At 42.1% G+C, this 498,028-nt stretch overlaps 2 protein-coding genes across 2 annotated transcripts; one reads left to right on the top strand and one right to left on the bottom strand.

The window, feature by feature from the left end:
- Positions 1–30,477: 30,477 nt before the first annotated feature.
- ITGBL1 (integrin subunit beta like 1) lies at positions 30,478–291,811 on the top strand. Its single transcript, XM_075918746.2, has 11 exons — positions 30,478–30,721; positions 32,199–32,410; positions 174,983–175,129; positions 178,540–178,662; positions 184,253–184,393; positions 186,717–186,857; positions 192,447–192,593; positions 261,688–261,804; positions 278,126–278,272; positions 284,032–284,145; positions 286,459–291,811. Exons 1-11 carry the CDS (start codon positions 30,624–30,626, stop codon positions 286,548–286,550), a joined length of 1,479 nt encoding a protein of 492 aa, XP_075774861.1. The 5' UTR covers positions 30,478–30,623; the 3' UTR covers positions 286,551–291,811.
- An 852-nt stretch (positions 291,812–292,663) lies between these two features.
- FGF14 (fibroblast growth factor 14) lies at positions 292,664–480,860 on the bottom strand. The gene is made up of 5 exons (XM_006114810.5): positions 479,041–480,860; positions 428,469–428,579; positions 418,491–418,594; positions 297,788–297,986; positions 292,664–294,864 (listed from the first exon to the last, which is right to left on the bottom strand). The coding sequence occupies exons 1-5, from the start codon at positions 479,231–479,233 to the stop codon at positions 294,728–294,730; spliced, it is 744 nt and encodes a 247-aa protein (XP_006114872.2). The 5' UTR covers positions 479,234–480,860; the 3' UTR covers positions 292,664–294,727.
- Positions 480,861–498,028: the final 17,168 nt, after the last annotated feature.

Here is a 498,028-nt window from a genome sequence, read left to right as displayed (position 1 = left end):
CCAAAGCCTCACGATCAAGTGATCTAGCCTCCAGGATCGACCAGTCGATTGCGATCAACAGGTTGGTGACCACGGCTGTAAAGTGAGGTACCACCTCATTATTCTGTCATTGGTATCCCTCATGGTATGCAACCACTTGGTGTCTGTCACTAACACAAAAGGGCTGCCTAAGAGGTAGAACCTCAAGGCCTCAATTGCCCATTTAAGGGCCAGGGCTTCCTTTTCAATAACCGAGTAATTAAGTTCCCGCGGAACTTAAGTATATTAGCTTTCTACTAATCTAGGGGATTGGATGTTCCTCTCCCTCCACGTTTTGGGACAGTACAGCTCCTAGCCCCACTTCTGAGTCATCTGTATGTACCACAAAGAGGTGGTTAAAGTTGGGGCTAAACAGCACCAATTCTCGGCACAGGCAATCTTTGTGAGTCTGGAATGCCACTTCATATTCCAGTGTCCAGCATACCCGTCTTTAGTTAAGAGGGAGGTGAGGGGGTCAGCAATGGCTACAAATCAGGGCACAAAGCAGAGATAAAAGCTGGCTAAGCCCAGGAACTGACATACCTTTCTCTTTCTCATGGATGCGGAGTAGCTTTGGATGGCCCAGACTTCATCTATGAGGGGGCGCACCAGACCTCGTCCCAGCTGGTATCCAAGGTATGTGGTTTCTTGCCAACTGATCTGGCATTTCTTTGGATTGGCCGTAAGTCCTGCATCTCGCAGAGCAACGTGTTCAAATGGGGTACCAAATACTGGCATAGGTACCAGGGGGGCATACAGAACCCCAGGGTTAGCAGTTAACTGGCACTCTGGACATGACTGGCAGTAGTTCTTTACCTCTTGGTAAACACCTGGCCAGAAAAAATGGGACAGGACCCATGCCAGAGTCTTGTCTTGGCCCAGGTGTCCAGTGGCAGGGATGTCTTGTGCGAGCCAATGAACAGCTTTCCGGTGGCAGTGAGGGACAACTAATTGCGACCAAACTTCGCGGGTCTGTGGGTCCTGGTCCACACAATGTAAGCAGTTGGACACCATCCCGAAGTGGGGCCACTGCTTGGCCTCCTGTGAGTCTGTGATAGCCCCGTTGACACAGGCCACCTGGTTGTAGGCAAACCACAATGACAGATCCTCTTGTTGGTTACGGGGGAAGTCTGTCAAGTGGGTAGGCTCCATGTCCTTTCCAGAAGGACAACCAGGTCATCTCGAACCCTCAGATCCTTCCGTTCCCTCTGCTTCTTCCTCCCCTTCTACGGTGAGCTCCATGCCCGAGATGGCGGGTGGTCTCTGGCTGGCCCATCTATCTGCAGGGGCATCCTGCGTGGCTGGGGACTGGAGTCTGGTTCCGCGGATGAGGTCTGTAAACCCCGGCCATCTCGACCAAGGATGATGGGGTAGGCTAGAGTGGGGCCCAATCCTACTACCATTTCCTCTCTTTATGCTATTTATGGTCAGGGCCACTAAGGTCCGTGGATAGGCCTTGACATCCTTGTGAATGTTCTGGAGCGGTAGCTCCCCGTCGATCACCACTGGGGGAAGGATGATCCCTATCAGGATGATCTTGCTACAGATGTCCCAAGGGGCCTCAGGAAAAGCAGGGTCTGTGATCCAAGAAGACCTGTTGGGTAGGTGCATCTGGACGCTGGTTCTGCAGTCCTTCTCCCTTCCCTGGGCGGAGTGTCTCCAAAGCTCCGGGTCCTTGGGTTCTGGTCAGTCGACCCCACTTCTGGGTCCAGACCCCAGGTCTTGTGGTGTTAGCATGACAGTCAGGCTCTCCCGGGGGCCTCTGAGGTGGTGCTTGTCCGTGGGGTCAGGACCCAAGAGTGGCCAGCTGCTGGAAGACTTGTAGCAGGAGTCCTTATTATTGGATGGCCAGCCTTTGAAGGAATTCCTGCTGCTGGGTGCCCATCTCACGCTTCTACTGCTGCTCGTGTTGTGCAGCCAGCTGCTGTGCCAAGTGCTGGTGTTGCTCCTGCTCAGGCTCAGTCCAGTTTTTAAAATAAAATTGAGATCCATGTCTCCCTTTGTGTTTTTTCTTCTTTCTTTTTTTTCTCTCAGGTGGCAGCTAAACCCCTTTTCATCAGGGGAGGGGTCGTGTCCATGTTCTCCACCACATGTAAGCCTGAAGGGCTTGGGGAGGGGAGCTTTCCCCTCAGTGTCAGTGGGCAGCCACTACGCCCCATTGCCTCCTGATTAGTCTCTTGGGGCCATGGTGTTCAGCTCTTCAGGGCTAGTGGCAGGTCAATGCACAGTCCAGAGCCCAGGCCCCTGCTCAGGGCAGGCAGCAAACAGGTATACAGTTCTGAGACCCCAAGCCTCAGTTTGGGGCGGGGCAGTATGCAAAGAGTTCCAAACATCAAGAAGCCACTACAGAGGGGCTCCGAACTTATCTGATGGTGGGTATGATGGGGCCGCCCCGCCCCGCACTCAAGCCCAGGAAAACCACCTGGGGCCGGGGGCAGAGAAGGCCCCATCCACACAGCCCTACTGGGCATGCTCCAAAGGGAGCAAAGGTACAAAAGGCTGCTGGCCTGCTCAGAAGGGGCAGACTGTGACCCGAGCTGAAGCTAGCCACCACTGGCCAGAGAGGGAGTCGCCAAGGGAGCTGATCGGGCTGCTGCCGGGCCTCAGCCCCAACGCCGGAGCCACCGACCGATCCCCCGTGACCCGAGGACTGGACTCCGCCAACCCTGCGGCTGCCAGGGGAAGTACCAATACAGCCCGTTGACCGACGCCGACAGGTGGGACCGCGTCAGGCTGCGAGCAGGGGTAGGAAGCGACCCAGGGCAGGGAGCTGTAGAAGCCCCTGAGGGCTCGGGGCGTTGCGGGGAGGAGCCCCCGCCGAGCCAGTGGTGGGAAACACCCGAAACTACTAGGGCCCTGGGTCGGGGCCCGGTGGAGAGGGAGGGCCCGGGCCCCCCTACACCTGCTGCCCGCGACCCCGGTCCCCACTTGCAAACAAACACTGAACTGTGGACTAGGCTGGGAGGCCGTATTTCCCCTAGCACAGGGGCACTGAACTGTGGACTAGGTCAGGAGGCCGTATTTCCCCTACAAGAGGGGCATTGTACTTTGGGACTAGGCCAGGGGGCCGTATTTCCCCTAAGAGAGGGGCATTGTACTTTGAGGGCCAGTCCCAGGTGGGCCGAACTAGGCCCCGGATGGGGGTGTCAACCTCAAGTCAGGGGGGAGCCCCCCGACAGTGGGGGATTGGGGTCCAGGAGGGATGTCAGGGTACAAGCTTTGGGAAGGAGTTTGGGTGCAAGAAGGTTCACCTTTGGGGCAGAAGGTTGGGCGTAAGAGGAGATTCAGGGCTGTGGCAGGGTTCAGAAGCAGGCTCTGGGCACCATTTAACTGAGATGGCTTCCGGGTGGTAGAGCAGTGGAGTTAAAGCAGGCTTACTGCTGCCCTGGCTCTGCACCACTCCTGACAGCAGTTGGCATGTACAGCAATGGCTCCATGGCACCATGTGCTGCCCCTCATCGACCTGCACTGAGCCCACAGCTTCCACTGGCCACAGTTCCCCATTACTGATCAATGGGAGCTGCAGGAGTGGTGTCTCCAGGCAAGGACAACGTGTGGAGAACCCCTGCTCTGCCTTTCTCAGGGGCTGCAGGGACATGCCAGCCACTTCTAGGAGCAGCAGTTACCACAGGGATAATTACTTCAGCCATGACAGGTTTGACGTTTTAGAACTCACTGCTCAAAGAATCACATTTAAGCATTAGAGAGAAATGAAAATTATGAAATGCACAGACCAGTCAAAAACCAAAACTAACCCACTTCACAAGCAGTAACACAAGTAAAAACAACCCCCCATGTGTGTGTTAGGTCAGGAGATGAGACGGAAGGACAGTGTGTGTTTGTGAGAATGACAGAGACACACGCAGTGCATGAGAGTGACAGAGATTTGCATTGCCAAGCTCCCTCCATCCCCTTCTCTCTGTGTGGGGATACGACACAGAAGTGGAGGGAGGAGGGATATCCTGACATCAGTGCCCCTTCCCCTTCTCCCTCCCACACCATGCACAGCAAGCAGGAGGCTCCCAGGGGGGCAGCTCCAAGGCAGAGGTCAGGAGCAGAATGACAGTGGGTGGAGGGGCAACTGAAGTGTCAGCGCTTGATAGCTTCCTGGCCAAACCAGTCAGGATTACCTGCCAGAGACTCCAAGATCTACCAGTGGCTCTCGATCTACTGGTTGGACCACTGCACTAACATATGTATTTAACATTAGTATCCTGAGGACTCCAAACAAAGCACATGGCTTAAGTATTACAGGTTTGGGGTGCTTTATGTCGCATGGCAAATACTGAAAAATATTCATTTAGAGGTAAATATGCTTCAATAAAAAATAGCTTCTATTTTGTATTTCTCCTCCTCCATTATATTTTAGTACTTTTGTTGCTAGGCAACACTATGCTGTTGGCGCTATCTCTCGGATAAGAAGAGACAGGTGCAAACATTGAAGCTTTACAGCTTAATCTGAGTTTATGCTAGCTGCTAGCAGATGAAATTGTAGATTGTGTCAGCAGATGTGATATTGTGCAACAGAGCTGCTGCAATTATATTGGCTTGGCAAAAATAGTATTTTCCGTATTGATTTAACAGTTCAACATCTGCTCATCACCACATCTGCTAACAAATGGCCAGATTCTGCTATGCTTACTCATTTTCAAACACACTTTTAGCCTTTCGTCAGTGGGGCTATTTTTCAAGTAAGGTGGTAAGAGTGGTAGAATATGACCCAAGGAGAGTTATGTGGGCAGTGGAAATATGCAGTTCAACTTGCAAAGAAAATATCATTCTTCCCTTTATTCATTTTGCCACATTTCCTCTTTTATGTGAAGTTACGTTTGTGGCTCAAGGAGCAGTTACAGGAATTTTAAAGCTTCAAGAAAGTTTTAACTTAGGCAAGTGTTCAAGCATATCTTATTAAATATTAATAATATTGCTAACTCAATTTGGTAATTTAAAGAGGCTAACAATCAATGAAAACTAGGTCAATGTCAATTTAAAATATGTAGGGCCACAGTCTAGCCTCAGATTTATGCACACAACTCCCATCTGACCAGTGGTTAATGGTAGAATTTAGACCTGAAACTATTTTTTTACTGGAATTCAGAAAAGGTTAGAAATTACAGGTACATGTTTGCTCTATACTTGCCCAACTCTAGATCAGATAAATGAGCTTACTCAGTCTTTCCAAAAGGATTTCTGGACTGGGCTGAACCTAACCACATTGAAGCTTTTCAGAAAGTTTCTGAAAGCTAAAATAATCTCTGAACATAAGATCTTATGTTGATTGTCTTTTCTCCATCTTAAATATAGCTAATGGGCTAGGGATGTTGTAACATGATCTGCAAGTCACAGTGGAACCTTTCTGGATGAAAGTTACTTAATGAATCAATGCTTCCAAGGTTAAACCATGCCTAAGTCTGTCTACTCACCTACACTTGGGAAAGAAGTGGATTCAAAACACCCACATGGGGCATGCATAGTTGCAAGACCTGGGTAACCCTTAAAGACACATAAGGTCATGGAGGAGTTCATATTTTCCCTTACGCATCTATAGGGCACATACTGTAGTCCAAGGCACAGTTCTGCCCTAAATGATAACATTATCAAAGAGAAATATGGTTCCTGGTGATGAATAAGCTTAGATAGGCTTAGCTACACTAGGGATCTTCAGAAGCAGGCAGATGATGAATACCTCCTGATTTGTCCCTTCTCCACCAGAAATGACAGTTGTATAGAGTTGACTCGTGTTTTGGATCAAAACCCATCCAGTTTCATAAAACTCCATTATCACTGATCCTTTCAATGACATCAGTATATAGATGCATGTTTCCGAGCAGAGCGTATATCTTAATTATCTCATTCTAGTTGAAATTAGGCAAAGCTGTGGATATTTCTTAGGGTATGTGTACCCTGCAAGCTTATTTCGGAAAAAGCCATTCTGGAAGATATCTTCAGGAATAGCTTATTTTGAAATAAAGCGTCCACACTACAGGGAAGCCTCAAAATTAGTCCAAGGCAGGCTCCCCTAATGTGGATGCACTATCTTGATTTAGAGTACCAGGAGACACTGGGGAGAAATAACTTAAAATGGCCCTGGTGAGGAGCTATTTTGACATAGCAGCAGTGGAGTGTCTACGCACACCCTCTTCTCAAATAGCTTTTTTGGAAGACCTGTTATTCCTCATGGAATGAGGTTTACCAGTGTCAGAAAAAGCCCTCTGTTATTTTGATTTTCTTTCAAAATAATGCAATTGCCGTGTGGACCCTCATATTGTTTTTCCAGGATAACGGCCATTATTCCAGAATAGCGGTGCAGCGTAGACACACCCCCCAGTGTCAAATACTGAGCATAAAGTGTGACATCTCCAATATTTAGCCTTCCTTCAAATGCTTATTATATTCAAAAGTAGCACTGATGGACAAAAATACCCCAGAACAATGTGCACTCAGCCTGTTCAACCATATGTGAAGGAGTTCATCACCTGAGTCTACCTGGCATCTTTCTTGGGGATGCCCCAGAGATTTGTGGATTTGCAGAATTGAGCCAGATCTGGGAACTTCACTATAGGGTGCTTCCTGGAGATTGGTGTATTCTGGAGGTGAATGCCTGGCTGCGAAAATGGTGTTGCCAGGAAGGCTTTGGCTTCCTTGATCATAGGATGCTGTTCCAAGAAGGACTGTTAAGCAGAGATGGGATTCATTTATCGAGGAAGGGGAAGAGAGTATTTGGATACAGATTGGCTAACTTAGGGTATGTCTACACTACCACCCTAGTTCGAACTAGGGTGGTAATGTAGTCAACCGGAGTTGCAAAGGAAGCCCGGGATTTGAATTTCCTGGGCTTCATTTGCATGTTGCTGGGCGCCGCCATTTTTAAATGTCCGCTAGTTCGGACTCCGTGCCCCGCGGCTACACGCGGCACGAACTAGGTAGTTCGGACTAGGCTTCCTATTCCAAACTACCTGTACTCCTCGTGGAACCTAGTCCAAACTACCTAGTTCGTGCCGCGTGTAGCTGCGGGGCATGGAGTCCGAACTAGCCGACATTTAAAAATGGCGGCGCCCAGCAACATGCAAATGAAGCCCGGGAAATTCAAATCCCAGGCTTCATTTGCAACTCCGGTTGACTACATTACCACCCTAGTTCGAACTAGGGTGGTAGTGTAGACATACCCCTAGTGAGTAGGACTTTAAACTAGGTTTGACAGGGGGAGGTGACCAAAGCCCACAGGTAAATGTAAAACATGGGCACCTGGGAGATGGGTCAGAAATGGGAAGGAGCATGGGCTATGATAGCAGAGATAAAGGAGGGACAAAGAAAAACAGGGGGCAAAATCGAATCAGTATATTACTTGTCTGTATACGGATGCAAGAAGTATGGGGAATAAGCAGGAAGAACTTAAAATGCTACTAAATAAGCACAACTATGACATAATTGGTATCACAGAGACTTGGGCTGTGTCTAGACTGCAGGCCTCTTTCGAAAGAGCCTCTTTCGAAAGAGGCTTTTTCGAAAGAGCGCGTCTAGACTACAATGCGCGGATCGAAAGATCGATCCGCTATTTTGAAAAAGAGCGTCCAGACTGCTGGACGCTCTTTCGAAAATCAAAGCCACCCGGAACTGCTTCTGCCAGGGCATGGGGGCAGCATTTCCTTCCGGGTGCTGCCTGCCTGCCCTTTGCAGAGACGCGTGGTGAGAGGGACACTCCTGAACACCCGTTGCTCTGCTCCTGCAGCTGCCTTTGCTGTCCCTTGAGGAATTTTGCAAGGCATTGCAGTGCTGCTTTGGAGTGCTCAGCTTCCTGGGACACCCCAGCAGCTTTTGTCTTTTGGGGTTTTTCTGCTTGCAGACCCTTATTTTTGGCATGGAGCCAGAGCTGCCCCTGGGCAGGCGATGGCCCCACACCACCATACTGCAGCTGTTGCTGCATCTTCATGAGACAGTCATGAGGCTCCTTCCCGAGCTGGACCCAGACCAGAGGGACGAGGGGTTCCTCCGTCCGGCAGCCACACTGCCCTTGCCTCCGAACTTTTTCGTGGACAGGCGTGTTTGGAGGTTTGACACCAGCTCTGAATGGTGGGACCGGCTCGTGATGGAGATCTGGGATGACCAAGACTGGCTACGGAACGTCCGCATGAGAGAGACCACTTTCCAGGAGCTCTGTACCTGGCTCGCCCCTGCTCTGCAACGGCAAGACACCCACCTGTGGCCCGCCATCCCCCTGGAAAAGAGGGTCGCCATTGCCCTCTGGAAGCTGGCAACCCCCGACAGCTACCGCTCCGTGGGACACCAATTTGGCGTGGGGAGATCTACTGTTGGGGCCGTCTTGATGGAGGTAAGTCATTGTCTGGGGACAGTCACAGTTTGGGGTTGGGGGAAGGGAGACTGTCAGGAAGGGCCAAGTGGAGTGGGAGTGGGAGGGAGCTCCTCCACTCACCCTGAATTGGGGGGGGGGGGGGGGGTTCTGAGGAGGGGGTTCCCGGGGTGGTTGAGAGGGAAGGTGGGCGGTGGGTTCTCCTCCTAAGAGATAAGGCACCCCTTCTAACACTTTGTCTGTCTCGTTCTGCAGGTGGTGAGGGCCATCAATTCGGAGCTGCTCAACAGGCTCATCTGTCTACCGGATCTGGACAGCGTCATGGCCGGCTTTGCTGCCCTCGGCTTCCCCAATTGCGGAGGAGCGCTCGATGGGACACACATTGCCATCCGTGCAGCCCATCGAGCAGCCCAATTCATCAATCGAAAGGGCTACTTTTCTATGGTCCTCCAGGCCCTGGTCGACCATCGTGGACAGTTTTCGGACATTTGTGTTGGGTGGTCAGGGCGGGCACACGATGCCCGCATCTTCAGGAACTCGTACCTGTACCGGAGGCTTCAGGCAGGAACATTTTTTCCCCCATCGCCAGTTTGCGGTTGGGGATGTGCACATGCCGGTGTGCATAGTGGCTGATGCCGCCTATCCCCTGATGCCGTGGCTGATGAAGCCCTACACCGGCCAGCTTGATGCGAGCAAGGAGCAGTTTAATGCTCGCCTTAACCGGGCTCGCAACCAGGTCGAATGTGCGTTTGGCCGTTTAAAGGGCAGATTCCGGTGCTTGCTCACACGCCTCGACATGGGGGAGACCAACATCCCCGAGGTGGTGGCCGCGTGTTGCGTCCTCCATAACCTCGTGGAGAGGAAAGGGGAGGCCTTCCTACCAGGGTGGGGGAGAGCTGCTGATGCCCAGGAGAGGCTCTTTGCCCAGCCTTGGACAGCTGCCATCCGCCAGGCTCACCGGTCTGCAGTTGGCATCCGGGAGGCCCTCCGGGAGCAATTCTCCAGTGGAGGCCACTGAGTGCACTGAGGGGCTTCTGCCTGGGGACTGGGCCCTGGCCCCCAATAGAAGCTTCCCTCCACAACCCATCTCCTGACCCAGTTTGGACACATCACTTACACCAGGGTGTGTTTCAAAATAAAATGTTCTCTTTACTTATTTATAATTTTGTACATATTATCAAACAATGTTGCAAACATAACAAAAACATTTTTCATTTTTGTTGTTGCCAAACTATATACAATAAAGAAACAGTTCGTTTAACCCTTTGTTTGTGCTTTAACTGGGGTGATGGGGGTGATTGAAACCTGGAGGGGGGAAGGGGACTGGAAACCTGGAGGGGGGGAAGGGGACTGGAAACCTGGAGGGGGGAAGGGGATCAGGTTGAACGGGGCTTGGCAGATTTCCCTTTCCTGCCTGGGCCTCGTGTTTGGGGTGCTCCCCGGCTACGGGATCGGGTGATGCACCTGTCGGTTGGCTGGCTGCTGGGGGGCTCTTGGGACGTGGAAGCCTGGGGGAGAGGAGGGCCAGGGGGAGAGAGGGGCTGGGGAGCTGGGGGGGCTGGGGGAGAGGGAGGTCCAAGGGGGGAAAGGGATGCTGTTGTGGAAGGGGGGTTTGGTGGGGTGGGGTCATGGGGTGCTGGAGGAGCAGGACCAGGCACAGCAGCAGGCAAGCCGCTGACCTCCCTCAGGGTGCTGTACAGCACCGTGCACTGCAGGACCAGCTCATTCATGAGCCGATCACGCCACCACTCCTCTGCCTCCGCCCTCTGTAGCAGGATGGCGTTCTGCTCCTGCACAGCCTCGACGTGCTGCCGGAGGATGTCGGCGTAGACACGCCTGTGTCTGCGGCTCCCATGTCTCTGAGGTGGAGATGGAGATGGAGGTGGGGCTGGGGTGCTGCGGCCCTCTTCCACGGCTGGTCCGGCTGTGGAGGAAAAGAAGAAGACACAATCAGTCCTATAAACTGGACTGTGTAGCACTGAAAATACTAACAGGATGGTTTATTAGGGGATGAGCTTTCCAGGGCCAGACCCACTTCCTCAGATCAGAGTAACACGGCTACATTTCTATCACAATCAGTCATGTGTGCAACAGCTGTCCAAAAGGGCATGCCCTCTCCCTTGAGACAGGGGAAGCAGACATTCTGAAGGTCACACTGTGTGTGTGTGTGTGTGTGTGTGTGTGACCTGGGCATCAGCCTGAGCATGACAGGTTTCCCTTGTGCATCACCCACTGTGCACCCACCTACCTCCCCCCCCCCCCCGGGTGTGACACAACCTCACTGTACTCACCTGCTGCTTCCTCTCCCACGCCAGATGACGCCTGGGAGGCCTCAGAGGTCTGGGTGACTGGCTCCAGGGTGAGGGTCGCCGTCTCCTCGCTGTCATCCTCCTCCTCTGGGACCATGTCCCCGTCTCCAGACTGCTGTAGCTCCCGCTCTGGAGCGTCCACCACCGGGTCTGCCAGTCCGGACTGCACGAACCTCCGTGGTGTGCGTGCTTCTGCACTGCCACCCAGGATCTGGTCCAGCTCTGGGTAGTAGGGGCAGTAGTGGGGGGCTGCCCCAGACCGGGAGCTCTCCTCCCTGGCTTTGGCGTAGCCCTGCCGCAGCTCCTTTACCTTGGAGCGCACCTGGTCCTGGGTGCGGGGGTAGTGGCCCTTCTGGGCCAGGGCTTCAGCCATGCGGCCATAAATTTCGGCATTTCGCCGCCGGCTTTTGAGGGCCTGTAAGGCCTCCTCCTCTCCCCACAGCTCCAGCAGGCTCTTGATCTCAGCGCCGGACCAGGATGGTGCCCGGCGCTTGGAGCCCTTGGCTGGGTCCCCAGAAGGCTCGGTGGAAGGGCCAGGACGCTCTTGGGGCTGGGACATGCTGCAGCAAGGTCGCCGTGTGCTCTGGCTCCTTGTCTGCAACAAGTGTCTGTGAGGATGCGCCCGTCCCTTTAAGGAATGGCTGCAGCCAGGAACCACAGATGTGCAACCCATGGCCCAGATTGTCCACCAGGGCTTCTTCCTGGAGGCCAATAATTTCGAAAGAAAGGGCTCCCCCCGTCCACACTCACGTTCTTTCGACGGATCTCCCTCGAAAAAGGCGTTCTTCCTCGTGAAACGAGGTTTACCGCTATCAAAAGAAAAGCCGCGTTCTTTCGATTTACTTTCGAAAGAACGCGGCTTGAGTCTGGACGCAGGGGAAGTTCTTTCGAAAAAAGGGTACTTTTTTCGAAAGAAGCCCTGAGTGTGGACACGGCCCAGTGGGATAATACACGTGAATGTAATATTGGTATAGAGGGTTACAGCTTGCTCAGAAATGATAGGCAGGGAAAAAGGGAGGACATGTTGCTTATATATTAAAAATGTATATACTTGGACTGAAGTTTAGATGGATGTAGGAGACAGACTTATTGAGAGTCTCAGGATTAGATTAAAAGGGGATAAAACCAAGAGTGAAATCATGCTAGGGGTCTACTATAGACCACCTAACCAAGAAGAAGAGGTGGATGAGGCTTTTTTTTAAAAACTAACAAAATCATCCAAAGCACAAGACTTGGTGGTGATGGGGTATTTCACACAGAAAATAACACAGTCGGGCACAGATTATCCAGTAAATTCTTGGAATGCATTTGTAATGAACAGGAAAAGTGCTGACCAGCACCCAGTGACTAAGGGTGAGCCAGGAGAACCAATCGAGATAGAGGGTTGAAATTTGAATTGAATATAGATACCTTGGCTGCTTTCTTTGTGTGAGAGAGATAAACCAGAAGTTAAGAGACACAGAATGATTTAAACCCAGGCAGGAATACCATGCCCCACGACAGAATTGAGGGCATGGGAGTGGACTGAAACAAGAGAAAATTGGAAATAAGGAAAAGTGAATCCAGTCACTTTCAGGGTAATTTTCTTTATTTTGTGATTTGGTTTGAACTGCTCTGAGTGATTCTATGCCTCTCTTCCCCCTTTACCATCTAAGCATTGTGCCAGAGATTTTCTCTGTTTTTTTAATTGTTTTTTCCTTAGTTTCTTTGTAACATATAGCAACCAAGTATGCTTTTGCAAGTTTATCTTTTGTTCTGTAATAAAAATCAATTTTTAAAAGGTGAGGATTCAATTCTTGTGTACTGGAAGGTCTGTCTATGTGTTTCTGCATGCCTCTGACTGACTCAGCTACCAGAGACTGCAGTTTGTTTTTCACTTTTCTTTTTTAAGCTCTTTTGGAGAAAAGGAGCTCGGGGTACCCCTGGGAATAATTGCAAGTGTTCAGCCTTGAGTTTTAGGGATCAAAAAGCATTTGGTGGAGGCAGCAAGTCCCCAAAATCTGTGTATTATGATTCTGGGGGGAAGTTTTTTTATAACCAGTACCTATAGAGGCATTTCAGGAAGGCAGACTTTAGTACATTTGGAGAACTGGTAGATAAGGTCCTATAGGAAGCAAGATTAAGAGGAAAAGCAATTGAAGACAGATGGCAGTTCTTCAAAGGGACACTATTAAAGGCTCAGGAACAAATTATTCCACCAGATAGGAAACATAGGAAGTATGGCAAGAGACCACCTTGGCTTAACCAGGAGATCTTAAATGATCTAAAAATCAAAAAGAGATCATATAAAAAGTGGACACTAGGTCAAAGTACAAAGGATGAACATAAACAAATAACACCAGTATATAGGAGCAAAATTAGAAAGGCAGAGGCACAAAAGGAGCTCAATGTAGCTAGAAATCTAAAGGGTAATTTTTTTTTACAAATATATTAGAAGCAAGAGGAAGACCAAGAACAGGGTAGACACATTACTCAATCAAGAGGGAGAAACTATAACAACAAAAAGTGAAAATGGCAGAGGTGCTTAATGACTTCTTTGTTTTGATTTTAACCAAGAAGGTTCATGGTGACTGGGAGCCTAACACAGAGAATGCTAGTGGAAATGGGGTAGGTTTAGAAGTTAAAATAGGAAAAGAACAAATTAAAAACTACTTAGAAAAGTTAGAATAGTGATAGAAATGTAGCCGTGTTAGTCTGGTGTAGCTAAAACAAAATACAGGACTATGTAGCACTTTAAAGACTAACAAGATGGTTTATTAAATGATGAGTTTTCGTGGGCCAGACCCACTTCCTCAGATCAAAAAATTTTTTGATCTGAGGAAGTGGGTCTGGCCCACGAAAGCTCATCATCTAATAAACCATCTTGTTAGTCTTTAAAGTGCTACATAGTCCTGTATTTTGTTTTAGAAAAGTTAGATATCTTCATAGGGTACACTATGGGTACACTATGGAATACTCAAGCTATCATCTTTGAAAAGTCATGGAATTTTGCCCACCCCTAATTTAGATGGTGCTTGGTCCTGCCATGAGGGCAGGGGACTGGACTTGATGATCTCCCAAGGTCTTTTCCAGTTCTAGTATTCTATTATTCTTTGATTGTATGGTTTCTGGTTCAACACCATCATGTTCATGGTGGTTGCTTGTGTAATAATCCTTAATGCTTTATGTGTGTTTTATTAGATTTATTTAAATTCACTTTACCTATGTTTGTAACACACTTGTTTTTTAATTTTTCATTAATACCTGTGTTGATGAAGTTTTAATAATATGAATGTTCATTTAATTATTAGTTATTAAATGCTTGCTAATTTCTAAAAATAGACCTTATAAAATTCCATTAAGAAATTTACAACTAAGTGGCCATGATGCTATTGTAGAGCAGCAGTGTAGGTCAGAGGTCTACTGCAGTTTAGAAAACCACAAATAAGATCAATTCATCTTTACAAATACAGGTTGTACCTCCCTGGTCCAGCACACTGGGGACCTGACTGGTCCCAAACCAGGGAATTTGCCTGACTAGGGAAGGTCAGTGCAGTAGGGGGTCCACTTTCCACCTGGCCCCCCATGGGCTCTGCTTTTCCTTAGGTAGCTTCACTGCCATGCAGGGCTGTGCTGTCCCCACAGCACTGGGAGAAGGGAGCTCTACTTTTCATTTGTAGCTTAGCTGCCACCTGGAGCTCCACTCTCCTGCTGGGGTTCCACTCTCTCTGCAATGGCTAGGGACTCCACTGCTGTCTGGAGCTCCATTCTCTTCCCAGTGGCTTCCCTGCCACACGGGGGCTCTGTGATCCTGCTGGTGGCCGGGGGCTCCTCTTTCTGCCCATGGGTTCTGTTGACGCCCTGGGGCTCTGCTACCACCTGGCGGCTCCATGCTCCACCCCCAGGCCCAGCTGCCACCTGGGGCTTTGTGCTCTACCCAACAGCTTTGCTGCTGCCTGGGGAGCTGCACACTCCACCCAGCAGCCCTGCTGCCAAGTAGTGGCTCCACGCTCCACTGAGCAGCTCTGCTACCACTTGTGGGGCTCTGTGCTCCTCCCAGACATTCTGCATTCCCTCCATCACCCCCACTATGGCTTGGGGGGCTCCGTGCTCCCCTCCAGCAGCCATGCTGCTGCCCTCGACCATGACAGCGAGCTATGCTCTACTCCCCATCCCCCAGGGACCAGTGGCTCTATGTTCCTCCTGGTGACTCTGCTGCCCCCGGGGCTCTGTCTTGGCCTTTTAGTTTGGCAACAGTCCTGGTCCCAGACCAACATCTTATCCCCATGAGTGCTTGTCATGTTACTGGATTGTGAGGGGAGCAGCCAGGTCACTGCTGCACCCATGGGGGGGTGTTTGCCCCAAAAGTGGTACAAAGGGGGCCATGTGAGGGGTCAAACAAAAGCTTACTTTCTACTGATTCTATATCTGCTCTTCATATATCTGTATAATGTCTGTGTGTGGAGTTAGGAATCTGTACACAGTATGGAGACTGGAAGTCTCTCTGAATGTGCTTGAATAATGGGCTAGGAATGTTTGCCTATGGACATGCTAATGAGAGAAGCTCCAGGGGACAATGGGCCTTTGAAGGCCAAAGACACACCTGGCCACTGGCCATGTGACTTTAGCCAGCCTGGACGAAACCAGGAAGGAGGTAAAATATGCCATGTGGTCAACTCCATGTGGTCTTCAGATCTGCTTCTGACCCCAGATGTGGCCTCGCAGAGAATCATGAGCCGGGAAGAACTGTGGACCCACCCTGCTATAGGATGTGTAACAAGGACTTTTAAGCCAGCAGCTATAACATCTCTGCTAGAGCCTGCATCGAGAACTTGGAGATTCGATGCATGTAATATATGATTCTTTAGCAACTTTACTCTCATGCTTTTCTTTCTGGTAGCAATAAACCTTTAGATGTTAGATGCTAAAGGATTGGCTCAGCGTGATTTGTGGGTAAGATCTGGAGGGTAAATTGACTTGGGATCTGTGGCTGGTTTCTTGGAACCGGACAGAACTTGTTCGGGGTAGGTGGGATTGGGTTCTAAGACCCTCACCTGTGTATGAGGCTTGGGACCATCTGGAGCATGGATATTGCTGGGGTGTCAGAGGGGTTTTGCTCGTGAGGCTTCAGGCAGGCAGCTGAAGCGCTCTGTGGGACTGGTTTGTGGCCTGTTTGGAAAGGTCACCAGTCTGGGGCTGTAAGGAGCCCCTTGTTTGAGCAATTCACCCTGTGTGGATGCCCTCAGCTGTGCCCAGACCTGGCCTGGTCCGTCACAGTGCTTTCATAGGAGTCACCTGGCGATGACGGGCCAGGGGTGTTGCTGGACCAAGGAACTCCAGGTTACAGAGGTTTAACTGTAATTGGCATTCATAGAATCATAGGACTGGAAGGGACCTCAAGAGGTCATCGAGTCCAGCCCCCTGCCCTCAAGGCGGGACCAAGCTCTGTCTACACCATCCTTGACAGATGTCTATCTAACCTGTTCTTAAATATCTCCAGAGAGGGAGATTCCACCACCTCCCTTGGCAATTTATTCCAATATTTGACCACCCTGACAGTTAGGAATTTTTTCCTAATGTCCAATCTAAACCTCCCCTGCTGCACTTTAAGCCCATTACTCCTTGTCCTGTCCTCAGAAACCAAGAGGAACACATTTTCTCCTTCCTCCTTGTGACACCCTTTTAGATATTTGAAAACCGCTATCATGTCCCCCCTTAATCTTCTTTTTTCCAAACTAAACAAGCCCAGTTCATGAAGCCTGGCTTTATAGGTCATGTTCTCTAAACCTTTAATCATTCTTGTCGCTCTTCTCTGTACCCTTTCCAATTTCTCCACATCTTTCTTGAAATGTGGCGCCCAGAACTGGACACAGTACTCCAGCAGAGGCCTAACTAGTGCAGAGTAGAGTGGCAGAATGACTTCACGAGTTTTGCTTACAACACACCTGTTGATACAACCTAGAATCATATTTGCTTTTTTTGCAACAGCATCACACTGCTGTTGCATTGAAATAAATGGTCTACACAATTGTCAATTTTGAGTACTTAGAATCAGGCTGCTACATCCATATATAGGTATCTAAAATCCAAATTAAATGACCAAACCTATGATTTTCCAAACTTGAAACCTTAAGTCAGGGTTCTAATTCTGCATAAACCTATAGATGTGGGCTTATTTAAAAAATGCTTAGAATATCCAGAAGCAATGTAATAATGGATTGTGGTGGTGGTGATGATTGGGTTTGTTTGTTGTTTTAAATAACTAGGCCATTATATGAAGTCATAGCACTGAAACAATATGAATGGTGATTGCTCTAGCCTGATGAATCTGGCATCCATATGTTTAATAGCACTTTCAAGCACTAGATTTAATTTATCATTTGTCTCTTGAGACCCAGTAATATTTATTTCTTTAAATGTGCCATACCGTAGGATCTAAGGGACAGAACAATCTTCCACTGCTATGAACTCCAGCATGACACGTCTAACACATTTTAAAATTATTTTTTCATGATTTTTCCTCTTTTTTTGGCTAGCTTATGCATGGTTTTGAGAAAGATTATCCCTTTGAAAAGTATGAGTATGGCTACACTAGCCACTCTAGTTCGAACTAGGGTGGCTAATGTAGTCATTTGAACTTGCAAATGAAGCCTGGGATTTAAATATCCTGGGCTTCATTTGCATATTCCCGGGTGCCACCATTTTTAAATGCCCGGTAGCTCGAACTACCTGCCCGCGGCTACACGCGGCACGGGCTAGGTAGTTTGAACTAACACTCTTAATTCAAACAACTGTTACTCCTCATTGGAGTTCGAACTAGGGTGGCTAGTGTAGCCATACCCTAGGAGACTTTAATCACAATACTGATTAAGTCCTTCCTGAAAAACCTGTGCCCAAAAATTTACCTGACTTGTCTTTAAGTATACCTAACTTAGGCTACACCAGCCCCATACTCACTGTTTGAAATAAGTACCAAATGGGTGGGAGCACCCACAACATTGAGGTCTGCCTCATAACACAGCACAGGTAGTAGCTAACCATTACTTACCTCAATGGCATGAACGGCGTATCATTACCATTGTGTAATATATCTTCCTTCTGCGTGCTCCCTGTATCAAACTCTTAAACATGGGAGTTGCCTTTTCCGAGGCCTACAATGATAATTTAATGACTAAAAACGAGTGGTCCTGTGGCACCTAGGCCCTGGTCTACACTAGGGAATTATTTCAAAATAACTCCCCTTATTTTGAAATGACAAGGTGAGCATCCCTCCTCCTCAGCCCCTTATTTCGAAATAACAAGCTCATTATTTTGAAATAATAACTCCTGCTTGTCAAGCAGAATAATGCTTATTTCAAAATTATTATTTTGAAATAGGGTTAGTGTGGACACTCAGCTTCTGTTATTTCAAAATAATTGGCCTCCAGAGGCCTCTCACAGCTGCCCTTGTGGCCATTCTGGCCACACCCCTGACAACTCCAATGTTCCCGTTCTCCTGCAGACTTTAAAGTTGCAGGCAGAAGGGAAAGGGCTTGAGGCACCACACTGGCCCTGCCAGCCCTGTACCATACAGCACTCTCCAGTGCAGCCATGGCAGACCCCAGCACTCCTTCTGAGCACTCTATGGCTGTCAGCACACCAGCAGCCACCTCTTATGCCCCTGGCCAGGGGAAAAAGAGGATATTGGCCTGGAATGGTGTGGAGATCCTCGATCTCATTGAGGTCTGGGCAAGAAGACCGACATCCAGGATCTCCACACGAAAAAGTGCAATGCAGAGGTGTACAGCTGGATGGCCACCAGCCTAGCCAAGAAAGGTCACAGTTGGACTCTGAACCAGGTCAGAATGAAGATCAAATAGCTCCAGCAGTTGTACAACAAGGCCAGGGAGCAAAGTTCCCACTCTGGGGTGGCACCACACACTTTCCACTTTAACGAGCAGCTGGATGCCATTGTGGGAGGAGGGCTGGACACTTCCCTGCTCTGTCATCGTTGACTCCAACCAGGACACATCTACCATCAGCCTCCACAAGGGTGGGATTGTGGAGAAAAAGGAGGAGGAGCAGCAGGCCAGCCTGGACACCATGCTGGTGAGTCATGAGGTCGTCATCAGCCTAGAGCCAGTCCCCCTATCCCAAGATGTCTCCTAGGGCTCAGACGAACCCAGGGAAGGTACTTCAGGTGAGTTCTAGAACTTTTCCAATACATAGGGGCAGGCGGTGGGCTGCAAGGGGCTGCATGTTCCTTACTGAACCTTCTAGACTTGGGGGTCACACAACAGGCTGTTCTCATGGGTGCATATGGAGTGCCAGCCCAGAGCACTTAGACTCATGACACTCTCACACAGGAACCCTTCGCTCCTTCTTACAAGGTTCCTGCACAGACCTGTCTTATTCTGGTGTTTGTGGTAGGACACCTTCCCACCACAAGCCATCACTAAGGAGAATGGAAACACACATCAGTGCCACACACAGCACAGGATCCTGCCTGCAATTGGGCAGCATCTGCTTCCATTCAAGCACAGCAATATGCAGGAGACCGATCCCCTGCATGGGAAATTGCTGGGGGGAGGAAAAGGAAGGGACCCGAATAGAACGCCAGCAGGCTGCCTCTGCCTGTCACACACACCTTCCCCAATGCCACCCCCTCCAGCAAGCAAGGATAGAAGTTCCCTTTTTGTGGAACGCTGCCAGAGCCAGACCCAACATGTGCAGGACACAGAAGGAAGCTGAGCCACCCCATCTCCTCATCCCATCTGCAGGCTCCTAACCTGGCTGGCACCTTCCTATGCCTGCTTGTCCCCAGGACGCTGTGGTAGCGATGCTCCCCTGGGACATCCGTGTCCCTGCAGGAAAGAGCCTGCTGTCTAGGCAACAGATGTCCTTGCTTGAAGCACATCATCAGGGCTCGACAAACCACATCGAGATCTACTCGCCAGCCCCGCACCGCACGGGCTTGTCTACATTGGCCCCTTTTCCGGAAGGGGCATGTTAATTTCACGAGTCGTAATAGGGAAATCCGCGGGGGATATTTAAATATCCCCCGCGGCATTTAAATAAAAATGTCCGCCGCTTTTTTCCGGCTTTTAGAAAATCGGAAAAGAGCGTCTACACTTCAAAGTAGGAATAAGATCCTCCGGAAAAGGGCGCTTTTTCCGGAGGATCGGGGCCAGTGTAGACGCTCTTTTCCGGCTTTTCTAAAAGCCGGAAAAAAGCGGCGGACATTTTTATTTAAATGCCGCGGGGGATATTTAAATCCCCCGCGGATTTCCCTATTACGACTCGTGAAATTAACATGCCCCTTCCGGAAAAGGGGCCAAGGTAGACGTAGCCCACATGTGCTAGACCATGGGCGAGTAGAAACAGCGATTTGTCGAGCCATGCACATCATCATTGTCTGAACCAAGACCTTGGTGATGGCTCAGAGATGAGGGCTAGGCTTCATGCAGTGTCTCTAGGGATGACTGCCCTTGTCACTTTTCTTCACAGCTGAGCCAGCAGTGAGCATGGTGCATCCACCACCTCCCACACCATCTTCCCAACTCTGAAAGACCCACAGGTGAAGGTGAATCTGCAAGAACCCGGTGCAGGAGCACCTGGACTGCCTCCGTTTCCTTGTCCACAGCTTTTATTAGGAGTACCAGAAGTAGGTCGCCAACTGTGATGAGCACCAGGCTGACTGCAAGCTGAGGAAGACCATGAGGGAGCACCTGTCATGCCAGCATGAGGCCATATGCTCCTCCATAACATCCATCATGGAGCACATGGTTGCATGTATGAAGCAGTCCACCAGCTGCCTCCCTGCACCCCCCCCGATCTCTCTGCCCAACTCCCCACACCCACCCCCCCCCCCCACTCCCAGCACCCACACCCTTCCCTACACTTGCCTCCCCGGTTTCTCCTCCTATTCTCCCCAGGGGCTGCCGGGGACTGTGAACATGTGGCAGTGGGATCTCCTAGGTAGCTGAAGCCTCTCAAGCTACCCCAGGCAGGGGCCAGTCCCAGCCCCATCCTTGAGCCCCTCTACCCCCTCTTCTCTCCTCCCTCAATCCAGGTTCTTTCCCCAGTCCCTCCCCTGTTGTATATCCTCCAAATACATAATCAGAATTTTGTGTTCAAACAAAAATGCTTTTTTATTTGCCTGCCTCTGACTAATTTTGAGGCTTCTCCATAGTTGGGACACCTTATTTCAATTTTGTAAAATTGGGAGTTACATCAAATTTAGTTATTTTGAAATAGTTTCCTAGTGTAGACATGGCCTAACAGGCAATACAGTCTATCTAAGGCTCACCCTTATGTTCAGCAAGGGTGTGTCTAGACTACAGGGTTTTGTCGACAAAAGTGGACTTTTGTCGACAAAACTATACCTGCGTCCACACTGCCTTTGAGTTATGTCGACATAACGTCGACAAAACTCAGCAGTTTTGTCGATGTATGTAAACCTCATTCTACTAGGAATAACGCCTTTTATCAACAGAGTTCTGTCGACAGAAGGCATTATTGCATCTACACTGTCCTTTGCGTCCACACTGTTATGTCGACAAAGTGGCTTGCTTTGTCGACAGAACTGGCTGTAATCTAGACGCTCTTTGTCGACAGAAGCTTTGTCGACAGTATCTGTCAACAAAACTTCTGTCGACAAAACCCTGTAGTCTAGACATACCCCAACATTCTTCTTCCTGATTACAAAGCCTTATTGTAATATATTTCTTGTATGGCTGACATTGATAGACCTTCAGAGGGGTAGCTGAGCTAGTCTATAACTGGAAAAACTTTTAAAAACATGAAAAGTCTAGAAGCACCTTAAAGACTAATAAAAATATAAATGGTATCATGAGCTTTCATGGGCACAACCCAGTTCTTCAGATGACTGGAGTATTAAAAGTCCAGATTCAAGAATAAATAAGGCAGGGGTGGCCAACCTGTGGCTCCAGAGCCACATGTGGCTCTTCAGAAGTTAATATGCGGCTCCTTACATAGGTACCTAGTCCAGGGCTGGAGCCACAGGTGCCAACTTTCTCCTAGGCCAGAGGAGAAACTGTTCAATCCCTAACTCTGCCCTAGGTGCTGTCCCCCTCCAACCTTCCCCCTAGGATCCTGCCATTTCCTATCCTCTTCACTGAGCCTGTCACACCCATGCTTCCCCCTTCCAGTGTCTCCCACTGAGAGAGAGCTGATCCCAGTGGGCAGGAGGAAAAGGAGAAGGAGGCACTGAACAGTGGAGCTGCCAGTGGGTGGGATGTGCTGAGTGGTGGTAAGGAGCTGATCAGTGCTGGTGACATAGAACTGTTGCTCTTTGGCTATGTGCATTTGCAAATTCTGGCTCCTTCTCTGTTTTAGGCCGGCAACCCCTGAAATAAGAGAAGGTGGGGGGGGGGGGGGAGGGAAGGGAAGAAAAAAACTGAAAAAAAAAGGGAAATAGATTGTTCAAGTTACAAGAAGCTGTTAAGAACAATTTGCACCTCTATAGGTACCCACTATCTCCCTTCCAACTGGGTACAAACTATAATAGGCTATTCTAAATCCTCCCCTGTGACTAGCAACTACATTCTATTGCTTCCTTTTTCTGTTCCTTCTCCTCTTACAAATTAGTCCAATTGCGCTGCTCACCCCTTCTCCTCAATCAACTGTTATGTGTTCTCAGTTTCTATGGTAATCCTCTCCTGAGGTATAAATAAAAATTTAGGGACATCTTTAGTCATCTGTAATAAACAATTTAGATCTTATCTACATGGGGGCACCCAAGAAAATTAATCCAGATTAACTAATTGTATGGATTTGAAGTGGATTAATGAAACCACATGGAATCTCTATTTGAACACACTTATTCAGAATCAAGACAGCATTATTTGGTTTATTTTAATTTACTTCCAGAGTGAATTAAAATAAACTAAATTAAGGTCACTTTAATTCTAAATAACATGAGTCACACAGGAGTTTAACTAGTCCACCCCAAATTCACATTTTTAGTTAATTTTGATTAATTTTCTTCAATGTCCCAATTCAGACAAGCCACCTCAGCAGTGACCACAGAAAACAGAATGCTTTACTCTTAATTATATAGTTGTCGGGCTGATTTAGCCTTCTTTATAACCATAAAGAATCCACAGAAAATACATACTTTTGTTAACAATATTTTTTTATATTACCCACAGGTTCCAACCACCGTTGGGGTAGGTAGTGTGCTTGGTGCAATACAGACAAATAGTAATAGGCACTTCTTGTCCTTAACCCCAAAATGTACAGGATTTACAGCCGCAATGTAGGGCTTCCTTAGGATAAATAAAGAGCAACTACTGCAGGGGGGGCTGGCTGGTGAACAGTGCTGTCCTTAACAATTCTGGTGCCCTACACAGTCAGTGTATCCACACTCCTCATAGCGGGAGGAGTGATCACTCCACAGGGCGCTGTGCTCATGGGTTGCAGGGCCTCACAGGTAGAAGTAGAGGGCAGGCCCAGAACTGCAGGGGTTAGGAGCAGGGCAGGGAAGTTGGCTGACCTGATAGATGGGTGAGAACAGGCAGGAGGCACAGGAGCAGTGAGCAGCACAAGTGATGTGGCATTTCCTCTTCTGCTGAAAGGGGAAATAGCTGATGAGTGGAGACTGGGCGTAGTCCACCAGGGATGGGGGACTGGCTGCATAAGCTGGTGCTGGTATTCAGCATGCGATTGCCTTGGGCACAAGAAAATTTGGGGCAATTTAGTGCCCAAAATTTCACGGTGTCCTACACAGTTGCATATTTTGTTTATCGATAGGGATGGACCTGATGGTGGGTCTCCAGTCTTGGGGTCCTAACCAGCAAACTGCAGAACAATTCTCTCTTGCTGTCATTATCAACAGTGGAGTGGTCATTGAGCCAGAAAGAGTGAGACTGATTGAAGCCTAGTGGTTAGGTCACTGATGTGGGAGACTCTGGGCCTGTTTTCCATGTTCCAATCACCTTTTCATTATTTATCCACAGTGGAACAGGTTCAAGAGGAGAGACTGGAGGAGTCCTACATCAGAATATCCTGTGGCTCAGTGGTTAGATGTGGGAGACTTCTATTCAAATCCTCTCTCACCCTCTAACCTGAGACTCCTACATCCCAAATAACAGCGCTAAATCACTGGGCTCCCAGTTTTAGTTTTACTGTGGGTTCCACTACTGTTGCCACCTCCCGACTTCAGATTGTGAATGGGACCACATCTTGTTGGTGGCCTCTGAGCAAGCCTGCTGAGTTAGGCTCTGCACACATCTTGGCTGTGTCTACACTGGCATGAATTTCCGGAAATGCTTAAAACAGAATAGTTTTCGTTATAAGTATTTCCGGAAAAAGAGCGTCTACATTGGCAGGCTGCTTTTCCGGAAAAGCCCTTTTTCATTTTCGCGATCGGGGCTTTTTTCCGGAAAAGACTACTGGGCTGTCTACACTGGCCCTTTTCCAGAACAGTGTTCTGGAATAAGGACTTATGCCCGAGCGGGAGCAGCATAGCTTTTCCGGAATAGTGGCTGATTTTGTACAGTAGAGCGTCGTTGCTTTTCCGGAAATTCAAGGGCCAGTGTAGACAGCTCGCAGCTTATTCCGGAAAAGCGGCTGATTTTCCAGAATAAGTGGCCCAGTGTAGACACAGCCCTTGTGTACATGGAAGAACACACATATTCCACTCCTTTGGGAATCACTCTGGGGCATAGGTGGGAAATAGGCACATGGACTAATAGAGAGGGGAAGCAGCATGTATGGCGAAAGGGAGAAGCTTAGATACTGAGGGAGCTTTTACCTTGAAATTTAAGTTCAGGTGCTTACAGAGTTCAGTGGGAGCTTTGTAGCTCACAGTGAAAGCTTTAAACTTGGTCTTGGGACCCTATACTCAGGAGTTTTCTGCACTTGAAATGCAGAGCAGGCTTTATGGTACATGAAAACGTAGCCCAATTTTTCCTCTTACTTGAAGACACCATGTGCCATTTACCACTGATCTAGTGTCTCTGTACACAAACCTCTCAGGCTCAAAGCATAGCTTTTATTTCAAAGGACAAAGGTTAAAGGGCAGCAGTAAAATATTACACTCAGTTTCAGTCCATATGAAAACACGCACAAAATAAGTTGGAGTCGCCAGTTTGGGGATCCTTGGTTAAAAAAAAATCTGAGGAAATAGGGGAAACAAGTATTGTTCCCAGTAGGTTCTAGTTCTACATAATTTTTATGAATACAGGGTGATCAGAGGCTGATTGTTGACTATTATGTAGGAGAGGTTTTCAACATATTGCATAGACTGGTGAAAGACTTCATCAGTAGAAATGGCAAAAGTGTATTCCTCTTCTTTCAGTCTTTTTCTCTCCAATTAGGTCAAGTAGGTTTTACAAATTAAGATTAGGTGAGTTGCCAACTGAGATCATTGACACATCTGAAATCATTGGGCTGGTACAAAGCTAAAAGAAGAACACCCCCTACCTGTCCGTATTTATGTTTTCGCAAAATATAATACCACACTATGTGTAATAGACCATCCCATAATTATAGAAATTTTATGTTTGTCATGATTATGAGGGTTAGTCAGCAGCTTGGGGACTAAGAGGTTACCTACACCTAGCCAGGTAGAGTGGCCAATAGGAATGTAGGTAGGACTTTCAAACTGGGACAAAGGGATTTGGGTTTTCCCTTTTTTGGGGGGTCTGAGAGTTGCTCTGCAGCTACAGAGAGAGACAAGCATATCTCTCTCTCCCTCCAAGAAAAGACTCTTTCTTCACTTTCTGTAAGTAGGATAAAGTTTAGATAAATCCATTAGGTTTCATTGTTTTTTGGTTTGGGTATGGGATCTGCTGTCTGTGCACACTTAAACAATGTTTTGGCTTTTTTTTGTAACTAAGTTCTAGGCCCACGGAGTTTCTCCGTGAGTATATTATTTGTTACTTTTCCATCTAGTTATTATGCTTACAACAGGAATAGTGTGGGAATAATAAAAGTTTTATCTTTTCTTAAAAAAAAAAAAGGAAAACCCAAATCCCTTTGTGCCAGTTTGAAAGTCCTACCTACATTCCTATTGGCCACTCACCTGGCTAGGTGTAGTTAAGCCCTTAGTCGCCAGGCTGCTGGCTAACCCTCATAATCATGACAATGTTAGAAACAGAAAGTGAAGGAGTACTGCATTTTGCAATGAACAGAATACATTCTTTATTGTAATAAAATAAGAGCCTGTAGAGTTTTTCCTTGAAAATTAATCTAATATATTGTATTTGATTCGTTATGGGTTGATAAATACAGTCTATTATTTTCAAAGAATAAGATGTCCAAAATTTATACTTACCAGGAGATCTGGCCAACTTCTTGCAATCCTATTCTTTGCACTCTTGAGAAAACTTTTCTTTTTAATAAAAACAGGGGTCTCCACCAAAAACTGGCATTGGGAATTTTTTACCTGCTAAGAGATTATAAAGATAAATATAAAATTGTGTTTATCATTATCAGAAAAGTCTAAGTAGACTGCTGGCAGGCACCGATATTTTAACAGGAGACTTAGGAATGGAGAACATTCTACTGAGTTCACTATACTAATACAGGTTGGACTTTCCTGGGCCAGCACTCTCGGGACCTGACCAGTCCCAAATGAGAGATTCTTCTGGATCAGCAAAGGTCAACTCTGGCCATTCTGTTGATGGACTTCATCAGCAGACCCCACTGGGTTCCCCATGCAGCTCTTGGGCTGGCTGCTCTGGCTACTTTCCTATCCCAAGGCTGTGGGGACTCTGAGGCTGCTGGGGCTCCATTGCCCCATGGCTGCTGGGACTCTGCACCTCCTGGGCCTCCAAATCTCCACTCCTGTGGAGGGGAGGCTCTGGTGCTGCTGTGGCTCTGCTGTTGGGCTGCCAGGCCACCAGGGCTCCATGCCTCCTGGACATTTGGGGGTCTGTGCCTACAGGGTGTCTGGGGCTCTGCTGCCCTGGGGCTGCTGGGGTCACCGGAGCTTTTGAGCCACTGGGGCTTTGCTGCCCTCAGGTTGCTTAAATTCTGCGGCTCTGGGGCTGCCGAGATTCCACAAACCTAGGGCTGCTAGGGATGCTGCTACTCTGCAGCCAGCCCTGCAACTCAGGGCTTCTGGGTCCCTCACTGCCATTGGTCTCTATGGTCCAGGGGTTCTCTGGTCTAGCAACATCTGCAATCCTGCCAGACCACAGATATTTCCAGAACAGAGAGTCCCAGAAAACAGAGGTTTAACCTGTATATATTAGAGTGCATCTGTCTGTCTCTGTGTCTGTCTGCGTGTACGTCTATACAGAACACTTATTTCGAAATAAGCTAGTTTGGAATTTTTTTCCAAAATAGCTTATTTCGAAATAGCACATCTATACAACAGGGAAGCCTCAAAATTTCCTAATATGGACGTGCTACCTTGAATTAAAGCTGCAGGAAGCACTGGGGAGTAATTACTTTGAATGGCCCTGGGGAGGAGCTATTTCGAAATAGCAGCAGTGGAGCTTCCACGCTACTGCTCTTCCAAAATAGCTGTTTTGGAATAAGCGTTATTCCTCGTGGAATGAGGTTTACAGATTTCAAAATAAGCTAACCATTATTTTGAAATTATTTTAAAATAACAGAATTGCTGTGTAGACGCTCGCATTGTTATTTTGAAATAATGTCAGCTATTTCAAAATAACTATGCTGTGTAGATGCACCCTGTGAGTCCATTTGTTCAGAAATTCCTCCTAAATGGTAAGAGGTAGGGCCATCAAATTTGGTATGCAGCTTCCTCGTCTCCGAACTTAAAGCAAGGTCAAGGATTGGTTGTGCCAAGACAACTGCAAGCTTTTGGGAAAGGACAGTTTTCCATAACACGCAAACCGAGGGGCATGTCTGAGGGACGCGATATGAGAGTGGCCACTGAAGGCAGAGTTATCCTGAAGCGTCCACTGGGGGCAGCTATACCACCAATGGAGTGGCTAGCAGGGCTGTGGCTCTGCCATCTCACCTGCCAGCACACCAATAAGTAGCTTCCCCTGTCCCAATCCCTTTCCCTGCTTCCCAACCCCTGGCTACAGCGCTGAAGTGGGGGAGAACAGGCCCCTAGTGGGCTGAGAGGACAGGCTCAGGAGCAAAACACGGCATGGGGGAGTGACCTGGTGGAGGGAGGGGAAAGAACAGGCCCCGTGTGGGCTGGGAGGTAGGCTAGTTGGGGGGAGGGAAGAACAGGCCCTAGGTGGGCTGGGGGTGACCTGGAAGTGGGGGAGAAGAAGAGGTTTGGGGAAGGCTGAAGGGTGGCCAGGTGGAAAAGAGAAAATGCCCTTGCCCCAATCTTTCTGCATGCCCATACCCGATATCTCCTGAAGGACCTGTTTACGGTTGCCAGATACTTTCAGAAAAAATCCCAAACATAGCGGGGGAAAAATTGGTTGAGATAAAAACAAATCCGCCAGACAACAGAAATACCGGTATTTTCTGTTTTGTTTTGTTTTTTACCGGACAGAAGAATCAATTGCCGGACTGTCCAGGTGAAAACCGCACACCTGGCAACCCTAACCCCATGCAGGGAAGGGGGAGGGGGCTTCCCTTTCCTCCTCCTCTTGCAAGGGATTCCTCTCCTCTCCCCAGCCTTTCCCTCAGGTCCCGCATGCCTCCTTAACTGTTAAGGAGGCACTGAGGCCAGTGTAGGGCTACAAGACACTGTTCCTTGCTGCAGCCAGCCTATTGCAGGGAAGGAGTTCTGGGGCTTGCCCAGATGTGGCCACCCCTTCCTCTCTAAATGCACCCCATGCGGGGAAGGGGCTGAGGGTGATTCTCTTCCTTCCCACTCCTGCAACGTATTCCCCTCCCCTCCCCACACACACCTTCCCTCCAGTCCTGCGTGCCTCCTTAACTGTTAAGGCTCCAGTCTGCCACAGGCTAGCAAGCCTATTCAGGGAAGGGTTGGGGGAAAGGGAGAAGCTGGCCCTGCTGTGGCTTCCCTTTTCTTCCAAAAGGTGCTCCATGCAGGGAAGACCTTGGGGCTTCCCTTCCCTCCCATTCTGGGAATGGATCCCCTCCCCTCCCCTCTCCTCTCCTCTTCTCTGCTCTCCTCTCATCCCACACACCTGCTCACTGCAAAAGGAGTTTTGCTGGCAGCGTCTGCAGCCGCCTGAACCTGGGAAGGAGCTACAGCCTCTTTCACTGCCACCTCACTGAAATACCGCAGGGCTCCAACATGTGGAGTTTCTCCCTCCACCAGATCTCCTGTGCATGCCTCTCCCAGGTGCAGGAGAAGAAATGGAAGTATCTGGCCCTGCTGCAGGGGAGTTTGGGGGAAGTTTTTAAAGTGGTCCCAAGAACACCCCACTCCTCCCCCCACCAGATGTAGCAGGGAAAAAATGTCCCCACCAGCCTTCCGTCCGAGAAAAACAGAAAATACTGAACATTTTGCATGTCTGGTATTTTCTGTGTGTTTTTTTTTTAACCAGACAAAAAATGCAATTACCAAACTGTCTGGGTGAAAACCGGACACCTGGAAACCCTAGACCTGGTCAACACTGGGCCAGTCTGCTAGTTCTCTATAATTCAGCTCTTTTAACTTATTGTAAATACTACCTATAAGTTCTGGAAGTAAAGCTATTTAACTAAAACTTGAAATGTCTATACAGTGCAGCTACAGATTTCTTTTTAAAAAGATTTTTTTTGAAGTTAAAAAGAGGCTGTTGAAAACCTTAGTCCAGGGGTGGCCAACCCATTTAACAAAGAGAGCCAAAACAGCAGTGGAAAAAATGTGAAGAACCGTACCAGAATTGTTGAGGGAAAAAAAAGGAGACTGCTCCTTTAAGAAACAAGCTTAGGCTTTTTGGCCATATAAAGGCTCAGTTGACAGGCGCCATTTTGAATCGCTGTCCCAGTGAGCAGAGGGGAGCTGGGGGTTGGGAGGGAGTTGGGGGCAGAGGCAGGGGCCATTTGGGGAGTGCAGGAGTGGCTTCGCGAGCCGCACTTTTGGGGGAGAAAAGCCACATGCAGCTCACAAGCCATGGGTTGGCCACCCCACCTTAGTCCATAAAATAGGAACACAAACCAACAAAATTTCCAATGTTAATATCATGATTTTTTGTTCAAAAAAATGGCATTGTATTATTAGCATTGTATTACATCAACTAGAATATCCATATTCTACTAATGAATTTTCTTCTGTGGTGTAAGTTGTAAGTTTTTCTAATATTCAGACTCAAGGAAGTGGGGCAATTAGTGACTTTCCTGGACAATCAGTGGGACCAGAAACTTAAAACTTCTATGAAATATAAGGAAGTGTCATGGCCAGGCCTGCCAAATCTCACTCATTTGGTGGGAGACCCCTTCATTTTGGATTAATTTTATGGCATTTCCAAGTATCTATCTCTTGGGGTGAAAGACTGAGCTGTGAGTTTTAATGAGGCATTTTAAAAGCTAACTGATAATATTTTTAAAATCACAGTCACTCAAACTGTCATAGCTTGACAGCCCTGAATGTCACACTGTAAAGCTTATAGCACATAATGTTTGAGAACCCAGGGTGAAAAATGTACCCACATAATTTTAGCTAGTTCTAAAAGTGTAAAGCACTTACCTGACAGCTGGCAACACACTCAAATACAGTTGGAAAGTAATGTTAATGTTGTCTGCCAAAACTGACAAATGAACATTTCCCCAGTCGTATTACTCAGATTATCTCAAACATCTATTAATCAAGGTTAACTCAAATACACTTTTCCCAAATATTTATGGTGCTTGTATTTCAAGACTGAGACAGTTCACTCAATCTGTGAACAGGACACTTTTTATGTCAAAATAAACCATCTGGCCGTACAACTGTTTCTAATTACTTTCCTGCCTAGTCTGTGAGCATTGGGGTTTGGCATCAGTCTTCCTCCCAGAGTGCTGCCCAAATCTAGCTTCCAGGCAGCTAATCAAAGGCACTTGAAGCACCAGGGGAAATAGCGTTGGAGCCGGTTTTGGCCAGCTCGGGGCTTTGCAAGCCCAGTGGGTCTGTCTGGCTGTGGGTCTCTCTTAGAGAGCTTCAGACTTCCTCAGTCACTGCCTCAGATCTAAACATGTGTGCACAGGGGTTCTTCAAGTTGGTGCTGCTGCTGGCTGCTTCGCTTCTAACTCTGCTGCCTGCCATTCCTCAAACTTTCTCCCTGTCCCTGCGGTAAGTTTGTCTTTTAAATTAATGGGTTTGTTTAGCAATTGCCTTATGGGCTAGGCTTTAAATGGTAACAAGTTGCCACAAGCAACAAAAATCTAAAATCTTTGTGTATATCATACAGTTAAGGATGGCATATTTTCAACCTGTTGTAAAAATATATTTTCAATCTATTGAAAATGGGTCACATAATGTATAATGCACACACACACTATGTGTGTGTGTTCATATCATGCAATTATGTGTGCACACTATTGTAGTTAGGATCACAAATATGTATAACATATTATCTTGGATCATATAGTTTATGTAGAAATGTATCTTGCATTATACATGCAAAACTTAAATATGCGGATGTCTAAAGGGAAAAGATAAAAGACTGTTCATGCTGGATCTTGATAAGTTTTGTACTCCACACTCCTAATTCACTGCCTAAATAGTCAGTAAATTCAGCCTCTACTAGTGCATCAAACATCCTGGATCTGGTTACATCTTGGTGTAATGGCACAAATCACCCAAAACTTAACTAACCAATCAAACAAACAAACAAAAAACCCACCAACAGCACATACAACCTACCCACCAGATCTGTCACATAGCTCCTGCTCCATTCAGCCATTTTTTTGTTCCAATGCACGCAAATTCTAATGCCTGAGGACCAGTGCAGATGCTATTACTGCACCAATAAATCCAGATCTCCAATAATCCTGGTGCATTGGTTCTGCCAGGGCCTCGATCTCACACTAAGGTCTAGACAGGTTTTTATCCCAAGAGTCCCTTTCCCTCTCCTCTAAATCCTAATGTCACCTCAGGCAACATGTTTAAGATGTCCCTGATGCATATTAAAAACCCAGAGCCTGCTGCACTCCACTATAAGAGCACTACAAAAATTCAGATCTGACATCTGGTTTCTGCTGGATAATGCCAAATTTGAAATGCTAACCAATAAATTGTACCATTCAATTAAAGAACAACTTTTGCTTCTATTGTTTTGAATAAATAAGTAAATAAATCTGGACACTTAACATACCCTGATACAAGAAAGCTGCAAAAACTTTAATTTGGCATCTGTACCCTATTTTTTGGCTTCATACCTGCCAGTTTTAATGTCTCAAATCCACCAGAATAATCCAAATCCAAATATAATGTATCATTTAACCAGGTCTGTCTATTTAATCTATCACAAATGTAATGAAATTCAATGTAATGTGTCTCAAGGGGATTCATATTAACCCATCTATTGACCGCCAGGATATCAAAGGGCAAAAGTTCGGGTGTTTTGAATTAGTAGCTTCTGTGAAAGCCCTCGTATGCTAAATCAATGGTTGTAAAACTGCAGCGAATATTAACATTTTTAAGAGTTTTTAGGTGATAGGTAAATCCACTGCCACAGTAAGTATCTTTGTATAAGCTCAGCTCTCATCCACCCAGTTAGGGGTGCCTGACTTTGGCTACAGCTGGTTGTCTTTGTTGTTCTCTACAGGAGTAGCTCCCATACTGCTTCCTCATGTAGACTGTCCCGGGCTGAGTCAGAACATAGGTGTCGTGTCCCTGGGGGAAAGGTGTGCAGCGGCAGAGGCCAATGCGACTGTGGTGTCTGCATCTGTCAAGTGACCGAGCCGGGCAAATACTATGGTCCATTGTGCGAGTGCCATGAGTGGGTGTGTGAGACCTATGATGGCGAGACGTGTGCAGGTAAGGACGCCACAGTATTCTGGGAGATTTCCCCAGAGTGATGAAGCTGCTGCCCATTAGGGGGCATGCTCCTGATTCTCTATGCACATTTTGCCTTTTAGTCGGCTGATAGCTTCTTGCACGAGAGGCTACTATGGGATATACACTACAGTTACAGATACGTTAGGGACAAAACACAGTTCCATTTTTAGAGTGTAAACACGACTATAAATACGCCCCGGCCATGGCTTTTCTCTGTTAACACAGCCAAGCTTTTAGTGGGGCTTGGGAATATAGTTAAAGGGTAATCTCTCCCACAAAATGCTGTACTGTTTTTTTTATGGGTCCCCTTGACTGATTGTACCTGTAGCCTAGATAAGCCCATAGGAAATTCCTGGGATTGGAGGCATTGCAAATTAGATAAATGAGCAAATCTTGCTTGTATTAAATATGTGAGTAGCTCTGTTGCTTTCATTGGGACTTCTTATGTATGGATGGAGAGCATGATTTGATCCTCCATATCAAACCTCCCTAGGGCCACACAGAGCTTTTTGGTGCCCGAGGCAAAATCCGAAACTGCCCTCTATTCACTGAACCAAAAAACCCAGGGCATACCAAAACAGGAAGGGGAGGGATGACTGGAAAGTGAGCATGCTTTGCCCTTACTCTACAGTAATGGCTGCTGAGCTGAAGGGCTCACCATTGGCTCTCCACTCTTGGGTGTTTCAGCCTGGTACATAGTATCATAGCATCACAGGTTTGGACTGTCTGCTCCTAATACTCCAGGGGCAGCCAGGCCAAAGCTGGCTGGCTCTGTGATCCTGTCACAATCACATTTGTTATTGTGAGCCCTTTCAAATGGGGTGAGGGCAAACTATCTCTTTTGTTGCCTTCCCTGGGCAGCCCTGCCTTTACCTAGGGCTATGAATTAATTCTGAGCACCCACGTTCACAGGTCAATTTTGGTTGCAAATAGCTTACAAAGAATGAAAACTTTACTGCTGAGGAAATATTTCTATAAGAGTTACCACATGAGTGGGTACCCTAAAAATGTGCCTCTTTTATTAATAACTATCTGTATGTTTCTTTAAGTATACCTTTACAAAATATAGACAAAGGCAGCACAGCCAAATTCTGCTTTTAAATATATGCATATTAATCCCATTGACTTCAATGGGAGACACATTCATGTACATTTCTGGGACATAATTTGGCCTGGTGATCATTGGATCATAGATCCAACTGGTTTGCATCTACTTGTGTCACTTATATGTCTTTCCAGCTGTCTTCGTTTAAGTTTCTGAACTGTTTTCATCAGATCTGGACATTTTTTAGCAGCTGCAGAATAGGATGTGAGAAAAGAAAAAGAGGAATAAATGTTTTCTTGTCACATTCCTAACGGGATCCACCCTGATGAAAGAGGGGCCACAAGGGAGATTTATTTCAAGTGTCCCCATCTAAACATCTTTAGCAACTTTGCATAAACGTGTCATCTTTTCAGGCCAAAACCCACAATTAGGTCAGTGGGAATGTTACAGGAATTCCGTTAGTAACATGATAATACAAATGCATTCCAGCAGTGGGCTTGGCAAATTTTGTAGGAAAAAAAATCCCTTATTTTAGCAACAGTGTAGCTAAGAATAAGAAGTCCAATAATAACATGAAAAGATCAAGAGTGGTGTTATAAGAAAAATATTTGTACTTGGCACCTGAGACCCAGGAGTTTCATGGAAAATATGCTTAATAAGCACCCTGCTCAACAGTGCAAGGTTAGTTATGCAAGTAATTTAGGGGAGCACAGGTACATTTCTTATGTGGTTTGTTCTCTAATATAGATTTTCTGATGCATCTTTATTTTTAAAAAGCTGCTGCTTGGTATTGCAGTTTCATTACATGTAGAAATAGGGTGGTCGATTGGAATGCTAGTGAAAGCTAATAATATTTTAAGATTTCATTCCAAATCCAACTGCTCTAAAGTTTTATTACTGTTGGCTTTTTTCCTCCCTGCTAATGCTACCATCAGTTGTTGAAAGCTGCATCAGTGGTTTACTAGGCAGAGGAGAACTGAGATTAAGATGCTTCTAACAATAAAAATAATATTTAACACTTGTGGCATGATACATTTTCAAATTTTTAATTCATCAATCATCTGAAGACATGACAGTGGACTTTTCTACCCTGAACTGTGAAATCGGGTGAGAACTGAGATGTGAAACTATTTAATCTCAGCCCTATACTTTAATTGCAGTATAGATAAGGCAAGAAAGGTGAAGGGCCTCATCTTCAGAGCTGCTCACCACTTACAGCTTCCACTGACTTCATCTGGAGTTTAGAGTGTTCAGAACTTCTGAAAATGAGGCCTGAAAGATTTGCTCAATGCCCAGTGGTCCCCAACCTTTTGGGACTGCCGGGCGCCCGGGGGCGGGGCCACTCACGTGCCGGGCACCCGGGGGCGGGGCTGCCCATACGCTGCGCGCCAGGGGCTGAGGCTGCCCATACACCACGTGCCCGGTGCCGGCGCCACCCATGTGCTGCACTCCTGGGGCCAGCGCCGCACCTGTGCCACATGCCGGGGGGGGACGCTCCTATGCCACGCGCCTGGAGCTGGCACAGCCCATGTACCACGCACCTGGGGGCGGAGCCGCTCATGTGCCGCGTGCCCAGGGGCTGCACCCGGAGGCGGGGCCGCTCATGTGACGTGTGCCCAGGGGCTGGCACTGCCCATACGCCGCATGCCCAGGGCCAGCACAGCACTTGCGCCATGCACCTGGGAGCGGGGCTACCCATATTTGCACACCCAGGGGCCAGCACCGCTCATGTACCATGTGCCAGGGGGCAGGGCTGGCCCCAATCACTTGGCGGGTGCACAGAAATGGCCCGGCAGGCGCGATGGCACCCACAGAAACTATGGATACGTCTACACTGCATGCTTATTTCGAAATAAGCTATTCCAGATTTTTTTTTTCTGAAATAGCTTATTTTGAAATAGCACATCTACACAGCAGGGAAGCCTCAAAATTAGTCCAAGGCAAGCTTCTCTAATGTGGACGTGCTAATGTGGAATTAGAGCCACAGGAAGCACTGGGGAGTCATTGTTTTGAATGGCCCTGGAGAGGAGCATCCATACTACTGCTATTCTGAAATAGCTATTTTGGAAAAGGCATTATTCCTCATGGAATGAGGTTTACAGAAGTCGGAATAAGCCGTCCGTTATTTTGAATGTATTTCAAAATAATAGAATTGCTGTGTAGATGCTCTCATTGTTATTTCAGAATAATGGCCGTTATTCGGAAATCATGCTGCTGTGTAGATGCACCCTATGACATATCTAGAGAGACCTTATATTTTATATTAAGATGGCAGAACAGAAGAAGTACATTTGAGATTATGTGCCCTCTTCGGTTCAAGGCTGGTGCATATCTATTTGAATTAAGCAGGAAAAAGAACCTCTATTAGTATGCATTAGTTTGTGATTATTGGTTTTGATTGATACTATGTTTTATTTACATTTTAATTTTTTAAAAAGATGTAACAGTAGCTTTTGGAGTTGGTATACCCTGACTCCTGTCAGGCTAAAGGCTCTACACTTATTCAGGCCTGTCCCATGTCATGTGACTAGGACCAGAAATAATGATGATGTGTGCATCAAATCTTTATTAAAAACCACACAGAAAGTTAACTGAATAAAAATGCAGTATAGCCTACTGGACAGAGAATAAGAGTGGAAGCCCAGAGATCCAACATTATAAGCAAGACTCTGCCACTGGCATGCTGTATGGCAGTGGTCCTCAACGCGGTGCCCGGGTTTGGGCCAAATTATGGAAATACTAAGTTGTGACTTTTACAGACTCATTTGTGTGTGAAGGGATATAATATTCTCTAGCTAATTTTATCATTAAAACTGATTGACGATTGACTGCTACAGCTTTGAGGAAGCTCTTTTAGAAGAATTAATGGATTTTAGAAAGAGTACCATAATAGGAAGAGGGGGTACACAGAACTCCTCATGTGTTCAAAAATAGAAACTCTCTTTATTGAACAAAACTTGGGGAGACTGTGAAAAGGAGGTGGGAAAGGGGAAGAGAGAGGGTGGGAGAGGAGAGGGCAACTAAAATGATCAGGGGTTTGGAACAGGTCCCATATAAAGAGAGGCTAAAGAGACTGGGATTTTTCAGGTTAGAAAAGAGGAGACTGAGGGGGGATATGATAGAGGTCTATAAAAGCATGAGTGGTGTGGAGAGGGTGCATAAAGAAAAGTTCTTCATTAGTTCTCATAATAGAAGGACTAGAGGACACCAAATGAAATGAATGGGTAGCAGGCTTCAAACTAATAAGCAAAAGTTCTTCTTCACAAAGCAAAGAGTCAACCTGTGGAACTCCTTGCTGCAGGAGGCTGTGACGGCTAGAACTAGAACAGAGTTTAAAGAGAAGTTAGATAAAGTCATGGAGGTTGGGTCCATGGAGTGGTATTAGCCAGGGGGTAGAAATGGTGTCCCTGGCCTCTGTTTGTGGAAGGCTGGAGATGGATGGCACGAGACAAATGGCTTGGTCATTGTTTCGGTCCATCCCCTCCAGGGTCCTAGTGTTGGCCACTGTTGGCAGACAGGCTACTGGGCTAGATGGACCTTTGGTCTGACCCAGTACGGCCGTTCTAAGCTCAGGGCTCAGAGTCGGGGGTCTCACTGGACCACCCTGATTTTCATGCAAACCTGCTCCTGGGTGGCCTGGCTGGAAGCTATCCTGCCCTAGCTGGCCACTTTCCTGTGCCTAGTGCGGACGTAGTGGATGAAGTCCACGATATCCGCATTAGACCAGGTGGGCGCCCGCCTCTTGCGGACCCGGGCAGGCTCCCGGGAGCCGCCAGCCTGGTCCCGGGAAGAGGCGGAGGGCCTGGTGGCAGCGAGTAGCTGGTTCGTGCTGTGCCAGGTGCAGGGTCTGCTGGCTGGGTGCTGGCAGGCTTGCACCTGGCACGGGCACCGTAGCCAGACCGTGCCCCTTTAAGGGCTCCGGGGCCGGGAGGGGGGCAGACCAATTTCCCTGGTGGTGCCCAGAGTGGCCACCTGGGAAAGCTGGGGAGGGCTAGCCTCCCACTAGTTCGAATTAAGTGGCTACACAGCCCTTAATTCGAACTGTCTAATTCGAACTAGGCGTTAGTCCGCGTAGAATGAGGTTTACCTAGTTCGAATTAAGCGCTTCGCTAGTTCAAATTAAGTTTGAACTAGCGGTTTGTATGTGTAGCGCCTATCAAAGTTAATTCGAACTAACGTCTGTTAGTTCGAATTAACTTTGTAGTGTAGACATACCCTAACTGATCAGTCTCAAAATGTAATTGCAAATGTTCATCTTTGAGAAGGTGTCTTTCCAGTGAGATCCAAGGGGGATTGGTTCTTGGCCCTACTCTGTTTAATATTTGCATCCATTACCAGCAGTAAAACAAAAGCATCATCAGCAAAGGTTGCAGATGACAACACATTGGGGGGATGGAAAATAATGAAGAGGGCAGCTCACTGATATGGAGTGACCCAGATTGCTTGGTAAACTGGGTGTAAGCATACAATATGTGATTTAATACAGCTAGGAACAAAGAATGTATGCCATACTTACAGGAAATAAATTCTATCCTTGATAGCATTGAGTCTGAAAAAGATTTAGGGATCATAATCACATTAATAGGAGCTCCCAGGGTAGCACTATGACCAAAAGAACTAATCTGATCCCGGGCTGCATAAACAGGGGCATCTCTAGTAGGAATGGAGAGATTATTTTATCTCTATATTTGGCACTCTTGTGACTGCTGCTGGAATACTTTGTTCAGCACTGGAGTCCCCAATTCAAGAAGGAAGTTGATAAGTTTGAGGATGTTCAGAGTAGTGCCACAAAAGAATGATTAAGGATTAGAAAATGTGTCTCAGAGTGATAAACTCAAGGAGCTCAATCTATTTATCTCAACAAAGAGAAAGTTAAGGGGTGATTTGATTACAGTGCATAAGTACTTACATGGGAACAAATATTTAATAATGGGATATTTAATAACGAGAATGGTGTAACACAATCCAATGACTAGAAGTTGAAGCTAGACATATTCAGACTGGAAATAAGATGTCAATGTTTAAAGGGGACAGTAATTAATCGGAGGATCGATTTAATAAACATTATTGTGGAGTCATCATTATTGTGGAGTCATTATTGTGGAGTCATCAGTTCCACGAGGAGTACAGATAGTTCGAACTACGTAGCCATTCCGAACTATCTAGCCCGTGCCGCGTGTAGCTGCGCGGCACGGGGTTCGCACTAGCCGGCTTTTAAAAATGGCGGCGCCGGCTTTATGCTAATGAAGCCCGGGAAATTCAAATCCCGGGCTTCATTAGCAAGTTCGGTATGCATACATTACCCCGCTAGTTCGAACTAGCGGGGTAGTGTAGACATACCCTCAGAGGTAGAAGTCACTGACTTTGTGTCTTTCAGAGACCTCTGTGGCTTCTGCAAGTGCAGTTGATCCCTGGGCATGTTGGAGCAATGGTCCTGAGGAGAATCAGAGCAGCAGGTGGCAGTTAGCCCTCATTGCCAGAGGAGGAGCCAGAAATTGGCTCCCGGAGGCCCCCAGAGCAGCAGTACCCTGGGGCCCCAACAGCTGCTAAGTTTTAGTGAGGGGTGTTTATAGTAAAAGCCATAGAGAGGTCATGGGCCATGGATTTGTGTTTATTGCCCATGACCTGTCTTTGACTTTTACTAAAAATACCCATAACTCGAATAATTGAACACTAAATCTGGAAGGGACCACGAAAGGTCATCGAGTCCAATCCTCTGTCCTAATGGCAGGACCCAGTACCGTCTAGACCATCCTTGATAGATATTTATCTAGCCTGCTCTTAAATATATCCAGAGAGGTAGATTCTACAGCCTCCATAGGCAATTTATTTCAGTGTTTAACCACCCTGAAAGTTAGGAAGTTTTTCCTAATGTCCAACCTAAACCTCCCTTGCTGAAGTTTAAGCTCATTGCTTTTTGTCCTATCTTCAGAGGCCAAAGAGAACAATTTTTCTCCCTCCTTGTGATACCCTTTTAGATACCTGAAAACTGATATCATGTTCCCTCACAGGCTGTGTCCAGACTCAGGGGTTTTTTCGGGAAAAGTAGCCTTTTCCCGAAAAAACTTCCCCTGCGTCCAGACTCAAGCCGCGTTCTTTCGAAATTATTTCGAAAGAATGCGGCTTTTCTTTCGATGGCAGTAAACCTCATTTCACGAGGAAGAACGCCTTCTTTCGAAAGTTCCTCTTTCGAAAGAAGGTGTTCTTCAATGTAAATAGGGCTTCCTCGAAAGAGAGCATCCAGACTCGCTGGGTGCTCTCTTTCGAAAAAGCGGATTGCTCTTTCAAAAGATCCGAGTGCAGTCTAGACGCGATCTTTCGAAAGAGGCTCTTTCGAAAGATGCTTTCGAAAGAGCCTCTTTCGAAAGAAGCCTGCAGTCTAGACATAGCCTCAGTGTTCTCCTTTCCAAACTAAACAAGCCCAATTCTTTCAGTCTTCCTTCATAGGTCATGTTTTCTAGACCTTTAATCATTCTTGTTGCTCTTCTCTGGACCTTCTAGAATTTCTCCACGTCTTTCCTGAAGTGTGGTGCCCAGAACTGGATATAATACTCCAAATGAGGCCTAATCAGCACAGAATAGAGTGGAAGAATGACTTTTTGTGTCTTGCTCACAACACTCCTGTTAATGCATCCCAGAATCATGTTTGCTTTTTTACAACAGTGTCACACTGTTGACTCATATTTAGCTTGTGGTCCACTATAACCCCTAGATCCTTTTCTGCAGTACACCTTCCTAGACAGTTGCTTCCCATTCTGTATGTGTGAAACTGATTGTTCCTTACTAAGTGGAGCACTTTGCATTTGTCCTTAGGAAACTTCATCCTATTTACCTCAGACCATTTCTCCAGTTTGTCCAGATCTTTTTGAATTATGACCCTATCTTCCAAAGCAGTTGCTACCCCTCTCAGCTTCGTATCATCTACAAACTTAATAAGCATACTCTCTATGCCAGTATCTAAATCACTGATGAAGATATTGAATAAAACTGGTCCCAAAACAGACCCTTGCAGAATCCCACTTGTTATGCCCTTCCAGCAGAATTGTGAACTGTTAATACTTACTCTCTGAGAATCGTTATACAGCCATGTATGCACCCACCTTTCAGTAGCCCCATCTAAGTTGTATTTGCCTAGGTTATTGATAAGAAGATCATGCGAGACCGTATCAAATGCCTTACTAAAGTCTAGGTAAACCATATCCACCGGTTCTCCCTTATCCACAAGACTCGTTATCCTGTTAAAGAAAGCTATCAGATTGGTTTGAAATGATTTGTTCTTTACAAATTTATGCTGGCTATTACCTAGCACCTTATTATCTTCCAGGTGTTTGCAGATGAATTCCTTAATTACTTGCTCCATTATCTTTCCTGGCGCAGAATTTAAACTGACTGGTCTGTAGTTTCCTGGGTTGTTCTTATTTCCCTGTTTATATTTGCCCTTTTCCAGTCTTTTCCAATCTTCTGGAATCTCTCTCTTGTCTTCCATAATTTTTCAAAGATGACAGCTAAAGGCTCAGATACCTCCTCTATCAGCGTCTTGAGTACTCTAGGATGCATTTCATCAGGTCCTGGTGACTTGCAGACATCTAAATTTTCTAAGTAATTTTTAACTTGTTCTTTTTTTAATTGTATCATCTAAACCCACCCCATTCCCACTAGCATTCACTATGTTAGGCATTCCTTCATCATCAGACTTCTTCGTGAAGACCAAAACAAGAAGTTATTAAGCACCTCTGCCATTTCCAAATTTCCTGTTACTGTTTCGCCTTCCTCACTGAGCATTGGTCCTACCCTGTCCTTGGTCTTCTTCTTGCTTCTAATATATTTATAGAAAGTCTTCTTGTTTCCCTTTATATCTGAAGCTAGTTTGAGCTCGTTTTGTGCTTTTGCCTTTCTAACTTTGCCCCTGAGTACCTGTATTGTTTGCTTATGTTCATCCTTTATAATTTGTCCTAGTTTCCACTTTTTATATTACTCCTTTTTAAGTTTTATATCATGCAAGGTCTCCTAGTTAAGCCAAGGTGGTCTTTTGCCATATTTTCTATCTTTCCTACACAGCAGAATAGTTTGCTTTTGGGCCCTTAATAATGTCCCTTTGAAAAGCTGCCAACTCTCTTCAGTTGTTTTTCCTCTTAGTCTTCCCATGGGTGCTTACCTACCAGCTCCCTGATTTACTAAAATCTGTCTTCCTGAAATCCATTTCTCTCTTCTACCTGTTCTCCCTACCATTCCTTAGCATCATGAACTCTATGATTTCATGATCACTTTCACCCAAGCTGCCTTCCACTTCAAATTCTCAACCAATTCCTCCCTATTTGTTAAAATCAAATCTAGAACAGCTTCTCCCCCAGTAGCTTTTTAAATCTTCTGAAATAGAAAGTTGTCTTCAATGCAGTCCAAGAACTTACTGGATAGTCTCTGACCTGCTGTGATAGACTAAATCTTAGCCTTATTTATAGGTACATTAAAAGTCAGTATGATATTCATCAATTTACTCTAAATGCAACACGTTCCCAGTGGCATCCATAACTTCAGGCCCAGGTAGAACACAGTCTACTGTACCTCATTACTTGTGGCTGATTGTTAAAGAGGTCTTTCAAGACTTCCCTAAGACACACAGCTCTTCTTAAGCTCTTGTATATGGCTGCTTAAACTTGTTAGATAGTTGCCCTACTGCCGCTCTCGAACAGCCACTTCCCCCTCTTTGCCTCCTGATTATTATGCACAGCACAACAGGTAGCTATAACCACTCAGATATTTTTCACACTGAGGTCATCTTGTGACTGAACACCCTTCAGCCTACCAAAAGTACAATGATCTCTTTCCTGCACCTGCTGAGCCAGTAGTTTCATTTTTCCTTGGTGCTGTCAAGGTGACTGGCAGACTGCTTCAGCGTGGATTAGGCTGGATCCCCAGAATCACTGCTGCCATTTCAACATTGCCAATGGTAATCTGCCAGTCAGGAAAGAATGTCCCTGCTTGCAGCTTTGTGAATAATCCTGTGTTATTAAAGATGCACATCTCATGCATCTTCCTTGAACTGCCCGCCCTGATAATGGAGATGAGTCCCCACTGATCCTCCAGCACTTGCAGATCAGTTTGAGGAATCTTGCTTTCAGGTCCCCAAAAGCCAGTTCTCAGGGAGAACCCTGCATGCAGGCCTCGGACTCAGTAGCTCCCCACATGGGGCCTCTCCTTTCACTGGTTGGCAAGGCTCCAGAGTGCCCAGAATAGCTTTTCACTCCTCAGCACCCTTGTTGGCCAGGCTAGTTCTTCTTCCCAGGTTTTTCCTTATCAGTTATTTATCCTTATCCTTGGAGCAGGCTTACCTGCTATTCTTCCCCAGGTGGACATGGGCTTCGTCCTTCTAAATAGTCCTTTCCTCTTTGCCTTTTGGTTTCCTAGGCAACTGAGTCTGCCCTTGTCTCCTTCTCCATACCAGGGACAGTGTGCCTCTCTCTGAACTGCCAGCATACAGATCCCCAGGAACCTAGGTAATCTCTGGGGGTTACATGCGTTTCTTATCTGCATTTGACAAGAAAGTATTTTTCTTCCCTTTTATATATACTCTTTGCCACAATTATCTATGCCTTTGTTATCCTGACTTTGTATTGTTGCAGTGTATTTTCCATGAGAGCACATTTGGAAACTGCAGTTAGTGGCATATGCAAAAGGTTGTATACTGAGCACCCTTTCCTGCAAGAAGCACACTGCACTGCTGCTTCTCTGACTAGTTAATTAGGAGTGAAAATCAAGGAAATGATTTGGCCCTAATTTATTTGAGTTTTGTTTAATTTAGGGACTGAGTTTCTCCCCAAGCAACTCAGTGGCATTTCTGGTCTAATGGAATCTGAACAAAATCAGACGGGGTGGGGTGTTCTCAGTGAGGGTGGATTTGGAAGTTGTTTTCTGTTTAGAGTTGCTTTCGTTTGAATTTAATGCCCTGGTTGTAACAAGTATTTATTCTGCCGGGCTTTTTCTGATGGTGTTGGAGAGCAGCGATGGGTGTCGAATGGGGTTAATTGAAGGTCAGACAGAGGTTGTGATGGAGAGAGTATAATAGAGACTATGCAGGAGTCTGAAATGTTTCCTGTGGATGTGTTTAAAGATTTATTCAATACAGTTTATTAAATATTACCTGTCTGCACTTCAGTAGGAACAAGATCAAGTCCTTTGTCCCTTTGAAGATAAAGCAACCATATCCACAGATTGTCAATTATTTATAGAAAATAACAATACATGTTTGATGACTATCAGTCAAAGATGGAACACAAGCCCTTATCCCTGCAACCCCATTTGTGTGTTAAATAACAGTGATATCATAGCAAGGGAAAAGTGCAACACAGTGCAGGTTTGGGTAAGTAAATAAAAGAGCAAATTTGTTTTAAAGTGTGTTCATTTGGAATTTTTATGCTACTTATCATTGGTGATATTTTTACATTAATTTCCCCCTCCCAAAAAAACTTTGTGGTTATCTTTTTGAGTTTTAACTTTGTCCTAAATAATAAAATTGTGTATACCGACTGTACTGTTTTATGAACACCTCTGTTTTATTATCTAGCTAATGTTTCTGTTGCTCACCTCAGCGGAATCCGGTGGTTCACTTAATACATTCTTCTGAACATTAATTTCCTTTACTCTTTTCATAAGTGAAAGAGATTCCACAAGCATTCCAATACTATCTGTTTTATAATCCTCTTCAGGGCACTGAACTGACTTCTGTGGTAGGATTATCTTTTTGTCTCTTAAAACTTTTATCTATGTAACTAGGCTCTGATCCATTAAATGCTCAGCTCTGGGCAATGTTTTTGTTATTGGGAGGCTGAGCAGTACCAGTCTGAGGAGGCCTGTGAAGGGAGTAAATGATCCCCTACCAAGATTTTTGCACTTTCTTAAAGTTCTATAGGCTGCGGTTTTGACACACAAAAGCTTATGCCCAAATAAATCTGTTAATTCTGTGACAGGATCACATCAGAGGGATATAAAAGAGTGCTCCTGTTGGGGTCTAGGAGGTGGGCAGGGATAAGCCTGCCCACAGCTAAAGGACCTTCCTCAGCCTACAGGGAGGATCCAAAGAGCCCTAGACTCCAACTGATTCTAGGGGACATGTAAAGAGAAAAGAAGGACAGAGGTGGAGGTCAAGGGGCTAAAACGAGGGAACTGGATGGGCACACAGAGTAGAGAGCCCCAGACAACACCCACTGTCCTTTGAAGGCCTTGAGAGAGCCTGTGGATACTTTCCAGTGGAACTCTGACCGGTTGCGTGAACAGATACAGGAGTGGAAATGGGGCCCACAGTTGCAGGCCCCTCCTTCAGCCAGCCTCTGCTCCCTGGTCTTGTAAATTGCCATTTTGGCTATAGACAGGAGGCGGTTGATGAGGAGATCCCACGACTATGGGGCTATGGATGGGGTGTGCTTAAATTAGTAGGCGAGGGGAGAAGTGCAGCCAGAACCTCAACAAGATGGGCTGTAACCTGGTGCACTCGAGATAAATGTGCGTCTCCCTCACGCCACAGAAGGGGCAAGTGTTGGGAACAGGGGTGAACTGCACCAAGTACACACCCATGCTCACAGCGCTGTGGAGCATCCTCCAGCTAATGTCCCAAGGTGGAGTAAAGTCTGGCCCACTTGGGCTCCCCACCCACTTGGAATCTAGGTGGGATGTGAGGGTGGAGAAGTGAATAGTGTGAAGCATGAGCATGTACAGATGACTTTTTGATGTGGTTTGAAAGGGGACCGGCTGCAATGCATGCAGCTGACTCCAGTGATGAGGGAGAGGTGGTCAGGAAGGCATGCGGGGCCGGAGGTGGATGGAGAGATCCAGAGGGCCAGGAGTGAAGAGTGGGTGGGGTGTGCCCTCTCACAGGACCCCATCAAGATAAACCTGAGCAGCGGGCAGCAAAGCATCCCATAACTTCTGAAGTACGCATGGGGAGTAGAAAGGTTAGAGAGCCCACCTGTGCTGGGCAAGTGCCAGAGATCCATCCAGTCTCCCCAGTTGTAGTCCAAGAACTCTCTGATCCTGCTGACTTCTGCCAGGACCAACCTCTGGAGCACCAAGGGGGACTCCGCCATCTGCACAAGGAAATGGGGATTGTATCACAGGGGCTCCACAAGGAGGTGTTCCCCCCACAGTGGCTCCCAAGGATCTGGTTGCCAAAAGCAGCTTCTAGGAGGAGGTCTGGTTAGAAGGCCAGCAGCTCAGATAGGTCTCATGGAAGACCTCTCAAATAAAGGAGCTGCCAGGAGCTTTGCCCTTGGAAGTGGCAAAGGATATGATTGGCAGTGCCAATGTGTACCTCCATCATATAGGAGCCTCTTCAGGGCCTGGAGGCAGAGAGGCATTGGAGCAGTCCTGTCCATCTCCACAACTGCTTGGCACCCTGGACTCTAAACCTTGCCAGGCCACTGGTGGAGAGGGATGCATGTCAGAAAGAAAAATGCCAAGACAGAACAGTAGACCTGTGCTCTACTGGATGGCCTGAAGCATGGGTGAGAGGGAGCTCGCCTGCCACCCAGCCTTGACCATCAGGCCAGAACTCTTGACCTAGTTGAATCAGGCGAAGGAGGCCACTGAGTAAACAGCTTGTCAGGCCTCCATTCATGCCAAGTTGCCCAGGTCCTGGACTATAAGGTGCACATCATTGGTGTACGTGGAGAGGACCAGCCACTTCTCAGGCTTACAGAGCACCAACCCTGTCAACTTCTTGTGAAGGAGACGGAGGACGAGCTCGATAAGCAGAGTATGCAGCTGACCTGAAAGGAGACGTCCTTGAAGCACTCCCCTTCTGAAGCTGACCAATATCGTCAGGGTCTGGTTGAGCTTGACCAAGCACTCCATAGAAGTGTACAGCACCTGGCGAAACCCTACGAAGTGGGGCCCAAAGCTAAAGGTCTGCATAGTGCCCAGGAGATACCTTTAGTTCATCCAGTTGAATGCCTTCTCCTGATCCCAGACCATCCTTACACCCAAGCTCTATGAGCTCTGGGGCCAAACAGAGATTGTCAAAGATGGTACAGCCCAGGATGGTGTAGGTCTGGTCTGGATGGACCATGTCCACCAGCATGGACCACAGCCTCAATGAGATGGCCTTGGTGATGATTTCATAGTCCGTGCTGAAGAGCGAGACGGGACACCAATTCCTCAGATTTTGGAGGTCCCCCTTCTTAGGAAGCAAGGTGAGCACGGCTCACCTGCACAATAAAGGGAGGACACTGCTCTCCAAGGACTCGGCCCAGAGGTTGGCAAGGTCTGGGCCGAGGACGTCCCAAAACACACAGTAGAACTCCACGATCAGCCCATCCATGCTCAGGGTGGGCACTCTGGTCCAGAATGAAAGCAACCAATCCTGCCTGTCACTGCATAAATAGCCCCACACACATCCCCACAAGAAAAAGAAGAGGGGAGTGCAGGGGGACACGTGTGACAGGATCCGGTCAGAGGAATACTAAAAAGTGCTCAAAGGAAAGTATGTGAGCCCTAGATTAAGTAGGTCTCTGTTCCCTGGTGTGACAGGGCGCCTGCCCTGCACTGGCCCTTTAAGACCAGGACTCAGGTCCTGAGCTGGGGCTGGAAACAGAGGCCAGCTGAAGCTGTTTGGGCTAGGGAAAGCCCAGCTGGCAACTATCTAGGGCAGCACAAATGGCTTGTAGAAGCCAGCTGAAACCATTAGGGTGAGTGAGAGCCCAGCTGGCAGGTATATAGAGAAGCACAGTTCCCTTAGAGGGGGGAGCCAGTGAAGGAAGCAGGAGCTCCAAGGAGGGAGACAAGCTGGGGATAGCCAGCAAGGGCTGGGAGAGGGCCAGCCAAGACTTCTTGGCTAGGGGCTGGAGACAAAACCCTGGTTTGGATGTGGATCACAGCATGGCTTAGGTAAGCAGGGCTGTGGAGATAATCCCAATGCAGACTGTAACTTGCCCTGAGAGGGGCTATATGAGGACAGTCAGGGGGCACTGAGGCACAGGAGGGGGGGGGGTGCACCCTGACACCTGGGTAAACTGGCAGAGTCTGGCCTAGAAGCAGCAGGAACTTTCCAGAAGCAGTCTGGACAATCAGGACAGTTAAGAACACCTGAAGCTAATTAGGAGCCTTCCAGAGCCAAGGGAGTCAAGCTCATCAGACCATCTGGGGCCAATTAAGAACCAGTTGAGACTGGTTGGTTAAAAAGGGTTCCTCTTCTGTTACTTGAGAAGTACATGAGAAGGAATAAAGGAGCTGAAGTGTGGACAGTGAGATGAGTCTGAGTGAGAGCTGCAAGTCAGGAAGAATGTGTTGGAAGAGCAGGACAAGCTGCTTCAGTTCCTGAGGAAAGGGACTGGGGGGGATTGTTTGGGGAAATGACCCAGCGAAGAAGTTGCCAGCCCCATCTGTTGCCACTACCTTAGGGTCCCTGGGTTGAAACCTGGAGTACTGAGCAGGCCTGAGCTCCCTCCAGTCATCCCCCACCATCACTATAGAATCTGTCCCTGGATAGAGAAACCAGGACTATAGAGGGGTTTCACCCGGTATTATGGACTACCCTGTAACAAGTATGGGTCAGTAGGCTGCGAACCCTGCCTCTAGTAAAGAGAAAGAGGCTGTGTGGTGGGACACAGTGAACCTCTGAAGCTGAACACTACTGGCCAGAAGTGCAGCACCGCTGGACACAGCCAGAACTCTGCTACAGTCTGCAAGGTGCCGCAGGACTCCTTGGTTTTATAGATTTAAAAGACCTGCAATATAGATGCATTTATTTCCCAGTGTCTGTCTCTCTCTCCTTAAATCACCGCTAACAGCTGGAAAGCTCCTGAAAATGCTTATGTTCTGTTTGTTACTTGGTCATGTGAAATAGCAATGAGGTCTCTCAAAGGGGCTTTGCTCCTGACAGTGGCATCAGGAGAGGCAGTTGAAGCTTTCTGAGGTGTAGCTGAGTCAGTGTCTGAAGGAAATAGCATTAGGAACTCTGATTATACTACTAGGGCTTATGGATTTGAAGAACTAAATAAATGACTATAAAACTTCTAAGGCTGGGCTCATGCTGCTGCCAAAGTAGCAACAGCAGACCCTGTACTCAGAATATCAGGGAGAGGCTGCAGCAGGAGGCAGAAGTGAGCTGATCTGGGCTCTTGCTAGTCCCTGACTTTACATGTGGCTCAGTTTATGGGATTACCACAACTCTGCTGTAGTGTGGAGAGAATGGGAAATGAGCTATGAGCTAGATTCTATATAATTCACCCTATGAACCCATCACATGGCTCCAGCAGCTCCCCCCCCCCCCCCCCCCACCTTTTGGGCTTACCACAGCTCCCTGAGCCAAGCGTCTGGATTCACCTGTTCATCTCCTCAGTATCTTCTCCTGTTGCCAGTGAATGTGGCTAGTCATGTAAGTCAAGTGATAACAGTCTGTGCTGTGGTGCAAAATGTTTAGGTTAAAACCATGTGCATAGTATGAGGGATGGGAGAGAGTTAAAGTCTGTTCTGTTGTGAGATCTTTCCTTTTAAAACAAAGGAACTAGCACACCAACAAATGTCCAAAGTCATTTAATTCACAATGTACACAAATAGAGAAATGCCATCTTAACCAGTGCTTGTGCAAACTTAATACATCCCTGTAGGTGAATGTTTTGATAGTCATTAGTTACATTACTGCTAATCTTTATTACTGTAGTGCAAAGAACCAACCATTTTGTGCTACATGATCACGTACTATTTTTTCCACAGTATCTGTGCTTCATTCATTGCACAGGATGGACACACAAAGGGGATGAACTAAGACTGCACAGGCAACAGTACCTGGCACTTCCTTACTTTTAATGGCTTGACTTTGCAATGTAAATAGCTTTTTCTCTTAACAGTTTTTTAATGACCATCTACTATATCTTTTGAATTTGTTGATTTTTGTGCAAAATAGTCATACTTGGCAATTACCTACTGATACCAAATTTTGCATAAACAGTCCTGCCACTTAAATTAACTGAAAGCACTACTTTTTACACTGGAATATGCTGGGTGAAAGGTTTCAGGAATTTTTGCTTTCATCAGGTAAGTCATGACTTATGATTAGAGTTCATAAAAATATTTGCTAACAATTAAAATTGAGTTGCCCATTCAACTAACTTTTGTGCAAAGAGAACTCCTACTGTTACTAATCTGAGTTATTTTGTGATTTGTTACAAAAGGAGTAATGAAAGCTTTATGAGTTTCTGATTCAAATTTACCATGTATGGTAGTCGGGGCTGTTCCCCACTCTGGCACTCAGAGTGCAGAAGATGGGGACCTGCAAATGACTGTAAATACCTTGCCTGTTTAGGCTCTGCTTACAAAAACTCCCCAGAGTTTCAGATTTACTGACTTTGGGAGGTGGCTGCCGCCATCAAGTTTTTTAACCCTGAAAAAAGAGGAAGGAATACTTGATTTCCTTCTTTGAGGTACCCCAAGCTCTTTTTCTGTGCTTTTTACTTTTTTCCTAAGCTCTCTTGGAGCAAACCAAACTGTATCTCTGAGAGCTGATCTCCAAGGCTATGCAGACATGGACCTCCTGTTACCATCCAGGACACAAGAATCAAATCCTCTCCTTAAAGAAGATTTTATTAACAAAACAAAGATATACTTGATAAAGCATACTTGGTTGCTAGGTGTTGTAGATTAATTAAGAAAAGAACAGATCAAAAACACAATCCATAGTTTTTAGGTCTAACTTAAATGGTAAGTGGAGGTGGGAAGGCATAGATTCACACAAGTGTAACCAAACAACCAAAATAAAGGAAAATACCCTGATTGTGACTAAATACATGTTTCCCCTTTACTCACGATCCGTGCTGATCTGTACTTCAAAGCCCAGTTCACTCCCATGCCTAATATTTCTTATAGGGCATGTATCGGAGGGGTAACGGTGTTGCTCTAGATCTGCAAGAGCGACAAGGAGTCCTGTAGCACCGTATAGACCAGGGGTGTCCAAACTTTTTTCAAAGAGGGCCAGATTTGATGAAGTGAACATGCGTGAGGGCCGACCATTTTGCCTGACATTCTTTGAACCATTAAAATTAAATGCAAATTAACTATTTTATGCCAAGTTTATTGCAAACGGCATACTTTTCATTTCGTCACATGGATGACAAATCTAAACAGGTGTTAAATCACTCTGCCTTTCATATCTGAAGACCAGATGGAAAAAAAAAATCCAGGAAGCTGAAATATATGTCAGGAACATTGTAAAGTACATTACATATTATTGGTAATAAAGGTTGTCTGTCAACTTTTAAGTTCAAAAAATATGAACAGGAACATAACACCAAGTATACATGTTGTGTCCAAATATATTTATAACTGATTTAGACCAACTGACATTAACTGAGATTTTACAATGTATTCATCTCAATACATATGGATTCATTGGGGGCCATAAAAGATAGATATTGCCAAATTACCTGGGGGGCCGTATTAAACCGGAACATGGGCCGCAATTGGCCCGCGGGCCGGACTTTGGACATGCCTGGTATAGACGAACAGCTGTATTGGAGCATAAGCTTTAGGGGGCAGAGACCCACTTCATCAGATGCATGTAGTCTACGTGTATCTGAAGTGGGTCTTTGCCCACAAAGCTTATGCTCCAATACATCTGTTAGTCTATACGGTGCTACAGGACTCCTTGTTGTTCTTATAGGCATGGTAATTCTGATATCTGCATCTTCCAGCCCTCCTTAGAATTTTTTTCCCACAAGAGCAGGCAAGATGTTTAAATAGAATTCAAATTGTGTAATAAAATGGTGTCCTTGGCCTCTGTTTGTCAGAGGCTGGAGAGAGATGGCAGGAGACAAATCACTTGATCATTGTCTTTGGTCCACCCTCTCTGGGGTACCGGGTGCTGGCCACTGTCGGCAGACAGGATACTGGGCTAGAAGGACCTTTGGTCTGACACAGTATGGTTGTTCTTATGTTATGTAAATTATAGCACTATATCCCCATTGGTTCTTCTGGCCACGTGCCAACACCCATCTAAGGTCTGATACTAAAACACCTGTAGATACTAGCCGATAGAAGTGGGTAGTAAATAGAATTGATCTGATGGGAGATGGGGCATATATCCACTAAGTTTTAAAGTGTTACGACACGGTGATTATAAACAAAATTAATTTACTTTTTTCACCTTTTCCACTTGTGCACCTATCAGTTGCTTTTCTCATCATACAAGACAGATAATATACATTGATTTGTGATTTTAAGTTAATACCAAAACACAAGCTAAACAAAATACACATATAAAAAGATAAATGTGTGAAACTATTACTGTTTTAGGGCCATATATAAAACATTCTGTTAAGCCCCTCTCTCTCCCCCTGTCCATGTAGGTGATTATTAAAAAGACAACTGGATCCTGCTCTTTCCATATGACTTCACCACTGGGTTTTTTCCTGAACTTGCAAGGATTCAGTAATCTTAGTGGTAAGATGATTAGGATCTGTGTATTGGAAGACAAATGAGTCTGTACCCTGCTGAGCTGATTGAGGTAGGACTTGCAGAGTGTGAAATATTCCTGTATCTCTGTCTACACCAGATTATCCTCTAGACAGGCCTGCCAAAAACTGGGGGGAGGGGGGGGGGCAAAGGAGGCAATTGCTTAGGGGCTCGGGATTTAAAAGGGCCCAGGCTTCTCTTGCTGCCGCTGCTGAGACTGGACTTTTTAAATCACCCCGGAAGGCTGAGGGCTCCTGGAGTCCTAGCTGTGCACTCCCAAGTCCCAGTGCCCACCACACACTGCAGAGCGGCTCTGCAGGCAGATGATGCAGTCTGCCGCACAGTGCTGGGGCAGGAGGGGCCTTGGGTGGCCGGAGGGGAAGCAGCTCCTAGTTGTGCTGGGAAGGGAGAGTCAGAAGGAGGAGCAGTCCTGCCTGCAGCAGCAATAGTGGCAACTCTGTAACCATGTGAGTGAGTAAAGTGGGGAGCGTTGGGCTGGGAACAGAGCGGGGAGCCAGACTGGAAAGAGAATGAGGGAGCTGGGCTCTGGGAGTAGAGCCGAGCACTGGACTATGGAGAGCAAGGGCTGGGGGGGGAGGGGGAGAGGGGGTGGGCAGGAGCTGTGTGGCAAAGGAAATGAGCAGAGGGGTTGGGGCAGAGGTAGGTGGCCACAGCTAGGAGAAAGGAACCAAGCAGGTAGGGGGTGCCACAGGACTACTGGGGGTGGCTGGACTGCATGGAAGAGTTGAGCTGGGGAGGGAGCAGAGGGGAAAGATCTGAGCTGGACGCAGGACCACTGGAGGGCAGAGCTGGGCATGGGGTGGCTGTGGGAGGGGGGGAGGAGGAGAGCGGAAGGAGCCAAGCTGGTTACAGGACTGCTGGGGGTAGAGTTGGGCAGGGAGTGGCTGGCAGGACAGGGGAATGAGCTGAGCTGGGCTGAGGACTGCTAGGAGGCAGAGCTATGCAAGAGGGGTAGCTAGGAGGGCAGAGAGGGGAAGGAGGGACGCCGCCAGGCAGGAGCGGCTTAGGGCTGTGACCAACAAGGGGTGGCACTCAGGATTTCTCGGGGTGGGAGGAGGGACTTGTGGATCTGTCTGAGGGAGGTGGAAAGGGAGGGCCCATTGACTGTTGTCCTGGAGCCCAAAATTCCTGGATCAGCCAGGTTTGCGCACAAGTAAATACAAGTTGAACCTTCCTGGTCTGGCACCCTCATGACCAGAGTGGTCCCATACGAGGGAATTTGCTGGACCGAGGGGGGGAGAGGTGGGTCAAGCATCTAGGCTTTTGAGGGGCTCCCCTCTTGGCTGCTGCCCCTGGAGAACCTGGTGGCCTGACCTCCTCCGGCTCATGTGCCTGGTTCTGCTCCCAGCCCTCTCCCGCAGTTCCACTCCCTGCCGGTGCGGGGCAGTGGCTGCTCCTGGGGTTCCCCGGCCCCACGTGTGGGTCGGCAGCTGCTCCAGGGCTCCCTGCCCCTGGGTCACTGGTCCTGCAGGCTGCCACCCACCAAACCAGATCTCCTCCCAGCTGTTCTCAGCCTCTGCCGTTGGGGCTCTCTGGTCTAGTAACACCTGTGGTCCTGACCAGATGTTGCTGGACCAGAGTCCCAGTCGAGAGATTCAACCTGTAGTTCTTCCAATATAGCTGCATAATAAGGCACAAAAGGAACAATCTCAGCTGTAAAATTTTGTAACCTGTGAAATAGTATTTGTTTTTAATATTTTATTGTGAAATGAAGTTACCAGTTACAAGAAATTTATAAAAAGTGAATGTGACAGTTTACTTTGTCCTTCCCTCCCCAATCATACCTATTAACACTGCACTGGATTTTAGACCAGCTGGCTGCCTTATTTCATTATTGAAATCAAATTACATTTTGGTTACAGAAGCTCCCAAAATATTTCTAATGCAAAGATGTTTTATGATCTGCAAATAGCTGATTTGTACTGCATACCAATGTAAGTAATTTGAAGGGATTACCTACGCCATTACTCAGCACATGATTTTGCCCTCTTTTTGTTATTAAAAATGGACAAACTAATATAACTTAATTTCTAAAGTAATTTGGAAAGCATTCCTTCAGGCTGGTAGCTTATGGGCCAAATTTCAGACAGGAATGGTGTCTTTTAGTATTGGTTTTAAACCTCAGAGTTCTAGTAAGTGCTATTGTAATACCTTATAAACAGTGATCCAGAAAGTTCTGACAACATTTTCAGAGGTTATGCAGCATGATTTGGCATAATAAATGGGGAAATCCTGCCCCTCTCTTGCAGTGATATGCAAGGTTTAAAAGAATCTTAGCTAATCAGGATTGGAAACTACCTCAGGAGGTAATCTAGTCCAACCCCCTGCTCAAAGAAGGACCAACCCCAACTAATGCATTTCAACCGAGGCTTTGTCAAGCCAGTTCTTAAACACCACCTAAGGATGGAAATTCCACCACCTGCCTAGGTAAAAGGCAGCGGCATAACTGGGGATATTATGAGTGTACTTAGGGAGAGGCAGAAGCATGGCTAATTCCATGAACTACTGGGATCTTTTTGATCCAGTACCCTGGTTTGTGCCTGTATAGCAGTGCTTGCCCTTTTTAGCAGCAGAATACTTAAATTAACGTGCACTTGTGCCTTTCAGTCCCTGTGCACATCTCCTGAACAAAACCCACCTAGTCTGGCTTTCATGACACTTGAGGGTTTCACCCTAAGAATCCATTTAGATGACGTCTGTGTTTAGGTAACTCTTACTTGATGGTCAGTCTTTTCTTCACTTTAACAGTGTGATTGGAGCCTTTTCTTCAGTGATAAGCTTGATGCTTCTGTGCAAACACATTATAGAAAGAAATATCTTGTGTACATTTGTGTTAGTCAAAGTAATGTTTAATAATGGTGCTGGTAAGGAGAATGAATAAAAAGCATGAAACTGATTTTGAGATGTGAGATTAGGCTATTGCTGTGTGCATTTTAAAATTGGGACTTCTGGCACTTCCTCTTGAGAGAATCACATTTCATTCTCATTTCACTTTCAAGTCACAGAACTCACATCACAAACACAGCAAGCATAATGAAGTACTGTTCCTAGTTTCTGCTCAGGGAGAGGTCTGGGTGAGACCTATAATTGAACCAAAATTGATTGGTACCCCCAGAGAGGGCAGTTCCTCTAAGCAGGAATTGAGGATGTAGAAGCAATTTTATTTAAAGTTAACAATTCTCCAAATAGGTAGGTTCATCCTGAAGTCGGCATTTGGAGAAATTCTCACGTTTTCCTAGCCAGTCTTTATTCCATTGCACATAACACAACGATTACACTTTCTGAGACTGGTTGCTACTGCAAATTCAATCCATAACTCAGACCGTGACCTTTCAAACACAACCATCAATCACAGACTGCATTGCTCTTAATTACCAATGACATGTTGTTCAAATCATGGATTGAGATTCTGCCTGCAATGAAGCATATTAATCACAAAGGTATCCTTTTTCTGTTTAGGGGATGAGATATAAATAAGAGATTACATTACAATTATTAGAAAGACATAGATAATGCACATCTTGGAGCAGTTTTGCATGTTTCTATAGGCTGCCATCTTGCTAAAGAGTCCACTTTCCTTAAAAGGGATTTTAAAAAACAAATTGATCCAATATCAAACTCAGCTGACTCTTATACAGCTTAACCAGAAAAAGAAAAGTCATTATGTGTGACACAACCAGGCTTTCCATTAAAATGAAAATAAAATACACTTGGCGATAGCACAACTCCCACCTGAAGTGAAGTTGGCAAACTGTTAAGGGGGAGAAAAACCCACCTTACCTAGAAGAGTTTCTCTATAGTGAGGCTTGCTGTGCTGGAATTGCAATTTGCACAGTGCAGAGCATAGATCCCATCTCAGAATTTACATTCTATTTCATTGTGAAATTAAATGGAATATTGCCATCACCAAGTTCTCTAGAAACTCATTACTAGTCCCTCAGAAGCCTTCTGAGAAGATGTAGGTTACCAGAAGTCTGATTTTTTTTTTTTTGTCAATGTTAGAATTTTCTCTTGCCAGTAATCCATTAGTTTCTCTGAAGTTTTGTGCTATATCGACACTGAATTTAGAGTTGTGATTTCATGCCTGCACTGATGCTGAAACCACTGCTTAGGGGTAAGGAAATGCATCTCCCATCTTGGGTTGATTTTAGCCCCTGGAATGGGTAAGGGAAACTGTCTGATTCCCTAAAATTATTATGCCTGAGTATGCCTATGGTATAATAGTCTTTATAGGCATTGTGAAATGTCCTAGCTGTGACTATTCCCTGCCCAGCCCAACCTACCCTGTCTCAGGAATGCATCTGATGGGGGGAGGAGGGGTTGAACAAAATCACTGTGCATATGCCAGAGAAACCTTTCCACTCGAGGTATTTTTTGAGCAGTATAGAAGACAGGAAGACCTTAGGGCTGGTTGGTAGACCTGTCAAATTCAATACAAGTCAAAAGTCCACAGAGCTTCCCTGAATATCATCCCACTAACCTTAACCTGTTTTTCTTTCTTTTTGGGTATATGTGTGTCTGCTCATCCCTAACCTGCTCCTGCCCATCAAAGAATCCAACCCCTTTTGTTCATTGAGGTGAGGGTCTATCCTCTTTCCCTGTTTATTTCTTTGTGTATGAAGGGTTGCTATATATTCCTATCACAGAGAAGGGAGGGCAATTGCTTCTGGATATCTGGTGTGGGGCGGGAGGGGGGGATATTTGCCTCCATTGTTATGCAGGGATTGTGAGGGAACAGTCCTGCCTCCCCACAACCTGCTCCTATCACTCTCAAACTCTTCACTTGCTCTAAAGGAACCTCAATCTTTAGTTATTAGCAGCTGGTATGTTTCTTGCTGCTGTTTTTGGTAGCAAACTCAGGAACTCCCTCTCATGTCATAGTTGGGGTAAGTTATTCTTTGAACCTCTAATTCTCTCCTCCTCCTGATAATCCATTAAAATTAAAAGATGCATAACATATCAGGCTAAAATGGACTTTCATTCCTTTAGTGAGGGCCAGGAAAAATCTGACTGAGGATATGTTTTTTTTTGTCAGTGAACTTAGAAGCAGTGAGCATGTTCAGATATATCAGTCAGATGTCTGCCAGGAGGCAAAGATGTAGGCCCAGTATTTTGACAGTCTGGGGAATTTGCTATCGAATTCACCTCATGTTACAGAATTGTGTTCCAGAATCTAAGCTTTTGTTTGACAGCATTCATCTTAATTTTGAGACTAAAAAAGGCTTTTAAATTTTAGTAGTTGCACAGTTGTCGTCCTAATTCCAAAAATTCATTATGGCATGAACATCTCAGTGGGTTGTTGACTCTGAAACTTAAAGATGACCGTTTAAATACCAACATCCTTGGCCCTTTTACTATTTTGAAGATATAAGCAAAAATAGTCAATAGATAACTTACTCAGCTACAAGGAGGTTCCCTTCTCCTGCTCCTCCTCCCCTCTTGCCCCAGCTTTGCCCCAACATCTCCTATAAGCTACTGAACAGCTGATCCATGGTGGGGGAGGTTCTGAGAAGATTGGCAGAATGCTGGTGTGTAGGTGACGGAGATGCTAATCATTGGGGATGCTAATCAGTGCTGAGCACCCACTATTTTTTTTTCCCCCCATGGGTACACTAGCCCTGGAGCAACACTGGAGTCAGTGACTATGCAGTCAATTAATATACTTACCTTAAACCATCTCAGGTGCTGAAACTCTACTCAGCTGCCAAAACCTACATCCGTCTCCCATCTAATTCTTATCAGGTTGTATTGTCAAGAGTAAACTGGTAAGATATTGAAAGCTGAAAGAGTGGTGACCAGTCCACACTGAGGCTATTGTACATTGTAGCATTCATGGGGAAATAACATTTTTTATTTAATTGAGAGAACTGTTTCCCTGCTTTTGTACCATACATGAAACACTAAGGCATAGGAGTAGTCATTGCTGCCATAAGCAATAAACTGTTCAGTTTGTTAGCAGTGAATTTGGCTCTGTCTCTTTCCTATTCAGTGCCAAGTGCAGCTCTTATGTTCATACTTGCTTTATTTAAACTTCTGAACTATTTGTGAAGAAATTCTCTATCAGACCAGACTGTCGCACAGGAGGTGGTCTGATGGGATGGGGGGGATCTCATCCAGTATGGGATGAGTTTACCCTGTTTTTCAAGCTGCCTTCTATGTCGAACCCATGACACCTGAGAGCTCTATGGGTTCCTGCTCTTCTGATCCACAGTGTGTTAAGGTCCAGTGGCCAGAGTTTATAGAATCTCCTTGCTGTGCAGGGCAATGGGATTGCGCAATCCACTTTTGGGGATGGTCCTTCTCTGCTGGGCAGTAAGGCCTAGTGGAATACCAACAGGCAGAACCGCACCTGGGACCTCAGGAGCTTAGTGCATGAGCTTGAGCTAAAAGACAGGTGGCTCACTGCTAAGGCTGTAGAGGAAATTCATTCTTTCTCTTTGTAAGTGGACTAAGTACCACTGTATAGGACAGTGAGCCATACCCAGTGGATATACGGGTTACACTAACGGCCAGAGTTCTCCAGGGTAACTTGCAATATATCAGGCAGTAAGACAAGTGGCCAGAGTCAATAAACATACCAGCTACGTCTAGACTGGCATGATTTTCCGGAAATGCTTTTAATGGAAAAGTTTTCCATTAAAAGCATTTTAAGAAAAGCACATCTAGATTGGCATGGATGCTTTTCCGCAAAAGCACTTTTTGCAGGAAAGCGTCCGTGGCCAATCTAGACACGCTTTTGCGCAAAACAAATCTCAGCTGTCTACACTGGCCCTTTTGTGCAAAAGTTTTGCGCAAAAGGGACTTTTGCCCGAATGGGAGCAGCAGAGTATTTCCGCAAAAAGCACTGATTTCTTACAGTAGGAAGTCAGTGCTTTTGTGGAAATTCAAGCAGGCAGTGTAGACAGCTGGCAAGTTTTTCCGGAAAAGCCACCTTGTGTCCAAGACCTATCAGTCAGTTTATAAAGTCATCTCTAGGTGAAGCTATAGGCCTTGCAGCCAGAGCTAATAGACTCATCTTCTGGATGTCAGTCACTAGGGTCACCCTCTGAGTGTGGCTCAGGTCACTGCTATTCAGGCAATAGGGTCATCTTCTAGGCGGGACTGTATGGTCAAGCAGTCGCTTGGGGTGGGGTAGTCAGGACCTCCCTGCTCCACTGGGTCTCCATCCTGGCTCTTGCACTGGTGGGACGGTCTGCTGCTGTGTCAGTAGGATCCTGGATTTGCAACACACTGACCAGTCTCAGTATAAGGGCTTGTCCCTCTAGGGCTATTTCCTATCTTGTCACTTGAGTCAGTCATCTGTGTGTCTTCAAAGTCTTTGGCACAATCCTCTGTAGCTCCAACCTCCCTAGGGTATTGACAGGAAGCAGAGCATCAGCGTGGGTCTTAGTGTCTCTGGCTTCCCTGGTCCTGAGCGCTAGTGGCTCTTGGGCAGAAGACATCAAGGAGTGTCCTTCCTCTCTGACAATAAGCCCCAACTGAGCCAGGCTGCTTTGTCTTATTCTGCTGCTACACCTGGAGCATGCCTGGTGGGGATGTGGGGGCAGGGCTGCTTCTGCCCACAATGAGGAGTTAACCCTTTCCTGCTGGGTGAGTTTATCCCATCACAAATGACAGGGCAAAGCTGTATGACAGCATCTGACTTAGGCAAACACAATGTGGAGTCTCTTCCTTGTAATTGTGATGAGCATAATTTTGAGAGTAATTTCTGTTGGTGACTGATCTGTCATAATACAATGGATAATATGGGAACGTTTTCTTCACTATTTTTATTAGGGTTTTATGGTAGAAAAAAGAAATGCAGCATGTTGAATCTATCATTCAATGGGAGAGCAGGAGCAGAAACTAGCATGGAGCAGTATAGATAACAAGAGGTGCATGGAGTCTATTCATGTCTGTCTTTAGTTCTGTGTCACACTGGGTATATCTGACAGTTGAATTCTAGGATGAGGAAAATGTGAGTGATGCCAGAAACAGTTCAGAAAACACTTTAATGTTGCACAAAATTATTTATTTATTTTGTGCAACATAATGTTCTCTCCCACTAATATTTCTGTGTGCCATATTTAAGGAAGAGATTTTTAGCTCTGATAGTAGGGCTGCCAGATACTTTCACAAAAAATCCCAAACATGGCAGGGGGGAAAGTGGTTGGGGGGGGGGGGGGGAAGGAGGAGAAAAATTCTGGCCAGTCTTCTGTCTGAGAAACAGAAAATACCGGGCATTTTACATGCTTTTCTACTTTTTTAACTGGACAGAAGATGCAATTACTATACTGTCCAGGTGAAAACTGGACACCTGGCTGCTCTGATAGTAATTGTAACTACACTTAAACATACTATGACAGATTCCTGGCTGAGCTAGAGGTTGGCCACTGCAACTTAGCTTTAGGCCTGGGTTTGCTCAGCTGGTTGTAATTGGCCTTTTCAGCCAATAGAAGCAGCTGTGAGCCTCTTAGCCAGAGGTTTATATAAGGCAGCCAGAGGGGCCATACGAGGGAGGGGCCAGGGTGTGGCTGAATGTGTTCCCAAACCAGAAGGAGCTGCTGGCTGAGTTACCTGCTAAAAACCGAAGCTCAGTAAATAGAACATGGTGGGAAATTGGCACTTGCAATAAAAGGCATGGGTGACTGTGCCAGAAAGGGTCTCTGGTTGGTTTGTGACCCAAGAAGGGGTCCCAAGGTGAGGGGCCTGGGCAAGGACCTTGTCATAGCCCTTACCCAGTAAGCACTATCTTTATTTTTATGTACTGTACAGTAATGAGATCTTTGATATTTGACAGGTGATATTACTTCTCATGAACACTTCCTGTCAGCTGCGTACTGTCTCTTGTTCTGCTTGTGATGCCCCCTGTTAGCTGTTGCCCTGTCAGGCAGCTCTTCAGTGTCTCTCTCAAAATCTGAAATTGCTAAAACCCTTTCCAGGGTAACAAAAGTCCAGCAGTGACTATCACGCTGTCCTTGTTGGTGTCTGTGGCCATGTCTCTGGTTGTAACGCTGTCTCTTCTGGGTTAGCCTTAAGTCCATCCCTGCTCTGTTTTAGAGCAGCATCCTCTAGGCTTTTTCCTGGCAGACTTTGTCCTCAGTGGTTCTCATTGACCTAATTCTGCAATCTGATCACCTCACATTCAGTCCCCTTCCACAGGGGGGGCAATAAAGTTAAACGGTTGGCCTCTCTGGGGTCCTCTGCCCTATTCTTGAGCCCTTAAATTTTTGCCCTGTCCTTGATCTCTTTCTTGAGCTTCTAATCAACACTTGTTTCCTTCTTGGGGGTTTGGCCACTCTGCCGGTGGGGAGAGACAGGCCCACCTGCTACTGAGTCCCAACCGACAGACACTACAAATAGCAGCCACATGCTGATTTCTTTAATTTGTACTGTTATTCCCTAGGCCACTTCTTATTTAGCCTCTTCCACTTCACCCTTTATGCAACCCCAGCTATGAGAATTGCATAGCTGGAGTCAACATACCTTGCATTGATTTTTTTTTTTCTGGGGTGGCCCGACAGTGGGAGTTTGATGGGAGAATCCCGTTTGATGTAATCCCGACAGACAGAACTGAACCTGGGATCTCTGAAGCTTAGTGCATGAACATCTACTGCATGAGTTAAAAGCCAAGGCTAAAGCTGTAGAACAGACTCACTGTTCTCTGTGTACCACTAGATAGGGCAGTACAGCAAACACAGAAGGTCTGTAGTTACACTTGTCCCAGACAGCAACAGATCTTCTTAGGCCCTGCAGCTTCTTTTAACTGGTCCTGGTATGATCTGGTTGGTTGTTTCCCTGTAGCCTCTCCAGACAGGCCTGGAGGACCGACCTTCATAGATCCTTCCTGGGCAAGGTGTGGCAGGACTGTAAGGCCTCAAAGGGCATAGTAGGCCCCATCACAGAATTCAGTAGGTAATAACATTACAGGCAGTCCCCGGTTACGTCAAGATAGGGACTGTAGGTTTGTTCTTAAGTTGAATCTGTATGTAAGTCGGAACTGGTGTCCAGATTCAGTCGCGGCTGAAACTGACCGCCAGTTCTGAATTACATACAGATTCAACTTAAGAACCCAAGTCAGCTGCTGCTGAAACTGATCAGCCGCTGATTCCAGGAAGCCCGGGGCAGAGCAACTGTGCCTCGGGTTTCCTGTAGTCAGCGCTGGTCAGTTTCAGCAACGGCTGACTTGGGGATGCCGGGGACGCCTGGGGCAGAGCAGCTGGGGTGCTGCTGGGTTGCTCCAGTAGCACCGCTCCTCCGTGCTACTGGACCAACCCGGCAGCACCCCAGATGCTCTGCCCCAGGAGTCCTGATTCAGCCGCTGCTGAAACTGACCAACAGCGGCTGAATCAGGACGCCTGGGGCACAGCAGCTGGGGTGCTGCCGGGTTGGTCCAGTAGTGCCCAGAGCAGCGCTGCGGGACCAACCGGCAGCGCCCCAGCTGCTCTGCCCCAGGGTCCACAACAAAAGCCTGGTCTGCTGGGGGGGCACACTAGCTGTACCCCCCCCCCCCCAGCAGACCAGGGACACAGGGAGCAAAGCGGCAGCGGGGGGTGCCTCGCCTCTGAGGCTTTGCTCTGGCGCGGGACCGCTTTGCTCCCAGTGTCCCTGGTCTGCTGGGGACCGTCTCCAGCAGACCACAGGCACAGTGAGCAAACCCGCAGCAGCTTGCTCCGGCAAAGCCTCAGAAGCGTGGGAACCTGCCGCGGCTGCGGGTTTGCTCGCGGTGCCCCTGGTCTGCTGGGGACCGTCTCCAGCAGACCGGGGCACCGCGAGCAAACCCGCCAGGGCTGCGGCTTTGCTCCCGATGCCCCTGGTCTGCTGGAGACGGTCCCCAGCAGACCAGGGGCATCGGGAGCAGCTTTTCTCGCCCCGGAGGTCGAGGTGGCTGACCGCTGCCTGTGAGCTCCGGGGTGTGAGAGCCCTGTTTCTAAGTGCGGATCCGACATAAGTCGGATCCGCATAAGTCAGGGACTGCCTATACTCTAGATATTCTTGTATTAGAAATTCAAGTTATAGGGAATGCCTCAGGATTTGTGTGGTTCCTTGAAGTATTCTCATTGGACACTAAAAGATCAAGCAGGGTATGAATACTGCTTGGTGCCACCCAGAATGACTAGAAACAAATTCCGAGGAACATTAGTGCGTTGGTGATATTATTAAAATGTATTTGATTCCAGAACTGCTGTTCTTCAAGGGCCTGGTCATAATACAGGTTGAACTTCTCTGATCAAGCACTCTCAGGACGTGAGTGGTCCTGAACAAGGGAATTTACCAGGTCAGGGGAGGTCAGGCATCTGGGATCTCCTGGAGGGCAGCAGCCAGGAGGGGAGCCCCAGGAAAGTCCAGAAGCCTGATCTCCTCCAACTTGCCTGGTTCTGCTGCCCCCAGCCTGCTCACGAGGCTCTGCTCCTGGGGTTTGCCAGCCCCACACAGAGCAGCAGCTGCTCCCAGGGTTCCCTGCCCCTGGTTTCCTGGCCCCACACAAGGCAGAAGCGCAACCAGGAACAGCTAACAGTTTGGAGAGGGAGTTCTCCAGGTAAAAGAGGAGTAAAAACTGGACCCTTGTGGTAAGTGGCTGTCTGGAGTGTGTGTTTGTGTGTGGGGGAGTTATTTGCAGTGTGCTGAGCTTGTGTTTGTCTGTCTGGTTTGTTTGTTTGTTTGAAGGAGCTTCTAAAAGGTTTGAAATCTAGAAGCCTCTGTTAATTGGCTGAGCCTCAGTCAGGAGGAGGGGCTACCAGAGCTATATAAGCCTGACTCAGTGACCAGGGAGAGCATGACCAGGAACAGCTAACAGGAGAGTTTGGAGAGGGGGAGTTGAGAGGGCACTAGTGACTTCTGTCTTTCTTTAAAACCTAACTCTTAGAATAATCTATACTCCAGAAGTTTAAAAAGAATCCCAGTTTATACTTCAACTTATTCATTACAAACATGGAGACAGAAGCCCAGCAGCAGAGTGGAGGCTATCCTGTTTATTGCATCGCGTGTAACATGTATGATTACCTGCCTTGTGTTCACCCATTGCAAGGAGCTCCTGACCCTCAGAGACCGAGTTCGGGCTTTGGAGGACAGGGTGGCTGAACTGGAGGAGCTAAGGGAGGTAGAGAGCTATGTTGATACTTTCCGGGACACTAGTACTGTCCCACCTCCAGTCTGAGAGCCCCAGTGTTCTTAAGGAGGATGAAAGTCTCAAGGGAACAGCATTAAATGGGAGCAGAGGGAAACCATCCTGTAGTTGGGACCCTCCTACCAGAGGATGTTGCGGTAGGATACCTCTGATGGGATACCTCTGATGGGGAGGGAATGCCAGTTAGGAAGAGGCAGGTGTTAGTAGTGGGTGATTCGATCGTTAGAAACATAGATAGTTGGGTTTGTGATGACCGGGAGAACCGTATGGTCACTTGCCTGCCTGGTGCGAAGGTTGCAGATCTCTCGAGGCATCTAAATAGACTTATGTGTAGTGCTGGGGAGGAGCCGGTGGTCGTGGTACATGTAGGTACCAATGACATAGGGAAGGGTAGGAGAGATGTCCTGGAGGCCAAATTTAGGCTGCTAGGAGACTGAAATCCAGGACCTCTATGGTGGCGTTCTCGGAAATGCTTCCAGTTCCACACGCAGGGCCAGGTAGGCAGGCAGAGCTTCAGAGTCTCAATGTGTGGATGAGATGGTGTAGGGAAGAGGGGTTTAGATTTATTAGGAACTGGGGACCCTTTTGGGAGAGGGGGAGCCTATACAGGAAGGATGGGCTCCACCTAAACCAGGGTGGAACCAGACTGCTGGCACTAAATATTAATAAGGCCGTAGAGCAGTTTTTAAACTAAGATGGGGGGGGGGGGGGGGAAGCCGATTGGTGCGGAGATGCACGTAAATCGGAGAGAGACTTCTCTTAGAGGAGAATCCATTGATAGAGATTCTCTAAGCTGTAGTCGGAAAGAGGAGGGGAGAGGGCAAACCATGGGCCAGAGCTGACAAACTACTGCATACAAAGGAATCCAATGCGACAGGGAAGGGCAGACAAATAACCAGTGGCAAATTTTTAAAGTGCTTGTACACAAATGCTAGGAGTCTGACTAAGATGGGTGAACTAGAGTGCCTTGTATTAAATGAGGAGATAGATATAATAGGCATCACTGAAACCTGGTGGAACGAGGAAAATTTGTGGGACACAATCATACCGGGATATAAAATATATAGAAAGGATAGAGCAGGCCGGGTGGGTGGCGGAGTGGCACTGTATGTGAAAGATAATGTAGAATCAAATGAAATAAAAATATTAAGTGAATCACCATGTTCCATAGAATCACTATGGATAGAAATTCCATGCTCCAATAATAAGAAATTAGCAGTAGGGATATATTACCGACCACCTGACCAGGACAGCGATACTGACATAGAAATGCTGAGGGAGATTAGAGAGGCTACCAAAATAAAGAACTCTATAATGGGGATTTTAATTACCCCCATATTGACTGGATACATGTCACTTCAGGAAGAGAAGCGGAGATAAAATTTCTCAATGGCTTAAATGACTGCTTCTTGGAGCAGCTAGTGCAGGAACCCACAAGGGGAGAGGCAATTCTCAATTTAGTCCTGAGTGTAGTGCAGGATCAGGTCCAGGATATAACCGTTACAGGACCGCTTAGGAATAGTGACCATAATATAATAACATTCAACATTCCTGTGGTGGGAAGAACACCTCAGCAGTCCAGCACCCTGATATTTAATTTCAAAAAGGGGAATTATGCAAAAATGAGGAGGTTAGTTAAACAGAAATTAAAAGGCACAGTGACTAGAGCCAAATCCCTGAAAGCTGCATGGAAACTTTTAAAGACACCATAATAGAGGCCCAACTTAAATGTATACCCCCAAATTAAAAAAACATAGCAAGAGACCTAAAAGTCACCATGGCTTAACCACCATGTAAAAGAAGCAGTGAGGGACAAAAAGGTATCTTTTAAGAAGTGGAAGTCCAATCCTAGTGAGATAAATAGAAAGGAACATAAACACTGTCAAATCAAGTGTAAACATGTAATAAGAAAAGCAAAAGATTGAGGAACAGCTAGCCAAAAACTCAAAGAAATAACAATGTTTTTTAAGTACATTAGAAGCAGGAAGCCTGCTAAAAAACCTGTGGGTCCCCTAGATGATCGAGCTATAAAAGGAGCAATCAAGGACGATAAAGCCATTGCGGAGAAACTAAATGATTTCTTTGCTTCAGTCTTCATGGCTGAGGATGTTGGAGATTCCTGAATCTGCACCGTCCTTTGTGGGTGACGAATCTGAGGAACTGTCCCGGATTGAAGTGTCATTAGAGGAGGTTTTGGAACATAGAAAAACTTAATGTTAACAAATCTCCAGGACCGGATGGCATTCATCCAAGGGTTCTAAAAACTTAAATGGGAAATTGCTGAGCTATTATCTGTGGTTTGTAACCTAGCCTTTAAATCGGCTTCCGTACCTAATGACTGGAAGGTAGCCAACATGACACCAATATTTAAAAAGGGCTCTAGAGGCGATCCTGGCAATTACAGACCAGTAAGTCTAACTTCAGTACCGGGCAAATTAGTCAAAACAATAGTAAAGAATAAAATTGTGAAGCATGTAGAAGAACATAATTTGTTGGACAAAAGTCAACATGGTTTCTGTAAAGGGAAATCCTGTCTTACTCTTCTGTTAGAGTTCTTTGAAGGGGTTAACAAACATGCAGACAAGGGGGATCCAGTAGATATAGTATACTTGGATTTTCAGAAAGGGACCTTGTCAAAGGCTCACCAAAGGATCTTGTGTAAATTACATGGCCATGGGATAAGAGGGAAGGTCCTTTCTTGGATTGAGAACTGGTTAAAAGACAGGAAACAAAGGGTAGGAATAAATGGTAAATTTTCAGATTGGAGAGGGGTAACTAGTGGTGGACCCCAAGGGTCAGTCCTGGGACCAATCCTTTTCAACTTATTCATAAATGATCTGGAGAAAGGGGTAAGCAGTGAGGTAGTAAAGCTTGCAGATGATACCAAACTGTTTAGGATAGTCAAGACAGAAGCAGACTGAGAGGGACTCCGAGAAGATCTCACCAAACTGAGTGATTGGGCAACAAAATGGCAAATGAAATGTAATGTGGATAAGTGTAAAGTAATGCACATCGGGGAAAAATAACCCCAACTATACGTACAGTATGATGGGGGCTAATTTGGCTACGACAAATCAGGAAAGATCTTGGAGTTATCGTGGATAGTTCTCTGAAAACTTCCACACAGTGTGCAGCAGTGGTCAAAAAGGCAAATAGGATGCTGGAATTATTAGGAAAGGGATAGAAAATAAGACCCAGAATATCTTACTGCCCCTGTATTAAAACTATGGTACGCCCACATCTTGAATACTGTGTACAGATGTGGTCTCCTCACCTCAAAGATATTTTGGCCTTGGAAAGGGTTCAGAAAAGGGCAACTAAAATGATTAGGGGTTTGGAACGGGTCCCATATGAGGAGAGGGTAAAGCAACTGGGACTTTTCAGTTTAGAAAAAGAGGAGACTGAGGGGGGGATATGATAGAGGTCTATAAAATCATGAGTAGTGTGGAGAGGGCTGATAAAGAAAAGTTATGTATTAGTTCCCATAATAGAAGAACTAGAAGACACCAAATGAAATTAATGGGTAGCAGGTTTAAAACTAAAAGTTCTTCTTCACACAGCGTGTAGTCAACCTGTGGAACTCCTTGTCAGAGGAGGCTGTGAAGGCTAGGACTATAATAGAGTTTAAAGAGAAGCTAGAGAAATTCATGGAGGTTAGGTCCATAAAAGGCTATTAGCCAGGGGATAAAATGGTGTCCTTGGCCTATGTTTGTCAGAGGCTGGAGAGGGATGGCAGGAGACAAATCGCTTGATCATTGTCTTCGGTCCACCCTCTCTGGGGCACCTGGTGCTGGCCACTGTCAGTAGACAGGATACTGGGATAGATGGACCTTTGGTCTGACCCAGTACGGCTGTTCTTATGTTATGTTCACTCCTGTGGTTTCCCAGCCCACATGGAGTGGCAGCCACTCCTGGGGCGCTCTAGCCGTGGGTCATTGGTCCTGTGAGCTGTCACTGACCAGACTGGCTCAACTCCCAGCTGCTCTCAATCTCTGCAGCCAGGGCTCTGGTCTAGCAACATCTGTAGTCCTGGTGAACCAGGACAAAAGGGATTCAACCTGTACAAAGATTTTTTTTCAGACATCTGTGAGCAATATATTGTTTCATATAAGCCCCTTGTTGACAGTAGATTTTTTTTTAATTGAAGGTTGAAGAGATGACACATTGCTTGTGTGCAGGTGTTTCTGTATTAACAAGATTATATAAAACAATCCCAAAACATGTAAAATGTTGAACTGAATAATATTGATTGATACTTTTCTACCTTACTCAGGCTTTCAAGAAATCCATTTGTTAAAATGGAAAATGCTGGTGTACATTGACTATGAATTGCTGGACAAATTAACGCATGTTTGTGGTTTGAGTTTAGACTTAATTGGATGTTTAAATAGGGGGTTGGCATGCCAAGAACATGCTAAAACTTGCTTTAGATTGATTTTTGTGTATAATTCCTGCAAGAATCTATGAACTTGCATCAATTATGTATTAGCTTGTACTTTAAAAAAATCAGGAGTCTCTTTCTGTGAGTCAAATAACATCAGTGCTCCCCTTTACTCCCTTTTTGGAGGTCATATTGATTCCTATTACATAACAAAATCAGTGTTTTGTGGAGGGGGGGAGTTCCTCAGACTTCCAAATACTTTTCTGTGGAATAATATGCCCAACACTGGCAAGGAACACATCAGGGATATGGCAACAATAAAATATCAAAGTAATTTTCTTATACCAAACAACATTTTATTAGAACAAGGAAAACAACAGTGTTCTCTCTCTCTCTCTCCCCTTCACAGTAAACTTTCTGTATAGAACATTCCTTATCCCCTTTTGCTTAACATCCTTCTTTAGATCTAAAAAGAAACCAGACATATGCACTTCCAGAAATTGCAGTGCTGAATTTGTAATGAAGGAGGTGCTGGGCTCAGATCTGGCAAGCCATAGCACAAATTAAGATTGTAGCAGCTCTCTTCCCTCCCCCCCCCCAAAAAAAACCCCCTGGCTATTAGTTTAGCCTCATTGTCATTATCCACCTAGGCTGTGTCTAGACTGCAGGCTTCTTTCAAAAGAGGAAATCCGCTTTTTCGAAAGAGAGCACCCAGCGAGTCTGGATGCTCTCTTTCGAAGACGGCCTCTTTACATTGAAGAACGCCTTCCTTCGAAAGAGGAACTTTCGAAGGAAGGCGTTCTTCCTCGTGAAACGAGGTTTACCGCCATCGAAAGAAAAGCCGCGTTCTTTCGAAATAATTTCGAAAGAACGCGGCTTGAGTCTGGATGCAGGGGAAGTTCTTTCGAAAAAAGGGTACTTTTTTCGAAAGAACCCCTGAGTGTGGACACGGCCCTAGTTACAACAGGCAGTATGGATGTCTGCCATGCTTTCCTATCCCTGGCTTTTTGTATATTGCCTGCATACCTGGAGGTCACACAGCAAGGATATGTTGCTACCACAGGATTTCATATGAAACTATTCTAGTTGTTTGTATACTATGATGAAAGAAGGACATGGTTGGTAGAATGGTGGCCACCTCCTCCCTCAGCAGCAGGCTACATTAGGATTGCCCATCCAAAAAGAGCCTGGCCCCAACCCAGACTGCATCTAATCCCCTAGCCCCCACTCAGAGCTCCCTCCCACATTCCAAACCCCACAGTCCCAGCCCAGACTCCCTCCTGCACCCTAAACCTCTAATTTCTGGGGTGGAGCCAACCCGTCTAACCCAATCTAGTGGGGTAGAACAAGCAACAGAGGGGTGTATAGAGTGAGAAGCTGGTGGTCTCAGATAAGGGTCAGTGCAGCAGGGAGTCTTGGGGAAAGGGCAGAATAGAGATTCAGAATTTTGCAGTTAGGAAGTCAGCAACTCTAGCTGCATTCCCTTTGCTGATATGTTTAATCTATGGCTATGTCCACACTACAGAGGTTTTTTGGAAAAACAGCCATTTTTCCAAAAAAGCTTCACTGATGTCTACGCTGCAATCACTTTCTTTCTAAAAAAATCAAAAACAGGAGGTTTTCAGACACTGATAAACCTCTTTCTGAGGAAGCCTTTCAGAAAGAGCTCTTTCACAAAAAGGCATGTGTGGATGGGGAAGAGGGAGTTCTTTTGAAAAGAGAGAAAAGCACAAGTGCCCTGGTGCCCACTCAGTCCACAGTAATCACAGCTTAAATGTGAGAGCATGCACAATAAATGGATGCTATCTTTCGAAAAAACAGATTGCTTTTTCGATGTGCTTTGGCAGCGTGGATGCTCTTTTGGAAGTTTTTTGGAAGATCTTTTCAAAGCTTTTCTGGAAGAGAAGCCTGTAGTCTAGAGAACCTGTATAAATAAAGTAGTTGGTGCAGCTACATAATGATGGAGATCGTACTGTATAGTCATACTTCTTATAATGGTGTACTGGAGTCTGATTTTAAAAAATCACTGCCATATTGTGCCTTTGCTGCATAATGGAAGAGAACCATGGACTGCTTTGGGAATGCAATGTAAGAACCTATCAGCTACGTCTAGACTGGCATGATTTTCCGGAAATGCTTTTAACGGAAAACTTTTCCGTTAAAAGCATTTTTGGAAAAGAGCATCTAGTTTGGCATGACGCTTTTCCACAAAAGCACTTTTGGCAGAAAAGCATCCATGGCCAATCTAGACACGCTTTTGGGCAAAAAAGCCCTGATCGCCATTTTCGTGATCAGGGATTTTTTGCGAAAAACAAATTTCAGCTGTCTATACTGGCCCTTTTGTGCAAAAGGGACTTCTGCCTGAATGGGAGCAGCATAGTATTTCTGCAAAAAGCACTGATTTCTTACAATAGGAAGTCAGTGTTTTGCGGAAATTCAAGCGTCCAGTGTAGACAGCTGGCAAGCTTTTCCAGAAAAGCAGCTGATTTTCCGGGGAAAAACTGGCCAGTCTAGACACAGCCTTCTAGAATAGGAGGGTATTAAGTCCATAATATTAGACCTCAGGTTTTGTCTTGTTTCCCTGCAAAAGTTATACATGATGCTCAGACAGTTAGGAGAGGGTAATCAACTCTTTCTGACATAGCTAGACTTCATAGTACCAAGATCCAAGTGCAACTCTCATTTCTTGGTCTCCTGCATTGTTGTGCACTGAGCTAATATCCCTTATTTTAAATGGGCACAAAATGTTCACTGGAAACTTGACAACTTCAAATATTCTATTACTCTAATATGTTGAAAGAAGAAGCCTTAGTAAAATGGAAATATTAAGAAATGTCTCTTTCCAAAACATAGGACTAAATTTACTCTGCTGTTGTAACTCTAAGGAAGCCAGTAGGATTATGCCCACAGATCACTGGGACCACAATCTTTCCTTGCATTATTAGAATTAAATCAAGAATTTTACTCCTGTCACAATTAAGATAGCATCATGCAGACCATATCACTTGCTTGTAAGTGATAATCAAAGCTTCACAGTTCAGAAATGCTTTACCCTTGACTAAATTCTACTTGATTGACTACTCTTTAGTCTGGATCTGCAAAAGGGACAAGGAGTCCTGTAGCACCTCATAGACTAACAGAGGTGCATCTGACCAAGTGGGTCTTTGCCCACAAAAGCTTATGCTCCGATACATCTGTTAGTCTATAAGGTGCTACAGGACTCCGTGTCCCTTTTTGTCAAATTACAGGATTTTTTAATGGAAATACCGCTGGTTGCAGTCCCAGATCATGCCTCCCTATACTATGGTACTGCAACCACCACACCTCAGTTCCCTCTTTGGTTCTCTAATCAACTTCCACCCAGCCAAGGGTCTTAAAGTGACATTCTTCCTCATGTTGTCTGATGTATGAAGCCCTTACAAAAAACCCAATCAGTTTGTTTGGCCCTTCCACATTCAAACCCTTCCTCCTTCTCTCAGGTCTTTACACTTACCCTTATTGTAAGTTTTCAGAGCTTCTGTCTTTAGCTCTTTGATTCCCTGTCCCCTCTACGTATGGAAACGGTCAGTCCCACTCTTGTCCACTCTGGCCTTTTTCTAATTCTGATCTCAATGCACAAACCCCTGCCCTTTGGGCAGGGTCTTCACAGCCTTCCTTCTTGGAACTGTACTTGAATCCTGGCAAGCTTTCTCAGTCCATCTTAATCCTGGTTCTACTATGGAAGAGTCTCCCTGAAGTCTCTCTCAACTCTTATCTCCTACTGATAGTTAAGAGCCCTCTTCTTCCCTTTGTAATATTACCTTATTATCAAGCTGACATGACTTGGGCACATGGTTCCATTCCCAGCTTGGTCTGCTGAACCTTCCTGGAACTCTCTGTTCTTAAAGATGCCTGTTTATAGTATCTTTGATGGAATAAGTGGGACTGCAAAATGAAAGGTGTCAACATGACTTTCACTGTATCACATTAACAGTTGTCAGTGAGGTTCAGGATACTGGATATGGACACTTAGTACTGTTCAGCCTGCTTAGCACTATGACACAAACATCAGGAAACTACATTTAAGATGTTTATTAGTCCAAACACAAAAAGAGGGGGAAAAATAAGGTAATAAGCACTGAAAGTGAAATTGAGTGATTATATAAAACTTAACATGACCCTACCTTAGCCTTTTTTGTGTCTTATTTTGTCAAGGAGACGACTAAACAATTAACTGTTAAGCCTGGGCTTAGCACAGGGTGGGCAAGAACTCTCATGGGCTGGATCCGGCCCGCCAAGCCACCCAATCCATCCTGCAGACCGCCTCCTGCCAGGAACAGCAGCCATTGTTTTAAGCACAGGGCTGCTCTGTGTGACTCTGGTCTGGAGGGAGAAGGAGGCTTTGGGTGATCTCCCTGCTCCCAACCCAGTTCTCAAATCCTATTAGCCAGGAACAACCAGCTATTGGGAGCTGAGAGATTGGCCTGGGGATGGGGGAAGCACAAGCCTCTTCTCCTCTCTCTCCCCCCCCCCCCCCCCCCCCGGAGCTCAGAACCACATGGAGGAAGCAGCCTGCAATTTTAAGCAGTCTGGGGCTGCTGCAGCAGGCAGGGAGCCCAGCCTACTTTCAGAGTGCTGTAGGGTCGCTGGCCAGGAAATGCTTAGGTAAGCACCTCCCAGCCAGAGCCTCCCTCTGACACCCCAGCCCCTTCCACACCCCAACTTTCTCCCCCAGGTCACCATCCAAACCCTCTGCACTCCCCTACCCCAGACCACAATTCTCTACCAGGCCCTTTACCCCACGCCATACTCTTTCTCCAGGCCAGAATCCTCTCCTGCACTCTCTCTCACTCCCTCCCTAACCCTACATCCCAATCCTCTAACTCAGGTCACAACTCTCTTCTTTACTCAAACTCCCTCTCAGACCTCACACCATGTCCTACACCCCAGTCCCTTACCCTGTGTGCCCTCATGCACCCAACTTCCATCCTAGACCCCTTATTCCCTGCACAGAAAAGTGTGGCCCTTGACTACTGTCCAAGATTTTGGAATGGCCCCCTACCAAAAATTGCCTACCCCTGGCTTAATGGTTAATCTTGTTGATTACATACATCCCTCTCCCCCTTTGATGCTGCTCTATCAGAGGCAGCAAAGGCAGAGGGGAGCTGGAGCTGGTGTCTGGGAGGAGCTAGTTGAAAAGATGGCTTGTCATGAGCACCAGATCCTCCTGCCCTGACCTGTATCCCCCCATGATGCTGCCTCTGAAAGGCAGCAGTGCAGGTGGTGAAGGAGGCAGGCAGGAGTCTAAGCATGGGGAGCCAGCTTTCAAGCAGGCTCTCCATGTGTGCTGGCTCTGCAGACCCACCTGCCCCCCCTACTTGCTGCCTCCTACAGAGGCAATGCTTGGGGGGGGTTAGGCGGAGGCTGGAGCTGGGGGGAAGTTGGCTTAAAAGCCAGTTCTCCCCCCCCCCCCCCCCCAGCTCCCTGCTTCTGCCTCTGACGGGGGAGGCTGCTGCAAAGCAGCCTCTGTCCAAAGCAAGCCTGAGCCTTTGTGGACATAGAATCAGACCTGGAAGAGACCTCACAAGGTCAAGTCCAGCCCCCTGCCCAAGACAGGGCCAATCCCAACTAAATCAACCCAGCCAGAACTTTGTCAAGCTGAGACTTAAACCTCTGTGGATGGAGACTCCACCACCTCCTTAGGTAACCCGTTCCAGTGCTTCACTACCCTGGTGAAATAGTTTTTCCTAATAGCCAACCTAGACCTCCCTCACTGTAGCTTGAGACCATTGCTCCTTGTTCTGCCATCCATCACTACTGTGAACAGCCTTTCTCCATCCCCTTTGGAACCTCCCTTCAGGAAGTTGAAGGTTGCTATCAAATTCCTCTTCACTCTTCTCTTCTACAGACTCAACAAACACAAATCCCTCAGTCTCTCATCATAGGCCATGTGCTCCAGCCCCCTAATCATTTTGGTCGCCCTCGCTGGACCATCTCCAATGTGTCCACATCCTTTCTATAGTGGGGGGAGGGCCCAGAACTGGACACAATACTCCAGATGTGGCCTCAGCAGACTCAAAGGGGAATAATCACCTGTCCTGGATCTCTCCCAGGCTAGAGGTGGCATGGGAAGGAGTCACACAGCCAGTGCTCTCCCATGTCCCTTGTCAGCAGTCAACCCTGCTGGTCAGTAAGGTTGCCAAATTACTAATTACACAAAACCAAACTGTCTTTTTCCAGTGTCTTCCTTGAGGCCCAGTCCCTTCCCCTCCCTCTCCCTGAGGCCCTACCTCCTGTTCCCTCCACCCTATGTCACTTGCTCTATCCCACCCTCACTCTAACTATGATGGGGTAAGGAGCTGGGATGCAGGAGGAGGCTCAGGGATAAGTCAGGATGTTCAGCTATGAGGTACCTTACAGTGGCTCCCTGGAAGTGGCTGGTGTGTCCCTGTGTCCATTTAGGTGCATGGGTAGCCTGGAAGGTTCTGTGCATTACCTTGCGCTGTCAGGTACCTTTCCTGCAGCTCCCAGTGGTTCCTGGTCACTGGGAGCTGCAGAGCTATCTGTCTGGATGGAGGTAGTATGTGGAGCCTTCCTGTGCCTAGAGGACACATGGACCTGGTGGCCACTTCTGGGAACTGTACAGAGCCAGACCAGGTAGGGAGCCTGCCTGAGTCCCAGGCTCTAACTGTGCCATTGACCAGACTTACAATAGTCTGGTCATTGTCCATAGCCACCAGGATCCCTTTTCAGCCAGACTCCTGGCAACTCTCCTATGGACAGGCCCTTTAGACTGGTAGGTCAGCCACAACGGTTGCTACTCTGGACCTCAGCTTACCTCTGCAGTTGGGGCCATCATCTGGTTGTTTGGGCAGGACCCTCTCCTTCATTGGCCCTTCTTGGGGACGGAGTGGGAGAGGGTCACAGACACAACAGGAGAAAGCTAAAAGAGGATGAAAGGAAACATGAGGGAGGAGAAGATCGAGCCCCAGATATCACACATAATAAGCTGGGGGCCTTTCCTGGGGCAGCAAAGATGGTCAGTCATCCCACTGGTGTATCAATATTTGGCTAGCACAATAAAAATTCTTCTGCCACAGCCACAAAAGTAGTGGTAACAGGTTTTTTTTCTCCTCCAAGTCCATTTTGAGGGCCACCAGAGAAGGGCAAAGGGCAGAATAGCTCAGCCATTCATTATTTTATTCACCAGTTAAGTCTCTAATTTCTGAAGCACAAGTTTTGGTCCATTGATTTCTGGTCTTCTACTTGTTGACCAGACATAATCTTAGAATCATAGAATATTAGAACTGGAAGGGACCTCAACAGGTCAAGTCAGTCCCCTGCCTTCAATGGCAGGATCAAGCACCATCTTAACCCAGGCCTTGAGTTGCATTAGTAGATCCTCTCTGTTTAAATTAATTCTCAAGCACTGGCACACTTATCACAGGATTATCTGGCTATATTGACTCCTTCCTCAGACCCTATGCTACCAGCACTCCCAGCTGCCTCCAACACCACTGATTTCCTGAAGAAACTTCAAAGTATCAATCTACCTGAAAATAACATCCTAGACCCGTGGTCCCCAACACGGTGCCCGCGGGTGCCATGGCGCCCGCGGGGGCATTTGCATGTGCCCGCCAGGTGCTTGGGGCTGGCCTGGCCCCGGGCACATGGCGTGGTGCTTGCAGGGAGCATCGGCCCCGGGCACGCGGCGCTTGCAGGGGGGAAGGGGGGGAAGCGCCGGCCCCGGGCGCGTGGCGCTTGCGGGGGGGAGGAGGGGAAGCGCTGCCCCCGGGCGCGTGGCACTTGCGGGGGGCCCCATCCCCGTGGCTATGGGGGGCCCCAACCCCAGGCATGCGGCTATGGGGGGGCCACCCCCGGGCGTGCAAGTGTCCCCACCCCCTGGCGCCCAGCGGGCGAACGGCCACGCCCCCGGTGCCCAGCGGGCGAACGGCCACGCCCCCTGGCGCCCGACAACCTCAAAAGGTTGGGGACCACTATCCTAGACACTATGGATGTAGAAGCCCTTTACACCAACATTCCACATGAAGACGGATTACAGGCTATCGGAACACCATCTCCAATAACAGCACTACACATTTTGTTACAGAACTCTGCGACTTTGTCCTCACCCACAACTACTTCTAATTCGAAAACAATTTGTATCTCCAAGTCAGTGGCACATCCATAGGCATCCGTATGGCACCACAATATGCCAACATCTTTGTGGCCGATCTTGAACAACGTTTCCTCAGCTATCGCCCCTAACATCCCTACTTTACTTATACTACATCAATGACATCATCATATGGACCCATGGAAAAGAGACCCCTGAATTTCACAAGGATTTCAACAATTTCCACCCTACCATCAACCTCAGCTTGGACCAGTCCACACGAGAAATCCACTTCCTGGACACTACAGTACAATTGAATAATGGACAAATTTCTGCCACCCTCTACTGGAAACCCACGGACTGCTACACTTACCTTCATGCCTCTAGCTTCTATCCCAGACACATTTCTCAATCTGTATACAGCTAAGCCCTAAGATACCACCAGATTTGCTCTGATCCCACAGACAGACACCTACAGGATCTTTATAGAGCATTTCTAAAACTGAAATACACACCTGGAGAAGTGAAAAAACAGATTGACAGAGCCAAAAAAGTACCCAAACGTGAACTACTTCAAGACAGACCCAAAAGAGAAAATAACAGAATTCCACATGTTATTACATATAGTCTACTGCTCAAACCCTTCCAACGCATTATACACAATCTGCAACCCATCTTGGAAAATGATCCCTCACTCTCAGAGGCTTTGGGAGAAAAGCCTATTCTCACTTACAGACAACTCCTCAACCTAAAATGAATTCTTTCCGGTAACCATGCTATACAACCACATCATAAGCATCCAGGAACCCAGCCCTGCACTCTGCCATGGTGCCAACTCTGTCCACATCTATACAAGCAAATTCATTACTGGAGCCAACAACATAAGCTACCAAATCAAGGGATCATTCAACTGCACATCCAATAATTTGATCTATGCCATCAATGCCCCACTGCTATATATATATATTGGACAAACTGGACAGTCCCTACGGGAAAGAATCAATGGACACAACTCATATCCGTAAAGGGAACATACAGAAACCTGTCGGGAAACACTTCAATCTACCTACGGTAATCACTCTTTAAAAGATCTCCAGATGTCTGTCTTGTCACAAACCAGTTCTACTAGTCAAATACACAGGGAGGCATTAGAATTACAATTCATCCACATATTCAGTTCTCACGCTGATCATCGTCTCCTCAATCAGGACAATGGATGGCTGAGCCATTACCTACCTAACATTCAGTGAATGTGCCAACAGCTCTGTTAGTTCCCTTTTCCTTATCTGCCTCCTTTTTAACTATCCGAACTTCAGGTGCTTATAGGCATCAGTTCTGCCTACTTGTTTTTCCCTTTGTTTCCTGCCCCCTTCTTTTTCCTCACCCATCCTCCATTCTCTCCTATTTATTTTGGGTCTGCACATCTTAAACTCATAACTCCAGTCATCTGAAGAAGTGGGCTGTGCCCATGAAAGCTCACGATACCATCTACATGTTTTGTTAGTCTTTAAAGTGCTACCAGACCGTTTGTTTTTAAGTTTATCCTGCACAGACTAACTTGGCTACCCCCTGAAGCTTCTAAATTAATTCAGTCTTTCTGTGTCCTCCTTAAATATTTCTTAAATAATTTTATATAACAGATCAGGCCTGCCAAAGGGGGCAATTGCACAGGGGTCTGGAGCTCCTGGCCACTGTCACAGTAGCAGCAGTGGTAGCTGGGAACTCCAGGCCCCTTTGAAATACAATGGGGGTGCCACTCTATAGGAGTCTGGGTGCTGGGGAGAAGGGCCCGGTGCTGAGTTTGGGATGGCACTATGGGCTGACTGCCTTTAGCCCTACCCCTGTTCCTTGTGGGTGAGGGTTGGGTCCATACACTGCCGGCTCTCCCTATGGTCGTGGGGAGGGTTGGGTTAAGGGGATGGGGAAGGCTCTTCGATTTATCTATGTAGTTCCTTTTCTGTTCGCTAGTATCAGGAGATGGACAGGAGTAACCTGCCAGCTGTGCAACCTGCTCTTTGGACTGGTATTCTGGTTTAGTAAAGAGAATCCATAGCAGTACCCTGGATTATAGTGCTACTAGGATCGTCCATCGTCACTGCTTGAAAGGCTTGCAGTCTCTGTTTTTACTATTAAAATAATGTAGATTCAACAGATTGTTCATTATTTTTGAAACCTGAGAAGAATAGTTAGCTGCTCAAGAATTTATGATGGCATGTGCCACATTTTTCCAAAGGACCTCAACCTAGACTCTTGAGCAAAAGATGAAAAATAAGTGAGGCGCATTGGGGGCTTAGCTATCTGTTTAATTGTATAACTATATTTTCCTCATAGTTAGAAGCACATAGGTGATAGATTTACATTTGCAAAGAACTAAGAAATATCTTTGTGCAATGCACTTGATTTTCTACAACTCTGACTACTGGGAAATATATTAGATTGTGAACATATTTAGGTAACATTTTCACTATTATATTTTAAAATTTGCTTTGCTTTTAAAGCATTGCATGTTAAATCAACCACTAGCCTAACCAAAATCTGCAGAAAAATGCATGAAACAACAAAATACAAATCAAATGGAAAAACCAATATAGGACAATGGAAATTGTGGGTAACCAATTTAGGAATGATAGAAAACTGCTATTCATATTAGCTTTTTTTAGCACCTATTTATTCAAATAGCAATATTTATAGAGTAAGAACAAATTTGAGTCTGTTTCTTAGTCCAAATGAATATAAAATTGCCAAATCCTGATGATCTTTTCTTTCCTCAGACATTGGATAAAGGAGAAAAAAGATAGAGAAAAAGTGGTGTTACTTAGCTTGTAAAACATTGATAGAACACTAACTTTTTAACTTCATAGTTTCGGTTTACACATTTACACTCCTAAAATAGTTGAACCTAAGTTCTATAGGCCATAAAACAGTTGAGAGGAAAAAAGGTTCTTATTCTATTAACTAACAATTAAATCAATTGGCATAATTAAAATTAAACTTTTACCTGATGCTACAGTGAACAGCTGCTTTGGTAAAGAAAAAAGTAGCAGTTAGAATGTATTTATGGAGTACTCTCCAGAGCACAAATTGGAGTTTTGTACAAGCAGCTTGGGGAGATCTGCGTGCTATTCTAGGTACACAAAATTATGCTCACTGAGGTGGAGTTACTTTCAGCTGCGCTATATATTTCAGTGGCTCTTTTGAAAATAATTCTGTTTGTTTCCTTATGCAGTTGTGCAAAGCATTGACTCTAACTGCACATTCCTGAAATGTCATTTGAAAAAAAAAATGACACATCAATCCATTTACATATTAGACTATCAATCCCAGCCTTTAATGTATATTTTATGGAGGATCAGACTAGCTTCACCATCCCAGTATCCTAGAGTCACCCTATTATGGGATCGCTTTGGTACACAGAAGGCAAGCTACTTGAGAGGCACCAATTTACCTGATAACTTTATAGTCAAAAGTGAGACCCCTACTTCTAAAAGACTAGATTTCTTTCTGTAGATGGTACTTTTTTTGACACTGCAATATATGGAAAATTCTTGGTTTTTAAAGGAGGAGAACACTCTCCAATCACTAGTTAATTTTTGGAAATTTGAATTTTGAAGTAGGGATGTTAAGTAACAGTTAGCTAATCAAGTAGTTGATGGTAGGGAGGAGCTTGCTACCACTGTTGTGGCATTTAAAATGCAGAGCAGCAGTGGTGTTAGATCCCAGGGATGGTGTGGTTCCAGGACTGCTGCGGCTCTGCCTCCGCTATCCCCCTGTACTGTGGAGATGATGGTGGGAGGGAACTGGCTTTTAAGCTAGCTCCCCCCAGCACCAGCTCCTGCTTCCCACCCGCTTGCTGCCTCCGATACAGAGGCAGCTGGCGGTGTGGGGGGGATAGGAGCGGAGGAATCGAGTAGTCAAGTAGGAACTTGACTACCAGATAAACATAAGCTTATCGAATATTTGACTACTTGACTAGTTGATTACATCCCTATTTTGAAGTCCTCTCTATGTAACACATCAGAATACACATGGCCTCATGCCTCAGAACACACCCTAAGGATGCACTGATAGCCAAGAATTTCAAAACCTCTTATGGTTTATTGCTTTATTAGAAACAGAATATTCATGTGTATAGGGAGCTCAGTGTGGTTGTGGGAGTGAAAGGCAAAAAGGAGCCAGAGGGGCAGGAAACAAACCTGAGGAGTTAATATATAAAATTACAGCTAAAATATGTGAGATTGTGTAGTGCTGCACAAAATGTTCTTGCTTAAAGAAAAATGTAGAAATGTTGTTATAGCTGAGCATGAAAAAAATTAAGATTATACATTTCATGACAGTTCTTGACTCTTGATTAGTGCAATATTTAAGCCAAGGAGATAAGACCCTTTTGCATGCGCCCGATTGCAGCTGTAAAGTGCACAGCATGCCAGGAGGCGGGACTGTGCATGGGCCGTGCACCCGGCGGCAGAGCCGCGCATGTGTCACGAGCCTGGTGCCCAGGGTGCGGGAATGGCTTAAGCCAGCCCTGCTGGCAACCAGGGATAGCACGGCTGCACACACGGTGCGGCTCTGATCCAGCATTTCCCACCAGGTGTGTTGCCACAGCTGGATGTCTTCCTGAAACCTGCAGTCTATGGTCTGCTCCATGGATCGGAGTTCATGTATGGGTCTCCCAAATCTGAGGGCCCACAGGCCTGAGGGTCCAGCTGTGGAGAATAAAGAGATGGTCAGTCAACTCCAGAGACATTTTACTTCAAGTTTTGCCCTCGTCTCTGAGCCGAGAGTGACTGTTCTCAGCTCAGTTGAAGGTAATGTGCCTGAACAAGGCCTTGTGTACTCTAGCCAATGGGCCCTTGCCTACAGGGGCCCAGATATCCCTGGTGGGAGAGCCTCACTATCCCCCACCCCCACCCCGGTGCTGGGGACAAGCCGGTATGTGAAGATGCCAGCCAGACCAGGATCCTGCGGGTGGGGGATAGGGCCATGGGATGACTGGGCTTCTCTCTGTGCCACACGCCCACTGGGTCCAGCAGTGGCAGCATCCTGCAGGGAGATGACTTGTATCCCTGCCTGCTGGGAGAAATGGGGTCAGGGTGCTGGGTGGGGAGGTGCATGCGAGCAGCAGACTCTCCTGTACCTTGCCACACTGTCCCTGGGTGTGGATGCCCATGTACCGTGTGCACCACTGCTGAGGGTGTGTGCATGTGTGTGTCCATATCCCCAGCCTCCTTCTAGTGGTGGCTGGTGGATTAGATTAATATCATTTTGCTTAAAGGAGCATTTTTTTGGAATATAACTGCAACAGTAACCAAGGAGTTACTGTAGGCTTTAATATTTCAGTATAATGAGCGAAGGTATGCACAAGAGTTCAACGGCTTTGCTGCTTATCTGTCAACACCTCCTTCCAGTAGTGTTACAGAAGAATAGCACTTTGATTCACATTCTGATGACACAGAATGAACTGAAAAGTAACTTTTAATGAAAAGCTTATATTCTGTGCATGTGTGTGTGTGCGTGCGCACACACACACAGAAAACAGAATCTAGGACACAAAGTGAACAGAAGTATTTTAGTCTCAGGAGTACTTAATCTTTTTCACTGCTGGGGAGGGTCTGGTTGTTTTCCAATGTTTACTTCTAAGGGAATCAGGTTCCTGGGTACTTGGAGGACCTTCAAAGTCAAAGGGGTGGCTTAGTGGCCTGAGCACCATGTTTGAAGCAACTAACCTGCTAGGAATCAAATGATTACAGGGATGACTCAGTCCTTCTGAGGAGACAAATTGGGTTCTCTGTTACTGGTGGGTTTGTGATTATAACTTCTAAAGAATAGTTTCTTTGGCTCTGTATAGACTTTAGTATTCCCACAATCCCTTGTAGGTAAACAGCAGTTTGTCCTGGTGTCCTTTGAATACAGTTTCCCCTCCTTCACCTGTTATACCATGCTGATTGCTAACTCCCACTCCAATAGTATCTGCATTTTGCTAAGACCAAAGGGCTTGTCTACACTACATGGAATAGCGACATAGCTGCAGTTAGTTTTCCCGGGTTTGAATTAGTGGGTCTAGTGAAGACCTGCTAATTCAAACTGAGAGGGCCCTCTCGTCAGTGCTAGTAGTCTTGCTTCTCATGAGGATTAAAGGAAGTCAATGGGAGTGTCAAGGGGCACGACTCCTCAACGGCCCAGATGCCCCAATGTCGGGATCAGTGCTCCATTTTTTTGCTGGGGAATTACAGCTCGTAGGCTCAATTCCTCACAAATGTCCCTCTACCCAGGGTAAGTACAGCCCTACAGGCCTAGTCCCAGGGTACAGTCCCCTCTATCAGGATACGTACGGCCCTATGGGCCTAGTCTCAAAGTATAGTTCCCTCTCTTGGGTCACTAGAGGCCCAGTCCAAAGGTAAGCCTCCCAGAATGCCAGGGATCAGGGTTGTTGGGGGGGGGGGGGGGGGAAGAGGTTGAGGGAGCTGGGCCCTCCCGCTCCACTGGGTCCCAGCCCAGGGCCCTAGTGGCAGTGGAGGGTTTCACTGCCTTCTTGGTGGGGATTCCTGCTGAAACCTGCTTAGCTCCCAGAGGGCAATCCTCTGCCCCGGGCCACTTCATACTGTCCAGGTGCGCTCTTCAGCTCTCGGGGTGTTGTTCAGCAAGATGGGCCTTCCCAGATTGTGTCTCTGGCCAGGGCTGTCACTGGGGCTGGGGCTACAGCTGCTGAGACTCAGTCTGCTGCCACCAGGGTTGCTGCTCCAAGGGTAGCGGCTGCTGCTGCAGGGGCTGTTCCCCTCTGTCGGTCAGCCCTGACTGAGTGGCTCCCTGGCCTTTTATACCTAGCCTCTTTCTTGAGCATGCCCAGCAGGGCTCTGGGGATGGGGCCTTCTAAGCCAGTTGGGCCACGGCAACCCCCTGCTCCTCAGTGTGGGGGCAGATACTCCCTGACACAGGGAGCATTTGCTTCAGTCACGCTCCTGCTGTGTGGATGTGACAAACTTGATTTAATATAAGTTGACTCCAGCTACATAATTAACGTAGTTGGAGTTGTGTATCTTAAGTCGACTTTCCCTTTTAGTGTAGGCCAGACCTAAAAGAAATTTCTTTGGTGAAACAAGTACTAAAAGAAAGTCCTGTTGGTGATGTGCTTAGCTGAGGTTTATACAAGTGCAGACAAAATGAGATTACCTTTTTTCTTTGGAGGCTGTCCTAGTAAACACATTCACTGTGTTTTCTCTCTACCCTGCTTCTAAAGAAATAAGGGGTTAAAAATATTCCTATTTTTTTGTGTGGTGGTGGTGGCACATTACAATGCCTCTTACTGATATTTTTAACTCCATAGAATGATTTTCAGCAGGTATTTTCCATTACTTTCCAAATACCTTACAGAAAAGCATGCTGCAAGGGGTGCTCTGAAGACTGTATTACAACTATTACATCAATATCCGTCCAAACCCTCAATTCCTTTTTTGTTTTAAATATATACCCACATGTACTTACTGTGCTTGGGAAATGTAATAGTTTTCCCCTTTTTGTCATTAATGGTAAATAGGAATAAGCATTATCTGGAATTATCTTGGTGTACAGGACTGGACTAGATGACCTATAAAGGTAACTTTTCTCTGATTCTTTGAAATATTACAAAGGTGTCTCTTGCCAGATTTTAGAACATGATAATGACCATATAGGATCAGACCAAAGGTCCATCTAGCCCAGTATCCTGTCTGCCAACAGTGGCCAATACCAGATGTCCCAGAGGGAATCAACAAAACAGGTAATCACTAAATGATCCTTCTCCTGTCATCCATTTCCAGCCTCTGACAAACAGATGCTAGGGACACCATTCCTTCTCATCCTGGCTAATATCCATTGATGGACCTAACCTCCATGAATTGATCTAGTTCTTTCTTGAACCCTGTTAAAGTCCTGGTCTTCACAAAATCCTCTGGTGAGGAGTTTCACACGTTGACTGCGTCCTGTGTGAAGAAAAACTTCCCTTTGTTTTAAACCTGCTACCTGTTAATTTCATTTGGTGACCCCTACTTCTTATATTATGGGAACCAGTAAATAACTTTTCATTAATCACTTTTTTCATACCAGTCATGATTGTATAGATCTCCATCATATCCCCCATTAGTCTTTTCTTTTCTAAGCTGAAAAGTCACAGGCTGCGTCTAGACTGGCATGATTTTGCGCAAATGCTTTTAACAGAGAAGTGTTTCCATTAAAAGTATTTGCTCAAGAGAGTGTCTATACTGGCATGTGCCTTTGGGCAAAAGACTTGCTTTTGCGCAAAAGTATTGGTTCCAGTGTAGATGCTCTCTTGTGCAAGAAAGCTCCGATGGCCATTTTAGCCATCGGGCTTTCTTGCGCAAGAAATTAACTTGGCTGTCTACACTGGGCCTCTTGCGCAAGAATACTTGCGCAAGAGGGCTTATCCCTGAGCGGGAGTGTCAGAGTATTTGTGCAAGAACCACTGATTTTTGTACAGTACAAAGTCAGTGTTCTTGCGCAAATACTCGCGGCCAGTGTAGACACGCAGCAAGATTTTGCACAAAAGCAGCTGCTTTGGCACAAAATCTTGCCAGTCTAGACGCACCCACAGTGTTTTTAATCTCTCAATTCCAAACCCCTAATCATTTTTGTTACCCTTTTTACCTTTTTCTGGACCTTTTTCCAAAGACACATCTTTTTTTGAGATAAGCCGACCACAACTGTACGCAGTATTCAAGATGTGGGCGTACCATGGATTTATATACAGGAAATAAGATGTTCTGTCTTACACTCTATCCCCTTTTTAATGATTCCTAACATTGTTTGCTTTTTTGACTGCTGCTGTACATCGAGTGGATGTTTTTCAGAGAACAATCCACAATGACTCCAAGATCTCTCTCTCGAGTAGTTTTAGCTATGTTAGTCCCCATCACGTTGCACGTATAGTCGGGATTGTTTTTCTTCCAATGTGCATTACTTTACATTTGTCAACATTACATTTTATTTGCCATGTTGTTGCCCAATCACTTGGTTTTGTGAGATCTGTTTGAAGCGCTTCACAGTCTGTTTTGGTCTTAACCATTGAGGAAGAAAACATTGTCCTCACTCTGAGTTTGTAAGCAACAAGTAGCCAGAGGCAGTTTTTATTACAAGCTGCAGCAAGGGAAAAACTGGTTGGGACAGGGGAGAAGGCCCCCCCCCCCCCCCCAGGCAGATCTTCGAATACAAGCAATTATGAAGCAGTTTATATACTATCTATTAGATATAATAACAATAACAATTAGTTTCCTTCCCATTACAAACACCAAAGGCTAACAGTTATTTAGTTCCACCCAGATGCTTCTTATCTCAAGGTCCCTGCCAGAGTCAGCATTCTATCCTTATCTCCGTATGGAGGCGAGAGGCAAAGGCAGCGTCTAATTACAGATCTCAAGTTGTCAGGCCACAGACTTAGCCTGACTCTTGCTCTCTTGTTAACAAGACCAAGATGGCTGCACACAAATTCCCTTATTCCCTTTTCCTGCCTCCACACCATCTTGAGCAGTTTAGTATCATTTACAAATGTTGCCACCTCACTGTTTACTCCATTCTCCAGATTATTTATAAATAGTTTAAATAGGATTGGTCCCAGTATGGACCATTGGGGGACACCACTAGTTACCTCTCTCCATTCTGAAAACGTACCATTTATTCCTACCCTTTGTTTCCTGTCTTTTAACCAGTTATCAGTCCATGAAAGGACCTTCCCTCTTATCCCATGACAACTTATTTTACTTAAGAACTTTTGGTGAGGGACCTTGTCAAAGGCTTTCTGGAAATCTAAGTTCACTATATCCACTGGATTCCCCTTGTCCACCCGTTTGTTGACCCCCTCAAAGAACTCTAGTAGATTAGTATGGCATTGTTTCCCTTTACAGAAACCATGCTGACTTTTTTTCTCAGACAAATTATGTTCATCCATGTGTTAATTTTATTCTTTACTATAGTTTCAACTAATGTGCCCGGTAGTAACACTAGACTTGCCAGGATCACCTCTGGAGCCCTTTTGAAATATTGGCGTCACATGAGCTATCTTCAAGTCATTAGGTACAGAAGCTAATTTAAAGGTTTAGATTACAAACCATAGTTAATAGTTCTGTAATTTCACATTTGGGTTCTTTCAGAACTCTTGGGTGATTGCCATCTGGTCCCGGTGACTTGTTACTGTATAGTTTATCAATTTGTTCCAAAACCTCCTGTAGTGACACCTCAATCTGGGACAATTTCTCAGATTTGTCACGTAAAAAGAATGGCTCAGGTTTGGGAATCTTCCCCAATATCCTCAGCCGTGAAGACTGAAGCAAAGAATTCCTTTAGTTTCTCTGCAATGACCTTCTCCTCTTTGAGTGCTCCTTTGGCATCTCGATTGGCCCAGGGGCCCCACTGGTTGTTTAGCAGGCTTCCTGCTTTTGATGTACTTAAACATTTTGATGTTACTTTTTTGAGTTTTTGGCTAGCTTTTCTTCAAACTCCTCTTAGGCTTTTCTTATTATATTTTTACACTTCTTTCTATTTTCCTGACTGGGATTTAAGTTCCACTTTTTAAACAGGGCCTTTTTATCTCTCACTGCTTCTATTACTTGGTTGTTAAGCCATGGTGGCACTTTTTGGGGTTATTTTACTATGTCTTTTTTAATTCAGGGTATACATTTAAGTTGGGCCTCTATTATGGTGTCTTTTAAAAGTTTCCATACAGCTTGCAGGGATTTTATTTTGTCACTGTACCTTTTAATTTCTGTTTAACCTTCCCTTTTTTTGTGTAGTTCTCCTTTCTGAAATTATATGCCATAGTGTTGGGCTGCTGAGATGTTTTTCCCACCACAGGGACGTTAAATGTTGTTATATTATGGTCAGTCTTTCCAAGTGATCCAGTTAAACTTACCTCTTGGACCAAATTCTGCACTCTCCTTAGGACTAAATCAAGAACTGCCTCTCCACTTGTGGGTTCCAGAAAGAGCTGCTCCAAGAAGCAGTAATTTAAGGTAACAAATGTTATCTCTGAATCCCATTCTGAAATGACACCTACCCAGTCTATATGGGGATAGTTGAAATCCTCCACTATTATTGTGTTTTTTAATTTGATAGCCTCTCTAATCTCCCTAACATTTCATAGTCACTGCCACTATCCTGGTCAGGTAGGCAATAATATGTCCCTACTACTATATTTTTATTATTAGAGCATGAAATTACTATCCATAGAGATTTGATTGTTACTGTATTTGATTCTATATTTTCTTTCACATATACTACCACTCCCCCACCTGCAAGACCTGTTCTGTCCTTCTGATACATTTTGTAACCTGCTATGACTGTGTCCCATTGATTGTCCTCATTCCACCAAGTATGGAGGGAAAGGGAGATGAGGTGAAGGAATGTGCTAAATAAGCATAGAAGATGCTAGTAATAGCCATTGGAATCAACATTTGTATTGCATCATTACTTTGATTTTCTGCATAAAAATGTTTAAAAAGCTTGTACGAGGAGAAAATGTGACTGTGCAGTCAGCATATATGAAAGGGGCTTATAATGTTCACTGGAACTACCAAGAAAGGATACAATGTCATTTCAGGCAGCCAAAGTGGAAGCATTAAGAACATTGATACAGGTTGAACCTCTCTAGTTCAGAACTCTCTGGTCTGAAAACATCAGTAGTCCACCATGATTTTAATTAGCTGGATGTCCACTTTTCATTGGTGTGGCCAAGTTTCCCACAGCTGCCAGTGCTAGCTCTCAGTGTTCTGTGCTGTTATTTATCTCTAATTTACCCCATGGTAAGCATTGGAAATGTTGGTAATGCTGCTAGACAATATTGACCGCCAGCGGTTCAGAACCAGTCAGGTCCTGAGGGTGCCGGATTAGAGAGGTTCAACTGTATCAGGAATATTAGAACAGGCTGTGGTGGGCAGCTCTTTCAAGCACATCATATAATGATGGCAGCTGTGTCAGAAAATCATGTACACTTTACACATTAAGAATGGCACTCTTGCTTTTCATGGTCAAAAGGCAATCCCCACGCTCATCTTTGAAATCCCCATTCACATACACAATCTGCCAAAACCCAGCAGTGATCAGTTCTTTTTCTTTGCATTTTGGCAGAGTTGTATATTGCTAGGGCACCACTCCTATTGAACAAAAGATTCACTATAAACAAACAAAGCTTTTACATAAGTTTAAAAAAGACTGAACCAACAACCTCTTGCTATATACAAAAAAGTAATCTCTTTTTTTATGTGTAGGCATCATAAACATAAAGAACAGCATTCACAATATTGTGCCTAGGCAAGCAAGTTCATTGTGAAAATTGAGATGCCCAGCTGATACCAAGAATAATTTAATCAACATTGGATGACTAGTGAAAACAGAGCTGGCAAGTGCAGGAACCCCCCTATACCCCCCCAATGTATTACAGGCAATAAGCCAAATACCGTCTGTGTGATGAGGTTGATAGTTTCAAAGGATTCTCAAATAAAGGAATACTTTGTTAAAACAATATTTAGCTCATCTGACTCACTGGAAAAAAGATAGAAACCTTTAAAATTGGTTTAGACATGATTGAAATCTTGCTGTGGTGATTATAAAATTTAAAAATATCAGCTGTTTTGCAATTTTTCTTAAGCATAGTAATTGATGCTCTCATGACTGACTGCCACATTTTATGAACTAAAATAGTGAAAGAACAACAAAGACAATTCTTATTTCAAGTTCTTTTAAGAAAGGGTTGATTTTTAGTCGTCTTTTCAATACTCTCTACCATGCAAAAGCAATAGATCTTCCCCAGCCACCTTTCTCCTCTGTGACTCTCACAGACTCTTAAGACTTTCATTGCAGTTTCTATCCAATCTCCATCTTTTTTCAGGATATGCAGTCAATTCAGCGCTTCCTGTGCTTCCACATGATCTGTGGAATGAACCGTGAAGTACATGAGATGGGAAAGCCCTAGACAGGTGTACAGCATGCAAAGATTGGCTGGCCTTAGGGCAGCAGGGAGATGGAGATTTGCTTTGTCATCCAATGCCATTTTATTGACAGTGAAACAGTGTGAAGGACATGTTTTGGAATGGAAGCTTCCAAAATGGAATATAGAGGGAGGGCTAAAGAAGAAAATTTCTTTCAGATTTTGAAATAGATTTCCCTCTAGCTTTTTTTATGGTTCACACTTTTGGTTTGATCTTTTTTCCTTTATATAGGGCCCAATCCTACAAAATGTTGACCTTAATTTAAGGTATAAGATACTTAGCACCTAACAGGCCAAGCAGAGCTGGATGAGCCATCTCATCTTGCTGTGCTGGTGCTGTGTAGTTGATTTTAGGAGCAGGAGAGGAAGGACAAGAGAGTTCATTATAGTTTTTAATTACATCAGGTTATATAATCATTTGATATTAAAGGCCTGATTTTTTTTTCAAAGTGTCTGAAAAAAAACCTGGCTCTCATTGCATTCTCAACACTTCTGAAAGTCAGTCTCTTGGTCAAATTGTGTGCTGACCTACACCCTGTGCAAACCCAAGTGTGTCACTGGAGGTTGATGGTGTTTCTGAGTGGTTAGAACATGGGACTAGTAATCAGGAGATCTGCTTTCTAGTCCACTCTGGCACTGGCTCATTGTGTGACCTTGGATGAATCATGTCATCCCTGCTTTGTTCCTCAGTTTCCCATCTGTAGAATGGCAATGATACTTACTAACCTTTGGTAAAATTATGAGATGTTTGGTTAAAAAGAACTATAGAAGTACTCAGTGTCATAGGGCCTTAATATGTCATTGAAAAATGTCAGAGTATACTTAAAAGATAGACAGCAATAATAATCTACTAACGAGCAGTAAGAAAATCCCTCATAAATGACCTTTCACTCTGTTCATCTGGGAGTGGGGGAGTAAATAGTTTGTCTGTGATTGCCTGTCTCACTTTTCTATTATAGTCTATTTGTTCTAGCTACCCTATAATTACTACATTGAATCTGCTGAAATCATCCTCTGATTCACATTCCAGGTATTTGAAAACACAATTTAATTCTTTCTTGATATTTTATTGTATAGTTTATGTGAAGCAAGACTCATGGCTCACTGTCATGTACTTTTTTAATAGCACTGAGTTTTTTTTAAAAAAAGTTTAAATCTGAGAGGTTTCAGTTTGACAGACTTGGAGGTTAACTTCCTGAAAAAACAGGACACTAGTGGGCATAGGCAGCATCAATAGAAGCTTTTTCAAACTGCCCTACTAATTTACTTCACCCCTGACCCAAAGACATCATTTTCAGGGAGTGACATAATTTGATATTCTTGTCATTATGAGAGTTTGGGAATCTCTGTGAACTTACGAATTCCAGATTGCTTTTACAAAGTCTCTATAATTATACCCTTATGATTATCTTTCATTGTATCCTTACATAATATCTCCTGGAGTAAGGAAGGGGAATGGACAGCTGGATGTCTACTCTTCAGTGGGGCTTGTACTAAGGGACATCAACAACTGAATAAATGTGTCCTAGCAGGACAATGGAGATTGTCTGGCTGATCCTTGATTATCTTTGGACAGCCTCATTCAGCCTTGTGATCATCCTTCTCTTGTGTAATTAACAGGTGAGTAGGACTGGCCCAGGAAAAAAGACCTTAAAAGCCAGAGGCTAAATGACCATGGGAGGGTAGCAAACAGGGGACTTCACATAGCGTAGTTTTCGAAGGAGTTTGTAGGAGGGGGACAGAATATAATTGCTGTGGTTAGGAAGGGCTGCATTGCCTGTGCCTCCCTAGCCCCTTCTTCCCAGACAGAAACTAAACTCTCTTCCAGCTCTGCCCCCCCCAGCCAGGGGTTGGACCCTGCCTTCTTCCCTTTGTCTCTCTCCCTGGGCGGCAACGGGTCGGACAGGTTGGGAGACCCTTGCCTAGTGACTCATCTGCTGTCCTGCTGGGCCGTGCTACAAACAGCCGCCAGTGGAGGTCACCCACAGTCCACTGCTCAAGCCTAGCAACCAGCAAGGCCCTGCACTACACCACAGCCTGCTGATGGAATTTCTTATGTTGTAGGTGGGAGAGCTACAGAAAGAGGTGGCCAGACTGAGAAACTTCTGTGCCCATGACAAGTTTCTTGAGAGTATTCATATAAAGAAGTTATCCAGCTACAGGCAACTGTTGTCACAAAACTGGGGGAGGAGGAAATGCCTTTGTCACGGAGGGCAGTGGCAGATTATTTCTAGCAGCAGATAGTGTAGCACCCCACCCACCATGCAGATGCAGAACCGTTACACTGCCCTGGCAACAATAGAGGAGACGTCACTCCCTAATGTGAAGGAGGGGAGCCCATGTACCCTCAAAGCTGTGAGGTTTGCAGCCACCATTCCCAGGTGGAAACATAGGGTAAAGAATTTGGAGATTCCCTTCTGAGGAGGGAGAGGCACCCAGCTGTTGCCCTGACATGGTATCGTGGGAGGCATGCTGGCTGACAGGGGGTCTGTATCTAAGACTTTATGGAGGGATTATCGAGGATCATCCAACCCGCTGATATTACCCTATGCTAACCATCCATGTGGACACTAATGATACTGCGAGATTTGACCCTTAAAGATCAGAAGTGACTACAAGGCACTGGGATATGCATAAAGGAGTTTGGTGGTGGTCTTTTTGATCCTTCTGGTCAAGGGTAGGGGCCCCAGGCAGGGAGAGATGCATTCTGAAAGTGAATGCCTGTCTGTGAAGATGGTATCACCAGAAAGGTTTTGGCTTTCTTGACCAGGGATGCTGTTCCAGGAAAAAGGATTGATCATCAGAGAGGGGGGCCACCTATCTAGGAAGGGGAGGATCATATTTGGATACAGAATGGCTAATCTAGTGAGGAGGGCTTTAAAGTTGGTTCAAGGGAACAGATGAGCAAAGCCCATAGGTAAGTCGAAACCTGGAAGAAGGATCTGAATTTGGGAGGAGCATAGGATGTAAGAGCAAGGATAATACAGAGTCAAGATTAAACTGGGTGGGGAAGAATCAAATCAGAATCTTAGATGTCTGAATACTAATGAGAGAATTATGGGGAATAAGCAGGAAGGACTTGAAATGCTGGTAAATAAAACACAACAATGTCATAATTGGCATCTCTGAGACTTGGAGGGGTAATACACATGATTTTTTTTCCCTTTTATTCGGCACTGGTGAGCCCACATCTGGAGTATTGCATTCCATTCTGGGCCCCATACTATAGAAAGGATGTGGATGCATTGGAGAGGGGCCCATCGGAGGACAACCAAAATGATTAGGGGGCTGGAGCACATGACCTACGAGGAGATGCTGAGGGATTTGGGCTTATTTAGTCTGCAGAAGAGAACCGTGAGGGGGGATTTGATGGCAGCCTTCAACTTACTGAAGGAAGGTTCCAAAGAGAATGGAGAGGCTGTTTTCAGTAGTGACGGATGGCAGAACAAGGGGCAATGGTCTCAAATTTACAAGTGGGGGAGGTCTAGGTTGGATATTAGGTAAAACTACTTTACTAGGAGGGTGGTGAAGCATTGGAATGGGTTACCTAACGGTGTGGTAGAAACTCCATCCTTAGAGGTTTTTAAATCCCAGCTTGACAAAGCCCTGGCTGGGATGATTGAGTTGACATTGGTCCTGCTTTGTGCAGGGGGCTGGACTTGACCATCCTTTTCATGTGTGATCATTTTTTTGATTGTATCCTTTGGTATATATGGTTGTGTCAATTTTCTTCCACTATTTGATCTGAGGAAGCTCACCACCTTATAAACCATCTTGTTAGTCTTAAAATGCTACATAGTCCTGTTTTTTTGTTTCAGCTAAGCCAGACTAACACAGCTACATTTCTATCATAAAATGTGGAAATAGTTAAGGTGCTTAATGGCTTCTTTGTTTTGGTTTTCACCAAGAAGGTGGGTGGCAATTGGACCCCTAAGATAGTGAATAGAGGGAAAATATGGTAGACTCAGTGATTAAAATAAGGGAAGAACAAGTTAAAAATTATAGATAAGTTCAATATCTTTAAGTCATTGGGGCCTAATGATATTCATCCTAAAACACTCAAGAAGATCTTACAATGGAAAAGTCATGGAAGATGGGAGAGATTCCAGAAGACAAAGAGCGAATATAGTATCCATCTGTAAAATAAAAATAAAGACAACCCAGGGAATTACAGACCAGTCAGCTTACATTTTGTACCAGGAAAGATAATGCAGCAAATAAGTAATCCATTTGTAAACATCTAGAAAATAATAAGGTGATAGGAATAGTCAGCATGGATTTGTCAAGAACAAATTATGTCAAACCAACCTGATGGCTTTCTTCGAGAGGGTAGCAAACCTTATGGATAAGAGGGAAGCAGTAGATGTGGTATATCTAGGCATTAGTAAGGCATTTGATACCATATTGCATGATCTTCTCAAACAAATTAGTGAAGTACAACCTAGAAGGATCTGCTATGAGGTGTGTGCATAATTAGATGGAAAACCATTCTCCAAGAGTAGTTATCAATGGTTCACAGTCCTGCTGGAAGGGCATAACAAGTGGGGTTCTGCAGGGATCGGTTCTGGTTCTGTTCAATATTTCCATCGATTATTTAGATAATGGCATAGAGAGCACACTTCTAAAGTTTGTGGATGATATCATGCTGGGAAGAGTTGGAAGTGCTTTGGAGGAAAGGATTAATAAATCAAAATGATCTGGACAAATTGAAGAAATGGTCTGACATAAACTGGAAGAAATTCAATAAGGACAAATGCAAAGTACTCCACTTAGGAAGGAACAATCAGTTGCACACATACAAAATGGGAAATGGCAACTGTGGAAGGAGTACTTTAGATAGGGATCTGGGGATCACAAGTGGGACCACAAGCTAAATATAAGTCAACAGTGAAGTTGTTGGGGGGGGGGGGGAGTCAGCATCATTCTAGGATGTATTGGCTGGAGTGTTGTAAGAAAGAAGCAAGAATTAATACTTCCATTCTACACCATGCTGATTTGGCCTCAGCTGGAGTTCTGGGTGCCACATTTCAGGAATGATTAATAGTCTAGAAAGCATGGCCTATGAGGGAAGACTGAAAACTGGGTTTGTTTAGTTTGGAAAGAGAAGACTGAGAGGAGACCGAACAGCTTTCAAATACCTAAATGGTTGTTACAAGGAAAAGGGAGAAAAATGATTCTCCTTAACTTCGGATGATAGCAATGGGCTTAAATTTCAGCAAGGGAGGGTTAGGCTGAACATTAGGAAAAAGCTTCCTAAGTGTCAGGTGGTTAAGCACTAGAATAAATTGCCTAGTAAGGTTGTGGAATGTTGTCATTGTAGATATTTAAGATCACTTTAGATAAACACCTGTTAAGGATGGTCTCTGTTGTATGATCCTACTACAAATACAGGGAACTGGACATAATGACCTCATGAGGTTCCTTCTAGGCCTGTAATTCCATGATTCAATGACCACTGACTTGTGATGGCTTTTATCAGCTCCCCTCCACCCTGTGATGTAAACGGGGCTATACATATGAATGCAGCAGGTTTGAAGAATGAGATCACTCTGGGAGTCATGTCCAAACCCCTGCCTATCACCAGGAGGACTTGTATGTGTTCTGTGCCTCAGCAGAGACACCAAAACCAGAGAATAAGAAGGCAGAAGGAAAGGTGGTTAAGAATTCTGGGCTCCTTGAAAGAAATTAAAACAAAGGACTCTCCAGAAGGGTGAGGAAACAGAGGCAGGTTATTATATATGGTGTTTGCTGTTTTTCCATAGATGTGCATATATCTTGTGCAGACTGTTTGTATTCAGTAATTCCTTTTCAAAGTCTGTCTTACTTACAGTCTCATAGCTCCCAAAGAGGGAAAATGCAAACCACAACTCAGTGGAACTCTGGGAAATGTGGAGAGCTAGTACAGTGTCACGACCTAGACACTTGAACCACGTGATTCTTGTTGTCTGTGCCCGGGCTTCGTATCTAGAGGCCCAGAGCCAGGGCCCAATCCCGAGGAGCCAAGAGCATGTGAGATCCAAAGATTACATCTGGTAGCAGCCTCACAAATGTCCACCAGAAGGAGCTTATCTAGAGTTGCAACACCTTTGTCTCTGTTAGGTAGTTGATGAACAGTTGTGCTATGGATATCTGTACACCAAGAACTTGACCAAGTCCACCAACTCCTCTTATCTAGGTCGCTGAACAATCATTTCGGTCACTATCTGCAAGAGAGATACTGGTAAACCGGTGATGTAAACTTCAGAACCCATTTCCACTCTGAGCATTTCAGTGCTTTTGGGAGCTGTATTTCCTATTTTTTCCTCAAACATTTTGGTACATAGTAGTAACCTTACTTTAGCATTTTTGAAATTATGCTGTAATTTACTACTAGAACTGACAGGTTGCTCTTTGGGATTTATGTATACAGGAATTTGATCTAAAAATAACATACTAAAAGGTTAACAGAAAAAATAGAGCAAAACCCTAACCAAAGTCATTGCTTTAGCTTAGCTGTGAGATGACGTAGGACTATCTTCTGTACCTGCCTGATAGTGTTTTTCTAAATAGATAAGAATACAGTTTAAATCTGACATTTTGAGTCAATAGAGTAAGAGAGACTGAATAATACATTTTCTGCTCTCTCCTTAGGAAACACTCAATTCCCTAATGTTCCCACAACCAGCCTCTTTCAAAATAACATTAACATTAATGTTTAAATAAAAATGAACCTTTTTAGGTACTCCTGCATGTCTGCCTTATAAATTAGTTAAGGCGGAATGAATGGTAGAGCTAATACATGTTTATAATATTTCTGGAAAATATGTATCATGACTAGAAAACACAAGTAAACAGTGAATTTTTACAGTACTGAGACAGCATTTACAGATTCTAGGAAAACATTGTTTTGCTTTCCTTTTAATTATGTATTTTTCTTGGCTTTCATCCTTATAATAATAGGCATTGATATGATGTATATTCTGTTGTCCTCATGATTTTTAGTCTCCTCCTGAAGTATATATGAATTGAAATTCCCACCATTGCTAATTTCTCCCTCATTAGTTTCTCCTGAGAGACACTTTATTTTTCCTTTCATAGAGCTTTGTGTCTTCATGAGACAAGGACCTCCTTTCATCATGAATCTTCTCTGTGGTGTTAGGATTCATTCTAGTGCAAGGAGTGCACTAGAATGCCTCCATGGATGAATAGTGATAGAAATGTAGCCGTGTTAGTCTGGGGTAGTTGAAGCAAAATGCAGGACAATGTAGCACTTTAAAGACTAACAAGATGGTTTATTAGATGATGAGCTTTCGTGGGCCAGACCCACTTCCTCACTCATTCAAAGACCATTTTATATGTAAAAATGGAAACCTAAAAATATATGTAGTAATGTTACTAAGTATCAAGTCTAATTATTTTACAAGTTGTTAATAAGAGATTAGCTATGTAGGCCCCCTTTACTATAGGAGCCTCTGACTTTTACTGGGAGGATCCTTTGTGATGCAATCTAGCCCTAGAGACAACAACACGAGGCATAAGGGAGCAGTCGACAAAGATTTCCCTTGTCAATCAATCCGTGTCTTGACTTGCTCACTGTGCTGACGATCAGCTGATCATCGGCACAGCACTGTGGCCATTTTTATTTTAATGAAGATGGGGATACAGGCAGTCCCCGACTTACGTTGGATCCGCACTTACGAACGGGGCTTTCTTGCCCTGGAGCTTGCAGGCAGCGGTCCCACCACCTCGACCTCCGGGGCAAGAAAAGCTGCTCCCGGTGCCCCTGGTCTTCTGGGGACCGTCTCCAGCAGACCAGGGGCACCGGGAGCAAAGCCGCAGCCGCGGCAGGTTCCCACGCTTCTGAGGCTTTGCTCTGGCTTTGCCCCTGGTCTTCTGGGGACCGTCCCCAGCAGACCAGGGACACGGGGAGCAAAGCCGCAGCAGGGTCCCGCGCCTCTGAGGCTTTGCCATAGCAAAGCCTCAGAGGCGCGGCACCTTGCTGCCGCTGCGGCTTTGCTCCTCGTGTCCCTGGTCTGCTGGGGTGGGGAGCACAGCTAGTGTGCCCCCGCCCCCCCCCCCAGCAGACCAGGCTTTTGTTGTGGACCCTGGGGCAGAGCAGCTGGGGTGCTGCTGGTTGGTCCCGCAGCGCTGCTCTGGGCACTACTGGACCAACCCGGCAGCACCCCAGCTGCTCTGCCCCAGGTGTCCTGATTCAGCTGCTGCTGGTCAGTTTCAGCAGTGGCTGAATCAGGGCACCTGGGGCAGAGCAGTGGGGGTGCTGCTGGGTTGGTCCAGTAGCACCGAGGAGCGGTGCTACTGGAGCAACCCAGCAGCACCCCAGCTGCTTTGCCCCAGGCGTCCCCAAGTCAGCCGCTGCTGAAACTGACCAGCGCTGACTACAGGAAGCCAGAGGCAGAGTTGCTCTGCCCCGGGCTTCCTGGAATCAGCGGCTGATCAGTTTCAGCAGCAGCTGACTTGGGGACGCTTGGGGTTGTTAAGTTGAATCTGTATGTAAGTCAGAACTGGCGGTCAGTTTCAGCATCGGCTGAATCTGGACGCCAGTTCCGACTTACATACAGATTCAACTTAAGAACAAACCTACAGTCCCTATCTTGTACATAACCCGGGGACTGCCTGTATTTAAATCCCCACTTCATTGACTGTCGGGTAGCCTATTTTACATGCCTCGGTCAGTAGATGCATGTAATCTAGACGTACCCCTAAAGTTCTTTTGGGGGTAAACAAGCATGTGGACAAGAATATCCAGTGGATATAGTGTACTTAGATTTTCAGAAAGCCTTTGACAAGGTCCCTCACCAAAGGCTCTCAAAGTTAGTTGTCATGGGATAAGAGGGAAGGTCCTTGCATGGATTGATAACAGGTTAAGACAGGAAACAAAGGGTAGAATAAATGGTAAGTTTTCAGAATGGAGAAAGGTAACTAGTGGTGTCCCCCAAGAGTCTGTACTGGAACCAATCCTATTTATAAATGATCTATAGGGCTAGATTTATAAATGGGGTAAGCAGTGATGTGGTAAAATTTGCATATGATACTAAACTGTTCAAGATAGTTAAGACCAAAGCAGACTATGAAGAGCTTCAAAAAGATCTCACAAAACTAAGTGATTGGGTAAATGAATGCCCAATGGCAAATTAATTTTAATGTTGCTAAATGCAAAGTATTGCATAGTGGACAACATAGTTCCAACTATTCATACAAAATGATGGGGACTAATTTAGCTATAATCACTCAACAGAGATCTTGGAGTCATTGTAGACAGTTCTCTGAAAACATCAACTCAGTGGTAGTCAAAGTAAACAAAGTTAGGAATCATTAAAGGGATAGAGAATAAGATGGAGAATATCTTATTGCCTCTATATAAATCCATGGTTTGCCCACATCTTGAATACTGTGTTTTGATGTAGTCGCCTCTTCTCAAAAAAATATATTGGCATTGAAAAAGGTTCAGAAAAGGGCAACGAAGTCATTATGGGTTTGGAATGGGTCCCATAAGAAAAGAGACTTAAAAGACTGTGACTTTTCCGTTTAGAAGAGGAGGCTAAGGAGAGAGATGATAGAGATGTATAAAATCATGACAGGCATGGAGAAAATGAATAAGGAAAATTATTTACTTGTTCCCATAATATCAGAACTTGGGGTCACCAAATGAAATTAGTAGCTAGCAGGTTTAAAACAAACAAGGAGGAGATTTTCTTTATACAGTACACAGCACTCCTTGCCAAAGGATGTGGTAAAGTCCTGGACTTCACCACATCCTTTGAACAGGGTTCAAAAAAGAACTAGATAAATTCATGGAGGTTAGGTCCATCAATGCTTATTATCCAAAATGGGTAGGAATGGTGTCCCGAACCTTAGTTTGTCAGGGGCTGGAAATGGATGACAGAGGGATACCTTGGTTACTACTTGTTTTGGTCATTCCCTCTGGGTCACCTGGCATTGACTACTGTTGGAAGACAGGATCCTGGGCTAGATGGACCTTTGGTCTGACCCAGAATGACCGTTCATATGTTCTCATGACTCTGGGTTCCAAGAGAGACAGAGTGATCTGTCCAATGAACCAGAGCTGCTGGCACTTAGTGGGGCCAGCTCTAGTGTCAGAGGGATTTAGCAGCTTGTTGCCTGCCTGGACTGACACACACACAACCTGCACAGTGCTGTCTCCACTCTAACTGTAGATCTTCAAGTGTGCCTACGAAAGAATCTAGGACTCTGAAATCCAGAGGAGTGCACACTCTGGGGTGGGATAAACGGTGACAGTGTAAATGCCAGTTAGACCTAAGTTTCATTTATTTCTGTGTACTTTAATTTTTTTTTCAATTTTAGTCTGTTAAACCCTGTTTCCTTAGGTGGTCATGAAAAGGTGTATGTATTCTAATTTAATCAGTTATATGTATATCCTTTGCAATTGTTTTGGAGTTAGGTCCATATTACTGGAATGAGTTTATTCCTGGAGTTTCTCAAGGCACACCATTGTGTACAATGGCCAACCAGAAGGAGGCACCGTCATTTTATATTCCTGTAGAAAAAAGGGACTGCAGCAAAGAGGTGGATAGGGAGAATAGGGTATCCCCAACTATCCAACATCACCCCTGGGATACTCAAAATCTCCTTTAATATTAAAAACATCCTGCGCCCAGGTACATAGATGACCGTTGCCTGTTCCTGAGTAACCCAGGCAGGAAAGAGAAGATTAGAGGTACATTATTATAACTAGATATCTGGTATCCAATAGGATACAAGGAAGTAATGTTATTAGCAATGTTATAATCTCACTTGAAGTCTAGTTGTACTTTGAAAAGTTACTATAAAAATGACTGTGTGGGGTTCTATGTTAATTACACGTATTTATTTCTAGATCAATAGATAACAGATAAAAGCAGCAACAGAGAGCAATCAATATAAATAAGTTATGGGGAATAGAACATTGATAAGAAAAGTTCACCACAAAATCCATAGGTGGCAGGGCTGAGGACCATAAGAGATGTTATAGCGTACAGGCAGTCCCTGGGTTATGTACAAGATAGGGACTGTAGGTTTGTTCTTAAGTTGAATCTGTATGTAAGTCGGAACTGGCGTCCAGATTCAGACACTGCTGAAACTGACCGCCAGTTCTGACTTACATACAGAATCAACTTAAGAACTCCAGGCGTCCCCAAGTCAGCTGCTGCTGAAACTGATCAGCAGCTGATTCCAGGAAGCCCGGGGCAGAGCAACTCTGCCTCGGGCTTCCTGTAGTCAGCGCTGGTCAGTTTCAGCAACGGCTGACTTGGGGACGCCTGGGGCAGAGCAGCTGGGGTGCTGCCGGGTTGGTCCAGTAGTGCCCAGAGCGGGCGCTGCAGGACCAATCGGCAGCGCCCCAGCTGCTCTGCCCCAGAGTCCAAAACAAAAGCCTGGTCTGCTGGGGGGGGGGGGAGCACACCAGCTGCGCCCCCCCAGCAGACCAGGGACACGGGGAGCAGAGCCGCAGCGGCAGCGGGGTGCCGCGCCTCTGAGGCTTTGCTCTGGCAAAGCCTCAGAGGCGCGGGACCCCCCCGCGGCTGCGGCTTCAGTCCGGGAGCCTGTGGTCTGCTGGGGACCGTCCCCAGCAGACCACAGGCACCCAGACTGAAGCGGCAGCAGCGGCGGTTCCCCGCGCCTCTGAGGCTTTGCTCTGGCAAAGCCTCAGAAGTGCGGAAACCCGCCCGGTGCCCCTGGTCTGCTGGAGACGGTCTCCAGCAGACCAGGGGCACCGGAGCTGCTTACGAATGGGGCTTTCTCGCCCTGACCTCCGGGGCGAGAAAGCCCCGTTCGTAAGTGCGGATCTGACGCAAGTCGGATCCGCGTAAGTCGGGGACTGCCTGTATATAAGAAACAGAAGAAATCCTAATATTACAGGCCCAGTACTAGATGGAGATGATACAATTTTTAATACCAATCCAGAAAAAGCAGACGTTTTCAATAAATATTTCTATTTAGTATTTAAAAAGTGGGATGATGTACGTATATTACATGACCATGATGAAGTACTTGCCACTCCATTGATAACTAAGGAGGATGATAAATAGCATCTATTACAGATAAACATTTTTAAATTAACAGGCTCAGATAATTTGTGTTCAAGAATTGTAAGAGTTAGCTAATGGGGGTTTCTGACGTGCTGCTGTTAAATTTTAATCTCAAAATAATGGAATAATTCCAGGAGAGTAGAAAAAAGTGTAAATGTCATGCAGTATTCAAAAAAAGAAATGTGATGCTTGGATAACTACAGGCCAGTTAGCCTGACATCAATCTTGGGCCAAATACTGGAAAATGATGAATTAAATTATGAGAAAACAATTAAGGCCAATCATCATGGTGTTTATAGAAAAAAGGCCTTGTCAGATGATCCTGATTTCATGAGGAAGACCAAGGACCGGGTAAGCCCACTGGTCAGGGAGGAGGGAGAAACAGTAACAGGAAACTTGGAAATGACAGAGATGCTTAATGACTTTTTTGTTTCGGTCTTCATCGAAGTCTGAAGGAATGCCTAACATAGTGAATGCTAATGGGAAGGGGGTAGGTTTAGAAGATAAAATAAAAAAAGAACAAGTTAAAAAACACCTTGAAAAGTTAGATGCCTGCAAGTCACCAGGGCCTGATGAAATGAATCCTAGAATACTCAAGGAGCTGATAGAGGAAGTATCTGAGCCTCTAGCTATCATCTTTGGAAAATCATGGGAGACAGGAGAGATTCCAGAAGACTGGAAAGGGGCAAATATAGTGCCCATTTATAAAAAGGGAAATAAGAACAGCCCAGGAAACTACAGACCAGTTAATTTAACTTCTGTGCCAGGGAAGATAATGGAGCAAGTAATTAAGGAAATCATCTGTAAACACTTGGGAGGTGGCAAGGTGATAGGGAACAGCCAACATAGATATGTAAAGAACAAATCATGTCAAACCAATCTGATAGCTTTCTTTGATAGGATAATGAGTCTTGTGCATAAGGGAGAAGCGGTGGATGTGGTATACCTAGTCTTTAGCAAGGCGTTTGATACAGTCTCGCATGATATTCTCATCAATAAACTAGGCAAATACAACGTAGACGGGGCTACTATAAGGTGGGTGCATAACTGGCTGGATAACCATACTCAGAATAGTTATTAATGGTTCACAATCCTGCTGGAAAGGTATAACAAGTGGGCTTCCACAGGGGTCTGTTTTGGGACCGGTTCTGTTCAATATCTTCATCAACGATTTAGATATTAGCATAGAAAATACGCTTATTAAGTTTGCAGATGATACCAACCTGGGAGGGGTTGTGACCTAATCTAGAAGATAGGGTCATAATTCAAAATGATCTGGACAAATTGAAGAAATGGTCTGAGGTAAACAGGATGAAGTTTAATAAAGACAAATGCAATCAGTTTCACACATACAGAATGGGAAGCGACTGTCTAGGAAGGAGTACGGCAGAAAGGGTCTAGGGGTTATAGTGTACCACAAGCTGAATGAGTCAGCAGTGTGATGCTGTGGCAAAAAAAGCAAACATGATTCTGAGATGCATTAACAGGAGTGTTGCGAGCAAGACATGAGAAGTCATTCTTCCGCTCTATTCTGCGCTAGTTTGGCCTCAGTTGGAGTATTGTGTCCAGTTCTGGACACTGCATTTCAAAAAGAATGTGGAGAAATTGGAGCAGGTCCAGAGAAGAGCAACAAGAATAATTAAAGGTCTAGAGTACATAACCTGTGAAGGAAGGCTGAAAAAATTGGGTTTGTTTAGTGTAGAAAAGAGAAGATGGGGGGGGGGGGGACATGATAGCAGTTTTCAGGTATCTATACAATCAAAGCACATGTTGAATGGATTCAGAATCAGAACAGTGACAGATCTTGAAGGGCATGTCTACACTAGACAGTTATTTCGGGAGTTATTTCAAAATAATTAACACATCTGAAGAAGTGGGCTGTGCCCATGAAAGTTCATGATTCCTACATGTTTTGTTAGTCTTTAAAGTGCTACCAGACTGTTTTTTTTTTTTTTTTTTAGTTATTTCAAAATAAGCATTGTTCCTCATAGAAAGCAGGAGCTATTATTTTGAAATAACAGCGCCTTATTTTGAAATAATGGGCTGGTAATGTGGACGCTACCCTTGTTTTTCAAAATAACTTCAAAATATTTTGAAATAACTCCCTAGCGTAGACCAGGGCAAAGAGTAGTTGTCAATGGAGAATCATTATTGAATGTGGGTATTTCTAGCAAGATTGGTACTAAGCCAAATGGTGCTAGTCAGTGCTTTAATCAATGATCTGGAAGTAAATATGAAATCATGGCTGATAAAAATTTTCAAATGCCATAGAGATTGGCAGAGTGGTAAATAATGATGAAAACAGGGCAGTCATGCAAAGTGGTCTGGGATAGGTTGGCAAGGTAGGCCCCGGTTTTGAAAAAAAGAGGCTTAATATAGCCAAATGCAAAGTTATACATGTAGGAACAGGAAATGCAAGTTATACCTACAGAATCGGGTACTGTCTTTGGGAAAACAGTGGCTCTGAAATACTTAGGGTTAAAGGACAAACAAGTCATCCTGAGCTTCCAATGTGATGGGGGGGGGGGGGATAATATATTTCTTGGATATATAAACAGGGGAGTAATGAGTAGCAGGAATGTGATTTTTACCTCTGTATATATCATTGGTCAGACAGATACTGGAATATTGCATTCAGTTCCAGTTTTAGATTGGATGAAGAAAAAAATGTTGTGTGCGCAGAGAACAGCCACACAAATGGCTCAGGAGCTGGAGAAAATGAGCTCTGTGGAGCTTATTTTGTTTAGCAGAGCTGAAAGATGATCAAGAAGTGACTTGATTACAGTATATAAGTACTGTAATCGGGAGAAGCACAAGGTACTCAAGGACTCTTTATTCTAGCAGAGAAAGAACATTAAAATGGCCCTAGTGGCTCAGCCAGTCTGTCTACTCAGGCCAGTCTCTGACACTGGCCAGTGCCAGATGCTTCACAGGAAAGGAACAGAATAGAGCAATTTTTGTTGGCCTATTTCCTGTCGTCCAGTCCTGGTTTCTATCAGTTGAAGTTTTAGGGACACACATAGAATGGGGTTGCATCTCTCACTATCTTGGTTAACAGCCAGTGATGAAGATATCCTTCAAGCATTTCTCTAATTCTTATTTTGAACACAGTTATACTTTTTATCTTCACAACATCCCATGGCAACAAGATCCACAGGTTGATTGTGCACTGTATAAATAAATACTTCCTTGTGATTGCTTTAATCTCAATGATGATGCCTATAAATTTAATTGGGTGACTTATGTGAATGGGGTAAAGAAGACTTTCCTAATCACTTTCTTCACATTTCATGATTTTACAGATCTGTCATATGCCCCTTAGTTATCTGTTTTGTAAGATGAAGAGTCCCAGTCTTTAATCTCTCCTCATACAGAAACTGTTCTGTTTCACTTATCATTTTTGTTGTCCTTCTCTATCTTTTCCAGTTTTAATAGATTTTTTTTGTGGCGGTGCAACCAAAACAACATATTTTCAGATCTGGATGTATCATGGACTTATGTAATAATAGCATTGTGATATTTTCTGTCTTGTTATCTATCCCTTTCCTAATGGTCTAACATACATGTTGGTAGTGACTTATAATTCCTTGGCCAAAGGTGAAGCAGGTACTGTCTCTTCCCTTGTCCTTCATGGGCCCTTCTGTCAGGTTGAGAAATAATAGCAGAGCAGTGTGTATATGTACTGTTGTTTATTGGCCTGTTTGGTGGATGAACTGAGGATTTCAGCCTTGATGGTGGTTCTGTATAGAATGTTTCAGGAGCACTAAATTTCCTTCATTGGTATTAATGAAAAAATATTCTATACTAGCAGAAATATCTGGCATTGACTGGGGAAAATATAGTAAAAGGTGCAATGAATGAACTACGTTAATTACATTAACTTAGCATATTTTATTGGAAATAATTTTCTGTTATATTTAAGAAATTAAAATATCTAGTGATGTGCTTACAAAACGACAAATCCCATAGGGTCTCTTTTTTTCTCAGTCCCCACAAATCAGGAAGGCCTATCTTCCCTTACAGACTGTATGCAAACCAAAGCCTGCAGCTTCCTTCCTGAGAAATGGAAGGGATGTCTCCTGGGCTCTGCAGCAGCAGCAAATCACTGCTCCCCAAGTAGCCACTCCCTGAATGCCTTCAGTGCACGCTCCATGGGACAACCTGAATGGACTTCCTCGTGGCAGCTGGACCGGTTGCAATTATCAGACAAAGCGAAAGACGTTCAGACCAGGTGCAATGAGTGATGTCTAGATGATCAGAACATGCAGTGCCTGAACATACCTGTTCTAATGTTAATAGGCTGTTGTGAGTATACCGTATCCTCCTTAGGCTCCACAGTGCTTGAAACCTTGTCCTCCTACCCACCTCCTCTTTGTACTGAGAGCTGAATCCTGCAAAGTGCATGATGCCCGTGGCACTTGCTGATAACTCACACAGCCCTGCCAGGAGAGAGCACGCAGCCCAAGGAGGGTGAGTGGTGGGATGGCTCGTTTAGCTGTGGGGGGAGAGAAACAACTTTAATTTCCAGAAGGGGTTCAATCGGAGCCTGGCTATGTGAAGATGGAGAGTCTGTGATAGCTGGAGGCTTCTCCCAGCCACAATTAGCAAGGCTAGACCCCAGCCAGCATAAGCTACATTTGGGTCTGTCCCGGAGATCTGCTGGTGCCTTAATATAGGGGAGGTTGCTGATTCTCTGCCCCACTGCAGCCTCTCCCCCATGGGCTTTCCCTTAATAGTGCTGCAGGTGCCCACATGGTTTATCCTCTAGGATCTCGTAGTTGCAGTTTATGTGACACGCTTAACAGAAGAGTCCCGCAAATGCCTATGACCAGGTGCTACTAAACACTAATTATCAGTGGGCCCAATTGGGGCTCTGGGGGAGCAGGGGGAACCGATGTCAAGATATATCCAATCCAGTTATGTAGGCTAGGAAATCAATAGTATCTGTGGAAAAATTTGGTGTTTCTAGCTCTTACCGTTTCAGAGATCTTTCGGGACAAACCAACAAACAAATTCTCAGAAATATTTATAAGATAACTTTCATACAAAAAACCCTCCAACAATGAATAGTCTGGTAGCACCTTAAAGACTAACAAAACACGTATCATGAGCTTTCATGGGCACAACCCACTTCTTTATCAGCTGGCTGGCAGGCTACCTTTCACATCCTAATGACTCAACCAATCAACCAAACAATGGAAGTACTAATTGTTCTTATCAGCCTCTTGTACTCCTCGTGGCATGAGGAGTACAGCTAGTTCGGATTAGGAAGCCTAATCCGAACTAGCTACTCCGTGCCCCGTGTAGCCGCGCGGCACGGGGTTCGAACTAGCCGGGATTTAAAAATGGCGGCGCCCGCCTTATGCAAATGTAGCCCGGGAAATTCAAATCCCGGGCTTCATTTGCAAGTGCGGTATGCCTACATTACCCCGCTAGTTTGAACTAGCGGGGTAGTGTAGACATACCCTAAGGAGCTACTAGACTATTTGTTGTTTTTTCCAGTTACGGACTAACTTGGCTACCCCCAGAAGCTTTTCATACCAAAGTTAGTGGTGGGCTATGTAAATTCACTAATTATGATTGACAATGAAACAGTAAGCTCTATTAAAGGATTTGTTGAAAGGTTTTCTTTGTTTCTTAAGGATCTGTTTACTTCCAGTGGAAGTATGCTAGTCCCTGATCCTGCATTGAGCTCAGTGAGACTACTCATGTATAAAGTTAAGCCTATGTGTGTTTGAAGGATTAGAGGCCCAAGTATTTGCATTAACGAATATTCAGGAAAGTTCCATCTCAAGAAGTTACTGGTTTTTTATACATACTGATTAAAAATGAATACAGTAAAACTCCGATGGTCCGGCATCTGACAGTCCGGCACTCCTGATGGTCCGGCACCATCAGGAACCCAGAAGTGCTCAGGGCAGCCGGACCATTGGAGCTGCTCTGCCCCCAGCTTCCCCGATTCAGCTGCTGCTAAAACTGACCAGCGCTGAATCCGGGAAGCAGAGGGCAGAACAGCTGGAGTGCTGCCGGGTAGGTCCAGTAGCGCTGCCCCTCAGGGCTGCGGGACCAACCCGTCAGCACCCCAGCTGTTCCGGATTCAGCCGCTGCTGAAATTGACCAGCGGCTGACTCCAGGAAGCCCGAGACAGAGCTGCTCTGCCCCAGCTTCCTGGAATCAGCCGCTGGTCAGTTTCAGCAGCAGCTGACTTGGGTACACCTGGGACAGAGCAGCTGGGGTGCTGCTGGGTTGGTCCCCGCAGCGCTGAGGTTTGGCGCTACCAGATCAACCCAGCAGCGCCCCAGCTGCTCTGTCCCAGGCGTCCCGATTCAGCCGCTGCTGAAACTGATCAGCAGCTGACTCCAGGAAGCCCGGGGCAGAGCAGCTCTGCCTCCTTCTTTCTGGAGTCAGCTGCTGATCAGTTTCAGCAGCGGCTGACTTGGTGACACCTGGGGCAGAGAAGCTGGGGTGCTGCCGGGTTGGTCTAGTAGTGCCGAGGAGTGGCGCTGCGGGACCAACCCATCAGCACCCCAGCTGCTCTGCCCCAAGCATCCCCAAGAGCAGCTGGGGTGCTGCCGGGTTGGTCTCGCGGTGCCAAGGGTTGGCACTACCGGACCAACCCGGCAGCACTCCAGCTCTTCTGCTGCAGGCGTCCCTGATTCAGCCACTGCTGAAACTGACCAGTAGCGGCTGAATCAGTCCGGCTCTACCCCAGGAGTCCCTATCAGAAGGGAGGGCTATGAGGGGGTCTGGGGTAGCATCCCCGCACCACAGACCCCTCATAGCCCCCCTTCTGATAGTCTGGCATATCTGATAATCTGGCACCCGCTGGGTCCTAAAGGTGCCGGATTATCGGAAATTTACTGTATATGTATTCTGTGGAAATTAGAAAACCCCATTAAGTGTTTAGAATGTGCTCTTGGGAAAAATTGTGAAGAATGCCTCAAAAGTCAATGGGATTTGTACTCCTAAATCTCATAGGGTACATCTACACAGCAACATTATTTTGAAATAACTTAGTCCATGTCTACACAGCAGGTAGTGATTTTGAAATAATGTTGAAATACTGTCAAGCTGGAGGACTTCTTACTTCAACTCCTGTAACCCTCGTTGTAAGGGAAGTCAGAGGAAGAGTACTGTATTTCAAAATAAGTGCTGTGTAGATGCTCACAATTTGTTTCAAAATAAGCTACACAATTGATGTAGGTCAATTTGCATAACTTATTTTGAGTTAAGCCCTGCTGTGTAGACACACCTGTAGGTGCTTTTGAATATCTTCCCTTTAAAATTCCTTTTTTAGGCTTAAAAGTAAAGTACAAAGCTAAAATGAAATTGTTACTCATTTATACAGCTCTATAGGTGTGAATGGAAACATACAGACAAATGACAGGCTGCTGTCATGAAAAGCTTAATCTATTTGATCTTGCAACACAGCAAATAATGATAAAGTAAGTGTGGGAGGCGGGATTGTAGAGGCATAAGTATTGGAACTGTGAAGGATTGAGGTAGTTCCTCTTTTAATCTGAATTTGTTCAAATATATGGACAGTGTTTAGCCTAAGGGATGCAGTGTTAGTCTGCGAAGGCAAACTAACCCTCTGGAAGTGAGTTTTAAGGAGGGAAATGAAGTTAGGCAATGCATGGGACCTGGGAATACATGCCAGAAGTATCATGAGAAAAGATGCAATCATTTGTAAATGAATTCCAGATTGGATTCTTTATGCGCCTGTTTACCAAGCTTGGTTATATTCAGTGAACCAGGGAATGTAAGTGCTTTCATGAGAGGGAATAGTAATTTAAAATAAAGAGACTTAATGCTATTTAAGGTATGTCTTCACTGCAGAGTTTTCAGAAACAGCTGTTTTAAAAAAAAATCAGTTACATCCACACTGCGATTGCGTTCTTTCGGATAAAAATCATAAGAATAGAGGGTTTTTTCCAACAGCAGTGAACTTCTTTCTATGGGGAAGAACTCCTTTTCTGAAAGCGCTCTTTCAGAAAAAGGCATGTGTGGACAGGGAAGAGGGTTTTTTTTTTTTTTCTTTTAAAGAGGCCTCCAGGAAATAACACAGGTGCTCTAGTGGCCACTCTGTCCAAAGTAATCACAACTCTATAGTTCCTGCCTCCTGGCCCCTCTGAAAGCTGCAGACACCCTGGACAATCCTTGTGGCAGGAAGCCAGCCCTGATCACACAGTTCTCCCAGCCACAAGCCTGTTCATCCATGGCACAGCCACAAGCCCTCCATGAACCCCCTGGCTCTCGCAGGGAGCACGACCAGGTCTCCCAGGACCTACTGAGGGGTATCAAGCAGCGGGCACTCTCATGGTCTGGAGTGGAGATCCTGTCTCTCCTCGAGCTGTGGGGGGAGGAGGAGACCCTACATGATCTCTGCTCCAAACGCCTCAATGTGGACATATATGGCCTGATGGCTGAGACCCTGGCTGAGTGGGGACACCCACCCTGGACCATAGAACAGGTCTGAAGTAAGGTGAAGGTGCTCCATGAAGGATATGTGAGAGCCAGAGAGAGCAGCTCGCACTCCGGGGCAGGACCCCACACCTGCCCCTATTACACAGAGCTGCACCAGATCCTAGGGGGTAGAAAACCGTTTCCCCATCCATCGTTGCGGACTCTGGGCTGGAGACACCCATTGTCTCCTGGCCAGAGGTCACGGAGGAGGAGGATGAGGACTAACAGCAGGGGCAGGAAGAGGACACGGCCACTGTGTCCCTGGAGCCGGTTGCTGAGAGCCTGGATGTGTCCCAGGCATCATCTGATGCTGGGGAGGGATCTTCTGGTGAGTGTTCTTAGTTTGTCTCACACACAGGGAGGAGGAGGTGGGTTCAGAGGGGGTCGGGTGCAAATGTCACTTGGCCTGCTAGGGCTGGACATCGTGCTGCAGTCAGTGCACATGGAACCACATGCAGTGTTGTTGTGTGCCACAAGGATTCAGCAGGCAGCACCTGAGCCCACCCAGGCTCCTGCTCCCAGGATCAGGGGAGGCCACACACACACCTGGCCCCAGGATGGACTCCCTCCCACCACCTGCCACGGCTGGAAGCTGAGGAGTGCCGCACATGGGCATGCCTTCACGTGCAAGGCACCACCCGCTCCAGCGGACAGTGCTGCGAGAGGCAGGTGTGTTTGGGCCCCAGGTAGGGCAAGCCTGCTTGAGGCTGCTCTGCCACCCATGGGATCCCACTGTGGCCGGACACTTCCCTTCCCTGCTTCCCCACGGATAAGCAGGCGGGCAGAGTGGGAAGCCTGGTCCCCTTGGCATCTTGAGTCCCCTGTGAGGTGGGGCCTGCCGTGCAGGCCTCACATGGCCTTGCTCCCTTGACATCCCCTGTCCTCTGGCCCAAGGACTATTGGTCGCTGCTCACAGAGGAGGGCGCAGCCTCAGGAATAGTGTCTACATAGATGTCTGACCACCTGTCCCTCTTTGTATTCTTCCCAGCTGGGACTGAGGGGCAAGCCATGCCACCTGAGCCAGCTGCCCAACCCCGGGGGACCCGAAAGCACTCCACGGTCCAGGAAGAGCTGATGAGGTAGAATGTCATTGTCCTGCATCACATAGAATCATAGGACTGGAAGGGACCTCGAGAGGTCATCGAGTCCAGCCCCCCACCCTCAAGGCAGGACCAAGCTCCGTCTACACCATCCCTGACAGATGTCTATCCAACCTGTTCTTAAATATCTTCAGAGAGGGAGATTCCACCACCTCCCTTGGCAATTTATTCCAATATTTGACCACCCTGACAGTTAGGAATTTTTTCCTAATGTCCAATCTAAACCTCCCCTGCTGCACTTTAAGCCCATTACTCCTTGTCCTGTCCTCAGAAACCAAGAGGAACAAATTTTCTCCTTCCTCCTTGTGACACCCTTTAAGATATTTGAAAACCGCTATCATGTCCCCCCTTAATCTTCTTTTTTCCAAACTAAACAAGCCCAGTTCATGAAGCCTGGCTTCATAGGTCATGTTCTCTAGACCTTTAATAATTCTTGTCGCTCTTCTCTGTACCCTTTCCAATTTCTCTACATCTTTCTTGAAATGTGGCGCCCAGAACTGGACACAGTACTCCAGCTGAGGCCTAAACAGTGCAGAGTAAAGCGGCAGAATGACTTCACGAGTTTTGCTTACAACACACCTGTTGATACAACCTAGAATCATATTTGCTTTTTTTGCAACAGCATCACACTGTTGACTCATATTCAACTTGTGGTCCACTATGGCCCCTAGATCCCTTTCCGCCATGCTCCTATCTAGACAGTCGCTTCCCATCTTGTATGTATGGAACTGATTGTTCCTTTCTAAGTGGAGCACTTTGCATTTCTCTTTATTAAACTTCATCCTGTTTACCTCTGACCATTTCTGTAACTTGCTAAGGTCATTTTGAATTGTCCCTATCCTCCAAAGAAGTTGCAACCCCACCCAGTTTGGTATCATCTGCAAACTTAATAAGCGTACTCTCTATCCCAATATCTACATCATTGATGAAGATATTGAACAGTACGGGTCCCAAAACAGACCCTTGAGGAACTCTACTTGTTATCCCTTTCCAGCAGGATTTAGCACCGTTAACAACAACTCTCTGACTACAGTTATCCAGCCAATTATGCACCCACCTTATCGTGGCCCTATCTAAGTTATATTTGCCTAGTTTATCAATAAGAATATCACGCGAGACCGTATCAAATGCCTTACTAAAGTCTAGGTATGACATCCACCGCTTCTCCCTTATCCACAAGGCTCGTTATCCTATCAAAGAAAGCTATCAGATTAGTTTGGCATGACTTGTTCTTCACAAACCCATGCTGGCTATTCCCTATCACTTTATTACCTTCCAGGTGTTTGCATATGATTTCCTTAATTACCTGCTCCATTATCTTCCCTGGGACAGACGTTAAACTGACCAGTCTGTAGTTTCCTGGGTTGTTCCTATTCCCCTTTTTATAGATGGGCACAATATTTGCCCCTTTTCCAGTCTTCTGGTATCTCCCCTGTCTTCCATGATTTTTCAAAGATCATAGCTAAAGGCTCAGATACCTCCTCTATCAGCTCCTTGAGTATCCTGGAATGCATTTAATCAGGACCTGGTGACTTGCTGACATCTAACTTTCCTAAGTGATTTTTTAACTTGTTCTTTGTGTATCCTATCTTCTAAACTTACCCTCTCCGGGTATGTCTACACTACAAAGTTAGTTCGAACTAACGGACGTTAGTTCGAACTAACTTTAATAGGTGCTACACTAGCGCTCCGCTAGTTCGAATTTGAATCGAACTAGCGGAGCGCTTAGTTCGAACTAGGTAAACCTCATTTTACGAGGACTAACGCCTAGTTCGAACTAGCTAGTTCGAACTAAGGGCTGTGTAGCCCTTTAGTTCGAACTAGTGGGAGGCTAGCCCTCCCCAGGTTTCCCTGGTGGCCACTCTGGCCAACACCAGGGAAACTCTATGCCCCCCTCCCGGCCCCAGACCCCTTAAAGGGGCACGGGCTGGCTACGGTGCCCGTGCCAGGTGCAAGCCTGCCAGCACCCAGCTAGCAGACCCTGCACCTGGCACGGCACAGAGCCACCCACCCGATGCCCCCAAGCCCACCCCCTCTTGCCGGGACCAGGCTGGCGGCTCCCGGGAGCTTGCCCTGGACCGCAAGAGGCGGGCACCTTCCTGGGCTAGTGCGGACATCGTGGACCTCGTCCACGATCTCCGCACTAGGCACAGGAAAGTGGCCGTCTAGGGCAGGAGAGCTGCCAGCCTGGCCACCCAGGACCAGGTGTGCATGAAAATCAAGGGGGTCCACTGAGACCCCCGACCCTGAGCCCTGAGCTTACAATGGCCGTACTGGGTCAGACCAAAGGTCCATCTAGCCCAGTAGCCTGTCTGCCAACAGCGGCCAACCCTAGGGACCCTGGAGGGGATGGACCGAAGACAATGACCAAGCCATTTGTCTCGTGCCATCCCTCTCCAGCCTTCCACAAACTTTGGGCAAGGACACCACTCCTACCCTCTGGCTAATAGGACTCCATGGACCCAACCTCCATGACTTGATCTCACTTCCCTTTAAACTCTGTTCTAGTTCTAGCCTTCACAGCCTCCTGCAGCAAGGAGTTCCACAGGTTAACTATTTGCTTTGTCAAGAACAACAACTTTCTCTTACTAGTTTGAAGCCTGCTACCCATTTCTTTCCTTTGGTGTCCTCTAGTCCTTCTTTATGGGAACTCAGGAAGAACTTTTCTGAATGCACCCTCTCCACCCAACCCCTGCTTTTAGAGACCTCTATCCTGTCCCCCCTCCGTCTCCTCTTTTCTAAGCTGAACAGTCCCAGTCTCTGTAGCCTTCCTTCATCTGGGACCTGTTCCCAACCCCTGATCATGTTAGTTGCCCTCCCCTCTCCCAGCCTTTCTCTTCCCCTCTCCCACCTCCTTTTCCCAGTCTCCCCCAGTTTTTTTTCAATAAAGACAGAGTCAATGTTGGAAGAAACGTTATCTTTATTTTGTACATCAATAAGAAGGGGGGCTAAGGAAGGGTAAGTGGAAGGAGGTGAGGGAGGAATGGGGTACGAGCCCCCGATGGGGAGGACTGGGCTGGCTCTGCGGGCTTCTGGGGGTGGAAGCTCTCCTGCAGCCCCCCAATTACTCCCTCTCCCCAGATGGCAGCCTGCGGCAAGTGCAGCCGGGCTGATGGCCGAGTGGTGTGATGTGCCCAGTGTGGGCACTCAGGGCACTCCAAGCCAGAACTTCGTTGCAAGCAGGGCACCCCTTAGAACTGTGTGTCCGGGGTGGGGGTCGGGACCCTTTAAGCGCAGCCCTCGGCTAGCCTGAGACAGCATCTCCATGCTCTAAGTCCTCCTTTTATGCCCTGCCGGCACTGCTTCCGGCCATCCTTAAGCCCTGTTCAGGGTCCACTTAATGTGGACTTGCTAGTTCGAACTAGCAAAACGCTAGTTCGAACTAGTTTTTAGTTCTAGATGCGTTAGTTCGAACTAGCTTAGTTCGAATTAACTAATTCGATCTAAGTTAGTTCGAACTAGCGCTGTAGTGTAGACGTACCCCCCCTGCTTGTATTCACTACGTTAGGCACACCTCCAGATTTCTCGGTGAAGACCGAAACGCAGAAGTCATTGAGCATCTCCGCCATTTCCAAGTTTCTTGTTACTGCTTCTCCCTCCTCACTGAGCAGTGGGCCTACCCTGTCCTTGGTCTTCCTCTTGCTTCTAATGTATTTATAAAAGGTCTTCTTGTTTCCCTTTATGCCTGTAGCTAGTCTGATCTCATTTTGTGCCTTTGCCTTTCTAATCTTGCCCCTGCATTCCCGTGTTGCTTGCCTATATTCATCCTTTGTTATTTGTCCTAGTTTCCATTTTTTATAGGACTCCTTTTTTATTTTGAGATCATGCAAGATCTCCTTGTTAAGCCAAGCTGGTCTTTTGCCATATTTTCTATCTTTCCTACACAGTGGAATTGTTTGCTTTTGGGCCCTTAACAACGTCCCTTTGAAATACTTCCAACTCTCCTCAGTTGGTTTTTCCCTTCAGTCTTGCTTCCCATGGGACCTTACCTACAAGTTCTCTGAGCTTATCAAAATCTGCCTTCCTGAAATCCATTACTTCAATTGTGCTGGTCTCCCTTCTACCTTTCCTTAAGATCATGAACTCTATTATTTCATGATCGCTGTCCCCTATACTGTCTTCCACTTTCAAGTTCTCAACTAGTTCCTCCCTATTTGTTAAAATCAAATCCAGAACAGCTTCTCCTCTGGTCGCTTTTTCAACCTTCTGAAATAGAAAGTTGTCTCCAATGCAGTCCAGAAACTTATTGGATAGCCTGTGCCCCGCTGTGTTAGTTTCCCAACATACTTCTGGATAGCTGAAGTTCCCCATCACCACCAAATCGTGGGCTTTGGATAGTTTTGTTAATTGTTTAAAAAAGGTCTCATCCACCTCTTCCACCTGGCTAGGTGGCCTGTAGTAGACTCCTAGCATGACATCCCCCTCGTTTTTTACCCCTTTTAGCTTAACCCAGAGACTCTCTACACAGCTATCTCCATTTTTAATATACAAGGCAACCCCTCCTCCCTTTTTTCCCTGTCTGTCCTTCCTGAGCAAGCCGTACCCTTCCATACCAACATTCCAATCATGCATCCCATCCCACTAGGTTTCTGTAATACCAATGATATCATAGTTGTATTTATTTGTTAGCAATTCCAGTTCTTCCTGCTTATTATCCATACTTCTCGCATTTGTATATAGGCATCTAAGATACTGATTTGATCTTGCCTGTTGTGCCCTGACCCTCCTTTCTCCTTGCCATTATAGGCTGTAGTCCCCCCCACCCCTCCCATTTCCAACCCATGTCCCAGTCTTGCACATTCAGCACTTACCTGTGGGCTTTGCTCACCTGTCCCCGTCAAACCTAGTTTAAAGCCCTCTTCACAAGGTTAGCCAGTCTGTGTCCAAACAAGGCCTTCCCGTTCCTGGAAAGGTGAACTCCATCTCTGCCAAGCAGTCCTGCCTGGAAGAGCACCCCGTGGTTAAGGAAGCCGAAGCCCTCCTGGCAACACCATCCTCGCAGCCAGGCATTCACCTCCAGGATGCACCTCTCTCTGCCTGGGCCCCTACCTTTGACAGGAAGGATTGAAGAGAATACCACCTGTGCCCCAAACTCCCTCACCTGTACTCCCAAAGCCCTGTAGTCATGCTTGATCCACTCAGTGTCACACCTGGCAGTATCATTTGTGCCCACATGGATGAGTAGTATGGGGTAGTAGTCAGAGGGCCGGATAATCCTTGACATGCCTCCGTAACATCACAGATACGGGCCCCTGGCAGACAGCATACCTCTCGAGATGAACTGTCAGGGTGACAGATGGGGGCCTCCATTCCCCTCAGAAGAGAGTCTCCAACCACCACTACCCTACGTTTCTTCCTCGCAGTGGTGGCAGGAGACTGCTCAACCTTGGTGGTGCAAGGCTTGGTCTCCTCCACTGTGGGGGTGGCTCCTTGTCTCCTACAGAAAGTATAGTGTAACGGTTATGTAACAACACAGTGGGAGGGTTAGGAGCAGGGGTGGAACACTGCCTGCTGCCCGAAGTAACCAGCTGCCAGTGCTCACCCTGCACCACCTCCTCCTCCATAAGTGGCGGGTCAGCAGTCCCAAATCCTAGGACAATGACCTCAGTGGACTCCATAGGAATACTGTCCAGAAATTCCTTATGGCCTCGAATGCTCCTCAGCCTGGCCACCTCCTCCTGTAGCTCTCCTACCTACTGCCTGAGAGATTCCACCAGCAGGCACCTTTCACAACGGTTGTCTCCCCCAGCCTGGATATCAGTCAGTGGGAATTGCAAGCCACAAATACTGCAACACCACATCAGGACCTGGGTAGAGGCATCCATGCTCAGGTTCGCTGTCTGGATACAGGCACAGGTGGAGGAGACAGGAGAAGTACTGGCACAAGCGCTTCGGGTCCTCATCACCATCAGTCACTCCCTCTGCTCAACTCCCTCTTCAACTCCCCTGTCTGCAGTCCCCTGTCCGCTTCGCATGCAGCAGGTGCCGAAGGTCCGGGAGGATGCAGATTGGTGGACCCACATGTGGGAACAGCTTGTGTAGCAGGGTGATAACATGTGTGCCATTATGCAGGAAAAGATGGCACGCCCGGCTGCTGTTGCTGCTCCTGCCTACCACCTTCCTTCTCTCCCTACTATGCCCATTCCCCATCCCTCTGCCCCTCAAGTGATGCCTGGGCCCCCTCTCCTTGCCCCCCTGCCATCCCTGACCCTGCTCCAGCCCCCCATCCTGCCCATCCTCCTGTGGTACCAGGACTCCCCCAACCCCAAGTTTGTTGAGATCCCTGCACCTAAGGTGGCACATCCAGCTGCCCCCATGCCACTCCCAGCCCTGAGCCCCCCCTTCAGGTTATGAGCCCCATGCCCCTTCCCAGTGCTTTTTTTAAAAAGACAAATACAAAGTGTGTTGTGTTGAAATAAAAACAGATGTGTTTATTCTGAAGTCAGAAGGGGCAAAGGGAGGGGCTATGGTGGGAAAGGAATATTGGAGCAAGCTAGAGGCTGCTAGTGGGGAGGCTCTGCAGAGAGTCACTGGGGTCCTTGAGAGACTCTCCCTCAGGGCTTCCCGGATGTTCACCCCCAACTGATGGGCCTGGCAGATGGCAGCTGTCTGCGGCTGCTCAAAGGGTCTCCCCTTGTGGCTGGTCTCTGCTCCCCAATATCAAGGAGGGTCAGGAGGCACCTGAAACACGCTTTGAGGCAGCCGAAGGTGCTCTCCACCTGAATCCTCGTCCAGCTGAGGTGGGAGTTGTATTGGTCCTTGCTGGGGTACAAGTGGTCAGTATACGGTTTCATCAGCCACAACGTCAGGTGGTAGGCCACATCCCCCACAATGCACAGTGGCATATGCATGTCCCTAACCACAAGGTCACAGTGGAGGAGGAATGTGCCTGCCTCCAGCTTGCCATAGAGGCTCAAGTTATGAAACACGCGGGCCTCGTGTGCCCTGCCTGACCACCCGACAGAAATGTCAGTAAAATGTCCACTGAGGTCGACCAGGGCCTGTAGCACCATTGAAAAATATCCCTTGTGGTTGATATACCGGGCTGCTCGATGTTAAGGTTCGCAGATTGGGATGTGGGTCCCATCTATTGCTCCACTGTAGTACAGGAACCCTAAGGCAGAAAATCCGGCCACAATCAGGTCTATGTCTCCCAGGCTGAAGACCCTGCACAGAGTCAAGCTTGTGCAGGGCCAGGAAGGCAGCCTACAGAAACTGCAGCAGGAGCACGTGGGACCATTGCATGCCCAGGGGTATAGCATCCCAAAAAGACGGGCAACCAAAGCAAGCACTGCAAGAGCTTTGCTGTCCCTCAAAGAGGTAGGCAAGCACACAGCAGAAGCAGAGAAACAGCTGTCCCAGAAGGTCCTTTTAAGCGCATGTCTCAGCTATGCTATGGCACCAGCACTCAGAAGCAACTGGTGACCTAAAGTGCTGCCTGAACTGGTTCCGGGTGGCCTTATATGTGTGAGAGCGTCCACACTGATTAGGCGCTCTTTTGAAAAAGCAGATTGCTTTTTCGAATGCGATTTGGCAGTGTGGATGCTCTCTTTCAGAAGTTTTTTCAGAAGATCTCTTCCGGAAAAACTTCTTCCGAAAGAAGCCTACAGTCTAGATGTAGCCCTGGTGTGCTTCCTCAAGGTTGTCTGATAATAGCAAATAAATCTGGAACTCAGGGCTTGATCCCAGAGCTTATACTGACACACATGGCCCTTTCATATGAATTGTATCAGGGCTTCAATGAAACATTTTGCATGATCTTTACTTCAAGTTTAGTTTAGTTTAGTTTTGTTGTTTACCTTTTAATGCAGATGCTTCCAAAATTTTAAGAATCATACAGAAGCTAGTCCTACGATGCCCATGAACAGCAATTGGAGCTGAGTGCATTCATCTTCACACAGTACCTTCAGAATGAAAGAGCCTATATTTCTTGTAAACGTCTTCCAATCTTAATAAAAGTCTCCATCTTGGGTCTGATCCAAAGTTTACTGAATGGGCTATGTTGCACTGATATTCATTGCTTTGGATCAGAAAATGTGCCCATATTTGGTAGAATCATGGGGAAATGGTCCAGATATCATGGGGAATTTTCCTAGTTTTTTTTTCTCTGGAATCGGATGATGAAAGGATGAGTGTCCTTGCCTCAGTTCCCTTTACCTCGAAGCTTGCCTGATCCTGAGCACTTGTCTTTCTCTCTCCTATTTGGTGGCGTCCTTATAACTCCAGTAAGGCTGGGTCAAAGATCCAGGTGAAGCTTAACCACCACTCAAGACAGAGGTTAAGGTGTCCCTGCTCTTCACAATGGCCACTCCTCTGACTCATTAATCACTACATTGAGTATAAACTACATGCAATGTATTAAACAGCAGCTGTAAACAAATAAGAGAACAACTGAGAGGGCTAAAGCATAAAGAAGCTCCACACTATGGGTAAGAGGAACATCTTACACTAGAAAGTGGGTCTGGCCCACGAAAGCTCATCATCCAATAAACCATCTTGTTAGTCTTTAAAGTGCTACATAGTCCTGTATTTTGTTTCAGCTACACCAGACTAACATGGCTGTGTTTCTATCACTCTTGCACCAAAGACATTTCACTGCCAGTTCCTTACATGTCTATTCCTTGTATTTTACAGGTAAGACATTTGCTTTGGTGGTGGCTATACATCCTCAGGCGCCTTTTTCCTAGTATCGGCCCTCCTGTCAGGTTTGTGGTCCTGCTCCCACCCCCGAAGTCCATGCTTCTCAGCCCTCCTGTATGGTGATGTCTCCCTTCATTAGGCCCTCTCCAAACACATTCTCCCTAGCCACTCACTATGCTTGGCTTCCGTTTACTTGGTGGATCCTCAGTTATCCTGGCTCTGGCCTTGTAGCTTTCCACTGTAGCTCAGTCTTGCTCCACCATTGGCACAGCTGGTCTCTGCTGCTGCTCTGGCTTCTGCCGTCTTCCTAATTCTGCTCTGGGGTCCTACTCCTCAGCTCTCGGTTGCTGCCCAGGCTGCTGCACTCTCTCTGGCTCTGCCTTACTCTGCACCAGTTTAATTGGAGGACAGACCCTGGGCTCTCAGTCCTCTCATTAGATTGCCTATTGGCTGCTGTTGATCTAACTGACCTTCCCCTGTTGACATTGGGGGCCTCTCAATCACAGAATTCTGACTCCTCTTTGTCCTTCTGCTTTCTCCCGGTATTGGGAGAGGGACAACTAAACAAAATGTTTCAATAAAGGGCCAACAGCACTCCTATTCTGAGAATGGATTTGTGTTGTGTTTGGTACCGAAACCGTAGCAATGTATGAAATAAACAAGTGTATGTGTTTATTAAGCATTAATTATCTACTATTTTTCCAGTATTTTTCTAAACTTAAAAATAGTGTGGCATTTTTCAAATTTCCTTGTCAAAAATTGACAGTAGTGTGGGCCCAGGATAACTTTTCTTAAATTAGCCTTGAGCCACTACTGTAAATAGTATTGGCAGAATTCATGTGCCAAACTCTGGTCGCATTCATGTAGCAGGAGCATCTGGCTCTTTGGCAGACTCTGCAGACAAATGTATTGCCAGTTTTGGAATGGCCTCTTGGTCTGTCACATAATTTGGTTTCTGTTGGCAGGCAGCTTTGTCTTCCTTAAAGCCATTTCTTGCAATTTTACTTTGACTTTAAAGAACTGTCTTATTTTTAACCATTTTTAAATTGTATTCTGAAGAAAACTTTTACTAAGTTCTGTACAATGCCTTATTATAGTAAAAAACAGGCTCTGTCTTCCACATCTGCATTCAATTACTGGGTAATTCTAAGTGCTGTTCTTAGAGTCAACCATTTGCTGATATGTAATCGATGCGTACTGTACAAGGGTGACATTTAGTTTGTAAATTCAAGTAAACCATTAATTTTTAGGTAGGAAGCTAATTGTGAAGCTGTGCTCAAAACAGTATCTTTTATACCACAGTCTCTTAAGCAAGAAATGGTGTCTGACTAGATAAACTATGGGCTCATTAAACTATTGTCTTATGCGTCAGCAATTACAAGAAGATTTAATAGCTCAGAGATAGTGTACTTAGTCTTTCTAAAGAGGAGATAGGGCAAGTCAGTCGTCTTTGAATATCATGTGTTGTAAGAAGTGTCCTCTATTTCACTTTAATTGCTCATCCTGTTTTTGCCACTATTATTCTACATGGAATTTTTTCTGTATTTGCTTTTTAAATAGAATGCATATATTTTGAAAGTCATACCTGGAGATGTAAGTTCACCTCTTCCTATGATTAATAAATAATAGTTTCTTCCTCTGTAGAACATGACTTCAACCTCAAGATGTCAAAACATTGTCATGAATAAATTACAATACCTCTGTCAGATGGGCAAATATGAATTAAGATCCTAACTTTAGGCACCCAACTATGAACATTTTCTTCTCAACTTCTCTGGATCGCTGCTTACCAACCCATAACATTTGTAGAATAATAATAATAATAATAATTAATAATGCAAAACTAATGTATTATTCTTTTTATTATTATTACTTAAGCAATGATTAGAGCTTCCAGTCAGGATTCAGGCTACAGTCTGTAGCTGCTGTTCAAAAGCATTGTATAGTCCTTATCCTTCACAAAGAAATGGAAGAGGTAGAAGGGTAGAGGTAATAACTATATGTGTTTACATTAGAAAGTTTTGAGTCACTTATTAAATATTTATATTCTGGCAATGCCCAAATGTCCCAATCAAGAGTAGGGTTTTTTGTGTTGGGTGCTCTACAATCACTGATAATGAGACAGTCCCTGTCCTAGAGAGTTTTACACCGTGGCATTATTTGCACTGAATATAGCATGCACACTTTGAAATTAAAAGGAGGATCCACCCCAAAAAGCTGCCAGATCTAGCAGGACCCATTCTAATAGCATCTTTAAAGTACTATATGTCAGAACGACAGTGGCTTTGCAGGACAATGAAGGATTGTGTAGGGAAAGTCCTGAAAATGAAGTTGTGTATGAGGCTGTCCAGGAATAGGCATCCTGGGCAGGGCCCTCACAGCCTCCAGGGACCATGGGGCTCTATGCTCCCATAAGGGAGGGGTTAAGGTGGAAGCTGAGGGCAGCTAGCCCTCCATGCTACCTGGAACACGGTGTAGCCTCCAGCCCTTAGTACTGCAGGATCTGGGCAGCTTGGTGTTCCAGCAGCAATTTAAAGGGTCCAGGGCTCTGACTGCTGCCACAATAGCAGTGGGTATGGCTGAGAGCCCCAGACCTCTTTCAATTGCTGGGTCCCAGGGCGACTGGCCCATTTGCCCCCTTTGTTAGCAGGCCTGTCCCTGGGTAAGATCTTGGGTCCATTGAAGTCAATGGCAGAACTCAATGGACATCACCCTCAAAGTGTATTCTTAAATAATGAGAGAAAATTAGTACGCCATACGTTTGGAATATACTATTTTCACTTGTGCATTGCATATATTTCAGTTCTGTTGTTGACCTATATGTTTGTGTGCTTTTATATGTTATGGGTGTAGTTGAAGGTGGTAGCACCATGTATTGTTAAGGGTTTTGTCATGCAGTGGCACAAAATTTCCTGTTCAAATTAAATTAACTAAAAAGAAAGCAATCTTCCCATATCATTGGCTACAACAAATGGCAAAGGGAAACATTGGTATACAGACAGTTATCAAAGACCTCATACATTTTGGAAATTGATTATATGTTTTTGTCTCCCTGAAGGCATACTGGAGAAGTTCTTTTGCTGTTATTAAAAATGAGGTTGCTTTATATAGCAGGTTGACTGCCATCAACAAACAACTCAGAATATCAGTTGTAACTGTATTATTGGCATGGAGAATTCTTACCTTTTTAAGCCTTTAATTTGCTGGGCTGAGTATGAGGAAAAACTGTGTATAATTATCTTCTGTAGAGCTAGAAAATCTCTCTGCATTTAGGGCAGTTTTTGCCTTCTGTGCCTTCTGTGTCCACCCTGTTATTTCAATCTGTATGACTCACTACCCTGTATCTATTTTAAAATAATGTCAGATTGTGCTCATGTGCATTGACTCTCATGTAAATGCTATAATCCCTAAGTGCTGGCGACAGTGATAGACTGATGTTGTTATAGTAAAATATCTGTGGTGTTTCTTCTGTCTGACATCATGTGTTCCAAGTATCATGTTTTCTCTGGGTTGCTTCTTTTTTCCTTTGCCTGGGGTCTTTTTATCTGAGGTATCTTATGACACAGAGTAGTGAACACATGTAAAATGTTATTGGGTATGATGTTCAGAAGTGTTTAAGGGAGATAGGTACCCAGTTTACTTTTAGCGAAAGTTAGGCACGTTTGAAAATGTTAACTAAATACTTATTAAAAGCTAGTGGGAGGTGGATGCCCTTACTTTCTTTTGAAAAATTACACTCCTGGCATAATGTGATATAGCGCCTACTTTGTACTTACACTCACATTTTTCTTATATCATTGTGATTTATATTTTTCCTTCATATGAAACAAAAATAATGAAAACCTGAGTAATATAATTTAAAACCTCCCCATGGGAATCAACATTTTAACAACCTTTGTATCCTCCAGAAATGTTATGAAAGAGGGTTATTTGCTTCAACTTAGTTTTCTAGGATAATACTAGTACAGCTGAGCGATATTAATCTTCTTGGCAAGCCTGTTTCCCTGTGTCAAACCCAAATGACTAGGTTTGGTTTTAGTGGGATCCTACGGGGTTGGAGTAGAAATTGCTCCATTTAAGGCTGCTGTGGCTTCTGCTGGAATTGTTTGCTTCTGCCTGTCCTCCACTTCTCCACAATAGCCACTGCATACATACAATTATAGATCGGGTGCTGTTTTTCATGGTCCCTCCTCCCACCTGTGATCCTCTGCATACCTGGGCAGCATGGTTCACAGATTCCCTGTCCCTTTATGTGAGGGCCAAGAATGGTTATTTCACCTGTAGGACTCTGGAGGGAGGAGCAAGATTTCTTTCCCACGGTAGGTGGCAAAATTGGGATAAATCTTGCATTTGGCCAGAGAAAGAGCATAGTTCTTTAAGTGAATCCCAGGGTAGCTTTCTGAAGATAATCGGCCTGTAAGACCAATCCAAATTAATAATTAAAAGATGACTTGTCTGATTATTTCTCAGTTTTGGCAACACTCCCATCTCTTTATGTAGATACATGGACTATAGTGCTGTATTATTGAAATATCATAGAAAGGCGATGTTAAAGCAAGGATTGACATTTTCAGATCTGGGAAAGATCAAAGTAATCCTACATAGCTGCGTTTGAATAAAAGCCCATTTATTCCTAATACGTTGGAGCAATTTTTCAAGAACATTTTAACTTTATGAAAATACGTCCCCCGTGGTGCTGTCAAAATCACTGAGACCTTCGTTTAACTGCTTCAAAAAGTGTCTGCCAAACAACTGTGTGCTGTTTTAATTTACTTCTCTCGCTTTTCAAAAATTGTGCACAAATACATTCATACTGCTTTAGGCTAATTTTGTCATCTTTTCCTAGTGTGTCTGCCCCATTTTGAGCATAGGCAAGATACACATCCTGGTAAAAGTGTTCCCTTTTCCTCATCTACATAAAAGCTACTTCTACGTCTGCCCGCTGTGAGGTAGGCAAAGTATTCTACAGTTCTTCTTTGCCAATGTAGATCTTTCTTGCTGGGTCTGATAATTGACCAGGACAGCGTCAGGGTATTGCTGGATCAGGGAAGGTCAATGCCAGCTCCTCTGCTGACACTGGAGTGGAGTGGTACTCTGATCTAGTGGCAGCAGAGGAGCTAGCATTAACTGAGTGGGGGCTAAGGTGCGACACTTAGAGGAAGAGACAAGCTGTGACTGCATTGCCCCATAGCTGAGGGTGAGGGGAAAGAGGGAAGATAGCTGCAGAGCCTTATGGCTAGGAGGCCAGGAGCTCATTGAGCCTTATGGCTGCTGAGATATGTTCCTCACCCCCAGCTGTAGGGCACTGCAGCCACCTTCCCTCTTCCTCCAAGCAGCATCCCGACCCCAATCCTTCCTCCTTGAGCTTGAACACTACAAATAGCTCATTTGGGGCACTCTGGGATAGTGGGGGGGGGGGGGGGAAGGGGGAAGTTGTTGAGTCCAAGGCCTCAGCTTTTCCCTGTGACTGCTCCTGCTTGGAAGCACCCATGGTGATGCCAGACCACAGATGTTGTATCAACACTTCCTTTGAAAGATCCTCAGTATAAAGTGGGAGGCTCATTACATTAATGTCAGTGTCCTCACAGAGGCCAACATCTTCAAGTGTTGAGGCCCTGATTATCCAGCATCAGCTCAAGCAGAGCGAGGCAGTGTTTGCATGTCCCTGATATTTGCTTCGAAAACAAGAGATGTGGCATTGATACCACACATTAGGGAGATAGCCACACAGGCTAGGGATAACTGGCAAAGACTTTCCAGAGAGGGAACATCCACTTTTGAGGCAAATCACCTTGCCCTGGACACAAACTCCAGAAAAGAAATGAAAGGCATCTGTCATGCAGCAATCATAATCAAACCCTCTCTTCAAAAACCATCTGTAATGTTTGCCCATGAGTCTGTGACTCAAGGATTAGACTCCTCAGTCACTAAGGCTACGTCAAGACTCCATCCCTCTGTCGACAGAGAGATGCAAATGAAGCACTTCGAAAGTGCAAATGAAGCCAGGATTTAAATATCCCATGCTTCATTTGCATAATCACGTAATGGTGCTCTTTCAAAAAAGTGCTATTTCAAAATTGAAACCGCAGTCTAGATGCGGTTCTTTCGGAAACGGGGCACTTTTTCGAAAGATCCTGTAAACCTCTAAAAAAATGGTAATTGTGCTCCTGGAGGTGGCTGGCATGTCTCTGGAGCCCCTGAGAAGGTCAGAACAGGGGGTCTCCACATGCTGTCCTTGCCTGCGGACACCACTCCTGCAGCTCCCATTGATCAATAATAGAGAACTGTGGCCAGTAGGGACTGTGGGGTTGGGGCCTGCAGATGAGGAGCAGCACATGGCATGCACATGTAAAATGAGGTTTACAGGATGTTTCAAAAAAGCACCCCGTTTTCGAAAGAACCACATCTAAACTGTGGTTTCAATTTCAAAAGAGCGCCATTTTCAATTTCAAAAGAGCCCTATTTTCGAAAGAGCGCCATTATGTGATTATGCAAATGAAGCACGGGATATTTAAATCCCGGCTTCATTTGCACTTTCGAAGTGCTTCATTTACATCCCTCTGCAAAAAGAGGGATGTAGTCTAGACACATCTTAATAGACTCATGAAAAATGAAACCTGTGAAAGAGATCCTCCTCAACCTCAAGGGATCATTGATGATGACGAAAAGCCACAGAGGCACAAACCATTAAAACAAGGAAAGCATACATGAGTACTCTTATTCAATCTCTATTCCCCCGCTTATATTTCTGAAATAAAATAGGTGGTGCAGAATTTGAGAATACTTGGTAAAATCAAGTACCATTGCACTTTATAAATAATTCCCACTGTCTATTTTAACATGCTCTTTTCCCCATTAGTCAAGAAGCAATTAACATTTTTTACTACCTGCTAATTGCTAGCCTAATAAAAGTCTAATATCAAGTGATATTTCTCTGAGATGAAAACATACTGTGATATGAAATTTTTAGTATGATTATAAAGATAGTTGGGTGGAAATGCTTTTCTATATGTTTCCTTTCAGTATAATGATGAAGTAATACAGTCTCAATTTCTAGTAGGTATGGAAATCTATTTTCGATCAGGAATGTAGCTGAGAACATGGAGGCATAAATAAAACTCAATATTGCACTCTATATCCTGGGAATCTATTTAGGAGAACTATTATATAGAGCTGGTTTTAAAAAATTAAAAAGTTCAAATATTTTACTGTTTTTGAAATTTCAAGAATTGATATTTTAAAAATGTTGGCTAGCTGTACTACTAGTATTATATCTATATGGGTTTGGAATGCTTTATGGATGCTTACCATCTGCCTCCAAGCCATCCAACCTCATCATCTTCTACTTATGACCTCAATGACACCCCAGTCCCCTTAGTGGTTTTGCACAGGTTTAAATTACTATACACTAGTAAAAACTTTTGACAACACACAAGAAAGAACAGAAACCTTCCAGTTCACTACTTTTGTTCACTCAAGTCAAACAATAGAACTCTGCATGCACATAGGGAGTACAAAGCGCTAAGTAAGAAGGCACTAATTTTACAGTTAATTTTCAGAGCACAATCACACTTTTAAAGCTGCCTGTGTGGCAATGGCTTCATGTAAATTGTTCTCATGTCATAGATTGAGTATTTCTTATAAACATTTAGAGGAAAACTTTTGCATAACAGCAACCTTAAATGAGAACATATGTAGAGTGAAAAATGTACCTGGATGTGATTTTTTCCCCCCCTTCAGTTTGATATTGTACCCTATAGTAGCCATGTAAAGCCAAATAAGCTACCTGCACTGGTACCTAATCTATTCCAGAACACAGGTTAGCTAACTGTGCAAGGGGAAACTCTCTGTATGTATGAAAGTAAATTGAAGATACCTCCAATTTCTAGATTTGAAAAACCACTACACTAAAAATAATAAGTGTAACAATAGATCCAACGACCTTCATACCACTTCCTCCTCTAGGGACAGCCTAATCTTCCAAGATCCTGCCACTGCTTACTATCATGGTCACAGTCATGGACAACCCTTTGTGATCCTATCTCCTTAGGAAACAGCCAGTGACCTTCAAAGCCATCACTCCGAGTCTCAAATGAGCAGTCTGGGTTGACTTTTCATCCAGAAGTCCAAGCCTCTGTGACACTGTGAGCTTCATGCACTCTGTGTTTGTGCATGCATGTGTGTTTTTCTTCCAGCAAGCTGACCAGTAAGACAATTTTACTTAACCTTTATCCTATTACAGCATCTCATATAAAACACTTCTCAGAACAACATACTTCTTTGGGGACAAAGGACTATTATTATTTATTATTGTGATACTGGGCAATTGGACAGTCTCTGCAAAAAACACTTCAAAGAGACACCAAAAGGCTGTGAATGTACCTGGATGTGATTTTTGTGCCTTCATTTGATATTGGTTTCTAGCATAACCATGTAAGGCCACAAACACTACTTGCACCAGTACCTAAGCTGTAACTATTATCTGTTTGTACTTTTCCTTTTGCACTGCTGCATCCATCCTTCTTTACAGGAGCAAAATATTAGCTATGTAGACTAGCTACGTGAAGAAAAGTCAGGGTTTTGACACTTTATTAAATAGCATAATTAGCAAGGTCACATTTCATAACTACATGAACAAAAGGTTAAGATGGACAGAAGACTGGATGCTTTCAGCTGGAGCTTGTATTCTGGACGACAACAACAACCATTTTTGTTCCCCATTTTAGTAATGTTCAAATAATATGTGATTGCTCATAAAAATGACAGTATGATAAACTGCCAGATTTGATGCTTGCAGATGAAAATATGACCTGTTCATGTTAAATTCCATTCCTTGCTTGTTAGTAGAGTTTGAAATAACAATTATAAGTGTCTCCTTTTTTAGTATAACTGCCCAATTCACCGACACCACCTACGATATTCTTTTTTAGAACAAAAATGATTTGCGGATATATGACAATCTCAGTTGCAAATGAGTGAATGTGACTGCATTACATATTCAAAAAGATGCACCTGTGTTGCAATCTGCTGGCAATTGTCCACCTAAATAGGTTTGTAATTGCATGTGCATGCACTTTAATATTTCTAGCAGGTTGCTCATAAGAGCACAGCAGCAAGTGGGTGGACCCAGACACACCATCTGTTTAAGTGTGGAAATACATTTTCAACATAATTGGGCCACCCACATTTAATCAAAGCACTTACACATGTAAGTAATGATGGCTTATTTAAAAGCACTATGTAGTGCTTTGTTTTTCATTTCTCAACAAATGAAATTATTGTAAAGTCTCCAAAGCGGGGGCGATAGGGAAAATTCTAGCCCCATTGAAGCTAATGGAAGGGTAGGCATTGACTCAAAAGGGGTAAGGATTTTGCACTAGTTTTTTGGGTATTTGTATAATGCCTATTTCACTAGAGACCTATTTCCTGATTTGGTCCATTGGCTGCTATTGCAATAATAATAATTATCAGAATAAAGGCAGGCTAGATCTGAAAAACATTTAAAAATATTAATTTATTTTGAATTAAAGCTTTGCATTAAAAATATTAGAAAAAGAAGAGGTGAGCAACTGAGACAAAATACAATATACCCAAACAGGAACAAGGCTTTAAAAAAAACAACACAGAAATATATAAAGCATTCCCAGTCACTTTTCTTCTCTACAACAATTTCCCTTCTATAAAATGTGGATGATAATATATACCTGCTGTTTTCCACAAGGGATTGTAGGAGATAATTTAATTATCTTATTAAATGCACTGAATGTTAAGCATTCTCTAGAATCACAAAGTGTTGTTATAACACAAGAAAATCACCTTAGATTCATGCAGTTCCCATATGAACGGCATGAAAAGATTTATAGCTATAACAAACAGACCATATCCATGTCTGACTGGTTTAATAAATATTTATATACATTTTTTTTCTTTGAAAGTAAACCCCAAATTCAGCTTGTAGAGCAAGACAATGTAAACAGGTTTCTAGCTTCCTAATGGTGTATAAATCCTAGTGACTGCACATGTTTTCATTAGAGATAAAAATTCCCTCAAATTAGCAGCAGTAGAAGTCCACAGCAGGAAGCAAGTATGCAGAGGACCCTACTTAACTGTTGGTGAAAGCTTCTGCACATTAATGTTAACTAGTTGGGATTCTGCAATTTATAGCATGATACGTTGAAACAGAGCTATGGAGACACTATGGTTCAGCAAGTTCCCTTCTAACATTGGGGGCTCTTCTAGACGACATTCCTCTTTAAAAAGAGGAATGTAGTCTAGACGAGACCTGGTGGATTTATGAGTGGAAATCTATGCCATAATTATGCTGCTCAAAGTGGCATTAATTTCCCATTGCTCCTTCTTTCAGTCCATCTGCTTCCGAGACAATAAAGTAAGTTACACAGACACAGGAAAGAAAGTTAGTGGCTCCTACCTGGAAGAGAATGGAGGCCAGAGAGCTGCAGAATGGGTGAAGGCCTCTTCTCATGTATGAGGTAAGATGTCTAGGGTAAAATCCTGACCACAATGAAGTCAGTGGCAAAGTTTCCATTAACTTCAATGGTGTTAGGATTTACCCCAGGGTTTTGGAATAGTGACTTCCCCAGGGATCCTCAAGCTTGTCCAAGTGCCTTTTGGCCTCTCAGTATTTCCACAAACATCTCCTCACATTTGTGCAACTGTACTATTCTCTGACTTATAAGCTGTGGAAGCTCCTAAGTGCGTTACCATCCTCCGAGATGTCACAATAAAGAAAGAAGGCCCCAAGTCAGTGTTCCCTGACAGCTGTGTGTTGGGTGACCACCTAGGAAAGATTCCAGTGGCACCAGGCTGATTAGCAGAGCACCCACAGCTGGCAACAGCATGTGTTTCTTCTGGTGATACACATCAGCACCTGCCTTGGTGCACAAATTTATTCAGAATATGGATAGAAAAAATTAGAGGAAACATTGCTCTAGGCCCATATAATCAAACACCTAGAGGTGTTTAAGTCTTGGCTTGACAAAGCCCTGGCTGGATTGATTTAGTTGGGATTGGTCCTGCCTTGGGCAGGGGGCTGGACTTGATGACCTCCTGAGGTCTCTTCCAGCTCTATGATTCTATGGTACTTCAGGAAAACAAATGAATGGTTAAATTCAGATAAAAAAAAAAAACAATCACAACAGGCACAGTTTTACGTTAATTGGTCTTAGTTTGTCAGCTGTAAATTCTCTTTGAATATCTGATGAGACCAAAAAAAAAAAAACCCATGAAAATTAAAAAAGGACGTTGAAATATATTTCTAAAGTGATTTGACATTTTAATTTTTCTACATAGCCTACGATTATCATCAGATACTCCAATTATTCTTTGTTGTTTTTGCAAGTTGCTCTGAAACATACTTTCATGGTCACTACCATTTTATTTTAGATTTTTAATGGTTAAGTATCTGTCAGTTTCTTTGGTTTGTTGTAACCTTGTGAAAAGTTCGAAGTAGAATTAAAGGGAAGACTTGGTAGTTTTGCCATTGACTTACCTGGGATCAGGATTTCACTGCTACTCATGTAATATAAGCGGGTATGATGAGGCTATATTATCAGTTGTACATTTTTCTAAATCTTTCTGGATTATGGGGAAGATTGATATTGTGCATGAAACTGAGAGAGCAATGATCCTATCATGCTGCAGGAAGACTTAGTCTTTTGATAACCTCAGTTTCTTGTTGCTTAGTGGTTAAATGCTGTACTTCACTGATTATGTGCTAAGTCCCCTGTCTTCAGTTCAGTTCAAAATCATGCCAACATCAATTTCTTTCCAACTTTGCAGGATATTTTGCATCTGGATAGGTTCTGAAGTAATGACAGAGGAAAATTGAAGATTCTGGCTAAGAAAATCAATTGGGAGAAGGGGTGGGACAGCCATTATATTCCTACGCATACTATAGTGAGGAAATTAGCTCCTACATAACTGTGAATAATGTTTCAACAAAGTCAGATGCTAACACAAAGACAGATGGTACAGTTCAAGTGATCAGTTTGAGGAAGTGATTAATTATTGGAGTTTGAATTTGATTCAACAGAAAATGAGTTCCAACACAAAATGTGGATCCAGATTTGTAGTTTGAGGATGTTCAGGTGTAGAGTTTTGACTTGGCCTATTATCAAATCTTTTTTTTTAAACTGGAGTTATAGATTTGAGTTCTGACTTCAGATAGACCAAAAATTTGGATCCAGGCTTTGAGGTGGCCACTATTTAAGAATTCTAGTGAAGAACAGTAGTAGCTTAAAATGTGGATCCAGATTTGTAGTTTGAGGATGTTCAGGTGTAGAGTTTTGACTTGGCCTATTATCAAATCTTTTTTTTTAAACTGGAGTTATAGATTTGAGTTCTGACTTCAGATAGACCAAAAATTTGGATCCAGGCTTTGAGGTGGCCACTATTTAAGAATTCTAGTGAAGAACAGTAGTAGCTTAAAATGTGGATCCAGATTTGTAGTTTGAGGATGTTCAGGTGTAGAGTTTTGACTTGGCCTATTATCAAATCTTTTTTTTTAAACTGGAGTTATAGATTTGAGTTCTGACTTCAGATAGACCAAAAATTTGGATCCAGGCTTTGAGGTGGCCACTATTTAAGAATTCTAGTGAAGAACAGTAGTAGCTTAAAGTTTAAATAGCAATTTTAGGGCTTTAAATACAGAATTTATTTCTGATAAATGGGGAATTTGTATATGCAACTCACTATAAACCACTTTGAAAATAAGGCCTTAACTGAACTATTAACAGTTAAAAATTGGTCATCCCAACCCTGAAAGATGATGTGGTCCCACCAGTCCGAGCTCGTCTCCCATTGCTAGAAGTGGCTTTGACTGTGTCCAGAGGACTGAAGGGTGTGTGCAGCATCTGGAGCACCAAGACCTGGGTGAGCAGGGGCTGTGGTCCACGCTGAAGTTCGTCTTCCTTGTCCTCATTCTGGTTCCTCTGGAGAACATGCGAGCAGTGAGGAAGTTCTGCATGGAGGCACAGCAAGAGGGCCATGAGCATGGCACTGCTTTGGAGCAGCTCTGGCTCCATGGTGTTAGTACTGTGGTGTCCACTCAGGCAACCAGAACATGAGCACGTGCATGCCCACTTCTCCGCTGCATCCCCCTTTGCAGGACAGAAAGGGAAGAAGTGCCATGTGAGATGCAGCTGTAGAGAGGAGCCCCCGTAAGTACACATTGCAGCTTGGCAGATCAAGCAGGCACAAGAAGTATCCTCCCTTCTAGCACCATGCTTAAAGTGCTTCTGAGGGTTCTAAGTCTGTGGCAGGCTCTGTTCAATGTGGACACACTATTTTGGACTAATTTCTAGGCTTCCCTGTAGTGAGGACATGCCAGTTTGAATTTGTTAAATCGGGAGTTCTTAAGTCGAATTTAGTAATTTTGAAATAGTTTCCTACTGTAAACAAGGCCTTAGAGAACCCAGAGCTGCCATGCTACAAAAACATAGGGCAGTTACTAACTCTTGCAATTTTTGGAGAATCTTAGAATATTTAATATTTTTTTCTTAATGCTCCATCTCCTGTGGCCACATGATTATGCGAAACTAGCAGCTTTCATAAAGGAAGTTTGGCAAGAAAAGTTGAAAAATATAGACTCCCAAGGTTCCAAAAATAGAAGGCAAATGAAAAAAAGCCCAAATATGGTAATGATTTTTCAGACAATCTCATTATGCTTTGGAGGTTTGACTCATGACTTTAGAAAACATGTGGTGGAGAATACCAATCTCTCAAAATTCAAGACTACTTCAATTTCAATGACTATATTCATCTGTTTCTTAAATTTATTACTGCATTGTTTACTGTTGCTGTTTTTCACGATTCAGCTATACTTAGGGAATATTTTCTAAGTAACTTTTCCTTGAAAGTTGAAGCAATCAATAAAATCCCTTCTCCACACTCTAGCTTTAATGATGGCCTTCTGTCTACTCTTGCTCCAGCACTCTTCCCAAACTACATTTCTCTACAGTCCTGCAAACACACTTGTGCTAAATTAAATAACTGAAAATGCTTTTTAAACAGTACAAAAGAGGAATTGTGTGAAAGAAGCACCTGAAAAACAAGGAAAAGAGTAGCTTTCTTGAGTTATTCAGAGTGATGTATAGCATTTAGCTTTTTTTAAAGTACCTATTTTGTGTTCTTTTCCATCAGACACCCAGGGAGAGGATGAAAAATTGATAATTAATATAATTAAAGTTCAATGTGGGAGTTTTAAAAATTGAGTTTGTTGTGCTTTTGTTTATTTCAGTATAAATGTCCAGTTGCAGAAGTACTATGACAAACTTTGGAACTTAATTTATTAAAAAAAGAAAACTCATATAATAGATATTAAATTCATGCAAGGATTGTTGGCAATTTCCAAATGTAAAATAAAAATAAAATAAAGCACCTTTCTGTCAAGGCTGAATTCTAAATCCAATAGCTGACCTAGAAATCTCTGTGCCTGGTCTATATTAAAGGGGAAAGCTGATTAAGGTATGCAAATCCAGCTACTTCAACTTCAGCTATGTAATTAATGTATCTTAAATGGTGTTTTGGTGCCATCCAAATAGTAGGAGGTCGACAGGAGCACCTACCCCTGTAGACTTCCCTTACTCCTCATGAGGAACAGGACTACTGGAATCAGTGGGAATACTCTTTCTCTTCCAATTACTGGATCTTCACTAGACCTGCTAATTCCAATACCAGAGGATTGATTGCAGCAGTGTCAACCTTCTCCATAGAGCAGACAAGCCCCGGGATTGAAATCCTGACTTCACTGAAGTTAGTGACAAAACTACTTCCCTTGCAGGGGCTTAAGGATTTCATCTTAAGCATTTTACTGGATGCATTAAATTTCATTACATTTATTTAAAATATGAGGTGTATTGACATGTTAGAATCATGTCCATGAAGATACAGGTGAAAAAATTATATCCAATTGTTAAGAGTGAAAACTTGACCATTCTTTACTAATATCCAGATTATTTCATAACCTTTTGTGACTGCATCACAAACAGACTGGTATGTTGCATTCTATTTCCCAACCTTATCCTTTGAAGGAGCCATTGACCATTTTCTTCCTCCCTGGTAGGAAAATGCCTCCATTCCTGTTAAGTTGTGGGGAATACATTTTAAAGCTCCTTTTATTAGAGTCCTTTGGCCTGTTTTAACTTATTTTGCCTTTTCTGTTGGACTTAAGTTTTAACTCCTAGTGGGCTTTCAACATTAAAGTTTGGTTGCCTCCACCCTTAATTTCTTAATTTCTCCACCCTGGTTTTCTTCTTCAGGTCATTAGTAGCATCTTGTGAAACACATTAGCTAATTCTTAGTTTTTCCATTCTTTATTTCCAGATGGATTTCACTTTATTTATGATGTCTCTTAAAATTCTCCAGCCCTTTTCCCACACTGATGAATTTTAATTTTAATATTTCCCCTATTGTTTCTTATTTATTGCATTTCTTCATTCCCCAAAATCATCAAAAAATAGAATTACAGGACTGCAAGGGAACTCTGGAGATAATCTAGTCCAGTCCCCTGCACTCCTGGTAGACCATCTGAACATCCCTGACAGATGTGTGTAATTTACATTTTTAATATATAAGGCAACACCTCCTCCCTTTCCCCCCTTCCTCTCCTTCCTAGTCTCTCTGATGCCAACTATGACATAGTTGTGTTTAATGCCCTCCCTCCACCACCTCTCCACCATTTTCTTTTAGAGGGCTGCAAAGGCCCAGACACCACTACTTTCCTGTCATAGCTGCCACCTTGGTATATTGAAAATAAAATTTTGGGGCTTTATCCTGGGAGATACTGAGCCCCCTCAATGCCCCATGGTTTACATGGAAGTTTAAGAAGCTCGCTAGCACTACTGAACAATTCACACAGTTGATGTTTCTAAATTGAAATGGGACTTAAGCTATTATCTAGGGAAGAAGTCCAGCAGTATTCATTTCTGATATACAGTATGTTGAGACCTCAAAACGAGTGAGAGCTGGTTCTAGAAATTGTGTGGATTGGAAAGCATGTTGGAGAAGTTTATTTCCTTTAGAAATGCTCTTTAGAATGCTAGCCAACAGGTTGGCACGTAATAATGCTATCATACTAATTTTAAAAAGATATTTAATACTCTACTCACTATCATTTGATAGATTAAAATGTGTGAACTGACATATTGTGGAGAAATGTTATATTGTGATGATTGGCAATATACAAATAGAAGCATGCATTGCAATTTTTGTTGTCTCTTCATGTTGGCTTTTAAGCCTTCATAAGGCATAGTATAAAATCAATTCTCTAATCTGGAATAAACAGTGTCCCTAGCTCATGAAAATGAACATTTTTATTAAACACATCCCACACAGACTATTTGAATATTGCCTGTAATTTGATTAATCATGCTCAATTAAAAAATAAAGATTGCTGTATTTCACCGTGAGCTAGGTCAGTTTTCCCTCTTCCACTTTTACATTATAGTTATCTTCCAAAGATTGAAGATAGACACATTTCATAGCTTTGATTGCCAACTGTAATACACATTATATAATACTTCCTTGCCAAATACTCATGGAAGTATCCACTTTGAAGGGAACATGTATTTCAAATAATGGCAAGAAAATTAACAATTTTTCTACTGATTTATTTCATATCATCATAAAGCTCTTCTCCTTGGGGAAATTATATTTTTGGCATTCCATTTGGAAATCTCCTCTGCAGAGCCTAAATCAGGCCTTTTTGTGGAAGCATCTCCTCTCTGTGACTGACAAATACAACACATTTTGGTAACGTGGATTTGCTTAATTTCTTTCAGTTTTCTTCAAGTGATTTTTCTCATCTTCTTTCACATTAGGATGGGGGTTTATGACTGACTCTCTTCTCTCCTGCTTTGCCCCTTTGTTACTCCTTTCATTTACTTGCTCTGAATTTCTTTCTATGGCTCTTTCTGCTTCCTTTGTGTTCACCTTGTACCTTAATCCTTTCAATCATCCACTCCCACCTTTCTTCTCTTCTTTGCCCAGTTTTATCTCATAGTTTATATCCTTCAACTTTCCATCCTCCTGCTTCTGGGTTTCTCACAAATACTGTATTCTCTCCCTTCTAGTGCCTGGTTCATTTGATGTTCCCACTTTCTCCCAAAAAACAACTTTATTTGGATTTTTTCCTCCCCTATCTGGATCCCTGCTCCCAGCCAGAAAAAATGTTACTTTATTTTTATTTTATGGTTTGTTTCAAAGAAACATTTGTCCAATAATTAGAGGGCTGTACTGTCATTTACTTATATTTGAAGTTCTAAATCTTCATAGGCAGACTTGTATTTATCCATATATATGTTTCACAATGTTGATAGAGATTTGTTGACCTTTTATAACAAATCTCTTAAATTGATCTAATTATTGGAACAATAACATTTCATAATAAGCATTATTAATTTTATGGTAGTTGATTTTTCACATAGTGGAAAAGCAGGGCAGTGTTGTGTTGCAGATTCAAAAGCTTTATAAAACAAGTCTTTGCCACCAGCAAATAGAATTTTGAGTTGCATCTTACACTTGACTCTAAGTACAATTTTAACACTGAATAATTTTGTTCTTCTCATCCTTGACTAAATGTACAAAATTAACATCTATTGATGTTCTTTTTCAAATTACATTTGCTCTGTCTTTAAAACTTCATTAATAAACATAATTATCTGACTTGCCATGGTTTCTTTTATGAGATGAGCTTGTTCCTATGTCATGCTTGAGAGGGCGTGAATGGCCAGTTGACCTGAAAAAACAGTACAAAGCAGGTTGTATCAAAGTTCCTGTGAAGTGTGGGTTTGTCTTCTCTACCAGGGAGACTGATGCTTCTGCAATCAATGCAGTAGGTGTCAATTTTGCGGGTCTTCGTTAAACCTGCTAAAACAATGAGAGATGCTCTCCCATTTACTCTGGTACTCCCGCTCTCTGAGAAGAGTAAGGTAAGTCAATAGAAAAGCATTTCCCTTTGACAGTGAAGACACTGCAGTAAGTCAACTTAAGCTACATCAAGTCCAACTTCGTTATTCGTGTAGCTGGAAAGTGAGGGCTTCAACTTAGGAGAATTAGGAAAAGGCTAGGAGAAGCTACCACAAATAACTAAAGAGTCTCAGATTTAAATAGAGCTCAGGGACCCCACGTGACTTTTCCTGAGAGATGTCTCTTGCTCTTCCTTTCTTACTGATTAATTGTGTCTCATAGCTGCACTTTTGTGACGGGAAGATGCAGAATTCCTCTTCTCTTTTCTCTTGGCAAACCTCACAAGGCACCTCCTTACTTTAAAATACATGTTTATTGGTAAATGACTCTTTGTCCCTGCAGATCTAGGCTACAGCATCATTCCCTTCTGTTTGTTTTGTTGATGTTTGCCTCTATTCTCCTTGAATTCTCCATTTGAAGAGTAGTGGAGAGAGTTTCATAGTCTTGGGAACTACCACAGTTGTGGTGAACTTATGGGCCTATCAAAGTCAACAGAAGTTTTACCATTAACTTCAATAGGATAGGGATTTCAGTCCTGGATTCTCTTTTCACAGTTCTATCACGTGTTTATTTTATAAAATCTTGGACAAATTTAAGTGCCTTGGTTTTCCACTCTGAAGTAAAGGAAATCAGAACTTAGAAATCAAATGTACCATGCCCAGTGTACCCACAATCACCTGAGTTTCTTCTTTACTGTGACAAGACTTGATCTAAAATTACTCAAGATGTATTCCTAATAATACTTTAATCATTTATAATACACAAAAAGCCCTTTGCCTACCATCAACATTATGTACTCTTTTAGGGTATGTCTACACAGCAGGGCTTAACTCTAAATAAGCTATGCAAATTGAGCTACGTCAATTGCGTAGCTTATTTCGAAATAGCTTATTTCAAAATTGGAAGCATCTACACAGCACTTATTTTGAAATAGAGTACCCTTCCTCTGACTTCCCTTACTCCTCGTACAATGAGGGTTACGGGAGTTGGAGTAAGAAGCCTTCTACTTCGACTGTATTTCAACATTATTTTGAAATACCTGCTGGCTGTATAGACTCAGACTAAGTTATTTAGAAATAACACTAGTTATTTTGAAAGAATGTTGCTGTGTAGATGTATCCCTAGACAGAATAACAGAGAGAGGTGGATAAATGGCCTATTATTCTTCCATACTTGGCTAGTACGGAGATTGTAACTACCTTGCAATGGATACTGGTCTGCCTTCAGGTCCTTGACACTCTTGAAATCCATCACTTCATAAAACAAGCTGAGAGGAAGGATGGTCCAATGTTTTGAAAACTAGCTTCAGACATGGGAACACTGGGATCAAGTCCCTGTTCCAATTTCCCATGTGACTGTGGGCATGTCATTTAGCTTCTTTGTCTCAGTTTTCCATCTGTAAAATGGAGATAATAGTATTAACCTAGATCCTGGGTATTATGAAGCTAAATATGCAATAGACTGTGAGGTGCTCAGGTACTGTGGTAATGCTGGCAATACAAGTAGCTAAATTACAAAGACCTAGATAAACTAGCCAGTTCAGGACTTTCTAATATACTTTGCACCTTGCCATTAGCTGAAAATGTGGTTCAGTTGCTTGAATTTTTTTTTTTTTTTTTTTTTGCTATAAATCATTACTTATTAGCTCTGCACTTAAATGTACCTCAAGAAGAATAACAACATAAAGGGACTGATTAACTCAATTATTCTGCCCACCCCTAGATTTTGTCTTTTTAGACTGCAATTCTGAAACATGATGTTTTAAGAGAAAATAAAACAATTTGTCTCCTTTCAACCATTTTGTTCTTCTAGTTTAAATGGTTTTGTCCTTTTTTGTTAATCCAAGGAATAAAAATAGAGTTAATGTTGCTTTGCCAAGCACTGCAACCTCCGGTATCTTAAAAGCATATAATGCATGTGCTGATTGCTCTTTATTTTAAAGCCTTGTAATCTATGCACACCATCACAGTTTGAGACTTGCTCCCACCTGCTAGCTATTTTCTCCCTCCCCCTCTCTCTAGCTGAATTGTTTATTTTTCTGTTCTTATGTAAGCTGTACTAATTATTTGGTGACAGTACATATCCTATACGGACTATAGATTTATTTGTCTGTCTGTCTTTAGTGAGATGTCCTCTAATATAAAATTTTTATACTATGCTCTTCAGTGCTGTGTGAACACCTTGCACAAATTATCAATGCAAGGTGTAAAGACTCTCCTGAGACGTAATTTGGGTTTTTTTTCTTCTTGAGTTAATATTTGGAAAGGTGGTTTTTTTTTTTTTTTTGGTTTTCTATGTCCTCTCCTTTACTTTTTTTCATCTAATTTCTTTTCCTTCTCTTGTTCATCTCTGTGTATATTTTATTCTCGGGGAAAAAGTTTCCCCTGGAAACAGTCAGATTTGACCATTCTCAGATCCTCCGTAAGAGTTACAAAGTCTTTGGTGAGCTGCCATTAAAGATTTGTTTGTCACTCACTAGTTTGACAGTTCCATACATCCTGAGAAAGTAGCTGTCTAGGGGGAAAATAGTGTTTTCTTAGGTGTCTGGTCTAATGACATTGAAGGAACTTAAAGTTGGGAACTGAGACCTTGAATTTGACTCTGGATTCTATGAGGTGTCAGGGTAGTGAGCAGAATGTTGGGATTATGTGAATTGATGTGTATTGCTGATAGGAGTATCAGCTACTGTGTTCTGTCCCAGTGGCAGCCTTTTTAAGGGTAGTGTACTCCTTTATAAATATAGTGAGTTGCAGTAATCTAGACAAAGATCACAAAGATATGATTACACTGTTGGTAAACTCATACAATTACATATCCAGTGCACACAATTCAGATATCTCCCAATGTGAAAAATGAATAATTTATTTAATGGAAAAATTGGACCTTTCTTAAAACAGGTTAAATTGGGGTCTGTATCATGAAGTGGCATTGTTTGGAGATCTCTGAAACTTGCTCTTCTTGAAAGAATATATGCTCTATTCTTCCATTTATTCTTTAAATAGTACATACTAAGTTATCCGAAGGCAGTTTCATATTGGTGGTTTTCGAGTTATTCCGGTACATCTCTTCCTTTTGAAATTAGAGAGGAGTTCATCAAAATCACTAGATTTTGAACATCTTTAGTCTTCAGTTATGTTCAAAATACAGATCTGAATTTTACAACACGAGACCATCTTTACTTGAAAAAAAATCACTTTCTATATTTGACATTTGAGGCTAAAACCACCTAAAAATTAAAACAATTTACTTTTGGACTTCATGTCATTTAAGCCACATGCAAAGCCATCAACCAGTTTGATAAAACTGGAAGTCTCTCTTCAGAAAATTTCCAGAATAAGGAGAGTATTGCAGATGTCTTGGCAGCATTGTATGTATGAAAAAATGTACATCCTGTGCCATTCTCATACACTATTTGCCTCTAGACAAAAACATCAATCTTATTTGCTGAACTCTAAAAATTCTCCAGAAATTAAACAAACAATAAAGCTTATGGTCTCATTTAAAAATAATCTGAGGGCAGTTTAAAAGTTCACAAAGCTTTATGATTTTTGAAAACACAGAGAAAATATTAGTATCAAAACCAACAGGAGGTAAATATAAATGGTGAAAGTGGAATACAAGGATAGACTAAACATAGTATCTAGCCACACACTTGGTTAAAAAGAATAGCCAAAATAAATTTTGGGACGCACATTTTTTCTAAACAGCTCTTCAGTGTCAAACAAAGTGGGAATTTTGGGTTTCCTCTTTGGAATTATGTTTCAAATTTAATTCAACATCTCTCTTGAAATATTTTGGTACAACACTATTGATGTGCCTTGATTTGATTTTTCACACTAATGACTTATCTAAGATCCTCTGTACACATGTTTCAGCAGTAAGGCTATTGCTGCCATATGCAGAGCTTGAGCACTACTAGGTAATCCAAACTGATGGAAAATAGAGACTGTTGAAAATGCCTGTCTGAGTCAGGTACTTGGTGTCACCAGAAGGTCTCCTCCATGGCTGATCCAGGACTCCAGGACTCTTTGGCTTTCAGGAAGTGATGTGCTGAAGGGGACAGGCTGTTTTACTTATTTCTTCTGAGTGGTCCAACTTAATTCCTCTTCTTGGAAGTGCTGGGGCTCACCACACTTCTACTGAAGTTCCAAAATGCCCAGCCAAAATGAGACTCAGCCTTTCTCACCATCCAGTGATTGAATGAGACATCAATTTTTGAGGTATTTCAACTGGGACTTGATTTTTCCCATATCTTTGTGCAGCACATCTTCCATAAAACACGTTAGGCCATAAGTGTTCTTTCAAACAATTTGGATATTCCTGGCACAGCAACTGGAGTGCTGCAGTCATCAATTTACCTCAGTGAGTTGCTTTCCATGGTCCCTTTTGCAGTGTATTCTTTAGACAACTTTGCAGTTATGCTTGCAATTTTCCCATCAACACTCTGATAGCTGCTCCAAAGTCCAGTTTAATGTCTATATAATCTATACAAAGTCTCTCCATATTCTTTCACCCTCTTTGACCTGGCTTTAACAGTCTATTATACAGTGAAAAGTTGCCTTACTTTATAACTTTAGTATGAGCACAACCATTTTCTTTCCTAACAGGACATCACTGTTGTTAAATTTTACAGTATTTTTCTCAAAGCTGTATTGCTTATAGATGATTTCCCTTTTACACCCATTTTGATTATAATACTAGAGTCCATCAAGTTTCCTATTTTATTACTGCATTTGGCATATCATGCTATATCAATGTTTGATATGCATTTAATTTGATTTTAATTCATTGATTTATCTGCAGATATGGGGGAAAGGAGAAGTCTCATTAGCTGCACCAGTGATATACTCTTGCAAAAGGCTGCAGCAACTCTGAGTTTCTTCATACTATTGAAGAAGTCTAGTCATTAGGCCTTGGGGTTTTATTCTTTTTTCTCTTTGTACGTTATTTCCCAAAAGGCCTGATTTCCTGGGCAATTATTGAATAGTAATAACTAATAACTTTGGGGCTTTAGTTACTACAACCTGAGTATTACCTGCACTACACATATCATTGGTAGCAAAAGTGCAACAGTGCTCTTGCTGAAAATCTGGTACAAATTTCCTACCATGGACACATCCTAATGAGGAACATTCAGAATTTCAACACAGCTAAAAGTATATTGACCATAAGTAATGTTCTAACCTTCCTGTTAATTAGGAGATTGAAAAATATTATTACAATTTAAATTTGAAGAAACTCCATAGCATCTTTAGGCTTTTTTGTTGAAAAGCTGCTGAGTTTATCTTAAATTAGGTTTATTAGCAAGCAAAAAGAACAATATGCAAGAACATCTCTCAACTTGCTATTTATATAGAGGCCCTAATAAATAAAACATCGTTCCTCATTCAAATACAGTTATTTCCTCCCTTTAAATCACTAACTTTACTTGGCAGTAAGATAAATAAAGACATAGTATATAATGCCATAATAGTATTAATTCATATACTCCATGGGCAAGTTTAATCCTACATTGAATAGATGGCACATGATGTTGTCAAAAATTATTTAACTAAAGATAATATTTAAGATAGGTATGTGGGTATATTTAGTTGGATAGCATGTGTTTGAAAAAAGTCCTTGGCAGATCTCTTTTTGATTCTTCAGATGTAAATGTTGGCCCTGAAGAACTATAGTATCCGTAGTAATTCTGGAAGGCTATGTTTACACTAGGAGATTATTTTGAATTTACTAAATATGACTTTGGCACCCAATTTTACAAATTTGAAGTTCCGTGTCCTCACTATGGGGAAGAATTGAATGTCTTCTGTTAATTTGGACGAGCTACCTCAGACTCAGAGCCTCAGGAAGCACTCTGCAGAGTTGCGGGAGAACAATTAGTTCAAATTAGTGGCACCAGAGCATCCACACTAACATTATTTTGGACTTACAAGTTCAGAAATAGCATTATTCTTCATGAAAAGCAGGACTACAGAGTTCGAATTCTGCAGCCCCTTATTCCGGTATAATGGGCTTAGTAGTTTGTACATATCACTTACAAATTTGACCATAGGGGGCTAATTTTGGACAAAGGTCCTAGTGCAGACCAGTTTGAATATCAGTAGTTTTTTTTTTCTCCATTTTCCAGTCTAAGTAAGAATTGGTATAAATAACTAGTTTTGTGTTACAACTCAGTTGTTGTAATAAAGGAGGTTATTTGCAACAAGTTGGCTAGAATTAGAATTGATTTTACTACATCCAGCTGATATAAATGGGCCTGCTAAATTTTGTCATCTTTGCCTTTTCCTTCATTTATTTATGGACATAAGTGTGATGTAAATGGAACCTAGGATTCAGTTTTGTTCTCCATTGTACCATCATCCCTAAATGATTTGGCCCATGTATAATTTATGCAGCAGGCAGGTGGGCTACTGACAACTTGTTTTACTTGCTTCTTGTAAACAGATCCTAGAAGATTTTGATTTGGAAATACGTGAAAAAAGAAGGTATTATTCCCATCCCCACGAAAAAACTAAACATAGTGGCTACGTCTAGACTACATCCCTTTTTTGGAAAAGGGATGTAAATTAGACATATCACAATTGCTAATGAAGCGGGGATTTAAATCTCCTGTGCTTCATTAGCATAAAAATGGCTGCCGTTTTTTTTCGGCACAGAGCTTTGTCAGAGAAAAGCGCCAGTCTAGATGCTGATCTTTCGAAAAATAAAGCCTTTTCCGAAAGATCCTTTATCCCTTATTTCAAGAGGGATAAGGGATCTTTCGGAAAAGGCTTTATTTTTTGAAAGATCAGCATCTAGACTGGCGCTTTTCTCCGACAAAGCTCCGTGCCAAAAAAAAGCGGCAGCCATTTTTATGCTAATGAAGCACGGGAGATTTAAATCCCCGCTTCATTAGCAATTGCGATACGTCTAATTTACATCCCTTTTCTGAAAAAGGGATGTAGTCTAGACGTATCCAGGCTGTGTAGAACATTTTGGAATAAAAATAATAAGTTGGCCAATTTGTTTTCAAATGTCCTTTTATATTTATTTTTATAGATTGTAATCTTGTTTTTCACATTTGAACAAACTGTTCAGCCAAGTCATTGAAAATGGTTGTGGAAAGCTGTGGTTACATGCATGATTCCATTTCATTTAATGAATTCCTGAAAATCTGATTATGTAATATATAGACTGTTACTGCTGATCTGCTCTGGGATACCATTTCTTGCAAATATAATGCAGACTAATTCAGGGTTATGTGCTGTCACTTGTATGACAGAAAACATACAAAATACCTCCAGCTATTTTGAATAGACATTGATTACAAGATAATTTTAGACCTGAAAGATTCATTCTAAATTTATGCACCGCCCTGGCACATTTCAGCACTGTTTAGGATAGTTTGGTGCTTTGTCTGGTGTATTCTGCAAAATATGATACACTATATTTTTTGGCAAACTTTCCAATTTGGCTATCAATGCTTGGCTACCAAACTTGGATTTCTTTTTTCCACAAAGCTTTCATTTGAGATACCTATAGATGTCTTAAGTGCTGTTTTCTTGCACTGTTGGTTTTTGCTTTCCGGTCATGACTACTTAAAGATGCCACAACCAGGCAACCATCATGAATAGCAAACTTATGGCTCTGAATATTCCCATTCTCTATATTTGTGCTCCCTTTCCATTCCACATTTCTGTGCTACAAGAAAACTATTTCTAGTTGCCATTTTCCACATCACACAGCTTGGTGGTTACACAAGGGATGGGGAAAAGTCCACTATATTTTGGCTGCCTAACCTTTCCTATCATAAAAGCAATTTGATGACCTTCTCTCTCAGAAGCTCTTGCACATTCGTTGTTTGCAAGCAGGTCTTTAATATCTAGCAAGGGAAATGCCCTCAAGCTAACAGATATATATTTTCTTTATCCTGTGGAATTCTGTCCAGCTTTGAGATATAAACAGTTAAAATTGTTCATTTCCTTTCTCTCACTTATGTTTCTCGGGACATTATTTTGGCAGCCCACCAAAATAATAACTGAGAACATGAACATTCCAAAGTGCTGGATTTATGCCACTGCGAAAGCAGCAGCAACAGCAGACACCATACTGGAAATACACCTGCTAATGTGGAAGAGAAAGAAGGATTCAAACTGCTTTCATATGATTCCAGAGGTTCATTTACTCCCATTCAGTGGGCACCACCTGGATCAAGAATTTTTGTTGGTTACTCAGGGAAGAGAGATAGAGAGAATTAGGCTGGGCTACCCCCATGCCAATCAATGCCATCACCTGGCTTCAGTAATCTGTATGTGCTCTGGTGCTAGAGTCCTAGGCTATGTCTAGACTGCAAGCCTCTTTCAAAAGAGGCTCTTTCGAAAGAGAGCGTCTAGACTGCACGTTGAACTTTCGAAAAAGCGGCTTGCTTTTTCGAAAGAAAGCATCCAGTGAGTCTGGATGCTCTCTTTCGAAGAAGCCCTATTTACATTGAAGAACGCCTTCTTTCGAAAGAGGAACTTTCGAAAGAAGGCGTTCTTCCTCGTGAAATGAGGTTTACCGCCATCGAAAGAAAAGCCGCGTTCTTTCGATTTAATTTCGAAAGAACGCGGCTTGAGTCTGGACGCAGGGGAAGTTTTTTCGGAAAAAGGCTACTTTTCCCGAAAAAACCCCTGAGTCTGGACACAGCCCTAGTGTTCAAACATGGCTAATGATGGTTGAAGGGAATGCTTTTAGAGTTGCACATTATATATTTTTTTCTACTTAAAGAAAACCTTAGGAAATTATTTAAAAAGATCTATGTTAAAACAAGATTCTTTGTGTTGAAAAGGCAAAACCTCACAAGTTAGGAAATGGCAGATTTATGGTTCCTGTACAACCTGAAGTCAGCCGCTTTGTACGTATGCGTTAGGACAATCTTAAACTGTATGGGTCACCATCTATTTTTCTAGGACCCTCCTTGCCACATTGACTGTACAGATTGACTGAAGTGTGGGGCAGCCTTAAGATTATGTGAACAGTTTCATTCTGGCATTTGAAAATTTTTGTGTGCTTGGTTTTGCCAGCTAAATAATTTGTTTCTAACACAGGTTTTTTATGGATTATTAAATAAATCTGCTAAGTCTACTCTGGAAGTTAATAGTCCACTGTTCTTATGTACTCAGAAGAGTCCATCACTACTTGGATGCCTTGGTCTGTTCAATTTAATTTTATATTGGTAAAATGACAACTGAGGACACAAGAAGAAATCGATGACTAACTGAGCTGAAGACAATAAAAATGATTTTCAAGTGTTTAAGGAACCACAAAATTCTAACAATGGTATTAGTCAACTACTAGACATAAAAGGTGGATTTTTCAATGATAATGCAGAAAAGGCAGTAGTGTTAAATAAATATTTCTGTTCTGTATTTGGGGAAACAGATGATGTAATCCTATCATATGATGATCTCACCTTTTCCCTAATATTTCACAGGGATGGTAAATAGTAGCTATTAAAGTGAGACATTTTTAAAGCAGCAGATCTAGATACCTTACATTCTGACTGAGTGGCTGATATGGGACTTAACTGATGAAGAATTAAAGCAGGGTAATATGTTAATTCCCAATTAGCATGGGGTTACAGAATATAACTAACTAGCTTTATATATTTTGATGGAGTTACAAGTTTGGTTTATATAGTTGGTAAACACTAGAAAGATACAACATTTGGCAAACTTTAAATAGATGAACATCTGGCCATCTGATAAGTCTTAAAATGGAACTGTAGATGGGGAATCATCATCCAATGAATGTGTTTATGTGATCCTGCAGGGATTAGTTCTTGGCCCTACACTAATTAACATGTGTATCAATGATCTGGAAGAAAACATAAAACAACCAGTAATAAAATTTGCAGATGACACAAAAAATGCGGGGAGGGGGAATGAGAGAAAAATGCACTGATATAGAATAATCTGGCTTGCTTGTGAAACTGGATGCTAGCAAAAATATGCTTTTTAATTGGCTAAATATAAATGTATATGATCAAGATAGAAAATAATATAGGCAGTACTTACAAGGATAGGGGAGTCTATCCTGGAAAGCAGTGACTCTGGAAAAAGATTTTCCCATACTGGCTATTCAGTTGAACTTGAGCTCCTGGCATGATGCTGTGGCTAAAAGAGCTAATGCAATTCTTGGATATATAAACCTAGAATCTCAAACAGGAGTGGAGAAGTTATTTTACTTCTTTATTTGGCACTGGTTTAACCACTCCTGAAGTACTGTGTCCTGTTTTGGTGTCCACAATTCAAAAAAGATATTGATAAATTGGAGATGGTTGAGAGAAGAGCTGGGAAAATGATTAATGATTAGAAAACATACTCTATTGTGATAGGCTGATATACTGTTTAGTAAAGAGAATGTTAAGGACTTGTAGTCTGTACTTACATAGGGAATAAATATTTAACAATGGGGTGTTCAATCTATCAGAGAAATGTGTAGCACAATTGAATGACTGAAACTGAAGCTACAGAAATTCATACTGAAAATAAGGTGTTCATTTTTAACCATGAGAATAATTAACCCGTAGAACAATTTATTAAGGTCATGGTAGATTCTCTGTCATTGACCATGTTTAAATCAAGAATGGATTTTTTTTGAGGGGAGAGGGTAAAAGATAGCCTCTAAGAATTATTTTTAGGGAAGTTCTATGGCCCATGTTATACAGGGAGATTAGATGATTAGATGAGATAGTGACAATGGTCCTTTCTGGTCTTGGAATCTATGATAACGAGCAACCACCTATTCAGAAATTAATTTCTGGACAGCACATTGGAGTGCTCTGTTTCTCCCCTTACCCAATTGTTCCAAGGAATGCAGTGAGAGAATAGAAGGCACACAGCAACTGCTTACTTCAGGATTCCCAGATTCAACATCTGAGTAACTCATTCACGGACACAAAGGGTTGTTATTCTTTTTAATCCCAAGTGGATGTATAGGCCAAATCACTATCTACCCTCCAAATATTCTTATGGTATAAATGCATATACGGATCATTTTAGGATTTAGAAGTACAAATTATTGGTATGTATTTGGGAAACAGATAATTTGTAACATGTATGTCTTTTCAATGCTTGGGGTTCCAATCTCGCCTTTATCTATGGCATAAAGTGGATTAAGGTACACTACAAATATTCCAAGGGGTAAAAGCATGGCAGGAAGGAGGGAGGAAAGCAGAGCAGCTACAGAAATCTTCCCTAAGCCTTTTACACCCTCAAAAAACATCTGTATGAATAGGTACCTTAGAGCTCCAAGTGATATTGGGGTGTAGGGAATGTGTATTATTGCTGGCTATATGGAGGGATGGTGTCAGGGAGTAGTTTAGGCAGCATGATCCAGTTACAGACTTGCAGAATATTGAGCAACAGCCTTTTGAAATTAATGCTACTCTGAGATGTATACATTTCTGATCTGCAGCTTTTACCCTGCACTCGTGAAAGAAGAGATGCAAACTGGAGAACCAACCGGCCAACGGTTTCATGGCCTCCAAGCACTGGCCTTGCCGCCATTTGGAAAGCAGAGATCCAAAGACAGAGAAAGGCATATAATAGGGATGCCCTTAGAACCGTGGGCTGAGACACAGGATTTAGCCCAGGTGTTTTGGCCAGGTATTTTGACTGTTAGTAGTACAGAGGTGTTGCTGCGCCACTGAAGCACTTCAATGACGACACTACTAGGCAGGAGAACTCTTCCTGCTGAAATAGTTATTCTTCTTCGAGTGATGTCCCCGTGGGTGCTCCACTACAGGTGTCGGGCTCGTCCCGGCGCCGCAAACCGGAAACTTCTTCATAGCAGTAGCCCCCTCCGGAGGACCGCGCGTGCGCAGTGTGTCCCGCGGCGTTCGCGCCTTTTCTGCGTCGCGCGGTCCGACCCGCCAGTTCCTCCTAACCGTCCACGGCCGCAGACGGATCTGGAACACGCTCCTCTCCTGAGGAGAAATCGTTTAGTCAAAAAAATCAGATATATGTTCAGTTGTTTTCCCAGTTAGCCCCTTCCCAACGTAGTGTTAGTCAGTGTTATATCGTTAGTTAGTTAGATTGGTTAATTGTTAAAAAAAAAAAAAAAAAAAAAAAAAAAACCTGTTACTTCAACCCCCTGTTTTAATCCCGGGGGTTACACCCGCACAGCGAACCATGCCCGGTTCTCCCGGGTTCAAGAAGTGCGCATCATGCGGCGAGGCTATGCCGGTGTCGGATGGCCACTCCCGCTGCATTCGCTGCCTAGGGGAGGGCCATATCCCTCAGAAGTGTGGCCATTGCGCCAAGCTAACGGCGCGCACGAGGCGTGACAGAGAGATGCGCCTTAAAATGCTCCTCTTCAACAAGGCTGTTCAGCCGCCGACGTCAACGGAGCGAGAGACCGAGGGTACGCACAAGACCAAAGAAAAGGCCTCCGCTTCGTCCAGGAGCCTAAGTGCGGCAGACTCGAGAGCCGCGTCGGGCCACCCACAGGCGATGGAAAAGCCTTCCAAAGCCCGTAGCACATCGGCGCCGAGCCCCGCACTCTCTGTGGCATCGGCCCCGCCAACCCGTCCGGAGTCGGCACCATCATCAGCGGCACTGAGCCTCCGAGCGGCACCGCAGCCGGATTCGGTGCGGTCCTCGGCACCGAGGCAATCGGCACCGTCGGCGCATGACCGTGCCCCGAATAAGACGGCACCGGTGGCCGGCCCGGCACCGAAGCCTAAACAGGCACCGAAGCCTAAGCCGCAACAACCTAAGGCACCGGACACGGCACCGAGGAAACACTCGGCACCCAGATCCCATCCAAAGCCTAGCGACGCAGCCACTCCTCATCCTCAGGGCGCGTCGGCACCGCACCGCACCGACTGATCGCTGGAAGTGGAGGAGCCGTCTCAGTCTCCCGTTTCGGCACCGGATCAGACGACCTTACACCCTCAGGTGTCGGGACAAGAAGTGCTTCCGCCTTCCTCGCCTCCTGCGCCTCAATCACCATGCCTTCCAGGGGAAATCTCTGATGGGGCCTCACTTATCTCGATCCCAGATAGCCCGGTCCCCCATACTTCTAGAGCGGTACCGACGAAGGCACAGAGGAAAACACACCACCCTCGTACCCCTTCTCCAGGTTCGGACAGGGCAGCCTTCTCGCCTGGACCTTCGATTTCACCTCAAAGACGGCGGAGCCACTATCACGAGTACTCTCCTGCACGCCGCTACTATAGATCCCCGAGAAGGTCCATCACACCGCCTCACTATCACCGATCATACTACTCCAGATCGCCGTACCGTTACTCGTACCGCTCTCGTTCCCCTCGATCACCTACCCGCTCCCGCTATTATCGTCATAGGAGCACTCTGTCCTATTCTCCACAATACTCTCATCGTGCGTCTCGTCACCGCTCACCGCATTCGGAGCGTTCACGATCAATATCGAGGCGCTCACCCTTGTCTCCGAGCCGACAGCAAATATATTCGCCAACGACCCAAGGCTCTGTTCCACCGGCTCAACGCCCACCAGCGCCTACGGGAGATGCGTCCACGACTTCGGTCCCACAGGACGATACCACTCAGTCACCAGTGGCGGAACACCAGTCAGTGGCCTCCCCGACAGATGTCGCTTCCTCTTCTCCTGATGATGCGGTGTTTAACGACGAACCCCCTCTAGCAGACGATTATAAGCAGTTCCATGAGCTTTTTACACGGGTAGCGGATTCACAAAACTTACGCACCTCGGGGGCGCCTCCAAAACACCATCCGCTGCTCAGAAATTTACAACATTCTAGTAAATCCAAGCTAGCTCTTCCTTTCGATGCCGCGATATTGGAGGTAGCCAATGACATCTGGCAAACTCCGGCGTCTATGCCTCCTACCAACAAACGCACGGACAGGAAATATTTTATCGACGCCAAGGATGCAGAGTTTCTCTTTACCCAACCTGTTCCAAACTCTATCGTGGTTGACGCAGCACAGCAAAAGGCGAGATCCGCGCAGGCGAGAAATTCTATCGCGGACAAAGAGGCCAAACGCTTGGATTTGCTAGGCAGAAAGGTCTATTCATCTGCTACGGCCACATTGAGGATGGCAAACTACTCTGCCCATCTTGCCAACCACGACTTCGACAACTATTCGAAGTTAGTGCCGCTCATACAGCATCTCCCACATTCCCAAAGGGAGGTACTGAAGGCCATAGTACAAGAGGGGTACACAGTGGCCCGTAATGCGCTCCAGATATCCCTCGATATCGCGGACTCGGCCTCCCGCACTACCGCGACGTCCATCGTCATGCGACGAGACTCTTGGCTCCACCTGGCTTCCGTGCCAAAGGATCTACACCCTAAGGTGGAGGACCTCCCATTTGACCGAGCATCCCTGTTCGCTCAAAACACAGACCAAGTGTTCCACTCAGGAAAAGACTCTAGAAATACGTTAAGAACTCTAGGGATGTACACCCCGCCCTTCAGGCGCAGGAGAGCCTGGCCATATAACAGGCAGAGGCCGCCTCCTTCTTCGGCTTCCTACTATACCAACCAACGATTTAGGCCATACGACCAGCATAGACAGAGGCAGCGCCCCCAACGTCGCCGCCAGCAACCTAACAAGGCCAACAACCAGCAACAATCTAGACAGCAAGTTTGACATACTGATCGAGAGTCTGCGAGCCATCCCTCAACTAGAACCCAACGCGAGAGTAACCAAACTCTTCAACCGCCGTCTGTATCCATACTCCCTTCGTTGGTTTGCCATCACCACAGACCGCTGGGTCAGGGAGATTGTAACCTCAGGACTCACCATTCCGTTCTCCACCTTGCCTCCCACCAACCCTCCCTCCCCACCCCTTTTCAGGGACCCCTCCCACGAAAATCTGTTACGACAGGAAGTAGTACACCTACTTACCATAGGTGCGGTGGAAATAGTTCCTCCCGAATTCCATCGCAGGGGGTTCTATTCCCGATACTTCCTCACAGAGAAAAAGTCGGGGGGATGGAGGCCGATACTAGACCTTCGCGGTCTCAACCGCTACCTGCGAAGATACAGATTCAAGATGGTTACTCTGGGTTCCATCATTCCAACACTACAAAAGGGGGATTGGTTCGCGTCTCTCGACCTGCAGGATGCATACTTCCACATTCCTATCCATCCAGCTCACAGGAGGTTTCTGCGATTCACCGTCGGAGACGACCACTACCAATATGCGGTACTTCCCTTCGGCCTATCCGCAGCTCCGAGAGTATTTTCAAAGACCATGGCAGTCATAGCGGCATACCTCCGTCGAGCGGGGATCACCATCTTCCCTTATCTCGACGACTACCTCCTCTCAGCACCTTCGAGAGAACAAGCCGAGATGGCAGTTGCCACTACAAAAGGCATCTTTGAGACCCTTGGCCTAATTATCAATCTGCCAAAATCTACTCTAACTCCGGCCCAGTCCATCGTGTTCATTGGGGCCAGACTAGACTCTACCACTGCTATGGCGTATCTGCCTACGGACAGAGCCGACACCATTCGAGACCTATCGAACGTCTTGCTCACAGCCCCGAAGGTCCCTTACCTTACCTGCCTGAAACTATTGGGCCACATGGCCTCTACCACATACGTCATAGCCCATGCTCGCCTCCGCATGCGATGTCTGCAACATTGGCTCCTCATAGCCTACAAACCGGGCATTACCAATATCAACACTTTCATAACCATCCCTGCCCGAGTCAGGAAATCGCTCGTTTGGTGGACTCTACCTGCCAATACTCTAACAGGCGTTCCATTCCGGATCCAGCCCCCATCCATTCAATTGACCACGGACGCGTCGCTAATAGGCTGGGGGGCGCATATGTTGCACCACCGGATTCAGGGACTGTGGTCCCATCAGGAATCCCTACTCCATATAAACTTCCTGGAGCTCAGGGCAGTCTTCAACGCATGCCGCCACTTTGTCCAACATATACAGGGGACCACCATACAAGTCCTTACCAACAACATATGCACGGTTTACTACATCAACCGGCAAGGCGGGGCCCGGTCCAGGACTTTGTGTGCGGAAGCAGTGCGCCTGTGGAACTGGGCGATCCGCCACAGGATCGCGCTCGTAGCTTCCTATCTCCCCGGCAAAACCAATATAATTGCGGACACGCTCAGCAGATCATTCCACTCCCAACACGAATGGGAGCTCCTTCACTCTGTAGCCCTCGATCTGTTTCGGGCATGGGGTTACCCAGAGATCGACCTCTTTGCCACTCGCGACAACAGGAAGTGCCGCTCTTACTGTTCGAGAGCAGGGATAGACAACCAATCCTTGGGGGATGCCTTCCTTCTAAATTGGGGGGCGTACCATCTCCTCTACGCTTTTCCCCCAATCCCGCTGATACCGCGGGTAATACAGAAAATACTATCAGACTCGGCGACAGTAATCCTGGTGGCTCCCTTCTGGCCGCGCCAGACTTGGCTCACGCAACTCATGCAGATGTCGGTGTCCAGACCTCAACGTCTTCCACGGATCAACAACTTGATCTCACAACAAAACGGCAACTTTCTCCATCCGGATGTCGACCGCTTGCACCTGACAGCTTGGCTCCTAACTGGCTCCAGGGCCTAGAGTTAACCTGCTCCCAAGCAGTCATGGATGTACTCGTGCAAAGCAGACGACACAGCACCCAACGATCGTACATCTATAAGTGGCGTCGCTTCTCAGCTTGGTGCCGGCCACAAGCCATTAACCCCCTAAATGTGCAGATCCAGCGTATTCTGGACTACGTCCTGCATTTACACTCCCAAGGATTGGCCGCTGCTTCGCTAAAAGTACACTTGGCAGCTATTTCGGCTTTTCACGCTCCCATAGAGAGCTTTTCCATTTTCTCTCATCCACTTACGAAGAAATTTCTCAAGGGAATTTCCAATATTTGTCCACCACACAAGCCTATCCCGCAGCCATGGGACCTTGGCCTTGTACTGGACACCCTTACCCGCCCACCGTTTGAACCACTTGCGACTTGTGAGTTACAAATTCTCACGATAAAGGTTACCTTTCTCCTGGCAATAGCCTCAGCTCGGCGAGTTTCAGAGCTTGCAGCACTCTCAGCGGACCCGCCATACACGATGTTCACTCAGCAGGGAGTCTCACTGAGATGTCACCCATCCTTCTTGCCAAAAGTCAACTCGTCCTTTCATGTCAATGAACCTATAATCTTCCCTACTTTCTACCCCAAACCACATGCTACACCGGAGGAAGCCCGCTGGCACACTCTGGACATTAGAAGGGCATTGGCATTTTACCTTGACAGAACACGTCCATTCCGGAAGTCTCCCCGTTTGCTATTATCACTCGCTGATCGCTCTAAAGGTCATCAGCTGTCGTCCCAACGTATTTCCAAACATATAGTTAACTGCATTACCCGTTGCTACACTCTCAGGGGGAAATCTCTGCCCTGTCCGCTAACAGCGCATTCAACCAGAAGTATGGCTGCCTCCACGGCTTTTATGAAAAATGTATCTCTTACAGACATATGCAGGGCAGCGACATGGTCGTCCGCATCCACCTTCGCTAGACACTATGCCCTTGACCGTCTCAAGGTCGCAGACACAGCAGTCGCTCAAGCAGTCCTTTCGTCCGTGCACAAGTAAATCCGAAGCACAATCAGTGCGAGGGTGACTGCTTCATACTCACCTGTAGTGGAGCACCCACGGGGACATCACTCGAAGAAGAAGAAAAGGTTACTCACCTTGTGCAGTAACTTCTGTTCTTCGAGATGTGTGTCCCCGTGGGTGCTCCACGACCCGCCCTCCTCCCTGCTTCAGAGATCTCTCTTGTATCTTGCAGATGTTCCGGCTAGGAGGAACTGGCGGGTCGGACCGCGCGACGCAGAAAAGGCGCGAACGCCGCGGGACACACTGCGCACGCGCGGTCCTCCGGAGGGGGCTTACTGCTATGAAGAAGTTTCCGGTTTGCGGCGCCGGGACGAGCCCGACACCTGTAGTGGAGCACCCACGGGGACACACATCTCGAAGAACAGAAGTTACTGCACAAGGTGAGTAACCTTTTCTTCCCCACTTCCCCAAAAAAGGCTACAAATAGCTATGTTGATGGAAGAAGCTCTTCTGCCTATAGCACTGTCTACTCAGGGAGGGGTATCAGGATGGTATAATTATGTTGCTGAAGAGTATGGATTTTTTTCATCCCTGAAGGACAGTTATAGAGAGATGGTCGAGCTGGTGGTTTGTCCTACCATGAGTTCAGGGGATGGCACGTGATGACCTCTCAAAGTGCCTTCCAGTTTTATGATTCTGTGAAATAGGTTTGCCCTGTAGACCTGACCTAAGTATAGCAAATCAACACACATCTGGGAGGTGCCCCTGGGAGGTGGGTGAACCTCTGCTTTGGCAAAGCTAGTCCACCGTTCTTGCCCCTTTCGCTTAAGGCTTCCCTTGTTCACCCAGCAGAGGCCTGAGCCCCTCCAGCCTGAGAATTCCAAGTCTGCCCACCCCAGCCATGCCGGCTGGCTCCTCACAGTGCCACTCTGAACCACCAGCCAGCCTCTGACTGCCAGAGGGCCAAGGCCAGCTGGAGGTGAATGAGCCCCTACCAGTTTTAGGGTATAGGAGGCAGGGAATCTAGTTGGAACATGGCTTGGCTTAGAGGAGATTTAGCTTGCCCCAGACTTTGACACCTGCCACTCATGTCTAGGGTTGTCAAATGTCTAACTGGGCAAACTCAAAAACCCCTGTCCTGCCCCCTTTTCTGCCCTTTCTCTGAAAGCCCATCCCCACTTGTTCACTCTTCCCCACCTCACTCACTTTCATCATGCTGGGGCAGGAATTTGGGAAGCATGGGGGGAAGTGTAGATGCTGGGAGGGAGTTTGGGTGTGGAGTGCAGACTGAGCGGAAGGATGGATGTGGGAGGGGGAGGAGTTGGGCTCTGGGAGGGAGTTGGGTGTGGGGTTCAGGATCTAGACTGGGACAGGAGGAGGAGGCTGGCCCTTACCTCAGGCAGTGCGAGTCCCAAAGGCACATCCCTCTGGCAGAAGCTTGTGCTAGGCAACAGGTCCAGGGGATCTCTGTGCACCGCTGCCTGCAGGCACTGCCCTTGCATATCCCATTGGCCACAGTTCCCAGGCAAGTTTGGAGGCAGCCCTCTTTGTGAAGGCAGTATTCAAAGACATTCCCACCCCCGCCTCCCGCCTTGCTCCTAGGAGCTACAGCAACAGTGCTGGCTACTTCTGAGAGCTGTGCATAATGAAAGCAGGTAAGGGAATCTACTTTTGTTCCACTACTGCACTGGAATGTTAGCACCCAAAATTTCTCGGTTTGGCTGATGTAGCCTCTGGGATATAGGGTATGATTTGGGGAGACTCCTGGCAATAGTGTGAGGTTTGATTACCCAAATCTGTGCCCTCTGAGGCCATTCATCTCTTTGCCTCATAAGGGAGCAGTATTAGGTTCTCTATACAGTAACAGATTAAAAGTTACTCTCTTACTTTCCTGTGTCTACAGGTTGCTTGATGAAAAGGGATTATTTGGGCTTAATTCATTTTTATTGTGTGGAAATATGATACATAATTTTCTTTTCAGCTAGAAAAAGTATACTAAAACGTGATTTCTCTCCTAAAATAACTTTTTACTTCAAGATGTTTAAAAATAATCTTTAAAAATTAGAAATCATTCATTAAAAAGGGGTAAAAGATCTTTTTCAAAACTATTGAATCATAACTCAAGTCTTGACTCTAAATAAACTTATTTTGATGGATAAAGCTAATATATCTCTGTCTTCCTAAGGTATTTGTGTCATCTGTCTAAACAGCATGAATCACATTTAAAATTGTATCAACTTGTGCCACCTCCAGTGTAAGAAAGTGGAGTTGAATCAATTTAGTGTAGCTTTTGTGATTCCTAATCATTCAGAATATCCAATTGATTTTTATTACAGTTTAGTCACTTTACCTTAGAGAAGCTTTGAATTCAAGTGCCAGAAACAAACAGAAATGTGATTTATTGATAGTATTTTCCAACTTGAGTACATTTTTTATCTTTTCAAATACAGGTACTAGAGGGAAAATGGGTGCTTTTCAGAGGTAAATTTAAGGGGTGGGGAAGAGAGAAAGAGAATATGTGTGTCAGATTTTTCACTCTATTCCACTTACTTTTCAAATCCTATATTTGTTGTTTCTTGTTATGGGAATGGCAGAGTAGTGCTATAGTTAGTGAGATTGGTAATTAAACCTCTTATTTTAATGAAGAATTCAGAGAATATAATAATCGGTAAGTAAAGATTTTCTGAGGATTTACAGGTAAATCTGCCTAAATAGTTTGTGGGGTAAAAATGTTAAAGTACTTCAATAAGATTTTAGGTATTGTTATTTCCTTTGTAGATTGTCTAACTGAAGAACCACAGTTCTCAGAGAACCAAAACTTCTCATTGTCTCTGTAAATAGTCTACATTTGAAGAAACTAAGAACAATTATTAGCAATATTCTCTCTAATTGTTGTGATTATCAATTATTTTGTATTATCTAGTGACTGGAAAACAAGCTTTATTATGTGAAGCTAAGGTGCTTAACCTATTCAGTTCATCAATGAGAAGGTATGAGAGGTGACTTGATCATTTTGTAGAGGATATTTTTCTAAAATATATGCTCTAGGTCAAACAGGAATTATTTTGGGAAAATTCTATGGCCTGTGTTATACAAGAGATCAGACTAGAGGATCACAATAGTCCCTCCTGGGCTTGGAATCTATGATCTAATGGTCCCTTCTGGGCTTAACTTCTATGAAACTTTAAAATCCATCAGGAGGTGGTAGCAAATACCCATCAAGCCTCAGTAAGCGTCAGTTGTCAAAATTGGTTACCGGGAGGTGAAAGTTTCATTACCAAGCTCCTTTCTGCAGCCTATGTAAAGTCTTGTGCATGAAGTTCTGTGTGCAAGGGACTGCACATGCATGCACATTGAGTTTCACATGTTTTACACTTATGGCAATAGCAAGCAAAGTTGGCAAAGTGTAATGCTTAGTGTTTGGAAGCCAGATTTTGGCAGTCCGTATATGGCATGCAGATAAAAAGAAGGAAAAAGTACAAGGAAATTGTCCTCTGCCTTTGAGCATCTGCACACGAGCCAGCCAAAATCCTTAGGGCTTGTGCTTCTGGAAGCCCAGGTGCAGAGAGTTAGTGCACTTAGTGACATCACATGTCCTAGCAAGGGCAGCACTGTGTGGAATGATGCTGAGGCCACGGACCCATTCCTATATTCACGAATTCTAGGCTGACACTTGGCAGGGCTTGTTTTTCCTCCAAAAAGGCAATGAAAAAGCTGCTCCTGAGCATGTACAGCCAAGGCACTGCCGGCAGTGCACTCCTCTGCCAGGGAAATGGCCATTTCACGCTGTGGTGGTTTCTGCATTTGAAAACTCTGTTTTGATCTCTCTAGATACATCTATACCAGGGGAGGAAGAATGGGGCAGTGGGTCGCAGAGTCCAGGTCACCTGGCTTGGCCTGGGAGGGCTTGCATTATGGTGATAACTGAATGTAGATATCCCCCTTCCCAGGTATCAGAGCTCAGGCTCTGGACTAAGCCCAAACATCTACACTGCAATGGTTACCCCTCTAGCATGAGCAGCGCAAGCCTGAGCCAGTTAACTTGGGCACTGATAATCACTGCTGCATCGGTTTTTTTGTTTGGTTGTTTTTTGCAGTGCAGGTCTACCCTAACATTCCTCATTCTAAGGCATTTTTTTCAAGCTTGCAGAAGCCATGTGGAAACAAGGAATTGATGAGAAAGTTTCTCCCCTTTCATTCCTGCCTCCAGCCAGCCATTGTTAGTCCTGTTTTCCCACCAGCTTGCCACTCCCAGTAGAGCTGGATCAGGCTGGTTAGCAAGCTACCAATCCGAAACAGAGACTTGGAACTATGAGAGAGAGGAAGGAAGGCACTTCAGTCAATACCAAAATAATTGTCTTCCATGCAGTGGATAAGAACTTTGTTCTGTGCTCTCATCTCAGTCTCTGCTGAAGTCTGACTACACGCTCTGCCAAGAGAAGAAACATACCAGCCAGACTGGAAATGTGAAAATTAGAAGGCCTCTGACTGATGTGGTTGTCAGAAGGCATGGGTGTAATGTCCTGACAGGTATCTCACTCTGTCCAATGATGATAATCATTTGCCTTCATGCATTTGCTCCTCCTATATGTCATGTTGGCTTTGCACATGTAACCAGCACAGCAGATTCCAGAAGAGCCCCCAAGGATCACAGAATCAGATGAGGTATGCAGGCGCCGGGCCAGGTTTATTGTAAATGAAGCACAGTAATAGATTCCCTGGATCAGATGTCTGCAGTAAGGCTAAGAATAGGTGACCCTGACAATGGACTCAGCTCAGTCAGTAGCATGGAATTCACCACTACTCTGTAGGCCAGACAAAGAGTTAAGCTAAGGAACCCCAACGTTTATGGACTGAGATGAACGATGTGAGGTCCATACCTTAGGTATCATCTTACACATTTCATGTTTGTTACCTCCCTTTGTACTTTCCTCTAGAGCATTCCTATTCACTCCTGTTACTGTGCTTTCACTCTTGATGTTTCAGACAAAATATCACTATTCATCACTTCCGTCAAGCTATTTCATCGTGTGGTAGGTTGGGGTGTCCCGGTACTGTCCTGATGGCATGTATTTACATGTGTTTCAGCAGTGCTAGCAGTACTAGTGCCGAGTTCATGCCCTGGACACTGACTTGCAGGCAAACATCTTTTGATAGTGTAGCTCTTGCTCACTTTGGTTCAGGTCTCAGGCCTTACACCGGGACGCTTCAGACTCTTTCTTTCTCCTGTAACAGATCCACCCTTCTTTTGTCATTAATGTAAAATAGGACAGCCCTGTGAACTCACTCCCCACTTATCAGGCCTGTGGATGTATACATGTAGACCCTGAAGGCCCTCCCTTCCCAGAATTGAGTGTCCGAGTCCCATATCCCCAAAGGCCTGAGAGGAAGAGTGAAGAACTTTGTGGCTCTTTTCAGCCTCCTTTCCCCAACAGACCTGGCCATTCTCTTCATCACTCCTGCAAGCCTAAAAGGGGGTGAAGGCTCCCAAAGCCATACTAACCTTAGCAATGAAGATTCCAGTGGCTCTGCCTGTGCCACTGGCCTCAAGGGGGAGTGGATATACTCCAGCAGCTCTGTACCCACAGCCTGGAGCAGAAGTTGAAGAGTAGCTCTGCAAAAAGATCATTGATTTGGGGGAAGAACTTATCAGGGGAGGGTTAGTATGAATTGATTTGGGTGGACATGTAGGTTAGTCAGAAATAGATTTTAGCTTCAAACTTCCCAATTTAGTCATGCTGATGAACAATACCTGTGTTTAAAGATATATTTTTAAAATACATTTATTTATTTATCTAAAAATAATATTAAGTTACAAAATCCAGTATGTGCAGCTGAAATAAAACCTTCAGTTCATGGTAATTTTATATTTAATACTCCTAGGTGAAATGGAAAATTATGCATTATGTGCGATTCTATGTCTACATACAGATGCATCTGAATCTTTTGGGATAAAAAAGAGCATAGTGAAAACTATTCCTCCTTTATTTTCATTCATTTAAGGAAACTAAGCAAGACAATGTATTATGCAAATAGAGTCTGATAGTTTTATCCTACAATGATGACATTTTGTTTTCTACCAAACCTTGTAAAATATTTTTAATGTAAGAAATATCCTCCAGAGGGCAATATTTTGACTTTTTAAATCAGTAGCTTGACTTTTTTGTGTGTTACTGTTTCTAAAGCTACTGATTTATAACATATCGTTCTCCAGGTCTTCTCTTAAAATGAGCATTGTATGTTAAATACAATGTACAGGGTTGATGTGAGCCTTAAGCAGTTTCTTATATCGTTTGGTAACAGCTAATATGTAACAAAGGTTACCTCTTCTAGAACATTGATCTTTTCAAGTGAAATAATTTGTGTGAACATTTTGTATAGTGGCATGTGTTTAGGTGATTTTAAAATTGCTACTATCAATCACACCATATTTTCTATAGAACCTAGCAAACTATTAACTCCTTACAGAAATATGATGAATAAAGAGGATATCACGTGTAAGAAACATTTAGATGACATAGTGATATGTAAAGTAATTTAAAATCATTTTAACTTTTCTGTCATTTAACTGTCAAAATTATAATAAGATAAAATAACATTGGCAGTATTGCAGCATTTTTTTCTGAGGGCATATCTTAATATACTTAGATTTGTTCTGACTGATTTTCTATTTCATGTTTTTTTGAATGGTTGTTCACTACTACATTATATTGCTCACAGTGGAGGTGTTCCACACACAGAACAGAGGTAGCACAGCATAGGCAATGACGAAGAATGGTTCCCTTAACAATATACCACAGAACCTTTTTTATCTATAGCAGAAATAAGGTAATTCAGCTTCCATCTGCATTGGATCCTCAGTGTTTGTGTTAATAATGCTGTGAAATGACGTGGCTATTAGAATGTCCTCTTTTTGAAGTAACATAGCACAGTAATTTCTGAGATACATGTGGGTACATATTCTGCATTCTAAATGTCTGAATGAAGCAACATGACATGAAAAATCTTAATAATCCTGATGTAAATAAACAAAACAGGCTAGATTCTCATTATATTTATACTGGTATCAATCTGGAATAATTCCCACTGACATCAGTTGAGTTACTACTCTGGATTTGTATGGAACAACAGTCTGGTTTAGGAGCTATATACAAGAATATACCAAATCTATCCAACTGAAAAGATTTAAAAACTTATTTTTGCAGTGTCAGTCTGGATATTTATTTTCCTCCTTAGCTTCCATTTCATCCCTCTGCCTGGTGTGCCCAATTTAGAGCGGGATGGTAACAAGTAACTCATCCCATTTCTTCACCTATTCCAAGGAGTGTTTTTCAGATTTTGAAATATGCTTCATGAATCACTCAGTAAAATTGTTGATAAAATGAATAATAATGAGCCCAATTTAATTATCATGCCAGGTGCTGATTTTTCTGATAGCATTCACATTCCGTCCTGCAACATAAAAACAACTAAGTCATAGAATCATAGAATCCTAGGGCTGGAAGAGACCTCAGGAAATCATTGAGTCCAATCCCCTGCCCAAAGCAGGACCAACACCAACTAAATCATTCCAGCCAGGGCTTTGTCAAGCCAGACCTTAAAAACCTCTAGGGATGAAGATTCCACCCACCTCCCCTAGGTAACCCATTCCAGTGCTTCACCACCCTCCTAGTGAAATAGTTTTTCCTAATCTCCAACCTAGACCGCCCCCCACTTAGGACCATTGCTCTTTGTTCTGCCATCCATCACTAATGAGAACAGATTCCCTTCATCTTCTTTGGAGCCTCCCCTGAGGTAGTTGAAGGCTGCTATCAACCCCCACCCCACGCTTCTCTTCTGCAGACTAAATAAGACCAAATCCCTCAGACTTTCCTCATAAGTCATGTGCTCCAGCCCCCTAATTATTCTGGTTGCCCTCCACTGGACGCTCTCCAAAGTGTCCACATCCTTTCTGTAGTGGGGGCCCCAGAATTGGATGCAGCGTACCAGATGTGGCCTCACTAGTGCCAAATAAAGGGGAATAATCACTTATCTAGATCTGCTGGCAAGGCTCCTCCTAATGCACCCTAATATGTCATTAGCCTTCTTGGTTACAAGGGCACATTGTTGACTCATATCCAGCTTCTCATCCACTGTTATCCCCAGGTTCATTTCGGCCAAACTGTTGCTTAGCCAGCCTGTAACAATGCTTGGGATTCTTCTGTCCCATGCACAGAACACTGCACTTCTCCTTGTTGAACCTATCAGATTTCTTTTGGCCCAAGCCTCCAATTGTCTAGTTCACACTGGACCCTATCCCTACACTTCAACGTATCTACCTCTACTCCTAGCTTAGTGACATCCACAAACTAGCTGAGGGTGCAATCCACCCCCCTCATCCAGGTCATTAATAAAGATGTTGAACAAAACCGCCCTTGGGGCATTGCACTTGAAACTGACCACCAACCGGACATCGAGCCATTGATAACTGCCCATTGGGCCTGAAAACTTAGTCATCTTTCTCTTCACCTTACAGTCCATATATTCAATCCATACTTCCTTAACTTGCTGGCAAGAATACTGTGGGAGACCGTATCAAAAGCTTTGCTAAAGTCAAGGTATATCACATCTACCGACTTTTCCCATGTCCATGTCTAATTACCTCATCATAGAAGCTAGTCAGATTGGCCAGGCATGACTTGCCTTTGGTGAATCCTTGTTGACTACAATAATTCCTCATTTAACACATGCCTGCTTAACACGTTTTCGCGATAGCATGATTTTTTTTTTAGGGAACATTTTTTGAATTACACGACCATCTCCAGACCGTCTCCAGCCCATTGCTGGTGGTTGCGTGGGGCTTCTCCTGCCTCCCTGCAAAGCGGCAGAGGGTTTGCCACTCGCCGCGCCGTTCCCTGGTGGCCCCCCCTCGCCGGATGCAGTGTGGGTCCCAGCAGACCCATCACAGGGACATGCTCCCAACTCAATCCCCCTCCCCTCTCTTCCCCTTCTCTTTCCTGGAGCCAAACACCTCCCCTCCCTGCTGTAACCCAGTCCCCTTTCTCCCCCAACCTTATGTCCCAGGCCCAACAGACATCACCACTTGAAACGCAACCTCCACCTTTTCTATTATTTTCAATGGGAAAATTGACCATGCATAACACGTTTTCACTTAACACGATCATTTTCTGAAACATATCTACACGCGGCAGTTAGAAGTTAATTCGAACTAAGTCCTTAGTTCGGATTAACTGTTACACCTCATTGCAGTAGGAGTAACAGTTAATCCGAACTACGGACTTAGTTCGGATTAACTTCTGACTGCTGTGTGTAGCTGCAGGCAGTCAGTCAGTTCTAACTAAGGGGATTTATAAATGGCGCCCGCCCAGGAACATGCAAATGAAGCCCGTGATATTTAAATCCCGGGCTTCATTTGCAAGTTCGAATGCCTACATTAGCCACCCTAGTTCGAACTAGGGGGCTAGTGAAGACATACCGTAAGGGAGTCAAAGCATTTTAGACATACCCTAGGCTTCTTTCATTCATGTACAAACACCTTAGATAACTAGCTGATTGCCCTACCTTCTCCGTATGAATCAGGAGTTGTCCTTCATCCTTGTGTTTCTTTCCAATATCTCACTTCACCACTTACCTCAGGGCTTAGATCTCCATCCCCCAATGAACCTCGCTTAAAGCCCTCCTCACTAGGTTTGCAAGCCTACCCATGAAGATGCTCTTTCCTCTCTTTGATAGGTGGGTTCCATCTCTTTCTAGTAATCCTTGGGCCTGGAACAGCATCCCATGTTCGAAGAAACCAAAGCCCTCTCTCCAATACCACCTGCACAACCACGTGTTCACTTCCATGATTAGACCATTTACCTGTCTGCTGAAAATTGATTTCATTTTAAAAATCAAAGCATGAGCCCTACCTCTAGACCAGGGATGAAACTTTTTTCAGTTGAGGGCCATTTGCCCACAGAAAAATCAGTCAGGGACCATGCACAAGTGAGAAGCAAATCTTTTCATAGGAGTGCTAAGCCTCCACATGTGCTCCAGAGCTGCAGCAGGGAGAGTCGCCATGGATCTGAACTTTCTCCAGCAACTGAGCAAGTTGGTGCTTATACTCCAGCTCCAGAGGGGGATGTTGAGGCTTCCCCCAGCAGTGGGGTGAGCCAGCGCTTGCAATCCAATCCTGCAGCAGGGTACCGATGCTTGGAGACTTGCTATAGGGATGGAGCACAAGCACTGGCTTGCCCCGCTGTGGGTGGAAGCGTGACTTTAGGCTAGATCAAAGCAAGCCAGAGGCTGGATCTGGCCCATAGGCTGTAGGTTCTCCCTTCCCTGCTCTACACTGTGTTGATAACTAAAATTTAACAATTACTTTTTAATCAAAAGTGAGATCTGAGAAATAGAAAAACCTAGAAAAAATTATCACCATCTGAAAGGCAGATAGATTTTTTGAATTTGTTTTGTTTGTTTGTTTTGTTTGTTTAGAAGATTATTTGTCTTGGAATAATCTGTATCTAAAATACACCTATCAATAGGACACTATACCAATAACTTTTTCCCCTGGTCACTGCAGGTTATTCCTAGAAATGTAAATTTCAATTCCACCAGAGGCAATATATCTAATGTAGTTGCTTAGTGAACCAAGTGCTTTATTTGAGTACATAGGGCACTGCAAGGTCAATTTCTCGAGTACAGCTTTCAACTCAGCCCTAGTGGAAAGTGCCTCAAGAAAAAGATATGAAAAATTATTTAAAAGACAGCACAATTCCTTATATAAGAATGGTTTGACCCAGTATGGCCAATGATCCATCTAGCCCAGTATCCTGGCTTCTGACCGTGGCACGTGCCTGACACTTCCAAGGAAATGAACATAACAGGGCAATTTTCAAGTGATTCATCCATTTTGTCCAGTCCCAACTGCTGGCAGTCAGATGTTTAGGGACACCCTGAGCATCAGGTAGCATCCCTGACCATTTTGGCTAATAGCCATTGATGGACCTGTCCTCCATTATCATAATTTTGTTTTGAACCCAAGATACTTTTCCCTTCACAACATCCCATGACAATGCATTCCACAAGTTTACTGAGTATTGTGTAACGAAGTACTTCCTTATGTTTGTTTTAAACCTGCTGTTTATTAATTTCATTGGGTGAACCTTAGGTTTTATATTGTGTGATGGGTACATAACATTTCCTTGTTCACTTTCTCCACACAATTTATTATTTTATAGACCTCTATCATATTCCCCCTTAATTATCTCTTTTCTAAGCTGAACAGTCACAGTCTTTATAATCTCTCCTCATGTGGAAACTGTTCCTTACCTGTCGTCATTTTTGTTGCCCTTCTCTGCTTTTTTTCCCAATTCTAAAATATGTATTTTGAGCTGAGTTGACTAGAACTACTTGAAGTATTCAAGATGAGTGCATACTAGAGATTAATACAGTGAAATTATATGATATTTTTGTTATCATTTGTCTTTCCTAATAGTTCCTTATTATTTTATTTTTTGTCTTGGTGGCTCTGATCTTCTGTAGCAGCAATGCCATTTCAGATTTTGTCAGGGGGTAACCTGTGCATGCCATGATGGGGAGGGAAGAGAGTGAGAGCATGAGGGGGGCAGATTGAGGACAGAGGCTTCAGCAGTGTTACTGGTCATGCTCAGTACAAGCCAAGCACAAAATGGGGTGGGGAGGGAACCAATCCCATCTGCCCTCTCCACCCACACACATTTTCTGTGTCCAGGGGCTACCAAGGCACTGGAAAACTCTACTTTTTTTGGCAGGTAACTTAGCAGTTAGCTGACAGGACAGGAGCACTGTATCTAATTCCTATATAAAAGAAAGAAAATTAAATAAATATTAGTCCTCTCAGCTCTAACACTAGCATATTCTGACATCTTGTGGAAAGTCACCTAAGGGACACTAGTTAGCTTTAAAATTTTAATATATATAGTCTTACTTTCTCTTCACAGATTTAGTAACAGAGAAACCACATCAGACTCCTGGTTTCTAGCTCAACTCTGGAAGAGGAATGGGGTCTATTGGGTTACAGCAGTGGGCAAATAAGAACATCAGAATGTCCATTCTGAGTCAGACCAATGGTCTTTCTAGCTCTGTATTCTGTCTTCCAACAGTGGCCAGTTCCAGGTTCTTCAGAAGGAATAAACAGAAGAGGCAGTCTTCATGATCTATCCCTTGTCGCCTCTTTTGTTTGCTTTAAATCTGCTGGTTATAAATTTAATTGGGTCATCTTCTTGTGTTAGGTTAGTGAAGGAATGAATAAAATTGCCTTATTCTATTTTTCCACTCCATTCATGATTTTCCTGACCTTTAACATATCCCCCCCATCCTATAGTCATTTATTTTCCAAGCTGAAAAATCTCAGTCTTATTAATGTCTCCTCATATGGAAGTTGTTCCTTACCCCCTAATCATTTCTGTTGCCCCTTCTGTACCCATTCCAAATGTAATATATTTTTTAGATGGGGTGACCAGATCTGCATATGGTATTCAAGATGTGGGCATACAATGACTTTATATAGAGGCAATATGGTATTTTGCCTTATTATCTATTCCTCTCCTAATGATTCCCAATATTCTGTTAGCTTTTTAAGTTTTAGACTGTCACTGCACATTGAGCAGATATTTTCAGGGAACTATCCACAAGGATTCCAAGATCTCTTTGTTGAGTGGTAACAGCTATTTTGGACCACATCATTTTTGTATCTATAGTTAGGATTATATTTTTCCATGTGCATTCCTTTGCACTTATCTACACTGAAATCCATCTGCCCTTGTGTTGCCCAATCACTCATATGTGTGAGATCCCTTTGTATTCTTTGCATTCAGCTTTGGATTAATCACTGTTTACCCCTTTTTCAAGAACATTTATGAGAAGTTCAACAACAGTGGTCTAAATGCAGATCCCTGCAGCACAACACTCATTCCTATTCTCCCCCACTCCCTCATCTTTTAAGTGGAGTACTCTGCAATGTTTTCATGATGATCTAACAATCCTTCAATTACTGGAAATGCCCTGTCTTTTGTTATTCTTAATCACCCTGCCTCGCTGCCCCAAAAGCGAAGCTGCAAACAGCTCAAACGCTAATGCATTTAAGAACTGCCTCTGGAGGCAGGACATGGGCTTTAAGCAGACCTCAAGAATGAAATCCAGGAGTTCCAACTTGGCTGGGGGGCTTCTGTCTCCCTAGCTCCCCATAAATGGTGCCCTTGATCTATAGTATCTGAGAATCTCATTGACATTAATGAATTTGTCTTCCAACACTTTTATGAAAAATGGAAGTATTATTATCCCCATATTTGCAGCTGGAGGGTTTAAGTGACTTAACTAAAGTGACGCAGACAGTCTATGGTAGAACCAAGAACTGAAATCAATCTACTGAATCCCAATTTGGTGTTTTAACCACATATCCAGATCTATTCTGTATCTTCCTTTTAGACTGTTAACTCTTGTGAATGAGGACTAATTTTCTGTGTCTTGTTACAATAAATGAGACCTGCATACACAGTTATACACTTAGGCACCCGGAGCATAAAAGTTCACAAAAGAAGTAAGGTTTTTTTCTGGTTTTGTATCTCTCTGATCATACTTAGTCATGAGGTATATTATGTGCAGAGTGAACATTAGGAGTGGATTGTAGAGTCAAAACTAAAACTAACAATGATGAGGGGAATGCATTAGAGGGGAAGGCCCAGCAGTAGAAATGCAGCTTTGTAAATTCTATTTTATATCCTTTCCCAAATAAAAGTTATTGACCTGATCAAACCTGTATGTAAATATTTGGATTTACTTATGCATGCACGTGTGATTAAATGCAGGTTACTTAACAGTAACTAGAATGGGTTGAGTGAACGCTGGGATTTGGTTGAGCAGTTTTTTGTTGTTTTATTTTTACTGTGCATTAAACAGCAGATCTTGTGATTCCTGTCCACAGTCATCACAGCAGTCCTCAGATGCAATGGGACTGGTGTATGTCTTTGGGACAAGTGTCTGCAAAGGAGTTACATGTCCTTTCATTTGTCACAGAGGACATAGTACCATATAGGGGAGGACTATGGGTTTGCTGGGTGTTGCTGAGATGGTACATAAGCAGGGATAAGGCTGATGGATATGTTGCCTCGCAGTGCAGATCTACTGTTCATTGCCTCATGTGGAATGGAAAGACTCAGAGAGATGTGAACTTCTGTAGCTTGATTTGTGGCCTTCCATACTTTATCAGAATACTCCCTTGACCAGGCACATGTCCTTGGGTTATCCCTGATTAAGAATTGTAACTATAAAATTATCACAACTACAGTGTTTCATGGAAGAATAAAATTAAATGCATAATAACCATTTTACAGTGTTCTTACCACCTAAATTCCTTATGGCTGCTCAAAATCATAAAGGAGGATAGTGAACATTTTATATTGTTTTTACCTATTTTATTTTTCAGAGAAAAAGCCTTCAATAATTTTGTTTTTAAAGAATTGTTTTAAAATAAAGCAATCAACCATCCAAGGACACAGCTACACCAGCAGAAAGTCTCTATTTACCATGCCAAGCAGTTGATTTCAATTTAAAGAAGATTATTTTTTTCTCCTTTCTGCACTAATATATTTTGATTAGTGCCTAGCTCTGATGACTGAGAGAGATTAGTGCTGCCAGACCACCAAGTAAGGGAGAGTATTCAGTAGTTACTACTGAGTTGCTATAATGATTAGATAAAGGAAGAACAGCAAAAAAAAGTAAGTCTCGCTTTTATTGGCACTTCTTTTTTTTACCAGCAGAGATCAAGCCAGGAAATCAACAAGGGAAGGTGGTATTGAAGAAGACTTAGCTGCTGTCCTGAGTTTCCTTTAAAAAGGAGAAGGAAATGGGTTTTGGTTGATTTGTTTTATTTTGTTTTTGCTTCACTGGGGCTTATCTTTTTTAACCTGTGAGAGTTATGTCATTAACTATCACTGAAACAGGCTACATAAATATTTGTTGCACAGTTTTTCTGCTGGCATTCACCTTTCTCATGTGCAAATAGAGATCATATGAAAAAGCCATTTGTTTATTCATTTGTTAATTTGTTTGTTTATCTATTATTGATTGATTGATTGATTGATTTATAAAAATGAATACTGATGTTCTTTAACATCTCCTTTAATTGTTGAACTGTGTCTCAACATAGCAAATATGAATGTATTTAATTAGCAGGCAAACTGGATTTACATCATGAAAGCAATTTCTTTGCAATAGCTTATTTAATTTCCACAATATTAGCACAAGGTGTGTTGTGCTTTAGCATTTCTGACTGCAGATACATTGACATATTTAAAATTAAAATATTATTGATGAGAATTTAAGTGACCCATTTAGAGTGTTCACTTGCCAGTTAGATAGATGGCCTTTGTATGCAACTATTTGAAGCCATATGTTGTTCTTAATAAAATTCTTTACAAGAGATCATGCATAGTCTAAAAATGTAAAAGGGAAACTTGAAATTTAACTGCCTGTAGTTTATGTTTAATCATTAATTTGGAATACAGTGGTTTATCTGCAACATAAAGGAACAGTACAGTCAGTGATCTAGTCAGTGTAGCCAGAAATCTTTTAAGATATTTAAAGGATTTGTGAAACCTGTTGGACCTTGTGTAAAAAAAAAAAAATAAGTGAAATTCCAGATTTTACTTATGGTTCATATGGATATCTTTACCCTGTGAGATATTGCAAAAGACATGCAGTGTACAGATCTATGTTGCTATATACTATGCCCTCTATTGATGAAAGAAGTTGGATTGACCCTTGAAGCTCTTGCAGTGTTAACCTACTAAGCAATGATATCAGGAGTGGCCCGAGGCCGGCTGCAGCAGCTGGTGCCCTAGGCGGGGCAGCACAATCGGTGCCACTGCCTGCATGGCTGTCAATGGCCATGACGTCATCATGGGGCGCCCCGGTGCCCTGTGACGACATCATCAGGCGCCCGAGCCAGCAGTGCCCTAGGCAGCTGCCTAACTCGCCTAGGCTCACGGGCCACCCCTGAATGATATTGATACTACTCATGAAATATATACAGAGCTCAACAAACAGCTGAATCTACTTGCCCGTGGCAAGTAGATTTCAGCCAGTTGCTCCGTGCGCCCCATTTACCGGTGCTTCGCGCATGTGCAGTGCCAGTCTGGCGCATGAGCAGTGCGGGGCTGGCGAGTAGCTCTCGCTTGGGTTTGTCAAGCTCTGTGTGTGTGTGTGTGTGTGTGTGTGTGTGTGTGTGTGTGTGTGTGTGTATAACTCATCTTATTTCAAAATAAGAAGGTGAGCATCTACACAGCAAGCCTGTTATTTCAAAATGATTTTGAAATAACGGGCTTCTTATTCTGGAATAATAAACCCTCATTTCACGAAGTATAACGACTATTTTGAAATAGGGCATGTGTAGACAGGGCAGCTGTGGTTATTTCAAAATAATTGGCCTCCAGGGCTTCTCATAGCTGCCCTGGTAGCCACTCTGTCCACACCTATCAGAAATTTATAGTTCTCCTTCCCCTGAAGGCCTTAAAGCTGCAGCCACAGAGGAAAGGGCTTATGGCAGAAGGAAGGCCCAGCCAGCCCTGTGTCACGCAGCACCACCCTTGTGTGCAGCAATGGCTAATCCCACTGCCCCCACCGAGCCCTGAAGGGCTGCTAGCAAGCTGGCAACCAGCTCCCAAGCCCTTGCCCAAGGGCAGAAAAGGAAGACACCATCCTAGTTAGTGCAGAGATGCTGGATCTTATTGAAGTCTGGGGAGAGGAAGTAAACCTTCAGGATCTCTGTACCAGGCGCGGGAATGTGGATCTCTGTGGGCAGATGGCTGAGAGCCTGGGCCAGAAGGGCCACATGCACTCGCAGGAGCATGTATGCATGAAAGTGAAAGAACAGAGGCACAAGTACACCAAGGCCAGGGAGCAGAGCTCTTGCTCCAGAGTAGCACCCATTCGTGCCCCTATTATGAACAGGTCCACCACATCCTGGTAAGGTGGTCAGTCCCTTCCCTCCATCTGGTTGTGGACACTGGGCTGGAGGCGCCTATTGTCAACCTCCTGGAGGGTGGGCCCATGGGCAAAAAGGAGGGGCAGGAGAAAGATGAGGCCAGCTAGGAGATGATGCCTGCCAGTCAGGAGGTCAGCCTGCCCGTAGAGCCAGTACCTGCTTCCTGGGATGTCATCAGGTGAGTTCCATTACTTTCCCTAAACAAAACTATGTAGCACTTTAAAGACTAACAAGATGGTCTTTAAAGTGCTACATAGTCCTGTTTTTTTGTTTCAGCTACACCAGACTAAAACGGCTACATTTCTATCACTATATTACTTTCCCTAGACACACAAGAGAGGAGGTGGTGGGCAGCATGGCGCTGTGCACTCCTCTCTCATTGTTCTTGGGCTGGGGATCACACAGCATCCTGGGCACATGGGTGCACATGGAGCACTAGTCTAGAGCACACAGTTGCATGAGGCTGCCACAACAGAACCCAGCCCTCCTGCAGTGTTTCTGGAGAGGCCTGCCTTACTCCCGACACCGTGATGGGACACCAGTGGAGAGTGTCACAGCTGGTCTTGTCTGAAACTCTCCCTTGGGACCTCCTGGATGTGCACAGTCCCCTGATGGTCCTACCAGATTGCAGCAGTGCACAGCTGCTCAAAGGCATTTGCAAGCTGCTCAGTCTCTGCCCCCCACCCTGGTAGGAATGTCTCCCCCTTGTTCTCGCTCAGGTTGTGCAGGATACAGCAGGCCGTCATCTCCTGGGGGCCATTCCATTCGTGAAATATGCAGGCTCGTGCGCCTTCCCTTACCACCCAATGTTAATGTCAGTGAAACGGCCTTGGTGGTCCAATGACGACCTGCAGGACCATGGAAAAGTACCCTTCCTGGTTGATGTAATCCAATAGCCAGTGGTTGGTGGCCCGGATGGGGCTCTGGGCACCCTCAATGTCCCTTCTGGAGATGGGAAAGCCCATGGTGGCAAATCCAGCCATGATGAGATCCACGTCGCTCAGGGTGACGACCCTGCACAGCAGGATGGTGTCGATGGACATCACCGCCTGTAAAAGTATACAAATGGAGAATCACATGGTTGCCAGAGCCCTCAGAAATTCCCCAAACCCCTTCCCACGGCAGGAGCAACCCCCAAGTTCCCCAACCCCAGCAGGTCTTTGTGAAGGCAGGGCTAGAAAACCTCCAGGGAGGGAGAGTCCACCCACCCATTTCCTAGGGAATCCCATTCCACCAGTTCAAACAATGTCCTAGGACAATCATAAGAGAGTCAAACCTGCATGAATAGGGCTCGCTAAGCAGTGGCGAGCCCTATTCGCCAGCCGCGCAGTTTCACGCTGTTCTTTGTTCTGCACATGCGCAGATCGCTCTGCGCCGGCTCTTCTGGGTCGTAATCTACTCACCCTGGGTGAGTAGATTACATTATTTGTCAAGCCCTGTGCATGAGCATGGCCCCGATGGTTGATCTCCCCGTGCTGAACAGGTTCCTGATGGAGCGATAGCCGTCTGGTGTGGTGAGCTTCCAAAGTGCAATTGTTACTCATTTATGGAGGGGGATGGCAGGTCGCATGTGGGTGTTCCATTGCCAGAGGGCAGGAGTAAGCCACTCACAGAGCTCCAGAAGGTGTCCTTCTGCATGCAGAAGTTCTGGAGCCACTGCTTGTCATCCTATCGCTCCATGATGATCCGGTCCCACCAGTCGGAACAGGTGTCCTGGTGCCAGAAGCGGTGGTTCACGGTGTGCAGGGGAGGGCAAGGAGGAGTCGTGCTGCATGAGCAGCATGTGGAGAGAGGTGAGAAGGTGCCCCATGGTGAGCTGCAGGCCCTAGTTCTGCAGTGCCACGTGGGCAGCCTGCAGTAACTGCAGCAGGAGGTGCAGCAGGATGTCTGAGAGCTGGCAAGTGCTTTGCAGCAGATCTGGCTCCATAGCTGGTGTGCTGTGGTGTCTACAAGGGAAACCAGACTAGGCAGTGAGATGATTTTGCTATCCCTCGAGGAGTTAGGCAAAAGTGAAGATCCTGAGACACAGCTTTAGAGGGGAATTCCTTTAAGCATGAGCCTCAGATAGCCTCAGGCAGCAGCTCCAGGAAGTGACTGCTGTCTTGATGCCCTTCCTGGAGTGCTTCCGGGAGACCTTAAATGCAATTCAGCCTCCAATCAGTGTGGACACGCTATTTCAATATAGATCTGTGTTATTTTGATGGGCATTTGTAGTCTGAACACACCATTTCTAAATAGCTATTTTGGGAGTTATTATTCCAAAATAGCTTATTTTGAAATAAGCATGTGAAGTGTAGACGTGCCCTAACATAAGTTCTCTCTCTCTCTCTTTCTCTCTCTCTCTCTCTCATTTTATTGTGACAATAATGATTAACAATTAAGGATTTTTTTAAAAAAAATCAGGCTATATATTGATTATGTAGTAGTAGTAGTCTATTTCTATAACCATTTTTAAAAATAGCCATTCAAGACTATCAAAATAATGTACTCTGAAGTTACCTACATTTATATATCTCTTCAAAGTTAAACTTTCTCTAGTTTTTAGAAAAATAGTCATATTTGTAATTGTGGAAACATAACTTAAATTGATTTTGTTAAAGATGTCAACTTTAAATTTTGTTGATGCAACTGTAACTTTTTAAAAAAGCAGATAAGAAAAAATAAGTTAGAATGATAACTGAATTTGACACTGTTTTTGTAAATTCCTAGGCCATGGAAAGTGTGACTGTGGGAAATGCAAATGTGATGAAGGCTGGTATGGTGAAGCTTGTCAGTACCCAACTACTTGTAACCTTACACGGAAGAAAAGCAATGAAATGTGTAAAAATTCTCAAGATATTATCTGTTCTAATGCAGGTAAGATAATTTCCTTAATGGTCAAAGTCCTCACTGTGTTACCTTATAGATCATGATGCCATTTGAAATGTTTTAATTAAAACTTCATGGAATATGTTTTTAACGATTGCTTAGTATACTAATAGAGACACTGAATTTGTGTGAAAATCTATTGGTGAGCATGTGTGTGTGTAATGGAATTCAAATAATACAATGAAAATAAGTCAGTAGGGCCCAGTCTATCCTTTAAAATTGACATGAACTCCAGATGTTCTGAATGACTTCTTCATCCAGAAAAATCAGTGGAAAATAACCTAAACTGTAGTATGCAAATTGCTAGACATAATATGCACTGCTAGTTTAAACTTTTTCAAAGGATTTATGTGAAAAAGTGTTATGACTTTTAAATTACCTCTAAAGAGTACTCAGAATGCTCGATTTAATGTTCTGGCTCATCCATAACTATTTTAAATTGATGAAGACTCCAACTGTGCCAGATGGTTTACTCATCAAAAGGACGTGGTAACAACATTAACATGGAGAGGGGCTTAGATTTTTTTTTATAAGATGCAAATGAGGCATTTGCAAAAATCCTTCTAGAAATTTAAACAGGAAGGGCTCGTCTACACTGGCCCCTTTTCCGGAAGGGGCATGTAAATTTCATGAGTCGTAGTAGGGAAATGCGCGGGGGATTTAAATATCCCCCGCGGCATTTAAATAAAAATGTCCGCCGCTTTTTTCCGGCTTTTAAAAAAGCCGGAAAAGAGCGTCTACACTGGCCCCGATCCTCCGGAAAAAGTGCCCTTTTCCGGAGGATCTTATTCAAAGTAGGAATAAGATCCTCTGGAAAAGGGCACTTTTTCCGGAGGATCGGGGCCAGTGTAGACGCTCTTTTCCGGCTTTTTTAAAAGCCGGAAAAAAGCGGCGGACATTTTTATTTAAATGCCGCGGGGGATATTTAAATCCCCGCGCATTTCCCTACTACGACTCATGAAATTTACATGCCCCTTCCGGAAAAGGGGCCAGTGTAGACGTAGCCGAAGTGTAACATTGATTATTAAAACTTACTATCACAAAACATTTGCTATGTAATTTTGATTAGGAAACCTACAGCCAAAACCCTTCTACACTCTGAGCTGTTGCAACTCTTTGTTTCTCCATTTAAATTTTATGATAAGTGCTAATGTCTGTGGGAATTATCCAAGTAGATAAAAAGAGAAATTAAGGCAAGACTGGTGGTGAAGACTCAATCATTTGCTCAATTTTTAAATAGGGAGTCAGTTTGTGTGGAGGCAAAGCTCTCATAAAAGAGTAGCCTCTCTATCTGTTTATCTATCTATCTAATATCCAGATGGAAGACAGAATGTTTTGTTCACAGGCTATGATTGGTGTTGTGTGGGATTGGCCACTGGGCTGCTAATATTGTTTAGTTTAGTTTAGTTGTGGACTATGTTTTATTAAATTATTTGCCAGATTGCCTATGTAACCCACACACCTAGTGGGTGTGGTTCACTGTCCCATATAGTGGCATGTAGACCACTTATAGCAAGAGATAAGAACAAGTGAGCACTACAGCCAAAGTTGAGAGCCAGCTGGATTTATAGCTGGAGCTGTAGAGGGTCTTACACTAAACTCCAGAAATCCCAGGTTCAAATCTTCCTGGTAGCAATTACACCTAGCACCTGAAACAGGTATCTGATATATGTGTGAAACTGAATTAAACAAATCAATCAAGCATGTATTTGCAAATACTTGCCCAGTGAGGCACCAGGTCTTTTACCTACTTAGCTGACCTTTATTCTTAGACTCTAAGGTTTGTATCTGAAGCAAAAAGAAAAAACAGAACCCTAGGAGACCAACTTCTTAATGCATTTTATAAAAATACATGCACACAGTTATACAGAAAGCTGGTTGAATAATTTGTAATTAATACATTTTCTCTCTCTTTCTATTTGTGAATCATCTGGTGACGGATTGGCGTTTTCTTGAAGTTATTCATTATCCAACATTATTCACTAAGTAACGTCAGCAAATAATTCTAGATCTGTAGCTTATTTGTAATCAAGTTCTTGTCATTTTTAAAGAATTTGAGTTGTTCAGGTTGGGACGCAGGTTGCATGGCAGCATCACTGTGATGATCATCTAATGTTATATTAGTTCCAAAAGTTTGTGTTTTGTTATTAAGAGATTGTAGACAATGTTTGCACTATTTATCAAGCTGTATTGCTATGTCACCTTACAAATAACATGCATGTTAATAAATGTGCCCACTTTCAATGGAAACACACACCACCATATGAGAGCCATTACAAAAAGGGAAACACGTCTCTCAAAGTCTATGCTGTATAGGGATGTGATAGTGTACCAGGCTCATCAGTTAATGTGCATGCTTACATGCAGCTCCCCACCACCCTGCACTGTTACTTCTGTATCAGAAGCAGCAGCATGGGGACAGGAGTCAGCAGGCACTGGTGCCAGGGTTGGCCTTACCATGAGGCGAACTGAGGTGGCCGCCTCAGGTGCCAGACTGTGAAGGGGCACCATTAGAAAATTGTTTCTGCCTCTGGTGCATATGTATTCTCTCTGCTCTAGACGCACAGAGATGGTGGAGAGTTGTGCTGGAGGAAGGAGGACACGAGACGTAACAGGCAGGCAGGAGAAAAGGTGGCATGAGGGCATCATTTGAGCTCCCCGCCTCAGGGGAGCTAAAATGTTGTGAGCCGGCCCTGACTGGTGCTCACAGGGAGCTTGCTTTTAAGCAGGCTACCAGTGAGCACCTGGGGGGCTCCCTGCACATACTGGTTCCTGCCCCCAACTGCACTGCTGCCTCTGTATCAGTGGGTACCAAAATAAACACATTTGAACATCCCTAATGCTGTATGGAGGAAGACAGTCTGGGTATATGAAGATATTATGATGGATCTAACCAGAAGTCCTTCAAATGCATTAATTAATACAGAGTTTGAAAATCTCCAGTTACTGGCTGAAGGGAAAAAACGAGCAGGGCTGGGTGTAGCAGCGTAGACCAGCAGGGGAACCCTGGGGAACCCCCAGCAGCAGTGTGCAGCAGCAGGGTGGGGAGCCCCAAAAAGAGGAGTCAGCAGTGGGGTAGCCAACAGGGGAGCATTGACACACACCCCCGGTCCCGCAAACTGCCTAGTCTGGGACTGCTCAGGTCCACAGGGTGCCAAACCAGAGAGGTCACAACTATACTTCCTGTGATGGTTCTTTATTCTTTGTAGAGTGAGAAAACTAAAAAAAAATCTATTTACACATCAAATAAACCTCCCTTCCTCCCTGAACCTTTGTGTTATGTTTCAATCAGCTCAGCAATAAGGTATAAAAACCTATCTCAGTACTAAATAAAACAGCAACAACTAATTTTTCTTTAAATTATAATCATATAGAGTTGTTTTTTAAAATGTTTACAGGTGTATGTCAGTGTGGCAGATGTAAGTGTGAGAATTCAGAAGGGAATGGACTGATCTATGGTAAATTTTGTGAGTGTGATGACCGAGAATGCATAGATGATGAAATAGAAGAAATCTGTACAGGTAAGTCCATTAGTAAATAAGTAAAGAAGAGCACTCAAATCTTTTTAAAATATTCAATAGAGTAATACAGGGTTTCAGATTTGTACTTATTGGAATTATAAAAGTAACTTCATTGCATGCATGCATTGAGAGACAAAGAGATAAATAGCATGAATACCCATTGTGAACAATGAGTAAGAATTTCAGATGAGAACATAGCAGCCCTGAGCCACTGTCTGCTTTTATGAAGAAAAACAGGAGCCAGGGTGCTTAACCCCAGAAATCTGCTAAATTTTCTAGCAAATGAGTCACATGTACAACACAGATACATGCATGGATGGAAGAAAAAAAGAGAGACTGTAGCGCTACATTAAAAACAGAGAAGTACGATATTATGAAAAGTGGAATTAGAAATGTGTAATGCACACACACATACACAAGGGTACCAGATTCACTTTCATAGTACTGCAATTTTATATTGGGGAGTATGTGTAAAATATGTATTACTATCTGTAATCATCCATATAAAGAGAAACCAAAATAATTTCTATTTGTTTAACTCTCTGTACTGTCCTTGGAGAGAAAAGAACTTTGGATGTACATAATAAGTTTTTTTAAAATGATGATAGTAATATGACACTTGAAAAAAACTATACCCTGGGAATTCTGCCCAATTTATTAAACAATTGACCAAAGTAAAAGCTGGGGAAGGATATAAGTCAGTGATTCAATGTATATTGTATTTTCACATATTTTAAAGAACTACTGCCATATGTTATTACATTTGATATCACTTGACATTTTACAAAACCCCATTAAACTTTACTGTTGCATTTTTCTGTGCATCCTTTCTCATCAGTGCTTTGTCTCATGATAAAGCTTTTTCCTAACCTCTTATTCCCTATGCTTGTTTCATTCAGTGGTGCCATAATCCAACAGGGGACTAACTTTATCTCTGTAAAACTCCAATTTTATGCTGATGTACTTACTGAATTTAAGAGTGAATGGAGAAATACACCCATGAACCAGGTCCCTAGTGCTTGTATCTTCATAATCCATCACTATGGAAATTGATTAGTGTAATGGGTTTCACTCACCTGTCACGAGTGCCCCCCTAGCCACGCACATTATCCTGTACTCCCCCTCTACCTGTTTTTGGTGGGCCTTTACTGACCCAGCACTCCAGCCAAGTCATATGCAGTTTGTCTGTGAGATAAAAGCAAAGCAAACTATTTTCAGGGTACAAGTCCAACAGGGGCCTCCCTCAGTGCCCTCGGTAATGTCTCTCTCAGTTTGTCCCTGCTCTGAAATAGAGAGGTGCCTCAGGACTTCTTCCCTGGAGACAATGTCTTTACCTTCTCAGGGCCTTTCTAGCCCCAGTTCTTCAGCTGGGTCTCTACAGGTCACTCCCTCTTCTAGAGTGGCTTTGGACTTGTGTATACTAGGAAATTATGTCAAAATAATTTATTTCAAAATAATAACTCCCGAAATAACTGTTTCAAAATAGCATGTCCACACTACAGGGAAGCCTCAAAATTAGTCTGAGGCAGGCTTTTTGAATGTGGCTGCGCTACCTCTACTTAAAGCCCCAGGAAGCACTGGGGAATAATTACTTTGAATGCCTCTGGGAGTAGTTGTTTCGAAATACCAGCAGTGGAGCGTCCACACTACTGCTATTTTGAATTAAGCGTTAGACCTCATGGAAAGCAGGAGTAATTATTTTGAAATAACCAGCCCCTAATTTCTAAATAATGGGGTTGGTAGTGTGGACCCTCTGTTTGTTGTTTCGAAATAAGGGGAGTTCTTTTGAAATGACTCCCTAGTGTAGACCAGGATTTAAAGTCAAAGCCACTTCTGCCAGTGATGAATGGTGGGTTGGGGATGGCCTGGGACTGACCGCTATTCTGGGTCCTAGCCCATGGACCCTGTAGAGCAGCTGTCACTCTGTCTCTTTATCTAAGTTGCACTGCTACTCTAATTCCCTGAGCTACTTCCTCGCAGCCCTGAACCATCTGCACCCTTACTTCAGGGCCTTAGTCTGATACATTCTTGTAATCAGCTGAGGATTTTTCTTGCTCGCCCAAGCTTCTGGTAGCACTACCTCATCCAAGGGTCTGTAGCTCCCTCAGCCATCCACACTCCTCCAGCTCTAGCAAGGAACTGAACTCACTCTGGCCCTGCAGCTGTTCTTACATTAGCCTGCTGGGCCCTGATTGCCTGCATCCCACACAGTGTGGAGAACCTCTCTACTTCCCTTTTCTAGGGCAGGATCATAAGGCCACCAGCAGGAGGCCTCAGGGCCTAATCCACCCCATCAGTTATACTAGAACCTAGATAAATCAGGGTCCAATTAAAGATATTACAAACAGTAAGATAGGAGTACAGCCTTGGACAGCTTGCCAACTAAGACTCTTATCTTGCAAATGTATGCATAGTTTAACTTTAACATGAGCAGTTGTGCTGGGGTGCTCCTCTTCTACTAAAAGCAAAGCATATACAAGACTGGACCCCAAAGAGACAAAGCAAACAACAAAGAAGAAAAATGCCAAAAGTATATAACTTTGAATTGAAACTTCCCAAACCCTAAATCATCCTACCTTCTCTCTTCTGTGCTTGTTGCTCCATTTGATGTGCTCCACAGGTCCTAGATGTACTCCTTCCATGCAGCTCCCCCAAAGGAATATTTTCCAATTTTAATAGATTTCATGAATAACAGATTTCTAAGGCGAGAAGGGACCATTATGTTCATCTTCTCTGGCCTCCCTCACATCTCAAGGAAATGTAAAGATCCCATCTATTAAAAAAACAGTATTTTAACACTGCATAGGCAGTCTTTTTTTCAGAGGTTTCCATTCTGGAAAGCATCTCTATTCAGCAAACCATCCAAGCTTGAGCTCATCTCCAATCACAATCCCAAATCCTAGTGGAACTTTAGCACAGGGAGTAAAAAGTCTGGAGGAGGAAAATAAAATAAAATAAAGGTTCTCAGTGTCAGTCTAGCTCAGTATCTAACAACAGCTTCAGGCAGGTCTTCAGAGCAAAGGGTGAAGATTCCTGTAGCCGTTCCCTACTGTGCACCTACAGTATTCAGTGGCATCTCCACATCCTGGCTGCTGACCTTGCCATGAAGAGTAGGTAGCTATAGGCAGATCTGAAGTTGAGAGGTGGCCTACATTACTTTAATTTTCTTTAAACAAGTTAGACATGAAGGGTCAATCTTGTGAGAAATGATTGCTGCTAGTTACACAAACATTTTAGAAATCATCAGCAATGAGCCAGGTATGAGTGCTGCTGGAAAAGTACATATAACAATGTATTGAACTATCAGTAACTTTACTTTGGGGCATGTTTCCCTAGAATGTTATTTATTGTGTGTGGCACAGGTTCAAAAAAGCCTTTTTTTCAACTGGCTCTTTTATCATCCTATTGGCTATTTTTTAAATGATCCATTTAGGCTGTGTCCAGACTCGAGGGTTTTTTCGAAAAAAGTAGACTTTTTTCAAAAAAACTTCTCCTGCGTCTAGACTACAGCCGCGTTCTTTCGAAACTAAATCGAAAGAACGCGGCTTTTCTTTCGATGGCGGAAAACCTAATTTCACGAGTAAGAACGCCTTTTTTCGAAAGTGCTCTTTCGAAAAAAGGCGTTCTTGAATGCAAACAGGGCTTTTTCGAAAGAGAGCGTCCAGACTGCCTGGGTACTGCTTGCAGTCTAGACGCTCTTTTTTGAAAGAGGCTTTTTTGAAAGATACTTTCGAAAAAGCCTCTTTTGAAAGAGGCTTGCAGTCTAGACGTAGCCTTAGTGTTCAGCCAATTTTTATTTCTTTTTTGGGGGGATTAGTCATAGGGATTTTATATTCAGTGTCAGTGAAGATATAGCCTGATTTTTAAGATGGACCACATTATAGCTAACTAACCTTTGCAATTTGTTGTATCCTCATAGGATAGTATTTTCTTCAGTCAGGAACTATAGATCCACTACCAGAAAAATGTAGATTAAATTATTTAATTCATACTAATTCTGGGCATATATGAGTGTGAATTGTCTGCAAAAAATGCCACATTCTGAAATGTATTTAGTTTTAGAAATTATTTACAAATTTATTAAGAAGAAATTCTTTATTTCATTGTGAATATCTGAAATTAAAAATTTGCTGTGTGTTGGTTAGCTAAATAAGTCACATGGAACTGTTCCTTTTCCATAATTGGTTGACAGCTGTGGAAATGTCATGTTTGCTATAAAAGATACGTTTCACAATTCCAAATTTGCACTGCTGATGGTTAATGAGATAGTTCAGGAAAGCAGCTGATCCATTTCTTGCAAAAATTGCTAACTGTCGAGTCTGACACTCATACTACAGTGAAAAAAGACTTAATTCTGCGAGGTCTTGGCTTGCTCACTAAAGCACTTAACTATGTACTTAACTTTAAGCACATGAGGTGGTATCACATGCTTAATTTTAGACAAGTAAGTAGTCCCATTGAAGTCACTGGAGTATTTACCTGCTGAAAGTTAAGTGCTTTGGTGGGTTGGGTCAGAGGGCTTAAAAGCTTGTAGGATCTCAAACCTCAAATGACCAAAGGCAGGATATTAAAATTGGGGTAGGGAAATGGATGCATTTGTTAAAGGGCCATTTTGATTCATGGATGGGATTGACCTTCTAGCTAGTTCTTAATTTTTAAGAGCAGATTTTTCTAAGTGCATAATTTTCCTGTTTAAAATAGTTACAAACAAAAAGCCACAGTTCTGTAAGCTGCTCAGGGTGTGTCTAGACTACAAAGTTTTGTCGACAAAAGTGGACTTTTGTCGACAAAACTATACCTGCGTCTACACTACCACTGAGTTCTGTCAACATAACGTCGACAGAACTCAGCAGTTTTGTCGACGCTGGTAAACCTCATTTTACGAGGCATAACGCCTTCTGTCGACAGAATTCTGTCGACAGAAGGTGTTATTGCATGTAGGGTTGTGTCTAGACTACAGGGTTTTGTCGACAAAGCAGCTTGCTTTGTCGACAGAACTGAATGTAGTCTAGACGCTCTTTGTCGACAGAAGCTTTGTCGACAGTATCTGTCGACAAAACTTCTGTCGACAAAAGCCTGTAGTCTAGACGTACTCTCAGAGCCCTCCATCTGCACTGACCCCCATGGAGTGATTCCAACAAGGGGCTGAGCTCCCTCACCTCCTGTTGTTCAGAAGCTACAAGTGTACACTACCTTGTAGTTCTTGCTTGAGAGATGGATCCAGAGTAGTGTATTGAAAGTTCTCTTAAATCTCTATTAAGTTCACAATCTACTCAATGTACCCGGCCATACTAAAAAATTAAGTTTAACGATTGTTACAAACATACATTTACATTTATTTTATTGTTGATTTATGTGTTACAAATTAAGAACATTTGTAAAACAGGTTCAAAGATGTATATCAGTACAACATCCCTAATTGCTTTTGTATTAATCTTATTTTATTCATAAGCAAAAACTGTCAACTGCTTTTGTTGTGATCATAACACTGGAAGGATGAAGAAAAAAGTTAGTAAAATGGTTAGATTATTAATGCTCTTTTAAAAAAACTTGTCGTCTTCTCACTGTATAAAATTTGCTTTGGGTTAAGGCCATGGAAAGTGTTACTGTGGAAACTGTTACTGTGAGGCTGGTTGGCATGGAGATAAATGTGAATTCCAGTGTGACATCACCCCATGGGAGATCAAGAAAAGATGCACATCTCCAGATGGCAAAATCTGCAGCAACAGAGGTGTGTCATTCACATATTTTCTGTGTATACCAGAGGATTTACCTGGTATTGCTTGGGACCTTAACTGATTTTTTTTCTTCATTTAAATCATTGCTCTGGGGTGGGGCTGTGGATGAGGGGTTCATTATGCAGGCTACCCCAGAAAGAGAGGATAACCCCAGCCCAATGTCAGAGCAGCAACTTGGATCCAGGTGAGAAGCGCCAGTCCAGGGCATAGCCAGGGAGGGGTGCATGTCCCCTGCCTGGGGAACACACAGACAGACAAACTCTCTCAAATATATAATGGACAGCTGTTCCTTTTGCTCCCCATTCCCCGATGGCCTCTTGGGGTTATAGCTGTCCAGTCCCCATCTCTGGCCCCTTGTTGTACTCCTGTAGTCATCATTATACAGTGTAATTGTCTCTGATAGCAGACCCCTCCCTTTCCATTTTATGAAAAACAATCATATTCCAGACACATCCTATTGTCCTGGCACAACCGAACACTTACCTTGCTTTAAGTTATGATAAGAGGAAGTTGTATACTGAATTTTATGGTCCTAGCTCTTACTGTTTAGGAGGAGTTCTTGAACAGACTCACAGACAGACAGACAGATACACACACACACACACACACACACACACACACAAACTCTCTCAAATATATAGTAGATATTTTGCACTAGGACAAAGGTAATAATTTTTGGTAATAGTTTTTGGTTTTGCTGCCTTCTTTTACTCCTGCATTTAAAAAAATTGGCACCTGTGTGTATGTGTGTACGCATAGATGTACATTTATGCATGTGTGTGTGCCTATGTGTATATTCATACACATATTTCCTCTTATATACATACGTATGTGAATTTTTATATATAAAATATGTATTTGCCAGATGAAATTGACCCAAGAGAGGGAAGCCTTTTCTTCTCTTGCTCCTGCAATGAAGCTTCACTGGATGGGTTATGGCAGATAACTCATTGTGGGTTTCCAAAATACCAGAATATGGGCTATGAAAGAACAGTTTAATCTCATCCGAAAGAGGACCTTCTCATGGCTTTACAAGATGGATTTTTTTTTATAACTACATATAGTTCTCTGCACAAAATCCAATCACTTGAATTTCATCTATAATTTCCATTTAATTTTGCCAATTTGGGAAGAAATAATGAAAAAACTGAGGTTTACATTCACCAGCTGCTATATTTGGCTTCACTGAACAAATAGTTCTAAGTGAGAATGTTATTTCTTTGGCTACTCTCCAGAACTATTACAGAGGAGCAAAAGGGCAAGTCTCATAGATACCTTTCTTAAATATATCTTTACTGAGAAAGCCTGCTCTACTATGAGCACCTAATTATCCTGAGTGCATTTAGAAAATGCTCTCATCTTAATTATGGGAAAACTGAAAGCCTGGCTTAAATACAGAAATAATGTAGCTCATTTAATTTTTGGATTTTAACTAAAAAACCTTGTGTAATACAGGAAACAATAAATATAAAACTTTGTATCAAATCAAATGTTTTATTTGCACTATTATAGCGATACCTTACTAAAGGGAATTTTAAGATGTCTTAATTAGCAAGCATTTCTTTATTTTTTTTTTATTGGAGCAGTACAAATAAGTATAACTGGTATCCTTAATACCTGGAAACTTCTACAGGATGTACAAGGGAACTGCCTGCCCAGTACTATTTCCAGGGGCCTTTTTAACTTTTCATGATTTCATTCACATGAAACTTCAGCATGCCACAATGTTATAAAAGCTATTTCTACTCACTTCATTAATGAGTTTTGATCAGTGTTCTGAGTTTACATAGTTTAATTATATACTGAATATCTATGGCAGCTGATGAAAAGTCACTCTAAAAAGTTACTGTTCAGAGATTACATCACCATTAAATAATTTTTCCACTGTAAGTGTTCTATAACTGTTTAACATTCTTTGCACTAAATGAACTTTATAAGTGTCTAATGTCTATTCATCCAGCCCAGTTCTCTTCAAATACATCATATTGTTGTGATGGAGGGGTCTGGTGGGCTGCCAGCAAACTTGACTTTCAACTGTGGGCAGTCATAGTTCTTGCTGAAATTGATGGATGTGCTAGTTGCCCTTCATTCAGACTAAATGGAAGAAGCAATTAAACTCCTTTATGGAATAAGATAGCTTGAGACAGTGGAAACCACTGGATACATTTTAACTAATGAGCACTGGGAACAGTGACTCTACATTCACAAAGCTTTTGTGGAGACAAAGTAACAAGTGTTAGTTCCTACACGGATCCCTATTAATGCACTTTCTTAGGCTCATTTCTGCCCTCTCTCCCCCCCCCTCCAACCTCCTAGGCACATGTATATGTGGTGAATGCACATGCCATGATGTGGACCCAACTGGTGACTGGGGAGATATTCATGGAGATACCTGTGAGTGTGATGAAAGAAACTGCAAGGCAGTATATGACAGATATTCTGATGACTTCTGTTCAGGTAAGGGGAGTATATAAATGTAAACCGTATGTTTGAATTTAATTTTGGGAGAAGGAATATCCAGTTGGCTTCCTCTTTCTTGCTCCTCATTGTGCTTCTTTAGTGTAATTTTAGCTTAGCTAACATTAGGGCTCATGTGCTAATTATTTAATTGGAAGTAGGTAAATTTTTAAAATAAAATAACACGATATCTTTTGAAACACTTAAATGACACAAAAAACCTTGTATCTTTATTTTCCCCCACAAAACATACCGTTTGACCAATTTGTATAAATATGAACTAAGGAGCCCAACTGTAAGCACCCATTTGTACTATGCTAAGTACATCATGTTCAGCCTAGCACAAAATGAACAATTTGAAGCATGACTGAAGCTGTTAACTGTGGATATACTCTACCACACAGATTGAAACTTGCTGGGTTATTTCTAGGCACTGCAAATGAGGAGACAGAGGGGAAAATTAAAGGAAAAATGAAAGGCATCCATATTGGTTATTAATGCAAGATGTTTGGTAAAACATAAAAAGTGGTGTAGTAGAGAATATACCATCAATACAGGAAATATGTGTTCCTATTAAATTCTGTTGATTCTGTCTCTGGTGCTGTGCTGCTACTCAGAATATTGTGTCCAAGATGCTTACGATGCCATCCAAGAATGCAAGGTATAACGAGAAGGTCATTGCTATTTGCTAAGACAAGAAAATAGAATATGAAAGGATGCTAGCATTTTTCAGGAGCAGTCATCTAGAACTTTAGCTGTATGGATGCTTAGAACAGTCCTTTAATCCTTATGAGAAAATATAACACTGAACACAGCCCACCTTTGGAGTTTCAGAAATTCTACCTCAACTGCCAATATCCTCACAATTTGCTGAGTGAAAAAGACTAATATCCAAGCTTCCTCATGACACTAGGTGGAAATCTAGGAATGACAATGCCTTTGCATTTTTGCCCAACTATCACAAGTATGATAAAAATTAGCACTAATAGAAGGACTTTGACTAAAACATTGCATGCGTTTTGTGCACCAAGGGCCTCTGCAGAAACACACATCTTGCAACAGCAACTGAAGGTAGCTTCAGAGGTACTTGACAGATTACATTAACACTCCAGTGTTCTGTGGAAATCTGACTTGACCTAATTAAGAACTAAAATTGGAACCAAACAACAAAATAATTGTTAAAAAGAACTTCAAAATTTAATGTCCCACCCCCCCCCACCATGATTGGTCTCTATTCAAAAGATCATAGGAGGAGCCTGGAACAGGAAAAAGAGGCTGAAACTGAGATGGCAAAATGTAGCCCTCACTTCCATACTTCTTTACAAAAGGCAAATATGAAGATCCAGATTTCATAACTACAATTATATTTGAAAAAGACTGTGGGGAGTAGAACTAGTCAGAAAGAGGGAGAAAAAGAGCAGTATTTGTGAGAATGTTTTATGACTATTTTCTTCCCACTTTTTTGCTTAAAATTTTGACTAGCTCTAAATGTATAACACTTCATTACATAAAAGTGATGGAAAGTTGTTGGGAAAAAATCACAGAAAATAGAACAATTGAATACAGGATATTATCCATTTTTACAATCTACCACTATCGGCATCAATTGATCTTAGAGTTAACTGAATTTTAGTACGTTGGAATTGATTTTAGTGAAAGTTTGTTATATTCCAGTTATCAAAAATTTGAATAATTTGGTAAAAGTTAAGAGTAAATACAAAAGAGTGTTATACTTCACTAGACTATGGGGTTGGCATTTGTGTTCTTATATAAAGGTTTTGTTTACATAAACCGTGCAAACCCCTAGGTTAGACACAGTGCGCCCATGTAAGCTTACTTTTAGTAGCGTGACTTACCCCAGTTCAAATGAGGGTACTTTGCATCTGTGTAAGTCATTGCCAAATCCATAATGTTGAAAAGCACTTGCAAAATTCAAGCTGTTAATTTTGGACAATATATTTACTGTTTTATGTCTGCAGAAAAACAGTGCTTACAAAGTGAATCACAAAGCATATGTGATATGTTTCATTTAACAAAACTGTTACTATTTTAGGTTTTAACAAGATTTTTTTCAGTGTTTTAATACAAAATCCACTGAGATTTACTTAGATTGGGGTAAATTCAGGCAAAATGGCAAGCCTGATAGACAATAAAGAGAGCTGAGCTGTTTCAAAAGTATCTCATGTTGTTCTGATTGCCTAATTGATAGAGGCAGGAAACCTTTTCTTTCCAGATTAGTGGATAGAATCATAGGAATCCTGTTGCAGATAAGAAGTTTACTTGTGACTGAATGAAATGCCAGCAATCATTTTGAAGACTCATACCACAGGAACTGGGAACCCTGCTGCTATGACTTAACAGCACAGAAGGGTAGATGCCCTCAGAGATTTCATAGTTCTTGGGCGTGATTGGCAATTTACTGGGAAGACCTTTTTAAAAGAGTTTAATATTGTTTGGTATCCAAGTTCATGATCTTCTTTTAGAGGTTTCCATATAGTTAATGAACTATCCTTTAAAGAAAATCATATCAACATCCTAATATGCAGAACAAAATACAACAAAATGAGGCTTCCCATATGAAAACACGCACATTTACATATAGACTATATGCTTCTGTCTTGTTGTTTTAGCAGGAGAGAGTCAATAAAGTGAATTAGCCTCTCAGAGATGCACATCTGGGTCATGGGGACATAAGGCCAATTTCCAGCCTGCTAGCAGGTGCACAAAAACACACAAGGGATAGAAGAGCGGTCCTTGGCATTTTAAAATGAAAAACAATTAACAAACATAAAAGAAAAATCACCTCTTGTGCACCTGCAGGATGGCAGCTTGTCTGCTGGCCTTTCTGTAGGTGTAGAGAACTCCTGGCCACCGGCCTCCTACAATTTTCTGCTTATAAACTAGTAAATGCATACATTTCAGACACATAGAATTTGCAGGTATAAACAATTCAATGTAGTTAGTTTAGATCAGGGGTTTTCAGACTAAGTCATGACCTGTTAGGGGATCAGAAGGTTACTATATGGGAGCTCACAGCCTATCTGCTGCTAGCCCAAACCTGAGTTCACCACCAACATTTATAATAGTGTTAAATATAAAAAAAGTGTTTTAATTTATAAGAGGTATCACACTCAGAGGCTTGCTGTGGGAAAGGAGTCACCAGTATAAAAGTTTGAGAAATATTAGACGAAATCTATAAAACGTGTGCTTACGGTTTCCAAGGAGAAAACGGAATGTGACAGTGGACACAAGAAGAGTGGGTCGGTCTTAAAGCAGTGGGTGGTGCCTGGAGAGAGTTTTAGGGAGTGAGCTGTCCAGAGAGGTGGGCTAATGAAACAAGCATTTTTGCTTTGGGTTCAAACTTTATCGTGCTGCTGAAGAAAGATTTTGCTGATTGTCACAGGGGTACTGTGTGTGTAGTAAGGGGGTTGTATGAGACATGACCCGGTGAGTCACCTCTTCTTGCCAGGACATCAAATCTCATGGCAAAAAAATTGTCTGGGCTGCCCTTACCGTCCGGGGGAGCTGTGACAGAACAATCAGTCTAGAGCTCTTAGCCTCTTGGCTGAGGCTGACAATAAAGTCTGGGGATCTGGCCCAGTCCATATCAGTGATCCCCAGAGGTAACACCTAGTGGCAAATGCAGGACGGGAGTAGGGTCCTACCTACTCCACTGGGTTCTGACCCACAGCCCTATGAAGCCAGTGCTCTCCTTATTAAGGATTCAAGTGTCCGCTCCCAGCATGTTCTCTGGATCACTTCTGACCCTAGAGTCTCTTGCAGACCTGTTTTCCATGGGCAGCAGTTTGGAGTCTCTATTGACCTCCTTAGCTGGAGGAAGTGGTGCCTGTAGTGTAATCAGGGATACCCTCATCAGCATTCTGGATGACCGACAGTTGTTCAGCAGGAGCTAGTTCTACCCATCCATCCTCATCCTTAGACAGCTGCAGCTGAACTGACCAGTTGCCTTTTACCTGTTCCCTTCAATTGGAGCATGTGCAACAGGAGCAAGGGGGGCATGGGCTCTGTGGAAACCTCCCCCTATTACTCCAGGTGTAGGGCCTAGGGCAACCCCTGCACCAACACCAGAGTCACTGCTTTCCCCCCGTTCCACCCCTTCCCCAAATCCCACCCCTGCTCTGCCCCTGCCTTCCCCCTTAGCACCTCTCCTGAACAATTCAGCCCAGAGAATTACATGGGGGCCTGGTGCAGTGGCAACAGGGTACACCCCTCCTGCATTCACCATGCTGAGAGGCCACTTGCAGCAGGCTCAGAGAGGGCAGCACAGAAGGGCAGAGCAGGCTACTGGGTCGCTCCAGCTCGTATCACCTGCCATCAGCATGGTGAGTGCAGGAGGAGACTGCTGCTGCCATGCTAGGCTCACTTGGTAAACCCTCAAGTCTTTCCCATCCATAGGATGATTGGGGTGGCTGCCACAAGACCCCCAAAAGTACAAGGCCTGGGGCAGCCACCTGGATTCGTCCTATGGATGGGACGGTTCTGTAAGGGGGTGTGGGACGATTGATGCTCTCTTCCCCCTGCATGACCAGTGTGGGCTTTATACATATAGTCACACTGACGCTCACATTTTCTGCAATATTTTGTACTGCCAGACTCCTGGCCCTTTAAGTGATTGACAAAAGAAGCGAGTGCGCACATTAGAACTTTTTCTGCTGGACAAGCAGAGGATATATGATTTGCTCTTCAGCCTCTCTCCCTTCTCTCCAAGCCTTCAAACAGCCTAAGCTGCTGATCACAAACAAGTGGTTGCTGTAGGCCAGGGAAAATTCAGTATTCAGCATCACATAATTTGCATGTCATTCAGTATTCAGCATCACATATATTGCATATATTTAAATCACAATATATCATAAAGCAGATCTCATTTTTTAAAATAGTTCTTTAAATATATTGTAGAAATGTGTGATTTAGATAAAGGATGAAATGTTGAGCATGGCATGGACTTCATATTCTTTTCCTATGTGATATGGTATTTAATAGTGCAGTTAATACATTATGTAGCATTGGAAGTTCAGGGTAAAGGTCGTGCACTGCAGTGTGATTTATAATATATTTATATGTGCATTGTGGATCATAGTAATATTGACCTAAGAGTGCAGAACGGAGGGTATTTTGTGTGCTGGTGAGAGCGAGTATTGTGAGATAAGGAGATAAAGTATGGAGAGAGTGGTATTATGTTGAGTGTGAAAGTTGTCTTATGATTGTCTTGCTGCAGAGGAGTTTCACTGTTGTGAGAAAATACATTTGAGTGCCTTTACCTCTTTGAGTAACAATCTTGTGTATGAAAATGTATACTATATATCAGATGCTACATAATTTTCTAAGAGAAAAATGATTCAGTAGTCTAGAAACTGTATGATAACAAATACAGTGTGATATCCATTACTATACAGAAAACACTGATTTTAGGTACAATGGCTTGATTATATCAACTTCTTCCCACAGCAATTACTTAATAAAAATCAAGTTTTAGAAATTAGAGTGTTTGCTTATTATCATTACACTTTAATGTATCTATTGCCCTTATTGAGATGGATTTAGAAGACTTTAATTTTATTCATTGTAAAGGTCATGGACAGTGTAATTGTGGAAGATGTGATTGTAAAGAAGGTTGGACCGGAAAAAAGTGTGAACATCCACGTTCTTGTCCATTGTCAGCTGAAGACAGCTCTAAGAAATGCCAGGGAAACTCTAATTTACCTTGCTCTGGAAGAGGTAGGTGAAGTTTGTTAGGATTTTTGTCATGACCTCATAATCTATCTCTGATTAAGAGTTTTCTATTCATATATTTCTTGTGTGAAAGAGTTTGAACATTCTTTGTTGTGCATGAGTCACTTATGCATGATTTACATGGTAGGATGAAGGAGGAATAGGAAAAAGAATTTCCTGGTATCAGCTGCTTTATACTATATTTCACTACAGTGTACTCAATTTTTAGAGGATATTTGGAGATCACTGCTATTAGTTCTTTGGTGAGGCTATATCTGGAGGATGGGCATATTCTTGCACTCTCCGTTTGAACAAAATTCCAGCATAATTGAAAGTGTCATGTCCCCAGCTTGTGTAAATTGGTATAACTCTATTGACTTTGATAGACCTACTCAGATATGCGCCGGCAGAGGATGTATTCCATGGACTGCAGGAGTGAGCCCTATACAACTGTTGTTCTTGATTGCCATTTTCTAATTGCCTGTTCACTTTTTAGTTACCTGTTCAAAAGCATTGACTGAAATAATTATTTATGAACAGACTTTTATAAAATTAAATATGCAGTTTCAGATGTGCAATTGGGACAATATAAACACAAATAAAATGCAAGAGGGAAAATATCATCTAAAAGAGAATGGATTCCATTCATTTTGACTGATCAGAATGTGAGATATGATTCTGCTCTCAGTAGACTAGAAAGGTAAATATGATATAAGCTTTTTTTAGAATTGGTATTTGAAGTTGTTATGAGATAGTAGGCAGACTTCATTTGCTGGAGAAGCGGTGAAGCTACTTCTAAATTATTGCATCAAACCTTAAATGTCATTTAATTTGTGATTGCTTCTTTCACTAATTCTGTCTGCAATAACCAGGCGTCAAACTAAGGTCATAAGCTAATCACCCAAGTTAGCAGTGCCAAATTGACGTGCGTCTATGATTTCCCCCCCACAAATGTAAAGCTGCTAATAACAGTTCTTGTGCAGAACTATTTAACTTTTACAAGAACTAGGAATTATCAGCTGCTTTTCATCAGGCTATGTGGGCAGAATATTGACCTTTTAACTGAGAAATAGCTGTCACAAGAGGAAGTGCCTTTGGGTGTGCTGGGAAAAGCATGTTTTGATTTGGCTAGGTTAGGAGGTTTTTAATATTACTAATACATTACACATCTGCAGTCAGTTAATAGAAGGAATGTCTGCACACAGCTGACCCATGCCAGCTGACTTAAAGTCACAGTGCTTGGGCTAAAGGCTATTCAATTGTGAGGCAGATATTTGGGCTCAGACTGAACCTATGTGGTGCCCTCAATTTCAAATCTGTAAGCTGGGGATAATAAGATTTCCCTACCTCACAGGGGAGATGTGATCATTAATGTTTTTTTTTATGGTTAATTGTCAGGTGCTCAGATACCACAGTGAAAAGGGGGATGTAAGTATATAAATAGCATAGACTAACAAGAAAGAACTAGATGCTAGAAGGTACAACGATAGGTGGGGCCTCAAAGGAGGTTTTATGGATGTAGCCTTGGGACTGACTCCATAATGTATTAAACCGCTCCTGAAATGTAAGGGTTATTGTCCTAGAGGAACTGTTGAAATATCTTTAGTGTTGCTGGGCTGTTATTGGTATCAGCATATGATTTAAAAGATACTTTATTTGCTGAAATGTGAACCCTGACAACCAATTTAGTTCCGTGAGTAAATTTCTTTTGAGATTGGAGTGAGTTTTAAGAGTATTCTAATTTTTTGTTGCTCTTTCAATCTGTCCCTCTTCAAATTGGTTCTTTTCTCTTGTTTCTGATATCATAGACGTATTCACTGGGATTTTCAATGGAATAAACTTTCAATGAAACTTGGGCACCTAAATCTCTTAGGCCACTTAAAAATCCTTGCCTTTGTGCTCGATGTCCATACATTACAATTTTCACCACTTCTTGTAATGTTTTTTTTCTTAGCTAGGATTCAAGGAAAATTAGAGTAAATTTGCACTGCAGTATGTAGGAAATTATGCATATGATATCATTATTTATTGGGAATTTCATTTAGTAGGAGTTTATCTCTGGGGGTACGTCTACACTACAGCGCTAGTTCGAACTAACTTAGTTCGAATTAGTTAATTCGAACTAAGCTAGTTCGAACTAACGCATCTAGAACTAAAAACTAGTTCGAACTAGCGTTTTGCTAGTTCGAACTAGTAAGTCCACATTGAGTGGACTCTGAACAGGGCTTAATGATGGCCGGAAGCAGTGCCGGCAGGGCATAAAAGGAGGACTTAGAGCATGGAGATACTGTCTCAGGCTAGCCGAGGGCTGCGCTTAAAGGGTCCCGACCCCCACCCCGGACAGACAGTTCTCAGGGGTGCCCCACTTGCAAAGAAGTTCTGGCTTGGAGTGCCCTGAGTGCCCACACTGGGCACATCACACCACTCGGCCATCAGCCCGGCTGCACTTGCCGCAGGCTGCCATCTGGGGAGAGGGAGTAATTGGGGGGCTGCAGGAGAGCTTCCACCCCCAGAAGCCCGCAGAGCCAGCCCAGTCCTCCCCATCGGGGGCTCGTACCCCATTCCTCCCTCACCTCCTTCCACTTGCCCTTCCCTAGCCCCCCTTCTTATTGATGTACAAAATAAAGATAACGTTTCTTCCAACATTGACTCTGTCTTTATTGAAAAAAACTGGGGGAGACTGGGAAAAGGAGGTGGGAGAGGGGAAGAGAAAGGCTGGGAGAGGGGAGGGCAACTAACATGATCAGGGGTTGGGAACAGGTCCCAGATGAAGAGAGGCTACAGAGACTGGGACTGTTCAGCTTAGAAAAGAGGAGACGGAGGGGGGACAGGATAGAGGTCTATAAAAGCAGGGGTTGGGTGGAGAGGGTGCATTCAGAAAAGTTCTTCATGAGTTCCCATAAAGAAGGACTAGAGGACACCAAAGGAAAGGAATGGGTAGCAGGCTTCAAACTAGTAAGAGAAAGTTGTTCTTGACAAAGCAAATAGTTAACCTGTGGAACTCCTTGCTGCAGGAGGCTGTGAAGGCTAGAACTAGAACAGAGTTTAAAGGGAAGTGAGATCAAGTGATGGAGGTTGGGTCCATGGAGTCCTATTAGCCAGAGGGTAGGAGTGGTGTCCCTGCCCAAAGTTTGTGGAAGGCTGGAGAGGGATGGCACGAGACAAATGGCTTGGTCATTGTCTTCGGTCCATCCCCTCCAGGGTCCCTAGGGTTGGCCGCTGTCGGCAGACAGGCTACTGGGCTAGATGGACCTTTGGTCTGACCCAGTACGGCCATTGTAAGCTCAGGGCTCAGTGTCGGGGGTCTCAGTGGACCCCCTTGATTTTCATGCACACCTGGTCCTGGGTGGCCAGGCTGGCAGCTCTCCTGCCCTAGCCGGCCACTTTCCTGTGCCTAGTGCGGAGATCGTGGACGAGGTCCACGATGTCCGCACTAGCCCAGGAAGGTGCCCGCCTCTTGCGGTCCAGGGCAAGCTCCCGGGAGCCGCCAGCCTGGTCCCGGCAAGAGGGGGTGGGCTGGGGGGCATCGGGTGGGTGGCTCTGTGCCGTGCCAGGTGCAGGGTCTGCTAGCTGGGTGCTGGCAGGCTTGCACCTGGCACGGGCACCGTAGCCAGCCCGTGCCCCTTTAAGGGGTCCGGGGCCGGGAGGGGGGCATAGAGTTTCCCTGGTGTTGGCCAGAGTGGCCACCAGGGAAACCTGGGGAGGGCTAGCCTCCCACTAGTTCGAACTAAAGGGCTACACAGCCCTTAGTTCGAACTAGCTAGTTCGAACTAGGCGTTAGTCCTCGTAAAATGAGGTTTACCTAGTTCGAACTAAGCGCTCCGCTAGTTCGATTCAAATTCGAACTAGCGGAGCGCTAGTGTAGCGCATAGGAAAGTTAGTTCGAACTAACGTCCGTTAGTTCGAACTAACTTTCTAGTGTAGACATACCCTGGGTTAGAAGAGAGGACTCAGGAGATGCAGCTACTGTTTGTTTCAGTGCCACTTCAGATGTGTCCTTGAAAATCTACTCTCTGTGCCCCAATTTCTCTGTTAGTCAGCAGACATGATATTTAACCACTTATAAAACACACTAATATTTTTGAATATGCACTGCTAAATGAGGATAAAATATTATGATAATTCTTAATACACCTCACACCACACAGATAATGAACTCCTTAACCATAACACTAGAAAACATGGAGCAGAAAATTGTCTTTCATAGCTCCACTTTTTATATAAAATGCAGATGTGGGCTGAGTGTTTCAGGTGGAGAATGTTTAAACAGGAGACATTTTATCGTGATGCTGGAGTTCTAAGATTGTTCAACTACTTTCTAAGTGGTATTTTCATGCTGAAATGTTAAATGTAACTTAGAAGTGTTTTCTAATTCTTCACTTGAATAATTGCCAAAATAAACTCAATTCCTGGTGAAGAAGGCATAGAAAAAACATTCCATAGAAGCTTTGGCTGGACACTTCGAGGTTTTAGCTTATTTTGCAAAACTTTCTGATTTGAAAATAAAAATAATAAAAGAGTCAGAAATTCAACTTTCTATTTTTAAAATCTTGTGTAAAGGGCACACCAATGTGAGCCAGTCCAAGGAAAAAAAAGAGGAGGGATGGAAGAAGAAAAGGAAGAAAGCCTCTCAAAATCCCATATCAAAAGTATGCTAGATCTACATTACTTTTCTGAGACGAATATTCTGCTGATTTTTTAGAAAGTGTGTAATTGTGTATCATCAGTAGCACATCATTTTATTTATAGTACTTGGGAAAAATGGGCAAAATCATCGCTTCCACAAGAATTATCTGTGTAAAGGAATGTAAATGTTCCTTATTTTGAGTGATGCCTCAGTCTCTTCTTATTGAGGGAAGATGCTTGTTTTCTATTTTCGAGAAAACAAATGGGGAATATTTATCTCACACAGAAATGAAATCCAGTAATATTTGCTGACGTGTTTTGCAATCTTTGAGTGAAAGGCAAATTCAAAGTCTTATGCTTTATTTATTATAGACTATTGCGATATAAATATACTGATTAAAATATGCTTTGGACCAGTCAGGTAGTATAGGGGTGATGGATGATCTGGGCTGCCATGTAGCAGACCTGAATGTGATTCCTGTTGTTTGTGTCTCAGCTATCAATTTTTTCAGCTAAGTCAGAAGGCACATCAACTAGCTCCTCAGCTGGGGAAGGATGGTTAACTGTTTATCCTGGGAACAGCTCACATTGCTACAACTTACACTGCAATTCTCATTGATTTCAGGGAGATTTTCTTTCCCCTGGAATGTGGTATCTTGCAATGATGGTCAGTGATCTTGAGCTCATGGGTAATCAGCTAAATATAGACTATAAAACTCATCCAAGATTACTTTTATGGCTAACTGCTAGATCAGGGTGGGGAATCTTTTTAGGGTCACGGGCTACTGACCCACAGAAAAATCAGAAGGGGGCCACATACACTGGAGAAGAAAAAACCCCCCAAATCTTCACTGATGTGGCCCTTGACTGAAAAGGAGAAAGATACGCCCCACATTCCCCTTGCACACCAGAGCCTAGAGAAGCCCAGGCTAAGGATGTTAAGAAGCAGGTAATTTGCTAATTGCATAGTCAATACAATTTGTATTGACTACACAATTGGTTGATAAAGGTAGGCACTCGATCCCCTCCCTGCAGCTCTGAATTTTAAATGTAGTAAGAGCTGCCCAGCTTCTGGGGCTGGGGCAAACTGGGTCTGAGCAGTCCCAACTCACACCAGCTCCAGGACTCCTGCGACTCTGCCTCCTCTGCCCCCCTACACACCACGGAGATGATGCTGGGGAGAACCAGCTTTTAAGCTGTCTCCCCCCAGCACTGGCTCCTGCTTCCCCTCCCTCTTCTGGTGGGGGAAGCGAGTAGTTGAATAGTCACTCGACTACCCGATAAGTTCAGGCTGGAGTGCCAGCATGGGGGGAAGGAGGGTTGGAGTGCCAGCTCAGGCTCTCCAATGCTGTAGGGAGCCTAAGACTCAGGGGCCAGATCCAGGCAACCTGGGGGCCTCATCCATTCCCTGGGCTGTAGGCTCCCAACCCCTGTGCTAGATGGATGTTTTAGTGGGCCTATACATTTAGAATGTATATTACAACATGTTTACATATACAAGGGGTGGTCAAACTGTGGCTCACAAGACACCTGCGACTCCTTTACTGTTAAAGTTTGGCTTGTGGAGCTCCCCATTCAGCATGACCCTCCTCTCCTCCATTCTCTACCTCCCAGAGATGGATGGGGAGAGAGAGCTCAGGACCTCTGCTCTGCAACCAGGTAGTAGAGTAGGGCTTTTGCGAAGTGGGGAGGGCATCTTGAGGCTCCAACCCCCACTGGCCATACCCTCTGGGGCTGAGGGCTTCAGCATGAACAAAGCTGAAACCCCAAGTCCTGGCATGTGTCTCCCAGCTCTTGAACATCTGAAGATTGTCAGGTGTGTCTCAGAGGGTCAGTAAGTTTGGCCACTCCTGACATATAATTTAGGTTGTTTATGAAATGAGCTTTGGTTGGTGTTTTTTTAATTCCAAAAGGTGTAAGTTTTGGGCTAAGAATGCATGTGTGTAACTGCACGCGCGCGCATGCACGCACACACACACACACACACACACAGTTATAGAAAACTGCCATTTTTATTATTCAAAGTGCAAGTTATTTTCTTGGGTTAGCAGTAATAGAGAGGGCATCAGCTGTACAAGACAAAAGAATTTCTGAGGCATGCCATATGCATGATGTATTCAGAATTTTCATAATCTATGCTTTTTTTTAATTATTTGGATTCCTGTCATCAAAATAAGAGAATTAAAGAAAGAGAAAAAGGAGCACAATAAAAGAAATTTTTTAAGCACCTGAAGTAAATAAATTAGCATCTCTCTATATTTGCCTCAAGTCACCAAGGAATGAAAAAGGAGTAAAGAAGGAAAAGTAATAAACCCCAGTTTGATGATTACTATCAGTAGCACTGATGTAAGATTAGATTGAAAAGTTACAATATGCCCTCCTCTGTCTCAGGCAGAAACCCTGAGAGTCACAGATCTTTCCCCTGGTGTGTCTACACTAGCTCATTAATTTGAGCTAGATAGGCAAATCAGGCAACTGGAGTTGCAAATGAAGCCTGGGATTTAAATAGCCTGGGCTTTATTTGCATGTTCCCGTCCGGCCGCCATTTTTAAATCCCCCTTAGTTCGAACAAACTGCGCGTGGCTACATGCGGCAGTTCAAAGTTAAACCAAACTAAGACCTTAGTTCGGATTAACTGTTACTCCTCATGGAAAGAGGTGTAACAGTTAATTCGAACTAAAGACTTAGTTTGGATTAACTTTAAACTGCCGCATGTAGCCGCAGGCAGTTTGTTCGAACTAAGGGGGATTTAACAATGGCGGCCGGACGGGAACATGCAAATAAAGCCCGGGATATTTAAATCCTGGTCTTCATTTGCAACTCCGGTTGCCTGATTTGCCTACCTAGCTCGAATTAATGAGCTAATGTAGACATACCCTCAGTTACAGCTCCCTTACTGGCTTCCCTCTCACTCTTGGGGGAAGTAAACTGCTACTGGAGAAGGAGAACTGGCTGGCATGTTGGAAGAGTAGATCAAAGCCTACAATTATTCTTTATTGCTGTCTGCTCATTTCTTGCCTGCTTATGTAGATGTGTGAGAACAGTAACTCCATGGAGGATTCGCTCCGATCTATGCTTCAGCCTGTTATATGGATTACCTGTATTGAGGAATAAAGAAGCATTTCACATTCTGTACATTGTTGCATGCTACTATAAGGGCAGGTAAAAATTTTGCATTGGTAATTAGATAGCCTCTTAAGTTACATCAACCAGATTGTTTTAACCTCCAATAGTTCCTCTCTTATATAAAAGAAAAAAAGATTAAATTACAGCAGTGGGAATTTAGGTTCACTAGTACTAACTTCTAAAACTCAGTCTTTCAAATACCTCCTTTGCAGAATTATGTCACCAAGGGACTAGCCTCTAACCAGTCTTATTCACAGAGATTCAGGAACGCCTCTAATGTTTTATACACAATAACAATTTTTTTATTTATTTCAAAGTGTCTCAGTACTAGGGTAATGCTTTTCATAAAAAGTGGTTGTACTTTTAAAGAACATTATTGTACAAGAGGATCAGTTTCAGAGTTGAAGAACACAATAAAAATGAAATTCCACCTCAAAAGGAATGTCAGCACTAAAGGAAGCTGCTTATCCCTATCAGCTTTGCAGAACAAGACAAATTACTTTCATAACTTTATAATGGGGAGCACTCTGTTGAGCTTCTCTCTCAGGTTAAAAACAAGTGTCAAAAATAATAAAAAAAATCTCAACAAAGAGAACAGAAAACAATAAGGGAATTTTAGCTTATTTATGAGGAAAGCAGATGAAAGCTGTGATTTTAATCTGTTTTCTCTAGTCAGTCATCCTTCATGAAGGCAACCATTCTAAGGCAACCATTCTGGCAGTGACTCAAAGACAAACACCTAAGCTTCCTCGTGATATTACAGTTTTAATCCCTGTTCTGTATTTAGTTTATTTACTTTACGTGGCTGGTGAAAGAGACTGATTGTCTTTATAACTGCAAAAGTCTGCCTTTTGCCTTTATTCTGGAATTGGAGGTCTAAAACATTAAGCTTTTTTTGTCCTGCAGTGCTAAATAAAATAAAAAAATAACAGTTAAATTTAAAATTAAAAAGTTAAATTCTCAAAACCCATTTTCAGAGCTTGAAAATCAGTAGTGCTCAGGCACTTAGGTTACTTAGGAAAAAGTGCAAATTCATTCTAATTTCTAATTTTAAAAATTACCAGTTGACTGATTCAGTGGAAGAACAATTGTACTCAATGCAATATTGAAGATTACTCATAGTGAATTGAGACATATGTGTAGCACTCATGTTCCTTAATGCATAATGTTAGAATAATACAAACTCGTATAGTTTGAAAGTAAAGGCTAGGGATAAAGGTTAGTGAGTAACATAGTTTTAAATTATGATGATATAGCAACTTTCCAGGGTAGAAACAACATCTACCAGAATGAAGATCTGATCCTGAATGGAGCATCTCTCAGTAGTACCATTTGCATAAATGTTGAATTTTAGTCCCACTTATAACAGTCTTTCGCAACTTTGAAACATGTATCAGCAAGGACTCAATTCCTTTAAGATGTTCTGCAACTTCCAATGAGTTGTACAGTGCATAGCAATTTCTGAATCATATCCATACACTGAGGTAAATAGCTTTACACAATACTGGAAGCAGATGCAATTATGGAATTGACTCTTTTGAGCTTTGAATAGGTGACCTTTCCTGGTATTTACAAGTATTGTTGCAAGGAAGCAAAAGGACTGCCACATGAAAATAAGGGCTAGATCCAAAGCTGTTGTAAGTCAAGAGTTGTAACTCCACTGATATCAGTGGAATTATGCTGATTTCCATAAGTAGTAGATTTGTCTCAATGTGTTTACAATTTCCCCTCCAATTTTATCAATGCAGAGTGTAATACTGAAATAGAAACTCATCACAGTGCCTTAACACAGTCAGTCAATTTAATTAAGTTCAGCTTGAGGGGATAAAATATTTTATAATATCATAACATGCTTAGCAATAAAAAAACCAAGACTATAATTTGGTGAAACTATGGGTTTAAGTAAAATAAAATTAAGTTATAGGCATTTCTATGGCACTCATTCTTGAAGTGTCTGAACATGAATTAAACCTGGCCAGGCCTCTGTGAGGGTATGTCTACTCTGCACGCTAATTTAGAAATAAGCTATTCCGGAATTTATTTTCTGGAAAAGCTTATTTCGAAATAGCACATCTACACACAAAAAGTGCATTGAAATAGTGCTTAGCTATTTTGAAATAGAGCATCCACAGTGATTGGACACTAACTTGCATGTAAGGCCACCCAGAACTACTTTAGGCAGGGCATCAGTCAGCAGTTACTTCCTGGCGCTGCTGCCTGAGGCTATCTGAGAGGTGTGCTTAAAGGGACCACTCTGTATAGCTGTTTCTCAGATTCTCCTCCTGCTTGCCTACCTCTCTGGAAAAGCAAAGCATATTCCCTGCCTTGCCCTGTGTTTGAACATCACAACACTCCCAGCTATGGAGCCAGAGCTGCCTCTGGGCACACAATGGCCCCTGACTGTCATGCTGCAGTTTCTGCAGCAGTTTCTGCAGGCTGCCCTCCTGGCCCTCAACCTCTGTCTGTGAGTGAAGCTCTTCCAGCTGCACCCCACTGTGCACTGCTGCTTCTGGTGGCTGGATACCAGTTACGACTGGTGGGACCGGTTTGTGATGGTGCGGTGGAATGACCAGCAATGGCTCCAGAATTTCCTCATGAGGAAAGAGACCTTTCTAGAGTTCCGTGCCTGCCATCCCCCAGAGAAGCAGGTCGCCATCACTATTTTGAAGCTCATCACTCCGGACAGTTACCGATTTGTTGGGAACCAGTTCAGCATTAGGAAGTTGACCGTTGGGGTCCTCATCATTCAGGTATGGAGCTCTTGGGCTGCAGTCCCAGGGAGGGGGGTGATGTGCTGGAAAGGGGAACCCTAGGGAAGAGAGGTGGAGGGTGGGGAGAAGCCCCCTTCCCTGGTCGGTTTTCCAGTCCCACCCTCACACAGCCCTGCTGACTGTGCCTTGCCCCTCTTTGCCTTTCCTCCAACAATCCCTCCCTTTCCCCCTCCACCCCTCTCCCTTGCAGAGACAATAACACAAACTTTTTGTTAAAAAAAAATGAACTGTTTGGTTATTTATTTGGGGTAGAAGTAACTGGCGAGGACTGGGGAAAGAACATGGAAGAGGAAAGGGCTGAGGGGGAAGAGGAGGATGAGAACCTTGCAGGAGTGGGGCGGGTAGGAGGGAGCTGGAATAGGGAGGAGGGGTGAGGAGAGGCCCAGGGCTGGGGTTGGTAGTGGTGCGTGGCTCGGATGGTTCCTCTGCTTCGTGTGTGGGGACCTCAGCAACTACGGGAGGGAAGGAGAGACTACAGGGAAAAACAAGAGGCGGGGCTGGAGCCAGGTCAGGCATGGGAGGAGGGGCAGGAGCTGGCATGGCGGGGGTGGGATGGGCAGGACTAGGAACTGAGACTGGGGCAGGAGCGACAGCAAGAGCAGGAGCTGACTCCAAGTGGGCAAAGGGACCCTGCATGGTCACACACATGGTCTCTCTCCACCACGGCATGTCCTCCCAGCGCCTCTGGTCCAGCATCTCATGCAAAGCCCGGAGCATGGAGATGTGCTCCTGCAGCAGTTCTTCCTGCATTCTCTGCTGCTTGTGGGTCTCCCAGTCTTGGGCGGCTGCCTCAGGTGGTGTTGCCCACCACCCTCTCCCAGCTAGTCTGCCTGGGGAGAATAAAGAGAGATGATCAGTCATCCCTGGAGACACTGTCCTTGAAGTGTTGCCCTTATCTGTGAGCCGAGACTGTCAGTTCTCGGGTCAGATTAAGGTGATGTCCTGGGAGCAAGGCCATGTATGGCATGGACGGCAGGTCCTTTTTTTCAGGGGCCCAGACATCCCCCACAACCACATCCTGGGTACAAGAAGGTGTGGGAAGTTGCTGGACACACTGGGATCCTGTGGCAGGAGGGGGGAAACAGGCGGTGCCTCAAGCATGCCTGTGTGCCATGTGTGGCGTGTGTGTGTGTGTGTGTGTGTGTGTGTGTCCTTGTCCCCAGCCTCCTTCTAGTGATGGGTTGTGGTGGGAGGGTGTCCCAACTGGGTGTCTGACATGTGGCCAGCCTCCCCAGACCCTGTGAGCAGGAGCCCAGGGCTGCTCTGATGCAGCCTCCTGGGGCTGTATGGCCCAGACAGCCGCTGCACATGCATCCCCGGGAATGGACTGCAGCACAATTCCCCAGGCCGAGAAGGCTGAGCAAGGAGCTCACCCCCACTCCTCACCACCCACCACCTCCACCCTGTCTGTGTCATGTGCCTGAGATCACTCACCTAATGATCCTTCCCCAGCCTTGGAGGATGCCTGGGACACATCTAGGCAATGGGGAACTGGTTCCAGGGTCACCGAGTTCATGGTGCTGGCTGCTTCAGGGTCTTCCTCCTCCTCCTCCACATTAACCAACTCTGGCCCTTGGGCAGGTGACAACAGGCATCTCTAGTCCTGAGTCAACCACCGGGGTGGGGTGGGGGCTGTTCCACCCCCAGGATGCGTTGCAGGTTTTGGTAATACGAGCAGAAGTGTGGTTCTGCCCCAGAGTGGGAGCTGTGCTCCTTCGCCCTGGCGTAGCCCTGGCAGAGCTCTTTAACTTTCATCTGGACCTGCTCCTGGGTCCGGATGTGGCTCTTGGTGGCCAGGCTATTGGCCATGTGGCCATAGATATCGGCATTGCACCATCTGGAGCGGAGATCCTGAAGGTTTTCGTCCTCGCCCCACACTTCAATGAGGCCCAGGATCTCCATCCCAGACCAGGATGGCGTATGCCTCTTTCCACCTGGCAGGCTCCTGGGAGCCATCAGACTGCTCCCTGGGAGTGGGGGGAGGGCTCTTGGGGGCTCAAGGGTCAGCCGTGGTGTCCAGATGATGTGCTGTGGCAGCAGCAGTGTGGGTGGAGGCTGTCAGGGCCAGCTTCCTGCCACAAGCCCTTTCCCTTGTGGCTGCAGCTTTAAGGGTGGAGTGTAGATAGAGTGGCCAGCAGGGCACCTGTGGGATTTCCTGGAGGCCCCTTATTTTGAAACAACTCCCTGTGCCACATCCACATATGCCCTCTTCCAAAATAGCTATTTTGGAAGAGGCGTTATTCCTTGTGGAATGAGGTTTACAGAAGTTGGAATAAGCCGTTGGTTATTTCAAAATTATTTCAAAATAACGGAATTGCTGTGTAGACAATCACATTGTTATTTGGAATTAATGCTAGTTATCTCAAAATAATGGTACAGTGCACACACATGGAGGAAAGTACCATTATCCAGATTTTACAGACAGGCATAGAAAGAATAAATGTCTTGCAAAAATTCACAAAGAATTACAGTGATAAGACCAGAGAATTTGAACCTCTGCCGCTTTGAATTACAGTTCTGTGCCTTAATCATGGGATCTGTTTTTTTCTAAAACTATTTCTGCATTCAGATCCAAATAAATAAAGGTAACTTTTGTACTTTTGCACCCTTTGCTTGGGAATTACCAGATAAAGTGCACACACAAAAATTCCCAGCTGATAAAGTCTCAGGCTGTCAGCCCTGCAATGTGGGGCTCACGCTAACAGCCCCCAGCAGCAAGGGCTGAGCCAACAGCAACAGCAACACCAAGCAGCTCAGGCCAGCCTTGTGTGTCAGCTATTCAGTATCTCATTTTCAGATTAGGGTAAATATGGTCACCCTAATATTACCTCACACATCTTGTCCCTCTAATATCCTGGGATTAACATACCTACAGCTACCTACAGCTACACTGGCTTCTGAACGAAGTCTATTCTGTAATCGAGCCTTGATTAACTATTATTAACTCATATCAGGCAGTTAAAATCAATAGGAGATTCCACTGTTATTGTTTCCTAAATGTTGATTGTTCCATGATTACCAGCAGGTCTTTGTGCCATGATTGGCTGTCTCATTTGTATGCAATGCTTAACAGTTAGCTGGACCATGGTGCTCTGTCTGACAGAGCAACGAACAGCAGAGCACAGTACAAAACATATGACAAGAATCCATACCTCTTGTATTTGATACCAGTCAGATGTAAAAGAGAGCATCAAAACTTATTTGACATATGGCACTGATCACAATCTGCTTATGTTTGATGAGGTATTGTGTGCTTGTATGCTATGGGTAATATTTTCAAAAAGTGCCTAAATACAATTTGAGTTAGGGGCTTTTGAAAATCAAAACTATATTAATATTGTATAAAAGCCCCCATTATAGCTTCTAATCTGTGCTGTTTATATTTGAAAGAACATAGTTGGTACTCCAAAACTCTAGGCAAAGCTTTGCATAAGTGGATGCAGCAAATTGCTATTCTCAGAAGCAGACTTTCAATTTTGGAACATTTCCCTGTAGTGAATGACTATAAATATCGTAACTGTCATTACCTAATCAAAGAGTGGACTGACATTAATTTGTGTTCGCCTTCCTTCTGAATCTTTGACTAGTCTGTCTCTTCCATCTGATTTGATAGTGAGCTGAATATAGCAATGGAGTATTTCAACATCTCTGATGGATGGTGGGAATTTGCAGAGTCTGGAAGAGACTCTGCAAGCTCTCACCTTTGGGAGAGAATACTGTTGAGAATGCTTAATGAAAAACTTTTATTGCAAGCCTCCACCTAGCTAACACTTTCACACAGAATGTGCTATAATGATTTGTGAATAAGACATTTAGCAAAGTAGACACTAACGTGAGTGCTTCCTATTGGAGAAGATCTATCTAAGTAAATTTCAAACATAACAGTGTGTTAGTTTTGTGTAAATGCTTAATCCTGCTTTGTCTCACTTAAGAAGTTCTGCTTGGCTTGATGTCAGGATCTGTCCTCACTAGAACAGGTCTGAAAATATTTAGGCTTTTTCCGTTAAACACTTAAAACTTGTAATTCAAAATACAGTAAGGGTTCACTCAAGTTTTTTTTTTTAAGTTTTCTGACTAAAAATCAGGGTTTTCGTTTTCGAGGAAAGCAGACAATTTCTGTGAAAGTATTCAGTTTTGTCAAAATCCCAGTTTTCCATCAGAAAAAGTTTTGTTATCAGCCCTGGTGGTAGCCAAATTTCAACCTGATTAATTTTAATCTTCTCTAATTCCTTCATAGTTCCAGCTGGAGACATTTATCTCCTAACAATTCTGCTATGTAGTGTTTCTGGTGCAACATGAGTTAGTCCATGTTCGCTTCAGGGGTGGTTGCATTTCATTATAGAAAGAGCGAATCCTAATGTGAGATCCTTTAGTATGAAAGGCGTTGTCAGTTTCAGATATTCTAGGGTGTTGGTTTTAGTGATTTAGTTTAGTTTAATCAAGAGTGCCATTTTGGGGGGGGGGGGAGGAGGGAGAGGGTGGCGAGGTGCAGCAGCCGTGAGTTCCAGGATGCAGCTACCTTATCATCCCATTCCCTGGACTATCAGGGAGTGAGGGGAAAGTACTTGCATTCTGTGCATGCCTCTCATACCTGGCTGGTGAGTTCCCTTCATCAGCCAGGTGTGAGAGACACCCTTGAGATTAATCCTAACAAATGTTGTCATTCGCGGGTCACTTTTTAATCAGTGTGAAGACGAGCAATGTGGCAGTGATTTAAAAGAGAAAATAAGTGGGGAAGTGGGAGGAAAAAAAGCGTCATTCAGCTCCTTCCTGGTTAGGTGAACTGTAGAAAACCTTTACTATGATAACACCAGTGCAGCTGACAGCCCCATCAGGACCCTAGGCACAGGAATGTGGCCGTCTAGGGCAGGATAGCTGCCAGCCTGTCCACCAAAGGCCACATGCGAACCCAGGAGCAGGAGCAGGTTTGCATGAAAATCAAGTTGGTCCAGTGAGACCCCCGACCCTGAGCCCTGAGCTTAGAACATACGAATGGCCGTACTGGGTCAGACCAAAGGTCCATCTAGCCCAGTAGCCTGTCTGCCAACAGCAGCCAGCACCAGGTACCCCGGAGGGGATGGGCCGAAGACAATGACCAAGTGATTTGTCTCATGTCATCCATCTTCAGCCTTCCACAAACAGAGGCCAGGGACACTGTTCCTACCCCCTGGCTAATAGCATTCCATGGACCCAACCTCCATGAATTTATCTAACGTCTCTTTAAACTCTGTTATAGTTCTAGCCTTCACAGCCTCCTGTGGCAAGGAGTTCCACAGGCTGACTATGTGCTGTGTGAAGAAGAACTTTTGCTTATTAGTTTTAAACCTGCTGTCCATTCATTTCATTTGGTGTCCTCTAATCCTTCTATTATGGGAACTAATGAAGAACTTTTCTTTATTCACCCTCTCCACACCACTCATGCTTTTATAGACCTCTATCATATCCCCCCTCCGTCTCCTCTTTCCTAAGCTGAAAAGTCCCAGTCTCTTTAGCCTCTTTAGACCTGTTCCAAACCCCTAATCATTATAGTTGCCCTTTTCTGAACCCTTTCCAAGGCTAAAATATCTTTTTTGAGGTGAGGAGACCACATCTGTACACAGTACTGAAGATATGGCGTACCATAGTTTTATACTTCCCCTGGCTTCCCCCTTCCAGCTCCCTCCTCCCAGGTTTCCCCCTCCCCTCTTCCACCCTCCTCTTCCCCTCTCCCACCTCTCTTTCCCAGTCTCCCCAGAGGTTAATCCCCTCCTCCCCAGTTTTGTTAAAGAGAATTTCTATTTTTGAACACACGTGTCCTTTATTTTTTTACATCAGGAAGGGGGGGCTAAGGAGGGGTAAATGGAAGGAGGTGAGGGAGGAATGGGGCATGAGCCCCCGATGGGGTTGACTGGGGTGCCTCTGCGGGCTCCTCGGGGTGGAAGCTCTCCTGCAGGGCGTCCTGGATCCTGACAGCCCCCCCAATTGACACCCTCCCCCCCCAGATGGCAGCCTGCGGCAAGTGCAGCTGGGCTGATGGCCGAGTGCTGTGATGTGCCAAGTGTGGGCACTCAGGGCACTCCAAGCCAGGACTGCTTTGCTGTCCCTCATCGAGATAGACAAGCAAGCGTGGAACCCTGAGAACTGTCTGTCCAGGGTGGGAGTCGGGTCCCTTTAAGCACAGTCCTCAGTCAGCCCGGGGCAGCAGCTCCACATTCTAAGTCCTAACCTGATGCCCTGCCAGCACTGGTTCTGGCCAACCTTAACTTTGGTTCAGGGTCCACTCAATGTGGACATGCTATTTCGAATTAGCAAAACACTAATTTGAATTAGTTTTTAGGTCTAGATGCACTAATCTGAATTAGCTTAGTTCGAATTAACTCATTCGAATTAAGTTAGTTCGAATTAGTGCTGTGGTTTAGACATACCCTCATAGTATTCTTGCTGTTGGTTATGTACTGGCTCCCTGCATTCTTTTATGAATGGTGTGTTTCACTCCGTCTTCCTTCCTTTATCATCTGTACAGTCACATATACAGGCAGTCCCCGACTTACATGGATCCGACTTACGTCGGATCCCTAGATACGAACGGGGTGAGGCAACTCCCGCACATGCGCAGCAGCATTCCCAGGGCTCACTCACCTGGGTCCTAGGATCCTCCTCCTCCTCGGGCCGGCTCCGACTGGGGTCCCGCAGAGCTGCCGGGCAGAGGAAAAGTGCCTCCCCACGCCCGCTGCCCCCCCCCCCCCCCCCCCGCCAGCAACAGGCTGCCCCCTCCCCTGAGCAACAGGCTGCCGAACAGACAAAAGCAGCCTCTCTGCCCCTCCTCCCCCCCCCCCCGGAGCCCCCCCGGGGCTCGCTCACCTGGGTCCTAGAATCCACCTCCTCCTCTTCTTCGGCCGGCTCCAACTGGCCTCTGCCTGCAGCAGCTGGCCACAGGGACAGGGATCCCGCAGAGCTGCCGGGCAGAGGAAAAGTGCCTCCCCACGCCCGCTGCCCCCCCCCCCCACGGCCTCGCATCTTGCACGCCTCCCCCCTCCCCCCCTGCCAGCAACAGGCTGCCCCCTCCCCTGAGCAACAGGCTGCCGAACAGCAGACAAAAGCAGCCTCTCCGCCCCTCCTCCCCCTATACATGCTGGGCTCCCTGGGCAAACAAAGACTCCACCAAAACAAACAAAGTGCTGGCCTCATTGTGTTAGCAAAAAAAGGACCCTCCTCCTAGAACCCTGGGTGGTGTGTGGAAATAAAGCTATTAGCTCAAAGCATGGTGCAGAGCTGTTTGGTATTTGATGAGTTACTCCTTTAGTCCTGAGTTTGTCACAGGGACAGAAATAGATGTGAAATCTTCTGAACAGGGGAACAGACAGCAAAACAAACATTAGAGGGGAGTTAACCTTTCCCTATGCTATCCAAAACTAAAAAAAATGTTTGGCTAGAGTTTCCCCTACAATATGTACCAGTTCCGACTTACATACAAATTCAACTTAAGAACAAACCTACAGTCCCTATCTTGTACGTAACCCGGGGACTGCCTGTATCTTCTTGTTAAGCTGAGGGCAGTTGTTCAACTCCTTACACAGTTTGTCTAAAACTAGGTTTCTCGCCTTTCTGACTGCTTTCTCGGTGCCTGTGTAGGTGGCAATTGTTTCTTCCAAAGGGTCGTTCATTGAAATCAAACCATAGAATACCACTTTTCTGACTTTTTTCTGATTTCAGACTTTCTGCATATTTCCTTGTTCCCCCACTATATTTCATGAATAGTCTACCCAGCTATGCAAGGGCAGACTGGCCCGGTGGGCCACCCAGTGGGCCATCCTCCGAAGGGCCAACCGAAAGGCCAGCTGCAGGCTGCTGGAGGAGGAGGGGTATTGTGATGGGGCACCGCAGCCCCGCACTTGAAATTCCCCGGCACTGCGCGCCGGCCATGTACGGGGCACAGTGGGGCCGAGCGAGCCCACGCACAGTGTGCTCAAATGCCGCACAACATGTGAGAGGGGAGACGCCCGGGCATGGCGTGACGTCACGGCCCGGGACTTTAAAAGCACTCGACCCAGAGTTGCACTGTGTGGCCCAGCTCGAGGCCCAGCACGTGGTCTGGAGCCCCGGAAACAGCTGGGGCTCCATCACAGTCTCAAGCCCCACAAACTGGAAGGTAGTGGTGGTGGAGGGGGGAATAGGAGGAAGGGGTGGGAGAGGAAGGAGCTTGTGCTGAGGAGAAGAGGGCAGGTCAGGAGAAGAAAGGGGAAGGTACCAAGGACACATCTAGACTACATGGCTCCGTCGACAGAGCCATGTAGATTTGTTTACTCAGCAAAGGGAAATGAAGCGACGATTTAAATAATCGTCACTTCATTTAAATTAAAATGGCTTCCGCGTTGTGCCGATCAGCTGTTTGGCGGCACAGCGCTATAGTCTGGATGCTCCGCGGTTGACATCAAAGGCATTTGTTGACCACCCTGTTATGCCTCGTGGGATGTCATTTCCCTTTGCCTACAACCCTAATCTACATGGCTCTGTCGATGGTGCCATGTAGTCTAGATGTACACCAAGGGACAGGATGAAGGCGAGACAAATGCCAGGGGCCAAGTGGAGACAATGAGGTAAAGGGCAGGAGTGGAGGTGTCAGTGAGAGGGGGGACAGGGTGATGCTGGGAGAGGGAAGGTTAGAGAGGGAAGTGCTCGGATAAGGCTTGAAAGAAGGGTTGGGCATGAGGAAGGTGGGGATGGAGCAAGTCATGTGTGAGGGCACAGGAGCATGAGGGAAACGGGGAACAGAGGGTGGTGAGGGGTGGGGCATCAGGGAAAAAGAGGGCAAAGGGGGCAGGGGCAGTGAAGGAAGGGGGAGGCACCAGGAGGGTGCAGGAGTAAGGAAAGGTGCAGGTGCCAGGGATTCTGGGGGTGAAGCAGAAGTGCAGACACCTGCAGGGGAGGGACCAGCACCAGAGGAGAGAGGCAGGGCAGGTGTGTAGAGGAAGGTGTTAGGAGAGGGGATGAGGAGAGGTAGCTCATCTGATCAGAGTGGCACTACTGGAGGAGTGGGCACAGGGAGGAGAGAAGGACTGATGAAGGGGGGCAGGTCTCAGGAGGATTGAGGGCAGTGAGAAGGGCAAGAGTCCATGTCAGGACAGCAGAGGAGGGTGAGGTGTTGGGGGCAGTAGGCAGCAGAGGGAAAAGGTAGAGGTTTATGAGATATTTATTAATAACTTGGGTGCCACAGTGGCACATCCAAACAAGCCACATGAACTCAGTACTGGTGCACAACACAAAATTCATTATGCTCATGGGAGGAAACTCTTAGAGGGAACACTTCCCCCAGCCTCTCTGCCCCCGAGTTAATGTCGCACACATTGGGTTAATGCAATTGCAGGACAGTTGCATGAGGGAGGCTTGGTGGGGGCCTATTGGTAGGAGGATGGTGGGAAAAGTCCTTAGAGGAGTCACATGACACCTTTTACTTCTGGTCATGTGTCCACTTGCCCCGAGAGTGTTACCTCCAGAGGCCTGGCTAATGGGAGTCAGGGTGTGTGGCTAATGGGGGCCAGAGGGTATGGCTAATGGGGGTCAGGAACATGGTTAATAGAGGCTGAGGTGTGGCTAATGGGGGTCAAAGAGTAAATTAAAAAAAATTGATGTGAAAAAGTGGGCTGTTCTCAACCCATTTCCCAAGCCTATTTTGATTGCCAGTCCGCCCCTGCAGCTGTGTCCTTTCTTATAACATCTCAGCTTTTTAGATCAGAATGTTTTTAGAGCTAAGCAAACTGGAATAGCAGAAGAAGAGCATTTGTTTCTTTTGGTGCACACCTTGGCTGTGTCTAAACTACATCCCTTTCTCAAAAAAGGGATGTAATCTAGACACAGCTCTTGTGACTATCTCACAGTCATGCTGTGCAGGTCTCATTAGTGAAAAGCTCACGTTCTGTTCATTTGTCAGTTGTGACCATCACCGCTAAGATATTTTTCTGGGATACGACTATTTCTACAATCCTTACCCATTTTCCTTTGTTTTATCCTGATTAGCCACAAACCTATTTATATTCTTACTCCATTGTTTTGGTATGTGTAAAGATTACTTTCTCTTGTCTTAAATCAAGCATTATCAGTCACGCACTGATTGCCTTAATGCATGTTAAGCAGTGTAGCCTTCTCTGGATTCCATGAGTCCAGTATCCACTCATGGCCTGATACTTGATCCTGTATCAGTGTTAAAATCTTTCCAAGTGAGCAGGAATTCCTCTAGTAGAGCCATGTCTGCTAGCTTTTTCCAGATCTGTTTAATCTCTCCATTGTCTTCCTCACTTGTAGCCTAGGGCTATGTCTACACCGTGGAGCTATTTTGGGATACTGGATATATCCTGAAATAGCTATTCCACGTCTTTAAAGCAGCCTGCTATTTCAAAATAGATTTTCAAATAACAGACGCGCTATTCTGGCATCTCCGTAACCCTCATTCCACGAGGGTTAAGGGATGTTTCGGAATAACACTTTATTTCGAAATGTGGTGCTGTGTAGCCAGCACCAAATTTTGAAATAAGCTATTTCGAAATTACTTTGAAATAAGCTATGCCATTTGCAGTAAGGGTGTAGAGTAGATGCACCCCTATAGATATAGGACTTTGATAGGTAAGGCATAGGTATAAGTAATGTAGTACAAGCCACAAGGTCTATAAAAAAAGAACAGCTAAAATAATTAAGATACGAGGCTCAGAAAGCTTTAGTATAAGTTGCTAACCAAGAGTAAGTCTGAAAAATCATAAAATATTCCAAGAAAAACTGCTATAATGATTGAACTGCCAGTAGGTAATTACTACTCAAGACATCATTTTACACCAGCTTGGGATTTTTTAGTTAAGGACATCAACAGATGTCTAATCACAAGGATGCTGTAGTAACTAATTGACCTAGGAGAAGGCTTGAAAGAAGGGGTGGGCACGAGGAAGGTGGGGATGGAGGAAGGCATGTGTGACGGCACAGGGGCATGAGGGGAATAGCCAGACTGCATTGCCTTTTCTGCTCAGAAAATTATTTTTAACATGTGTTTAAGTTCAAGTTCTTCTTTATTGTCTGTCTACATCCTCTTCAATTTGTCATCTAAATCAAACTGTGAGATACCAATAAAAAGGACATTACTAGTAAACATAACTACCTCGTACTAGATCATAAACCCTATGAAATGTACCAGATTTTCATTTATCTAGTTTTAATATTAAAAGCTTATTGTGAAAAAAAAATTTCAATTCCAGAGGCAGCCTGAAAAAAGTAAATTCTACATTAAAGAAGCTACTCTATTATAATACTAGCTGGAGTTACCCGGCGTTGCTTGGGAAACTGGAGGAACAAAATGTAGAAAAACAGTAGTCCATTATCTTTTTTTGAATGGTAGAAAAGTTGCACTGATTTCTATAGGCAGGGCTCGACAAATATGCTCGCCTGCTCACCCATGGTGAGTAGATATTACTAGCTGGCGAGTAGCTACAGACATAGGCGTGCACAGTACGGGAGGCACGGCCCCATCCGCCAGCTGGGTGGAGAAGCGGAGCACCACCGGGGAGGGGGAAGTGTGGCAATTCTCGCCGCTGGGTTGCCTGTGTGCAGTTCTAGCGGGAGGAGGCAGGACGCAAGCCAGAGGGTGGGATGCCAGCAGACACCCGGACGCTGGCGTGACGTGGCATCGTGATGTCACAGCCGGCAACCGCTGGATTCAAAAAGGCTCTGGCGGCCCCACAAACTGGAAGGAAGAAGCCAGGTAGGGGAGGGGAAGGGGGAAAAATAGAGGGAAGGGACTTGTGCTGAGGGGAGGGGGCAGGTCAAGAGAAGAAAGGGGAAGACACCAAGAGACAGGGTGGAGGAGAGACAAATGCCAGGGGACCAAGTGGAGACCATGAGGAAAAGGACAGGAGGGGAGGTGTCAGTGGGAGGGGGAAAGGGTGATGCTGGGAGAGGAGAGGGTAAGGGCATTGCGAGTTAGAGGGGGGAGGGGAAGATGCTGGGAGAAGGCTTGAAAGAAGGGGTGGGCATGAGGAAGGTGGGGATGGAGGAAGGCATGTGTGAGGGCACAGGGGCAGAGGATGGTGAGGGGATGGGCATCAGGGAAAAAGGGCAAAGGGAGCAGGAGCAGTGAGGGAAGGGGGAGGCACCAAGAGGGTGCAGGTGCCAGGGGATTCTGGGAGTGAAGCAGAAGGGCAGACACCTGCAGGGGAGGGACCAGCACCAGAGGAGAGAGGCAGGGCAGGTGTGTAGAGAGAGATGTTAGGAGAGGGGATGAAGAAGGGTAGCTCACATGATCAGAGTGGGGCTACTGGAGGAGTGGGCACAGGGGGGAGAGAAGGGCTGGTGGAGGGAGGCAGGTCTCAGGAAAGCTGAGGGCAGTGAGAAGGGTAGGAGTCAGGACAGCAAAGGAGAGTGAGGGGTTGGGGGGCAGCAGGCACCAGGGGACCTGATGGAGCAAGGGGAGGAGAAGTGACAGAAGAGGGAAAAGGTAGAGGTTTATAAGATATTTATGAATAACTTGGGTGATATTTATTAATAACTTATTAGTAATTACTGTTTTTATTCTTTTAGGAATTTATGCCATTAAAAACACTTTTTTTGTGGGGGGTGGCAAGTTCCTTTTTTGTCTGGCGTGTAGGGTTTTGCATAATTTGTCGAGCCCTGTTGATAGGGATTAAAATATAGGTCCACGTCATCTCTGGAGGGAGGGGTCCAACCCTGGGTTGAGAGGAGGTTACACGCGGGAGGGGCACCCCAGCTCACGCCCAGGGCTGCATGTGCCATGGGAGGCAGGGCGGGTGCCCGAGCCGTTGTGCACGTGGGGGTCGGGGCACTGCGTGCCAGTGCCGGGGGAGGGAAAAAGGGTCACTTATGTAACCTCAAGGGTGAAAGGGGCGAGTCCCAGATGGCGTTGGGCGCAGCAGGCAGCGGGCACGGGACCTTGATCTCGGGCCCAATCGGATCCAAAAGTACCTTAAAAGCTTTTCTTGGATGAAAGGTTATCCCATGCAAAGTTTGGTTGTGTAGCTCTTATAATGTCCAAGTTATTAGTGCACAAATTTACAAACATTCTCCTTTATATATTAGATTAATGGATGCCTAATCTTGCTGAAACATGAGGTGCAAGGACATGCAAACAGCAGCTAGTATCCTCATTTGTCTTAACTACATGGATAGTTAAGCAATGGAATAGGCTTTCAAGAGCGGTTTCAGAATCCCTGTCACTGAAAGGTTTTTAGAACAGGTTGGACAACAAACACCTCTTAGGCTACGTCTACGCTGCAGTGTTTTGCCAGCAGAGAGTATGCTAATAAAGCACTCATTAGCATTTGTCACGCAGTCATTTGCAAATTCTCTGCCAATGCTTTTTGCACAAAACAAGCAATATAGATGGGTCTGCTTGCACAACCGCCTCCCCTTTTGCATGAGATCATTATGCTTCCAAAAAGGAGGCATAAGGATCTTGCGCAAAAGAGGTTTTTTGCACAAAATGGACCCGTCTACACTGCTTGTTTTTGCGCAAAAATCTCTTGTGCAAAAAGTATCTGCAGAGAATATGCAAATGACAGCATGACAAATGCTAATGAGCGCTTCATGACAAATGCTAATGAGCGCTTCATGACAAATGGTAATGAGGTAGTTCAAACTATGGGCATTTAAAAACGACGGTGCCCGGGAACATGCAAATGAAGCCCGGGATATTTAAATCCTGGGCTTCATTTGCAAGTTCGAATGCCTACATTAGCCACCCTAATTTGAACTAGGGTGGCAGTGTAGACATACCCTGAGATCTTTTTTATAAAGCGCTATGTAGAACTCTGGGGTAGAACTGGGAATAGGACCTGGGTGTCCTACTCCTGGTTCACTAGTTGATGTTAAGTCACAAACAACCTGAACTGGATTTTAACTGAAGGTGGAAGGTCCTACATCCTACTTATGAACATCTGAGCCTTTCAGGCCTACCACTCCTTACACTTTAAACAAAGCTAATACACAAAGCTAATACAAAATGTTGTTTTTTTTTCCCTTGTAAGGCAAAACCCTTTATCACTTAGGGGGCATAAAAGGCTCTAAATTCAGCACATTTCTGCAGAAGTAATACTCAGTGGTGGCTTTCTCCATGGCACTGCAGCAGTGGTCCCTCTAATCTTTTCCATCTATGTGCAGATTTTTTTCATGTGTGTGCAGAATACATTTTTATGTGCACCAAGGCATGTATGACTGCACCACGAGTAAAAACAAAAAACCTAGGTGTGGGGTCTCTATTAATTAGCTTGGCAGCCTTTGAATCTCTTTAGAGTGGCCTCTCAAGTCCACAGCTTAAAAGGAGCATTGTACTGCAAAAAAGAAATTAGGTAGAAAAGCCAGAGAGAACAAATGCTTCCAGTATGTCCATGACTGTGTGGTTCCATTGGCCAGATGTGTAGGTGAGGGAGAATAGGCAATGGGTGGTACTCCATTAACTAGAAAAATAATTCCATATGCTCCAGCCATCATGTAGTTAGCATCTGTGCAGGATATTTACTGAAGGCAAAGTTTTGATATCCTTGCTCCATTTGGATAGCACCTGGAGCCCTGGTCTAGACTTTGAAATAACTCCTTATTTTGAAATAACAACGGGCGCGTCCACACTATTAAGCTCCTTATTTTGAAATAATGGGCTAGTCATTCTGAAATAATAACTCCTGCTTTCCACGTGGAATAACTCTGATTTCAAAATAGTTATTTTGAAATAGCGCTAGTGTGGATGCTTCAGTGCTACTATTTCAAAATGACTACTCCCCAGAGTCATTCAGACTAATTATTTCCCAGTGCTTCCTGGGGCTCTAAGTTGAAGTAGCACATCTGCATGAATGGAACCTGCCTTGGACTAATTTTGAGGCTTCTCTGCAGTGTGGACACGCTATTTCAAAATTATTATTTGAAGTAAGTTATTTTGAAATTATTTCCTTTTGTATACATGCCCTGACCCACAAGTAGTTGCATTGACTGTAAGGTACTTTTTGAGGAGTAAAATATTGCTCTGTGCAAGTGAGGATAGCAGAACATTGCCATAAGGCACTGCCCTGGAGGCCCAGTCTTTGCTGCATTATTTGCAATAGCTGGACTAACATTTTGACATGATCACAGGTTTTCCATAGCTTCTAATTAACTTTCCAATGACAGTAAAAGGGATTAATGCAGGTTGGGATCTTGCAAATATTGGAGGAACATTAGCACTTGGACATTTTGACTATAGATTAGTGCTTGCCAGCATTAAGTCTGGTTTTGATTTAACTCTCCATAACATTCAAATCAAACTGTACTTTAGCTGAAATATTTCTTGTGGTTAGCAAACAAAATTTGATTGGCTTGGTTTTCCTCAGTTCTTTTCCTCTATCAAAAATTTAGGAAAACTGCTTGTGGCTTATCATTAGTGAAATGAACCATAATTTGTTTCCTGTTGTATATTTTTTATAATCACAGATCCATCCATTCAAACTGTTATCCCTGACGCATATAATTTCAGTTAGCTGCTGAACTATTACAATATATTTTATTCAGTTCAACTTGTTTTGGTCTCATATGTAAACCTCTTATAGTAAACAGGAAATAATCTCATTTTTTTCCTGCATTACTATGTGTGATCAAAGTGAGACTATTACTCTGAAGGCAACATTCACCTCAGTGGACAATACATTTTTGTTGGAAAATATTTACTAAATTTAGAATAATCTTCATATATTATTTCACATGATAGATGGAGAGATTTGTTCATACTTTTCTGTGACTTCTGATGCTGACTTACTAGCAACTTTAATATTAGGTGCCATTGACTTCAAACACTTACATCATGATAATAAACGTATCAATGGTGAGTCATTATGGTCTCATCTATAAGATGGTTTGACTTGCAACATTGACCTGCACTCATCAGGGGCATGTCACTAATTTTGATTGGAGATCTCACATTCAGGACCACATCACTGTATCTACTTACTTCTTCATGAAAAGACAGATGACCAGTGATTGGATTGTTATGGACTTAACTACCGCTTGAAGCTCTGTTAACTGGGATTCCCTAGTCTGGCAACATCCATGGTCCAGCTGGGCTTCCGGGCTGCCTGGCGAGCTACAGCTGACCTGCTAGGTACAACACAGTGGGGCTGTCTGGCGGGGCCAGGAGCCCAGTGCACTGCAGCAGGGCTACCTGGTGCATCCAGGAGCCTGGCTCACCGCAGCAGGGCTGCCCAGCATGTCCAGGAGGAGCCTAGTACACCACAGCAGGGCTCCCCAGTGTGTCCAGGAGCCCGGCTCACCACTGCAGGGCTACCCAGCTTGTCCAGCAGGAGCCTGGCACACCGCAACGGGGTGCCAGGTGTGGTCAGGAGTCCAGTAAATAGAGCTGACCTGCCTGGCTTAGCAGCAGGGGGGAGGGGGCAAGACTGGTAGGGCAGCAGTCTTAGTGCAGGAGGGAGGCAGCCAAGAGACCAGTGGCCGGTCCAGGGCTGGAGGGAGGGCAGTAGAGGTGGCCAGACATGGCTTCCACTGATCCAGCAAAATCCCTCTTCCAGGTCAAGTCTGGAAGGGTGCCAGATCAGGGAGGTACAACCTCTAGTGACAGTTCTATTGCATTTCAAGTAATCTGCTAAACCAAAATGGGGGTGGGTGGAAAAAAGGAAGTGATAAGGAGGGGATGAATAATAAAAAGTGAAGAACACTTTTTTGTATTATAAGTTTTAATAGCTCTTTGAAGAATGAGAGGTGGTGATGGCAACCAAACAAAAGAAAATAATGGAGCTGAAAAAAAGACTACAGTATATTACACATATAAGTGGATTAATTAAAATTAATAGTTTTTCTGAGTTCTTAAATTAGATGCTTAATTATGAGTTGTTTCATCAAAGCAAAATTTTCAGAACTGGTGTCTTTTGGACCTACTTAGCATGGAGAAAGATGATATAAATATGAATAATTTTTCACTTAGATTAGCTAAGTTACCACATAGAAAACAAATACCATGTTTGAGAGCAAATGTGTGACTCTTGTTCTTTTGTGTAATGGTAGTTGAGGCTTCAGAGAGGTAGCCATGTTAGTCTGTAACTGAAAAACTTTAAAACCACAATGAATAGTCCTGCAGCACCTTAGAGACTAACAAAACATGTAGATGGTATCATGAGCTTTCGTGGGCACAGCCCACTTCTTGAGGCTGTCATTGAGATAATTTCCATTAAGCTTTGATTGTGTTGTACGAGCCTTCAGCCGTACTGCTTTGAGTTGGGCTTAGATCACATAGGTGGGACAAGGCTTTTGCAAAACCTAGGAGAGTTTAAATGGCTGTGAGAGTGTGGAAGGGTAAGGGCTATGCACCATAAGCATCTGGTAGAATGGGATTAGGCACTGTAATCAGAGAAGCATTTAGATGCCAGGGCAATACAAGTAATAAATAATAATAACCAGTCAAACTGAAGCCCAGATGAGATCTCATAATTAGTGACTTCATTAAAAATGGTGCCATACTACTGTGATCTTGCTCATACCCTGTTTTAGTTCTCTTTCTCTGAACCTCTGTGTAATTTTACTTTCACAAATATTGCAAAGTGGATTTTAGTCTTGCAAGCACAAGTATTTCTACCACAATTGCTGTATTTGGCATAAGTTAGGAGATGGCTTGATGTATTGGGGTGGGAGAGTTCCTTAAAGCCCTCCCCAGAGTCTTAGGAATTATATCAGACAAACAAGGACGTGAATGTGCCCTATGCAAAAAATTACTCTGACAGTAGCACAGACCACTAAATGCAGTACACTTAATTTATTTTATAAGGACAATGCTTAATCAGTAAAGGAATAGTGTTCCCAAAACCCAGAGGCAATTTAATGAGCCAGCCAGAGTTCTAAGCACACACTTCACAGCAACAACTGGGGATGCAATTGAACTGTGTAATTATTATGAATGAAAATTAAGCCTATTAATCTTAAAAATTATGAATGTAAATGTTTAACACTGTATTTGTCTAATAACTCTTACAGCACTCTATTTTATTAGAAATGTGTGAGCCAGAGAAGATATGGTTTACAGGTTTATAAAGTTCCTTATTCTTGCTCATCACTCTCTCTGGAAACTGCTTCTAGTTCTTGATAAAATTCCCTTGTAGTTTCCAATGAGTTATGCTCATCTACTCAGGGAACAGAGAACACAATTTCTCACAGTACCCCACCTGGTCACTAATAAGCAACAGTGTTTTAATTACAAATATCACAGTGTAGCAACGTGCTTGTACTCAGTCCACAGAGAAAACACAGAAAAAGGATCAAGTAAAATAACATAAATAAATGAGAGGAAATCAGAGTCTACTCATGAACTTTTAGTCAGCTAAAAACATGTGTATATTCATTGAATAAACTATTCCTTGTGAAATATCCATTCAGCCCTGGACAGGGTCCATAACCCTGTTACTAATTCCTGGAGAGATTAGTTCTCTTTTACCTAGTTTGTGTGTAGTGTCTGCCATTTATCTACAATTTTATGCAAATAGTTTTGGAATAGTTTCCCCAATATTAAATTGTAATTGTTGGTATTCATGATCCAAACTAACATTTTTTTTTAGCTTTACTCCTTTTGTATAGTTCTATCCCATGCAAACCCTAATGAAAGGGATTAAAAATAAAAAATATAAATTGTTCTCCTTCAAAACTGTTAATATTCACCTCTGCCATAATGCCTGTGAAACACTTGATAGTGGCTAGACTGTGGGCATGCTGTGACTCTTGATTACTGTTCCAAATAGAAATATTTCATTATGATTTTGTCCTTCCGTTCTCTCTGTCTGTTACTCCCCCATTGTCTCTTATCATAACTTTAGATTATGAATTCTTTGAGGCAGAGATTAACTTCTTTAGAAGACTGCCTAGCACAGCAAAGTCCATCCCGTGATCATAGCCTCTAGAGACTACCACAATATAAATAGTTTTATAAACCTCAAATAATATAAATTCCAAGGTTTAAGTCATCATGAGGCTCAATCATATACACTTAAATTCAAAGTAGAACTAGCAAAGTATATCCAATATATAACCATAGATACAATAATCTCTCTCTCTCTCTAAACTGTATAACCTTTTATTTCTTTGCTTTTGTGCACCTGAACATCATTAGCTGTAAACTCAGCTAATTTGTATATGTTAATTTACTTTTTTTAATGCTTAATTATAGGAGAGGCATTGTTTGGGGGGGGGGGGGGGGTAAATGAAATTACCAATGGAGAAGATTTTATACATCAGCAGTGGATGAACATGAGCCCTTGATTTAAATTTCAGAATAATATATTGCACATGAACCTTTGTATGACAGGTTCTGTGCAAAAGATTTATATGTGTCTCCCATTAACTTTCTCTGACAATCATTTTCTGATAAACTTTTTCTATGACAGATAACTGCCAGATCTCACCTCATCTCCCATCTTTTCACCGAAAAAATTTACTCAGAGTACACATCTTTTCCAGGTTTTATAGACATCTTGCTCAACAATGAATGGATAGAATGACTGGGGGAAATTTCAGCCAGAAACAAATAGGAATTGAAGGCAAACCAAAACTGCACAGAAAATTTCAAGGCCCTAGAAATAATGTTCTGAGAAATTTCACACCAACAGACTTTCAGGGAAAAAGAGGGATTTTGTTCCCCATTTTTAAGCCCATCCCATTGTTGAATGCATCCTAAATATGGTGATACTATCTAGGCTCTTGCACTATACTTTTAGTCCTTTGTGTTTGCAAATTGCTATGTAACTACAGTATTGATGTTGATGTACAACACAGTAAAAGAAGGAAGTAGACCTTTTGAATTGAGCTGTTTGACAATATTTGTCAAAAACTTGAATGGCAACATTGTTATGAAAATGTATATTGCTCAAGTTGACAATATTTCAAGCAACAGACAGACAAAATCACAATTGTACTTTATCACTTGTTAATGTCCCTACATAATAGGAGCTGTGACTTCTCTGACTTTAGTAGTGTTAAATCGAACCTGTGGTCATGTTTGAAAACCATTACACAGGACTTCTAATTTTTATGATGTTACTTATCATTTGAAGTCTTATGTCAAGATTGGGTGTCAGATATGCTTTGATTCAATCAGGAGATAAGGTCTTGATGCGGAACTGATAGATGAATTATATGACCATTGTCAAGCAGAAGGTTGAATCAAATGATCATAATAATGGTCCCTGCTGTCCTTAAAATATATGAATCTGTAATCACAAAGCAATTAAACTTTCATTATCCTCAATATGTAATATTAGTCTTGGACTTTAAGTTTCATTCATATAATTCTCTTGGTGTGTTAGTTACTTATCTCAACAAATAACTATTGAAATAGTGTTCAGTATGCATTATAATTCCAGCTGATTGCCCTTGGAAGGACACTGTTGCTCTAGTTCTGAAATTTGACTAACCTTTATGTAACCTTTTTCTGTGCCCTCCTCAGAATACCTTCACAAAATAGTATCCTTGAAAGGCTTTGCCAGAGTTTTTATTTAATTTTCTTTTCGTTTCACAAATATATAACTAGGTTATAAAATCTCACTTACTCATTCAGTTGTTTAACCTATTTTCAAATAAATTCACTACCTTTATTAAAGTTGCTTTTTGTTTTCAGGAAATGCAAACACTTCCATTTTCCAAATTAATTTGGTAAGTTCTTAACCCTTAATCTGATGGTCGTGGGTATTGGTATTTTGAAGACAATGCAAGGGTGTTTCCTTTTGACTAGCTAATATTATCCTTGCCAAGTAAATCTGTTTTAATATATATTTGATATATTTTAAATATATTTATTAAATGGGCACTTATTTAAAAGATAGCTGATTACAAAGGGGAAGTTGTGACTGATCATTCAGTTACCATACAGTTTCCAAGCTGGCTTTGTCCTTTTATACATATGCCTTTTTTATTTTTTTTCTATTAGCTTCAATTTAAGTTGTGTCTATACTACCAAGACTATGCTGGCATATCCACACAGTATAGATAAGAACATAAGAACAGCCATACTAGATCAGACCAAAGGTCCGTCTAGCCCAGTACCCGGTCTTCTGACAGTGGCCTAACAGAGAATGAACAGAACAGGTAATCATCACATGACGCATTCCCTGTTTTGCATTCCCTGCCTCCGGAAAACATTGAATGTATCTAGTTCTTTCTTGAACCCTGTTATATAGACTTAGACTTCACAACATCCTCTGACAGAGTTCTCTACAGGTTGACTGAACATTATGTGAAGACATACTCCCTTTTATTTGTTTTAATTTGCTACCTATTTATTTCATATAGTGATCCAATATTTTTGTGTGTTAGAAGGAGTAAACATGACTTTCTTAAATACATTCTTCACACCAGTCATCATTTTTTAGACCTCAATCATACCCCATCCCTTAGTTGGTTCTTTTTGAAGATGAAAAGTCCCAGTCTTACTAATCTCTCATTTTACAGAAGCTGTTGAAGTTTTCTGAACATTTTCCAATTCCAAGATATGAGTGTTTTTTTAGATGGGGTGACCACATCTGCATGCAGTATTCAAGATGTGGGCATATTATGAATTTATAGAGAGTCAATATGGTATTTTCTGTCTTATTCTCTATCCCTGTTTAAATGATTCCCAACATCCTGTTTGCTTTTTTGACTGCCATTGCACATAGAGTGAATAGAGTGAGAGAGAACTATACACAATGACTCCAAGATCTCTGTCCTGAGAGGTAATAGCTGATTTAGACCCCATAATTTTATATGTACAGTTGGAGTTACAGTATATCACAATTTGAATGTCAGCCATGTGATGCAGCTATGAAAAAGGCTAATCTCATTCTGAGAGTATTAACAAAAGTGTTATACATAAAACATAGAAGATAATTTTCCTTCTCTGATTCATACTGGTGATGACTCAGATGGAGTACTTTGTCCAATTTGGGGTGCTACACTATAAGAAAGAAGTGGAGAAATTGGAGAGAGCAGTCCAGAAAACCTCACCTCTGGTAAAGGTTAAAAAAACCTGGGCCAATTTTAGTCTTTCAAAAATACTGACTCGGAGTGTGTATGTTTGGGAGGGGCGGGCATGGTAAATTTTCAAATATTTTAAGGGCTGTTATAAAAAGGACTCTGATCAGTTACTCTCCATATCCACTGAAGATAGGACATGAAGTAATGGGATTAATCTGCTTCAAGGAAGCTTTAGGCTCCATCTGAGCAAAAAGGCTTTCAAGGAAGGCTTTGGAATCCCCTTTATGGAAGAGTTTTAAGAACAGGTTGGGCAAACACCTTTGAGGGAGGGTCTTGTCTCAGCCCCAGGGGTGGGACTAGATGACTTCTCAAGGTTCTTCCAGCCCTACATTTCTATCATTAGCAAAATATGTAATTATAGTTATTAAATTTATTTTCTGTAGCTGAGTTTTATAGTAAACGGGTCTCTATTTTGTGTGTAGTGATATCAGTCACTATTTACTATTTAAATAATCCCCGCTTCATTAAAATAAGAATGGCCACTGCGCTGTGCCGACAACCAGCTGATCCGGCACAGCGCGGCAGTCTAGACGTGGATCGGTCAACAAGGGAAGCCTTTGTCAACCGCTCCTGGAAACCTTGTTTCACGAGGCATAAGGGAGAGGTCAACAAAAGCTTAACTTGTCGACCGATCCATGTCTAGACTGCCGCGCTGTGCTGGATCAGCTGATTGTTGGCACAGCGTGGCGGCCATTGTTATTTTAATGAAGCGGGGATTATTTAAATCCCCTCTTCATTGACTATGTCGGGTAAACTACTTTACATGGCTCCATCGATGGAGCCATGTAGTCTAAACACACCCTGAGATTATTTCCGATGCATTGTCTTTACCTGTTCGGTAACTTGCATATATTTTTGCTGAACTTTAAGTTTGTAGTTAACTAATAATTGACATAAAATGTAGGAAGAACTTCTAGAACATATATACACTTACAAGTTAAAATCAATTTATTAGTTTCCTTACTTTACAATTATGGTATCTGCAGGAATTTTGTGACTAGTTCAGAGATATGTAGTTTTGCACACTTACTTCTAACATTTTTCATAGGCCTTGAAAAGTGTCCATGATTTATTCTTAGGGAGTCAAAGAAGAAAGCCAAACTCTACTGCAGCGGCCATGCAGAGTTTAAACAGGTTGTTAAACCAGAATGCGTCCAAAATGAAAGGGCAACGGTGATGATGATTTATGCACTTGATTCATCTAATTGAATAGATTGATTTGTCCTATGGAAGACTACATTTTCTATCTACAGAACACTTCACTTACCATTTATGCAAGACAAATTTTACAGTGCAAGCAAGGTACCTTGAAGGACATGTGATTTTTCAATTTACACACTTACGTTTTATTTTAAGGAATTATGTATTTTCCTTTCTGACTTTAAAATTAGTATTGATCTTTTTGACTATCTTATTGCTAACTTCAGCAAGTAATCTAACTGTAGCTTAAAGTATTCAGATACAGGGTGCTTTCATGTTTTTCTTCCAGCGTCATATATAGTAAGAAATCCTTCCTGGAGTTACTGAGTGCTCAGCATTCCACATGTTAGGATCCAGAATTGGGAACCAGTCTATTTTTTAAAATTCTGAAGATCTGTACAAAATATAGGGCCTGATTCCCTTTTTATTTACACTGGTATTAACCCAGTGTAATTCTCCATTGTTTGACAACAGTGTACATGAGAAGAGAGCAATATTAATACATAATACCTAGTTTTATATAGCATTTTTCATCTGTTTCCCTTATTCAACCCACATTTTAAGAAAATGATGGGGAAAGGATTCTTCAGAGCCTACAGTACTTCTGCATGTTCATAGTTTCTTGGGCTATGTCTAGACTACATTCTATTTTTGAAAGAGATCTATTTCTGATCGCACTTTTGAAAGAGGACCTTTCAAAAGTGAAAGTAGTCTGGATGTGTTTTTTTTATTAAAAAAAACGCTCTTCCTTAAAAAATGAGATTTATGCTTTTTTTTTCAAAAAAGGGTTTTTTCCACCATAGAGTATAAGGCCAGAAAAGACTATTACACTATCTAGTCTGAACTCCTATGTTTCATTCACCATTACACTTCATCCACATTCTCCATATTGAACCAGTACCTTTGTGTTTGACTAAAGCATATTTTGTGTTTGGCAAAAGTATATCTTCCAGAAAGGTATCCAGCCTTGACTTGAAGACATCAGTCAATGGAGGATTCATCACTTCCCTTGTCCCAATGATGAATAATCAACTGCTTAACCAAATACACTAAGGTCCATTGATATTCTTTCCACTGCTTTCTTCTAGATTTCTTTTAAAATAGAGTATGCATAGAGGTGTTACTATCATCAAATATGTAACTCCAAGAACTACTGCGAGCAATAATGTGATCTATAGCACTGTTCATTATATGTGCTAATTATTTTTAATATTAATGGTAGTCTGAAATTGTGTGCAGCAATATGTTGGACACTCACTGGTTTAATGTTTCAGCTGTTGCGCAACTTGCCCAGTCTATATCAATTAAACAAGTCTTATGTACTGTTAATTTTATTTTCTTAGAAAAAATAAGGAAATTGCCTGTACCATTTCTCATGAGTGGTGGATTTAAGGATGGAAAATATTTATTTTAACAGACAGGAAAATATTTAAATTCAGCGGCAGACAGAAAAAATAAGAGAAATTCAGATTGGATGGTGATAGTCTCTTTGTATAACATCACAGCTCTCAACTTTTCATAAGTCAGGTTAAACTAGGGTTTCAAAATATTGTCGTTCTGTATTTACTAAAGATGCAAAGCTTTCTATAATGACCATCCAGGACATGAGTCCCTCTCAAATATTAGACTTTCTTGAGCCTCAACATTCACAGAACCACTTCAACATGATGAGTGAATGCAGAAATATGTATCCAGTGAACCTAAACATCTAAATTTACCCAGGCTTGGTCTGGTCTACACTATAAAGTTAGGTCAACATACATTGAATTGTGTCATCTTACTTGTGCATAGACCAGCACTCAAATTTGTCTGCTGCTGTGTTGCATCAGACAGGAACAGAGGCCTGGAGAGTGAACATTGAAGACTATATGGAAAAGAAAAGATAACAGGAGAAAAGCCTAGCAAGCAGGAAGATGCCCTGAGGGCACAAATGGGAATTAATCAGCAGTAAAGATGCTGCAGCTCTTTGTGGTCTTATAGTCTCACCTCTTTTTGAGTCAATAGAGAACTCCATTTTAGCACCAACATTTCACAGGGCATTGAAACCTGCATTCAAAGGGACATGAATGTTCTTTCCCCTTGTTAAGCTCCATTCCGGTAATTTATTTCAGAAGTTTTTGTGTATTTGCTTTTTAATTGCACGTTTGTTTTTGGCACCAGTTTTGGTACACAATAAAATTCTATTTTTTGAGAAATTAACGCATCTGTATTACTTCACAGCATATATTGCAGAATGCCTTAGCGTTACAAAAAGGACCCATAACTTATGATTGTACAGGTCCATAGAACTCACAGGATCCATTGCAAATGCAACATATTAATGTGGCAAACCAAAGGCAGTAGGCTGCAGAAGTTTAATGGAGGGCAAGTATACTGGCAGTTGGGTGAGCAGGATACTGTTCCCTGAGTAGGCTGCCAAAGCCTGTTACTTAGCAATTAAGACAAGCAGACACTTGGGTTTCATTAAGAGCTGGCCTGCACATGCAGGCTAATTGGACACCTGAAGCCAGTCAGGCCCTGTTGGTCCACTATAAAAGGCTTCCCCTTAGCTGAGGTGGGGGAAGGACAAGAGGGATGGACTGGTGAGGAGGAAATGCAGAGTGCAAGCAGGATGTTTGCCCCTAGGTGCTAGGGAGAAGGCGCAGGGGAAGTGGCCCAGGGAATAACAGCTACTCTGTGGGGATAAGAGCAAGTTCCTCTCTAGAGGGGGCTAACTAGGGCCCTGGTATGGAACCCTGTGTAAATGGGTAGGACCAGATTCTCCCTATACATGGTATGCTGCCATTAGGGAAAGAGGACTTTTTAGACCATGGAATGGTTTTCCCCTTCAAACTAATGACTTGCCTATGATGAAAATGGCTCATTAAATGAGTAACCCTCATCTCTGAGAGAAGCAAGGGGCACTGAGAGGGTCACCGTGAGCCTCTGAGGCATACAAAAAATGTCAGGAAGTGCAGGACCCAGGAGTAGGACCAGAGCTTTGCTACAATAACTATAAATGTACAGCAAAAATAATGCAAAATAAGTAGGTGCATTAACCAATGGTGTTATATTCATAAATTTACACCAACTGCCACACATCTTCATAGCCTTCAAAACTTGACACCCTGGATGTTAAAGTTCTTTTTTTTTCCCCAATACCTCCCTCAGCCACATAACTCTGTGTGATGCTCTTCAAATACCTTGTGTGCCTGGCTGTTTAAAGTCAGCAGACAGCTGCTTCATTCCTCATCTTCCTGAATCTGCACAATGATACAATCCCATGCTCATTTTTCAGACCCAGAAGCAGCTCTCTTGCTGCTATTTCGTGAACACCACAAACAGCCATCAACTGAGTTTCACTGTGCTTCACAGCCATCTGTCCTCTACCAAATAGTCATGTCTCCCTGTCTTGCAGTTCTTCTTGCACCTCTGCAAATCCTGGAGGATGGATTGCCATCGGTTTACAATGCTCATGACAGTACTGTAGTGTTGTAGGGTCTCCCTGAGTCAGAGATGGCAGACAGTAAGAAGTTCCAGGCAATTTTGTGGGATCTTTTAAAAAGATACAAATATTTGGGTTGTGGATGGCATTAGGTGAAGGAGAAAGTTGCTTAATGGGAACTTGATCCCTGGCTCCCAGTCATCTTTGTAGGGATGTAAAAGCCCATTTAATTGGTTAACCAGTTAAAAGGGGGTGGGAGAAGGAGTCACATCAGCCCAGCTGGAACAGAGCTACCCCCTTGCCTCAGGCAGGGGCTACTCCAGATGGCCAAAGCAGCTTCTGCTTGCAACATGCCCAGCCTACCATGGACAAGGGCTGCTCTGGCTAGGTTGGAGCACCCCTGTCTGCAGCAGGCCTTGTGGGGGTAGAGCAGCTCCCTCCCCGTGGAGAGTGAAGCACTGCTCCAGCCCCTGACCAGTTAACCAGAACCGATAGGTATCACCTATTAAGGGTGATGCTTTGAAGTTAATCTTTCACATTCCTACACCCTTGTGTGACTTTTTTTTTTTTGTCCCACTGTGGCAGGGCGTTTGCCCTGCACTGGCCCTCTAAGGGCAAAACCCCAGCCCTGGGTAAGGCATGAGAGCAAAGCCCCAGCTGAGGCAGTCCTTGCTAATGAGAGCTGAGCTGGGGCTATATAATGAAGGGCTCCTGGCAGGAGAGGAGAACTGATTGCTGCTCTGGCTAGAGATCAGTAGGGACCTGACTGCCAGGGAAGCAGGAGGCTTCCTGGAGGTAGAGCAGTGCTGCGGAAGCAAGGCAGGGTTGGGGGGTCTCTAGCCAACCAAGTTCCCTGGCTGCAGGGCCTGAATCAAGGCCTGAGGCTAGTAGGATGTGAGGAGGCAGGAGTAGCAGGTCCACACCCTTTTGCCAGTGGTGAGTGGCCATTACAGACTGCAGTTTGCCCCTGAGGCAGGGGCTAGATGAAGACTGGCTGTGGGTCAGTGAGGCAAGGTGGGTACTGGGGAACTGGGTGTTCCCTGGGAGGAGAACAGGGTGCACTGGGGAAGGGAGGACCCTGGAGTGCAAGCAGGATAAATAAGTCCTACCCAAAAAGGGGCACAGAGAGACTGGAGTGGGCACTGCCAGAGGGCAGTGTCCTGAAGAGGACTCCGGGATCAAAGAGGAACATTGGGAGACCCCACCGGTGAGGCAAGCAAGCTAATTTGCAGGACTGCTGGCAGGAGGTGACATTGTGGTGAATCAGCCCCGTAACACACACCATGCTTTGCCAAAACTTCCAGAAAGACCGTATGCTGACAAATTGTTCAGTGAGAGGTCACACACTTCAATATCTACCCTGGATTCACTCCTGGTACATTGATAGATGCCTGCCTGGTGAGTATACTAGGGCAAAATATGCACACACACAAGTGATATACTAACTACAGGTGCTTCATGCCACCATTATTTGAACTGACCTAAAGTTTGTACATTGATGTAAATTACTGCACATGGTGCACGGCTCTTATACTTAGTTTAATGTAACATTTTTATAGATTGTATTAATGTCAGAGGGGTAGCCATTTTAGTCTGTAACTTTTAAAAAAATGAATAGTTCTGTGGCACCTTAGAGCCTAACCAAAATATATAGAATCATATGCTTTCGTGAGTAAAACCCACTTCATCATATGAACTCCACTCCAGTTTATCTGATGAAATGGGCTTTACCAGCAAAAGCTCATGATTCTATATATTTTGTCTAGTTTATAAGTATAAATTAAGTAAATGAGTTCATTTCTCTGGGCCTGTATATTCTGAGGCCTGGTCACCACTATCGCAGAAAGTCGACTTAAGATACGCAACTGCAGCTACATGAATTATGTAGCTGTAGTTGACATATCTTAAATTACATTTCCGTGCCATCCATATAGCAGGAGGGAAGTAAGGTTGGTTTGGTTTGGTTTGGGGGTGTGTGTGTGTGTTTTTTTTCTCTGTTTCCTAGCTCTTTAAATATTACTTATTCTTCAGGAAAGCATCCTGTGTTCCAGGTCTTCAATTCTAGTATATTTGGTCTGTGTGCCCTAAATCAGTGTCTCTTGGGTTTGGGTCAGGTAGCATGAAAAAGGATTGAGGTGGCAGTCCTATGCCTGTTGAACATATTGATCCTCCCATGACCCAAGTAATGGTCAATAGCAGAGAAATAATGAAACAACTGAGATTTCTAAAATCTATTCTTACTCCCTATATCACTACCAGTGTGAATAGTTACTCGCAATTGGTTTTGAATTACAAAGATATTGCTGCCCAAAAGAGTATCACCTGTTCACCTTTCCAAAAAGCTGAAGTATTTTTAACTTAATATAAAACCAGGTATATCCATCAAATGTTACATTTGTTATTAGCAATCAAGGCTGTGAATTTGGTGGAGAAATATGTCAGTGGATGATTTTTGCAAATAATAGATTTAAAGTCACATTTACCTCTGCTTACTTCTGTCCATAATAGATTACATTCAGAGATTAATCTAATCCTTCTAGTGCCTGTCTTCAGAGACATCAAGCAGAAGGAGTAGGTTAGCTGAAAATTTATGACCATGGCATGGTGAACCATTTTAAATGCTCTTAATATGTATGAAGGGAAGTGGGGAGAGGAATGATAATGTTTTTAAACCTCTAAATGTGTAATAAACCAGAAAATATGAATGTTTTTATGTAATAGATTTAACAATAGATCATAGACATTTTTCCAGGTACTAATATTATTCTGTGTATTTCAGGAGTGCCTAAAGGCCTAAATCAAGGATCAGGACTGTGTTTTACTAGGCATTGTGTACTTATATAACAAAAGATGGTTTTTGCCCCTCCAAAGGGCTGATATTCTAAGTAATGCAAGAGACTTACATTGACAATGAATGTTAGAACAGTGGAGCGAACATATTTACTTGATACCCAGAATGCATATTATGCTGTTTTAACCAGTCTTATCTTCCATAATCTCAGGCTATGTCTAGACTGCAAAGTCGGAAAAAGATACGCAAATTGAAAACCGCAATTTGCGTATCTTTTTTCACTTTTCTTTTGGAAGAAGCTTTTCCAAAATTTGGTCCGTCTACGCAGCGCCAAATTTCAGAAAAACCTCCTCTTTTGGAACATCCCTTATTCCTCATACAATGAGGAATGCAGGGATGCTGAAAGAATGTTTCCACCTTTTAGGAATTTGTTCACAAAAAGTGGACATGTTCCTTGGATGCGGCAGAGCTTTTCTGGGATACCGGAGGTTATGGGCTTTTTACTCTGTTGGATTTAACAGACAGTACATTTTACAGTTAAACCCCTGACTTACCTCACTGGGGTGTAAATAATTAGGCAATAAGCATCTCCAAGATGGGTGTTTGGAAAAAAACATGCATTTTAGGAATTATTCAAAGCAGTCAGAGCCTGATCCAGGAAAGGGATAACTCCCCTCTGAAGTGTTTCGCCTTTCACTGGATCAAGGATGAGTTTGGAAAAAAAATTTAAATGTTTTAAAACCACAAAGGAGCACCGGATTGCTTTGAATATTTTTATGGTATATTATCTGATTTTTAAAGCTGCTAATATAATCTAGGAGAAAGAAACATCAACACCAGGCCTGCACAACTCGGAAAGCAGGGAGGGCCATATTACTCCAAAGAAAACAGCTGCGGGCTGCAAGAGTAGGTTTGGGAGGGGGGGCTGCCCCCCTCCACGCCAAGGAGCAGTGGTGGTGGGGGAGGCACTGCTTCTGCTCCCTCCTTCCTCCCCCCCCCCCCCCCCCGCGGAAGTATTTTCTTTTTAACTGGTCTGGCCTTCAAATGTCCCCACCTTCATGGAGCATGGCGGGCCCCGCCCGCCGCCCGGCCTCACCTGCCAGCACCAGGATCTGGGCCTCGTGCAGCAGCAGGCATCTGGAAGCGGCACCTTGGTGTTCAGCTGAGTGCACTTTGGGCGCGGGGTCCAGTCAGACTGGAGCAATCCAATGCTGAGTGGAGGCAATCCCGGCTGGGCAGGCTCACAGCATGGTGGAAGCCCGGTCCCTGTGCACTTCCAGCCTCTCTGCCCCCCGCGGCAGGCAGGGGATACCCGGGGTCAGGGAGTCCAGTCCATGCGGCAGTACAGGCAGTCCCCGGGTTACGTACAAGATAGGGACTGTAGGTTTGTTCTTAAGTTGAATCTGTATGTAAGTCGGAACTGGCATCCAGATTCAGCCGCTGCTGAAATTGACCGCCAGTTCTGACTTACATACAGATTCAACTTAAGAACCCCAAGCGTCCCCAAGTCAGCTGCTGCTGAAACTGATCAGCGGCTGATTCCAGGAAGCCTGGGGCAGAGCAACTCTGCCTCGGGCTTCCTGTAGTCAGCGCTGGTCAGTTTCAGCAGCGGCTGGCTTGGGGACGCCTGGGGCAGAGCAGCTGGGGTGCTGCTGGGTTGGTCCAGTAGTGCCCAGAGCGGCGCTGCGGGACCAACCGGCAGCGCTCCAGCTGCTCTGCCCCAGGGTCCACAACAAAAGCCTGGTCTGCTGGGGGGGGGGGGCACACTAGCTGCGCCCCCCCCCCCCCGCCCAGCAGGCCAGGGACATGGGGAGCAAAGCCGCAGCAGCAGCGGGGTGCCGCGCCTCTGAGGCTTTGCTCTAGCAAAGCCTCAGAAGCACGGGAACCCGCCGCGGCTGCGGCTTTGTTCCCGGTGCCCCTGGTCTGCTGGAGACGGTCCCCAGCAGACCAGGGGCACCGGGAGCAGCTTTTCTCGCCCCGGAGGTCGAGGTGGCGGGACCGCTGCATGCGAGCTCCGGGGCGAGAAAGCCCCGTTTGTAAGTGCAGATCCGACATAAGTCGGATCCGCGTAAGTCGGGGACTGACTGTACAGCAGGCACATGCTACTGGGTGCTGGGGTGTTTTAGTGCTCCTCCATATGTTGGCACCCCAGGCAGCTGCCTGGCTAGCCTGCCCCTTAATCTGGCCCTAGTCATGGGCCCCACAGTGAGGCCCTGCGGGCTGCATGTTGTGCAGGCCTAATCAAAACACTCAGAATTTTATCAACTTATCAGGATGTCTTTTTTACTGCTTTTAAGACCTCATTTTTAATCCTTAATTGGTGTCATAGAAATATCCAAAAAGGTAAGGTATGGGCAATCAAGTATCTATGTTGGCACTGGTACATTGACTTGAGATTCCATCATGCTTATGATTTGTATTCACAATTTGAACGTTTCTGTAGGCTGCTTCAAGGAGGGGCATTAAGATTGGTGATGGAGAGGGGAGAATAAAAGAGAATTCTCAAATATGTAATTATTAATCTAAACTATGCATCTTTGAAATACTGATTATTTTCTCATGGCTGAATTTCAGACCAGACCAGTTTTACAAGATCAAAATGGAGCACTGAGATTTAGTTAATAGATTTCAGAAAAGAAATTACACGGCATCAATTAATTCAAAACCATACAGAAGAGTGAATCTTTTCACTTCAGTTCATAGCAACATCTGTCAGTATAATTGTATATTTGCATTCTAAGAAGTCACTTAAAGTGTCTTATACATTTTCCCCCCATACAATTGGTTCTGAAAATTGGAAAATTTATTTTCAACGCAATTTTTATTTTTTTACAGTAAAAATGGTTCACCACTTTTGAAAATGAAATGGGTGAAGAAGGAAATACTTTTTCCATTATAGACAAATAGTTTTTTTCCCCCCCATATCTGTAACCCTTTGGTGGTAGTTTTTTTGCCCCCCACATCTGTAACCCTTTGGTGGTAGATATTTGAAGTTTCATAGAGATTCTCTAACCACGGACATGCATCTTGGTGGTCTGGTGTGAGCAGTGGTTGTAAATGGTAAAAGCGATAAACTTTTTTTAAAAAAGGATTGTATACATTGGCACTACCTTTTTAAATGTGGTCACTTAATATTCTGAACTTTACTGTTTTGTGCATCTATGTATAACTTAGGAAAACACATAGAGAACCCTGCACTTGCTTGAATGAAGATACATATGGAAGATGACTTGGTTTTGTAATAGTTTTGGGAACTTTTCTCTGAAGCATCTGGTCCTGAATGTCAGAGAGAAGATTTTGGGCTAGATGTACTATTACTTTGACCAGTATGGTAATTCTATATTGTCCTGTTCTTTGTGTGTGTTGTAGAAAATGTAATACAGATTTTAACTCAAATCCATCACAGATTCTAACAAACTGCAATATGAATATTACATGACCCACTGTACATCTTGATTTCCAATTCATATACAGTATCACAGCAAACATTTCATTGTCATCTGTAGAAAATGACACCTTGCACCGTTCTTTGTCATGAGAATATACTAAAACTGTTTAATATCCTACTGTTCACATAGCATCCAAATTCCTTCTTTGGTATCTGTTTTCATTTTTTTAAAATAACGAGATAAACACAGGGCCAGATTAAGGGGGGGATTAGCCAGGCGGCAAGCCGGGAAGCTGCCCGGGGCGCAAACCTATGGGGGCACCTGATGGCAGCTGTAAGGGGCGCCGCGTGCCCGGCCACGCAGCGCCCCTTAGAGCTGCCATCAGGCATCACGTACCTGGGGCTGAGGGCTGCGCAGCACCCCTTAGAGCTGCAATCAGGTGTAAGGTGTACAGCGTGCCCAGGGGCAGGGCCGCACATGCGGCGCGCACCCGCTGTCCGTGGTGCAGGAATGGCTCGAGCCAGCCCTGGATAAAAAGGAAGCAAAAGATATACATATGTTTACTAGTCAGGGCAAAGCAAATAACTTTAACTTTTCTCTATTGTGGCTTAGGGTATGTCTGCACTTAAGTTAGACACCCACAACTGGCCCATAACAGCTGACTCGCGCTCACGGGGCAAGAGCAGTGGGTCTGTTTAACTGCCCTGCAGGTGCTAGGTTTGCAGCTCAAACTCTGGGGTCCTCCCACTTTGCAGGATCCTAGAGCTTAAGCTCCAGCCCAGACTCAAATGTCGACACCATGATTAAGCAATCTGTTGTCCCATGCTCCGCAAGCCCAAGTCAGATGGCATTGTCCAGCCATGGGTTTTTAATTGCAGTGTAGACGTACCCTCAGTGTTCACATTGAAAGTACAGTTTGCCTTTTTGTAAAGTCCAAAGTTGCCCTCCCAGCTATTTCACATGCCCCCTTCATATACATTGGTAAATTAGAAGCCAGACAACAGTTGAATTCCCTTCTTTCTCTCCAATAACTTTGTTTTTGTTTTTGAAGTGTTTTGGTTTTTTCATTTCTATAATACACTTTAGTGCAGATTTATTTAGCTGTTAGAGCATCCAGTTATTGGGAAGTCAGTATACACAACTTGAAAAGAAATGAGTCATTCACCCATTCCCAGTCCTTTGTTTCTTTTGCTGATTGAAGGGTTCAATAAATTACTGTGGTTCGTAATGACTATAAAAGTTAAACACTATTTTTATCTGTTCAGCTGTGTTTTAAATACAGCATTGGGATCTATCATTCTGTCATGGGCAGAGGCTCTGGAAACACTTGACAACTTATAATTTTTCCTCCTTCACATATTCACGAGAGGGAAAGATTATGTATGCATGTAAGCAATAACTTTACACATTAATTATTGAGTCAGATATCAGGAAGAGTGCAGCTCCATGAAAGACAGCGCATGGAAATACTGTGGAGAAAAAGAAAAGAGGGAAAACTCTAGGGCAAAAAACAGAGGGTTTAAGTAACAATGGAGTACATCTTTGGGGGCTATTTCCCCTTAATGCTAAATTAGGAATTTTGCATAAACTCCTGAGCAAGAGTTGATGTGTGGCTGCAGCTCCCATGAGGGACCACAGAGGAAGTAAGTGTCAGGGGCATCATTTCTTGTTGGACTAACAGTGTACGTGGATGGTATATACTTTACATCCATTACAGTGGCACAGATTGCTTCCTACAGTGCTTGGCCTGTCATTTCTTTATCCCTTCCTGAACTATTTTTTTACTAGCTGGGTAAAGAGACAACAGACTGCCATTATCACAGGCTTTTGCACAGGTCACACATGGCGGATGGTGGAGTTCTTGCATTTTTCCTCTCTGCTTTGTATGTCCATCTTGCCTGCCTTACTCATGCAATACTCCCATGCCTGATAGGATGGGTTCAGGGCTGGCTAGGGAAACACACATTATACAGTATATGGCCTCTCGTGATTCATCTGCTGACTGCAGCCAGTGTAAAGGATATCCTTGGTACTCTGCAGGCTGCCCACAGTATGCCTTGCCACATAGAGGAGGTATGTGTGGATAAGGGCCTATACATAAGGGATTATGCTGAGAGTGCTGGGAAGTTTTATCTAAGAATTCTGTTGCTTCTGGAATTATTTCTCAATTGTATTATAATAAATATTTTGACAATTTCTTGATTATTTTTTCTAGTAGTAGACTTTTTTGTTTTTATTTTGTCAGTCTATCTTAGTCACAATAGATTTCTAGCGTTTCTGCTTTTCTTTTTGACATCTAATATCTCTGCAGACTAGATTTACACTGGTATGACTTGAACGTTGCCTTGGTGTGATGACTTATCCCTGCAGAGCTGCATTGACATTGGTTTGTTTCATCAAAACATAATCTATAGACCTGAAACTACAACACTTTGAGAATTGTTACCCAGGGAGGTTCCTGTCAAGTAAGCGCAGAAGAGTGTATTGTTTAAAAGATGACTAGCAGTTTCTTAACATTCAATAAACTCCAAAAATATTAATTGACTTGCGTATTGATTTTATTCATCCATTCATGCCTGAAAGCCATTCAGTTTAGACTCAGAGCCTCAATGTAGAGCATTTAGCAACATGACTGACATCATGTTACTAAATTACCTGTGATTTATTCTTTCTCCCGTCCTCTTGGCAGGAGAAGAATTGAGTGTACAGTGGAGTGTTTTGTTGTGGTGGTTTTTCTTTTTTTTTTATTGTACATGTTTGATAAGATGGGTCAAAGAAAGTGCCTTGCATTTGGACCAAAGATGTGGAGGTTTCTGATTGTCCTTCCTTCCTATGGAGGTTCATTCCTCAAGTCTTAACCTATTGAGACAGCTCGCTCTCTCCTACACAGATCAGCTTTATCCTTCTGGTAGAAAGTTCCATTGTTCCTGAAATGCAGAGTATCAACCACCATCCTCTTACTGGAACTTTAGGCTCTTTTAGGTATGCCCAAGCCATTAAGTGCTGTGAAAATTAAGACCTTGAATTTGAGTTTATTACTGAGATCCTTTAGATAAAAGGAGTCCAAAGCATTTGAGTCTCTAATGACCAAATATTTTTTAAATTGTTTTTTCTGAAAAATATAGTTCATTTTCACAGGACAAATATATAGAAAATTTGAGTAGTCTGTGAAGAATTATGTTAAATATAAAGACTAATTTCAGGAATTTAAGATTGCAAAACAAGGAATTTAGTTCCACTTCAGTAACTAAATCTCAGTTCAAGCTAAACTATGAAGTTTCCACTGACACCTTCACAAAAAAGCAAAATGTAGTTGAAATTGTTAATTATATTTTTAGATATTTGAGAACTATTACTATTTTAATGGGGATTGTCAAAATACACTTACCAGAAAAGTGTTGCTTAGAATCAAAAATATATTTTGTCATATTATTTTATATATTAGGAAACTTCATATTGTTAATCAAAGTTGTATTTACATAATGGGCACATAGGATGCTCTTTCTGCATCTACAAAAGAGTTCAGGAAGGAGAAATTCTGTAAATCACTCAGTATGTTCCCAATGCAAAATCACTGAACTTCTGTCATAAGTTCTTCAAAGACCAGAAAGTAGAAGATATAAATGCACACTATAGTAGTGCTCTCTATCAGAAATTTTTTGGGAAAAAACCATACTTTTTTTGATAGAGGAAGGACGAGGATGCTCAATCAGTCTTTTTCATTTCCAAAATCTACGATTTTCCGGGTCATGAAAATATAGTACTTGCTAAATGTCATAATGTATTTGAGAGGAAAATCTACTATAGTTAAGGCTGTAGGAGAAACACAAGCAGCATAGCTGGCAAGCTACACTGAGACACATTGTACAAGGCTATATTTTAGCTACATGGCTACAGATGTAGGGCAGAGGTGCGGTTTTAATAAACTGTACCTTTAGAAAAAATACAACTTTCCTTTGCCTGGTCTACACTAAAGAGGAAAGGTGACTTAAGATACTTCAACTCCAGCTTCATAATTAACATAGCTAGCTAGAGTTGTGTATCTTAAAATTGTATTTTGGTGCTTTCCACAAAGTGGGAAGTTGACAGAAACACATGCTCCCATTGACTTCTCATTCTCCTTGTGATGAGCAGGACTACCAGTGTTGATGGGAGCACTGTCTTAGTTTAAATTAGTATGTCTTCACTAGATCTGTTAATGCGAACCCCGGAAGATCGACTGCAGCAGCTCCGATCTTCTCTGTAGTATAAACAAGCCTTTATAGCCTTAACAATAGCAGTGGTTGTAAAACAAGATCCTGCTATCCCACCTCCATATGAATAAAACATTGCAGTGATGTATACTGCATTGAGAAAAGTGACTCATTTCCAGTTTTTGACAGTGTAAATGATTTTATTTGATTGTACTTCCAGTATGAACACTCACAATCTCAAATCCACATAATGCCCCTGTATATTAGATTTAACATTTGGACAGTTGATTTATCCGAATGACACACACAAGTCAAGCAATCACTCAGAGCCCATTGTTGAAGCCCTCACAAGCTCATGTAGTTAGGTACTTCCCACTGTCGAACTACCATACTCACTAATTTGCATGTTTTTCAAATGTAGTACTGCATGAATCACTTTCGACAAAAACTACTCATGTTTGGTTGGGCACAATCTGCTATCACGAGTGGTTTCAAATTCACACATTTTTAAGAATGGCTAGCAGGTCACAGATGCTCATTTGCTATAATTGATGATCTATATATGATGAGCATACTATTTACAAAATCTATAGATTAGAATAAAATATTTGTCTGTCAGACAGAATGCCTATTACTTTTTTTATATCCATATTCATGGAGTAAAGAGAGCTGAGGCCAGAATTTGGTAGGAGTTGCTTGAGTCAGTGGTAAACAGCATTCTCCCTAAATGCAGAACTTCTGTGTGCAACCTGTCTGCCCCCCAGTGCACCATCCCGGGGGAACAGAAGGTCAGTACTTTAGGCTATGTCTAGACTGCAGGCTTCTTTCGGAAAAAGCTTTTCTGGAAGAGATCTTCTGAAAAAACTTTTTCTGAACGAGAGCGTCCACACTGCAAAAGTGCATTGAAAAAGTGATCTGCTTTTTCGACAGATTGCATCCACACTGAATTGATGCTATCTCACATGTAAGCTGTGATTATTATGGGGGGAATGGCCACCAAGGCACCTGTGCTTTTTCCTCTTTCCTCTTCTATCGAAAGAACTCCCTCTTCCCAATCCACACACACCTTTTTCCGAAAGAAGCTTGTAACTTGTTAATCATGTAGTGAACTACAGGCATTTAAAAATGGCGCCCGCCCGGGAACATGGAAATGAAGCCCAGGATATTTAAATCCCAGGCTTCAATTACAAGTTCGAATGCCTACATTAGCCACCCTAGTTCGAACTAGGGTGGCAGTGTAGACATACCCTTAGATACTTGGAATACATGTATCCACAGTAGAATAGAGACATAAACATTGTGAGAAACTCCATCTACAAAAGAGTAAGGAAATTCACCTTTGTATGCATATGAGTATTTAGGAAAAAATACATTTATATCTTTCTGTTAATTGCAACTATACAAGGGATTGAGAATAGCAGTTAGAAAGTGGTGATGAGTTTATTGTTAGGATATTGTGAAGCAGGGCAGATGAATGAACCATTTATTTCAATAGAAGTGCTGCTCATTTCTCTCTCTATATAAAAAAATTTCCTGCGGGATGACAGTGACTTTATCACATCACTCTGCATCCTGCCACCCCTGCTGCCCTCAGCCACCCTGCCTCCTCCCTCTCTTCCCCCCCTGGTGCCACAGGGCAGGAGTTGTGTGACCTCCCCTCTCCCAGGCTGTTCAGTCATGCCCCCCAACCTGAGAACCCACACTTCCAGCCCCCTCACTTACCACCCTGACAACACTCTGCACCTCCAGCCCCCTCACTCACTCCTTCCACTGAGACCCTGCAGCCACCGTCTGCTCCTGCCCCCTTTCTCTGGCCAGACACCTACTCCCAGCCTGCTTCTGCTCCCTCCCCTCAGCCAGACACCTCCCCCCAAAGCCAGGGGGTTGGCGAGCATAGCGAGCAGGGGGGTTCAAAAAAATTGTTAACTATGTCACTGTGATCTGTCTGCCCTCAGGCTTCTCATGCCCAAGGGGGAAATCTCAGTCTATCTCCTTTTGCTGTAACACTCTGTTCTGTCAGTGTCCTGCTGCTGTTGCAGCTGCTCATCGCTTTCCTCTTCATAGCTTCTGAAATCCAAACTGTTCCTGTGCAAGGCGAATAGAATGGACATCCCTGGCTTTTCCAGTGTGATGGCTATACTGTAATTGATAGAGCAAATGTGTCTCTTGCTGAGGAAAAAGCTAAGAGTTGTTTTCTTTCTTAATACATGTAAATACATTTTCTAAATTGTGCCCTTTTGCATATTTTGAGCCAGGCATTCTACTTTACTGATGAGATGATAAACAAGTCAGTTGGTTTTATTTTGTAGCCATTGCCCCACTGCTCCTTTCTTCTAACATCTGAATATAATTTCCTGCCCTTTGCTGTGTTCTACAGGCACCACCCCCATCAGATATGTTCACCCCCACTGTCTTACATAGAAAAAATGAATTCTTGCTGATGAGTTTACTGAATTATCTTCATTCTTCCTACTTGCTCAGGCTATGTCTAAACAGTGACACTATTTCAGAATTCTGGAAGTACAGTATCCCAAAATAGCTATTCCATGTCTTTAAATGTGCCTGTTATTTCAAAATATATTTTGAAATAACGGGTGCACTATTCCGGTGTTCCTGAACCCTCATTCCACAAGAGTTAAAGGACTTGTCGAAATAGCACTTTATTTCAAAATTACCTCAAAATAAGCTACACAATGTGCATAGCACAAATTGCGTATCTTATTTTGAGGTAAGTGTGCTGTGTAGATGCACCCTCAGCAATAAACCTGAGTAATCCCAATTTTGGAGGGGGCAAAAGTATATAAAGAGCAATGTAGCAACAAAATGCCTACAGTTCTCATGTGCCAGCCCAGCACTCCTGACTGCAAGACAGGGAGCCAAGTTCTGTAAGACAAATAGCGCTTTTCAGTCTGAGGGAGCATCACAGTTTTCACCAATGTTATTTTCTCAGCAGTTCTCCTAACAAGAAATAGCCAATCCACTTCTACAAAATACTAGTTACTGTATTACAATTTGTTTTAAAAATCTTGATTTTAATAGCATTAATCTGAATACACATGTACAATTAATTGTTTCTTAATGTAGCATTACACCTGATGGTTTTGATGATAATGTCTCTATCACTTGAAGAATACTTATCACTAAAATGGGACTAGAAAGAGATCCTACATTCATTTTGTGTTACTTAAGCAATTTTGACTAATTTAAAGTGTGTGACGGACCAGGTCGGGTCTGGGCACAACTGAGGGTGTCCACTCAGGGCAAATTGCTCAAATTCGGGGCTCCTTACAGCCCCCAGGCTGGAGGCCTTTCAAAACGGGCCACAAACCAGTCCCACAGAGCACTTCAGCTGAAGCCTCATGAGCAAAACCCCTCTGACACCCCAGCAATATCCGTGCCCCAGATGGCCCTGGACCCCTCTAAGATGGGGGAGGGGTCTTAGAACCCAATCTCACCTACCCCGAACAAGTTCTGTCCGGTTCCAAGAAACCAGCCACAGTTTCCAGGTCAATTTACACTCTGGATCTTACCCACAAATCACGCTGAGCCAATCCTTTAGGATCTAACATCTAAAGATTATTACTACAAGAAAGAAAAGCATGAGAGTAAGGTTGTTAAAGTATCATACATTATATGCATCGAATCTCCCAGTTCTCGATGCAGGCTCTAGCAGAGAAGTTATAGCTGCTGGCTTAAAAGTCCTTGGTGCACATCCTATGTCAGGATGGGTCCACAGTTCTTCCCAGCTCGTGATTCCCTGCGAGGCCACATCTGGGGTCAGAAGCAGATCTGAAGACCTCCCTGGAGTTGGCCACCTGGCATATTTATACCTCCTTCTAGGTTTCTTCTAAGCTGGCTAGAGTCACATGGCCAGTGGCTAGGTGTGTCTTCGGCCTCCAGAGATCCATTATTCCATGGAGACTTGCTCTTAGCATGTCAATAGGCAAACATTCCTGGCCCATTACTCAAGCACATATAGAGAAACTTCCAGTCTCCATACAGAGTACATATTCATAACTCCACCCCCAGACATTACACAGATATATGAAGAGCATATATAGGACCAGAAGAAAATAAGCTTTTGTTTGACACCTCACATTGCTCCCTTTGTACCACTTTTGGGGCAAACACCCCGCCATGGGTGAAACAGTGACCTGGCTGCTCCCCTCAAAATCCAATAACGTGACAAAAGTGAAATACCAAACTTCTTTTGTTTTTACATTAAAACGTGTGATTATACAAAATTGGAGTTTTCCACCTGAGACCCAATAGTGGAAAAACTGCTGTGTCTATTGTGTTTGGGGGTTAACAATATTTTTTTTTTCATTAACTAAGCAGATATCTGACATTTCTTGGAAGTGTGCTAGACCAAATTTTTAACATCCTGCAGAAATCTGGTGGTGCGGAGGAGAGGTAAATAGCTAATGGAGTTAATATTAACATATGCTATATTAGAATTAGAGACAAAATGATGGTTCTCGTGCCACCCATGTTCATTTCATATTTGATTTTTTACACTAGTTTGTTCTTATGTCAGTGAAAGCTCTGAACAAGTGCTACCACATACTTGTCTGGGATGACCAATTGTGTTTGTTTGGCCAATCATGTTTCTCATGATCCAGTCAATATGGCATTGAAATTCTGTAATAACACTAAGCATTTTACATGGTTAGACCATTGTCATGTTTAATTAATTGAATCCTGGAAAAACTCACTGAACAGCACTGAGGTATTCTCACTAGTGTACAGATAGAGAAACAGAGTTTAGGTGATTTGCCTAATTTCACATACAAAATCCATGTTCCAACTCTTCAGATGTTCTTTCTGATTATAGAAAATGAGCAGGTGGGAATATGTGTCCATGCTGAGAATACTCTGGAATGTTGCACTTTCCCCAGAAATTGATCTTTTCTCTTCAGCTATTGATAGTGTGGCTTCCAAAGTGTGCCATTTCTCAGTTTTACTCTCGTAGGCCACTGTTGTTCATAAATGACTTTATGTAGACAAAGTGGGTGGAAAGACAGCTGGAGCCTCACTAATAGAAGACTCTTCATACAACATAAATTATTTTAAAAGATTTTAACTATGGCTGTGCAGAAAACAAGATAGTTTCTTTACTTCTATGCTTATTTGGGTGACCACATTTCCCTGTGGTGAATATTGGACACCTGGTAAAATATTCCTATTCAATGTCAATCAATCAGAACTACGCAGTACCAATGTTAAAATTAACATCAGGTTGATGGAGCCCCCTTTAAAAAGAAATATATCATCATTAGATTCTTTTAATTTATCTTCTTATCTTTAAGGCTTTAGGGAAGAGAGATCGCTCCCTTATAGGGGTGTTAACCGACCAACACTACTCTCCCTGCCTGTCACTCTCCACCCATCTTCCTTGGCTGGGCTTCCAGGACAGACACATTTTCTCATGTATCTGGCACTGTGACTTCACGATGCAGCATGAGGGCCATTTGGGGTCACATTCCCACCCCCAGATTTCTGCCAGAGTTCACATCAGAATGTGGCCAGCATCAGCCTTTTCGCACTGTGTGGGAGGGAAAGGCCAGGTGCTTCTTGCATCTGCAGGGGAGGAAAAGGGTGAAAGGATGCTATGTCTTTGCAGAGTTCATCACCTCCTTCCCATGCCATGTCAAATGGCAACTAACACCTCTAGGCAGCTGCTGGCCATCAGCATAACTCATGTCCTTAAGCTCTAAGGATACATTGTGCACCAGTGCCCAAGGAACCTGACCATAGGGGTTTCAGTGTCCATGGAGCCTGGTCAGAGAGATGGCTTAGCACACCCACAATCAGTCCCTGGACACTGCCCTTCCACACTGTAGCCTTCTTCCACAAAAGCTTATGCAAATGAAGCATGACGTAGAATATCACCGTGCTTAATTTGCATAATTAATTAGCAGCCGCTTTTGCGCAAGAGGCTTTTGGGCAAAATGAGCTCTGTAGACAGCTCAATTTTGCGCAAAAAAACCCTCTTGCGCAAGAGCCGTTCTTCTTAATTTTTTCAGAAAGAAGAGTTCTTGTGCAAGCAAGAACATAGCTCCTTTTTGCGCAAAAGCCTCTTGCACAAAAGCGGCTGCTAAATAATTATGCAAATGAAGCATGGCAATATTCCACTCCACACGTCATTTGCATAAGCTTTTGCAGAACAAGGCTACAGTGTAGATGTAACCTTAAAGTGTGCAGTAGATGGGATGATCTTCAGATGTAGATGCTCATTACCGCTAACCTGGCTGCTAAAGTAAAATGGATGTCTGATTACCTGATTCTCTTTTACACTGAGGCCCCTTTACATTGATCTAGCAATGTAATGTGAAATTAGTTGAAATGAGAATTAGCCACTAGTGTCTAGACATGATTCCATTCTGGATGAGGGCTAGTTAGCTGACGTTCTGGCTGAAAGAGACAGAGATTTGTGAAAGAGGCCAGTGTATTGGTTAGATTAACAGCTCCAGAAATTGGTGATGTGGAAGGATTATTTGTGAACGGGGTCTGCAATTTAGGAGGCTTATAAAAGCAATCATGTCAAAGAACATGCATATCCATCTGTGCTTGGTGAACTGAGTTTTTGATGCAGACTTCAGTGTGCTTATCCTATCCTTTGTCATGTTGAGATCAGACTTCTTTAATACAGGGGTTTTGAGTTACCATTCAGTTGGTCACATATTAAGCTGAGTTTTAGGAGCATTAGGAACACAAATACATTGCTTCAATCACAGTATTCCTTTTTGCCAGTAGTGTTGGGTGAGAGGGACAATAAAGTGTTAAATGGTTTGAGTCTGAGTTACCTAAGAGACTGATTCTTCCCTCGTTCCACATTGCCACATGTTGGTGGTACTTGTGCTGAAGAGCTCGTTCTATTAGAGCACATTGGTTGTGGATCATGCTTAGCTTTTCTGGTCTACCAGAACCCAGATATGTTAAAGTTCTAGACATATTACAAACCTAATCACTCTGTCAACCATTTGAGGAGGGGAGGGATGGGACAAACGACTTGGGCAAGATTTTTTATCTATAAGGGGTAGCTCTGATTATGACTGTGGGCGCTGACAGGATTTAAGATGTTTAGTTTAATTCCTTGGTCCAAGCTCCAGTGGTGAGGAACACATGGATAGTTCTTCCTCATATGCAGATTAGACATATTCACAGTAAATGAGGGGGTTTCCGTTTGATGTGCTGGTCAGTTTTTTATCTCCTTCCACATCTCTCCTCAGTCTTTCTCTTGCATTAAGGGCTAATGATGTTGCATTTTAGCCCACTGCCTTTGGTGCAGTAACATTTGCTTTTTCCTTGAAGGGATTTTTTTTTTTTTGGCCTGCAGTTCCATTTTTTTCATATTAAAATGTAAATCAGTATGTAATTACCATACTTGTTCTATAGATGATACAGTTTGTACTGTCTTCGTCCTCCACTAAGGTCACTGAGATAATGGCTATTCTCTACTGTGTTGGGCAAGGTATTACTTTATGTATACTTTATTCCAAAATAAAAGGGGCAGGTATATTTTTTAAATTTTTTATAAATTCTCCACTATGCCCATCAGGTAATTTCAGCAATTCTACTATATCCTCTGTTGTATATTGTGTAGATTTTTCATAAAGCTTGGCTGATCCTTTACTTCTGAAATTTCTATAGTGATTTAAACTTTTCTGTCTCTGCTTCATTTGACTTTGAAATGTTTCTGATTTATTTACATATTTTGAAATTGTATTATTCTTACCTTACTCTTCTACTTATTTGTATAAGATCAAACATAGCCCTTGCTTCCAAAATTTTTGTGACTTTTTTGCATTTTAAAAAGTGTGTGTGTGTGTGTGTGTGTGTGTGTGTGTGTTTGTATTTGTGAATATCCCCTTTAAAACAATAGTTCTGAACCAAAGATATGTTTTCTTTCAGGGTTTACAGTAACTCATCTAGGTATTTTCCTGGTTGTACAATAAGCTAAATAAAAAGCACTAGTGAAGTTAGTACAAATTAGAGTTTCATAAAATGACTTGTTTATTTGTCTCTATATACCATATGTTGAAATGTAAGAACAATATTTATTATAATTGATGTATTTTATAATTACATAGCAAAAATGAGTAAGTAAGCAATGTTTTCAGTAATAATGTGCTGTGACACTTTTGTATTTTTATGTCTCGTTTGGTAAGCAAGTACTTTTTAAGCAAGGTAAAACTTGGCGGTATGCAAGACAAATCACACTCCTGAAAGGAGTACAGTAGGGGAGAGCTTCAGGCAGGGCTTTGGGTACAGGGAGGTGAGGACTCTGGCTGGGGGTGTGGGTGTAGGGTGGGGCTAGGGATGAGATGTTGGGCTGCAGAGGGAACTCATGGCTGTGGTAGAGGGTTGAAGTGGGGGGCCGGTGTGCTCCAGGAGGGAGTTTGGGTACAAGAGGGGACACCAGCCTAGGGTACGGGGCTGGAGTGTGGGGGTCTTGACAGCATTTACTGAGGCTTCCAGGAAGCAGACACCAGGTCCCTACAGCACCTACACATGAGGATGTGCTGTGCACTGCCTTGTGCCTACAGGCACTGTCATCACAGTTCCCATTGGTTGTGATTCCCAGCAAATGAGAAGTGCAGAGCCAGCACTTGGCACGAGGGCAGTGTGTGGAGCCTCCTTGTGTATAGGGGCTGCAGTGATCTAATGGCTGCTTCTGGGAGCCACACAGAACCAGGGCAGAGAGGGAGCCTGTTTTAACCCTGAATCCTTGCTGCACCACCAACCAGACTTTTAGCAGCTTAGTCAGCAGTGCTTACCATAGCTGTCAGAGTCCCTTTTCAATTGGGTGTTCTGCTCAAAAACCAGATGCCTGGCATCCTTATCTTGAACTGCAATTTAGATGGAGGCAGCTCCTTTCTGTGAGTCTACTATTCTGGGGACTCAGACAGAGAAGCAAGTCCCCCAGAGAATTGATTTGTAAAGTTCAGGGTAGTTCCATTCAAGGCAGGACTTTTGGCAGCGATGTGTGGTTTGTGCATGATGGAGTTCCTTCTCACAGAGCCCACTGGGCCTTTGCAAGATGTCAGACTGCTGTTTTCAAAGCTGCTGTCAACTTTCACGTTGCCAGTAACCCATTCTGAGCTAGTCTAAGGAGTTCAAGCTCCTCATAATACTGGCTATGCTTTTAAAAAAAACACAAAGCCTCACAGCACTGGCGTTTCAGAATATTTTTTGTCATATCTGTAACAAAGATTTCCATGTCCTTCTGGGTTACTAGAGATGTTGTTCAGGGGTTTCTGAAGAGAAGCTTGGCCATATAAAATGAACAATAGAGTGCTTAGTAGGCTTTCTTTAATAACTGTCAACTGACAGTCCGATTAAAATTATTACAATCCAGTCCTCTTGTGTTCTGTCTCTCTCCTTGGGATCCTTTGAATCGAGGAAGATTTCCCCTTAGACGCCTAACACTGCTAAGTATGAAGATGAGAAATTAGGCCAGTTCTGGCTGGGAACACTCTCTAGGAATGGCTGTACCTGAGGTCTCTGTCTCCATTGTCACCGACACCAGCAGCACGGATGTGGGCCTGAGAATGCTCCATCTGTCGGGCTCTCTGATCTTCTCCATGGAGATGACACTTGATCTCAAAGTGTCGGGCACTGTTCTTGATGGTGGTCCTCCAGGCTACCTGATCCTCCACCTGCCCCTCCCAGGTGTTTGCATCAAGTCGCACTTTACCAAAGTGTTTTTAAAGATGTCTCTGTAGAGCTTCCTCTGCCTGTCATGAGACCTTGTCCTGGTCCTCAGCTGACTGTAGTAAAAAAAAAAAAAAAAAAAGTGTTCTGTAGATGCAAGAAGACCTGTAACAAAGATTTGAGTAATGACATTTGAAATCAAAAGGGGGAAAAAAGACAAAACGAAGGAATGTGTCATTTTTCAGAAGATGTTTGCTTTCCGGTAGCATTCTGATCATGCCCTTTAATTCCCCCATTACATGTGCCAGTCTCTTGAGAACACTATCAGAAACAACTTTCTCAGCCATCAAAGTGAAGTGTTATCTCAAGAATAATTGTAGCTAGTGTAAAGCAGTTGGGTTCTGCGAAGCAGTCCCCTTGTATTAGATAGGGGTATTACAGAAAGCCTGATAGTGAGAGTTTAGTGCCCAATCTGTTGGGTTGGCTAACGTTTTTTTTTCTTAGAAGTGGTGGTTAAAGGCCTTTTAACTTGGAGCAAGTCATTAGAAATGATGTAGTTGCCAAGAAATATCTTTCATTTCTGGAAAAAGCCTTGTCTGTATGAAAGTTAATCAATAAGGTAGATACACAATATGACATCATCTGTTGCCATGGCTTCTGAATTCAGCAGTCTGTTATCTGCAACTAATATTGATGGTTGCTATGCAGTCAAATCATTGCCCAGTATTGTTTTATCATTATACAGCTCTTTTAATCTTGGCTATTCCTTCAGAGTGAACTGTCTAGTGGTTTAATCGTGTTAATAGAAATCCTTGTATTACAGCCCTAAAAAAAATCTTTTAAAATTTACTGCCTAATGAACAACAAGCTTCAGCAGGAAGTGAACAAGTTTAACATATTGGTGATTAAACTTCCACAAAGCAGTTGACATTTTCTAGTAAATTAATCTGCAAATTAAATATCTCTGTGGAATTAGTGCTCTGACTCATTACATGGCAGCGTGTGTAAGAAAAAATGGGTAAGCCGTAAGTCCTCTGGGTGATAAGGCAATCAAATGAATTAAACTGCAGGATGACTCAAGAGCAATCACGGTTTCTCCAACAATTTCCTTGTGTCATATATCTTATTCTTGTTTTAAACATCTAATCACTTTCCCTATGTTGTCCCTTTTTATTATGTTTTCTCCTTTTCTTGAAAATATTTTTATGGAAGCTGATGCTAAATATCAGACATTTGGAATGACTGAAAAGGAAATGAGACTTATTTATCTTGATAGTTGTCAGAGTGAAGCATAAGTGTTTCAAAGTCACATCCTTTAAATCAAATATAATATTTCATTTTCATATTTCAACCAAAAAGACATTTGTGTTAGTGGACTTCAGTGTGCCCTTTACTTGATTTACTGGCATTACCTCATAGTTGGCTTTTTCTTGTTACTTTCTGTTGTTGAAATCATCTCGGAGGAAATGGTAATAGAAAGGAAAAACTCAGCAAGAGATGGAGGTGGTACTATAGGATGCTTTCAGGGGCAGAGGGAAAAGGAGTGGAGAAACAGAAAATGCTCAATAGAGGATACATTATTGAATACAAGAAGGATTTCCCTGATAAAGAAGGCAGCTTGGTGTGGGGGAGAAAGAGAAGGAAGGCTTAATAGAAGAAATTCCACTCTATTACACCCCTGGAATTTCGCCCAGTGGCTCTTCTCCCTTTTTCTGCTTTTCAGCCCACTCCTTTAATACCTCTCTTCTTCACTGTCTCCACAACTGCTTTTCTTGTAACACTGCCTTCTGTCAGTATCTTTTTCTTTTCACAGATGTCTCCTTTGTGGGATGGCTTCTACTAACACCTTCTCTTTTCCTTAGAAAAAAGTAATTGTCCCAGTGATGGTAATTGGCCCCATAACTATAGTTGTATTTTGCAAGGGTATTTCCCAGAACAGAAATTGTAGAAGAGTTTAACTGGGAAAAAATAAAATGTATGACTAAAGGTCTGGTTTTTTTTTCTGAGAGCTATAGCTTGATTAATCCTTCCATGTAGCTCAGTAGAATTTCGCTCTACTTCCTATATAACAACACAATTACAGCCTTCAAGAAGTCTCGCCTCAAAGCCCTGCTACTGAGAGCAGACAGATGGAGGAGGCATGCAGTCTTGATGGTGATAGCAGATGTCAACAAGTTAACAATCTGAAAAGCAAAGTAACAGCACAGCAGTGGTTCTTCCCCAAACTTCTTTTTTTAAAGGGAAAGATACAAATCAGCACCACTAATCAGCAAGAGCTGCAAAAGACTATCTGATGCTGAATCTTTTGAGTACCACTGAGTGGATTTGTGGAGAGAAGAAAAAGTTGTACTTCATTGTTAGCCTGTCACAGAGGAAAAGAGTTTACCTCAGATGCCATATGTGCAATTAAGCTTCAAACACAGTCCCTTTATAAAGTATTGCTGGGTGCTAGTGTCAACCCTCTACTATTAAGGTTGCATAACATTTTCCATTATAACTGCCGGTTTTCACTAGCTTATAACTTTTTGAAGCTCTCACTAGTTAGGCTCTATCTAGGTCTCTTACCAAAGGTAATTGTTTTGAATTCTGAGTAAAAGTGTTAGACATTATTTGAAAGAGGGAGATTTTAAAAAAATCGTATAATTATGAAATAAAGTAGGTAAAAAGGACACAACAATTCTGTTCAAAAAAAGGCAGATTCAAAGCAACTGAGGATTAAAAGTTTGTTTAGCATGGAAAATAGTCATTGTTGAATTGAGCAGTGTATGGCTGTATTTCACAGGACAGTGGTTTTGATGTGGCTGACTCACGCCAATCTGAAAGGTGCTGAGCATGAACAGTAGGTATTTTTAGTAACGTTACGTGCACATTCAAGGAAGGATGTGCTACACGAATATGTGTGCTGCCAATAACTATTTTGAATTGCTTTCAGGAATATTTTCATTTTTCTGAAGTAGTTGCCATACTACTTCAGGGGTCTTTGTTAGGAAATCTGCATCTGCTAAACTGTGTGTGTGTGTCTCTTCCATCCAAAGGGCATTTTGTTGAAATGTACTGACTCAGTTTACTCACAGAGGCATAGGAGCTAAGGGTGCCGGGTTCTGTAGCTCCCCCAGGCTCTCCGACTAGTGCCTGGGGTCCTTGCTGCTGCTTCACACTCATAGGTTTCAACTGCCAGCCTTGTGCATTGGATTCTCATCTGCCTCCTTCACACCCGGGGCTTTGCTGTCAGTCCTGTGTGCTGGAATCCTGGTTAGAGCCCTGCATACAAGGAGAGCACAGCCCCCTGGTGAAAAGGGTAGCAGCCAAGGACCCAACATCCAGGGTCCCCTTGACCTCCGCATGCTGGGGCTTTGCCTCAGCTGGGGGTGGGAGTGGACAAGGTCAAGGAGGCTCAGCACTCCCACTTTTAAAAATGTCCCCATGCCACTAAAACAAAATACAGGACTATGTAGCACTTTAAAGACTAACAAGATGGTTTATTAGGTAATGAGCTTTCGTGGGCCAGACCCATTTCCTCAGATCAAATAGTGGAAGAAAATGGTCACAACCATATATGCCAAAGGATACATGTATTGAAACTCTACGTTATCTGCTGCTTTGATACATCAGCCTTTGGATAGGGGGTGGCTTTTCAAATGACTTCCCTGGTTAGAGAGGGGAAGGAATACCAAAAGTGTTGGAGGAGAACAGGGAAAACTCACAAAAGGAGAGAGTGCACAGAGAGATGAGTTAATGGACAGTACCAAAGAATAAATCCTTCACTTTTTTAGGTTTTCTGACTAGAACATTCATATTGACTAATTAAAGAGGCACATTCCACAGTTGGACAAAATTGCAAAATTAGACTCCTGCCAGTGAGTTTTTTCCTTTCTGGTCCCGAGACTGATTCATAGGGTAATTTGGTCCTTCCCACAGAATAGGTTTGATACTCCCAGTACAGTATATTTCTTTCATATCCCTTAGGTATTTCTTTTTTTATAGCATAATTTTCATATTCTGTTTCTTATAATGGAACTTCAATGCAGGATTTGAAGCTCACATCTTTACTTTTTGTGTTTGCACATTTAGGAAAACTTGGATGTAGGTTTGTGTTTCCCAGGATGTTACAGGAAAAAATGTGATCAGTGACTAAATTTTAAAAATTTTCCCTCCACCGACTGTTAAAAAATTAACCATGCCAATTATTCAATGCTGTACACATGAGAGAATTCTTCTGAACCCTTGTAGCTATTGATTTGAGCCCTGAGACCTCTCATATTTCCAGGTGAAAGGGGACTGCTACAGGGGATAGGCAGCATTGCACAGTTGATTAGGTTCATTATGGAAAGATTTTGCTTTCCTCTGAGGCATGGTGTATAGACCACTGCCAGAGTAAGGGTACCAGTACAGTTATGTGATTTCATATAAGCACGTGTGTCCATCACTGCAGCTTTGATCAGGAATGCATTAGCATAGATAGATATCAGTGACCATCTGATATGTTGTGATGAATGCTATGTGCCTTAATCACACTAGAGGTACACTTAAGGAACTGCAAACCAGATAGGAGAGCTGATGTTCTGTACTTTAGGAAATATTGTTCGCAACCAAGAGTTGAATCATATTTCACATGCAGCAGTTGAATTCCTCAGACTGAGCAGCCGGCACTGGCTTTGTGATCCATCCTATCTTACCAGCAAAGTGCAACTCCCTGAATCTTTAATTACAGGGTGAAATTCCTTTAGTGTCACAGATCTTCAGGCACAGCAAAGCTTTGGAAACAAACTGAGCTCTGCTGAAGTAAATGCATGAAATACTTGTAAAATGGGAAAACTAGTTCTTGTTCCAATATGCCAAGAGACGGATGACATTGTTTACACCTTGCCTGTGGAAAGCTACCTCCCAGTTGTACAGAATCTGCATAAAGAATCAATTCCCAGTTTTTCATATCTCAGACGAGATGAGCCAGACGTTCAGCTGTTTAGAGAGCCTTTTTTTTTGCTCAGTATGGGGAAAATGTTGCTATGTTCTATACATCCTGAAGGGATAGAATTGAAAAGCAGATTCAGAGAACAAATTTAGCATGTTTTGCACTTATTTTTTCCAGAAGTTCAACAGCTGAACTTGTTATCTTTCACAGAGAAAAATAACAGTTCATGTCCATATTGTGATTTGTGCGGAATAAGTAAAAGCAGCAGAGCAAGATTTCTACCTAGTGTGTGGAAGAATGCTTGGAGAAAGGGAGCCGTAACCTCTGTCTGTACCTAACAGGTGGGGTATTGTGACCTCCCAGGTACAAGTTTTTTTCCCTTTGTTTGTAAGTGTAACTTACACAGAAGGGAGGTATGCTGGAGTCTTTCTTTCTGTCTTTCTAGAATGCTGCTATTTGACTTAAAATAATTGGACGGACGACTAATTCATGTTTCTTGGCCGACTACATCCTCTGAATATTAATGTGGAAATTATAGTAAGATTCACTTTCTTTTCTTTTTAGGAATCCAGTACCAGGCTTTACCATAAGCCAGTTACATGCACCCCCAATTAGCTGTTTCTAATTCCTCTTTAATGAGTAACACTCCAAAGATAAAGAGCTACAACACAGCCGTTACAATGCTCCCTAGAATAGTATCACAAACGAGAGGTGTGTTGCCATCCTTGAAAATGAAGCATGTAAAATTCTAGCCATTCATCTTATTGATTCCTGGAGATAGGACATTTTAAATGAATATTAGAAAGCATTTCTGTGAAGCAAATCATAAAATCATAAACATGAGTATTTGCAACCAGAAATTAGATTATAAGGATTATGCTTATCCAACCAGGAAGCATAAATGGTAGCGTGTGCTCATATCAAAACTATCCATTTACGCTTGAATTTTGCATATTAAATACTCATAATAATTTTTTCTGAATAATGTAGAGAACAAAATTTAATTTCTATGAATATCTATTGAATTATTGCAGCGATGATTGGAAAAACAGAAAGAGGTTTTGTTTTTTCCATACATTCATCTGGGATGAACTATTAACTTTGCTTAAATAACATTATATACTACTTTCCGTACTTAGAGCTTTCATATTTCAAAACAAACAGACCATTTTTCTGTGAATAAGGAGAGCGTAATCATGGTACAATTACAAATTTGCTTTGGAGCTGGATTCGAAGCAATTTACTGAGATCTCTAGAGTTTTCCTTGCCAATGGGAGAAGATCGACTTCTAGAAACTATGGCTTCATTTCATTGCAATGCTCCAAAAGTTGGAGCAAAATTGATTTTTTTCTTTTTTCTGTAGGCCAAATTCCAAAATAGTTCTTCTGCCTTTTACCCTTCTGCAAACTAAACTCCCATTCACTCAATAGAGGTACATCTGCTGTATTTCCAGGTCTAAAAGTTCAAAAATCATGTCAGAATCAGGCCTCTCCAAGATCATGAGCTTTAAAAAAAAGTGTTTTTTTTTTTTAACTCCCCGTTCCTTTCACAATTTCAGGGTGGACTCACATAATTTTCAAGCTCTGTCTAAAAGAGAAAAGAAATGTACTTTTTACCTGGGAGTTAGAGGACTACCTGCTAACACTACAATGGCTTTAAAATTATGTAAGTGTTCAAAATGATGGAGTAAAAGCTGGTAAGAAATCTCAGGACTTATTTATATGGAAGCAGGGTTTATTTATTAACCCCGCTGAGAGCAAATATGAGGGGATAGATTGCGGCTGGCATTATTGTGCAGATGTATTCAGAGAACTAGTTTGCAAGGAGCCTATGTATTGCACAGTTCATAAAGGCCTGTCATAATTACAGTCCTGCACTTATGTGGCCTTTCTCTTTAGTGCATCCCTGGAGTGCACAGAGCAGCAGTTAGCAAGGAGTGGGGCGATAGTTCTACTTGTACACTAGCTATTAGAGCAAGATGGCTATATGAAGAGGCAGAAGGCGGTTTCATCTTAAAGGCATGATCCCTCTCCAAGGGACTATCTTCTATTTCCCACTATCCTTTAGGTGCTGTTCCTCCCCACGGTTTTGGAATAGTTCCACTGCAAGCCCAGCTTGGGCCAGAGGCTAATGTTTCAATTTGGCCTCAAATGCTCTACATAAAGCCAAACTAACCAAATCATTTCTTGCTCTTGTTTAGAATGCCCGAATTCAGAATAAAACACACCGAGAAAATGTGTGCTACAATAGAAAGGGGAATGAGGTATTTCTGAAGGAAGAATAGTTTCTTTTATTTACTATTCACTTGTCCCTTGGTTGCTATATGTTCTGAAACTTTGTGGTGTTTTTGTAGGTAGTAAAAGTGAAAAAATGTGTTTTTCTACAAATTATGTCATTCTAGCACACTGCATTTAAATCAAAATTGCCGGTATGAAAAGAAGGTTCAATCACCCTCTGTAGGCAGCTAAAATTGCTTTAAATTCATGGTGCTAATGGTCACAGCAAATTGCATGAAGGGGTAGATTTAATATCACACTAGTCACCACTCACTTTAGTTATTCTTTTGACAAGCACTGGACAATAGAAAATGAAATAATGTGTATGGAAAGTGGTGAGAGGAAATTTAAAGGGCTAAATCTTGAAGTCTTTATTTACTTTTCAGCCAGTACTTCCTTGGGTAAAACTGTTGATTGAAGTGGGAGTTTTGCCTGAGTTAGGAAAGCAGGATTTTTATAGAAATAGCATAAAGGATGATCACATATCAGTGCTTGGAAATATTCTGCTGTAGACAGGTGAATATGCCTGTTATTATCCTGGTATTCTTAGGTTTGGACCTTTTTTCCTCATAAATAAATAATATGTTAGGGTTTTTAGTAGTATCACAAAGCCTACTTGTTCAGTAGTCACTGTATAGCTCATCCTTTCAAACATTTTGCCAACTTCTGGGAAACAAGAGGCAGAGGAAATCACATGATATCAAACATCTGGGCTACATCTACACTGAAGGCTTTTTGCACAAGAAGTGTTTTGCACAAGAGTTCTTGTGCAAAAGTTTCTTGCGCAAGAGCACATCCACGCTACCATGTGCATTTGCACAAGAAATGTGCTTTTGCACAAGAGTATCCATGGCAGTATAGATGCTCTCTTGTGCAAGAAAGCTCGGAGGGCCATTTTAGCCATCGGGGTTTCTTGCATAAGAAACCCCTGTTGCCCGTCCACATTGCCTTCTTGAGCAAGAGCTCTTGCGCAAGAGGGCTTATTCCTCATGGGGAGAGGAATAACTCTTGCGCAAGAAGCCCTCTTTTCCGATGCTTTACTATAAATTTACTTGCACGAGAATGCACATGCAATGTAGACGCTCCACAAGTATTTGTGCAAGTATGGCCGTTCTTGTGCTAAAAGCCTGCAGTGTAGATGTAACCCTGGGGTACGTTTACAGTGTTATTTTGGAATACCTGATTTTATTTCAAAATAACACAGTGTGCATCTACATAGCAAGTTATTATTTCAAAATAATGTTGAGATGGAGGACTTCTTACTCTGACTCATGGTAACCCTCATTTCATAAGAAGTAAGGGAAGTCAAAGGAAGAGTGTTCTTCCTTCGACTTCGTGCTATGTAGACAGCATCAAAAGCTGAATTAAGCTATTTTGGCTTCAGCCACGCAATTGTTGAGGCTGAAGTTGAGTATCTTAATTCGATTTTTGCCCTGCAGTGTGGACATGCCCCTGGACTACAGTTTTTCTCTCCGGTCTCACAAGGCGTAGTGCTTGCTTTCTTTTGTGAAAAGGTGTCTACTATTATAGTCCTCAAATGTTTGTGTTTCTAGGTGCCTTGGAATTTTAAAGAGAATTTGGGATAAATTTGGCAGTAGCTTTTCCTCTATAATTGGGTTGCTATGGTAAACCTATTATTCTAGTCAAAGAATGTATGTAAGAAAAGTGCTGATCTCTTTTTGGTTTCATGTGAGCCTTTAATTACTCTCAAACGATTGAGTTTGTACTGCACGTATGGTTATCACAATAAGTAAGAGAATAAGGTCATAGAGAGTATGCCTGCTGTTATTTCTGTGCATTTGATAAAATAGTACTGTCTGGTATTATCTCACTCTGGGTTTTGAAAATGCTCTCTGCTGATTTTTCCAGGGAGACATCTTTTATGTAATGACCTGATATTTAGTCCTACTCAGCATGCTAGTAATTTTTCTTTCCTTTCTGTATGTTTGTCTCAGAAATTGGCTGTCTTGAGGAATTATTTTATTTATTTATTTGCTGATGAATGTAACATTTGTTTGTGGTTACTTGATTCAGCAGGGGAAGAAAGCATTCAAAACTCCCAATCCAATGATCATTCCCATTTTTTGAGATGTATGCTACAAGTCTGAGTCAAGTCATAGCTCTATCATAAGGGTGCCAGCTCTAAGCTCATGTTTCCAATGTAGTTAGAAAGGTAGAAATAAGGTACGTTATATGACACAAGCTTCTTTAACTCTTTGTAAATGATACACAAATTAACTCATGCAGTTTTTAAGACATTTGCAGGTATGTATTGTTACCACAATAAAAAGTGTTTTTTTTTTTTTTTTTTTTTTTGGAATGTGCCTTTAAAATATTTCAAAACCACAGCAATACATATTAGGGATGCAAAAGGTTCATGTTTCAACTGGTTACCCCCTAGCATTCTCTTACCGGCATGGTTACCAGGGTAACCAGTTAACCAGTGGCTTGGCCTGGCCCGGCTGAAGCAGCCCCCATCTGTAGTGTCATGTGGCAAGCCCTGCCGAGCTTGTCCCGAGCAGCCCCTGTGTGCCCATGGCACAGTGTTAGGCTTGGCCCGGCCTGGCCAGAGCAGCCGGTGGTGGGTCCAGCCGGGCTGGAGCAGCCCCTTGCTGCAAGATCCCTGTTAACTGCTTAAACGTACCGTTTAATTGGTTAACTTTTTAAATGGGATAATACATCCCTAATACATATTTAATACAGTTCTTAACCTTGAAGGGGATGGGCTTCAGAGGTTGAGCTGCAACTTCAAAATGCCATCTATACAGTTAGTTTTAGAGCACTAGTGTGAGCCCTAGTAGCCCAAGTCTGTCAACCTGAGCTGGAGTGTTCCCTCCCACTGACTCCAAAATGCAATATAGAAATACTTAAGTGGTAGTGTCCAAATTTCAACAATGATTTTTTCAAGGTCACTTAGTCTAAGTATCTAAGGCATTTTTGAAAATGGGATTAGTTTAGATTCAGACCAGTGCTTTTGTAACACCGAAAGGCAGAATCGAACCTGGGATCAAAGGAGCTTAGTACCTGAACCTCTACTGCATAAATTAAAAGCCATCCGTACAGCACACCCAGAAAGTGTGTGGGTTACACTTTCTCTGATTAAATTCTAAATGTCTTCCACATACTCATCATTTTCACCGTTAGCACATTTTTCCTGATGAGTACATTCTCAATTGCATCTCATTATTCCAGTTATATCCATCTGTAGCATCCTACCTTGGTCTACATTAGGGAGTTATTTCAAAAATACTCCTCTTATTTTGAAATAATAAGCGGAACATCCACACTACCAAGCCTGTTACTGTGAAATAAGGGACTGGTTATTTTGAAATAATAACTCCTGCTTTCCATGTGGAATAACATTTATTTCAAAATAGAGTTAGTGTGGATACCCCACTGCTGCTATTTTGAAATAACTACTTCTCAGAGTAATTCAAAGTAATTACTCCCCAGTACTTCCTGGGGCTCTAAATCAAGGTAGCGCGACCCAACCACATTAAAGGAGCTTGCCTTGGACTAACTTCAAGGCTTCCCTATAGTGTGGACACGCTATTTTGAAATAGTTATTTCGGGGATTATTTTGAAATGTGTTATTTTGAAATAATTTCCTAGTGTAGACATACCCTTACAGAGCTAATGCATACAAAATATTACATTAGATTAACATTAAGGTTGCAAAGTCAAGCACTCAAAATTTAGGAAATGTCAGGATTAAGGCTGCTGTTGCAATTATGATTAATGAGTTTGTTTTAAAGAGGGAAAGAACTGGTCAAGTCAAGATTTCCAAATCAAATCTATTATGAGATTCCCATGATCACATACTGTATTTCTAGAAGCCTCTGCCTCAGTCAGTGCTCATGAGGTTTTTGGGAAAGAGATCTATTGGAGCCAGCCTGGTTTCCTTTATTCCTTCCAACTTTATGGATTCCCAATATAGAAAAGATTGGTGAGGCAGGAAGAATGTTGCAGAGGCTGCATTTCATCCTGCTGTGTCCTTCAAACCTGGATCCACAGACATGGTCTAACATCTATTCAAGAAAGAGGATAGGTCATAGGAGCATTAATTCTTTACCTTCCTGTTTGTCATTTGTATCAGTGTTATAACAGTTATGCTTCTAGTATCCCAATGCTTTCCTGGGACAGTCTGTAAATTATTTTTTAGATTATTTCATTTAAATCACATCCATATCTGGTGTTCATAACATACATAACAACATTTCTAAATCAGTTTGAAGAGTTAATTACATATACCATACTTCAGCTATGGAAAGGTAGAAGCTATATCTTAATAACATTCCCATTAATACTGACAATAATAAGAACATAACATAAGAACGGCCATACTGGATCAGACCAAAGGTCCATCTAGCCCAGCATCCTGTCTACCGACAGTGGCCAGCAACAGGTGCCCCAGAGAGGGTGGACCGAAGACAATGATCAAGTGATTTGTCTCCTGCCATCCCTCTCCAGCCTCCGACAGACAGAGGCCAAGGACACCATTTTATCCCCTGGCTAATAGCCTTTTATGGACCTAACCTCCATGAAATTATCTAGCTTCTCTTTAATAAAACAGTAAAAAGATTACCAGCAATATGACTTTTTTTTTACAAGTGTTTACGCTTCAGCTAACACGGTCTGACACGTGCTTTATGTCTTTGTAGCAGCAGTTCATTTTTTCCTGGTCTTTAGCCAGTATGTCTTGATGATGCTGTGATCCTAACAACTGTTTTTTCTTCCAGGGAAATGTGAATGTGGCCAATGCACTTGTTTCCCTCCGGGAGATAACAGAGTTCATGGTAAAACCTGTGAATGTGATGATCGACAATGTGAAGATATGGATGGCATCGTCTGTGGGGGTATGTGTTCATTCCAATTAGCAATAATCCAGTACAGACATGTGACTTTCCCTAGTTCCCCTGATTTTGTTACATAAGAATATTAAAGGAACCTAACCTCGGTAATAGATTTTTTTTGAGATATAGATGTTCTACAACAATAATCCCACAAGCCTCTGAACTGAACATTTTAATTATTTCAAAAGGTACTTATTTTAACAGTGAAGCAGATTACATGTTTCCGATAACTTTTTACCCTGTGCTGAAGTTCTTACATAGATAGTAAAAATCTGTAGATATTTAAAGAAAAATGATGGAAGAAATTATCTTAGTTTCAGTTTGAGTCTTTATTATTGAAGATTTACCAATGGTATCACATTTTTCTTTCTTTTTTTTTTAAGTTAGCCAAACTCAGCAATGAGTTAAATGGCTTTAACATTTGATATTCAGTTGTGTTTAGTATGTTTTTTTTTTTTTTAAACTTTCTGGTATACCTATGTTCGGTGGCCCCAACAGCTCTCACAAACTAAACTTAATTAGATTGGGTTGATATTGGATCAGGAATCTGAAGGAAATGCTGATACATTAGGCAGTGTGCCTCTCCCAATCAATATTGACTCAGGACAGTATTTAGAGACATTTTGCGAGTGAAGATATCTTTAAACTAGACATGAAAAATGGTGTCTCTTCAGATCACTTGTGGTCATTTCATAAATAAAGATCCTATGGCATTTCATAAAAGTAGAAGTGTTACATGTGTTATATTTGAAAGAATTTAACAGGATCTTTTTTTAGGAAATAGGGCAAAATACCACATTTATTGACAATGTACGATTACTCTGTTATATACATATTCACACACATCCACACACACAAAGACACAAACAAATCCCATCTTGCTTTTGCTTAAAGTTACCAATCTGTTACTCACATTAACTCACTGACCAGGCTAGTTAAATGTGAGGGAGAGGAGCAAGGCTTCTCTCAGTCCACACTGATACTCCGATCTTGTATGGGAAAAGGGATACAAATGCCCATACAAAAGGTATTAATTATTTCAATACAAAGCTTCTGTTAGTACAAACTTTTCATTCGTTCATCATAATTTATCATTCATTCATCATAATTTCTTTATAACACAAGGTATGCTCTAACTACTACTAAGATCAACAGTGTGATCATGCTGAATCACAAGGATCGTTCTGATCGCTCTCTGTCTTAGGACATCAGATATGAACTCAAGCAGTTTGCCTAATGTATAAGGCCTCAAAGTCTGTTTTTCCCTGCTAACCAGAGAAGGGTGGCTGGCAGAGTTATAGTTGTTTAACATTTATTCTCATACTATGTATTAAGCACACTACATAAGACTTTATAAACCTCTATGGTCTACACATTCTCCTTATGGCCAACGCTTTCTACCACATGCTCTAAAAGGTGCCGTATGGTAATCATTAATATAGAATGCTCAAATTACAAGCAAAAGCAAGAAATTAGAATTTAATTCCTAAAACTTAGTAGATTTTGTACTATGCCACAGCTATAAATGAATTATTTATTCTAATGTCAGCTATATGTAAACTCTGTCATTGCTTTATTTTTCAGTAATGGAAAATTGCATTATGCAGTACTTCAAGTTGGACTCAGAGAGAGAGAGACATGCTATTTTAAAAGCAGTTGTAATAGTGTTGCCCTAAAGGTTCCTATTTTATTTCACTTACTTTTTTCTGAAATGACCCATTGACTTTAATAGTTATTACTCTGACCACCGATATAGCTTTCTTATTTTCATGCATAAAAAAAAATATATAAAAATATATGGGGAGAAGAGGGAAGAGACAATATCATGTGAAGGTGCTGATCTACAGAAAGTAGTTTTTTGACAAAATTATAGTTTAAAATTTGGTTGCCAGTAAAATATAGCCCGAACGTATTAAATTAAGTATCCACTCAGTGAAATATGCATAAAAAAGGAGTAATTTCAATATCATCTGTTGGTGAAGGGAGGGAGAAAGCAGTAGCTAAGATAACAGAAAAGGTCAGTCTTGTTGAATGCAATACATATATCAAAAACAAAACTAAGTGTTTGCTTATGACTGAAATACCCAGTCTATTGTTTATAATCAGCCAGTGTTTTGGTGATAAACTATTAAGTAAATTGAATGCCCACAGAATTCATAGACAGACATTATCAGTGCTCTCCATTAGAGCTGACACAGCCACCATATTATTTTTTATCTGTGGAGAATGTTTTATCTCTCTCATGAATAATCATATGATGAAAAAATAGTAATCAGACAGTCACCTGATCATTCTTGTGCAAGGAATTACATTCAATCTGTACTATCATCTGAACAAATCCTCATTTTCCTTTTGGTCTAAACAGTTCAATGTAATAGGAGCACCAGAGATGGATCCATTCATTAAATAATTTCTGCTTTTGGCTTATTTTCCCCTAAAGAAAAACAAGAAACACTAAACAAGCTTATGAAAATACAAACTCAATGTAAAGATGAATCCAAATCTTAGCTCATTTTTTTTATTTGAACTGATAAGTTAATCATTAATGTTTTGTCCTCAGATGAGTAAGATTTACTATTATGGAACACTGATAGTATATTGAGAAATGATGCAATACATTTTCCCCCTCCACTACATTGCTTTGTAATTACAGATATTTCCCTTTCCCTGATATAGGTGGCTGGACCCAACTCTAGAGAATAAGAAAATGTTATTTTCTGTCTAAAGTTTTATAGTTTCTGCTGCTCTTAATATAAGTTCTATATCTTTGAAACAATCCAAGTGCCAAAAGCCTTCTCTGAATCTTTCTGTGAGCTGCCCTTAACTGGGATTCTGTAGCGGCTCTCAGTGCTTAGAAGATTGTCCTGTGTCTGTATCTGAAAGTATTTGGGTAGAACCTTACCAACAAAATCAAGTGTAATGCATTGTCCTCTCCTTTTATCTAGTTTCCTAGTCTGCACTTGTTTTGTTTTCTGCAGGAGCCACCATGAGTTTCAAATTTCTTTTTTGGACCTTGCCAGCCCCATTTTAGCTCTGTCTCATTATACTTATTTATCTTATTTCGGTCTCAAGTTTGTTCATTTCTGGAATGAGAGTCCTGACATTCCCTAGAAAGGACAGAGTAGCACTTAATTTCAGCAGAGGGATCTATAGATAGGATTGCCAGATGGTTTAACCAAAAATACTGAACACCTCCCTCCCCCCCAAAAAAACACCGTGGAAAAAATTGTGTTGAGGAAAAAAAGGGGGGGGGGGAGACCAAAGTTGTTGAGCGCAAAAAAAAAAAAAGAAAAAAAAAAGGGGACCCTGAGAGTTATTAAGCAAAACAAATAAAATAAAATAAAAAACAGCATGGCCCCTTGTTTCTCTTGTTTTCCTAATCAGAGCCAGAAGGTAGCTCCCCTGCAGAACAAGCTAAGCATGGGATCTGGGAGCCCGGGGGAGGAGGGTCCAAGGGTTGGGCCCGGTTGCTGAGTGTGTGTAGGGTTGCCAGGTGTCCAGTGTTTTTACCTCCTGGCAGGGAAAAAAATCAGAAAATACCGGACATTTTAGTGTCCAGTATTTTCTGTTTTTTACCAGACAGGAGGTGAAAATACCGGACACCTGGCAATCCTGGTAATCCTATCTATAGAGTCCTGGGAACCAGCAGTGAAAGGCTGGAAGGAGATGGCAAAGTGTTGGTCTGCCACAGCTGTCTTGTTGGCTGCCATGACTTAGTGGTAGGAGTAGAAATTGCAAGTCAAACATAGCTGGGCGCATTGTCACAGCTCATCTCTCCTCTGGTGACAAATAAGCATTTCTCAAGTGTGACTAAATGATATATCTTTTCTAACAGAAGAATTATGGCTATTACAACTCCTAAGATTTTTTTCAACAATTCACTCAGTTTGGATCTGGAGAGTCCTGACAATTGAGTTACAGCATCAGCATCATCAATTTTTCATGAGAATGTAGTCTAATTATTGATGAACTCTGTGATATTGGGGAAAGGTGCTGATTGAGGGGATTGCTCAGTTTATTATTTTGAGGTAACATTTACATTTTGTGCCATCTAAAACATTTTTAAGCCAGCAATGGAGTTTCCTACAGCCATACTTCTGATATTTTAAAAGCATGAATAGGTTTAAAGAAGGAAGGGGAAACACCTGATATATTATGTGATAAGTTTCTGTTGAAATTCATATTTCCCTTTGTTTTGTCCTTTGATCTTGCAGTGTGCTGATGAGTAATTTACATATAGTTCCTACTACTGGATAGAGTGTCAGACTGCTCAGGTGCATGCTGTCTGGCCCATACAGCTAACTGATTTCTCCCTTCCAGGAATTCAAATGGTCAGGAGCTCTATTTTTGGAGCAGACAGAGGAGAATTTGGTCACTACTTCCTACTTTGAGGGCTTGTCTATGCATAAAACATTTTATACTGGATCACTTGGAGCAGCACAGCCCATTGCCTCAAAAGCAGAGATTCTTTAACAACAAAATCTCTGATACTGGTAACTCTCTTATGTTGCCAATAGTTTCCTTTTGTGCAAGTCACTTGTACAAGCATGTCAGCTGCAGTCCAGTGTTGGTTTTGGTTAACATCTGGATCAGGTGGCTGGTATGGTGATTAATCCCAACTATCATTATTTGAGTGATTTAGCCTGCATTCTCTGCTCTTGGAGGAATTCTGCACCAAAAAAAAAAAAATTCAAATTCAAATAACACAATATAATCATGCTCCCACTGAAAGCTCCAGGTAACTGGGGCTCCCATTGACAGTGGGAGCTCCAGCCACCCAGGGCTTAAAGCAGGCAGGCTGCTGGGGGCAAAGAGGGAAAAAAAATTCTCATGGGGAACATTAATTCTGTGGAAAAACTTAAACAACCATCTAGTAGCACCTTAAAGACTAACAAAACATGTAGATGGTATAATGAGCTTTCGTGGGCACAACCCACTTCTTCAGATGACCCAGATTCTGTGCAAATTCTGTATTGTGGAATGGCACAGATTTTCAGCAGGAATAATTCACTGCACTGGGGTCAGGTTGCCACCTTGAGTGAAAATGGAGTCCAGTTAGCCCTAGTTGAAAGTACCACTAAACTTGGGAGACAGGATTTTGTGTGAAGTTGGGAGGGAAGTTATGGGCAATATCCAAGGAAGAACCTGGACTATCTTTGCAGGGGCAAGATTTTGGGGGCATATCCCTTAGTTATTAGTGCTATTATAAATCAAGCAGCTCTATGAATTCTTCCTCAGTGAATTGTGGGAGAATTTGCATGTTTTTTCTTGGCACATAGGGCAACTGTGGGAAAGGATTGGAGGACTAGCAGTATTGTGGAGTAGGTATGTAATGAATAAACATCTTTTACCCAACTTGAATTTAAAGCACCATAATGCACTAGCTGAGGGATTTTGATTATGGACTTGACTTGAGTTAGGGGCAACATTTTAATTATGATTCAAGTTAACTTTGCAGTGAAAACAAGTCCATATTCATAGTGCAGGAAGAAGTGTGTTTGCAAAGGGGTTACAGATCAGCCACAACACTGTTTTGAAACAAAACATTTGGCTAAGAATTTTGAATATGGCTGTTCTGTTGGAGTCCTGGAAGTTCTGTACTGCAGCTGTTTTGCTCTTCATTTCCAATTTCATTGTTCAGAAATGTACATCCTTGTAAATAAAAGAGCCGATCTCACCCTACTTCCTGTCTGTGCCAACTCACATTACTGCCAATCAGAATCTTGACCATCAGTCATGGCACTATTGTTGTGTTCTGAAGGAGGTGCTTAGATCTGTATAACCAATATACGAAAAAGGTTATAGAGCTTGGTAAGGAAAATTGTTGGAGTCTCACACCAAGTCCAAAACATAATATCATCACTAGGAGCCCCACAGGTGTTGCTGGACAGAACAGCTTCAACTTCATACCATAATTGATCAATTACACTCATGTGATAATAGCATAATATGACCTGTTTGAAGCTTAGACAACACGTGTTGCAGATGTTTCCCTTCATTTACAGCCATGGGTTCATTCCTGCTCTCTCCTTTCTACTCACTGGCAACACTGGCTTCCTCCATTTCTGTTCCCATACCACCGTTTGCCTCTGCAAACTCCACAGATTTCTTTTACTACATATGTTTTTTACCCTTCACAGCTCCACCACCTTCCATGTGAAACACACTGAGATCAGGTTAACAAAGCAAATTGCTTATTTGTCATTTTTAATTCCCTTCTTCAATCCTTTCCCCTTCCCATGGCATCCTCCCTCCCTCTCCTGGATATCTCCAAATATTTCAACATCGTCCCAGGTCACCTCCTCCCCATTCTCAGCATCTTTTTCTTTATTCACCTGTTTATTACTCTGAGATCGTCTTTTCTGTCTCTGGCTAATATCTCCACATATGCCCTTGTCCACTATCCTTTTTGGCCACTTAGTCTTTCACTCCTAGTCCTCTTTAATTTCTCCATCTTTAAGCACAAGAATGCGTTCATTTTCCTCATCCTCAAAAATCCATCCCTTGATCCCTAATTGTCACTTCTCCAGGTCCCTCTTCTCTTTTAAACTTATATAAAGATCCATTGAGAACTGATACCCCTCTTTGTCCTTCCTCCTTCAGACTGGTTTCCACCTCTGCACTCCACTGAAACTTTGGTTCTCAAGGTTTCAAGTAAATTCTTCCAGGCCAAATCTCAGGGAACTTACTCCGTTCATATTCTCCTTGTCCTCTCTATTGCCATTTGCACTCTCCTTCACCTTCCTTGACATCATATACCCCTTGAAACTTTGCTGGAATATTTTTCTTGGTTCTCTTATATTTTTGTATCCCTGTTCATTAATTCTATTCCCTAGCAGTCCCACTCTGGGAGATCATATAGGGCTGTACCCTTGATCTCATTCTTTTCACCTTCTGCACCATGTCCCTTAAATACTCTTATGCACTTACAAAATGTCAGCCATTATCTTTGTGCTGACAACTCACAACCCAGTCTCTTCTCCCTTGGTTTGTTCCTCCTTTGTCTAATCTTATATCTCCGTTAGTTTCATTGACAGTTATTTCTGGGATGTCTTGCTGAGCTCCTTATCTCCTTCCTCTGGCTCATCTCTCCACTGCTCTATTGACATGGGCAATACCATAACCTAGGCACTCACTGTCAGAAGACATGTGATACTGTGGTAAGAAAAATCATAGACCAGCCGAGAATGGAAAGCTAGACTGAGCAGAATCCGTTAAAGTCAGAGTGGTGGGCTTCTGAGCATGAGGAATGGAGACCCTGGTATTTCTAGATTAGATTCTTGCTGAAATGAGAAATGTGAATGACAATCTAAGTGATTTGAATAAAAATTGTCACTAGCGTTCTCTGACCAGCAGAGATTGATTAATAGCTTGCTTTCCAGACCAGCTGCCCGTGTTCCAGTAGGCAGACATAAGGGGAAGGAAGTGATAAATGAGGGTATAAATGATTGAGACCCCATTAACATGTTTCTTCATGATTAAAGTGAGTCACTCACTTAAAAAATTCACCTATCATTACAGTACCAGGAAGAAAGGCATGATGCCTTCATTCAGACAGAAGCTATAATAGGGCTTGTTATAAATTCCACATTGCTCTTTTATTAGGTACAGACTCCCATTCTAGGAACTGTGCCCTGGCACTGTCTCAGCATACTGGTCCCAGATGGGGTGGGTAATTACAACTTTTCTGAGACAGGTAAGTAGCATTCTAGGACCTGGTCTCTAATGTTTAGTTCCTGTCTGAGGATGGAGGTTTCCTGGCTCATGACGGGCTCACCAGTTGCAGCACAACTCTCATGCTCTTCTGCCCCATTATGGGTTTTTTTTCAGCTCACAACTGCAGTATGATCAGCATTGGCTGACCCATCTGGGTAGATTGATTATTAGCCTGTGCTTTATGCTGTCCTTCAGGGTAGAGGGCGAACAGTGTTTATTAGTAACTAGCAGAAATACCCAGCGTTGCCAGGGGAAAATATAGTAAAAGGTGTGATGAATGAATTATATCAATGACATTAACAGCATATTTTATTGGAAATACTTTTCTCTTATATATGACTTTAAGAAATTAACATAGCTAGTGATGTGCTTACAAAACACATTTACATGTAACTCATTTCTTGCTAATAAAAGGTGTGGTGAATGAAATTATGTTAACATAATATATTTTATTGAAATGCTTTTTCTTGTATCATAGCAAAAGGATCTTGTAGTTGTAGTTTGTGACATGCTTAACATAAGAGTCCAGCAAATGCCTATGATCAAGCACTACTAAAAGCTATTTAGTGGCCCAACTGGGACTCTGGGGGCCCAATTGGGGCTCCGGGGGACCCGATTTTGAGCTATAACCAATCCAGTTATTGAACTTAGGAAATCAGTAGTATTTGTGCAAAATTTTGTGTTTCTATGATCAGGTGCTACTGAAATCTAATTATCAGTGCGCCTAATTGGTGCTCTGGGGGAACTGTGTACCTCCGTCATGCTGTTTGAGTTATGTTCAGTGGTCTGTACTTCAAATGAGGCATTGCCTATGGCAGTGTGATGTTTCGGTTTGAGTTAAGAGGGACCATTGGTCTCCCATTTTGGACCTTTCCATCACCTTCTAGGAGCAACCTAGATCCCTGGTTACTCCAAACACGACAACACCAACAATAATGAGCCAACTCATGGACTGTCTAAATCAGCAGAATGCATTGACAGGCCTGATCTTCTCAACTAATCAAATTCCTTTGATGGAATCTCCTCTGTTTGCGGGGACCATGGCACAGCATAGTAGTGTTTTGACACTAAAGGTGGTAAGTACCAGAAGTGAAATGGATGCTCCAGCATGTCGTATTCTGTGTCCTTTTATCATACTCCAGTTTGGTTCCTCTGATGCAGCTAAAGCTCTTCTCAGGATTTCTGCTTGTGTTGAAACCTGCACAGGAGGGGCAGTACGGCCAGTGTCAAGACATAGGAACTATGCCTTGAAACTTAAGGAAGTTATTGGGCACAAGGTTAACTGCTCTGCCGTGCTAGTAAGTCACACTGGGAACTCGTTGTATTTCATGAATAAATAGTTTAAAAAGTGGGTCCTCTCCCCAAATGGTAACAGGAGGGGGTTTTTAAACTTAACTGTAGGGGTATGGAGACATCTAGAAGTAAGTATCATATTGTGTCAGAAGTGAAGCAGTAAAAACAACGATCTCCTCCATGGTTTGAAGGCTTGAATGCTTGCATGAATCTGGAGTTAATGGAGAAATGTGATGAGTTGCTGTATGACAATGGGGGAAAAGATAGAGGCTAGTATAATAGAAGCCAATGTGATGGGTACAACACAATGTGCTCTCACTGCTCCACCAACATAACATTGTGTCTTTTCCTATTGATAATGAATGACATAGTAATCTGAAAGCATGGCGCTGTATATGGTGAAATAGATTTCTTAAGACTAAAGAGACTTTTCCAGTAAAGCAGGGATGAGCAATATTTTTCAATGGGGGGGCACTCCAAGATGTTGGCAAGTGGTCAAGGGCCACACTTCTGTGGAAGGAGTGCGGGAAATGGGACGGAGATTGGATGCAGAAGGGAACTTGGGGTAGGAGTCTGGGGTGCAAGAGGTGGTGTGAAGTCTGAGAAGGAGTTTGGGTGAAGGCGGAGTTTGTGATCTGGGGCAGCAGCTTGGGGTGCAGGGTCCAGGAGGGTGTATGGGTGTAGTCGAGGATTCTAGCCTGGGGAAGGGGCTCTAAGAGGGAGTGCAGATCCTGGGAGGGAGTTGTGACCTGGGAGAAGGAGGGAAAGGAGTACAGAGGGTTGGATGGTGACCTGGAGCAGGTAGTTGGAGAGGAGAGAGGGGATGGGGTGCCAGAGGCATGCTATGGCTGGGAGGTGCTTACCTAGGTGGCTCCTAGCCAGGAGCCCTGCAGGAACCTGAGGCAGGCTCTCTACTGAAGTCCCAGGCTGGTCAGCTGGCTGCTCCACATGGCTCTGCTCTGGGGGAAGAGGAGAGGGAGGGCAAGAGACTTCACATGCTGCCATTTCTAATCTCCTATTGGCTGGAAACTGGCAAATGGGAGCTGAGAGATTTTGCTGGGGGTGGGGTAGCACCCAAAGCCTCCCCTTTCTTCCCCAGCATCTAGAGCAGCCAGTTGTTTAAGGTGTGAGCTGCTCTTTGCCTAAGGGTCCCAGTGAGGTGGCCACGGGCTGAATCCGGTGCCGTGGCAGGTCGCACCTGACCTGCTGGCCACCTCTTGCCTACCCCTGCACTAAAGAAATACCTGTCTGGTAGGTAGAAGGCAGAGAATGGCCACATCAGCAAAACTATTGCACAAGTCCAATTAAAAAACAACAAAAACTCTTTCTAACCAAACCATAAGTTACAACACTTTTAACTGGACTTGTGCAGTATTTATGCAGATGTGATCATTTTCTGCCTTTTATAAACCACAGATAAGGTTCAGGCACAAGGAAGTCAATGTGAATTACACATTCAAAGTCTTGTGCTTGAAGGAGTACAAGTATTTGCACCTCCAAAAATAATTTTCCAGCAAGCAAGTCCTATTTAATGTATTGAATAATTAGTACTTCAATATTTGAAATATTTTAACATTCTAATCCAGATCTTGCTAAAGAAAAGCAAAGTCTAAAAGACAAAATTCCCTTGGAGAAACTTGGTCATAATGATAAAACATAGACTGGCAAGTTTTTCTGCAAAATCATCTGCTTTTGCAGAAAAACTTGCCAGCTGTCTACACTGGCCGCTTGAATTTCCACAAGAACACTGACAATCTCATGTAAGATCATCAGTGTTCTTGCGGAAATACTGTGCTGCTCTCGTTCGGGAAAAAGCCTTCTTGCGCAAATCATTTGCGCACGAGGGCCAGTGTAGACAGCACAGTACTGTTTTGCACAAAAAAGCCCCGATGGCTAAAATGGCGATCGGGGCTTTTTTGCACAAAATTGCGTCTAGATTGGCACAGACGCTTTTCCGCAAAAAGTGCTTTTGCGGAAAAGCATCTTTGCCAATCTAGATGCTCTTTTCCAAAAATGCTTTTAACGGAAAACTTTTCCGTTAAAAGCATTTCTGGAAAATCATGCCAGTGCAGACATAGCCACACTGCTATGGTTTAGATGGCAGAAGGATATGGGAAAAACAGATGGCTGTCACCTTTATCCTTCTATGGTATGTAGCACAAATCACGTTCTTACCAACTTCAAATGGAAGCTAAAATGTCACAACATTGTTTATTCTTAATGATTTACTGATACATACTGCTTTATATACACGTTAAACATATACAGACAAATTGATATTTGTGAAGGTGAGTGCAGAAACAACCATGAGTACCTTCGGGCCAGGTACCATGAAGTATGTGGGTATTGAGCATTTCACTTTGTACACTTAAGATGTATAATGAAGAAATAATCATTGTATGGTCTAGAGCACAAAGCATGGGCTGTGACCCCATTTTGATGGGGTTGCCTGTACAGAAGCCCTAGCCCAGAGGTCTACAGGCAAAGGGAGCCTGAAGATCCATCCAGCCCCCCAAGTTCCCAGGTGGCCCAGGGTCAGAGGCTGAAGCCACAGCCAGCCTGCATCACCCCTGGAGGCTGAAGCCCCATCCAGTCAACATCTCCTGAGGCAGCTGAAGCCTCAGCCTGCAACTATGCCTAAGACTCCCTGGGCAGGGCTTCAAGCCCAAGCAGTTTAGTTTGGCCTCCTCCTCATGTGCTTGCAGCTCTGTATTTGCCCTGGTTTTCATCCCCTGCAGGTCCCCTGCCTCATTTCCGGTATTGAGGTACTTGGCAGCCCACTCAGTACATGCACTGAAACCATTTTGAAAAGTTGATATAGAAGTAATTTTAACAATGAACCATTTTCTGAGGAAAAGTGAAGAAAGTGGGAGTAATGAAGAGGAGTCAATTGCCAGATGCAGCAAAGGATGGGCGGACAAGGATTCAGTAATAAAAAGCCAAGAATCCACGAATATGATTCAAAATATTTGGAATATGGATTTACATAAGTGTGAGGTGAAATGTTTGCAGAGGAGGGTTTAAAGCCATCTCAAATGTTGCAGAACTTGAAGACATGGGCCCAATCGTCTTTTTAAAAAAAGATGTTCGTTTGTTTTTCTAGTGAGAGCTAAAGGGTCAGACATCAGTACTGAGAGAGGCAGGTAAAGTAAGTGAGAGAGCTCTTGAGGCATCTTTTGCTGCAGTGTACTGTATAGTTAAAATTGTGATGCCACATGCAATTGGAGAAACATTTTTTACCCCAAGAAAGTGGGGCAAGGTGCATTGACTCAACTTGATTCGATTCCTGTCTCTAACATAACTGTTGCCAGACACGTTCACAATATGGCAAATGATGTGAGTGAAAAGGAGATTGTTTCATCAATTTAAACAGGGGGAAAAGACTTTGCTTGATTTTGGCAATTGGTACTGCTCAGCTTCTGACACGCATACAATTTGAGAATGACCAAAAATTCCGAGAAGGATTTCTGTTCTGCAAGCCATTATCATAATGTGGTGCAGGGGAACAGCTCTTTGCATAAGTGACTTTGTCTCTGATTCTGGCTTGGAAAGGCAGCACTGTGCAGGAATTTGCAGTGACAGTGTTCTCACAATGACTTGAAAAAACAGCAGGCTAGTCACCCAAGGGCAGACTTCAAGCAGTTTGGGCTCACTGTATTATACACAGGCAAGCCCCAGTTGCAAAGAAATGCCACCCACTGTAAAATGAGTTCTTGAGGAAGCTGTTTGAAGAATCCACGTCATCGAAAGTAGCGCAACAAGTGTATGTCTAGAGCTTTGTGTGATGAAATGGGAGCTGAGCACCACCAGTTACTTTACTGCACAGCATTTCAGTGTCTGTCTCAAGGAAAGGTTCCCAATCATTTGTTGAGCTGAGCTCAGGGAGGAAATAATTCCCATTGGCCAAAAAGTTTGCAGATATCAAGTGGCTTACTTTGCTAGCTTACGTGGCAGACATTTTTGAATGCCTAAATGTGTTGCATGCTTCTCTTCAAGTACAAGACAATTCTGTCTTCTCTTTTGCAAAGAAATTGAAAGTTGGATCACAAATCTTTCCTTGTGGTGTGCTCATATGGACAGTGGCAGTTCGGATGCAGTTTGTTACTGGATAACTTTGGAATGCAAGTGCCTTGCCAAAACATGACCTGCAACCCATTATTATCAGTCACCTGAAAAGGCTTAAGTTGCAGTTTTGGGAGTGCTTTCCTGAAAAGGATCAGAAAACAGAGGTGTGGATTAATGCAGAAGGAATTCCAAGTGCTGTTATGTCACTTCCATTAAAGAAACATTAATGGAGCTTTCCTGTGATGAGACATTGATGCTGAGATTTTCTGAACAATCTCTTGCTAATGTCTGGATTTCTGTGCATGTCACCTGCAGCTTTGAAAGCCCTCATGCCATTTTCTTCCACCTACCTGTGTGAAGCCAGTGTATCAGAACTGACTTTAATGAAAAACAAATATAAATCTCATTTTACTATTGAAGATGATCTCCAGCTTTGCCTCAGCCACCCAGAATCCCCTTCAAGGATTTGTGCTCATCAATGAAAGGTGACCCCTCATTTATTTTTATGCAAATTTACTTTTTACTGCTGGATATAAAGATTGTCTTGTAAATTAAAGTATTTCATTGATATGACATGTCATGCATTTTTTATTTAAAATATTAGCTATTCTGAGTAACACAGGGCACTGGGGTTGTGCAATAATCTCTCTTGTCAGAAGGGGGTCACTGTGCAATGAAGTTGCTAGACTAGTAGCTGTTACATACCTAGATTTCAAATAGAAACATGAGTAGCTTGATGTCTGTGAATAAGAACAGCTCCAAAAATTAACAAAGAAGTTGGTTATCAGTAAAGAGCTGAGGAAATCCATTTTACATGGTTTGTCTCCCCTTTGGGTCTTTCTCCCATGCTACTTCAAAATTTATCATGTTACGCTGCATCGTTACCTTGGGATCTGTGCCCAAATTAGCAACATAAAAGTGCTGGTATTTCTCTCCTTTTCCCACCAACCCACAGAGAGGTCCTCGCACAAGTTCCCTTTGCCCAGACCTCCAACACAATCAGTCCTAAGCCCTTCCTTTTCATCTCCTTTGCCCTTATAATAGTTGTGTTATAATAATTGCTGATAGTGTGCACCCTCCATCTTCAAAGCCCTGCAAATGTATAAGTTAAGGAATTCCCTTTTCCTCCACAGAAAGGCCGGGAGGTCTAGAAATGTGAATACATTCAATATAATGTACTAAGCTTTCGGCTTTGTGGCATTTCTTTCTTCCTTGCATTATTCTCCATTTCTTTAGGTCTTTCTCATCATCTGCCTGCTTTCAGGTTTTCCTATTTGTTGCTCCCTTTCCTTTTCTGGCTTGTGCTCTCAGTTTTCTATTCACCTGTCTGTCACTTCTTTCTCTTCCCCCTTGGCCCTGAATAAATCACTCTGCCCAGTTCTGCTGCTCCCTTTCTTTCACTCTTTTCGTGGTCTAGGCACTTGCTCTCACACATTTCAGTGTATTTCCCTCACTTGCTTGTCCTGTTATTTACCAGGCCTCGTTTTCCATCCGTTCATTGGCTGTACTGATTGTCTCCCTATTTGCTTTACATGTTCCCTCCTTTCCTACCTTTTAACCTTTCTTCTGTCCAGCTCTTTCTCTTCCCTATATCCTTTGTGCTTCTGGTTAATCAGCCCCTTCCAAATTATATATCTAGGGGCCCCACCAAATTCATGACTATGAAAAATACATCATCGGTCATGAAATCTCATCTCCCCCTGTGAAATCTGGCATTTTGAGTGCTTTTACCCTATGCTATACAGAGTTCACAGGGGAGACCAGCATTTCTCAAATAGAGGTTCTAAACTAAAAGGGAGTTACAGGGAAGGTGGCAAGGTTATTTTAAGGGGGGTTCCTCATATTGCCACCCTTAGGTATGCATTGCCTGCAGAGCAGAAAGTCAGGTGTTGGCCAAGCATCCAGCTCTGAAAACAGCTTCCCACCACCAGTAGAGCAGGAATAAGGGTGGCAATACCATACCATTCCCCTTTACTTCTACACTGCTACCTTCAGAGCTAGATGGTCACAGCATGGCAGCTGCTGACGGAGGGCCCAGCTCTGTAGGCAGCAGTGCAGAAGTAAAGGTGGCAATACCATTCCAGGCCATCCTTTCTTTTACGGTGCTGCTGGAGGTGACTCTACCTTCAGAGCTGGGCTCCTGGCCCTGCTTTGAAGACAGTGCTGCTGCCACAGTAGTGCAGAAGTAAGGATAGCAGTTCCGCAACCTCCCTGAAATAATCTTCTGAGCCCCAAGCTCCCCTTTTGGGCCAGGACTCCTACAATTATAGCACCAGGAAAATTCAGATTTAAATAATTGAAATCATGAAATTTATGATTTTTAAAAACCTATAACCATGAAATCAACCCAAAATACCTTGTGAATTTGGTAGGACCCTTTCAGTTCTAATGTTCTATGATTCTATCCCAAGGAATCCATAGTGGATTCCTGTTCTGCCTTGCACCCTTCCTCTGCATGCCCTCTGACATTAGGATTCTGCCTTAATGCCTACATTCAGGCCCCTCTGTGCTTACAAAAGGCATCCTTTGTGTTATTTTGCCATTTGCTCCTTATCTTTGCTGTAACAAGACAGTGTGAGGTACTGTAATTGCAGTAGCACAAGTGGCATCTCCCAGACTTTGCACCGGGATGCCTGTCAGTGGTGGAGGTCGGTAATGATGGGCTTAGTGTGAGTTAACAATGTGGAAGTTATGACTGAGGAGAAGTCTGTGCCCACTGCTCTCCTCAGGAAAGCACTTCTCAAAAGTTTGACAAAAGGCAAAAAACTCCAAACTCCAGCTTTCTGGCTGCCTTCACCTTCCTCCTGTCTCTGACCAGCTATCATCCTACTCTCTCACTCTCCTAAGCCAGCAATCTCATAGTTATCTACCTCAACACCCTTTCAAGTCCCACCCTTTGCTTTAAGATCTGTGGAATGTAGGGAAAGAAGCCACAGGAGGCGGAGGGGGGCAAGGGCTTTTCAAGGGAGAAGAGCTGGGGACAGGGTGTCTAGAAGCCACAGCCCAGTCATTCTGTACATTACTGGGCCACCTTGCCTAGCACAAGGCCAGGACGGCCAAAGATGGTACTGCTTCCTGTCTCATGGGCATGCCTTACCAGCATAGTCTGACCCAGAATGAGCCCTGTCTGAGGGTTCAGTTAAGCAATTCCATGCTGATCTGACTAAAAGGATCGATAGTTGCCTCCACTACAAAATTAGGTAATTTCTCCTGCCTCTGTAACATGCTTGTTCCCCTGCTGTCATTGCAGGCCGTGGCCTCTGTTCTTGCGGGCGATGCATTTGTGAGGACGGATGGTTTGGAAAGTTGTGTCAACATCCAAGAAAGTGCAATATGACAGAAGATGAGAGCAAAAGCTTTTGTGAATCAGCCAACGGCGTATTGTGCTCAGGAAAGGGTAAGCAAAGCACTGGTAGCTGAGCTACCCTGCATCACTCTTCTGGAAGATTAAAAATGTATGGGCGTGGGCTGTTGTTTAGTAACACTTTCTTCTAAGGTCACCCATTGTTCGAGGGCTGTTATAACTGGCTTCATAATGCTCCTAACCTTGTTATCACACCCACTGTGTCGAACACCCACTATATGCAAAAGCATTTAACTGCTCTCATCCCCGGTGCAATTTGCTAACAGCATGGGATTTCGCAGAGCTGTTTATTTGTCTGTGCCTGTCGTGGGTAGTTGTAGTCTGTGACTAAATTATGCTATTTGATTGAGCACTGCTGAGTGGCAAGGGCTGCCTGTGGCACTGTGGTGATAATAAAGGCAGGCATAGTGCTTCACAGAGCACTGTGGGGTACATTTTGAACAGCAGCACTTGCTATGCTTGTTCAGAAATCTCTCTCTCTCACACACACACACACACACACACACACACACACACACACACACACACACCCCACCTAGCTGTCTCCACATCCCATGCGAGGGGGAAGCAAGACTTTGGAAATACCCACAAGCTCCCTTTTAAAACTTTTAAAACATTATCTACACTGTTTGCTTTTCCCCCCAAATCTCCAGCTGGAAGTCCAGGCTGTCTTTATATGAATCCAGCTGTACAGGTTTGGCATCGAGAGAGAAGTGATTATCAGATGCTTCTGAAATACAGTGAAACTAAGCTTGTTCAGGGTGTTCAATTTATTTCACTGGAAAGAGGGGTTTTGGCTTGCTACAGTGCAAAGCACCTACTTAAAAATACACCTCACACATACACATTACAGCTGAACAATGGGGGAGATGAAACATGGTTCCCATCAGATCTCCTGCTTTCCCTGAAGCTGGAGCTTGCAAGGGCTGGGGAGTGGGAGGCTGAACCAACCTCTTGCATAAGCTACAGCAGCCAGTACCAATTTAGGCCAACTGCAATGGTATCCAGGGGCCGATGTTGCTGGTGCTGGAGTGACTCCACCTGCTCCTGTCATGCCACTCCTTCTCCCATCCCTCCCCTGTGCAGACAGGGAGCAGGAGCAGCTGGCTGTAAGCTAGCTGGGGGCATTCCTTGGCATCAATTAACAACCAGTTTTAAGTTAGTGCAAAAGGAATGTAAATAGACTAAAGAGCTGGCTGGGTGTGTGTGTGTGTGTGTGTGTACGTACACACCTCCTGGCTGCTCTGAGAACTAGCTCCTCCCCTTTCTGTTGCTTATTGGTGCACTCGGCTGCCTGCCCCCTTCTGTGACTCAGGGTGCTCTCTCTTTGTGACTTGGCTTCCTGGCCAGCTTGCTGTGTGTTTTCCCTTCCAGAGATTATCAAAGCCTGTCCGTCCAAAATGGCAGTCTTCTTCCCCGCTCCCACTGTCCTGACTCTTCTACTTCCCCAGTAGCTGGTAGGGGAACCTGGGTCCATCCTTTACTTTGGGTTCTACCTTAGGGACTGTCCAACCAGCAGCCAGTGTCTGCAACATCCTGACTTGCTGTTGTGTTTCAGAGTCTTTGCCTATTCCACCTCTCAGGCTTTCATTCCACCGCGTTCTGGGGAAACCTTTCCTTCAGGGCTGGATCCCCAAGGATTTCTATGCTCCCCTGGGGTTTCTTCCCTTCCTACTCTAGTGCCCAGAGAGTGTCTGAAGACTCCCTCCCTTCCCCACCATAGGCTTCCTGGCTTGATACTGGTTGTGCCTGTTTTTTCTCAGCAGGGCTTCGCCATCACTGTGGGGTCACGTAGGCCATCTAATTCCTCTCATTTGTGGTGTGCAGCAGCACAGCTTCATGGGTGATTAATCAGCCCCGCCCAGTCAGAGGCTCAGGGCTCCATGCAAGGAGCTGACTGACTGAGTGGGGCTGATTAATCACCCGTGAAGCTGTGCTGCTGCACATCTTAGAGGGAACACTAGTTGTGGCCTGTGCATGTAATTGACTCCCTTGCCAGGCTCATGTGAGAGGAACCCTCCATCACAGTTATGCTGTTTATTTTCCCTCACCGGCCCAATACTGTAGAAAATGAGGCCTTTCCACCCTTAAGCAAGCTGCTGAAGGAGGAATTGAAACAATTTCACCATTATTTTTATCAAACATGTGTGTCTTCACCTTGAAATGTGTACAGGAGACCAGTGATCTCATGGATTTATTCCATTTTAACCAGAGACTAAAATTCTTCTCTGCAGAGATGTGGGCTGAGGGTGATTATTATTGGAAATAGTTCAGGTGAACTGAAATGATTAAAAAAACCCAGAAAGCTTGTTATGAGCCTTAATAAGTGTGAACAAAAAAAATTGTAATTTTCCAGGCAAAACAGTTGAGCAGCTAGTCCTTATTCCCAAGCTCCAGCTCCTGCTCTGAGACCACCTTAGCCTGATCATACAGTCTGACCCTGCAGCTTGAACCTGTTTGTTTGGGGTCAGATCTTCACATCTTGCCAAACTGCATTTAGCATAGAGCCAGGGAGTGGACAGACAAGAAGATATAATGTTGATGCTGGGGCTGGGCAGATTGTGGTCTGCCATGTAAGTTGGAGTCGCCTGATGGTTGCTGTAAGTTTTACCCAGCTGTTTAGGGACAAAAATTTTAAATCTGCTTGCCTAAGGCCTCTAAATGGCTATTTAGGCAACAAGTATAACTCCAACGGGTAGAACTAAATCTGGCACTTGCTGCATGAGCCTGTACAGCTGGTGCGAAAAGCCAGCTGCCTTTCAGCTAACGCTGTAGAGCAAACTCATTGGCTACGTCTAGACTGGCATGATTTTCTGCAAATTCTTTTAACGGAAAAGTTTTTCTGTTATAAGCATTTGTGGAAAAGAGCGTTTAGATTGGCATGGATGCTTTTGCGCAAAAGCACATTTTGTGGAAAAGCATCCGTGCCAATCTAGATGTGGTTTTGCTCAAGAAAGCCCCGATCGCCATTTTCGCGATCAGGGCTTTTTTTGCGCAAAACAATACCGCGTTGTCTACAGTGGCCCTTTTGTGCAAAAACATTTCTGGAAAAGGATTTTTGCCCGAACGGGAACGCCAAAGCATTTGCGCAAGAAGCACTGATTTCAGACAGTAGAACGTCAGTGCTTTTGCGCAAAATCAAGTGGCCAGTGTAGACAGCTGGCAAGTTTTTGCACAGAAGTGGCCATTTTTGCAGTCTAGACGCAGCCATTCTGTCCCTGTGTAAGTGGTCTAAGTGCCATGCGGTGGGACACCAGTAGGTATGTGGGTTACACAAACGAGATTTTTTTTTTGTTCAGACATGGTTTTGATTTAAGAGCACAACTCCCACTGAAAGACTGAGCGCCAGTGGAGGCTGTGTGCCAGTCACACTGAATATGTCTACACATAGAACGGATACCATTTTAACTATAAATTATGTAATAATATAGTTAAAACAGGACATCCTGCTAGTGTAGAAGTCGTCATATCTGTCTAATGGTGTTTATACTGGTGTAGCTTATTCTGTTATGGGATGGTGAATAACTATGCTGCTATTGCCAGTATAAACCACACTAGGGGGTTTTCTGCTATAACTAAATCAATCAAAATAAAGTCACCCTCCCCCCAGTGGAAATAGTTTTACCAGGAGATAAAGCTTATGAGTGTAGCCCTGGCCATAGGCACATCTGCAAATTTTCCCCCTTCATACAGATTTGGGACCTTAACCGTAGACACCTACAGGAACAGTGGGTATAATAGGCGGGGGAAAGCATTGCCTTCCCAAACCACCAGCCTGGCCCCACCCATTCTCTGACCCCAGAACACCTACTGTAAGGCCGAACACTGAGAGAGTTCCCTACATGCCAGTTAGTTGTGAAAGAACTGCCTAGTCAGTAGTCCATGCGCTAGTGAGTACCTATATTCCTAGGTATTAAATGTTTCCAGGAATGATGGCCAAGATTTTACAAAAGTGACAACTGATGGGGGGCGGGGGAGGAGAATGCCTCAGTGTTTAGATGTTCAACTCATGATACTCGTTTTCAGAAGATGACTGTTTAGAATTGTCTAAAAATGAGTCCTCTTTCATGTACATCAAATAGGACACCCAATTACTAGTCACTTTTCAATATCTTGGCTCACCGCTTGTAGTAAATATTCTCACCAGGGAAAACAGAAATACCCACCGTGCTGCTGCTTCATCAGAAATAGCTGGAGGGCAGCAGATGGTTGCTGTGACTTATGCAGAACTGAGGTTAGTCAGGGAGACAAAAAGGATCTGGCCAGAATTACAACAAAAACTACCCTAACTAATTATCCTATTTTAAATTAAAGTGTAGAGGCTCCCAAGGCATCATGCTATCTGTGTGCAGGAAAGAGTTTAGTAACATACTGAAACATTATGGAAGCTGAATTTTTAAAGTTCTGGTTACATGTTACATTTACAGTATTATGTTGCCTTTAATAAGCCTTGGTTAGCAGTGTTTCTTGCTAAAATGTACAGTTGTTTGGCTCTTTTTGGCATCAACATGTGCAGCTGTTGGTGTTTTGGAGCTGATGTGGAAATAGAAACACTTGGCTTAAATCAGGCTCAATAACATAATGAAATATAAGATGAGTCAGTACATTGATCTTGAAATTCCCTTACTGTATGTGATTTCCTTCATGGCATCTTCATGCAATGAATATTTTACCCTTGGAACGAAAGTTAGTTTTTCCCTATTCCCACGGCATAATAGGTAGCATGTTAAATAAATGAATGATAAATGCATGCTAAATCTGTTCCCAAGTCCTATTTGTATATTACAATATGTTGTAATTTAAGACCACTTACCCCTACAATAATGCAGTAAATTAACTCTGATCAGCCTAAAGTAAATCAGTGATTGTTACATTTTAAAGAGGGTCAATACCAGTGCTACTCTGAAGATTTTAATGAATAGAAATTGGTTCAACTGATACATAGCACTGGGTTTGTTGTGGAGATTTTTCTGGGGAATGTTCTACAATTACACAGCTCAACATTTTAAAGGAAAGGTTCCACTTTGAGTTTTGACCGTGGACCTAAACTTAATGGAAAGATGCAAAATTGACTGCAATCGATTTTTAGCTCAGGCTCTGTGTAGATTTCTGTGAATTAAGTAACTTTGTCTAAGTTATATTGCATATTCTCTGGGGCAGGATCACGTGTTTCTCTATTTTGTGTTGGTGACACATGTTGGTGACTCCCTATTAGAATACAGAAAGGCTCTTGAAACTTAAGTGGGATTTTACAAAAGCGTCCAAGTAACTTGGGAGCATATCTTATTGAAAGTCAATGTAGCCTATATTCCTAAAGCACTTAGGCTTTTTGAAAATCCAACCTGTAGGAATCCAAAACAAATGGAAAACAAAGGTCAGAGACTAGCAAAGTGCTGTATGTATGCCTGAAGCACCTTGGGCCATTTTTCATCCTGATGCAATGTTATTGACTTCAGTAAGGTTGGAACAGGCATGATTTTGGCTCATCTAGCCACAAAGCAGAACAGCTCCAGGAGAAGTAGCCTTGATTGTGGAGCTCTGGAAGAAAAGGGAAACCTCTAAATGTGAGTGCTGAATAAATAAAGGCAGAAATCAAGGCATTACATAGAATACCGCTTTATACTCAGGCTGACCGCTAAAGGATCATTCTATTCAATAAGCTTTTATCTTGATTATCTTCTTTTAGACAATAGCTTGTTAGATGGTAATTGTTCATGTGTCTGAGCTGTTATTTCCCAGCCTGAAAAGTGATGGTGCCCTATGATTGCAAGTAATAATCTTTGTAATTTCAGGTTCCTGTCACTGTGGAAAGTGCATATGTTCACCCCAGGAATGGTACATTTCAGGGGAATTTTGTGAATGTGATGACCGAGACTGTGACAAACATGATGGTCTCATTTGCACAGGTGCAGTACCAACTAATCCTTAATTGCTCTGAGAGCAGAGTATGCATGAATGCTAAGTTAGACACAACCCAGCAAATTCTCTTTGTTCATTGATGGAAAGGAGGAGCAGTTTCCTATTATTAAAATCATTTTAGCTGTTAAGAGCGTGTTGCTTTGTGCTGTGATGTGTAATCAGTTTAACATTTTGCAAGGAAAACTGAAATCCTAAGCATAAAGACCAATAATTAAATCCCTTGTGAGATTCATCCAAAAAGGGAAATGCTTTGTCTACCACCTGTCCCTGTACGGAAATGAACATGTTTGAGAAGGTAGTGATTCAGTTGTTTCTGTTGCTAGAACCATCTTTACCTCATTTTCTATGATATATGTAATGCATTTACAAACCATTTAGTCTGGTAACTCTTAGTAATGCAGCAGGAGCAGGTGCTTATATTATAATGAGGGGAATAGTCTTGTACCGGGAAGCAGAGATGATTAAGTTTTTATGACGTGTTGGATGCTGACTAAAGTCTTTTGTACCTATCTCAGGGTTTAGATGGCAGATGCAAAGGGAAATGGGTAGATTGCAAACACTTGCTTTTAACAGAGAAGGGAGTAAGAAATCTAGTGACAGCTAGAACATGTGATCTGTTCCATTATCTTGCTATGCATTCTATGATGAAAATCTTAGAAGACAATCTGCAACTTTCCACCTTGAAAAATCTTTGCTTAGTAATGTTCTTTTATTAGCTGTTATATACAGAGGTGGCAGAAGACAGAGCAATGTGTTAGCTTAAACAGAGAATAAACGGAAGGGTATCAGAGCATGAATGATGGAGTTGGGAGCTTCGGGTTCTATTCAAAATCTGCAATTTATTCCTTGGCTGACTAAATTTTCAAAAACGTTGTTTTTGAGTGCCCAACTTGAGATGCCTAAGGCCTGATTTTTCCCTCACTCCACTTGAGTTTGTTATCCACAAGTGATGGAGGGGTTTGAAAGTATTGGCCTTACCCTCTCTGGCTGTGTCTAGACTGCAGGGTTTTTTTGAAAAAACTTCACCTGCATCTTGACTACAGCCGCGTTCTTTCGAAATTAAATTGAAAGAACGCGGCTTTTCTTTCGATGGCGGTAATCCTCATTTCATGAGGAATAACGCCTTTTTTTTTAAAGTGTTCTTTCGAAAAAAGGCGTTCTTGAATGCAAACAGAGCTTTTTCGAAACAGAGCATCCAGACTGCCTGGGTGCTCTCCTTTCAAAAAAGTGAGCCACTTTTTCGAAAGAAGAGCTTGCAGTCTAGATGCTCTCTTTCGAAAGAGGCTTTTTCAAAAGATTCTTTTGAAAAAGCCTCTTTTGAAAGAGGCTTGTAGTCTAGACGTACCCTCTGTGCCTAAGTTTCTCCATCTGCAAAGTAGGGATAATTCCCTATCACAGAGAGATTTCATTAATCTATTTTTCCTCAGCGGAAAAAGGTACTTTTCAAGTTCAAAGACTTATTAAATTACTATTCTCATTGCAAAAGTTTAACTTCAGTTAAAATAGTTCTGTTTTTTTCCTTACACCTTGAAGTGTTGTGTGAACACAAAGGCTATACGGCAGTGTTATTTTGAAATAAATGATGTTATTCCGAAATAACAAAGAGCGTGTCTATACTGCAAGCTGTTAGCCATTATTTTAAAATATGTCTAGACTACATCCCTCTTTTGAAAGAGGAATGTAAATTAGACATATCAAAATTGCAAATGAAGCCAGGATTTGAATTTCCTGCACTTCATTTGCATAATTGTATTACGGCAGAGGTTTTTTGAAAAAAAAACTCTATCTCGAAAGTGAAACAGTGGTCTAAATGCGGTTCTTTTGAAAAGAAAAGCCTTTTTCAAAAGATCCTGTAAGCCTCATTTTTTTTAGGAGTAAGGGAAGTCTAAGGAAGAGTATTCTTCCTTCAACTTCCTGCTGTGTAGATAGCACCAAAAGCCGAATTAAGCTATTTCGACTGAAGCCAAGCAATTGACGTGGCTCAAGTTGAGTAGCTTAATTTGACTTTTGCCCTGCTGTGTAGACATGCCCGAAAACAGCATAGAAATAGGTTGGGTCCACCCCATGTTGGAATAATTGCATTATTTATTATTCTGCTGATGGAACTGCTGTAAACATACCATTAGTTGTTTGAAAATGCAAGGTTTTGGTGGTGGCTTAATCATATGTAAAGACCTTTCTTTACAAAAAATATGCAAAGGGACAATAAAAATTTTTATTATGGCTTGTTTCTTCACGTAACAACAGTTTGATGCACTGCATTTCAATCATGGTAATTGTCCCTGTTCATTTTGTTCTAGGCAATGGTGTATGTAGCTGTGGAAATTGTGAATGCTGGGAAGGATGGAATGGGAATGCTTGTGAAATCTGGCTTGGGACAGAATACCCTTAATGAGAATATGGAGCACCAAGGACTGATGGGTTTGGTTTGGTTTTTTTAGGCTGCTAGAGCAATTAAATGAAAGGCAAAACACATAGAATAACCACTACAAATATTCAAACAGACTAATGTAAGCTTCTGTATTTCATAATCAACTGCAGGCCTACTTCTGCTCTTAGTAAAATCATTTGCAATACTCCCATTGACTTCAGTGGGAGTTGGACTGACCTTAAAAGTCTTAGGCTGTGTCTACACTGGCGTGTTCTTGTGCGAAAATAGCCGCTCTTGTGCAAAAACATGCCGCCTGTCTACACTGGCCGCGCGTTCTTGCACAAGTAAACTGACGTTGTACTGTAGAAAATCAGGGCTTCTTGCGTGAGAACTCTGATGCTCCCTCTCAGGAAGAAGCCCTCTTTCGCAAGAGCTCTTCCAGAAGAGGCCAGTGTAGACAGGCAACATGAATTTCTTGCACAAGAAGCCCCTGTGGTTAAAATGGCCATCAGAGGTTTCTTGCGGAAGATAGCGTCTACACTGCCATGGATGCTCTTGCGCAAAAGAACATGCCAGTGTAGACGCTCTCTTGTGGAAGAGTTTTTGCACAAGAACTCTTCTACAAAAGAGTTCTTGTGCAAGAAGCTGCCAGTGTAGATGTAGCCTTAAGGTTGAATTCCTGGCTCCAGTGAAAAAATACAAGCTTTATTGCACAATTTACTTTGTTTTAAAATCTTGACACCATTATGTAAGGAAATGGCATACAAATAAAAGAGTAGAGCTGTCTGGATATTTATCAAAAATTGTATATGATGCCATTTTCAGTATTGGTCAAATATATTATTATTATTTGCCTTGACTTTTTTCCTTCTAATTCTGATTATTTCTCAGCTCCAATAACATGGGAAGCTGCAAATTGCTCATTAAAACTAATTATTTTAATTTTTTATCAGGAGAACTGCAGTTGCATAACTCTGATCCAAATATGTGAACAACCCCAGAGATTTAGGTTAGCGATCCAAATTATACAACCAGAGCCCATTGCTAGAACAGACACATTAAAAACAAACACTATTGATTTCTGTGGTTAAAATATCTTTAAGCTGGTTATCTAGTCTTCATACTACATTTGCAAATACATAACCTGTAGGTTAAGATTTTTTTTAAAAAATCAAGATAAATGAGTTGATATATTTAATAAATATCTTATAACTTGTATGTACTTTTATCATAGTGTTATGTATGTATACTTACCTACTCATCTTAAAAAGAAAAGCACATGGAAATGTAATATTGATAACTTCTAGGATGCCAATTCTGTATGCTTTTAGGAACAGATTACACTATCACATATGATAATAATTGAATCTTACTACTTGTATAAAAGCTGGGAGCCTAAAGGTCAACTGAATTAGAAAATCAGTTACATTGTAGAGCACACTGCTGTCGGTGAAAGATATTCAGATGATGGAAACAAAATCATTTAATTGTGGATTTCAAACAGTAAACACAAACAGTGTAGTGCTATGAACAAAATTTTTATTTCTTGTCAATGGTGAAATGCTGCTCAGTGTGAAATTCACATTGAATTATGAAAAATGCACAACTATTTTGGGACTTCCCTAAGTTATTTACATTTGAATCTTTTATTCCCTTCATGTAGGTTTGGCAGCCCTTTAATTCTTCAGAGCGAAAAAAAATACATACATTTTCTTTTGAAAAGTGATTACATATTGTGAAATACGATTAAATCACAAAAAATTATCAAACATTGCTATTGTTATGTTGTGATTTAGATGTCACGTATCAGGCTTTTAGTTTGATACAAGATTAAGAAATAAGGAACATGTGTAGCAACTTAAAAAGGGTATTTCCATCATTACACTAGAAAGTTGTTTTCTTATTGAAAGGACATTGATTATTTAAATTGGAAAATACAACAGTACAGAACATGTAACAGTTAAAGTGAGAGAGCGTAGAGTGCAGTTATTGAAAGGTTTGAACAACCATTTTCTCCCAATTTAGCTTGCTCTTGCTCTGACCCCATTTTTTTTAAAACATAAATGTGTACTTTTTCAAAGCCCATGTTCTCAGGGAGACCTAACCAGTCACCTCTAAATGTCTGTATATGACTTATTAATGGGAGTTCTGCACATTCATAATGACAACTATACCCAAAAGCTGCTACTGCCTCTCTTTAGATAACCAAAATATCAGAGCTCTAAAATCTATTGATACAGGATAAACAAACCTTGAAGTAAAACAAGTTTTAAAATCACATTTTATATTTTATGGTTGTAATCCTTAAAATTGTACAGAGAAGAGTATTTCAATATATCATTTTACCATTTGCCAACGCTAGTCTTTGACTGGCAAACACAAGTTTGTTGGTTTTATTTATATATAAATTAACACAGATAAATGTCTTACACGTGTGGGTACTTCTGAGTCAATGAAAGAGAAAAGGAAATCAAGCTTTATTATGTCCTGCATTTATATACAGTACTTGCTACAACTAACAAAGTAGGAAAATCAATGCTGTTTAGATTGAATAGATACTTGGTACCATTTAAACAAACTAATCAAACAAAGATATAATTTTTGTATATTATGTATGATATTTCAAACAGCCGAATTTCTAGATTAGAAAATGATTCTCTGTAAGGCCATAAATTGCTGGACATCTGTGTGTCATGTAACTTTGGTATATTTTGTTTTACTTTCTGATTTTGTTTGTTTTCCTTTTAAGTTTGTGAACTAAAAACATAGAATTCCAATTTCTAGTAAGACATCATTTAAAATATTGCCACAACAGATTTTTTTAAACTTTCAGCTACTGGGTTGGATTAATATAGCCCCATTTTTAAAATGCTAGCTAAATTCTTTGACAAATGTAATAGAGTATCTGATTTTAAAATTTGGACAAAACTGGGATTACTTAAATATAAATTATCACACAAAAACTGTTAGAAGCCATATAGTATTATTAAGGGTATGTCTACACAGCAGGGCTAAAATTGAATTAAACTATGCAACTTCAGTTACGTCAATTGTGTAGCTGAAGTCGAATAGCTTAATTTGGCTTGTGGTACTATCTACACTGCAGGAAGTTGAAGGAAGAATGTAGCGTTACAGAGGTTGTAATAAGTCATCCAGCTCACCATTATTTTGGAATAATGGCTTGCAGTGTAGATGCGCTCTTTGTTATTTCAGAATAACATCAGTTATTCTGAAATAACACTGCTGTGTAGACATACCCTAAGACTGATCAAAATATAATGGATATCTATTTCCTTTTCCATTTTTTGATGTGACTTGAACATTTTCCCTTCCCATACTGAGAAAACTGGTGATATGAGTCCCAGTACATATTCTATGCAGCTTATTCCCTTTTTATAAAAATAAGACTTGAAGATAAATATTATTGTTCCAATATGTGAAAATTCTGTCTGCCTAAGTTGTGAAACTGTAAAAGTAAAAAAAAGTGGTGCAAGGGAGTGAAAAATATTTCCAGTCTAATTCACATACACTAATTATATCACTGCTTCCAGGTCTTGAGCAAACTGTAATTACGGAGAGAGAAAACTGATTAGATAAGTGTGGAGTTTGATGTTGGACACAGACATACACAGCTCTCCATTCATGTAATAAAAAGGGCACCATCTGAAAAGTGCTCAGTACTATTTCTAAGTGCACTCAGCATTTTGTAGGATTGTGTCCACTCTATACAACATCTTCTTGGGTTACAGAAATAAACTTGCTATTCACTGTCTTGCTTGTATATATGATTTAGCAATGGAAAAGAATTACCGGGAGGATACATGATCAAGCTCTCTTTCAGAGGCATGTAGCTAGAGATTTAATCATGTACCTGGTGTTTTCGATGCATTACCCTTCTCTTCCTGGAATGACGACTCACTTTACATCTAAATTATATTCCGTACTATACGCTGGGAATGAATAAAGCTAAGTTGAATATTTCTTTGACCAGGCCCTAGAATCTAGATTTTAGTATATTTTAAAAAATAAAGCATGAAATCTGCATTAGACATCAGGAAAAAAATCTTGAAATGTACTGTACAGATCATGAATCTATCCAAAGGGGCATTTAAATGTAAATATAATTGTTTTACCATGTCTCATTTTCTTATTACTTTTTCTAACCTGAAGGGAGTTGAACATTTCTAATTTGTACCATAGAACAGATGGATCAACAAGACCTTTAATTCATAGGCTAAACTCACTGTCTACTTAACTGACTGCTCCAACATTACAGCAGCAGAGAATTTGTCCCTCTAGGTGTAAACAGTTGTGAGCTTTACAAGATTCTTTCAGACAAATACAGTCTGAACAAAGGTCTTTTTATCCTTTGTGTGGACTTTTGTTATACTGATCATGTGGATGAAAAATGACAGTACATAAACATATTGATCTGAGCATTGCTTAAAGAACAGGACAAGAAGCAAAAGAGGTGTTAAGTGAGCTGCAAAGCACTTGAGATATCTCTGTAGAATCGAATCTAGTTTTTCATAAACATGACCAGAGTGAGATCCTGTGAGTCTAGAAAACACTTTTCAAGCACAACAAAATTAGTGCTTTGTTCAATTTATCCAGATCTACCTAGACCTGGGGGAGGGGGAGAGAGATGCATGTGTGAGCGAGATTGATACTTTTGAAAATTTTTGCTGAAATAAAAATGAACATTTTGTTTGAGGGAAAATGAAGAGATAATGCACCTCTGCATTATTAATTTACCTGTGCAGTAGTGTGATAGTGAAGAAATTGAGATTTCTTTTTTGGACCATTCTGGGATTAAATAAAAGAAAGGGAGGAACAACACAAAACACTGCATGCAAAAGGTCAGGTATACTGGGGAGTTGCATACATTGGTGTACATGGAAATACAAAACACACAATCTGTAAATATAAATGAATTCATCAGTTTTACTATACAGTACTTTAGTAGTAACAGACAGTTGAAAATAGTTTTCACTTAACAGCAAAATAAATTTTAGAGGGAACAAAATGGTGAAGTCTTATCCTGGAAAACAGCAAGAGAGGTAATATGTCAAGGATCTAAAATTTTCTTTGGCATGGTAAAGGGGGAGATTTGAGTTTGCCAACCTGCCTATATGGTTTCACTATACTGTGGCCAGTGCAATGTCATTTTGCACATTCTACTTGCTAGATAAAGTTGTTTTGTTTTTCAATATGCCTTCATATAAATACTTTATTCAATATGTTGCATCTGTGTATACAACAAATAATAAACACGAACTGTACAATGCAAACTCTTTGCAGATATGTATGTAAATTTAGTAATACATACCAACAGTTCTTGATACGCATAGCCTACTACATGCAGTTCATCATTGCCATCTTCTTCCCATGCAACAGATGAGACAAGAGACAAAATTAAAGGAGTAACCAAAGCACAAATAACAAAGATCCCTGTGCTCTACGTTTAAACAAACTTTAGAAGAACTTGTTTTAAGACATCCATTAAACACCCTTACAGACAACCCATGTAAAGAAACATAAACATGGTGATACATTTACAGTACGTACTAGTCACTTACAAAAATAAATTCAGCCTTGATTGTAACTAGTCATCCGGTTGGCAGAGCAATAGTTGCCTAAGATGTTGAAAATGATAATGGATATGGCCTTGGGACACCAGTCTCAGACAGCTGAAATTCAAAGGGCCAGCATGTGCTCGCTGTATCCTTAGTGTATACCTCCGGCAAGTCTATGGCACAGTCTTACCCTCTGGACTCCACAGAGCCATCGCTCTGCAGTCCAGGGTCCAAACTGGGCAGGTTGGAGACTGAGGGGAAGGAATGCACACAGGCTCCCTCACCAGCCCTGTGACAATTAGTCACAAAAGAGATTTTGTATTATCGTCTCTGCCTGCCTCCTCTCCCAACCTGAAGAGGGAAGCACAGGGCGAGGGAGACGGGGAGGGGGAGGGGTCAGGTCAGTGAGACTCCAATGCCATGACAGAACCAGACAGCCAGGGCAGCATGCTATGTTGATAATCCTGGCCTCCCACTGATCCCTTAGGGGGAGACTTCATAGCCTTTTTTGTTTGGGTGTTGGGAATACCCAAGTCACACCCACCTTGGTAGGATGACATGTGAGGCTCACCATAAAGGGTGTCTTATGGGGATTTTTTTCCTCCTTTAAACTACCAGGTGAAGGGATGATCTGGGCCTAAAGTTACTTTATGCACATTTTGTCACAGCAGTAAAGTAGCTTTGTCTTATGGCAGCATTATAATAAGCTACTTGAACAATAGGCTGTGTTACTTATGAAAACGGAATCCCCATATGGAACTGTATCAACACGAAGAGCTAATGGATACTGAATCAGTATTCAGCTAAGCAGATCAGGAATTTGAAACAACAGGCGGCCTGTCAGAGAGCTCTGTGTAACGCTATGAGAAAATTAGTTTTCCATAAATATAATTGCTCAAAAGGGAAGGATGTATTTCATCATTCTTAGCACAATGATAACAGCAAGAGGCCAATAGAGGGTTGTCACACAGTTTGCCACAACTCAGGTACAGTTTGGTCTTTGTCACTCCTTCTGAGAAGCAAAAGCCTATTAAGCCCACACAGAATAGCCTTGTTTTAGTCTTTTAGAAGTATGCAACTAAATATTTGAAACTCATTACCTACGGCATTTAACACTAGAATGGCATCTTTGCTGTATTGTCTAAAACTTATTACCCCTTTTATTTTTTCTAAATTGGTTTTATGACAGTTAACTGAAGTGTTTCATGAAGCAACTGAGCATGATTCAAGGACTCAATCTCATAATGGGTTTGATTTCCTCTAGTTTCATGTAGTAGAATGTATAATATATAGAATGCAAGGCAAGGCACCATTTATCTAGCAATTTGATGGGAACAGCCTAAAAAGCTGGGTTAGAGGTATGTGATGAGTTATGGATTGAAATACTTAGGACTGGACTCTTCATGCTGGGCTAAAAAAAAAAAAAAAGTTTTCCAATATGCCCAGTTTAAAAAAAAAATTAACACCAAAAATATTAAAGTATAATTTGTAACTAACTTTTGCATTGGCACTGCTAAAAAGAACATGTCATCATCCTTGACCATGCTTTGCTGAGTAAGAGTGGAAAACAGCCAAAATAATGATGGCATTAAATTCAGTTCATTAAAAACAGGAAAGGATTATATCTGAACTGGATTTAGGTAGCGCAATTCTTGTTCTTCTTAATTATTGTTTTTCAAATAATGAGGATTAGTAGGTGAAAAATGAGCCTTAATTCAGGCCTACAAGGCCTACAGAATTCTTTGGACCCACTTTCTCAAAAATTAGTGGGTCTTGCTCGCTGGGCAAGGCAAATGTTACCATTACCAGTAAGCCTGTGATATGTATAAAACACACACACACAAAGAAACTATAGGGGGATGTCAAACACTAGTCTCAAAAAACTTTCTACGGGTTGCGTTTGACACTTTTCCCTCCACAATAATGCAAACCTCAGGAGCACGGTATCTGTTACTAAAGTGTATTCACATTTACCAATATTCTAAGTCAGAGACAATGATCCTAGTCTTCGGAGATATAATTCATAATAGGTTTTGAAGGCTTCCTGATTCCCTGATTGCTTTCAGAACAAAGCCACCTGCAAAAATTACGTTTTAGAGAAACACAATCCCTGCAAAAGGTCACAGACAGTGGAGCAAGCAGCCTTGTAAAAAAGGGAAGAAGAGAAATCCATAATAGCAGAGGTTTACAGCATCTAACTAGAAATTACTTGATATTATCTGTGTGCTACAAAATAGAACTTAAACACATGGATTTCGCTGAAACTGGACTCAAAAAGGGATTATGGGTAACTGTCAGCAGGCAAGGTATCAAGTGTACTTGTGAAGTATGTCATTCACATGAAGTGTCACAGTCACAGAAAAGATATTAAAAAGGCATTCCATATCTGGTAGGGCATTCCATGGTCTGAGTTAGCTGGTTATCCAGGTGTCTTCTTGTTGTGGGAGGAGCTACATGTTGAGATTTATCCACTTGCAACAATTTAGTTCAGAACCAGCAAAGAGCCAGTTTTCACTTGCCTCAAGCTGATCCACCGACACTGAAGTAGGAGAGAGTCCAGCAAGGATAAATTGCTCAACTGTACTCAGAGCTCAGTAAGTCACAACACCTGTGAGGATCTGGCTATGTCGTCTTACTCTTGTTAACTGGTTTGCCTCCATTCATTATTGCAGATGCACTTGTGCTTTTACTTGGAGTTACCCCAGCTTTTGGCACTGTTTCTCCAACATCATGCAAGGATGGTTCTCGATACATGGCAACTAAAAGAAAAAAAAATTCAATGGGATTCATTTTCATACATTCCAAGCTGAAACGGGTCCTCTGTGACCTACTAATATATACAGGCCATAGAACTTTCCTAAAATAATCTTTAGAGCATATTTTACATCATCCTTACAAGAAGCAATGTTTTAATATTTTCTCTGCTCTTCTTTATATGACGGAGCTTAGCTATGTCAAAAGAGACTATTTGAGGACATTAATATCTTTTCCCCACAATCCAAATATCTCTCTTCCTCTGTCACCTCTGACTTACGTGCACAATAGGAAATTGTCCCCCTTTTTAAAAAAATTGATAATGTGACTTGATTACAGGAGCTTCAAAAATGAAAAGCAATTGTTCTTTCTCAATTTGTGCAATATAGAAGAGCAACAAAACCTTTCGGCCTTTGCACTGTCTTATTACAAAATAGTTTGAGAGTTAAAACTGAATTTTCTGATTGATTAAATTTTAAGAATTCTTGATATTTCCTGGTCTATATTATTAAGTTATTTCTTTATCAAATGCCACGAGAATATTATTTTCCATTTCAAAAACTAGAGTGCTGATATTAGAATCAAGAACTTTTCACTTTACTGAGGAAATTCATTTAATCAGTCACTATCATTGATTTTCATATTCCTCTCACAGCCTGGTTAATAGATACCATTCATTCCGCCTTCCCCCATAAATGGCTCACTGGGGGTATTCATAAAAATAAATCTTATAGAATGTTTATTTGAAATTACAACATAATGAGACTAGACAAAACATCATTTATTGATCTTTACTGGCAAGGTGTTACGGATTGCCCCAGAGAGCACACAAAACCACCACTGTACAGCTAGTATTCATTTTTTCCTAAGGTTGCTTGTAATACATGGCAAAGAAACATTTAACACTGATAATTGCTGGAATTTTGAAATGCAGAAAATTCCAAAACTAAAAACTGAAAGTATTGAAGAATTAAGAATTGCACAGTGGTCTTCACTAGAGTCCTAACAATTTTAAATTGTTTGAGGTGTACACACATGTTCAGTTACAAAGTATCTCTACTGAGCTGCCTTAATGATGAATGATGTTAGATAATTGAATTTCATTTTCCACGTCATTGAATCAGGTAATATTTTACTTACACATTACCTGAGGGTAGCATTTATTTATATCACAGCAGTATTAAAAAATAGATGTCAAACAGTCAAAAGAATTAATCATCACACAAAATAATTCTTGGAGAAGCTACATGACAGCATAGTCCCTTCTTCCCTGGACTAATTAGAATAGGAGGTAACAGCATCAAAGCACTGACCTTGATCTTCAATTTACGGAAGTTTCATAATGGATGTGAAAGGCCCGTAACATTATTAACTAATCAAGTGCTTAACTTGTTCTAACATTTGCAATGACATAATCTAAATCTTTTTTATAGCTTTGAAAGTCTGAAATTAAAATTCTTCTCTACAGTATGTAATGCTCGTGATGATCTTTATCTTTAGAGTGCACACCCATGTTTTAGTCTGCTGATTAATTAAGAATCAGACAAAATAGCAATGTGACCTACAAAAATATTAAGTTAAACACCATGTGATAGCAATTAAAGTAAACGAATTACACAGTCTAGCTGTAGTTCTTGATAACACTTTTGGGCAACATAATGTAACTTATTTCTAAGCCTTGCCTACACTCTTTTGATAAAGAATCTGGCCATACAACTATTAATAACTCCAATGGAAAAATCACATGTTCCCTAAACTATATGTACTGTGACTGCTTTTAAAAAATAGAAGTCTGAAAATACATAGCTTTAAGTTAATATATAGGAGTTTACACGTGTAAGTCTTGTTGAAATGCTATTCATGTTTTAAAGGCCGTCTGCACTATGAAGCATAGGAAAAACCAAACAAATCAGTGTAATCTAAGATTTGATGTTAAAGCAGCCACCTAGGGCTATTAGATTTTCATCACATAGGGGAAGAGAGTCCTAACACGATTTAGGTTTGAAATTCCTCAAAACCTTACACACCTTGTAATTCTCAGATAACTGTAATGCTAAAAAATGTGACACTGTTGACAAAAGCATTACTCAGAAAGGTGTTTTTTTTTAAGTTGTTAACTATTGAGACACTTTTCAGCATTACTGAGACACTGAGCAATGATTTGGATCAAAGCAAATGAGATTTGGACAGGGCAGCAACCAAACCCTCCCCCCCCCCCCAAAGTAAAAGAAGTCTTCGAAAATAAGGACAAATAAATAATTCCATGGTCAAGACAAAAATTAACACATTTTGCCAGAACATGTGACATCATTTTAGTTCATAAGGTTAGCATGACAAAATATGTTATTTCTTGTTCCCCTTTCCTAAACTCTCTGGCATAATGGCTGACAAACACAAAGTGTGCAGCATACATCACCTGACTCAATAGTGCAGTTTGAGTTAGTCTATCATAAGACCTTTGACTTTTGTGTTAGCATGCTCTTAAATTGGGATGCTGACATTTCATGTGTTCCATTCCTAACTCCCCTTTTTTTAAGTACACATTATTGTTCAGATCCACACATGCTGGTTTATAAAAGGAATATTGTCTCTCTGAAATACTGATACCTTTTTTTTGCTTCTGCCAGAAGAATATTTTTAAAAAACAGCACAGTGAACTTTAACAATAGATTTTCTTCTAATAAGATGACCTCCTAATTCTATGAAAGAACATTTTACATATGCCCTTTAGAACAAACAATGGTAAAGCACAAAACACACATGAATCCTAGCAACTGTCATATGGAATGGCCAGTGGGTGTGTGCCAAGTGCATTCAGAAATGACAGGATAGAGCCTGCTCCTTTTCCTTTTATGGTATTATCATTGCAAAGGAAGAGATATTTTACAGTTTCAGCATAACTGCCTGCTGTGATGGTCCAAAGCTCACCTTCCAATGGCTTGGGTAGAAAATGAGCTGCTGGTTTTGTTTTCTTCACTCTGTTTCCTTTCATGACCTGCCCTTCCTTATTAAGCCCCAGGAACCAGGCCCTACCCGACTCTTGTTGTCGATAGAGCATGGATGAGTAGATTACATAATAATTTTCAAAAACGGATTCCTTAAACTTGCACTCTGGTGTAAAAAGTTCCTGTGGGAGAAAGGATAACAATTAGTTCCTACTGCAAAAGAGCAATGGTTGTTGGTGAGATTTTTTTCTTATGTTTTCCCTCCAATAATGCACTGGGGTTAGTAAGGAAATGGCTGTACAATTGAGCCCTATAATTCTAACAGATGTGGTGTCAACAGTCAGTAAATAATGGTTTACAGGCTATGAAAAGTCTTATCTGCTAGGCATACAACTGACAACATTCCAACACTAACATTTCTTTCCCAGCCATTTACAGAGAGTACAATTTGGACCAGCATGTGGAAACTATAAACACAGTTTCCACAAACAAGATATTGAGCTCCTTAAGTCAGTGGTCTCTTTTGCCTCAGGACTTCAGGCTTGATTCAAGTTGTTTCAAGAATTTGAGAGATAGCTGGCTGTGATGCCCTTCTTTCTTCTTCAAGTCACAGACAAGGAGGAACAAAGGCAAAACAAAAGACAAATTGAAGCGCTAGAGAAAATGTCTATTAAATACTTGTGCCATTCAACATAATACTTGAATCATACTAGTCATTGTTCTAGGCTGCTGGAACAACAAAGGAATATAAGGCTCAATGGAAGTTAGGAGCTAAATTACCTTTGAGAATATTGTCCAACATGCCTATACCTCACTGCTAATCACTTCCTTGACTATACACTGTTTCTTTTCTTTAACTGAATAACCCCCCCCCCCCATACATTGCATCTGTCCCCAAGCTCTTGCTTCCTTATAATCTTAAATCACAAGCAAATGCTACAATTTGTTTTCTGTATTACAATACAATGTATTAATTTTGGCTGGCCAGTTTGTTGCTCTCTTTCAGTGAAGAATGAAAAGGACAATGCTTTGGCTGCAGGAACAAAAGATCTGAACCAGGCTTGGTGGGGAAATGATGAAGAGACCTTTAGGTGAGTTTGTTTTATTTTTGTTTTTAGGCATAAGGTTAACCTGCTAAGCTTAAACTTTACAAAACATATTATGATTTTGTTTCACATGTAACCACTTGCTTTCAACATTATTGCTCATTATTATTAGAACAGCTACTCTTTGATAGTAAATTTAGTCTTGTTTTCATTATAAATTTATAGCAGTATGTTAGTGTTACGCAAAGTGCCAGTTTTAAGTTGAATCTTGCATACTGGTATGTACTCTTCCTTTTAGGGTTGCCAGATGGTTTCAACAGAAATACTGGACACACTTGACATTACATCACCATCTACATTACATCTTATTTAGAAAATACCGGACATTTATATTTTCTCAATTTGTTTCCCCGAACAGAAAGCTCAAATACTGGCTGTCTGGTTCAAAACCAGACACCTGGCAACCCTAATAAGGGACTGGACATTGGAGGGAACTCCCCATGGGCAGTGGGAGACCTCATGGCTTGGGGAGGCAAGCTCCCCATCCCCCACTCACCAGAGCCCTTCTCCCCCCCACTGTAGCTTGCTGTCCCCTGCCCAGACTCCACCCTCCAACCCCTCATCCTTGCAATGTGGCTGCTGGCTCTTGCCTCCTCTCTGCCCCAGGGTAGCCTCCCCAAACTCCGCCAGTCCCAGAGCTTTGGAGAGCCAGTGGGTGGGATGGCCCCATCCTGCCCCTCCCCCAGAGCTCCAGAGAGCAGGCCAGCAGGTCTGGCACAGGGATGGGCATGGGCAGGACCAGGTGAGGCAGTGTGGGAAGGCAGTGCTTTCCCCTGCCTAGGATACTCGCCACCCATGGAACTCCCTGGCTGTGTCTAGACTGGCCAGTTTTTCAGGAAAATGAGCCACTTTTCCGGAAAAACTTGCCAGCTGTCTACACTGGCCGCTTGAATTTCCGCAAAAGCACTGACTTCCTACTGTAAGAAATCAGTGCTTTTTGTGGAAATACTATACTGCTCCCGTTCAGGCAAAAGTCCCTTTTGCGCAAAACTTTTGCGCAAAAGGGCCAGTGTAGACAGCCGAGATTTGTTTTCCGAAAAAAAGCCCCGATCGCTAAAATGGTAATTGGGGCTTTTTTGCGCAAAAGCGCATCTAGATTGGCCACGGATGCTTTTCCGTTAAAAGCATTTCTGGAAGATCATGCCAGGCTAGATGTAGCCACTGAGTATCCGGGTGCTTGTGTGGGCCTGTTGATAGCTGCACAGGGAGGCCTGTGGGGGCCTAGAAGGCAGTGCTTGTGCTGCCAGAGGCTCATGGTTTCAGGCCTAGACAGGACTCCCTCATGCTAAAAGCCAGGACTGTTGCGGTGCCTCACAACCCTGGGCAGTGTCACACATTCCTAACGAGGCTTTCAGGTATTCTAACTAGGCTTTAGCAACGTGTTGGAGGAGAGATTTGAAGGAGGTCAATGAGGCAGTTTTGCAGCCCCTCCCAAGCATAAGGTCTGCATAGGAGAACACGTTAATGTCTTCCTTGACGTTTTTTAAATGCGCAAACAAGCCAGGCCTCTTTTGTGGAATGAAGATGGGGCTGGCATCTTGATACCTTATAAGAGATTATAAGTACTAGCATTACTCCTCCCGTTGTGACAGTAGACACACACTCAAGTTGGCCTGGTGTGCTCCTGCCTGTCTCAGGGTCACGAGGAGTAACGGTAGTTCGAACTAGGAAGCCTAGTTTGAACTACCTAGTTCGTGCCCCATGTAGCCGCACTGCACGGGGTTTGAACCAGCGGGGTTTTAAAAATGGCGGCGCCCCACTTATGCAAATGAAGCCCGGGAAATTCAAATCCCGGGCTTCATTTGCAAGTGCGGTATGCCTACATTACCCCGCTAGTTCGAACTAGGAGGGTAGTGTAGACATACCCTGTGTGATCACTTCTTACTGGGTTCTTTGGCCTTGTATTATATTGTATTCCCCTCTCTTTGTCCCTCTTTCTCCCAGTCTTCAACCTACTCAGCGTTTTTTCTTCCTGTAGTTTGCATCCTATTCTTCCCTCCCCTGCTCTGCCATCACACGGCTCACCCACTAACTCACTGGCAGCCACTTGTGTTTTTCTCCTGCACGCCCCATTGTGCTACTTTTTAAGCCTCGCATCCCGCTTTGGTGTCGGGGAGAGGAGGAAGAAACAGCAGACACCAACCCACACCAATCTACCCCATCCTACTGTCAAGTCTTCCAGTGTGTTCTCAAATGTTCTCTGTGACAGACGGCATGATGGACACTTCTCCTTTTATAATAGGTTAGCTAATGTGGGATAGACTGAGAAAGCCCTTACACTGAAGACAAGTGATTTGTATCTGATTTAATGAATAAAGTGAAGGCTGTGGAGACACACAAAGAAGGGGGTGACCTGGTCAAAGTGGTGAGTCAGGAAAGCTCTTTGCATCATCTTTTGAGCATACATAAGACAACATAGGATTTAGCAAGGCCAGGGAAGAGGAGGTTGCAGTGATCTTTATTATAAAGGACTGGAGAATCTCCTGAACAACTCCACCCTCACCAGCCTCACCTACATCTGGTCCAGACTAAGGTTCCATCCTTTTGGTCCCATCCATGTTCAAGCTTTGATCATTCACAGGGAAGTGAAAACTGTTTGGGCTCAAATGGCAGGGAAATCAAGAGCTACATGCTATCTACATGCTATGGGCAGGTGTGATTGATCCACTGGGGTGAAGTTCCTGCAGGAACTTCATGCCCACTGGAGCCCAGCCCAACTCCTGATTTTGTGGCTGCTGACTCCTGTCACAGGTTAGTACCTCTGCCCCAGAGCACCATCAGGCAGCACAGTCTCAGACTTCCTGGCCCTGAAGTCAGGCAGCGTGGCTCCAGTCTCTTGGATCCAGAGCACAGGGTTGTCAGGCAGCACAGACCCAGTTATTTGGCCCCAGAGTTGTCAGGCAGCATGGCCCCAGCCCTCCCAGCACTTGAGCATGGGGAGACTGGGCAGCTAGACACGGGAGAGCTGGAAGCAGGAAGGGCACATGGGGGCACAGTTTGGACAGGCCACACCTGGCTGTGTGTATCTGCCTCTGGAACCTTCTGCACCTAGTTAAGGGCATCATTGTTCAAATTATCTATCTCCCTTTGTGGCATCCTACACACTAAACCTGAGGTGAGAAAATACATAGGACTCCACAGGAGAGAATGCTTTGTACAGTGGAGTATTGTGGTACATCTGTAGAAGAGAAGAGATGAATCATTCAGCAACATTCTTGTCTATCTCAATGAGAATCACTGATATCTCAGCTGCTGGAAGGGTCAGAGGACTAATTCAATAGTCTGTCACTAATCAGGAAAGCACTTATGTAGCGCTGAACTGGTGCCTAAAAGAATCAGCCTGGAAACACAACTTCTGAACAAGAAATCACGAACAAGTGAGACAGGCAGAACTTCCATGCTGTGTCTAAAGCTGACAGCCAGACTTTAAGATTCTGAAGCAATAGGAAGATTCCACAGATTCAGAATTTCTTTGTTATTTCTCAGTGACTTAATGACTGACTTTGCCCAAAAAGAGAAGGCTACAGATAAAGCAATAACTGGTTAAACTGCCAACATTCAGAGCTTATGTCTTCAAGCAAGAGCCTACGTACCACTCCCTTGAGGGAAGCTGCCATGGTGCTCTTTCAAGGGAACTAATCAGCAGGGCTGATGATTGTAGTTAACGCAAACAATTAACTAAAACAAATTAATTATGATATAATTCTACTGTTAAACAATAGAATAACAATTGATATATATTGAATATTTTTATTTCAATTACAACATAGAATACAAAGTGTACAGTTCTTATTATATTTGCACTGTAGAATGATAAACAAAAGGAAGTGTTTTCAATTCACTTCACACAAGTACTATAATGCAATCTCTTTATTGTAAAAGTGCAATTTACAAATGTAGATTTTTTTTGCTACTTAACTGCACTCAAAAACAAAACAATGGAAAATTTCAGGCTTGGTGGTATGTACACATCACTTAGAAAATTAACCTCATGTGGCTAAAGTCAATGTAAACTCCTAGGCTTTGTCTACACTGCAGGGTTTTTGCACAAGAACCTTTTTGCGGAAGAGATCTTTTGCAAAAACTTCTTGCACAAAGCACATCCACACCTCAAAAACACATTTCAAAGGCGATGTGCTTTTGCACAAGAGAGAGTCCACACTGCATGGACACTCTTGTGCAAGAAAGTTCAGAGCACCTGTGTTTTTTCTGATAGGCTCTTTTTGTGCAATAAACCCCTCTTGAATGTGCATGTACACCTTGTTGCACAAAAACTTTTGCACAAAAAGGAGTTATTCCTCACAGAAAGAGATATACCTACATCACAAAAAGCCCTCTGTTCTGCCATTTTACTGTAAATATTCTTATGCAAAAACGCACTTGAGGTGTGGACGCTCCACGGGTTTTTGTGCAAAAATGGTTGTTTTTGCGCAAAACCCCTGTAATGTAGACATAGACCTAGTGTAGACCAGGCTGTAAAGTTTGAGGGTAGAACTCACAAGTTATGTTCATCTGCCATATTTACATCAAGAAAAATCTGTTAGAATTGTAGGAAAAGTGGAGACTACCTCAGGGAATGGAAGAAAAGCGTAGAACATTAGAGGGATGTCAGAGTTGCTAAATTTGGATGTTAATCTGAACTTTTATAGGTTTTTGGCTTGCATTCATGTCTAACTAAAAATACAGTGCAGTCAGAACCTTTGTGTCATTGACCAGAGGTATCCTTGTGTCGTCTTCTGAGAGCACAAAAAATGATCATCACCTAGTTTTTCCTAGGACGTTAGCAGTTGCAGAGAGAAATCGTTTTAAAGCTGCAGTGTAAACACCAACCAGAAATGTTTTCTGTCTTTAAATATAAAAGCATCTCTTGACTCATTTATGCCATCAGACTATGGAGTTCTGGTATGAGTGGGACTGACAAGTAGCCTAAGGGTATGTATACACTGGAATGTAAATGTATTACAAGGTGCCTTTGTAGCTATCCAATGAACCTCACTGCCTGGCTAGTTCATATTGATGCAGTCACAAACACACACTGGGCTGTTTGTCTCTCTCACCAAAGTGTATTTCTCCATAGTAATATCCTGCCATGCTGGCTTACAGCAAGGGTATGCTTCCCTGTAACCATCGCTCCCAAGCCCAGACTCACCATCTGAGTGTCTCCAGTGCTGCCCCCTTGCTTCCAGTTTCCTGCCCTTCTATTTTTCCCAGTCACCCAGTGTGGTCTAATCACTGATCTGCAAAGACAGTGTCAGAGAGCCTCCTGGCAGGGAGTGAATTGATCAAGCCTTTCGCAAGATAAAATGCTTCCTGGTAACATGCAGGGTGAGCAGTGATGTTTCCCAATGTGCACCATGGTCCAAGGGCTAGAGTGGGCCTCTGAGATGCGCTTACTTTGACTCGGATCTCCTCACTGCAGCGTGTATGCCAGAGAACCTTGGTTTGAGACCACATCCAAAAATTCTTAATATAGGGTTAGAATGCAGTGTAGAAGTTCAAGCCAAGTCCCAATAACATTGCAGAGCAGACATACCATAAGTCAGCAATAACAGGATTTCTGTGCATTGTAGGCAACATTTGCTTGTGCTACTAGGAAGGGTTTTTTCACAGAAAACAGTAAGCAATCTCATCTGTCTGACTCAATCACTTCTACTGAGGCAACCACGCTTCATCAGCTTGTGAATAACACGGTGCTCTATGCTTGCAAAGGTCAGTGCCAAGGAAAAATAGGTCAGCACTAAGTTCCCAGGCCCGAAAGGAAAGACAAAGAAAATATCTTCAGGAAAAAGCCACTAAGTGGAGGAGGAGGAGGAGGAGATCTCATCTAGAGTATGTCCACCCTGCAAAACCTAAACAAACAAACCAACAAAAAAAGTGCAGCAGGGAGGCTCAGCATCCTGGAGCCAGACTCATAGCCTTTCAGGCAAGATGTTTCACACTGCAGGCCAAAAACCAGACATTCAGGCCTGGGTATTGAGATCACCCTCCTCCCCAGATGTCAGAGTCCAGGCTCCAGCCTGAGTGGGAATGTCTACCCTACTAGTTTCTGCTCTGCAGCAAGAGCCCGCCCAAGCCCAAGTCCAACAAGGCAGGCTCTCAGACTCACTCTGGTAGGTTTGGTTCTTTTGTAGGCTTATGGTCCATTACCCACCCACTTCACAGTTCTAAGCAAAGCTAAGCCAAGTTGTACAAATATAAATTAAACTCAAGTGCAAGTTAGTGACACAATCTCATGCAACCATTTGTAGCCACTCTTGTATAGCCACTTTTCTGACATTTAATGCCTTAAATGACATTAATTGCTGTGAAATGGGGCAAAGCATTAGAAACATGACTAAAGGGATTACCAAACATTAAAGGGAGCCATTTTCCAGCCGTTCTTACCCTGCCCCATTAATAGGAGTTTTGAGCCCACTCGTCTGTGTCACATTACAATTTCTGTGGGCTGAGGAAAACTGCACTTAGATTTAACAGATGAATTACTTCGATGTTAATATTATTTGCCACTACCAGGAAACATGCTATAGTGGAGTGGATTCCATGAAAGTATGCATATGGAGCCAAAGCAATGCAGGGACTAAGGCACTGGTGGAGGAGTGGAAAACTATGGCCCAGTTGGGGCAACCCCACCCCAGTACATTCCGAGGGGGATTATATTGCCCCAAAGAGAAAATGGGACACTGAGTGGGGCTGATCCAAGCTACTTGCCCAAGCCCTTCTCCTCCCCAATGCATGGGGCTGGCCCATTCTCTGCCTCCACCCCTCACCCTACAGGGCTGACCTGAGTCGGTGGCTCAAGCCCTGCTTCTCCCAGGTGCAGGGCTCACATCTGAGCCCAGCCTTTTCTCCCTGTGGGTCTGGCATTGCCACTTACTCAAGCCCTGTCTGCCCTCCCCCCTCCCCACACACACATGACTTTGCTGCTCTCCCAAGTGCTGCCTCACCCCATGCAGCTGGACTTGCCAATTACTGAAGTCCTGCCTTCATGCCATGTAAGCTGGCTGTTGCAGATCACTCCTCTCTGCCATGTGGCTGGTGTTGCTGCTCACAGAAGGCCTGTTCCCCCTGGGCAGATACAAATCTTTTTTTTTTAATTGAAAAATCAGATTTTTGTATTTAACATGAAAATCATCAATAAAATACTAAATTTCTCATTTAAAAATAACAGTTACAATTAAATCCCATGGCAAACATGCTACACACGCACACTTACATTCTCATAACAATGAATTAATGGCTTTCGTGTGTCTAGCCTAACTACTAGCTCTTGTATCTTGAAAGTTCTGGGCTTTCAATTTCTGTTTCTCAGCAGACTAAGAAGTAACATGTGCATAAACTGTGAGCCAACTTCAGAGGCACTGCGCAAGGTGTTGTAAATTAGACACTCATAGTCCTACTCATACACACTAGGTGATGTGTGAATTTATGGAGGACTCTAAGTTCATATAATTTACAAGATGAGGAGCTAGAAGAAGGTGTAAGGATATGCAAGTTCAGGTATGAAGTGGTATACTGTAGTTTACATATTCTTACATTTGTTAGTTGCTTTTCTTCATCCCTCCTTCTGGCCCCTCTGCATAAATTACACTAGCTTAAGGAAAACTTAAAAAACAACAGCCTAGTAGCACTTTAAAGACTAAAAAACATGTAGATGGTATCATGAGCTTTCGTGAGCACAACCTGTTGTATAAAAAAGCCTCCGCCTGAGCTCACTCTATTTATATACATGGATTTTCTGAAGCTACACCAAACTGTAAGGTCTAAAGTTTTAAACTGTAACTCATTGTGATCTTTGTCAAACTTTGTAATCTGTGTAACTCTCAAATTTACTGTAAACTGCAACTTTGTAAACTTTTTAACTCTCGGCCACCTTGCTTGTAACTTTCTCTAAGCTGCATTCTCCCCTGAGTGAATAGAGTGTGAGTGTGATAGTGTGTTTGAAGAAGACTGGGAACAATAGAGAATGTTTCAATGAGTCATCATAGTCTGGGCATGCTCCCTGCTGGATAAAGGGAAGTCTGAGCATGCTCCCTGATGACAAGGCAAATGAGTCACAGGGGTCATTCAGACACAATATAAGGAGAAGGAGCACATATGAGACTCTCTCTTTTTCCTTCCCCTGCTCCTGAGAAGCTCCTCTCCAGTGTCTCTCCTCCTGACCAGCTTCCCCAGCCATAATGAGCAGATAGACCCTCCAGGATCCACATGCCTGGGCTCCTTCTGCAACCCATATGTCTGTGTAAGTGTGTGATTGCCTGAGGGCAGAAATGAATGGAGGAGTGTGTGCTTGCTTGCTTGTCTGTCAGTCTGTCTGAGAGAGAGAGAGTTCTATCTTCTTTAGCTTAAACCTTTGGTGGCTTCTTTCTCCTCTTTAGTTTTACCTAGTGGAAATAAACCCATACTAGTGTAACCCTGGGTGGTCTCCAGTGAGAATATCTTTGGGGTAACACAACCCACTTCTTCAGATGACAGGAGTGTTGGAAGTCCAGATCCAAGAATAAGTAAAGGAAATGAAGGCAGGGAGGAGGAGGACGGAAAAAAAATTGAAGTGGAGGAAGAAAAAAAGATTGAGTAGATAAGCTTCAGAGGGATAGCCAAGTGAGTCCACAACAGGAAAAATTAAAAAAAAAACATAAAAAAAAATTAAAAACAACAATTAGTCTACTGGCATCTCAAAGACTAAAAAGTTAAAAGGTTGATAAGAACCATTAGTTAGCACTTGGAAAGGAAGATGACCAATACCAGATTCTACACAGATATCAAGAATCATTAGCACCTTCATTATTTGGTTGGTTGATAACGTGTGAGCCATCCAATATCACAATTCAAATCATTAGTATAAGAATTAAATTTGTGAATGAAGTTAAGCTACAATCCTCTGTATATTTGGCTTGTGGAATTGGTCTGAAACAAAACAGTGACTTGGAGATCCATTAATGAATGTCCAGGAAGATTAAAGTGTTCTCCAACAGATTTTTGCAGGTTACCTTTTCAGATATCTGATTTGTGTTGCCTTTATGGACAGATATAAATGTGTAAGTCACTGGCAAAAGAATCCTTCTGCCAGTATAGCTTATGTCATTCAGGGATGCACTGGTAACCTCGCCCTCCCTCCCCCCCAAAATCACTCCTTTTCTTGGTATAAGCTGACTGTCTAGTTGAAGTCTGCTGTCATGCCTATACTGGCATAGCTATGCTGACAAAAGATCTATAGTGTAGACCAGGCATGTCCAAAGTCCGGCCCGCGGGCCAATTGCGGCCTGTGTTCCGGTTTAATACGGCCCCACAGGTAATTTGGCAATATCTATCTTTTATGGCCCCCAACGAATCCATATGTATTGAGAGGAATACATTGTAAAATCTCAGTTAATGTCAGTTGGTCTAAATCAGTTATAAATATATTTGGACACAACATATATACTTGGTGTTATGTTCCTGTTCATATTTTTTGAACTTAAAAGTTGACAGACAACCTTTATTACCAATAATATGTAATGTACTTTACAATGTTCCTGACATATATTTCAGCTTCCTGGATTTTTTTTTTCATCTGGCCTTCAGATATGAAAGGCAGAGTGATTTAACACCTGTTTAGATTTGTCATCCATGTGACGAAATGAAAAGTATGCCGTTTGCAATAAACTTTGCATAAAATAGTTTATTTGCATTTAATTTTAATGGTTCAAAGAATGTCAGGCAAAATGGTCGGCCCTCACGCATGTTCACTTCATCAAATCTGGCCCTCTTTGAAAAAAGTTTGGACACCCCTGGTGTAGACAAACCTTTGAATGGTATAATGCATCTACTTAATTGACTGGGAATAGGTGTGAATTATGTCAATGTGGGATCCTTTGTGTCTCATTTTAGTTTGACTCAGTATACATAGTCAGACAAGTTGCTGATGGCCAGTAGTAGGTTCTGTAACTAATGCGTACTTTTTTCCCTTTATTTCCAATACAAGCAAGTGACTGAGATCACTGACTCTTAAGTAAAGGACTACCAGCTCTTAGGCATCCCTTGTATCTGTTCTCTCTCTGCCTAATCTTTGGCTGCTGACAATGAAGAGTTCTTATGGGTATGGACATGTATTCCATTTCCTGTGACACTGGCATTTCTGGGACATTCTTTGGGTTGAGACCCAAGTCCCTAGATTGTCCACTGAGCTTGGGGTCATCTGAATTTAGGAAAACAGGTAAGGTATTGTTTCCCCAGGAGGTTGCTACATGCTGGATGACCACATTCTGATCCTGAACTGGAGAAAATGTGTACCCTTAAGAAGACCAGCTTCTGCCCTTGGAAACCTTTAGTGCCATATAAGGTTACTCTTCCTTTGCTAGCTTCTTCACGAGCACAGACCCTGTCAGGTGACCTCATTGTTAAGATGTCCCCCCTATTCTGGGCAGTGGCAACTCTTTTGTCTAGAGTGACTAGATTTGCAACAAGTAGGTACTTAAGAGACAAGTGCTCTAAACTATTTTTGTTTTCCTAACACATTTGAAATGCTTAATCTAATGTAGAGGCAAAAACGAGCACAGAAAAGACAGAAGGCTACAGATTTAAAATGGAGTTTTCACCTGAGACAGGCGGATAGGATTCATGATCTCACATAGAAATCAGAAATTGCACAGACATATTCCCCATTCATCAAAGATTTTCATTAACTATCCTAGATAGCAGCATATTGATCTTGGAACAGTTTGATTCTATTCACTAGCAACCCAAATCTAATGATAAGAGACGTATAATCATACATTCTAATTCTTATAATCTACATCTGAGGAATGGTGGATATGTAAGGAAAGATAGGTTTGTGGGTTTATTTATTTTTTAATCTGTATCATTTTAATATCATGAGTTTCTAAATAATGCTATTGTTTTTCAGCAGAATTCAATATACAGCAATGCATGCAGTATATTTTTGCAAACAGGCTTAGCAGTGGTGAGCGCATTTCAAAGAAAGCAATGAAGTTTTGTATGAGATTAGTTCCAGTGTTGCCCAGCAATGAATTTGCATCACCTATATTCCTGAGAAAAGGATGAGAAAACAGTTTGCATGTATGTCATCATGACATGAAAACAATGCATTAACTGTTGCCTTGAGTGGTTGATTTCAAAGATTAATTGAGCCAGAAAATATATCACTATAGAACTGCATGTGTAAAATTCTTGTAGGTATAGAATGAAGGCTAAAAATCTTCTGGATTAGCTTCAGTAGACCTAACTCGATTCCAGGAGACTCCTGGTGAAACCGGAAGGGTTGGCAGCACCATAAAAAATTAAGAATGTGAAAAACACTCTGGGGTTGAATGAGTTTCAGACACCCAGAGGACACAAGGGGTTGTACAGGTCATAAAAGCCCAGATCATAAATTTGATAGGCCGCTTATACTCAGATCATTAGATACAGCTGAGCTCCAATCAGCAGACCTGACAGGGAGAAAAATATGGCTTTTCACTGGGGCTCCCAGCCTTATTACTGCTCAAATTTATGTCAATTTATAATGATCCCCCCCACAGGATTGCCAGGGTTTACCATGCATCAGCCATGTCCTCTCCCTCACTGACACATCCTCTGTCTAGAGGGTGAACCTGTAAAACTAGGTATTCTCATTATGTATGGAATTTATTGCTGTTTTCTGACCCCTTTTTTATTACCAGAGAAGAACTCATACTACCGTAAGTGTGCTTTGAAGCTATTGGTTGATATGTTGATAATAAAATACTTTAAAAGAGCAATTATCAAAATTCTATACACAGCTAACTTTAGGATGTCAAGTATGTAATTTGGCACATCAAATATGAAAAATAAAAAGATTCCTCCAAACCTCCGTCCTCAGGAATAATAAAGCTACTGTAATATACATAAATAAAATAACAGTTCCATGCCATAATGCTAACCTGTCATGTCAACTTTCAGATTCAGTACATTGCAAAGTATCTAGAAGATAGAGCAGATTGTGCTATTTGGGAGCTTTTGCTGTGCTGTGGTAGACTGTCAATAATAAACTGTCATTCTAGGGGAATATATGTAATAATCAGCATGCTTAGACTTGGAGGAAAACCCTCTGGTTTTACATTTTCAGACTCTTTTGCCAGTGTTCACAAAATAATTTTTGCTCTTTTAGAACGTGATCAATAAATCAGTCAAAACTGTGTTCTTGGAGAATGTAGCAATTAAAGTGATGCCATCAACAAAGATAAAAACCAGAGGTATCAGAGTGATGTTTTTGCTTTAGCCAGTCTCAAATTTCAAGGAACAGATTTTTTTGTCTTTCAGATCCACAGTTCCCAACCACTGGTCCACGGCCTGGAGCTCTGGCTCTGTGGGCTGGACGGGGGTACACCACTCTCGCTGCGGCTGTTGGGAGAGGCATGTCCTGCCCCGCCTCTCAGCCAACCAGCGCCGAGCAGGGGAGAGGACTCCTCCCAGACATGGAAGAGCAGTTTGCTGCATGGTGGGAGGGGCTGTACAGAGCCAGCATGGCAGCCTTTGAATAGCCATGACCCAGGCAGCAGTGTTCAAATGGGAAGCAGCACAGGGCTAGGTGAGGGGGGGGGGGGCGGGAGAGGCACTGAGGGCTCCAGGAAAGGGGCTAGTTCTGAGGGACTCTGGGGATGGGGGGCTTTAAGAGGTGGGGGGCTGGCACTGGGGATCTCTAGGGACAAAGCTAATACTGGCGGATCTGGGGGCATGGCTAGTACTAGGGAGAGCTAAGAGTTGGAGGGCTCTGGGAGGTAGGGAGCTGACACTGGGCAGCACTGGAGCATCTGGGGTGGGAGCTGGTACTGGGAGGCTTTGGGGGTGTGGCTAGTAGTAGGGAGGCTATGAGGGCAGGGCTAGCACTGGGAGAATCTGGGGGGGTTGAGTGCAGGACGGCTCTGGAAAGAGGAGGCTGGCACTGGATGGGGGGATCTAAGGGGTATGGGGGCTGACACCGATGCATTTTGGATGAGGGGCTGGCACTGGGGACTAGTGAAGGGGCGGGGGGCTCTAGAGATTAGGGCTGGCACCAGGGAGCTCTGGGGGCTAGGGTTTTTGGTGGACTGATAGCATTTGATTTGCACATTTGCATATTTGTTATGTGAATAATTACTATGCAAATATGTTCATAAATTATTGCCAGTCCACCAAAAGTTTGTGAATGGGTTTACTGGTATAAAAAAAGTTGGGAACCACTGTCTTAGATGTTGTGTGTGATTTACATTTACAGGAAAACTAGTACTTTTGCTAACATTTTATATAGTGCTTTATGCCATCAAAAGATCTGTATACATGTTAACTAATGACTCCTCCTGAAACCTCTCTGAAAAAAGTAAGTCACTTACATCGAGATTTTAGAGGTGGGAAGACCTGGGATACAGAGGTTAAGGCTAACATGTTCAAAAGTGGCTGTTGATTCTTATTGTGACAGGTTGGGTCACAGAGCTCCCCTTGAGACTGTAACTGATGGGCTGATCATACCATCAAAATGACCTATCTGCCCTCTGCGACGTCCTACCACCTTGTCCTGCTGAGCCCAGCAAAGGCACAGAGTTGGGGTTAGAGCCTACGGCAGAGCAAAACAGACTCTGAGAACAGCTCAGCTCTGAGAAGGCTGAGTCACAGGGATTCAACAGCACCCAGGTGCACAGCCTCAATGGGATCAAAACCCCAGATAAATGCACTGAAAGAGAGATATGCACAGCCGTTGTTTCCCTCACCCCCAGGTAACAATTATTTACACTGGCTTTAACAATAAACAACAATGATTTTATTAAGTATAAAAATTAGGATGTAAGTAGTTGCAAGTGATGGCAGATGAAAGTAAGTTATTAAACTAAAATAAAACAAAGCACTCCAGCTAAGCCTACTACACTAAATTGTCACAAATCATAATTTCTCACTCTAGTTCTTATTTCAAGTAAACTCCTTTTCACACCAGAGCTGTTCTTTCTGACCTGGGTCCAGCAGCTCATCTCCACCCTTGTCATTAGAGTTCTTCTGTTTGCAAGTGCAGTGCTTTTAGTATCCTCTCAGAGTGGGGAGCAGCCTTTGAAGCCAGCTGAAGACAATTTTTGTTTGCCTCCCATTCCTTACACAGAATTTCCTTTGGGTGGGAAGTCTTTGTTCAGTTTCCCTCACCCCTATGGAAAAGTACAAAATTCAAGATGGATTCCAGCACCAGGTAGCATGGTCACATGACTTTGTAGGGCTAACCATTATCCAGGCTCACAGGAAAAACAAAACTATTCACAGATCACAGTCTTAAGTGTGCCACCATTAAGTTCCTAATGGCTTTCACTAACACACCTAAATTAATAAACAGGTTTATTCTACATATTTCTAACAGCAAACACAGGAATGACATTATATATATATAAACAGAATGCGCATTTAGGGGATTACAAGCTCTCCAATGATAGATCACATGCCCAGAGCCATACAGTCATCCTGACTCCCCCAGATAGCTGAGATGCACTTTCTGTCAGTTCTGTGACTTCCCAGTCCTGAGGTTGGCCAAGGGATGACTTAGAGAAGTCCCAGGGCTGGTGTAAATTCCATACAACTCCCTATGGTCATATATGGTCATTCCACTCACTAGGAATAAGTGAAATACGAGACTCCAGCTACAACCACTTATCCTCAACATGCTCCTTACTCAAGGGATTGGGGTGGGGATGGCACAGAGCCAGTACACTCAAAGATTGTCTTTTGTACATCAATGAATTACTGTAACACAAGTGTAGCTGCATTGCTCTCCAGTAATGTCAACACTTATTTTTCACATACTCAAAAATTAGCAGTTTTGAAAATAAGAAAATGGTAAACTACGCATCCATTGGTTTTCAATATTTCTTTTATTGTTGCTAAAATCCTAGACATGTGCTTTACACAACATAGAGCACTAAATCATACATCTGGATTCTATTCCTAGCTCTACCAATGATGTGGCAAGTGACCTCAAGCAAGTCACTTCACTGCCTCATGTCTCTGTTTCCCCTCTGTTTCTGATGCTTTTCACTCTGTTTCTGATACTTACCTCTCTTTGTAACACATTTGAAGACCTATTGTTGAAAAGTACTATATAAATTATTATGATGATCATTAGATGTGAACCCTACTGCAATCTAAATTATATCAAGAGTCTAAATGTAATCCCCCAAACAAATCAAACAGAAAGATGGTGAAGAATCAAATCTTCAAATTGCTATACTTGGTGGGGAATTTCTGTTGTGGTGGTGGCTTGTTTTAAAGTAAAAAATAAAGCTCATGCTGAAAGGCTGTCTCTAGAAGGATTTGTCTATGGCAGGGAGATTGCTGGGTGAAAAGAGCAGAATTTGCAGGCACAGTAGAAAGGAGAAAGGAGATTGCTGGGTGAAAAGAGCAGAATTTGCAGGCACAGTAGAAAGGAGAAAGGAGTTTGCTGGGTGAAAAGAGCAGAATTTGCAGGCACAGTAGAAAGGAGTAGAAAGGTGGTGAGGAAAGAGGCTGGAGAAGCAAGAAGAAACTAGAGCAAAGAGGTAGGTAGGGTGGAGCAATGGTTGCAGGACAAAATTTCAGTGTGATGCAGAGTCAAAAGAATTTAAAGGCAGGACAGTGAAGGGATTCACAAGTGAAAGGTAATATGGTACAAGCAATGGGAAAGAAAGGCAACGGTCCAAATCATGTCTCTATATGGAAATACCTGTGTAGAGGTCAGCACATTCTTGGGCTCCCATTGCAATTTCCTGTGAATTTTTTCTATCAGGGTGGGATTTTCCCCTTTGAAGAGAACAGAATGCTTGTGCCACACACCCCATGATCTCAGGCCTTTACCAGTAAGCAAGGATGTCCTGGTCCTCTTCATCAGATTTGGTATGTCCCTTCTCCTGGGCAACATGAGATTCTTCATCTTGCAGTTGGTTCTGCCCTTTAATACCCCAATGCAGAAAGGGATCCTGGAGGGAAGTTGATACAGACTCTGATTGCATTGGGTGGAAGAGATGGGGAAACTATGCAAGTCTTCTCATTTTCCAAGCCTCCTCTTAGCTTGCAGAACTTTGGGCCCAGGGAAAATCCTGGGGGAGGTGGGGGGGGGGGGGGGGGAGAGGGAGAGGGGAGAGAGTGACACAAAGCACTTGGTGTGCTTAGACAATGGCTCAACTACTGTGAGAGTTTTGCAGCCTGTGACTTTATCTTTCAGGGGGAATTCTGTATAAATCACTTTCCCTAACCTTTAACATGTGCAGCATATTTGCTTATGGGGATAGTCACTGAAGCAGTATCCACTCCTTCCGTTCATCTGACCAACTCATGCTAATACAGCTATTTTAAAATAAGTTTAAAAAACATTCAGGGTTACTGGGAAACAGGGAAGGCACTTATTTGATTTTTCCAACCAGTCACCACTGCCCCTTGATATTGTAAGCATGAATACAGCACCAAGAATCCACTGGCAAGTATTTAATTTTCTGCTCTGTTCAACAATAACAAATCCATGTAATATTCGAGGGAAAATATCCCTCTACCCACATAATGTCTGTCTCGCACCTGACACTTTACAGGTTCATGACTTTTACAACACCCACAGTCTGCATACCTCTTACTGAAGAGTTCTCTACTGTCTCAGTTTATATCACTGAGAAACATAAGCTTGATTCAAATCTTATTTATACTGCATTACAAAAAAGGAGATACAATTCCAAACTATTATTCCACTTAAAACATCAAAATAAAAATAAAAGAACACTTAGACTGCTTTTTGGAAGGACTATAATTAACATTCTAATTCCTTTGGCCTGTATTTCAATGAAGGTTTTCCCAGAATTTTAATGTAAGTGGAATCCTTATTTAGACAGCAAATAATGCATCGAGATGGACCTGTGCAATTCAGGTGAATAATTACTCAGTTATTGTTAACATTTCACCATAAACCCATCAGTGAATACATAACATGTTCCTTTTGCTATTCAGATCAGTGGAGTTACAAGACACTAATTACCCAAAAGTGATTGCCTGGTTTTGGATCAAGTACTGCTTCATCAATGTTCAGCATCTTTTAGGGGAAATCAATAACACGAAAAGAGAAGGGAGAAAAAGGAAACACTAAGGAGGAAACAGGTTTCTTAATTTAATCTGATGAAAGAAAGGATTAAAAATATGAGCAATGCTATTACTTTAGTTTACTATTGGAAATATACATCTCTCCCAATTCATTTATATTGGTATCCATAAAAGCATATGTCCATTACATAGGCTTCTGGATGTATGCACCACGGATCAGTTAAAGTAAATAAATTTAAAAACAGTTACAAACTCCAACAACTGACCAAACACTCTCCACCCCCCACCCAAAACTAAGCTGCCATAATGTCACCACAACAACCCACTAACCCTGAAGCACATGAGGACATGCATATGGAATCACCTCTGCTGTGACATGACTGGGTATCCATTCTACAATGTGGTGTGGATAGGGATTAGGGCATATACCAGGTGAACCATCTCAACAGTTCCAGAACCATTCCCAAAATGCATCAATCACTTTGCTTGCTGATCCTTACCCAAAGATATAAAAAACCCTGACCCACACGTTGCCAGTGATATTAGCCAGTTCTGCTTAGCACTGTGGAACAATTTCCTATTGACATCTACTGTTCAGTGCAGGTGATCATGGTCCAAGAGCAGCCACCTGGTTTCTGAAGCAAGTACTGATCTGTGTGAGGTCAGAGTATATGGTCCTCCATGATTCTGCCCATATTGGCAGGATCATTTGCCCAGAAAGCAGGAGCAGAATCACATCAGACACTTTTCCCATGTCTCCAACTGAATTTGGCAGAAGGTTGAGAGACTGAAAGCTGCCATTGCCAAATGAGCGATGGTGATGATGTCCAGTACAGGTTAAACCTCTCTGGACTGGGACTCTCTAGGAGAACCCCTGAACCCAGGGAGCCCAGTGTCCGGAGCAGGCTAGGGAGCTGGAAGTCCAGGGCTGGCTGTGGAGCTTAAGGATGGCCATGGAGCCCAGAGCTGGCTGCAGAGCAGCGTCCGTGGGAGCAAGGAGCACAGCGGCAAGGCCGGGGGGCCAGGATGGGAGCCCATCTTGGGCTGCTGATGGACCCCAGGAGAGCCCAGTGTTCATCAGCACAAGGGCCAGAATACATCTTCCCTAGTCCAGCAAACTCCCGCCTTTGGGGCCAGTGCGTCCCCAAAGATGCTGGACTAGGAAGGTTCAGCCTTTATCAGCATCACAAAGTAAGGTGATTCCCAGAATATCTCCTGTGAGGCATGTGCCTCTGAAGTATATGGCTGAAGTATACGGCTCCTGAAGTGACAGTGCTACGTCATCAACTGGAAAGGAACAGTGTGGATGCAGGCATATACCTGTATATAACACAGACCCATACCTATCTCTGCATATCTGGGTAATTGGCATGAGTACAGAGTACACATGATAGCAGTGCATAGGCAAGTACCCAGGGAAGCATTCATAGCCTAAGAGTGCCTGCCCATACAAATCCCTCAATATCCAGATCTATGGATATCTTGACTTCTGTACAAACCTCCTGCTGACATCAGGGGGAGAGCTTTAGCGCACAGTGGAAAGTTTATAGCCTTGAATTTCTACCATAGCCCATGAAGCCTAGTTCAACATGGAATTGTGTCCTCTTCTCCATGTGAGTTTGACAGACATGACCTAGAAAGAGGAAGAAGTGACATACACTGGTATCTAGGGCCCTCATCCACAAAAGCACTTAGGCATCTAATTCTGTTTTCAGTGCTCTCACTACATTTAAAATGCAGAGCTGTAGCATGGGTGGCTTCAGAGCCAATAGGAGCCAGGACTGCTCAGTCCTGGCTTGAGTCGGCTCTGGGAGCTACCCCCACGCGGCTCTGCAGTGCTGCACTTATCGACTAATCGTATACAAATTGTATCAGCTATATGATTAGCCAGATAATCACACGTTAACATCCTTATGTGGAACCCAATGAGGTGGGTAAGCTCACAGGCCACTATCTTGAGGCTACAGCCACCGAGCTGTGGGATATTCTCACAGGAAACTGCCTCAGAGCTCCTGTTGAAGCTATACCACTGTAGATAAACAATTCAAGAGTGGAAAAAAAATTAAAAACCTAGCTACTAATCCTGCAGCACCTTAGAGACTAACAAAAAATGTAGATGGTGTCATGAGCTTTCGTGGGCACAACCCACCTCGTAGAGCAGGGGAGAATATCCTGCTTCTGCACCTTCAAAGTGGATGCCCTAACCGCTGGACTATGTATGTATTCAGACAGTTGGTCTGTCTCACTGTTCGCGCTACCACAGCTACATTGCTATTTTATGGTTATAGTGGACCACAAGTTGAATATGAGTCAGCAGTGTGATGCTGTTGCAAAGAAAGCAAACATGATTCTGGGATACATTAACAGGTGTGTTGTGAGCAAGACACGAGAAGTCATTCTTCCGCTCTATTCTGCGCTGGTTAGGCCTCAGTTGGATATTGTGTCCAGTTCCGGGAACCGCATTTCAAGAAAGATGTGGAGAAATTGGAGAGGGTCCAGAGAAGAGCAACGAGAATTTTTAAATGTCTAGAGAACATGACCTATGAGGGAAGACTGAAGGAATTGGGTTTGTTTAGTTTAGAAAAGAGAAGATTGAGGGGGGACATGATAGCAGTTTTCAGGTATCTAAAATGGTGTCATAAGGATGAGGGAGAAAACTTGTTCATCTTGGCCTCTGAGGATAGAACAAGAAGCAATGGGCTTAAACTGCAGCAAGGGAGGTTTAGGTCCTGCCATGAGGGAGGGGGACTGGACTCAATGACCTCTCGAGGTCCCTTCCAGTCCTAGTATTCTATGATTCTATGATTTTAGGCTGCTAGCTCAATCCAATTTGGAATTTACACTTCCAACTCCAGTGTAGACATGCCGTAAGATGTTAAGAGTGGAATCAACAGATCTATGGACTCTGATATAGCATCCATTGGTTGCATAACTTCTCTCTGCCTCGGTTTCCCCATTTGTAAAATGTAGATCACCTTCATGAACACCATTGTGGTCCTTCAATGAAACTGTCAACTGTTCATACACAATACATGTAGGCTGTGTCTACATTGGCACCCCTTTCCGGAAAAGGGATGCTAATGAGACCAGTCGGAATTGCAAATGCCGCGGGGGATTTAAATATCCCCCGCGGCATTTGCATGAACATGGCTGCCGCTTTTTTCCGGCTCGGGGTTTTGCCGGAGAAAAGCGCCAGTCTAGACGGGATCTAGGGGAAAATAAACCCTTTTCTGGAAGATCCCTTATTCCTTGAAAGAAATATTCCTTGAAATAGAGTTTCACCCATTAATTCCTGCATCAAGACCATAACTTTTGGTTGAGCTAGACTAGAGCATATTTTTAGTAAGATAGCCAGTATCTTGATTTAAAACTTGAAACAGAATCCCCCGCGGCATTTTCATGAACATGGCTGCCGCTTTTTTCCGGCTCGGGGTTTTGCCGGAGAAAAGCGCCAGTCTAGACGGGATCTAGGGGAAAATAAACCCTTTTCTGGAAGATCCCTTATTCCTTGAAAGAAATATTCCTTGAAATAGAGTTTCACCCATTAATTCCTGCATCAAGACCATAACTTTTGGTTGAGCTAGACTAGAGCATATTTTTAGTAAGATAGCCAGTATCTTGATTTAAAACTTGAAACAGAATCCACCAGAAATGCTAAATTGCCCCAGCCTGAAAAATGTGCACCTTATTTCTAGTCTGAATTTAACTAGCTTTCCCTTCTGAACATTCAATCTTTATCTGACTTTATCTGTTAGATTAAAGAGCCCTCTACTGTCAGAAATCTTCTCACCACACAAGTGTCTATAGATAGTGATCGAATCATCTCTAAAATATTTCCTGGCTACTTTAAATAGATGGAGTTTCTTTAATCTCTCACAGGAAGATTACTTTAGATTATGAGAACTTTATGTGTTTATATAAAGCATAGAGCATCAGGAGCATGGGGTCTCTAGGTGTCACCACAATACAAAATGCATAATAAATAATAGCAATAAATATTTCATAAAATAGATTTCATTGTTCACATATTTTGCTGCTTGAATAAAACAACAGAAATGGTTGGGGATAGGGGAGTGAAATAGAGGACAAAAACAGGGAAACAATATTCTCTTTTACTATTTAATTCTAAGAAATGTTTTTGTATGTGGTGCTAAAAACCACCCAACTATAACGAAAGAATTACATTCTAGTATTTAGAATAAAAAGTCTTCTACATTTCAGTAGTATTAAAATTTTTCTAACCTGCTTAGAATCTTATTTTTCTTACCTGCTTAGAACCTGCCATGAATTTATTCTCAGTTCCTCTGAGCAGGATGGCAAATTGATTTTGTATGTTCCAAAGCTAACTAAAAGTACACTTGCATAATTTACAATTATGAATGTTTTATTGTCTAAATAGAATATTATTCTCATTTGTGAAATTACTTAATGAAACATGAAATGTTATGAACAATAATTTTATTAAAATGAAAGTCTAGAACATTCAATGACTGTTATGGATAGGCTAATTTGAATTCAATAACTGTTACTGGACATTATCTAATTCTTTCTGAAGCTAAGAAGCTGCAAGTTCTGAAATTATTTATAGGGCAGTATTATTTTTAGTAAGGATCAAAGAGTACCTAGTTAGGAAATTACTTGCTATATATGTAGTAACGCAGTAGACTTAAAACTTTGCCAGTGTTTTGGATAACAAAGGTCCCAATCTTAAGAACACTTGCATGCAGGAATAATTTTTAAGTGGCCTCACTGAAGTTAATGGGCACACTTAAAATTTTTAAAATGAAGCATGTGAGCAGTTGTTTGCAGGATCAGGGCCTACATGGGTATTAAGGATGTGAAAGTGTAACCATCTATTAGGGAAGTGAATGAGTAGTCGAGCAGATGATTAACCGATAAGCCTAGGCTTATCAGTTAATCTTCTCAACTACTCACATTCCACCCCCCCTTGGGGGGAGAAGCAGGAGCCCTGCTGGGGAGAGCAGATGCAATCTGGCTTGCTGTTTTGCATCTGCAGCCCCTGTTCGCAGAGGGTCCGAGCTCCCTATGGACAGGGGATACTGCCAGAGCACCCTCTGTCTGTGGCCAGCCTGGGTCACTGTGGACAGAGGCTGCTTCGCAGCAGCCTCCCTCGTTCCTTTTCCCCCCAGCAGCCTCATTGGTTAATGTTCACGGTTACACGCAGGCTTAAAGCCAGCTCCCCATGTGCAGGCCCCTTTTTAAATCATCCCTCCCACAGCAGCTCCCCCGTGCCTGCCTCCCTTCATGTAACTGTGTAACCACTGAATTTTTCAGCAGTTACACGATTACTTAAGGAAGGGCATTTTAACATCCCTAATAGGTATCTGCAGTTAGATGATCATGGTATTTCCTGTATCCCATATATTTATTAGGTAAGCACAGAAAAGTTTATGTATAAGAGGATATGGAGGTAAGGTAACCTTATCTATTTTTTGTTACTTGTAAAATTCATAAGTTAATGTACAGTATATTTTCCTCATCTTACAATTGTATTTCTCTTTGCAACACAAATTGTATAAAAATGTTTGAAATCCAACCACAAAAAGGAGGCCAAAATAGACTTGGGGTACATTTTTTCCCATACTTGTAAAAGGAATGTTTCAATTGCTCCTTGAAATGCTACACACAATGCTAACCTTATTTGTATAAGCCTGGCCATTCATGAATAAGTTACCTAAATACAAACCAGTCTCATTTCCCTCTTTGACATGGTTACTGACCTAGTAAATACGAAAAACTGTAGATGTGTCATATCTTGATTTTAGTAAGTTTTTGTCGCTGTCCAACATGACATGCTTATAAGCAAACTAGGGAAATGTGGTCTAGATGAAATTACTAGAAGGTGGGTGCACAACTGATTGAAAGATCATAGTTTGAAAAGCAGGTCAGCCAACAGCCTGGGCAGGACCCTAAGCAAGATGGGAGGGGACCCAGGTCAGTGCTCCTAAGAGGGCTGAGGCTTCAAAGGAACTCTCGAGCCACCAGAAACATGTAACTGCCCCTGTTGGTTGTGCTGCAGACACCGTCGATCCCATGTGTGTGTTGCAAACTCGGCTGTCACCAGGCCTGGCAGGGCAAGGGCGGGATCTCCTTCCGGATGTGGAAGAACAGTTCACTGTATGGCAGAAGGGCCACAGGGAGCCCAGCACTACAGCCTTAGAGCAGCCACGACCGGGACACTATTATAGAGGAATATGAGCCAAAACGTGATGCAGCTATGGAAAAGACTAATGGTACTCGGGAATGTACATAAGAACATAAGAACGGCCGTACTGGGTCAGACCAAAGGTCCATCTATCCCAGTAGCCTGTCTGCCGACAGTGGCCAGCACCAGGTGCCCCAGAAAGAGTGGACCAAAGACAATGATCAAACGATTTGTCTCCTGCCATCCCTCTCCAGCCTCTGACAAACAGAGGCCAGGGACACCATTTCTATCCCCTGGCTAACAGCCTTTTATGGACCTAACCTCCATGAAATTATCTAGCTTCTCTTTAAACTCTGTTATAGTCCTAGCCTTCACAGCCTCCTCTGGCAAGGAGTTCCACAGGTTGACTACACGCTGTGTGAAGAAGAGCTTTCTTTTATTAGTTTTAAACCTGCTACCCATTAATTTCATTTGGTGTCCTCTAGTTCTTCTATTATGGGAACTAATAAATAACTTTTCTTTATTCTCCCTCTCCACACCACTCATGATTTTATACACCTCTATCATATTCCCCCTCAGTCTCCTCTTTTCTAAACTGAAAAGTCCCAGTCGTTTTAACCTCTCTTCATATGGGATCCGTTCCAAACCCCTAATCATTTTAGTTGCCCTTTTCTGAACCCTTTCCAAGGCCAAAATATCTTTTTTGAGGTGAGGAGACCATGTCTGTACACAGTATTCAAGATGTGGGCGTACCATAGTTTTATACAGGGGCAGTAAGATATTCTGTGTCTTATTTTCTATCCCTTTCTTAATAATTCCTAGCATCCTATTTGCCTTTTTGACTGCCACTGCATACTGTGTGGAAGTTTTCAGAGAACTATCCACGATATCTCCAAGATCTCTTTCCTGATTTGTCATAGCCAAATTAGCTCCCATCATACTGTACGTATAGTTGGGGTTATTTTTCCCCAATGTGCATTACTTTACACTTATCCACATTAATTTTCATTTGCCATTTTGTTGTCCAATCACTCAGTTTGGTGAGATATTTTTGGAGTCCCTCACAGTCTGCTTCTGTCGTGACTATCCTAAACAGTTTGGTATCATCTGCAAACTTTACCACCTCACTGCTTACCCCTTTCTCCAGATCATTTATAAATAGGTTGAACAGCATTGGTCCCAGGACTGACCCTTGGGGGACACCACTAGTTACCCCTCTCCATTCTGAAAATTTACCATTTATTCCTACCCTTTGTTTCCTGTCTTTTAACCAGTTCTCAATCCATGAAAGGACCTTCCCTCTTATCCCATGGCCATGTAATTTACACAAGAGCCTTTGATGAGGGACCTTGTCAAAGGCTTTCTGAAAATCTAAGTATACTATATCTACTGGATCCCCCTTGTCTGCGTGTTTGTTAACCCCTTCAAAGAACTCTAAGGGTATGTCTACACTAGCTCATTAATTCGAACTAGGTAGGGTAATTAGGGCAAGCAGAGTTGCAAATGAAGCCCGGGATTTAAATATCCCGGGCTTTATTTGCATGTTCCCGGGCACCGGCATTTTTAAATCTCCCTTAGTCCAAACTCCGTGCCCATGGCTACACGTGTACATGCGGCATGGAGTAGGTAGTTCGAATTAGGATCTTTAATTCGAACTACCTACTCTATGCCACATGTAGCCGCGGGCACGTAGTTTGGACTAAGGGGGACTTAAAAATGGTGGTGCCCGGGAACATGCAAATGAAGCCCGGGATATTTAAATCCCAGGCTTCATTTGCAACTCCACTTGCCCTAATTACCCTACCTAGCTCGAACTAACGAGCTAGTGTAGATGTACCCTAATAGATTAGTAAGACATGATTTCCCTAATAAGAGTGTTCTATGTAAGACGCCAGATGTATCTATCTCACTCTACCTAGCATTGGTGAGTTCTCAGCTGGAGTAACATGCTCAGTTCTGGATGCCGCACTTTAGGAAAGATTTGGATAAATTGGAAAGGATCCAGAGGAGGGCAACAAAAAGGTGATTTAAAGAAAATCAAATCTATGAGAAAAGATTATACAAACTAAATATGTTTAGTCTTGGAAAAGAAGACTGATAGTGGACCTAATAACAGTTTTCAAATATGTTAAGGGCTGTTATAAAGACAACAATAATCAATTGTTCCCCATGTTCTCTGAAGGCAGGACAAGCAGTAATTGGTTTAATCTTCATCAAGGAATATTTGGTTAGATATTAGGGGGGAAATTAAACTATAAGGGCACATCTAGACTACTTTTTTTTTCTTTAAGAGGATCTTCCGATCTCACTTTCAAAAGAGGATCTTTCAAAGGTGAAAGTAGTCTAGATGCCTTTTTGGGGGAAACCCCCCCCCCCTTTTTTTTTTAAGGAAGAGTGTTTCTTTCGAAAAAGGTTTTTAAAAAAAAAAAAAAAAAAACTCAAACCGCATCCAGACCACTTTCAGTTTCGAAAGATCCTCTTTCGAAAGTGAGATCAGAAGAAGATATGCAAATTCCTGCAGAATTTGCATATCTTCTTTTGAAAATTCTACGTAGTCTAGATATAGCCAAAGTGTAGTTAAAGCTCTGGCACAGACTTTGAAGGGAGGTTGTGGATTTCCTTCTCAGGAGAGGTTTTTAACAACAGCTTGGACAAACATCTATCAGGGATGCCCGAGCACAGAGGAATGCACTTGATCACTTCTTGAGGTCCCTTCCAACCCTACATATTTTTGATTAGCTACATAATATGTGTGACAGAGAATGGAACCAGTTCAGATGTCCCTTAATACATTGGAGAGATTACAGTAGTTGCTCCAAGACTAAAATCAAAGTAGCATAGTAAACCGTAAGGCCTTACATTTTTTAATCTGAAAAATTCCATTCTATCCACCCATTATTATGGTATTCATATTTCTGCTCTATTCTGACTTTGTTTAATCAGGTAATACAAATTTGCTCCTAAATAAAGGATTTATCCTAGCCCCAATCCAATGTTCAAAACATGCGAATGGTTCCAGAACTGGGCATTAGCTCATCGAGCAAGTGCATGAATTTAAGCATGTGAAGAGTTCCACTGAAATAAATGAAGATACTTTCATGCACGTCTTTATGCATATGCTTAAGTACCTTGCTTGTGCAGGTAGAATTAAGGAAAACAGGACAAGCAAAAATTAAAGAGGCTTTACATTTTCATGGAATCCTTATACCGCAGTGTGGCTCCTTTAAATCATTGAGATAAATTGTTCACATACATATTTGGATTTGAAGCCTACTCTGATTGATTAGGAGGTATCATTAGACAAACGAATCACTGTGTCTAATCAGATGATATAAAATTAGTCATAAAATGAGTTTATAATTTGAACAAACTCTGAGTGCCCTCATCAAAAGATAATTAAGTTTTAGACTTCCTTCTTGAATTGGCAACAAGGGGCTTTTCCATTCCTTCTATTTAGCCATGAAAAAAACCCACAGGCTTCTAATATACATAATTTTATTGTATGTAGACACAATTAATACACCTTCATTTTTTCCTTTGTGTTTAAATGCTATATTGCTGAAATAAAACCTTAAAGGGGCAGTATTACATTACGAACAATAGTACAGTTTCTTATCTGTATTAACAAAATCTACAATTATTGAAACTGGTTGTTATTTTCACATATTTTTAAACTGAATTTCTGTTTCAAGTCTATATTTCTCACCATTAATTTTTTGCACGTGGACAATGAAAATGGCCTAGTAGTTTCCATTTTGCTCATAATCTATTTCTGGCCAGTTCACTTTCACATTCTCATGCATAAACAAAATACTACTTATGCATGTAATATTTGTGTTGTCAATCCTGCAAGACAATGTCTTAGTTCAAGCAAACATATGTTTACTTGGGGGGAGAGAAGGGAGATTTAAAAGAAAAGTAGGCTTATGGATCTAAATTACCTAATAATTAGGTCAGTTTCTGCCCTCAAATATACAAATTCTATTTCTGATGACTACTCTTCAAATGACATGGGCAGAATTTGGCCCAGCATTCTTAAATATATCAACATGGGAAAAGTGAATTTATTGCCATTTTCTTTTTCTCTTTTAGAAAGAAAAAAAATGCAGACTGTATATTGTAAGACTGACTTCAAGATATTTTAAATTTTCAGGTAAATAAGATATATTTGCTGTAGAGATATGTTTGCAGAAGATTATAATTTAGAGATGCTGCCTTGAAGTCATAAGGGACAGTGTTGTGAGTGTGCAAATGTGGAGACACGCTTTGGAGCAGGCTTTAAGAACATTGTCTGGCTATGGGTTACAGTTTACCAGAGATACTCTCAGTTTTTTTTATTCATTTCTCAATCACTGGTTTGTTATTTAAGAAACCCCAGCTTGTTACATTTACCTCATTGACCAAAATGGCTTTGAAATTTCTATAAATGCACACGACCCTACAACGTGTGCTTTTAGAGTCATTTTGCTGAGTTAGGGTATATTTGGATATGTGATAAATTGTACACTAAATCCTCCTGCATTGTCCCCCTTTAACTTCAACAACCTGATTGATTTACTGTATTTTAATTCAATGACCATGTCAGTGAGTAATTATTTGCCTAATTAACTTACGTAATTTTTTTTGAGAACTGAAAAAAGCATTAAAAATCAACTAACATGTCTTTTAACTAATAAAATGTTAAGAGAGGTGAAATCAATTTGCATTCAGTAGCTCAGAGATCATTTAAAACTGGGTTTTAAATCCTCAAACTAGAATGGGTATTGTTCCCCAGTCACTGCATAGAGAGAAAACCCTCCACAGAGGGATCTTGGGTTTCCCAGCAAAGATTCCCTGGAGAAATTAATACAGCCCTCTGTTATAGTATCTTTTCTGCTGCAGCTCCCATTCCTGCAGGCCTCTTAGGGCATATGTACACTGCAGCTGAGAGATGTGATTCTCAGTGCATGTAGCACAATCTTAGCTTGTCAAAGAGTAATTTACTTAAACCACCCAATTCTGTACCACAGTAGCAATTAAATATTTCCTGTCTATAGTCATCCAAGTTATGTGCAGATTTTGAATGAATCACTGGAGTAGGTAATGCAGTGTGAGATCTCATCCTTAAGCATCAAACTAGGGAGGCCATTGCCAATAGCTTTTCACATTGAATTCAGTCACAATGGTCACTTTAATGAAATAGCATGATGTAAAATTGTTACTTTACATAGCCACAACACTGCCAACCATAAGTGTTCAAAAATCATCATGATTCAGGCTCCAGAAAATCCTGAGATTGACTTAAAAACCATGAGACAATAAAAAATAAGCCTGGGGAATCTTGTTATTTGCTTGTTGGCTTTTGAGACTTCTGCAGAACTACTTTATTTATATATAAAAACCCCACAGGTATAATTTCTCTGGCAGATCGAAAGTTTCTGTGGAAAAAGGGTATTTTACTTAATTTTCTCCAAGGTAACACCAGGGTTTATCACTATGCTCTGTCTGGTGGAACACACAGTGTGCATGACTCACTGGAGACCACGTGCACCTATACTTTATACCTATACATTAGGGACCCATCAGACCTGAAAATTATTAGCTCCACAAAAAAAAAAAAAAAAGAAAAAAAAATGTGGGTTTAGCATTCTTAAATGTCAGGTTGAGAGTCCACAGCTGTTTAACCATAGAAATGCAGCATAAACAGCAGCAGCATAAGCACAAGGCACTATTTGGCATCTTTCAAAGGTAATTTCTAGCTATCATCATGGCAAGGGAAAACTTCAAAATAAGTCCTCAGTGTAACTGATGCAGTGAATGACTCCTGATCCTGCAGAAAGCCAGAGACAAAATATCTGGGAGAAATAAGTATAAACTGAACCGTGCATTTCAATGTGCTGTTAATGCCAACAGCCACCTGCAGTAGGGAACCTGCCAACAGCACCCCAAAAGAGGCATCTGGAAGTGGAGAGAGGAAAATAGTGAAGCAGGCTCTCTACTTCCACTCAGCCATGCATGTACATTCCAGCTATGAGGGAAAGAATAAATATTGGGGGTTCCCTGCTGCCACACCTGCTGCTCTGGGGTAAGGGAGGCCTCTATGGGCACTGTTGGTAGGCAGGGAAAGAATCCCGTGCCATTCTTACTCCAAATAGACAGTAGGACCAGAGCACCGGAGCATTGCCATGATGCAGACATGGTACCATATGGAGCTCTGTGTCATGGTATATGCAAGGCTGCAAAGTGCCCTAGGCTGGTCTTGAATGAAAGCTTCCACATGGGAAGCTATCAGCTTGCTTCACGCTTGAGCTGGTCGGATCATTCCAAGGGTCCGAAGAATATTTCAGTCTCCATGTTCATTCAGTGCATGGGTGGCAGGTATAATAGGCTAGGGAGGCTAAGCCTCCCCTCACCCACCTCATGGTCCTGTCCATGCTCCGCCATAATAATCACTCTCACAACTCCTCTCCCCAGAAGCCAGCAGCAGCTCTGCTTGAGCCAGTGATCTGTAGCTCTGGGCTTAACCACCAGGTGGATGGGGGCAGCTCAGCGATCGGGCTGATGCTTAGGTCAGCCAGCAGTCTAGTGTTCAGGCGGGTGCTTGGGCTGGCTGGTGGCCTGGGGATCAGGGCAAGCAGCCAGCAGCCTGGTGCTCAGGACAGCTGGAGTGGGAGGGCCGGTGGCTGGGGCAGTTCAGATGAGGCTCCTCCAGCAGTGATGCAAGGAATTGGTTTGGGGGCCTCACTGGTAGTGTGGGCTGAGGACGTAGGGTGAGATAGGGCCTCAGATAGAAAGGGGTGGGGTATATAGGCTAGCTTCCCTGAAGAGAGGTTCACACACTGCCCATACCCGAGTGCCATGACTGACAGCAAGCGTGCATATCAGTGCCTATGGAGACAAGCGTTCTTCTTTCACAAACTAAATGTTCTTGTTTTACACATATGAGTAATGCTACTGAAGACAATAGGAATATTTGCATGAGCAAGGCAAGATACATTTGCCCTTTCATTTGCAAACAGATTAATTGATTATAAGGACAGAAAGGACTATTGTATTTATCTATTCTGACCTCCTGTGTAGGTCATAGTCCTTTGCTGAATTAAATCCTACTTGAACTGGAGTATATCTTGTGGTAAAAACACCCAGACTTGATTTAAAGAGTGCCAGTGATAGAGAATCCACTTTAACCCTTGATACACGGTTCCAATGGTTAATTTCCCTGACTGTTAAAAATTTGCATCTTATTTCTAATCTGAATTTGTTTAGCTTCAGCTTTCCACAACTGGATCTTGTTACATCTTTGCTTTTAGACTAAAAACCACATCCAGGGGCGGATATAGGGCAGGGTGAACGGGGCGGCCGCCCCGGGCCCCGCGCTTCAGAAAGCCCCACGCATGCGCCGCGGCGCCGCTGTGCATGTGCATGGCATCACTGCACATGCGCCGTGGCAAAGGGGGGGCCCCGCAGAATTATGCTGCCCGGGGCCCCGCAAAACGGTCATCTGCCCCGACCACATCATCAAATGTCTGGGGCCTACAAAAATACTTGTCCAATAGAAACTAGATACAAGGAGTTTGCTTTTGCATAAAATTGCTAGAATTGGCAATGCAGCATGCCACAAGTCTCATGATATTATTAAACATTTATCTTTGAGCCCCAGATCCTGGTGGCAAGTGGTTGCAAAAAATCTGAGTTTTAATTAAATAATAATCTTCTGGTCTTCCTGGTTATGGAGATATGCCTGAAAATGAAACCTAACTGCACCCAAGAGGCTCAGAAACCACAAGACAAATCTAAAGGAGTCAATATTTATTTCTTTTTTAAAAAAAACTCATGATTTTTATGTAATAAAACATGATTTTTGAATGCTTGACCTTGACAGTATTGTGTACATCACCAAATGGCCAAGTAATGCATATAACCTTAAATCACCTCCAGTTAGGTCTGATTTGGATTAGTAATTTACAGCTGAAAGGCACTGTATCCTATTAGCAAACTCTCTAGAGACCAAAACCCTCGCTTTAATATATGTGAAATTCTCAAGGAAATAACTGGTAAATTTAATCTCTAACAGACTGGCTAGTGATTCACTGAGAAACAATGCAGCAGCTAGCAAGAAATTTAGGCCAGTATCTCACAATAACTGAAAAGCAATCCAAAAAAGAATTCTAGTTGATAGTAATTTAACTCATTAATGCAAATCATAATGCTAAAATTAACCAAGAAAATACAGAACATTATAAGTATTTTTGTGGCAATTACCAAAGAGAATTAGCATAAATATACTTCTTGATCAACATCACACATACTTTTCCATGTAACTTGTTGCCGGAATTATTTTATAGCATGAGTGAAATTTTTAGTATGTAAATAACTAGAGACAATAGTAAAAAAAAAAAAAGCCATTTTCTGCACATCATACTTGGCTTTTTTTTGGTCTGTATTAGCCCCATTTAGAAGTCTATAACTCCTACTTGCCATATTGTTACTTCCCTTTAGACTACCATCAGAAATACAATTAAAGAGAAAATAATGCAGTAACATTTTCTAATCAGTTTCTAATTTTAAACAACAACAACATATGGGCAAAACAGCATAAACTCCAAGAATTATACCTCCTGAAGAAAATGTTATACATTTTTTTCTTTTAAATTCTGTATGGGTTTCCATTTCAATAATAAATAATATTTAGTACTAGTGTTGTGTTTTTCATTCTTACAACACTAGTTAGTAAGCAATATTATCCCCATTTTACCGGTGGGGGGAAATGATCACTGGCAAGGGAAATTTTAATAATAAAATCCCAGTGTGAAAGGGAAGTGGTAGGGGCCAATCTTTGGGTTATGAAATACCTGCTAAGCAAATACTGAACAAGTTCACTGAACATGATGCAGTTAAACTATTTTCCTTGCCCACTCTGCTATTTACATAATATCTTCCTTTCTCAGAATCCTCCCCTACTTTCCCTCTCATTCTGGTCAAAATCTTTCACATCAAATTTAATCTTCTGCACAGAGTTGGAGGCCTGAAGGTATTGCAGCTCCCAGAGTCCTCCAGGTCCAGATAAGGAGCTAGGACTGCAGCTCCCGGGAACCCCATTGTAGGCACTGAAGGGGATGTTTGCCCCAACCAGAGGATGACATATTTCATCAGCCACAGGCATGCCCTGGGATGGTAGACTTGGAAACCAGCCCTATGAAATCTGTGGCAGAGATGCTTTCTAAAAACTCTCTTAAAGGTTTTATGGCTTTTGTTTTGCACTGTTATCTGCCTAGTTTACTTTTTAAGCATGTAATAATTGTCATCCACAGAAAAACTGCACCACAAACTAAAAGCTTACACAGATAACAAATGGATATAGAAGAAAAAACCCTCTCTTTATGTGTCATTCACTTCATACCCATCTTGGACATGGAGCTAGGTGGGAACAAACTAGAGGCCAATGAGTAGTGGAAAAGACACCACACACAGGACTGGTGAGCACAAAGAATTCTTCAGTCTCCTGAATTCTTCCCACAGTCAAGTAAATTAATTCGTATCTTGCTGATTTGCAGGTATGGGATGAGGAGCATGGTCAGGTATGATTATTATAAATTACATTTTCACTACACAAAGGAATAACCTCAATATTTACTTGTAGTAAGTATCTGGTCCATTGCCAGCCTTTATAATAATTTTGCAAAATGGCAAAATGATCTTGCTCATAGGGAAGTTACTCCACAAAGGATCAAGCAAGCCAGCTTAGCTTTCCTCAAGAAAGAAGGGTGTTTGTTTGGGGGAGGGGGAAGATTTAAGAAAAGCAGTTTTTTGAAGAGTTGGGAGGAAGAAGTGGACATGAAAATCACTGACGTGATGTATAGGGTATATATTTAGATAAATAAAATAACTATAGTTTTTGTGCAAATTAGACAGTGTCAGCCTATCACAGTGCAGGGATTTTTATATTAAAAAAAAGAAAACACAACATATGCAGTGCATCACTAAGCATTCTTATCCTGTTCCTGCAAAGCCCTTAACCACATACTTAACTTCAAGCACATGGGATCACACATGTGCTTAAGTGTTTTGCTGTATTGGGTCCAGATTGCTTTGCATCCTGTGGGATTGAATTTCATAAGATTTACCACATGGATCAGTAACTAAAAAATTGTATTCTGGCTTTTTGAAACCATTCCTTTTCAGTATAAAACATTTTCCCCTATACATTACTAACACAGTGTGTTATGTAAATTTAATTCCTAATTGGAATGCTTTGATATTAAACAACTGCATTGTGCAAGTATAAAGATTCTAACTCTAGCTGAGGCATTTGGAGATGGATCAAAAATCTAACTGTAGATAGCCAAAAAATGTTATCCAATTTCTCAGACTTGCAATGAACCATTGTATTATTAGCAAGTCTTCACTGGTTTTAATAAAACTATTTCCCAAATTCAAAATGTGAAAATTAGGAGGATCAACACAATGGTTCATATTGACTGTAATATAGCTCTTCCTATTATGCAACTTTGGAAATAAAATTTACTAAACATGTAATAGGTTGAAATAATTGATTTTGAAATCTTTTGATATTTTATCTCCTATACAGACAGTTTTAGCTAAGATCTACAAATTATTAACTGATTTCTTTGTAAATGTCCATACTGAACAATACATTCACTGAATTTCTGGAGAAAAATATTTATATGCTGACACATTTTATGAAATGCTCTATAATCTCAAGTATGTTAAAAAAACAAAATATGACTTTTTTGGATTTTTCCTTATGTTAATCTATGCCATTTGGATGACGAATACAAAGCTGAAAGACTGATAGCTCTTATTCAAAATAAATTAAAGTCTCAGGTTTCCCAGAAGTGTGGATTCACTCTTGTTGAGCTGGAGTCTGATGAATCCTTCTCTAGCTGACTGAAGCTTTCAGCAGCAGAAATATAAAGAACATTTCACAAATAAAATGTTTTGTCTGTGGGGCCTTGCTCTAAGTGATGTTCTGGCCTTCATGTGCTGCTAGACATGAAATTTAAGGAACATTCATTACATTTCACATTTTACTTATATCTTAATATTAGACACCTGTTGGGAGGCCCTGAACTGTGTCAGTTTCATTCAGCAACTTAATTGCAAATGTCACATTTCCTCAAGCCAGATCTGCATGAGCCAGTTTTTCCTTCTTATAATTTTTTCCTCACATGCCCCAAGGATCAGTTTCTTCCTAGTCAGTGACCTATATTATGGCAAACTTGCTGCCCTGGCTGCAGAGAATGCCTTTTAATGTTGCGTCAACCCTCCTCGTACTGAGCTGTATCCTCTGGCTGTTGTTTCTCAAGCAGTTTTTTTGGAACCCTCCCATTTCTCAAGAAAGGATCCAAATTTAAGTTCCTGATTTCCAGGGACAATGGCTCATCTTCATTAAGAAAGGAAGTTGGTTAAATATTATCAGTTTCATCTGAACGATGGCTCACTCATACGTGCATTTGACAGTGTTCCCGGTAAGCTTGGTGCTTGTGCATCTGCCCAGGCGAGATTCAAATGTCGACCAGCTGATTAGCAGAGCACCTACAGCTAGGTTTTGTGTTTCTGTTGGCGGTGCATATTCACACGTGCCGCAGCATACATAAAAATTTATTCTGCACATGTATGGAAAAATTCACACTTGGATAGAAAAGATTAGAGGAAATATTAGGATGTGCATCCATATAGAATCATACTAGGACTGGAAGGGACCTCGAGAGGTCATCGAGTTCAGTCCCCTACCCCTATAGCAGGATCAAATACTGTCTAGACCATTCCTGATAGACATTTATCTAACCTACTCTTAAATATCTCCAGAGATGGGGATTTCACAACCTCCCTGGGCAATTTATTCCACTGTTTAACTACCCTGACAGTTAGGAACTTTTTCCTAATATCCAACCTAAACCTCCCTTGCTGCAGTTTAAGCCCATTGCTTCTTGTTCTATCCTCAGAGGCCAAGATAAACAAGTTTTCTCCCTCATCCTTATGACACTTATTTAGATACCTGAAAACGGCTATCATGTCCCCCCTCAATCTTCTCTTCTCTAAACGAAACAAACCCAGTTCTTTCAGCCTTCCTTCATAGGTCATGTTCTCTAGACCTTTATCATTCTTGTTGCTCTTCTCTGGACCCTCTCCAATTTCTCCACATCTTTCTTGAAATGCGGTGCCCAGAACTGGACACAATACTCCTACTGAGGCCTAACCAGTGCAGAGTAGAGCGGACGAATGACTTCTCGTGTCTTGCTCACAACACACATGTAAATGCATCCCAGAATCATGTTTGCTTTTTTTGCAACAGCATCACACTGCTGACTCATATTCAACTTGTGGTCCACTATAACCCCTATATCCCTTTCTGCCGTACTCCTTCCTAGACAGTCGCTTCCCATTCTGTATGTGTAAAACTGATTGTTCCTTCCTAAGTGGAGCACTTTACATTTATCTTTATTAAACTTCATCCTGTTTACCTCAGACCATTGCTCTGGTTTGTCCAGATCATTTTGAATTATGACACTATCCTCCAGAGCAGTCGCAATCCCTCCCAACTTGGTATCATCTGCAAACTTAATAATTGTACTTTCTATGCCAATATCTAATTCGTTGATGAAGACATTGAACAGAGCTTGTCCCAAAACAGACCCCTGCGGAACTCCACTTGTTATACCTTTCCAGCAGGATTGTAAACCATTAATAACTACTCTCTGAGTACGGTTATCCAGCCAGTTATGCACCCACCTTATAGTAGCCCCATCTACGTTGTATTTGCCTAGTTTATTGATAAGAATATTATGCGAGACCGTATCAAATGCCTTACTAAAGTCTAGGTATACCACATCCACCGCTTCTCCCTTATCCACAAGACTCGTTATCCTATGAAAGAAAGCTATCAGATTGGTTTGACATGATTTATTCTTTATAAATCCATGCTGGCTGTTCCCTATCACCTTGCCACCTTCCAAGTGTTTACCGATGATTTCCTTAACTACTTGCTCTATTATCTTCCCTGGCACAGAAGTTAAAATAAATGATCTGTAGTTTCCTGGGTTGTTCTTATTTCCCTTTTTATAAATGGGCACTATATTTGCCCTTTTCCAGTCTTCTGGAATCTCTCTGTCTCTCATTATTTCCAAAGATGATACCTTCTCTATCAGCTCCTTGAGTGTTCTAGCATTCATCAGGCCCTGGTGACTTGCAGGCATCTAACTTTTCTAGGTGATTTTTAACTTGTTCTTTTTTTTATTTTATCTTCCAAACCTCCCCCCTTCCCACTAGCATTCACTATGTCAGGCATTCCTTCAGACATCTCGGTGAAGACCAAAACAAAGAAGTCATTAAGCATCTTTGCTGTTTCCAAGTTTCCTGTTACTGTTTCTCCCTCCTCACTGACCAGTGGGCCTATCCTGTCCTTGGTCTTCCTCTTGCTTCTAATGTATTTATAAAATGTCTTCTTGTTTCCCTTTATTCCCGTAGCTAGTTTGAGCTCATTTTGTGCCTTTGCCTTTCTAATCTTGCCCCTGAGTTCCTGTGTTGTTTGCCTATATTCATTCTTTGTAATTTGTCCTACTTTCCATTTTTTATACGACTCCTTTTTTATTTTTAGATCATGCAAGATCTCGTGGTTAAGCCAAGGCGGTCTTTTGCCATATTTTCTATCTTTCCAACGCAGTGGAATAGCTTGATTTTGGGCCCTTAACAATGTCCCTTTGAAAAACTGCCAACTCTCCTCAGTTGTTTTTTCCCTCAGTCTTGAAATATGCAGAAAGAATTTTCCTTCCAATCCAATGACTTACAGCAGAGAGACAGGCATTCTATTGACAACTTTCATTTGCTGTAATGTAGTGAATAGGCCTGTGGATAAATGTAGGGGCCACTAGGGAACCTGGTTTCTTCCTAAGAATGCCCACAGATACCCTACATCATGTTGCCATGGAGATATGCACCTTTGGACTACATCTGGAGCGGGAGGACTTTGGTTATGACCTCTCTTTCTCCATTATACATATAAAACATTTGGGCTTGAATGATTCAGAATGTGCTAGAATATTAAGAATATTTCTCCATTCTCAAGATTATATTGGACTCATGAGTTCAGAAATAGAAAGGACCTGATTCGCCACTGATTTCAGCGGATACACATTGGTGTCCAATGGAATAATACAGTGGCGAGTCAGGCTTAAAAAGTTTTACCATGTAGACAAGAAATATTTCAATGGCTATGTCTACACTAAAGGGTTTTTTTTTTTCTTCAGAAAAACGGGGTTTTCCAAAAAAAACTTGAGTAACGGTCACAATGCAATCGCATTCTTTCAAAAACAAACAAAAAAAATCAAAAGAACAGAGGGTTTTTTCCAGCATTGGTAAACCTCTTTCTATGAGAAAGAAGCCCTTTTCCGAAAGATCTCTTTTGGAAAAAGGCATGTGTAGATGAGGAAGAGGGAGTTCTTTCAAAGTAAGAGGAAAGAGGAAAAAGCACAAGTGTCTTGATGGCCACTCTGTCCATAGTAATCACAGCTTAAATGTGAGGTAGAGTCCATTCAGTGCTATCTTTCAAAAAAGCAGATCACTTTTTCTATGAGCTTTGTCAGTATGGACGCTCTCTTTCAGAAGAAGTTTTTTTGGAAGATCTCTTCCAGAAAATCTTCTTCCAAAAGAAGCCTGCAGTCTAGATGTAGCCAGTATGTCTAAGGATATGCTGCTCAAAACTTCACCTCATCATACATACATTAAAACAATGCAGTCTGCTATTTCCGAAGTTTGCATATGGTGTGTTTTCTTTTCTTATACAAATCCCTGTACTGTGATTGGCTGACACTGTCTAATTTGCACAAAAATTATATTTATTTTATTTATCTAAATATGTATCCTAATAATGTATCCTATACATCACATCAGTGATTTTCATGGCAGCTTCTGCCTCCCAACTCTTCAAAAAATTGCTTTTCTTAACCCTTGCCTCTCCTCCAAACACACACCCTTCTTTCTTGAAGAGAGCTAAGCTGGCTTGCTTAATCCTCTGTGGAGTAACTTCCCTATGAATGAGACTATTTTGCCATTTTGCAAAATTATTATAAAGATTGTTAGCACTGTTCCATTGTAGATGAGGTTTCTCTGGACTTCTTCAAAGCTATTTAAGGATGCCAATCATTTTCATGAATCTTTGGAAAGGACAGAAAAGCAAACCCCACAATGGAGCACACATTTACTTTAAGTTAAATTCTACAGTATGTACACACGAATTATAGCCAATCACATTGTGTACAGACAAAAGCAGTAACTGCTGTGATAACTTTCATTTGCCTGCTGAGGTGAGGCTGTGGTATTCCCCAATATGCCAGGCTATAATGCCTATCAGCCCTGTCTCAATGTAGCAATTGGAAAAGTATATTTCAAGGGCAAGATTTGAAAATAAGGAACATGTAGAAGACAGTATTTTAAACTATTTTGGTCTATAAAATATGATTCAAGATTATTACTTTGAGTTGTACATCTCAGTTTCTGCTTCAAATGGTATTACAGTGAATGAAAAAGGACCTCAAGATTTGGCTCAATAACTATAAAGATTCAAGCTGAACAAATGATTGAGTCTTAAGATGGCAAAAGTGAAGCCCTTTCAGAAAGCATTTAAAACAGTGATTCATTTTCTTAATTTATTTTCCTTACCTAAATATTACAGCAACTGGAATCCCACAAATACCTAACATAAATAGGCATGAAAATATGACACAGCTGATGTAAAAGTCCTGTAAGTTATAAGCAACACTGAGGCTGAATATCCTGTCCTCCAGATGTAAATATAGTATAGAAAAGAATATTGAATCCATGCCCACTCATTTCTCATCTCAGAGAGAAATTACCTATTCCTAGAATTAGTGGGGCCAACAGACTTGCTGGGCCCCTTGGCAAAGCAGGGAGGGTGGCACTGAACCCTTAGAAAGGGCAGGAGCTGGGACTAGCCTCCCTTAAGCAGCCCTCTGTGTCACCCAGAGTGCAGTGCACTGGGCTCTGGCAGGGATTTAAAGGGTCAAGGGCTTCTGCTACCACTGCTGCTCCAGTAGTGGCAGCAGCAAGCAACCATGAGCTTTAGGCCCTTTTGAATCTCTGGGCCCCAAGGTAGTTGTCCCCTTTGTCCCCCATTGGTGGGCCAGCCTAGAATCTAAATCTGTCCCAGCCTCCCAGAAACTGTAAAAAAACTAACAATCATCATTCCAGGTTAATCACCCAAATTTTAAGTTACCTTGAGAGGAAAGGTAGTGAGTGATGCAGTCTTTAGCTAAACAGGGTGAGTTAAAAAGTTCCTGCTTGCTGTAGTTCACCAATTCCAGACAGTGTGAAAATACATATATCTAGCTATTATTCATTTATCACAAGTATAGATCAAAGAGCTGTCTGCAATTGACTTGGGGGGGGAGGGGTGGCACCTTATAGACTAAGATTTATTGGAGCATAAGCTTTCACAGGCGAAGACCTTCTTCGTCAGATGCATCAAAGTGGGTCTTTGCCCACGAAAGCTTTGCCCACGAAAGCTCCAATAAATCTGTTAGTCTATAAGGTGCCACAGGACTTCTTGTTGTTTATGCAGATTCAGACTAACATGGCTACCCCTCTGATTCTTGGTGTAACCCAGGGCATTTTCTTATAAATTGCTCAGGTGTAATCCCATTAACTTCATTGAGACTCTGGATGCACGGATCTGCCCATGCAGAACAAATTGCAGGATGAAGGCCAATACACATTGTAAAATAAGAACAAGGAAAAAATATTCTTTGGATTCTGACAGGTTAAATCCAGAAAAGGACTGGCTAATGTTTTAGAAGGCAAATATAACAACTTTTAATCAGCTCAGATAATCAATATTCTTATACTGTGCCAATTGCCATAGTAATAGCAGGTAGTTATGAAAGGCAAGGAGCAATTAAGTTTCAAGGAAATGTAAAGCAATATTACTGTTAAGATTTTCCCCTAGAAAACTAAAACTTCATAGAAGAACATACCAGATCTCTCCAGGATCCCAAATGTGGCATTTAATTTTCAGCTGAGTTTCTGTTGCAATTGACTGGATGTTAAAAGTTTTACTTAAGAAACTAAAAATTGTCTGCAACTGTTAATTTTTGGCAGTGGGAAGGAAAATATATTTGACATTTCAGAGAGAAGAGAACTCTTCAGACTTTAGGCAGGTAAAAATGGAGTAAGTTACAGTTTGGTTACTGGTTGTGGATAAGGAGAGAGCTATATGGCATCTGCTCCCAAGAGAAATCTGACAGTACATTCAGTGAAATGACCTCAAGATAACAGGTATCTTCTCAAAATCCCATTGCTCCTGATCATGCCATGCAAGCCAATAATTCAAAGAACCCATCAGCAGAAAGAACTGACAATTTATTTACAGAATTTCAGCATGCTGTGAACATATTTTTCTTCATTTTAGAAAATGCTCTTACCTGATTTCTAACACTATTGGAAACCGCAGAGGATGTCTCTGGTTGAGGTATGTAATGTCAGCTTTCTTATTGAACACTATATTGCACAATACTGATGGAATTAAAATTGAAAAATGAGACTTGTTCAGAGATCCAAGTAAGTCTGTTACTTCTTCATAATGTTAAATTATTTAGGGGCACAGAATTTGTCTTCTCTAAAAAGACCTAATACTATTGACAATGAATCAATTATTATTTAATATACAGTAAATGGCACCCAGTGATTGAGAAATGTTGACAGGTTGATATTCCTCCCAACAACTTTATATAAATATAGATATTTGTTTTTTCTCATTCCATCGCTGTTCCTGTATTAAACCTTTACATGCCACTCATTCCATTTTCAAGGAACATATTTTACAAATATGGATGGTTTCACGCCCATGTTAATCCAGGCTTCTGCTAGCGTGGCTCAGTGAACGATTGTGCCCACACATATACACATAGATTCTTATATCTAGGCAGGTAGGTGCAGTTGTTCTGATTGAGCACCCAAATAAATATTTACACTCTCATTGTTTGCATATTTTTTTGAAAGACAATCCCACAATGCACAATATTCCACAGGAATGGTAAAAGTGTCTTATCTTCCTTCTTCAGCAGAACTCCAGGGTATCTACCAGAGGCACTGACCGGCCTGGGCCTTCTTTTATCCATTAAGCTGCCTTCAACTTTCCACCACCACTGCTTCTTCTAACTTTCTTTCATTACGTGTAATCTAGTGTCTGGTCTTCTGTAAGGATTGTTATTTCCCTTGGCCTCTGTTATCATTTGTAATCTCTTTTCAAACTTTTCATCGCTGGTACCTTCCTGTCCCTCCTACCTTACATTTATCACAGCCAAAAACTCAAATTACCTTTGGTTATCATTTCAACAGTATTTCCTATTTCTTGCCCCCTGTTTCCACCACTTACAACATCACATAGTTTTGCCAGTAATCTTTCACTTGGTCTTAATTTATCAATCTTTCCAGGCTTTCATTTACCACCATTAATTTGCTCACCTGTTGTTCTACTGTCTATGTTACTATTGTCACCTTTGTCAGGGTCAGGCCAGAAAGCTACTGGAGAGAGCTTTAAGGAAAATATATTAGCCCCAAAATTAAATAGGTTCCTTTTTCCAGGATAAACTAGCAAGGGAAAACCCAGAAGCAGTAGGAACCTGCTAGAATCAATCAGAGCAATCAGGCCAATTAAAACACCTGGAACTCTAATTAGGAGGCTTTTAGACTCAAGGGAGGTAGATTAATCAGAACACCTGGGGGCCCACTTAAAAACAAGGTGAGTGATTTAAAAAGGCTTTCTTTCAGTTTGCATGAGGAAGGAGTTGTTGACAAAAAGTGTGGAGGAGTATGAGAGAGAAGAAAGTCCAAGCAGGTACCAGGAAGAAGAAGGGGTGAATGTGGGGAAGACTGTGGAGAAGTAGCCTAGGGATTTGTAGCTGTTCTGTCATGCAGGTATTACTAGAAACATTACTGACAACTAGGTTCCCAGGCTGGAACTCAGAGTAGAGGGTTCCTCCCCAACTTCTCATTTCAGTACTAAGAAGAGACTGGCTTTGATACAAAGGTTTGTTCTACCCTATGACACTAGGAGGGGCCACAGAAACTATGACATTTAGTTTCCCCTCTCTTTGCATTGTAGCCAATGATGAGAGCAGCTTGACAAACAGCAAGCTAGTGTCTAAATTGAGAGTTGCTGTGAGCCTCTGAGGCAAGTAATCTGCCTGAAAGTGTAGGACCCACTAAGGTTAAGAAGGTGCTTTGTCACACATCATTACATTTTCCTTTGTTATTTATAAACTGGAGAACATAATACATAGCTTAAAAAACAATGAACAGTCCTGCAACAATCTATTACAGACTAAACATGGCTACCCCTCTAATAAGACATAAAAGTCAACAAAAGCAGTCAATAATAATATAAAACAAATATAAGTGTAAAGCTCTATTCCAGTGGTCTCCAACCTTTTGAAGTTGTCGGGCGCCAGGGGGCGTGGCCGTTTGCCCGCCGGGCGCCAGGGGGCGGGGACACTAGTGTGCCCGGGGGCAGGCCCCCCCCTTGCCGCGCGCCCGGGGGCGGGATCCCTCCAAGGGCTGCGCGCCCGGGGCCGGCCCCCCCCCCGCCGAGTGCCGCGCGCCTGGGGCTGGCGCTCTCCCCCCCTCCCGCCGAGTGCCACGCGCCCGGGGCCGGCGCTCCCCCCGCCGCGCGCCCGGGGCCGGCGCTCCCCCTGCCGAGCGCCCGGGGCCGGTGCCCGCCCCCGCCGAGCACCGCGCACCCAGCGCTCCCCCCGCCAAGCGCGCTCCCCCCGCAAGCGCCCGTGCGCCATGTGCCTGGGGCCAGGCCAGCCCCGAGCACCTGGCGGGCGCATTGAAATGCCCCCACGGGCGCCATGGCGCCCGCAGGCACCGTGTTGGGGACCACGGCTCTATTCTATTCAAGAAGACTAGTTCAGATATTCAGTAGTAATTTAATATCCTAACAAAATAATCAACTCAGTCATTCCTCCCTTTAGGAAGGGTGAAGGGTCAGATATTCTGGAACAAGAGCCTAAAGAAAGCAATTGACTTCTGGGCTAACTTCATATATTAAAGTCCAAAACAGTTCAAATGCTATTTAAACTTCTGTCTACCTGCATTATTACTAAGTTTAACTAAATCCACCAACTAAATTCCATGTGGTTAATTTTAATTGGACTTACTGCTTTTCAATTAACAGTATCCTCTAATCTGAAAGTAAGAGCAATAGGACAGCAGTCCAAGAATTCCCATGGCTTAATATAATAGCTGAGGGTGCTCAAAATCTCACAGGAGAGCTCTTGGGGATGTATTAGAGAGATGCCATATTAAATATATACATAGTCTATATTATGCATGCATATGTTTTCTTATATAAAAATATACATACACACTATGTAGGACCATACAATGCCAGTGCTCAAATAATATAAAATAGGTATATGCAGTAATTTAAAGCAGTTATGGATTTGGCACCCTGTAGTCAAATATCCCTGCAATCAAATCCCATGTTGGTTTGATAAGAAGCACTTCCAAATAAGCAAACACAACATATAGTCTAGGTCTACACTGGCGGGTTCTTGCGCAAGAACAGCCATTCTGCCACAGAGCATCCACACTGCCCGCTCGCTCTTGCGCAAGAAGATTTACAGGAAAGCGTGGGAAGATAGGGCTTCTTGAGCAAGACGTATGCTCTTTTCTAACAAGTGTAAGCTCTCTTGCACAAGAGCTCTTAACAGGTATGTTGTGAGCAAGAAACGAAGTCATTTGTCCGCTCTATTCTGCACTGGTTAGGCCTCAGTAGGAGTACTGTGTCCAGTTCTGGGCACCGCATTTCAAGAACGATGTGGAGAAATTGGAGAGGGTCCAGAGAAGAGCAACAAGAATGATTAAAGGTCTAGAAAACATGACCTATGAGGGAAGACTGAAGGAATTGGGTTTGTTTAGTTTAGAAAAGAGAAGACTGGGGGGGGACATGATAGCCGTTTTCAGGTATCTAAAATGGTGTCATAAGGAGGAGGGAGAAAACTTGTTCATCTTGGCCTCTGAGGATAGAAAAAGAAGTAATGGGCTTAAACTGCAGCAAGGGAGGTTTAGGTTGGACATTAGGAAAAAGTTCCTAATTGTCAGGGTAGTCAAACACTGGAATAAATTGCCCAGGGAGGTTGTGGAATCCCCATCTCTGCAGATATTTAAGAGTAGGTTAGATAAATGTCTATCAGGGATGGTCTAGACAGTATTTGGTCCTGCCATTAGGGCAGGGGACTGGACTCGATGACGTCTAGAGATCCCTTCCAGTCCTAGTAGTCTATGGTTCAATGATAAGAGGGCAGTGTTGACGCATGGCAGGGGTTTCTTGCACAAGAAATCCCTGGCTACGTCTACATTGGCCCCTTTTCCGGAAGGGGCATGGTAATTTTTGAAATCGCAATAGGGAAATGCGCGGGGGCTTTAAATATCCCCCGCGGCATTTAAATAAAAATGTCCGCCGCTTTTTTCCGGCTTTTAGAAAAGCCGGAAAAGAGCGTCTACACTGGCCCCGATCCTCTGGAAAAAGTGCCCTTTTTTTTTTCCTCAGAGACTTTGCTCCCGGTCTCCCTGGTCTGCTGGTCTCGGGGAGCAAAGCCGCGGAGGACCCAGGCGGCGGGACCGTGGTGCGTCTCGGTCCGCCGCCCGTGTCTTCCTGGTCTGCTGGGGTGTGGGGGGGGGCACAGCTAGTATGCCCTCCCCCCCCCAGCAGACTAGGCTTTTCTCCGGACGCCTGTGGCAGAGCAGCTGGGGTGCTGCCGGTTGGTCCCGCAGCGCCGCTCTGGGCGCTACTGGTCCAACCCAGCAGCACCCCAGCTGCTCTGGTCCTGATTCAGCCGCTGCTGGTCAGTTTCAGCAGAGGCTGAATCAGGACGCCTGGGGCAGAGCAGATGGGGTGCTGCTGGGTTGGTCCAGTAGTGCCGAGGAGCGGCGCTACTGGAGCAACCCAGCAGCACCCCAGCTGCTCTGCCCCAGGCACCTGATTTAGCCGCTGCTGAAACTGACCAGCGCTGACTACAGGAAGCCCGAGGCAGAGTTGCTCTGCCCCGGGCTTCCTGGAATCAGCTGCTGATCAGTTTCAGCAGCAGCTGACTTGGGGACGCTTGGCGTTCTTAAGTTGATTCTGTATGTAAGTCAGAACTGGCGGTCAGTTTCAGCAGCGGCTGAATCTGGATGCCAGTTCTGACTTACATACAGATTCAACTTAAGAACAAACCTACAGTCCCTATCTTGTACGTAACCCGGGGACTGCCTGTATATGAAATTGTGTGCCTATCTATTTATATACAAAAAAGTATTAATTAGTTATGTACATAAATATATGGCAAATATTTTTAAGGCTTTAGTAAACCTAATTTAGAAACAGATTTGTGAGCATGTTTCAAACACCTCTTCAACAAACTGATCTACAGCTCTAAAGTTGTAATTAAAAGCCATGTTTGACATCTGAATTTAAGAGACACCCATATAGATATGGCTTCAGGCTGGTGTACACTGCCATTCTGGTTTGAATAAATATAATTGAAATGATTCCCTCAAAGGGAAATTTTTTGACAGAAGTGAGTAAACAGCTTCGATTCCAATCCCCTTTAGTTAGTAATTATGTGGTATGGTAGATAGTGATTTTAAATCTAAACTGCCATTAAAGATCAAATCTTAAGATTAAAAATGAGAAAAATGGATATGATTCTTTTCCCATGACAAACTGCATGAAGAATATTTATTTAGTTATATCTGAAGAAAAAGTAAGCCACAGAGTTGATGGAATTTATTCTGCAGTGGTATAAACGTGGCCAGTAAACCCAACTGGTGACTAAATTTTTTTTTGGCGGTGAGTGAGGTGGGTTGTCTTGTATTTTGCCACCCGAGGTAAGCAATGAATCCATCAAAAATCCAGCACTCTCAGCACTGATGAACTGAAACCCTGTGCTGAAGGTTGGTTGAATCCTGCTCATACTATACTCTTGTCTGAATCTACATGTGAGTCTGTCATTCTGACATAGGCTGAACAGCATCTCTGCTCTTGATGACAATGTCAGCATTGTAATTGTGGCTCTAGAAGCTTGACAGACCTCATCTTACCTACTAATGGTTGCTTGTTCACAAAAAGATTAACAGATTTTTGGATTTAATTACCTTGACCTTTTATTAAATAAAAGGTGAAAATTGGTTTTAATGTTCAGTTGCAAGAGCAGGTCTTTTCCTTCAACTCCATTATGGCCCATTTCAGACATGAATTTATCTGCACTGAACATGTTCTCCTTGTTCTGCTCCAAATTCAGTGGAGCTGACTGGGGGGAAGACCAGACAAAGAAGTAGTAGGCACCTGTTGATGTACTATAAGAATTTAGGTTTGCCTAAGATACCAGCAAGCAATGATAAGCCAATAGGAGAGAGGTGTGTGCAGGGAAACCAACAGACTTGGTAGGCACCTGAGGAAGGTGAGGGGGCTGGTTCCATTCTCACCACTCCCCACCAGCTGGCAACCCTCAGATCTGCCTGGAGTGCAACAATGGTGACTTAAAGGGCCTGGGGCGCTGGCTGCTTCCATTCGTGCAGCAGTGAGAGTAGGGAACTCCAGGTCCTTTTGCAGCACCGGGCCCCCATTGAGTTGCCAGATACTTCCACAAAATATCCCGAACATGGGGGCGGGGAGGGGGAATTGGCTGAGCAAGAAGTCACTGCGCCTTTAAATCCCCACTCTCCCTGCCCCCACCAAATGCAGTAGGGGAAGAATGGCCCTGCCTGCCTTCCATCCGAGAAACAAAATACTGGACATATTTGCTGGCTTTTAACCGGACAGGGACCAGGAATATTGGCCTGTCTAGACGAAAACCAAACAGCTGGCAACCCTAGGCCCCCAGGCAGTTCTGTTTGAGGAGCCTACCTCGTCTCTGTATTCACCAATGGTCACAGATTTCTGATGGGCAGAACCATAGAAGCCAATCCTAGCGAGACCTGCTGGATAACCGTGGTGATACATAGGGTCATGTAATAAGAGGCCCAGTTCACATTAGTCCACCACAGGGGAAATAAAGACATGAGGCCGAACACCTATGGGAGGAGGAGACAGAGGTGCAGCTAGCTTTGTACAGTAAACTTCCGATAACCCGGCACCTTTAGGACCAGGGGTTGCTGGATTATCAGATATGCCAGACTATCAGAAGGGGGGGCTATGAGGGGTTTGAGGTAGGGTGGGGTGGGGGGTTGCCACCCCAGATCCCTCATAGCCCCCCCTTCCGATAGTCCGGCTCTGCCCCAGGCGTCCGGATTCAGCCGCTACTGGTCAGTTTCAGCAGCGGCTGAATTGGGGACGCCTGCAGCAGAGCAGCTGGGGTGCTGCCAGGTTGGTCCGGTAGCGCCGCCCCTCGGTGCTGCGGGACCAACGCGGCAGCACTCTGGCTGCTCTGCTCCAGGCATCCCCAAAAGCAGCTGGGGTGCTGCAAGGTTGGTCCCGCAGCCCCGAGGGGCAGCGCTACTGAACCAACCTGACAGCACCCCAGCTGCTCTGCCCCCGGCTTCCCCAATTCAGCTGCTGGTCAGTTTCAGCAGCAGCTGAATTGGGGAAGCCGGGCGCAGAGCAGCTCCAATTGTCCGGCTGCCCCGAGCACTTCCGGGTTCCTGATGGTGCTGGACCATCAAGAGTACCGGAGCATTGGATGCCGGACCAATGGAATTTTACTGTAACATGACAGTTGTTGGAACTGCAATAGATTCAAAAAGGTTTTGTCAAACAGCATGTGCTTTTCTCCTGCAAAGGGAAGCCATAATCTATTTCATGCCACCACCACTCTTGTAATTTCCTAAATCTCTTATACTGAAAATCATATTTTATGGATGCAAGCATCTATCCGCATGGAGTAATTAGTATGATCGTGGCCCAGGTGAACAGAAACCAAAGGCTACATCTACACTTGCGGAGCGTCTACACTGCACGCATGTTCTTGCACAAGTAAATTTACAGTAAACATCAGAAAAGAGGGATTCTTGCACAAGAGTTATTCCTCTTCCCCACGAGGAATAAGCCCTCTTGTGCAAGTGTGGACCCCTATGGCTAAGTGTGCAAGAAACCCCTATGGCTAAAATGGCAATCAGAACTTTCTTGTGCAAGAGAGCATCCATGCTGCCATGGATGCTCTTGTGCAAAAGCACACAGCAGTGTGGATGTGCTCTTGCACAAGAACTCTTGTGCAAAACAGTTCTTCCTCAAAAAGCCTGCAGTATAGATGTAGCTAAAGTGTCTTGTCTGTTAAACCAAAAGGATAGAAGAACTACCTCTTGCAATAACCTTAGTAAAGCAGTTCTTAAAATGTTAAGACAAACACTAACATGACCTAACAAATGTTAGACAATCTGTCAATTTTCACCCTTTAAAAAAGATTTTTGTAAATTACCAGTAATTCCAAATTTTATTTTAAATTTGAGCAAAGGAAAAACCTGTATTATCTCAATTATAATTGGCTTGAGAAATATAGTTACACTGGATTAATGCAGCTGATTTGAAGATCCAGGACATAACAAATATTTAAAAAACAAAATACAAGTGTAAGGCACTAATATGATACCAACTATGTTAGCAAATAGTAGTTATTTACAATACCTTAGCAACAGCAAATCTTGCAATGGATTTAGCGGTTCTTCCCAGCATACATTGCCTAAACACCGTGGGTGCGTCTAGACTGGCAAGTCTTGCCGCCTGTCTACACTGGACGCGAGTATTTGAGCAAGAACACTGACTTTGTACTGTACAAAATCAGTGGTTCTTGCGCAAATACTTTGATGCTCCCGCTCAGGGATAAGTATTCTTGCGCAAGAGGGCCAGTGTAGACAGGCACGTTAATTTCTTGTGCAAGAAAGCCCAATGGCTAAAATGCCGATCGGAGCTTTCTTGCGCAAGAGAGTGTCTACACTGGCACGGATGCTTTTGCGCAAAAGCTTTTTGCTTTTGCACAAAAGACATCTTTTGCGCAAAAGCATCCGTGCCAGTGTAGACGCTATCTTGCGCAAATACTTTTAACGGAAAAACTTTTCCGTTAAAAGTATTTGCACAAAATCATGCCAGTCTAGACGCAGCCCATATGTTGTGAAGTACTTTTCTAAGAAACCTTCATGTAGACTTTACCTTACAACACTTTCATTAGACAGATGTATCCATCTACAGCTGAAGAACTGGAGCAAGTTAACCAGCCTGTATTTTCTACTTTTGTTCTGACAGTAATTCAGGAATATATGTTGAAGTGGGTCCCAAAGAAGTGCATACACATCACTGGCTCCTAATTATCGGTCTTGTTTGTAGAATACAGCTATGCACAATGTACACTTGTTTGTACTCATTGAATGAAGAGCGCCCAAATTACATAGTATCAAACTACTAGGAATTTGGGGTTTAAAATAAAGCATTTTTCCTCCATCTGCACATGTGCATAATCTTGCAGACTATTTTAAGCATGGGATTTGCCCCCAAAATATTTTTGACAATTTTTCTCAGACCCTTTTGAGATTATGCAGTGAATACTTCACTGTGCATGCAACAGAAATGACTGTAACCACTATTGTCAGCCTGGGGAGAGGGTTACAGAGTAAATCTTAGAATTCTCAGCTATCAACCCTCAGTCAAGGTGGTCATAGAGTGCTAATTACTGAAAGCTGAATGGGAATTACATGTGGTAAAGCTTCTCTCTGGATCTGACACTGAGTACTCTCTTTGAGCCTGCAAGCACTTGGGACACAATGGGTGTATCTAGACTGGCAAGATTTTGCGCAAAAGCACTTGCTTTTGCGCAAAAACTTGCCAGCTGTCTACACTGGCCGCTTGAATTTGCGCAAAAACACTGACTTTGTAATGTACAAAATCAGTGCTTCTTGCGCAAATACTTTCCCGCTCCCGCTTGGGGAAAAAGCCCTCTTGCGCAAGAATACTTGTGCAAGAGGGCCAGTGTAAACAGGGAAGAACTGTTTTGCGCAAAAAAGCCCTGATGGCTAAAATGGCAATCGGGGCTTTCTTGTGCAAAATCACGTCTAGACTGGCCACGGATGCCTTTGCGCAAAAGCATCCATGCCAATCTAGACGCGCTTTTGCGGAAATACTTTTAACTGAAAAGTTTTTCCGTTAAAAGTATTTCTGTAAAATCATGCCAGTCTAGATGCAGCCAACGAGTAATGGCAGCAAATAAGGAGGCAGAAAGGTGAGGGAATAAGAGCCTACTGAACTCTCACTGGGTAACTGTCAATGTTTATTTCCTTAATGGAAAAAATCATTTGACACTCCTTGTCCTCCCATTCCAAATATCTGAACTGCTGGGAACTACTCCATGTTTTGGTTCAAAATGTGTTTGTTTCACATAGATTATGTCACCCTCATCAAATAAGTAACATCTAAAACAACATTTCTTTAGAATTACACTCTATATTGTGTGACAGACCCAGACCAGCTGTCTGCCGCTCACTGGTGGAGGAAATAGTATGCTGAAGCTCGGTGAACAAGCTTTCTCTTTCCTGAACCTTTAATTAAAAAAAAAAAAAAAAAAGCTCAAGTCCAGCATAATCAGGCAGGCACCTGGGGTCCATTAGAACTTGCTAGAAGCCATAGGCTAATTAGACACCTGCAGCTAATTAAGGCCTGTTGTGCTGCTTTAAAAAGTCTCCCCCAGGCAAGGAAAGGGAGGGGGAAGGAAAAGGAGTGAAGGATAGGAAGTGCTATGTGGAGGACTAACAAGCAGATACCAAAGGAAAGGTGTTGGGGGAAATTGTTTGGGGAAGTGGCCCAGGGAAAAGCTGTCAGACTCAGAGTGGCAGTAACCCTGTCTGTTGCTGCTGCCTTAGGGTCTTCCCCCACAACATCAACCTCTGCCTCGAGAAGGGGGAGCAGGACTCTAGAGGGGATTTTATCCCAGACTTGTGAGCTAGCCTGTGATGAGTATGGCTCAGTAGGCTGTGGTTCCTGCCTCTCCTAAAGAGAAAGAGGTCATGCAGAAGGGCACAGCCAGCCTCTGAGACTAAAACTATCCTCTAGTAGCATGAGACTCAATGGAAATAGCAGGATTTTTGCCACAACTGTAATTTACCTATTTTTATGTTTTGAATTTTTAACTGGTCCTCTAACTCAGCAGTTATGTATAAGCATTGCACATTGGAAATGTTATGCTTTTTCCCAAATGCATGTGTATTCAGTGGCCATATGATCCCCACTATGGAATCTGCATGGCACGAGATATAGCATTCAAACTCTGTCACGGAATCAGCAGAGGCCCCACACTTTAGTCTTTTTCCTCTGGAGTGGACTCCAACTGGTCAAAAAAAAGCATTGATATTGGAGAAACATACTGCAGCTACTCTAGTGTTCACTAGAGAACTCTAGGAACTGAAAGGAAGGGTCATCTTTAACTTCACAGAATCAGGGCTTTATTCCAGGCAATGTTTTCTCTTACACATTTCTTGAGATGTTATTTGATACAGTAACCTAGACCACTGAAATAACCAACCACTGGATGTCACTGTTACTCCACACCAACAAAGCAAATACAAATCTGAGAAGTTAGAACCTGACAGTGGTTAACAAGTACATCTTTAAATGTATAATGAATTTAGACCAAGATTCACAAACAGATGTGCTGCTGAGTGTTGCAGCGCTTAAATTTTAGGATCTTGAAAAATCACAGAAACAGCAGTGATTCACAATACCTAAGTAACACCTCCCTAGGCTCCCTATACAGTCAATGGGGGCAGATTGACTATAGCTTGCAGGCAGAGATAACTAACACCTATCCTGGAGTCAGGAGGCTTAAGAGCCTAAGACGTTTCTTGCAAGAATGATTGGCACGAGTGCTGAACTCCACACCAAAAGAGGAGGAGGTAGCATTTTTTAGAAAAGTTTAGTCTAGAACCCTCACCAGCTTCATTCCTGGAGAGGAAGGATTTAAATAGCAGTTTCCTAAGCCTCAGGAAAGTGCTCCAATCAGTGAAGCAACAACAGCAGTGTTTTCATAGATTTTTATTCAATGGATATCTAGTTAGGAAAAATGTCATGTAACTTAAAAAAAAAAAAAAGCCCTGGTGAAGTGAGACAGTACAGTAGACTGACAAGATGTCAAAATACTTTGAAAGCAGTGGACATAAACAGTAACTAGCTATAGTAAAAAGTACCCTTTTAACCAAAAAAATGGGTAAACTAAATTTGCTACTGTTGGATGAGAGGAGTCAGAAAAAGAATAGACATTTTATTGAGTACTGTGGTAGCCATATCTGTTCCAGACTATGGAAGAACAAAAGTGGGTGAGATCTTTTACTGGACAAATTCTGGGAGAGACAAGCTTCCGAGCTTCACAGAGCTCTTCAGTTCTGAAAAAGGTACATAAAGTCTTTGGGTCTTTTCCAACAACGAAATGTGGTCCAATAAAAGATATTCTCTCACCTACATTGTGTCTCTGATTTACTGAGTAGTCTATTGAACTTAACTTGTCTTTGAAACCAGCAGATCTTGCAAACCCAGCACTTTGCAAAGCATTCACAGCGGCTAACAGTGGTATTCAGCATGACCACAAACTACATAAGATTATAGCTGTGACTAATGATGATCTGCACTGCAGTTATTAGTGATTTTGTTAAAACATTTTGCTCAATTCAACTTATGTAGATAGAGTAACAGATTTTAAAATATAGACAGTAATGTGACATCATACAGGTTTGGAATTCAAAGCTGGGCCTTCAACTCTTATATTATACCATGATGGCAACGATAAGACAAGCTTCAGTTTTACTTGTTTACTATTTTACAGGATGGATTAAAAAGAAAAAGAAATCAGCAATAATGACATTGCCATAAATCCCACTTTTATCTGTGACTGTATGAAACAGATTAGATACTAGAATTTTCAAAAGAATTAACCCTCTGAAAATGTCTGTTGTCTTTAGACTGTTGTAATAATTCAACTTATTCTTCAGTGATATGAGCAAAAAACCTGGTTTCTAGTCAACTTCATATTATAGGTAACCAGGCAATGCAAGGTATTCAAATTCTAGGGATGGTAGCTCAAGGCAATTCCCCATCCTTTAGATAAGCCCTTGTCTGAAATTTCTTGCCTTTAATCTACACTCTGTGGCTCTAAAGGATTCCCTCTTTGATGGACGGTTGTTAAGCAACCCCTTGTGCTGCCTGCCACATAGGAATTCTGACACTGAGATAATATTTTCTCTGATGAACAGGAACAAAAAAAATCCTGAATCTTGGACTGCATTGTCTTCAGCTTTTATAATGGGATTGTTCATTAAATAGACAGTAAACACATCAGCAGTGGCACTTTTCATCCAGTCATTCAATTTAATAGAGGATAGATGTTGCTCACCAATAAAATCAAAGGACGAGACAAGGTCATCAGCATCAGAATTATTACTACTACTTTGTGGAATGGTATTCACCTTTTAAAAGTCAACAATTGCCAATAGGTAACAGAGTTGCTAGTTATTTCTTAATCTCAATAGAGGAGAAAATTGCAGAGTCATATCATACCATTTTGTGCTACTTGTTAGCAAATATTGACTTATGACCGCTGTGTTTAGAAGGCATATTTGTAACTGTATTATGTGTTTGTTCACACACACACACACACACACACACACACACACACACACACACACACACACACTTCCAATTACAAAAGTGGTAGGCTTACAAAACCATTAAACTATTACACATGAGGCTTGGTCCTGCAAACACTGGCTACTGCGCATATTTACTTATTACAATGAGTATTCCTACTGAATTCAATGGAACTATTCAAGTGAATGAACATCTTCATGTTTAATTGTTCCTAAGACTGAAGTCCAGAGGCTTGCTCAAGAAGATCATTGCATCCATGTAGACTCTCTTGACACCAGTGGAACTCTGCATAGCTGTTAGCATCCACCCATGCAGATCCTTTTGCTAAATTGAGGCCAACTACTCTAAAAATAAATATGCTATTGACCAGGCATTGATTTGTTTCCTGGTTAAACAAATGCTCAAATATGACGAAGAAATATAATACTAAAATAATATGTGAATAAAAAGAACTTCAGTGGATTAAATTTGACACAGATTTAATATCTATTTTCAAAGATTTTTCTCTAAAATAAAAAACTTTATAGCATTATTATAGAAAGCCTCATGCATCTCCAGATTATAGACAGCATTTCCTTATTTATTTAACTGATTGAAGAGTAAATCTTTTGTGACAATGAGGTGATGATTCCTAAGCCTGCTTTCTCACCCTGCAGGATTTACAGGAAGATCCTCTCACAGGGATGGAGAGCTGTGCACGAGTATTAGAGAAGGCAAGTACATGAAGCCTAAGAGGCACATTTGAGTACTAGATCATCTCTCACTGGTTTTATAGTTATCTGCAAAAGGAATGTAGGCAACAAGGACATCAGACAAAATTTGTACTATCCTGCTCCTCAGATGTAAGAACTAGACAATCAACTTAACAGTTAAAGTTGCTCTTAAACTTGAAACATGTTATATTCCTCTAGTTAGCATTAACAGCAATGGTGGTGCATAAAACTATACGGCACACATTTCTTCTGGAAATGAATCCATATTCCCAAACACAGAATTTAAAGAAGAAATAATTTAAAATTATTGCACGATAGATCTGACAACTGCTCATCATTTGACATATTAATTATCATGCCTTGCTAAATAAGGTTTCACCCTTTAATTCTATCCTGATGCTAAGTCATAAACCAGTGTCACTTTGAGACAGATTTTGCATTCGCTATGCATCCAAAACTGCCCTTAAGTTAACAGAAGATTTGTGTGTGTGAAGAATGCCAGATAAGTTCCTGTATCAAACAATACAGGAATCTCACTTTGGTACAGTGCAAATGTAAAACCCATCACAGACCCAACTTTCAGAGAAATCAAACTATACAAATGACTGCAACTTATCACCAAATTTAGCACGTTAAGTGCACAGAAAAAAATCTGCTTCCATCTTTTAAATTCTAGTCATCTAAAATCTACAGACATCTGTGGGGTCTTGCTGGCTGTTTGACAGCTAGGAAAACACTGAGGGTATGTCTAAACTACAGAGTTGTTTCAGAAAAACAGTTGTTTTTCCAAAAGACTTCACTTTGTGTCCACACTGCAATTGCATTCTTTCAAAAGAAAATCAAAAGAACAGAGGGGTTTTTCCGACATTGGTAATCCTCATTCTATGAGGAAGAATCCTTTTTCTGAAAGAGTTCTTTTGGAAAAAGGCGTGTATGGATGAGGACGAGGAAGTTCTTGTCAAATAAGAGGAAAAAGCACAGGTACTCTGGTGGCCAATCTATCCATAGTAATCACGCTGAAATGAGAGAGCATCCTCACGGAATGGACACTATCTTTCGAAAAAGCAGATCGCTTTTTCAATGCACGTTGGCAGTATGGATGCTCTCTTCTGGAAAAGCTTCTTCTAAAAGAAACCTGCAGTCTAGACATAGCCTGAATGTTCAAGTGGGTCCCAGGTTCAAAGGTACAAAAGCCAGATGACACCTTTAAAACAAAGCTGCCAGCCAGTCATGACAATAGTACTCCCTGAGCCAAAGGCACCCCATTCTCAAGGGAATAAGGTTGGTGAATAGCTTAGGCTTCCTACTATCATGTGTGGTCACCCCACCTCCATTGCAGAGCGCAGTCAGAACAACTTCCCAATGGGTGGGTTGTTTATATTCACCCACCGGTTGTTCTGCAGTGTCCAAAGAAGCTCTGTAGATCCTGCTCAGGGAAGAGAGAGAAAACAGGATACACCTGCCATGCACAGGTTCTTTTCTCAACAAAAATATCTTTTAACTTATAGATTTGACATGGAAAATATGACTTTGTGGAGACCGGTTGCCTGTATCCGATTTAGATTATAAAATAAGTCAGAACTGTAAAAATCAATGCTTTGTGCAGTTGGGCAGAGTTCATAACAGCAAATTCAACAAGTCATAAATAATCATCACCATAATTAGAGGGCAAACTCTTGATGTGATGGCTCACGAGTGTTTGGAACTGTTGAACATGAATCTGAAATGGAGATGTGGTTCATCTTCATGCCAAAATTTCAAACCCAATTTTAAGCCCAATGTGGATACAGTTGCAAACAGTGCCTCCTCTTTCACCTGATCCAATTACCCTTCACAAGCTTGTCATCCAGGTCTGAGTGCCTATTGAACACTCTCATATTTTCAAAATAGAGAAGTCTTCCAGCTCACTGTCATTAGTAAGCATAAGCTGGTTCTTTTTCCCTTGTGGGAAAAAGTAATTGTTTCAAAGTACCTGATCTCTCTGCATTGATGTAATTTTTAATTTGAGGCTCCTAATATAGGTTAAAATTTACTGTAAAGCAAGTACAGATTGTACCTCCCTAAACCTGAACTCTCTGGTCTGGCAACATCCATGGTCCTGCCAGACCACAGAGCCCAGAATAGGGAGGTCTGGTGGCAATGCTGGGAGAGTGGAGGAAGGGCCCATGGGAGCACTGGACTCTACCCCAACAGCTGGAGCCTGTTGCAGTAGGTAGAGGACCAGAGCCTGAGCCTGGGGACAATGGCACCAGGCACAGGCCAGAAGCAGCTGGCAGTGGGGGAGGGGGAAGCTGGGAGACCAATGACAGGGGACCTCTCCAGTCCAGTAAATCCCCTCATTTGCGATGGGTCAGGTCCTGAGGGTGCTGGACCAGGCAGATCCAACCTAAAAGGCTATGTATTTGTTATTAACAATATCTCTCTGGACACACTTGGGTCAGCCTCCTCACATTTGCATAGGTGCAAATGCACTGAAGAATTGGATATTTACAGGTGGAAAAGAAATCAGAATCTAGAAAATTCAAATTCTGTTAATGTGGATAGATACCAGTTCAATGTTTAGTTAAGACAATTATGAGAAGATATTTTCTGTACATTATGAAAACTGAAGACTTATATCTATCAATCTTGAATACTTTGTACAGATGTGGTTGCCTCTTCTCAAAAGATACATCAGCATTGGGAAAGGTTCAGAAAAGGGCAACAAAAATGATTAGGGGTTTGGAATGGGTCCCATATGAAGAAAGATTAAAAATACGTAAATAATTTTCAACTTAAAGAGGAGAGTAAGAGGGGGCTATGATAGAGGTCTATAAAATCATGACTGGTGTGGAAAAAATGAATAAGGAAAACTTATTTACTTGTTCCCATAACATAAGAATAAGGAGTCACCAAATGAAATTAATAGGTAGCAGGTTTCAAACAAACAAAAGGAAGTTTTTCTTCATACAGTGCACAGTCAACCTGTGGAACTCCTTGCCAGAGGATGTGGTAAAGACTAGGACTTTAACAGGGTTTGAAAAAGAGCTAGATATATGTTCATGGAGGTTAGGTCCATCAATGGCTATTAGCCAGGTTGGGTAGGAATAGTGTCCCTAGCCTCTGTTTGTCCGGAAATGGATGACAGGAGAGGGATCGCGTGGGGGCATCTAGCATTTGCCACTGTCGATAGACAGGTATTGGGCTAAATGGACCTTTAGTATGATCCAGTATGGCTGTTCTTATGTTAAATATATTTTATGGCTTCAATCACTGTAGTATCTGAGGCTTGGTCTACCCTTAAGATAGCTTAATCTAGCTATGTTGCTCAAATCTGGGAATAATTTTGTGCTAAGCACTGTAGTTAGATTGACCCAAGTCCCAGTGTAGATGGGGAGGGAAGGGGAAGGAATCTTCACCAACCTAGCTACTGCCTTTCAGAGAGTGCAATTAGCTAGGTTGATGGGAGATGCTTTTTCGTCTATGCTGTGGCACTAGAGTGGCACAGTTGCAGTCACAGCTACTGCACTCCCTCCCCCTCAGGGTCTCGAACTACTGAATTCATCCTTATCACACATCTGAGACACAGAGATCATTATCATCTTCATTATAAAGATAGGGAACTGAGGCAAGAAAAGATTAAGTGATTTGCCCAAAGTCCATGTATAACATCTATGGTAGAGCCAGGAATAGTGCTTAGCTTTTCCAAGTTGCACTCCAGCCTTAATGACAAAACTATTTAGGAGTTTGTGATTAATTTATTCTGATTTTTTTGAACAACACATCTTAGAAAACTCTTTTATTCACTTTCCATAGAAGGAAGGTATGTTACAGTAATTTGAGTGTTCTTGATCAACTGATGGACACACTTACTCAAAGAAACAGCTTTCAGGAATGATGAAATTAGTGACTGTCCCTCCCCCCCCCCAACAGTAACACAATGCCTAACTCAATTATTGTTCTATTGTAAAATTTTAAAAAGAAAAATAAATATTTTCCACCCTAGTGTTGCTACCCAGATATATAATGACCGGAACCCTTTGGCTCCCACCATGAGATACTAAAACTTTTTGACATGGAGAAATCTGTTTCTGGAAGCTATTTTACAAAGGACATCAACATTACTTATCATCACACATACCATGGAATAAGGAAACCTTTCAACACTTGACACCATACACACTGACAAATGCACTCTCTGCTCATCCTAAAACAAGAGCAGTTCACAGATTTGCCAGGAACATATTGATGTGATCGTGGATTGATATTAAAAAAAAAGATTCAGCCATACGTACTGTGGCAAATTACCCAAATTATTTTCACTAAGCAGAGAGGATATGTGACTACCTGAAACTAGTACTGTTGTTTTTTCTGGTTTCCTGAGTTCATGAGCTTGATTTCTGTGCTTGTGTGTACCACAGGAGATGTTTAAGTGCAGAAGTTGTAGGTTGTGCAATATGCTCACTTCTGACTAAACATAGTTGGAAAACCAATTGGAACCAGTCTTGAGAGAAATAGTGCTATATCATAGAACACTTCTCCCTTCCTGGGAAATGCCTCCATCAGAAATCAATGGGGTCAGAATGTTGTGGTGGTTTTTTAAGGGCAGTCATTTTGAACTCTATTGTTCTCCGTGGCACACCTCCAACTGCCTTGTGGCACACCAGTGTGCCCCAGAACACAGTTTAAGAAACACTGATATAGATTCTCCACATTCTTCCCTCCCTCTCCTTCCCACCCCCCAGCTTATCTGGTTCCTATTCATTACTTCAGTTTCCATGTGGAATTCAATAAACTTTCATTAATCTATTATTAGAAAAGTTAGTAAAAATATCAGCCTTACCATACCAAAAACGTGATTTTTGACTTTCTGTGGCAAGCATGTGGATGGATACACATTTCAAAAGACCTGAAGAAACTAGACACACCTGAAAGCTAAAGGAATGAATTTGCTGGTTTTATTTGCAGGATTGGCATGGGCAGAAACTAAGTAGTAGCCATTTTTTAGTAATTCAGCAAAGAATTGTTTTTGGATTATTGGCATAGATGAGCAATAGCACAATTGTTTGTTTATCAGTCAACGTGCACAGACTTTAATGTGCTGAATAACAAGAAATAGCTGAGGGCTTCAACACATCTGAGTCTGAATACTAGCTAACAAATGCACTCCCTTTTCAGATTAATCTTATTTATTGGGATAAACCATTTATTAAGCTGTAATTTGTGGGCCTCCTCACCACCCTCAACTTCTGTATTACTCATACTCTTCAGCTTTCAAAAATGTCCTTAAGCTTGATACAGATTGGACTTCCCTGGTCCAGCACCATTGGGACATGACTGGTCCTGGATGAGGGATTTTTCGGGATCGGGGAGGCCATTTTGGGCTCCCTGCTGCCCCCACCCCGCTGCTCTCCCAACCGGGCTTCCTGGCTCCCCTCGCAGACCAGATGAGCTGTGTGCTGGCTCCTGGGCCCCCACTCACCCTGCAGCATGCTAGGTCTCTCTGATCCTGGAACATCCACGGTCATGTCGGACAACCGATGTTGCCGGACCAGAGAACCCCAGATTTTAGAGGTGCAACCTGTACCAAGAGATCAGTGAAAGACTCTTTGATTCAATCGGATACTGCTCTGTGAGGGAGACAGGCCTACCAAAAATGGCAAGGAGAAAAGAGAGGACACTTTTAAATTAATTCTTCAGGCTACTCTCATCTGTTAAAGGCTCTCTGCAGTTCTCTAGCACTTTCAGTGACATGAGCACAGCACAGTCCTCTAGAGTCCTCTCCTCTTCAAAGTACTCTTGTATAGTGCCAAGGCAAATTGGATTAATTTGAAAGATTTCTGCTGCCTTCACAGCTCTGCTTCAAGATGTGTCACAGTAGTAAGCATTAAAACAACAAAAGCATGACTTCCCAACTGTTTAAATTATGTAGATGCAAACAATATTTGAACAAATGAAAGCTGTTTTTCAATGCTCATTACATTTTGAAACTGATGTGCAGTAGAATCACAGCTGTTTCAAAAGCTTCTGTTCCCTACACAGAACTAAATAGCCACCAGAATGCCCTTTGAAGAAGAATAGCCACCAATAGGACAGGAAAATAGGCAGCCTGGGGGGCACACTCAGATAATCCCAGAAGGATGATGGAGAAATAGGGGACATCTAAAGGAGGAAAATCTAGGCCGATAACTACCTGATGAATTAAACTGAGAGCAATTTCCCTCCTATGAAGCCGAGTGCAGGTAGTTGGAGTTCACGTGGCATTGAGCTTATAAAGGAAATATCAGAGGAGAATTAAAGGAGACGGCTTAGACTAAGAATAGCAATAACATTTAAAAATAAAGTTTTAGTTCTGTATTTGACATGGGTGCAACTGCTGCTGAAATACTGTGTCCAGTGCTAGCATTCACAGTTCAAGAAGGATGATGAAAATTGCAGAGGGTTCAAGAGCAGAGCCATAGCAATAATCAAAAGCCTGGAAAATATGTCTGAATATGATAGGCTCAAGGAGCTTGATTTATTTGGCTTAACAAAGGGAAAGTTAAGGGGTGACTTGATCACAATCTATAAGCATCCATATAGGGAACTAATAGTTGAAAATAGGCCTTTTAATATAGCAGACAAAGGTACAATGAGATCAAATGGCTGCAAATTGAAGAGAGGAAAAAATCAAGCAGGAAATAAGGTGCAAATTATTTCACAGTGTGGGAATTAATCTCTGGAACAATTTACCAAGTGGCATGGCAGATTTTTCATCACTGGCAATTTTAAAAGGAAGACTGGCTGCTTTTCTAAAAGAGGTGCTCTTGTTCAAACATGTCTGTGTTCTGCAGGAAGTCAGGTTAGAAAATTAGTGTGTTCCTGCCGGGCCTGTCAACAGACTGGGGAGGGATGGGGACTAAGGGGGCAATTGTCCTGGGCTTGGTGTTTCAAAAGGGCCCGGGGCTCCCAGCTGACTCTGCTGTTATTATGGAACTGACAGAAGCTGGAGCCCCTGGCCCTTTAAATTGCCATCAAGTGGCATGCTCTGAGTGGCTCTGAGGGCTCCCTGTGTGTGAGGGAGGGGAAGGGAGGAGGGAGTGTGGCATGCATTGGGCAGTGCTGAGGGCTGTCTGCTCCTTCCACCATGGCCCTACCTCTTCTGGGAGCACAGAGCTGGGGCCCTCATGCCTTGTCCAGGGGCCCAGCAAGTCTATCACTGGTCCCTGCCTGTGTCTACAATCTATGAAGGCTTCTGCATGCTATAGTTTAAAAAATCCAGGACAACAAACAAACATGGCATGAAGTAGCACAAAAGAAACAGTTAATTGTAAAATACCAGTCAGTATTTACACCCAAACCAATTCTAAGTGGTATCAAAGGCAAGATGCTATTGTCATCTATAGATGGATTAAGCCCCTAGTACTCCACAGTAATTTTTGATGTCATCTGTCATTTTAAGTATATTAACATACCACAGGTGTGTGTGTGTCTATTTACACAGTGTAGAGGTGGTATAGTCCCAATGTTTATGTTCATGGGGAGAGAATTATCTGGGTCATAGCTCTCATTCCAGACATTTTATACTATGCTATATATATCTCCTTGAAGCTGAAAGCTTTCTGGTAAAAAAAATGTACAAAATAAACAGCATTAAATTAAGATGCATTACAAATTTTCAGCTCATCTCTGCTTGATTCCTGGAGAGCTTAATAATGGAAAAATATGCAATTTTTATGTTTCATTAACCTTCTTGTTTCCTCAAGCATAAGTGAACTTTACCCCATTATACAATATATATATAAAGGATAAAAAGCACATGGCTAATGGTGCAGGGAAGTCGTATACAGATAGGTACAGTTTAAAAGCATGAATATGTTATCCACGGAATATATGAGTGCTGCGTAAAATTCATGAGTTTGGAATGTTACTCACAATTGACCAATCCATGGATGAGTTATTTGGAACATCATAAAACAAATACTGCTAAAATGTCTGATGTGGAAGAGGCCTTACAGAAAAAAAACAATTTAGAAATGTTTTAGAAAGTTTAAAATGTTATTTTATCGGGACTATGTTTGTTTTTTATTTCTCTGCCAATCTGAGGTACTTTAGTTGCTCTCAAACTGTACAGTGCTCTCTAAACATGATTTTAAAATAGCTTTTCCATATTTAAAAATGCACACTATTAAAGTCCTTATAGGCTAATAGTGAGTGCTGTGGCTGAGTGAACATTTGGAATTCCCTTCTTTCCAGCAGCCAGTAGTCCTGCAGGGTTGCAAAACGCAGGGATTTAAAGACATGACATTTTAATGCTCAGAAAAGTTGTTACAGGTCCACAAGTGACTGCTATCTGTCCTAGAGCTGAGACATGTTTTCTTTGGCGCACAGAGTTAAAAGCAAAAATCAAAAGGTAGTTGGTCTAATACCTCTCAGGAAACTTGGATCCTTGAATAAATCCCAGGGAGAGGACAATGACAGAATGCATTGATAGATATTTCTCTTCTCTGCCACCATTTTGTTCTGGGCACAGGGAGGGAGGGAGGAAGAAGGGGCACCATACTCAGAAAAGTTGGTACTGTATACAGAAACCATCCATAATTTCCAATGGTTCAGCATGATCCTCTCTGCTGGCTTTCTATGGTACTCTCACTACCTCGGAAGCTTAAATGGTGATGTACAATGCTCATTTTGAGAGATTCTTTATCAGGGAAAATCAAGTTACTGAGTGAAGAGGAACAGTTACGTACACTGTTTATTTATGTTGGGTGTGCTACACCCAAATTAAAATGATCTTTTGAGAAATCTAGCCACTGTTATGTGTCTTGTCTAAAAGCAAGTCTTCTACAACCACTGTCTCATGAATCTGAGATGATTTCCTAAAAAATCTGATTTGGTTTGTCCTGGGTGAAGGCAGTGTGTGACAAGGGAAAGAGGGGTGTGTAACAAGAATATATCTACAAATATATTAGAAGCAAAAGGAAGACCAAGGACAGGGTAGGCCCACTGCTCAGTGAAGCGGGAGAAACAACAAGAAACTTGAAAATGGCATAGGTGCTTAACAACTTCTTTGTTTTCATTTCTGTCAGGAGGATTGATGGTGACTGGATTCCTAACATAGCGAATGTTAGTGGGAATGGGGTAGGTTTTAGAAGTTAAAATAAAATAAAAATAAAATTAAATGAAAAAGAACAAGTTAAAAATTAGTTAGAAAAGTTAGACCTCTCCAAGTCACTAGGGCCTGGTGAAATACATCCTAGAATACTCAAGGAGCTGATAGAGGAAGTATGTGAGTCTTTAGTTATCATCTTTGAAAAGTCATGGAAGTTGGGAGAGAGTCCAGAAGACTGGAAAAGGGCAAATATAGTGGCCATCTATAAAAAGGGAAATCCGAACAACCCAGGAAACTACAGATCAGTCAGCTTAACTTCTGTGCCAGAGAAGATAACAGAGCAAGTAATTAAGGAATTCATCTGCAAACAATTGGAAGATAATAAAGTGATAGGCAATAGCCAGCATGGATTTGTAAGGAATAAATCATGTCAACCGATGTGATAGCTTTCTTTGATAGGATAACGAGTCTTGTGGATAAGGGAGAAGCCATGGATGAGGTATACCTAGACTTTAGTAAAGCATTTGATACATTGTCACATGACCTTCTTATCAATAAACTAGGCAAATACAACGTAGATGGGGCTACTATAAGGTGGGTGCCTAACTGGCTGGATAACCATTCTCAGAGAGTAGTTATTAATGGTTCCCAATCCTGCTGGAAGGGCATAACAAGTAGGTTTCTGCAGGGGTCTGGTTTGGGACCAGATCTGTTCAGTATCTTCATCGATTATTTAGATGATGGCATATACAAGAAAGGAAGCGTGTTGGAGTGCAAGAACTACAGATCTATTGCCTTAATGAATCATCTAAGCAAGGTGCTGATGACAATACTGATGATGAGATTGCGATCGCAGAGAGAAAAACATCTAGCGGATGAGCAAGCGGGATTCAGGAAAGACAGAAGTACCATACAGCAGATATTGGCACTAAGATTGATAGCAGAGAAAGCTCAGAGAAAGAACAAGTACATCTACAACTGCTTTGTCGATTTTCAGAAGGCATTTGATAGTATAGATCAGAATTTGACTTGGGCAGTGTTGGAGTCATACAGAGTGGATAGCAGACTGATATGGTTGTTGAAGGATATCAACAATAATGCGGAGGCAGCGATGAGAACGTGCGGAGAGTTGGGAAGTTGGTTTAGAATGAGTAGAGGTACGAGACAAGGAGATCCGATATCGCCAGTATTTTCATCACGCACTTAGAGAGAGAGATGGACAAGGTCAAGAAAGAGGTAGAAGGGATATCGGTGCATGGGATGAGAATTAAAAATTTGAGGTTCACAGATAATATAGTTATCATAGAGGAAGATGAAGAGAAGCTAGCGAGAACAGTGCAGGTGCTAATTGAGGATGGGAAGTAGTATGGACCGATTATGAAAATCGATAAAACAAAGACAATGGTATTTGGAGATAAGGAAATAGGAAGGAAGATCAGTGTAGATGGGATCAAACTAGAGAACATAGAGAAGTTCACGTATTTGGAGAACAACATGATGTATGATCTAGACTGTGAAAAGGAAACAGCGACTAGAATAGCGAAAGCAAGAGTGAGTTTGAAGGTGATGGATAAGATCTGGAAAAGTAAAGCGATTAACTTAGGAATGAAGCTGAGCGTCTTGAAAAGGTGTGTATTTAGCACATGAAGCTGAGTGCCTTGAAAACGTCTGCATCTTTCGTTATCACCCATGTCTCATGAGACATGGGTGATAACAAAAGATTCAAAGAGAAGGATATAGGCGTCCGAGAGGAGGAGTTATAGAAAGATCCCGAGAATAGGATGGATGCAGGATTTCTATATAATGAGGAATTACATAGAAAGATACAGCCTAAACAGAATCTACTGCAGAAGGTTATACAACAGAAGTTACAGCTATTCAGGCATATCTGCAGAATGAACGACAAGCAAAAAGTTAAGACCATTATTCGGCATAATGGATGGTCCAAATAGGAGAGGCAGATCCCACAGAGAATGGGTAGATGATATAATGGATTGGTGCGGAGCTAGTCTACAGAAACTAAGCCACTCTGCACTGGACAAGGAAAGATGGAACAAAATAGTGAGGGAGGCATAGGACACCAACAGGCGTTTAGCACTTGGTGGTTGATGATAGAGAGTACGCTTATTAAGTTTGCAGATGATACCAAGCTGGGAGGGATTGCGACTGCTCTGGAGGATAGGGTCATAATTCAAAATGATCTGGACAAACCAGAGCAATGGTCTGAGGTAAACAGGATGAAGTTGTATAAGGAGAAATGCAAAGTGCTCTACTTAGGAAGAAACAATCCGTTTCACACATACAGAATGGGAAGTGACTATCTAGGAAGGTGATAGAGATGCAACCATGTTAGTCTGGCCTAGCTGAAACAAAAGACAGGACTATGCAGCACTTTAAAGACTAACAAGATGGTTTATTAGGTGATGAGCTTTCGTGGACCAGATCCACTTCCTCAGATCAATATGTGGAAGAAAATTGGCACAACCATATATACCAAAGTGATACAATAAAAAAAAAAATTAACACATAAAATTGACGAATCAGATATAAGAACAGAGGAGGGGTGACGGGGAAGGTTAGTGTCTGTGAGGTAATGACATTAGGGGTGATAATTGGGGAAGCTATCTTTGTAATGGGTGAGATAATTAGCATCTTTGTTAAGATCCATACATAAAGTGTCAAATTTAAGCACGAACTGTCAGAACTGTCATTCATGCTTAAATTTGACACTTTATGTATGGATCTTAACAAAGATGCTAATTATCTCACCCATTACAAAGATAGCTTCCCCTATTATCACCCCTAATGTCATTACCTCACAGATACTAACCTTCCCCCCTCATCCCTCCTCTGTTCTTATATCTGATTCGTCAATTTTATGTGTGTTCACTTTTTTTGATTGTATCACTTTGGTATATATGGTCGTGCCAATTTTCTTCCACATATTGTTCTGAGGAAGTGGGTCTGGCTCACAAAAGCTCATCACCTAATATACCATCTTGTTAGTCTTTAAAGTGCTGCATAGTCCTGTCTTTTGTTTTATCTAGGAAGGAATACTGCAGAAAGGTATCTAGGGGTCATAGTGGACTCATAGAGATGCTGGTTCAGTCCCTGCTCTGTGGGTCTTTTATGAGTCAGCACACAACCCTCTCCCCTCCCAGCTGCCACTCTGGATTTTACAGTACAGGCAGTCCCCGGGTTACATGGATCTGACTTACATCGGATCCCTACTTACAAACGGGGTGAGGCAACCCCGCACTAGCTGCTTCCCCCCAGCAGACCAGGGAGATGCGAAACTAGGCGCCCCTCCCCCCCAGCAGACCAGGGAGACGTGAAGCTAGCGCCCCCACCCCCCAGCAGACCAGGGAGATGCGGAGCAGCTTTTCTCAGCAGACACCTCAGCTTGAGAATAAAGGACTGAGGGAAGTGAGGTGTGGGAGAATAAAACTGAGCTCTGGAGAAATGTTTGGCTAGAGTCTCCCCTACAGTATGTACCAGTTCCGACTTACGTACAAATTCAACTTAAAAACAAACCTACAGTCCCTATCTTGTACGTAACCCGGGGACTGCCTGTACAGGGAAGTCTTTTATTAAGAGACCCATAGAGCAGGGACTGACCCTTCTCTGTACTGTAAAATGCAGAGTGGCAGCTGAGGAGGAAGGGTGTATGTTATGATCAGTGATGATAAACTCATGGAGCAGAGACTGAGTCAGTGTCTCTGCACGCTGGTTTCCCCATGCTATAAAATGCAGAGCAGCAGCTGGGGAGTCTATGCTTGAACCAGCGTGACCTAGACGGAGCACTGTAACTGCCCACCTTTATCAACTAATCAAGTAGTCGATAAAAAATCTATCGATTACTCAATTAGTAAATAAACTTCCCTATAGTGGAGCACAAGCTAAATATGACTCAACAGTGTGACGTTGCTAAAAAAGCAAACATGATTCTGGGATGCATTAACAGGAGTGTTGTGAGCAAGACATGAGAAATCATTCTTCCGTTCTGCTCTGTGCTGATTAGGCCTGGAGTATTATGTCCAGTTCTGGGCACCGCATTTCAAGAAAGATGTGGAGAAATTAGAGAAAGTCCAGAAAAGAGCAACAAAAATGATTAAAGGTCTAGAGAACATTAGCTATGAGGGAAAGAACTGGGCTTGTTTAGTTTAGAAAAAGAGAAAACTGAGAGGGGACATGATAGCAGTTTTCAAGTATCTAAAAGGGCATCACAAGGAGGAGGAAGAAAAATTGTTCTCCTTGGCCTCTGATAAGACAAGAAGCAATGGGCTTAAATTGCAGCAAGGGAGGTTTAGATTGGACATTAGTAAAAACTTCCTGTCAAGGTAGTTAAACACTGGAATAAATTGCCTATGGAGGTTATGGAATCTCCATTACTGGAGATATTTAAGAGCAGGTTGGATAGACATCTGTCAGAAATTAGATGGTCCTGCTGTGAATGCAGGGGACTGGACTTGATGATCTCTCAAGTTCCCTTCCAACTCTAGTATTCTACGATTCTATATGAATGTGATGGATTAACCTACTAAGAGGCAAACATATGGGTCTGTTAATGAAGCCAGTTTAAAATTACTACTACTATAAATGAGAACTCAAATAAGCATTTGCAGGTTTCTTGGATGGCAATGAAAGTCTGTGTGTAACTTAGCATAAAGTGACAATGTGACAGAATAATGAGGAAACGCACTATTATCTCCGCTTTGACAGCGTGTGCTGCCGTCTCTATAGAAATAGAAATGGTATAGGAATTGAGGCAGCAAGATAAGGCCAAAAAGCAAGAGTCAGTTTTGGGAATTTCAAATAACATACATGTCTTGAATCATAAACTAATACTGCATTTTGATGAGGGCTCATGGGCCTGGCCCTCAGTGGTTCTCAGACCCTAGCTACCACGCAGCCCCATACATAACTAACTGGAAGAGAGGACCAGTGCAGCTCTAGTTTTCAAAGGGCCTTGTCCACAAAGCCCCTGACTTAGAGGAGACTTCCAGCCCTACCAATTGGCTGAGAAAAAGTCATATGAAGTTGTCTGAGCAACTATAGGAATCTTTGCTTAGCTGCCTGTATAGACATTGCCTACTTGCCTGATGGTCTTCCTGCCTGTTCTTGCTCTCCTTATCCCAGACCCCTGACTGTACCTGCTTTCTTGCCATGCTCCAGGTCTCTGCTCCTTTCACCTGACTCCAACTACACCCTACATCCTGGATTGACTATTTACCTTGTCTTCAGCTCTGATCTTTGGCTTGGCACCTGAATCTGGCTCCAGCTCAGACTCTTGACTCTGACTTTGGTTCCAGTTCCTGGCTCCTGAATCTAACCATCAGACCTGATATTAACAACTAAAAAAAACAGTATAATACAGCATACATTCTGACCTTATCATTATCTTAGCATGATTCCTTTGTCTTCATTGACATTAGGTCTTCTGTGCTGCTAAGAAGGGCAATCAGGATTTTCTCAGTTTGGTACAGAGATACCCTGCTTTGTGGTTTAAGGTCTTCTCTGATTTATTTGACTGTCCATTGTTACAGGGCACATCTGGTAACAGAGACTACGTATAGACTGCAAGCCTCTTTCGAAAAAGAGCATCTAGACTACAACCAGTACTTTTGAAAAAGCAAGCCATTTTTTTTGAAAAAGAGCATTCAGGCAGTCTGGATGTTCTCTTTCAAAAAAGCACAGTTTGCATTACATAGAGCCTTTTTCGGAAAGAGCACTTTTGAAAAAAGGTGTTCTTCCTCGTAAAATGAGGTTTTCCGCGGTCAAAAAAACTGCTGCATTTTCGATTTACTTTCGAAAGAATGCGGCAGCAGTCTAGACGCCAGGGAATTTTTTTGAAAAAAGCCTGCTTTTTTTTTTTTTTTTTTTAAAACTGTAGTCTAGACACTCTGTGTGATGTTTAGGGTTTATTACAATTATAAGTTAATATACCATACTGCATGTATTTTAACCTTTCCACTCATCATTTTGCCAAATCAGTGCCACTTAAAATCCTTTGGCATACCTGCTTTTTCTATGCTGACAGTATGTGAAAGGATTTCAGATGAGAATTAATTGCACTGATACAAAGCTCCCAGGAGACATGGTAGTGTGGGTTGCTCATTTGCCCCTGGGGACAATATGCCAGAAAAACAGCAGCAGCAGCATATCAGTGAACCTAATGTTTCTGAAGCTTTACGCATTATACCAGTAAAAGATATTGAACTCTGTGGTTCAGTCACAACTTAGCATTGTTTTTAAATCAGATTAACAAGTAGAACAGAGCTGTATTTATGGATAAGCGATAGGGTTGCCAATTTTGGTTGGACCTATTCCTGGACCGGTGGTGGGCTATGAATCCCTAACTGCCAAGCTGTGGCACATTGCCAGGCTATGGCCCCAGCTTTTGATTAGCTCTGACCGCTAGGGTTCCTCATAAAGGAATTTCCTTGCCACCCTCTACCCCACACAGAAGCAGGCTGAGTGTGAGGTGACAAGTGGCCAGGTATGCTGCGGCTGGAGCCGGGGCAAGGGTGAGGCTGTCCCTACTGGGGCAATCTTAGAAGACTTGGAAAGTTGTAAAATACTTAACAACTTGTGCTGGTTTTCTTGCACCTCTTGTAAGGGTATGTCTTGTGACCACGCTACCCTCTTGAATAATTTCTGAAATTCTATCAGGTTGTCTGCTGGAGGAGGAAGAGAAGATGGGAACACCGCTTCATCTACAGACGAGGATTGTGAAGTGGAGGCTGTCCGTCTGACTCCGATTGTAGTAAGTCATTGTCCTCCTCTACTGGGCTGGTATAAGTCTTAGCTGATGGTGAGGGTGGAGGATGAGCTGGAGAGGATTGAATAGTCTATGGGAAACACTTTGCTGGGGTGCACGTCAGGGTAGCTACAATCAAGTGACAAGATTAGTGCCAGTGAGATGCTCAAGGATGGTATTGGCCCTGTGGTTCCCAGGATGGCACTGAGGTTGGTATTTTTTAAGTGACTATAGCCATAGGTGATTGACCCAAGGATAGTGAGGGTGATGGTACGAAGGTCTGTGCCTACTTGAGCATCAAGATCTCATTGAAGCCATTGGTGATGAGTGCTGGGAGAAAAAATGGCTCTCCTGTTTGGTGCTGGGTTCAGTACCTGGAGATGAGAGTGTAGGGGAGAATGAAATATTCTCAGAAGGATGCCGGTGTAGGCTAGGTTCTTCAATCCTAGGGGAATGAAGAGGTGTCTTATCCATTGGCACCGGTGAGGAGGGCACTGGCGATGGTGATGCTCAGTGTCAGGGATCTGGTTCACTCAGTTCAGGCTTTGGTGCCTGTGATGCTGAGAAATGTTTGAGTGCTGCTATGCACTGAGACTCTGGTGGTTATGATGTCGTGGTGTCCTTCAGCACTGGTGGCATATTTGTGGATAGCTAACTACTGTGACCAAACTGAATAAAACTATGAACAACTAATTAAATTTTCCTTCTTTTCTCAGCTGAGGAGTGCACTGCTGGGAACTCTATCTTCTGCTGAGGATGGTAGAAAAGGAACTAAGGAACACTCACACCACACACGCAGCTAACAGACAAAACCAGTGCGAGATGGCTGCTGAGCATGTGCAGTGCAGAAGGGCACTGCTAGGCAAAAAAGTCTCCAATCGCCGGCACAAGGATGTACCAAAACCTGAGTGGAGCACCCACAGTGACACCATTCGAAGGAGAACCTCCATTTACAGGTAATTAAGCTCCATTTCTTCTTTGAGTGCTGGTCCATATGTGTACTCTACACATGCGAGACTGATTAGTACTCTCTAGACGGGGGCGGGAGGGAACGTGAAGATGCAGTTAGCATAGATTCTGGTAATACTGTTGTCTCTACAGCTGCATATGCAGAAAAGGCTTGAACTAGTGCATGTTTTTATGAATGGATGTATGCAGCTCCAGGCTGCCCAGAAGATGTTCATCATGGATACCTCTTGAAAAAATGCTGTTGAGGTTGCTTGTGCTCTAGTGTAATGAGCTCTCACCTCATCTGATGGAGGGATATATGCCAATTAATAATACAGTACGCTGCAGCCCAGGCACCAATTAAAAAGTTTCTAAAAAGCTTGTCCTTGTGACAACTCCAGTACAGTGACAAATAGCCTCGGTGACTTCCAAATTGATTCTGTCCTTTGTAGATAGAACACCAAAGCTTGCCTGACATCCAGAGAATGAAGTCTCCTTTCTACATTGCAAGCCTGAGATTTTGAGTAAAATACTAGTAAGTGGATAATCAGAAATTACCTTAGGAACACATTTCAGGTGAAGGCAAAGGAAATATTCTCCTTATAAAAAATGGTATATATCGAGTCAATCATAAGTGCTCCTAATTCACTCATCCTTGTGAGTGTCTGTAAAAAAAAATGTAGTTGACTGTAAGTTTTCTATACTGTCCGTAATAATCATTTTCAGCAATTTGGCAACCAAGGGTCCAAGTGACTTACACAGATTACAAGGGGAGTTAAATTTGAAGCTGGGTTTAGAAACTGGTTTTCAAGCAAATGATCAAATCCTGGCCAGATTAAAGCAATCCAGAATCCCAGGCAAATTGTGATATTTCCCCTCCTCCTTTAACTGCCTCTATAACAGGGGGGCAGGGGAAGCAGTGGTGCTGCGGCTCTGCCTTTTAAATGTAGTAAGAGCCATCTGGCACAGCACAGGACCCAGCTCATGCCAGGTCCAGACCATTGCAGCTCTGCCTTTTACGAGTCCCGGACCTACCCCCGCTGAGGCTCTACAGTTTAAATGTAGTAGGAATCAGGCTGCTTGCACACCTGGCTCCTTCTGCATTTAAACTGCAGAGCCGCAGCAGCCTCTTATCGACTAATTGTGTACTCGATACAATTTGTATCGAGTACAGAAGTCATTTACTCAATACATAATATCCTTAATAAATACAGAAGATAACAGACAAAAATAATATTATGTGTGCAAACTGTTCTTTAACCACAAGAAATGGAGGTCATTGTATTTCAGTCAAACCGGATAGGTAATTGCCATTGATGGAACACTGAACTTTTTCTTTCCTTATATGGATAGCGGTTCATCAGTTTTGAATATTCAGTAAACATATTTGCTATAGCTTGTAGCATTTCTATAGACAGTAATTTATGTTAAAATGTATAACTATAGAATTTCACAGATGATGACCCTATTACAGCTGTGCCAAAAATAATAAGAGATGATAACGTGCTTGTATCTCATGCTGCAGGCGACCTTTTTTATTCAAGAAGCCATGGTATGGTTCTTCATATGTTCTGCCATAACGTGACTTGATGAATTCACAAATTTTAATAATGTGAGGTGTCTGCCACCCACACCTTCTCTACATTCGACCAACATTTTTAATAATATACTGGAATATTGTGTTTTATTTTACTAGTTAAACATCTGAAGGCACAAAAGTGCAACAAGTCAAAACAGACAGAAACATTGTGTTCCAGCCAATCTCTACAAATACTGAATCAACAATGCTGGATAGGAAAGACATACCTAAATTTAGTTTAAATAATTAGCTATTTTGATAAGGTATAGACAGTTGCTTAAAAGAAGCAGGGAGCATTATTGTCAAAAACAATTTGAAGAATTTCTTATTATTTATATATTGCATAGTGCCAACCATAGGAGGGAAAATTCCCTGTGGGATCCTCAGCTACAAACAAGAGCGTAATGTGTTTAAGAAAGCTTTGGTTTGCTCCAAAATTCCTCCAAGTGTACAAGAGAAACATTTCTCAGTTGTTACACTATTAACATGTACAATGTATTGTACATACAGTCTTTTCATTTTGTGTATGTATGGAAGAGTTATAAAAATTTCCATCTTCCATCCTGAAAACAACACTGTTCTGTTTCATATCTAATAAATTTATGGGAAACTGCTGCATTGATTTTTTTTTAAATCCACTCTCTATAGTCTACAATGAATCCATATGCCCTCAGATTTCTTAACAAGCATAAATTGAATCCATAAAGTTGAACAACTTTCTGAGCAGGTTGAATGGAAAATCACAAACCATTAATGGTAGTCTACTTCCAGGATTCAATAGCCTTTGCCATTCAATAGCTACATTTGTGACTTATCTGAGAAAATTTTGCAAATGTGAATTAATGCTGATCACATCACTCTTGCAGTACAAGGCAGAAAACCTTACCCATGTGAGTGACTCCCTTTCCACTGACAGGGCTGGAGTAAGAAAGGGGCTTTAGGGCCTGCAGGCCAAGGCCTGAGGCTAAGGAGGGGCCTCTCAAAAAGATCTCTGGGTTGCCAAAAGTTCATGTCTTTTTGTGAGAACCTCTTAGCTCAGGGCCCTAGGCTGAGGGCACTAAAGTCCCTGCATATTACCCAGACCTTCCTGGTGATAACACAAATTTGAACCATATCCAGTTTTGGCAACATCAAAACCCCATAAAGGCGGTTTTGCTGAACACAAACCCAAGTACAAGCTACTGGGTTTCCAATCGAAAGTGAAAAAGAAATATGGGACCAAATATGGGATGAATTACATACATCATGGGAAATATCTGAAAGCATTATTCTCAGATATAGTGTATAGAAAAATAACTCAATCCACTGCTTTTAGATTTAGATTTATCTTCATTACTCATGTAGTTAGTGTTTTAATAACATTTTAATATATCACACTAGATAAATATATTAAATCACGGATCCAGATATGTATGGGAGGGAAATACTTTCATAACATAAATCCCAGTCATATTTTTGACAGGTACCAAAGAGAAAAAGCAAATGGCAAATAACCGTTCTTATATTTCCATTTACAAATCTCACTGCATTGTGGTCCACACATCAACTTTACAGACAGTGGTTAAAGTCAAAACACAACAAATCATTTTTATAACATTGATTTGCAAATTTTGCTCACTGAATTGTATGATAGATTCAGCCTATTGCCATTTGAAATGAATGTGATCGCTACTAGTAATCATAGAATCATAGAATACTAGGACTGGAAGGGACCTAGAGAGGTCATCGAGTCCAGTCCCCTGCCCTCATGGCAGGACCAAATACTGTCTAGACCATCCCTGATAGACATTTATCTAACCTGCTCTTAAATATCTCCAGAGATGGGGATTCCACAAACTCCCTGGGCAATTTATTCCAGTGTTTGACTAGCCTGACAGTTAGGAACTGTTTCCTAATGTCCAACCTAAACCTCCCTTGCTGCAGTTTAAGCCCATTGCTTCTTGTTCTATCCTCAGAGGCCAAGATGAACACGTTTTCTCCCTCTTCCTTATGACACCCTTTTAGATATCTGTTGCTTATGCTAATGGTTACTTTCCTGACACAATGCTCTCATTAACCACTGAGCAATTCCAAGAGCCATTTCAGATACTTTAAGATAAATCTGTCTCCTTTATTGGAAAAATGAGGAGAAAAGGAGTTCTTCAGCACAATCAATTTTTGTAAAGTCTGCTTAGTGATCAATGTTATCATGAAGATCCCAAATTGAGAATCAAAAGGACTTTTCTCTACCCAAAGGGCTCCCTGCAGTACATTGATTTCCATATGTACACAGAGTGAACATTGATTTTTAGATTAGTTTAAAAATAGCTGTTCTACTTGTTCTGTGAGCTGATGATTTTATGTTTCTGGATTAAGTCAATTCTTTATAAATTCCATTTTTTATTCCAATTATGTCTGCCAGTTTATGATAAAACATTTCAGGTTATAAGGAGGGGGATACATTTTGAGGATAATCTAACTTATTTTACTTTGCTGCATTTGCTGCTTTGTCTGTAGAGGAAAAAATAGATGACAGATAGGGTAATCAAGTTCCACCTCAATTCTTTTATTCCTTCCATTTTATGTTTTCAGCAGAAACTGTTTATTGTGTCAGAATGAGCGATATGAACTACTGACTGAAAACTAAATCAAGGTCATCAAAACTCATTTTATTTGTGGCTCACATCCTTCAGGGTCACCGATTTGACTAACAGTTCACTGCACTCAAATATCACATAATAAAAAACTAAAGACATTACCTATTGGCAGTTTTTATAAATACTGATACAGCATATGTGGAAACAGAGACATAATTACTGAGCTAAAGTATATACATGTTTATATATATATAAACAAACTGTACTACACACTTATTAAAAACTTGCCAACTATCTTAAATAAATAAGTAAAAGCTTACACCAAATTAAAACTATTTCCTATAGTAAATTTAAGGAACCACATTGATCTATCTAATTATGTTTTATATATTTAGTTAATGTAATACAGTGACCACTGACTGTGCATGTGTGATTCCTCTGTGCTGAAGAAGGTATAAGAAAGAAAAATAATTCTTTCAGTCAGCTGTTACTGGTCAGAAGATTGTACCTTGTCAATCTGCACTTGCAAGTGCAGATCGGCTACTGCGACTCACACATTTGTGATTGGTAGGTTTGACTTTACAATTCATATCTAGGTGTGAAGCAACACATCCTGAAACATGCAGTACAAAATACAGCATCCTGTCTACCTAGCAACACATGAGTGTATGTCATCGTGCTGCATTTCTCTCTGTCCATCTCCTTTGATGAAAGGGTCTTGTTCAAGGTCTTTGTCTTGATAGTCAAAATGCTCCATTATAGTGGCCTTAATCACCTGAAAGATGACCTGGTCCTTCATAACTGTGACCTCACGCAACAGCTTCATTCCACCAGACTACAGAAAGTCCTGATCAACAAGGAGCAATCTTTGAGCATGAGAAGGCACTGTACCTAAACTGTGGAAGGCCATGTCTTAACTAAATGGAAGATCGATGCTGTTGTAATTGATCATCTGCAATTCGATTGAGCGAGTCTCCTTAAGACTTGCTCAATCGAACTCAGAGGGTGCCCCCATCAGTGTCTGGTACTCCAGCTTCTGTGAAGAGTAAGGGAAGCTGACAGCAGTGTTTGCTCTCATCAGCATCCTGTTGTGGGGAAATTCAAATCAACGTATGTTGACTGGCACATAATTAACATAGCTGGAGTGGCATATGTTGATTGGCATTCCCTTTGGGTATGTCTACACTGCATTCCTCTTTTGAGAGAGGAATACAAATGCAGCTGAGAAACATTACAAATGAAGCGCGGATTTGAATTTCCCGCGCTTCATTTACATAATCGCATCCATCCGCTATTTCGAAATACCCTATTTCGAGATACAAAAAGCCGTGTAGGCACGGTTATTTTGAAAGAAACCCCTTCTTTCGAAATAACCCTTACTCCTTAAAAAATGAGGTTTAATGGTTATTTCAAAAGAAGGGGTTTCTTTCAAAATAACCGCATCTACAAATGCCATGAAGTGAAGTGCTGTGAAGTACTGCTCCAGCTGAACTTAAAGGGCACAGAGAATTCTTGGACATAGCAGCAGGATATAAACGAGCTTGCTAAAGGAAGAGCACAGATTAAGGGAATAGGTTTAAGGATAGCTGAAGTGATGGTAGAATTAGGTAACACCTACCAACCACTCCCTCAAAAAAATCTTCCCATTATCTTTCCTCACTTTACTCTCATATTGTTATCAAACTCCCTTGTCTCATCTCGATTTAAGCTCCAATCAGGCAATACACAGGATACGTATAGACCCTCCTTAGAGCCCCTTTGAGTTTAGGGCCCTGCATGGACTCTCAGAATCCATCCATGTAGAACAGACTTCCTTCCAATCCCTTTAAAAGGCAGTTGATATGGCAACCTGGGAGGTTGCTGCACCTACAACAATGGAATTAACGGGTGGAGGTGGGAAAAAATAAATTTCATATCCCTAGCTGTGATGTAATTTGCAGGTAAGCATGACTGGTTCCATGGTCTGACATGCAAGTTGGCTGGGTTTCTAAGCGTCTTGTTGATGTTGAGCACTATTCTGAAGCAAGAGGAGGAGTGCAAGACATCTAAGAATTTATGGTGGGTGTCTTTCTACCAACTTTACATCTTGAAAAAGGCTGAAGTTGGCTAGGAATGGTGGGAGAGGGCATCACTGACTTGTCTGGGGAGGAAAAAGAGATGTTGGTCTGTGGTTTGACTTCCTCCTCAAATCTACCTTCCTGTTCCTTCAATATCTCTTCTGGATGTTTGGAGAATCTGGATGCTGGGTTAAGGGAGGGTGACTCAAGGGCTCATGGTGAGTCATTCAGGATGATCGGGAGGCACTGTGCATGTGTGGTGCCCATAGATCCCCATATGGCTACTGGGATGGTGGAAGAGGTCCTAGTGGTAGGCACCCATAGATAGCCGTACCACAGAGCTTGAGATGGATAGTGGGCACTGTGATGAGTATGGAAAGAGTGGTGAGAGATTACCTCCTCCTGTTTGCTATCTGATTCATCACTGAAGAAAGGAGATGCATAGCATGCTATTGGTAAAAATTCCCATGCCCAAAGTAAACTCAGTATCAGAGACCCAGTACCAAGCAAGGGAGACTTATGTCAGATAAGGTAAGTTCTCTAGAGTGTCTAAATTTCAGAGGTGTCCACTAAAGTGGTGGGCCAGCGGCATAGAAGGCATCCAGGATCCTGGCCATATTGTACATGTTGAAGATGGATGGCTCACAGCTGACGGTGCTGATGGAACTGCTTGTACCAGCAGCATCTTCTTAGCAGTGGAGCAGAATCTGTCCTTGCCTTTAACGGTTGATGCTGTTGCTCTGATGCCTATGCCCATCAGATCTTTAGGTGCATCAACAGCATCTGCTGCCTCAGACCCTCATATTTGGACTGTGTCAGTACTGATGGTGCCAATGATGCTAAACATGTTGGTGATCTTTTTTCTTCTAACTCAGGGTTCAATCTGAAGACTGACAGCTCTATTTTTTTGAAACCTTACAGCGCAGGGGGATCCATGTCTGTTTTCTTCATCCCATAGTCCTGAAGTGTCAAGGGCTTTGCAGAAGATTCATGCCATCTGGGTTACTCCTGGCTGGAGAAGGCTGCAGAACTGTCTCCAAGAGGAGGAATTTTTGTGTCAGTGCTCAGAGCTTAAATTGTTGGCTGAGACCACACTTTGGGAAATGTGGTTTGTTCTAAAGCAGTAGACACAGTAGGAATGCTTATCCACTACAGAAATGGCCTCTTTTCCCAAAACGCACCTCGTAAATTCTGGTAAACTAAGCATACTGAGTGATGGGGCAAACAGACAAAGGGAGGATTGGGGGGAGGATTTTTTTTAAGAGAGAAAAATAAAGAAAGAAAGCTCTACAACTTACCAGAAACAGGATTAACTAATGAAGTGCTAAATAAAAGATAATGATCTGATGCACAGACTGCTAAGAGCTCAGTCTCTAGCCACGGGCTGTTGAGGAACTGAGGAGATTTCACCCTCGTGTAATGGTTAGCCTTGTGGCAGAGTACAAGCTGGGGACAACATGGGTCAAGCAGACACTGCCACCAAAGTTCTGTGATCGGCAGTGCAGGGATGCAAGCCCACCCATAGGGACACTACTTGAAGAAGAATGAAATATTCCCTTGGAAGAGGATGAAAACCATTTATTGTGTGTAGAAATAAAAGTAGGCTGTCACTTCACATTGTGCAGCATCGTAGTACAGTAAGTGCAGTGCATTGGAACTCCTCATAAGACCACTGTAGAGAATAAGTCCATGTCTATACATTTAACTGGCATGTTAGTAGCCTATATTAAATGGAATCTGTACGTGTGCATGTGCACATCTGTAAATGGCCTCTCCTATATTTTGCTAATTTATTTAGGTTCCAATCTTGTAATACACAGTATAAGGCACACAAAAATACAGCGTGCAAGTATTTCAGTTACAGATGAAGTAGGCTTCCTCCATGCACAAAGAATTTGAACAGTACAGTACCTGTTTCCCTGAGGATGCCTTCGATACTTATAGGACATTGTGATAATTATCCAGTCTGAAAAACTCGCTTTGGATCAGCATTCTATTAATCGATCTGATGAGCGAAGTTTCATTTGGAACATGTTAACTGTTCCGTTTCAAATATCTTCAAATATAATTTGTCAAATATGAATGGAGAAAGGGATCATGATTTCAGTGTGCTGAACTACTTGTAAACAGCTTAAACCTCCATGTAATTTGACACTTGCAATCTCTAATTACAATACAGTGTTCTGCCAAAAAACATCAAAACATTTGGCAGATTGTTGTGTTATGCTGCTTAAACGAAGGCTAATGTTAATCACTTAACATATTGGAGGTCTAGCCATAAAAAGATCGTTTAGCAATATCCAGCAAACAATACCCCATGCTCCTAAAAGGGATGTTAAGAAGCGAGTATTTCACTTATCATTTAGTCAATAAAATTTTTATCAACTATACGATTAGTCAATAAGGGAAAGTACTCAGTCTCAGCTCGTGCCATGTCTGGGCGTTATCCCTGCTGTGGCTCTGCAATTTAAATATAGTAAGAGCCAGGCGCTCTGTCCACCCAGCTCTTACTACATGTAAAATGCAGAGCCACAGCGGGGGTAGGTCCAGGACTTGGCACAAGCCAGGACTGAGCTGGACTGGATCAGTCCCGACTCGTGCCAGATCCAGCAGCCTGTGTGCATGGGAGGTCCCTGCTGCAAGGCTCTGCTTGGCTCCCTCCTTCCCTTCCCTTCCCTGCTGCCGGGGGGGGGGGGGAGGGAGGGGTGGCAGGTGGCACCATGGAGATAGTGCTTGGGGGGAACCAGCTTTTAAGCCAGCTATGTCCAGCACCAGCTCCTGCTTCCCACCCCCTTGCTGCCTCTGATACAGTAGTTGACTCGACTACTCACCCACATCCCTAGTTCCAAAATGTACTCTAATATGTTCTGGCACAATTGCTATAAATTTAGTTGAAGCAATATTCTAAATAGCAGCAAACACTATCTAACAGTAGAAGGTTAAATTACAGCATATTCAAAGCAATATGCAACAAGACCAAATTCATACCCAACTTTGTTCAGTAGGAGCAACTATTACAATGTGATTTTTAGGAGTGTAGGCTTGGTTCACCTTTCATTAAGATCAATGTTACAAATCAATGGAGCTACCGGTGTTTCATATCTTTATAGGGACGCAAGTGTTACACATTTTACACATCAGGCTAATGAAAGTTTTTGAGTGGCAAGAAAGATGTAAGAGGTAATAACACATTGTGGGGGAGGGGAAGAAATGCCTTTATATTAAGAGCAAACATCACTGATCTGGTTAACTCCAGGCTTCCAGGTAAAATGTAAAAAGTTGGCATTGACCTTTAAAGCCCTAAATGATTTGAGTCCTAATTTCCTGAGAGATCCATGTCTCCTTGTACCATATTAACACTCCTGAGATAAAAACAGGTATCTGAAGTTGTACACTGTCAGTACGGAATGGAGGATATGTCAACAAGGTATTCTCCACATTGTTTTTTTTTCCCTCTATAGTACACCTCCTTGGCCCCTTGTATAATAAAACAGCCTTTTCCCATCATCAAGATACTATCTCACAAGAATATATCTGTAGCTCTTCAGCACATAATGCTGAATGAAATTATCGTGAACATCAATCTGCCAGCAACACAAATCATGGATATATATATATATTTTTAGAAAGTCATTACAATACAATTTGTTGCCAATACTTCTATGAAAGTATCCTTGTCCCATTACAGGAAATCCTCTACAAGCACTTGGAAGATAATAAGGTGATAGGGAACAGCCAGCATGGATTTGTAAAGAACAAATCATTTCAAACCAATCTGATAGCTTTCGAGTCTCGTGGATAAGGGAGAAGCGGTGTAAGTGGTAAACCTAGAGTTTAGTAAGGCATTTGATATGGTCTCGCATGATATTCTGATCAATAAACTAGGCAAATACAACTTAGAGGGGCTACTATAAGGTGGGTGTATAACTGGCTGCATAACTGTTCTCAGATAGTAGTTAACAGTTCACAATCCTGCTGGAAAGGTATAACAAGTGGGGTTCCACAGGGGTCTGTTTTGGGACCGGTTCCATTCAATACCTTCATCAACAATTTAGATATTGGCATAGAGTGTACACTTATTAAGTTTGCAGATACCACCAAGCTGGGAGGGGTTGCAACTGCTTTGGAGGATAGGGTCATAATTCAAAATTATCTGAACAAACTGGAGAAATGGTCTGAGGTAAACAGGATGAAGTTTAATAAGACCAAATGCAAGGTGCTCCACTTAGAAGGAACAATCAGTTTCACACATACAGAATGGGAAGCCACTATCTAGAAAGGAGTACTGCAAAAAGGGATCTAAGGACTATAGTGGATCACAAGCTAATTATGAGTCAACAGTGTGGCACTGTGGCAAAAAAAGCAAACATGATTCTAGGATGCATTAACAGGTGTGTTCTGACCAAGACACGAGAAGCTATTCTTCCACTCTACTTTGCGCTGGTTAGGCCTCAGTTGGAGTATTGTGTCCAGTTCTGGGCACCACATTTCAAGAAAGATGTGGAGAAATTGGAGAAGGTCCAGAGAAGAGCAACAAGAATGATTAAAGGTCTAGAGAACATAGCTTATGAAGGCAGACTGAAAGAATTGGGCTTGTTTAGTTTGGAAAAGAGAAGATTGAGAGGGGACATGGTAGCGGTTTTTAGGCATCTAAAAGGGTGCCATAAGGTGGAGGGAGAAAACTTGTTCATCTTGGCCTCGGGATAGAACAAGAAGTAATGGGCTTAAACTGCAGCAAGGGAGTTTTAGGTTGGACATTAGGAAAAAGTTCCTATCAGGATGGTCAAACACTGGAATAAATTACCTATGGAGGTTGTGGAATCTCCATCTCTGGAGAGTAGGTTAGATAAATGTCTATCGGGGATGGTCTAGAAGGTACTGGGTCCTGCTGTGAAGGTAGAGGACTGGACTCGATGACCTTACAGTCCTAGTACTCTATGATTCTCTGCAACTATATAATTATACTAGGATAAATAAGACCATGCTATTGATTTATTTTGAAAAGAAAAAAAGGGGAGGTGGGAGTGCTTCAAAACCTGTTGGTATTGTCCAAATTCTGCTCCAGTTAAAGTCAGAGTCTTATGATGATTGTGAATACTTTTCTGTCTGGGCTATGGGAGATGCAGTAGCTGCTCAGTGTGGTATATATGCAGCTCTGTGCATTGTCTGAGGCAGGCTCCATTATTCTGGATGCGCTACATTGACTTAGAGCCCCATGAAGCACTGGGGAATAATTACTTCAAATTACTCTGGGGAGTAGTTACTTCGAAATAGCAGCAGCAGAGCATCTGAACTACCACTATTTTGAAATAACTATTTTGAAATAAGCGTTATTCCCTGAGGAAAGCAGGAATACAGATTTTGAAATAACCAGCCCGTTATTTTGAAATAATGGGCTTGGTAGTGTGGACGCTCAGCTGCTTATTTTAAAATAAGGGGAGTTATTCTGAAATAACTCCCTAGGGTAGACCAGGGCTGTGCCTATACAGTTATAAAAATTCTGCCCAGGGACAGAAATCACATTTTATTTGTAAGGTTGTGCCAGCCTGTAACATAATAGGTATGCACACTGCACTCCTCTGATAGAAAACTAAGATTTATTCTTTCTTGGACAAAGGAATAAAAATAATGAAGTTAGTTGGTAGTAAAAATAATCTGACATATATCAGTATATGGATTGCTACTGTATTCCTTATGCATATACACTAGCATGGAGTTGATAGCGTTTGTTTCCTTTATTAAATAACTTCAAGCAAGCAAACAAAACTATACAGAATTTGCTCCTGAGCTTAACTGTTCCTACAGCTGCTCCCTGCTGAGCCCCTCTGTCTCTCTTCTCAGTTCTTTGTCTCAGAAAAACACTCAAATACTTTTATAACTTGGGTTCAACCCACCTGATTTGGCTGCCAGTCAGAGCCAGCAGAAAAGGTCTGCCTCTCTGTGCAGGGTTCTATACGTGACAACAGGCTCTACCTGAAGTCAATTTCTCTTTGTATTAGTGTAAAAGCAGCATTTGACAGCCAGTATTTTTAAGACTAAAATATGTGCGTGACAAATATATCAGTTTGCCACAGTAAAGGAATTAACAACAATATATAAAGGTATATTTTCAAAGCAGCTTACAGTGTGTTTGCGACATACCATTCAGTGAATCTATGGTAACTAAACTGTTAATTGTGCACTCCTCTCAACAGTTACTTAGACATCCTGCTTCTTCTTGTCTCCTTGTCCTTACATCCATTTCTCTTGTTGGCTCCTTTATTGTCCCTATGGCCTACAAATGTGGGTGCTAGCTTACGAATTAGAGAGCTTCTGCTCAAGCAGAAAAACTCTTCACATATATTTCAAATATCTTCCAGATCAGAGTTTTTCAGCATTCATGATTGTGGTTTTGCTCATTAGAAAATTGGGGACCAATTATTTCTCTCACACACACATCCACCGTGATATGCAGAATTCAGATCAAGCTCTGTGACTGGAGTTTGAACACACTAAGTTCAAACTTGTTCAGAGTGAGGGTTTTGATTAACACCCCTCTGTACTACAATCCACTATTAAATACATAAACTTCACTTGCTTACCACTCCCACTGGACTGTGTCTCACTAAAATGTTTTTCTTATTCATACTTATATCTTTATGTTATAGAAAGTAATTTAAACACCACTATATATTTGAAAATAAAGGCTGGAACAAATCCCTGATAAATTCATACTGACATGCACTTTTATGGTAAACAGGATATTTCTCAAGGGCCAAGGACCTGTATGCTTTATTTTTATGGATGAATCCAACTGCCAGTGCCAGTACACTGGGCTCACTTATTCTGGTGAATTTAAAAAGTTGGACACATCCTATGGTTTCTCAAGGGAACATAATAGAAGTAGTGAACAGAAATGGAAAAGGTATTAAAAAAATAAACACGTTATGCCAAACCCACAAAATATGTTAATGTATATTTCGTTTTGATTTTTTTCTCTTAGACTTGAGCAATAATATTAGCAAATATGCTGGCTCTGTGAAAACCCATTCTAGGATGGGTTCTTATGCACCCATGCTGAACCAACTTCTCCACATGAATGTGGAGATATAGCTATGCCTTAAACTGGAAAAGCTCCTCCCATACCCCATCACTCCACAGACTCTTCAGGGGAATCCAGCTACTTACTGCATTCAGGAGTCCCTAGTTACTCAGAATTAGGGTTTATGGGGCACTACTGCCCTGATGTATTGCTGAGAAGGACCTTTCACAGCTCCTGTTGCCTTCTGCAGCAAAATGGAAAGAGCCAAATTTCTCTTCCAATGCAACCTTGCATAACTGGGAGAGAGGAGTCCTCTCTGGCAGTATCATTCTCACGTACAGAGATTAGCAGTGGTAAAAAGAGTACACATTTGACGGACATTAAAATCCTTTGAGGAAGTAACCATCTCAGCCATCTCTAGGCATCCAATATTAGACATACGACCGTGGTACATATCAACCTAAACAATTCATATAACTCTAATCTAAACCTCTCTTTTCTATGCTATAATTTAAATGCTGAATAAGATTAAAATAACTGTTAAAACTGCCACTATATCTTGTAAAACTGGATTGGTGCTGAAATGTTTTGGGATTGGTATTAATGGTGTGAATGTGTACACCACCAGCATATGCTCTGTTCATTAATTGGCAATGAATTCAGCAACCTTTCTTTTGTGACAAATGTGCATCCTTTTAAAGAAAGTAATGTATAAATATTGTCTTTCAATCACATACATCAGATCTATATCTTGTAAAATGATGACAGGTAGCAATTACAGTGACTGATTTTATTTTGATAATATTTTACAATAAAGTACTCCACACTATTTCCTTTGAGAAAACTCAGCTTGTTATATATCCAGACATGCACAGTAGTTCTTATGAGACCCTTGGAAATTTTAAACTGGGTAGAGCAGGTTTCAATTTAAAAGCCATTTCAAATTCACAGAAAAGACTAAAGATTTTAAATCCACGTAACTAGGGAAATGTGGTCTAGATCAGTGTTTCTGAAAGTGTTCCTCAGAATCACTCTCAGAAACACATTAACTGGCTGCCCCAGTTTGTTTATTTACTGGTGCCGGGGCTATGAAACCTCATAGCTCCCATTGGCTCTGTTTCATCCTTTGCAGCTAAGGGGAGCCACTGGAAGCAGTGACCTGGCCCACCCAGCTTCCTGTGGCTCCCATTGGCTGCAAAGGACAAAACGGAGCCATGGGAGCCGCGAGGCTCCATGGCCGTGGCATCAGTAAATAAACAAACCAGCACGGCCAGTTAACGTGTTTCTGAGAATGATTCCATGGAACACTTTCAGAAACACTGGGATAAATTAAATTATTATAAACTGAGTGCACACAAGTTGAGCATTCCTAGTCCAGCACCCTCAGGACTGGTCCCGGAGGCAGATTTTGCTGGACCACAGGAAGTCAGTTCTGGTCCCTCCACCAGGTATGTTAAGAAGAGTATAAATAGCTAATTGTGTAGACAATAGAATTTCTATCAACTACACGATTAGTCAATAAGAGAGGGAGCCTCTGGGAGAATTCCCCTGCTGCGGCTCTGCAGTTTAAATATAGTAAGAGCCAGGTGGGCAGGCAACCCGGCTCCCTCTACATTTAAACTGCAGAGCCAAGCAGGGGTCGCTCCTGGACTTGGCATGAGCTGGGACTGAACTGGGCTTGCTCAGTCCTGGCTCACGCTGGGTTCAGCAGCCACTGTCCACCCCTGTTCGCGGGCTACTGCTGAAGCAGCCTCTATCCACAGTCAGCTCCAACTGCTTCGTGGCAGCTTCCCCTGCCCTCCCCACTGCTACCTCTCATAGTGGTAGCAGTGTGGAGTGGGGGGTATGCGGAACCGCACTCCCCCCAGCACTGGCTGTTGCTTCCCAGCCCCCTTGCTGCCTCTTCACTACTCATATATATCCATACCTCCTACCCAACTCTGCTCCTGGAAGGCTGGTAGCCCCCCAGCCTTCCATTGACCTTTGGACTAGCCACTGCTGCTCTGGCCAGGCTCCCAGACAGCAACTCACTTGGGCTGCTGGCCTTGTGGCTGCCCTGCAGCTGCTGCCAGCACCAGCTGGGCTGCTGCTGGCCCCATGGCTGTTGCCAGCCCTGGCCTAGGCTCTCTCTGGCCTCATGGCTGCCACACAGCTGCTGTTGGATCTGGTCCAAGCTGCCCCATGGTTGTCCCTCGACCTAGCACATGATGTCACGCATCTGCCACACAACTGCCACTAGACTCGAGCTGCTGATGAATCTGTGGCTGCTGCCAGATCCAGCCTGGCTGCTGCCAGACTTACAGCTGCCCTGTGTCTACAGCCGTCAGACATGCTGCCCTGCAGGAGGGCTCCCAGCCAGGCCCTCTTTATTACCTGAGTCCCCGCCACTAGGGCTCTCTGGACCAGGAACATCCATGGTCCTGCCAGACCATGAATGGTTTTTAGAGGTTCTACCTGTAATTGGTTTTAAAACCACTCTCAAATGGTTCACTGCCAAACTGGGAAGATGTATCTTGTAAGGTCCCATAGGGACCTGTTCTGGGTCTGGTATTAGTCAATAATTTCATGACTTACTTGAATAATGAAGTTGAATTACTTGAATAATGAAGTGCAGAGCATGTTCATAAAATATGCAGGTGATACCAAGCTGTGAGGGGTTGCAATCAATTTGAGGCATAGGATTAGAATTGAAAAACTGAAAAATTGGAGAATAGGTCTGGAATTTACAAAATTAAATTGAATAAGGACAAGTGCAAAGGACTACACTTAGAAAGGAAAATGAAACAGATAAATACAAAATGTGGAATAATTGGATAGGTGATAGCACAGTTGAAAAACATCTGTGGTTTATAATGGATGACAAATTCAATATGCCAACAATGCCAAGCAGTTGCATAAAACACTAATATTCTGGGATGTATTCACAGGAGTGTTGTATGTAAAACACGGGAGGTAATTTTCCTCATCTACTCAGAACACGTGGGAGTATTATGTCTAGTTTTGGGTGCCATGCCACAGTTTGAGGAGAGAGCAACAAAAAAGATACAAGGGTCAGAAAATCTGACTTATGAAGAAATGTTACAAAAATTGGGCATTTTTAGTCTTAAGAAAAAAGACTGGGGTGGGGGAGGAGACAGGGACCAGATAATATATTAAGAGGTCTAATAAAGAGGATAGTGATGAACTGTTCTCTGTTTCCACTGAAGGTAGTAAAGGAAGCCATGAGGTTAATCTGCAGCAAAGGAGATTTGGGTTGACCTGCTCTGAGACCATTCTACGTTCCTTGAGAAATCCACCAACTGTAGAAGCAGTGCACCAATCATCTTAACAATGCAAGGTGTTATAGTTTTGGGGCATTTAAAAACATCACCCATGATAATCAATCAGATAATAGGGGGTTCCATGACTGTTAATTTTTATTTTATTTTATTTGTACTATTCATGTCCAAAAGCCGCAAACTGAACAGGAAAGCTTCTTATGTACACATTACATTATTCAAGGGCTAGAAGATGCAAAACAAAACAGAATAGTAACCAATTTTCTGGCACCATGGTGTGTCTAGACTACAGGTTTTTTTTTTTAATAAAGTAGCCTTTTTAAAAAAAAAAAAAAAAAACCTTCACCTGCATCTAGACTGCAGCCACGTTCTTTCGATAGTAAATGGAAAGAACATTGCAGTTTTTGGATAGCAATAAACCACATTTTACAAGGAATAGCACCTTTTTTCAAAAGTACTCTTTCGAAAAAAGGCGCTATTGAATACAAACTGTGCTTTTTCGAAAGAAAGTGTCTAGACTCTCTTGAAAAAGCGGCTTGCTTTTTCGAAAAATCTGCTTGTAGGCTAGATGCTGTCTTTTGAAAGAGGCTTTTCAAAAGATTCTTTTGAAAAAGCCTCTTTCGAAAAAGGCTTGTAGTCTAGACGTAGCCTTAGTCGTGTGTACAATGCTACTGAACTTTATGTAAGCTATTACAGTTTGGGAGCCTTTAAAAACATCACCCATGAAAATCAGATGATAAGGGGTTCCATGACTGTTAATTATTATTTACTGTTTATACTATTCATGTCCAAAAGCCCTAATCTGAATCAGAATATCATTGTACAAATACACTGTAAGGAAATGTCCTTGCCTGAAAAAGTGTACAACTCAGCAGCTAAATCTCACAAAGAGATCTGTCTGGGTACATGACTACATTCCAGGCTTGCTGCAGGCAGAAGCTGCTCCACATCCTATAGAGCAGTCCCAGTCCATGGTGGCTCCCCCGGCCACTGTGAACAGAGGCTGCTCTGGCAGCAGCCCCTGTTCGTAGCCAGCCCTGGTCACCTCGAACAGAGCCTGCTCCCCCAGTAACCTGGAAACAAGAGCTGCCGCCAGTTCAGCCCTTGTCTGTGGGAGTCCCAGCTCCCCATGAGTAATGGCTGCTGGATTTGGTCCAAGCCAGGACTGAGCAAACCTGCCCGCTCAGCCCTTACTGCATTTAAACTGCAGAGCCGCAGCAATGGGTAACTCCCAGAGACTTCCTCCCTTATCGACTAATCATTTAGTTGATAGAAATTCTATCAACTTCATGATTAGCTATTTACTTTCTTCCTAACATTCCTAACACATTTTAAATAAATAACTATATCTGTGAGAAAAAATTCTGTAAGATGACTGTAATTAAAAAATATAAACAAGGAAAATAAAATAAGTGACCTTTCAATTTTTTTTGTCTTATTTCAAAACATAACAAAAATGCTCAGATCCCTTAGTTACACTTATTCCTTTACGTATCTCACAATGAAATGAAATAATATTCCCAACCAAAAAAAATTAACCAAATAAATATAATTTTCTTCGGTGACTCTTAAAACTAAAAATACTCTTGCATGTAGTTTTAATATTCTGCTGTACAGCAGACCTTTAAATAAATATGCAAGAATATTTTCATTGTTCTAATAGCTAACTAAGGAAATAATTTCTTCTGATTGACTTCACCTTTATATAAATAGGTGCTCAAATTAGAACTGAAAAAGAACAAAGCATATTGAAAAAGAAAACATTCATGCTATCACTTTGAGTGACCAGTTCTCAAAAGTAATACCTTATTTTGTTCAAGCTGCAATCAGTGTAGATGATGGATTTAATCAGCTATTGAGTGGATGAAAAAAAAAAGATGGAAAAAAAAAAGGTAAAAGGATGCATAGATCTTTTCAGTGACATAATACGTAGGATTTACAGACTGATCTCCAGTTAAGACTTTTGGGAATTAAGGTAAATGTAACATAATATGAGAAAAGAATAGAATCATGTGAGAGTCATCAAAATTATAAACATTGTTGCAACGTTTTATTTAAGTGTTAGAGAAAAAATAATAGGGATCAAATCTCACATTTTCTCTCTCATACATATTCAGTATAAAGGACAAGAAATAGAATCACTATAGGGATTACAAAAAGCAAAAATGCACCATTTCAAAAACTCTTCTTCCTGAGAAGAAAAAAGCACTTCAATTTACTAAACAATGAAAAAGGAAAATTTTCTATCTGGCACTGAACTTGTAAATGAAGTTTCCTATTAATATTATTAGAATATATTCTGTAGTTTAAATACCAAAATATCTTCACACTGTCTGCAGTAGAAAGTATGATATAATTAATAGTTTTTGCACACCATTTACCTCCACCAATGTATTTCATTTAATATGCATTACTCATATACTATGGGGCTGCTTCTAATTTCACAATAATCTTTCCAGCAATTTTTGAGTTTGTTGTTTATTTTGGGATGGTGGTGTTGTTTTTATTTATCTGAGAGGCCATCAATGAGATACATGGTAAACATTTATACTTATATTACAGTCTATCAACTTCTTCTTTTTTAAACCGTCAGATTTTATTATGCTCGGGGCAGAGGGAAACTCAATGCACAGCCATTTCCTCTACTGCTGGCAGGCAGTAACAGACTGGAATCTGGGGACAGAGAATACAGGCTTTTCAAATAAAACTTGAATGGACAAGTTAACCATCCCATTTTCTAAACTCCAGTGTATTCAGAAGTTTTGGATGAAAGGAGAGTAACCATATGATTGTCATGGGTGTGGCATTGTCCAGTGAGAAATAATTTGGAGTGTGATTGTTAGTAAAAAATAAAATCAAAACCCAAAAGAGAAGTACTTCATACCAGAATAGATTATATCATTGAAGTACAGGCAATTTTGGGGTCTGTCGTTCTATAGTTCAATACTTATTAGGTCTGATTCTTCTTGTTTTACCAGTGGATATCCAGTATAAGAGAAGAATCAGGTGCACTAACTTTTTCGTCTTCTCACTAATGTTTCTTAAACATGATCTAGGAAACAGAATGTTCTGGTTGCATTTCCTGAACAGGTTTCATTGAGGGGAACACAGTTGAAGGTGAGAACAAAAGATAAGAGCACAAAAGGTGGATGATTTCTATGCAAAATAACTTGCTACTTGTTTTAAGTTCTAGTGGTCATAGCCTAGCCTGGAAATAATCTTTATAGCAAACAAGCACTGGAAATAAAATATATATCTGAATGTAATGTTGCTCTACAACTGTACAGTGATGACATAAGTTTGCCTCTAGCAATCCATCCATTTATGAATGTCAGTGTTCTCTCTGAACACGATCAGTTCAGTTAATATAGTGTCATCACTATGAGCCACCTTCCCTGCATAGGGATCTACAGGAGATGAATGTACTTATTCCATTCTAGCCAGAGCACCTTCGTAAAACCCCACTTTAAAAATGAATCATAATTTGCCTTGCACTGGCTGATTGACATTTAGCATCATGAATAAAACAGATGATATTGATTTCTGCCTGTGTGGAAACCCTGCTTGATACTAACACCCACAGTAAAGTGTATCCTATTCAAAAAAAGATACTATAAAGACACATGGCAGTCCTTCAACAGTTCAACAGAAAGATAGTGTCATCTAAATGAATTGAACAGAAGATTGGATGGTATGAGTTCCTAAATGTTAAACCCTGCTCTCCCACTCATTTATAGTATGGACTTTGGCAAATGGCTTATATTAAGATTTGCAAACTGTTTATTGATTTTGATTGTCCAATGTGCAGCACCTTGATCCTGATTTTTGGATGTGCTGAGTACCCATAACTCTCCATGACATTACCTCAGGGATGGATTTGGTCCAATGAGTTTTCAGCATAGCTAACAGTAAAAACAACAAGGAGTCCAGGGCCACCTTAAAGACTAACAATTTTATGATGACATAAGCTATGCAGTTAGACATCGATACAGCAGGATTGCTGTCTCACTTAATTATCTTATGCACTAAGGAGTGATTATATTTTCAGTTAATTCTATTTGTATAATTTATTAAGAAGGCCAGGGAGAAATAAAAAGCTCATATTCCTGTTTGAAGAAATCATGACCCTTCTACAAACCCTCTGGAGATTAAGGTGTCCCGTAGGTGAAACCACAGGAGAAAAGCCTGTCTAATTCTATGAGAGTCAGGCTTAATGTGCAACTAGTCATCCTTCTTAAATTAGTGACACAGAATAATAAAACGGGTTTCATGAAAGCTCTAATAGAAAGGTATTTTTATCTTTTAGATTGGCATTTCAGGATTTTCAAATGCAAAGTATTATAAAATCAAGGAAATTTCAGAACCATGGTCTATAACTAAATTACATTTAATTAATAAAGGTGGGGGGGTTTCTGTGAAAGGCCTACAAAACACCCTGTTGTAAAGATGATGTGTTTTTTCTGCTTAGACACAGAAGTCAGCTAGAACACTAATAGCTCTAACAGAGAAGTACACTGTTACTGAGCTATAAAATCAATCAAAGCAAGTGTGAAAAATTGCTACTATAAGTAGCTCTGTCCTCACACCATTTTGGCTAATGGACAATTTAAATGGGTCAAGGATAAAAAGATTTTGGGAATATATTTAAACATAAGATCCACATATATGTTAAAGGTAATATCTATGGTTTAGGAAAGTCATCTTATTTGCACATTTCAAATAAGAGAAATATACAAGAATTATGAGAGGCTGCTTCCAGATAATAAAAATAATTACTATGCTACGACTTAATAACATTCCCCTACTATTGTTCATAATACTTTCAAAACAAATAAAAAGCACAGTTTTCATAGTAATAAAGCTCTCCCATAAATCAAACTTCTATCTTATAGTAGTACGGACGCAGTGTGTATTAGCTAGATAATTGCCTGGCACAAAAGCCTCTTCTCATTCATAATAATATTCATCCATAACTTGGATGGAGAAAAAACAAGGTAGATTTTCGTAAGTTCATTAGTATAACCCTATTAGAAGATTTACACAGTGTTGCTCAGGTCCTTATCTGAAATAAGTTGTGTTTTTCTTCATTTAAATCATTGCTCTAATGTGGGGCTGGGGATGAGCAATTCAGTATGCAGGCTGTCCCAGGGAGAGAGGACTACCTCAGCCCTCTCTCACCATAGTAGTGCAGGGCTAGGTGAAAAGCGTATCTCCATGGCCACTGCAGCTGCATGAGGCACAGCCCGGGGAGTGCTGCATGTCCCTCACATGGGATAGGTCCAGGTTCACCTGCACTTCTCAGCCAGAGTGAGGAATGTGAACTTTTCTCTTGCTCCTTGGCCAAAGGGAATAGCCAGATATGTCCCCTTATGAATGGGAGGAGGGAAGTTTCAGTCCTCTTGCCCTCTCTAAAGGGTGCCTCGGGGGTGAGAGGCTTGGAGATAGAGCAGTCCTGGATGGGGTGTGTGCCCCCAGCCAGCCCCTTTCACCTGCCTGGGGAGTCTGTCTCTTCTGTATTGTTTTATGAGAAGCAATACCATTCCAGGCACATCTTATTTTCCTGGCACAATCAAATCCTTACCTTGCTTTAAGTTATGATAATAGGAAGCTATCTATCAAATTTAGTGCTTCTAGTTTTTACCATTTAGGAGGAGTTCTTGAACAAATAGACATTTCTGAGTATACTGTACTGATATTTAAAAAAAAAGACAAACAAGAAAAAAAAGGTTATTTTGCCACATGGGACCTGACTGTAAGTTTGCAAACCAGTTTCCAAGCTCCTTCAATGTTGGTTTATCAAATATTGGAAAATAAAAATAGTAAAAGATTTAAACTGTTTAACTTTTAAAGTTCTTTTAATAATTGCAGTAAGAATTTTAGAAAAGGAAGGAAAGTGATTTATAGTGTTTTGAGGGGGGAGTTAAGAGCAGGAATCCATACTGTAGGTATCACAAATTGGGGGAGAGTTATGTTGTTATTAAAGAAATGAGTACCATCGTGAGTAGGATCAGAACTGAGAAAATGATTTATTTTTATTTGTAATAATATATAACTGATTGCGTATGGCAGTTTCTACTTGTGCTTTTAATTTCACACAACAACTTATGTGTGTTGGGAAAAGCAGGACTTTGTGGGCTAAAATTTTACCTTTGGGATCTACTTCTGACTCTGCCACAGACTTGTATGTGTGAACTGGGTTCACTTAACCTCTCCATTTCACAGTCTCCCTACCTCAAAAATGAAGGTGGCAATACTTCCTAACACCTTCAGGTACCTCACATGGGTTATGAAGCTAACTTTGTTGCTTGTAAAGCCCCTTGGGGTCCTCATATGGAAAGTGCTATGAAAGTGTAAATTAAGTCTGCACCAGCATTTTAAATCTGAAGTCACTACTATGGCTCCTTAGTTGGCATTACAGGTTGAATGTCTCTAGTCCAGCACCGTTGGGTCCTGACTAGTGCCAAACCAGAGAAATATTGTCTAGCAGCATTATCAACACTTCCATGGCTTACTGGGCATGAAGACATTAGAAGACATTTAGGGGTAAATTAGAGCTAAGTAACAGCACAGAACACTGAGGCTACATCTACACTACATGCTTCTTGCGCAAGAGTTTTTGCACAAAAACTTCTTGTGCAAGAGCATGTCCACACCTCAAAGTTCATTTCAAAAGCGATGTGCTTTTGCTCAAGAGAACATCCACACTGCATGGACGCTCTTGAGCACCTGTGCTTTTCCCCATAGGGGTTTCTTGCACAAGAAATCCCTCTGGAGCATCCACACTTGCCTTCTTGTGCAATAGCTGTAGCACTAAAAGCAGTTATGACTCAGAAAAGGAGGTTTACACCTATGGCAGGAAAAGTCCTCTGTTCTGCCATTTAACTGCCCATTTAATTGCGCAAGAGCTCATTTGAGGTGTGGACACTCGGCAGGTTTTTGTGCAAAAGCAGCTGGTTTTGCGCAAAAACTTTGTAGTGTAGATGTATGAGACAGAGGACAAACAGAATAAAGACTTTACACAAACTTTATGGGACTGCAGGGAACATGCCCATGCCCATGCCCATGATAAGTGGACAGGTGGCTAACTAAAATCATGCCAAATCATAGATGTTGCTGGACTAGAGAGTGCCAGACTAGAGAGGCTCAACCTACAGTCAAGCCCTCATTCTCCAGATACCTATATGCATGAATAACTTCATTAATGTGAGTACTCCCAATGGGACAACCCATGACATTACAGTTACGCGTTTGGTTGTGGATTTAGCACCTTTGTTAGTAAACAAAAGGTAAGGTAAGCATTTTGCTTAGCTTTCCTTAGAAATTTTTTCAGAAAATAAATAAATAAATAGACTCACTTAAGTTTATCTAATCATTCTTAAATGAACAAGACTTTATTTTACACTACAAGATTTACCTGGCATTGCTCAGGTCCTTAACTCAAATAAGTTTTGTTTTTCTTCATTTAAGTGAATGTTTTCATGTGGTGATGAAGAGTTCAATATGCAGACTGCTCCAGGGAAAGAAGACGATCCCAGCTCTCTCTCACCGCAGCAGCTTGGAGCCAAGTGAGAAGCACAGCTACAGTGAGCATAGCCAGCCATTTTTTTAAGGAGATAGGATTATTTTGAAAGAAAGAAGGTTTTTTTTCCAAAATAACCCCGTTCAGATGGCATTTTTTTTCAAAATACGGTATTTCGAAAAAGCGCCCAGATGCTATTATGCAAATGAAGTATGAGATTTGTAAATTTGCATTTCATTTGCAATTTCACTTGGCTGCATTTGCATTCTTCTCTCAAAAGAGGAATGCAGTATAGACATACCCATAAACAGAAACTATCTGAAATATATGGCAGATAGTAGGGAAATTTTCAGCAGTTACATGGATACCTGCAGGGCAGCAGCCAGCTCCCCTGGAGCCAGTGAGCACTAGGCTTCTGTGTGCATCGGCACCCACCTGCCACCCCACTCCTGGGGAGCCAGCTGCCGCCCCAAACTGCTGCCTCTGAAACCGAGGCAGCAGTGCAGCACGGCAGTCAGCTCTCCGGGAGTTAGTGCGTGCCAGGAGACAGCTTTTAAGTGAGTACCCACTCCTAGAACCACATGCAATCATTTGGATAACTGATAAGCTCATGCTTATTAGTTACCTGTTTAAACAGCTACATTCTTATATCCCTAGTAGATAGCTGTCCCTTTCTCCACCCTTGCCCTCTGTTGATCCAATGGAGTTATAGCTGTCTCGGTCCCCATCTCTGACCCTTGCTATGCCCTTCTTCCCCCATGGTCATTCTACAGTATAATTGTTCCTCCTACTAGACCACATTCTTTCCATTTTGCATTTCCCAGCACATCCCATTTTCCTGGTACAATCAAACCCTTGACTTGCTTTAAGTTAGGATAAGAGGAAGCTGCATACTAAATTTGGTGGTCCTAGCTCTTATTATTTAGGAGGAGTTTGTGAGCAAACAGTCTCAAAGAGAGAGGGACAGACAGATATATGCATATTTCTAAAAAGTAGATTGAACCTCTCTAGTCTGGCACTCTCTGGTCTGGCAACATCTGTGATCCAGCATGATTTTAGTTAGCTGGATGTCCACTTCTGGGTATGGCCAAGTTTCCTGCAATCCCATAAAGTTTATTTACAGCCACCAGACCTAGCTCTCAGTGTTCTGTGCTGTTATTTAGCTCTAATTTACCCCTAAATGTCTACAAAGTGCCCACTAAGCAGTGGAAGTTTTGGTAATGCTGCTAGACAATATTGACCTCCCATGGTTCAACAAATTCTCTGGTTTGGCACCAGTCAGGTCTCAAGGGTGCCGGTGTAGAGAGGTTCAACCTGTATATAGTAAAATATTGATTTGTTATTTATATTTTGTTTTATTCTGATTTACATTATAAGAACAATAAAATGTGTCTTCGTAGGGGGATCCTGTCCAGTGGGTTCTATCAAATTGGCATTAACAGAAAGACAATATTAACCCTTTTTAGCATAAGACAGAGAAATCCCTGCTAACTGCCAGTGTAGAATATTGAGTTGGCAACCTTTTTAGAAATGAAAACAACAGAGCAGGCAATGAAATGCCAAATAAAATTCCTTCTTCTACTAAGAGAAAAAGGAAAAGAGTACTGAAGTACTTTAGCAAATAGAATTTAACAAGTAATAAAAAACCCAGAGTGGACATTTTTCAATAGCTTGTTGGTCTACTGAGTGGAGAAAACAATGAAAGAAAAGGTTATTTCATCTGAATTTAAAACCATCAGAACACCCGAAAAGTAATTTTAACAAACAATGGAAGCCAGTTCAAATGGAGAAAATAGTATCCAGTTTATTTTCATGAAATAACGGTAATATCTAGCAGAAGATGTAGCTTTCTAATATTCTCTTTATACATTTTAGAAAGACATCATACAATTAATCTAATACTCCTGAGGGAATTCTGTGCCACTGGGTATGTGAAGAATTCATATGCCACATAGAATTCTCCACACCCCACCCACAGAAAAGACCTTCTACCACAAAGGTGCTACAGTTACTACTTTTGCCCAATATGCATCATTCTGGCACCAGAACACAAATAGTGACTTTCAGGTTGGAGCAGCTCCAGCTGCAGATAAGCCTTCTTCACAGCAGCCAGGCAAGAAGGTGCAGGATATGGGGGGGAAGGGACAGACAGAGTTTGGCATATGGGCTGTTGGGAGACAGACTGGGGTTTAGAAGGACTAGTGGAGAAGCAGAATGGGAGTGGGGTGCAGGGACACATGGGTACTGGGGCAAATATGCCTGACAGGGAGGTTGGGGTAAGCGAGAGTGTGTATAGTAAAAGCTTCCGAACTATCCCACTACCCCTCCCCTTCCAAAAAACCTTGTTCCATACTTCTCCCACCCATGCCAATAATTCTATAAATTCACACCCAGGTGCCTTCCCAGCAATTACTTCCTTCTCTCTCAGCTGCACTGTTACCCCAACTCCACCAAGCCATTGCACTGCTTCTGAAGGGGATTGTGAAATACATTTCTATACTGTACTTTAAATAAGTTATTACTTAGAGTTCGGCATTTATACCTAGTAAGGAATCTTATTATCAAAAATCATTTCCTGAATCTTTTTGTCTGTATTGTTACAGATATAGTTGCTGACAGATGTGCTTATATTGTTATTTTGATAGATAAAATATGAAGAATTTTTAATTTTTTGATGCAGAATTCCCCCCAAGGAATATATCATGTAACATATTTGTTGGGCTCTTTTTCATATAAGTCGTCATATGAGGGCCTGCAGCTCAGCTGGCTGGGATGGAAGTTTCCATCCCTGTTGTACACAGCCTTGAAGTCTGCAAACGCAAACACCAGCTGGCCCTTTTCAGCTTTAACCCATGTACTTGAGATGGGAAACTCCTAAGTGGTAAACAAAGTTTGACCTCAGTCTCAGCTCATAAGAGTGATAAGAATGGCATTAAGCCAGTACACGCACACCTGGTAAACAACAAATATAACTAGTGTAGAAAGTCCCATGCCTGGTAAGTTTCACCAGGGACCTAGACTTCAGATGGTGCCCTGGATTCCCCCAGCTGGAGCCACATCAACGATGGCCCTTGAAGAGAGGGACTCCCCATGGCAGAAGGGACGTAAGCATTCCAAGTGCCTTTTACTCTTATATGCATTACTCTGTAGCACTTGCTAATGTGAACTCTGTAATAGCTGTATCACAACAATTCAGCAAAATTAACTCTGTAGTAGCAGTGACATAGTGAAACTAATAAAGCAAGACTATCTCTAATCGACTCTGTGTTGGAGTGAACCCATAATCCTGTTTGTCCATGGCATTGTGAGCTGACACTCTTCTCTTCAGAAACACTTCATCTTTGTGAAATAATTCTGCTATAATTATTTTAAATGTAATCCAGATTCCTTTTCCAATTCAATTCTTGCAGTAGTTCAAATAATGTGAATATTTTTAAATGTGTAGTAACATTAAAATCAATTTATTCACATAACAGGGAATATTTTAAATTTAAAAATGGTATGGTTTTTAAAGTAACTTTAACATATATATATATATATATATATATATATATATATATATATATATATATATATATATATATATATATTTAAGATAGTAACGTGTCAGTGATTTTACTGCTGCTTTCTATAACAGCTACAAGAAAGCCAATATTCATTTTGGGTTTTTTCACCCAAATTAGCACATATAAAGATAAATTACTAATGTTGGGAGCTACTTACTCGTGTGACAGTGGAATTCTGCTTAAGAGTATGGCATTTTATGGATTTAAAACTATTTATTTCCCTGACGAGGCTAGAGTCCCTGGAATTTGCAACCCTCTGCTCAAAAGGTATGAAAAAGTAAGAGAAACTCACCACAATATTTATAAATTATTATTTATTAATTTAGTTAATACCTTTCACTTTATCCAGTACAGAATCCCAGCTGGAAATAAAGTGATTAAAACATGTTGTTTTTACTAATAAAGCTGCTGCTTCAAGCACAAAACTCATCAAACCAATCACTGGTTTCTTCTCCTAAGACTGATCAGAAACTGGAGTTGCTGTTGAATAACTAATCTTGCACCATGTATTCATCCATTTGCTTATCAGAAGATTAGTAATTTAGCACTCTGTGTTGATTAAAGTATATACAGATACATTTTCTTTCTATAGGACAGGTGCTTTGGCTATGAAAAATTCTGCCAAAGGGACATCTATTTAGTGTGGACTCTTGTTAATGCAAAAGTCTTACTGTAAGTTAACAGGACTTACATAAGTGCAGGGGTCTGTACTAATGTATCTATTTATAGAATTAAGACTCTATACGTTACTTTTTGGGTTGGGGTTGGTATGTCAGTAGCCTCAAATGTTCTCTTTCCATAGTCCACCCAAACCTGTGATTTGCATAGAATGGTTTCAGGCAAACTTTAATACTAACACCATTAAAAATAAGTTGTGTTGGACTTCCTGCAGGGTATGATATGGATCCCCCCCGTCTATCTCTCTGACTCTCCTGCCCTTGATCTATTCCTCCTCCTCCTCCCCCACCCTTTGATCACCAATCCTATGAGGGAGGCACAAAATCTGATATGCAGCTTTTCTGTACTACCCACATAGGCAACTGGGATGATTTGATCCATGGAAATTAGAAAACAACAACACAGACCTATTTTCTATCCCACCCTTTATAATGCATGGAGAATAGACTTCCAATGCCGCAATGGAAATCCCATACATTTTTAAAAGGCAAAACGAAAAAATGGGAAGTATTTATAGGCAAGTTTATATAGTATTCTGTTCCAAGGTCCTGCCATCCTCAGTGCACAGTGCTCAGAGAAACTGCTTTGATTAATGCAAAAGTGGTAGCAGAAGTGCCTCAGTTGATGCTTCTGTAGCTGTCACTTTTGATGCCAGAAAGGCTGATGCCTTCATATCCTATGCTACTAGTGCCAAAGTACACCCATGAGAGAAGAGACTAGGGCACACTCCTGCTATTCAAATGTCAAGGAGAAAATAGCCAATCCTGGCCACCTCTCAAGGACACTGTTGAAAAAGAGCATTATACAATTCTACTTGCTATGACACTACATAAAGAACACACAAAAAAGCAAAACTGGAACAAAATTGTACATGTTATTTATCTATTAACAGAGGAACCTTTGAAACGTCCACACCTCAAGCGTGTTTTTGTGCAAGAAAATCAACAGACCAGAGGGCTTTTGTCAGTAGAGTTATTCCTCTTCCCATGAGGAATAACTCCTTTTTGTGCTACAGCTCTTGTGCAAAAAGGCAAGTGTGGAAGCTCCGGAGGAGTTTTTGCACAAGAAACACCAACTGGAAAAAGCACAGGTGCTCTGATGGCCATTCTGTGAATGGCCACCAGAGCTTTCTTGCACAAGAGCGTCCATACAGTGTGGATGCTCTTTTGAGCAAAAGCACATCATTTTTGCAATGTGCTTTGAGGTCTGGACGCGCTTTTGTGCAAGAAGTTTTTGAGCAAGAATTCTTCTGCTAAAGGCTTCTTGCGCAAAAACCCTGCAGTGTAGACACAGTATAGGAGATAAGTTAGACAAGACTGGTATTTTATTCTGATTTCTATAGGATCCTTCTCCCCTTTTTTTAATTCAAATTCTAAAAAATTACAACCGTCCATAGCAGAAGTAAGGTCATTATCAAACACTAATGTGCAATAGTGATAGGGTGAACAGCTTTGTAAACAGCAAATATTAAAGTGATTTAATTTTATGCTTCTACCATATATTTTAAACAATTTTCAAAATCCTTGAAGAAACAAGCCTTTCCCTTTTAGTGTTCTCTTTCCTAAAGATCTGAAGTCTGCTCTGATTTTAGCCTGTAGCCTAGATGAAGAAGTGACACTGTCTGTCTAGCTTGGGGATATCAATCACAACAAAACAGTTAGATGCCAGCCAAAAGGGACACAAAAAAACAGAATAGGTTGCGTGTTTAAAATTTTGTCTATATTTCTGTTTAGTATCAGTGACGCTTTCCCTGTCTTTTTAAAATTCTGCAGCTGGTAGGCAAAACTACTCCATGGGATAATCAGGCAATCACAGCTTTTTTGTAGGAAACTCTAGGTCTCCGATATGGTACAACTAAGAAAAATAAATAACAAAAATCCTAATGTTTTATTTTTAAATCTTTTGTTTTCATTTTTGAGACTCCATTACACTAAAGAGTTAGTATCAAAGTAAGTAAAGTCAGTCCTAAACATGCATTCACTACCATCCTATTAATAAAACAAAAACATCCACCATGTGGCATGCTAATTAGAAAAAAACATGCATAAGTGAGATCTAAATCCTCAGATTTTTGTTATTTGCTGCAGAGTTTTAGCAAAGACCTTGTCCATTGGTTCAATGGTCTGTGCTTTGCCAGGTATTGGTTTCATGTTGCTTTTTATTACAAAATTAATGGTGGTAAATACATAATTAGGAAGGAACTTAGAATAGATTCTCCCATGCATTTACTCCTGAACCCCAATATGAGAAAGGAGTGAATCATCTTCTCCCCACTTCCTTACCCACCTACTTCAGGTCTCCACTATGACTACATGTGCTCTGCAGATTTCTGATCCCATTCAAAATGCCCTCAAGAGATATTTCCCCTTAGGCTGCATTTATATTCAGCTAAAAAAAATCAAGAATCCTTGCAAAGTCAGCAAAGGTTTCTGGTTGGACAATGAATAGAATATACAGGTTGAACCTCTCAAATCCAAGACACTCTGGTCCAGCAAAATCTGTTGTCTGGCAAGGCCACGGATGTTGCTGGACCAAAGAACCTTGGGAGAACAGGGTCTGCAGAGTCACTAGGCAGGGGAACCCTGGTATTAACTGAGACAGATGGTGTCTGGGAGCCTTCGCCCCGGTTGGGGAACTCTGTGAACTCTCAGGTGGCAACAAGACTATGCAGTGGCCCAGAGGCCCCAGCTGGGGAACCCCGCTGGTGGGGCCAGGCAGCAGCAGGGAATCCCAGCCCCATCAGGGGAATCCCTGGCATCAGCAGGACCACCTGGCAACTCCATCCAGGAAACCCAGGAACTCCCTGGCAGCAGCAGAGCTGGGCTACTGCAGCAGGGCAGGCAGCAGCCAGGTGGCTTTGGGGCCAGGAAAGTCTGAGGTACTCCTAGAGGAGCAGTAGCTGAACAGTCCAACCTGTACTGATTAAATATTACACTGTAAGCCTCAGTAATTAACCCTATGGGGTGAGATTTTTAAAAGCTATGGGTGTGTCTAGACTACATTCCTCTTTCGAAAGAGGAATGCAAATGAGGGAAATCAAAAATGCAAATGAGGTGCAGATTTACAAATCTCATGCTTCATTTGCATAATCGTGTCTGATCGCATTTTTGAAAAAATGTTTTTTTGAAAAAAGAGTAGTCTAGACACTGTTCTTTCATTAAAAAAAAAACCCCTTCTTTGAAAGGATCCTGTAAACCTTCTTTTTTCAAGAATAAGGGTCCTTTCAAAAAAGGATTTTTTTTAAAGAACCACGTCTAGACTGCTTTTTGTTCAAAAAAAAACTTTTTCGAAAAAGCGATCAGACACAATTCTGCAAATGAAACATGAGATTTGTAAATCTGTGCTTCATTTGCATTTTTTTATTTCCCTCATTTGCATTCCTCTTTCAAAAGAGGAATGTAGTCTAGAGAAGACAGAACTATGTAGCACTTTGGTCCTGTCCAAATCCACACAGACACACCTTCTGAACCCCGACGTGGATTGTTCTATCTGCTTCCCAAAATTCATAAACTTGGACTCCCTGGACGCCCCAGCATCTCAGGTATCAGCACTCTCAGTACTGGATTATCCAGCTATGTAGACTCTCTTCTCAAACCCTATGCAATCAACACTCCCAGCTATCTCCGAGATACTACTGACTTCCTGAGAAAACTACAAAACATCGATAACCTCCCTGATAATGCCATCCTTGCTACCATGGATGTAGAAGCTCTCTACACCAATATTCCACATGAAGACGGATTACAAGCAATTAGATACACTATCCCAGAAGATACCATTGCCAATCTGGTAGCAGACCTGTATAACTTTGTTCTCACCCACAATTATTTCCAATTTGGTGACAACTTATACCTCCAGATCAGTGGCACAGACATGTGTACTCGCATGGCCCCACAGTATGCTAATATCTTTATGGATGACTTAGAACAACGTTTCCTCAGATCCCGTCCCCTTTCACCCCTTCTCTACTTACGCTACATCAATGACATCTTTATGATCTGGACCCATGGCCAAGAAATACTGGATACATTCCACAGAGACTTTAACAACCTACACCCCACCACCAATCTCAGCCTGGACCACTCTACACGAGAGATCCATTTCCTGGACACCACAGTACAAATCACCAATGGCAAATTAGACACCACTCTCTACAGAAAACCCACTGACTCCTACAGTTACCTACATGCCTCCAGCTCCCATCCAGAACACACCATATGATCCATTGTCTATAGTCAAGTCCTTAGATACAGTCGCATCTGCTCTAATCCCACTGACAGAGACCAGAAACTTCAGGATCTCTACCAAGCATTATAAACCTCAATTACCCACCCGGGTAAAAAAAAAAAAAATTGAAAGAGCCAAATGAATACCCAGAAACCATCTACTTCAAGACAGACCCAGGAAAACCAACAATAGAGCACCACTTGTCATCACCTATAGCCCCCAACTTAAACCCGTCCAACGCATTATCAATAAACTACAACCTATACTGAAACAGGATACTACACTCCAAGAGGCTCTGGGAAACAGACCCATAGTCTCCTATAGACAACCACCTAACCTCAGGATGATTCTTACCAACAATCACAGGACATATCACACTAATACCCATCCTGGAACTTTCTCTTGCAACAAACCCCGGTGCCAGCTTTGTCCACATATTTACTCTGCTGACACCATTATTGGACCTACCCATGCCAGTTACAAGATCAAGAACACATATTCCTGTTCATCCAGAAATATAATTTATGCCATCATGTGCCTAAAGTGTCCGTCTGCTATGTACATTGGACAAACGTCTCAGACACTTCGGCAAAGAATCAATGCACACAAAACAGACATAAGACTCTTTCACAGAGAGAAAGCTGTTGCCTGCCATTTCAGCCAGACTGATCATTCACTTAATGACCTTAAAACATGCATATTGCTTCAAAGAGACTTTTACTCCAGACTTCAACGAGAAGCTTCAGAATTGTCATTCATGCTTAAATTTGACACTTTATGTATGGGTTTAAACAAAGACTCTAATTATCTCACCCATTACAAAGATAGCTTTCCCAATTATCACCCCTAATGTCACTACCTCGCAGAAACTTACCTTCCTCCCTCACCCCCACTCTGTTCTAAAATTTGATTTGTCAATTTCACATGCGTTCACTTTTTTTTGATTGTATCACTTTGGTATATATGGTTGTGCCGATTTTCTTCCACATATTGATCTGAGGAAGTGGGTCTGGCCCACGAAAGCTCATCACTTAATAAACCATCTTGTTAGTCTTTAAAGTGCTACATAGTTCTGTCTTTTGTTTCAGCTACACCAGACTAACACGGCTGCATCTCTGTCACTAGTCTAGAGAAGGCATCCTTTGCTAATCCAACTCTGCTGCCACTGAAGTTACCACTTTTCTGGGAGCAGAGTTTTACCAGTGTTGGGCACTTCTGAAAATCTTCTCCTCAGAACACTAATTTCCAGAGGCAAAACAACTGAAACCTGAATGTTTTCTAATGACATGCAAATTGGGATTGGATGGGTTCTGCCACCAGGGAAAAGATTCAGCCCAGGCGCTTCGGAAAGGGAAAATTCACCAGCTGGTGATGATGGTAGCTAGGATAACTACTTACAGTGGAGGGAGGACTCCATCACGATGTGGAGAATAAGTATTTCTGACAGGGAGGTTGCCAGCAGGGAGGTTGGGGATTGAGGACAGAATGCTTTTGACATGAGGAACTGAGAGGATGCTTGGTGGAGATTAGTACAGAGGAGCTTGGCTGCAAGCAAGGTCATGATTAGGATGCTGGTTGTCAGAGGGGTTTCTTCGACATCCAAGGCAATAACTACATAAAGAAATTACATATCTGTTCCAACATAACATTACATTTTAAAAAGTTACCAATATGCATATTGTGCCTCTTGCTGGCATATTACATTACTCAAGCACATTATTCACCTTCGCTCCCATCCATACCATGATCTGTTATCATGTCTGTTGTGCCTTATTTTACTGACATGGTAAATCCCTTTGTTTTCTCTCTCACTTTTAAAGAACATTCTCTCATAGAGCAATAATATTTGGAGAGCTCAACACTTATGATGGGAAAAGGCTGTGTTGTCAAAATCTGGATTTTCCTTCAGCTTCAAAAAATCCTTGGTGTTCCTCATAAAATAAAAATATTGTTTGGTGTTCATCGTTCTTAAAAAGTTTAAGAAACACTGTTCTATGTGTTACAGGGCTGGATAAAATGCTCTGTGTGGATTCTTATTAATGAAGGATGTACTAAGGTACTTCAGAATTACAACTCTTCCCGTAGTTTTTTCTTTTAGGGACACGATTGTAACACCTTTCACACCCAAATTATTTCTTTATACTTTGCTCCATGAGTTGTTTCACCAGATTTATAGGAACACTTTGCCAAGGAAGGGGTTAGCAACAGGCTTTCTATGAGCAAAAATGTCTACCTGAGAAAAGAAATGGGGTTGTTGTATAAACTGGGGTAGGATCAATGATAGAGGAAAAAAATTCCAATTATTAGAGATAGCTTTAATATATCCAGCCTAGGTCATATATGTTATGCTCTAGAAAAGTGAGGAAGTAGTAAACTGCTTGTTAAATCATAGTACTCTTATTTTTTTTATCGGCCTCACTAGAAAATACACATACACAAAGTGTAAATGGATCTGAACTATACATCTATTTAGAGATGATTTGACGATACAAGTATACAAAAATCAAGTGAGACAATCACTTAAACAGGCCCTCTTACTTAAATTACTGAGAACAGCTGACGTAGAAATGTGTACAGCCCACTTGAAGATGAATAACAACCACTGAATCACATTATCCTTTCAATCAGTTATTTAATGCAACACTTCTGTATGCAAAAAATATTGATTTTTGCCTGACCATCAGGACCTATTCTGATGGTATTAAAGAAAGTCAGAGAGAAAATGCTGCACGCAAAAACACTAAAATTAAACTGAACAGCTAAACTATTTACTTGGGATTTTTTTCATGAGAAGTCTTAACGAGGAGTATTTTAGTTTTACTGTTGGGGAGGATGATTAACTCAATCACACATTCCATCCTCCTCCTCTCCCCTCCTCCCCCAAAAAAACCAAACAAACAAAGATCACATAGGGCTCTTTGGAGCTACACAGTCTGTCTCTCCACAGGTCCTGCTTTTCCATCTTCCCTGAGCTTTGGATAGTATCTTTAAAAAAAAAACCCAAACCTGTGCAGGTCCCTTTTTTCTCTGTATCTACATGCTGCTCTCCACTCCCCTTGCTCTAAACCAGTGGAGCTTTGTGCCCAGTTTGGACAGAGACAAAACTTCAAAGGTCTGGATATCAATATTGTTTATAAAGCACCAGTATAACCCTAATTTGGCCCCTTTAAGCATTACGGTAGTCTTTAATTACACGATTACATGCTAGGTTAAATCATCCAGAGGCAGCAGGAATGTTTGGGGGATGCACAGAGTGGGAGGGAGTGCGCAGAGACCCCCAACCTCCCTGTGGTCCTGCCAGAGAGGAGTGCTCACTAGCCCAGTAGGAGGATTTAAAAACTGGCACTGACTCTAAGGTAAAATGAGTTTGAGACCCACGGTCATCAACTTTCATTAGGGAAATATATGTTTCACTTCAGTTTTCCCACGTTTTTATTGCTGCAAATTGGTACCTATATCCGCTGCACATCCCTTCCACTTTTACTTCAAATATTTGACCTGAAAAGAATAAAATTCTATATCTCTGAAGGTTTATGCACTTCTTACCCTGGGAATATAATGTATATCCCTATGCCTAAATATCCACACTTATCTAATAATAAATTAATGGGTAACTACTTTTTTTGTGCCAAACTTTCAACACGTATAAAATCTCTCATGAGGTAGAAAGATCCTGTGTATTTTGAACATTTTTATAAACTCAAGACCAAATTTTCAAATTTAGGTGCCCAGAGTCAGACACATATTCACGTTGATTTAGGCTATAACACTTCTATCACTCACACTCAACATTTTTTGAAACAAAATACAGGGCTATGTAGCACTTTAAAGACTAACACGGCTACATTTCTATCAACATTTTTTGTGATGCTTCAAAATTAAATGGAATTTAATTTTACTATTCATTACTGCATGCTGATGATCTGTTTTTCTTAGGTAACAAAGGGATACCTTTGCCTAAAGCAGTTTTCCCATCTGCCTGCATGACAAAACAGAATTTAAAATTAAATTAAAACTTATTGTTCAGTTTTGTCAGTCCCATCAATACAGCTGTTGTGGATCTACAAAACTAATGTCTTAATAAGTAAAATTGCATTAGATAAACAAATGTATTACATAATAAATAACAAATTGTAAATCTATTGCTCTTTACACTGTAGTGACAGTTATCTTCAGTATACTACTTGCTAATTCAGCAGTGTGTAATTGGGATGTTTACAGCTTCATCCAGAAAGCCTTAATTTTTGGTAGCTGTATTATGTTAGTATAGTATGTGAAAGTTTAAAGTCATACACTGAAAATTAGAAATCTCTAGTAGATGGAACCTAATAGGCTTGTAAATAGATACATTTTTAATTTGTTATTATTGAAATCCAAGAGCATGATAAGGAGGAGGTAGTAGAAGAGTATGAAATAAAAAACAAGATATCTAATCTTTAGAAACATAAATAACCAAAAGCCCCAAAAAACTAACCAGAGGGAGAATAAATTTCTAGAAAATTGTAAAGGCCAAAAAAAGGGGAAATACATGAAAGGTAGAAGTGCATAAAATTTGACAGACAAAATTAAACCAATGGGCATCAGGTATATGCCCAGCCTTAGGCACAGGGCATTACTCAATGCTTCTGAGAAAGGCAAAATCCCCATAATAGACCCACACAAATAAGCAATGCTATACACTGAGGAAAGCATTCCTTCAACCCTTGTGGCAATTGGTTCCCTTCTGAAGCATGAAATTGGATTACCCTTATTTTAGCATGCATAACTATAAGTGTTATTTCTTGTATTAAAGTTACCCTTTTAAAAAACTTATCTTTTAAAAAATCCATCTGTGGTAGGGGACTCTATAACCTTGTGTTGGCTTCCGTGCTGTGTGCAGAGGACTGGAGAACAAAGAGCTTCGAAGAGAGCCCTTTTTTTATCCTTCACCTATTTGTGTAACTCCCAATAATCTTAAACAGAGGCATGTAGATGCAAGGAAAAGTTTGAGAGAGACTGTGTGTAAGAGACAAGAGTTGGTGAATGAAGAAATGGAACCTTCAGACAAATATGATGAATAATTTATAGACATGAGAAAGGGATGTTAAGAATCGATTTTCAGCTGAGGATTCCATGGGCCTGAATAAATCAAACAAGGTGTGTGTACATAATACGAGTGGCCAGAAACACTTCAATAGAATTATATGGTCAAATTCTGCTCTCTTGTGTACTAACTGCCCCATAATTGGCAGTTAGGTGGAAACGCCGCAAATGAGGGCAGAAGCTGATCCAATTAAGTCATACATGATGTGACATATACTATTCTTTGTACAAAGGGATAGATTATAGTGTAAAGAATATTTATTTGCAATTTCTTTTTTTTTTCAGTGAACTATAGTATAACCACTGGCTGTCAGAGAAACTCAAGCTAGCAGGAGCCAGCACAAGGAACATCCTCAGCAGAAACTCTGTTTGCTCCAAACCGTTTTCACTCCTTGTCACCTGTCCCTTGCTCCACCTGTCCTCCATGTTTCCCTTTGTCCTTGATGATTATCCTCCACCCTAGCTGCCACCTATACTTCCCTCCCTTCCTTTGTCTTTTTGATTAGCCAATCCCATTCTAACAAAACTCTGCCAAGAAAATGTAATAAACAGAAAACATAACCTCCCCCACTCCTGGGGGAGAGGGGGAACCTGTTCTGCTAACATATCTTTTGCGAAACAGGACTCAGTTCTCTGTGCATATGTTACATCCCTTTTCTTTACACTGTGTCTGTCATGCCGTTGAGGTCTCTTACTCTGTGTTCACATAGCACCTGGTACAATGGGGCTCTGTTCACTACAAAATTGTGAAAGATGCTAAGACTGATACAGAAATACTTTATACTCACAGAATAGGTACAAAACAGAGATAAGCAGTGTAAACTTCCTCCCTATTCCCTACCAGTATGGTTCGACCATGAACTGGAGAGACCACCTCTGGTATGAGCAGGTATTTTATCCTTCAGGCTGCTCAGTCCACGGACCCTACAATGGGATACCCAAGATGGGTGCTAATTAGTATCTCCTATAATAAACTCTTGTTCTATTATATGCCCAATGAGAAATTACAGGCATGAAGACCACTAACTAGACATATGAACCTCATAAGAGCATAATAACAGCACAGTCAAACCAATGGCCACTCAGCTCTTCTTCCAACAATTGCCAGCACCAGAAACTTCTGGGGGAATGAACAGAACAGGGCAATTATCAAGTCATCCATCTTTTGTCATCCGTACAAGCTTCTTACATTCAAAGGCCTAGGGACACTCAGAGCATGAGGTTGCATAATGATTAATGAGGCACATATGAGTAACCTTTCAGTGGACACACAATAAAAGAAGACTGTGAAGAAGAAAACTACAGAAAAAAAGTCCTTCGGCAGCTACATTTTAAAAAGTTACTTGATGGAGAACCTTGTTCAAAATATTTACTACAAATTTAACTATTTTCCAGGAATTTGTAACAAGTGATTTTGTGTTTCATGCATTTGCTAAACATGTTTGTACCTGGTGACATCTATCTAAAATATCTCCTAACTTTCATAACCAATAGTTCTCTAAATTAAAACAGAATTTATAAAGAAGGAAGGTATATCTATGCTGTCCATCACCCTGGTATCCAACTGTTATCCATTATAAGTTCTTTTAAGGTTAGCAAGAAAACTAAATCAAGCTTGACACTGATTTTCTGCATGTTTTTCCATGTTGTCCAAAACATTAGCTACTAGCCACTTGTGGCTATTTGGCCAGTTGAGTGTGGCTAGTTGGCATATTATATATCTTATTAAGCTTATCAAAAAGTTTTTCCTGTGGGATGACAGAGTGACATCATCACGTTACTCTGCATCCCGCAACCTCTCCCCCATCAGCCACCTGGCCTCCTCCCTGCTGCTAACCCCATAATGGGATTGACAACCTATGGCATCTAAATATGGCTCTTTGACTCTCAACAGCGGCATTCACTTTTCTTGCACTGTGAAGGTAAGCAGCTGCTGGGCATCTGAGGGCAGGACCACGTGGAGAGTGGACTGTGGCCCCCGAGAAAGAGAGAGAATTTATATATACACACACACACACACACACACACACATAATGTAGGCTTTCTAGGGCTGGTTCTTTGTATGGTGACTTCCACAGTGAGGCATGGATTTCAGTTGGGGCCCTTAGGTACTACAATAATACAAATAATAACTGTGAAAAGTATTACACTTGTAATATTTTGTCTTGGTTTGGTACTAATTTTTGAGGTTCTTTATCACTATTATTATTTTCTAAAGGATCTAAGAAACCAAAAATATTTTTTTTCATTTGACTGATTTAGATACTATGGAAAATTATCAGTATAATGCTGATTACTCTCTGTCACATTTTCTTCCACTGTATGCTGTCCACAAGCCTATAGGCTGGAGGCTGCAAATTGTTCCCTTCAGACAAGCCAATTATGAGGGCTTAAAGAAACGGCAGCAATAACAGCACTAGGAAGCATCTGAAATGCCAGAATAAACTGTCCATGCCAAAGATTCTTCCCACTGAGAGTTGCTAGGGGCTACTGATGTTATAAACTCACAGCCTGATAACATGTACTGAAATTTTCTCTAATTCCAGAAAGCTGCACCATAGGCTTCTATCTTACAACCTGCAAAGTATTATGCATCCAGCTTTTGCTCAAATTAAAATTGTATAACAACACAGATTAAATCAAATGTATATTTTACAAAAGATCATTCTAGACAACAAAACATGGACCACTTTTGCTTTTGGAAATATGGTTGGGTTTTTTTTTTTGTAAGCTTTTCTATTTCTGGTTCCTGTCTCTTTTTATTCATTTTAATTTTCCCCATACATTCTCAGATCCTGAAAGGGGAATGATCTATGCTGAGCAGTTAGTGAGCAGTAAAGCCTGAGTGTGAATTTCAAGTGCATGAGCTGTTTTGTAACAACACAATGCAGGGAACTCTTTTGCTGTGTGCTAAGAGTGCACTTGAGCAGTTTAGCTTATTACGCTTCCAAACATACTAAACTACTGTACACAAAGGCACTCTTAGGGTACATCTACACTGCACAGCTATTTTGGGATACTGAAGGTCTTCACATGCTGCCCATTATTTTGAAATATTTCTGCATGCTATTTCGGCATCCTGGTAACCTTCAATCCACAAGGGTTAAGGGATGTCTCGTTATTTTGAAATTTGGTGCCGAATTTTGAAATAGCTTATTTTGAAATTCAATCAAAATAAGATATGCAATTTGCATAGTGCAAATTGTATATCTTATTTTGTGTTTAGGATGCTGTGTAGACACAATCTTAGTGAGCAGAAGAGTGTCCATATGAGGAGTTAGTGAAGAGTAGTCAATTCCTACAAGGTAGTGCACACAGCTCTTGTGGGATTTTTCCCAGTGTAGACAAGTCCTCAGTGTTTGATCTAATCACTGTGTTGGGCTGCCCAGCAGTTTGAGATCAGAACCATATCCATCTTCAGACAAGAAAAGACTACTGCAATAGCCAGGCCTTGGCAACTTACAGACCCCATGAATGCCTAGAACAGCATATATCAAACTTCATTGCACCACAACCCCCTTCTGACAACTACATGACCCAAGAGAGAGGAACTGAAGACCAATGCAGGGAGATCAAAGCCAAAACCCTGCTGCCCGGGGGAACCAAAACTTGATCCTCTGTCAGTGAGACTCAGACTTTAGCTTTGACACCGAGCCCCGGAAAGTCTAACACAAGCCATGGCAACTCATTAAAAAGGGGTCGTGACCCACATTAGAATCCCAACCCACAGTCTGAGAGCTGCTTGTCTCAAACATCTGTGCAGGTTACTTATCCCACCAAAAGTTCATGGAACGAGTCATGATGACACTAACAACTGCCACTGATAGTACTACTGAAGCATCCTTTCCCATTTTACTCACAGACTGTCATTCTTCCCCAGTCACCCACAACAGAGGCAATGGGAAAGAAGCAATGGGCTTAAACTGCAGCAAAGGAGGTTTAGGGTGGACATTAGGAAAAACTTCCTAACTGTCAGGGTGGATAAACACTGGAATAAGTTGCCTAGAGAGGTTGTGGAATCTCCATCTCTGGAGATATTTAAGAGCAGGTTAGATAGACATTTATCAGGGATGGTTCTAGAAGGTACTGGATCCTGCCATGAGGGCAGGGGACACAATGACATCTCGAGGTCCCTTCCAGTTCTAGTGTTCTGTGATTCTATGACTCAAGTACATATGGCAGATAACAAGCAGGTACAGACAAGCTCCACATCTCTGAATTCTTGCTTTCCTACACTCTGGTCATGGAAGAAACAAAGAATTCCAACCATTCCCCCACCATCGCAGCCACTACACAATGTCCTGCTGAACTATTCTAGACCATGAATAAACTAGAATAACTACTCAACTCCAGAACCCAGTACCCTTCAACAAACTTGTAGAATACAGGTTGTACCTCTCTTAACTGGGACTCTCCGGTCCGGTAACATTTGTAGTCCGGCAGGATCAAGGATGTTCCTGGCCCACAGAGCCCAGGTATAGGGAAGTCAGGCCACGGGGCAGGAGTGTGGCAGGGGAGCCAGTGACTCAGTTGGGGTGTGTGAGTGCATGTGGGGGGAGTGAGCGCAAAGGGGCAAGCGGCGTAGCAGAGAGTTCTGTCCCCTGTGGCCGGGAAGAAGCAGGGATCAGCAGTGGCTGTGCAGCTTTGGCCCCAGCTGCAGCCAGAGAGCTCCAGTCCTGGCTGTGGAGGTCAGGGTCCAGCTCCAGCTATGGAGCTAAGGGTCTGGCAGCGGCTTCAGAGCTCCAGCCATGGAACTCTGGCCTCACCTATGGAGTACAGGTCCAGCAGTGGCAGTGGAACTCAGGGTCCAGCAGCAGTAGATAGGGAACTCCAACCTGGGAGCTACAGCTAGGCAGGCAGCAGCGGTGCTGGGCTGGAGACCTAGCAGGGGTCAGGAGTTCAGCATGGGCCATGTTGGGAGGGACCCCTCCTGGTCTGGCAAATCCCCTTGATTGGGACCATCAGATTCTGAGAGTTCCGGACGAAGAAGTCCAACCTGCACTTCTTGGAGAAAGTCACCTGAGATCATTCCAAGATGGCCTGTTAGGTCACCAAGAATCAGAAAATGGACATAGGTGCAATAAAATATTATATTCCATCTCTGAATTAAGCCTATTGACATACCAGGAAACCCTAAAATTCACAACAGAAAAACTGAGCCACTTCAACTCTTAACTACACTTTTTTGAAAAAAAGTTGAGCAACACAGCTTTTCACAAACAGCAACATTTTTCACACCCAATGTAAAACTATGGTTCAAAATGCAACCCCAGATTTGAATATGCAACATTCAATCAAGTCAGTGACAGTTGTTAATGCAGAACAATGAACAAGATTTGACCAAAATACAAACAAAATGTAATAAATGCTTCTGTCAGGCCCTGCATTACCACCTTCTTCCTATAGGCTTTGTATATCCTTGCAGGGCTGGTGGACTATCTCCAACAACACTATCCTTCTAACCAGTGATTTAGCAGTCAATTCTGCTCCTCTTCAATTTAATAATGTCAGATGTTGTTCTGGAAGACATTTTAGATTTTTGAGTGTTTGAAGAAAGTGTAAGCAGCAATGCAAGCTGCTGAAAATTATAGTGCATCGGAATACAATTACTAGTCAGCAGAATGCTGCTGAATATCTCATTAGCCCATCATAGAGTCATGAGTCTTCAAAAGGAAACATCAGAACAAAAAAGTAAGGGGGTAAGAAGCTTTTTGAGTTGGATGTTCTTGTGTGGAAAAATACTGTTTTTCCTGCAAGAACTGCATTACATGAGAGTGAAGAATTCAGATTAAGATCCCAACATTCTGTGAATCTATGAAAAGTAATATCTCTATTTCTGGTTATTTGTGTCAATATAATTTTTCTAGATCACTAACCTGTGTCTACAATCAGGGAATTGCCACTAAAACCAGACACTACATTCCAACAGCAGTAGATTTGTGCCACAAATAAAAAAAAAACATTAGAAATGCAAAGTGTGGAGTGGTAAATATGTTAAGGAATCATATATATAGTAGCCCGGTGTCTGAGAGTCTGTAATGCCGAAGTGCTGGCTGTTCCTTCTGGGGGGCGCTGTTGCCTGAAATGCTGGCTGTTCCCTCTGGGCGGCCCATGCTGCATGGGGAGTGTGAGGCCCAAACAGCCGCTTGCTCCCCCGCAGTGGCCCAGCTGAGCGGCACAGAAGTCAGCCAAGCACCATGGTGGGAGGCGAAGGGTGGCAGGGTGGTGACGTATACGCCCAGGGGGTGGGGCCTGGACAAACGTGCATCCCCGATGGAGACAGAGGAGAGCGGAGAGGGAGTGAGAGGCAGGAGGGGGAGAAGAGAAAGAGAGAGATGGAGAGAGAGGCAGAAGGTGGAGGAGAGCTGAGATGGGGGAGGCAGTAGGAGAAGGAGCGAGAGACGGAGCGAAAGACTCAGGAGAGAAGATTGAAGTGGAGGAGAGACCTGAAAATCCCGTCTTATGACGGGCTAATTGGCTAGTATATATATAGTCCTGCAAGACATTTTAGAATTTTTTTTTTAATTTTTGAAGTAAGTCTTCTCCTCCCCCAACTACAAACAATACTTTGTTCCAGCCGTCTATATTGCACTCCTGGAGGAAATAAATTGGTGGAGTCAAATAAACACTTTCCCCTAAAGAATCTTCCAAAGCTCTAAAAAAATGTCCCCCTTTTGACTTGACAAATTTCAGTAGATGTGGATTAGGAGTTGGATTTGTACAAGTATGCCAATAATAGTATATCTGACCTGCTGGAGAGGGTTCAGATCTCAGGTCTATCATTTAATTGAATAAATACATATCCGTGCAGTGGTGAAACTAAAAAATGCTGTGTTTTTTTTTGTTTCTGTTGTTTAAAAAAAGTAATTTCAAACCTGCTTTAGTGTCCTCATTCTCAGGCCTCATGGAAGGTTAATAATTCTGTTCGTTGAGAAGGACTAAGTATAAATCTCTTCCAGCCTATGCTGCTGATGAGAGGCAATGCAAAATAGTATCACAACATTCCCCAAGAAAATCAAACTAAGCATTCCATCTAGGTAATGTAGAGCACCATCACCATAGTCTGTAATTTGGGCCACTTCATATTTGCTTGTTTTCTATATATTATGTCATTTCAAATGAATGTATTTCCATCTCATTGTTTTAAAATATAGCTGTTGGTCCAACACTTTCATATTCAGTTTTAGCCAATATTTTAAAGCTGAAATAAGAACTGCAGACACAACCATAACTTCATGTACTTGGCCATTTCTGCTATAAAATATAACTTCTGTATTTTGAGATCAGTAGATGAAAAAATATTGCCAAAAGAATGGAAAACTCACATAAAGATTGTGATAGAGATTGTTTACTTCACTATTATAACAATGCTTTTCCCCAGAGGGCAATATTCCATAGTTTCTGGATACATCTTGATCCAAGAGGCTACGCACATATAAATACCCTATCCACTGAGATGAGGTTAAGCTCTTTTTTGTGAAGCAGATGTTTTCTTCCATGCATTTTTTTTTAATTTTCAAATTTATTAGTCTCTACTCTTAAACTATCCAATTCATATTCATGAAAGCACAGTAATAATTCTTATCCCCCCCAGAAAATACTTACATGAACTCTGGCATGGGCATGAGTTTTTCCAATTATATATATATACATATATTAATTTACATTCTGAAATCTTACTTCAGATTACCAAATGTCTGTTGATCTTACTTCAGATTACACAAACTAATCTGTGGAGCTCATTGCCATGGGATGTTGCAATCATCAAAAGCATACCTGGGTTAAAAAAAAGAACTAGAAAAGTTCATAGATGATAAGCCCATCGATGGTTATTAGCCAAGATGATCAGGGATCAAGACCCATACTCATGGAGGCCCCTAAACCTCTGATTACTAGAAGTAGGGAGTAGAGGAAGTGACAGACTGGTCCATAAATACACTGAAACATATACTCTCCCTAAAGTTCTGGTACAAAGCATTCTTGGAAACAATATACTGAGTAAGGTGGCCCATGGTCTGACCCAGTATGGAAGCTCTTACGTTCTCATCTCTATAAAATGAAAAATAGTAATTTTCAGATAGTTTTTGCCACATGTTAAATAAACCTAAAGGCTACGTCTACACTGGCCCCTTTTCCGAAAGGGGCATGCTAATTTTAAACTTCGTAATAGGGAAATCCGCGGGGGATTTAAATATCCCCCGCGGGATTTAAATAAAGATGTCCGCCGCTTTTTTCCGGCTTGTAGAAAAGCCGGAAAAGAGCGTCTAGACTGGCCCGATCCTCCGGAATAAAGCCCTATTCCGGAGGATCTCTTATTCCTACTTTGAAGCGGAAAAAAGCGGCGGACATCTTTATTTAAATCCCGCGGGGGATATTTAAATCCCCCGCGGATTTCCCTATTACGAAGTTTAAAATTAGCATGCCCCTTTCGGAAAAGGGGCCAGTGTAGACTTAGCCAAAGACTCTTCTACTGCATTCTGTATTATTTTCATTTATATTTGAAAATTATGTTTTCCCTTAGATTCCATATTTACATGAAAAAAGAGCATAGAATATTTTCCCAAGACGTTGGCTACGTCTAGATTGGCATGATTTTCCTCAAATGCTTTTAACAGAAAAGTTTTTCCGTTAAAAGCATTTGCGGAAAATAGCTTCTAGATTGGCACGGATGCTTTTCCGCAAAAGCGCTTTTTGCGGAAAAGCGTCCATGCCAATCTAGACGCGGTTTTGTGCAAGAAAGCCCTGATCGCCATCGGGGCTTTTTTGCGCAAAACAGTTTTCAGCTGTCTACACTGCGCAAAAGCATTTCCGGAAAAGGTCTTTTGCCCAAATGGGAGAAGCATAGTATTTGCGCAAGAAGCACTGATTTCAGACAGTAGAAAGCCAGTGCTTTTGCACAAAATCAAGCGGCCAGAGTAGACAGTTGCTTTTGCGGAAAAACTTGCCAGTCTACACGCAGCCATTATGTATTGTTTCCTCTGCCTTACATAAGAAAAAGTGAAGGACTGAGCCATTCTCCCTGAAGAGCATCAATGCAGTACAATATGGTAAAAACATGGGAGCATACAAAAAACAGTTAATAGATGTTGACAACAACAGAAATACATATGTAAAGCATAAATTCTGAGAATCTGACTAATACACAACATACTGTATAATGGGTTCAACCTGCAAACATTTACCCGTCCACAAGAGTTTACTCATATGACTGGACTCATTTAAGACAATGGGGAACTTATACACATACACAACTTTTATTAGCAATGTGATCTCAGGATTGGAATCATAGTTACTAAGAGCTGTATTCTGCCGTCTTTGCTCATGTTCATTAGTACCTTGCAGAGTGATTTCAGTTGGATTATTTTTGAACAATACACAAACAAAGGCTGACACAATCCAACCACACAGATTTTCCCACTCTCCATAATTGCAGCTTAGCCATTAAGATGATACATTTTCTGGAAAAAAAAACCCATCTGGAAACATTCTTTAATGTTCAAAAGAGAGTGATGGGAACACTGTGGCATTATTGGTGGGCAAAAGGATATGCATACTGTATTGCTGCCACATAATGAAACAATCACATGACATGAATTCCATACATGTGAAACTTTGAGCAAATGGGAAGCCAAGAGTGCTCTAGTTTTGTTCACTGCTGGGAGATATTGCACATTGTGTTATTTTTTTCAATGACAGAATACACTTTTTTCCTTCTAATTAACTTTTCAATAACAGTCCTGCGTTTAAAACAAATAGAGTACTTTCCTTCAGGTTATAGAAAGAAAATCTACCAATTTCTTCTCAAGACACACTGGAAACAGCACATTATATTTTAACTCAGCGTGGCCTGGAATATTGTCTGATATAATACATTTAAAGAGAATGAGATACAATGGGAACACAGCATCCACTGCAATGAAAGAAAAAAAAGTCTAACACCTGGTTGATACTGTCATTGAGTTAACCCTGTATAACACTGAGACTTTTCACAGCTGTAACACCACCACACTTTGACTTATTCAAATTAACTGTTTTGAAATATATCAAGATATTTTACTTAACAGCATCATTTTGTCTGAAGGAACTTTTTTTAGCTTTGGCCATTTTGTAGGAATGTATTATTCTATGCAATTCTTACCAAGCATATTTTTTCAAAATCCTTTACAATCATATACTATTTTTATTACTGCAAGTGATGTTTCAAATTCTAATATTTTAGCCATTCAAAAAAGGATTTCATATACACAATCAAAAATATAGATATATAACAAGAATGTACATTACATTACACAAAGTACCTTATATTTCACTGAATTAATCATTCAGATAACTTTTGTAGCAAGTTTTACATCCTGAACAGCATGCCAATAATGAAGGCACTGCACACACAGAAAAGTTCTAGAGTATTTAACTGAAAATTATAACCCATCTGTGGCTTTACTAAACTATCCCACAGATTTCAGTAGCTAAATATAACATTGCTATAGAATTCTATATAATGTTTTTAGAAAATTCTACAGCAATGATATCATTTTCTGTTAAATTCTACAGGTTTCTAGAGCATTTTTAAAGAACCTAAAACATATTGATTTAATCACTATTCATTTCTATAGAACTTATTAAAAGTGAGCTATGTCTCATTCCAGTACACATTTCTGTATTGGATACATCAAAGAATTAAAAATATCTGCAGCATGCTACTTACTGATGTGTAGAGGAAGCCTTCTCCATTTAGGGCTATATACAACCCTGTCTTTACACCCTGGATAGCGACAACTCGTAGTCCCACTGGTATAAGGTTGAATAGAGCTGTTAATATAAATATGATCTGTCACAGATATGCACTAATACACAGTGCATTTGCATAACCAAAATCAAGAACAAATAACAACTGTTACTGCATCCTCAAAAAGCTCTGATTTCAATAAAATGTTATTTAAGAAAGCATTGTTACTGGTTAAGTTATACTTATTTTGAAATTTTAATTGGCAATTATTACTGTAGAATTTTAATACTGGCACAATTGCTAAATAGCAATAAAAAGAATATCTGATCTGACTGCAAAGGATTAAAGTAGCATCACAGTTTAAATGAATGGAAAATGCTGTAACCATCTAAAAGTGGAGGGGACAGAAACAATTTCTAAGTATAACATTTTGGCATCTATTTGTTTCATGCAGAAAGTCATAATAGCAATCACAAATTATTCTGCAGAATGAAAATCTTTCATGACCTCTGTGATTTTTTCCCCTTTAATCCTTAAAGGTACTAAGTGGCACCCTCAAATAAAACTGCTTTCAGCACAGCAATAACTCAAGAACTGAAAATGAGATAGATATTTTTGTTGAGGACATCTTTGATATAAGCAACAGTACATAGATCCAGTATATGGGAAAGAACTTAGATTTCTATGCAGAAATATAGGCAAGCACACATATAACTGGAACTTGAGCAAACGCATGTGCATGAGCTGTCCTGAAAAATGATGCATTCCTAAATTGAGGTTTTAAAGAGAAACACCCAATAAGAGCTATAGTAACAAAGGTACATAGATTTGATAAAAAGGTGAAGGAAACCTTAAAAAGGAAATAAACAAGGTGTATAAAATATTAGTTTTCTGGCAAGTGAAACATCGACCTACTTTATGCCATATTACACCAATAAGCACAAATGACTTTGCTGACTTGGATTATAAAAGAAAACACAATTACTATTAATCAATGGGGGTCTGAGGAACAGCCTGAGACAGAGGTTATGCTATAGAGCTTAAGCCCTGGATGAGCTAGGAACTGGGAGAGGCACAGGCCCTTGGTTGAAAAGCAAAATTGTATGTACAGAAAAAAAAGGGAAATGCATTCACTATGAACAAAGTAGATATGAAACCATGGTACAAGAGCTTCAGTTTGGTCAGAACATGGCTTCAGAGATGTAACGGCGACAGCATTGACTCAGAGGAAGCTAATCACATCTATGTAATATTGAAATGGTAATACTATAAAATATTCTCTCCACATGTATCAACATTATCAGGAATATGCCCGTGCAATACATGAATACATGAAATGTGATCCTATTAAGAAGTATAGCCACAGTGAAAAAGTTGGAAGATACAAGATAAAGCAGCATACTTCCCTGCAGCTGCAGAAGGAAAAGGAAGTGCATAAATAAGAACTCCAGAAGGTACAGAGAACAAATTGATGGATTTATATAAGAGAAGAATTAAGAGGTGTTATACAGACAGTTATGCATGAGCCAAAAATTAGCATCGATATGCATTTTTTGTCCTGCTGTAGCTTTTAAGGACTTCAGTCAGACAAAGGGAGTTCTTATTGGTCTAGTCATTGTACTTATAGTAAACTCATGCACCTAATCTCATCTGAAACAAGATGCTATGAATGTGACAAAAAAAAAGAATGGAAGGGATCTGGAAATTAAAATTGTAATGAAAAATAAACCACTGGAATACCTAGATTAGCTATTGCACATTTTGATAGCTTCTGAGGGTTCCAAATCATCTGAAAGTTTTAAAATAGTAAGTAACATCAATTATCCACAGCTGACACACAACAAAGACACCATTATTTGGATGGCTTCTTGTAAGATGTCATAGCAGAATTAGGTCTTGAGTAGGGATCTGAAGGAGGAGGGAATCTGGAGGATTAAACCTTACACATGAATGCAAGGATATTATTCCATAACTAAAGAGGTGCAAGAAAAGCACAGGATATATTGACAGAAGAATCAGTCAAATGGGCATTCAAGATGGAGATAAAAAAAAGAAAAGAAAATTGTGGGAGGAAATCTGGATGTGCATTAATAGCATAATGTTTGTACAGCACCTGGCACAATGGAATCCTGGTGCATCACTAGGTCTCCTCAGTGCTATAATAATAAAAATAATCATAATAATAACAACAACAGAGAGAAGAGAGCATATATATCCAGTCTTCTATTCCTGATCGTTAAGGGGCAATGGGTAGGAAATCAAACAATTTCATTAAAGAAAAATGCACAAAGAAGAGCCAGGAAAACTGTTAAAAATAATCTACTCCAAATCACAGAATTTTCTTCAAAATCTTTTGGAAAGCAATCTTCAGTGACATCACATGAGAAAAAAGAAACAGGAACAGAGTCAGACAATGACAACCCACGATGGAGATTTGCAGACTTGAAATAATTATAGTGCTTTTTTAGGCAAATGATGAGAAAACAAATTACAGAAGTTCGTGTTTATTGACTCTTTGTAGTTCAGAAAGCATTGAGAGAAGGATTTAATTAAATGTCTTTTTAAGGCTGCCAAATTATAACCTTACTTCCTCAGCACTTAAGGAACTGAACTAGTGCATGAGCTATTAAAATATAAAGCAGAATGCTGGAACTCTGCTAACAAAGAGCATTGGCCCAGTACTTGAGAGCGTGCCTGGATTTCATTCCACAAGACATGTCATTGGGACAAAGGAGATTAATGTACATACAACTATGGATGCACATATGCCCAGCATAACTCTTTAGGTGCACACTGATTTCAACAAAATACTCTTCAGCTTAGGCTCAGTATGTGATATCCACATGCTCATATGTCAGTCAAATGAAAACCAATTTCCTACAGACCTGATTGTGCAGTACTCCTCAGTGAGGGCTATTTCTATGCTACCTTGCAACTGTCAAACTTCTAGCACTTCAGATGTAATCCCATTAATCACTCACTAAAGATTCACTTGAACAATTTAGACCCAGCACTTAGCGAAGGGTAAACAGCACTGCTACATTTCTATCAGAGTTGTACAGTCTCCCTCAGTGAAGCACAAAGCTTTTCAAAGTTTCTCAGCATAAAGAGTTAACTACATAGGGAGCTGGATGTAGAGCTATAGCTCTGTCTCCTCCCCACTCCTTTAAAGCACAATTAGTTTCCCTGGAGTAATAAGTATTATTGAGGGAGCAACCCTGTACTGCTCAGAGTCTGTAATTCTGCATGGGTTTTTCTGGGGGCAGCAGAGCACCCTCTTCCCATACTGCACAATTACATAAAGGCAAGGAAGAACGTGGTCCTAAATAAGAATTGAGAAATGCAGACAAATAATCTAGTCAGTGGAAAACCCCTCCTGGCTCACAGCCTAGACACAGTTCCCTTAACTAGGTACTCCTCGGCTGTCTCTACACTGGGCCACTTATTCTGAAAAATCAGCCGCTTTTCTGGAATAAGCTGCGAGCTGTCTACACTGGCCCTTGAATTTCCGGAAAAGCAATGACGCTCTACTGTACAAAATCAGCCGCTATTCCGGAAAAACTATTCTGCTCCCGCTCGGGCATAAGTCCATATTCCAGAACACTGTTCCGGAAAAGGGCCAGTGTAGACAGCCCAGTAGTCTTTTCCGGAAAAAAGCCCCAATCAAGAAAATGGCGATCGGGGCTCTTTTCCGGAAAAGTGCGTCTACATTGGCCACAGACGCTTTTCCGGAAAAATGGCTTTTCCGGAAAAGCAGCCTGCCAATGTAGACGCTCCTTTTCCGGAAAAACTGAAAACGGAATAGTATTCCATTTTAAGCAGTTCCGGAAATTCATGCCAGTGTAGACACAGCTCTCATGTTTTTCATATTTTGTATGGTATCTTAACAGAGAGAATGTCTTATGAATGATCCCCATTTCCTCCTATTTATGATTGCACAGTCACCTCCTCTCACATTTCCAATCACATAACTCCATAGTAGTAACTACAGCAAGGCTACGTCTAGATTGCATCCCTTTTTCGTAAAAGGGATGCAAATTAAACGTATTGCAATTGCTAATGAAGCGGGGATTTAAATCTCCCCCGCTTCATTAGCATAAAAATGGCTGCCACTTTTTTTTGGCATGGAGCTTTGCCGGAAAAAAGCGCCAGTCTAGACGTGGATCTTTCGGAAAATAAAGCCATTTCCGAAAGATCCCTTATCCCTCTTAAAACCCCTCTTCCCCCCTTATGCTCCGTCTGGTTACAGCCAGCATGTGTGCTCAGCGGCAGGCTTTTTAATTAGCTGGTCAGGAGCGCTTGGCATTTTGATGCCGGAGTATCAGGAGTGCCGAACAGTTGGATGCCGGACTATCGGAGTTTTACTGTATTTCAGAATAAGCATTATTCCTCTCAGAATGAGGTTTACAGATTTCAGAATAAGACATCCGTTATTTCAAAATATGGAATAGCTGTGTACCTGCTCACATTGTTATTTTGAAATAATGCTAGTTATCTCGAAATAACGGTGCGGTGTAGACGCACCCTCACATAGTAGGCCTAAATGTCAGTCACTTGGCCTGATCTCCCTCACATAGAATCTACCACATCTAAGAATTCAGCTATGCTGTCTGCAAAATGGGTCTTTTCACTGGAATTTGTCTTTTCTTAAAATAAAAAAATTTTGGAAAATTATATATGTATTTCAACCCTATCTTCAAAAAGAGTATAAATTGAGTGGCAAAACCAAGCATTCAAAAATTAAGAATCGCCTGAATTAAGGTTGACTGTGCAACCTAAACTCATTCTGCTGCTTTTTAATTATGGGATCACATACTATTTTTTCCACGGGATCTGTGTCTCATTCAGTGCACAGAACAGAGCTGTTCTGGGAATGAATAAGGGTTGTATAGTGAAGGAGCCTGTTGTGTGTAAGATCCTTTGTTACAGAATGCCAGATAATAAAGCTTTCACTGTATATAATTGAAAGCTAAATACAGGAAATAGCATTCAGATGTTAAAATCAGGTTTACTTTACATCAGAAAAAACACACCATCCTTGCTTTTTCTTGTTTTTAATTCATGCCTATTTTTTTTAGAAAACAAAGTAACAAACCAAATACCTATCAATTCTGTGTAGTTGTTTTGGTTTAATTATACGAAAACTGGACCCTTGTGCTTATGATACATAATCAGTAAATTGGTTACTGTTCGAAATAAATATATTGTACTGAAATATGTTAATGATTATTGTTTAAGGTCTCTCTGGAGGGAGAAACAAAATGAGATAGTAAGTTAAGGTAGTCTGATGGGGTTGCAATTAGGGATGTTATGAAGCAAATCAATAGCTAATTGTGTAGTCGATAGAATTAGTCGATAGAAGGGAGTTACTCCCCCACCCCGCTGTGTCTCTTCAGTTTAAACGTAGTAAGAGCTGGACTGCCTGCCCACCCAGCTCCTACTACATTTCAACTGCAGGACCACAGCCAGGGTAAATCCTGGACCTGGTGCAAGTCAGAACTGAGCCGGGCTTGCCCAGTCCCAACTCGCACTGGAGTCCAAGCCAGCGTCCATGAGGGTCCCAGCGGGGAGCTGGGACACCCCTGCAGAGCGGGGCTGCTCCAACAGCAGCCCCAGTCCCTATTTCTGGGCTGCTGCAAATGCAGACCAAGTTTGCAGCCAGCCCCAGCTGGCTTATTTGTCAGATCCACTTTTCAAATCAACTGTGCTCAGCCTGTGGAAAACAATGAAAAATCAAACTGTCCCTAAAGGAGGTCTGCACCACACGAAATGAGTATCGGTACACTTTTGAGGCCAACATAGGTTTGAGTCTACAGTAGTAATCAGTATTATTTCTATACCAGCATCAAGTGAGCTCAGAAACACAGCAATATACATTTCTATCACTTTTCTAGCAATATACCAATTGAGGGGAGAAGAGAAGGTCAAGTTAAGATAGAAGGAAAACTGAAGAAAAAAGAAGCATTGGAATAAAACTTATTTGGCACTCCCAGTGAAAAGTCTGCAAATAAAGGTCTCAATGCATGAGCTATGGTTTCAACAAGTGGCCCCAATTTTATGAAGCAAGATATGAAAGCTAATTCATCAGATGGACTAGTCCATGCCTCTTCAGCCAATGTTAACATAATCTAGGAGAAATGAAGACCCCAACAGAAAACAGCTCTGTCCAATTCAGGCTCATCTTATATGTCTGTCATCATGATATTAAGCACTTCCAGAAGTTCATTAAGTGACATGCAAATATTTATCAAGAGTGATCCTTTTTTTCTTACTTCCACTCCCCAATCAGCCCTTCCTTCTGATTTAAGATAAGCTATGGTCCCATTATTGCTCCTGTGAAGTTGCAGGATGGGATTTCAAAAGCACTCAGCACTAGTCTAACTCCCCTGCATTGAAATCACTGGTAAAATTCCCAATGACTCCAACGGAAGAAGCATTAGACTAACAGGCAGTATTTTGAAAATCCAACACATTATAAATACCTAGAAGCTTTATTTTAAAAGACAATCTTTGGTTGGATTGTAATGGAAGCCCTAGACATGCATTTACCAAAACTAAGAAACCACCAGACCTTGAAGTTACCCTTGTCTTACCTCCCTATGGCATCTTCTATCATTTGTTATTCCTATGCCTTCAGACATATCTAAAATTAGATATGGTGAGGAAGTAGAGATCATATTTTTGTATTTATTCTCTAGATGCCTGGTACAAGTTTGGATGTTATATAAATAATAAATAAGCAGAAGAAAAGGCTGTGTGACACAACCTCTCAGAATGCTTCTCTGCCAGGGACTCAAAGCACTCCTTTTTCATCCTTCCCTCACTTGTCATTCCCATCGATGCTCAAGGGAAGTCAACTGCTGAGCCAAACTATGGGTTGGGGAAAATTATTTCCTGTCATTTAGTGCCAATCAGCTGTAGTGCAGAGCATGTTGATAAAGCATGGAAGAGGCACAATTGTCCATATCACCCAGGAACATTAAGCCAGCAATGTTTTCATCAACTTCAATCCAAAGCTATTCGCAAAAAGGACAGGAAACTCTATTCTCCCTCTTCTGACCTAATTATCAATATATCCCTATATCCTTCACAATTTCAGGGAAGCTGTTAATCATATAGGCAAGGTACAAACTCAATAGTCAGAATAATTCTCATCTCCACTCCAAGCCAAGATGAGATAAGGATGGGAATGAGGTTCAATGCCGAATATTTCTTCCACTCTCATCCTTTGGGCCACCCCAAAGCACATCCACAAGTAAGACTGGGGTTTGAATTATCAAAATAAGGAGATTGCAAAATAAAAGCAAAACAAAGGAGTAAAATCTAATCGTCCACAAGAAAAATTAGTGTTAAAAAAAGGGAAAAGGGAATAGTAAAAACAGAATGACAGTATAGGAAACTGAAAGGAAACAAAATGTACTGCAAAGACTAGGGAATAAAAGGAAAGCACAGGAAAAAAGAAAATGAAGGGCTGGCAGCAGTAAGGAGACCGAAACATAACTGTTCATATATTCCTGGAAGTGCACAAGTGGTGACACTCATCCTTCTTATTTCCAAGATAGCATTGGCATTGTTATATTATTTATATTAAAATTTTAAGATGGCAAGACATGCATTGGACTGGTAACATTTTTAGTATTGTATTGCATTTATCACTGATGCAGACATTGGACATGGTTCACCACTGTGTGGCTCACTTTTTACAATGGTATAAATCCATTGTTTAAATAAATCCTGTTTTCAAAGTGGCAACAGGATTAAAACAGTGGTGAATGGGAAATTGGGCCCATTTTTTTCAACAGCAAATAATGTTAAATTTCTGAGAAAACTCAGTCAAATCTCTAACTCATGCAAATATAAAATATAACATGGCCCACCATTATTTATCTTGAATATGAAATACCTTTATTTTGCACAGTCTGTTTTGGGACAAGAATGATTATTCTGCAATTTTGGAACTACGAGAGAATGTGAAATTGACAGGCAGAGACATAGAGAAAGGGAAGAAAAAACACTAAGGGTATGTCTAGACTACATGCCTCTGTCGCCAGAGGAATGTAAATTAGATTACCCGACATAGTCAATGAAGCCGGGATTTAAATATCCCCGGCTTCATTAATATAAAAATGGCCACCATGCTGTGCCGGCTCAGCTGATCATCAGCACAGCGCAGCAGCCAAGATGCAGATTGGTCGACAGGGAACGCCTTTGTCAACCGCTCCCTTATGCCTCGTGGAACGAGATTTACAGGAGCGGTCGACAAAGGCATTCCCTGTTGACCAATCCACATGTTGACTGCTGCGCTGTGCCGATGATCATCTGAGCTGGCACAGCACGGCAGCCATTTTTATTTTGATGAAGCCGGGGATATTTAAGTCCCGGCTACATTGGCTATGTCAGGTAGTCTAATTTACATGCCTCTGGCAACAGAGGCATGTAGTCTAGACATACCCTAAGAGAAATAAAGATTTGAGATTTTAAAAAGATGGCAGTGGAGAGAAGAAAGTAAGGTGTAGTGGCCGAGATTTTCAAAGATTTTAAAAGCCAAAATCATGTCTCCAAAAAAGATGTATCTATTGAGATGTATTATAATAATAAAAAGCACACCCATGTACTACTGACACTAGACAACTCCCCAGATGATGGCAGAGGAAAAGAAACACAAAGCCACATCCTGCAGTCTTAATGCGAGCAAAATACATTCCTATTTAAGGCAATGGGAATCTTGTTTCTGTATTGCTTGCAGTATTCAGTTAATAGAGAAGAGGCATGAGAAATGGATGCGGGTGAAAAGAGAAACATGATTATGAAAATTAGGAAGGTGAGAAAGGCACACAGATAAAGAAAGAGAACAGTGACATACACATTAATTAGTTTGCTACAATCTGAAAGGTATAACAGTCAATAAAACAGTAACAACATTTGCATATGAAATACATTGAGGACACATGTAGACTCAATAACTGAAGATATGACTAAACAAAAATAGAACCCACATTTCCCTCAATTTCTGCAGCCCAATCCCAATCAAGCATATATTAATGTATGAGTAATGAGTAAATACATGTCTTATACACAAAAAAGTATGCCTAAAAATAAACCTCAGATGTCTGCTGTGCTTTATGAAAATTATTCAGATTGAACCATTTGAGAGTGAGGGCAAGACCACTTAATTATCACTTGCCACTTAAATTGTGAAATATATATTCATTATCTGAATCAAAACATTCAGCCATATTATAATGAAAGAAATAACAGTATATATGATCCATAAAAGGTTTTAAAAGTTGTACCATTTTTGTTTGGTTGACTTTTTTAATTGTTTTCAGGTTTGTAGTCCCCACACTTGAAGAAATGTTTTTGAAGTCATTGGGACTCTTGTTGGGATAGGGACTGTAGAAGTCTCTTTAGTCCAATTCAACAAGATGTTTTACCATATGCTTTTCATTGGGACTAATAACATTCTTCAAGTTAAACATATGCTTAATTACACCGCCTTGTTTGTCAGAATTTCAATTATATTTTCTTTGGTTCCCTTTTCTATTTGGATAAAGGAAAAACTGTTGATAAATGTTTTACAGTAGATTTTCAGAAGTGCTTCCTATTGGCCTAACTTTCCTATCTCTGATTTCAACTGGAATTTTAACATTGTCTTCAATGGGAGTAGAATTAGACCAACATTGAGCACTTTTGATAATCAGAAACTTCATGGCAGACACTAACAAAATGCATAGTTGCTTCTTTCCTGGATACTTTTTCACATAGGCAAGAGCACTCAGGATTCTTTAAAAGGCATGCTAGTGTTTAATATATTTTAAGTTGACAGAATCTTTTTTGTCAAAATATATCAAAATTCCTCAAAAACCATTAAAATATGTGTCTGGATGTATATAATTGAATGATTACATCTGCAATCTCTGTTTGAGATTAATACGTTCTCCTAGAGCAGTCACTTACTAGAATTACTGCTGTCATCCTTGGTTCCATCGAGAGTTCCATCGGGGTGCATTTGCAAGTAGTAGCCTTGCCTGCAATATAACCTGGTCACTATACCCTTGAGCTGGGGATCTGAAAGACAAACATATTTTGTCACTAGCCTCAAAAATTTTTCCAAACGTTATCCCTATTTCTCTCATTGTAGAAGGAAGACCATCTAAACAGGACAGTATCTGTTGGAGATGAAGAAAGAAAATTTCTTTCATCAGAATTTTACAACACCAGCTTTATGTCCTGTTTTCTCCTGTGAACATGCTTGATGGTAATTAACAGAGATAAAATAAACTCTACTACTGTATGAAAGACTCTAGTTTAAATTAATTAGCACCTACAAAGACATTTCAGATTGCAATTAAAGTAATTTAAAGAGCCTCGCTGAAAATATTTAAGGAAAAAATCATTTCTAACAACCTTGTTCATATTTAATAAAATTTAGATTTAATTATTATATTTCATTGATCACTCTTAGGAACACACACATGAAAAAAAAAACATCCTTGGTTGCTTAGGGATGATCTGTTTCTTCGATTTAATTTCCTACCTGCAGTTTATATATTTTTGCATAATATTTAATCATAATTTAATGTGTAAGATACTAAAGTGTTTTATACACTAATAAACAAGTATCACTAAAACCCCCACCTCTGAAAAAAAGTCACACTTACTGAAAGAAATAGGAGTTCTTCACTAGCAACAGTGTTTTTGAGGAGAGCTGAAAAATATCTTTTCAGTTATTTTCAGCTATTCAGTTAACGCTCAATTAAAAGCAAAAGGGGGATTTTAAAAAGATAAGTGCATTATCTCTCAGTTGGAATTTGGCTAGGACACCAGGGTTAACATCCCTACTTTAATGAGAATTGCCACTGGATTGTTTAAGGACCACAGAGCTTTAGCTTTATGCTTCATCTTAAAGATGGTACCTCATCATCAACTGTAAGACTTTGCTGGCAAATGGATTAAATCATCCGAGGAAAGAATGCCTCCTTTCTGCAGTAGCTGAGTTTTTCTTAAATGTCTATCATCAATACATGCATGGTCCAGCTCTGCCTAACAAATTAGATGTGACTAGCTAGCAAACTGTGACAATGCAGCAATAATTTTGCATTTATGACATCATGTTCACCTCCATAACGATTAACTAATATCACAAAGATTTTATTAGAACTTCAGATGAATAATAAGTAGGAAGACTAGATGAAATTTTAAGGAATACAGATCCTGTTTTCATGCAAATTCTCTTATTTAGGGCCAGATTGTGAATCCCTTACTCATATCGATGAACAGTTACTCTCATGAGTATCCCCATTGACGTCAATAGAATTACTTGTAATATGGATAAGGAGATCAACAGCTTGGCCTTTAATGAGAAAGGAGATTGGAATATGGAAAACAGTGACATATAAACAGAATTATTCCTAAACAGAATGTTTACAAAGTTTCCCACAAGGAGTCAGCTAGTATTGAAGGATCTACATAAATGATTAATCTGTCAAATTTTTGCAATGTATTTGCTATTCATAAAATGGTTAACAAGTTATTCTTTAAACAAACCAATTTACATTTTTTTTTCATTTTACACTCTAATGTTTCAGAGGCTTTTATTATAAAGACTACAGTACAAAAATGTTCAAAATATTATGAAATATAAGCCAATGTTCCACATATATACCATATTACAGTCTTGCAAACCTGACTTTAAGAGTGACTCATAATTGGACTACTTGTATGAAGTTTATTTATGTCATCAAAACTTTCAGGACCCTTACATAGGATTAATTTGACAAGTCTTCTAAACGTTCTAAACTGCCTTTTATTTGAACTACTATTTTAATCAACATAATCTGGAAACTGCAAAACATTTTAATCATTCAAAAAAAGCACAAATCATAGAATAGAATCATGGAAGATTAGGCCTGTAAGAGATCTCAGGAAGTCATCTAGTCCAACTCTCTGCTCAAAGCAGGGCCAAACCCAACTAAATCATTCAGCCCGGGCTTTGACAAGCAATTCTTTCTAAGGCGATTCCAACAACTCCCTAGGTAACCCATTCCAGTGCTTCACCACTCTCCCAATGAAATAGTTTTTTTTAAAATCCAACCTAGACCTCCCCCACTGTAACTTGAGACCACTAATTCTTGCTCTGTCATGTGCCACCACTGAGAATAGCCTGGCTCCATTCTCTATGGAACCCTGTACAGGTGGGCCCAGAGTCACTCTATGCTGCTCTTGCATGGCTGGGGCCAGAGTCCATCCGGACCATTCCTTTGTGGCTGGGGCTAGAGACGCTCTGGGCCAGTTCTGTGCAGCCTCAGCTGGGACACTGCTGGGCCACCACACACCAAGTTATAGAAGCTGGGGCCCCACCTGCCACCCCCATTCAGGCATGATCATGCCAGCAGATGCAGGCATGGCCCTGCCTGCTGTACCCTCATAACAGGTTGGACTCAGTCAGGGCTGCTTCAGCATGCTGCAGTTGGCCGTGAAACGGGTTACCCAATAAGTGTTCTGGTAAGCCTAATGCTCACCAGGTAAGTGGTTCAACGGTTAGCCTTTTACATCCCTAGGTATTACACATGTAACAATTTTATTTTTATATGTGTTTCTAAACTGATAAGCTCGAAATCAACAAACCATTCTTGATATCCGTTAAAACTGCCAAAACTGCAAGGATTAATTAGGAAATATTTAAAGCTAACCTGTTTGACAAATTCCTGAAATATTTCAAGAGATGGAAAGAGGAGAAAAATACAATGTTAGTAAAGATATAGGTCGTTATGTCTATGCTCAAAGCTGAAATGAATGCAAATAAGCTTTCAGCTACACAGAAAAAAATGGCATTTTTAATTAAAAACAATTACTATCTCCTGAAAAGGTTCAATTAAAGTCAATCATTATCAGAAACTATTTACATCTAATGTGCTGATTGACAAAGTTGAAATTTAGGATAGGCCTTCAAAATTACACTTTAATCGCCTTTTTAAAGCAATTTTCTTGGCTACTTAAAAATAAACTTGACTTGTTTTTAAAAAAGAAACAAGTGTACTGGTGGTCTTTTATTTTAAACCATCTCTTGGTTTATTAGTTGTACAAAATTACATGTTTGAGAAAATAATTTTCTGAGTGAACACAAGTTAAATCAGAATTTATGGCAATAAGGCAGACCACATTCAGTATTAGCAGTCTAGACATTGCATGTAGCGTTTATTAGTAGTCTAGAAATGCGTGAGTTGCATGAGTTGTGAATGCTTTCCACTATCAAAGATGTAGACTAATCTAGCCAGTTGCTAGACAAGCATGATTTGAAGCATGATTCATTTGAAGTTTCATTAAAAAAATTATTGGAATTGATTTACATAAAACTGATTTCTTATGCTTCTGATAAGAAAAGTACTTTTTAGAAGACAGAGAAAATAACAGAAGAAAAAGGATATAAAACTTTCCTGTTATAAATGTCTGTACTATTAAAAAAATCTTTCTTCTTAATTTTCCTTTTATCTCTAAAGTCTTAGAACCTCTTCTCCCAGGTGTGAGGAGAAAGTTTAGTTTCAGTTTTCCTGTTAGAAAAGTATGCCAAAATGCTCTTCCCCCTGCAAAATGTCAATCTCAACAAACCCTTATTTTCCAATATAATAATATATTGTACAAAACTGACATAGTGAATTTACATATTCAGTACTTGTTTACAAAAATTTACAAAATGTACATACTCAGTACTTGTTTATTGTAACATTCGCCATCTTCAATTCACTGTAAAAACATTAATTAATTAATTAATTAATTAATTAATTGAAGGTGTGTTTAAAAGACTAAATTGCTCATTTGGTGATAAAGGTAGTTATGAAATTATCTGTTAATCTCCATCTCACAGTGAGTAAGTGTTCACCTCACAAAACTATTACAATTAGCCTCATGGTCAGCATCTTTAGTAAAGAGATGTAGGGATGAGAAGGCAGGAACACTGGCAGAGAAACCTACTGTATTATAGCTTTTCTCTGTTTTGGCCCTGGTAATAGCGTGTCTCTCCCAACAAATGAAGGAGTTATTCTGCCTCTTCTTAGGTATCTGTCAGTAAAGTACTCTGTCTGAAATGAAATGGTTTTTCAATTACTCAGCCGCTTCATCTCAAAACTGTCCCTTCTATCATGGCTTGTGACACACCACAGTGGATACTGCCACTTGGAGACTATTGCTCCAGATATTCTTCACTATTAGTGATGCTGACAGAAGCATTTTTGAGGTCCTCAAGAAATAAAATGTGATTGTTTCTTCTGGCTGTTTGTCAAGTGCCACAAGTGTCAAACCCAGGCCACTAGAGCTGCCAGGCAGAAGCCATATTCTCTGTGCCGTTGAGCTGCAAAGGCTGAAAGAGAGAACTGCTAGAAAGAAGTTATAATCATCTGACCTGCTGAGTCAGTGAGTAACAGCAGATGGCTAATTGGACACCACCATGTAGAAGGCTTCCTGTTCCTATTCCATTCCCTATCTGAGCAACTAGTTACTAGGCCTGATGCTTCTCAGACTTCTGAGACAAGTCCCTGATCCCACAGTTGCTGATTGTGGCTTGACTTTTGGTATGACTTCTGCCCAGTCTCTGTTTTGGCTCTTTCACATGACTGTTAATCTCAGTCTCACAGTGAGTAAGTGTTCACCTCACAAAAACTATTACAATTAGTCTCATGGTCAGCATTTTTAGTAAAGAGAAGTAGTGATGAGAAGGCAGGAACACTGGCAGAGAAACCTACTATATTATAGCTTTTCTATGTTTTGGCCCTTTCACATGACTTGTGATTCTGACTCCAGATTTACTCCTAACATGAGCACAACCCTGACTACTCCTGAGCCCATGAACTAGGTCCAACAGCCCACATTATGGGCCCTGACAGCTTGCTTAGACCACCCAGGTCTCTGCTGAGACTTATGTTTGAGCCCTTGGACTGATTATGGACACTGCTAAGGCTCTCACCATGCCTTTGCGCCAGGGCCCTACAAGACTTCAGGAGTAGATCACTGCCTTCAAGGCACAAACCTGACAACTAAGGTACTCAAGTACGACAGCTTCAGAAGGAAATCATTCCTTGCAGGAGCAAACTATGGCACTTGGAGCAGCTGTGGGTAACCATTCTGCTTCTCGTACAACACAAGCTCAGGATGACCAGCCCAGAGTTCCTTTGCTGGAGAGAGATGATGGTACCCTCAAACAAGTTTTGTGTATTCATTACCCAATGAAGGCTCCTCTTTATGCTCCAGGCTCAGAACTATGTCACAGAAGTGAAGGTGGGGTTAGTACCAGTTCTCTCTAAGATGTGTGGCAGCAATTTCACAGGTGATTAAACAACCCTGGCCAGTCAGTTAGCTCTGTGCAGGGAGCTCTGAGCTTCTGAGTGGACAGGGCTGATTAATTACTTGTGAAACTGTGCTGTCCCCCCCCCAGCTTAGAGGGAACACTGGTTAGTACTGAGCTTACTTACCATGAAAGCCTTGGTAAAGGACACTCTCTTTTGAGAACAGATTCACTGGGCACTAACCAACTGGGACTCATTTTTACAATCTGCACAGCAGAGACTATCGTACGAAACTCCAGCAAATTCTGGGATCAACCCTATCCTACATCAGTCAGTTAAGACGTCTGACCATAGATACTGCCTGGAACGATGCACCACTCCTCCATCAGTTTCACCAGGGCTGTGAAGACGAACTAGAAAATGAGAAGAACAGGTGGATACCACTACCAGTTTAAAGTCCTTGATGGGCCTGTGCATCTGGATAGATACCAGATTGCACAAAGTACAAGTGGAACATAGGGGGAGCCTGCCAATCTCCCTCACTCTACCTAAAAAACTCCAATCTTAAGACCAAGCAAGCTTAACTTCAATTGAGTCCATATCAGTTGACATTGGATGGCCTGACCTATCTCCAGATATGTCTAGACTGCATCCCTCTGCCAGCAGAGGGATGCAGATTAGGCAGGTCGACATTGCAAATGAGTCAGGGATTTAAATATCCCATGCCTAATTTGCATAAATGGCCACCACATTTTGCCGACTCAGCACTTTGTCAGCAAAAAGCAGCAGTCTAGAGGGGGATCTGTCGAGAAAGAAAGCCTTATTTGACAGCTCCTGTAAACCTCCTTGCAGGAGGCATAAGGGATCTGTCGAAAAAGGCTTTCTTTCTCGACAGATCCCCCTCTAGACTGCTGCTTTTTGCCGACAAAGTGCTGAGTTGGCAAAACATGGCAGCCATTTTTATACAAATTAGGCGTGGGATATTCAAATTCCTGCCTCATTTGCAATGTCGACCTGCCTAATCTGCATCCCTCTGCCGACAGAGGGATGCAGTCTAGACATACCCTCCAGGAGAACAAGAAGGCAGAGAAGAGAACTCCTGCTCCTATTGTGAAGGATCAAGGCATGCAGTATCCATGGGTCCTGTCAAAATCCCTGCTAACAGGGAAGAGACTAACCCCACACTCAGTCAGGGATGAAAGGCTGGGTACCAGCAAGGATAGACCTCAAGCTTATGTTTACCAAGGAGTTCCCCATTCAGCTCTACATCTACAGACTGCTCTGCAATTATGGATCCTATAGATTGAGTGGGCCTTTCCCATATAGTGGGCCTTGATTGATTAAGGAGTAGGGAACACCTTTATGATTTTTGCTATGGCCTGGTTCCAAAGTCTCCCAATACAATCTAAGTTCACCAAAGATTTGGCAGAAACAGTAGATGGGTCTCCACTGTCATTGGACCCAGTTACACAGGAGACCACACCACTAGAAATGATGAATGGGGAGCACCAAAAAGTCCTACAATGTTATTTCCTCCCTCCATTTTCCCTGATTTTAGTGGCACCCTGGTCCATTTGTCCTGTACCCCATATACTATGATCCTGATAAGTCATTGTCTTTCCATTGAGCATCTGTAGGGAGCATTGCCTTCTAATTTGAAATTCTAGAAACCAAGCCAGAGGATTCTGCTCCAGTAACCCAGATGTTCCTCCTCATGGTAGCGACCATGTCAGACCTATCAAAGACATCCCTGCATGATGGACCACATCTTCCTATGAAATACCAAGATTACCATCACATCTTTGAAAAACAGACTCACTAGCCCTGCATCTTGTTTATGATTTGCCCTACTGACCTTCAGCCAGGAGCCAATGTTCCATTCGGGCATATATATTCTATGTCTGATTGGAGCTTGCAGCATTAAAAGAGTATCTCCGGGAGAACCTAGGTAAAGGTTTTATCCACAGCTTTAGTTCCCCCTGCTTTTTGTGAAGAAAGATACTTTTTGTGAAGAAAGATACCTCTTACAGTCTGAATAGACTATAGGGTGCTGAACCAAATAATTATACATCAGTAATACCCTGACTGAGACCTGCAAGCCTCAAGTGGCTCTATAATGTGTCTCCTGTGGCTCTTTGCAGTACATGATATTAAAATGCTGTGCAATTTAATTATTAACCAGTCTAAGCTATTAATCAATCAGGATGCTATTACTATGTTGTTAGCCAATTGTAGTTGATAAAATAATAAGATTTGGTCAGACATTTTGCAGGAGACACATTAGATGGCCACTCTGGCTCTCAAACCTCAGTCTGAGTATCAGTGATGTACAGTTATTTGGTTCAGTGCCCTGTAGTCTACTTAGAATCTGAGAGCCAGTTAATGAAACAATGAATTTATACTACTGTCACTCTTTTGAGTAATGCTAATAATTAATTTGTCTTCTAAATCACAAAGATCTGAATATCCTTGCTATATATAATTGGTGCTCCTTACCACTAATTCCAGAACTCCAAAAACTGAGTAGTATTTACTACACTGGACCTTAGAAGATCATATAATTTAGTTTGAAACAAGGCAGGGGATGAGTGGAAGACAGCCTTTAGAACAAGGTATGGACACTGAGCATTTGGTAATGCCTTTAGGACTCACCAGTGCTCCTGCCACCTTCTGATCAATGACATATTTCAAGATACTCTAGAACAGCTTGTGATGGCATATCTGGATGATAGCTTAATGTATTCCAGTAGTCAAGCAAGCCATGACAATACACCTGAAGTTCTCACATGATTGTGCCAGCATAGGTTTATATATAAAACTCAAAAAGTGTTAGACTAATCATCTGCCAAATTTTGGGGGTTCATCGTGTACACATGGACTCTCAGAAATATCTGCAATTCAGGACTAAGCTAAAAACCAGAGCTTGAGAGACATCCAGCGGTTCAAGTGACTTGCCTCTTATAGGAGATTTATTATGAACTTTTCAAAGGTCTCAGCCTCTATAACTTCCATCCTCTGCAAACCCTCAAAATTCAATGGCCCCTGGAGGCCCACCTGAAGATAGATTTAATGTCCCCCCAGTGCTCATTCACCCTGTTCCTAACTAACCCCCTTTGTCCGTGAGGCTGATATCTTTAATGTAGCCATCAGTGCAATACTATCCCAAGAAACAGAACAGCAGCACAACATGCATTCATGTGCATATTTTTCACAAAATCTCACCTAGCTCAAATGCAGCTATGAAATAGAAAAAGGAGTTGCTTGCCATCAAAACTGGATTATGGATGTGGCATCACTACGTTGAGGAGACCAAACACCTCATCCTACTCTTAACCAACCTTAAGAATCTAGAATACCTATAATTTGTCTAAGTGCTGTTTGAAACAGGGATAGGTGTATCGGGCTTTATTCTCCTTGAGATTCACTTTCACAATCACATATTGTTCAGAAAAAGAATGACAAAGCTGAGGTCTTCATATAAAAAGGATAATACTATATGAACTCACTAATGTCAAAGAATCATCACCAGGTATATTAAAACTACACTATACTATTTGTGGGTCTGTAGCCACAGACCTCCTTACTATGCTTCCAGTTGTTCTCCCTAATGATCCTTTCCTTAAACTCATAACTTCATCCAAGAAGAGTCTTTCCAGGACAACCACATGCCATTATTCTCAATTCAACAATCTCCTTTATATCAATGGCCTTCTATAAGTCCTCAACTGTCCTCCAAAGCTAAAAGTTGCACATACATTATGATACACCTGAGGAGGTCACTGTGGGAAATCCAAGACTTTGCACATTATATCTCATTCATTCTAGTGGCTTCCAATCCAGAATGACATGGTCCTAAATCAAGCCCTGAGACACCTGTATTAGGCCTTTCAGCCTCCTGATGTCATTGGAGACCCTTTCTCAGTCCCAGTCATGCACAACCCTTGATTTTATAGCAGAATTATCCAGCTCTGGAGGCTACAGTGCCAGGCAAACTATTGTGCACCAGCTTATCAAATACCCCATTTTGTACCATATTTACGTCTCCCAACTGCAGATACTATTACACACCTTCTGGTTACTTAGATCCTCTGCATCCATAGCCTCCCTGACCAGGTTTCAAGGTTCTTTTGCATCCCATTGCTAGCATTTCCTGCAGGTTTTGCTCTTGAATACCTTATCTTTGATGACAGTATTCATGCCTATCCAGAACAGAACATCTCCAGCTCTATTCTTACACTTCTTAATACTCAGATGGACACTGTGGTAACATTTCTTATCTCGTGCTCTGAAATATCATGACATAAAGGTTTTTGTACAGAAACATATGCAACAATCACAAGTCAACAGCTGCCCCCTTCCTTTAAAATAAATATTAGGAAGTGCCTGCATTTTTTTCTCTTTGGTACGCATCTTCTCCATCAATCTAGAATTATTCTTTCAAGCTGGGTCAGAAAGGAACAGTACTTGACCTTTATTTCAAATGCTTCTTCCTGCATTTCATTGCTTTTACTCTTTACAGGCACTTTTGAGAGTAAGTATAATATAAGAAGCTCTTTACTGGGCCTCTCACACACATTTAGCACTTCTGCAATTTCTTAATCCTTTTCTGACATTTAGGCGGTAGTATGCAAAATGATTTCTGTAATATGGCTTCAAACTGTTTATAGTCTGCTTCTGCCTTGACTGATTTCTGCACAGAAATATATTAATAAAACAATTCACATTAAAACACTCTTGTCATGATTTCTTTTCAATCTCAACTTAGATCTATTGTTTGTTCATCTATGTTTTGGAAGCATTTACCACCGGGTGATCCTTTTGCAGAAGGATAGTTTAAAACCCAAGTGAGCTTACTAGTCTTTACATATTTCAGTAGAGATGCTTTTGTTACCACTTTTTTTTTTAATTCCCAAAAGCTTTTATTTTGTCAAGTATGATGGTGCCATGTTGTGCTGTAGACTGACACACAGTGCCGTAAGAAGCTAATTTTGTGCCTGAGGCAAGAATATAAAATTGAGCCTCCTTATGGGTATATAGTCATAGTTATTTCGTAGAAAAAGGGAAATACATAAATAAATAAAAATAATAATAACAACATATGTATTTATTATAGATATGAGATCTGCATAAACAATCATTTAATACATATATACATATAATTATAAAATATCACCATGTCAGATACTAATAGGTATTTGTTTATAATTGTACTTTGCGTGCTTTTCATGAGGCAAACTCATCAATAATTGCGCTGAAATTAATATTATTCACTACTTCATGTTCTGTTGATAAGATGGACATATATGATAATCTCTCCTCACCCATGGATGCTCCAAGATAGTTCTTAATTAATTTTAATTTACTAAAACTTCTTTTATAAGAAGCCGCAGTCACAGCCTGTCCCCTTGGTTTGTGTAGCACATTCAAAGCATTTGGCACAGGTGGCTCAGCAGCTTGGGCTCCAGTTTTTGGAGGGGAAACCGTGACTCCAACAGGCTAAGGGCCTGGACCCTGATCCATAGAATCCAGGGATCATAGCTCGCAGACCCCCAGCTCTAATCACATACCCCCTAAGACCTAAAGCCCAACTCTGTGCCTTCCTGGGGGATACCAGTGGATGTGACCCCACATCATACGGGGTGGGTGCCCCAGACAGCAGGAAGGTGGGTGTCAGTGGCATGATCAGAATGCTGGGGAATAATCCCAAGGGAACTTCTGTGACCATACCCCGTCACAGCCTCATCCAGATTTTCAACTGGGAAGTTCATTCACTGATTCTGAAAAATACCCCTAGCAACAGAATCTCACACAATGACAGACATTGTTCCAATAAATCCTTTCATTTCTATTAGTATCACAAAATCCTTGCATTCAGAAGTCTAGACATGATCTTTCCAAATGTTCTGATGGGATGTTATGTGCATTTGATGGCCTTAGTCAATTTTTTTCAGTCTATTCACATCTTTAACTTATTATTGTAACTGTACTGTAAACCCAGACAGCATCTGAATTTGCTCAGGAACACCTAATTTACCATCTGGGCATGTTCAGTTTCTAAGCTATATCTAGACTGGCATGATTTTCCGCAAATGCTTTTAATGAAAAAGTTTTTCCGTTAAAAGCATTTGCAGCAAAGAGCATCTAGATTGGCATGGACGCTTTTCCGCAAAAGCACTTTTTGCGGAAAAGCGTCCGTGCCAATCTAGACGCAGTTTCGCACAAGAAAGCCCCGATTGCCATTTTTGCCATCGGGGCTTTTTTGCGCAAAACAGTACTGTGCTATCTACACTGGCCCTCTTGTGCAAAAACATTTCTGGAAAAGGGCTTTTGCCTGAACAGGAACGTCAAAGCATTTGCGCAAGCAGCACTGATTTCGGACAGTAGAACGTCAGTGCTTTTGCACAAAATCAAGCGGCCAGTGTAGACAGCTGGTAAGTTTTTGCGCAAAAGCATATGCTTTTGTGGAAAAACTTGCCAGTCTAGATGCAGCTTATGTGTTTCAGTGCTAATGCGACTTTCTATTATATATGCATTATTGGTTTTATATTGATGTGATATATTACCTAATAGGGATGAAAAATTCCATTGAATTGGTTAACCAGTTAAAGAGGCCCCGGTTTAATTGGCTAACCCGTTAACCTTTCACATCCCTATTATCTACTTATTACATCCCAGGCCATTAAATATCTAATCAAATTCTCTAAGAATTCATTTGTATCCTATTTAGAATGCAAGTTATACTCATTTGATTATTTGCATTTGCAAACTATTCCTTCAATCCAAGCTCACAAAAGATTTACCATTTCATTGTTTTATATTCTTCTGAGTAGTATCTGTTTTTATACAGACATGGCAGTATTGCTATATTACACTGAGGGTTTTTTGTACTTATTTAAGACAGTCACTTATTTTTATATGTTTTCTTTGATCACATTGCACTCAGCTCCAATGCTTATTGTGAACTACACTTTTTGTTGTTTTATTTGCAATGTCAATAACTAATCTCTTGTATACTCTTACTCTATAAGCGTACATCTACACTGCATGCTAATTTTAAAATAAACTATTCTGGAATAATTATTCCAAAATAGCTTATTTTGAAAAAGCACATCTACACTGAAGAGAAGCCTCAAAATTAGTCTGAGGCAGGCTTCCCTAATGTAAATGTGCTATCTCAATTTAAAGCCCCAGGAGGCACAGGGGAGGAATAACTTGGAATGGCCCTGGTGAGGGGCTATTTCGAAATAACAGCAGTTGAGTGTCCACGCACACATTATTTTGAAATAGCTATTTTGGGGTAGGCATTATTCCTCATAGAATGAGGTTTATAGACTTTAGAATTTCAAAATAACGGAATGGATGTCTAGACGCACCCTAAATAGTAGAAGCCCAACAATGCATTGTCTTTCTACACTATCATTACCATCATTGCTTCTAGCTCTGTATTGATGAGATGTATTTTGCTTTTGTATTCTTTTGCAATTTGTACCCAAAATGCCACACTTTTACAAAATGGCTGTTTCTGTTGCAGGCATGACATCAAGCTCCTTGTGCTTAACACCTTTTCATTTATGTTATGATTGCTTCCATATTTATTGCGAACAAATCCGATCTCTGCCATTTATTTTTTAATGTACCTTTGTATCTTGTTACACATTTCTAATTAGGTGCCCGCTGCTTCTTGTAAAACACTCATTTGAGCATGCACAATTTTCATTAGCAAACTATTGTTTGAAAATCAAAGTAGTTTCCCCCTCCACTCACAATGTCCTTGCTTTCACCTGTCTATCAATTATAGCACAAATAATTTTGTTTCTAATTATATCTGTCTGTTAACTGTTCAAATTCATGAGGTTTAACTTCATAAGATCAGCCTGTAAGGTGATGGTCAGTGGTGTAATTTCACAGCTAGGTTTATTTTAAGAGCTGTGCCCTTCTCAAAATTAATTCTTAATGGAACAGAATGGTTTTTTAATTTTTGTTATTTACTGTGTCTACCAGATTGCATCCCTCTCCCTATTCCTATTGGTGTGTCTTTTAGTTCTTCAGTGCTCTGAGTTTGCTACATGTTGCACTGTGGCGGATTGCACATTCTCTGATTTTTCTTCACTGAGGCTATGTCTAGACCGCAAGCCTCTTTCGAAAAAGAGCATCTAGATTACAACCAGTACTTTTGAAAAAGCACAGTTTGCATTACATAGTGCTTTTTTTTGAAAGAGCACTTTCTAAAAAAGGGGTTCTTCCTCGTAAAATGAGGTTTCCATGGTCGAAAAAACTGCCGCGTTATTTCGATTTACTTTCGAAAGAACGCAGCAGAGGTCTAGATGTAGGGGAAGGCCACTTTTTTTCAAAAAAAACCCTGTAATCTAGACACACCCAAATACTAGCTTCCAGCATAATTTGCAACTTTTAGCAATCTATAGCCACCTCCTCCAGTTCTGTGTCATGTTCCCTTTCAGATGCTGGTATTCAAGTGCCTTTTTGCTCAGTTTTCATTTGTTCAGTACCTAATTTAACATGATCCCATGTAATAAGATTATGAGGTACAGGGATCCTAGAAAGAGTCTGGCCATTATTTCCTGGCTCTGGTCAGCTGGCACTGGTCAAGGTTATATAAAAGATACAACTATTATTTGGCAGAAGTCAGCATCCACTGACTCGAACAGGTATGCTACAAATTGCATTCACTTTGTACTTTCACAGAATGCATGTGCATGTACTGGTTTAACTCCTCTCTCTGCTGTATAATTTTATAAATTGTACCAGCTTTACCATTCAGTTTTTAATTTTTTACTTCTCTTTTATACACAGACAGAAAAATGTCCTGTAGATTGAATCTTGTCATCATAACAAGCCATGTTCCAATATTTTCGTTTGAAGCGCACGAGTACATTGCATCTGTTTTTTGAGCTTCTGACAACTGAAACAACTGTTACTGTTAATATAAAAGCCAGTGCTTTTTTTGTGACACTATGCCCTGGGACAGCGTACTTGCACCTATTTTCCCAACTTACTTGAATTGAATGGGACTCCCCTCTGGCGTACTATCACCCGGGGCGACTTGACTTGGCTCCTGATGGAAGCGCGCCTGGGACTGGGACTGGGACATGCAGTTCTTAAAGGGGCTGCGACCGCATTCTGGCTCCCAGTGTATGGCTTTTTTTTTTTTTTTTTGCCCAACAACTTTTCCATTTTTTTGCTCAACAACTTTGAGCCTGGAGTACCGGCACCTTTTTCTTACAAAAAAAGCACTGTATAAACTATATAAAAATTCTAATAATATTTATACAATATTTGATGTTTCTCTTTAAGACATAATTCAGTGTCACATACCCAAGACCCACATATATTTATTGTTCTGCAGTATTTGCCACACTGCTTCGTTTCAATGTAAGAGTAGATTCAAATTTATTTCACTCACATCCAAAAAGTACTGAGACATCACAAGGTGACAGACTATTACAATCTATCTATGTGTTTAAAAATTTGACTAATATTTGATCCTTTGAATCAGTAAATGGCTTTAAGAATAAGATTTTCTCTGGAGCGGTCACTGAAAATGTAAGGTAAAACAGGATGGAAATGACCTTTTCAAATTTTAACTGCATACATTTCACATAATAGCTAACCAACTAAAGAATGAATCTCATTGATTCTCTCTTCCCTGGCAAACTTTGTTTTGAGAAAAAAAAATGGTGAAACCTTTTGTATGTACAACCTGGATTATTTTTCTCCTTGCATACTGTGCCACAAATTAATGCAATACTTGAATTCAGTCTATATTTCTTTCATAAGTTCTCTTAGAATTGTAATTTGGAAAGTACCTGAAAAAAAGCCATAGAAAATAAAGCTTTCCAGATTATCAAAGCATAGCTCAATAGAAAAAGAACAGCAGCTTAATTTGCAATGCTAAGTGTTAAGTTTTGAAACACAGCCAATTTTCTATTGTTGTATACAGGAAGCATCTTCTATAATACAGAGTGGCAGGGGTCCTTAACTTGTTATTAAGTTCATTTACTCCTTGCCAGAATGCATAAAAGCATATGAAATGAAATGAAGGATATTCTTTCTGTTTAGATATGCAGCAGCATCACTCTGAACAGCTGCTGGAACATTCATAGAATGTAGTTCATAATATTCACTCCTATTTCTTGTTAATGTCAATTGTACAAAATATTGAAAGAAACCATTTTCATTTACTTTCAAGAAATTTTACATTTACTTCTATTGACTAGCGAAAGCAAAGCAGATAAACAGAAAAATTGCACTGTCAATGAACTGGCACAAAAGAAATTATATCTGCTTCCAAACTGATTAACTAGGAACTGTAATAAATGTCACACACAGACTTCATGCAGCAAATAGGCTCAAAATACATTTTTATTTAGTGACTGGTCAAAAGGCTTTACTGATCTCCCTCAACAATAGGCTTCTTCATTTCCTTTTGCCACCACCATATAAAAAGCAATCACTCGAGAGGCATATTAGAATTTACAAAATATTATACCCCACAGCTGTCATTTATACATTAAAAAACAACAAAATAGTCCTTCAGCTCTCTTTCTCTGCTATTTATTTGTACCCGGGCCCCCTAACTCCATTCATCTGAAGAAGTGGGTTGTGCCCACGAAAGCCCATGATACCATCTACATTTTTTGTTAGTCTCTAAGGTGTTGCAGGACTATTCATTGTTTAAGTTTGTTCCGTTACATGGCTCCCCCTCTGAAATATTTATACAGTAGTTGGGGTGAATGAATTGATAAGTGCCATTTAAAATACAGAAAAACCAAACACATATTTGCCCACAACAACTGATCATAGTGTTAAATATATGGCTTTTTTATATAAAAAAGTATTTTTTAGCATTTGTTCAATTGCTCCTTAATTCACAGTTCACATGAAAATAAACCAATGGCTGCATACTTCTTTACACTTTTATTCTCTTGTAATAAAGATTGATAATTTGAAAAGAAAAACAGAACTCAGAAGAAACATGTTTACCAGGAACAACAACATTTATAAAGCAGACTTCTGAATGATTGCCCTCTACATTTTACAATACATATTCACATGCTATAGTAGCATGCAAAGACTACAAGGTTTTTTCATTATATCTGATAGAGAATGTATACTATGTAAAATATGGATTGGAATAATAACTTCAGAATTTAAGAAATGTCACCAATATTTGAATTTTATTTATTTATTTGATTTATTTATTAGAATAGAAACCAATACTTTCTTCATCTGAATATACAGTAATTTATGTGATAACATTTAGCCAATATGTTTCTGTATAAATCCTGACTTCCATAACATACACAGATATATGAACACCCTCCAGGTGAATAGATATTTACGAAGACACACAATGATGGCAAACTCCACAAACCATTAAACACAAACATTTCAGTCCAATTAACAATTCCTCGAGGTCATGAAGTGAGCTCCAGGACATACTCCTAGAACAATTCATTACCCCAGGATGGTAAACACAGTTATTCTTCCCATTTTTATTGTCATGCGCTTATTTATTAAGAATCAATAATTTCATTGATGTGAAATAGATCATGAAGACATGGTTCTGATCCAAAGGACCTAGTTATTCATCATTAATAAATGTTCAACTGTGTTAAAATAAAAAATTAAAAATAAACTTAGCACTTTTATTTAACAAATTATCTGAAATAAGGAAGTACATTGAAATGAATTCATATGTAGAGAATGGCAATATTTGATTTAGAAATAATTATACATAGCATAGTTTTACAAAGTATATATATGATAACATTTGTAATTTTTCCATGCTTTTTAGTGCATTTCTTTACTCTTTCTGAAAGAATTACAGTTTTCATTTTAATCTCTGAATTCCCGGGAAGGTATGAAAGAAGAAAGAGATGGTACTAGCTCATACCACTTCCAAAGCAAATGACAACCTATCTTCCTTAAAGGAGGCATCTTCTTATCTATCAAATTATACTATATGTTGGGACCTTCCAGGATGGCTTCTAGTTATAGAAGAAATCAGTGATGCAGAGTCTGGGTTTATTCTTAGTACAACTTGTTCTTTCAGTATTCAGTATCATCAACGCCAGCACGTCAAAACTCTTGAGTCTCATTCCACACATAACAGCCTTTTATGGATAATACATTTTGGGTTCTTTTCTATTTGTAGTATCAGAGGTTTCTTAGGGCATGTCTACACTACAGAGTTATTTTGCAATAACTCCTATTATTTCAAAATAACAAGGTGAGCATCCACACAGCAAGGCCAGTATTGCAAAATAATTTTGAAATAACAGGCTTGTCATTTTAAAATAATAACCTCTCATTCTGTGAGGAATAAGAGTCATTCAAAGTTATTACTCCCCATTGCTTCCTGGGTCTTTAAGTCAAGGAATAGCATCCATATTAAGGGACCGTGCCTTGGACTAATTTCGAGGCTTCCCTGTAGTATGGATTTTGAAATAGTTTTTTGAAATACTATTTTGAAATAGTTACTTTGGGAGTGTAGACATAGCCTAAGGGTATACATGGGACTTATTTTCAAGTTTCTCTCTGCCACATAATGACTACAATCTTACTTCTTTGTATATAAGAGCTGAGATATTCATGTTAAACTCCAGGACTTGGGGATTTACAAAAGCCATAATGTTGAGAGACTCATGATAAAATGCTGCACACTGGCAACACTTGCATACCTATCTTTGAACAGAGATAATCACAAACACCACACAGGCAGACCCCTTTTTCAAGAATCCAAACATCAACACAGCTCTGTCTCAAGAACTGGTTCTAAATAGAGAAATCAATGCACAAAGCTAACTCTCTTGATGCTTCCCATAGAAACTTCCCATAGAAAAAAATAACAGCCTCTCTCCTCCCCCACATTTATCCCAAGACTAAAAGCTTGTTCTTATGCTAAGAAACAGATTATGTGTAACAGCACCATCTGGTAACCAGAATTTTCTTCATGAATGGAGTGACTCACATGAGGAATAGAGTGGAAACAGTCCAGACCAATTATTAGGCTGCAAACCATGGAGCAAATGCTTTTATTTGAGATGTTGTTGATTATATAGAGGAGACACAGAAACCGAGGGGGGGGGGGGACATCTAAAAATGTTTATAATATAACTGACCAGCCTCAGACCCTGGTTTCCACTATAGGTTCAATAAGTGTCTTCCCTCTTGAAAGTTATCTGTAAACTATGGTGACTTGTGACGATGAAGCTAGGAGAGACAGTACCTGGGAGCCACTTTACCCATAGTGAAAGACAACATATTATAAAGGTTTATCAAACTGTCAACACATCAATCTGTCAGAAATAACATTTTCTTCCTCAGAGACATCTGGAAGCATTCAGGTTCTGTTAATTTCTGACAACAGACCACAAAAGCAGGTCTCATTGTCCTGACAGGAAAGGTGGACATCAACTTCAAGAGTCTATGATTAGTCTAGGACAATGGAATAAGCGCTAACCCTCCAGACTCTAGTTATAGTCACCAAGAACAATCAACACAGTCCCTCCAATGCCACAACAGGAAGGAACTTTATCCGCTCATTCAGAATTTCACAGAATAGTCAGTTGATATGTACATGAACACCAATTCCAACTTTACTGTGTCCCAGGATTCACTTAACAAAGTGACATATACTATCAGGTATAGTTTTTGGCCCCATGTCTCAGACATCAAGTCAGATGTAAACAACAAAACAGAACCACAACACTTCTACAATGATACCCTTCCTCATTTTTTTGTCTGGAATCAACTGCACTGAAAGGGTTAATTGGCTGGAACCAACCACTGCAAAGCTGGTCCTGTTACATAACTTGAAGAGGTGTTGCGGGGGGGGGGGCTCCTCCCTTTATCACAGCATAGCTGGTTGATATTCCATTCCTCTACACATGAAATAGCATGGACCTGTATCAGGGTTTCAAGGTACAGAAGGTGAGACTTAGTGTTTCACTTCAGGTTTCTCCTAGACAGAAGATATTTTTCATGCTTAGTCCGACCCTGCTCACCCTCTGCATGTATCAACAGTCCCAAGACTTTGCACCAAACCCATTCTCCTGTTTCTTGACTCTCACTGTCACCCTAAGGTGCACAGAATTCTGAGACAATATAAAATTGGTCCATCAATGGCTATTAGCCAGGATTGGTAGGAATGGTGTCCCCTAGCCTCCATTTGTCTGGAAATGGGTCAGGAGAGGGATCCCAGGGAAGGGATTATGTGAGCATTACCCGCTATGTTCACTCCCTCTGGGTATGTCTACACTTGCAGCCTAATTCGAACTAAGGCTGCAAATGTAGGCATTCGGAATTGCAAATCAAGCCCGGGATTTAAATATCCCACGATTCATTTGCATGTTTCCAGCCAGTTGCCATTTTTTGAAACTTACAAGCCCGAACTAACTGCCCGCGTCTACATGCGGCAGGGAAACGGGAGTTCAAAATAAAGCCTTATTCCAAACTACCTGTTAAACCTTATTGCAGGAGGAATAACAGTTAGTTCAGAATAAGTCTTTATTTTGAACGCCCGTTTCCCTGCCGCATGTAGACGCGGGAAGTTAATTTGGGCTTGTAAGTTTCAAAAAATGGCAATTGGCCAGGAACATGCAAATCAAGCACAGGATATTTAAATCCCAGGCTTGATTTACAATTCCGAATACCTACATTTGCAGCCTTAGTTCGAATTAGGCTGCAAGTGTAGACATACCCTCTGAGGCGTCTGGTATTGGCCACTGTCGGCAGACAGGATATTGGGCTAGATGGACCTTTGGTCAGACCCAGTATGGCTGTTCTTATGTACTGTCAGGGTGGTTTAGCATTGGAATAAATTGCTTAGGGAGGTTGTGAAATCTCAGTCATTGGAGATAGTTAAAAGCAGGTTAAACAGACATCTGTTAGGGATGATCTTGGTGCTTGGTCCTACCGTGAATGCAGGATACTGGACTTGATGACTTCTCAAGGTTCCTTCCAGTTCTAGTATTCTATGATTCTATTTAAGTTAGGAACCCAACCTCTATTTAAGCACTCAAAAAAAGGCCTTAGTTTTCAGAAGTACTAAGTGTCCAGGGTCTCAGAACCTTTGAAAGACAGTTCAACTAATTAGATGCCTAATTGTGGATTTAGGTGCCCAATTTCAGGCACCCACATTTGAACAACTGTGTTACATATATTTTATATTTATGCTGTATTACTCTACTATCATCACTGATTTGCACTGCAGTAGTACCTAAAGATCTCAGTCAGAAATCAGGGCTCCAGTGTGACAGATACTATACTCAACATTGAATGAAAGCGTTTCCAAAGAATAAATCATATTTTCCAACGAATTTTTCTGCGTTTTTTAAACTGACAAATTATCTATGATATGAGCCTACAACATGAGAATAATTTCACACTTTCCAATTATCCCTGAACTTTCACAAGCAATTTCTGTCAGTGCCCAGTGACATCCCATTGACAGTACTGGAATTAGTGGGTGTTAGTGAGCAGCTGTAGCAACTGATGCAAATTTAATACACTGTTGACTTCTTAATGACCAATCTCAGACTGAATTTTCTAATCAGTTTTCTATAGCCAATCAACATTCCCCTTCAACTTTCAAATGTAAAGTGAGGAGCAAGTTATTATTACTTTGGAGTTCAGTTCATGGTATGTTGCTGCTAGCCCAAAGTACAGTGCTGAACTCATACTGACACCCTTTTGTCTGCTTTCTACGAGCACAGTAGCACACTGGCATACTTAAAGAACTATGTGACTCAACAGAGTGTAATACATTCTCTGGCCTATTTTCATGTTCATGGCTCATACTGTTCCTGTTTGGATTGTCTCATGCACAACACAAGAATTATATTAGAAACCTCCACTGCAAATTTGCTAATGCTCCAGCTATAATACTGCAGATAAATCAACTATGGAGTTTAACATTATGTTTATTGTACCACATTATATGTTTATAGTACCACATTTATGGCTGCCTCACAAATGATACAATAATGCATAAGAATAATGCATTCCATGAGACAGTAAAAATATTACATTTGAAAGAAAATTTCTCAGACATAAAACTGGTTGAAAAATAAGGTTTTGTTAACCTACAAATTTATCCAAAATAAACATTTCCTGGGCAGTAAATCCTGTATTACATATAAAGCCCATGTTTATGTTTCAGAGGTTTTTCATATAACATTGAATATAGCATTTCCAAGTGATTCATGTGCGTTATAAGAAGATTAATCTTGCTCTAGAATCTTGGCATACGAGACAAATTCTAGCTAGTGTTGTAAAAGGAGTATAACCAATATACACACTCTCCCTCACACTAAGATTGCCAATTTTGGTTGGCTGTATTCCTGAAGATTTAATCACCTGGCATAATCTTTAATTAAAGATTAATCTTTAATGCCTGTAGATTCCTGGCCAAATCCCAGAGGGTTAGAAACTGTACCCCACACAGAAACAGAAGGAAGTATGTATGATCTGCAAAGAACAAAAGCACTGGCCCGTAATTTGACTATGAACAATATGAAGAAAGCTCCCCTTATACACTGTGTTCTCTCCCTGGACAGATATAAACTGCAAGAGGGTTGTGAATAGAGGCCATGGATAGGCTGGAGAGACTGTGCGAACAGATATACAAATAAAGCTCCTTGCCTGTAACCTTTTTACACCCTGCAGAGTACGCTGTTCTTTATTTTTCTAATATATCTTTGTCCTGTGACACTTCACCCATGACTAAATTGCAGCCATTACTAGGGCATCCAACAACCATGACACGATATCTCAGCAAAGGTACCACTATATAGTGGCTGAGCCCGTACCCTGCCGTCACATGCACACATCATGTTAATTCTATCCCTCTAAATATTTTAGTAGCTGAGAGCCCCAAATCTTCACTAAATTTATCCTCATATCACATGTAAGTTATATAATGCTACCATCCCCATTCGTGCATGCTCAGATAGGAAGTCTTCGGCAGAACTGGGACTTGCAACCTTGTCTCCCGAGTCCGAGGCCAACACTCCAGCCAAAATCCAGCCCAGACTTCATCTCAAAACTCCAAGCTCTTCCTTGGGTTTCTGTACTTTTTAAACCTAAGAGTAACAAAACAAATCTTTACCAACAAAGCTGATTTTAGGGTTATCCCTGAAAAACTTTTTCTCACCATGTAGCCTCTCTGACTCGAACACACAAACAAACCCCTTTATACTACTGGTTCAAGCTAATGGGACCCTCCAGATTTGGCTGCCAGTCTGTGTCAGCAGAATAAACCTGGATCTATGTGCAGAATCCTAGAACCTGACAACTTGTCACCAAGCCCCTGCCTACTCTGAAATATTATGAAATTTTTAGGTGACCATAATGTTACCACCAATACCAAAATACCAGCATTTTCACCCTTATTTTTATTAAAGATTTATTAACTTGAAGGGAAGACTGCCATCTACTGAGTTTACAAACACAATTTCCTGCAACACATAGAAGAGTCCAAATTCTAGAATAACTCTGATTAGCCTCTGAGATCTGACAAAAATCACAGCCCAAGGTCATATTTCTATTTCTGGTTTACATCTATTTGGTTTTAGAATATAATTGTTTGGAGAAATAGTCTCTACAATTTTACCAAACATATTTAATACCTTAATTACATGATCATTTGCAGCATTTTATGATTGAGATTTTAATTGGATCTGAGAGTTAACAGCAAGCACCATCTACGAATAAGTCAAAGACCAACAGGTTTTTTTTTATTTTTTGTGAGATGTTACTCAAGTGCTAAAGCAAGTGGGAGAATATTATTATGTTTCAGTGCTTTAAAAAATGTGTTTTAACCACAAGATAACTAATGTGTATTAGTTATCCTAATGTAAAATCATAGTGGAGACAAAGCACTGTAGTTTTACCACCAGGTAAATTAGAAGAAGTCAACCATGGGCATGGGGTACAGTTTTGACGTAGCCAACTATATCAAGGTAATAACTACAGGTGCCTAGTCTCCACTAGGATTTTACAGCAAATAACCATGGCAAGTTAATTATCTTACTGTAAAAACTCCACCTCTTAGCAGTCAAGCTGTAAACACTGCAAGAACTAAAATCCAGGGCGTCATTGGACAAGTACCTAGTATTCAATGTGCACAGCACAACTTCAGTGACATGTAATCTGCGTATGAATTTAGCTGTTCGCTGTGAAAAAGTTGCATCCATTTACAACTCAAAAGCTTTGAGTATTTAATCAGCCGGGAAGTAAAGGGAATGAGCAAAAGCTTGCTATTGTTAACAAAGTAAACGGATGACAGCAAAAATCAGACATTGCAACAAAGAACAGCCTTCTACAAGTGTAACAGAATGACATCTTTTAAAATGTAAAAGCCTTCGCAAAACCTATGGTATTTAGAGGTAAGACCAATTTCACTTTATAATATTTAATTATAAAGCATCTATGAGCAATTAAAAACCAAATAGTTACTTATCCAAAATGATATATTGGATAATATATAGCAAGTCATGGATTTATATGCAGTCTATAAATGCTACGTGCAATAATAAGAATTATATATATAGAGAGAGAGAGAAAGAGAGAGAGAGATTGAGATCTGCCACCCATTTATTATGGCAATTTCCTGCAATACCTATGAAAAATCTTATGAAACTAAGCTGAAGTATCTTTGGAGTCGAATGTATTAAACAAAAAGGTTATGTGCTACTGTAGGAAAGACTGTATGTAATCTCTCTGGAGGCAGATGTGCTGTGAACACAGGGAAGTATTATGAACTGCAAAGGACTACACGGAATGACGTACCAAACAAGAATGGGCTTGAGGGACAACAAGTCTCAAATTGTTTGCCTGGGAGGAAGTGAATACAAATTCCTTACCTCTAGTTACCAAAATCCCAGCCTTTGGAGGTTATATCCTGAGGAGAGCACCATTGTCTGATGATCACCTGTTCTGGAGGCTCAAAGTCAAAAGCTCAAACTGTATAAGAACATAAGAACAGCCATACTGGTTCAGCCCAAAGGTCCATCTACCCTAGTATTCTGTCTTCTGACAGTGGCCAATGACAGATGCCCCAGAGGGAATGAACAAAACAAGTAATCACCAAGGGTGTGTCTAGACTACATGCCTCCGTCGACGGAGGCATGTAGATTAGCCAGATCGGAAGAGGGAAATGAAGCCGCGATTAAAATAATCGCGGCTTCATTTAAATTTAAATGGCTGCCCCGATCTGCCGATCAGCTGTTTGTCGGCAGATCGGGGGAGTCTGGACGCGATGCCCCGACAAAGAAGCCTTTCTTCATCGACACAGGTAAGCCTCGTGAAACCAGGTTTACCTGTGTCGATGAAGAAAGGCTTCTTTGTCGGGGCATCGCGTCCAGACTCCCCCGATCTGCCGACAAACAGCTGATCGGCAGATCGGGGCAGCCATTTAAATTTAAATGAAGCCGCGATTATTTTAATCGCGGCTTCATTTCCCTCTTCCGATCTGGCTAATCTACATGCCTCCGTCGAAGGAGGCATGTAGTCTAGACACACCCCAAGTGATCTACCCCTGTTGCCCATGCCAGCTTCTGGCAAACAGGTTAGGGATACCAGCTCTGCCCATCCTGGCTTATAGTCATTGATGGACTTATCCTCTGTGAACTTATCTAGTTATTTTTTGAACCCTTTTACAAGTCTTGCCCTTCACAACATCCTCTGGTGATGAGTTCCACAGGTAGACTGTGCATTGTGTGAAAAATACTTCCTTTTGTTTGTTTTAAACTTGCCACCTATTAATTACATTTGGTGACCACTAGTTTTTGTGTTATGAGAAGGAATAAATAATACTTCCTTATCTACTTTCTCCATACCAGTTATGATTTTACACACCACTCTCATATCACCCCTCAGTTGTCTCTTTTCCAAGCTGAAAAGTCCCAGCCTTATTCATCTCTCCTCATATAGAAGCTATTCTGTACCCTAATCATCACCTTCCCCACTCCCCCACCTCCATTTATCTAGGCCAGTTTCTGACCAAAACTGCCCATGGAAACAGAATAGTTATCTACAATAAACTCCAACAAAGCAGATGTTATGTCTATATGCAAAGGGGCCATTTCCAAAACCTCAAAGCCACAGTTCAGTCTCAAGTAGTCAACATATGTTGCCAAAGCAACCCACAGAGCAGACTGTTACGATATAGATATTCAGGTCTCCCTACATTTTAAGAATTTAATTGTATTCTTGCCATTTTGCTAATGACAGAGCTATAAAAACAAAGAATCAAATTTACAGTCTATTTGTATATGATTATCTGAGGCCTTGTTCTTAAGCTAAGGCTTTTACCTAAGCAGCAGGGGCATCTATAACATAGAAAACATATTCACATCTTGACACATTTCAAACTAGCCACATTGAAATAAGACAATATGGGACTGTTAGGAAGACCGTCCAATCTATCACCTCTAGATAAAGGGAAGAGCCTAGAAGATTTAAAGAAAACTTAGGTTGATAGCTTTCTGTCTGACAAGGACCCACTTATCAATAGTTGAGGTTGTGAAATCTTTATTGTTTTGTTATTATGCTCCCCGTTTCTATTGTTTATCTGTATGGCCTCTGTCTGGTTCTTTGATTGTTTCTTTCTGCTGTATAATTAATTTTGCTGGGTGTAATTAAAGTAGTGGGATAGAATTGGTTAGATAATCATGTTACACTATGTTAGGATTAGTTAGTTAAATTTCAGTAGAACGGTTAAGGTATATCTGAAAATATTACTACATATGTTGGGAGCAAACAGTGGGAAGTGGGAAAAGACAAGGAAAAAAGGAAAGAAAACTGGATTCATGCTTGCTGGAAGCTAGCCCCCAATAAACATTGAATTCTTTGTATCTCTGGAGTTGTGGTATTGTTGTTTTCTATTCATATGAGAAGGACCAGGGAAGTGGGAGGATAAAGATCTCTAATACAGGTATTTTTTCTGGACTCCTTGATCACCCTGAACTTCCACATCAGCAAATTCAGCTATCATCCCAACTTTGGCCTCAGCGATACATACCTTTCTCATCTGGTGTCTGAATTACAGCAATGCAGTTTAGACTCACTTCACAACCTCTACCCTGAGAAAACAGTTACTAGTACAGAATACAGAAACTTGCTTCCTTGGCATCAGTCTGCTAGTTTTCAATATCTAACTGAGACCTGTCCATACTTTCCAAGTGCCAAATACTGCCTCCATTTTTAACATAGCACAAGTACACCTATAAGCTCAGATACTGCAACCATAAAGAGCAATTTACAAAAAATGCCACTGAATAGCAGTTTTCTCTTTAAGGACTAGCTCACTTGTTAGGATAGCACCAGATTGGTGCTACGGTACCAGCAACAGGAGGAAAAAATCTAAAAATAAAGGGTATGTTCATCTCCATGCACAGTCACATTGCAAAAAAATAGTCACCCTAATACAGGTCTTCATGTTATTCATTTACAATAATTTCCCTAAGTAAATCCCAGATTAAGGTGATACATTCCAAGTTCTGCTAGTATACATTTCCTTCTCATCTTCTGTTGTACGTGGTGAAGACATTTGAAAGTGTAGCCTTGCCAGCAACACCATCACAGATAGGATACTGTCATGCTAAAATATGTTTGGATGATGAACCTATGGTTCAATTCCATAGAATATCTAGTGGATCTTCCACAGAAGTGTGGGAAGGTTTTAAATTATATTTTAATCAAGCTGCATGCCTCATGAGAAGAAGACATGCATAATTAGATCATTAATAAAAAACAGCAAAGCTTTCTATCAGTTCCAGAATTTTTCTGCAGCATGCTTGAATGTTTTAATGAGGTTTAATATCCTCTTCCCCCAAAAAGTCCAAGTCAATGTTACCTTAAAAAGAGTCACCTCTTCTTCTTAAAAGTCTACTAGTACACTTAATCAATACCTCTTAAAAAGGATGCAGACTGCACAAGTTTGTGTTCAGCAACAGATTAAAGTAAAAGAAGTGCTATTTTCAGTATAGTAATTGATTATGCCTCAACATGGATTTTACTTATCAATTTAGGTATATAATATTACTAGAAGATTTACCCAGCATTGCTCAAGTCCTTAACTTCATTACATTTTTTCTTTATTTTGGAAAATAAAAGGAAAATGTATGTGCTAGAGATGTAAAACCATAATCAGTTAAGCAGGATGCCAGGGAGGACCACTCCAGCCTGCAGGGTTGCCGGCTCTTGCTCTGGGTCTCCCCCTCATGCATGTGGGGCTACCACTGCCAGTTAACAATTATCCGTTCACATCTCTAATACATACTTTATTTAAATGACCATATTCTTCAAAAATACAGTGTTATTTTGATTACGTTATTTTTTCATTTCAGATTTCTTTAAAAAGGGATTGTTACAATTTTTCAGTTTACTTTTTTTAGTAATTTTTTGTCAATGGGAATTCCATCAAGTATATTTTTTTCATCCCTGTGAACTGTTATCATTCCCTATGTTTTAATGAAAAAGGGATATAGTCAATGTGGTTTCCAATAACATTTTCTTCTAGTTTGCAAACTTGAAGCATTGATTTAGCTGTGGCAAAACAGAGCACTACTCCAAATTTCTCCGATTTATCTCTTTTCTGTAAGATTTATTGAGAAGCAATGTGATTCCAGGTTTATCCTATTTTTCTGACTCATCTTGGTTCAGTCTCTTTCAATATTTGTTCAGTTATGTCAATTGTACTTTATTTGGTGATTCTGTCTCTTTTGTTTGGTTTTATGACAAGCAGTCCCTTCCAGGCACATCTCATTTTCCTGGTACAACCAAACACTTATGTTGCTTTAAGTTATGATAAAAGGAAGCTGTATACTGAATTTGGCGGTCCTAGCTCTTACCATGTAGGAGGAGTACTTGATCAAACAGACAGACAAACAAACTCTTTAAAATATATAGCCGATAAACGCTAATATATAGAGTGGGATCTACAAAATAAAGCATTTATCATGCCTTGGTTACACTCTGCTCACTTCTTATTCTCTGTTAGGTCTAATACTTTAAACCTCTATGCAGTTTTCAAATTAGTCTATTTTAATTATTTACTGAAACTGAATACCAGCTAAGTGTGTTTCTCCTCCTATGTAGAAGTTTCCACAAAGCTTATACAAGTCTAACATGCAGAATGGATATTTAGTTCTGGACCAATGACAAATTGAAAGTGTAATATCTTAAGATTTTTCAGATCTAGTAGCAAGTTCTCTATCCCTCCACATTATCCTCCACATTTCATGGTGCAATATTTTTGTCTCATCCTCAGCGGATTGCAACATCTGACTTTAAATACGTAACATCATAAAAATTGATTACAAGAAATTAGATAATTTCTAATTTTATATATATATATATATATATATATATATATATATATATATATATATATATATATATATATATATATATATATATATATATATATATATATATATTAGTTACACATTGTCCTATCAGTCTGTACTGTTGGATGACACACACTGTGTAGGGAGTCTGGTTTTATAGGTAAAAAATTCAAAGATAACTACTGAGGCTTCCTGCCCCAATCTCTAAAATTAATCTTCCATTAACAATGTTGACATATACATCATACATTGTGGGGTAAAGGATAGAATATACCTTCACGTGGAAACAGAGAAAACCATTCTTTCAGCAATACAGATTTAGAGGGGTATGAAGAAGGAGGTAAAGGGAAGGCGGCAGAAGAAGTCTTGTCACAGCCTAAGAATCAAACAATGTCGTGAAAAATGAAAGGCATACATTACAAGTCGTTAGGGGCTTGCTACTGATCCTTCAACTCTTACCTTACATAGGAGTCCGCTAAATGCTACTGACCGTATATCAGAAATGCAAAAGTGTTAGGATATACTAATAACTTCCTAGCTGTAACTTACCACTGGTAAGTAGCAGTAACAATGGAAGCTATAAAGTAGGCAGGATTCAGATACAGGTGTAGATGACATGGCAGTAAAAAATTCGTAAACTGTAACTAGGCTAGTTTCCACTGGTGAAGCTATACTAGTGCTGTGTTATATTATGAAGACTGCAAATGTAGCCAGGGCCAAAGAGACAGCCTTCATCAATATTTAATGCACACAAATACCTTGCTTGAATAGTATGAAGTGGAAAATCTGCCTTATCACAGTCAATTCAAACTTATTCTCCTGACAGTGCCACTTCTAATGTCCCAAAACTTGTTGGTTTTATAGCCTCTGTTGTTAGTGCCAAAGATGCACTCAGAAGAACAAGGGGCACCTTGTGGATATTCACATGCCAGCTCACTCCTGAAAGAAACAACTGCTGGTATGCAAATGATATGGACGCTCGCTGCAAAGTACACGTCCATATTGGAACATTCCCAAAATTTGTACAGCTAGGGAAACAACGAAGTTAACTTGTTTGCAGAGAGCCACACATACATCTGTGCACAAGCTGTGACTGGTATTTAGTGGCTCCTGACTTCTAACTCCAAATGCAATCACACTATTTAACAGTCTCTATATGGGAAGGAAATTACTTCAAATTATGTTTTTGTCCTGATAAGTATGGTGAGATGACATAACACACACATCAAGGAAAATAAACACACAATATATGTATGCATAGTAGGGATAAACAGAAGGTTCAAAATTGTTTCAGTGCATTTGCGGTACACCTTTATTTTATTTATAATGAAATTTCAATTTGCACACAGTGAAGTATGACTGTGCTATAAAGCAGGTTCCACTGAGATAAACACTGAAGTGATGTCAGATATTGTATCACACTGCAATTATCACTCCCCACACATCTTGTTGGTCAAGCTATACGAGAAGATATGAATAGCTGACTCCTGGTCTTACTACAGTTTCTCTTTCTGGGAGTAATCCACACCCTACCAGAATCACAGCTGTTAAGATTTCCCTGAAACTCCATGGGGACAAGAAGATCCATTGTAAAATTCAACCTCTTCTTTCTAATGAAATTAATCTTCAAAATTAAATTGATTACTATTGTGTGTGCCTCACTGTGCCCTGCCTGAGCACGTGTGTGAGTTAAGGAATATGATTAAAGTCACAGCCTCACTACAAGTTTCAATAGCGTTGTAACTAAGTTGCTGACTGATCTGTTTTATAAAAGTAAACAGGGCCATACTGAGATCCACTGTATATTAAGAATGTAATATTTTCTTCCACTGGATTGAATAAATGTCTGCTGAAGAAAAATGTGATATACATACACGTCCACATTACAAGGAAGTTTGTTCATAGGGACAAGAGCTTTTCACACTAGAAGGCATACTTTCAAATTTTGTTCAAAACTAGGGTTGCCAGGTGTCCAGTTTTGAACTGGACAGTCCAGTATTTGAGCTTTCTGTTCGGAAAACAAATTGAGAAAATATAAATGTCCAGTATTTTCTAAATAAGATGTAATGTAGATTGTTATGTAATGTCAAGTGTGTCCAGTATTTTTGTTGAAACCATCTGGCAATCCTATCAAAACACAACAATATGTAGGGGGAGAAGGGGTCTCAACTTAGTGTCTAATTAACATTTGTCAACTGTAGCATACAAATTTTAAAATAGCTCAGTATTTTCTCAGAAAATGACTGTGTCTGAAAGTGCAGAAGTTAATTTAGGATGACATCAAATGGACAAAGATACATGTTAAGGTTCTTGCCTATACTGTACTGGACTGTTTTGTCTTAATTTCCAGTGTTCATGGTAACTAGATTCTCTTCAGTGTTTTAACAATACAAAAAAAGAAAAAGAAAAAGAAAAATAACTAAAACATTTTAGAAGCTTGGGGAAAACATTTTTAGATAAACCTATATTTGGCTAACTTCCCCAGTTTTACATTTGATCAAAGATGTATTAAAATTACCAAAATGTTTTTTTTCCATGTTCTGTCCCATTGTGAGTGATTATCAAAGCCTTCTTATTCATTTCACTATGAATTTCCAAGGCACCCACCACTTTAGCATTTAGGAATCACACACGTAAGTGATATGATAACATTGTGAGACGTGCAGGGGAGAAAGATCATTCTTATGTGTAACCATACCACTTCCCATAGATGAGGCCTCCCCCTTGCTGATTCATTCAATCTGGCATTTGTAATAATACAAATTCTTCCATAGGGCTGAATTTTTATGTCAAATATCTTCAAATGTGAGTTACTGAATAAACCAGGAAGGACAAGGAAGTGGCAGACTCGCCTAGTGTTTACAAATATCTCAGTAAATAAGAGTTTGTCATAAATCATACAACGCATGAAGCTACATTTACTTTGAGTTCAATTTTCCTTCTTCTTTCCTGTGCAAATAGTGTCACATACAATGTGTACACAAGCTCTCTCAGCTCCACACATCTTAAAAATCCCCTGATCTAATTTAATGCTACTCATTTAATGCTAAAACTCATTTAATGCTAAAACTTGGACCGCTGGGAAAAAAAAGTGGGATCTATGGGATCCAAGTAAATGGGGTCCAATGAAGTAGAATGAATAATCATCTCTGATGCAAAATTGTGTAGGCTGCAGTAGTAGCTCTGACAGTGTGTAAGCCACTCAGATTCTAGTAGAAGCTGCTGCCTCTGTGCTCTCTCTCTACTGGGTTGGCATTTAACTGGGGAATCAGAATAATTCCCCATTCCAGCAACTACTCTTTACATCCATTCACATGGGGAGAGTGTCTGTGGAGTCCAGCTCAGAGGCACACAGAAATTACAGATTCATCTGCACATCCTCTCTTTGACCTGGAAAGTTCCCCTGCATCTGAGGCTTTCTGCTGTGGTACAACAGCTGGGATGATTTTTCCCTTATTAGGTACTTTTGTACTTTTCCTTCCTTATCATCACACGCAAATCAAGCTTCTCATTCCCCCATCCCCAATGTTCTATGCTGATGAACTTGATATATATCTCATAGACTCATAGACTTTAAGGTCAGAAGGGACCATTATGATCATCTAGTCTGACCCCCTGCACAGTACAGGCCACAGAATCTCACCCACCACCTCCTAGAATAATCCTCTTACCTATATCTCAGATATTGAAGCCTTCAAATAGTTTGAAGACCCCAAGATGCAGAGAATCCTCCAGCTGTGATCTGTACCCCATGCTACAGAGGAAGGCAAAAAACCTCCAGTCTCTGCCAATCTACCCTGGAGGAAAATTCCTTCCCGACCCCAAATAAGGAGATCAGCTAAACCCTGAGCATGTGGGCAAGACTCACCAGCCAGACACCCAGAAAGTTCTCTATAGTAACTCCTATCATCCCTCCATTGACCTATTTCCCACTGTTAATGAATGGTCAATTAGTTACCAAAATCATGTTATCTCATCAAACCATCCCCTTCATAAATCCATTGGCTACGTCTACATTGGCCCCTTCTCCGGAAGAGGCATGTTAATTTCCAACTTCAGAATAGGGAAATCCGCGGGGGAAAAGCCGGAAAAAAGCGTCTAGACTGGCGCGATCCTCCGAAATAAAGCCCTTTTCCGGAGGATCTCTTATTCCTACTTCAAAGGAATAAGAGATCCTCTGGAAAAGGGCTTTATTCTGGAGGATCGCGCCAGTCTAGACGCTTTTTTCCAGCTTTTCCCCAAGCCGGAAAAAAAGCGGCGGCCATGTTTATTTAAATCCCGCGGGGGATATTTAAATCCCCCGCGGATTTCCCTATTCTGAAGTTGGAAATTAACATGCCTCTTCCGGAGAAGGGGCCAATGTAGACGTAGCCATCTGGTTTAATCTTGAAACCAGATAGATCTTTTGCCCCCACTACTTCCCTTGGAAGGCCGTTCCAGAACTTCACTCCTCTAATGGTTAGAAACCTTCGTCTAATCTCAAGTCTAAACTTCCTACTAGCCAGCTTATATCCATTTGTTCTTGTGTCCACATTAGTATTAAGCTTAAATAATTCCTCTTCCTCCCTGGTATTTATCCCTCTAATATATTTAAAGAGTGCAATCATGTTCCCCGTCAGCCTTCTTTTGGTTAAGGTAAACAAGCCAAGCTCCTTAAGTCTCCTTTCATAAGACAGGTTTTCCATTCCTCAGATCATCCTAGTGGCCCTTCTTTGTACCTGTTCCAGTTTGAATTCATCCTTCTTAAACATGGGAGACCAGAACTGCACACAGTATCCCAAATGGGGTCTCACCAATGCCTTGTATAATGGCACTAACACCTCCTTATCTCTACTGGAAATACCTCGCCTAATACATCCCAAGACCATATTAGCCTTTTTCACGGCCATGTCACAATGGCGGCTCATAGTCATCCTATAATCAGCCAGGACTCCAAGGTCCTTCTCCTCCTCTGTTACTTCCAACTGATGTGTCCCCAGCTTATAACTAAAATTCTTTTTATTAATCCCTAAATGCATAACCTTACACTTCTCACTATTAAATTTCATCCTATTGCTATCACTCCAATTTACAAGATCATCCAGATCTTCCTGTATGATATCCCGGTCCTTTTCTGAATTGGCAATAGCTCCCAACTTTGTGTCATCTGCAAATTTTATGAGGACACTTTCACTTTTGGTGCCAAGGTCAGCAATAAAAAGATTAAATAAAATTGGCCCCAAAACTGATCCCTGAGGAACTCCGCTAATAACCTTCCTCCAACCTTCCTCAAATTTAACAGGAGAGTTTCACTGTGAAAGGTCTTCCCTTGGGGTATGCCAGGTCTAGGAACTTCTATTTTACTTTGTGGCAAAACTCAACATTCCTTTTCTTTGACTGTATAGACTACATGCTAAAGGGACTGTGTTAAACAAGGTTATGTTGTCAACCTGGAAACAGTGAAGAATGATTAATTAGCCAAACGTAGTAATAGATTATGAGACATTAAAAAAAAAAGTCCATGAATATTTTTTATTGTGGGTTCCTAATTACACAATCACCAGGGTTGCTCTTTTGACAGCAAGCTTCCCCTTAGAAAGTCACTCCTTTTTTGACAGCCCATTGAAATCCAAGTCTATGCACTTTCAGGTAGTCAGAAGGTCCATTAATTGTGCTTAGTATTTGATTGACAGTTTTTCTTGACATTTGCACTTTTGTGTTTGCTCTGTTGTATTTCAATGTATGAAATTGTAGTATTTATCTAGGAAACTAGCATTATAGAAATTAGTAACAAACAGGAAACCATTTTGAATTATTATATACTACTCTTCTATGTTTCTCAGGTAACTGGGTCACAAAACCATTATGGCCTTAATAGGTGGATAATACCAGCACTTTGATCTCCAAGTAGAAATGGTATTGGCAGCCACTGAAATTCCCACAGCAATATTATGTGCTTTTGACAGGAAATTCTCTTTAATAAACAGGCCGCAATATTCTGCACGAGCTGCAGTTTCTGAGTGGTTTGAAGGTATAGCTCTATATAGCATGTCTTCCAGAAAACTACTCTTGAGATGGCATCAGCATAGATAATTGTGGCCAGATCTACTCTCTTCTCACCAGATGTTCAGGTGCCAAGAACTACTGCTTTCTTGACTACATCTGTTACCTAGGGATGATTATGAATCTTCAGACTAGGAATGTTAAATTTAGATTAATTAAATAAAATAGTCGATGGGATTTCCATCGACTGTTGATTAATCTATAAGGGCACCTCTGCCTTTGAACTGTAGCAAGAGCCCTGCCAACACGAGCAAAGACTATTTCAGTCCTCGATCGTGCAATTTCTCGATGTTCCTCTAGCTCCCCTGCACCCGGAGGAGATGGTGCTGGGCAGAACCGGCTTTTAAGCCTGCTTCTCCCAACACTAGCTCTTGCTCCCCCTTGCTGCCTTCCTCTGATAGACGCAGAAAGGGGGGAAGCAACTAGCTGAGTAGTAGCTTACATCCCTACGGGTATGTCTACACTACCCTCCTAGTTCGAACTAGGAGGGTAATGTAGGCCTACCGCACTTGCAAATGAAGCCCGGGATTTGAATTTCCCAGGCTTCATTTGCATAAGCAGGGAGCCGCCATTTTTAAAACCCCGCTGGTTCGAACCCCGTGCAGCACGGCTACACGGGGCACAAACTAGGTAGTTCGAACTAGGCTTCCTAGTTCGAACTACCGTTACTCCTCGTGAAATGAGGCCTAGGAAAACTAGGAAGCCTAGTTCGAACTACCTAGTTCGTGCCCCGTGTAGCCGCGCTGCACGGGGTTCGAACCAGCGGGGTTTTAAAAATGGCGGCTCCCCGCTTATGCAAATGAAGCCCGGGAAATTCAAATCCCGGGCTTCATTTGCAAGTGCGGTATGCCTACATTACCCCGCTAGTTCGAACTAGCGGGGTAGTGTAGACATACCCTACCTTAGACTCTAGTGTTCCATCTAAATTGTACATGTGTATTACAAATTGATCAGTCTTACTTAGTGGAGGATTGCCAATATAAATTCTGCCAATACTTTTGGTTTCTTTCCTTAGTATTATTTTTATGATGGGCAAAGTAGCAATCCAACCCCAAATATCATAAACACCTGGGGTGTGTCTAGACTGGCAAGATTTTGCGCAAAAGCAGCCACTTTTGCCCAAAATCTTGCCGCCTGTCTACACTGGCCGCGAGTATTTGTGCAAGAATACTGACTTTGTACTGTACAAAATCAGTGGTTCTTGCGCAAATACTCCGACGCTCCCGCTCAGGGATAAGCCCTCTTGTGCAAGTATTCTTGTGCAAGAGGGCCATTGTACACAGCCAAATTAATTTCTTGTGCAAGAAAGCCCGATGGCTAAAATGTCCATCAGAGCTTTCTTATACAAGAGAGCGTCTACAATGGCACGGATGCTTTTGCGCAAAAGCAAATCTTTTGCGCAAAGGCACATGCCAGTATAGACATTCTCTTGTGCAAATACTTTTAACAGAAAAACATTTCCATTAAAAGTATTTGCACAAAATCATGCCAGTCTAGATGCACCCCTAGATTATTTGTTTCCTTACTCTGTCTGGGTCAGATTGGGTGGAGACTTAAACTGACTGATATCAATGCACTGCTGAACACATGATAGTTTTTGTCTTCTCACTAGCCTTCCCTTCAGCCTCATATACACAGAGAAGGAAAGAAGGGCAACAGCATAATTCCCTGTGGTACCTACAGGAGAGTGGCCTTATGGCAGAAGAAAAAATGCCTACAACTGCATTTTTGGTTTTTTGAGAAAAATAAGGCTGAACTCATTCAAGGACAACTCTTCCAACCTCTGCTAAACCGTCTAAGCAAGTCAACTAAACCTCATGATAAAAACTTATCAAAAGGGGCTTTCAGATATGAAAAAAATCAACATGTACTTAATTATTTTATCAACAGTTAAGAAGAAACCATCTAATACAAACTGCACTGTTTCTATTTTATACCACACCTACAACTTGGATGACCTGTCAAGAAAATCTTAGATCTCAATCTGAAAGTTCCCTACAAAAATCTCTCAGCAGTCTTCCCTAAAACTGGGAAATTATGTATCAGTCAATACTCACAATGTTAGCATCAAGAACTGGTTTACTGAGAAGTGGCCTCACAACTCTTCAAGAACCACTGATGTTTTACCCCTGGTAGGGAACCATGACTCACACAAAGTGCAATGGACGGTGGCAAGGGCCCCTCTTAGAGGCCTGCCCAGTGGTGGTTTGGGTCATTCCTAACCCACCCAGAGTTTGGGTTTTGCAGCAGGTCTCTGCGGTAGGGAACCCAACCACGCCTCCTCAGACTCCCTCCCTAGCTGCCTCCACCTAATGCTGTTACAGATTGTTCTCTCAAACTTCTTCCTCTCTGTCTGTCCACCACCTCCCTTTCATCCTATCACACTCGTCCTCAGCTTCCAACTGCTGAGGCTTTTAAAGGCCCTCAGTCAGCTAGCAGAGACGTCAGCTGGCCCCAATCTGCCTAAGCCAGCTCCCCCCCTTCTGCATCTAATTGGCCTGCTTCTACTTACAGGTTTTCTATGCTTTTGGGCTGCCTTTTTCCTTCTCTGCAGAAGCTCCCTGGCCTGACCCTGCCATAGGACCTAGTATTTCCTTACTTTCTTTCATCAGACAGAAAGGACAAGGGTCCAATTCTCAAGTAGCATGAAGCTACGCCAACATCTCTCAGAGCTCAGTAAGGGAAACAGAAAAAAACCCTCAAATAGCAAAGATTTAGTTTTGTGCCTAAAGACACAGCTCTTTGTTTCCATGCCAGTAAACAGTGCAGTCCCAATATGAGCAATTTTGTTTGAAAAGATAATATGAAAATTCCTCACAGGGAGCAAATCCTTAAATCAATACCAAATGGACACGTCCAAGATTCCCCGAGCTGTCAACATATCAGACCCAGTGTGTGAGACTTTGTAGATATTATGGTGGCAGTGAGAAAAATATTTCCTCACTTCCCACATAGCCAGGACATATAATATTTTTAAAAAGCCTGTATGTCACAATGAATTGGACTCAGCATAAGACTTTCACCACTGGCATTTTAACTGTCTCTGTTCTCGCTTCATCAGTTACAGGTCATCTGTGAACCATTTGAGTCTATAGATAAATACTTGAGTCTAAGCACAAATACCTGAGCACAACCGTATACATTTAAGTGGAAATCACAACAACATAACTACTGAAGGCGAATAGGTATAAATTACTCATGATTCATCATTAACAGCACTGTACATGCTGTAATATAATCCAAAAGAAATAGGAAAGTTAAAAACTATTTTTGACAAAACCTGCATCACAGTTCAGCGCTTAACTCTTCTAGGTTTTGGAGGGCAGCCCCTATAAATGTTAGGAGCTGATGCCTTCATCTATCCTGGGCTGGAATCTTGTAATACTCTCCCTTATACACTTGGGTTGTGTCTACACTGGCATGAATTTCCGGAAATGCTTAAAACAGAATAGTTTTCGTTATAAGTATTTCCGGAAAAAGAGCGTCTACACTGGCAGGCTGCTTTTCCGGAAAAGTCCTTTTTCTGGAAAAGCGTCCGTGGCCAATGTAGACGCGCTTTTCCGGAAAAGAGCCCTGATTGTCATTTCTGTGATCGGGGCTTTTTTCCGGAAAAGACTACTGGGCTGTCTACAGTGGCCCTTTTCCGGAACAGTGTTCTGGAATAAGGACTTATGCCCGAGCGGGAGCAGAATAGTTTTTCCGGAATAGCGGCTGATTTTGTACAGTTCAACGTCGTTGCTTTTCCGGAAATTCAAGGGCCAGTGTAGACAGCTCGCAACTTATTCCGGAAAAGCGGCTGATTTTCCGGAATAAGTGGCCCAGTGTAGACACAGCCTTGGTGCCCAGGTCCAGCACCCTCTGTACCATGATTACTCAGGAGGTCTGACAGGGTTCCATTGGCCATTTTATTACAATGTAGATATACTCAGGCTACGTCTACACTGCTGTGTTCTCACACAAAAACTCTGTTGCGGAAGAGTTCGTCTGCAAAAACTCTTCCAGAAGAGAGTGTCTACACTGGCACATGCTTTTGCACAAGAGATGTGCTTTTGCACAAGAGCATCCATGCCAGTGTAGATGCTCTCTTGTGCAAGAAAGCTCTGATGGCCATTTTAACCATAGGGCTTTCTTGCGCAAGAAATTAATGTTGCCTGTCTACACTGGCCTCTTCTGGAAGAGCTCTTGCACAAGAGGGCTTATTCCTGAGCAGGAGCATCAAAGTTCTTGCACAAGAAGCCCTGGTTTTATACAGTAGAATGTCAGCTTACTTGCGCAAGAACACATGGCCAGTACAGACAGGCAGCAAGTTTTTGCGCAAGAGCGGCCGCTTTGGCGCAAGATCGCGCCAGTGTAGACACAGCCATAGAGTCACAGCTAAATACAAACTGGAACATATTGTTAAGCAAAGGAATGAATACATAGTTTAATAAACCAATTTAAATGTAGTAGAGGGTTACTAGGTTACAGATTGTTGTAATGAGCCATAAATCCAATGTCTTCACTGAACACATGATTTTTAGTGTCTAGCAAACTTATGGACTTAAACTCCCAGGTTAATTTTTTGAATATGTTATACAGGATTCTTTCGAGGATGAGGATGAGAGGTCAGATACGGAGTGATCTTTTGTGAAAAGCATCAGCCCATGGGTGATAAGGTGTTTGTCTTTTACCATTTTTCCAAGTGATTTCATTTAGGAGCATAATGATTTGTCTGGTTTCACCCACATAGTTGCTATTGCTGCACTTAGCACACTGAATGAGATATACCACATGTTGTACGACACATGATCTTGAAAGTTATGTTGGAGGATAGGGTATTAATTGGGGTACCAGTGGGGATATGGTATCAGGTTTACCATCTGTTGTTATAGCAGGATCTGATGCCCATTTTCAGTTGATAGGTCTTAGTCTGTGGGGAACTTGCTTATGATAATGAACTTGGCAAGAGTGGAGGGTTATTTGAAGGCCAGAAGAGGGGTTTGGGAAAGAGTATGGGTTGAAATTGTTTCTGTGTGGGGTGTTAGGTGACAATGGGAGTGTGCAATCTATGGGGGTTTTCCTCCACATTGAAGCAGGGTCTGTCTAGGCAGGTCACAGCATGATGCAATCTACTTCTCTGCTAACAGGTCCTTGTTTGGTGAAGGTGGTTTTAAGTGTGCTGTGTATCCCTTCCTTTCTCCTCAAAGCACATGCTGTGTTAGCTGAGTGGCAGGAGATAACAGATTTCTTGGGAGTGTTTGGGGTGGTTACCAGATCCATGAAGGTAGCTAAGGTATCTGTCAGTTTCTTACATGCAACTATCTGTAAGATTCCATTGCTGAAGCTGATCATAGTGTCCTGATGTTGATTCTAGTACAGGAGTGTTTTAGAGTCTGATGAAGGGCTGGCAGTTGCTGAGATTGTGGTGAAAGTATAACCTGTTGGTAGTTCAGATGCATTAAAAGAGGGAAATGAAAAAGAAAATAGAGAAATAAAACAGCTGTTCCTTGTATTTCCTCATCATTGGCATGTATTTGCAATTGTAAATGTGGGGACTTTTCTGAACTTCTACAAAGAGACAATCTGCTAGATAGGCAGGAGAGTACATATAATGTTCATATATTAGCTCACAGATATGAGTCAATAAGAACATAAGAACAGCCATACTGGAACAGGTCTAAGGTCCATCTAGATCAGTGTTTCTTAAACTGTGTTCCGGGACACACCAGTGTGCCGCAGAGAACAACAGAGTTCAAAATGGCTGCCCTTAAAGGGGCAGGTGCCCTTTATTTTGGTCAGTAACTTCCCCCCTCCAACCTTTTTTTTTTTTTTTTGCCTTAACAAAACATTATTGGTGTTCCTCATAAAAAAAATATTGTTTGGTGTTCCTCGGTCTTAAAAAGTTTAAGAAACACTGATCTAGCTCAATATGCTATCTTCTGACTGAAGGCAATGCCAAGTGGCCCAAAGGAATGAGCAGAACAGCTAATAATCAATTGATCCAGCTCTTGTCATTCATTCCCAGCTTCTGGCTAACAGAAAGTAGGGATACCATCCCTGCCTATCATGGCTAATAACCATTGATGGACTTAAATTCATGGAGGGAATCTAGTTCTTTTTTGAACCCTGTTATAATCTTGGCCTTTACAACATCATCTGGCAGAGTTCCACAGATCTGGAACTTTGTGTTGTGTGAAGAAATACTTTCTTAATTTTGTTTTAAACTTGCTGTCTATTATTTTCATTTGGTGACTCGCCATCCCAGTTCTTGTGTTATGAGAAGTAAATTCAACACCCTTATTTAGTTTCTCCATATCAGTTATTATTTTTGGACCTCCATCATATCCCTCCTTAGTCATCTTTTTTCTAAGCTGAAAAAATCATAGTCTTATTGATTTCTCTTCCTATGGAAGCAGTTCCATGCCTCTAATAATTTTTGTTGACCTTTTCTGTGCCTTTAAATTTCCAATATATCTTGGAAAATGAGATAAATATTGTAACTATTGTGTTTTCAATTAGAAGTAGACAAAATAATTTATTTGCTGAGAAATGCACTTTGGGGTTGACTGAAGTTATTCTGAGATGTGAGCCATTCACTTAACAATTTTGGTCAAAACACATTATTTATTTATTTATTTATTTATCGCAGGGCTAAATTATCCTGGGGACCTAGACATCATTCAGAAAAGCACCAGATGGATTGGTGGTAGCATCCTCATGTGCCTTATAGGCCCATGGTTTGTGTGCTTATATGGGATACATAAGCTTGGATTCAAGACCCGAGTCTGCCTAGCTGTAGCAGGGATTTAAATAGGGATGTTAAATTTTGATTAACTAATGAAATAGTCAATGGGATCTCCATTGACTATTCGATTAGTCGATAAGGACTAGTGCAGCGTTCTGCCTTTGAAATGTACACGAGTCTCCTCAGGGGCTCATATGCATTTCAGAGATTGAAACACCGCATGGAGCCTGGGGTCAGCAGGGAGTCTCTCATTAACCCCAGGCTCCATGCGGCACTTCCGCTTAGAAATGTACAAGAGCCCCAGCAGGGACTCGTGTACAGTCCAAAGGCAGAACACTGAATTAGTCCTTATCAACTAATCGAATAGTTGATGGAAATCCCATTGACTATTCGATTAGTTAATCAATCAAAATTTAACATCCCTATTTAAATCCCTGCTACAGTTAGGCAGACTGAAGTCTTGAACCTAAGCTTATGTATCCCATATAAGTACACAAACCATGAGCCTATAAGGCACATGAGGATGATACCTCCAATCCATCTGGTACTTTTCTGAATGATGGTGCTGAGCTCCTGGCCCCTCCCACGGAGCTGGAGGGAACCAGCTTTTAAGCCAGCTCCCCCGAGCAGTCCCTCCTTCTTTCCCCTCTTGCTGCCTCTTTCTGATAGCAGCAGCAAGGTGGGGGGAAGTGACTAGTCAACCTGTGTGTCGACCATCTGATAAGTTCTTGCTTATCGGATAGTCAACTAGTCGATTAGTCGCTTACATCCCTAGATTTAAACATGCATTGTTTACTTCCCAGAACTGTGCCCAAACTACTCAGCTATGTGGTATTCTGGGGTGGGTCTCAGTCTCTCCTATTGAAACTGTTCCACTTTGCATAAATACTTAAATAGTCACTGGGATAGAGAGCAAGTATAAGTCAATAACCTGATGGTTGGGGGGGACAATGGGTTCCAGTCCCTGCTTCAGTTAATAACAAATGGATACAAAGTCAAACAGTAAGATTGGACTCCAAACACTTCTGATGCACTGTTTTGTTATAGAGAAAGCTTGTAGAAACTGTAAATTTAGGTTGCCTAACAACTTCCATTGTTTAAAAAAAATCTGGTGACATTTTCTTGAGAGGCTCTTACATGTCTACTGTTTGCAGCAGGCCTTTGGAATTCAAGAATGGAAAAGCCCTGAGGCTTGAGAAGTTCCTTTTCTCAGTCCTGTTAAGTTCCACTCAGAGTTAGCTGAGTTATAAACTGCTAAAATCACCACTTTCCTTCTTCTGCTTGCATTTCTAAGGAAAATTATAGTACCCTAAGTAATAACAGAACATGAATATTTTAAACTATGTCACTCCCAAAGCAGCATCAATAATCACTGCCATCCTCACAGCAAAACACAGTTGCATTGGCAATACCTGGCAACTGATAAAATAATGGTAGCAGTGGTAGACTGTGCAACCTAATTCATTTTCTTTTAACTTAGAGGCTTGTACACACACACAAACACCCAAGCACACAGACTGAAAGAAATGTCATGTTCTACCATTTACATAATCTAATAATTACAATTAAAGGACCCAATTCTGATTTTTACTTAATTCTAATGACTTCACACGAGCTATTCCTAATGTACACCTGCAGTAGTCCTGGGCGGATTAGTGGTAGACACCCTATATCACCGCTCAGCAGGAAGGCCTTTTAGTCCAGTTCCTCTACTGAGGATGGTTTTAGCTTCCTCCATCACATCATGGAACAATGTATAGATTTATATTCAGAAATCTACCAGGTTAGCAGGAGCAGTACTTGGGAAGAGGAAATGCTTCTTTAATTCCACTTCACTAATTCCTGATATGGAGACACATGCCACTCCTCCCCCACCATACCAGCCACCTGAGTTCCAAACTTCTGTTAAGACTGCAGAAACACTTCAGAAGGACTTGTGGCAGGCAGAGGAAGAATGTAATTCTGGTGTTTGACTTAGTGGGTCTAGTATAGACCTGCAAATTTAATGCTGAGGGAAGCTCTGGCCAGAATCTGTACTTCTCGCAGTCGCGAGGAATAAGGGAAGCCGAAAGGAGCCTTTGCTCCCATTGGCCTCCTGCAGTGGGGATGGTACCAAGCTCGTCTTATGGTAAGCCAACTCTAGACATGTATTTTACATACCTTAAGCAGACCTTCCAAGTCTAGTGTAGGCCTGGCCTCCATGTAGATGCAGTCTGCACCAAGAAAAGGAGCTTTTCGTTGCCATTGGAACACTGGCTGCCTGATTAACATTAGCTACATCAACAGAAGCCTTCTCCTGTCAACATGCTGTATCCACACCGGAGGACTTGTTGGAATAGCTATGTTAGTCAGGGAGTGGGACATGGGCTTTTTCATAGCTTTGCTAACATTGTCTTTTAAATGCAGATGAAGCCTAAGAGCACTAGCTCTTCTACGTTGTTCAGAACGTCTTCTAAACACTTTATTGTACCACTAAAGTAGACAATGTAAAACACGTTATGTCAGTTACCCAATTGCACAAAATTTAAATTAAGAAAATGCCAATCCTTTTTCATCTTTTGGGTTACTTAATTTTTAAATGTTATATGATCAAAGAGAACTAATTATGCACAAATTCCAAACTTTCTGCAGTCCATAGTTTTTAAGATAAAAAGCCTGAAAAGTCATAACTCAAAAAATCTTTTTTTAAGGGCTCATTTTTAATTCTTTATAACAAATTGTTTAACAGGTTTATTTTAAAATATTTACAAAATTAAATCTCTACTCACAGGTCATGTGCTGTAAGTTTTGGAAGATACACTTTATTCTTCATGCAAAACAAAGAGATCAAATCCTTTGTTTAAATGCAAAACAGAACTCAAAATTAGCTGTCATAGTGGATAGTAAAAATCTCCCTTAGCACCTCTATTCGCCAGATTTTTTAAAATTCTATAATAAACTTTAATGATTACCAGACTGGCATATTTTTAAAAAAAATTCTTGAAATTGAGAGTCCTTAAAAAGACCATTCATTTCTTATTTCAGTATTCGGGACAGCAAAGGAAGGCATAAGATCACAACAGAAGTAAATGTATTAAGCACTAAATGTATTTCCCAGGCAAGTGGACATTGCACATACTTGAAGTGCCATCCAAGTCATGATAGAGCATAATGGTCACATGACAGTGTCTTTTTAACAAGAGGAAAGCCTAAACTGGCACTTGACAGGATCCAGATTCACTGAACTTCAGAAAAATAAGTGTGTAAGGAAGAGGATGGTATTTCAGAATGAGGTAATTCTGAAACCTTCTTTACTACAACAGAGCATTCAAGATTGCTGGTATAAATACATGTGCACCAGCATACTTCAGAAAGAAGGGAAAGAAAAAGAAAATTTACCACATGCTGGCAATCTAGAAAAAGAAAAAGGGATGTTAGTTAAATATAGATTTTTAAAATGTGAAAAAATCTTGGGAAAGCCAGTCAAGTCTAATATTGACTAATATTTATCAAACACACAATGCTTAAGTGCTTCTCTCTCATGTCTACTTTCACTTAACATTTTAAGACTATGATAACTATATTTCTGTCCTTTTGTTCCTGAGTTATATTAATAATGTGGGATGTTTTGTAATTATACAAGTGATCAAGTGTCTTATATGTTAAATGGTCACTCTGAACACTATCATAAGTCAGGTTTTAAAACCCATATTTCTGTAAAATATGGTTGTAAATCCTTTTATCATTTAAAATTACATTACAGTTTTAAAGAAGGAATTAACTTTTTTATTTCCTTTTCCTTTTAAAATTCACATCCTTGACTCAGCATCATTGTTAGATGCTTCAGAAACTGTTCAGTACAAGGAATATTATAATCTCTCCATACTCTCAATCAAATTGTTTATATTAATTCACATCCAGCATAACCAGCTTCAGTGTAGTTTAAATACATATCAAAACCCTTTTTCAATACCACGCTTCTTTTTAAAGAAGCACTTGCTATACTGTGGGAATTATTTTGCCTGGGAAAGGCCTTGGTATTCAATCTGAACTAATTTGTAACAAAATAAATTTCAAAAAATGAAAATGAACATGTCTAAGTTGCAAGCAATATATTTGTATGTTTTGTGTTATAATTTTCCAATGGAGATATTTAGCAGCATTTGAAAAGAAAAATGAAATTGATTTTATACATATTTTATCACTAAAAAGACTTACAGTGCCTGTCACCTTGGCAACTAGTCACTGCATTTAAAGAGATTTAAAACACAGTTAAAAACAAAATCAATCAAATACTTGGCAAAATAAATAAGCCTTACATTTATTTATATGAAATATTGCTAAAAATGGGTCTTGATGGGTGGTCAAGAAGAATGAATTTCTAAGGTGAGACTCTCAGTTAGGAAAGACAAGCTAGTTTGTACAAATTTAGTTTGAAGTGATTTTAATTTTTCAGGGATTCTAGATACAAATGGAGTGTTCTGATTTGCAGGAAATTAAAAAATGAGATAAATTAGTTTACATATGTACACAGGAATGGGTCTTGCTTTCAGCTCTACAAAAGCAAAGCAAACAAAATACTTCAGATATTGCACTTCCTGAGAATTATTCTATTTCCTAGGATTGGAAGTCACTCCCACATCTGCTTCATTCCCACATCTGCTTCATCAACCCCATCTTATGTACACATTAATTTCTCCCAAAAGACACTCTTTCAAGTGATATACTGCTGTAGTTCATTCAGAAAAAAATAAACCTAGAAGCTTAACAGTTATATCTTAATAATTGAAATCAACATATTCTCTGAACATAGTCTCTGTCTCACTCTCTCATTGCAATTAGCATAAAAATTAGAAGCCAAATCATTCCAAAATAGTGTAACTTAAAATCAATATATATATATATATATATATATATATATATATATATATATATATATATATATATACACACACATAATACATATAACACATGTATTTATATACATTTGAAATGATGAATACTACACAGTAGAATAATCTGAAGAGATCTAATTAACCAGATTGTAACTTTGGGGAGCAGCAAAGAATATAGATTTATAGGTTAACCAGGCTCTAAGGATGAAAGACGGACAAGTGGATGGTATGAAATCATACACTTCATATGTAATGTAATTGCATGAGCTAAGGCACAGGAATGTATTTTCTGTTTTTCATTTCATAGTCTCTGGTAACAGTCAAGTTTCATGCCACATGAAGCCTTCAGAATTCTTATCTGTCAGTCCTCTGTATAACTGTTGTATTGGAAAATAAACAGAATTAAACTACCTTGTTCTCTCTTCCAAAATGAAAAAGGGTGAGTTATTATTGATATACATTTGGCATCAATGTCATGGCATGGATTTTGGCTTCAAGCATATCAGGAAATTAATGCAAGTGATTTCTCCATCAGGAGGCAGTTAGAATACATTAAAAATATTATAATATTAAAACTAAACATCATGAATCAAAGTTGGATGGTACAGTATTGTAGTTTGTCCACTCAAGAGCTTATTAGGCAATTCTCCCACAGAAATCAATTTAAAGTAAAGAGTTAAGACACATTAATCAAAATTATTGGAAAAAGGTATTTGAAACAAAACCACAGTTACAGCTGTTATTATGGACTGTATACCAGTAAATGTAAATAAGAATTCACTATTTTCTTTTCTGTATCTTTATAGTATATACTACTACAGCATGTCCATGAAGAGATAACCCTGGACAGAAAATTAAATGTAACTTTAGAGGAGCACCAATACAGTATCTAGGCTTTACATAATTTGGTCACAGATCAGTACTAGCCAACCAAGACACAGTATCAACAGGCATTTGAGGAAAAAAGCAGCATCCCTCTCGGCTGACTTTTAATAATGTTTGCTGGCTATAATTTCAAAGATGGATGGACTTTTGTTTTCCATATATAAGCTCTTTCTGAGAGTCAGAGTTATATTTTGTTTGGAATGAGTGATGTACCTTAGGTTTTACTATCATAAATAATGAACAATTGATGCACACTTTCACTCTTATATTATCAAACAGGAACAATCCAAGGAGTCTGTTTGTCACATCTCTACTGGTTCATTTTTCACTCTTTATTCCCATGACACTTTGTACATCATTTAGATAAGATTTATTTGTAAAATTCCCATGGTACACATCTGACAACAGATGTTTAGAAATTCATCACATTTTGCTTAGCAAAGCCTCTTATTTCCTAGTCTCAACCATAAGTTTCAATGAACAATCTGATGACCGATGGCCATATATTCTAATGAATCAAATATTAATGGTACTCTTGATTTTCTCATTCATATAATGATCATTTAATAAATGAAAGGAATGAACTACCTATTTGTTTCACAATTAGATATCATTTTAATTTTTCTATGCCATAAAATACATAAGTGATTAAATTTGCCCTCCACTTTCCATCCTTCATCTCTCCCTGCTTTATCTATTTCTTGAATGTAACATTGAATCCACAGGTCTATCAGGCACCTTATGCATCACCACCACCACATTACCCACAGACAATTTTTTTTCCAATATAAAGTTTTATGGATGAATAATTAATTTGGGATGTTAACATGCATGGCTGGATAAATAAGTCTTTAAAATCCTCTTAACATTGATATAAACAAAGGTCGTGCTCTTGCTTTTGCTAACAAATACTCCCATTGAAAACCATAGTGCTAACACAAGAGAGTTTAGGCTATACTCCAATTTTAGTTTAATTGTGACCAGTTTCAGGAGCATTACTAAATACACTATGAAAAATCCATGATACGGAATACAGAATTTTGCTTGAGGCATCTCCTAACTGTGGAAATGCTTGGCATCTAATGCTGTGAAGTGTTTATCATCTTCAAGTCTCATCGAATTCAATAAGAGTTTTTCCAGAGTTTGAAATGCAGAGCTGGCCAAAAATGCTTTCTTAGTAAGAGAATGTGTTAAAGGAAGCCCTAGCAAACTTGTTTCCATTAACCAACTATTGATGATAAATTAATAATCAATTATTATAAAGCAGACAATCTATCTGGTAACAGTCATTCATAAATCTAAATTTAAGAAATTGCCTAATCTAAAAATTAAGCCTACATAGATTTTGTTAATATAAACACACACTGCATGTTCAAAAAACAAGTGTACAATAACTGTATGCTGCCTCTCTGTTAACTTTTAAAGCATATATTTCAGATATCAGTTTTCAGAACTAAGAGGACAGACAAGTTGTATGTATCACAAATAATGGCAACATTTGGCTTGTATTCCACAAGAATACAAGAAATCTGAGGTTAATGTATTTATATTGCTCCTATTCACTGTATTTCAGAAAACTGAAGTACAGAAAATTATTCTATGAATAATAAATCCATACAATGTAAAATGTGTTAGATCCCATCAAAAGATGCTATTTCAAATATGATGTATAGAAAGAGAAGGAAAGATGGACCAGACCAGGTCAATTCTTCTGTTAGTTATTCAACAACTGTAAAAAAAAATAGTTTACCAACAACCCTAACTCTAGACCAAATTAAAAAGGGAGAATACTTCCCCCCCCACACACTATATAGACTAAAAGCACAGGACAGAAGAAGCATTCTCTAATCTATTCAGAAATTCTTTTACTACAGCACTGACTGATATTCTCCTTGCTTTTGAATATGTTTATTTAAAATCTGCCTCCTTTATCAAATATCCCTGCATTTTAAAGGGTATAATAACTCTTTAATTGGGCAATAAAATTAAGAAACATGGTAAATATTCATGTTTTGTATATGGGTTTATCCTTTTGTGTACAAGATTTTAATACAAAGCATTGGGGGAAATAACAATCATGCTAGTAGTGTAATTCTGAAGACCTCTGTTTATTGACTATTCTGAAACCTACAGGAAAAAATTATAATAATCCACAAATTTTATCCATTATAATATGGGCCCTAACTTTTATTGATATATGTGTGTGTATGTGTATATTACACACACACACACACACACGAGTATACACAGTACGTGATAATATCCCTCATGGACCTTAAACAAGTGCATGATGCACTTCCTACTTTCATATTACAGACATTAAAATTATGATTCTTTACTGTTAAGAATGGGAGTCTAGAACAGAACGCTTGTAGTGTATGTAAAATGAGCACACAGCATAAAGAAACGAATGATCCGCGATAGTTCGCTGAGGTTGCTTTGTCAGACACCGAACATGTAGAAGCTGAACATGTACTATTCGTCCTTTAAAAAAACATTAATAGGTTGTGGGTATTAGAGCCCTTATAATGTAGCCATTCGTTATCAATATCACGTAATGCACTTAATTCTATCCTCTCCTCAATTAAACGATTGTTTTTATCCTTCTTTGCCTTTTAAAAACTAAATCTCTAAGGCGCTCATGTTTTTTTTAAACAGGGGATCTATCCATTGTAGGCGTTGCTTTATTCTTCTGACTAGACTAGCATTTGAGGAAACCTTGCTTTCTATATAAATTACATCCTGGATAATACAGGGCATTAACATACATCTGAACTGCTGCTCGTCTTTCTCAGTGCTGCCTGTAAAGCGCTTTGTGAATGGGAGCGAAATACAAAAGACTTTGCATTACAGGATGAGGCAACTAGTGCAGGGAAGAGGACACCACACCTAAAGCCCCTTTGAGGGATACCACTGGACTCTGTTTACTAAAGCTAACACCCAGGGAAAGTGGTAGATATGGCATAGTGCATTACATTATTGAGGAGGTGTATTCTGTGAGTAAGTAACTTCCCCGACCAACAGCATGCACAGATAACACTGTGCCACCGCTTTTACGATCTGTTGGCTCTGCGAGCCCCTCTAGCTAATGTGTACCGATCCGTGTGTATTTTCTACCCAGCCCCATCGGGCAGCGTACCCCGTAGTTAGCGAGGGAACATCAGTGCCCGGAGCTCAGGGCTGGGGCAGGTACTAGGTGGGAGATGGCATTAGCCGCCAGTCCAGCAGAGTTTGCCGCGTGTAACTTGCCCGGCTGCTGGCCTGGCGGTGGCTCGCTACAGGTTGTCCCCACTCCCGGCTCCTGGGGGAAGGGCAGACAGACAGAGACAAGGGGCGGACTCACAAACACACCTTGGCGCCGCAACCTTCGCTTCTTGAGCCCGAAGATGCGGACCTTGGAGAAAATATCCACCAGGTTGCCGTTGCAGAGCCCCCGGTTCTTGCTGGGGCTGCTCCGCCTCCTGCTGGCCGAGGGCCGGTCCCAGTGCTGCTCCCTCGCCTGCCGCTTCTGGCGGATCAAGCCGCTGGCGATGGCCGCGGCCATGGTGGCTGCTCCCGGCAGCCGGCTCGCGGCTCACTGCAGCGGAGTTCAAGGGCTCGGCGGGCGCTGGGGCTCAGCCGCGGCGGGGCCCCATTCCCCGAGCGCCAGGGACAAGTGGGACCCTCCTCCGGCCGCAACTGCACCCAGGGGGCACCCGCGGCCCGGCGCTGTCACCGCATGGGCCCCCCGCCGCGGGTGCCACCTGCCCGGGCTCCGGCGGCTCCGGCTCGGGGCAGGCGGCAGGCACCTTCCCCCGGCCGCCCCTCAGCAGCCGACTCCCATTGCAGCTGCCGCCGCTGCTACAGCCGCCTCCTGCCCGCGCCTCCTGCCCGGTGCCCGCCAAGTGCTTGAGCAATCAGCATCTGGAGAGAGCCATCGCCTGCTCCGGCGGGAGAGCTGCGATCGCAGCCGCTCCGCCGTGCCACCCTCCGCCGCGGCTCCCTCCAGCCGGGAAAGCAGCAGCAGAGAAAAATAACAGGGGGGGGGGGGCGGTGGGTGATAAGAGAGGGCCGGGGCTATTTTTTGGGGAGGGGGAATTGCTCGTTTCTAACGGGTCCCCATGCAGCGGCAGCCGCCTCTGCTCCCCGCTGGGGTTCCCTGATTGCAATGCGCGGCGCGCCCTCCACAAACTCTCCGCTCTGGTTGGAGGGAGGGCGAGGCAGCCGGCTAATCCCAGGCGCTACCAAAGCCCCAGGGGTGGCTGGGTCTGGCTCGCTCTCTCCCGCGCGCGCGCGCGAGCCCCTATCCCCCTTGCACACACTCCCCCACACGCGGTCCCAAGCCGGCCGGCTGGAGCCGGGAGCCTCGGCTCCTCCACTCTGCCCAGCCCGCTCAAAGTTGCGGGGATCTCCCTTCTGGAGGCAGGCTCGTCATTTTTCAATGGTGACACCGCGAGGGCGGGGGAGCCGGGGGAGAGGGAGGCGAAAGAACGCGCTATAAAAGGACCCGTTCGCGCCTCGCACGGCACAGGCACAGTGTGAACGCGATAATTCGGAGAGAAGCCCCAGCGAACGGAGCGGTAACAGCCGATCCTGCCACTGCGAAGCGGCTAGGGAGCAGGATGACAGCGAATAGCGGCCAGGCACTCAGGCAATCCCGACCCCCTACTTCCCCGGGTGGCTCTCCAGCAGCCTAGCCAAAGGCGGGGAAGTTGGGGTGGGATGCAAGGGAACGAAAGAGAAGTCAGAGTCCCGTGTAAACACACGGCGCTCAGCCTCAGCAATAACATCACCTTCCCCCCAGCCCTTCCTTCTGTATTGGACACACAGCTGCTTTGGGTAAATGAATCCCCAGCCGCTTAGGGAGGGAAGGAGAGAGAGGGGCTTTCTGCTCTGGGGCACACATTTATGGCTCCCAGGACACACCCGGGCGTAGGACCCTTTTCTCTCACTACTGGGAGTTCGGAAGTGAAAGCCCAAATATTCTTCAGACTTACACAACCTGGAAAAGGTTGCTAGGCAAGCCGATTCCCTCTGTTCAAAAAATCACTCCTCCTGCGTATGATTAAGAGCTGGTTAGAAGGAAACACGCCTACGCAGCCCAGGGAACCTTCCAGCTAAAACCGATACACACTCTTTGTCTTACAGAGAAACAAGACAACCAATATACTTTTAAACGAGAAGATAAACCAGCTAGTCTACAGGGCTTTATAACCACTGAATGTATCCTGTGCTGCGCCTACAAACATCTCTACGTGGGCGGTAGATTTATTGATCGCCCTCTAATGGGCAATTATGGATTGCTGTTATTGTTGTGTTTGATAAAATATGGATGTGTTCTCTATTGGGCACTGGCAATATGTACCAGGTATAGAAAATCCATATGGTCTCCCCCAAGGAGTTTACCAATACATTTGACACAATAGGTTTCACAATCCTGATTAGCCTAGAATCAGAGGGGTCTGAATCTGCATAAACAACCAGTATCAGAGGGGTAGCCGTGTTAGTCTGAATCTGCAAAAGCGACGAGGAGTCCTGTGGCACCTTATAGACTTCAGTTAGTCTATAAGGTGCCACAGGACTCCTCGTCGCATAAACAACCAGAAATCCTTTGGCACCTTACAGACTAACAGATTTATTGGAGCATAAGTTTTCGTGGGCAAAAAGTGGGTCTTTGCCCACGAAAGTTTGTGCGCCAATAAATGTGTTAGGAAGGTGCCACAGGACTTTTTCTTATTAGCCTATTTTCTGTAAGCATGGCTTTTGGACCCCCCTCTCGGGTCTATCAATTTGGTTTTGGTCGATCTGTCTCTGATAGTGGTCAAACTTTACAATTACTGTTCTATGTACATAATTAATAGGTTTCGTGCAGCGGTCGTCTCCTTGTGTGTATATCTCCCCCATTAGACAGGCTTTAAAACTTGTTATTGTACTGGTCCCGCTTTCAAACTGCCCTATTTTCCCTTTAGGTGTATTCAGCTCAAAAGCCAGCTCTTTCCAATACCATGTTTTGAAGCTTAAACACTTCCTTGCAAAATATACCATTTCGCAATACAAAGCTCAACATGCTGTTATTTGAACGGATAGTTCAGTTGCTCCAGTTTCGACCATTATTTCCCTAAATCCTTTAATCTACAAAGAACTATTTTCACATCGAGGGCAAAAGCTTATGGAAGCATCTCCTTTACACACATTTCATGTTAAACCTAGATCAACTCGGAGGAGTACACGCTCAATTAGATCTGGATAATACGTTTTAATTCAATTTTATTTGAAAGTGGTTCTAAACAGATTCAGCTAAAAAGCATTCAGATTGGATTTTCTGTCTGGCGATTTCAACCGTGCGGCAATTTCCATACAATTGCTACAGTTACCCTAATTAATACAATCAGAGGAGTTTTAAATTTGATTGTATTTGATGTCGTGTTTTCGCGTTGTATAATAGACTGTGTTTAAAACTACTTCCCTTCCTCACACTTTAAAAAGACTGAGGGTTTAGTCCATACTGTCTTCTAACTGGATCCGTCCTCCTACTGCGACAGGACAATGAAACCTCCGTGGTGTACTTCAGCATTTTAAAGGTGGGACATTTCCCTTGCTTTGGAAGTACCAGAACAAAAAGAAAGGAGTCCTTAAGAAAGGGGTCGTGGTTGTTTATGCGGGTATTTCAGACAAAGGGGGGGGGGAGCGAAGCAAGAACCCCCACCCCCACCGCGATCTAGCTTTGTTTGTGATAGCGTTGCCTTGTGATTTAGCCACGCGGTTTGCCTCAACAACGCCATACTCCCTTAAAGGATCGTTCTAAAACACTCATTGATAAATAATCGACAATCAGTGCTCACTTTATCTAATCTCCTCTAAACAGAGCTTCACCACAAACATGTAAAGTTAACTCAGTTTGCCACTGTAAATCTGAGGGTTTTTGCTGTAAGGTGGGAAAGGGACGGTGTTTCCTACTCCAGAGATCAAACATAAAAGCTTTCTGCTTGCTTCTCAGAAATGCAGAATAGTTGTTTACAGCTTTAGATATACCAAAGAAAACTCAAGGGAGCCCTCTGCTGTCTTAACCTATGATAAAAAGTGTGTTATTTTAGTCAGAGTGAAGGTTTTGCTAACAGACCTATGGAAGTATAGACACATCAGTTTGCCCAAGGTTCAGTAATTACATTGTGTTTAGGAGAAAAAATTTGCTGCATTAAAACCTCCCTATTTTCTTTCAGATTAAGAAAAGTGTGGATATCTAAACCCATCAAGGGGATTGAAGGAGCACTAGGCTTTTCAATATTTTCTGGTTTTCCCTCTTCTCATTTCTAACTACTAATTTGCTGTTTTGCTAGGCACATTTCTAAAACATAAAAAAAATGGAAAATCTCTACATTATGTATTTTTATGAGTGTTGCAAATTCACACTCAAAATGTTTAAAATCTAGGTAAAATTCTAAAAAACGGAATTAAAGTACTGATAAATATGTCTCAAATCAAATTCATTTGAGCTAGATGCAGCTGGCTATGTAAATAAACAATGTCATTTATTTAATTGTTAATTATTTCAAAGATTAACTTAATGCTAATGTATTCCTTTTAAATGACCAAACTGCTAGTGGATAAAGTAACAAACATATGCTAATTAACATTTTTCTTTCCATATATTAACAAAACACTTTGTCAAACAAGAAACCTTTGATATAAATGTATGTAGATTCCATATTGCCTTTCATTGGCATTTCAGGTAAAAAGAAATAAATAACTGTAAATAGGCCTGTTAAGTGATTACAAATTAATCATGCTTAATTGTGCAATTAACAATGCTCTTATGCAATAATAGAATACCATTTGTATACATATATTTTGATTTTTTTCACATTTTCAAATATATTGATTTCTGTTACAACACAGAATACAAAGTATACAGTGCACACTTTGTATTTATTATAAATATTTACATTGTAAAAATAAAAGAAATAGCATTTTCATTCACTTGATACAAGTATTGTAGTGCATTCTCTTTATCATGGAACTTGAACTTACAAATGTAGAATTATATACAAAAATAACTGCATTCTAAAATAAGACAGTGTAAAATTTTAGAGCCTACAGGTCCACTCTGTCCTATTTCTTTTTCAGGCAATCACTCAGGGTATGTCTACAATACAGAGTTTTGTCGGAAAAAATGCCCATTTTTCTGACTAAACCTGAGTTATGTCCACACAGCAATCACGTTCTTTCTAAAGTAAATCGAAAGAACAGAGGGTTTTTTCCGGTGTTGGTAATCCTTTTTCTACGAGGAAGAAGCCTTTTTCCAAAAGAGCTCTTTCGGAAAAAGGTGTGTGTGGACTAGGAAGAGGGAGTTCTTTCAGAAGAAGGGGAAAGAGGAAAAAGCACAGGTGCCCTGGTGGCTATCCATAGTAATCATCCATAGTAATCATAGCTTACATGCAAGATAGCGTCCATTCAGTCTGGACACTATCTTTTGAAAAAGCAGATTGTTTTTTCGATGCGCTTTGGCAGTGTGGATGCTCTCTTTTGAAAGAAGCTTTTTTGGAAGCTCTCTTCTGAAAAAAGGTTCTTCCGAAAAAAGTCTGCAGTACAGACATTGCCTCAGACAAACAAGTTTGTTTACATTTGCAGGGGATAATGCTGCCCACTTCTTGTCCACAATGTCACCTGAAAATAAAAATAGGCATTCACATGGCACTGTTGTAGCCAACATTGCAAGCTTTTTTGTGTGCCAAATGTGCTAAAGATTCATGTGTCCTTTCATGGTTCAACCACCATCCCAGAGGATATGCGTTTATGCTGATGATGGGCTCTACTAGATAAGGACCAAAGCAGTGCAGACTGAACCATGTTCGTTTTCCTCATCTGAGTCAGATGCCACCAGCAGAGGGTTGATTTTCTTTTTTGGTGGTTTGGGTTCTATAGTTTCCACATCAGAATGTTGCTCTTTTAAGACTTTTGAAAGCATGCTCCACACTCTCTGGCACTTAAGATTCTTAAAGCTGGGGTTCATTTCTGTAACTATCTTTGGAAATCTCACATTGGTACCTTCTTTGTGTTTTGCCAAATTGCAGTGAAAGTGTTCAAAGAAATAACATGTGCTGGGCCATCATCTAAGACTGTTATAACATGACATATATGGCAGAATGTGAGAAAACACAGAGCAGAAGACTTACTATTTTCCCCCAAGGAATTCAATCACAAATTTACTTAACACATTTTTTTAATCAAGCATCATCAGCATGGAAGTATGTCCTCAGAAATGGTGGCCAAAGCATGAAAGGGCATTCGAACATTTAGCATATCTAGCACATAAATATCTTGCAGTGACAGCTACAAAAATGCCATGTAAACACCAGTTCTCACTTTCAAGTGAAATTGTAAATAAGAACCAAGCAGCATTATCTCCTGTAAATGTAAACAAACTTGTTTCTCTTAGTAATTGGCTGAACAAGAAGTAGGTTCGGGTGGACTTATAGGCTCTAAAGTGTTATACTGTTTTGCTTTTGAGTGCAGTTATGTAACAAACAAATCTACATTTGTAAGTTGTGTTTTCGTAATAAAGAGATTGCACTACAGTACTTGAATGAGACAAACAGAAGAAATGGCATTTTTCAATTTATCATTTTTATAGTGCAAATATTTGTAATACAATAATATGAAGTGAGCACAGTACATTTTGTATTCTTTGTTGTACAGGTTGAACCTCCCTGATCCTCCACCTTCAGGACCTGACTGGTCCCAAACCAGGGGAGGTCAGTGCACCGGCATCTCCACTTTTCCTCTTGGCCGCCTTGCTGTCACCTAGGATTCTGCTCTCCCCATAGGGAAACTTTGTTCCCCCCCTTCTCTGCTGCCACCCAGGGAGGGGGGACTCTGTACTCTGCCCGGTGGTCCTACTGCCTCCAGGGGCTCTCCCCAATGGCCCTGCTGCCACTTGGAGCTCTTCTCCATCCCGTGGCCCTACTGTTGCCAGAGGTTCTCCCCAGCAGCCTCACTGCAGCCCAGGACTCTGTGCTCCATCTCCCTTAGTCTGGCAATGCTCCTGGACTCAAGGGGTCACCCCGACAATGCCAGACCAGGGGTGTTACTGGACTAGTGAAGTCCAGATTATGGAATGACAACCTGTAATTGAAATCAATATATTTGAAAATGTAGAAAAACATGCAAAAATATTTAATACATTTCAATTGGTATTTTATTGTTTAATGGTGAAATTAAAACTGTGATTTTTCATGATTAACTTTCTTAGTTCACTAGGGGGCTGTACCCTGCTCACTACATTCACCAACCCCCCTCTCTCTGGGTGCTTTCACAGCCAGAAAGCCTGATGACATCATTTTGTCATGCGACAGGAAAAACTTTTTTATAGAGAGATATTGCATGAGTTAACTGTGGTTAATTGACAGTCATAGTTATAAAACCTAAAGTCATTTTTTAAAAAAATTACAGTTTACAGGTCTTAACAGCTACAATCTTTTCACCACATATTGGTATCCTTTTTTAATATATATAGACTAGAAGATAGTACAGACACAAGATCACATCTTTGTAAAAGCACAGAGAATACATAGTTACTACTGTTTATAGATACATTCAATAAAGGCATCTGAGGAAAAGTTAGCTGTCCAAAAAAATATTAGTAATCAGTGTTTCCAAAGGGAGAAATACTACATTACAGATTGATACTAGCAGATGGTTTGGTTTCATGAGATCTAATAATTTTTTTTCATTGTGCTTGCCAACAAAACGTACACTCAGTGGTGTCTTATTAAATAAACTAGGATCTGAAGTTGTAAACTATTATAAGTCTCACAATAATATATATTTCAGGATTCTGAATCTACATATGAATATAGATTCTCCTAGACTACTAGGAATTGAAGATCATTTTATGTATTGTTGTAAAGGCAATTTATCTTAGTTTTAGCTTATGCCTCTTAGTTACAGGGTAAACAAATACATAATGCAATCAACATTCCTTTTTAAAATTAAACATTGAACTTTTATAGACAGATTCTACTGATACCACTTGCAATGAGTAATTCCTTACCCATCAAAAAGTAGGGAACTACAGAAACTCCTCACTTTGAGTGTGTCTAGAATGCAGGGTTTTTCTGAAAAAACTTCACTTATGTCCACACTGCTATTACATTCTTTTGAAAGAACGTAGGGGTTTTTCCAGCATTGGTAAACCTCATTCTGTGAGAGAGCTTGTTTTGAAAGGGCTCTTTCAGAAAGAGGCTTGTGTGGACGTGGAAGAGGGAATTTTTTCAAAAGAAGAGGTCTCCACGAAAAAGCACAGATATCCTGGTAGCCACTTCGTCCATAGTAATCACAGCTTAAATGTGAGGTAGCATCCATTCAGTGTGGACGCTATCTTTCAAAAACACAGATCACTTTTTCGATGCACTTTGGCAGTGTGGACGCTCTCTTTCAGAAGAAGGTTTTTCAGAAGGTCTCTTCCGAAAAAGTTTCTTCTGAAAGAAGCCTGCAGTCGAGCCGTACTCTTAATGTTGTGTGGGTTCAGGTTGTTTCATTGTTATGTTGCTTATCTATTAGAGCACTGAAACATCATTTAGTCTTCTGCTTTGTCCATTACTTGCAGGATTTTCTGGAAAAGCAGGATGTCCTTGTGGGGACTTGGAAACGGGATGGGCCAACAGCCCCTGCATTAACTCCCCTAAATTCCCTGTAATGTACTGTATGCTGCTGGGCAGCTGCCAACAACACTTCTGTTGTCCAACCCCCCTCTGTGGATGCACTGCTCCTGCCTTCTCCCTTATAGCTGCTCCTGGGAGCCTCCTGCTTGCTGCATGGAGGGGAGAGAGAGGTGTGCAGATGTAAGGATGGCCCTCCTTATCCCCGAATGAGTTCCCTACTGTGTACCCCAACCCCACAAAGCAGGTTACAAAAAAGTAAAAAACTATAGATCCCTGAGTCTGAATTTCCTGATATATAGTACTTAAAAGGGCAGCGTGCTTGATGTAGGGTCAGCATACTTAAATGGGCAATGCACATCTCTGCTCCCTTCTCTTTCACGCACATACACACACACTCACGCACATGCACGAACACACACACTATGTGCATCTGTCTGTCTCTCTCACACACGCTGTGTGCATGTCTCTGTCTCACACACACACCCCTTGGCACTGTACAGCTGCATATGCACCATCCAGAGGAGAGAGTGGTGCATTCCAGCAGGATAGTTTGGATTCATCATCATGTTCTGTTTGTGCGGGGAAGTGTTTGCAGCCACTGCCATGTGTGTGTTGTGCTTTCTCCCTCCTGCCTCAGTCCATGCTGCCTGGTAGAGTATGAGGCTACATTAATCACAATATGTTAACCCTGAAGCTCTCAGCCAACTGCTAGTTCATCATTTAATAACAAGACATTCCCTGGGAAATATTACACCCCCTGACTCCATGATCTCAACCAAGCTTCACAATCATCACTGTTTAAAACTTATACTGGATATGTATATACTTTCTTTTATCTGATGAAAAAATTCCCTAGAACCTACCTCCCTACTCCCATTTACATTAATTCTTATGGGGGAAATTAGATTCGCTCAACATCGTTTCATTTAAAGTAGCATTTTTGGGAACATAACTATAACATTAAGCGAGGAGTTACTGTGCACTTGGAGTAAGGTGTATCACTCAATATATGCAAATATATTAGACTATAGTCCATTGTAAGAACTTACTGCACATTTAGGCTATGTCTACACAGTAGTGTTATTTTGGAATTACTGAGGTTATTCCAAAATTACATAGTCCGCGTTCACACAACAAGCAGTTATTTCAACATGTCGACATAATGTCGAGCTGGAAGACTTCTTACTCTGACTCCTGTAACCCTCATTGTACAAGGAGTAAGGGAAATTGGAGGAAGAGTGCTCTTTCTCAGACTTCCTGCTGAGTAGACAGTGCCAAAAGCCGAAGTAAGCTATTTCTACTTAAACTATGCAATTGAAGTAACTCAAGTTGCATAGCTTATTTCAGCTTTAGCCCTGCTGTGTAGATGTGCTCCTAGAGTATACCTTTATAATGACATATGATTTCCCTGTCATCTCCTAATTCTGATAGACATGACCAAACTGCATCTCACCATAGAGGCAAACAATTTGCTTCCAGAGAGTGTCTCTGCTTGGGGGTTCAGCTGTCTTTTTCAATAGGCTTTTATATAGCTGCCCAGTGAAATTTCCTGGTAGATACCCTGGTGGGCTTTGGGGGGAAGGGAAGGACTTAGCTCTAGTAATCCTACTGAATTTGGATCCCTAAGGCCTATTCCATTTAGGGAACAAGCTGGAACAGGGAGATATAATTTACACACATCGAAGAACACACTTAAGAGAATCTGGTCCAATGTTTATACTCTGCAGGGTTTTATGCTTAGCCCCCAAAGTGCTTATCAACATTAAAGAAGTAATATTTTGTATGAATATACCTATATGAACATATGAGGCTGAAGATTAGAAATCCCTTTGCAGACAGTTTGTGCGCCTCCTGTGGTGTGAATAAAAATAAAAATCTGATGGTGTAATAAGGTTTATTATTATTAGTAATAATAATAATAATACAATTGAATTTACTTGTGTTAAAGACATTCATGGCTAACTTTAAAATCAGTTTCCTTATGAGTTGCTGTTACTTTTTAGAAGATGATGTCTTATTCCTCTGAGCATTTTAATTCTGTTTTGTTTGTGTACTATGTCAGAAGAATGAAAGTATGAGAGATAAGAAATTATTTTCTTCACTCAAACATTTCCTTTATAACACAGAAGGTGAAAATGATAGTATTAAGAAATACTGCAATTTAATAAAACCTAAATTCACCAACACAGAAATCTGTGTATTAAACTGTGAAAGATAGAATCACTTTAGTGTGTGCAACCAAACATTACTCTTGTAGCTGTCTTCAACATAGGTAAACAATATAATCAGAGACAAATTCAGACTTCTTAGATTCCACTGACTATAATGGATTTGCAGATTAAAAACCATCTACCTTAAAATACAATAGATGAGGCAGGCATACCAGAAGGCAAAGGATGCCAACCATCACTCTGATGTACCACTGAAAACATGTTACTTCCACAAGAAGTGGAGCACCATTCTCAGTGGTGACCCCACTTCTACCACCAAGAGACCCATGGATACTTCAGGGGGATTCGAGGCAACAGCCAGCAGTCAACCCCAGAGGTGAGGTAGGAGATGAGGCAGTCAAATTGGAGGAAGATGTGGGACAGGCAAGAGACTCATCTGGTGGCAGGACAAGCCAGGATCTCTTTTTTACCCTGAAGATCAGGGATCTCCAGAAAGCACTCATTTTGCTTTGATACACTATAACAAGAGGCAGACGTGTCCTTTATTTTGTAATATGGTGCACATTGTGAAAAGGGATTGAAATTAACATCTGCATTTCCTTCACATTCCGCCTATGCAGCTGCACAGTGGGGGCCCCAAAGAAAAGTTTGTTGATGCATACTGAAATCTCTTGGGAATCCTCCACAGAGCTCCCTAGGGGTATGTCTACACTACCCTCCTATTTTGAAATAGGAGGGTAATGTAGGCATACCGCAATTGAAAATGAAGCCTGGGATTTGAATTTCCCGGGCTTCATTTGCATAAGCGGGGCGCCGCCATTTTTAAATCCCGGCTGGTTCGAACCCCGTGCCGCGCGGCTACACGCGGCACGAACTAGGTAGTTCGAACTAGGATTCCTAGTTCGAACTACCGTTACTCCTCGTGGAATGAGGAGTAACGGTAGTTCGGACTAGGAAGCCTAGTTCGAACTACCTAGCTCGTGCCGCGTGTAGCCGCGCGGCACGGGGTTCGAACCAGCCGGGATTTAAAAATGGCGGCACCCGGCTTATGCAAATGAAGCCCGGGAAATTCAAATCCCGGGCTTCATTTGCAATTGCGGTATGCCTACATTACCCCGCTAGTTCGAAATAGCGGGGTAGTGTAGACATACCCTAGGAAACTTTCCTGCAGATACTCTGCATCCCCTACTTAAAGTTTCTTGATAGAGCTGTTTTGTTTCTTCCTCCATTGTATGGAGCTTTGTTGCACCAATCAGCAGTTACTTCTGGACAAATCAAAGCAACACACAGGCAAGTAGACTATGGATCCACTCTGAAGGATGCAGGAGATATCCCCAGGCATCGTCAGTTACCTTCATTAAACAAGGAGGAGTAAGAAGGACATGTTTTGTGAAGTACTATAATCATCAGATTAGACTGGTATCAACTACTGAGCATGGAGAGAGACAATAAAGGAAAAACTAGACATGGAAAGCTGGGAGAAAAGACAGGGTCAGGAGCAGATGATAGAAGGTCAAGAGTGAATAATAAAGTTCCTGGATAATCAAACAGAGATCCAGAGCCCCTTAATTGCACTGCAGATGGAACATATGTGCTCAACTCCCCTGGAAGCCCATACAGAACTGCCTTCCTTGCCCTTTCCAAGGGTATGTCTACACTACCCTCCTAGTTCGAACTAGGAGGGTAATGTAGGCCTACCGCACTTAAAAATGAAGCCCGGGATTTGAATTTCCTGGGCTTTATTTGCATAAGCGGGGAGCCGCCATTTTTAAAACCCCGCTGGTTCGAACCACATGCAGCGCGGCTACACGGGGCACGAACTAGGTAGACATACCCTAAATTCCACCACCCATATTCCTCTCATATTCCTGGCCAGCTGCTCCAGGCCCTAGGGACATTTCCCATAACAACAGTTTGGACATATGTACTTATGAGATCCTCATTTCAGAGGATCCCTATCACTTTCCTGATATGCTCACTATCATGTCCCTTGTAAGAAATGTTACTCTGTGTTTTGCTATTTAATAAAAAATTAGGCTGACAAAGACATTGATTCTTTGTAATCTAGACAGGGTGGTTGCAACAGAAATTCATGCATAGTGGCAATTGGCACATTTGCAAACTACAATTATCAGGCAGGAATCATTCCAGCAGTCACTTAACACAGGAAGTAAACAATGTCTGGTTCAATTTATTACATTTGACAGATTGTCAAAATGCTGCTTCAAAGCCTCCGTTATTCAAAGCCTCCTCTTAAATCCCTCTAATAGTCCTGGTGTTTGGCTGTTCAAAATGGACACACCACCTCTTGGGAAACTTTTTTGCTTTGGCTTTATAAACGTTATGCAGAACACAGCAGGCTGCTCTGACCATGAGAATATTTTCCTCACTGAGGTCTAACCTGTCAAAAAAGGTAGCACCAACAACACTCGAATGACTGCATCCCTCATGGTGGAGTTTCCAACTTGAAATTGATTTGCCACTGACTGGTAGCTGGCTGGTCCCCTATTTGCATCCCTGTCTGATCCCTCCACACAGTGCTTCTTTCCCAAACCCAATAGTGACGGTCCACCATACACAGATACTCTGCGGACATCAACATCCATCTTGAACTGTTTCTTCCTATGGCACAAAGCAGTGAATACACCAGGGATTCCTGTTCAAACATGCTGATCACAAAATACTGTAGGGTCAGACACACTGTGTTCATAACATTTATCACTAGACAGGTAAGTAGAGCAGGATCCATGCTTTCAGGAGGAGATGGTGGGCACAAAGTACAAGAGACAGTTGAAAAATGGCACTAACAATAGTCATAATCTCTTGGAATTATAAAACAGAGAAAACTGTGCTCCCACTCCCCATGGTGCACTGCAGTCCATTTCCAGGACTCCTACCAAGAGAAAGTGATGATTTGCACCCATGGTGCACTGCTATCTCTGCCAGTGATGGAGCACCAAATGTGAGCGTGCTCTGGTGACACAAGGAGCATTGTGTGAACATGCACAAGGGATGTAATTATAGCAGTTTATGATCACTGATGTAACTTAAAGTCAACTTAACTCAGTAGAGCAGACATGGCTTAATATAATGATCACACATACTTTAGCCCAATCCTGTATGAACATAAAGGCATATGAAACATTACTCACTGTGATAGTCCCACTGAAGTCAACAGACCTAATCAAAGTCCATATGTATTTGCAGTTTTTATGTTAGTTGTATTAATAGGCGTGTTGAAAGCTAGAGACAAGAAGAAATTCTCTATTCTGTGCTGATTAGGTTTCAAATGGAGTATTGTGTCCAGTTCTGGGTGCCACATTTCAGGAAGCATGTTAACAAATTGGAGAAGGTCCAGAGAGAAGCAACAAAAATTATTAAAGGTCTAGAAAACATGACCTTTGAGGGAAGACTGAAAGAATTGGGTTTGTTTAGTCTAGAAAAGAGAAGACTGAGAGGGGACATCATTGCTTTCAAGTGTAAAATGTTGTTACAAATAAGAGGGAAAAATATTCTTAACTTCTGATGATAGGACAAGAAACAATGGGCTTAAATTGCAACAAAGTTGGAGGTTTAGGTTGGTCATTAAGAAAAACATAATGGATGGTTAAACACTGAGGCTACGTCAACACTGGCCCCTTTTCCGGAAGGGGCATGTTAATTTCAGCGATCGTAATAGGGAAATCCGCGGGGGATTTAAATATCCCCCGCGGCATTTAAATAAAAATGTCCGCCGCTTTTTTCCGGCTTTTAGAAAAGCCGGAAAAGAGCGTCTACACTGGCCCCGATCCTCCGGAAAAAGCGCCCTTTTCCGGAGGATCTTATTCCTACTTCAATAAGATCCTCCGGAAAAGGGCGCTTTTCCAGAGGATCGGGGCCAGTGTAGACGCTCTTTTCCGGCTTTTCTAAAAGCCGGAAAAAAGCGGCGGACATTTTTATTTAAATGCCGCGGGGGATATTTAAATCCCCCGCGGATTTCCCTATTACGATCGCTGAAATTAACATGCCCCTTCCGGAAAAGGGGCCAGTGTAGACGTAGCCTGAGGGTATGTCTACACAACCACCCTAGTTCGAACACATACCCTGATATAAATTGCCCAGGAAAGTTGTGGAATCTCCATCATTGAACATATTTAAGAGCAGGTTAGACAGACATCTTTTAGAGGTGGTCTAGATGGTCCTGAGTCCTGCCATAAGTGCAAGAGTCTGGACTTGATGACCTCTTGAGTCTCCTTCCAATTCTACAATTCTATGATTCTAGAATTCATTGTTAGAAGCAAATCCTGACCTTTGGTGCCTGCCCTTGAAACTATGGAAATCACAAGCTAAGGTACAAGAAAATAGGAAAATAAAAATTGCCATACTAGATCATACCATCTAGTTGAGTACTCTGACTCCTAAAGTGGACAGTAATCATCTGCTTCATGAGAAGATTAAAGAAAGCTTACAAAACACAGCTGTGAGATAGCATGTACACAAAGAAAGTTTATTTTATACTCTTAATACTGTAGTTAGTGGTTGGTTTGTGCCTTGGAGCATGAGAATTTATAGCACACCTGAAACTCCTGGTTATTTTTCATTTCTTGCTATAACTTTTGATAATCATGTTACCCATATAAATATCTTACCCCTTTAAAAAATTCTGAGAAATAATTGGCCTTAATTATATATTGTGGCAATTAGTTCTCCAGACTGTGTTTTGTCTGGAAAAGAATGTCCTTTTATTGGGTTTAAATTACACTTTCAATTTCATTGACCGTCTCCTTCTTATATTACGATTAAGGATTAATTGAAGCTTCCAAAGAAGATTCTCTATACCATTCATTAATTTTGTGTATCTTTATCATGTTCCCTTGTATTCACCTCTTTCAATCTTTTCTATCTTTTTTCATATGTGAGTTTTTCCAGGTTTTAATCAGGTTTAAATTTGTCACTTTACTTCCTGTATTTCTGCTATAACTTTTTGAGATACATGAGCAGTTTGGAACAGAATAGTGCGTTCTTACTTACAATAATGATTTCCATAAAGGCTTTCTGTCTCTAACCTTAACTCCCAGTTCACAGAGAAATCATTGAACAAAATGAAAAACCATTACCAAAACAACTAAATTATGCCCATTAACAAAACACTCACAATAACTAAAGTGTAACTCCAAAAACTTAAACATTCTGGTAGCACTTTAAAGACTAACAAAACATGTAGTTTTATCATGAGCTTTCATGGACACAGCATACTTCTTCAGATGACCAGAGCATTGGAAGTCCAGAACCAAGAATAAATAATGGAAAGAGGGAGGAGAGGAGAGGGAAAAAGTTGGAGCGGGAGGGAGAGGACATTGGGTAGATATGTTTCAAAGGGTTAGCCGAGACAGTCTAGAGAAGGAAAAACTTAAAATAAGTAGTCTATTAGCATCTTAAAGACTAAATAGTTAAAAGAGGCAGATAAGAACCATTTGCTTTAGGAAAGAAAGAGTACTAACACCAGATTCTACACAGACATCATGAACCATTGGCATCTTCATTGTTTGATTGGTTGATAATGTGTGAGCCAACCAGACTATTTGTTGTTTTTTAAGTTTTTCCGTGTTACAGACTAACTTGGCTACACCTCTGAAATTTTTAAAGTGTAACTGACAGTATCTACTCATCACAGTTTTTTCCCCCTCAGAGTTATACTTAAAAGCTTTGATCACAAATTAGCACTTCTAAAAAAATTGCTGAAGTAGTTTTTGTGCTTTTCAGGACACGATACACTTAAAATTCAAAACATGGCAAGTCTAGTTTGGTCTGCTTGTTCAAACACAGGAAAAATCAGTGAGGCATTGGTCTAAAAAAAGACCATGGCTACATCTACACTGGCATGATTTTCTGGAAATGCTTTTAACGGAAAAGTTTTCCTTTAAAAGCATTTTTGGAAAAGCGCGTCTAGATTGGCAGGACGCTTTTCCGCAAAAGCACTTTTTGCAGAAAAGCGTCCGTGCCAATCTAGACGCGCTTTTCCGCAAAAAAGCCCCGATCGCCATTGTCGTGATCGGTGTTTTTTTGTGGAAAACAGTACTGTGCTGTTTACACTGGCCCTCTTGCACAAATGATTTGCGCAAGAGGGCTTTTGCCTGAGCGGGAGCAGCACAGTATTTCCGCAAAAACACTGACGATCTTACATGAGATCGTCAGTGTTCTTGTGGAAATTCAAGCAGCCAGTGTAGACAGCTGGCAAGTTTTTCTGCAAAAGCATATGATTTTGCGGAAAAACTTGCCAGTCTAGACACAGCCCATAGATTTTAGATATATCCCTTTCATAGGTGTATGCAAAGATAGGGTATGTCTACACTACAAAGTTAGTTCGAACTAACGGACGTTAGTTCGAACTAACTTTCATAGGTGCTACACTAGCACTCCGTTAGTTCGAATTTAATTCGAACTAACGGAGCGCTTAGTTCGAACTAGGAAAACCTCATTTTACGAGGATTAAGCCTAGTTCGAACTAGCTAGTTCGAATTAAGGGGTGTGTAGACCCTTAATATGAACTGGTGGGAGGATAGCCCTCCCCAGGTTTCCCTGGTGGCCACTCTGGCAAACACCAGGGAAACTCTTCTGCCCCCCTCCCGGCCCCGGACCCCTTAAAGGGGCACAGGCTGGCTACGGTGCCCGTGCCAGGTGCAAGCCTGCCAGCACCCAGCCAGCAGACCCTGCACCTGGCACGGATCGAGCCACCCACCCGATGCCCCCCAGCCCTCCCCCTCTTCCCGGGACCAGGCTGGCGGCTCCCGGGAGCATGCCCGGGACTGCAAGAGGCGGGCATCCGCCTGGGCTAGTGCAGACATCATGGACCTCATCCACGATCTCCGCACTAGGCACAGGAAAGTGGCCGTCTAGGGCAGGAGAGCTGCCAGCCTGGCCACCCAGGAGCAGGTGTGCAAGAGAATCAAGGGGTCCAGTGAGACTCCCGACCCTGAGCTCTGAGCTTACAATGGCCATCCTGGGTCAGACCAAAGGTCCATCTAGCCCAGTAGCCTGTCTGCAGACAGCAGCCAACCCTAGGGACCATGGAGGGGATGGACCGAAGACAGTGACCAAGCCATTTGTCTCGTGCCATCCCTCTCCAGCCTTCCACAAACCTTGGGCAGGGACAGCACTCCTACCCCTGGCTAATACCACTCCACGGACTCAGCCTCCATGACTTGTTCTCACTTCCCTTTAAACTCTGTTCTAGTTGTAGCCTTCACAGCCTCCTGCAGCAAGGAGTTCCACAGGTTGACTCTTTGCTTTGTGAAGAACAACTTTCTGTTACTAGTTTGAAGCCTGCTACCCATTCCTTTCCTTTGGTGTCCTCTAGTCCTTCTTTATGGGAACTAATGAAGAACTTTTCTGTATGCACCCTCTCCACCCCACTCATGCTTTTAGAGACCTCTATCCTGTCCCCCCTCTGTCTCCTCTTTTCTAAGCTGAAAAGTCCCAGTCTCTTTAGCCTCTCTTCATATGGGACCTGTTCCCAACCCCTGATCATTTTAGTTGCCCTCCCCTCTCCCAGCCTCTCTCTTTCCTCTCCCACCTCCTTTTCCCAGTTTCCCCCAGTTTTGTTCAATAAAGACAGATTCCATTTTGGAAGACACGTTATCTTTATTTTGTACATCAAGAAGAGGGGCTAGGGAAGGGTAAGTGGAAGGAGGTGAGGGAGGAATGGGGCACGAGCCCCCGATGGGGAGGACTGGGCTGGCTCTGCGGGCTTCTGGGGGTGGAACCTCTCCTGCAGCCCCCCAATTGTCCCCTCTCCCCAGATGGCAGCCTGCGGCAAGTGCAGCCGGTCTGATGGCCGAGTGGTGTGATGTGCCCAGTGTGGGTACTCCGGGCAATCCAAGCCAGGACTGCTTTGCAAGCGGGGCACCCCTGAGAACTATCTGTCCGGGGTGGGGGTCGGGTCCCTTTAAGCACAGCCCTCGGCTAGCCTGAGACAGCATCTTCACGCTCTAAGTCCTCCTCTGCTGCCCTGCCGGCACTGCTTCCGGCCATCCTTAACCCCGGTTCAGGGTCCACTTAATGTGGACATGCTAGTTCGAATTAGCAAAATGCTAATTCGAACTAGTTTTTTAGTCTGGATGCGTTAGTTCGAATTAGCTTAGTTCGAATTAACTAATTTGAACTAAGTTCGTTCGAATTAGCGCTGTAGTGTAGACAGAGAGGTCTTCAGTGAATGCCAGCTATTTCCAAATTCCATCCCATCCCGTTCTGACAATATCCCCACAGCCCTTTAACCTCTGAGCTCCACATTCTCTGCAATGGACTTTCAACACCATTCCATTGCATTGCTCTTCTAATTTCTTGTCACCAAACAAAATGTTTCATCTTCAATCACTCCACCAAACCACCCTGATTCCCACGTGGCCATTCTGCCAACCACAGCTACCCTTGTCTCTGCTTTGTTGCCCATTCAGCCCACCAAGGCCTGTAGCAGACTTCTAGAGAGGCTCTGTCCTGAGAAGATTAAATAGGCTGGGCATGGTACTGTCTAACTTTCATGTGGGGCATAGG

The sequence above is a fragment of the Pelodiscus sinensis genome, chromosome 1, assembly GCF_052426305.1.
Source record: "Pelodiscus sinensis isolate ZL-2025 chromosome 1, ASM5242630v1, whole genome shotgun sequence".
NCBI classification, from domain to species: Eukaryota; Metazoa; Chordata; order Testudines; family Trionychidae; genus Pelodiscus; species Pelodiscus sinensis.
Note: the sequence above shows the minus strand (reverse complement) of the source record. Positions and strands in the feature narration are given on the sequence as shown.

Bases quoted from the DNA above. Each gene is read 5' to 3' on its own strand.
- ITGBL1 (XM_075918746.2), top strand. From the start codon at position 30,624: ATGTGTGCACAGGGGTTCTTCAAGTTGGTGCTGCTGCTGGCTGCTTCG. The intron at 32,411-174,982 runs GTAAGGACGCCA...GTAAATTCCTAG, and splicing joins TGATGGCGAGACGTGTGCAG to GCCATGGAAAGTGTGACTGT. The intron at 175,130-178,539 runs GTAAGATAATTT...AAATGTTTACAG, and splicing joins TATTATCTGTTCTAATGCAG to GTGTATGTCAGTGTGGCAGA.
- FGF14 (XM_006114810.5), bottom strand. From the start codon at position 479,233: ATGGCCGCGGCCATCGCCAGCGGCTTGATCCGCCAGAAGCGGCAGGCG. The intron at 297,987-418,490 runs GTAAGTAGCATG...TTTCTCCCACAG, and splicing joins AAGGCTTCCTCTACACATCA to GAACTTTTTACACCAGAGTG. The intron at 294,865-297,787 runs GTGAGCTTTGGA...TTTTTCTTTTAG, and splicing joins TCTACCCAAGCCATTGGAAG to TTGCCATGTATCGAGAACCA.